The sequence below is a fragment of the Caretta caretta genome, chromosome 8 (genome assembly GCF_965140235.1).
Source record: "Caretta caretta isolate rCarCar2 chromosome 8, rCarCar1.hap1, whole genome shotgun sequence".
NCBI lineage: Eukaryota > Metazoa > Chordata > Testudines > Cheloniidae > Caretta > Caretta caretta.
This window is the reverse complement of record NC_134213.1, coordinates 106,687,458-107,096,322: the sequence shown is the minus strand read 5'-3', so window position 1 is coordinate 107,096,322 and position 408,865 is coordinate 106,687,458. Positions and strand designations below refer to the sequence as shown.

General features: G+C 49.6%; 1 protein-coding gene across 7 annotated transcripts; it reads left to right on the top strand.

Annotated features, from left to right (window-relative positions):
• Positions 1-41,785: 41,785 nt before the first annotated feature.
• On the top strand, positions 41,786-379,546 carry RNF220 (ring finger protein 220). 7 transcript variants are annotated; one of them, XM_048859937.2, is made up of 16 exons: positions 41,790-41,959; positions 48,392-49,131; positions 183,678-183,752; positions 253,860-253,989; positions 277,317-277,362; positions 293,522-293,617; positions 306,471-306,513; positions 316,551-316,594; positions 317,718-317,850; positions 337,648-337,744; positions 339,018-339,104; positions 341,084-341,139; positions 343,408-343,486; positions 361,617-361,725; positions 363,094-363,168; positions 375,981-376,193. In XM_048859937.2, the coding sequence occupies exons 2-16, from the start codon at positions 48,507-48,509 to the stop codon at positions 376,050-376,052; spliced, it is 1,767 nt and encodes a 588-aa protein (XP_048715894.2). In that variant the 5' UTR covers positions 41,790-41,959; positions 48,392-48,506; the 3' UTR covers positions 376,053-376,193. The 7 variants fall into 7 exon arrangements, with proteins under 7 accessions (XP_074987995.1, XP_048715891.2, XP_074987994.1 ...); XM_048859935.2 differs by having other exon boundaries at positions 316,551-316,672; XM_048859939.2 differs by lacking the exon at positions 183,678-183,752 and having other exon boundaries at positions 41,791-41,959.
• Positions 379,547-408,865: the final 29,319 nt, after the last annotated feature.

Sequence of the window (408,865 nt, the reverse complement as noted above, 5' to 3'; positions counted from 1 at the left end):
GGTCCTGTGGGCGGCGTGGGGCCGATGGCTGGGAACCGGGGCCCCAGCTTTGGGGGTCACTCGCACCACCTATGGGGGCATTAGTGGTGCCAACTCCAAGTGTTCGGACACCATGAGACTTTGAACATACTGTCGGGTTCGCTCTCTCTTGTGCCATTACATTTTTCAAACTTTTTTCTCTCTCACCAGGAGGGCTAGACACTTACCCAAAATCTCCCTCCCGCCCCAGTCCTCCAGCAGGTGGGGTTTGAGAAAAAGACCAAATATGGCGAGACTCGCCGTAAAATTGTGAGAGTTGGCAACACTACAGTGCAGCTGGAGGTTTGACTGACGTCCTTAGGGATTAAGGAACCGAGGACTATTCATCTTTATTAGAACATGGAACATAGTATTGTCCCTAAAGCTACTGTCTGTCCCTCTGCTTTACAGCAGGTCTGCTTTCTACCTAGAACCTCCCAAGCCCCTTCCGGACACAGTTTTAAAGAAACAGCACACAAACCGTCACATATTCCCCCCTCCTTTTTTTCTGTACACTCTTTAACCAAAGCTATAGCAAATGATGGATCTAAACACACGTCATCCAACATACCACACCCACAGATCTGGTCATCAGCAGGCTTTGGAGAGCCTTTTGTCCAGGTGATTCACTTGGATTAAGACATTCCAAAGGTGCAGGTGCCTGTTTGTGAGATTTCAGACTCTTCTCAGCAGGATTCTATCCTTTCACTACATCTGTAGTGCGAGCACCATTGCTGCTATGTTCATATTACAGTTCAGCTCTTTCTCAAACTAGCTGACGATGCTGTCTATTCTCGACTGAGTACCCTGATCAGACTCAGCTGTTGGAGTGCAGCTAGAACCAATGACAACAGCTATGATTCTTCAATATGTATCCTTTATTAATATATATATGTATAAAATCAGAGCTGCATTTGTTGACCTAAGCTTAGATGAACCTTAGGGTTCCCCCTTCCCTCAATCACTGGGGACATGATCACCCTTTGGTCTATTTTGGTCAATCCATTTTGGACAATCCATTATGGTCAATTTCATGGTCATAGGATTTTAAAAATCATAAATGTCATGATTTCAGATATTTAAATCTGAAATTTCATGGTGTTGTCATTGTAGGGGTCCTGATGCAAAAAGGAGTTGGGGGAGGTTGCAAGGTTATTATAGAGGGGGTTCCGGTACTGCTACCCTTACTTCTGCACTGTTGCTGGTGGCAACTCTGTCTTCAGAGCTGGGCTCCTGGCCAGCAGCCGCTGCTCTCCGGCTGCCCAGCTCTGAAGGCAGCACTGCCATGAGCAGCAGCGCAGAAGTAAGAATGGCACGGTATGGTATTGCCACCCTTCTGCACTGTGGCTGGCAGGGTGCTGCCTTCAGAGCTAGGTGCCTGGAGAGCGGTGGCTGTTGGCCAGCCGCCCAGCTCTGAAGGCAGCACAGAAGTAAGGGTGGCAATACTGTGACCCCCCTAAAATAACCTTGTGACTCCCCTGAAAATCCCTTTTGGGTCAGGACCCCCAATTTGAGAAATGCTGGTCACTCCCATGAAATCTGTATATTCTAGGGTAAAAGCACACAAAAGACCAGATTTCACGATCCGTGATGCGTTTTTCCATGGCCGTGAATTTGGTGCGGCCCTACCCATAATGTAGTATCATTTTTGATCTGGCCCCCTCTGTAGATCTAAATCATGCCAATTCTTTCTGTATTACATTTCTAAGATACTGCCTTTCCAACCCAACCACACTCCTAAAACTCCTCCAGCCTTTGCTATCCATCCACACTGCTAAAACTCTCATCCAGGCCTTCATCATCTCACAGCTTGACTACCACAACATCCTCTTCTCTGCCCTTGACAAATGCAATATTGCCCAGTTCATATCCATTCAAAATGCTGATGCAAAAACCATTTTCCTAGCTAATCACTTTGACCATTTCATTCCGCTCTTTGCCTTCCTCCGCAGGCTCCCCTTCATCACATAAAGTATAAGCTCCTTGTCTTCACATTCAGGGCCCTTCACCCTGCCCATCATCTCTCATACAATATTGCAATGTCAACTACTGCCTCTAATCAGCTAAAAATACCAGCCTTCACCACCTACTTGTTAAATTTTTCAAATATAACCCACACACCTCCTGGGTGTGGTGCTCTGTAGTCTGTCCCATCTAGTGGCACTGAGATCACTTAGAGAGAAATTAATGAGTCTGCTCTACAGCCTAAGCTAAGGGCTATGTGGCTTTTAGCTCATGCAGTTGAGGCTCATGCATTTACTTACAGAGGTCCCAGGTTCAATCCCAACAATCAGGGTTTGTCGGTTTTACAAATGGGGGACAAACACATTTGTGCTTTCTTGTGGGAGGTGCTCCCCACAAATATCTGCAAAGGCACCTCATTGTCCTCCAAACTCTGCTTTGCTGTAATGCCTACAAAAACATGACAAAGCTTGGGAATCTGGTGAGTTCTCACCCCGGCCTGTCACGCTGACCAATACTGTCTCATTGTGCTCCTCTGTCTGTCTCTCCACACCGGTTGCCTCTTGTCTTGTGCTTAGGTTGTAAGCTCTTTGGTGGAGGGACCATTTTTTTGCTCTGTACCGCACCTTGCACAATGGGGGCCTAATCCATGAATGTCGTTTCTAGGCATTATCACATTACAAAAAACAACCATTTTGATGGTGAAAGAAAAAGCTTAAGACCTCTTTGGCTATGTCTGCACTATGGCCCTTACAGCAGCCCTGGCACAGCCATTGTAAGGCCTCCCATGTAACCGCTCTAATAAACCACCTCCAATGCGCGGCAGTAGCTATGGCGAAAGGAGAGCATCTCCCACCTACGTAGCACTGTCCACACCGGCGCTCCTGTCAGAGAAACTGATGTTGGTCAGGGGGTGTTTTTCCCACACCCCTGATCAACAAAAGGGCTAGCGTACACATAGATACCAAACGTAAGGCTCTCAGCCTCGTATCTATTGAAGCAAAGAGATTTAAAATGAAGATTTACCTCTGAAGTTGGCAGCATTGTTTGTTCCAGTCTGACAGCCCAGAGGCCGTTGAGCTGGGCTTACTCCAGTGACTGACAAGTGAGTTGTCCAGTAGCTCAGCAGAGCTGAGAGGGAGTCTGTTTGTTGTACAATTCTCTCAGCAAGTTGTACTGTTCGCTGCCGGCAAAAGCAAATGAGACAAATGCCCACTTTTGTAAAAAAAAGCAGTGTGCGGTGTGGAGGAACGTGCAGGGGGATGAGCAGAGATGCAAGTGTGGCAAGGCTCATACGGGGGTGGGCGGGGTTCCAGCAACCCCAGCCTCATGGTGGGGGCGGGAGAGCAGAAAGGGGACTCAGGTGAGCAGCTCGGGCCAGTGCCATGCTGGGGTAGGGAGGAGAGCGAGCTCAGGCCAGCCCTGTGCAGTCTCCCATTTTCCCTTTGGGAAATATGGTCACCCTATTTATAAAGCTTAAAAATAACACGATTGCAAACTGTATCCATGATTTGCAGGTCCTCAAGGAATCCATTTTGAAGCACTTGGAAAGGAAGGTGATCAGGAACAGTCAACATGGATTCACCAACAGCAAGTCATGCCTGACCAACCTGATTGCCTTCTATGATGAGATAACTGGCTCTGTGGATAAGGGGAAAGCAGTGGACATAATATATCTTGACTTTAGAAAAGCTTTTGATACGGTCTCCCACAGTATTCTTGCCAGCAAGTTAAAAAAGTATGGACTGGATAAATGGACTATAAGGTGGATAGAAAGCTGGCTAGGTCATCAGGCTAAACAGGTAGTGATCAATGGCTCCATGTCTAGTTGGCAGCCAGTATCAAGCGGAGTGCCCCAGGGGGTCTGTCCTGGGGCCAGTTTTGTTCAACATCTTCATTAACGATCTAGATGATGGGATGGATTGCACCCTCGGCAAGTTCGCGGATGACACTAAGCTGGGGGAAGAGGTAGATACGCTGGAGGGTAGGGATGGGGTCCAGAGTGACCCAGACAAACTGGAAGATTGGGCTAAAAGAAATCTGATGAGGTTCAAGAAGGACAAGTGCAGAGTCCTGCACTTAGGACAGAAGAATCCCATGCAGTGCTACAGGCTCGGGACCAACTGGCTAAGCGGCAGTTCTGCAGAAATGGACCTGGGGATTACAGTGGATGAGAAAATGGATATGGGTCAGCAGCGTGCCTTTGTTGTCAAGAAGGCTAATGGCATATTGGGCTGCATTAGTAGGAGCACTGCCAGCAGATCAAGGGAAGTGATTATTCCCCTCTATTCAGCACTGGTGAGGCCACATCTGGAGTATTGCGTCCAGTTTTGGGCCCCCCATACTATAGAAAGGAAGTGGACAAATTGGAGAGAGTCCAGCAGAGGGCAATGAAAATGATTAGGAGACTGGAGCACATGACTTATGAGGAGAGGCTGAGGTAATTGGGCTTAGTAATTAGTCTGCAGAAGAGAAGAATGTTGGGGGGGGATTTGATAGCAGCCTTCAACTACCTGAAGGGGGGTTCCAAAGAGGATGGAGCTCGGCTGTTCTCGGGGTGGCAGATGACCGAACAAGGAGCATGGTCTCAAGTTGCAGTGGGGGCGGTCTAGGCTGGATATTAGGAAACACTATTTCACTAGGAGGGTGATGAAGCACTGGAATGGGTTACCTAGGGAGGTGGTGGAATCTCCATACTTAGAGGTTTTTAAGGCCCAGCTTGACAAAGCCCTCGCTGGAATGATTTAGTTGGGGTTGGTCCTGCTTTGAGCAGGGGGTTGGACTAGTCCAGTGGTTCTCAAAGCCAATCCGCCGCTTGTTCAGGGAAAGCCCCTGGCGCGCTGGACCGGTTTGTTTACCTGCCGTGTCCACAGGTTTGGCCGATCGCGGCTCCCACTGGCCGCGGTTCGCCGCTTCAGGCCAATGTGGGCTGCGGGAAGGGCAGCCAACATGTCCCTTGGCCCGCACTGCTTCCCGCAGCTTTGAGAACCACTGGACTAGATGACCTCCTGAGGTCTCTTCCAACCCTAATCTTCTAGGATTCTTTTGATTAGTATTAGGGTCAGTATTACTCAGTTCTAGTTTCTGATGTGAGTCTTACAGGCAATTCAAAATGGCACCCATGTTTATTTCCATATTATCCCCAGTCTCTGGAGAATCTGGGCAACGAGCAGGACTCTTCCAAACTACCCTTTGATTGAGGGAGGGCATCCCACACACTATCTTTGTAGCCCCTACCCTGTACTCCTCGAGATCCACTGCTATGGTGGTGCCCATGGTAAAGTGCCTTATGAAAATGGCTAGGAAGGTCACTGGTTAATGATTTATTCAGAGGTCTTATTAGTAAACAAAAAATAAATACAACTAAACTGCCAAATTGTGTAGTTAGCAAGTATATTCAGCAGAGTAGGGGCTCACCCAACACATCCTCATCCTCTTCAGTCAAGACGCCACTCAACAGGTACCTTCTTCAAGATACTCTGCCCCTCCTAGAGCCAGTTTATTAACCTAATGAGCAGTTTCTCAAAGGCAAGTTCCCTGCAGCCAGGTCACAGCCCCTGGTGGCAGGTACTCTACAGTCCTCCTTGAAAATTGCATCTAATAGCTCTTTAGTCTGGGCCCAGATGTCCCTGCCTGGGAGCTCTCCCTTTACAAAGTCTCCCTGAACTAACTTCCCCTCATACTTCATAAGTCAGTCAGAGGGCTGCCACCTGAGTGCTTACTGTCATCACCCGGGAAGCAGCTAGGGGAGACAGAGCCCAGCGCCCTTAAAGGGCCAGCCGTAGAACAGTTGCACTGGAAGGTATGTGCACCCTTGGATCAGTGTAGTGGTCCAGTCAACTTTGTGTCCCTCGTCTCTTGCATTGTAAACTCTTTGGGGCAGGAACTGTCTCAAATTCTGTTTGTCCAACACCCAGAATAATGGGGCCCTAACTCTGACTGGGCCTCTGGTAATACAAATTACTAGTAATCCACAAGGTGTCACCCACCAGTAAGGTCGTCCCTGGTCCATGTTCTACAATAGGCTTAAATAATCAGATGCATGAGCTGTCTGGCATCTGAGGAGGCCCTTGTGTGGGTCTTCACTATATTACCAGTGCCTTGTGATCTGCTACAAGCTTGAAATTACCAAGACCCTACAAATATCTTGTGAACCTCCTGCACTCTTATGTGCTCCCCAGCAGCTCTCTCTCAGCTACCCAGACTAGGCACACCCAGACAGTATGGTGTCTGGAGCGGCCTGCTACAAGGTTTCAATCACCTCTGTAAATGAAGTAGCACCCCACCCTAATCACAGCTGTTGGCATTTGCTGAAATGGTTGTAGCCTTTATATCACAAAAGGTAGTTCTTGGGGCGGGGTCAATATATGTGGAGCTTTTCTAGATCCCTGTTCACCTCTATCCATCCCATCCACTCTGCCCCATAGGCCAGTCCAGAGATGTGCAGGGGCTAAAAAGGCACCACAAGAGGCCAGTGCTGCTCCCTCAGCGTGCTTGATGCAGGAGGCAGGGCCACAGTGGCCAGCACATGTCAGGGGCAGGTGGGGCTTGTCCATCGCTCACAGGGCAGTGGAGATTTTGGGACATGACACAGCTTATAGGCAGCCCACAGCAAGCGGTTATCAATCAGAGTGACTTCTACACCTGCTATATTTATGATGCAGCCTGCAGTGTAAATTAGGAGTGGCAAAAGGTGACGTAAAGCTTCCCTTGCCCCCCTTTCTCCCTTGTCCACTCCTTGTGCTGCACCTGCAAGAGGCACATTAGTGAATTGGATATACAATCTGTTAGAAGGAGTTAACCTTAAGTTTAACATGTTATTAATACCGTGCATTTACCTAACATCCTCACATCTTATATTACAGGGATCGCTTTACTCAGCACAGTTTAGGACAGGAAATACAGAATAAAGTCTTCAGTTGCAAAAGCAGAGAGAATCTGGTTGTGATGGGATCCCCGGGGTGCAGCCTGGGACCGTGGGACCACTGTGCCCCCTGAGCTCTCTCCAGCCTGGGCTGTCTCTCACAATGCCTTGCTAGTGACCAACAGCAAGCCCTCCAGGTTATCACTCAGCACCACCACATGTGGAGACCCACACCCAGCTAGACTGCATGAATGCTCCCAGAGCCACTCATGAATCATAGAGAAAGGCACCAGCCCAATCCACCCCTCCAGCTCTCAGCACTGTACCCCAGGAATATATCATCTTGCACTGCTCCAGACAAGCAGTGCAGAATTATTAATTGGCTTACCACTTCATCAGTGGAAAGTGGACATACACTGGCCTTTGTCAAACCTGAGCAGATTTGCCACACACTTCAGGCAAACTCACTGGTAAAGATAAACAGTAAAACAAATTTATTGACTACAAAAGATATAGTCACTTACATCTAAGTAATAGGCAAAAAGTCAGAATTGGTTACCAACAGAAATAAAATACAGGCACGCAGTCTAAACTCTCAATCCTATTTGACTGGGAAACAACTAGACTAAGCAGTTTCTCACCCCACTGGATATTGCAGTTCATAGTACACAGATTTCACCCTTGAAATCTGGGCCAGTCCCTTCAGTTGGAGTCTTCAGAGTGTCCTTGTTGCTTGCAGCATAGGTGGGTGAAGGAGAAAGGGGGCCAGGCTGGGCCCCCTGTGTTCAGTTTTATACCCTCAGTCCCGTGTGCTTGGAGAACACAAGTCCAGGTATGTTTCCTGGGCATTGCTGAGTTTCCAGGCAAGGTTGAGCAATTCCCCTGGTGCAGGCTCATGCCGGTGAGTCACTGAATTGTAGCCGCCTTGCTGGACAATGGCTATGGATGGGTGGTTTGACACCCCGCCTGAGCGTTGGTGACTTTCCTTGCTGTTGCCTCTGGGGAGCTAATATCTGGCTGATTCCCCAACTTACAGCATGTTTTAGTGACAACCCTAAAGCACAGGTCTCATAACTTCATCTGTATCTATGACATACGTATTTAGGTAGAACCGTGGGTTTCAGCAGTTCATAACCTTTTCCCTGATACCCCACATGGCCTGCTGTATATGCAATATCACACTTATATACAGATAAGGAATATGGGGGCTATAAGACGCTCTCCTGAGGTATGTCACGCTGGTCAGAAGTCACCCCGTCTCATGAAGAGTGCCAGGGAATCTTTAATGACAAGAAGAGGCTGGGAGCTCGTCATCCAGAAGATGGAGCCTGCAGTAGTACAGAGTTGCACAGGGAAATTGGCTCAGTACTGACCAGGAAGGAAGGGAGCTGCCTACTGAGGACTGCTTCATGCTGTTCTTCCCTGGGTCTCTGTGCACTTTTCGGGGTTGACCAAGGTGTCCTGAGGTGAATCGCAGTCACCTGCTTACGGCATGAGGGAGTCTTGTCTGTGCCCCTTTGGGAAAACTCTTCTGAAGCTACCAGCTGCAGGCAACACACGCTCCACACAGGGCCTTGCTCTTTCCCACTGCAGGCTAGTAATTTACACTCGAGTGCCCCATCCCTTGTCTTCTGGGCACCGATCCGCTGCCTGCGTGGAAGCCGTGCACCTCCGTTTACTGTCTTCACCTCTGTTCAACACTCTCCTTCACACAAGGCACTTGGACATGTCTACCATAAAACCAAATGGACATTTATTTGACAAAGCTTGAGCTGAAGATTCAAATAAAAGCAAGTAAAAGGATTTGGAGACAATGTTGTAGGTAGAAGAAAAACCTAAAATGCAATCTAGAGCCTGTACTTGAGAAGTTCAATTCTGGCCTAATAAGGTATTTCTCACCCACTGATCAGTCCTTACAATGCAGGTCCAGTCCAGAAAGCTGGAATCCACTTTTCGCAAAACACTTCCCTTGGCAGGGCATTGCCTCTGTAAATGATAACATCTTGTGCCTTCTCCTTTTCTCTCAGGCAGTCCCAGGCTGTGTCTCTCTTTTCATCACCAGGGCATTTCATTAACTTCGGCTCAGCCATGAGTCTATTCAGAGCCTTTCCTTGGGCTTCTTTGCTGTGTAGATGCTCGCTCAGGTCTGCATCTGGTCCAGACTGTAAACACAAGGTTGGGCTGGGTCGAAAGATATGGATTGTTCTTACTCTTCGTTAAGTTAACTCTGAGGCCTGATGTACCTCACGTGACATGCTTCGTCTCCAGCAGCTTTGGAACAGAATATTCTACATGTCTCATAAAATATTTCCCATGCAAACGACTTCCCATAACCGTGACAATTTGCTAGTTCTTAGCTTTTGGCAGAGACCACACTTGACCCTCCACTACAGTGAGGTATCAAGAAACTGGTCAGACATAAGTGTAATATGCCTGCCTGGGCATATCTGTGTCACAGTTTCCCATCCAAGGATTGACTTACCCAACTCTAATTAAGCTTTCAGATATTGCAGGCTCATATTATGACCTCATTTTAAAAAGCAAGGTCTTTAAGTCTGTTTAGCTGCTTATGCTGAATACAACTTTCACATGTCTTCTAATACACATGTTCAGTAATCTTGTATCACTATTTTCGACTTAACACGTTAATAATGTGCCAACCCAAATCCTTCAGTTACTAACACCACCGGAGGGACTCATTAACCAACTTGAACACGTACTAGGGGAATACTAATATTCACAATATACATTTTTATATTCATGTTGTTGTTTCTTGTATCCATGACTCAGTTAATATATTGGTTTAAACATTTGCTGGCAGATGATTTTCTCTTCCTCTAAAGATTTATACTGTGCACATCACCAGGGTGATGCTAATGACAGCTTGTCATCATGCAAAGCTACTTCTGGCTGTCAGTGGAGGGGTGTTTTGAATGGAAAGCAATGCACTCAGCCCTCCTGAGTGCCTCATGTTGCTTAACAGTGACCCCCTCAGGAGCAGCACTAATGATTCACACCCAGTTCTCTTTGGCCAGAAGTTTGGGGGCTGCTTTCAGCACATAGCCATGGGGATAGTGGGTGAAAAAAGCACAGAGGTTTTGAGTAGTATAGAGTTTCTCTGGCCCAGTGAGTACAATCATCCCAGAAAAAATACAAGAAATCCCAAAAGCAATTGAACATAACGTAAGAACGGCCATACTGGGTCAGACCAAAAGGTCCACCTAGCCCAGTATTCTGTCTGCTGGTAGCGGCCCATGCCAAGTGCTTCAGAAGGAATGAACAGAACAGACAATCATTGAGTGATCCATCCCGTCGCCCATTCCCAATTGAACGATTTTTGTCACACCACCCAATAAACTTCACTTACATTAGCAGGCACAATCATTATCTTTTCCCCCTCCCCTTCATCAGGGTGGTCTGGTCTGAGAACTTTCTCACCCCCTTTGTTTTTCTAGGCTCTCCTTGCCCGGTAATAGAAAAGTGTAGCAGGGGTTTGTTTTAGCTTCCCATGTGCTGACTCAGTTCAAACACAATCATTTCAGTGGGTACTTGAGAGCCGGAGTCAGGACCATGTTTCCAGTTGAAGTGAGGAGGCAGCTTGTGGTACTATGAGAAAGACCATGTATGGGGAGACTTGAGTGGGGACAGCAATGACTGCTACCATTACTAGGTTTATATGGCACTAAGGTTTCTCTGGCAGGAAAAATACCATTTCACCCAACACTTGGGGTAGGTGTTGTCAGGAACTGAATAATGTTAGTGATATGAATTCTAAGTTGGAAGTGGAAGAGGCAGAGAAGATCAACATGAGAAGCTCAGCTTATCCCAATGAACTTCCTCCTAGGACTGAAGAAGTTGAGGATGCAGTGAAGATACTGAAGAGCAATAAACCTCCCACACACACACAGAGCTAATTAAAAGTGGTGGCTAGGCACTCATCTCGGCATACCGCAAACTTTGTCAATGTGATTTGGCAGTCTGGAAGATGGCCCAAGACTTGGACATAATCCCTGATGGTTCCTATTCATAGAATATAAAAGTAAGATATGCTCTAGGAATTATTTGGGGGAATTCTATGGCCTGTGTTATACGGGAGGTCAGATTAAATGATCACAATGGTCCCTTCTAGCCTTAGAATCTAAGAAAAAGTCTGTTTCTGGAAATTACCACTCAGTCTCGTTGACACATCCTAGCAAAATACTGTCACACATCACCCTCAACGAATTATGCCCAAGATAGAGAACTTTCTGACTGAAGAACTGGGTTTAGACCCACAAGAGGGACAGTGGAGGAATAATTCAGTTTGCAGGTGCTATGCACAAAAGTGCTGGAGAACAATGGGAGGTGCTCCATGTCGACGTGGATTTTGTGAAAGCATTTGACAGCATATGGCACAAACCTCATTAGGCAATCCTGCAGCTGGCTGTAGATGGTGAAAATGTAATAAGGCTGAACATCTCTATGGGAGCACGATAGCTTTGGGGTGGTGAGCACAGTTGGTTTGACTTGAGGGTAGGTCTTGGACAGGGCTGCTTGCTCTCACTGACCCTCTTCAACTGTTATCTTGAAGACATCCTAAGAAGAGATGCCGATGGAAGCCTACAGGAGGGTGTGTACCTGTCGATGGAAGAACAATTATTCATCTGTGCTTCACCAATGATATTGACCCAACTGGATCATTGCAAGAAGAGGTGCAAAAATGTCTAGAGAGAGTAGCGGTGGAAGCAAAGAAGTTAGGTCTAAAGGCATCACACAACAAAGCAGACCATGATCACACTTCAGACTGTTGAAAAGGCAAAGGTATTCCTACCCAGAGCTGAAAAGGCACTGGAGCCTGTGGAACACTTCAAATACCAGGGCAGTATGACGGCAAGGTAGGCTAAATAGCATGTAGCAATCAGACATGGAAACGGACTCGTGACAGCTGCTCTAGTGACACCCGGCCACATTTAGAGTAGCAAAGGTTTTACCAGCAAGCGTAAAATGAAATTGCTGTAGTCTCTTGTCTTCAGCATCTTGCCATATGCCTCAGAGACACAGATGTTAAAGAAACAGGACTTTAGGAAGCTTTTTGCCTTCGAATTGAAATGCTCCAGGCAATTGCGGCCTGTCTGCTGTATTTCTCACAAATGTACAACATAGCTGGAGTGATGCCTGTTAAGACAATCGGACAAAGACAACTTGAATGTGTGGGACACATGGGTTGGATGAGTGGAGGAAGATTGCCGAAGCAAGCTTGGCAGGGACTGGTGCCAGGGGTAGAGGGCATCCATGGTGAGTGTGGTTCAGCAATGTGGCTGCCTGGCTGGGATGCAGGATGGTGCACTTCTCAAGGCTGTGTGAGGACCACAAAATGTGCAGGAAGATTTCTGGCCAGTGACTCATGCTGAGCTTACTGTTCATTGTGACATAACCGTGGTGCTTTGCAATAGGAGAGAATGTATGTAGCTAAGTGACTTGGAGTGTTTAAATCAAGAATAGAAGTCTTGGTAAAATATCTGCTCCAGTTCATCTGCAAATTTTGGGGCTCAATGCAGGAATCACTGGTGAAATTCCTGTGCTATGCAGGAAGCCTGTGCCATACAGTGGGTCAGACTAGGTGATCGTAATCTCCCCGGCCTTAAAAGCTACTGAATGTACATTGTGTGCTACAAAATCTGTCAAACCAACAGGTCCTTGCTTCAAAAAGCCCCGTGTCTACAGTACTAGAGGGTAGAATGAAATGCAAAACAATACAGAACAAACCTGCGTGGTCGGCGGTTTTATGGACTATAGCACTTAAGAGGCGCATCACACACACTACCCTGGTAAACCCAGTGATGAAAATATACAGACGGCTAATGGCCTGGGCAATCCAATGTCTCTCTTCCATCTCCCAGGGACCAGTACCTAATATTTTCTAGTGTCCTCTCTAGTTTATTTCAGAGAGTCCCAAGTAACAGGGCTTCCCCCACTCCCGTTGGGAGGCCATTGCACAGCCTCGTACATTCTCTGTGAGGAAATGTTTTCTGATGGTCAACGTGATTTTTCTCTTCCTTAATTTTTACCCCATTACTCCTAGTTACACTCCCTGGATCCCACCACATAATTCCTGTCCCTTCTCAGGGGTTGCACCTTTCATATCTGTAGGTGGTTGCCTTGTTACCGCCGCCTGTCTTAGCAAAGCTGGGTGTATTTACCACTTCGCTTCTTTTTGTTTGTTGGTTCATTTTTTTAAGACCGATGTGATTTGGGGGCTGCACACTCAGAAGCATCACATCGTGGAGCAGGTCTGAGAGTCCCTTGTTGCATGGCAATGGAGAGACCACACCTGGTAGATTGCGTTCAAGGATGGGCCCCACATTAGCTGCAAGGTACTGACCAATGGAAAGTAGTTCAGAGAAGAGCAAGCCAAACGATGAGACGGCTGGTGAGTTGGAGCGATTAGGAAAGATTAAAGGAGCTACCTCTATCTACTTTGGGTAAGTGATGATTCTGCATGGACACAAAAGCTTCCCACTTATGTCTGGAGGGTGTAAGCACTGAAGAGGGAGAAGAAAGATTAGAGTGGCACCCTGGGGCATAGCTAAGAGGAATAGGATAAATCTGAGCAAAAGAAAATTTAGGACGAATATCAGGGGAACCCTCTTAACAGTGAGATGTCTTAGGTTGTGGGATTGTCTCCCCAGAGAAGTGGTCAGAGCCCTATTGCTTGATACTTTTAAATCTAGACTGAATAAAGCACAATAAAATGTCCTGTCAGGGCCAATCCCATATTGGTCCAAGCAAGCTAGATTAGCGGTTCTGATATGTCTTCTCCCAGTCTAACTCCTGTGAATCAGGCCCTAAAGGGAGACAATCCATGATGTCCACTTATTAAAAAAATAAAGCCCTTTTTAATCTGCAGTATATATAATAAAAAAAATTATTCATATTGTACATTCCAGGCTACGTTTTTATCTTGACATTCTACCACCATCCAGGAAAAAAAAATCAAGATTAACCCTTATGGTTTATATTTTCACCATGAATCCTGGTAAAAAAAATATTGTACCATTGGGTGTAGTTTATTCTTTATATTTTAATGGCTATAGCAAAAATTCTACTGCTTATTAAGTAAAAAAAAGTGGAATACATTTTACAGCTATGTCGTCATAGGAAAGCTGTATTTCAAAGTGAGGGTATCATTGGCTCTCAAATGGGACTTTTTAAAGTGTAAAAAAAACCCACCCCACCAAAATCCCTTTGCCAGTATTTTAACTAATAGGCTTTCAGCGTATAAAGGACTAGCTCTGATGCCTCGCTGGGCCACCCAATACTGAACGACTCCACACATGTCTTGAACTTCTAAGTTTAAATGGAAAAAACATGGACAATAAAGTGTTTCTGCTGGAGGAACAAACCTCTGATACAGCAAGTCTCCCCAAGCACAACCACACCTGTTGGAAGGTGGAAGGTCAGTTTTGTGTGTAGGATTTAACTTAAAATACCTTTGGTGTGAAATCATATGGAACAGAGCGGGCTGAAAAATGGAACTTCTGTCCTACAGGAAATGCTGAGATTTTTAAATGTGCTTTCGTCCTGAATCAGAATAAAAAGTCAGAATCTAAGAATGTTTTGCAAAATGAAATATTTAGTTTTCATAAAGTTGAAATGTTTTGTTTAAACATATTGTACTGTCTTATAAAGTCAAAATGAAGTCATGATGAAACATATTGATGTTATCAAAACTACACGTTCTGATTATTTTCTGCTGAAAGTTTTGACAAGCAATATGTTCAAGACATGCTTTATTTTGTTGAATCTGCATTTTCTGTTGGGAAAACTGTTCCACTGGAAAATTTTCAACCAGCTTTAATATGGACTCTTTAGGATTCATTGTTTGTTCGGGCTCAGACAGTATGCTGAGCGCTACACAGAACACACAGGATCTGAACTGCTTTCCACTTACACCATAAGAACAAAGGAATTGCAGGGCAAACAAAGGCCAACGTCCTATGTTGCAATGAATTGCCAGGCTGGGGTCAGGTCCATATCCCAGGTAGTCCAGTATCCTGTCTCTGACAGCGAACAACCCCACCTGGTTCAGCATAAAGTGCAAGAAATCCACAATAGTAGATGTGGGATAATCTACTCCCCATGAAGGTCTCATCTGCATCTCTAATATTTAGAAGCTGACTAAGTTGGTTTATATCCCTTCCAACGTTTTGGTTAGCTTTAGCTACTATAACTCTGGCTATACTTTTTATCCATATAAAGACCCAATCTCCTTTTGGATCTTTCCTAAACTATTGGTCTCAATGACATCCTGCGGCAATGAGTTCCTAGGTCTAATTACTCACTGTGTGAAAAAGTGTTTCCTTTTATCAGTTTTGAATTTGCCACCTCTCCATGTAATTGAATGTCCCCTTGGGATGAGAGAGGGAGAACAAGAGAGACTGACATCAGTGAAGTTACTCCTGCTTCATATTGGTGCAAAGGAGATGAGAATCAGTTCCTCACGCCTCCATCTCCTCCTTGCTCTGCTTCCCCCCCATCTTATCTATTCTTATTTGCTTTCCCAGTTTTCAACCTTGTTTTTATTCTCCCTTTTTCTGCCTCAGTCTCTCTCCCATTTCCTCTTCCATTCTCTCTCTCTGCTCTCTTTTCCCTTTTCTTTCTCTCTGCCGCAGGGTTCACCCACCACTGCAGCACCTCCTGCTGGCTGTCACAGGAATTCGCTCTGCTAGCCGGTACACCCTCTTCTGGTGGTGCCTCACCCGTCATCATCACCGTCTGCAGATGCACCTCAGTCCAACTACTGCAGTGTCCTCTTCCCACGGCCGTGTCACTGTGCGTGTTTTCCCCCTTCCAGGGCAGAGAGGATCTCAGTTCAAGAGTCTAGACACTTCCCCAGTGGTGCGTGGTGGTGGGGAGACCTGGGCCCACCCTCTACTTTGGGTCCTGGCCCAGCGATCCTGTAGCTATCAGCCTCCTGCTACCTCTCCTTAACTTCTCACCCGTGCTGCTTCCATTCCCTGGGCCATTTCCCCTGGCCCCAACACCTTCTTCGCCGTCTTCTCAAGGCCTCGAGACTGCAAGTCCCAGAAGCCAGCCAGGCGCTTGCTCTCCAGTCCTTGCTCCCACCTGCCCTATCTGAGGTGCTACCTTCCTGGAGCCCTCTAGGAACCCAGCCCTCTCCCTCAGGCTCCCTGCAGCAGCTGACCACCTCTGCCCCTGCAGCTCTTTTTATAGGGGCTTCCTGGGCCCTGATTAGGCTGCTTTTAACCCCTTCTCTGCCAGTGTGGGGCACATGCCCCATCACACTCCCCGTCTCCCCCTCAGCCCCCTCCCTGGATTTTGCTCTGTTTTTTTATCTTCTGCACTCCACCCCAGGGTCTTCCCTTTACTGCCCACCCCCCAGCACTTACCAGAAGGACCTGTGTTGGGAGGGGATGAGAAAGGCTGCTTGGTCCCTCTGTGTGGCTCATGTGCACTTGTGAAAGAACAGCTGCAGCACCTATTGGCAGGGAGGCTGCTGCTTCAAGGCAACAGGGAAAGAATCGGGGTGGGAGTCTTACAAGGAGCTCCCAGCTCCTCTCCAGCTTCAGCCCCCAAGAGGTAGTGATACAGTATCGGGCCATACGTGCGGCAACTTCACTGCTCCTTTCCTCCAACCTCTGCTGGCGTCTCTTGGTGCTCCGGCCACTCCTCTCCCTCGGGCACAAACCAGAGGTGGGGAAGGGACACTCTTTTCTGCCTGCCCAAAGCTCCCTTGGTTTTTTTTAACAAACCCACACACACTGCTCCCAACACCCGTTTTGCGGGTTTAGTGGTGCCCACAGCCAAGTGTAGCTGGGACCTCAGGGAGGCGGGTTCTCCCCACTGCCCCAGAGAGGCTGCCCCTAAGGCTGGAAAAGCCTGGCCTGAGCCAAACTGAGTGTCCCTCTAAAACCAAGAAGAGCATAAGTGGGCAAAGGTGAGAGAGACATCCTCTCCGGCCTGGGTGGTGCTCTGTGCAAAGCTGGCCCTTCTCCCTGTGAAGGACCCTGGCTTATGTTCTTGAAGAAGTCCTGTTTGAAATGCCAGATCTCCCCTAAACACTGTTGCTCTGTGGAGATGCTGGCTGCTATGCAGGAACATAGCTGAGTCCACAAAAATTCATCACACTTGTGACCCAAATCTGAACTAAGAGACAGGTCCCCCCAGCTGAAGAGGCCAGTGTAGTAATGTGCTACCTTATCTCGAGTGTCACTGGCTTTGGTCTATTTAATTTTCCCTTTGATTTTAATATAGATTTATTGAAAGTTTCAGTTATCAAAACAAACTGCAGTGGCAAATTGGTGTTCTTCTGCAGCCATACAAGCACCTATAAAGCTGCCAGTGTCTGAAACAAATGGTGCTATATGGGAGGTCAGTTATTGCAATAGAAATTCCCCCGGGATTTGCACTGTGCAGTTTAATATTTTTCTTATTACCCTCTTTCTTTACTGATATTTATGCCTTTCTCTTTAAATTTAAAACAACATACAGCCATCTGCCAAAACAAGACACTGTTATAAAGTCACCTCTGATAAATCTGCGAATAAGTGCTCTCGCCTGAAAGCCCTGGCAAATCTTAGCGGGTCTCCCTTTAAAAAAAACAGCAATACAACAGGGATAGGGAGACTGATAAAGGGATTTTTCTTCCTACAAAGTTTGCATGAGAGAGGCCAGCTCCTTGGTTGCTGCTTTCCAGATGACTTGTCATTTTAGGGGATCCCCGCAAAGACCTCCCCTTCTTAATTCTGCCCTATTGGGATGTTGTGTGTCCCCAACTGGCTGTCCTATAGCTCCTATAAGACATGCACGGGCACCTTCCAAAAATCTCCCCCACGTGTAGTCCCAGCAAGAGTCAGACGTTAAACATAGGGGTAAAAGATACATAATTGGGGTATTTGTTCATAGATTCCAAGACTAGTAAGGACCCTTGTGATCATCTAGTCTGACCTCCTGTATATAACACCAGCCTCAATCAAGATTACGGCTTGTGCTAGGGGCTGTACAAAAACATAATAACAGACTGTGTCCCCGCTCCAAAGGGCTTCCAATCCAGACAAGACAGACAGGGTGGGAGAAAGGGAGAACTGAGGCACAGAAAGATTAAGTGATTTACCCAAGGTCACAAAGGAAGTCTGGGACAAAGCTGGAAATTGAAGCCAGGTATCTCCCGTTGCAGTCTAGTGCCATATTACAGGACCATCCTTCCTTGGCGGGACATGCTTGGATCTTGCTGAAGAAACATGAGTCATCTGGCAGCGGGCTCTGAACAACAACAGGGCTTGCTAGGAATAAACAGATAACGCCAAAGTGAAGAGCCAGCTTCGCTGTTAATTGTAATCAAGTGCTATGCCCTGGTGCATTGAATCATCCCCAGCAATAAGGGACATCCTCAGCTGTCAGTCACATTTGGTCACTCTAGCTAGCGATGCCACGACAGAGCATTTCTGGATCCTGCCCCTGTTGGTCACTCTCATGCTGGCTGTGGTTGCCAAGTGCTCCAGCTCTTGAAAAGCATCAACCGCCTGAGCCAAGGAGATAAGTCACATGAAGATGCTAGGAGTGGCTTACGCTCTGTTTGTTCCTCAGACATTCTCCTTCTGTTTGGTGGTGCCTGGTAAGCCACCTGGGACGACATGCTATGGGCTTCCAGTCACCCCCGGAGAACTGGGGTCACACACCACTGCCATTGGCTGCTCCTCTAGGGCCTCTTCTTAAGAGACTGGTCATAAGAACATAAGAGCATCCAGACTGGGTCAGAGCAAAGATCCATCTAGCCCAGTGTCCTGTCTTCCGACAGTGGCCAGTGCCAGGCGCCCCAGAGGGAATGAACAGGGAATCCTCAAGTGATCCATCTCCTGTCACCTATTCCCAGCTTCTTGCAGACAGAGGCTAGGGACACCATCCCTGCCCATCCTGGCTAATAACCATTGATGGACCTGTCCTCCATGAATGAGATTGTTTCCAGGCACAAGGGAATCCCCAGGTGGTGACCAGCTGGCATTGGCTTCAGTATGCCTACCCCAGTGATATAAAACCGCTGTAACTGAGTGGAGAATCAGGCCCGTCATAGCTAGGTCTAGGTCTAGGTTGGGTGATTCTGTATGGATAGAAAAGGGTCTTCTTGTGTGTAATCACTGACCTCTGAGGTCACGAAACCTGGGTGGGTTGTAGCTGGTACCAGCATGCACAAGGTAATCTCCTATGGAGGTGTGGGGAGAATTTTTTGAAAGACAACTTGAGTGAAATAAATCAGTTTTATTTAGGACTTTTGATGGGCTATGGAGCCTTTGCTGCTGGTTTGCTTGGAGATAGACCTGAGCTGCGACTCTAGGACCCAAATCCAAATTTTCCCCGAGCTGGAAGGTGTTTGGGGGTAGGGGTTTGGTTCAGGCCCATCTTAAGCTCCAATAGCTGGAATCTGAAGCTGGACAAATTCAGGCTAGAAATGAGGCTCAACTTTTTAACGGGGAGGAACAACATTGGAACAACTCGCGTAGGCCCGTGATGGATGTGCCATCACACGGAGTCTGTAAATGGAGATCAGCTATCTTTCTAATATACATGTGCTAGCTCAACTGAAGATTGTGAGTTTGATGCAGGAATCACTGGGTGAAATTCTATAGCCTCTGTAAGGCAGGCGGTCAGATGAGACGACCATAAGCGTCCCTTCTGGCCAGGGCTGGCTCCAGGCACCAGCTTTCCAAGCAGGTGCCTGGGGTGGCGTTCAGAATGGGACGGCAGTCCGTGCCCCATGGCGGCAATTCGGCGGCAGCTCCATCTCTCTTCCCGCCACCGCAGCTTTTGGGCAGCAGCTCCGCCGCTCTTCCGGGCGTGGCGGCAATTCGGTGGCGACTGTTTGGGGCGGCAAAATTGGTAGAGCCACCCCTGCTTCTGGCCTTATAATTTATTAATCTGATTTGGGGTTTGCCCCTGTTCTGATCCAGGTTCCGTGTTATCTCAATCACCAGAGCAGAGTGTGAAAAATCAGATATTGAAGTTTTGTTCTGTCATCTAGATTTAAACTATTCAGAGACCCAGTAACCTCTTTATTAGGGACTTCAGATGTTTCTGAGTAGATCTGCTTTTAAAAAGGTGCGCACACACATACTTAACAAAAGAAAGAAATGAATTGAAAATCCCTTTGAATTTGAAGGAAAAGAAGCTACACAACATGGCAACATTTCTGGCAGATTTTCCAGGTCTGTAGTAATAATTCAGCGAAGAAGGGAAAACCAGTAGACAAGAAGCATCAGCGTTAACAAGTCAGAGTGACACGTGCTGCGAGATTGCCTGGCTTGGTGACAGGTGCAAGCATCCCCTTTACTGGGAAACTTGCAGGTGTGTTTCTGTGCATCTCTGCAGTTTATTGCTTCAGGTCACCAATGTTTCCTGTTAGGGCGTGCGGCTTTGCGGGTGCAGGGTGCCAAATGGCTTGCCAACCCCAGGGCTTGTTTCACTGAGGAGACGGTAACATACACGATCAGCCTGTGCCTCTCCAAAGCATCTAACGCACTTTGGGGTGATATGAAATCACAACTAAATTACAGATCTGTTCCAGGTAGCCAGATGCACGGATTGAGCAGGGGCTGGCCAGGCCTCTGCGTGATCCTTTGTGTAATTATAAGTCAATTAATCTGTGTGTTAGGTGAGTTTTCATCTCTCTCTGTTGCTCTGCTGCACTCTTTAACCTACCTGTCTTGCACGGTCTTTCTTATTTCCATTCCTGGCTTTCACTTGCATGTCCTCTCTTTCCCTCCCTCCTTACTGATTTCTCCTTTCCCCGTCTTGTCCTTGCCAGGGTCCCAATTTCCACCCCCTCCAAGAAGGTGACGAGCTCCCACTGATTCCAGTGGGATCTAGGTTATTCTGTCACTCCCCCCTTCAAAATTATATGTGTGCCCTGCTCCGGTGGACTGGAGCACAGGCAGGCTGCAAGGAGCCATTCCCAGCACAGCCAGGTAGGAGAGAGATAGGATTAGAGTCTCCCCTGTACTCTGGCTACTAGGGAGCTGACGCCTAGTGGGACAGCCATCCTCTTGGCCAACACACCAGGGGCTGAACCGTGGACCTCCAGAGTGAAAAGTATTCATTAACTACAGTTTGTGCTAACGAGCCAAGGCTTTGTAGCTGGGGGCTGTTACATCTGAAATCCTCCGTATATGGGGTACTGGGGGCGACCTGTGACACACACTCATCATGGCCCTCGGAACCACTCGGCCCCATGGAGGCTATGGAACCAGGTGTGGGGCTCCTGCAATGGTGGTGCTGGGGGAAACACCTGTTAAAGACCCCCCTCTCCAGGTGTTAATGCCTTCACCCAGCTCAGACAGCGGGAACCTCTCCCTCAGTCCCCAACAGCAGGCCATCAGGTTCCCATTTGCCGTCTCTGCGTGAAACTCACTTCTGGACAAAGGGCCTTGCCACTGAAGTCCCCCCTACACCACATGGCCAAACGCCACTGAAGTCCCGCTGGTGCCAGAATCAGGACTTAAGCGGTGCCTAGCTCTTGTGCTGATCCTCTTCATGGGGAGAAGATCACCTTCTCCCCAGCCTCCCTCCCTCCCCCGAGCGGGATGTCTGTGGTTTCTGCTGACACCTCCTCTTCTCCTCCTCGTTCTCCACTTAGAATCATAGAATATCAGGGTTGGAAGGGACCCCTGAAGGTCATCTAGTCCAACCCCCTGCTCGAATCACTTCTGACCATTCAGCTTCCGACACCGCTTGTATGAAAAGCCCTGCCCTTTAGCTCGCCTGACACTGCCAGGTGAGAAATGTGCCTGCAATGCCACATCCCCCCCTTCACACCTGCCCCAACTTTACCCGGACTCTCCTCGCAAGAGAGGCAGAGCTTTCAACCTCACTGGATAAGCATATGGAGGAGGGAAGAGCAGAGGTTTCGGAGAACATTGTTGTGAATCAAAGTCATTTCCTTCAATACCATGCTAAACGGGGGGTGGGAACTGAAAAAGGCATCGAACCTGTGTGAACAAGGTCAAATTAAATCACATTTCCAGGCTGGGGAAATTACTTTTGCCTGCAGCAAGAGAGAACGGCGCGTGGCATGAATGAAGGAGATGAGGCTGATGCCATCGGGCTTGCTGCACTCGCATCCAGTTAAGGCAAGATGGATGGAATTTGTAATTAGCCCATTGAAATATGTCCGTGTGGCACACCAGTGGAGTGGTTTGCACTGACAGGATGTGCAGGAGAAGGAGCAAATGAGACCTGGTTTCCAACCAATCACTCCAGACTGGGCACAGTTCATGCCTGTGTCAGTGGCCCCGCTTCTGTGGCTCATGGCTTTTCAACAGCGTCATCTCCCCAGTGGTAACAACACCAGGGAGTAACCAGGGAAGCTTTCGCCAGTTGCCACCAAGACAACACTAGCCTGACCTTGCTCCTTTTCATGTCAGTGGGAGCAGGATTAGACCCTGAATTAGCTCAAGTTTCCTAAAATAGCACCCTCATTTTCACAGATTAATTAACCCCTCGCCTCCACCCCAAACCTAAGCCTACGTCATGGTGACAGGGAGTGCAGAGAGAGGGCAATGTTATCTCTTCCATGGAGGTGCTCATAGACTCTGGTGAGTATGGTAAGTATCTGGATGGGGGGATGGAAGGAACACTCTTGAAGCCTGGAAACAGTTTGTCTCGCCGTATACACATGTAATAAATCACCTGGTGTTTTACAAATCATGATGGCTCTTGGACAATTGCTGATGAGTTCACAAGCCAAACACAAAACCTGGTTCCTGTAGGTACAGTGTATCTTAGCAAGACCATTTGATAATTCACCTCCACTGCCACTAGATGTCAGATGCTCTTCCAGTTCACTGGAGCTACGCCAGCAGAGAATTTGGCCCGAAGGGTTGAACTCTAAGCAAGGCCAGGGAAGCATCCCTGTAACTCTAAAGACATGTCACAGACACCTGGTGAGGTTTTTAAAAAATAATATTTAATTGATTTTAAAATGTTCATATCCATTTCAGTCATTCTGCCTTACCTGTTATCTTTGCTGTCTGTCCAGGCACTTGTACGTTGCCACTGCCAGTCATTTAGGATCTAATAACAATTATTGAATGGAAAATAACAGGTACATAAAACCGTGATGCATTTAACCCTTTAGGTCCCAGTTCCTCCAGCTGGATTCTTGGAGCCAGACTCTTGCACCCTGGGGGACCCCCATGACTTCAATGGAGCTTCAGCCATGCAGATCCCATGGCAGGAATGGGGCCTTGTTGCTTCTCTTTTATAATTCTCATGACTTGATCTCATAAAAAGGGAAAGAGCAGTAAATAAATAAATAACTGTCTCCATTTGTCTGTGGAAAATAGTTAGCAGACATTCATAACCTCATGCCAAGAGTTTACCTTATCTCGTAGAGAGGAGAAGGTATAGGCTGCACAGTGTCAAGTAGTGCATTAGGAAGTAGTCTCCATGAGAAACTAAAGAAGAAAAAAAATCTGTTAACAAACAACTGACTTAATCCAGCAGTTCACATACATTAGGACAGAAGGCTTCGCCACTACCCATCTTACCAAATACCCTTCAAGTAAAGCAGGTAAGCTCCAGTCATGTGACAAAGGGATTTGTTCCCCGTTTCTGTTTTTGGTGTCTCTCCACGGGAGACATGGTTCCCCTATGACTTGACCTGCAAAAAGCTTCAAGTCCCCCCTGGAGCCCTCCAAGCTAGCACTCCAACCTTTGGGTTAGAGTGGCAGGAGCAAACCTGCATACGCAAGACTGGACATTTTTAAAGTATTAAGATGTATTTGTGCGTAGCCTCATTAGTTGTGCATGGTGCTTCATAGGCATGTGTGAAGACAGGTACCTCCCTCGATAAGTTTACAAACTCCGTACAGACAAAGGAGAGGAGTAAGGCCGGTATATAAAGGTAACGGCTTTCAACTTTCAAGTGTTCACTCGTTTTGGGTGCCCAACCTGGGATAATGTAGGCCTAATGCTCAGGAATGCTGCATGCTTGCACCTCCCATTGATGTCTAATGGACCTGTAGGCAGGAACATAAGAATTTTTAGACTGGATCAGACCTGTGGTTCATCTAGACCAATAGCTTGTCACTGACAGTGACCAGCACCAGATGGTCCAAAGGAGATGCAAGAAATCTTGCAGGATTCAACTACACTACAGGGATAGCCTGCCCTCAGAGTAAGTTTCCTCCTCACGCCAAAGAGCCACTGATTTCCCTGGCAGAGAAGAGTTTATATCCCTTCCAAAAATCTCGGTGGATTTTCATTTTTTAGTATTTACTATTATAATGCTGGATATCTTGTTATCCATATACATGTTGAATCCCTTTCTGAATGCTGCTGAGTTCTTTGCCTCAGTATTATCTTGTGGCAATGAGTTCCACAGGCCAATTGTGCAGTGTGTGAAAAAGTATTTCCTCTGACACTCAAACTAGGCACCCAAAGATAGTGGACAATACAGAAATGTGGGTCATTGTGACTGGATTGTTAATGTCTGGCATGCAGCTTGTTAGTTCCACATTTGTCTGTGTTGCAAATAATTCATTGGGAGTGTAATGCAAGCTAGATTAAAGGACTGAGGTGAGGCAAGAGAGTGGAGTGCGTGCAGGGAGAGGAGAGGCTCTGAGCAGAAGACTAACAAAAATAAGCAGTGAGTTTCTAGGAGGCGTTAGCAGGAAAATAACAGGGCTGGCTGGTATGCTAGAGCAGCAGTTCCGAACCAGGGGTACGCGTACCCCTGGGGGGACGTAGAGGTCTTCACAGCGGTACATCAACTCATCTAGATAGTTTTACAACAGGCTACATCAAAAGCACTAGCAAAGTCAGTATGAACTGAAATTTCATACAGACAAGTAAGCAATGTTTCAGTAATGTTCTGTGATGCTTCTATATTTTTGTCTGATTTTATAAGCAAGTAGTTTTAAAGTGAGGTGAAACTTGGGGGCACACAAGACCAATCAGACTCCTGAAAGGGGTCCAGTAGGCTGGAAAGGTTGAGAGCCGCAGGGCTAGAGGAGAGTGACTACTCCAGATACCGAGCAGTCAGGAAAAGGCAGAGTCCCTGCACATAAAGCAATGAAGGGAATCTATTTCAATATGACAGTTCTGCCACATGCCCTTGGGATGATATTTGTATCTCTTAAGAAAACATGTGTTCGGATACTAAGGTGATGAAGGACATACAAGAACCTACATGGACTGATACATGCTAAATCTAATATAAACTCTGGCTTGAACCATCCATGCCTCATCTTGAGACTCATGCTATAGTCTTTAGCACTTACACAATGCTCTGTATTGCAGTGCTTTGAATGGGCTCCCATGTCTTTCCACTGATGTTAGCGGGAGCCGGATGAGGCCCTCACTGGCTGATGCTGATGCTGATGTGGATAAATTGGAGAGAGTCCAGCGAAGGGCAACAAAAATGATTAGGGGTCTGGAACACATGAGTTATGAGGAGAGGCTGAGGGAGCTGGGATTGTTTAGCCTGCAGAAGAGAAGAATGAGGGGGGATTTGATAGCTGTTTTCAACTACCTGAAAGGGGGTTCCAAAGAGGATGGCTCTAGACTGTTCTCAATGGTATCAGATGACAGAACGAGGAGTAATGGTCTCAAGCTGCAGTGGAGGAGGTTTAGATTGGATATTAGGAAAAACTTTTTCACTATGAGGGTGGTGAAACACTGGAATGCGTTACCTAGGGAGGTGGTAGAATCTCCTTCCTTAGAGGTTTTTAAGGTCAGGCTTGACAAAGCCCTGGCTGGGATGATTTAACTGGGAATTGGTCCTGCTTTGAGCAGGGGGTTGGACTAGATGACCTTCTGGGGTCCCTTCCAACCCTGATATTCTATGATTCTATGATTCTATGATGCCGCTGTTCAGAGCCTGCCTTCATCACAGAAGCACAGCACAGCACCATTCTAACTTTTGAAGAATAAATCATGCCAGCTGCTTCCAAAGCTGGAGCTCCAGGTTCCATGACCAGGAACAGCTGAGACGCTGAAGCCCGGCAGACTCTGCCCCGGAGAAAGGAGGTTCCCTGGTGGAGGAAGGGGTCCGGTGGCTCTGCTGCTGACCCCTTCCCTTCCCCCAGCCCCTATGAGGATAGCTCATGGTCCGGGGATCTGTGAGGGGTAGGGATGTACCAGGCATGGGAGGAGGCAGCCCTGTGCTGGGTGGGGGCAGAGCTCAGGAGATGCCTACTGTCCCCGTCACAGAGATTACCACCAGTGTAGAGACCCAGCCGTCTGCATGGAGGTCCTAGGCCTCAGGTGACTCTCAGATGATCCACAGAATTTGAGTGTGGGCCCCATGGGGAATAATTGGGCAGGAACTCCTCCCCTCAGCGCTTCCTCTGAGCTTTGCTGTAGAAAGGTTGGCTGAGCCGGGCGTTTGGAAAGAGGGCTTTGTGCGGAATCTCCCGAAAGGCCCAGGAGCTTCTGAGAGGGTGAAACACACATTTTATTTTGCTCACACTGGACCAGAGATCAGTTTGTTTTTTTCAGCCTGGGTTCTCCCTCGCTTCCCCCCTCCAGGTTTAACCTCCAACTCTTATTAAACAAACATCCGTCCAGAGAAAGAAAGTATTTATTTATTTAGTTGGTTATTTTTTTCCCAGGGATGAATACCATTTTGTTGGCATGACAACAGCACTGTGGGCTACCATGAAGGCTGGCTCATTAGCACCGCACCAGTGCATTGGACCATTATGCGAGCCCTGGTCAGCCAACGTGGCGAAGGTGCATGGGGGGTTTCTGGTGCTATCTCATTGGCATTGCAGCACTCTTACCCTAGCAGTTACAGCGGTGAGCGCTATCGGGAAGGCTGGACTTCCAGGACCATCACTCCAGTCAGGTGAAATTCAGCTCCTGGCAGAGGGCTTAAGTCACTTACACTTACACCATGGAAGTCACACTTACACCTGATTTCACTCTGGGTGAATTTGGCCGACATCCTAAGCCATGAACGCTCTGCAGTCAGAATCCCAAAACGGAATCCCTTTGTATTACGCTGCAGCATGAAAAACACCTGTAGCGAAAGGTTAGAATATTTCTGTCTAAACCACGGTCCATTTCCACATTCTCAGCTGTCATTTATTATTACTGTAATGATTGGGGGCACCTAGCACCTCCCTGAATTAGGTCCTTAGACTGTAAGCTCTTTGGAATAAGCATCCTGTCTTTTTCATTGTGGTAAAGCAACATCAAATCTAATAGATCCATACAAATATTATTAATAATGACATTGAGCCTGGTCCTGCAAAATCTTATTCAGGAGACTAGCCCAAACTCACACTAGTTGTCCCATCGGTTCTACCCTCACTGAGTGAGCTCATGTTATACCCTAGCTAACCACAAGGGAGAGCAACCATAAAAGCTTGCTAGGTCTACCTGGCTGTAGTTTGGTGTGCCGGGCTACAAAGAAATACAGTGCCACCAATCTTTAAAAGTTTCCAGCTCACAGCAGAATGGCCCTTCCCCTTTTCCTGGTGAGTCCGAGACCTGGAATGTGATCAGTGATGATTGGTTCCTAAGTTCCCCCTAAGCTGCGCGGCCACATTGCTGTCCAGCAGCCTAATAAGCACCGCACAAGCACTCAGGGCTATGACAGGGAGAGATGCCTCTCCCCCAGCCCCAGACCTGCTGCGGCCAGCGGAGAGATACCCAGCCCCCAGCCCCAACCCAGCCTGGCCCGGACCTGCCGTAGCCAGGGGAGAGGTACCCCTGCCCCAGTCCAGCCCAGCCCCGGATCTTTGAAAACTCATGGCGAACGGGGGAAGTCCCAGACGACTGGAAAAAGGCTAATATAGTGCCAATCTTTAAAAAAGGGAAGAAGGAGGATCCTGGGAACTACTAGCCAGTCAGCCTCACCTCAGTCCCTGGAAAAATCATGGAGCAGGTCCTCAAAGAATCAATCCTGAAGCACTTGCATGAGAGGAAAGTGATCAGGAACAGCCAGCATGGATTCACCAAGGGAAGGTCATGCCTGACTAATCTAATCGCCTTCTACGATGAGATTACTGGTTCTGTGGATGAAGGGAAAGCAGTAGATGTATTGTTTCTTGACTTTAGCAAAGCTTTTGACACGGTCTCCCACAGTATTCTTGTCAGCAAGTTAAAGAAGTATGGGCTGGATGAATGCACTATAAGGTGGGTAGAAAGTTGGCTAGATTGTCGGGCTCAACGGGTAGTGATCAATGGCTCCATGTCTAGTTGGCAGCCGGTGTCAAGTGGAGTACCCCAAGGGTCGGTCCTGGGGCCGGTTTTGTTCAATATCTTCATAAATGATCTGAAGGATGGTGTGGATTGCACTCTCAGCAAATTTGCGGATGATACTAAACTGGGAGGAGTGGTAGATATGCTGGAGGGGAGGGATAGGATACAGAGGGCCCTAGACAAATTGGAGGATTGGGCCAAAAGAAATCTGATGAGGTTCAATAAGGATAAGTGCAGGGTCCTGCACTTAGGACGGAAAAACCTAATGCACAGCTACAGACTAGGGACCGAATGGCTAGGCAGCAGTTCTGCAGAAAAGGACCTAGGGGTGACAGTGGACGAGAAGCTGGATATGAGTCAGCAGTGTGCCCTTGTTGCCAAGAAGGCCAATGGCATTTTGGGATGTATAAGTAGGGGCATAGCGAGCAGATCGAGGGACGTGATCGTTCCCCTCTATTCGACATTGGTGAGGCCTCATCTGGAGTACTGTGTCCAGTTTTGGGCCCCACACTACAAGAAGGATGTGGAAAAATTGGAGAGAGTCCAGCGAAGGGCAACAAAGATGATTAGGGGACTGGAACATATGACTTATGAGGAGAGGCTGAGGAAACTGGGATTGTTTAGTCTGCAGAAGAGAAGAATGAGGGGGGATTTGATAGCTGCTTTCAACTACCTGAGAGGCGGTTCCAAAGAGGATGGTTCTAGACTATTCTCAGTGGTAGAAGATGACAGGACAAGGAGTAATGGTCTCAAGTTGCAGTGGAGGAGGTTTAGGTTGGATATTAGGAAAAACTTTTTCACTAGGAGGGTGGTGAAACACTGGAATGCGTTACCTAGGGAGGTGGTAGAATCTCCTTCCTTAGAAGTTTTTAAGGTCAGGCTTGACAAAGCCCTGGCTGGGATGATTTAATTGGGGATTGGTCCTGCTTTGAGCAGGGGGTTGGACTAGTTCCAACCCTGATATTCTATGATTCTATGATCTGCTGCAGCTGGAGAAGAGGTGTCCCTCCCCACCAGCCCTGATTCTGCTGCGGCGAGAGAGGTCTGGGGGGGTGTCCTCTCTCCCCGCTGTAGCCCCATCGCATCCTGAATCCCAAACCCCTCATGCCTGGCCCCACCCCAGAGCCCACACCCCCAGACAGAGTCCTCACCCCCCCCGCCGCACCCCAACCTTCTGCCCCAGCCCTGAGCCCCCTCCCACACGCCAAAGCCCTCGGCCCCATCCCTGCCCCATGAATTTCGTTATGTGCACCAATATGGAGGTGATGGGCCACACAGGGTCATGTCACACATCACCTCCATATTGGTGCACAGAACAAAATTCATTCCACACATGGGTGGGAAAAATTAGAGGGACACTGATTGGTTCTGCCAGGCACTGCAAGGTAGCGCTGATGGCTGGCTGCAATAGCCGACGTTACCTGACTGAGACTGGAGTTCCGAGGGGCCGGGGGCCACCGCGGATCCAGTACGTCCAGCCTCCACGTGGGGCAGTGCGGTGTCAGAAGACCAGGCTGTCCAAGGTGGTGAAGTGACCTGCTGAGAGTAGGACAGTGAGTCCCAATTCTGGGGGCCCTGTGGAAAGTGTTATGTATTGTGGATAGCCCGCGATAGCCTCCTCCTTTCTGGGACTCTCTGCATCCCACTGCTCATCCCTCCAAAATACCACTGCTCACATCCGCTTCCTCTCCTGCTGCTCCAGCCCCATCACTTCCTCCTCAAGCCCCTGCACTCTCTTCCTCTCTCCTTCAAACAGCACATCAGTTCCCAGGGCTCTGCACTGGCCTGAGCCCTCCCAAATCTCCATTCCTTTATCCTGGGTTGTACCCTCTCCTCCACAGGACCTCTCTGGCTATCCTGCAAGATACCTAACACATGGCCTTCTCTCTCTGTGTCCCTCAGCATCCTCCCTCCACACGGCTCCTTTGGCTTCCTGCTCTTCTTGGTTCTTCCAATTCTTCTGTGCCACCCCTTATGCCTGGAAAAGCCCCCCAGTCCCTGTGTGGCTGGCTGCTGCTCTCCTCCTTCAAATCCAGGTAACCTCCTCAATGAGTTCTCAGCCCTTACTCCTCTCTCAATTGCTGTCCTGTGTATCAGATTTGTGTGTGTTAGAGCATAAGCTCATCAGAGCAGAGACGCTGGTCTCAATCCTGAGAGGAACTGAGCACTCTCCTTTCCCAGTGAAGTCAGTGGGGGATGAGGGAACTCAGGACTTCACAGGATCAAGCCCTCTGGTACGTGCTGTGCAATGCTATGTATGCTCTAGCTCTCCATAAATAAAATACCAATGATAACCATCTTAAAGTAACAATAATAACCAGGGGAAAAGCTCTTTGCCACCGTGTCAGGATTGGAGCTGGCTCAAGGACTGAAGGAAATAATTGCAAAAATGTTTGCAAATTGAAAAATATGTTTTCGTTCTGTTTTTTTTGTAATGGCCCCATTTTATTTTCCAATTTTCCCCCACAGCATAATTTTATTTAATTAAAATGTTTTAAAAATCAGAATTTTAAAAAAATGAATTTTGAAATTTTGAAAGAAATCAAAGCATCTGCCTAAATCAAAATCGGCAATAAAATATTCCTCTCTCTTGCTGCAAATTGGGGGCAGAGGGTGTAAATAGAGAAATAAGGGGTATTTTTAATTAAAAATATCCATTAATATTTAAAAAAAACCAGAAATATCTGAATGTGTCAGCAAAAAATTAGAAAAAAATATGAAATTTAATTATTCCACTTTATTGAACTACAGAGAGTAGTTATCCAGGCTTTGCCCAGTGGAGTCAGTCCTGGGCCTCGTGCTATTCAACATTTTTATGAATGACTTGTGTAATGAAGTGCAGTTTGTGGATTACATCAAGATAAGAGGGGTTGTAAGCACTTTGGTGGACAGGAGTAGAATTCAAAACGACCTTGACAAATTGGCAAATTGGTCTGAATTCAGCAAGATGACATTAAATAAAGTTAAATGCAAGAAAAAATAAAGGAAGTAAAGATAAAATCCACAGCTACAAAATGGGGAATGACTGTCCTGACAGCAGTACTGCTGAACAGGATCTGGGGACTATAGTGGATCACACACTGAAATGAACCAACAATGGGACAGAGTTGCAAAAAAGTCTGATATCACTGTGGGGTGTGTGAAAGTGTGAAAGGGAAAAGAGGATTTTTGTGCAGTTATTTTAGTTTGGTTAAGAGACAAAGCAAGAAACAGGCCAACTTATTTTAGTGTATTAACAGGATTGTTGTTAACTCAGGAGGTAACTGTCCTGCTCTAGGCGGTTCTGATTAGGCCTCAGCTGGAGTATTGTGTCCAGTTCTGGGCCCTGCACTTTAGGAAAGATGTGGACAAATTGGAGAGAGTCCGAAGGAGAGCAACAAAAATGATCAAAGATTTAGAAAACCTGACCTCAGAGGAAAGGTTAACAAAACCGGGCCTGCTTACTCTTGAGAACAAAAGATTAAGGAGGAACCTGATAGTCTTAAAAATGTTAAGGGCTGTGATAAAGAGGATGGTGATCAATTGTTCTCCATGTTCACTGAAGGTAGGACAAGAAGTAATGGGCAGCGAGAGAGATTTAGGTTAGATATTAGGAAAAACTTTGTAGCTGTCAGGGTTGTGAAGCTCTGGAACAGGCTTCCAAGGGAGGTTGTGGAAAACCCGTCACTCCAAGCTGGACAGACACCTGTCAGGGACCTACGTTTACTTGGTCCTGCCTCCGCACCGGGGACCTGGACTAGACGACCTCCCCGGGTGTGTCTACACTGCAATTAAACACCCGCGACTGGCCCGGGCCAGCTGACTCGGGCTTGTGGGGCTCAGGCTCGGGGGCTGTAGACGTTTGGGGTCAGGCGGGAGCCTGTGCTCTCAGACCCTGCGCGGTGGGCGGATGTCTTGCCGCAGTGCAGACATACTCTTCAGGTCCCTCCCAGCCCTACATTTCTAGGTGGCTGCCTCCTCTGTAGCTCGGGGGAGCTGGGGAGCTGCTGGCAGTGTCTCGCTGGGGGCAGAATGCCTTGTTGCTGTATTTACCCTCCCTCCTCCTCCCAGCCACCCCCGGGGCTCCTGTCTGTGGCTAACCTTCCCCCCCGGCCTCCAGTCAGGCGCTCGCCGCTGTTCAGCGCGCTGGGGGCCACAGATCCACTGCGGCGGGACCGCAGCCGCCGTCCGCCGGCGCCTTACTTCCTAGGTACCTCTAGGCGGAGCTGCACCAGGGCAGGACATGGGCACCCGCTAGAGTTCCCGCCAAATTGGCTGAGCCTCCCCGTGCTGGGCAGGAGAGCGGCTCAGTGAGCGCTCGCCGCCCGCCCTCAGCCCCAGCCTCGGCCTGGGCGCGGGGCCCCAGCGTTTGTCCCGCTGCGTCCCAGCTGTGGCCTGGGGCTGCTTTTCCCTCTGTCCCCGTGGCTCCGTGCCCCCGCTGAGGCGTTTGCAGCGTGAGGTCGGCCCCGCAAGGCCGAGGCCGGAGGGACAGTCTGTGCCGCCCGCTCTGCCCCCCGGCGACTGACGGGTGGGGAGCCTGGCCCTCGGCAGGCAGAAGCGGTTCCCCGCCCCGTAACCGGAGGGGAGGGGAACGGCGCCGGAGGGAAAGTCACAGCGACGCCGCTCGAGCCCGAACCAGCAGCCGCGTGCCTCGCTCCTGACCCTCCCCTCCCGCTGTGGATGGGGGCAGTGGACGCCGCCCGGACGTTGCCAGCACTGGGGAGTGTGGTAAGGAGCCTCCAGGCCTAGCTGCCACATCTCCAGCATGGCTCCCAAGGGCTCCCCACTGATATCCCAGGGTGGGGCTTCCTGCGGGGACACAGAGCCACGTGGACCCCATCCAGCCGAGAGGGGCAGAACCATGGGAAGTCCCATCCGGAGGAAGCTGGTGCCAGGGCATTCAGGCTTCTGAGAAGACCATTCTCCTACGCCAGCCCCATGCTTGTGAAACCCAGAAACAGGGACCCCAGGCGGCAGGAGCCCATAAGTCCGGCCTGCTTGAAGCACCATTTAAGGGTATCCTTTAAGTCAGTGGTCCTCAAACTTTTCAGGGCTGCACTCCCCTTACTCCTGTTCCCCCATCCTCTCCCCCGACCCCGGGCCCAGAGTGCTTTGCATTTATAGCTATTCCAGTTCTAGATCTCATCCCAGGCTACTTATCTGCCTCCCTCCCTTCCCGTGTGAAAGTACATACAAGAATGAATGGTATAAAGCAAAAGTAGCTCGGGCAGTTCTGTTCATCCTTTTTCTTACAAAAGAAAAGACCACCAATGAAACCAGAAACTGGCAAACTCAGAACTGGCAAAAGGAAACACTTCAGAACTGGCAAAACTCAGAACTGGCAAAAGGAAACAAAAGGAAACTGGCAAAAGGAAACCATTCGCCTGTGGAACCCATTGCTATAGGATATTTTGAGGTTAAGAGTATAGCAGAATTTTTAAAAAGGTTTGGACATTTACATGGCGAACAAGAATATCCAGAGTTAGACTACCAAATATTTTTAAATATAAACAAATGGTTTGGAAGGGATATAAACTCTTATGCCTCAGGGCTTGAGCCCACATCTAACTATTGGGAGTTAGGAGGGAACTTTCCCTAAGGACAGGTTATTCCAGGGGGCTGGCCTTGGTGACTTCTCCAGGTCCCTTCCAGCCTGACAATTCTATAGTTGCTACCACAGGGTTTCTTTCATCTGCCCCTAGCGTGCCTGGTTCTGCACACTCTCTGCAGGAAGTTTTTGGAAAGTGTAGGGGACAATTTCCCGGTGCAAGTGCTGGAGGAACCAACTAGGGGCAGAGCTCTTCTTGACCTGCTGCTCACAAACCGGGAAGAATTAGTAGGGGAAGCAAAAGTGGATGGGAACCTGGGAGGCAGTGACCATGAAATGGTCGAGTTCAGGATCCTAACGCAAGGAAGAAAGGAGAGCAGCAGAATATGGACCCTGGACTTCAGAAAAGCAGACTTTGACTCCCCCAGGGAACTGATGGGCAGGATCCCCTGGGAGAATAACATGAGGGGGAAAGGAGTCCAGGAGAGCTGGATGTATTTTAAAGAATCCTTATTGAGGTTACAGGGACAGACCATCCCGATGTGTAGAAAGAATAGTAAATATGGCAGGCGACCAGCTTGGCTTAACAGTGAAATCCTTGTTGATCTTAAACACAAAAAGGAAGCTTACAAGAAGTGGAAGATTGGACAAATGGCCAGGGAAGAGTATAAAAATATTGCTCGGGCATGCAGGAGTGAAATCAGGAAGGCCAAGTCACACCTGGAGTTGCAGCCAGCAAGAGATGTTAAGAGTAACAAGAAGGGTTTCTTCAGGTATGTTAGCAACAAGAAGAAAGTCAAGGAAAGTGTGGGCCCCTTACTGAATGAGGGAGGCAACCTAGTGACAGAGGATGTGGAAAAAGCTAATGTCCTCAATGCTTTTTTTGCCTCTGTCTTCACGAACAAGGTCAGCTCCCAGACTGCTGCACTGGGCACCACAGCATGGGGAGGAGGTGACCAGCCCTCTCTGTAGAAACAAGTGGTTCGGGACTATTTAGAAAAGCTGGACGAGCATAAGTCCATGCGGCCGGATGCGCTGTATCCGAGAATGCTAAAGGAGTTGGCAGATGTGATTGCAGAGCGATTAGCCATTATCTTTGAAAACTCCTGGCGATCAGGGGAAGTCCCGGACGACTGGAAAAAGGCTAATGTAGTGCCCATCTTTAAAAAAGGGAAGAAGGAGGATCCTGGGAACGACAGGCCAGTCAGCCTCACCTTAGTCCCTGGAAAAATCATGGAGCAGGTCCTCAAGGAATCAATTCTGAAGCACTTAGAGGAGAGGAAAGTGATCAGGAACAGTCAGCATGGATTCACCTAAGGCAAGTCATGCCTGACTAATCTAATTGCCTTCTATGACGAGATAACTGGCTCTGTGGATGAGGGGAAAGCAGTGGACGTGTTGTTCCTTGACTTTAGTGAAGCTTTTGACACGGTCTCCCACAGTATTCTTGCCAGCAAGTTAAAGAAGTATGGGCTGGATGAATGCACTATAAGGTGGGTAGAAAGTTGGCTAGATTGTTGGGCTCAACGGGTAGTGATCAATGGCTCCATGTCTAGTTGGCAGCCAGTATCAAGTGGAGTCCCCAGGCATCGGTCCTGGGGCCGGTTTTGTTCAATATCTTCATAAATGATCTGGAGGGTGGTGTGGATTGCACCCTCAGCAAGTTTGCAGATAACACTAAACTGGGAGGAGTGGTAGATACTCTGGAGGGTAGGGATAGGATACAGAGGGCCCTAGACAAATTGGAGGATTGGGCCAAAAGAAATCTGATGAGGTTCAACAAGGACAAGTGCAGAGTCCTGCACTTAGGACGGAAGAATCCAATGCACCGCTACAGACTAGGGACCAAATGGCTCGGCAGCAGTTCTGCAGAAAAGGACCTAGGGGTTACAGTGGATGAGAAGCTGGATATGAGTCAGCAGTGTGCCCTTGTTGCCAAGAAGGCCAATGGCATTTTGGGGTGTATAAGTAGGGGCGTTGTCAGCAGATCGAGGGACGTGATCGTTCCCCTCTATTCGACATTGGTGAGGCCTCATCTGAAGTACTGTGTCCAGTTTTGGGCCCCACACTTCAGGAAGGATGTGAAAAAACTGGAAAATGTCCAGCAGAGGGCAACAAAAATGATTAGGGGTCTGGAACACATGAGTTATGAGGAGAGGCTGAGGGAACTGGGATTGTTTAGTCTGCGGAAGAGAAGAATGAGGGGGGATTTGATAGCTGCTTTCAACTACCTGAAAGGGGGTTCCAAAGAGGATGGATCTAGACTATTCTCAGTGGTAGCGGATGACAGAACAAGGAGTAATGGTCTCAAGTTGCAGTGGGGGAGGTTTAGGTTGGATATTAGGAAAAACTTTTTCACTAGAAGGGTGGTGAAGCACTGGAATGCGTTACCTAGGGAGGTGGTGGAATTTCCTTCCTTAGAAGTTTTTAAGGTCAGGCTTGACAAAGCCCTGGCTGGGATGATTTAGTTGGGGATTGGTCCTGCTTTGAGCAGGGGGTTGGACTAGATGACCTCCTGAGGTCCCTTCCAACCCTGATATTCTATGATTCTATGCACCTGACCTCAGTAAATTAGAACTGATTAACACAGCCTTTATGGCTGATGTGCAATTGCAGGCTGGATCCAAGCTATGGTTGGTCCAGTTACCTGTCAGTGATCTTCCATCCGTTCTGTAACTCCTGTGCAAGGACAGGGTGACTCTCCAAAGCTGCTGATCCTATTCCCTATGGCACTCGTATCGTGCTGGGTATGAACTGCAATGTTGATGTGGAGACCCAGCCTGGGGCAGGACCTACCCAGAAGGTGGAATCACATGAGTTTTGCAGAATGACCAGAAAGACAGTCCTCAAAGGATCTCTCGTATGCACAGCACTGCCTGACAGGCCTTGGAAAAGAACAGCAGCAGAGCTGTGTGAAGAAAAGCAACGTGCTTCCCTTTGACTGTTGCTCTAGACTGGTAGAAATTTTGCTTCTCACTGGTCCCGCAAGTCATCAGGTCACCGAAAAGTAAATGGCTCATTCTGGAAGAAACAGGGAGTGACAGTTTGCCAGCTCTGAATTCCAAACGTTGGAATGCAATTGGGATTTTAAGCATGTAACTCACAGCCCCAATCACACCAGAGGGCATGGACTGGCAGAGAACAGTACGGATTCAGTACCGCTAGAAGGATTCTACAACAGAAACACCGCATATTACCTCTGCTGAGCTATTGGACAGCCCACATGTCAATCACTAGAGTAAGCCCCGCTCAGCTGCTTAGATCAGAATAATGTTCCCAACCTCAGAGGTAAATCTTCATCTTCGGTGTTCTTGCTGAACCGGTCTGAGGCTGCGACATGACAGATCAAAGTGGCTTCAAAAAGCTCTTGTCTTTAACTGTGGAATACAGCTGCAATCTCACCCAAACATAAACAAGGGACTCATCTGTGATCAAAATAGATGAGAAAAAAAAAGGGGGGGGGGAACGACACCTGATGAGTAAGCAGGTGCCATTTTTACATAGTCACTTTTCTGACAATAACTCCACTCTAAAGTAGGTGGGGAGCATTGCAGGGTTTGGGCAGGCAGGTAGTGGCCTCAATCTGTGTACAAATCTGGACACATCCAGATGCATGTCTGTTCAGATAGCCACACCCTGCATGCACTTATATTGAAGCAGAAAATAGGGCATCCCTTGTATGTTGTTTTCACTCACTGGTAACTTCTTTGTTGCTTTATAGAATGCTATCCAATAGTTTAGGAACACATTTTGTTTCTTTTTTAACATTTCGTAAACTAGATTGAGTATAAGTATTTTCATAACATTAGAATAACATGTATTTTTTCAATTAATTATTGCTACGGTTATTATTTGTAGTATGTAGTAGCACCTAGAGATCCCAGTCAGGGACCAGGTTCTATTGTTCTAGGCATTGGTACACAGACATAACAAAAGTACAGTCCCTCCCCCAAAGCGCTTATATCATCAAAGGCCCTGATCCTGCTGTCTTACACATGTGCTTAACGTTGCATACCCTGAGTAGTCCCATTGAAGTCAATGTGCATAAAGTTAAGCACATGCATAAAGCTTTATAGGATCAGGGCCTACATATGCTAATTTAATTTGGATTTAGCATTCTGTGCACAGTGTTTGCAATCCAAACATTGCAACACTATGCTAAGGCATGAGCATCTGGAGCATTGGACCTTTGTGCCAATGGGGCTGCACCTTGGTTCAGGGTCCTTGCTCATGGATCTGATTGCAGGATTAGGACCGCCATTGGTAACACAGATAAGGAATTAAAAAAAAAAACGGATTATATTAATTCAATCATTTTCTCAAGTTTACCTTCGCAGATACTTCTCACAGAAGACAACTAAATGCCAAATTTGTATTTTTGACTTTAAGTTTTTTAACTAATTATGTGCAACCTCAAAACAAACAAAACCCTGCACTTTTTTTAAAAGCAATTTTCTTAAAGCCTACAACAAAGGGCCCAGATCTTCAACTGGTATAAACTATATCTGAGGTGAGGAATTGGCCCCTTTTTTCCATACTCAGAAACTCAGAAAGGTTTTCTATAAACTTAAAAAATAAATTGTTTTAATTGCTTTTTGGCTGAGAACAAAGTGTAAGAAATTTAAATCCAAAGGGTCGTTTTTTCAGAACGTTATACCTACCTGAAAATATGACCTTATCATCAAAGTACTTTCTTAAACCAGAATTTGATAATTGCTATTGTAAGCTGTAATGTAAATATGATTAGTAACATTGTTCTCAAACAGAATATTTTTAAAGGTTTCTGGAAGAGATCTGTTCATTTTTAACTTGATTTCCTTTGTGTGTGTCAAAACTCTAATGTTTTTTTAAAATATGGCTAATATATATGAGTTTAGAGGAATATTTATCTAAGGAGCCAATTGTTCAATGATCTCAGCATGGGGCTTATTGCGAGATCAGTGCCTTATATATCGTACTATGGTATTTGTGTGTGTTTGCATATGCAGCCCTTTTGGCAGCTACTTGGGTTTGTAAAAAAAGATGTTAGAAGTGAGCAATATGAAAAGCGCTACTTTTATGTTAAAAAATCCTACATTGTTCTAAATCTATATTTCAGTCTGAGAAATTCAACTATAATCAGGGGTAATTGGTGCCTTTTAGAGATAGCTAGATCCAGTGTATAGAGAACTCACACGTGAGGTATGAGGACAAAATATCTTCAGCTGGAATGGTTAAAGACCAATTTTTACATAATAGTAGAACAATATCCCAGGGCTTTGGAGGTACCAGTCCTTCCTCTTCAGTAATTAGATAGTCCAGAATTACAATGTTTAATTACTTGCAAAGATCTTTTGTCTTTATTATACCAACCAGTGGCCTTGATCCTGCAAACATTTAATCAAGTATGTACTTTTACTCACATAGGACTACTCACGTGTGTAAAGTTGCCCATGTACCTAAACACATGAAAGACTGGGGTGAGAGTCTGAAAAATTCTCTCACTGCCCTCTGTGTTTGGAAAATGATTTCATATGTCTGTTTACACACTACTTTACATGATACTGTATGTATCATTTGATATGCTCAGCAAGTAGGAAACCAATATCCTTAAATTCAGTTATTTCCCTCAAAGTTTGAGACACCAAAACTTTGACACATTTCTTTGAGATCGAGTATTTGACTCTTTCACAAGCAAACAGAACGGTGACTGTCAGCTGTCAATATCCCAGGCTGCCCCCTTGCTAACGACTCAGTCCTTACACCTGGACTAATTTTCTTTTAAGTGGCCTCTGAATTTCGGGATCTAATTTTTTGGCTGTCCAACTTGAGAAACCTAGGTTCTGATTTTCTGAAAGGTCAATCGCCCATGCTCCCACTAAGTGAATGGGTGTTGCGTGCTCTCTGGACCCAGGTGTCTGAAGTTGGGCACCCTTAGGGGTGCGGCACCCAAAAATCAGTGGCCACTTCTGAAAATCTGGCTGATGTTGACTTCAGTGGGAGCTTTGCCACAGCATGCGGCATTAACTCACTCACTTAGGAAGCTGCCAGTCAGGTTCCACAAGGAATCCTGGCAAGAAAATATTGAATAAGAGAGGAGGGAATTCTGTGAACTGTGGTACAAATTAAAATTCTCTGTGACCCAAGCATCCGCTCTTAGATCTCAATGAGATAAGTGCCTTAGAAGTACCTGAAAAACAGAGGAGCAGAAAGTTACCCAGAATCACACAGGGAATGTGTAGCAGCGCCAGGAATAATCCCTGACTTCCAGCCTGGTGTCCTGTGGATGGACCACGATGCCATGGAAAAGGCATTTTGCTGTCTGTCCATGGAGCATTCTTACTCTGGTGTACACACCCTACATACTATAACAAACTGTGTAGTGAGCATCTCCAAACAGTGTCATACACATTTCCTTGAGTACCACCATCTGTATTGCTCCACCATGACATGGCCGACAGGGAGTGGAGCAAGCACTTGAAGCATCTTTAGACACAGGCGTTTGCTGATTTCAGAGGCTTGGAATGTCAAGGTTATTTTTATTTTGAGATATTAAGTGTAAAAAGGAGGAAGGCTTTGTTTGGCTACTTTTATCCTGTTAAGGTTTAGTCATGCATTGGGCATGCAACCATGCTGGCTACCTAAGAAAACATTGGTGTGCCTGAGGTGATATAAAAAGGGTGGATAGATTTCAATCCACAAGAGAAGCAAACCTTTATGTTCTGCAAAGTGTGAGGTAGGGTCTGAACCTGCATTTCTTAACCACCCAAAACTCCCATTGGCTTTGGGCTCGTATGTAATTTTGGGAGAGTCAGACAAAACTGGAGTTCTAGATAACTTTAGTAATGAGTCCCACCTTAAACAAAAGCTGTTGCTATTCTTCATGAAAGAGTGAGGAGGCCAGGAATACACACCCGCACAGGCTCACACGCTGCATACACGCACACACAGAGACAACAACCCAGGTTGTTACAGTAAGAAGCTGACCTCCTTCCCCTCTTTATAAAAAATGTATCCCCATTATACTTCACAGTGTCCATGCACAATCAGAGAAGAGGGAGCCAAAAAACCGGTCTCTATATTATTTATTTTTAAAAAGGAAAGAACTGACATTTTTTAATGTTAAAAAATGATTCCCTCCATCACTGAATGAATGTCTCTGACATCAGTTCCTGATTTAGGTGACAGGTTTCAGAGTAGCAGCCGTGTTAGTCTGTCTTCGCAAAAAGAAAAGGAGTACTTGTGGCACCTTAGAGACTAACCAATTTATTTGAGCATGAGCTTTAGGTGCTCATTTAGGTGAATTAAATAATTCCTTTGTGTACAGGGACGAGTGCGCTAGTGTGGGTAGACGAATCATGTTCCTCACTGCTACACTTAAAATACCAGTGTTGTGTGTGTGCATACGAAACAGTCTGAGAGTCACAAGACGTGCATTTTCTTTTTGGCTCCGCCACTGATTTCTCGTATGAGTCTCGGCAAGTCACTTATGGTCTCTCTGCCTGTCTTTCCCCACTTGAATCATGTTTTTAACACTCCCCTGCCTCCCACTGGTGGTGCAAGGTTAAATTAGTTAATGTTCTGACGTGGTCAGGTGGCACCGCGTTGAGTGCCATAGAAATGTGTGTAAACAAAAAAAAACAAAAAAAGAGCGTGTCTCTTCTTATACCCGAGAAGAGAATGTATGATAGCATGGCCTGTGGTGCGTGGGTTTTGTTATTATGAGTTTTGAATGGCTGCAAAGTTGTTCTGGGCACAGGTTGCTGGTGGGACTGGCCCATAATTTGTATGGTGCGCTGGGAAGCTTCAGGGTAAAAGGTGTTCTGTAAATATAGGGTATAATTTTATCATACAGGATAGGGTAGGATTAGCTATGCTGCATGTAAGGGCCAAGGGGCAGCTGCAGGGAGTGAGGGAAATTTGGGGGACATAGACCAGTCCTATTAATTCTTCTCTTTCACAAGAACTAAATAAACTCCCAAGGGAAATAATAAAACATTGAAAATTGTATGCAAAAAATCTGCCTGCCAGCCACAAACCCTTAGCCAGAAGCCAAACCTTTGCCACTGTCAGTGGGCAAGATGGGCCGGGCCTGGGCTGGCCAGCTCTGTGCCCCAGTGGTGGACTCCATTTCCCATACTCCCTTAGTGGCCTAATGTATTCCGTGCTCAGCCCGGCTCGGTGTGTGTGTGTTGCTCCAGTCCCTCTGAGAGTGGAAGTTCATTCACTGATTAGAGCCAGCGCTGAGAGGCAGCGTTGCTCCTTCTCTCACACCAATTGAGTCTCTTGATCTGTTCCATGCAATCCAAGACAGCCTGCAAACCCGCCCAGGACTTCCCATGCACCGCGCTCTGCTCCTGCTTTCCCGAGCCTGACAAAGTGGAGCCATCTCCAGAGGAATTTCCACTGTGAGTACTGGAGATCACAAAGGTGTGTGCGTGCGTTTGTGTGTGAGGGGGCCGGGCGGGGGGAGCTTGTGCGGGGCAGGAGCCGGGGCTAACTTTGGAGGAGAGGCTCCCCCACGGCTCTCTCCCTGGGCTGCGGGGACCCTGAGCCGAGTCACGGAGGCCGGTGCCCTTTGGTTTCCCTGCAAATCCGGACTCTCTGCGGAGTCAAACTTTGCGTGGCAAGTTTTATTTTCCCATGCAAGGATTGCCGCGAGCTCCTGAATCCCCCCACCACAGGCAGCTGGCTATGGGGGCCGGGATGGGATGGGGGGGGGGTCGAGTGGCGGGGGAGGCAAGGGGGGGGATCATAATGATAGTGGGTTCAAGTCCGATCAAAGGAGAGGATCCAGCCCCGCCGCCGCCGCCTCCTTCTGCAACCCGAGAGGGGCCGCGTCTCTGGGACCGTCCCCCTGATTATTTTGCGGGGGTGCTGGCGATGGGGGGCGGGGGGTGAGGACCAGTGGGCACAAGGGGGAATCAGGTGCCGGGGCAGAAGGTTTCCAAATGCAGCCGGAAATGGTGCGGATCAGATTTAATTCAAAGCCGGTTATTTTAAACCGTATTTTATTGACTTTTTATTTTTGCAACCAGGGGAGTTACTGCCTGGCTTTCCCTCGCCGTCCGCGGGCTCTCGGGCTGCCTTTGCTCCGGGCAGCCCCCGCTTCATTTCCCAGGGGCTGCAGAACCGAACCAAACCAAAAACTTTCTGAGAGGAAACAAACAAATCTTCTCTCCACGCCCCTCCCCGCAACCCGCATCGTTTTTGTCTTTTTTTTTAAAAACCTCAGACTTATTTCTGTGGGGTTATCACAGCGCCTGCAGCCCCGCCGGCTCGGCGAGCACGCCGGGCACGCGGAGTAGCTTGAAGCCAAAGCGTTTCCCTTTTGGCAATCGCGCAGTGCCCGTGTGAACTTCGATTTTAATCCGGAGCGGAAAATACACATCCCGCCCTGGAGGATTGAATTTGGTTTTTTTAAACGTGCTTTGCAAATTACCACTTGTCGTGATTTTGGGGTTCGGTGGAAGTTTGTACAACTCCCTCCCCCACCCCCAGCCACTCCTCCCCCGAAAGACTCGCCCCCAAACCGCTCTCAGCTGGGAATCAAATTGACGAATCTCGGCGGGGCCCCAACTACTTGTTCTCGCTTTATTCTTGAAAACAAAATAAAGGGCCGGAGTCCGTGTAAATAGTCAGCGGAACAGGCTCAAACCGCTCCGCGTGTGACATGCACGGTGGAAAATCATTTGGCCGGAGAAGGCGAAATGCAGTGAGCGTGTTTTCACTGATGTCCTAGAGAAAACTTCCTGCATCACCCGCCAGTGCTAGCAAAAGCTTACAGGAGCTGAATCCTTTCTAGAAAACTTCCTCTCTCCCCTCTCCCCGCAAAAAAAAAAAAAAAAAAAAAAGAAAGAAAGAAAGAAAGCGGGGAAGTCTGTAACTAGGTTGGAAGCGTGGAAACTAATTCTTCACCTTGAGCTCTAAATACATAAAAACCATCTGTTTTGCCACAATGAAATCATTAGGAACTGTCTGCTCAGAGAGTGGCGTTGAATGCTTCTCCGTCCACACAGGAAACGTGTATGGCCGGGGATTGTTGCAATACATTCAAACAACTCTAATCATCCTCCCATTTGATGAGCTTTGTTCCTGACCCTTTCATGGACTGTAGGAATTGGGATGGAAAGCCCCCCCCCCCATGAAAAGAGGAAATAATTCCGAAGACGACAAGAAAAACCAGTCTCCGTGTCTCTGCTCTTCCCCGAGCTCTCTTTTCCCGACTTCACAACATTATTTTGTGCACGATCTGATTTGTGGCATTTAATGCGAGTGTTGCAAAGGCAGGTCGAGGCAGAGAAAGGGGAGAAGAGAGCGAATTTCCCCACATTAATGTCCCTGTTCTCTTCTGGGGGGACGTTTCGTTTCTGACCAAACGAAATTAGCAGGATTCTCCCTGAAAACCCTCGCCCCAGACTTGGGAAGGCGGGGGAAGGAAAACACCTGTTTAATTTGCAGCTGGAGACAGTCCAGTGGCTTTTTCTTTGGTGTTGTTTCTAATTTAAACCTTGACGCACCCCCTTGGAGGGGGTTTTTTTTTGGGGGGGGGAGTTTGCGGGGGATGAAAATGTAAACTGTGAAGCAAATCGTCAAAGTCACAGCGATGAGGGAAGCCCACGCCGACTGTGCACATCTACAGACGCCGCAATGAGCGGCTCCTGCGGGAAAGAGCCCCCAGACCCGCACAAACCCGCCCTGGGCCCACCCCCCGCGCTGTGCTTCGGGGGGATCTGTCCGGCTGCGGTTTGGGAGCCGGGGGAGGACGGGTCCCTGACAATCGCAGGTCGGGAACCCCCCCCCCCCGGTGCATTTCTGTCGTGCTCAAGCCCCCGAGGGGAGTCTCCCCCGCACTGTCCCCCCGGCCAGCCCCAGCCCCCTTGCGATTCCTCCCTCGGCTTTTCAACTTAATTGGGAAAAATTGCTGCGGGGTGGGGAGCGGGGGGAAAGGCCTCTCTTCTTCCCCCAGATGCTGGTTTGGCTCGCTGGCCGCCCGCGGATCGTGTTGGCAGCGGGGCCAGATTTCTGCAAGAAGTTTTGTAGCAAAACCAAATCCGGGCCGGGCTCTTCCCCAGCGAGGAGAAGCGGGGCGGCCCCGTTCCTGCGGGGAGGCCGCCGCTCGGAGCCCGGGGGCGGTGTCTGGCACCGAGGCGTTTCCACGGCCCGCCGAGTCTGCCTGCCCGACCCGGGCCGGCCTGGCCCTTAGGTTTTGCTCCGAACCGGGTTTCGCGGCACTGCTCCTCGGGTGCCGGCCACTGGCATCTCGTGCGCCCCTTAAAAAAGGAGCTCTTTTCCCTCTGCATCTCAGCCCGCCGGTGAGCTCTCCTCTGGGTTGCTTGTCTAGCTTGCGTTTGTTTTATTCTTTGATGAGGAAATCCAGTTTAGTTCAAATACCCAATCCATTGGAGCACTTAATTCTTGTTATTTTGTTTTAGAATCTTTGGCTTTTCGACACAGGACATATTTATAAATTCCTACTTGACATTTATGGGGCGGGGGGGGGGGGAGAACTTTAATGTAAATGTATGGTATGATTTTTTTTTTTTAAAAATCTGTCCTGATTTCCTCTCTGTTTTTGCTAATGCTTCGAAGCTTCTTAAATAGTGTGCCAATTAATTGTTTTAAGACATTTGTTCCCGGAAGGAGAAAAATGTTAATTTGTCCCTTTATTTTAATTTCTGGTGTTTGGAAATGGTTGAGAGACCATAAAAATGCAACCTGTTGTAATAAACAAAGTAGTGTGTTTTATTTATTTTAATTGATAGCAGAGAAGTGATTCGTTGATTGAAACTCTTAATGCTTTAAGATATGCACGGTTTTTTGTTCTTTCCTTCCAGGCTGATTAGCAAAGAGGTTTTTATGCTGGTATCAGTGGTCAGCCCTATTTTCTCCACTCACACAATATTTGTGATGCCTGCTAAATCCAACCTGTCATAGATAGACTGATTTTTGTCTGTCTTTCTCTTTACCTAATTCAAACCAGTGTTACAATCTTTTATAAACAGAGGAATCAAACTTGAGCTAGAGATTACTGATAAGAAGTTGTTCCTTGGTGAGATATTTTTTAATGGATCGAACTTAAGGCTGTTGATTCAATTTGTCTTGGTTTTGGCATATTTAACCTTGCAATTAGTATGCTGGCAATTTGTATACACCTTAAATAAGATGTCTTTAAAAAATTCTCTGTATATCAGAGCAGTCATTTAAAAAAAATTAAAAATCACAATATTTTTTGGTCTGTCCGTCTTACTTCGATGCCTGGTAGACAGTTTATGTAGCTTCATAGATTGATCTCTACCCCCTACTCCCTCCACTCCTTGTTTAGTTAATTCAACAAAGACTTTTTGCAATCTGTTTGGAGTTTGTCTGATGCCGTGGAAAAGTAGCTGCTGATTTATTTGGTTGCTTTTCGATTTCTGTCTCCAGCCCGTCTTTTTTCCTCCTTTCAGTGGGGATGTCAGCTGTTATTACTTCCTATTGATCCCTTTGCAAAGTGAGAAGTGAACTAAAATTAATGTCAATTCCACTGCTCAGATCAATAGCTGGAGTTATTTTAATCTGGATTTGCACGGGGTGCTAAATTAAAGAAAATCAGCATAGAGGCAGAAAAGTAACAGTTACTTACTTTGCCTTGTGCCCACTACCTTACAGTCGCCCCGATGGTCCATCAAGCTGATTATCCAGCAATCCATATTTTTTTAATTAAGAAGGTCAGTTCGTTTTCTTATTTTGGGTTCTGTATTTAAACCCATGACATTTTGACATCGGGAGTGTATTAACTATAGATTTTCATAATGACTGGTCCGCCGCAGTCTCATCTGTACATGTTGCTCATGGGGGTGGGGGGGGGGAGAGACTGCGAGAGAGAGCGAAAAAGGAAGTGGGAGTTTAAAAAAAAATTAAATTTGGCTGGGTGAGATATTGTAATGTGTTGATTTATTCCCGGCATAATGAAGTTTGCAAACGAATAAGGCGGCCGGAGTGATTCACAATATCCTACAAGAGTGTCAAGTGTTGCGGCCAGAATACTAATTTATTAAATACGTTTAATGTCGTGAGGTGATGGAACAAGTAAAAATAGAAAAAGAGGCAAAGAGGCAGCAATGGTGCTGGGTTGTTTTTTTTTTTGAAAACCGTATTTCCCAATGATCTCTTAGCCCCACTGACATATTAATGATAGTTCATTTCTGTGTGAGGGCTTATTTATTTGTATGTGCGTGTTAATTTTTTTTTATAGCAACCTGAAAAACCCCCCAATAACCCAAAATTCACTTGTGGATGCAGTTTTGTGCCTGTGTTTTGTGTGTGTGTGTTGATCAGCTTTCCTGAAAGCAGCAAAACAAGCGTGTCCAGGCTTTCTGTGCTTTTACATGCTGCCCTTGGCATCTCTCTCTCCCTCGCCGTGGCTAGAACTTGACAGGAAAGTTATTTAAAATTTGGAAGAGAGCAAACCTGTTAATGTGAGATACATAATCTGGTAATTTAGCAATGATGTCTATAAGGAAGAGTGCCAAATGAGGAAGCCGAGAGATGATGTCCACTCATCTTTACAATTAATAACAGTCACTGAAGCGTTTGGGTACAGGATGGGAGAAAGGAAATGTTATAATTGGACTACATTAAAGCCATAGACTGGATTTCATACAGTTTGTTAACCTCGGCTCCTTCATTCATGGAATACAAAAGGCACTCCATTAGGAAGAGACTCTTTCAGTAAGTTTTATTTGAGATGTTTGACCCTCTGGATTTAAGAGAGACAATTTGTAACAGCTTTTTATTATTATATGATTTTCTTAGCCCTTTGAGCTCTGGCAGGCTAGTATGTTGTTTCAAAGTTACAGTTCTTGTATTTTAAGAAGGGTCTTGGGGCCTGAATGGTAGGCAGCGGAACCTTAAAAGAAAAGGCACTAGGTTGATCGGGAAAGAAAATACCAAACCAAACCATTAAAACAGAAAACTCAGAGAGACACAGAAGGAAGGATTTTTCTGCCTCTCGCTCTGAGGGGGTTTGTGGCTGGGCGAATGGATCTGGCCGAGCTAGGAGGCTCAGCAAAATGCAAGCCAGAAATTTTGTTAACATTTTCCTCTAAATGTTAATGGCACATACAGAGCAGTTTACAAATCTACTTAAGAGCTAGTGCATTAGGAACTAAAATTACTGATGCGTACTCCGCTGTCCCCGACCCGAAAGGCAGACATTTGCAGAGATCACATGGCAGAGGCACCCATTATGATTTTAAATATTGTCAGAGACGCCAGGCATTTTATTGATGAAGTCTCCGCTCCTTTTAAAAAAAAAAGAAAGAGTGTGCATGCTCTGTGTGTGTGTGTGTGTTATATGATTATGTAAAATGTATACCTGCATATGTGTATATACCTACACATACATAATGTGTGAGAAAAATAGACATGTTACACACATTCCTTATGCATCATAGGCAGTTTAAACAACTGTATAAATGTTTATTTCTGTTCATGTAATTATGTACAATAGCTATGGTATGTTTTACATATCTTAAATTGTGATGATCAGTTGTGGGGAATGTCTCTTAATTTTAGACCACGCCTAGATTATTGACATGTGGGGATATTTATATTACAAATAGATCCTTTATACTAATGTTTTTGGTAGGATTTTTCCCTCTGTCATGTGGAGTGGGCCAAAGTTGGTTCCACCCGTGTGTGAAGCTGTCTGTTGATTTTCGTGAATGAGAACATTGGTGCGTGGCTGGGCCGTTGGTTGTAATGCATGTGGCCTTCCCACTGCATGTAATGTACAGAAGAAGCCAGTGCAAAAGCCTCACCACTTGTGTTCTCTCTTCCCTTCTGTTTCTCTGCAGCTTCAGGACGGCGATGATGCCTCAGTGATCTCCCTGCTCCAAAACCAGGCCTCGCTTGACTTTCCTTCCAGGAAAGATTGTTCCCCTTGTGATCCTGTTGAGGAAAGAGACTCCGATGGACTTACACCGGGCAGCCTTCAAGATGGAAAACTCATCCTATCTTCCCAACCCGCTGGCATCTCCGGCCCTGATGGTTCTCGCCTCCACTGCTGAAGCCAGTCGGGACGCTTCCATCCCCTGTCAGCAGCCAAGACCTTTTGGAGTCCCGGTATCAGTGGATAAGGACGTGCACATCCCCTTTACCAATGGCTCGTATACTTTTGCCTCCATGTATCACCGGCAAGGTGGGGTGCCAGGGGCATTCGCGAACCGTGACTTCCCCCCATCCTTGCTACACCTCCACCCCCAGTTTGCACCCCCCAACTTGGACTGCACACCAATAAGTATGTTGAACCACAGCGGCGTTGGGGCTTTCCGCCCCTTTGCCTCCACTGAAGACAGGGAGAGCTACCAGTCGGCCTTTACGCCGGCCAAACGCCTGAAAAACTGCCATGACACAGACTCGCCCCACCTGCGCTTCTCGGATGCCGATGGCAAGGAGTATGAGTTTGGAACCCAGCTCCCTTCCGGCTCCCCTGGCTCACTCAAAGTCGATGACACAGGGAAAAAGATCTTTGCGGTCTCTGGCCTCATGTCTGACCGGGAGACCTCGTCCAGTCCTGAAGACCGAAATGACAGATGTAAGTACCTCCGTTACCCCTCTCGGCTTTACTTCGCGGTGCCTTGTTGAGATGCTCAACAGGTGTGTCGTTCTGTCGTGCTGCGGTTCCTGCTGAAGGAATGGGCGCAATGTCCTTTCCTTCGTGTTGAGTTACATGATAACATGGTGCCTTGTTTTTCTTAAATGGACATTGATGGATTTCACGGTAAGGTGTATTGGAAGGAAACCCATTTTCAAATGCACCTTGGGAGAGACGCCTTTTTCTCTGCTTGAAACTGGGGCAGCTAAGCACAGAAAGATGTCTATGCCTCAAAGCAGGGAGATATACTTTGTGTGTGTGTGTGTGAGAAAGCAGGGAGATATCCTCTGTGTGTGTGTGTGTGTGTGTGAAAGCAGGGAGATATCCTCTGTGTGTGTGTGTGTGTGTGTGAAAGCAGGGAGATATCCTCTGTGTGTGTGTGTGTGTGTGTGAAAGCAGGGAGATATCCTCTGTGTGTGTGTGTGTGTGTGTGTGTGAGAAAGCAGGGAGATATCCTCTGTGTGTGTGTGTGTGTGTGTGTGAAAGCAGGGAGATATCCTCTGTGTGTGTTTGTGTGTGTGTGTGTGAAAGCAGGGAGATATCCTCTGTGTGTGTTTGTGTGTGTGAAAGCAGGGAGATATCCCGTGTGTGTGTGTCTGTGTGTGTGTGAAAGCAGGGAGATATCCCGTGTGTGTGTGTGTGTGTGTTTGTGTGTGTGAAAGCAGGGAGATATCCTGTGTGTGTGTGTGTCTGTGTGTGTGTGAAAGCAGGGAGATATCCTGTGTGTGTGTGTGTGTGTGTGTGTGTATATACACAGAAGGGTGCATTTGTAAGTATACAACTAGAACTTTTTTCAGGGAGTTTATCAGTTAAAACTGCACCCACTGCTCCCTTTGATATTTTTCCTCTGACCTGTTCCTCACATGCTCAGTTCTTACACCTAGGATATCAGCCTTCGTGCTTTGCTCCTCAGAACAGGACAAAGTTCCCTTTTGCGGTATTTTGGGCACTCAAGCTCTTTTCTAGAGACATAAAGTTGATTACGCTCTTATGGCTCAATAAGTGACCCCCAAAATAGGCTGTGTACTTTCTCTGGAGCCCCCCTTTGCATGACCGCTGAAAGGCTATCTGTCCCTTCACGGATCAGCAATTGAACTGAAGCGAACCTGTCTAAAGTATGCTACCGTAACAACTCCCTGTTCCTCAGTCACCTTTTCCCTCGCAGTATCTCTGCTGGAGGAGGGCAGACCCCAGTCTCCTCCTTTCGTGAAAAGCTGAACCATGCACCGTGGGAACACCATTCTGGGGAGCTGTCTCGGGAGAAAAGGGCCTGCAATCCCCTACTTCAGAGCAATAAGATGTGGCAACATTTAGCTGGAGTGATCTCCTTTAAACACAGACGCTTAGTTCAGGTGCCAAAGTGGTTTTGTTTTCACGTGGGCCCCTTTGTACATTCTTATGGATTTTCTTTTTAAAAAATTATTATTATTTTGCAAAGAGAACTGCAGCCCGGCTCCCCCGCTCCCCTTCAGATACTATTTTTCTTCTCCCCTTTATGATGCCGAGGAGAGTAATAGAGACATTGTGGCTCTCTCTCCCTGTCGGCACTGCTTCCTCAGGCTGTCTCCTTGAATTAGGCGCTGTGTTAACTTACCAGCACTAAAAGGTATCTGCCTAAACCCAGCGTACTTTTTCAATAAAAGTCATCATTAAATCAACCTGCCTTGTAAATCCATCGCTCTTTGGTTTTGAAATATGCTGCCAGTGTGTCTTTTATGTCAGCGTTTGCAAGTGTGGGACGATATCCACTAAAGACAGAAGCCTTGTGCTTCTCACAGCACAAATGTTGTCTCTGTTTCCCCCCACCTCCCTCCTATATTACTTTCTGTGCAGTAGAACTGCTTTCCTTGTTCCGTGTCTCCTCGTCGGTGTTGTTAATATGTAGGCACAGCTGTTGTAGGTGGAAGCATGTAGGTGCGGGTAGAGCTTTCATTTTGGGCGAGGGAAGGAAGGTGGGATCACAATGTCTACAGATATCCTGTGTTGATGGTTTATGGATCTCTCCCCCTTATCAATATAACCTGGATGTTGAAATGAAGCTTGCTCAAATGAATACTTTGGGAGATAACAGCGGAAGAGCAGGTCTGCTAGCAAAATGAATTTAAAGCACATCAGTTGCTGAGTATCTTGCTAGCAAAATCCTGTCAGATAGCTGATTTAAAGGAGTAAATCTGTTAAATGAATTAGACCACTTGTAGCACAGCAGTGGACAGAATAGCAGACACAGGCACATGCTCCAGTGTGGAAGGAATAAATCTTGTCTTCACCAAGATTGTGTGCTCTATTTGGGTGCTGCACTCCTGAAAAATAAATAAGTACTTCACAGAGGAGTAAGGCTGCTAACGGAATGTACGCCAGTGTGTCGGCTTCCCCACGCCCACTGGGAATGATTAGACAGGGAGATTATAACGAGAGAGGCAGAATAACAACTTCGCAAGGTGCTTCAAAAACTTGTGAACATGTGAAAAGTCCCCCCCCCTTTCCTTAAAAGAGAAATAGAAATTGGTTAAAGTGCTTAGCCTTTGCACTAGAGCAAAATGAATGCAGGCATTGCAACCAGCCGGACAGAGTGCTGACTAAAATATTAGAGACAAACTGGTTTTATTTTTGTTTCTAATGCCTGGATTAATTTAACTCTTCTGGCTTTTAAAATTTGTTTTAATATCATCCCAGGTTTTAGACACCATTGCTAGCATAACCATCTATAACATTGCCTGCATACACTTTAGATGCATATTAGCACAACATCCGTTCGTGTTTCATTAATCTTAAAGTTATAAAATAAGTACCAGGACAATTTAAAGTAAATTTGACCTTCCCTCCTTCCCATCGTATTTAGCTGTTGCACCAAAGAGCATGTTTTCTATGTATATCAGAATCTTAAATATGTTAACACAGTGGGTTTATTTACTGGGGGGATGGGATTTTAAAAATGTGTCTTAATTATCTTTATATGGCAGTTTTTAGAAAGGAAAAACTTGAGGGCTGACACGGCTGACTGGTTGCATCATGGAACCTGTCATGTTCTGAGACATGCATACATATTTGCAGGTTTCTTTATGCTTGTATGTAAAAATATACTTAAGGGTCTTTAAATTTCTCATCATGGACCCTCAGGAAGTTTCTTGGGGACCTTGTGTGAACAATATACATAACCCTTTGGGAAAGAAGGATCGTAGTGTAGGGTCCATTGCAGGGAAATAGTTCTGTGGACAAGCTTCTAGGCAAAAGTGTACAGACGGGCGTAGTGAAACTCCATCAGATCAGCAAAGTCTTTATGTATTCAATAGAGGCTCTTCAGAATTGTGGGATTCAATTGTTTATTTGTATTTTTCAAAATCCTGAAAGGGATTAGACCATGCGATGGGTGAATGACTTCACTGCATTACACACGTCCCTTGTACCATCACAAACAAACATTTTCAAACGGGTTTTAAATATTTTTATACTGTTGTAACATTAGAGATGATTTTCTGAGAAATTTTCTTTTTTTATTTTTTCAAAAAAGGAACCCCAAAAATATATAACAGTATGTCAAGCCGTAAATGTATAGTAGCACAGATGGAACCCACTCTATGCAGAGCTAGATCCATATGCAGCTAGAGATACTCTGTGTGTGTGTGTGTGTGTGTGTGTGTGTATATATACACGCGTACTCTTGCGACTACATTCTCATTCTAATTACATCACTATGATCAGGATCTGACCCCTTGATGTATGTATGTGGGCTAGGAGAGATTACATATTTCTCAGAAAGAACCACCGTTTTATTTTTAAGTCAGGATGTTGCTTTCAAATTCTGTGTGTATGTTGGAGCCCCAAGTCAGACTGCTAATGAATTATGGAGGCATGGATGGAGCGTGTTTGTGTTAATGGTCATTTTGTAAATCTGTTAGAGTTTTTTTGTGTTTGGGCAAGTTGCCTGTGATGGTAGGATGCTGCTCTCGGGATGTCGAGAGAGGCCGTGCGTGCCATAGAAAGCGCGTATAAAAGACATACTCAATCCAGGGAGGAGATGTAACTGTTTGTTGAGACACATGCTTTGGACAGGGCCGTTCTGTTTAGATGCTCACTGGGAAGATAATTATATTTATAGAACAGTTTAGGCGCTTCTTGTACAGTGTGTGTTACAGACACTGACAAACACATTTCATGGGGCTCTTTAAATAAATGTATCTTCATTAACGTAGGTTTCCAGCAGCAGTGGAAATAAATGCACCGTTCCCCTGTGTGATAGACATCTATAACCCCCCTGTGGAAATGATCCCCAGTTTTATTCTGGGTTTTCTAATAAAAAGCCGTCATGATTGCTCCTCGCCATGACCACGGCATCACCCCCCTCCAGCAGAGCGAGCCGGCCGGCAGCATCCATGCTGGAGCCTGGCTGGCTTGGCAGAGATCTCTCCGCATGTTGCGGCGCAGAGCTTCCCGTTTAGTCTTCCCAGAAACGACGGTCTCCACCACACCTGGAGATGCTTCCAAACGCTCCACAGTCCGCATTTCAAGACTGCCACAGCGATCTTTTTTTGGTGATCGTCCACTTATTCTTTATCATGTGTCTTCGTCGGTACGCTGCGGAGAAGCCTGATCTAGTGTTTGAGCACATGAGTCAGGAGACCAGGGATCTTTTCTTCCCGCTCTGCCACTGATTTCTTTTTTGGCCTCAGTTTTGACATCTGTAACATGATAACACCTAACTGCCGAAGTTGTTCTAAGAAGTAATTAGTTAATTTGCCAGTACTTTGAGATCTTTGCTCCTCTCCTGCGACTTTCATCCAAAGTAGCGGTGGTATTTATTCATATTATTTTTACTGTTACATTAAAATAAATAAAAAAATAACTTTGATTATTGGGACACTGTCAATTTGATCAAGGTCCCGTTTCTCCTCCCTGCGATTATAGCTATGCCTCAGTATGGAAGGGAGTTTCTCATTCCAATTTAGGGTTATTTTTTTGAAATCTCTGAAATGTAGTTAGTTCTAGCTTTTAAAACGAATGATTTAATATTTATAAAGTGCTGTGAAAATGTAAATCTCTGTTTAGGTGCTAAGCATTACTTCTATTATCAGAGTTTTCATTTCTGAATAATTGTTCAAAATGGAACAAAGATGGCCTTTAGAATAGGTCTCAAGCATAAACCCAGGAGTGCACAATATGATCTACCCTCTTAGGGCATGTGCCTGTCTGTGTTTGGGTTTACATAGTAGGACCTACACTAATTGGTAAGTTTTGTGTAGGAGTGTGTGGGTGGAGGGGGTGTCTCCTCTTTGAATTATTCTGTGGCACAGCAGTGGATTTGAGGGGGAATATTCACTGCTGAATGAGCAGAGCTGTTTCTACTCTAATCACCACTTTCCAGGTAGGTTAGAATAGGGGCCTAAAACAAAGTGAGGCTATGTTGTTAATAATCATCCATGACCAAGTGAGATCTAGTGCTTAATACAACTCATGAAATAATACAATAAAACAAGTGGAACAATTACATTTCCTCTGTGTGTGTATGTGTGGGTCGATATAGAGAAGGCCACGTTTCTATCTCTGTTACACCAGTGAATTCAGTGGAGTTACTCTGGATTTTCCACTGGGTATGATGGAGGTCAGACCCTGGCCCTGTGTTAGCCGCGGGAGTATACAGCAATCGCCTTCTTTTTGTTTTTTTGGCAACAACCTTTCTGTGCCCTCGGCAAACTGTTGCCGAGACTCCTTTTCATGCTGTTTGGTTTAATTGTCTTGTTGGGATAAAGAAATGTTTGAACAGCTAAAGTGGGGAAGGGCTGGATGGGAGCAGCCCCTGCCGGCTGCAGGGCCATCTGGCCTGGCTTGGATCCGTCGGTCTCCAGTTTATATTCCTCTTTCTGTTATTCGGGGCTATCTCGCGCACTTGGAATGTCTAATCACCATGGTGAGAAAACGGACACTGCTGCCTCTTCCAAACCCTCCCCCCTTCCCTTGCCATCAATTGTCATGCAGAACCGATCCAAGTGACCGTTTTACTGGCAGCCATCGTTCGCCGTCTCCGCCTGGCTCTGGGCAGAAGGATGGCTTTTAATGGATCATTTGGGTGGGAGGCCTGGGGCTGTTTTCTCCTCCAAAATGTTTCCCCTCACCGCCTCTGCCACCCCGCCATATTTCCTGTGAGCTCAGAAAAGGCAGCAATTTCTTGTGCCCTGGTCTCCCTTTCGGACGTCTGATAGCTGGCTTATGTGGCACTCCAAAAGGCTTATGACAGCAGCTCTGTGGGCTCTGAGCAAAATGTAAACGACATATTTATCTGTCTACAACTGCAGAAATGGGCAGACATACAGTAAATATTGATCATCCTCTTTTGCTCTGTGTGTGTATATGCATATGTATTTATTATACAGTTACAGGACAAACTCTGAATCTCACTGGTTAATTGGCAAAGCAAATGTTTCTAAAAAACAACAACAAAAAAACAAACAAAACCTGATGGCTAAATCCTGCTTCTCAACAAAGATTATATCAGAGGCTGAGTTGGACTGAAGTCTCATTAATCAGATTTAACTGCTTTCACAAAATTATACAAAGGAAAGGAGAGGCTGACCTTGTGGTTAAGGCATTGAATTGGGTGTCGGAAGTCCCCAGTCTTGCAGTGATCTTGGGCAAGTCTCTGAACCTCAGTTTCCCCATCTATAAAATGGGGATAATACCTACCTACCTCTCAGCAGCTGGTACAGTGCTTTGAGATCCTCTGATAAAAAGCACTATGTGTTAATATTCTAACCATACTATATTAATAATAATATGTACTAACATTATCCATTACAGCTAAACTTCAGTTATTAAAGCAATGACCAAAGCGCACTTAATGAGCCAGTATCCCTGATAGTTAAAACATTGTTCTGTTATTTTATTTGCTAACTTGCAGAATTTAGGAATTAGCAGTGGAGTTTCCTACTTGTTCTTCATGGACGGTATAAGGAATTAGTAGGGTTCTGCTCTGTGTGTGTGTGTAAGTGTGAGAGACCAAAAAAAAAGAAAGAATAAGTATTTTTGCCTTCAGTATTTTTTCTCTCTCAGCTTTACTGATCTCAGAAACTTTCCTGGGCATTTCTTGGACATTAACTGTCTTGAGGGAAAAGGAGATTCTCAGACATGCAAACTAACAGACGTCCAAGGGCCCAATCCTGCTCCCTAAGACTGAAAGCCTACAAGGGATGGGGTATATTTAACATCTGGGAGTTTCTGGAACTCTTCCTGGGAGAAATTTTTTGAGGCCGTCTTTGAGCTGATCGGTGCCCCTTGGTTGGTTGATGTCTTTTGGACACATCACATCAGAACAGCAATATTAATTTTTTTCCTCCTTTATGCCCCTCTCAGGGAAGCTGAAAAATGGTAGAATTATGTTTTATACTAGATTTTAGGATTCACCTCCCTCCTTATTTGATTAATATCTGTAGGAATAAAATGTGTTCTGTGTATGCTTGTATAATAGTTGATTAAGGTAAATAACTGCCATCTAAAATCTGCCTAACCCTGATCTGCATAAAGAGCACTGCGTATGAGTATCTTTACAGAGAATACATTATACCCATCTGTATACTATTAGTCTATTTTTATTGAGGATTTCTGATGTAAATATACACTGAGGGCAAAGTTTGCTTTTAATACTTGTGCATGAACAAAAAACAGACACTGAAGGCGAACTGTAACAATTTTTATCCAGCAATTCATGTCACTAACGGTCTTCCTCCATGTCTATTTGTTTGATAGTCTATGAATTTTTCTGTTCAAGAGAGAACAGCAGATTTGGGGATTTTTGAGGACATTTTGCTGCTGTGCAGAGAAAGTGAAATTCTTTCTAAAAATATATTTCTAATTGGGACATCAAATCCTGTAATGTGAGAGCATATCCCCATCCAGTGCCCCCCTGAAAAGGGCATATATCTTTTTTTCTGGATTTACATGTCTGGTCTGTCTCCCCTCTCTGTGTGTATCTGTCACTGTATGTACATGTAGCTCTATTGACATGTGATAAGCATGGTATATCATGTTTGTGTATATAAACATGTGATCTGTAGACCTTCCAGTTAACTAACAGGAATAATTTACTGATATGAGTTGGATTACCCCCCACCCGCTTCCGAGTGGTAAAGTATTTTACTGCCGTATGGGTCAAATCTTGCAGTCCTTATTTAGGGCTCAATCCTGCAGTACTGTACCCACAGGAATTGACCTACTGGGTGGTGTTCTCCTTTTACTTACACTGGTGTAAATCAGGAATGATGCCGTTAAGGTCAATTTGATTTACAATGGTGCAAAACTGGTTTGAGAGGAGAATCTGGCTCATTGGCTTCTGTAGGATTTTCCAGGTCAGGGAGGACTAAATGTGTAAGGCTTTGCAGGGTCTCGTCCTTTGAAGTCCTATCTGCATCTGTCATCTTGTGTGTGTGGTGGTGGTTTTTTGTTTTCCCTCTTTAAAACATTGATTGTGGTTTTGTAAACCAGTCATTCTCCAAAGATCAGAGTAATGCTCTCAGATCCTTCAACTGGTTGCAGTCATTTTGTACTGCGGCAATGCACTGAGCTACAGGAAAGGGGAAAAGTGGGGTTGGGAAAGAGTGGGACAAAGAAAGATTTAATGTTCTAAGTGCTGGTAGCTCCGAGAACAAGGAGAGAGTTTCTTGCTGTCCATCTTTCTTGTCTCTTTCATTAGGGTGAAGCGATTCTTAGAGTTCAAGTTTGGGGACAGCATCATGGTATTTTTCATCGTTTTAGGACACTATTAAAATCACTTTTGTTTAAACACCCTCTGTCCTCTGTTTCTGGAAACTTGAAACAGAAATGTGCTTTCTTACCAGCATCTCTTCCCTCCACTGCACAAATATACTTTATTCTTGTGGGTTGCATGTGAGTGTTCGCTTTATGGTATATATTCATTTTCATGAGAGAAAATAAAGACCCTAAAACCTTTCTTTTGGAGGGAAAATATAAAAACTTATACAAGGGTTTTGTACAGATGCAAAAAACATTATCAGTTTGTCTGTTTGTCTGCTTGTAGTATCATAGATCCTTATGAATTTGTTCTTGTCAGAAGACCAAAACCAAAGCTCTATATTTGCAAAGACAAGCTGGTGTAATGCTGCTGGCTTGCTGACTTGTTGCTGATTTACACTGCTGGAAAGGAAAGTGGTCAGGACAGCAATACGCTTCAGCTACATACACTATCTTACTTTAATCTGTGGTTTCACAGGGGTGGCAGGGCTGCCACAGAATGAGTGTGCCCTTCAGAGTTCTCTCTTGAAAAATTAAGCAAAAAGTGATTGGACATCAATTAGTAGGAAAACAATGCATTTATGGGATAAAGGCTCATTGTAGCATTGACTCCCAGCTGCACCAGGTCTTGTAAATAGAATGAGAAGTCGATCAGGAAACTTGAAATGAGCAGTTACATTTCACTCTGTTGGACTTTTCAGTGTGAATCATTTTGATTCTAATCAATAAAATTTAACTCCTCTGTGTCTCTCTCTCCCCTAAACCAATCCTCCTTAAAAATGACTCTCCATTTTGATACCTTTTTTTTATTTTACCCATCTCTGAAACCCACAACTCAAATGCTGTTTGGCGTGTGAAATTGTCTGCCCTGCAAAATCCTCTGCTACAGGGAGCCACAAGATAGTCCTTCAGCAAAGAGCCTGTTTGGACAGTAACACTGGCGTAAGGAGAGTCTGGGAACTAGACTATTCCTTTGTCCTTACCTTTACATTTTAAAAGTGTTTTTAGAAGGCTCTATCGAAGTCCTAGGTTGGTGGCTGTGTGGCTCAGAGGGTGGGACACTGAGTCAAGAGAGTGGGGTTGTAATGCCGGGTGTGACACCTTTGGCAAGTCACGTCTCCTCTCTCTGCCTCTATTCTATTTACATTGCAAGGTCTTTGGGGCAGGGACTGTCTCACTGGGTGGGTGGGACTGTTATGCAAACAATATACAATACAAATATTCCACTAGATGAGTATTATAAAAGCCTTCCAAAGAACAAGCCCCCAGTCCACAGCATAATAAAATCCACTGGAAAACACAGAGGCTTTGCAAGATGTTCTGAAGCTCAGCAAACCCAGGCTCTAGAAAATGAAGGGGCGGGGGATGAGTTCCAGAGCTGAGACCTGCCCTCCCTTCACAAAGAGCTCCCTGTCTCCTGCTGCCTCGGGTTAAAACCACAGTCCTCTCTTTGTGTACACTGTCATCTTCCCCAGGGAAGCCCTGTCTCCCCGTCGGTGCTCCCCACTGGACTCTCCCCACGTGCTGGTAGGGTAAATGTTTTTTGCTGGGACCCTGGTTGGGATTCCAGAGGCCGGCAGCTGAGTCTGGGGCAGAGGTCTTGTGGCTTCCCTGGTCTACCTGGGAGGAGACAACACGTGGGCCCATGAGTTGCGGAGAGGGCTCCTCATTAAAGAGCCACCTGCCGCCCAGGCGTCCTGGAGACTACAGCTGGGGGGGCGAGGGAGTGACTGAGTGACAGACGTTTCGCAGCGGCCCTGCCGTACGGCAGCTTGAGCCACCACTGCGTGCGCAGGCCAGCCTTCGACAGCCTTGTCTGGTGTGTGCAGGGGCCCGATCCTGCACGGTGCTGAATGTTCTCCACGGCCGCGGATGGAGAGTGCAGGGGAGGGTGCTCCACAGCAGTGAATGCCGCTGAGGGGCCGCAGCTCCGAGGCTGGTGATGAGCTGGCCTGCGAACCAGTTTCGCTTCCAGCCACCAGGGCTGTGACGAGTTGTGAGGCTGGCTGGCAGGCTGTTGTGTTTAACCCTTCCACGGGGGTTGTGAGCGTCTGCTCATCGGGCTTCTTTAATGGGGAGATGGAGGAGCCATCGGGAGCTCTGGGTGAAGAGAGGGGAGCCGGCCAATCAGGTTAATGGTGCCAGCCTGGGTGAGTTCTTACACTGGGATGCCCCACGAAGGGGAGAGGAGCGTGGGGAAGACAGGGAGGGTCGGCACCCACACAGCTGCTCTGCCCCTCGCCCCTTTTTCCCATCACTGTCTCCACCCTAGGCCTGTACGCGCAGGACTCTAAGCGCTGCTGCTATTAGGAGGAAATTAACCAGAAGCCCAGGCAGCACCGGGCCGGGCTTTTCCTTTCTCGCTTGATATTTGACTTCAGACCCCGCAGTGCATTAAGTCTGGTAGTATCAGCCTGGTCCCAATTACAGAACCGTGGCATGTCTGGCAGTCTCTGTTCATTCAGGATTTGGGTTGGGAGTGGCAGACGGGCTAGCAGGTCAGACAGGGCATAGGGATGTTGACAGAGCTGTGTGTGTGTGTGGGTGCCTAGACTGGCATAGCTGGGGACAGCCCCTGCAGATCCCGGTATTGGCAGAACTGAGGGGTGGGGTAGGAAGGACATAGCAGTGGGGCTGCAGGTCAGGACTGAGAGGTGTTAGCAGAGTTCTGTCTGTATGGCTGGAAGTTGTGTGGGACGGCACTGGAATAACGGGACTGCAGGTCAGTTCGGAGTTAAGTTGGCAGAGCTATGTACGGGGCCCAGGATTGGAACAGCGAAGGGCTGGTGGGTCAGGACAGAGGTGTGTACTGCCGAACGGAAGTTTGCGCAGCTCATGCCTGCATTAATGAATAGTAACGTTCCCTCCGTGTGAGTTCTAAACGTGACTCTCATCCCACCCCCTCTTGAAGGTGGAAGCTACAGAGCAGTACAGAGAGAGCCTGATGGTGACCTCCCCTCTGTGTAAATCAGAGGGGATGTCAGTAGCGTTAAATCTGATGTAAGTGTAGTAAGGATCAGACCCAGAGTTTATACTGCACGCCTGTATAAACAGGGAAGACAGGAGCCATAAAATAAAGATATGTTCTCCTTATTTGTTCACCTCCTTTAGAAACACTCGAAGGCCCAAAACCTGCCCTGGAGCGTGTGGGTGTCTCTTACTGATGTTCCTGCCCCAGTTCAGGCAGTGACAGCTCGGTGCTGGGGCTGCGGCTGGGAAGTCTCAGAATTGCTGGATTGTAACGTTAATGAAGGAAGCAGCGTGAAGGGAGGGTCTGATTCCACTCACATGCCCCAATGGGGGGGCATTGGCACCACTAGGGGAGGGGTAAGGGAAATTCCAGGGTAGTCGAAGGGTGTGTTTGGGTTTTTTTTTTTCAGACAGGCTTCTAAGAGAAGATCATTGTATGTTTTTGCTATCCCCACCATGTGCTAGGCACGTCACTGATATCCAAGAAGGTACAGGCCCGGCCCCAAATTGCTCACAGTCTAAGGAAATTTATTATTATTAACTTTATTTTTATTGCACATTTCTAACCTGCCCATCGCAGTGATATTAACAGTGCAAGACAAATTCATTCTTGGCGTAAGTGAGCAAGCCTCCTGTTAACTTGGCTAGCAGCTGCACTCGCTCCTGGCAGGTAAGGCAGTGGCCATGCTCTTGGAAGACCTGGGTTCACTTCCTAACTGTGCCATTGCCCCTCTGTGACACCGGGGGCAAATCAGTTACTTTCTCAGTGCCTGCTTGGTAAGTAGGGATTGCAGTACTTTCCTGCCATACTGGGTTGCTGAGGAAAAGTTCCTCTGTGTTTGGGAGGTGTTCAGGTACTGTGGTAATGATTGCCACAGAAGTACCTCAATAGTTATGCAAGGACTGAAATTGGCCATGTGTGGGAGAGAGACAGAGGCTTGTTTAGCAAATATTGTCATTATTATTTACTTCAAAGAGTGGTTGACAATTTTTTTTTAACCTGGATGAACAGTTGAAAACGGTGGCTAAAGAACAGTAGGGAAAGAAACAGGAGAAAAATTTTGAGTAAGGTAAATAAAAGGGAGAGATAAAAGAAATAATGCAGGGAAGGATGAGTAATCGACATTCTTGGAGTCGAAGCGCAGGCTCCAGCTTCCTTCCTGAGCTGTAAAGTAAAATAATAATAATTAAAAAAAAAGTCTTTAGAACAACAAAACCCTGGACGCGCTGGTTTCCTTCCTGACAGGCCCAGCCTCGTGGCATTTCGGTGTGTCCTCATCGGCAAGGAGGTCTGATTTACAAGCCAAAGGACCCAGATGGGTGGATTTAACTCTTTGGTGGACAAGCAGAAGCTCTACTGCAAAACTGACCTCTCCTGCTTTATTTGCATTTTCTTCCATTTCTGGAGCCTGAGTGACCAACATCTCCCTATCTGTTATACCCTCATCACTGTATTACCTGGGCACCTGATAGTAAAGATCCATGTGGCTTAGTTTTCTGCTGCTCCTCTGGGTTCAGTTCTTCATTTTAACATTCTTCTCACAGAGCTTTTGAGGAAAGGCCCCCTTTGTGTGTGTGTTTTTGCTGCAGACTCCATTCCGTAGGCTATTGGGATTATTCTCCCCACATGGAACTTTGGAATTTGAGAACCTCTCCAATCCCTGGGCCACAGTTTGCGTGCTTCACTTGTGGCCTCCAGAATGGTATGTAGGAGCCTCTCCGTTTCATTAGAATTTATGCTTTCATTTAAAAAGACCCAAAATTCTATTTCGAGTTCTTTTGTTTGTGAAGAAGACCCCCTGAACATTGCCCAGTGCAGTGCAAACTAACAGCTGTAAGTGTTGGATGAAAAACACGTCGGTAGATTAACTCTGAATCCTAATAACGAGTGTTGAAATACAAACATTGCTATTCCGCAGCTGCTCATTTTAGCTGTGACATACAATTAATAATTGTTTTCCCAGCATCCTTGCTTGGCATAGGCTTTAGAGATGCGAAAGACCTGCTAGGTGTGTAATATATACCCTTCTCCCCCTAGATTCAGGATTATTCTGGAGGGGATGGTGAACTGGCAAGGACTGCTGGGAGGAGAAGAGTGCAGATCTCCTAAATGTGCTTGATGGGGTGAGTGGGTGGGGAAGTTTGTGGAAGGCTCTCTCTGAAGCTGGCTCTCTAAGGCTGGCCACTCTCTGCAGGGTTCCACTCTCAGCAAGTCTGAAGCCACTTCTTAATTCTCAACAGCTGACAAAATATTTATTTTCAGGTACTTAAAATATTATAATTTGAAGTGGAGTTGGGGGCCCTGGCTGGAGCTAAGCTTTTTCACTAACAGCTTCAGTGGAATGACTTTCTCCCTCCTCTGACCTGCCAACAAATACTCAAAAAATAATTGTAAGACAGTCATCCCTGGGCAGAATAGATCAAGAAACTTTAAGATTTGCCAGACTCTTTCAAAGGGACAAATCCAAAAGTTGAAGTTGTTGCTAGTCCTATTTGTCCTGTCCTTTAGTCTTGCCGTGCCCTGGTCCATGCTGATTCAATATTTCACAAATTTCTGCCTGTGTCTGCTGAGCGAGAGATACGCAGACAGCTGCTATTTATATTTGGAAATGAATCTGAACAAGTCAAAACACCACAATTCCCTGAGGGACTCAGACCTGCCCCCTTCAATGTGTGTGGTAACCATCAAGATCATCATCAAACGTGCAGTCTGCTGAGGACCTTTGCACCCGCCCAAGCGACCACGGTTGATAGTTTAACAACAGGTATCGTAGAGTGAAAATTGCAATATCTGGTGCAAATCTGTGAAAGTCTGGGGTGGCACCATTGGTGATGCCAGGTAGGGTCAGAACCGGTCAGTTTGAGAACACAATGTGCTGGGGTGTTATTGTCCATGCTGGCGTTGTGGCAGAAGAGAACGCAACCCCACTTTTGAAAGTAATGAGCGATGGGAGGAAGGCCAGGTCTCTGAGAGATCATGGCATTTCACACGTGGAGCCACTTTGGGCTCAGGATTCGGTGCTGAAAGCACATGTGGAATGCCTCTCCCCACTCCAAGTCTGCCCGTTGGAGGCTCTGGGTTTCAGACCTGTATAACAATACAAGCAGAACAGAGGGGTTTGATAGATCCTGAGCTCTGTCTCAACTCAGACGTGTCTTTGCATCCATAAGCGAGACATGGAGTTCACGCAGGAGGTGGATGTTGGAGGACGTCCGGTTTGCTGCAGCTGTTTGAACTCTGCTTGCGGCCTGTGTGGTAAGCTCACACGTAAAGTTTCACTTCAGGAAATTGGCACTGCTCCTCAGAATCCAGTCTACTCGTTTGTACTCCTGCTCTGCAGGTGCTGAAGCAGGTTATTTAATCATGTTTACTACGGCAGTGCCTACGGGACAACCAAGAGAGGGGCCCCATTGTGCTAGGCGCTCTTCTAATACAGAGTAGCAGGTGGTCTCTGTCTCCAAGAGCTTGCAGTCTAAATAGACAAGATAGACACATGGGAAAGGGAGGTGACCCAGAAGTAGCGTGAACTACGCAATGGCTGCGAACGTCACTTTAGCTCCATGGTTTATTGGGGCGGGTGGGAGGGTTTCCTGAGCTAACTGGCAAGAAGAGGGAAGGGACGAGGGGTGAGGTGAATGGGGCAGGGAGAAGAGGGTAACAGGCATTGTAGTGTGAAGCTGAGGCAGAGGCTGGGCGCAAACAGCCAGTCAGCACAGTGCAGAGAAAACCCAGTCAGAACTGTACAAACGTCTCTGAATGTCAGAAGGTCCCAACTTCTGCCCCTTCTTCCTGGAGTCTCTGGCTGGCTCCTCTTGGCGATGCCTAGGGCAGGCTGATAACACCGCTGACAAGACGCCGCTCCTAATGCCGGGGGGGCGCTGGGGAACTGCGAGGTCTCTGCCTGCTGCCGTTCTCCCCTGCTTGTTCCAGAGCCTACGTTGCAAGCCCCTTTCCGCGGTGCTCCTGTCCCTGCCCATGTCCTGGCTGCTGCTTTCCTCCCCTTTCTGCCCCAGCACGGCCACTGGGGTGCATTCAGGTTTCAGCAGAAGTGTTGTAATAATTAGGTGGCTCGTTGGAGGGTTTAGCAGTACTTAACCAGATGTGAAAAGGCTTGTCCCATGGTCCTGGCTCACTCGCTGGGCTCCAGCCAGCTGCCTTTTCACTGCTCCCTGAGAGGGCCTGCTGTGTCTCCCTGCTGCACCCCCTCTGCCCGCTCCCCACTTCTTATGTTAAACACTCACTTGTGAAGGAGGGAGGGTAGGTGAAAATCCCTCATGCGGGTTGGGAGAAGAGCAACAGAGAACTGATAGCGGACACCTGCGGAGCTCCCTCATCGCTCTTCAGAGAGCAGCTTCCATGAGGTTTGTCGTTCCTGGGATGCCTGTCCATGGATGAGCTACGTGGGAGGATGCAAGGTCTGGTGCTTAGAGCAGGGTCCCCAGAGCTAGACCTCCTGGTTTTGTTCGGCCACTGACTGGCTTTTATAATCTCGGGCAGGTCACTGCCCCTCCCTGTGCCTCAGTTTTCTCCATCTGTAAAATGGACAATGCTTGCCCACCTTTGCACAGTCCTTTGGGAACCTCCTGTTAAAGACACAGTGTAAACACAAACTATTATTATGATTGCTGACACAGTTCTGTTCCTAAGGAAGACTGTAGTAAACGATACTCCTTGCTGAATTCATGTCAAGTCCAAATACTGGCTGCTGTTGGAGACAGGATACTAGACTAGAGGGACTGTGGACCTGGTCCAGTCTGGCACTTCCTAGGATTCTATGGTGAAATTTCAACAAAACACTAAAGCAGCACATTATGGATAAGGAAATCTGTATACAATGTATAGGCTGTTAGTAACAGAGGGAAAAGACCTAGTGAATTAGTGAGACCATAAGGGCAGAGAAGAGAAAGTATCAGATATGAAAGCACTGCTGTACTATTCTTGGTCTCCGTTGAAAAGCACAATACATATTTTTGTGTAACTGGTAAACTCTTTTTCCTGTGGTTCTGGATTAATTCCCTTAGTCTGTGTCATGTGGGGGAATAGTAACAGTGGACGCAATTGTGAATCTGGTGCGTATTTTACTGTAAGCGTTATATTGCACAGCCGAATAAGGGTATTAAGCATCCCAGTCAGTTATATACCTCTATAAATTGGAGCTCCCTGCATACAGGGAGCTGGACATTTATCAGTAAACTCCAGTCTCGGTAAAACACGAATAAAATGGGAAGTAATGACGAAAGGCTGAGGTGTTATGGCATTTTGGGATGTATAAGTAGGGGCATAGCGAGCAGATCGAGGGACGTGATCGTTCCCCTCTATTCGACATTGGTGAGGCCTCATCTGGAGTACTGTGTCCAGTTTTGGGCCCCACACTTCAAGAAGGATGTGGATAAATTGGAGAGAGTCCAGCGAAGGGCAACAAAAATGATTAGGGGTCTGGAACACATGACTTATGAGGAGAGGCTGAGGGAGCTGGGATTGTTTAGCCTGCAGAAGAGAAGAATGAGGGGGGATTTGATAGCTGCTTTCAACTACCTGAAAGGGGGTTCCAAAGAGGATGGCTCTAGACTGTTCTCAATGGTAGCAGATGACAGAACGAGGAGTAATGGTCTCAAGTTGCAGTGGGGGAGGTTTAGATTGGATATTAGGAAAAACTTTTTCACTAAGAGGGTGGTGAAACACTGGAATGCGTTACCTAGGGAGGTGGTAGAATCTCCTTCCTTAGAGGTTTTTAAGGTCAGGCTTGACAAAGCCCTGGCTGGGATGATTTAACTGGGATTTGGTCCTGCTTTGAGCAGGGGGTTGGACTAGATGACCTTCTGGGGTCCCTTCCAACCCTTATATTCTATGATTCTATGTTGCAAATGGGTTTGGTCAAAGCTCCTGGGAAGATACTTGTGGGGAAGAGTCCTGCACTGGCTAGAGGGGTGGACTTTCCCTACTCCGGCTTCTGTGATTCTATTACCTTACAGGACTCTGCTGGTCTGTCTGTCACCCCTCAATGCAGTGATGCTTCTTGTAGGTTTGGAACGTAAGCGCTGCCAGACTGGCTCAGACCATAGTCTCTCTGGCCCAGCGGCCCATACCAGAGCTTCAGGGCGAGTGTACAGAGCAGGGCAGTTATGGAATGATCCACCCCTGTGTCCCACTCCCGGCTTCTGGGAGTCAGAGGCGTAGGGGTGCATGTAGCTGCACTCGTCAAAGCAGGGCAAAGGGCCGAGCTGATGACTGGGGACAAAGAGGGCCAAGCTTTCATCCCTGGCAGAACTCCTTTGGCCAGAGAATCAAAATAGCTCTTCCGGTAAAATGCTGCATATGCATGGCCTGTAGGGGAGAGAGACATACACGTAGATCATGGGCCGGATTATGATCTCTATTACGCTAGAGTAAATCTCATTGCATTCGTATCAGTGAGCTCTCAAACAGGGCCTGCGGGCCTGTGTGTGTAGCCGGAGGAGTGAGTTCTGTACGGCTCAGCGTGTATAGCAGACAGGGCACTTGTGAAGCAGAAAACAAACACTGTTTTCAAGGGTTTCTTCCCAGCTTTCTGAATGACATATCCCTGGGAGCTATAGAAGTAGGGGGCACAAAGTGGACTCTAGACTGAGCAACGGCTTCTGAAATACCCACGTGTTTAACCTAGAGGGAGCTCTCTTACATGAAGAATGAGCTCGTTGGCTCAGCCTGCCAACACAGCTTTTACTCCTTACATCCCCTCCTATTCTTTGTGTGCTTTCAGCAAACCGCTTCCTCGTGTGTCACTGCTCTCCTCGGGGCTCTGGAATGCCCACAGCCTGTCATGGGAGGGATCGCAGCTTGGCCTCATGAGGTTCTTGGGGAGGAAGGCGGAGTGGATCTTTTTATGACATTTTTTGCGGGTGCCCAATAGAGCCTTCACCCCTCCCAGATGAGTCACATCTGTTGAGGTGCCAGACACCTGTTCCCTGTTCCTCTGTTCCGGGGAAACCCTGACTGGAGAGCAGGTGCTGAATCTCAGTCTGTGTGGGACTGGCAGGGGGAAGGGTTTCTCCTCTCTGGAAGACATTCTTGTTGGTTATTGACCAAGCCGTTAACATGCTGATTCGTTAAGAAGATGTTAATGCACTGGTCCCCCTGTGACGCAGGGAATGTCTACGGTGGAGCTGGCAGATGTAATTTCCAGTTTGAGGAGCCATAATGGCGCTAGCTCTGATTGAGATAGCATGCTAAAAACGGAAGCGTAGCCATGGTGGTGCAGGTGGTGGGATGGGCGAGCCGTCGCAAGCATGCGCCCATCTGAGGCCCTAGGTGCGTGCACGGGTGGCTAGCCCAACCCTCCGTTTACACTGCTGAGACAACACTTCTGTTTTTAATGCTCTAGCCCGCCCAGAGTTAGCCCAGGGATGGTTAATGAGTCGGAAATTATACCTCCAGCTCCAGTGTAGATGTACCCCGGAGCAGTCCCCTTTGGGATTTCTTCTCTTGAATGCCCCTGGTATTTCCCCATACGCTGGTGGGTAGATCCAGCCTCATAAATTCAAAATAAAGATGTTTCAGGTGTAAATCGTACAAGTGTAGGCTGGAAGGGGCCTTGAGAAATCATCAAGTCCAGCCCCCTTGCTCTGAGGCAGGGCCATGTAAACCTGTCCTATCCCTGACAGGTGTTTGTCCCACCTGTTCTTACAAGAATTCTGCAACCTCCCTTGAAAGCCTATTCCGGTGCTTAACTACCCTGAGTTAGAAAGTTTTTCCTAGTATCTCATCTAAATCTCCCTCGCTGCAGATTAAGCCCATCACTTATTGTGCTACCTTCAGTGGACAGCAGAGAACAAAAGATCACCGTCCCCTTTAGAACAGCCCTTCAAATATTTGAAGACTATTGTCAGGTCCCCCCTCCATCGTCTTTTCTCAAGACTAAACGTGTCCAGATATTTTAACCTTTCCTCATAGGTCAGGTTTTCTAAACTTTTTATCATTTTCATTGCTCCCCTCTGGACTCTCTCCAGTTTGTCCACATCTTTCCTAAAGCGTGGCGCTCAGTACTCCGGCTGAGGCCTCACCAGTGCCGTGTAGAGCGGGACAGTTACCTCCCGTGTTTTACGTACAACACTCCTCTTAATACACCCCAGAATTATATCAGCCTCTTTTGCAATTGCGTCACATCGTGGATCACAAATTGAATATGCATCAACAATAGCCCCCAGTTCGTTTGCAGCAGTACTTCCTCCTAGCCAGTTATCCCTCATTTTGTAGTTATGCATTTGATTTTTTCCTTCTTAAGTGAGCTACTTTGCGCATGTCTTTATCGAGTTTCATGTTGCTGAATTCAGACCAATGCTCCCGGTTGCCGAGGTTGTTTTGAATTCTAATCCTGTCCTTCAAAGTGCTTGCAACACCTCCAACCTTGGTGTCATCTGCCAATTTTGTAAGCATACTTTCCACTCCATTATTCAAGTCATTATTGAAAATAATGGCTGATACTGGAGCCAGGACTGACCCCTGCAAGGCCCCACTAGATACATCCTCCCAGCGGACAGCGAACCATTGTTAACGACTCTTGGAGTACGGTCTTTCAACCAGTTTTGCGCCCACCTTATAGTTATTTCATCTAGGCCATATTTCCCTAGTTTGCTTATGAGAATGTCATGTCGGATTGTGTCAGTGGCCTTGGTAAAATCAAGATATATCACGTCTGTTGCTTTCCCCCATTCATTATGGCAGTCAGCTTGTCAAAGGAGGAAATTAGGTTGGTTTGGCACGATTTGTTCTTGAAAATCCCTGTTGGCTATTCCTTGTAACTGTATTATCCTCCAGGTGCGTACAAACTGATGGTTTAATAATTTATTCCAGTATTTTTCCAGGTATTGAATTAGGCTGACTGGTCTATAATTCCCAGGATCCTCTTTGTTCCTCTTTTTAAGGACGGGTGCTGTGTTTGCCCTTCTCCAGGCCTCTGGGACCTCACCCGTCCTCCAGGAGCTCTCAGAGATAATTGCTAATGGTTCCGTGATTGCTTCAGCTTGTTCCTTAGGTACCCTCAGATGAATTTCATCAGGCCCTGCCAACCTGAATACATCTAACTTACGTAAATATTCTTTAACCTGTTCTTTCCCTGTTTTGACTTGCCTTCCTTCCCCCGGTTCATATTGTGTTGAGTATCTGGTCGCCATTAACCTTTTTTGTGAAGACTGAAGTAAAGTAAGCACCTCAGCTTTCTCATGTCATCAGTTATTAGCTCTCTTTCCCCACGGAGTAGACGACCTACACTTTCCTTCATCTTTCTCTTGCTCATAATGTATTTGAATAACCTCTTTTTATTGTCTTTTATGTCCCTTTGCTAGGTGCGTTTTGTGCTTTAGCCTTTCTAATTTTATCTCTACATGCTTGTGCTATTCTTTTGTACTCTTCTCTAGCAATTGGTCCATGTTTACACTTTTTATAGGCTTCCTTTTTGATTTTCAGGTCATTAAAGAGCTCCTGATCGAGCCAAATTGGCCTCTGACTATTCTTCCTCTCTTTCCTTCTCATTGGGATAGTTAGCTGTTGTGTCTTTAACACTGTCTCTCCTTAAGGAACTACCAGCTCTCCTCACTCCTTTATCCATTAGGTTTTCTTCAAATGGGAACCTCACCTACCAGTTCTAAGTCTGTTAAAAAGAACTGATGCATCCTTTCCTGGGGGCTGGGTGGCATCCCAGGATGGGGTTAGGGCTGATGGGATCACTGAAGGCATGAGGAAGGCCTCAGAGGCAGAGATGGATCTGATCCAAACCCTCAACTGAGTTCTTCAAGAAAGTCTGGATCTGGATCTGAAAGTCACAGTTGGCCCCGGTCTCTCTAATGAGCCAACTCAGAACTTCAGACCTAACCCCCTTTGACCTCAGGGGAAGACAGAGTCTAAACTGCTTGAGATATTAGCGGGAGGTGTGTGGGAGATGAGAGGAGGCCACCTCTGCTGTGGGTGGATTCAAGTTCTGTCTCAACAGGCTGTGAATTCAGCACTGCACCTTCTCCCCAAGTTCAGACCGAGGAGGCTAAGGGGTGGGGGATTGAGGTGGCATTTAACAGAACATCCTTGCCCTTAAAGGGGCCTGAATTATTTCTGTAGGCCCATAAAGCGCCCTACGCTGAATAGTGTGTCAGCGGGGATGGCCCCAAGTGGGGTAGTGAGAGTTCAGGGCCTGGCTGTTACTCCTAGGAAATGGCAGAATGCCTGGAATTCTTGATACTGCTGGGCCGTGTGTGGGCGCGGACGTTGCCAGCCCATTTCTCCCTGTGCAGCACCCTGCGTCTGCTTCACCAGGGGCTTTGCAGCACAGCGTTGACCAACCATGATTTGATCATGATCTCAAATCGTGAAAGCCCTCTGATCAGAACAGGCCTTCCTCAGGCCTGCCTGAAGCCTCACACTCTCTCTAGTAACTGTAAATGTGTGGCCTCCTCTCAAGTGCCCCCGTGCGGCAGCTCTGAAAGTGGCCCCTTGCCTCAGTTTCCCTCTTAGGTCCACAGTGACTCCATGGAACCTTGTCCTCTTGTCCGACAGCAGAGGGGAGCCGTGTTAGTCTCTATCCACAAAAACAATGAGGAGTCCGGTGGCACCTTAAAGACTAAAAGGTTTATTTGGGCATAAGCTTTTGTGGGTAAAAAACCCACTTCTTCAGATGGATCCAACAGTTTATTAACAAACATTATGCAATTAGTCCATAACAGAAGTCCCAAAATAGAGTCCCTCTGAACCCAGTGCAAATAGTACTTGAAATTGCATACACCCCCACAGCCTCTTTGCTAGAAGTATCTTCCTTTTGCTGTTCCTCCCGGTCCAGCTCTCCAGCAAGGAGACATCAGCTGGTCTGCCCCTCTCCTGCTCCCCCTTCCTTCAGCCCTCTTCGACCTTTGGCTCTGACTCTCCAGCTGAGACCCTGCAGCCAACTCCCTCTGCTTCCGCTTCTGCTTTCGGCCCTCTCCAGCCCTGCCTCTAGCAAACCCCTCCGGCAGCTCTCCTGCCAGGAACCACCACCACCATCAACCCTCTGCCTTTCCCTTTCCCCAACCAACTGACTGACGCACTGAATGGGCCAGCTACCCTGTTACAGTGATTTTCACCACAATTTAAACCAAAGCTGCTGCTGCTGTCTAACCCTCCCTGTCTCGCCCTTCCTTAGGTCTTTTCTAAGCCGCTTGGTACAGTCTCACTTTCTTTAGAAGCTTTCTAACTTCTAAGAGGCTTAATAGTCAGGGAGATTGTGGGGGTTTCTCTCTCCCTCACACAGCCCCGGGCCATAAGGAGTTTATTTTATTAAGCTGATTCCAGTTGATTGGGAGGAGCATGGGGTAGAGTGGCGAAGGAGTCAGAGGAGGGGGAGTGGTCCCTTGCCCTGGCTTTTGCGATGTTGTTTGTTAAGACCACAAGCCTTGTGAGTGACCGAGTTCCCTGCAAGCACTTCTCAGGGAACAGGGAGAGGAATGACAAGGAGGCCATCAGAATTGCTGCCCCTTCGGCCCTGCTCTTTGGATACGGCTTGTTCCTCATTTCTCTCTCCTTGCGTGGACAATTGGATTTTGCTTAATTAAGTTTCAGTCCTGTCCCCTATATTACCCCCCTCCCCCCAACACACACAACATCATGGCCTAGAGTAAAAATAATCGACTGATGGTTTGACGGGAGAATGAGAAAAACAGAAAGACCAATGTTTCCATAACAGAAAGAAGTTGGAGGCTGAAAGTGCCCCCATGGAGAGTTTTTATAGTGGAATTACCGAATTCATTCATCCTGATATCCTGACCCCTCCTTAGGGCTTTCTGGGTGACCCTGTTAGCTCGGTTGCCTCCACCGGGCGAGGTGGGTGAGGCTGGGGAAAGGAAGTGAGGGGAGCAGGAGAGAGATGGAGAGTGGCAGAGGATATTTTCCTGTGGCAGCTTTTTCCTTCAGTTTGAAAACTGAAGAGCGGGATGTGGGAGAGAAGGAATGTGAGGGAGGATAAGACGGTAGGTGGGGCAGAGAGACGGAGGGAGGAAGCGTCGGGGTCAAAAACACAATTTTAAAAGAAACATACTGGAAGATTTTTTTTTCATCCCTCCAAGTTGTGTTTTGGGAGGGGGGAATGGGGTGAGAGGAGAGTGAATTGAGCACCCAGAGGTTTTGAAGTGCCAGTGTCCAGTTTGACATGAAAAAACAGCAGAAGGAAATGTCTGGGTGTTGGAATAGGAACAGTTTCTGAGAGCTCTGACCAGCAGAACCTTGCCCCAGGGCTGGTTCTTTTGGTCTCAAATCACCCATCTGGTGGTAGTGGCCCAGATAAAGCCAATTCCACCCCCTAGTCCATTTGGGCTGGAGCAGTCTTCTCCGTTCCATGCTGGCAAATCACTTCTTGATCCTCCCTGTCTATCCCCCGCTTTGTTGTGGAGTTTGGGAGGGAGATGGTCAGAGAAACTCCTTGCAAGGGCCTGCTACCTGTACTTCTAAAGGGGCTAGATCTACTGTTGAAGGGCCAGTAGACTGATCAGCTGTACCTGGATTTTGGGATGCAGTGGATTTCCCTGTTGATTAATAATGCACCCTCTCCTTTCTCTGCGTCCCACCCCACCCCCTCCAGTCCTTTTTCTCCTTAAGAAAAAGCCACGGGTTGAATACAAGTAGCATAAAATTCAGTGCTGTAAGAACCTGCCCAATTGGGGTTTACTAAACAACTCATAACTCAAGTGGTTGGTTTTACAAGCATCCAATAACTCCAGCAAACCATAATATATCACTGGCTGTTTGGAGCTGAGTCCTGTGCACTCTCATTGGATTTGAGTTGCAGACCTCCCATTTCCGAAGCCCAAAGTACTACCTGGGCCATACTTGTACTGGTGGCCGACTATACAAAATGCTAAAATTGTGGTGTCCGTGGCACCTTTTAATAAAGCTCTGATTGGTTGGGTTGATGAATGAGCCCGAGGTTGTGGCCTTGATTGGGCCTTGCTGATTATACTAAGGTGTGGTATTGTAGGGTCAGCTGTCCTCTACAACTGGCGAGGAAACGTGGGAAATGCTGCCTGCTTTCTCCCTGCATTTGTCTCTCAGTTCTGAGTTTGAGGTTCTCCAGACGTGTCTGTTTGAAAGTCTCCAGTTCTAAGGCAACCTTCCTTTCCATATACACCCGGGTGCCCTGAGTTGGCTGTGTTCCACGGGGTTTCCCCTCTTTGCCTGATACGGAACATCCCTCCTGGTGATTTTGGCCTGGTACAGAACCTTTCAGAAACATTGGGCTTGTCCAGAGAACTGGGCAGGGCTCCCTGCGGTGTGGAGCAAGCCCGAAGGTGCTGGGCAAAATTCCCTTGCGACAGGCCCTGCGGGTCTTTCTGGGATAGGAAGCAGGGATGTGCGCTGTATACTGTGTGGAGTGAAACAGATTGGTGTAATGAAAAAACTGACCATTCACTTTGGATCATAAAACATTTGGTCTTCCTTGCTCCTGCCCCTCCCTGATCAGCCAGTCAAAAGTACTTAAAACTCTGGGAAGTTTGTTTGATGCATCTTCACTGGCTGTTGAGGAGTTGATGGACATTTCTTGTAGCAGGGGTGTTATCTTTTTTATTTTAAGTGTATATAAAAGAGACAAAATCCTAGAAGAATACTGACTGATGATGGTGAGTCCATGGTGCTTCATGTGGGAACATATAACATGAAGGGGTTAGCCTAGATGACCCTTATAGTCACTTCTATCCCCATGATTCTAAGGTGAGCATGTCTCACATTTGTGGCAAGGGGGTGTAAAACACTGAGCAAACTCTTCTTATGCTGGACAAGACAAGTCTTTTCTACCTGAAGATGTTACCAGACTGGAGGGAGTTTAGAGAAGAAAAAGAGTGATCCGGGAGCTCGGGGAAGATTAAAAGAACTCAATGTGAACAGCTTGGCAAAGTAACTACTAATAATGCAGGGCACAATTGTTTACCTGAAAGGTGCAAGACCCTAAAAAGGAGCGAGATAGTGTAGGGATGTGGCAATGGAATATAATTAGGAGTAATGGGCTGGAATTAAGAGGAAGAAGATGTAGGCTTAATCTGAGGGAAAACTCCCTGGCTGCTGAGATGTCTAACACTGATGTGGCCTCCCATGTGGGGAAAGCGTCATCTCTGGAGACATTGTAAAACCAGACCAGACAAAGTACTGGAAAGTGTGTTGAGGAGAACAATTCTGGACTAGCTGGAACATGGATTTACAGGCAGGTCAGCTTTTGTCTCTAACCTTTATGATTATGTGATACCTTGACTAAGTTTACAAGAACCCTGCTTTTAAAAATGAGTCATTCCAGGTTAGAATTGGATCCCAGACAGAGAGAGATCTCTGCCTTGCGTTGGAATTCTGAACTCTGGGCTGGATTTTCACCCCTACAACATTTTGAAAGGATCATTCCTTCTCTTCTTCCTTCCTTGAGATACGTCCAGATATGTCATACTCAAAGCCAGGTATCTTAAAACATACATGTCTGGGTTTAAGGAAGGGTGGTAGATAATTTGGTCCAAGGCTGTCCTTTTGGGGGAGCCTATAATTAGCAATTAAAGCATAAAACATAGTTCCAACCAGTGACTCCTAAATAAATGCTTGTCACTGTTGGTCAGAGTTGGTTTGTTTCCATGCGGATTTTCCTCAGCCTCTTTTTTTATTTATTTTTTTTATAATTTACAGCTCTGTAAATGCTCGGCAGCTGTTAATATGATTCTGTCGATACGTTTCCCATGGTGATTTGGCTGTATTTGGCGAGCGTGTGAAGAAATCACTCACTGGTTGGAAGGAGGCAAGACAAGCTGTCGATATCTAGGGAGAAATGCTAATAACCCTGCTGACAGATCATTCCAGGGAATCTCAAAGGGTTAAAAAAAAAAAAAAAGACAAGTAAAAAGGCAGTGCTTCCCAGAGACCGGGCCCTGGCAGGCTGAAGGTGACTCATCAGGAGCTACAGACACCAGCTGGCATCTCCCACTCCTGTGCTTACCCACCTCACTTTAAAAAAGTACTTTGTTTCTTATGCAAATAGACCTAGATTTGTTTGTTCTGAATTATTTACCAGTGAGAAGAACCTCCTGTAAGTATCCATCTTCATTCAGAAGTAGGTGGACTCGTGGAGTTCTGCTGCGATACTTCCGCAAACATACACGTTCTCTCTGTGACCAACCAAATTCTGCTCTTTTACACCAGTGTAAACTCAGAATAACTCCAGAGAAGCCAGCGAAGTTACTTTGGATTTGCACCCATGGAAATGAGAGCAGAACTTGGCCAAGCGCATGCATGCACGTTAGTATCAGGTTCCAGCTTGTGACTCTCTGCCACGTACTGGATATGCCTGCTGCCATATATTGTGGGTGAAAAGAAAAGGAGTACTTGTGGCACCTTAGAGACTAACCAATTTATTTGAGCATGAGCTTTCGTGAGCTACAGCTCACTTCATCGGATGCATACCGTGGAAACTGCAGCAGACTTTATATACACACAGAGATCATGAAACAATACCTCCTCCCACCCCACTGTCCACTATTACCAGCAGGACAGTGGGGTGGGAGGAGGTATTGTTTCATGATCTCTGTGTGTATATAAAGTCTGCTGCAGTTTCCACGGTATGCATCCGATGAAGTGAGCTGTAGCTCACGAAAGCTCATGCTCAAATAAATTGGTTAGTCTCTAAGGTGCCACAAGTCCTCCTTTTCTTTTTGCGAATACAGACTAACACGGCTGTTACTCTGAAACCTGTCATTGTGGGTGAAAGCACCCCTATACTTCTGACTCCCTGCTACTCTTATTCCACATGGCGTGCATGCTCACTCCGTGCCACATACTGTGTGTGTGCACAAACTCACTCCTATCCCCGTAACCCTTTCTTAACATTATTAACCCCTTTTAGACTCCAGGCGATGTGTTTTTGTTAATTATTAAATTAAGGGCAAAATTCAGCCTGGCAGTTCTTCATTCTGTTCTTTGCACGTGTGTAACTTCCATTGACATCAAGAGCTCTGTGGTATTTTGCAGTCCCTAACAACCTGATCCTGCAGCCTTCGAAGCAAATGCTAAGGCTCTCATTGACTTCTGTGGGCATTAGATTAGGCCAGGGGTAGTCAATAGACAAACGGCCAAATCCAGATCGCCAGAGGCTTTTGAACGGACCCCAATATCTTTTTATTAACTTATTATTATCGTTATTGTTGTTACTTTTAAAAATGATTTTCTCTAGAGTCTGGACCCTGACTATACCTCAACCAAGAAATTTGGACCTTGACAGAAAATAATTGACTAGCCCCTAAATGCATAGTCGGTCCGCTGTGGGGTTGTGACAGACAAATATTACCCCAAGGTTATTGCTACCAGAGTAATCGATCTATCTGTCCTAGCTATTTCTAGGTTGCCCAGCATCACTGTAATGTGCACATGTCAGTTACCTACTGGGCAGATTGGGCGTGACCCAATAATTTCCCCCTTCTCTTCTCTTTATGGTCTGAGGTCAGAGAGCACAGTTTTCAACATACTTAAAATCATTTATATTTGTGCTTTAACAACTCCTCCTCCGCCTCCTCTTGGCTGCGCTGTGGGATAAGGGAGTTGCAGCAGGGGGTGGGACTAGATGACCTCCTGAGGTCCCTTCCAACCCTAATGGTCTAGGATTCTATGATATGATGATAATGCGCCTTGACTCCAATATCTGTATTACCAGCTAATTATATGTAATTTATAATTTGCCTGCTCTTTATTTGTTACCAGACAATCCCATGGATTCTAAATAAATGAGCTTGCCTTCCAAACAGCCTGGATGCAGAGAGGGATGAGGCTGACTGGTGCAAGTCACACATTTATACAAACTCCTGACAACAAAGAAAGATAATACCCTAAAAAAAGTCTTTAACAGGAAATGAACATAGTTCTGTAGGCAGGTTTTCTTGCCTAGATTCACTTCCAGATACACAGAACCACAAAGAGAGGATTCAAGATTGTTGGAGGCTGAAAGACCAGAGTACTGTGTTTAAACATTTAGGGGCCAATTCTCATTTAAACTAAGGCCCCTTTGCACCACTCTGGCAATGTAAATAGGCATTACAATGGGCTGAAACAGCCCAATTGAAAATGCCCTCTGTGCATAGGTCCCTCCCTGGCCAGTGTGGAGGTCCCAGCTGTAGCATTCCCTGTCCCTGACATGCCAGGGGCACTGCAGGAGTGTGGTGAGAGGGCACTGCACAGTGACTATTCTCTGCTTCCCATGGGGAACAGAGCACACATTTAGAGCAGCCTCAGGGCTGTTCATAGTTAAACTAGGGTCCTAGCAGGGACTGCCCCAGAGTATAAGGAACGCAAAGGTGTCTCAAAATCCCCTCACATGTTCTTTTCCTGCCCCAGCACATAGATTAACTTCAGCCTCCTTTTTTTGTGTGTCTCTTTGGGGGCCAGCTGTCTCCCTGTGTGGGTGTAGCTGTCGTTGACAGGTACAGGAGTTATGGGAGCGCAGGGAGAGTGAAAGTGAGTCCTTTATCGGAACCAATAATATCATCTGCCAAAATTCCTCCAATTCTTCCACTCAAAGTCTCAGCAGAAACTCTTCAAAAACATCCAACATCTAGCCGCCTGCAGGCTCTGTGAGGCCTTTCTGGCTGTCTCTAGGCCCCAGTCTGTTTAGAGCATAAGCACTTTGGGGCAGGGTCTTTGAGTGATGTTTTGCTCACTTACAGAGGAGTTTAGGTTGGCGTCTACACTTAAAATGCTGCAGTGGCCCAGCTGCACCGCTGTAATTCTTCGGTGTAGACACTTGCTACAGCGACAAGAGGGGTTCTCCTGTCGTGGTAGGTAATCCACCTGCCTGACGGGTGGTAGCTAGGTTGAAGGAAGAATTCTTCTGTCAACCTGCTACCGCCTCCCTGGGAGGTGGATTAGCTACAGCGATGGGAGAACCCCTCCCATCACCGGCGAGTGTCTACACTGAAGCACTACAGTGGTTTAGCCGCAGCTGTGTGGCTGTAGTGGTTTAAGTGTAGACGGTTCCTTAGGTTAATTTCTGAACCAGTCCTTTGTCTTCATAGAATCATAGAATATCAGGGTTGGAAGGGACCCCTGAAGGTCATCTAGTCCAACCCCCTGCTCGAAGCAGGACCAATTCCCAGTTAAATCATCCCAGCCAGGGCTTTGTCAAGCCTGACCTTAAAAACCTCTAAGGAAGGAGATTCTACCACCTCCCTAGGTAACGCATTCCAGTGTTTCACCACCCTCTTAGTGAAAAAGTTTTTCCTAATATCCAATCTAAACCTCCCCCACTGCAACTTGAGACCATTACTCCTCGTTCTGTCATCTGCTACCATTGAGAACAGTCTAGAGCCATCCTCTTTGGAACCCCCTTTCAGGTAGTTGAAAGCAGCTATCAAATCCCCCCTCATTCTTCTCTTCTGCAGGCTAAACAATCCCAGCTCCCTCAGCCTCTCCTCATAAGTCATGTGTTCTAGACCCCTAATCATTTTTGTTGCCCTTCACTGGACTCTTTCCAATTTATCCACATCCTTCTTGAAGTGTGGGGCCCAAAACTGGACACAGTACTCCAGATGAGGCCTCACCAATGTCGAATAGAGGGGAACGATCACGTCCCTCGATCTGCTCGCTATGCCCCTACTTATACATCCCAAAATGCCATTGGCCTTCTTGGCAACAAGGGCACACTGCTGACTCATATCCAGCTTCTCGTCCACTGTCACCCCTAGGTCCTTTTCTGCAGAACTGCTGCCTAGCCATTCGGTCCCTAGTCTGTAGCGGTGCATTGGATTCTTCCATCCTAAGTGCAGGACCCTGCACTTATCCTTATTGAACCTCATCAGATTTCTTTTGGCCCAATCCTCCAATTTGTCTAGGTCCTTCTGTATCCTATCCCTCCCTTCCAGCGTATCTACCACTCCTCCCAGTTTAGTATCATCCGCAAATTTGCTGAGAGTGCAATCCACACCATCCTCCAGATCATTTATGAAGATATTGAACAAAACCGGCCCCAGGACCGGCCCTTGGGGCACTCCACTTGATACCGGCTGCCAACTAGACATGGAGCCATTGATCACTACCCGTTGAGCCCGACAATCTAGCCAACTTTCTACCCACCTTATAGTGCATTCATCCAGCCCATACTTCCTTAACTTGCTGACAAGAATACTGTGGGAGACCGTGTCAAAAGCTTTGCTAAAGTCAAGAAACAATACATCCACTGCTTTCCCTTCATCCACAGAACCAGTAATCTCATCATAAAAGGCGATTAGATTAGTCAGGCATGACCTTCCCTTGGTGAATCCATTCTGGCTGTTCCTGATCACTTTCCTCTCATGCAAGTGCATCAGGATTGATTCTTTGAGGACCTGCTCCATGATTTTTCCAGGGACTGAGGTGAGGCTGACTGGCCTGTAGTTCCCAGGATCCTCCTTCTTCCCTTTTTTAAAGATTGGCACTACATTAGCCTTTTTCCAGTCATCCGGGACTTCCCCCGTTCGCCACGAGTTTTCAAAGATAATGGCCAATGGCTCTGCAATCACAGCTGCCAATTCCTTCAGCACTCTCGGATGCAACTCGTCCGGCCCCATGGACTTGTGCACGTCCAGCTTTTCTAAATAGTCCCTAACCACCTCTATCTCCACAGAGGGCTGGCCATCTCTTCCCCATTTTGTGATGCCCAGCGCAGCAATCTGGGAGCTGACCTTGTTAGTGAAAACAGAGGCAAAAAAAGCATTGAGTACATTAGCTTTTTCCACATCCTCTGTCACTAGGTTGCCTCCCTCATTCAGTAAGGGGCCCACACTTTCCTTGGCTTTCTTCTTGTTGCCAACATACCTGAAGAAACCCTTCTTGTTACTCTTGACATCTCTTGCTAGCTGCAGCTCCAGGTGCGATTTGGCCCTCCTGATATCATTCCTACATGCCCGAGCAATATTTTTATACTCTTCCCTGGTCATATGTCCAACCTTCCACTTCTTGTAAGCTTCTTTTTTATGTTTAAGATCCGCTAGGATTTCACCATTAAGCCAAGCTGGTCGCCTGCCATATTTACTATTCTTTCGACTCATCGGGATGGTTTGTCCCTGTAACCTCAACAGGGATTCCTTGAAATACAGCCAGCTCTCCTGGACTCCTTTCCCCTTCAAGTTAGTCCCCCAGGGGAACCTGGCCATCCGTTCCCTGAGGGAGTCGAAGTCTGCTTTCCTGAAGTCCAGGGTCCGTATCCTTAAAATAATGTTTGATTCAGATCAGGGTAACAATCTTCCATGTCTACCCTAAAGTAGACATATAAACCCTGTTACAATATTTTAAATAAAACTGCCATGTGATCATTCTTAATATAAAATGAGACCTTTTCATTTTCACCTGATTGGTTAGCACGATGTTAACCCTATAGAACACACTGAGAGTCATTGACAGAATAAATGCCTGCATGTTTCAGTAAATACCCAGAGAGGTGCTGTCTGAGCACAGAGCTGGGCATGATGGATTCCTGAGTTGTTAGCCCATCTCTGACACGGACTCTCTTTGTGGCCTTTGGAAGATCACTTAATTTCTCTGTGGCTCAGTTTCTTCATCTGTAAAAGATCCCTGTCACGTAATACCTGGATGCACATAAAGCAACATAATAAAATACACACCATTCACTAACATCCAAATAAAGCTTTCTTTTGTCATTGACTTCAGTGGAACCAGGTATTGAACGTCACAGAATAGTTCAAATCCTGGGTTAAGCTGTAAACATAACCCACACCCTTTAACTTGGGCAAAAGCCTGAGCGCAGAGATCAGCCTGTCGCCATGTCCTGAGTGCCCATGGACTTGGGCTGTGTCAATCCACTTGGCAGGACCCGAACATCAAACCTGGAGGCACCAGACATTCAGACGGAGGGCCCATTAGCGTGAGCACCCCAGCTGATCCCAACTCCTCCACGCTCATCAGCCTGGTGATGGATTTTCTCCCATTCTCAGCCGCATAGGAGGACGGGCCAGGCCTGTCAACCAGACAGGCTCCTCTCACCTCGGGGTCACTTTTCTTCAGAGCATAGTTTCAAAATAACGGTGTGTTTCCCCCTCGTGCTTTTGAATTCCCGAGTGGGCCATTTCTGTCTAAAACGCAAGGCCTCCAGCAAGGGGCCTGAGAGAGGAGAGGGTTCCTTGCTGTGCTGTCTGTGGGTGGACCTCCCTGCCCCACACTGGCCCCCATGGTGATGAAGCCTGCCATGAAGAACCAGGGCCGCAGGCCTGGGAGCAGCCATGTCCAGCCCTTCCGTCTTCCACTCACCCGAGGGAATTCTCAGACTGAACCCCGACCCTGGAGATACCTTCTCTTGAGGCCCCAGTGAGTCTCCCATCCTCCTTCGCCTTTCCTCTGTGGGTGGAGCCAACAGGGATCATCAATAGCTAGACTACTGCCCCAGGGCGTGTCAGATCTCTCCAGATGGGCTTCAGCAATCTGACCTATACCCATGACTTCTCCACCTCCATCTATGGCCCACAGCAAGATACCAGGAGCCCCTCTCAACTGTCTGGAGCCCCTCTACTGGATCCTTCTCAGGAAAAACACGGATGTTCAAACACCTGTCTACAAGAAATTCTCTGGAGGACCCTGATCTCTTAAATGGTAGCTCATGGAATTGGACACAGATCAGTATGGCCTCAGAGACCTAGAGAAACACCTCTCTTCCTGGGCCTAAAAAAGGTTCCATGTTAGATTCTGTGTTCGATTCTGTCTATCTGATTACACTGAACAAAAAATAATATCAAAGAATCAAATCCTGGCAGTCCAGGAACCAAAAGACAAGGGGAGACATTCACCCTGCTCTCCAGAGACATCCAATTCAACATACTTCAAAAAGAGAGCAGGAAAAGTGCTGCAAAAACCAGGAAATAAAGATCATGTTGAACTTCCTCTGAAGAAGTAAAGTTATTGGACTCCAGCCTAGAAGAACCGGAAGTAGAAACTCAGGAGCAGCTTTATCCTACAGTTAGATGTGACACCGTGAAAGGTAAGGTCTGGCAGATTATAGGTGTCCAGTTTGAACCAGATGAGGAGAGACAGGAGCGGAAGCGTAGCAAGATCCTCCAAAAGCGTATTAGGTCATCCTCCACAGAAGAGCTTGGTACCCCCATCATACTCCGGGGAAAGTGATAAAGTCACTGGAGAAGCCTGACTCAGTAATTAAAGGGCTCTCCAGACTTTTTCCCAGGCTCTGTGCATTCCTGGAATTGAAGACAGCCTGTCATCCTTTCTGGTAGCTTCCTCCTGATAATGGACACTTCAGCTACAGGCTACATCAGCCCAGAGGCCATATCTCTCTTGAGCTGGGTGGAAAAGAACTTGGCCTTCATTTGGGTACTTCATGTCAAGGGAGAGCTTGACTCGACTTCAGATTGGCTGAGCAGACAAGATCAGCATCTAGCGGAGGGAGTGGGACCATTGATCCTGGAATTCAGACCCTCCATAGTAGGCTTCTTTGTAACAAAGAGGAATGGTGGGGTCAACTGTTTTTTCTTCAGACACAAAAATCAGGAGCTCTGGCCCAGGGCTTCCTGTCTCAACCCTGACCTCCTCCTCCCCATCCCACCCAGAGCTCTATATGTTTTTTCTTCTTTTTTCTGTGCTCTCTCAGGCAGTCAGACAGGAGAAGATGCTCAGAATCCCACTAGCCCCATCCTGATCACAGAAGCCCCAATTCTTTGTTGGCCTCCCAACCTCCTCTCTGCCTAACCAAGTGAAAGACCCTACAAGGGTCCCTGAGCCACCTGGACTTAAGGAGACTGGCTCACTGCCTGGAAGTTAAGAAGAGGCTGCTACTGAAACGAGGCTATTCCTCTCCAGCAATAGGCTTGCTGCTGGCTTTCAGAAGAAATCCTCAACCTGTGAGTGCAATGGAGTTGAGATGATTCAGGTATCCACATAATGAGAAGAAAATAAAGACCAGGTCAGCCAAATTTGGTCATGTTTCCAAGTTTTTCCAAGGCAGATTAGCCTTTTGATTAAAAGACCACACACTTTGCATACACATCTCACTCCCAGCAGCAGATGTTGCTGGGCTGAACACCACCAGAAGACTTTGCGTTTTGCTCACATATGCAGAGACTGGTATGGACTGGGACACGCAGTATCTTCTGGAAACCCACATGGATGTCCGGGTCTAAGCCTAAATGAATAGGGCAAAGTCCTTGAGACTACAGTCAAAGGCAAAAGAGCACCAACATCTTCTCTAGTAAGATCTGTATAAAGCAAGAGCACAAGGCAGAAGGACAGGGTTCTCCTGCTTGCACAAAGGCTCATTGGACTGGGAATACAGGCACTTTGTGAGCAGGGAAGCCGTTCACTGCCTATAAGGAAATCTGCAAGGTGGTATCTTGGTCTTCAGTGGGTACAATCTCAGACATTACAGCGTGGACGTTCAGGTGGGAAAAGGTGCTTTGGCCACTGAACCTATTGGAGAGTTCAGGAGCAGTCAAGGATCCAAAAGCACTTGCATAAGTGTGAAACCCCTTTAATAAAGAATGGGAAAATCCCCTCCATAAGGGAGTAGACCTGAATCTGCCAGTCCCGCTACATGTGTTGCCCCATTGAGAAGCATCGCCTCTATATTTGTCAGGCCTGAGCCTCAGCTAGGTCCCTCTCATGAAGAACCCCCAATCTGGACCAGGCACTGGGAAAGGAGAAATACTGCACTATCTGGGTTCTTTGAAAAGGGTCAGAGCCGCAGGCCACCTGCCGAGTGATGGTATGGCTGCCAAACAGCCTCACTGTCTCTCATGAAGTCCCACCATGTCCATTGACCAGGAGGGAGGAGAGAATAGAAGCTTGAAAAGAGAGAGCCCTCTGGGATAATGAGTAACTGCTCCGTGCCACCCTCTGAGGTCTCTTTAGGGTGAAAAAGTTTTAATCTGTCAAGTGGTCTTGTCTACCTTTTCCAGGGTCTGCAGTCAAGTCAACAGTTCCTCATGGGCTGACAGATCTAAACGATCAGTATGATGCTTCATCCTTGTCCACTGCAAAGAGGAAATAATCAGCCAATGTGGACCCACTGCAGTCTCCATTCCTTACCCGACTGTTTAGGTTCTTGTGCTGTGCACTGTTACAGTGGTACCTGAGCACCCAAACCCTAAGTAAGACTGAGAGGTTTAGGTCAGGTTTAAACAAAGGCCTCCAGCTTTCAGAGTCTGGGTTTAGTTTTTCCCCCCTCCCTTACCTGTGTGGTCTCCTTTGGACCTCCCTTTCCATTTCTCTGGTTGTCGAGTTCTTGCTGTTTCACAGACACAGGATCTAGAGTGCCGGGCTAACTTTAAGAACTGTGAAATAACAAGTAGGAATCTGGGAGTGCCAAATGGCTCAGCAGCGCACTCAGATGATGTGCTGCTTTTCTAAACCGGGGTTTAGACATTTCAAGGCAGGACCAGAGTCAGTATCCCAGAAGTTTTTATTTGGTTTTAGGTCCGTACACAGGCATACGGTCAAATCAAAGATGACGGGAGGCAGCTCACAGGAAAGAGGAGAAAAAAAGAAGAGCACGAATGAAGAGTGCATAGAGTTGAAGTGGTGTGGGGTTAAAGCGAACAACTACAGGTCTGGAGTCGTACATGTCCATGAGTAATGACTTCAGCTCTGTCCCTGCCCTGCGAGCTGTGCAGGTGGGCCTGTCTGCCGCATGGAGGCTCATTGTGACTGCCTGTACAGATGCGCCTGCATAATCAAGGCCTGTGCATTTCCAGACTGAGTCTGAGTGTGCCACCCTTTCCAAAGTAGCTAAATCCCAGCATTCACCAGTCCGGTACTCTGTGCCCGGGGATGTTGCAGTCCTTCATCCCTGCCGCACTTGCCTTTTAGCCACTGGGGAGGCCAGGAGAAGCCAGCATTCTGGCTTCAGGTAGCCTAGGACAGCCAGAGACCTTAAAATTGCCACAGCAATGAACAGCTATGGTGTGAGTGGGCCATCACTTGGAGGGAGGAGAAGGCTGCCAGACTTTTAATGCATCACACACTTGGTCTTCCAAAAGGTACAATTTTACAGTGAAGCACTGGATTAGAGTTCCCTTTAAACACTTTTGGAAGGGTCCTTTTTGCTGAATAAAATCTAATACTGTGCACCTATGGATTGTGTGGCTACATGGTCTTTTGCATTTCTGCCAACAGCCCTCGTGTTATACAGGCCCAGATGGGCATACAAACACACTCCCTCATACTATGCCCTAGCAGGGTCAGCACCCCATCAATGGATAGCCTGGCTCTCAGTCCACTTCTCCCAGGATATTTTGTTGCCTACGTGAGTTTTTATTGCAAGGGTTACTCAAGTGAGTAATCATACTGATTTACAAATCAAATGGCCTTATGTGCTTTAATCATGCTGGGTCAAATCTTGCGTCCCAGGTGTGGGTACACTAGGCTTGAATGGCAGCATAGTCCGTGCAGTTCCACTGCGGGGTGGGGGGTGGTCAGGGGACCCCTGCATGATCGGTACTTCTGGGGTAGCACAAAACACAGCTCTGCAGGGGGGCTGCCTGTGGCCCAGTAGGGAGTACCATCAGGAGGGAATGAGGGTAAGCTAATGGACACATGAGTGTGTACATCCACTGGCCTTCACCCCACCTCGTGAGGAGGTGGAAGAGGCCAGCAGCTGTCAGGGCAATTAAACACCAAGACTGCAATAGCAGCAGCTCTGTGACTTTAGCTGGGGGATTCCTTGGCGCCCTGTGGCACGCACAGGGTTTTCTACCTTGAAGGCATCATCCTTCTCTCTTCCAGCCATCCCTGAGTGTGCGAATCCCTAAATCCTTCCCACCTGGGGTGCACTTGTGCAGTTACAGGAAGGGTGAGATGGCACTGGGAAGCTTGGCTGGGATCCCTGCCACAGCTGCCTCCGCTTACCCTTTTGCCATGTTTGTTGATACCCTCCTCGTTCTAGTAGCCTTTCAGTGTTTTTAGCAATCACAATGATAAAGAGAGCCATAACGGTGCCCTATGGGCACCACTATCCCTCTGCTTTTAGGTGCTGTTTAAGTGCCCATGCCTGAGAGCATCTCCAGATGTGTGCTGGAGCATCCCGCAGCGTGTGGCACCTCCCGAGGCTGTGGGCCAGGGGAACAGGTGGGCAGCGGGGCAGGAAGCTCTAGTTCTCTTTCTCTTTCTCTAAAGAGGGCTGGAAAGTATAAATTCTATTGAGATTAAGTTATAATTTAAGGCAGTGAACATGTGCTTTGCTGGCAGCTATAAAGATTCAAATCATAAAGTTTTACAGTGGAACGGTTTCTGTAAAAGCATCATTAGAAAGTGGGAACCGTGCCTTTAATCCTTACGACATATGGGGCTGCCTGGTTTGTTTTGGTTTCAGTGACATTTGGTGAGTGTGTGTCTTTGTAATTAAAGTCAGGCCTTCCTCCTCCTCCTCCTCCTCCTGGCCCTTGTTATTCATGTTCCTTGAGAAGGGCTGGGGATGCATCAGAGCTTTCTCTTTTCATCCCTTCCCAGTCAGAAATTTGGAGCCGATGTTGTCGGCTGTTACAATAACTTGATGTTGGCTTAATTTTTATTTTACATCTTCAATCCTGCCAGTTTCTTTGCTCCATGCTGTGGGCACCTTCCTGCGTTTTGGGGCCTTTTCTTCCAAAAGTTCAGATTTCACTCAGATCAATGGAGAAGGGAACTCTTCTGTGTGTGCATGCTGTTGTCGTCTTAAGGGCAGCATTTGTATGGTGCACTAGGCGTTGTATGCATGGGAGGGAGAGTCCCACCCTGCTCTGGCAATGGCTGTTTCTCTCTTGAAACCAGAGATTGGGGAACCGTTAGGCATTTGCAACTGTGACTCTTGTAAATACGAAGGGGGAGAGGGATTAGTGTGTACCATAGGGTATAGCAATGGGATGGAATCAGGAGAAATTTTGGCTCACGTATAACTACGAGGAGCACATAATAAATGCTTACATACAATATTTAGAGTTAGAATAGTCAGAAGGTGGACCACAGGCCAAATCAGGACTGCCAGACGCTTTTGAATAGACCCAGAAATCTTTTTATTTACTTATTATTATCATTGCTGTTGTTATTTTTATTATTTACTCTGGAGTCTGGACCTAGACTGTACCTTGACCAAGAACTTTGTACCTTGACAAAAAATAATTGACTACCCCTGGGAAATATGTTAACAATGTTGCCATTTCAAATGTCATCTTTAGGTTTCAGTGTCAACACTCCATTAGGGTAAACGGACTGGTTCAGACCTCCCTGAACTGCTTTTTCAGGCTGTCCATAGGCTCCAGAAGATGACATTGCTCTGGTTACACTTGGTTCAATTTTCAAAGTTCTCAGTGTAAAATGATGGGCTAGAAACTTATTTTTGATGAAAGCTAAGGGCCTATGGGATAATTCGGTGGCAAGGGGTGAACTCTGTGGCCAGTTCTGTCTGTGGAGTTCTCAGGGGCCTGACTGGAAGCAGGGGGTATGTTCTGCTGAGTTCACCTGTGCAACTTCATTGAAGTCTTTGGGTTTGCATGGGTGTCCTGCAACTGAGAGCAGGATTTAGTCTAGTTGAGAATTGGTGAATTTCACAGCACTGAGTGTGAGTCCTGAGATCCAGTGAGCATGTTAGCTGATAGCCTGTGGTCAATCCCAAATAAATAATAAATCCCATAGCACTGGGAGTAGGGAATTTCATAACCATAATCCCAAGAATTACTATGGTGGAACAGAATTTTGTTCCCTCTAGTGGGGTGGGGGTGTGTGTGTTTGGCAGTGATCAGTGGCATCTGCTGCTCCTAATGCTCTCAGCCAGTTGTGTGATGCAGTATCCTAAAATGGAAGTGACTTCCCTATCCTAGCTGATGGCTGGCAAACCTGCCCTGAAGTATGGATACTATTGGGTTATAGTGACTCTTGTGGCATTAGGGCCACTTCACGTTCCTGGTTTCACATCCTCCCATTGCAGAGACCGCAGATCAGCTTGGCTCAGCGTGGGCCATGACAGTAACCCAGCATTATTGAACCTGTCCTCCTGGCTCTCCTGGGCAGTCACACATGTGTCGGGCTGGATTTCCAGGACTCAGCCATGGACAGCCCGGGCCCCACTTACTCGAGGAACGGATCAATAGCAGAGGCGGGTGATAGATGAGGAGAGTTAGATGGATAATCTGCTGAATTTACATGACCCAGGGTGGTCCAGGGAAGGCTGCAGCTTTGCTGGGAGACTTTCAATAGGAGACAGAAGTCTCCTTAGTTTCCAGCTGCTGACTGCATTTTAAAACCGTTGCGGAGTCTGTTTGGGTGGATGGGGGGAACTCTGCCAGTTGTGAGACAGAAAACAAAAAGACATGTTTACTCCCTCCAAGCCTATACTCCCCTCAAACTCCCTCTTCAGCAGTAGAGAATAAACCAGTTACTGACAGCGGTTAGCATGAAACTTCCCCAGTGGGCAGGTTATTCTATAATTTCCCGTTATAGTGGATTGGTATGATTTTTTGTTTTGCTTCACTTTTGTTTAATCTTTCTTTGAAGCTTCTGGCACTGGCCAGTGTCACAAAGAAGATACTGGGCTAGATGGACTTCAGATCTGACCCAATCCAGCAATTCCTATATTCCAAAGTGGTGACTTTCTCAGCGTTGCCGGCTCTGAGTTAGGTGTTAGTAACTATTTCTATGAAGTTCCAAGACACAGCGAGGTCAGATTAATTTCCAAATTTTGGTTTTGTAAAAAAAAAAAAAAAAGTTTACAAAACCCGAGAAGAGAGAAAATTCTGTAATTTAAAATAAATGCATAAATAAGTCCAATAGAAATCCACCTTTCTTTTTCTTGTTTTTTCCTGTGTGTATTTTTTTTAAGAACCCTTCCCTGAATCCCTACAATGTAAGGAATTCAAACACTACAGCCTTAACCCACTGCAAAGTCAAATTGACTAGAAAGTGACTTGAAAGAAAGTGAAACCAACTAAATTATTTTCAGTGTCCAAACTGAGAAAAATGCAAAAACCAAAAACACGCACCCCTCTCAGCCCACCCTTCCCCCCCCCAACCCCAAACTCACCAGCATTAGTAATGTAAAGAAACATACATTTTCAAAAATCTTTCCGGTGCCGTAAACTCAGACATTACTGGGAACAGAGGTGAGGAGATTGATTTTATTTTTTAACCAGACTGTGTCCCTTTAAGCCTGCCCAATAATCTATTATTTTACCGACTGATGCTTTGAGTCTGAAATCAGATCTATACAGGTAGATCCTTGCATGAGAAGAATCCCAGTGGGGGTCTATGCAGGCACAAAGATGCCCCCATTCCCCCATTGAGAGGATACTGTGAACTGCCTTAGCAAAAGTCACGGATCTACACATTTTCTGGCAATTCTAGTGCTGGTGGAGGAGCCCAAGGACTGCTGCTGCGAGCAATCTCTGTGCAGGTGTGGAAGGGGGTTGACTCTTGCCAGTTTTTTGTAACGGATGCAATACATACCCGAATGATAGATGGTGGCCAGTGATTGTTATTGTCTCAACTCCAGGCCATGCTGACAAGAAGGGCCCTGGGACATCCATATGCATCACATCTGATATTTTAAAGCCAGGCACAAAATTCTGCATTCCACATTCATGTAAAATAACCCTTGACTTTAATGGAATTTTTGTTTTCTGCTTTAGGGCTGAGTTAAGCAATAAACAGCTGGGCTCGCCTTAGGCAATGGTGTTGGTTACAATAAAATCTCTGAGGCTGGGGTTTTGGGGTTTTTGCGACATTCTGAAGGCGTGAAAAGGGTATGGTTAAGATTAGGAAGCCCACTGTTGTTTCTGCTCTTTGTTTTCTATCTGTTTGCCGTGTTGTTGCAAATCTTTGTTATCGTATAAGGTCTTGTCTGCACACAAAACTCGTGCTGCTTTAACTACACCGGCATAGCAAAAGTCGGAAAGCCCCCTTTCCCTCCCCCTGAAGTATGGAGGCAGTTATACTGGTATAAAGATGCTTAACATATGTACGGGAAGAACAATAAGCCATACTGCTATCAGGCACCTTTCTGTTTTAGTAACCTATCACCCTCTTAGCCAAAGTAGTTATCCCAGTACATAAACTATTTGCAGACTAGGCCTAGGTTTGAATCTGCTTCAGTGCTCCTCTTTTTTCCTTTGGGGGGGTGAAGAGTCAGTGCCAGAACCCCTAAGAACCTATAACAAACTAATGTGGGAAGGGCAGCATTCAAATGAGCATGTGCACTCAGGCACTCAAGAGCAGCCCTGTGAATGCAACCCAGTGTGGGCAGCCCTGTGCTCAGAAGAAACCCTGCAGTAACAAACCAGCGAGTGCAGGGAAGCATAACGGGAAACCGTACCGTGAGCCTGTCTTTCATAGGAAGAGAGATTGAAAAAATTGGGGCTGTTACCTTACAAAGGAGACAAACAAGAGGGGGCATGATAGCGGTTTGTAAAATAATGAATCGCCAAGAGGCGATCACAAGAACAAGGAGAGGCTCAATGAAATTGTAAAGTGGCAAATTCAGAACAGATAAGAGGAAATATTTTTTTGCTCAGTGGCTGATTAGACTGTGGAACTCATTGCCATGGTGTGTTGCTGAAGGTAGAAACTTAGCAAGATTCAAAGAAGAATGTTTGATGTTTATATGGATAACAAGAATATCCAGAGTTGTTATAATTAACGCAAACAAAGGGCACTGGAAGGGATAAAAACTTCATGCTTCAGGGCTTAAACCAGTCTCTGTTCGGGATTACGATGAGACCTTCACTGTGGGCAGATTATCTCATAGCTGCTTTTTGGGGGTTTCTTATACCTTCCTCTGAAGCATCTGATGCTGGCCACTGTCAGAGGCAGGATACCGGACTAGATGGACCACGGGTCTGACTGTGTGCATGTGTAGTGGAGAAAAGGCACAAGAGTTCAGTTTCCAGCTTCTGAGGGGTTGTGTGTGTGTGTGTACATATATGTCTGTATACTCACTGTGTATATATAATTACACACAGTGTGTGTAATACACATACACGCGTGTGCACACACAAATATATATATGAGAAAATATAGATACCTGAATGGGGTCCTTTTTACAGTTATTGTTCATTAATAGGCACCATATGTGGCAAAGTTCCCTTCACTTTCTACTTCCTGTCATTTCAGGGAGAAAGATGCCCTCATATAGCCTCAGTAAACTATCTGAGTGAATAATTTAAAGGGAAAAAACCCTTGTATTGCTCCAGTTAAGGGTTCATCCTGCCTAGCCATAGCAGTAAAGCTCCTGTCCCTCTCTCTTGCTGTCAGAGCTGCAGCACCCTTCATGCTGTGTTTTAATTCTAGTCTCTAATCTCAGCGGCTCCTGTGATAAATTAATTGTAATGATAGAGGCCCCAGTTACGAGGTCTGCACCGTTTGCTTGTAATCTGAGCGACAGGTTTAGGGCCTGCTTTATTTAAGATGCGAGGGTAATTACATGGGAGTTAGCATATGCAGGCAGGGAGATATGATTCATTCTCCCAGCGACGGCCATGACACAGCTGTTTGTCGGATAAAATAGAGGAACCGTGTTGTTACAAAATGTTCCCCTTATTATACCTCATTAAAAACAAGACTGCGATAAGTCAGACCTGGCAATGAATGAAATGTATTGCCCCCTGTAAAAGCTGATAGGAGAAAAAGGGGGTCTCCAAAGCAGAGCGCGAGCGGCCAAAAAATAAATAAATGACCCACGGCTTTCTTGTCTTCTCTTCGTTCTCAGTGTTTCTGCATCTCTCCAGCCACACGGAGCAAGAAGAAAAATGTGTTGCCTTTTTTTTTTTTTTTTGAACCTGCTGTTGCCCTCCCGCTCTTGAAGTGATAAGAGATAACTGCAGAGTGTGGCCAGTAGCAATTAGCAAAGCCTTTCCCAGAAAACAAACGGAGAGATTTGTTCTCCTCCACCTAACAGAAGTTGTTTCTCTTCACCTTTCCTGAACGCAACAGACGGGGAAATATCTGAAGATCATCAAGGCAGCCAAAGGGCCCAGTTCCTTCAAAGTCAGGTTATTAAAAAAAAATAAAATCCAAAATAATATGAAAACGTTCCTTTCTGGAAAGAAAAATATATTTTTCTTTTTTTGTTGAAAATAACTGTAAAAGTTTAAGTTGGTTCCCCTTTCTACCCCAACCTCCCCTTTTTTCTCTTCTTCCTCTTCTGGAACTAAACAGTGCGAGTTTAAACAATAAAAGCAAAAAGCTGGGGAAAAAAGCAAGGAACTTCTGAGAATCAGATCAGGGCAAGATGTTGAGAAAGGGGCTCTGTGAACTGGCTTGCTGGAGCAGATGCATAAATCCGTCGTCTCTGAGAGTGTTCGGGCGCTGAAGTTCAAAGGATGGCTTTGACTCTTTCGCTAGTTGTTTTTTTTCCCTTGTACACACACTTTAAGCTGTCAGACTTTGTGGGCTATAAGTGCTTGGTTTATTTATTTATTTATTATTTTGGAGCCCTAAGGATACAGTGTTGACTTTTATTTCAACTTTTTTTTTTTTTTTTATTTGAGAGGAGATGGAATAGATTTGAAAGAATAACAGTATCATCTCTTGGATTTCCCTCCGGGGTACCAGTGAGGGTGGAAGTCAGCAGCCAAATTGAGCAAAACCAGGGGTTTGCAACTGTGGCTTTTCAAAAAGTTGTTCACACTGGAAGGTTTAGGTGAATCCAAATAGTTGGTTTTTTGAAAGGAAAAACAAGAATCTGATCAGCTCAGTCTCACCCACCCATCTCCTATCCTTACCTTTGGCATTTGGAGCTAGACTTCTAATTTTTTCACAACAGTGGAGAATACACCTAAGAATTAGTAGGATTGGCTATATATAGAGAAAGATATTTATAGATTGGCTAGTTATTTTTAAATTCAGCTGTTAAGATCTGATTTATAAAAGGACCAAAATCTTTCCTTTCTCCCCATGAATGTTTAAGCTGTAAACTACTTAATGCTGCAGCAATTTAGTTGGCTAACCAGGGATTTTTTTTTTTTAAAGTGTAAAATTAGGCCTGTCTGATATTTTGGAATAAACTTTTCAGAAAACCATCGCAGTCCTGCTGCCATTTCCCACTGAGTCTAAGGGAAACTGTTTAAACAAATGTTTAAGAATGAAACCATTTTTGGGCGGGGGCTGTATGTAAAGACTTCTGGGTTCTGTTGGGTGGGAGACCGACCACTGTGGAGGATCCTAGAGAGGCAGTATCCCAGCTCTCTGAAAGGGAGACCTCCTTTGTTAGTGGTATAGAAATGTCCAACCAAGGTGAAGCTGTACTGGAAAAATCTGTTAGTCTTTAAGTTGCCACCGGACTCCTCGTTGTTTTTGTGGATACAGACTAACACGGCTACCCCCGGATACTGTACTGGAAAAGTGAGAGGCTGATTCTGCTCCATGGTTGGAGAGGCAGAGATGGCAGCGGAGGACCCTACTGGGCTGGGGTGGTGAAAAGCTCGCCCAAATGGAAGAGACTAGCGCTCAAGGACTGGAGGGTCCAAGAGAGTCTCTAATGTATATGGGTACAGGAAGATCAGAAACTGGATCTCAGATCTTCAATACTGAGGATGTCAGGGAGTGAGCTCTGAGCCATTGTAACTGGAGATACTAACAAGAAGATAGGCTGCGTAAAACACGACCTTGACCCGGCAGGGTGTCTGTCTGAGTTTGACTCAAGAAGGGTGCTCCTGATGGCTCCGCGGGGCAGCCTTCCACTGGTTCACCAATGGGGAAAGTCTGATCTTGTTGGTCACCCCTAAGAGGCTTAACTTACAGGGCATACATATGATCCTGAATTACAATATGCTGAAGAATATGAGAGACTTTAGTCAGCATGTGGCCACATGTGACCCTAGGGGACACAACTTACAGTCCTCCTAGTACTTCACTGAGGAAGATGGAGGCATGGCCAGGGGTCTAGCAGACTTCCTTCAGGCCGATAAGTGGGAAATATGGGAAGCATGATAATGAGAGCAGGCAGAAGAATAGCCCAGTGTAAGTCCTCAGAAGCAATCAGGCATAGGAACAGCAGACCAAGACTGCATTATGGAAGTCCACGTTCGGTTAAAGCGCTGGGCCCTAATAGAAGGTGTCTGGCCCCTAGGGAGTAGACTGCTCGCCGACCTTTGATGTGACACCTGGGGGCCCCATAAGAAAGACAGCGATTGGTTGAATACAAACATACATGCTATCGTTAAATGCAAAGTGGACACATTTGCCGAGCAGCGACTGAGAACTATAAGGTTCAGTTATTGGTATGTCAGCTCCAGATGCTGGTGGGCCGTGGCAAAATACAGACTTGAAAGTAAATCAGTGGCGTGGCAGGGTAGAGAGTCCTGCTGCCATACCTACTGCAACATGGAAGTTGCCAATGGTGGCTTAGAACTTCCCAAGCTCTGTGTCAACATGTCGCTGTTGGCTAATCCTACTCTTTCCTGCAGAATCTGCACGGGGAAGAGAAAGGTTAAAAAAAGGGAGGGGGAGCTTGGGGGAGATATGTCAGGGGCAGCTGCTATTTATGGGGAGCTAGGGCCCAGCGTGCCCCTGAATGCCTTATGAAGGCCCCACTTGGGGGTAATTGGCTTCCCCAGGTGGCTGATTGGTAAATGAGCACTTGGACCTAGTAAAAGGTTACCCAAACTCAGTTAGAGGGGGACTCCAAAGGAGGACAGCGGGCTGAGGAGGAGCCTAGAATATGAGCTCTCTGGAGAACCCAGTAGGATGGGGAGCCTGTAAGATTTGCTCCTGGAGAGGGGAGCCTGCTAGATGGAGGGCTGCAGTCAGCAGGCATCCGAGAGAGCTTGGTCTCAGCCGCTGTCTCTGGAGAAGAGCTGATTCCAATGAAGGACGTTACTCTGGTAAAGAGGCCTAATCGCAGGGGCAGAGCCTGAAACGAAGAGGTACCCCGGAGAAGAGCCTGAGTAGAGACGAGCATTGGACTCAGGTGGGGGAGTTGGACTAAGATTGGCCTAGTCACCTCACTGGGACGTGGGGGTGAAAGTTTTGTTTATGTTCTGTGTTGGCTCGTCTGTTACTAACGGAAGCCCCCTGCAAGGAGGCGCACAGGGTCAGACTGGAATGACGACAGACACCCACACAAGCAGGCTGCTAACCTTCCTCTTCCCACTTGGCGGCTCTCCGTAGCTGGCCTGCTCTTCAGCGTGGAGCCATGTTGGCCTCAGAACCAGGGAGGTCTGACTCCTTGGCCTCTGCTTCAGCCACAAATCTCCTGCCCTGGGATCTGGCAGGAGTGGCCGTTACATAGCTTATGAACTCTGAGCCATGGATCCTCTCTTTGTTCTGTTTATACAGCGCCTTGCGCGATGTGGTCCGGGCCATGACTTGGGCTCTTAGGCACTGCTGCGATATGTGTGGTGGCAACCACCCTTCTTGAAAGACAATGGTATAGACCGGTGGTTCTCAAACTTTTTTTCCGCGGACCACTTGAAAATTGCTGAGGGTCTCGGCGGACCACTGAATGATCTTTCCAAATGTTGTTTGTACTGTTAGCGAACTATGGTAAAGCACTTTGGATAAAAGCGCTATATAAAAAAATCCTTAATAATAATTAACGTTTTTTTTTGTTCTACAAATAAAAGCACACAACTCATATTTTAATATCAGTAGTCTTAACCTTTCTAATGCGATGGATGTGCCCTCTCTCCGCTGCCACGGCAGTCCCCGAGCTAGCCCTGGGAAGGAGGGGGGTTTCTCCCCTGCCACAGACCTGAGGGTGGGAAGGAGGGCTGTCTCTCCCTGGCAGCCACAGCCCTGGAGCTGGGGAAAGTCCTCAGCCCTGTATGTTCCAAATCCCCTCCACCCCTTCTTCTCACCCCACTGCCCCCTCCCACCTACCCCCTATTCCCCCCAAGGCCACCACCTCACCGTACATGTACGTCTTCTCCAGGGTCCAGGCACCTCATTAGTGGAGCCCCGCCTGTGCAGCTCCACTAGTTAGGTGGGTGGCCCTTCGTTCTCTCGTGTGCGGCCACCCAGGTGCGCACCTTAGAGGGATGGAGCTCGTGGACCACTGGGGGCCCATGGACCACAGTTTGAGAACCTCTGGTGTTGACGCCAAAGCAGTTCAGTTACTGTGTGTCCTCCTGCAGCATTGTGAGTGGCTAAAAAGTCCAATTCTTGAGCCACTCTCCTCGCCACAAATAGCTCAGGCCTAGGGCACAGGGCTGGAGGGTGAAACTGGAGCATTGCTAGCACTTGAGTCCTGGTGCGCTTTCTTTTTCGCTCTATTTGCTTTCCTCTCTCTCAGTTACCTCTCTCCTGGCTCTTTGTCTCCATGGATGCAGCCCTCCAGCATGGCCTGTTGCGAGCTGCATCTTCCCACCATGCGATGTGGATGCTGAAAGTTTTCAACCCGTCTTGCAAATGTCCATGAACCTGAGTTTCGGTCGGCCCCATCGCCTTGCAGCATCTGCAAGTTCTCCATACAGGCGATGCTTTGTAATGCATCCATCCTCCATCTGCTGCAGATCCATCCAGCAACACAAAGGAGACATCTGTGTTTGAAAGTGGCGATTAGAATTGTCACTTTTGCTTTCTCAAGTAATTTGGTGTCAATAATTTTGGTTTCCTACTGGATTTTTAGAATACAATGAAGACGGCATGTATGGATGGTGTCTAGCCTTCTCTCCTGCCTTCTGTAGGAGGTCCAGGTCTTGCCACCATACAGCAGCGTGCTCAAAACACACGTCAGGTACACACCTATCTTGGTGTTCAGTGTTAGTTTCCTGTTATCCCAAATGCACTTGGTCAGGTGGCCGAATGCGGTAGCTCCCTTTCAGTGTACGAATTAATCTCGTCTTCTAGAGATAAGTTATCCAATACACTTGGTCTTAGATAGCAAAACCTGTGCACAGCTTCTAGAATGGTGTTAGCTACTGAAACCTCCGGTGCAGTTAACACACCTTGTGCCCTAATCATTGGTTCGTCGAAATTCATCACAAGCTAGTGCAAAGCTATTGCAAAGTTGCTGAAGCTCCTCTTAACTGTGTGTGACGAGCACTGTGTTGTCGGTGAAAAGAGTTCTCGTCAGCAGGTGTTTGACTTTGCTTTTTGCTCTTAGACGTTCAGTGCTGAGAAGTTTTTCATCTGATCTTGTGTGGAGACGTACACCTCAGTGCTAGATGAGAAAGCATGACAAAGTTGATAAAGTACAGGCAGGAAGTGAAGAGAAACAGTCAAATGAAAAAGAGTCCCATTCAGTTACATGACGTGAAGGCAGACAACTGAATATTGACAAATTGTAGAAGTGCTTGTATGCAGATGCTTGAATTCTAAACCCTACAATGGGTGAACGTGAGTGCCTGGCATTAAATGAGGATGATGATAAAATAGGTCTCTCAGAAGCTTGGTGGAACAATGCTAATCAGTGGGACACAGTAACACTAGGGTACAAAATATATATGGATGACAGAGTGGGTCGTGCTGAGGAGGGGAGTGGCACTATATGTGAAAGACAGCATAGGGTCAAACACAGTAAAAATTAAATGGATCAAACTGTACCGTAGAATCTCTGTGGATAGAAATTTCCTACTTGAATAATAAGAGTCTAGCAGTAGGAATATACTCCCGACCACCTGACCAGGATGGTGCCAGTGACTGTGAAATGCTCAGGGAGATTAGCGAGGCTACAAAAACAGAAAACCCAATAATAATGGGAGATTTCAACTCATATTGCCTGGGTACATGCCATCTCGGGATGTGATGCACAGATAAAATTTCTAGGCACCATTCATGACTGCTTCTTGGAGCAGCTAGTCCTGGAACCCACAAGGGGAGAGGCAATTCTTGAGTTAGTCCTACGTGGAGCACAGAATCTGGTCCAAGAGGTGAATACAGCTGAACCGCTTGGTAATAGTGACCATAATGTAATGAAATGTAACATGTTTGTGGGGGGGAAATACCAAAGAAACCCACTGGAATAGCATTTAACTTCAAAAAGGAGAACTACACAAAAATTAGGAAGCTAGTTAAATGGAAAGTAAAAAGGAACAGTCACAACAGTGCAATGCCTGCAGGCTGCATGGAAACTAACTAAAAACACCACAATAGAGGCTCAGACTCACTGTATACCCCAAATTAAAAATCAAAACAAAACAGTAAGAGGACCAAAAAAAAAAAAAGCCACCATAGCTAAACAACAGAGTAAAAGAAGTGATTAGAGGCAAAAAGGCATCCTTTAAAAATCAGAAGTCAGATCCTCAACTGAGGCAAACAGAAAGGAGCATAAACTCTGGCAAGTCAAGTGTAAAAGGATAATTAGGCAGGCCAAAAAAAAATTTGAAGATCAAATAGCAAAGGATAGAAACAGCAAAAATTTTTAAGTACATCAGAAGCAGGAAGCCTGCCAAACAGTCAGTGGAACCAATGGAGGAGTGAGGTGCTAAAGAAGCAGTCGAGGAAGACAAGGCCATTGCAGAGAAGCTAAATAAATTCTTTGCATTGGTCTTCACTGCAGAGGATGTGAGGGGGAGTCCCAAATCTGAGCCAGTCTTTCCAGGTGACAAATTTGAAGAACTGTCCTAGAATGAGATGTCAAGAAGGTTTTGGAACAAACTAATAAATTAAACAGCAATAAGACACCAGGACCAGATGTTATTCACTCCAGAGTTCTGAAGGAACTCTAATATGAAATTGCAGAACTACTGACTACAATATGTAACCTATCACTTAAATCAGCCTCTGTACAAGATGACTAAAAGGTAGGTAATGTAATGCTGAGTTTTAAAAAAGCCTCCAGAGGAGATCCTGGAAATTACAGGCCGGTAAGCCTAACTTCAGTACTACACAAACCGATTGAAAATATAGTAAAGAACAGAATTATCAGACACACATAGATGAACATGATTTGCTGGGGAAGAGTCAACACAGCTTTTGTAAAGGGAATCATGCCTCACCAATCTACTAGAAGTCTTTGAGGGTATCAAATAAACATGTGGACAAGGGGAATATTGCGTACTTAGATTTTCAGAAAGCCTTTAACAAGGTTCCTCAGGAAGGCTCTTAAGCAAAGTAAACAGTCATGGAATAAGAGAGAAAGTCCTATCATGGATTACTAATGGGTTAAAAGATAGGAAAGAAAGGGTAGGAATAAATGGTCAGTTCTCAGAATGTAGAGAGGTAAACAGTGATGTCCCCCAGGGGTCTGTACTGGGCCCAGTCCTATTCAACATATTCATAAAAGATCTAGAAAAAGGGGTAAACGGGGAGGTGGCAAATTTGGAGATGATACAGAATTACTCAAGATAGTTAAGAGTAAAGCTGACTGTGAAGAGTTACAAAGGGATCTCACTAAATTGGGTGACTAGGCAAGAAAATGGCAGATGAAATTCAGTGTTGGTAAGTACAAAGTAATGCACATTGGAAAACAGTCCCAACTATGCATACAAAATTAGCTGTTACCACTCAAGAAAGAGTTCTTGGAGTCATTGTGGATAGTTCTCTGAAAACATCCACTCAATGTGCAGCAAAAGTCAAAAAAGCGAACAGAACCTTAGGAACCATTAGAAAATGGATAGATAGATCATAAGACAGTAAATATCATAGTGCCACTATGTAAATCCATGGTATGCCCACACCTGGAATACTGCATGTAGTTCTGGTTGCCCCATCTCAGAAAAGATATATTGGAATTGGAAAGGATACAGAGAAGAGCAACAAAAACGATTAGGGGGATGGAACAGCTTCCACACAAGGTGAGATTAAACAGACTGGGACTGTTCATCTTAGAAAAGAAGCGACTAAGGGAAGATACGATAAAGGTCTATAAAATCATGAATGGTATGGAGAGAGTGAATAGGAAAGTGTTATTTACCCCTTCATATAACACAAGAACCAGGGGTCTCCCAATGAAATAATAGGCAGCTGGTTTAAAACAAACAAAAGGAAATACTTCTTCACACAACACACAGTCATGCTGTGGAACTCGGTGCCAGGGGATGTTGTGAAGGCCAAAAATATAACTGAGTTCAAAAGAGAATTAGATAAGTACATGGAGGATAGGTCCATCAATGGCTATTAGCCAAGACAGTCAGGGGCACAGCCCCATGCTCTGGGTGGCCCTAAACCTCTGACTGCCAGAAGCTGAAACTGGACAATGGGGGATGCACCATTTTATTATTACCCTGCCCTGTTCATTCCCTCAGAAGCATCTAGCACTGGCCACTGTTGGAAGGCAGGATACTGAGCTAGATGGACCTTTGGTCTGACCCAGAGTGGCCGTTCTTATGTTATGACGAAACAGCAGACACAAGAATATACCAAAGAGTGCTTGTTCCAAAACACATCCTGTTTCACACCACTGTGGATTTGAAAGCTGTCGGATTCCTTACCGTCATACTGGACTGCAGCCTTCATGCTATGCTATGGAAGGATCGAATTAGACTGAGGATGATTGGGTCGGGGGCAAACAGTTCTATCAAGCAACTGAAAAAAAGCCCTTTCTGCTGACCAGATCAAAAAGCCTTTGTAAGGTCTATGCAGGCCATGTAGAGAGGTTTTCCTTGTTCTTGACACTTTTCTTGCAGTTGCCTTAGTGCAAAGACCGTGTCGATGGTAAATGTACTGGCAAGGAAGCTGCACTGACTCTCTGGATGTTCAAGATCAGCAGTAACGTGCAGTCTTTTGAGGATGACCCATGCGAATGCCTTGCCAGCAGCACTAAGGAGGGAAATTCCTCTGTAGTTGTTGCAGTCACTCTGGTCACCTCTGTTTTTATACAACATTATGATGGCGGCGACCTTCCTGTCTCCCGCTCCCTCCAGCAGGGAAGGAAGATATCGTGCAGATCTTTAAACGCAAGCTGTCCTCCTTGTTTCGGTAGTTCGGCTGGAATCCCGTCTCTTCCTGAGGCCTTTCCCGGCACTAGGAAGGGGATTGCCATTTCAGATTTATTTACAGATGGTTTGACATCCAGCTTTTCGACGGTCTGGAACCTGCAGATCGCAGTTAGTGGAAACACTGATACACGCAGTGCATATAATAATAATCGCCGCTGAAGGTGCTCTCACTGACAGAGGAAATTAGTCCATCTTCAGGTTACATCCCCCTGGGAATGGGGCCTGTTTTTGAAGGGTGAAATCCTGTTTTTAGGGTTTAGCAGGGCTGCACTCCTTGCATTCAGGACGCCAGCTTTCTATCTGAGAGCTCACTGATCATCTGGAATGCTGGCTTCAGAGCCATACCAAGCCCCAGGCTGCTCTGTGGCTGATGACGTTGCTTCTGGAGTACTCAGCAGTGATCCCCTCTGGCAGAGAAAGAACAACGCTGGTACTCTTCAGAGGGGTTCATCCTGTTTACACCTCCCTGCCTTGAGAGTGGAGACTGCAAGCGAGAATCATAGAATCATAGAATCATAGAATATCAGGGTTGGAAGGGACCCCAGAAGGTCATCTAGTCCAACCCCCTGCTCGAAGCAGGACCAATTCCCAGTTAAATCATCCCAGCCAGGATGATTGTCAAAGCCTGACCTTAAAAACCTCTAAGGAAGGAGATTCTACCACCTCCCTAGGTAACACATTCCAGTGTTTCACCACCCTCTTAGTGAAAAAGTTTTTCCTAATATCCAATCTAAACCTCCCCCACTGCAACTTGAGACCATTACTCCTCGTTCTGTCATCTGCTACCATTGAGAACAGTCTAGAGCCATCCTCTTTGGAACCCCCTTTCAGGTAGTTGAAAGCAGCTATCAAATCCCCCCTCATTCTTCTCTTCTGCAGGCTAAACAATCCCAGCTCCCTCAGCCTCTCCTCATAACTCATGTGTTCCAGACCCCTAATCATTTTTGTTGCCCTTCGCTGGACTCTCTCCAATTTATCCACAGAAGGAGGACACTTCATGAAGGAGATCCTAGATCTATACGTGTACCACAAAGGCACAACCCACGGCAAAGGTTTGGAGAATTGAAGCTGCAAGCATCAATGCTGTTACCCTCGTCTAGTTTGAAGAGCACCCATGTAACATTCCCAGGGTGGAGGACTGGAGGAGGAGGTAGGGCACTGTCTTGGTTAGCACTGAGACTGCCCTCCCATCTTTATGTTCAGAGTTGATTGCTTAATCAGGCCTTTCTAGTGCTGGCCTAACCCCTCTTCTCTGTTGATCCCCGGCCCCCGTTCACCTTTGCTGAGTAGATCAGCTTACTGGGAGTCACTGTATAAGGAGGTGACCTGTTTTCAAATAAATATCCAAGAGGCAGGAGTGAACCTTTGCAGACCTCACCTCTCCTACACTTTTAATTGACTAAAATTAAAACTCAATTAAGTGTGATTTCTTGGAGGTTTTGCATAATTTAGTAGTTCACCTTGGGGAGCTGCAGTGTGTATGAACTCTGCTTCCAGAACCATGGCTTTGCACTTTATACAGTGCATCTTGCCATAGATCTCAAAGTGGTTTAAAGGGTGGGTCAGAATCATTATCCCCGTTTTAGAAATGGGGTACACAGAGAGGAAGGAACTGCCTCAAGTGAGTGTCAGAACTGGAACTAGAAGCTGGGAGTCCTGACTCTGCGTCTGTACTGCATCCACGAGGCTCCAGATGCTGATTAAGTATTATTCTAATTACCAGAGCAACTAGCTGAGATCAGGGCTCAAGTGCAGCAGACTTTACAGGGACGTAGTAAGAGAGAGTCCCCGTCCCAAAGAGTTTACAATCTCAGTTGAAAAGACCGACTAAAAGTGGGAGGAAAAAGAGAGGTGTGAAGTGACTTAGAATCATAGAATCATAGAATATCAGGGTTGGAAGGGACCCCAGAAGGTCATCTAGTCCAACCCCCTGCTCGAAGCAGGACCAATTCCCAGTTAAATCATCCCAGCCAGGGCTTTGTCAAGCCTGACCTTAAAAACCTCTAAGGAAGGAGACTCTACCACCTCCCTAGGTAACGCATTCCAGTGTTTCACCACCCTCTTAGTGAAAAAGTTTTTCCTAATATCCAATCTAAACCTCCCCCACTGCAACTTGAGACCATTACTCCTCGTTCTGTCATCTGCTACCATTGAGAACAGTCTAGAGCCATCCTCTTTGGAACCCCCTTTCAGGTAGTTGAAAGCAGCTATCAAATCCCCCCTCATTCTTCTCTTCTGCAGGCTAAACAATCCCAGCTCCCTCAGCCTCTCCTCATAAGTCATGTGTTCCAGACCCCTAATCATTTTTGTTGCCCTTCGCTGGACTCTCTCCAATTTATCCACATCCTTCTTGAAGTGTGGGGCCCAAAACTGGACACAGTACTCCAGATGAGGCCTCACCAATGTCTAATAGAGGGGAACGATCACGTCCCTCGATCTGCTCGCTATGCCCCTACTTATACATCCCAAAATGCCATTGGCCTTCTTGGCAACAAGGGCACACTGCTGACTCATATCCAGCTTCTCGTCCACTGTCACCCCTAGGTCCTTTTCCGCAGAACTGCTGCCTAGCCATTCGGTCCCTAGTCTGTAGCTGTGCATTGGGTTCTTCCGTCCTAAGTGCAGGACCCTGCACTTATCCTTATTGAACCTCATCAGATTTCTTTTGGCCCAATCCTCCAATTTGTCTAGGTCCTTCTGTATCCTATCCCTCCCCTCCAGCGTATCTACCACTCCTCCCAGTTTAGTATCATCCGCAAATTTGCTGAGAGTGCAATCCACACCATCCTCCAGATCATTTATGAAGATATTGAACAAAACCGGCCCCAGGACCGACCCCTGGGGCACTCCACTTGATACCGGCTGCCAACTAGACATGGAGCCATTGATCACTACCCGTTGAGCCCGACAATCTAGCCAGCTTTCTACCCACCTTATAGTGCATTCATCCAGCCCATACTTCCTTAACTTGCTGACAAGAATACTGTGGGAGACCGTGTCAAAAGCTTTGCTAAAGTCAAGAAACAATACATCCACTGCTTTCCCTTCATCCACAGAACCAGTAATCTCATCATAAAAGGCGATTAGATTAGTCAGGCATGACCTTCCCTTGGTGAATCCATGCTGGCTGTTCCTGATCACTTTCCTCTCATGCAAGTGCATCAGGATTGATTCTTTGAGGACCTGCTCCATGATTTTTCCAGGGACTGAGGTGAGGCTGACTGGCCTGTAGTTCCCTGGATCCTCCTTCTTCCCTTTTTTAAAGATTGGCACTACATTAGCCTTTTTCCAGTCATCCGGGACTTCCCCCGTTCGCCACGAGTTTTCAAAGATAATGGCCAATGGCTCTGCAATCACAGCCGCCAATTCCTTCAGCACTCTCGGATGCAACTCGTCCGGCTCCATGGACTTGTGCACGTCCAGCTTTTCTAAATAGTCCCTAACCACCTCTATCTCCACAGAGGGCTGGCCATCTCTTCCCCATTTTGCGATGCCCAGCGCAGCAGTCTGGGAGCTGACCTTGTTAGTGAAAACAGAGGCAAAAAAAGCATTGAGTACATTAGCTTTTTCCACATCCTCTGTCACTAGGTTGCCTCCCTCATTCAGTAAGGGGCCCACACTTTCCTTGGCTTTCTTCTTGTTGCCAACATACCTGAAGAAACCCTTCTTGTTACTCTTGACATCTCTTGCTAGCTGCAACTCCAGGTGCGATTTGGCCCTCCTGATATCATTCCTACATGCCCGAGCAATATTTTTATACTCTTCCCTGGTCATATGTCCAACCTTCCACTTCTTGTAAGCTTCTTTTTTATGTTTAAGATCCGCTAGGATTTCACCATTAAGCCAAGCTGGTCGCCTGCCATATTTACTATTCTTTCGACTCATCGGGATGGTTTGTCCCTGTAACCTCAACAGGGATTCCTTGAAATACAGCCAGCTCTCCTGGCTATTTCAGACTTGCTCCAAGTGGCATAGCAGGCTGGCAGCAGAGCTGCGACTAGCATCTAGGACTCTGGATTGTCAGTCCAGTCCCATGCGCCAGCACATACAGCCTTCCCTTCTTGGAGGACACCCCTTTTCAGTCTGTCAGACTGGAATGGAAACTCCCCAGGCAGAAGTCACCACAGCTTTTCCATACACTCTTTAGAAGAGGGCAGAGAAATCCTGGGGGCTGTTGCATATTCTGTTTATTTTCTTTCAAGCTGGGTGTTAGTAGGAATCATCCATTTCTTGCCAGGTTCTTGAGGACCCTCTTTTCCTTCGAGGCCTGGCCCCACTGTGTTTACCACAGTGTTCTTCAAGCCCATTCCCACCACATCCAGATGAGAGATGCTGGTAAAAATGAAGTTACCTCCAAGATTACCCCAAGAGCGGTGTGTCGGCAAAATTGCCCGAGTCTCCAGAACTGTGGAGGAGACAGACCGGAAGCTACAGCTTTCCTGTTTCACCACATTGTGTATGGTATTTAACTAGAGCCGGGGGAATCTCATGACCAGTGAGACATAGACATGGGTAGGATACTGTTGGTCCTGCACTACCTAGCTTTCCCTACTGTGATTTGTGGGTGATATCTGGCAGGCTGCCCAGAGACTGGCTGCATGGAGAAAGAAGATCGGAGAAGGCAGGCGCAAGGAGGCATGGGTTAGAAGTCAGCGTTTAGGACCAGGAGCCAGCAGCTTTTGCATTCTAATGCTGGATCTGACATGGACTCCCTCTGTGGCCTTGGACAAATCCACTAATCCCTAACCTAAGTTTTCCCAGCCATCATATGGGGACTTGCCTCTTGGGAAGGCTGGAGGAGGCTGTGAGGATTGATTTCATATTTGTAAAGGGCTTTGAAGAGGAGCAGGGCTGTAGAAGTGTGGAGTGCGGCGGTTGTCTTTGTTTGTGAAGGTGGTGACGTTCCAAAAAGATGCAGCACTCCTTAGGTTGAGCAGGAATGGGACGGAAAGGGTTACCTGAAGCAGCCACCCAGGGAACCAGAAGCTCAGGCATGAAGCTTAAGTAGGGACACCCCTTAATTGCACAGACATCGGAGAGCCTTTGCACAGAGAGAAGGATGACTGTTCTGCCTGAAAGAAAAGCTATGCGTAGAAGGGAATACAATTCAAGAGGAAGATCCTCAAACCTCTCTGATTGAAGGGAAGGGAGCTGTGCTCCATGGCACTGGGGGCTGGTACACAGGGGGGAAATGTCAGTTAGATAAACGTTAAAGGATCACCCTGAAGGTGCTGACTCCTAGAGAGCGGGATGGAGGCAGATCACAGCAAGAATAGCCCTGGGTGTAAAACCAAAGGCCGCTTGCCCGCCTTGGCCATAGAACTCCACGCTGGCTCTCGAGAGGCAAGTGAGTAAATCACACAGCCCGGCTCTATCATGGCAGGGCCTGTCTTTGTGCCCCTCACAAAGGCGCGAAGTGTTGTGTTTTCAGTGCGTGTGGGGTGTGTATTGGCTCCTTGAAGCCCCTGCGCCATCCAGGCCCGCAGAGGCCATGGGGGAAAGAACAATGGGGCGAGCCCAGGGCTGGGTTTTCCTTGTAGCTGGCCCTAAGCAGGCTGTGTGACACAATGCCAAGGGGTGGGCTGGCGGGGGAGGGCTCTTTGTCCTGCTGTTTTATACACTCTCTTTTCAAGGTGAGGAGGAGGGAGAGGGGCTGAGAAGTTTTTGAATTTCAATCAGATTTGGCTTTGAAAGAGTTTGGCTTTTGTTGTGTGTGTGTGTGTGTGTGTGTGTGGCGGGGGGGTTACATTTCAGCTGAGCCTGGCGGACGGGTGCTGGGGACGGGGTGGGGGAGGGTTTCTTTTGCAGTGGCTTTAATGACACTCAGTGTGGCTCTGTGGCTAGTCATCCAAACAAAAGTGTCATCTTTAGAGCCCTGGCTCCTTGCTACTGGGTATGCATGGGGGCTGGGCGGTGCCCCATTTGCTTCCTTCGTGACTTTAACTGGGGGAGTGTAGATGTAAAGCATCGTGTATGAAATACAGGCCTTTCTGAATGGCCAGTCCTGCTCAAAGCACCAGACTTCCTCTCCCACTCCCCCCCATGGCAGCTTTGACTTGCGTAAGCTGGTGAAGAATGAACCCACCCATGCCTAGAAATCCGCCTCCTCCCTTGCCTCCCACCCCTTCTCCTCTTTACTGGGCAATGAAATGGACCAGATCTTAGAGAGAGCAGCTGCCTGTTCCTTGGCGGCTGCCTGGCCTGGTGCTCTGTTTTATGACCCCTGGGTGAAAGGGGGGCATAGGGTGTCAGGCAGGTTCAGAGTTCAGGTCTGGTACGCTCTACCCCACCGACAGCTTGGAGAATTAACACATGCGATGCTGTAGGGTGACGTCAGACTTGCGGTGCACCTACCCGGAGCCGCCTGGTTCTCCAGCATGCGGGTCACACTGCTGCGTGTGTTCCTCCCCTTCCATTGGGCTGGATGGTAGTGAAGTGTGTAGCCCCCTGCCGTGAGGACACAGCTACCACCATGGAGCAGGCTTGAGAAGGGCTTGTTTGATCTGACACTCCAAAAATCGCTGGGCGGGCACCAGGGGATTTCCAGTCTCACAGCTCTGTGACAAGGGAGCTCAGATCCAAGAGGAGGACCTTCATGTGCCAGTTCACCCTGCCCCACCAGCTCCCATTCCAGGGCAGAGACAAAGTGGAAACACCCAGCGCCCTCTCTCCAGAGCCAGACTTTGTTGTAGGACGGTTTGAGGAGGAGCATGGGGTGCAGGAAGGAGGTGCAGCTTAACGTGTAACTTTTGTCAGTCACTCTCAGGCATACGCTTCTAATAACATTCACTCGACTGTACATCGCAAGGCAGTAAACATTCCATTTCCTGTTCGCCTGTCTATGAAGCCCGTACCAGCCAAGGCTGTATCAGATGCATAGTGCAGATGGCCCTCTCTCCCTTTGTATGTGTCTGTGTTTGACTCTTCCATTCAGCTGCAGGAGACATTATTTTCCTTTTGTTTTGTGTAGACTTGTTTAAAAAAAAAAACAAAAAGAAAAAACCAAAGACATCCTCGTAGGTCTCCAAATCCTGTGTGTTCAGACACACACCCCGTTCACTCAAACTCATGTGCTGAGCCACTCTCCTAATTCCACTCATTTACTCGCTACTCTACTGTATTGGGACAAGCACAGAGTTTAAAATGAAGAAGCGTTAATGGAGAAGATTAAGAGGAACAAAACAGTCTCCCAGGGTGCGTATTATTCAAACTGGATGAGAAACTGATAGAAATCCTCAATTCTGGGTCCTGCATTCTAGTTCTTAAACCATAGAACGAGCAGTACATTCCTGACTAAGACATCAGCTGTCTATATGGTCTATGTGTGCATAAAGCGTTCCTGTCTGTCTCTGCAGCACGTGTATTATAACCGTACGTACTGCTGAAACTGATGGAATCCCTTCTTTATTTCACCTGCCCCATTATAAACAGCAGCACCGCGGCATTACCTGCCTTTGCTGCTGGCCGCTTCTTCGCTCTGCCTGTTCGTGCTGATGCTTCCAACCATCTAAGGCCCGATCAGCTTCAACCACCTTCCGTTTTTAAAATAAACCAAGTACAAAGAAGTTACCGACGGGCTCCTCTATCCACCTTTTCTTAAACTGTGTTGAATCACAGCAGGAATTACTGGCCCAAGATCCAGGCAATGCTATATTCAGTCCTGTGCCAGTGGAGGTCCATTGAGATGGCAAACCCGCATGAACAAGTTCTGAAGATCGTTCCAAGCAATTACCCACAAAACCCCTGCACCACCCTGTTGTCTGTATATAACACACGTTTTACCAAGGAACTACTCTAGAAATGTTTTAGAGAGAATTAGAAATTAATACTATTTGCTGTACACCTCCTCCCATCGATTCTCTTAGCTGTCATGGGTCCAAGTGTTCAGACTTCAGAAAGAGAGAGAAACAAAAATAATCATTCGATTTTAGAAACGTCTAAAGTTCACTCATCGAACCACGGCAAAAAAAAAGTCTTAACTCATCCGATATGGAAATCTCTGCCTTGCTCACAATACAAAGATTCCATTTCTGCTCCTGAAGGGTCTCACGATATTACACCTGCAGTCCTGCACCAGGAACAGAATTGATGACACCCGTTCTGGACCTTGTGTCCGTGTGACCAGGGGGGAGATTCCACACTAGAGGGATAGGAGGAGGCAGTTCTTATTTTTGGGGTTGAATTTTCTTTTTTAAAAGGCTGAGGCTGTTCAGGGATTTGGGTGGTTTGGTGTAATCCGAGCAGAGATGAGTAGCGGAGTGCAAGTGAGACATCCGATGGAGCAGAGCGAAAAATACACTTATGCCATAACTGTAGCCACAGTACACGGTCTACATGGGAGAGGGATCGGGCTGTGTGCTTCTTGACTGCCTTTGTACATTGCTAAAAATAGAATAAAAATGTCTGCCATTCTACCTGACTATACAGGTAATGTTCTACATAGTATGCCATGTCTGTGGGTGACCACACTGGGGTTTGTCACAGGCCTGTTCCACCTGATGTGGGGGTTCTTAAACAGCATTGAGATCACACTGGTTCCCTTCCAAAGGAAGCTCAGAGGAACACACTTAATTGAGTTTCTTTTTCTCCTGTTCCCAGGTGTGGATGGGACCCCAACGTTTCCAGCCACTCGCAGCCACTCAGGTATCCATGTCCACCACTCAGCCGGTGTTTAGTGCTCAGTAATTAAAAGAAGGGATGAGGGGGCTGGGCGGGGAAGACCTGTTGTCCCTTTTCAGGCGTTTCTCTGTGACCCAGATACATGGTTAAAAGGAAAACAGTCGGCTCTCTGGTCAGGCGAACCTTTCTCGTGGTGCACGTGCTTCGCACACCTGCCCATTCTCTGTTTGGGGCAAAACCTTTGTGATGTGCTGCAGCACCAGGGTCTCTTACTGTGTGTAAAATCCAGGGCGATATGGGTGGGAAAAATCCAGTGTATATGGGTGGGTTTGTCCTGCCAGAAGCCACCAAGGACGGGTGTCCTATGCCTCTGGTTCAGTAGCAGAGCGCTTGGGAGTGTCACCAGGGCTGAGCTGGAAAGCCTGCCACTGAGATCTGGCGTCACCGAATACGCGGGCAGGGGCGGAAGGGTGTTGCCCTGCAGCTGGTCTGATGGCTTTGCTGCTGTATCAGTCGGTCCATCTGCAAAGGTAGTGTATGTCCATGGGACCAGGAACCACCTGCACATATCCCAGCTGCTGATGATTTTGGGTGGTGAAATCCACCCAGGGGAAAAAAGATTTTACGATAAGGGAAGTTTAAGAAAACAACAGGCGCTGAGGGGGGAGATCGCTGAGTGATAAAAACCTGGATACTAGGGTCCCAAACTTGCAATCAGACCCGCTTGCAGAAACACTTGATTCCAATGGGATGCTGTGTGGACGTGTGGGTCAGCCCACGCGGATCCCGTTGCAGGATTAGGGTGTACCAGGATGTTTCCTTGTGTGATCAAGTGAACAGGAACCTGGATAATTTACTGAGAGCCTCGGCTGGGATTTGTTGCTTTGTTTTGGGTTATGGGGTGTTTTCCCTCTTTAATCAAAACTTTTTCTCACTGGGACAGAGGCCAGACAGTGAGTCAAGAAGCGCTGTTTGTCAGCTGGATGGGTGTCAGTTTTATTTAGGAAAGGGAGGGAGGGACTCCTCTCGACACCTGTATTTATATTCACAGTTGACTTTTGATCTAGTTTCTCTCTGAATTTAACTGAGGTGTAAATGAATGGCCACCTGTCATGGGCTTAGTTCTGGTCCGTGTTATGCCAGGGTGTCAATCTGCAGAAATTCCATTGGCTTCAGTGCAGTTACTCTGGATTTACACCAGCACAACAGAGATCAGAATCCGGCCCCACAGCCTTTGATCTGCTTGGTGTGATTGCCAGTGGGTTTGAAGCTCAGGGCCTGTTTGATTTGTGTTTAGCTTTGGGGCTCTCCTGCAACTTTGTTTTGCTTTTGCCTTTTAAAAAGAATATTCTTTTTTACTCTGTGCCTCCTGGACTGACCCGATTCCCATGTCTTGGACCCCTCCAAAGAAAAAGCCCCCACATGTTTAGTAAAGTTGCTTTTGTTTGTTTTCTGCAGGGCAGATTCAGCCAGTGCCGGCTCTGGTCTCAGGAGATTCCCCTGCCACCCCCACTTGCCTCGCTCCATCGCCGGCAGCTTTTTCATTATTTATTTAATGTCTTGTACCGTAAATAATGGTGACTTTATGGTTATTAGGAACGGGTTAAGGTACATGCGGGCAGCACCAGGCTGCCTTCAAAAGGAACAGGCCCGGCATAAAATGTTGCGATAATTGCTTTACTGCTGAGTGCTTGGTCTTTATTTTGTGTCCGATTTGTCTCTTAAGCCAGCGTAACATTCTCCCCGCTGCAGGAGAATGCAGAGAGCAAATTGAAGGTCTGAGCGTGAACAATGCAACATGGTGCACTGCTGGGTTTTTCTTTTCTTTTCTCTTTCTTCGTTCCTCTCTCGACCTCCCTCCAGTCATCTCTGCTCCCCCTCCCCCCACTACCCTCTTCTGCCTCTTGGCCTCTCTGGTTATCACTGCTGCTGGCTTCTCTGCATCCTGCTCAGGGCAGGTGAGACTGGAGGCAGAAGCCGGCAGGCCCTGCTCTAAAGCAAAGAAAAAATAAAGGTGGAAAGTGCCATCTTAGAGCCAAATGTGTGTTTCAGGCTGAGATCCAAAGGCCTGTCCCAACCCAAGAATGATGATGCCTTTCCTGCATTTCTGGCAGCGTTTGCGTGCACAACAGCTAGGGATGCTCCCAAGTGTCTTCAGCGCCCAGCAGCAGCATGGCAGCTGCCTGGACTCTGAGCCCATGCCACCATGGACCGGCGACGAGTGGGTCGCAGTGACAGGTGTCTTTTGAAGCAACGATCATAAGGGGCTGACTCCTTGTGAGGGTTTGTGCCATCCTGACATGCACGATAATTGCCTTGTTAGGAGTAATTAAATGTGGATTTCTGATCCTTTTAATGCAAAGCTTCCCTTTTAGCCCTTTTAATCATAAAAGGCAGCTGCAATTAAACTACAAATAAGAGATGGTCCCTGCAGCAGGAGCAAACCCAATGGTACCTCAGTCATTCCAGGTTCCTGTTAGTTAACCTAGGTCTTCACCTAGCCCACGCCTCCCCATCAGGAACCTGCAACTCTGAGCAGACAACACTGCAGCAGTTTGGTGCTGCTTTCTTGTGAGATTTATTTTCAGCAAAGGGGATTCTGTGAAATTTAGGTCTGATAGAAAAGGGGTCTAAGTGCACAGGCCCCGGACTCCTGGGTTCCATTCACAGCTCTGCCGTCTACTCTCTGTATGACCTTGAGTAAGTCACTTTGCTTCTCACTTTGCCCACTTTGTAAATGGGAATAATATTTGGGAATATTACCACCTACCTGCCTGGCAGGTCTGGGGTTGTGAGGGTTCATTTAATGAACATCTGTAAATGGCTTTAATAGAGGAATGCAGGCCTGCAATGGAATCTTATAATAAATCAGAGCTAAGTTGTAGAAGATCAATGATTTATTTAAAATCAAACGGATGACCCAGTGGCTATAGAAAACAGAAAATACCATGTTTGGGCTAATCTCTGGTCACTGGTTACCTGTGGATTGCTCATCCCCCGCAGCTGTATGGATTTTTACAGAAGGTTCAGGTGTCCTCGAGATTAGGATAAAAATCTGTGTCGGTTGGCAAGTCACCAGCTTCCCGTACTTGCAGCATGTTTATCTGGGGCTTTATCTGCTTCAGAACAAGTGAATACCTCTTGGGTCCAATAAGTGCCAATGCTGCATGACTGTACAAAGTCCTGTTCCCACTCTGTTTGAATTCAGGATCTTTTCATGGCGTGATTTGCTGTTGAGCAGTGGCTGAGGCCGTGAGTGCTTTGCTACTGGAAAAGGAGAGTCAATGGTGGGTTCGATTTATAAAGGCATCTGCAAGCTTCTCCCAGCCTCCTTTGATCTCAGTCTCTTGAGTTTTCCAGGATTTTTCCTGGTTTTAGACCTGGCCTTTCTATTTGGACCCTTCTGTCTCTCTTCCCACCCAACACCAGGAAGTGCAGAGGAACAAAAATAACCCCCCAAACATATGTTAGTTTTCAAATAGCTTTGGTTTGAGTTTTGGCCAAAGGTTTGGATCCAGCCTTTATCAGAAGTGCACCATCCAACCCGAACAACAACCAGGCTGAGAAGTTGGATTTGCACAAAAATCCAGCTTTTCACCTCACCCTCAAGGCACAAAACTTACTGGAAATCCGAAGAAGGAGGGTTTCTGCCTTACCTGAGTCTCTCTGAGAAATGGCTTGATTAGTGGAGCAAAATTATTATACAACAGAGGGTGGTGGTGTTTTTTTGCAAGGGGTTATTTTAATCAGAAAGTGCTAATCATCAATTTCAGCTCACAAATCAATGGGTCGCAGTCCTGGCACAGAGCAAACTGATGTTGAAAATCAGAGCCCTGAACAGGTTTGGTCCCCTTTCGCCCACTCCGCTCCCCAACCCTCTCCCTAAACAACGACAGAATATTTAATAAAAAGCCATGAGTGGAAATAGGAATGAAATGGGCTGAGTGAAAGGGGGGGCGGAAGGATTTGCTCTGTGTTTCTGAACAGCTTTAATTAGATGTTTGCTGGTCTCTTGTGTGGTGGCTTGCTGGGACAATCCAGTTAAAGGGGTTGCCTTTCATATTGGTTAGATGCTCTCTTCCCAGCTGAGAAAGGTGGTGGGCTGTTCTTAGGGCATGGTATGGAGGGGGAGCGGGGGTTAGAACTCAGGCCCTAGGAGCCCCCAAATTAGAGTGTCCTTATAAAGGAGATGGGTCCTTATAAAAATAACTAAAACAATCTGACTCTCCTACAAACTGTTCACCGGCCACCAAAGTCAGCAGTAAAATGGCCAGCACTGCCTCTCCAGGCTTAATGTGTCCTGTTTTCTGACCCCGAAACGTTCTCTTTATGAAAGGATCAAGTTGGGAGCATTGTCCCAGCGCCTTGAGAAGAGCTGCACAGAATGCTCTTTTGTGTTGTCGCCTTTTTTTTTTTTTTTGAGCTACTGCCTGCTGTGTTTTTTCCCCTTCCCCCTCCCTTATACACAGGGGGGAGAAGCCTGGGATGGACAGTGAGACAGACAGAGACTGTCTTGATGAACCATCTGCGCTGGGGTGTGATCCAGTGGAGCTGAAAAATTAAACAGCATTTTCAATTAACTTTCTCTCTCGGGCTCTTTTTTGCTGTTGTGTGGAAGTTTTATTTTAACCCTTTTAAAGCCACTGGGTTAGGAGGAGGATGGATCGGGGTTGGGTTCCCTGGGGACTTTGCTCCTTTTGGGGGGCGGGGAGGTCATAGGAATGTATGAACTGACACACTGGATCAGATTAGCAGTCCATCAAGTCCAGTCTCCTGGCTGTGACAGTGGCCAGCACCAGATGCTTCGGAGGAGGGTTCAAGAAAATCCATGCCATAGGATTCTGGAATAAACTGGTTTTAGGAAGAATTTCTTCCTACACCCCATTGATAAGTGGTTGGCTTATACCCTGAAGCAGAAGGGTCTAAAAAACAAAAATAGTTTTTAGCCTAACTAATGTAACAGTGGATGATCTCATTCTCTATATACCTGTCTAGTCATTTTTAAAAATCCTCCTATGATCTTGGCCTCAATGATACCTTGTGGCAGTGAGTTCCACAGGCTAATTGTATCTCGTGTTTACAAGTATTGCCTTTTGATCGGTTTTAAATTTGTCACCTTTCAGTTCAATTGACTGTCCTCTTACTCTTCTTGCAGGGGATATGTGTGAAATAGGAGTGCCCAATTTACCTTCTCCCTCCCATTCGTTATTTTGATATATCCATCACGGGCACTTGTATTCCTCTTCCTCCTAAACTGTCTGTCTTTTCCATCTCCTTGTATACAGGGATCCCTCCCAGGCCTCTAACATTTTTTGTCTTCCTTCGCTGAACCCCCGGGTTTCTTTTTGAGATGGGGTGACCAGAACTGAACACAATATCCCAGCCAAGGGCATGCTATGGATTTACACAATTGTTTTACAATATTTTCCTTATTATTCTCCATCCCTCCTCTTATGCAGCTGAACATTTTGTTTACTTGTTTTGCCTGCTGCTGCGTGTTGAGCTGAGCTCTCTGTCGACTGCCAGAGTGACTCCCCGGTCTTTCCCCTGAGTGGCTTCCGTTCATTTAGAACCCGGACAGGGGTATTAGGAATGCAGATTATGCCTTCCAGTGTGCGTTACCTTGCATTTGTTAACATTTAATTTAATCTCTCATCGTGCTGCCCATCCCCCTCGCTTGGTTAGGTCCCTCTGAAATATTTGTGTGGCATTTAGGGGAACACCTCATCTTCAATCATGGCAGATCATTAACACGTCTTAACATTTATTCCTATTCCATTTCTGTCTCTTAACCAACTTTTAATCCATGGCAGAACTTCGCCTCTTACCCCATGGTGACTCAGGGCTTGTCTAAACTTGGAACGTTACAGCTGCACTGCTGTCGTCCTCAAGTGTAGACACTACCCACGCCAGCGGGCGGGGTTCTCTCACCACTGTAGTTAATCCACCTGCCTGAGGGGCGGTAGCTAGATTGACAGAAGAATTCTTCCGTCAACCTAGCGCTGTCTACGGGAGGATTTAGGTTGATTTAACCATGCTACTCAAGAGTGTGAATTTTTCACACCCCTGAGTGACGTAGTTAAATTAACCTAATTGTCTAGTGTAGACAAGGCCTCAGTTTTCTTCATAGCCTCTTGTGAGGAACTTTCTCAAAGGCTTTTTGAAAGTCAAATAAATTATGTAATCTTTGGTTCTCCTTTATCCGCTATTTTGCTGAATTGCTCAAAGAATTCCAACAGATACGTGAGATGCAATTTTCCTTTGCAGAAGCCATGCTGCTTGGTATCACAATCATCTGTCTAGTGTCTAGATGTTTAATTCTTTAATTGTTTCAACCCATTTACCTGCTCCTTGAGAGATGGCTCCTTGATTCGCACTTCCCAAGATCACCTGTGGGGCCTTACTAAAATGCAGTTCCAGTATTTGCTACCCTCCTGTCCTCTGGCGAGGTAGCTGATTTTAATGAGAGAGGGGATATTTTTGGCAGCAGCTCAGACTTTCCATTCTAACATCCCTCCAGAACTTCTGGGTACGGCCCATTTGGGCCTGGGGACTTGTGCTCTTTCATTCACCAGCTTGTCCCAGCACCTCCTTGTTTTTTACATCTCAACCCCTGGCAGTCCCTCATCTCCATTGCCTGCAAAGGGTAATGTCTTGTGTGGCAAAGGAATCATTTTGCCTCTCAGCAATGTCCTTATCTTTCTCCGTTGCTCCCCAGCAATTCAGCCGTCCTTTGGGTTGTTCTCCAATCCCTGTGGATTCACTCTTCCCATCCTTCACTCTCATTTAGCTCCCTTCTTCAGGCCTTCATGATGATCCTGCATGGGCCACAGGGAAATGGATTTCCCATCTCTGTCTCCTCCTGACCAGATTGGGCCTGGCCCCGCACTGGGAGTGGGCAGTGGGGAAGGGGAAGGGGGGTAGGACACAGGGGGCCCTTTACTTGTGGGGTCACTGTCCCTGACGGGCAGACTAGCATCTCCAGCAGCAGCGTGGGCTGCAGATGAGATTGTGACCCTTCCCTTCTGACTTGGCTGGCAGAGCCAGGCCAGCATAGGGGACATGCAGCTCCCGTTCCGCTCTGTGCTCCCCAGGGCACCCTGACAGTCCTGCTGCTGCAGGGCGCCTCTTGCACTCAGTCCCTCCATCCTGCCTTGTGATTCCCTGGCAGAACAGCTTCCTGCTGGCCAGAAACGAGCAGCGTAAAGCAGCCCTGGGCTCTGCCTCACTGTCCTGCAAAGGGCCTTGGCTTTCCCCAGACAGAGACCTCTCTACTCCACCAGCCGCAACTGGGGTAGGGGAGCAGTTTCCCACATGGGTAATCAGCTCCATCACAGGCCGTGCGCAGCTGCTTCTGATCCAACCCACAGAGGCTGGCTGTGGCCAGGTCGAGCCGGGTGCTGGCCCTCCCAGGGAAGGCAACGGCCCAGTCCTGCCCTGTGTTGCGTCCATCAGCACTGTCTCCCTCGCAGGAGCATCCGTGTGGCATGGGTAGAAAGCAACCACGTGCAGAGCGCTCCTGCCCACCCTGATCCTCTGCTCAAGGTAGTTCGTACATCAGGTGGAGGTTCAATTCTCGGCATCCCGGGATTAGCAAAGAACCGGGGACAGGAGCTTCCAGCAGTTCAGCTAAGGTGGGATCCGAGCAGCTTCCCCCCGCCCAGCTGAGCGGCTTTCCCCATGGTGTTCTTGGAGCAGTTCCTCCGCCGCCCTCCCCTTCTGGGATCCCTTGTTGTCCTTTGAGTGAGTGGGTTGATTTCCCGCCCCCCCCCCGACCGCTTCACATGGGCCGCCTCCAGTTACCAGGGGTTGCTGCTGGCATGACAGAGAGAAAGAATACTCAGCAAATTGCTTTGCTGCGCAACTTAAAGCAACCCTTGATTTGATTTAAACAAAAACAAAAGGGGGTTTGGTGGAAAGCTGGCGATTGGCAGGCCAGGCCCCGCTCTGTGTCTCACACACACAGGCTCACATAAGTGACAGCTCACTGGCCTGCTGTTAAGCACTTTCATTCCACTGGCTCAGCCCATCACTCGGGGAAGCCAAAGTGTCTGTCACTTTTTCTTTTCTTTTCTCTTCCTTTCTCTCCCTCTCTTCGCGGAGGAGTGGGCGAGACCTTTGCATTCAAAGCAGGGGTGGTTCTGGGAGGTCCAAGGGGGGAGGGAGGGAGATAATGTTTAGCTGAGATGACGTTTCTTTATTTAGGGGCCTCTTCGGCAAGCCCACAGCCTCAAATGCTTATCTGGAGGGCTTTGGGGGAGCCAGGCAGGGAGGGTGCATGCTCTGGTTGCACAGGGTGTGCTTGTGGGAGGGAGCAGGGGGACTGGAGAGGAGTGAGGGCAGGTCTGCTGCTAGGTCTCTGGTCCCAGTTGAGAAGCAGCACAGGAGCTCAAGGATTCGTTGTGGTGGCCTTTCCCCATTGCGGCCATGAGCTCCCCTGCACCCTCTGGCTGTGTTCTGGGCCCAGCATATGTGAGCCTTTATTTTCATTGGGATCGAGATGCATAGCCATGGAAGAGCTATTAACACTAGGTGGGAGGTTTATCCCGTATGATTGCTGGGTGCTAAATGGTGACTCCCCAGCACTCCAGCATCTGAGCATCCAGCCCCAGGCCAGGCTCTCTCAGGCCCTTTCTGCTACGCTGATTTTGAGAGCATTGGATACAGCAAGAGACATGCTTTTTTTCACAGGGTTTCTGCTTCTGGTCCCAGCCTGGACCATAGCTCTAGATCTGAGCTGCGCAGGCTCTGAGGGAATTGGGATCAGGGTTGAGCATTGCCCTTTACTTCTGCTGGAGCCAGCTCACCCATCTCTAGTGTTTGTGCTGCCCTGGGCCCGGGGGGAGCTGCCTCTGTTGTCTGGGCCTTGCACAGAATCCAAGCAGCAAAGACAGCAGTTAGGTGGCCAGATAGCACCTGGACCCCGTGGGGATGGGTCAACTGTAAGTAGCGCTATTGGCTGCTTGTATCTGGAATCAGCTCAGCTCTGAACAGACAGAGGCGGGGCTGGCTTCAGTGACCTGCTGGCATGGGGCACCCCAGTTCCCAAGGTCCTGCCATGGAAATAGGCCTTCAAACTGGTGACATTGGCATGGCTTTTGAGGAGGGTCCGAGAATCATAGAATCCTAGAATATCAAGGTTGGAAGGGACCTCAGGAGGTCATCTAGTCCCACCCCCTGCTCAAAGCAGGACCAATCCCCAATTTTTGCCCCCGCTCCCTAAATGGCCCCCTCAAGGATTGAACTCACAACCCTGGGTTTAGCAGGCCAATGCTCAAACCACTGAGCTGTCCCTCCCCCCAAAGCACCCGTTCTGCTGTTTGTACAGAGCCCCGTGTGATCGTGGGCCAGCCCTGCCCAGGTGTGCGGACGGGTGTGGTGCATCTCTTTCAAGCCACAGCGAGCCTGTAGTTGTCACTACCCAGGAGACCAGCCTGCTTGCTGCCCCCGTCCAGCGTCTTCTGCCACGTCAGGCCCTGGATCATTCCCACACTCACACGTGCTCCATCCTGAAGGCCTATGGTACAGGCACAGCTGTGTCGGCACTCCATGGCTGTTCACACTTCCTGAGCCTCGAGTCGCACGGACAGTGTCTTGGCAGCGAGATGTGGCAGATCGCAGTTCCTTCTACCTTCAAAACCTCCCGCAGCCTCCGTCCTGGCACCGGGTGTGGCTGTGGATCTGCCGCTGTGTGATACCGTTGGGTAGGGGGAACCCATGGCATCAGGTAGCAGGTACAGCAAGGTTCAGCAAGGTTCTCATGAGCCACGTAGCTTCCAGCGTGTGTCCTAGGAGAGCCTTCTTGGGTTCTCTCTCCGTAGCGCTGGGCTCAAGCTTAGTTTGGGAAGAAGGGAAGCAAATGTCTATGTAGTGAGTGAAAAAGAGCGAAACCCCATTGCTAGCCTGCCCTGCTCCGCTCTTAACATACCCTAGTCTCATCATCTGCTTTCTCTTGGCCCTTTTGGCAACCTCACAGTTAAAAACTTTACCAGTTTCTTTCTTTCTGTCTTTCCCCCCTCCCCCCCCCCCTTTTCAGAGTTGACAGGGGCAAAATAAAGGCTTTATTTTTTTTTAAACAATTTTGTTCCTTCTGGGAGTGATGGAGCGAGAGTGAGTGAAGATTATAGCTCTGTGTGCTGAAGACCTTCATAATGGGGGGAGAAGCAGTGACATAATGGGAACCTAATGGCAGTAATTGGCCCTGGTTTTGACAGGGCCTAAATCACGGCTTGGGAAAAAAAAGAGATTTTTAAAGTAAAAATTTACACAAAATTATACGGTTTAGGGGGTGAAAATGGCTGTTTGTTTTCTCTCTCTTTTTTTCCCCTTCTTTCTTCCAGGGACGGGCCCTGGCAACATATTTGTGTCTGTGTGTGTTTTCATGTCCATCACTTCATCAAAGCCAAAACTCAAGTTCTCCTAGCAAGAGAACCTGCAGCTCATTGCCCGGAGATTAAAGTGCCGGGTCAGGTGCTGAAAGCCAGTGCTGTTGAACTTCCCTTTGGGAGAGAAATGTGTGTGGGGAGTGTGCGAAGTTATTTCCAGGTGGACCAAGAGCAGTGGAGAGGGGCTCAGCTTTGAGCCAGGCTGCAGGAATGAAGCCCAGTACTAGGAGGTGAATTGTGTGCAAGATGCATCTGGGAGAGAGGGCGCCATGCACACCTCCAGGACGGTATTCATAGCTTCTCACCCTATCCCATCCCCACTTCCTTTAGTCCCCATGCGGGGGACAGCCCGGCTTCCCTCCACCCTGGGCCAATCTCCTTGAGTCGCCATGCAAGGGGAAGTCCCTGCACTCCAAAGGGGCCAGGGAAGGGAGTTGATCCTGCATCCTTGTAAAGGGTGGCACAGAGGCCCTAGTGATTCTGCACCGGGCCCCAGTGTCTTAAAAGCACAGTATAGCCCTTATTGTCTGTCGGACACGTGGATAAAGGTGCTGAATGTGTGCAGAGTATTCTTCTGTTGATGTTCATAGAATCCTAGAATATCAGGGTTGGAAGGGACCTCAGGAGGTCATCTAGTCCAACCCCCTGCCCAGAGCAGGACCAACCCCAACTAAATCATCCCAGCCAGGGCTTTGTCAAGCCTGACCTTAAAAACTTCTAAGGAAGGAGATTCCACCACCTCCTTAGGTAATGCATTCCAGTGTTTCACCACCCTCCTAGTGAAAAAGTTTTTCCTAATATCCAACCTAGACCTCCCCCACTGCAACTTGAGACCATTATTCCTTGTTCTGTCATCTGCCACCATTGAGAACAGTCTAGAGCCATCCTCTTTGGAACCCCCTTTCAGGTAGTTGAAAGCAGCTATCAAATCCCCCCTCATTCGTCTCTGTTATACATCCCTGGACCGGGTGGTCATTTAGATCCCCTGGACATAGTTAGCTCCTTGAGTCTTTCCTCATAACGCAGACCCTGGATCATTTTTCTTGCTCTTCCCTCATCCCCCTCCAGTTTGTTTGTCTGCCTCTCTCCGGTATTGAAGTGTCGAGTGCAGAACACCCTGGTCCACATACAGCTGCCCCAGCACCCCACAGAAAGAGTCTACCCACTCTGCGCTCCGCGCTGCGATGCTCCCGAGTGTGCACTCCAGAGTAACACTGACTCTTTGTGCTGCCGTATCCCGCTGCATGGTCATGTCTAACAGGCTGTTCCGATGTATGTTTCTTCCTCGTTACCTGCAGGTCAGATTACTCTCCCTCAGGAGTCATGGCGGGCCTGTTGCTGTCACTTTGACAGGAGTCTGTATATGTATCCACGGGTGTGTGTAGGTTAGATTGTGAGCTCCTTGAGACAGAGACTGCCTCTTAATATGTGTAAGCACTTAGCAGAATAGGTTCTGTTCCTGACTGGGCCTTCAGGAGCTATGTAATAAATAGTTGTGTGTGTGTGGTACGTGTGTGTGTGTGTTTGACACACATGATGGGGACTTCCAAGTGACAAATTACATTTATTACTTGCCTTTGGCCACCTGCCCTGTGCTCTGCCCACTAATCTGACACCCTCAGGACGACTTTCTGCTCCCCAAACTATCGGCTACGTGGAGTTATTTCTTTCAAAGAAAAAAGAAAAGTTGTTGACATCATAATAGATGGGAAAGTTGTTCCAGGGACTATTTAGGTATTTCTGAAGTGTGCCAAATGCTCCCTTCCTTCTCCCTTTGAGCCCCGTCCAGTTGGACTCGTAGCACTAAGGGATGCTGGCCGTAAAGGTGGAGAGAAGTGAATTAATAGTATCCTTTTAAAAGAAAATAAAAAGAAGCTGAGATTCTCCATCATTCTGCTGATGCAAAGGGGCTTTAAGCCTGGCTAATCAGCCAGCTCATGACTCCCCAGTCCCATCAGCTAATAGCAGAAGTAGGCTGTTATCTATCCTCTGTGGAGCTGCCCCTAGAGGGAGGTATGCAGTGATGAGCTGCCAAAATCTTAACAACCGGTTCCCTCCTCACCCCACGAGGGGGTTGTGGCCTGCCCCCGCCCCCTGGGACTCCTGCCCCATCCAACCCCCTGCGTTCCTTGATGCCCCCCCCCCCCGGGACCCCTGCCCCATACACCCCCCACCCCTGACTGCCCCCAGAACCGGGCAGGAGGGTCTCGTGGGCCACCGTAGCGGGTGCCCACCCCGCCCCTAAGAGCCAGAGGGACCTGCCGAGGGATGACGTGGGGAGTCCCAGCGGTGCTTACCTGGGGCGACTCCCAGGAAGCATCTGGCAGGTCTCTCTGGCTCCTAGGGGCGGGGGAGCAGGGGAGCGGCTGCTCCCCCCACTGATCACATCAAAAGTGGCTCCTTAGGCACTGACTCCGTGGGTGCTCTGGGGCTGGAGCCCGCGCGGGGAGAATTTGATGGGTGCAGAGCCCCCACTGGCAGCTCCCCGCCCCGCGCCCGGCCCCAGCTCACCTCTGCTCCGTCTCCGCCTCCTCCCCTGAACCCGCCACCCCCGCTCTGCTTCTCCGCCCTCCCAGGCTTCCCGCGCAAACAGCGGATCCGCGGGAAGCCGGCGGGGGGGGAGGCAGAGAAGCAGAGCGGGGCGGTGCATTCAGGGGAGGAGGTGGAGGAGGAGGCAGAGCAGAGGGGAGCTGGGGCAGGGTGGGGAGCTGACCAAATTTTCCCCGAGGGGGCTCCAGCCCCCACGGAGTCAGTGCCTAAGGTGCCACTTTTGGCCGGTTGTTAAATTTGAAAGCCCTTTTAGAACCGGTTGTCGCTCACGGGACAACCAGTTCTAAAAGGGCTTCTAAACTTAACAACTGGTTCCAGCGAACCGGTGTGAACCGGCTCCAGCTCACCGCTGGGAGGTATGGACACATACTGCGGAAGGATGTTTCATCTGGATCTCTCAGGAATGACCAAATGGAGCTCTCCTAAACTTTCTGTCTCTGACCCACAAAAATCCACCTTTGGGCCAAGAGCAGACAGAAGAAATTCATAATTAATACGATGTGGGTTGAAAGTGATGAGCCCCTGAAAACAGGGGGTTCTTAATGGAAGTGCTCTTGTTCTCTTACTGTGCCTCAACAGCCGTGGGAGCCAAATTGAGTGGGTGGTCAAAAAATGGGTCCAGCTGCATGGACTGATCAAAATCTGGCGTGACACGATACAGTAAGCAGTGAGCATGCAAAATATGTGTAACCCACCCCCATGCAGCTTGGTGGGGGGGACGCGTTTTCGCCTGCAGCACACAGAAGGTGCCTCGTGTCGCAGTCGATGCACGTTCTTCTTGTTTAGACCCAGTTAGAAGTTCAGCCCTCGCCGGGAGATCCCATGTAGCTGTTTCCTATTCTAAGGATAGGACAAAACAGACGGTAAGAATGGTGATACTGGGTCAGGCAGTGGCCAATGCCCAGGTGCTGCAGAGGGAATGTCCAGAACAGGGAATCACCAAGTGATCCAGCCCCTGTTGTCCCGTCCCAGTACCTCACATACCACCGATGTACAAACTGGGGGCGGGGGGTGGGGTTTGCAAGAGGTTCTGTGGGGCAGGGGCACGAAGAAACTGGGATCCCATGGGTCCCACAGGACCTGCTGCCATAATAGCAGGATAAAACTAGAGTCGGTATTGCAGGGTGGAACAGGAGCAGGATTTAAAAACCAGTTCTCTCACGCTGCAAACAACATTAACGCCCCAGCCAGCAGCTGCTGCTCTCCGGCCGCCCAGCTCTAAAGGCAGCACAGAAGTAAGGGATTACTTCAAATTACAAGTAAAGGGGACGGGGGGGGGGGGAAACGACAACAAATTCCATGAACGGTAAGGGTGGGGGGTGACTGGAAAAGCTTGTGCACCACTGGTCTAAGAGACCTCAAGGGCCCCCATTAGTGTTGTTTAATATATTACCAAACTGAGAGCCTCACACACGCCTGTGAGGCAAGGCAGTGCTGTTATCCCTAGTGTACACCTGGGAAACTGAGGCACAGAGCGGCTAAGTGAGTTGGCCAAGCTCACGCAGCGCAAGTCACTTGAGTAAGCAAGTGGCAGATGTCTCCCAAGTCCTAGGCTAGTATCCTAGCCGTGGGGCCACCCTAACAAGCCTGCGTGGTAAGGATTGGCAAAGACAGACTTCTCAGTGTTGACAGTTTATGCATCCGTGATACTCATGCTTATCTGCACTTGTTTTGTGGTGTGCAAGTCATGTTGCCATGCAGCCACATTGCAGAGCCAGTGTCTGTGTGTGTATTGGTGCGCAGTCTGTGTGTGTGCGTGCACACCTGCCTGACTGTAAACGTGTGTGAAAGTCGTTCGCCTTCTCGGCTCAAAGGCAGCAGGGATACTAGGGATTTGGGGGAAAGAAACATCTGTTCAAAACCAAACACTGCCTCCTGCTAAATGGGCTAGAAAGCTCCTGCCAGTGGGGTCCTGGGTGGAGGATCGAACGCTGGGAATGTTTTGTCTGGAGGAGCTGGGATCGGAGGTGGGTGTCTGTGGGGACTCCCACATCCTGAGAACCAGCCACATCTGGGGAAGTCGTTTGGCCTGCACTGATGGCTCCCCAAGCATTCTTGGCTTTAATGACTCGTGGTGCCGCAAGAAGTGGCCCTGTAATGGCCATTCCATGCTTGGCCAAGGGAGTAGAGCAGGCTCTGCCCTGGAGCAGGCATGTTTTCTCATTCCCACTGGGGAATCGGCACTTTCCGCTGTCGGATTGCCCTAGGCTAGGCAGCCTGGAGACTCCAGCTCCGTCTCTGAGGGGGCCCAGGGATTTACAGTTTACAGTGAGGTGCCCCTTGTATGGGGAGTGTGTATGTGTGTGTGGGGGTGTACTTAAGGGTGTACACCTGGTGTTTGTTTGGCTGTCTGCTATGCCCACCAACATTACCGTGCCAGAGTGAGCTCTCCCTAATACGCCGGTTCCTAGGTGCTGGCTAAGCAGTATAATGGAATACAGACTGGGGGTGCCAGTACGAAATGCTGACAAGTCAGAGTATGAACCTGTCCTCAGAAAGGGGGGAAGGGAAGAGTCATTAACCCTGGAGAGAGGGGCTATGAAATGGCTGGGCACCTGGTTAGTGCTCTTGCAGTTGGGTTGTTGGAAAACAACCCCTCACACTGTGAAATTCACATCTGGAGCTGGAGCTGTACTTTGCAAAGGATTTATTTCTCTATAAGGGTCTGATGCCTGGCAGATTGAGTGGGCCAGTGAACAGGATACCAGACTAGGAGTCAGGCTTTCTGGAGTCAGTCCTTGCTCTGCCGCCAACTATCGGTGTGCACTCAGGCTGGTCACGTCTCCTTGTCTGGGCTACGGTTTCCCACCTGTGCAATAAAATAAAACTGGTCCCCTTCTTGCACAAAGCTTTGACTTCTATGAATGATATTCTGCATAATGTCAAAGGAGTTTCGTTTAACAAGTCCTTTCCCATTGTAGAGAGAGGACCAGCTCCTCAGTCTCTCAAACCAGTGTTGTTTGCACTGTTCTTGGAGCTGTGCGGATCCCAGGATGATAGAGAGACAGGGTAGGGGGAGGTAATATCTTTTATTGGATCAACTTCTATTGGTGAAAGAGACCCGAAGAAGAGCTCCGTGTAGCTCAAAAGCTTGTCTCTTTCACCAACAGACCTTTGTCCAACAACAGATCTAACCTCACCCACCTTGTCTCTCTCAAACCAACAACATTCTTTAGAGTGAAGTTTCCAAACGTGAATAAATGGCTCTGAACTTTGGGGTGCCCGAATTCCAGCTCTGGATCCAAACCCCAGAGCCAAACGTGCAGTAGTGGAGGTTAGCACTGCTTATGTACCACACAGGGCCTAATGCTGGATTTCCCTGAGAAGGGGAAGGAATATTTCTTAGAGGCACTGGCAGGTTCTTGGCCTTGTATTAATGCAACGATGGGTTTCTCCCACACCTGCTTTGTTAGGATAACATAAGTAGTGCATAAGGCCTTGTGCTGAGCCTCTGAACTGGTGGCGCATGTCACCATTAGTGGTCACGATGGGGAAGGGGTTTACTATGGATGGGGAAGGCAATGGACCACTAGTGGATGTGGGTACAGGTTTTATAGTGCTAGCTACATCCTTGTAAGGACCTGACAACTTTATCCACCGGAGCGCAGCCTGCAGAGAGCTCAGTGTGTGCGTGTGCTGAGCTTACCTCCCTTGACTTCCCTGGGTCTGAGCTCACTTACACCAGGGCTGAACTTGGCCCTAGGTTCATAACTCACCTCCTTGTGCCTGCTGCTGCAAGGCCTTGCCCTAGCACAGTGCATCGGAGCTGGAGACCCGAGGCACATTCGGCTGAGCTAAGAGGTGTTTGGAGTGTTTTTCGACTGGGTCCCTTCCAGAATGCTGTGAATCTCCATTTCCAATTACCCCTGCATGGGTCCCCTGGACCCTTCATCTCCCCACACTTCTGCTCCCAGAGACCAGGGTCATAGAATCATAGAATCATAGAATATAAGGGTTGGAAGGGACCCCAGAAGGTCATCTAGTCCAACCCCCTGCTCGAAGCAGGACCAATTCCCAGTTAAATCCTCCCTGACTAACCAGTGGGTCACCTGGCCAGCCCTGCTTCACCCAGACAGGTGACGTTATTTTGACAGATTGGTCTGTAGGTGGGAATTCAGTTTGTTTTTAATGTAAAATCCCCTCATAAGAATTGTCATTCTGGATAAGACCCGTGGTCCATCTAGTCCATGTCTCTGACAGTGATCAGCACCGAATGCTTCAGAGAAAGGCGTAAGAACCCCCACTGTAGGTAGATGTATAGACCTCCTCCGGATCTAGAATAGTTAGAAATTGGCTTAAACCTTGAAGCTTCTCTTTGAAAGTCAGCATCTCGAGTAGCTGTGGAGTTATCTTATGTTATGTGGCTGTTTTATCAGCTGATGGTAAACGGATTGTGGAGGGTTTCACCTCCTAGGTTCAAATCAAGTCAGCGGTTTCTGAAAGTTACTCGGTGCTTAATTTGTACCAGGGCTCATAGGCGCTGACTTCCTCTGGGCCCAGGGCGTGCTCCGCCCCAGGTCCCGCCCCCACCCCTTTCCCCAAGCCCCCACCCCTGTTCTACCTCTTCCCGCCCCCACTCCACCCCAGGCCATGCCCTGCCTCTTCCCACCCAGTTACGCCCCCGTGCCCTATCCCCACTCCTCCCCCTCCCTCCCAGAGCCTCCTGCATGCTCCAAAACAGCTGATTGCAACGGGTGGGAGGTGCTGGGAGGGATGGGGAGGAGTGGATCGGCAGGGCCGCTGGCAGAGGGCAGGCACTGAGGGGGGAAGGACCCACGAAGAACACACTAATTTTTTTCCGGGAGTGCTCCAGGGCTGGAGCACCCACAGCATTGGCACCTATGCCTCCGGGCTGGGCAGGTCAGAGCCCCGGCACCGCTGGGCCTGGCAGGTCAGAGCCCCGGCACCGCTGGGCCTGGCAGGTCAGAGCCCCGGCACCGCTGGGCCTGGCAGGTCAGAGCCCTGGCACCGCTGGGCCTGGCAGGTCAGAGCCCCGGCACCGCTGGGCCTGGCAGGTCAGAGCCCCGGCACCGCTGGGCCTGGCAGGTCAGAGCCCTGGCCCCGCTGGGCTTGCTTCATCAGGTTATGAATGCCAAAAAGCTACATGAGCTTTCATTACAAATTGTGCCCTGCAGTTCCTGTCTTCTGATGGCAATTCAGCGGGGTATAATAACAACTGTGCTTCCCTTTATAGCTTTAAAGTGCCACAATTAACCCTGGGCAAAATGGGTTTGCTGGGTCTCAGCCCTGTTCCTAGTGGACGGGTGTTCAGGTAGCGAGCATGAGGACCAGGAGCCGTGAAGCTGTGGCAATACAGGCTTCGGGGTGGGCTGGACGGGCCCACCTGGGACCCTGGGCACCGACTCAGGCGGCTAGCTTGCGCTGACGTCTGTGCTGCTGGAGCTTCGTTGCTGTAGGTGCTCGTGCCGTGTGTCTCCCCACGCTGCAGTCACACCTCCTGCGGTCGGAGGGTGGACACCGCGCTGGTGTCTCCGAGGAGCGTGCCTCCGCTGGGTGCTGCAGGAGTCACGAGACCCCCCTGTGCAGGTTTCCAAGGTGGGTTTAGTGTCCCAGGTACAGCACAGGGAGGTCACGTTTTTTCTTCAGGCTCTCAGGGCTGGGCACGTGAGGGTGGGCGGCAGAGAGGTAGCAGGGTGAAATTAAAAGCCCTGTGGTAAGGAGGAGGTCACAGGATTGTGGGCGGATACCTGTCTCTTTGAGCCTTCTAGCCGCCCCTGCCCCGTAGCGCCCAACCTAGCGATCACTGTGCTGAGCGTGGCCAGCAGGGGGCAGTCTTGGAGAAGTTCGGTTTGGGATAACCCTGATGTTTCCAGAGGCCAAATTTGGCTCTGTTGATCAGAAATCCCCATGTTCTCCCTGGCACCGTAATGACTCCCCCTGTACCTTCTCCCCTCGACTCCGCCTTCTTCTAGGCTCATAGGTCACATGGAGATCCTGGTCCTGGAGAGAGCTGGATCTCCACCTTGAGCCAAAAGTGAGGAAATCACCCCAGATGAAGTGGGATTTGCATATGCAGATTGATGCTCGGGAGGCCACGGCTCCTGTGCAGCAATGGGTCACGCCATGCTTTCGTGTTTTATTGCTGGACACTGTCCGGCTTGTCATGGGGAAGCAGGGAGTTCCTCCCTCCCTCCTGCTCAGCAAGGGCTCATAAAGCCACAGGTGTGGGATGTTGTTATTTAGTCTACGGCCTGGTATGTGACAGTTTCTTTTCTACTCAGAGTGGTTTCAGATAATTAGTACATTATGATTCCCCCACCTTGTGCGGGGGAGAGGGGAGGGGGTAGCCCACCCTCAGACTCCTTGTAATTTCACATCCTGTGTTTTATGGACCCAAACTGTTTGGGGTGGGGAGTTGAGTGGAGGTGGGGGTCAAAGAGTAAATGGCCACCCCTCCCCATCAACCGAATCCTGGGGTTGTTATGGTGACCAAATGTTATTTTGCAGCTTTGCATTTGACTCATTTGCAAAAGTTTTTTTTTTTTTTTAAAGGCGTTGAATGCCAAACAGGGAAGAATGGAAAACAAGATGCTCTTTCTCTCTGTCCGCCCGTTCTCCCCTCTCTTCCTTTTTATTACACGCTTATCGCCTCTTTCCCTCCTGCTTTTGAAATTGATTTCCTTTCCTTTCTCCCCTATTCAGGGCCTAAATGCTGAATGTTCGATATTTCATTTGAGGCCGCTAATCGCATTACCGCCCTTGACGTTTTACAGATATCATATTATGGGCGCAAATTTGGCAAATTATTAGCGCTGTAATGTATAGCTTGTCAAAGGTATTTAAGACTCTAAGAGCCCTGGGCTTATCGGGGTTAGCAGAGAGCTCTCGTTGAGCTTTTGAAATGCAGAGAGCCGGTTATAAAACACACTGTGACTCTCTTTTCAGCTTGTAAAAAAAAAAAAAAGAAGAAGACAGAGAGAGAGAGAGCGAGAAAAAGGAGGGGGGGGAAATGTCATCCGTCTATCAGGGGTTTCCAGGGCTGATAACAAGCAAAATTCTTCTCTGTGGCTTTCACTGGAAATGTGAGAAGCTTTTAAAACATTTCACAAGCTGTCTGGGAAAGGGGAAAAAAATCTTTATTGAAAGGATGTAGCAGTCTTTTTATTGCCCTCTATTTATCTCCTGGGGAAGAAACTGTAACTCGCAGCTCCCCTACTGGCCAGCCAGCGGCCTGTATCAGGGGCTGCAGGCAGGAAAGTTTCGAAGTAAAGTAACCCAGTGCCCCTGCATCGCTCTCTGCAGTGACTCCTGCTGGGAAGTTCTGGGACTTCAGGGTCTCTAAGCGCTGCGGACCCAGCACTCCAGGTCCTGCTCGGACTTCCAGGGCTTGATGCTGATTTCAACATACTGCTTTTTGCCCCCGGCTCAGCCAAAGGGTGTTGAATCGTGGTTCACTCTGGGAATTTCCCCCAGCATGCCCAGTGAAGAACAGAGAGAGGGTGGTAAAAGGGTCCCCTCTTGAGCCAGCCCTACAAGACAGAGATTAGAAGGGAAGCTGGTGCCCCTTTCCCAAGGTCCATTCCCCCCTCAGAGCAGCTCCGACGTGCCGGGCACCGAGTCTGACACAGTAAGTGCTGACATTTGGTGTGTGGTGACAGCTTTCCAGCCATCTCCCAGAGGGAGGGTGAGCCGGGGGGGGGGGTCCCTCTTTAATCTGCCCCCTTAATGAGTTTATTAAAATGGTTTCAAGTCCTATAAAACCCCAGTGGGCCTCCCTCGTGTGTGTGTGTGTGTGTGTGTGTGTCCTTTCAGGCTGGGGGAGGAGAGGGAGGTGGTGGTGCTGGGGTCGCCCTTTGCTCCCGATATTGTGATGCTAACGAGCAGTGGAGTTAGTGAACGTGAAAGCTCTCCTCTCACAGTGCTGGGGAGGGGGTGATTGTGTCTCTGTGATTCGCTCCCTGCTGGCAGCAGAATGGATATCATGCCCCTTATTATAGAGTTAGGTAGACAGAGCCCCATCGCTGAGAGCTGTCAGTCCAGCTTCTCGCTGACAAAAAAACCCACCATAAATAAGCAAATGCTTCACAGCAAAGGTGTGTGTGTGTGTGTGTGTGTGTGTGTGTGTGTGAGAGAGAGAGAGAGAGAGAGAGAATCTGTGTGAGTGTGCGAATGTAACCTTATGTGTGTGTGTTACGTGTGCAAGACTGGGTATATGGATGGGACTGTGTCAGTGACGGGGTGTATATAAGTGTGTGTGTGGAACTGTGGGAGCGAGGGTATGCTGGTAAATGAGGGTAGGTATGTGTGGGATTCTGTGCATGTACATTTGAGAGGGTGATATAGCAAGGCGGTGGGTGCCTTAGAAATAACTGCAGGAGATATCTGTGGATCTGACCAGTGTGTGTGTGGGGACTGAGGAAGAAAAGCAGCAATACCAAGAAAGTGGCAGTGACTTTGGGTGTTGCATGGAGGTTTGCAGAGGAGAGCTGATCTCAAGAGGCAGGGGGTGCGTCTGTGAACGGTCAGCAAGTTTTCTGAGAGCCTGTGAAGGTCTCCAGCTTGTCCATCCTTCTGAAGCAGCCACTGGCAGGAATCTGGGCTCCCTGTTTCCCAGTGGGTTGTAATGGGTGGGGAGGGTTCTTGACCCTGTCATAGTCTTTCTGAGCCCTTGTCAGTAAGAGTGAAGGGCCCCAGCCCTGAGAGGGCAGTGCAGGGGAAGCTGTGGGATGGATCTGTCACCATTCACTTTCAGAGCGAAGCAGGGGTTGACACACAGCACCCTGTCTCTGCTGGCTGGCTGTCGTGCCACTGACCCTCTGGGGCCTGCTGGCTTCTCCTGCCCTCCCTTAGCTGGATATGTTTTGCACCCCACTAGGTACACATCAATCAGCTGACCTCTCTGTGTAGCACTCGTGGCTGGGGCAGGGGAGGTTCTTGGCTATTGACTAAGGCCTGCCGCAGGGTAGAGTGGGGTAGAAATGGATTTTGGTACAGAGCTCGTCAGCACCTGGGTATCCCAGAGCAAGTCACATAGCACTGGGTCATCTGGAAGGGCAGAATCAGCAGAGTGCATGCAGGCAGTAATGGCGTGACCCCGAGAGGTGCTGTTCACTGCAGTCTGGAGGAAGCATACATGCTCAGCACCTCTCAGGATCAAGCCCCAGCAGCTTGCAGATCAGAGCCTATGTTGCTGGGGGGCGGAATGAGGAACGGATATGGGGAACAATCCTGAAGCACCCTGTTGCTACCCTGAATTTAGCAGCTGATTATTCTCATGTGACAGGCCAGCCACCATCCTGGAGGCCATCCCCTGGTTGGTTCAGGTGTAGAGGGACTTGACCCAGCAGGGACATCCAGAAGGGTGGAGACTGTGTCATGTGAGAAGATAACACTGCAGGTGAGGGGGAACATTTCTCCAGGCCCTTGGCCCTTCATGATCCTTCATGCCGTGTGGCATGAGATTGCATGGGACTCCTTGCTCCCTCGCCAAATTGGAAAGTGTTTGTTTTCTCTGATTCCCCATACCAGTCCAGACGCTTGGTAGCAGCCATGTGCTGGCTGGGAAGAGCTGTCCCCCAGTGTCTGCATATCTCAGTGAACGAAAATGAAGTGGGCAGGCAAACCTTCCCCAGCCCTGTAGTGCAGGATGAATTCTAAGGCCGCGTGAGAAAGAGAAATGTTTCTCAACAGGAGCTCAGGTGACCCACAGGAGTCAGTGGCTGAGCAGAGGTGGGGCTCCTAATACAATGGAGCAGAATCATAGAATCATAGAATCATAGAATATAAGGGTTGGAAGGGACCCCAGAAGGTCATCTAGTCCAACCCCCTGCTCGAAGCAGGACCAATTCCCAGTTAAATCATCCCATCCAGGGCTTTGTCAAGCCTGACCTTAAAAACCTCTAAGGAAGGAGATTCTACCACCTCCCTAGGTAACGCATTCCAGTGTTTCACCACCCTCTTAGTGAAAAAGTTTTTCCTAATATCCAATCTAAACCTCCCCCACTGCAACTTGAGACCATTACTCCTCGTTCTGTCATCTGCTACCATTGAGAACAATCTAGAGCCATCCTCTTTGGAACCCCCTTTCAGGTAGTTGAAAGCAGCTATCAAATCCCCCCTCATTCTTCTCTTCTGCAGGCTAAACAATCCCAGCTCCCTCAGCCTCTCCTCATAAGTCATGTATTCCAGACCCCTAATCATTTTTGTTGCCCTTCGCTGGACTCTCTCCAATTTATCCACATCCTTCTTGAAGTGTGGGGCCCAAAACTGGACACAGTACTCCAGATGAGGCCTCACCAATGTCGAATAGAGGGGAACGATCACGTCCCTCGATCTGCTCGCTATGCCCCTACTTATACATCCCAAAATGCCATTGGCCTTCTTGGCAACAAGGGCACACTGCTGACTCATATCCAGCTTCTCGTCCACTGTCACCCCTAGGTCCTTTTCCGCAGAACTGCTGCCTAGCCATTCGGTCCCTAGTCTGTAGCTGTGCATTGGGTTCTTCCGTCCTAAGTGCAGGACCCTGCACTTATCCTTATTGAACCTCATCAGATTTCTTTTGGCCCAATCCTCCAATTTGTCTAGGTCCTTCTGTATCCTATCCCTCCCCTCCGGCGTATCTACCACTCCTCCCAGTTTAGTATCATCCGCAAATTTGCTGAGAGTGCAATCCACACCATCCTCCAGATCATTTATGAAGATATTGAACAAAACCGGCCCCAGGACCGACCCTTGGGGCACTCCACTTGATATCCTGTGTGGTGTGTTTGCAGATGCTTTGGGGCTGGCCTCTGCAGAAGGGAGAGTGGCCTCTGCTACAGATTTCACCGTATGAGCCTCTGAGGACGTGACTGCAGACAGCTTGGAAAGGGATAGGCTTGTGGATCGAGCACTGGATTCAAATCTCCTACCTCTGCCGCTGACTGGCAGTGTGAACTTGAGCAAGTAATTTCCTCTCTATCTGCCTCAGTTTCCCCCTCTGTGACATAGGGATAATAATGCGTACCCACCTTTATGAAGCAATTTGAACACAAAGGATGAAAAATTCTTATTAACAAATACGTCAGTTTTGCGTACAGATGGAGTCTGCGGGAGTCTACAAAGCAGCCAGTGGCTCTGATTTTAGCGCGGCTTTCTGTGAATCAGAAAATGGGAAAATCACTCCCCCGGTGTAAGGTGTGCTGGAGGAGGTGTAGCTGTATGTGTGGTGATTAAAGGAGCTGTGTTGTTCTCATGTTACAACCCGGTGTTTGGAGACTGAGAACAGAGAGACACCAAACCGAAGCTCCAGGGATCTAGGGAACCTTTGCGGTAACGTATCCAAATGCTGGCAGTTTGTGTGTCAGGCTGGGTGTGACAGTAAATATGGTGTAAAAAAATAATCAACAGTAATTTTCCTTAAAGAGAATGGTAGGGAACCCCCAGCTTCACCTCCTCACTCCCCCCACTGTGTGTCATCCTCTCCTGTTACAAGGATTAAAGCCAATCCACTGTGCCCTGAGCACTGGTGTCTGTCAACGCAGACTATGTTAGCACCCAGTCTGCCTTGCATTAAAGTTGATGGCATTTGTCCATTGACTTCAGTGAGGGATGGATCCACCCCTTAGACTGTAAGCCCCTTGGAACAGACACTATGCCCTTGGTATTTGACTGTAGCCATCAGTGCTCAGCGAGTAATATTATACACATCTGTCAGTGAGGAACTGCAACCATGCACGAGAGGTGCTGTCTGAGCACAGGAGTCTGGACTTCTGGGTTCAGTTCCTGATTCTGCCTGATTCTATGACCTTGAACAGATTGCTGCCCTCTCTGCACCTTTGTTCTCCGTCTGTAAGAATCCCTGCTACCTCACAAGGCCTTGTGTCTGTGTTAGGGTTTGGTCGAGCACCCATCACGGTTAGAGCTAAGTGGGTTAATTAAAACTGGTTAAGTATTATAGGTATTATTTTATGGAGCATATGATAACATGGATCCAAATTCTGCTCTGGATCCTGGACTGCAATCTGGAGTAACTCCACTGGAATTGACAGAAATACTTCAGATTTTTGCCTGCTAGAAATGGAAGCAGGATCTGGTCCCTGCTGGGGGATTTTGTATCCTGTTGCCCTATTGGACAGAAGTTTTTGGTTTTGAGTTCAGAGCACTGGGCTCCTTTCCCCTCTCAGTTTCCTAAGGATGCAATAGTCTCCCTTTCTCTCTCATATGAAATGGCGCATCGGTAAGTGCTACTTAAGAAAACACATGTTCTCCCCCTTGAAAGCAATCCCCCTACTCCCCCCGCAACACCTTTCTTTATTCGACCCAAACCTCACCAAGGGGAATTTGCAACAACTGCGGTGATAAATCCGCCCGCAGATAATTGGCAAGAAAACAACACTTGTGCAGTATATAACGTTTTATGGTTGTTTCATGTACTTTATTATAATACTAATGAGCAGTTATATATCAGGAGCTAACTGCACGCCGGATTAGCTTGTTAGCATGATATGAAATGGCAGAGCAAATAGTCCAGTCCCCCTCGCCCGCATGCCCTCCCCCCAACCCCTCGTTCCCATTTGCTCTGAGTAATTAGTATGCAAATTAGACCCCGGGACCACACAAGTTCTAGTATATTACAAGGGCTTTATTATGCTCTTGTGAGTAGATGATGGAAACGGCCCATGACAGTGTTTATCTCACTACCTCTCTCTTTCTCTCTCTCTCACATACGCTGGCAAAGAGTAAACACACACAGAGCTGGGTCCTGCAATGTTACGGCTCCCTGAAGATCCCCCCAGCTTGCCTTTATCCTGCGACTGGCGTTCAGAGCCTCCGCCTGGCAGCGCTGTAACAATGATGTTAATAATAATAATAACGCTGATGGTGATGATGCTGGGAGCAGCCTTGGCAGTGATTCGAGTAACAAGGCGAGAGATCAGAGCAAAGCCGCTACCGTTAGTCCCTTCATAGGCAGCATGTTGGCTGTTCCCAGGTTTGGCCCTGGTTTCCAGACCTAGCTGGGGCATCCTTCTCCTGGAGATGTCTAGCCCAAGAGGCAATGTGTTTCCTGTTCTTTCAGGGTCAGGAATCCAGATGGTTTTGGCTGAGCACAGAGCATTCTTGGGCCCTTTAGAAATTTCCAAGCTACTCGGCTCCAGTTTGCTTCCAACACCATCCATCTTTCCTCCCATTCGCTGTATTGCATACTTCATGTTGCAATCTCCTCTCTCCCCTTCTCAGACACCAGGGTACTGGGATGGCCTCTCTTTTCTAACGTGCGTTTGGTGTTGGCCTGAGCTCCCGGGAGACTGGAATCCTGGGCTTATCCGCAGGGCAGTCACGGCACTGGGAGCATCCCCCGTACTGCCCTGGCAAGGTGCTGTCCCAGAGGCAGCTCAGCTACGGGTGAGAGCGGAATTCAGCCTCCCTGGGGTGCTGACCTCCCTGCTCAGACTGCCTGCTGGGATGACCGTTGCTGCGATTTTTTGATGATGGGAGGTTACATATCCACAAGGACTGAACCATCAGCCCCTGGTATCTAGGACATGGAAGAGCTGACTTCTAGTCACCATGAGCCAGGCTGTAATAGATCTGGTGCCCAGCGGCTGAAAGGCGCCAGGTCTCTTTTCCCCTGGTCCACCCTGCCTTCCCTGTTCTCCATCTCTTTCCTTTGGAGGTGTCACACACTAGCGGAAATTGCCCGCTGGGACGTGTTAGGTTGTTCGAATGGTTTCGCTCAGGGTGTTGGAGTTGTGGCTGTTACACAGCAGAAGGGGAAGGAGGCAGATTTACAGGTGATGGCTGCAGTCAGTTTCAAAGGGAGATGCCATCTTAATGAAGATGGCAACTCAGAATCAACCCCTCCTTCCTTCTTCCCCAGTGCGCTTGTGTACAACTAACTCATCTCCTTCTCATCCACATATGCCAGCACAGAAGCTTTGGGATTTAACCTGAGAGGCCATATGGTTTAACACTAGGGTTCCCAACCTGTGGCCCTGGGACCACTGGGTGGCTGCAGCACTTGCTGCTGGTCCCCAGAAAGCTGTCTGGTCTCAGGGCCCCAGCTCCCCTTGGGAGGGGGGGATGAATTGGAGAGCAAAAGGGACAGAGTGTGATCAACTTTATCCTTAAAGGACAAAACACTCCTTGCACCAAACACATGAAATCCTCTCCTCGTGTTCCTTTGCTGTGCAGGCCATGGCTGCAGATAACATGTGGGTGTTCTGTGAGTGTCCGCGGGAGGGAACGTGACCACTGTACAGTCTCTCGCTTGTGAAGATACGGTCTGAGCTCTGAAGAAGTTTCAGAACACCCTGCTGTGGCAGATGGATCAGGTGGCTGAGAGCCAGGCTATGGCTATGCCACTGACTCACTGCGTGGCCGGGAGGGGCCACAAGACTGGAATAAGCAGGCGGGGTTGTGGGTTGGGATTGAGGGTCATCGGCAGAGCTGTATGTAGAAGTGGGGAGTCAAGGGCTGTAATAGCAGGAGGCTGCTGGTTGGGACTGAGGGCCATCAACACAGAAGTGTAGCTCGCCTAGGACTGCCCATTTCTATCAACATTGCAAACAGGGCGTCCCACAAATATAAATGTCTAGCTGGTCTTCCTAGTGTTTCTGGGGGAACCTGGGAACCTGTAGCCTGGTATTGGGAAGATTGTGAAGGTAACTGGTGTACAGAGTGGGAAGAGATCTACATGAACCGAAGCTGAATTCTGCACTGTGGAGGCTGCTGGGGCAGGGTGCATGTCACCGTGAGAAGGAATTGACTGGTCCTTGGATGGTCAGTGTAATTCCAGTCTCCCAGCACCTTCCTACCGAGGCACCTGCCTTTTCAGTTTTCTTCTGATCATTTCCTTTTGTGTCTGATGTCCTCACTTGCTTTTGGCGTTTTGAGCTGACCCATCTGGGGCACCTGTTGTTCCAAAGGGGAAAGGGAAGTCTGGAGTGATCAGAAAGGGATCAAAGTGGTGGAAATAAACAAGACTGGAAAGAGAGAGATCCTAACCTGTGTCTCTTAGAGGGGTTCTTTCATGCCTGGGTACTGAAGTGCTCAGTGCCCAAGTAGAAAGATCCATGAGCCCCTAAAAAAAAATTGGCTAAATTCATACTTAGCATAAGGAAGAGGGGGAAAAAAATCCGTGTAGCCGGCATTTTTGTAAAGCGTTGAAGTACACCACACATCAGCCCCTGACAAGCCCTGATGTTAGCTCCTGGAATGGATCACAGGAGACTCATTAGAAAAAACAAATATTATCGCATGCTGAGATGATTTATGGAGAAAAATGAAAAATTTTGTGTTGTTGCGTCTTTGCTCTCCCGCTCTCCTCTGCTTCGTTCAGGGAAGTTATTTATGGCTGCGGGCCCTTAACAAGAGAATGGTGAAGCTCTGAGCTGCTCACTCCCTGCAAACTGCCTGCATTTGATTTTTATTAGTGACTTAAAACTTCCTTCTATTCACCCCCCACCCCCTTTATTATCCTGACCTAACTGAAATACATTTTAACGTCTGCTACTTGTGCCTTTAAAGGTAATCTCCCCACTACCCCAGCGGCAAATAAACTGCCATTGACAGAGGGAGGGAGGCCCGAGAGCCAGCCAGGCAGACAGAAAGGAGTTACTGGCCCGTGTGCACTCCTCTCTCATCAGTGCAAATTGAACGTCTGTGTTCTGGACCCTTTGAAATTATACTCCTCCCCACTCCCTGCCTCAGTCTCCCTGTCTGTAAAATGGAGAGAGAGACCTTGGACGACCTTGGCGGAGCACTCTGAAATCTGACAGCTGCATGGGAGAGAGCATCTTGTTTAAGCCCAGTTGTCAGCAGCAGCGGAAGGATCCTGGAGACCGACTGGTGAGCCAAGGAAATGAGCTGGGGCTTGGCTGGGTTGCCCTTGTTCAGCTGGCTCCTCGTGAAGTGTCTCTGAACCTCCCGCAAGGGTTAACGGCCCATGTGGTGCACCCAGCGCAAGCTCTTCCCTTCCCTCCATCGACCCCTCCGAGGCCTCTGGGTTCATGCTCCAGTAGCTGCTCTGAGTAAATATTGGGGGGAAAATGACCGAGTCCCCATACAGGAAAGGTGGAACGGACGTGTGTTTAGGAGCTTTCTCCAAACATAACAAATATCCCCAGGCCTGGGGCCTCCATGCTCCCTGCCCTGGGCTCTGCCAGGTGCCATATGAAACACAGTCACTCTGTCTGTCTGTCTGGAGAGGGGAGGCCTGCCTGAGAGGTTAGTCTCCGTCGCCCCGTGTGTCTGAACAGGGGCTAGGCTGGGTCCGTCACACCCTAGGCCTGAGCGGAGTGTGTGCTTGAGCCGGCAGTAAAGGGCTGGGGAGGTGAAAGCGGGTTTGGTGGGGCTGTGGTGATTGAGACAGAACGAGGGGGAGAAAGGGGGCAGGAGGAAGTGGGGATGGAGGGTGATGGGGAGTGAGAATTGAAGGTGAGATGAGGGGAATGTTTATTCTGCAGTGGTATAAAGTCCTAGATTGGCTTTGTAAGGGTCCCATCCCCCCATTATGCTGCCCCCCCCCCCATTTTAGGGCACATCTACACTGCATTTAGACACCCGTGGCTGGCCCGGGTCAGCTGACTGGTGCTCTGGCCTTGTGCTAAGGCCCTAGAGCCCGGGCTTCAGCCCGAGCCTGAATGTCGGCACAGCCGTGAAACAGCCCCTTAGCCCCACGGGCCCAGGTCAGCTTGCATGGGACAGCGGCGGGTGTCTAACTGCCGTGTAGACGTACCCCAAGAGGCTAGCACATAGCATCACCGGCTTCACCTCTTCTCACGTGGGTTTGGTTGCCCTGACTGGCCTGCGAGGTGCTGGCCCACACCCTGGTTTTGCTAGTTGCTGACAGGCTCCCAGCTCTTGGACACCGTTGCTAAGTGTCCCCAGAGCTGCGGTGAGCACGCCGGGCGCTGGTCCTCCCCCAGGAAACTCTTTGGGTGGCTGGACAGTCCCATTCTTTTCCTGGTTGCTCCCTTGCTAAGCGTCCCCAAAGCAGAGCAATAAGCTTTCCGGAGCGATGGTTATCGGCTGGCCTTTTCCTCCGCTTCCTCTTTGTACTGAGCCTTCCACATGAGCCAAGCCCAGGAGACCTCCCAGCCCTGCCCCTCCCTCTCCGGCTGCTTCCTCAACAGGGCCTGATTGCCTTTCAATGGAGCTGGTAGCTAAGCACGGGTTAATACCCAGGGACACCTGCAGCTTGGCTGGTGCTGTTGACATGGTGGGGAGGGAGGGATGGGGCGGAGGACTGGGAGAAGAGATCGTTGGTGGCTTTATTATGTAGAGCTCAGCAGGCCTGGGGCCTTCCATTGTCCAAGTGGCAAATAAATAAATAGGAGAAAGCAAATCTTCCCTATGGCTCAGCAACGGGAGGTTAACAGCTGGACATGACATGACAAATTGGGCATTTTTCTGTGGGGGCTGATCCTAACAGCTCTGTGTGTGAGAGCGAGGGAGGGGGAAGGGAAGGGGAGCCAGCTGAAGGAGGGGAGAGAGGGAGAGATTTTTTGAAAATACCCGTTTAACTTTTGAAGTGACTTTGTTGTGCCCCGTGTCACGCACGGCTCGTTCTCCAGCCCAGTCCACCCCACGCCATGCACGGCTCGTTCTCCAGCCCAGTCCACCCCACGCCATGCACGGCTCGTTCTCCAGCCCAGTCCACCCCACGCCATGCACGGCTCGTTCTCCAGCCCAGTCCACCCCACGCCATGCACGGCTCGTTCTCCAGCCCAGTCCACCCCACGCCATGCACGGCTCGTTCTCCAGCCCAGTCCACCCCACGCCATGCACGGCTCGTTCTCCAGCCCAGTCCACCCCACGCCATGCACGGCTCGTTCTCCAGCCCAGTCCACCCCACGCCATGCACGGCTCGTTCTCCAGCCCAGTCCACCCCACGCCATGCACGGCTCGTTCTCCAGCCCAGTCCACCCCACGCCATGCACGGCTCGTTCTCCAGCCCAGTCCACCCCACGCCATGCACGGCTCGTTCTCCAGCCCAGTCCACCCCACGCCATGCTTCAGCTCACCCACCAGCTCATTTGCAGAAGTAACTGAACTTAAGCAACTTATTCTCCAGAAGGAATTCTGAAATGTAAGCATGAGCATTCACCCCACAAACCTGATTCTCATCGACTTGGAATGGGAATAAATGGTGTGTGACCGTGAAGGCCCCCAGAGGTAACCCACGCCGATCCGTATTTGACCATTGGGTCCAGGCAGTGAACACTTTGTGGCTGTTCTGTGGCCCAGGAGCTCTTCACCCAAATGAGGCAGCGAGGTGATTTTTGACAGCTAATGAAATTGGGAATTCACAAGCAGGAAAAGAAAGAGAATTAATGAAATAATGGATCTGAGGAGAATGATGGACTCACCTCCAATCTGCATGTTCAGTCCACCCACTTCCCCCTCCACAATCACTCCAGTTTGTCTAAAGGGGTGATGCTTTATGGCTCATCCTGGAATCTTCCCTCCTTGTCTTGGGCTTAATAGAAAACAGGTTAAACAAAGAGAAAATGCTCCAGTATGCTCCAGTGGGCCCAGCGTCCCGCATTTATTTGTTTTTCTGGGGATCAGGCTCGGTTTGATTTTGAAGCTATCAGAAACAGTTGTCTAGGACCAAGCTCCAGGGTTTCCTTTTTAAAATGAGAAGGAGAAATGAGTCTTGAGTGCCTTCCCTTTCTGTGTGTGGTGTGTTTGGTTAAATGTGATGTGGGTGGACATGAAGGGCTGTCAGTGCTGACTAGAGGCTGACACATCTTTGTGTGGGCTATTGTGTTTTGAAAGATTGTCCCCCTCTCGACACAGCTTTGCCAATGCCCCTCAGTCCTGACCTGCAGCTCCCCTCTTATTCCAGCGTGGGATCCCTGCCCCCTCAGTCTGTTCTCTGTAACCCCCCTACTCTGACCCCCGCTTATTCTATCCTGCACGCACTCCCAACACACAGCTCTTCTCATGCTCCTCCGTCCTGAGCTGAAAATCCCCCCCACTGTTGTATTTCTGCTCCTCCAAACAGCCAGCCCAATGCGCCTCAGTCCTGACCTCCATCCACTCCTGTTATTCTAACCATGGGCCTCTTGTGAGCATCAGTGGCCAATCATGCTGAAATGTGCTAAGTTGGGTGCTGGTGTGATAGAGAAAAACATCCAGCAGCCAAATTTATTTAATCATTTATTTGAACAGATTTGAGCCCAGGTTTCTAGAGAGACTTTTAGGTTACCACAATGACTTTGGTGAAGCTTTGGGTTGATTCATTCTCTTGAAAAGGCAGGTGGCGGTTTCTTGTAAAGACAGCTGGACTCCTGGCTTTTTAGGCTGGACACTGCTCTGTGGTACCCATCAAAATCCTGAGTAACTCCATCGAGCCTGGCCCTGATCTCACCCAGACCCGGTTTACACTGGAATAACTCCACTGAGCTCAATGGAAATTGTTTGGATGCCATCAGACCCAAGGACCGGAGTCCTGCAGCCATTTGAATCCTGGATGAGCCCCTAGTTATGTGATGGGCACCATCTTGGCTGACATACCTGTGGCTGAACTGGGGATCTCTAGAGCTAAAAGCAGGAGCTGAAGTAAAGAGCCCAGCTCTAGTCTAGGTCAGAGCTGCAGCAGACCCATAGCTTCTGTGTATTGGGCACAGAGACAGACACACACACACTGACCAGCCACTAGCATGGTTACAGCTGAGCCCAAGCCATGGTCGATGGTGTGGGGAGGGACGATCTACTCTCCTGGTTCCCACACAGGTGCGTGCAAGGGGAGAGGGAGATAGTAACCTGGCTGTCTACTTAGCATTGGTGATTTGGGAGGGGAGCGGAGGAAAGGGGAGACACCAGCCTTGATTTCCTTCCTAACAGGGGGCTGTTAACTGGAAGGATGTGCCCAAGACTCATAGATTCATAGATTCATAGATATTTAGGCCAGAAGGGACCATTATGATCATCTAGTCTGACCTCCTGCACAATGCAGGCCACAGAATTTCACCCACCACTCCTAAAAAAGACCTCACACCTATATCTGTGCTATTGAAGTCCTCAAATTGTAGTTTGAAGACCTCAAGGAGCAGAGAATCCTCCAGCAAGTGACCCGTGCCCCATGCTGCAGAGGAAGGCGAAAAACCTCCAGGGCTTTCCAATCTGCCCTGGAGGAAAATTCCTTCCCGACCCCAAATATGGCGATCAGCTAAACCCTGAGCATATGGGCAAGATTCATCAGCCAGATACTACAGAAAATTCTTTCCCGGGTAACTTGGATCTTACCCCATCTAAAAACCCATCACAGGCCATTGGGCCTATTTACCATGAATATTTAATTACCAAAACCATGTTATCCCATCATACCATCTCCTCCATAAACTTATCGAGTTTAATCTTAAAGCAAGATAGATCTTTTGCCCCCACTACTTCCCTCGGAAGGCTATTCCAAAACTTCACTCCTCTGATGGTTAGAAACCTTCGTCTAATTTCTAATCTAAATTTCCTAGTGGCCAGTTTATATCCATTTGTTCTTGTGTCCACATTGGTACTGAGTTTAAATAATTCCTCTCCCTCTCTGGTATTTATCCCTCTGATATATTTATAGAGAGCAATCATATCTCCCCTCAACCTTCTTTTAGTTAGGCTAAACAAGCCAAGCTCCCTGAGTCTCCTTTCATAAGACAAGTTTTCCATTCCTCGGATCATCCCAGTAGCCCTTCTCTGTACCTGTTCCAGTTTGAATTCATCCTTCTTAAACATGGGAGACCAGAACTGCACACAGTATTCCAGGTGAGGTCTCACCAGTGCCTTATATAATGGTACTAAAACCTCCTTATCCCTACTGGAAATACCTCTCCTGATGCATCCCAAGATGACATTAGCTTTTTTCACAGCCATATCACATTGGCAGCTCATAGTCATCCTATGATCAACCAATACTCCAAGGTCCTTTTCCTCCTCCGTTACTTCTAGTTGATGCGTCCCTAGCTTATAACTAAAATTCTTGTTATTAATCCCTAAATGCATGACCTTACACTTCTCACTATTAAATTTCATCCTATTCCTATTACTCCAGTTTACAAGGTCATCCAGATCCTCCTGTAGGGTATCCCTGTCCTTCTCTAAATTAGCAATACCTCCCAGCTTTGTATCATCTGCAAACTTTATTAGCACATTCCCACTTTTTGTGGGACTCAACCCCAACTTAAGCTTCCCTTCTCCAGTTCTGCTTCCTCGGGGGAGGGGGTAGGGTGTTTGGACAGCCCAAGTGTCAACTAATTAATAGGAGTTTATAGGAACACTTCCAGGAGAGCTGGCATGGGGGAGGGGCGAATGTGCCCCTTTGTGTCTTGAATCCCATCGGCAAACCAGCGCTCATCTCCATGGGCTACAGGGACAGCGGCTGCTTTGATCTAGGACTGAGGGGTGCGCCTGGCTCAAACAGGCTGATCACTTCTAGTTTTGCGTTACTCTCTCGGGAATGGGGCTCACTGCTCCTGCCCATGCTCCGACACCAAACACAGAGCAGCACCGATCATCCCACTCCAGAGACCTCCCTGCGTGGAGCAGGGGCGGCGATGAACTGGCATTTCCCTTATCTGTGTTGGTAAGGACCGCACGGGTTATTCAAATGGGAGGATGGGAGAACTCAGCAGTATCTCCCACCTGAGTTTCCCGACTGTGCTCTGCTCATCTGTGATGGTGGAACTAGACAGCAGGTGAGTTTCTCAGCACACAGCAGCATGGATGCCTCCAGTCCCATTCTCAGGCCTTCCTAGATAGCCCAAGGACTTGGTTACATGAAGAAGGCCTCTTAGAACAGGCTTCTGGAAGCAAATACACTCGCACCAGTGTGACGGGGCCGGCTGCTTTGTTACAACTCCCCAGTCTGTCTCTGGGCTGTTTATTTCTTCACCCTTTGGTACCAGGCTTTACATTCATTGGTGTCAAACCCCCACTTCGCAACCCTCTCCGACCCCCGTCTCTCCCAAGTGGTGGAGCAAAGTTTCCGGTGGTCCCTTTTGCTCTAAGGATCCCTGAGTTAGGGGCCTCCCTGACCGTGTTCTTTCACCAAGCCAGTAAATGAAGTGTAATAACCAAAACGGTGATTGTTGTCCCCGCAATAGCTGTGAAAATCTCTCCCCTGGGAGCTCAGAGCTCCCAGCCTCGGGTATTAGATCACAATCCCACTAACCTTCCTGTCCCCTGGGCAATATCTTACCGCTGCTGCCTCAGTGCTAGGCACTATTTATTACATAGGCTGGCTTGTGTGTGTGTCTGTGTGTGTTCGTAAAGCCTGATTGAGCTGCAGGGGAAAGTGCACTCGAGGGGAAGGAGGAGATGAATGCTGGGTTCTGCCTGCCCTGCACATGGGTGTAACCCTTGGGGTTTCAGGCTGCTCATGAAGATTCAGCCAAACTGGAACCAGAACCAGACAGATCCTCCCCACCACTCAACGTCCTCCTCCCGTGCTGGTTGAAGTGGGGCTTTCCCAGGTACCTTTCGCGATATCCCAGATTCTTCCTGCCTCGCCTGTTCTCTCTGGCTGGCCCAGAGGTCTCAAGCGGTGGAGCAAGGGGATGGGTTTACATTCAGTCAGAGCTACAAGAGTGCAGAAGTGCAGCTATGGCCTCCCTCTGAGCCTCTGGCCTGCCCCTCATGTGGCTCTCCCCTCGGTCACACTGGGTCGCCTAGACAAGTACAGAGACCCCTGGCAAGTGTGTGTGCGTGCGGGGGGAAGGGTTACAAAACTCGAGCAGCTTAGGGATCGCAGGTGGGCCAGCAGGTGGGCAGGTAAGGAGCAGGTGGGCCAGCAGGTGGGCAGGTAAGGAGCAGGTGGGCCAGCACCAACTGTGTTCAGGGAGAGGGAGTTCAGAGCCATTGCAATGGTGCAGCTGTAGGGGAATATGGTGAAGCCTCCGTAGTGGAGGCTCTGACAAGTCCACACCAAACCATGTTCAACTCTGCCCAGTGGCCGGACAGACAGGTCACTGCGGCGAGGACGAGTTACCAGATTTCTGCCAGCGCCGGCCTGTTGGACCGGTTACGAAAGGCTTCTTAGTGCCTTTTTAAGGTAGCAGTGATCAGCATCCACACTTGCCCTGTGCTCTCTCCCCTTTGCGCCTTCCCCATCCCCCCTCCAGACCCCTGCAGTGAGCCGCAGAGGTGTGAGCATTTGGGTTCCTCCTCTTTTCCAGGATGCTTGGTCTCCCTGGAACATCCACCACTCTGGAGTTTCCATGTGTTAGTCTTCTCTGTCCTGGGAGGAAACTCAGCTAGTCACGTCCAGTTCAGATCGAAAGAGAGCGATTTAGGTTGCCCCTGTCCTCTGCTGGGTGGACTCAGGACTGCTCAGCTGTGTATCATAGGCCTTATACTCCTCTCAGCTAACAGAGAGTCTCCTTTAGAATAGGCAGTAAGAGCCTGGGCTGCTGGAGCAGGAGGAGCTGCGTTCTGGCCCTACTAGGGCTACGAAGTTCCATAGGTCATAGGGTGCAACATAGTCTTAGTTGGTTGTTACGTTCTCCTGTTGTTAGCAGGTCCCCTTCCCTAGCTCAGCTGCTTTGCAGACCGCACAAACAGGGTACACAGCCAGTTTGGACAATCAACAAAACTGTCATTCTTGACACTGGCACCGTTGGAAGATTCCCTTCCCTGAGACCACTGGTGAGCAATGTCACAAAGAACAGAGCGGAAATACAATTCCACGCTCCCAAAAGAGGTTTGAGGAGAGACGCCTGGGTAGAACCCCAGCTCCAAGTACCTCCCAATTTTGGGAGCAGTTAGATCCAGATCTAAGCGTTGTGCTTCAGGCTTACGTCTAACATGGCCAACCTCCATGCAGTGCCAGAGATCCTGCACGATAGATGGAGTCCACGTGCTCCAATCCGGTGCTTACGGGCAGCAGCTGCCCCATGGCCTGTCCACCTGTCCATGGTTTTTCTGTAGTGCCTGTCACTGAGTGAGTGCTGAAAGCAGGTTCCACATGGCAGCCTGAATGCTGTGAGTCTGAGAACAGCGTTGTGTGCTGGAGGGGGAGACTGGCCACACCTGGCACTGCGATGTGGCACGGATGTGGCACAGAAAGGGTTATTATCGCATGAGGATTGGGGAGGTAGGGAAGAGGGCTGTGAGGTCTTTCATTTTCCAGGAATCCACCCCCTCCCCCGTACCCTTTGCTCTCCTATATAATATTCCATGCTGTAGCCCATAAATGCTGCTCTGAGCCCACAGCCTGATTGAATTTGGAAGCCTTTGTTTACAGACGTCTGGCTGTACAGGGGTATTTATTGAATTTTCCATGAAATGTTGCTCCCCTAATGCTGTAAAGCACAAGCTGCCCACATCAGAGGAGCTGCACGTTAACGGATCGGGTTACTCAAAGATGCATTGCTCTCCTGTACGATTGTTTCACACATACCCGGAAGGAGAGCGGATGTCGGAATTCGTGCAGTGGGAGAAGACGGCTCCCTGCCCACAGTAGCTTTCGCTGTTGGAACGAAGGGGAAAGGGATGTTCCATGGGGCTACACAGGTGTGATTGGGACCCTTCCTCTAAAAGGGGAAAATTCCAGCTAGGTGGCCTCTACCCCAGCATCAGGTGCTGCACTGAGCAGGGAGAAGAGCATCATCTTCGGAATCGCCAGTGCCACTTTCCACACATCCTGTGTTGTTCCTGGGGGCCTCTCATCCAAGTACTGGCCTGGCCCAGCCCTGCTTGGTTGGTTGAGATCTGAGGGTGCTCTAGCTGCAGCCTGTAATGATTAGGGCCTAGGAAGAGACCTTCATGGCAGGCAGATTATCTCATCTGTCAACAGATGGGTTTCTTGCACCTTCCTCTGAAGCATCCGGTGCTGCTGGCCACTGCTAGAGACAGGATACTGGAGTAGATGGACTGCACATCTGAGCCAGTCTGGCAATTCCTATCTTCCTTTGTTACCACACTCCACATTTCCAAACGAATGCCTTCAGCCTGATCCAGCCGGACCCTATCCTCAGGCCCCACAGCTGCAGAAGACAATCAGGAGCAAAAGAAAAAGAGGAGATGCTCAAAGCACAGCTCATAATTTGTAACCTGCCGATTGGGAGGGAAATGAGGCGCAGTCTGGTTATGGAGGATATGTCCGGGACCTGCCTTTGGTGCTGTGGTAGCTGAAGGAATGCCTCTTCCTTCCTTAAGAGAGAGAGAGAGCACAAAACCAGCTTGCAAAACCCTGGGTCAAGAGCCCCAGGGTCTTTGATGTAAAATAAATGGTTCTCAGGAGAGAGCATGTGTTCACCATGTTAGAAAAACAAGCCCCCTGCAAACAGCACATACTGAACTCTGCCCAGAGGAAGGGGCTTCACAAGTGGATGGAGGGGAACAGTCCTAGCATAGGAGCAGCACCCTGCCCCCCCACCCCACCCCCAGGCTTGTATCTTCACACTGGGCTTGGGCAGGGGGCGGGATGGTCGGGGGGTTGTTTTCTCAGATTTGATTGGTTTATTTATCCTTGGTCCAGGCTCCCATCTGGTCCAACTTCAAACTGGGGCTGCAGTGAAGTGTAGAAGCCGCCAAGAGAGATTCTGCAAACAACAGTTGGGAAAAGTATATAAATATTCCCAGACATAAAAGTGACTGTGTCTGAGGAATGGGCAAGTTGGCCTGCGAATGCTGAGTAACGTGGGGCCTTGTCCCCCATTCACCCTGTCTTGAGTTGGGATGACATGGGCTGCACACTGGCGAGCAGCTGGGATGTACTGATCAGTGGGGCCAGGGTCAGCCCTGAGAAATGCTCTGGCAGCTCCCCTCAATTGGAGCTTGCGCATGGGTGTGGGAGGCAGCATGGATGGCTACTGCCAGATGCCACAAGGCAAGGACAAGGCAAAACTGAAACCGGGACTGAAAATTCTTTCTTCTACTCTTATTTCCTGGCCAAATCTTCAGAAGTGGCCACTGATTTTGTTCTCATCCTGAGATGACACTGTGGACCTGATTTTCAGAGATGCCAGCTTCTGAGAGAGGAGCTCCCACTGACTTTAACTGGAGTTCTGAGCTCTTGACAAACCTGGCCCTGAGTGTCTTATTTTGGACACCCAAAATGAAGTGGCTGCTCTTGAAAAAAGTGGCCTAAATGCCAACGCTGTTCAGCATAAGAACATAAGAACAGTCATACTGGGTCAGACCAAAGGTCCATCTAGCCCAGTATCCTGTCTTCTGACAGTGGCCAATGCCAGGTGCCCCAGAGGGAATGAACAGAACAGGTCATCATCAAGTGATCCATCCCCTGTTGCCCATTCCCAGCTTCTGGCAAACAGAGGCTAGCTAGGGACACCACTGGCTAATAGCCATTGATGGATCTATCCTCCATGAATTTATCTAGTTCTTTTTTGAAACCTGTTATAGTCTTGGCCTTCACAACATCCTCTGGCAAGGAGTTCCACAGGTTGACTGTTCATTGTGTGATTGTGCACTGTAGAAGATGCAGGATAAAGGTCGTTGTGTTTCATGGTGTTTAAATGGTAATAAATACTGTGCCAAGGAGACAGACTTCACTCACAGCCCAGGGCTGTGAATGGTGCCCTGTGGATTCAGGAGGTGTCTGGATTCAGGGGAAGGCAGGGATCAGCATTAAGTCCAGTCTCATTCACCATCTTTGTTAGTGATCTGGAAGAAGGAGTGAAGGCCATGTGGCTGAAGTTTGCTGGCGCTACGGAATTGTGAAGAGCTGCGAGCACCAGTGAGGACAGAGAGATGATATAACAGAGGGAGGCATAGGCAGAAAATAGCAAAATGAGACTTAATCCCAAAGTCAGATTCTCTCTGGGAGGCAGAGTCCCGGGAAGCAGGAGTGATCGAGAGGAGCATGGGGGCAGAACATTAGACGGGGGGTTTGCAACAATATGGCAGCAAAGCAGACCAGGGCAGTGGGGCTGCAGACATAGAGGTGTGGTGTCCATCTGTCTTTCTCTCCCATCCCCACTCCAACCGTCCACTGCACGTTGGAATATGTGTTCTGGTCTGTGCTGTATCCGGTTTGGACCAGGCTAATAGTGAGGGGTCATCGTTACCATCAGCTGGCTGTGCATTGTCCTGTTCATATCGGGGCAGGTGTCCACATTACAACTCCCCCCAGCACCAATCCCGGGGTTTGTTGGCAGTCTCAGTTAGATCCCTCAGCTTCTAAGCCCTAATTCCCGAGTGCAGGGTTGAAGGCACATTAGCAGGGCAGGGCAGGCAGAAGGTTGCACTGATGCCATCCCAGTTCTGGGAAGAGACAGAGCGCTTTGGGCTACAGGGCTGTCAATAAAGGCACCTCTCAGTAGCATGAAGCTCGCTCGAAGGTCAGCCGTGTCATACGAGGCCACTGAAACCCCAGAGCAATTAGATCAGGTAGAGGCTCCTGGGTGTTGTGGGGGCATTTCCATTCTGCTTCCTTTGTGAAGCGTTTTGTTCTTCGCTTTCTGAACACCTGGCTCTGTTGTGTGCTAAGGACCTAGTGTAAAAGCCCACACCGGATCTGTGGGCATCACAGCATGTTGCTGAAGAGCCCAGGTGTCCAGGTTATGGTCTTCCCAGGCGCATGGTTTCACTACTGTCAATATTAGGGCAATGCCCCTTACTCTAGTGGTGAAAACGCGCCTCTGTGACCTGAAAGAGAAGCAGCACAAAGATGAACTGGACGTTTCCTTGGGCGATATTGTGCTGTTACTGCCCTCAAAGCTAATGTGGATTTGTTCGATCCCTTGAGGCTTGTGTAAAGCAGGCTGCCCACTCAAGAAATGCTCTGAGATGTAAGGCTGCAGTCGTGGTAGCGTGTGCAGCTGCTCTGATGGATCGTCTGCAAAGTTTCTGCCATTGTGCGGGGTGGACATCTCACCAAATTAGCTGTTCACAGATTACGTCTGAGCTGGAGAGAGGTCCCTTCTGAGTTCGGATCCAATGCAGACCCAGGCCATTGTGGGATAGGTGGTTAGGATCGAGGGGTTTGAATCAGAGCCTCTCATGGCCCCAGAATTCTGAGGGGTTCAGATTTGAAGCTTCAGTTCTGGTGCATCTCCAGTGTCTGTGCACACGGACGCTGCATGTACCAAAAGGAACAATGGGTGCACTGCCCTGCCCTCCACAAGATGGAACCGGAACTGCTCGACTGCATCATGTGCTGCTAGCCCTGAGAGACTCAGTTGTAGCTCGCGGACCAGGGTCCTTGTGCCGTTGGAGCGAGAGGATCCGAGTTCTTTCCCTTGTGCTGTCATTAGGTGCCAAATGGCTCTGGTGTGCAGCATAGCGACATCGGAGAAGTCCTAGGTGGCCGCAGGCTTGCCTCAATAGCTGTGCAGTGCAGATGGTGAATCCCGGACATGCAGCATATAACCCACCGGTCCTCTGCGTCCTCTAGCAGCTGGCGCCTCTCTCCTCGCTGGAATGGCGAGGGAGGTGTGTGACGTGGAGATGTCATAGTCCGGAGATGTCTCTGGTATGTGGTCTGTCCGTGAACATGGCAGGCCAGCGATGCTGGTCTGTTTGTGGCACGGCCCCTGATTTGGGAGGAACATGGCCGTCAGAGCCGGGTGGGGGCAAAAGGGGAATATACCGTAAATAGAGAGCGGGGAACATCCAGCTGAATCAGGAACAAGCCTGAGTCAGAAGGAGCCCCTAGGAGCAGAGGCTGGGTCAGGAGATGTCCCCCCACCCCACAGCATCCTCCATAAGCAGCCCCGGGGGGGAACCCCTCAAGTTGCAGAGGGCAGGCCTCTGTTCCTGAGGCTCCCCTGGAGTTTCCCGTGGCTAGATTTGTGGAGCTAGCTGGAGGAGCTCTGATCCCAGGGACGCTGTGAGCAATGCAAGGGAAGAGTGTGGGTGAGATGAAGAGACTGGACCCCAAGAGGATCTGTGGGCTGCCCTCTGCCGAGGAAGAGAATGCACCCGCAAAGTGTCCCTCTCCCCACAGCCCAGCCAGAGACATGGCTGGCTTTCCAGCAGCCGCAGCAGCCTCTCCCCAGCAGCTGCCCGGTAAACCTGATCCCTTACTCTAAGGGCCTGCCTGGCATTTAATGGTGATTTACAAACGATCTTCACGCCGATTCCTCCGCCACTGCTGAGACATCAAAGTCTATAATTCACGCCCTCCTGCGTGCTGTGCCCTGCAAAACCAGAGCCTTTGATGTGTGCCTCCCCCCTTGGTTACCTGTGCGCGGGGGCTGGCTGTGGCTGTTCCTGGCAGGGCCCCAGGCCCGCTCTGCAAGGCGTTTTATAAGGTGTGTGCTGTCACTCACTGCGTTCCTGGGGCTGTTAACCCCCTTGGCAGAGCCGTGTGGGACATCTGCAAAACAATGGAAACTGGCTGGTGGGGGCAGGTTGCAGGGGGTGTTCCAAAAAGCACCTGGCTTCCCCTCTGACACCTGCAAATTAACGGAAAGTTCTCCCAGTCGTGCTGCTTGCGTCTTTTAACTCTTCTGGCTGCACAGTCCTGCCATCCATTCCCAAGGTTGGGAGCACGCCCAGTCCCCTCTCAGCCCCGGCACTCGGGCCAGGCAGCCATGAAAGCTTCCATCTTCCTTTTCTCTTTTCCTAGTGACTTGACCTTGGTCTGCACAGCCTAACACTCATCCCTGATGCCATCCTCGGGATCGGCCCCTTCTGCCATCAGGGGAGACAGCTCAAATCTCTCTCCTCGCTGATAAAATTTGCTTCAGGATGGTTTCACCCGCTTCATCTCTCTCCCCTCCACCAACCCATCACTGGCCTCTCCACTCGCTTCACGTGACCTCGCCCCCCAGTGCGGGCATAACAGCTTTCCTCAGCATCATCCCATTCCCTCCCCGCCTCGTGGACCCTCCTTCCGTTCCCTTCCCAAACGAAGCTGAAATGGCTTTCCTGCCTCGCCTCCGTCTCTCTCCCCTTTCTGGATCTGGTTTGTATGAAAGACACTTTGTGAAATAAGGGCCTGATTCTGCAGTCTCGCTGCTCACTGAAGTCAGGCGGGCTTGCGCCGTGCAGGCTTCTTCCGGTTTAGCTCAGTGGCTGCCATCTTGTTCCCCAGGATCTCAGCTTGATCACCAGCTGCCGCTTGCTTGCTTTCTTATTACATCTCTACTAGCCCGTATGCTTGTGAAGAATGCCTTCCAGTAGGGATCCACCTGTAACCAATGCAGTGAAGTGTGGAGTCTGCAGACAGCCTACCGGGAGAGGGGGAAATGCCCCATTCACTTCACTGTGAAGCCTAATGACAATTTAAATGTTGACACTGTTTAACTCCTTTCACCAAAGCACCAAGAAAGGAGACGGGGGGGGGGGGGGCACAATCTCCTGTGAGTGGTGTCTTTTTTTTTTTTTTTGGCATCTAAGTGGGCAGGGCTTGAGTTGTGGGTGGAGTCTGGGCTAGTGCCACCAGTTCTCCCCCCAGTCTCTGCCCGTTCAGTCCCTGGTTCCCCACCGGAAGCTCCAAAGCCCCACAAGAAGTTCCATTTAACACCCGAATTAAACTCCATCCATAAAAATCCCCAGTGTGGTATAGGGCGAAACATTCCATGTCACAGGCCAGACACTGCACGCGCCCTGCAGCGCTGGAAGCATGGGCAGCATTGCAGTGTAGTTTGCAGCGGGGACGGTAGGGGATTTACTGTTTTTTCAGCGGATATCTGTGGAAATATATGGAGAGAGTCTTGTTTGTGCTACGGGCTGGGGAGTAGGGAAGAAGGGGCATGAATCATGTCACTTGGCTCTGTATTTAATCATATCAAACTAGCTTGGTTCTCCCACGAGTCAACATATATTATCTGTGTAAAAAAGGCATTTTACAGGGTTGGGAGTCTAAATATCATTTATAAATATTTAATTCTACAAGTGATCTTTGCAAAAGAAGGAGCGCGCTTCATTCTCCTACCTGTGTCTATTGAAATATCACCATTATCTATCGCCTGCAGTTGGCGCAGAGTCCCGCCTGGGACGAGAGGGGTTATTTTGTGCCAGAGGCCTCGGCTAGTCTAGTCCTGTCCTCGCAGCAGGAGGTGCTGTAGACAATGAGTCGCAGCTCATCCCGTATCAGCCTCTCCCAGCAGGAGGTGCTGTGGGGACCAGCAGCTCCCGCAAGCCCCTCTCCACAGGGGCACTTTCGAGAGGCAATATTACTGTGCTGGCTGTAGGCAAATTCCCAGCTACTCCTGAGCCCGGCTTCTCTGGCAGGAGGCGAATGACATGGGAGTGTTAGGTGTAGGGAGCCTGCAGCCACTTTGGTCCGAGCCTCTCCCAGTCAGAGCACGGGATGGGGCGGTTTCAGGGGCGCCCCATGGGGGAGATCACAGCTTCTCCCAGAAGGAGGCACCGTCAGGGATGGTTTCACAGCTCCGGCTGCACGGGAGCGCATGGCTCAGAGTCCCAGCCTGCTTGTTTGTGCTCTGGGCAGTTTCCCCCAGAGGAAAAGCGGGTGAAATGGACTGGGCAGTGGCCGGTTGTGCCTCTGCCTGTCCCCGTGTCTGTGGCTGCGGGCTGTTTAACCTCTCTGACATTCAGCCCAGCTCTGCCCTGCTCTGTTTTGACTCCTGACAAGCCTTTCAATTTGCTCTCCCCTCTGAAGAGCTGAGAAGCCATTGATAGTTCTCCCTCTGAATTATTGAACCTCAGCATTGGGTTTCGGCCCCAGCGGAGCGGCTCTGACGCTCACGGGGCTGTGAGGAGCACCATTGATTCACAGGGCTCAGGTTCATCTTGCTGCTGGCTTGATCCCAGCCCCAGCCGGCTATGGCTCCCCACGTGCATTGCGGTCCACAGGAATGCACAGATCCTGGCTCTTTGCGGGGAAAGGGTTGGGGGGTTGCCTCTGGTGCCTCCACAGGGTTGTTCACCTCTTTCCCCTGCCCCGTGGGTGCTCCCTGTGGGGCCGGGCTGGGGGTGGAGCCTCCCTGCATCCTCACCCCCCTACCTACTCTGTGGTAGCTCTGAATGAGCTAGTCACCATGGACTTACTTGCTGTTAGAAGAAAAGGAGGACTTGTGGCACCTTCGATGAAGTGAGCTGTAGCTCACGAAAGCTTACGCTCAGATAAATTGGTTAGCCTCTAAGGTGCCACAAGTACCCGTTTCTTTTTGTCAAGAATTTTAACATTCAAAAACCAGTCGGAGAGCATTTCAATCTCTCTGGTCACTCGATTACAGACCTAAAAGTCACAATTCTGAACAAAAAAACTTCAAAAACAGACTCCAACGAGAGACTGCTGAATTGGAATTAATTTGCAAACTGGACACCATTAACTTAGGCTTGAATAAAGACTGGGAGTGGATGTGTCACTACACAAAGTAAAACTATTTCCCCATGTTTATTCCCCCCACTCCCCATTCCTCACCCGTTCTTGTCAACTGCTGGAAATGGCCCACCTTGATTATCACTACAAAAGGTTTTTTTTCCCCCTCTCCTGTTGGTAATAGCTCACCTTCCCTGATCACTCTCGTTACAGTGTGTATGGTCACACCCATTGTTTCATGTTCTCTGTGTATATAAAATCGCCCCACTGTATTTTCCACTGAATGCATCCGATGAAGTGAGCTGTAGCTCACGAAAGCTCATGCTCAAATAAATTGGTTAGTCTCTAAGGTGCCACAAGTCCTCCTTTTCTTTTTGTGAATACAGACTAACACGGCTGCTACTCTGAAACCTGTCATAACTTGCTGTTGTTCCTTGATGTGCTGAATCCCCAGCTGAGGGGAGAGGGACTGGTAGGGGCAGTGACAGGGGAAGGAAAGGGGGACAGAGAGACCTGGAGGCAGGGTGGAAGTGTGGGTGGGGGGCTGGTCTCCACAGATACCCCCTTCCATTCCTGCCCCCCAAGATCTGTTGTGGTTTTTTAGCCAAACACAGGTTATACTACAGGCGAACCCAAGTCATCAGGCTCAGTACAGAGGTGAGGTTCTCTGCTTGGGGTCCAGGGGCTCAGTCCAGGGGTGAGGTTCTCTGGCCTGTGCTAAACCGGAGGCCAGATGAGATTATCCCATGGTCCCATCCGGCCTTGAAGTCCCTGCATGTGTGCAGACCTCAGACCGAATGCCATATGAAAGGGCTGGGGCCCATTATATTTTAGCAGGGGAGAACCCGCCCCTGCCACGAAAGCAAGTGATGGGCAAGCTGGTGGATTGTCCCAGCTCGGGGGGAGGGGAGGACAGGATGGCCCAGAAGTGGTAAATACAGAAAACACTACGGAAAAAACAGGGGAAGAGAAGGATTGTAGGAAAAAGAGCGCTTCCAAGGCTTCCCACCCTGCCCTAGCAGCTTGCAGGGCTCGCTGAGGCTACATATTTCATAGTCAGCGCTGCCTTTGGCAAGCCTGGAAACGTCAGAATAAGACATGGAAGGAGTTAATTCTCATCTGTCTATGTTCTTGTGTGGCCTGATTGCGCTGCTGTCTTAGCTCCTATCTCACGTGTTAATTAGATGGCTGTGGTTAGAGGAAGGCACTGGGAGTCAGGAGTGTGGGATTCCCTTTCTGGCTGTGCCGCTGACTCGCTGTGACGTTGGGCAAGTCCCTTTTCCCCTATCCGTGCCTCAGTTTCCCCTTCTGTGAAATGGGGTCATGAACCTGGCCTCCCAGGGAGTTGTGGGGCTGAGTGAATTAATATATGTAAAGCGCTGTAAGATTCGCTGCTGGGAGGTGGTAGAAATGGACGAAGAGGTATTCTGAATTCCTTCAGTGCGGAAACCCTGTGACTTGTGCTAGCCACTGGCGAAACAAAGCTTGTGTCTCCCCGGTAGAGGGGATGTTGTTCGATTAAGAGAAGGGGGCATCCATTGTGAGGCCCTGCTGGCTTCTTGTCTGTGGCCAGCTCAGGCTTTCCTATTGCCACTGATGAGAGAGCCGATTAAAAAATGAAAACATCTTTTCACAGAAAATACCGCCATTGTTTTCAAAAACGTTTGCGATTTCCCCCCAGAAATGTGACAGAAATGATTAGTGATGTGTTATGTTTACTGAAACCCCAATCACGTTTTCGATAAAAATGTTATTCATTAAAAAATCACAACCAGCTTTATGGCTATTTCACAGCAACAGTCGGGGTAGAACTCAGGTTGCATTCCCAACCTACTGCCCCACCCTTTGAGCTAAAGGAGCGCTTAGCAATAGAGGGTCTATGACACACAGCAGGGCAGTTCTGATTTTATCCAGGAGAGGCCAGTGTTGTCTCTCTTTCTGAGCTACCCACATGCACCACATATTGCGTTTTTAACACTTGTCTCCTGGCATTTCTGCCTTCCTACTTTGGAGGCCAGTGCAGTAGATGGTTGATTGGAGCTGGTCTGAGTCCCTGTGCAGGTGCCTTTAAGAGCCCAGGAGGAGGAGGAAGATGAAGGGTGAGCGTGGATTTTATTAAGTGATAACACATTTTCAAATCCGATTATGGCAAATTTTCGGGGGCACCGCAGCATTGATTGGCTGGGCCAGAATCGGAGAGGCTATGCAGAAGCACGTCAGAGCATGTGCAATTGGATCCCTTCCATTAGGCTGATCAATAGCCATCGTATGGGGGGAGGCCAAGGGGAGTGGATGGGAGTGTTGACAAAACTGAATAAATATAGACGTGAGAGCCAAGAAATCACATTACGGCCCAAGGATCGAGCACAACACGGATAACCCTTTCACCTTAACACCCAGAGCATGGGGAAGATTAACCCTTTCAGAGCAGGCCTCTGACTCCCGCCCTGCTGGAAAACCTGGACAATTATGGCCCACCCCAGCAATGCGGGTGGTGGCGGCCCAGCACCGGAACCATTTATCTCAGTGCCCTCGCTGGTCTGGGATAAGGTTTGCAAAGCCAGGAGCAACCTTGGTTTTAAGCCTCCCTGTCATATGGGAGGCAAGGCGTTTGCTCCCGGGTTACATGCTTGAGCAGGCTCCAGGGGGTGTCCGTGCAAGAAGCAGAGACAGATCACGGTTTTGCTATGCTAGCATCCCCTTCACAGAGAGCAGATGGAGCGTGGGTGCTGAAAGGATCCCCATCTGCCTCCTCCCATCCAGTTTAGCGGAGCGATTTGGAGTCACAAGACAACTGAGTTATCCTTCAGAGGAGGTCTCTGAGTCGGGACTCCCGAGTTCTATTCTCTGCCACTCCCATGCTGCATGACCTCGGGCGAATCACTTCATCTGAAGATCATGTCCATGAAGGATCAAGAGCTAAGGTCCTCCTTCCCTCCACAATCCCGGGGCCGTGGGAACTTGCAGTGATGCGCAGACGTCACTCAGTCCCAGAATTTTAACTTCTGCAAGGAAAGAAGGAAAGTGCTCTGGGGTGCTGAAGTCCCTGTAAGGACGGGAAATGGTTTGTGATTTTTTTTTTAACAGGGAAACATTCGTGTTCGGCTGAAGCTTTGCCTTACACCTGCTGTGATGTGGCTTCCCAAGTGACACTGGTACAGCTGCTCTCTCAGGTGTCTCTGGGGGTTTTTTGGCCACACTCCCCATCCCCTTGGAGAAATTAGGCTTCCAGCCAAAGGGCAGCTACACCCTGTGGCTCTTGGGGCTGGTGGGGAGGGGAAAAGGGTGAACAGAGCTGCGCAGGGTTGGGCAAAGTTCACCTTGCTGATGAACGTGCCTGGGGAAGGGAGTGGCTCTGGAGGGCTACAGGGGAGCTGTAGTGTCAGGAGAGTTACGGTTTGGTGATGGTTCAAGTTTTAGTTGTTTGTCCGGGAGGCGGAACCGGAAGTGTCCCCATGCCTGGGGATGTGGGACAGTTGAGCAGACACTTGACAGAAGCCTCCTTTGGGAGCTGGAAAGAGGGGGATCAAGGTCCTGGCAGGGACAAGCAGATCAGGGGGTGATGGAATGAGGGCTCAGGACACCAGGGAGGGGAGTTTGTTCATTTCATCCTGGTGTCCAGCCGGTGTTTGTCCTCCTCACAGACATGGCCAATTCATCTGGTGTGCTGGTCTCTGTGTAGAGGCCTGAGATCAGGGTGGAGGGTTAGAGTTGTGGGGGGGACCCTGGGCTGGGACAGCAGCAGGGGCTGTGGGTCGGGACTGAGGGGCGGAGGCAGAGCCATGTGTGCAGGGAGCCTGCCAGTACCTGTCCTCGCAGAACAGTGCTGTGGGCATCTTCTTCCTGTCTCCCGTTCAGGACTTTTTACAATCAATCAAAAGCTGCCAGATAAGCCCCAAATTCCATGGCAGTGTCCTTGCAACCCTCGTCTCCCACCTGCCCCCACGTCTCTTGACTGCTGGAGAACGAGGAGCTCGGTTCAGTTGTTCTGGCTGCATGCCGGCATCTCCTGTGCCAGCAGCCCCTGTTTCCCTGCGTGCACCTGGAGCTCAGTCCAGGAACCCCAGGAATTCCTGCTGGCCTCTGCCAGTGCCCAATTTCGCACGTTTACGCCTCCCTCCCCCCAGGCTGTCTTCCTTTGGCTGCCATATTTTGACACATCTAATGAGCAGACATTTAACACCTTGTTTTGCTTGGGCTCTGACTTCAGCCAGACAACACATCGGTAGCCTTTGGCCTTTCCCCTGACCTGGGGTCGCCTGGCAGCTCGGAGCTCTTGGGACACATCCTGTTGCGTTTCCTCCACCTGCCCTCTCCCCCAGCCGAGCGCGGGCGGAGGCGTTGCCTGGTGCGGCGCATGGGCCGGGAGGCAGCGTTTGCCTTGGTGAGCGCTTTCCTGAGCATGATTTAAAGCGCCGAAGCGATAAGTGAAAAGAAAACCTGTAATAAAAGCAGCATTCTGCTTATTAAGGGGGAAAGGCTGCACTTCCCTTACAGTAACATTAATTAGACAGATACCTCAGGAGCAGAGAGGCTTCTAGCAGATTTATATGGGGGCCTCAAAGATGGATGGACAGACAGACCGAGCAGCTGCCAGAGCTCTCTGCCATGGACGGTGCCAGCAAAGGAGTGGCTGGGTGCGGGACCTTTGTCCTAAGGGAGCAGCAAGTGCCCTCGGGTGAGGGGTGGGGCGGGGTGGCCCCCAGCATAGCCAGCCACTGGCAGTGGCTGTGAGAGACTCTGTCAGAAATCAGGCGGGGCGGGGCAAGCTTGGCCTAGTCTCCTCTCCAGCTTGGGTTGGGCCGAGGAGCGTGGCTCGAAGGTGAAGGCTGTCAGGTTCATGCCCCGTGGTGAGAGAAGGCGGAAGATGCATCTTAAAAAACCAGGATGGAGGGAAAGCTCCAGGGGAAATAATAGGATGAAAGGAGGCGCAGCTGGGAAGTGCTATAGACAGGCCAAGCATGTCCTCAGAGAGAGATCAGCTGTTCGTTTCCTTTCTCCCCTCTGCTGTCCAGAAGGGGTGACAGTGCCATATTATATCTGCCCCTTGTTCTGATGAGGGTGCTGGGGGGCTGTGGCCAGAGTGGGGCACTGGAAGGTCCCTCTGGGCTGCTGAGACTCACAGTCACCTGGATGTCATTATCAAGCGAGAAGAGACGGTTCCAATCTGTTTATTTTCACTACAGAGCTGTTCTCCCTCTGTTCCCTTCCTCGCTGTGTCGATCAAATATTTTCCTACCACTAACAGCTCAGGACAAACAGCAAAGCGGCCGAGCCGTCGCGGGCCTTCCTATTATCAAAGCGCAGAAGGGCCCCTTTGCTAATGTCTCATCAAAGCTCCCTGTTGTTTGGTTAATCTCCCTGCAGGTTCAGAGGGTCTGTTCTCTTCACCCCGGCCCCTGTCGTCTGCTGAATTCTGGGTGCCTAGAGATAATTCAGCTTGTTACGGGATGGGAATGGTAGCCTCACGCAGACCGAGTCACAAGTTAACTCTAAGGATGTGCCGAGGTGCTCGGGATGTGGTGGGGCTGGGAACTGAACACAACTCTCCTGAGGCCCAGCCTAGTGCCTTAACCTCACACCGGAATGCTCTTTGCTCCTGGATTATGAGTAAAGAGGAACCCCCAACTGGCCTTAAATAAGAACATAAGAACGGCCACACTGGGTCAAACCAAAGGTCCATCTAGCCCAGTATCCTGTCTTCCGACAGTGGCCAGTGCCAGGTGCCCCAGAGGGAATGAACAGAACAGGGAATTGCCCAGTGATCCATCCCCTCTCGCCCATTCCCAGCTCCTGGCAAACAGAGGCTAGGGACACCATCCCTGCCCATCCTGGCTAATCGCCATTGATGGGCCTTCTCTATCCCATTCATTATTTTGTATTTCTTGTGTTCGTCTCCTCTCTGAACTAACCAGTCCCTGTCTTTTCAGTCTCTCTGTGCTTCGAGTCATTCCTATCACCCATCCGAACCCCTATTTTCTGCTCTGTCCTGAGATGGGGAGACCAGAACTGAACAGGGTTCCAGAAAAGGTGGACTCCCTGGCTTGTGTAATGGTATGGGAACAGTCTCCACATTGTTCACCATCCCATCCCTTACTGCGGCCTAACAGTTTGCTCACTGTTCTTGACCAGTGTTGCACGTAGAGCAGTGGTCTTCACTGCGCTTTCCTCACTGGTGTGCAGGTCTTTCCCCCCAGATGCTGACAGTTCATTTAGAACCCAGCAATGCGCATTGCTTTGCATTCGCGGCTACTGGATTTCTCCTGCCATTGCCTTGCCTGTTTCTCTAGTTTGCATAGGTTCCTCTGGAGTTCCCCTTCCCTTTCACCACGGTCTTCTCCCACCTGCCAGGACTGCAGGATCTGGCTAGTAATTTCCATGGGAAAGGAACTTGTTTTTACGTTTTATTGTTATTCATAATCCAGTAGCACCTCGTGGTCCCAGCTGCGACGGGGCCCCATGGTGGTCGGTTCTGTGCGTACGCATAGAGAGAAGCAGTCCCTGCTCTGAGGAGCTGACGGTCTAAGTAGAGAAGAGGGAAGGGAAGGATTATGATCCCCATTTTACGCATGAGGAATTGAGGTCCAGAACCATGCAGGGAGTCTGTGGCAGAGATGGAAACTGACTCAGGAGACCTGGCTTCTCAGCCCAGTACCTTACCACAAGACCACACGGCAGCTTGTAGAGTCCAGGCTGTGACTGTCACCCAGAGGTGGATGGTTTTATTTGTCTCGATACCGACAGGCCCTGGGCTTTATGAATCAGCTGCTGCAGCTCTGGGCCAGCTACCCCCCTCCCCTTGGCATTCCAGGTATGATCTCCCCATCCTGCCCAAGCGGTGACCCCTCCCCCCACGCCCCGGTTAAATAGAGTGGCTGACTTTGGAGGTGATTAGTAATAAAATTTTAACAAGCATCCCTAGGAGCGTCTTTCTGTCACTTTTACGAGGCCATTTACGGCAGGGAGATATAGGAGCGCCTTCCATCTCCCCTTCGCAGGAGGGGCCGAGGCACGGGAGTGGAGTGTGGGGAGGCCAGGGGCTGCGGAGAGGTGGCTGAGGAAATACCCTTTGCAACAGGATGGGCTACTCCTCTTTGCCCTGATCTCGCTGGTTTGTTCAGTCACTTGTTTGGCTCCTTCCTGAGCCGCTGCCTGCCAAAGCACTTCCTGTGTGTTAGTGTGGCTCATCCGGTGAGATGGGGCACCTAAGCAATTGGCCCGTCTATGGCACGCTCTGAAGGAACCCAGCGAGGATAACGCGGTCTCCCCTCGGTTTCCAGCAATGCCCCAGATTGCTGCCATCTAATGCACTCGCCCTGTCTCTGCTGCCCGTCCGCTTTCTGTATCTCACTGCGGGTGGGCAGTGCCAAGGGAGCAGTCGCTGTCACGCAAGTGACGTGTGTTCGCACCGTACTGCCGGCTTTGGGTTGCAAAGGCTGCAAGATACATTTTTGACTTGGATTTCATTGCAGTGCAAAACAGGGATATTTCCATGGACCTTTGCTTTTTCCAACACCTAAATTTTGGGCCAAAATTTGCCCCAACACAATCTCACTCTAAAAAAAAAAATTCAGAAAACCAAAACCCCATAAAATCTTACATCCCCTCCTGGCTTTCTGCGCGTCTGGGTGTGCACCGAGGGCAGTGTTCTTGGTTACTGCAGAGTGAGTCTGGAGGAACTCCATTGACTCTGATCGTGTCAGTGGAGCGCAAGTGAGAACAGAATTTAGTCCCAGGTGAGCAATATACATGAAAGCTACAATACCTCTTTCAGGAGCTGGAATAAGTTATAAAGAATAAACCATCATGTTTCCTCTGTGATTACACATCCAAGCCCCATTCCTATTTGAATAACCTTCACTGTACCAGGGCTGTGCTCTGCTGTAATGCTGCATCTGTGAACATTTGCATTTGAAAACACTTCTGCCTTTGATTTTAACCCAGCTGGACTCTTTAGGAAAAGACCCAAATCCAGACAGTTTCTGTGTTGAACATCAGTGATAGTCCCCCAAAAGCACAACACTTCCAGTGCAATTCCAGAGCAGAGCCAGAGCCTCACCGCTGGAAATAGAGCTGGTTTGTGTGAACGCAAGCCCTTGGGAGAGATTTCTCTGGCTTCCTCGGTTCAAGCAGATCTGGTTGTTATTTGTTATGGTAGTGTGTGGTGGCCCCAACAAAGACCAGAGTCCCATTCTGTGAGGTACGGTACTAACGTAGCAACAGACAGCGCATGCCCCACTAGATAGACAAAGTGGGAGGAGAAGTAATTTGCTCAAGGTCTCACAGCAGATCAGCGGTGGAACCAGGTTTCCTGCCCGTGTGGTCCCATGGCCTAGCCACTGGACCACATTGCCCCTCAAATGCTCTACCAATCTCCTTTTGGGTGGTATTTCTGTTTCCTGTCCCAGCCCAGGGCATGTGGAATCAAACAGGAGAAGTTTACCAAGGCTTTTAGTAAAGTTTGGGTGTAGTTTTGGGTGGAAGTTGGTGCTGATTCCCCTTCTTTGGTTGAGTTTTATTTAAACTCCCCTTCCCTCCACCCCAAAAAAAGCCCTTAGAACAATAAAAGCAGAAAAAAACAAAGCAAAACTGGATTGATGAGTGTCTGCTTTGTAGCTTATTGGGAGCAGTTCACCACCCCAGTAACAGTAATCTTATTTAAGGTTCACATAGTGCGTTTCATCTTCAGCGCACGGTCCAAACACTAAGCCTGTGAGACAGGTATTAGTACCTCCATTTTACAGATGGGGAAACTAATGCACGGAAAGGCTGGGACTTTCTCAAGGTCACAGTGGGAGCTGAGAAGGGAGCCAGAATTACAACTCGCTACCATCCAAATCTGTGCTGAGACTATGGGTCTCTGCTTCTCTCTCTATGTAACGCACAGATCCCAGTCTGCAGTGACCGGACTGGATGCACAGGAGAGCCGAGGGACATTTCTTGACTGAAAAATGTGATTTCATCATAAATTGACAGTTTTGGCAGGAAAACATCAATTTCAACTAAATATTTTGATTTTCCAATTGGGAGAAGAGAAATGAATAATTTGGTTTTGTCGTGTTGAATTGTTTCCTTTCGAACAAAAATGTTGACATTTTCCATTTTGACATTTCTGATTAGAAATATTTCAGAAATTTTTGTTTTGCAGACATTGTCCCTATTGTGACCTTTTATACCAATTCAGAGGAGAAAGCACTTCTGAAATGTCGACATTTTGCATAGAAGGAAAACTGTTTTTTTCTAACACCTCGAATAAGCCTGTCTCAAGTCACTGATCCTCTGACCATTCCAAGCCGTGGGGTGAAGCAGCAAGCGGAACAAGCAGGAGATGCTGAAAGCTGCTTGGGATAGAGTGGGATGTCAGGTCACAGAGAGGTACCGGTGCTGGTCACAGCCCTGGGGCCAGGTGGATCGTCTGCCCCCCTGTCCCACCCAGTTCCCTGCTCTTCCTTTTGTTTCCTGTCGTAGTGTGGTGCCCCACTGCAGGGGCTGTGGGGTGGGTGTTCTCTTTCTGCCTGGACTGGATTAGACATCAGTCCTGTCCATGGGAACAGGAGCAGGACCATGTTTCTGTCTGTTATCTCAGCAGTCTGCTCTACTGGGACTAGTGGGCTATTTGACACACACGTCCCATGCTGGGCTGGGGCACGTATCTGGGCAGTGTAAATACATTCCCTTCCCTCCACCCTGCTGCCCTGTCCCGGGATCACCGTGCATTTCCGTGCACCATTCCTTGCAGTGGGAATGTCTGCCCATCTCACGTGGGGCAACCAGGCCACTAGAATCACCATAGTGCCAGAGTTTTGCTGGGAGGCCTTGGTGGCGGAAGCAGACAGGAAGCTTGGGGTGCTGAGCTTGGGAAGCTGGCAAGGGAGCCTGGGTGTGTGGGAAGCCCTGCTTGGAAGGCAAGCAGAGGGCAGAGGCCCCCCACGTGCTGGGGGATGCATAGAGTGGACCTGCTAGGTGGGGACAGAGCCTGATCCAGGAGGAGGTCAAAAAGGCAAAGTTTCCTGGGAGGTGAATTATCAGTGGGAGCAATATTGGCAGGTCAAGCACCTCAGCGCTGGGGTAATAGGGTTAAGGTGCCGAGCCTGGGAGAGGCCCGGGCGAGGAGTGCAGCATTAAACCGATGAGCACAGCTTAATCTGCCCCGAGCAAGGGCAGCGGGGTCTTTAATATTGTGTCAGGCTCGCAGGGCCGCAGTGGCGGGTTATCCTTCACGGCAGCTAATGCCACCGGGCTAACTGAATTAGCCCCTCCTTCAATGGGGTGAGCATGGGGTTGCCGGGAGGCCGATCGTGCCTCGCAGCTGCAGGGAGAGCAAGTGATAGCCTGGAAATTCAATCAGGTGAGGAGGCTGCCGCGGTCCCCAAAGACACAGATGTTCCCATCGGCAGGATGCTCCGTGTGCTGGCAGTGGGGCGGGGAGGGGGGAGCCGGGATGGGAACCAGAGGGGAGTGTTTCTCTTGCTCCCCCAATGGGGAGAGTGCCCACTGTTAGCCCACCGCTCTGTTATACCTCGCTCAGAGGGTGTTGGTCGGCCTTTAAAGCGCCATAAACAACCCTTCCCTGTCTCCTGCCAATAACATTCCCCCAACCTGCCGGCTGCCCCTCTCAGAGTGCTTGATACCAGTGGCCTGCCCTGCGTGGCTGCATATTTATATCGCATTAGTCACCGTGATATGCGATCACCCACACTGTACATCTACGGAAAGCGACTTGCCCAAGGCCACACACTGTATCTGTAGCAATGTTGGGGATGTAGCCCGGGTGTCCTGGCTCACAGTGCCCCCTGCTCTAATCACAGGACCCTCCTCTCCTCCCAGTTCAGAGCTCAGTAGTCCTGATGCCAAGGCCCACTTGCTCAAACCACTAGACATCACTGCCTTCCTAGAGCTGGGAATAGACTCCAGGAGTCCCTGACGCCCATCCAGTCTCCTTCCAGTTCCAGTGTTTCCACCTGAGCGAGCAGTGGGTAATAATGGTTATGAATAGCTTAGTACTGGTTATTAATGAGAGCTCCTACTTACAGGGATAGACACTTCTCCCCTGCCACCCCCACCCCTAGGAAATCTCTCCAACATACAGCTGGTGTCTCCAGAAGTTTTGTTATTATCATTAGTTTCTTTTTTATTACAGTAATTCTGTGTCCTCCTCGACACGCCTGAAACTAAACCCTTTCCAAACGATAGCCGTGGTGAACCTCCGTGGCAAGCAGACCCCCCAAAGCAGGGTACTTCAGAGGTGGGCCCAGGAATGCAGTCTAGTGAGCAGGGTGCTGGGTTCTATTCCTGGCTTCACCGGCTGGGTGACCTTCAGCAAATCGCTTCTCTTGCCTGTCCCTCATTATGGCCAGCTGCAGCTCTCCTTTGTAAGGTGCGATGTAGGATCTGGATATAGAATCATAGAATCATAGAATATCAGGGTTGGAAGGGACCCCAGAAGGTCATCTAGTCCAACCCCCTGCTCAAAGCAGGACCAATTCCCAGTTAAATCATCCCAGCCAGGGCTTTGTCAAGCCTGACCTTAAAAACCTCTAAGGAAGGAGATTCTACCACCTCCCTAGGTAACGCATTCCAGTGTTTCACCACCCTCTTAGTGAAAAAGTTTTTCCTAATATCCAATCTAAACGAGATATGATCGTTATCTCTGCATGGAGTAGCAAGGACGTGGCATGCATGGATGACACAACCGGTGCTACCTAGCCCATTTCCCAGTTGTCTAGGCCAGTGCAAAAATGACTTCCATTTTTCTCACCCATTATACAAGCAAACAAATCAATCCAGTCTAAAGACACAAGGAGTGATATGTCACCCTCCAGAGGTTACTTTGGTGTCTCATTTTGAATTGCATCATTTTTTAAACCAAGTTAGAACACAACTCCTAGTTAATACATAATAATGTAAAGACCGAGGCTACTGTCTGTGCGCTGCTGCTTCCCCACAGGATGGAACCCACAGCTACTCAGATGTGTGTCATGGGCCGTATACTGCTCACATCTAGCGGAGAGAGTTTCCTTTAGTTCAAGTGGAAAGGGGCCTTAGCTTTTGGACCACGAGGGTGGGCGTTCTTTCCCTGCTGTGAAGAAGTTTAAAATGTTCAGCACAGAGATGTTCAGGTGTACCGTAACAGACACCGTGTAAGAACCCTAAAATCCCAGCTGGCTGCAGGTTTGTCAGCAGAGTGATAATGGTCTGCACCGAGAGGGGAAGGGACTTGCCCAAGGTCACTCTGTGAGCCATTAGCAGCCTACAGTAGAATCCAGGAGGCCCGACTCAAGCCTGTGATGCCTATGCTGTGTCCCCCTCCTACGTGTCCTCTCTCCTCTCATGGTGAAGCAGCTCCGTATTTGGGGAGGAAATGGCAGGATTCTGCTCTGTTTTAGGGGGCTGGGACAAGTGTTTAAAATGCCACCACCACCATCGGCTTTCCAAGGCCAGTGACCCTGCTGGGCTCAGGAGAAAGGGATGGTCGGGGGGGCTGACGGGCACAGTTGCTCTTGTGAAGTGCTGCAGTGGGCCAGGCACCTTTCCCCCGACACTCCCACCCCTGGGGTCTCACAACCCTTTTTCAGATCAGGCCTGGCTAAGCACATGCAAAGGAATGAGCTGCACAAGGCCACATGCTTTGAGGGAGTCCCCTTCCAGCCCCAGCCTACAACCCCTCTAGCCCCCCGAGTGCCAAACACCCTGATCCCAAACCCTGCTCGCCCACCTTGCACATCCACCTGGGCCCCCAAGCATACAGATGCCAGCCACAGCCCCTCTCTCTCCTCCCCTGCCTTCTCTCCGGTCCCCCACCTCCTTCCACGGTGTGTGTCTCCCCCTCCCCCCAGGCTTCCATGCGGTTATAAATGGAGGCTCTGGCTGCCTTTAAATAGTCATATCTATCAGGCGAGCTCACGTCGGCCATAAATTTTACAGTAATGATGATTTTCTAAATGGGCCGACTGGAGCTATTTCCGCTTCAGCCTCCAGTTACTGCACACACGTGTCATTCCCCCCTCCCCTCCCTGCGTCTCCCTCTCCCCCTGGGGCCCAGAGGCCCATTTGTTGTCCCCCTAATTGTCATTTCTCCTGCATGCTCTTGGGCAGGGGCTGGAAGTGGAAGTGACCTTGTCTCCTGATCAGCTTCGTGCTGGGGCTCCCGCCCTCCCGGTGTTCCTGACGTACAAGATCAAGGCAAGGAGGTGGTTTCGGCATGAGTTGGGTGTGTGTACGGGGGACAGGGACAAACCAGATTGCTCCAAATAGGGCAGAGGGGACTGGCTACAGAGACACAGCCATCTGGATGTCATTACTGCCAGTTGTCCCCTCCCACCCCAGTCGTGTGAAACAGGCCTGGTGCGTGAAAGCTATAATTAAGGGTAATCCCTTCTCACTGTGCATGGTTTGAATTTGGCACAACAGGAATGTGAAAGGGAGAAGGGGAAATACTGACCAGACCCTCGGAGGGGCCAACATCTGCATTAGTCATGAGTGCACATCTGGCACCCGTGCTGGGATTGGAAGCCCAGCGCCATTGGCGCCCCAAGTGTAACCATCTCCCATAAGGTCCCCTAGAGGGGACGTTGGGCTGACACCACACTTGTTCTTCCTTTGGCCTGACCCTGCCCAGATGAGCTGAAAAACTCAGCCCTTGGTTTGCTTGGAGGCCAGGCCTCCTGTTTACATCACAGTGCGCCAGGATAGCATAGCAGCGTGACAACATCACATCATGGCACTTTCGGAGCCACAGGGTGATGGGGCAGTGCGGGCTAGAGCTTAGAGGTGCCAGAGGTTAGGAGTTGGGAGTCCTGGGTTCTGTTCCCAACTCTGCTGCCGACGCACCGTGTGACCTTGAGCCAGACATGTGGCTTCTTTGTGCCTCAGTGTCCCCATCTGTAAAATGGGGTGGATAATGCTCCTCCCCCCCCCCCCATCCCCCTGCGTGCAAAATGCTTTGAGATCCTCTGTGTAAGTGCAGGGTCTGAATTACCCTTTCAGCAAGAGGAGTGATGTGATCAGACTCCTGATATGAACCAGCGCCGGTGTCGTGCCGCACAGCTCTCTAATGAGGTGCTCCGCAGCATATGTCCGGAGCTAGAGGGCTGATCTTTGCCGGCAGGTGCAGGTGGGAGCAGGGCATACAGGGCGTGTCCTTCAGTCAGTTTCTGTGGCTGCTATGGGGCAATCCCAGGACCAGTGAGCTGTTCACAGCAGTCGCTTCTTTGAGGCTTTCCCGCAAAGTCTGAGTACAGTCAGGTCCCATTGGCCTCTGAGGGAAACTGGGGCTTTGGGCTCCTGGTAGGATCAGGCCCTTGAATAAAGAGAGACGAGATAAACCTGGAGGCAGGTGAATCCTGCATGGGCCCAGGCCAAAGCCCTCTTTGCATATAGCCTGGGGGGGGGGAGAGAATCCCAGTAAGGATGGAGAAGATCCATTCAGATGAGACCTGCTCCTGCTTGTTCTCTTTGGCCTCCTCTAATGGGGAAGCAGGTGGGTCTGGGTGGATGGGCTTTGAAAGGTGCTTACGTGCTGGAAGCAGAGAGAATGGGTTTGGGAGGCTGGCTGACTCAGGGGACTGGCAGCGGGCTTCAGACCTTTCAGTAGCGAGTGGAAGCTGTTAAATCTGGCGGCTGCTTAGAGACCCCACGTGTGAAATTAGTTTGATCACACTCAGTCTGGTTCATAGTGGGACAGGCGTCCACAGCACAGCGGGAATTAACAGGGTCCCCGTCTAGACTTATCCCACCCTCCTCACCAGAGTATCTGAGCATCTCTCCGTCATGCACGAAACGACGTGACTAATATCTGTCACCTGTGGTTCGTTCTTTCTCTCATTCTGCCCCCGAGGGGAGAATTGTGTGTGCAGTGGGGTGCTCTGTTTTGGTAGGGTTGTTTTAATTAGTGTGATTAATGGTGTTATTTATGTACTTGCTGCTGTGCTGGGTTTATATTGGCAAAGGTGAGGTCAAAGAAGGTTTGGATGCTGAGAGGCCATGAAGACTGAGCGCCCCTCTCTGCCTAAACGGGGATCATCCCAGGGCAGGGTAGGAGCTCACATATGGCACAGCATGGGGGAAACTGCACCTGTCTGAACATCAGTCTGTGGGTCAGTGACTAGTGCAGGTCTAGAGAAGGTTAAGCAGTGACCTGATCACAGTCTAGAAGTACCTATGTGGAGAAGAGATTTCTGATAGCAGAGGGTTCTTTAATCTAGCCGAAAAAGGGAGAGCGTGATCACATGGCTGGAAGCGGAAGCTAGACAAATTCGGACTAGAAACGGCACAATTTTTTACCAGTGAGAGTCATTAACCATGGGAACAAATTACCCAGGGGTGTGATGGATGCGCCATCACTGACAGGCTTTAAATCAAGACTGGCTGTCTCTTCCTAAAAGCTCTGCTCCAGCCCAGACGCCAGTTCTGGACTCAGGGCAGTAATCACTGGGGCAGTCCTCCAGCCTGTGTTACACAGGCACAGACTAGAGATCACAATGGTCCCTTCTGGCCTTGCCATCTGTGGATCCGCATCTCTGGCTTCTTTCACCAGCGCTGGGAAATCTAATGGGACTTTTTAAAAAAAGCAAAGTGCAGAGAAATCCCCTAAAAATGGGTAAAAGGATGAACCGGAAAATCTAAGAGGAGAGCTCTGTGCAGGGACAGCCCTGCTCCCAAGAGAGCCCAGAGGCCATCTGCGGCAGGGCCCCGACCCCGGCTTTGCCTCCTGGGTTTCTCCCAGGCTAAAGTCACAGAGTGTGTCCAGCCACCCCAGCTTGTCTGCAGTAACAAAGTGACACCCAGATGCCTTGCTCAGAGGAAGAGGGAGGGGCTTGGAGGGCTCCACTAGGAATGGGGGGCACATCACTGCATGGCGCGTGGTGGGGAACTGTGAGAGGGGTTTTAAGAGTCAGTCACCACCACCAGCGCCTGGGACCTCTTGTTCGTTGTCTTGTTCTAGGCGTTTGCTTCTGCTCTGTTCCCCTGCCTGCTCATTGTGTGTATGGCAACTGGATACTGGAGGGGGATGCAGGAGTCGGGGGGTAGATCCCGGTGCGGGGTGGATAGACGAGATGGCTAGAAATCATGCACAGATTCCAAAGGGGAGCTCTGTTTTCATCTCCTGCAAACTCTGCTTCCTCAGCCTCGGAGGTTGGTCTCCTCTTGGACTGGAACTGAGCCGGAGAAGCTCTGGCCAGTCAAAGCTCCGAGGTGATGGATCCTGCTCTGGCTCTGGGACAGGACATGATGGAAAAGACACATGTATGTCCTAGCTAAACATCCAGTGGACATTCTTTGAGTAGCAGTGTAAGCTCAGAGCGCTCACCGCCTTGTCCCTTTCAACACGCTCCCCGACTCCCTGGGTGTGTACTTTGCCCAGCTGAGGAACTGTGTGTTTAATTTGGGGGTGATTGTCGTGAATTTTAATGGTAGCTGCTGCTTCTGCTTCTCTTTCCTAGATTTTATAGTGGACCTCACTCTGCTGCTTCAACTCACTCTCCCTCTCTTCCAGTTGTGGGACCCCCCACCAACACTGCTGTTACCCCTCAATCCTGCCCCACATCCCTCCCAGCTGATCCAGCATTGAGCTACTCAGAAACACAGCTCTGCCAGCGCCCCTCAATCCCAACCTGCAGCCCCCCTGCTATTCCGGCCCTGGGATTCCTTACCGCTGTAGCAATAATGCCTTTATCCTGTCACAGGGCTGTTATCTTTTAAAGATCTTCCCCATACCCAGTTCAGAGGAAGAATTATGCCCTATTAATAGTACCCTGATTTTGTATGGCAACATCACTTTATAAACATTAAATAGACAGGACCACTTTCCTGAAGTGCAGCTACCTCTGGGGTGGAATATGGAAGCTGTTTAACAGCACACCGTAACGCTGGAAGTGACAAAGAATATTGTTGCTCTTTAAACCTGTGGGGGAAATGTAGGTGGGGAGACAGTGATATGCTGAGTTGGAATTTAGCCAGGATGCTGGTGTTGCAAAAGGATCTTTAGTGAGCACTGGCCATCAGGGATCTTTGTTTTGCATCTCAGTCAAAAGCCAGCACAGCACCCCTACCGAGGAGCGGGTCCAGTAACCACTGGGAAGCAAGAGTGCCCCTGTTCAATCATCCACACCCCTTCCTGCAACAGTGATCACCCAGCTATGCCATAAACAGGCCTCAGCCTGTGTAGCAAGAGACCAAATGCCGTCACTTCCCAAGGCCGCGAGCCTCATGGGTAAGCCCAGGGGTTTCTGAGCACCCTGAAGGTGTCACAGACATTGTCTCTCTTCCAATCAATTTCCCTGATGATTTATTTCTTGTTTTTTAATTGATATGGGGCAGGTCTGAGGCAGGCTGCCAGCGGCACCAGCCAAAGCCTCTCCAAGGTGTCTCTGGAGCCAGAGCCCTAATGCTCAGGGCACGGCGTGTAATGAACTCTCCAAGGACTCGGCTCGTGCTCTGTATTAGCTGAAGAAGCGTCTGGCCCAGCTGTTAACTGTCCCATTTAACATCATAAATTATTAACCTAATTTTGAGGAGGGTCGGTGACGGATCCTGCTGGTCTCGTCAGCCATCGTGCAGCCTCCGCCTCTGGGCACAGGCGGATTCCGCGGCAATGCCTCGGGTGGAGCAGCTCCAGGGGGTCCGTGCAGCTGCTCGGTGGTCAAGGGGTCGCCGTACCCCAGCCTCTGGCCTGTTTTATGGGTACCCCGAGCAGCACATGAGGTCAGGGGAAGCTGATTACATACCTGCCCTGTGCGTTTCCTCCCTTCTTTCCCCCCACTTCTTTCTTTGATCGTGAGCTCAAATTTGTTTTCAGTTTGAACCGCCGTCTCGCTAACCACGAGGGCAGGGGGCCAAGCAAAGCCAGGGTCTGGTGGCAGTGGCTCCCCAGTGGATACAGGGTCCCCATGGGCAACACTGGACCTGGGGCAATGCAGCAGGAGCATCACTTTCCAAATAAACCTCTGCTCCCGGGCTCGCGACCGCCACTCCCATACCGAGCTGGCAGTGGATACTCTTCCCACTTATCCCTCTGATATTGGCTGCTGCTCCCACCTGCCCCTCTGCGTTCATACGGGCCTGGGGTAGGTGCTCCCCAGTTACATGTTCATTGGGCTGCCCTGTTTTGCTGCTGTCTTCCAAATGGACAAGAGCATTTGACCCTTAAAAGTCTTGGCCATTAATGTGATATATTGTTATACACCGGCTAGTGGGTGTGGCAGTCCTGACCCTACAGGATGCAGTCAGAACCACTCAGCTGTGTGTCATAGACCCTCTGATGCTTAGACTTTATGAGGATTCTCCTTTAGCTCAAGTGGCAAGAGTTTGTGGGTTGGGAACAGGAGGGGCTGGGGCTGTTCCCGGTCTTTCTGAGTCAGGTGTTTTCTGTGAAATTTCAAGTAAAATGAAAACATTTAGTTTTGGTTAAAATTTTTCACTGATTTTTTTGATTTTTCAGCAAATTGAAATGAAATGAAAAAGAACCACTTTGTGTGTTGTGTCGTTTCCTCCCCTCCACACACACCCCCCACCATGCACATACTTTCGTCTTTCTTTCTGAAAGAAAAAAGGGAGGGACAACTGAAGAATCAAACCAAAATAAGCATTTTGAATGGAAATGGAATGAAAAATTTTGAAAAACTTTGTTTGGTCAAAAAATAGAAACATCTCAGCAGAAACTGATTGATTGATTTACCTGCAATGTTTGTTTCCCTCTAACAGGTATTTATCACTGAAAAAATATAGAGAGAAATCTGTTTTGACCAGCTGTGCTATCGAGTCCTGAATGGCCTTGGGGTGCTGCCTAGTGATAGCCCCATTGTGTCAGAGGGAGTGAATTCCTGTAGCCTCTGCCTCCCAGGGCACATCTGCACACAACAGCTGGGAGCGCACATCCCCACGCAGGTAGACAGACATGCTAGCTCTGCTTGAGGAAGCGTGCTAGAAATCTCAGCGTGGCCGCAGCATAGGCGGTGGCTTGGACTAGCCACCAAGTGCAAACCCGCCTGACCTCTGGGTGTCCACTAAGAGCTGCCACGCTGCCCCACTCTAGTGTGGGTCTGCCCGCCTGCTCTAGGAATCACGCTGCCAGCTGCTGTGTAGACACATCCCTCAGCTCATGCGCGGTCTGAGTGGAGCCCGGAAGAGTAAGGAAAGGCTCAAGGCCCTTTTCCCCTGCGTTTCACCTTCTTCCCCCCAGGTTACCATAGCAGAGGGAGATTGCCCAGTGTCTCCGTGCAGTATCCAGGCTAGGGTAGGATAGAGCCCTAGCCTTTACTGCTGAATTTCCCAGGCCCCCTGGCTTGAAGCTGCACCTGGAGAGTGCTCAATGGCCAAGGTCAGAGGGGGTGGCTGTATTTCTGGTGGCTTTAAAGAATCAGAAGAGCAAAGAAACAGCTTCCCCACCCTACCCAGCTGGGCTAGGGAAGACAGAGAGGTGTCATGCAGACCGTGCCCCAAAAGCAGGAATCTGTACCCCCAAACAGACCTGCCAACAGAACCCCATCTGCGCTAGCCCAAGAGGCCAAACTCCAGCCTGCCGCAAACAGTTGAATGACCCCCCTCTACTCCAAAGAGAAAGGGGTGATGGGAGCTCACTCTTACCAAGCCCCAGCCGATTCCAACCCCTGAGGGCTCGATTCTGCCCTCTCTTACTCACCACGAGTGCTACCGTACTCCCATTGATTTCAACGAGACTTACTCACAGTGGATGGTGAGCAGAATCAGGCCTTGTCTGAAGAACTAAACCCACAGGATACAAATATAGGACCCAATCCTTTACTCAGTAGGTACTCAGGCCCATGAAAGTCAGGGGGGGTTTTGCCTGAGTAAGGACCCTGGGGCGTGAGCCACAGGGAGCAAAGTGTGAATGTCAGGAAAAGCCCTCCATTTGCCGTGTGCCTAGAGACAGTGAGGAGTGCAATGAATAGAAGGGGCAGTGGATTTTGTTCTTCACACCCAGACAACGCACAAACCTGCTGCGTGCCCATAACACAGCACTCAGCCTACACAGGTGTAAAATCCTCTGCATGGCAATAAAACACTCACATCTAGTCTATATATTTTGTAATCCCTTTAAAGGTTTTTTTTCTTTAAACCCCTTGCCCCAGCTCCCTCCCACTCTCCCCCCAAAAATTATTATAAAGAATTATTGCCATGAGTATGTCTTTCCCAGTGAAAGGAGAAAATCGCCTCATTCATAATTTATCCCCTCAATTACTATTAATAAAGAAATATTTCAGCAGAAAATGGCCTGGGAAAATTACACGTAACATTGCATTAACATTCTATTTGAACATTTTCATCACATTTGTTATAGAGTTAATAAGAGGGATATGCTCCCCTGACTTCTTCATGAAATTATGGGCTGCCTATGAGAGTTTAATCTTTTAGACTTTATATAATATATTCACTTTACTAATTGAGCTATCCAAGGAGCAGTTAGGGATGTTCTTAAACGTGGAAGACAAAGTAATCAGGGCCATGACTTCCTGACTGGAGGATCCGCTTCCGGAGATGCGGAGCCACCCGTGTGAATTACACACACATGGGTGTTTACATGCTGAAACACCTCTCGCTTACCTCTTCTTCTTACAGCTCAAATTCATCAGCACCACCACAGCCATCACCATCATCACAGGCTGATCTGCTGCCCTCTCTTTTGGGAGATGCCAGGTGGGGAGCTGGACTGGGCGGGGTGCTCTCTGTTCTTCTGATCTCCCTGATCAGCTATTGTTTGCGACTTTGGGTGTCTTTGTCTGAGATTTAGGGCTGGCCATGCTCTGCAGTGTTGAAGAGCTTCCAGGCAACCCCGGATGCCAGAGTATCTGAAATGTGTGTTGGGTCAAAGAGAACAGGCAGGGGAGATATGAATGGAGAGTGATAGCACATTCACCAGCTCCTTGTGGGAGGGTGTTTCTGAATGTGATTTGCATGCACCTGGAACACCATGTTGACCCTCCTTTTGGACTATCTCCTTGTCTCAAAGGAGCCGAGCCCCAAGACAGCTTAGGTGGGGTAGAAGCGGAAGCCCTGGGAAGGCTAAAGAAAGCTACTTGGGAGTGGGATTGGTTCAGGAGAGGGGAACTTGGAAAGGCAGAATGAAAACATTTGTCATTACAACTCACTGGGCCTTGGATTCTGATTGCAAAAGCTACTGTAATTTGTACTTAGAAGTTGTAACAAGAACAGCGTCTCTCAAGAGCGTTAAACAAAGGAATGTGTGTGAATAGAATGCATAAGGCACAGAGTGTGTATATAAACTGCGTGTATACACATCTCTATGTAGCATATACACACTTCCCACTCCTACGGTGTAATAATTCTTTCCCCTGCCCCAGCCAGCAACCTCAAACAATGAACCTTGCCTCGCCCTGCATTGCAGCCCTTTTACAAATGGGGAAACTGAGGCACAGGGACTTAAGTAACCTGCCAGAGTAGAACACAGCCCTTTGTCTTCCAGCCCTCCCTTTCCACGAGACCCTCCTTCCTTTCCATAGCTACATGCACACCCTCCGTGTGGGATATCAGGCCAAGGGACTGATCCAAAGCTCATAGGAGTCGGTGGGAGGCTGTCCATGGACTATAACAGACTTCACTTCCTGGCCCACACCAAGTGGAGGATGCCAGGTCCTACTGCGTCATCTGAACAGGAGGAGGGTTGTTTGCAGCCCGTGCGTGGGTGCAGAGGGTCCACCATCGCCGAGCAATGGCCAGCTGCCCTGGCTGAGAGAGAGCACAGGACCCAGCTGCCTCAGTCGGAGCTGCTCCCTTCGGAGTGTCCTCGGCAGCACTAGGGGGTGAGCCGGGGGCAGAGACCGGGAAGTGGCACTCAGCTGTTGCCAGCGGCAGCCTGGCTCGGAGTACGCTGGGATGCTGATTGCAGGTGTGTGAGAGCAGAAGCTGCCAGGAGGTCCAGCCAAGGAGAATCCTGCTCTCCCATTCGCTAGCATTGCAGAAGCCACAAAAGGTGTTGTGGATCATGTGGCAAAGGCCACTGCAGAGGGAACCAAAGGGTCAATGAGAAGATTTTTTTTTTTTTTGCACGTCTGAATTCGTTAGCTGGAATTCATGAGCCAACCAGTCAGACCCTCTGGAAAGGCCCATCTGCGCAGGAGAGAGCCAGGCAACAGCAGAATGGGCTGCCCTGCCTGGCCTGCCCTGCAAGGTGGCCACATGAGCTGACAGCCAAGGGACCTTGCACCTCTCTTTGATCCCCTCCAGACAGCCCCGGGCTGGCTACATCCCAGCTTCAGATGGGAAATGGCCCGGCATGAGAGTGAGAAAGTGGGAATGGGCTAAAATCCCCTTGACCCACCCCTCCAAGCCTCCTGCCTCCCGCCGCTTTGATGTGTGCTCAGGAGGAACTAAAGCAAGCAGGTGTTGCTGAGCTTGGCAGCTTAATCTCCTCCCATGTAACTTCTGTGCGTCAGGACACGTGGGACCCAGTAAACATCCAGCAGCCTCTGGCAGAGCCCGTGCAGGGCTGGCTCCTTAGCTAGCTGCTTGTCTCCCCCCGCCCCTTTTCTGTGGAGGAGCCGGAGGCAGGCAGGCAGTATGGGCCTCCTGGGAGCCCCCTGGCCCCCTGGGGTTAGCATCTGGATGCTGGTCCATCGCAGGGGAGGTGGCTGCCACAGGAAGGGCCCAATGGAGCCATAAAACTGGGAGATCAAGGCTACATGCCGGGATTTCCCTTCCCCCAGAACATGTCAGGGTCATGGGGACAGGTACAGACCGTCTGGATCCTTAGCCCGTCACTGGCTCTGCCGTGTGTCCTAGGGGCTAGTGACTTCAGGGTGCCTCTTGCTGACCATAGACCTTATGGCAGGGGATTCCTGGCAAACCAACAGTTTGCACCCATTTTTCTGCCCCAGATGAGAGGAGCCTCAGGTGGCCGGGGACTTTCCCAGCAAAGGGCAGCAGGGCCCCTCTTTATCTTACACCTTCACACCTGTTAATTGACCGTCCTTGTGCACTCTCATCCTTCTGCCTGCCGGATAGGTAACTGGCGTCCGTTTACTGTGTACCTGAGAAGATCACAGGGTTGGCACAAGTTGGTCTCCCCGTAGCACCCACAATCTGCCAGATGCTTTCCAGAGAGAGAAGGCGGCCAAGTCTGTGCCCCTTACAATCTAGAAATGACAAAGCAGAGAGGTGGAGGGTAGGGGAAAGAGGAACAGCAGGAAGCAGACCGAGTGGGGATTAGCTACATCCTGGCAAGACTTCAAGTGTGCGCACAGGCGATCCCAGATCACCCTACAGCCACTCCTCTCCGCAGGGGATTGAATGGGCCGTGGCAGCACCCACCGTTGGGTGGCTCAGCCAGGCAATTGGGGAGACTCATTTGGCAGAGCACTGCGTTGTGCAGGCAGAGAGGCCTTCCAGGGCAGTCTGCTTGCAACGTGTCACACGCAGAGAGCAGAATTTGATACAGAACTAAAAAGGTAAAGACAGAAAAATTAAGGCTGGAATGCGCCAACCTCACTTAAGAACAGGACACCTGGGTCCCTTCCGCAGGTCAGTTTAGCTGCCATTGCTTGGACAGCATCTGCTATTCACATAGCCAGCCAACTTCCCTCTGTGTCTCGGACTCCCTTTGAAAGCCCATCAGCATTCCATTTCTGCCTGTCCCTCCACCCGTCCTGGGACATCAGAGCCAGAACGGGGGGCTGAACTGACGGCGTGTCCTGTAGAACGCCTGTGGTTGGTTCTGGGCAGGATGGACCACACTGTAAACAGGACAAGGCTTGTAAACAGCACTCCAGCTGGGATCAATTTAGCCTGTTGGGGTTGCAGACCCGGCGCGGCAGGACACGGTGTCAGGGCATTGTCGAGGGGAGAGGGGAGAAAGAAGCTGAATAAACAAACACAGCTTGTCCCTTTTTCTCTTCTTTTTTTCGTCCCAGTGTTGTTATTTCAGCCGGACAATTGCTTTGCAGATCGAGGGAACAAGCTGGCTCCCAGTGCCGCCCTTTCGTATTGTGTTTTCTCATGGGAATTTGTCCTTGCATATGTGTGCATGTATCTGTGTGTATGTGTATAGACAGAAAATAGTCTATATAAATATATTTATACTGGGGAGGAGTATATTTACTTTCTTAAAACCCAGGTGAGGCAAAATATGTTGGATTTTGCTACTGTGGAAGATTCTGCTTTTCCTGAGCGTGTGCAGCACACAATAATGCTCGTGAATGCACGTGCTTATGAATGCACGCATACAGTTTACACTCAGTGCATGTTTCTGCATGCGGGCCTACATTCTGCACTCTGCATGTGCATCTCTTAAGGACAGGGAAACATTATGGAGTTGGAACGCTTTGCAAGGCTTTCCAGCTCATTTGGGGCACACAGAGAGGGGAAAGCAAGTTTCCTAAAGTCTGAGGCAGAACTAGGAAAAGAACCCACGAATCCTGACTCCCAGCCCTGTGCTCTAACCACAAGATCATCCTTGGTCTCAAGAGTAAAATGCATCAAGAGTTTGTGTAAATTCTGCTTTGCTAGGACCCTGGTCTGCGCTGAAGGCTGTACGTTAGAGGCTTCCTAATTTTCATGTCTTAATTTTATTTTTCCCACATTTCTCCCTCTTCTCTCTCTCTCTCTCACTCACTCACTCACACACACACACACACACACACCTCTATTGGAAAAACGATTTTAATACCCATGGCACATTGTCCGGGTGTGATATAAAATCCAATGGCATGTGGCATTTGGAAAAGGTCACTTCTCCCATCAGGATTCATTATCCTGCTTCAGCCCAGGAAGCCACCGGGTTACCCCCTCCTCCCCAGACCCCTTGCCCCCTCCCATGAGGCATTTGGAGAGCTGAGAGAGGGGATGAAGAGGCTTCATGGGTAGGGCTGGAAGTTGAGCAGTGTCAGCGGGGTCCCTGCAGCTCCAGAAGCACAGGCTGCTGCTTCTCCAGGTAACAGGGATCTCCCTCTGTTGGCCATAGTAGCAGGTCCTGTAGCCTCTCTGTGGAGCAGCCACTAGGGGGTGATGTTACGCACCTTGCTTATCATTTCCGCTCAGGTAGTGCCAGGGCCTCAGGCAGGGATGGGGTGGTAATGGCTGGGCCGTGTTCCGATTGAAAGGTGACAAGTGCTGGACCCATCTCCCACTCCAGGGCAGCAGTTCCAGGGGAACACTGCCTCTTCGTGTTGAGTTCACAGGCAGATCCGACTGCCCTCCAGTGGGTGATGTCAAATCTGGTTCCCTTTGTTTGACCCTTTGACCGCACTCCTGTCCCTGTTGTTCATTAGTTGTCCCCTGTAATTATTTGGTTTTCCAGGTCCTGTGGACCCCCCTCCTAGGCTGGGGGGGATTCTTTCGCAGTGGGCGGGCTTCACCCGCCCACTTCCTGGATCCCAATACGAGTGGGTGATGTCAGCGCTATTTAGCTGTACCTACAAAGCGACAGATGGTCCTGGAGCCGGGTGGGAGTTCCGAGAGCTCTCATCCCAGCCCTGCCTCTGGAGTCCTCCTCACCTCCCTGGGCCTTAGCTTCCTTCTCTGTACGGACAGCTCATGTCGGGAGCGTGGCTGTGTAAATGTCTGAGCATTATCCCCGGGGTGGGGGCGGGTTAGGCTCTGATGGAGCTTTGATCCGAGCCCCCCCTGCCCGTGTGATTTGCAGTCTCTGTTCCTCGCCGCGCAGTGCCCTGCCTCGGCATGGACACAGAACGAAAATGCACCTCTTCCCTGTTTCACTTGTTTTATTTTTCACTGCGCTGGTTTTGAAGCGTCCCTTCAGCTCGCAGCTCATGACGTTGGGCTGATCCTCCGGTGAGCTCTGCTGCCTGGAGAGAGTGGAGAGGAGAAACCTGTGGAAGCCCAGCTCCTCCACGGCTACCTTCCCTCGCATGGCCTGCCCGGTGAACTCCTCTTAGCACTTGGGCTGTCGACTTGGGGGGCACTCAGAGTCCTCTAGGGCTCATCCCTATTCTGGGTGGGGGACCCAGAGTGCAGTGCAGAATACACCAGGCTTTCACTTCTGCAGAGCTGCGGTTGAACTGAGCTGTGGTTGCAGTGAGTTTGATTAGTCTCAACCGAGCTCCTCAGAGAGATTTGTCCACACAAGTGAGCATCCCGGGCAGATGAGCGAGCTTGAGGGTGGGGGAAAGGTGCAGGTCGGGATTGAGAGGCAGTGGCAAAGCGGTGTGTGTGGCACTCAGGGCTGGGATAGCAGGGGGCTCTGGGTAAGGACTGAGAGCCATCAGCAGAGCAGGGAAACCTAAAGCAAGAATAGTGGGGGGATGCTGCAGGTCAGGATCGAGATTCCTTAGCAGAGGGGTGGGGCAATACGTGCCTAGCACCTGCTTGTTTGCCTAGCTCTTGCCTTTCCTTCTGTTCTGTTCCGGTTCCCATACAATGCCCATCATTGTGCCTATCCCTCCAGCTAGTCCCTGCACTGCCCTTCCCAAACCGTTCCCAGGAAATCGCTGTGGATCACAGTCTAAAGCTGCCTTCAGGTCACACACATGGGGCAGCTAGGCAAATCAGCCTGCTTTGTGAGGCCTCTGGAGATGGTGACTTCAGGCACCTGTTTGAAGCCTGGGGGAGGGAGGAGTGGGGGTACATTTTCCTAGTGGATCATATCATCCAGGCTGAGGTGGGGAATTTCGCTTACATACTGCTGGGGATTCCTCGCATTACCGTGTGTCCTCCTGACAGGTCACCTTATGGGTGTGCCACAGAGGCTTGGCCTCAGGAGTCCTGGGTTCTCCTCCCAGCTCTGATACAAACTGCCTGGGTGAGTATGGGCCCTGCCCCTCTTTGGGCCTCAGTTTCCCCACCTGTAGATGGGTGAGTTGTGAGAAGGAATGTTTGTGCAGTGCATTGAAGATGCAAAGCCCCAGGGGTTTACTGGAAGGGCAAAGTCTGATAGAGGAGCGTGTCTTTCTCAGGGGGAAGGAGCAGAGGAGTGACTGTTCCTGGGGAGCAGAGAATCTGATGGTTTTTGCGGAGGGGAGAGGAATTTGATGCCTGCTGCAAGATGACTTAGTGTGCAAAGGGTGATGGTAAACGGAGCCCCTTTCTGCCATATAAACACCAGTGAGTTATGGGTACCCCAGCCTCTAATTATGCAGTCAGCCCCAAATAGCTCTGTCTAACGAGGCTGACAGACTAATATCTCAAGAGCCCTTAATGCGTTATCATCTCTCGCTGTATGACCTCATATTTATAACTGCTCTGGTGGGAGGTTGAGAAACGTCCTTTTCTCCCCCCCCACCCCCCTCCGAGCAGGGGCTCTTCAGCCTCTTCTGTTCAGATCAGGAGGAGAGAGGAGATATCTCCCCATCCATCACCAGTAGAGTTCGCGCAATTAGATGATTAAAGACATTTTTTATAATATTTGGAAGAGGCTTTGAAACATTTCTCAGGGAGCGTGATTAATGCCTGCTTAACCCTTCCCTGGCCTGGCTGGAGAGCCCGCCTCGGCGGAGACCCAGAGCAGCAATGGGCGCAGGCAGCTGCCACCGGCGGCTACACACAGCTCTGTTCCTCTTCGTTCCAGCTGGCAGTTGCAAAGCCCCAGGCCCAGATCCCTGACAAGGTGTGATTCATGGGCCCAGGGCACCTGCAGGAAGCACAGACCCCATGGCAGTTCCTAACCCAACTGGGACTTCGTGGTTTCTGAGGCTTCAACGGCTCAAGGGCTCAGGAAGTGAGCCCCCCGAGGCTGTTATGCAAGAGGCTTGACACACAGGGTCACACACATGCTGCACTCCTGCTGCCACGCATGGTCATGCTTCCAGTTCCATGCCACACACTAAGCAGGGCCCAGCACACACAGAAATGGATGGAGATGAGGGTTCTGAGGGTCTGACGCCATGGGGTCTGCGGTCCCTTAGCCCAACAGGGAGAGAAACACCGGCCTAACCCCACGCTTCTGCTCTCCTCCGAGTTTCATTAGATCTGTGTCTACCTGTCTCTCACCACCCATCTCTCCGCCGACCCAGCTCTCTGATGACATTACTAAAGTGCCTGTCGCTGGGACATCTCTTTAATCGTGGAAGGATTTGCACAGAGATTTTCACAGGCACAAATGCTGTGGGCCCCTGTGAAGGTCAATGGGATTTGTGCATTGGGGAAACTCCCCCTTCATGTGTAGTTTCCCAGAAGTCCCATATGTGCAGGTGTCACTGGCTCCCTGGTAAGCACAGTTAATAGCTAGGGAACCCTTTCACTCCTTTTCAAAATAGCTGATGTGGATTGTTAATTATTCCAACATGGAAGTGGCAATTTCTCCTTGAATTTGGGAACTAAACCCTCCTGCTCCAGTCACAGTTGCAATATTTCATAATCTCAATTTCTTGTCAATTGATTGCCAGATAGAAGCGACAACCAAAGAGGGCCACAAGCGTCTGCGACCACCACCCACCGTATGGTTTTAACTCTGCCCCTCTGTAAGTTTTCATTATTTTATTCTTCTTCTTGTTGTTGTTATTTAGACAAACTTGAAAAAAGTAAGAAAGAAAGAGACACTTCCTGGTCGTACTTCCGTTAATAAATAGCTTACAGGAGGTTAATAATGATTAATAGATGTTTTAATTAATGGTTAATCTATCGTTAGAGAGTCCAAGAGGTCACAGGTTTATTATAATCATAGCTTATCACTCACTATGGCACCTCCATATGCTTATAGCCATGTAGAACACATGCTACTCCCATCTGTAACATGCCTGTAATATCCTTTATTAACCCTTTGTAAACTACTTATAAAGGGAACCATAGTTAAAGCACGATCAAAATCCTAATATGTCTGGAGTCAAAGAACCCTACAAAATGGCTGGGCAGGAGTTTGTTATTAGTTTAAACATTGTCTTAGTTGACTGGTAGAGAAGGGAAATGGAAAGAGACCAAACTAAAAATGCATCTGAATAGTGTTCTCTGTTACCAAGTGCAAGGACACACAGATGGATTCATCACAGCACTTCTCTTCATTTGATAGTATCCAAATCCTCTTGAATCCTGGGAATTCTTGCAGCATCTAAGCACTCCTCCGCCATCAAGGAACAGAGCGTGGACACCCCCCCCCTCCGCCCCAGCCCCCACCTTGAGACCAGGCAGGAAGACAGCCCCATTTCATGGGTGGAGCACAGCGAGAGAGGTGACTTGGTTTGCCCCAGGTCATGCGTGGCATCTGTAGCAGCACCAGGAACAGAGCCCAGCTCTCCTGTGACCCGAGTTAGCACCAGAGCCATGACCCACCCTTTGTGCCCAGAATGCTGGCTTCCTCGTTTTATTTCCCTTCTCTGCACTTTCCCCTTGGAGCACTAAAGATGAGTCCCTTGGCCTACCCCTGCCCGCTCCCCATGGAACGCCACCTTTCTCGTCGCTTCTGTTCCCTCCAGTTAGCACGAAGGTTTCCTCCAGATCCCCCCCTTCCAGCTCCCTTAGAGTTCTCATTCCTGGGGCAGTCCACCCGCCCCCGCCTCCCCCGCCCTGAGGTATCAACCAGGAGCCTGCAGCAGGAGGGATCAGGCAGGAGAGATAAGGGTGGCTCTTGGCAGTCTGCGGGAGGGCAGACCCTGCTCCCAACCCAAGCAGCAAAACACCTGTCCTCTTCTTGGCTCCGTGACCTGATACTGGCCCAATTGAAACCCTAAGAACATGGCCAGTCCTCAGCACGACTCGACAATTTCCCAGTGCTCACGGGGTTGTCTGTGGCCATTTAAACTCACATGTCCTGAGTGGAGCTCTCACAGTGGGGAGCCTCAACTGGCCATCGGCTAGGCGGGGCAGTATCATTATCTCCATATTCCTGATGGGAGAAACTGAGGCACGAAAGGTGAAGTGAGGTGGCCAAGGCTGCACATCAGGACTAGAACCCAGGAGTCATGGCTCCTAGCCCCACCTGTTCTAATCACTAGACTGATACTCTTCCTTGAGTTGGGGATGGAGCTCAGAAGTCCTGACTCCCAGCCCTCTCCCCCGCTCCAACCCCTGGAGCCCACTCCCCTCCCAAGCTCCCAGTTCCCTGCTCTAATCCACTCCATCAGGCTTCCTCTCCTTTGGGTGCCGTGTCCAAATTGTGTTTCGATAAGCTCTGGAGATGCAGTGATGAATCCCAGAGACGCTGGAATCCCACCCACCAGCTCAAGGTCTCTGGGGTCTCCGAGGGAGGAGACGATGTTTAAACAGACTGACACAGAAACAGCTGACCCTTTGCAGGCAGGAGTGAGCAGATTCTCCTTGCTAGCAGCAGCCGTTGCCGGGACGTAGCTGCAGCCAGGGGTGCAGCAGTGGCGAGGGTCCCTATCATGCCCCATTTAGCCAGTCACACAGCCTCTGATGGGTCAGATACCGTTATCTCTATTTTACAGATGGGGAAACTGAGGCACAGAGCAGGGCTGTGACCTGCTCACATGAGTCCCGAGCTCTTTGCAGCCAATGCTGTGTGCTAATCACTAGACAAATTCTCTCCATCCTCAAGTAGCCACTGAGCAATGAACAGGAATGAAAGCTGTGCTGACCCTTCGACTAAGTAGGCTTTGGGTACACAGTGGGTTGGCTCTGGGTGGGTTGGCTCTGGATGCTGTCAGGGACAACTTGGCCAACAACTCGCACTAATAAAAGCTGGGGTAATGCAGTAGAGAGAACCCCATGCTGGGAGGCAGGGGTCTCTAGAGATGAGAGCAGGGGAGCCAGAGTCAGGTCTACTAGGGCTATTCCTGTCTCTGCCACTGACTCCCTGTATGACCTTGAGCAAATCCTGTCATCCCTCTGTGCCTCAGTTTCCCCCTCTGTGAAATGGGGATGATAATACTGTGATCATCCGATTCCCTAGAGCTCTTGGAGCTCTGCACAGGGAAGGCCCTAGAGTAGGGGAGAGCATCGTGCTGAGCTGTTAATGTCTCCTCCCCAGAGCCAGGCCTCACTCCTTCTCTGGGCCCTGCTCAGGAAACCATCCTCCGGAACCTGGCTCCCTTTCCACCCTGGGAGTCAGAGCGGTCATCTTTATTCTCCCTTTCCACTCGTGATGAGTGGGGTCAGCTGCCTACCATGGTGGCCTTGCTCGCCAGGTTCAGCTAGTTCCTTCTGAGGCAGGCCCGGGTGCAGCATTGCTGAGAGCCTGGCCCTGAAAGGCTGCTGAGAACTGGTGCTCTCCCATCAGGAAGCCAAGGTGTGAGGGCTTTCTTCCCTGCTCCCCAAGAGCTTTGACGCCTTAAGGGGGTCTTCTCCCAGCTGAGCTCCCTCTTCCCTGCGTGGTGTCTCAGCTCTGCTCCCTGCGAGCGGCTGGTGCTGCGGCCAGCTGTCATGTCACTGTGCTAGGAACACCCCTTCCTCCAGGAGCTTTGCCAGCACTTCCCGGAGCTGGGAACCCTGCCGGGGGTCACAGGACTGTCCAGTGTCAACCAGTTATTTGCAGGGTTGTTGGAGCTGTGTTGGGCCCAGGATATTAGAGAGACAAGCTGGGTGAGGTGATATCTTTTCCTGGACCAGCCTTGGTTGGTGACAAAAGAGACCGGAAGAAGAGCTCTGTGTAGCTTGCAAGCTTGTCTCTCTCCCCAACAGAAATTGGTCCAATAAAAGAGATTACCTTACCTCACCCCACCCCTGGTCTCTCCTGTGAACCTGGGCAGGCTTCAGTCATCTCAGCCTCGCACCCCAGGGGACCCGCAGGCAGAGAGGGGCTGAGCAGAGCATCCCACTGAGCCCACGCAGTCCCCCAGCTGGCCTGAGGAAAGGGGTCAGGCCGGGGGTGGGGTTTTTATCTTCCACTTTGCCTGGCCTTCCTTCCCGCCCAGCCCTCCCGTCCCACACCCATCCAGCTAGACAGGAGGGAGCTGAATTTAGACACACCTGCCCAGCATCACGTCTCAAGTGCTCGTCTGCTCCATCAAGCAGCCCGTGGGTGCGGATCCTGGCAGTGAGGAGTCCAAGCAGCGGGAAGGGGGTGAGGCTGCTCACGCAGGCGCTGTGCTCGGGCTGGGTGCAGCCAGGGGAGAGATGCTCCAGACCCCCTGGCTCCAGACCCCTCTTCATTGCTTATTTCTGGGGCATTACATTCGACAGGGAAAATTTGTTTCTGTCCAGAGCAGATGCCCGGACAGTCTCAGGCCTCTTGGGAATTCATCATCCCGAGCATTTGTTTGTGGCTCTCCAGGACCCTCTGCCCCACAGACCAGCCACAGGCCCTGTTCTCTCTCTTTCTCCCCCGCATACACAAAGAGGGCCCTTCCACTCCTCCCACACATGGGGGGCGGAGGAGGGGGGATGGACTAGCCCATACGCACACACACATGCACGGGGAAGGGGCTTGTGCTTCGGGCTCAAAGCTGAGCTGCTCCAAAGGGCTGCCTGGGTTTAGGTCTCCAGAAATGCAGATCCCTGTCTTGGCCCGGGGTTGGTGCAAGAAGCGGGTGTGACCCCTGATGGCCCCTCGAGCTGCCCTGCTCTGAGCAGCCGCTTTTACCAGGCTGTGCTGGGCGCGCCGAGCAGACCTACAGGCTGGGGCAGAGAGGATTGTAATGCAGGGCTTGCCCTGTGCAAGGTGGGGTATTTGGGCATCAGAAGGTCAGAGTTGTCCACAGCAGACCAATGGTCCATCTCCTCCACTCTCTTGCCCCTGGCTGCACAGGAAAGAGCAGTTGCCTGTCTCGTCTGGTACCCCTCCTCTGCTGTAGCAGAACAGTCCCAGGGGAGCTGAGGATGCTCAGCACCTCCAAAGATCGGATCAGAAGTGGGGTGTAAGCATCTCTCAGTCATCTCAATTTTGTTAACTCTGAACCCTAATGATGGTTGTGGAATAATGCTTGTCTTGTGGAATATTTATACAGGTAACGATAATGAAGACTACAGCAGCAGTGACATTTTTTATGACTCTGATCATTGTAGCAGAAATGTTCAACTGCTCTGAGACTGGGCTGAGTTTGGGATTGTGGGTGGAGTTTGTGTTTGTATTTCCCCCTTCAAATTGACCCCCCTTGCTGCGTTAAATGAGAAAAGGCAGTGAGACCAGCTCTCCTGGCAGTTTGCTTTCTCCCATCACATCCTGGGGGCACAGAGGTTTGTCCCGGGAGCAGCTGGGGTAGGGAGCATGTGTTGAATGAGATGATAAATGTGCCATTGCGCAGTGTGATAAATGGCAAAGGAGCAGGGAGCCAAGCCCAGGCGTGGTGATGGAAGTAGCAGTCTGTCTCCCCACTCCCTGCCCCCACTGCCATCTACCTCCCTCTGAGCAGCATGTGAAGAAGGGGGGTGCTAGAAAGCCCAGATACCAGGCCAACCTTTGGCACATTTATTGACACTCCCTGAGTTCATACCTCAACTCTACAATCTTTCCCTGAGATTATTAAAAATTAATTGATCTCTTTTATATCCCCCCCGATACCCAATGCCGCTTGGAGTTGGGGAGGAAGGTGGGGATGTGTGTAAAAAACACACTGATAAATGTTAATTACTCTTTTACGGCCCTTGTCAAATTCCAAAGCAAATCGTAAATTCATTAAACTCTAACGGATTAAGCACATGCAGCTTATTTAGTCACCATAAACAAGATCATTTGGATGTTGATTTTTCCTTTTTTATTGCTCCAGCAGAAAAGAAAAAAAAAAAAACAAAAAACAAGGAGCAGTTGGCCAGTTCCTAGGGAGCCTGAAAAGTTCCGGTTCTTGTAATACCTTGTTGCTGGAGCTCCGTGGCTGCTCTCTGTTACAGAGGCACCTGCAAGCCCCAAACCAAGATCTGGGACCTCACTGGCTACCTGTGATACGTGCACAGTAAGGGAGAGTCCCTGCCCCAAAGCACTTACAGTCTAAATAGACAAGGGAAAAGGGAATGCAGCGGTTGGTGGTAGAGCAGCGAATAGAACCCAAGTGTCCTGATGCCCAGTTACGTGCCCTAGCTACTAGATGCTGATGCTCGTCAGTAGTGGGGCAGGGTCTGGTGAGAGATGGGACAGGAAGTCCGTTTAATGGGATTCTGTCCCCCCCTCGCCTCCCCAATTCCTTTACAGTGGTGGCTTGAGCCTGGATCGGGCAACTGTATCGAGCTGCGTGTCGGGAACTGCCCAGTGGTGACTTCCATCCAGACTATGGGCTGTGCTCTGGAGTGCATAGGTCTGCGTTCAGCTAGCTTTGCATGGAATTTGGCTGAGCTAGCAGGGTGCCCAGAAAAGTACCTCTGCTCTCTGTGCTTTGCAGAGCCGTATTGGGCCCAACGGAGTACTCGCTCCACAGAGCGGCTAGGATATCTCCCTCCCCAAGCCCAGCCACGGGGATCAAGAAGTGGCCTGGGAGTTGAGGACTTACCATTTGACAAGGGCTCCCCACAATGGGGACAGGAGGTCCCCAAACCGACTGAGCTTCCACCCACATCCTCACTCTGCAATTCATTCGCCCTTTGATTAAGCCTCCAGTGAGGAAGGGAAGGCCAGTGGAGCAGTTCCTGGCCAGCCTCGGGGTCACCCCACCCATGGAGTGACTGCGACAGCTGAGCATGCAGGTTCACTGAATGCAGCTGTTTCCACTACACCCCGAGGGGCCATCGGCATTTTAACCACTGCGTCATCTAGCGTCTAGGCCTGTGCTCCTCTGTGTCAGCACCCCTCTGGGGGCGTTGCCCCGGCGCTGCTAACCGTGGGGATTTTTAAAGTCCAGTGTGACTTCGTCTCCTGGCCATTTCCGGCTGATCCAAAGAACAAGAGCCATGATTTAGGGCCCTTCTGCTTAAGAGACCTCATCAGCGCTTCACTTAATGGGAATCCATGGTAGTGCTGGAGAGAGAACCTGGCCTCCTTGCCTCCGGCTGCCCCTTCGTCCTTGTGTCTCCTGTCTGTGCCTCTCCCTGGCCTGGCCGGGGTGACACAGCGAGCTCACCAAAGGGTTGGCTGCTGGGGAATTGGTTTGAGGGTGTCTCTGTCTGATCAGGAGTGCGGACAGTGGTTTTCTGGGTTCTGCTGGTTAATGTCTGCAATGCGCTTCCATCTGAGTGTTGGGTAGGCACCGTTATTTGGTCAGGAGTAGTGGGGATTAAACCTGGACAGAGCCACCTGAAAAGCCACCTCTTCTCGGTGCGTGGGTCAGACCAGAGCTCGCTTACAATCTAGGCCTCCCCTCTCCCTGGCTTCCTCGGGGCTGCAGGAGAAAGGTGAGAGGTGCATCAGGATGTCAGCTTCTCCAGGGCTTCATTCCCTGGCAGTGCTTTCCTCCTTTCAGTCTTCAGCCTTTTCCCTTGGCAGGTACAAAGTGCACTGATAAGTTTCTGCACAGGACATCTGTCCCAGCCAAACCTGGGAGCAGGTTTGCAAGGCCAAGTGAGGGTCTTTTCACCATGTTTAGTCTCCCCCACCCCCGCTCCAGACTCAGAGACCTCCTCAGGGCCGGCAGATTGGTAAGCGCAGTGTGGGCAGTCAGGGGTTAACGGAAAGAACATGCCCCATGCTAAGCAGTAGCTAACAGCCACTAGCTAATAACTTTATGGCTTCAAAGCAAGGCATTTATCATGCTGAAGTTTGTTTATGCACTAGTTATATGGCACATTATACCAGATCTGTGCTGGGCTGATAAATTCTAGATGACAAGCAAGGCTACCGAGGGGACTTACTGAGTCCAAAAGACCAGTAGCTTTTTCCTGAACTCTGCTTTCCGAGATAAGGGCAGTTTTTCCCTCTTTTGTTTTGTAAGGAGGGGAAAACAAAACAAAACAAAAATCACCTCCAACAACCTGTAAACTTAACAAAAAAGTGAGGGATTATTTTTTTAGTTTTCTGGGCTTTTGGGTGGGGTGACTGGCTGTTACCTTTCAGACAGATCCCAGGTGATTGGTCACCTCTCTGCTAGAAAGTTCTGAGTTTGGTCCCCACTCGGAGTTGTGCAGATACTGGGTGTGGGCCCTGCCGGGGGCATGGTGAGGGCGCCACCCAGGTGAAAGTGGAAGTTAAAGTACTCCAGGCACTTTTTGAACCTGACCATCCTCACCAACGTTCCTTACCTCACTAACACAAGATCTAATATTAATCATTACAATTATTATTCCTAGCCTCCTGAGCCCCTAAAACGAGATGGGTCAGTTTTATTCTCCCCATTATATTGATGGGAAACTGAGGCATAAAGAAGGGCTGTAACCTGCCCAAGATCATGTAATGAGTCACGGGCAGAGCTGGGAATAGAGCCTAGGTCTCCTGGCTGCTCTAACCACTAGACAGCACATCTATTCTGTTTTGAAGATACCTTGAGTATGCCTAGGGCTCTGTAAAGCTGGCCTCACTCCTGTTTGGCGTCCCAGCTGCTGGAATGCCCAGGAGAAGTCCTAGGTGGACACACCAGGGGGAATCCTGTATCTCTCCCAAGGGGACAGAGGTTGTTCAGTTCTAGCGTAGCACAGACCTTGTGCTTAGTGTCGGAGATGGAGCAGCAAGGTTAGTTAGTGTTCTAGCCCTTCAGCTCTGGCTACCTGAGCTCTGCTCCTGGCAGGCACGCTAAGACGCCCTGCCCAGCTGTACCCAGCCTGGCGATGTGTCACCAGCCTTCGATTCTGCATATCTGAATGCAGAGGAGGTTTCAGTTCCCCCCCGCAGCGGGTAGAGTCCCTGCTGGGAATGCAGCCGGATGAACTCAGTGGCACCTGGCATGGTGGTGCTGAGGGCTGGACGAAAGAGACAAAACCTGCCCAGACTTGTGGGCATTGGGTGTACGGACTTTGGCCCCCCTGGTAATCAGGGCAGCGCCTGCACAATGGGCTTGCAGAGGGAGAAGTGAGAGGGCACTGGGTTTCAGAGAGCAGGGGGCCAGTTAGCTTGGGGACAGGAGAGACTCCGAGCAAGGGGGTCAGATCCCATGTTGATGGCTGTCGTGTCAAACCCTGGTTAGGGAGTTAAGAGCGGCTGTTCCCTTCCCCGCGTTGGCAGCCTCACTGCTTTGCCAGTGGCCAGAGCCCCTGCCCCTCTGTCCTGCCAGGTCCATCCCGTCGCAGCAGGCAGGGGGAGATCTCTGTGTTCCCCTCCCCTTCTCTCTCAGCTCCTGCAGCATGGCTCCCGTTGCTTTTCTGCTGGCACTGCCGTGTGTGCGCACATGTGTGTTTGTACGTTCACATCGGGGTGTTGGTGTGTACCCGGGTGTATGTGTGTGGACATGCATCTCTGAGTGTGCACGTGGGTCTTTGTATGTAGGTACGTGGCGGCGTGGTCCGTCTCTACAGCTGTGTGTGTGCCGGCCCCTGTAGGCTGTAAATACTGCCGGCGTGTCAGGGAGGTTGAGCAGTTTATAGCTCAAGGTCAGGCCCGTGAATCATAAAGAGGTGTCGGAAGGCGCATTAACTCCTAGCCTTCGCTCAGTCTCTGGGTGGTTTCAGGCGGGGCCCTGGAGGCAGTGATTAAAGGGTGCACCTTCCCCTTTAGTTTTACGGTAAAAGGAAAGCAGTAAATTAGAGGCCCCCGGGCTTGGGGCAGGCCCAGCCTCGTCTACCTGGGGTACCTGCCCTGCTGCCCCAAGAGAAAACAGGCCCAGGCCCCCGTACCGCCGATCATGCTGTCCAGCTGTGCGGTCAGTGGAGCTGTGGCAGCTCAGCCCTTCCCCGCTCCCGGACTAAGGGCTAGCACCAAGGAGGGGCACAGGGCTAGAAGCCTTTTCTGTGCTGCTGGGAGAGCCCCCGTTCCTCCTCGCCCACTGACTCCATGCTGCCCCCGCGGGCTCTCCCAGGGGACACAGGGCGTTGTTCAGAAGGGTTTTCCCTGCTGTCTCTCTGGGCCGTGTGTGCTTCCTTTGCACCCGGCATGTTGTGCTGGAAAAAACACCCCCCCCCCCCAAAGCTCGGCCTCCCCATACCAGAACAGTCCGTGTCCAAGCCAGTCGAGAAGGGTTTTGAGCAGCTCCCTTCCTAGTCTCCTCTGGCTGCGTCTCTCAGGCCTGGGAAGGCAGTGGCCCTTTTGCTCTGCACCTTTTTACGACTCTGGCTATAATTAACTTGAGTAATAAAATTTTTTGAATCCAAATAGATATAATTAACATTTAATGCCCATGGTTTTTTGCGAATCATCAGGACTATTAAGAGCTGGGTATTGATTGAAGAGGTGAGGCAGATGTCTCTGTTATTGGATTGGGATTGCAGGGGCCAGGGGAGAGGAAGAGGAAGAGACTCCAAGGAAAGGACCTCTTGCAGGAGGGACTCAGGGTCCCTGCCCCATGGTGTCTCCTTTGGGCTTCTCCAGCTTCCCCTTAGCCCACCACCCTCGCCCTTCCCTCCTGGGACGAGTCTGTGTGTGGGAAGCAGAGCTGTGGAGCGTCCGATAGCGAGTGGAAGTTGGCTCTGGTTGGGAGGCAGCAGGACACCTCTTGTCTGACGATGGGCTGTGATTGCCAACCTATCCCCACCAACTTAGCCTAGGCCTGCAGGGCAGCAGCCCATGCCGTTTGCAGAGACCTTGGGTAACCATCACACTGGCAGTGCAACCTGGACCTGGCAAGGGGGTAGTTCGGGGGAGACCGACCGTGGGAGCCCCAGGCTCCTCCTTACTCTCGGAGGGGTAAATCGGTATCTCCAGTGCTGTAATATCCTGTTTGCCATACACCCTTCTCTGGATTCCTGCCCAGGACACCCGACCCTTGGAATCCATGCACAAGCCTGGGTGTGACTTTGCCCCAGTTCACTCTCCAGCCAGGATGGATGATCCGCCAGAGCTCCTGGACCTTTCCATTGGTGCCAGGGCAGAGGGCATCAGTTCTGGGCATCCCTGTGCTCAGGGACCTGGCACTCACATAAATTCCCCAAAGGGCGCCACCTCCTGGTGGAGGCATTCTTAGAAAAGATGTTTAAAATCACGACTCCACCACCCTGCACGATCTTTCCCTTCCTTATCCTGCTTGCAAGGCCAGTGGTTAACACAGGAGCTGGGAGTGAGGATTACTGGGTCCTATTCCAAGTGCCACCACTGACTCACAGTGCAATGGTCCCTTTCTGGGCCTCACTTTCCCCATCTGTGTAATGGGCACAGTAATACGAGCCCACCTTTGTAAAGTGCATCCAGGCCAATGGGTGAATAGTGCAACATACCTGCCCAGTATTATTACTAGCTGGGCTTACTGTACTTCTTGTGAACATGCTGTGCTGTAAAAGAGATTATGTAATAATGCACCTGGCTGTAAGAACTGCAAGGTGTCTGCAGCCTGGGCATGGGGATCTGCAGCTGCTCACCTCTCCAGATCTCAGCTTGGTGCCTGACCCTTCTGGGCCAGTCCCAGAGCCCCCGTGCAGCGCCTGGGATCTCGGAGGCCAGGGCGACAAGCTGGAGTGTAGGAATGGTAAGAGAGTCAGCCGACGGGACACCGAGTTGATCAGACAGACTAAAAAATAACACAGGCCATCTCTCCATTAGCTGCAGAACCAGGACCTGTGTTATCCTCAGCAGTGGCCCCCTGCCTCAGGGAAAGCTCAGGTTTTGTGATTAACTTCTAGCTCTAGACTGGGCCAAATCAGAGCTCTGCACCCAAACCCCTCTAAATTGGGGAAGATTGGGAGCTGAGCTTACTACACAGTTTCACTCCCTCTCTACGTACAATTCAAATGGGGCTGTCCCTCCCTGCCAGAGGCCACGGAGATGGGCTCACGTTGAATCCCTGTGGTGGTGCCACGCTCCGGGGAGCTCTGCCCAGACGGCGTGGGATGTGCCTTCCCACTGGACCTGTTGTTCTAGGGCGGAGGTTTGCGGCAGAGAGCCACCAGCTGAGCTGGGGAGGCAGGGAGACTGGAGAGAGTAACCGCTTGCCAGAAGGGAAAGCACTTATCCCTCCCCACAAAAAGTCCTGACCCCCCTGGGAGTCAAGGCTCAGAGCCCTGGAATCGCTGGGGCTGGCAGTGCTGATGGATGGTGCAATAGCAGGCGTGAGGCGGGGCAGCAGAGCAGAAACCAACAAACACAAAGGCAGAGGCGGCATTTCCATGAATAAACGCAGGCAGTAACAGACTGTGCCAGGGGCTGGGCCCGGCACAGGCCGGTCTCTGTGACCCTGTCCCGACTGGCCCAGCTGGGGTACCTGCAGTGCCATCCCGAGGCACCCCTGAGCTCGCCCTGAGTGCTCCAGCCAGCACAAAGCTGCCTTTCTTTGCCAGCACACAAGTGCTGATTGTTCGGACGCTTTCCCTGCCGCCGCCTTGTGTTTCTTGTTTTAACCCGAAACAAAGAGAGAACTTTCGACTGCAGCGTGTCAAGAGCCCTTTGGATTTCATTGGCCTTGGGTGACAAGTTGAAAGGAGCCAGCAGTGCCCTAGTGGATTGCGCGCCATGACTCCCGGCAGAGACCACCTGTGCCTGCTGATTGCAGGGGGGGGCCAGAGTGAGGGCAGCCGGCTTCACGCCGTGTTACTGAGCATGCTCAGTACAAGCCAAGCAGCAAATCTGGGGGTGGGGACGTGACCCTGCATTGCCCCCCCCCACACACACACACATCGCCTCTGACTCCTGGGGTCTTTTACCAGCCCTGTCATGTGATCTTGGGCAACTCACAATTGCTCTGTGCCTCAACTTCCGCCTCTGTAAATGGGTCTAATGATCCTGCCCCCACCTTTGCCAAGTGCTTTGGGATCTATGGATGGAAATCTTACGCGAGTGTGTAGTATTCATGCTAAGCGGCTAGAGCAGGGGTGGCCAACCTGGGGCTCCTGGGGTCGCATGCGGCTCTTCAGAAGTTAACAGGCGGCTCCTTTTACAGGCACCGACTCTGGGGCTGGAGCTACGGACAACAACTTTCCACTGCTCAACCCCAGGCCCTGTCTCTACTCCACCCCTTACCCCACGGCCCCTGCCCCTTCCCGCCCCCTCCCCCGAGCCTGCTGCACCCTTGCTCCTCTCCCCTCCATCCCAGAGCCTCGGGTACACTGCGAAACAGCCGATTGTGGCAGGCAGGAGGCATGGGGAGGGAGGGGGAAGTGCTGATCAGCAGGGCTGCTGGCAGGCAGGAGGTGCTGGGGAGGGAGGGGGAAGTGCTGATGGGGGCTGCTGACGTGTCACTGGGGCTCTTTGGCAATGTACACTGGTAAACTCTGGCTCCTTTTCAGGCTCAGGTTGGCCACCCCTGGGCTAAAGACAAGAGTCTGGTGAGCTGGAATGACCTGGTGGCCAGGTCAGCTTTGAGTGGGCGATTTTCTCTGCCTTTTGATTGGCACAATGCACTCGCCTACCTCAGCTGACACCCCCCCCTCCCCACACACACACTTCTCCCATGCAGAACACCCCTCTGTCCATCATGGGGATGGGGAACAGGGAAGTGAAAGATGGAAGTCTTGCCTTGCATGGGTTTCTGAGGGCTGGTCCGAGCAGGGAATCAGACATGTTTTGAGGCTGGTGGCTGGGGGAACTGAGTTCTCCTTGTGAATCTCTGCAGTGGGTGGGGGGAGGAAGGGGAGTCTGAGACACTGGAAGGCTTTGTTAATTTCACTCCTAACCTCAGTGAACCTTTTGTACAGTATCTGCTTCCTTATAAGAGAAACCAAACAGCTCCCTGCAAGGAGCGATGACTTGGCTTCAAAGGGCGGGTGGTAATTTGGAGAGACGGCGGGGAGGGAATTCTGACATGCTCTCCCCCGATCTAATATGGCACAGTTGGGGACCACAGACATAAACTTCCTAGAGGAAGGCCACCCAGCACTGCTGTTTGGAAGTGTCTGCTGCAGCCCACCACGCTGGACCCGCAGCCAGGTTGAATCAATGTGCCCTACGCCCATGCTCAGGAGGGTCAAGCCAGGGATGTCCAGGAGGTAGAATCAGCTCAGAGGAATTGAAAACAGAGGCCCGCCACGTTGGAGTGCAGAGCACACAGAGCTCCCAAGTCCCTGCAGGTCCTGAGGTCCCAGCTCTCCACTCACTCAGGGAGGGACCTTGGAGATGTCTCCTGGCCTCTCTCTCTGTGCCGCTGGTCCCCCCGTGGCAAACACCAGGGAGGATGGTGCCTGCCTCACGTAGAGGCTAACGAGTTTGTAACATGCTCCGACGGTGACAATCCTTTGTCCCACCGTCTGCTGGACAAACATTAAGGAATTAACCGTCACCACCCCCATCCCCAGCAGGGAGGTCAGGATTCTCCCTTGTTTACACCCTGGGAAACTGAGGCACAGGGCCGGGATGTGCCTTACCCAAGGTCACCCAGCAAGTGAATAGCAGCGTTGGGAATAGAACCCAAGAGTCCTGACTCCTAGCCCTGTGATTCAGCTGGACCAAGAGGGGTGGAACTGAAGCTGCTTGTTAGGGAGGTTGCAGAAAATAGCGCTGAATGGATCAGAACCAGTGGCATGATCCAGGTCCCATTCAGGAGTCCTGAGCAATGGGAGAGCGAGGGTGGGGAGGGGCTCAGCTTCAAATCCATCTCCAGCAGGAGTGATAAGCATCTCTTATCGCCATTGTCATTGTAATGGCTGGGATTGAAGTGCTGGGCTGAGCAGAGGCTGGGGACTGAGCTCCGCCAAGGGGCACTGAGGCGAGGCAGGGGGGCGGCACCAGGGACAAACCCACACAGAGATTGCTCTGGGATTGGGACCAGTCTCCCAACACATCAGACGCTTCTCTTCTGTAATGACCATGTCTGGTTCTTCCATCACCTGCCCTTCTGGGGGCTGACCCTTGGGGTTACATTCTCCCCTTCACTGCATCCTTCCGGGGTAGAACAGCTTGCTGATGGGAAGGATGGCTGGAGAAAAAGAAAATGGGAGATGAAAGTCATCCGTCTTACAGGCCTTTGGGTGGTAACCATCTCATGGCCCTCGGTGGCGAGCGTGCCCTGAAGGGTCACCCCAAAGGCAGTATTTAGGGTAGGGATGGGGATAGAACCAGGAGTGGGTGGGATCAAATTCAGCAGAGGAAAAAGCTTCCTGATAGTGAGATATGTCAGGCTGTCAAGTCCTCTCCCTGGGGCAGAGCTGGAAGCCCCATCCCTTGGGGGCTTTTAAAGCTAGCCTGGGCAAGGCACTGGAAAACACAGGGAGCAATCCTGCACTGAAAACTGGAACTGCAGCTGCCCAGATACCATGGTGATGGGCACAGTGTGCAAACCCAGCTAGACAGACAGCTCTTTCACTTCTAGAATCACATATCGGGGGGTGTCACACCCACCACAGGCATCCAGAGGTGATTTCCAGGTCTGGCTGGCTCAGGACCCTAGCTCCCAGTTTCAAGGCTGCTGTGAAGGCCCGTGAAAGCTCCTGAGTGCAGCTCTTTGCCTGGCAAAAGAAGAAAACCTGTAACTGTCCTGAGAAACAATTCCCTCCACTGCAGCAGTGGCTGGCTGAGATCCCCTGGCCTTTGTTATGCAGGATGTCAGACAAGAGGGTCACATCAGGCCTTTTCAGACTACAGTTCTATTCCTGTATCACTGGACAGCGGTTGTTTAACCCTAATGGTCACTATCCGATAGTTTGTTAGCAGCTGTTGATTGGGATTCCAAGGTCATCTGACAATACAGGAACATGGATAATATCTAGCAGTGTTATTGTTCCACTCTATCTGGGTCCGTCTATCTCTGCCTGTCTACAGTGTCTCTCCCTCGGCAAAGTTTAGTTCAATCGGATGAGTCCAGGAAGGTTAACTATGATACTGTAGCAATCCCATCGTTCATCAGAGATAACAATGGGACACGGGCAGGGGCCCTGAATGCTCTGCACTCTTGCACTGTTCCCCAGGGGAAATCGTGGCTGTAAACGATCACCCCGCCACATGTGAAACGGATACAGCTGTCTGCGATGGGCGCGGGACTGGGGCTCCATGAGACCCTTTTTCTCTAAAAGCCAGGGCTAGCACAGACCACCCCCCGGTGCTCTGATCCTCCTGCTCAGAGCGGGGCTACGCGACATGGTGAGCAAAACGCAGTGTTCTTCTCTCTACGCTAGTGGGCCCGCTGTTGCTATCACTGGTGGAGGGAGACCAGTGATTCTAGTGTAGACAAAGCATGCATGTGGTACGGAGCGTGCTGGATATTACGTAGGCCATGTGTGCCCAGCTGGTCCCTGAGAGCATAGATGTAGGGGTGCTGTAGAGGGAGAACAGGCCTGTTTATTAATAGCGAGGTTGCCAAGCCTCTGCAGCCGTGCCGGGCTTAAATCTGTCATTCTGGAGCAAAGCTGTGCTCTGCGTTGCCAAGCTGGCTTCTGAATACTAACAAGGCAGCGTGTTGGCCCTTGAGTCTCACGGCTCTGTTCCTTTGAGATCTGCACCCATCCAAGCAGACCTGCTGGATGGACAGTCATCTGGGTGGGGATCCACATTTCCTCTTTTCTCCCCCCAACACACCAGCTCCCTGGAAGCTAAGGCAAGGACAAGCCCACAGGCAGGTGCCCTTGGATTCCTAGTTCTGGGCTCTGTGCAGAGCCTGCCAGCGAGGGACCAGTAACGCTGATCAGAGCCGTGCTGCTCTGAAGAGTGATTTAGTCAATAATTTGCACCTGGTGTCACTGCTGACTTGAGTGTCGAAAACAAGTATTGACACCACCTTGCTCCTGACAGGTTTCAGAGGAACAGCCGTGTTAGTCTGTATTCGCAAAAAGAAAAGGAGGACTTGTAGCACCTTAGAGACTAACCAATTTATTTATTTATTAACCTTGCTCCTGTTAGCCACGTGCAGCCAGCACGGCAATGGGATGGGGATTGATGCCCCAGCATCAGAATGATCATCCACATGCTAGTTGCAGACCCAAATCCTTCCTGAAGCGCCTTTATTGCTGGGGGTGAGACACCAGCCAGAAGGAACCCAGCTCACCCAAATCCAGCAGGGTGCTCCCCAGGGGCAGGACAAGGCCCCTGGCCCAAGGCACATACAGCATGGTGAGACGGGCACATTACAGTTGAGACACCGGCTCAGGACCAAATGGCACTGCACAGCAGATTGGTGTAGGCGGAGCAGAGGCAGGCTGCTCGGAACTTTGTGAAGCTTTGTAGCTTTCGTTATGTCGCTGGAGGGGGATGATTCTGAAGCTGGGGCTTAACTTTTCCTCCCTGCAGGCCAAGGGCAGAGCCCAGTCCCGGCAGAGGCTTGATGCTTGCTCTCAGCTTGGTGTTAGTGGAGGCGGTGGGATGGCATCTTGGTGCAGCATGTCTGAGTAGCCTCCCCCTCTGGAGAGGCGCCTCGGGAACTGTTCATCTAGTTCCAGGAGGAGCAGCGTGTCAGGTCAAATGAAATTGGCCGGCCAGTGGATTTATTAATTTTTCCTTCCCTCTGCTGCCCGACAGGTGTTGTGCTAAGAGCCCGCGCTGCACAGTCATCTCGCTAAAGCCGAGGGGGATTAAGGCTTAAATGGTTTTCTGGCCGCTCTGGAGTTTAGTGCTTGTCAACAGTCTGAGATCTCACGAAGCTCCGAGACAAACAGAGCAGCGGGGAGAGGAGAGTTGCCAGCATCAGACGGGGTTGTGGGCAGAAGGAGGTGTCAGAACTGATCCATATGGGGCATCACATACCCATGCAAGGGTAGACCAGATTCAGCTGCTGCCCTCTGGGTTTAAAGGGTGATTTAGCCCCAAATCTGAGATAGTTTGAACCTGTTCGAGTCTGAGGGCTCGTCTACACAGCCGTACTGATGCGGCTGCCCTGCTGTGAGATAGCTCATGGATCTGCTCTGTGCCGACGGGAGGGAGATCTCCCCTCGACATCATAAAACCACCTCCAGGCGGGGCAGGAGCAGTGTTGGTGGGAGAAGCTCTCCTGGCACGTCTGTCGGTGTAACCTGTTGTCGCTCTGGAGGGGTGTTTTTTCACACCCCCGAGCAACATTATACCGAGAAAAGTTGCCAGGTAGACAGGCCCTGAGAAATGTCTCTCGGAAGCACGGATCTTTGTTTTAAGGACCATAGCTCTCCTGTCTATTTGAAGCCATTGTTTTTGTAGACCCTACAGCACTACTTTTGTGCTCCCCCACCCCTCCAGTGAATGTTATATGCTGTGATAATTAGACAGCTGCTACGCTGCAAACGCTCGAGGGCCAGGGAGCACGCTGGCGGTGTGTAACAATAACCGTTAAGGCCGGAGCACCTGGGCCATGTTGCATAGTGTTTTGATGCCAGGAATTTCTAACCCACAATCGGGACCGTGCTGCACCCACAGGTGTGTGCTCGCACTACCTAGCTAACCTCTAAGGTAACGCATATTCCCACCTTGCACTGGGTCTGCACATGGGGCGAGCGCTGCTGGGGGGAAGGAGGCCAGAGTGTCTCCTGTGTCCCGATCCCATTTGAAAGAGTGCCCCTGTTTTGTGCTGAGGCTGGGGTGGGATTTCCTGGAGTAAGTTTGGGGGATGATCTGCCTGCTGATCTCAGAGCAAAGCCCACACCGCTAGACCAGCCAGGCCAGTCACTCAGTCCACTGAGGGTAGGGAGGAGGAACACATGCTCCTGGTTTGTGTCCTCATCGGGTGATGAATTTGTTGCGGAGGGTTTTGCATTGAGTGTCCGGCTGTTCACGCAGCCCTCTGGTACCCAGCTCGAGAATCATCTGTTGTGGTGATGCCGGTGCAGCTTCCGGATGCTGATGGGCAGGAAGGGCGGAGTTGGGAAGTGCTGGGTGTGTGAGCTGGGTGTGCTCCTGAGGGGCAGGGGAGCAGGCTGGCGGGGTGCAGGAGTGCCAGATGCTTAATGCCAGCGTGGGGGAGGGAAGGCGTGCCATGCTGCTCGACAGCAGCTGCTCTTCCGCCCGCCAGCGCCCGTGGGAACTCCCGAGGGCAGAGTGCTTTCTGCCAGCGCCCAAGAGATGTCATGTAATAAGCGGGCTCAGGGCGGACAGTGTCCTTGCCTTTGGGTCGGTGTTGCGCCTGGTGGAGGTGGGAAAGGGGAACCCAGTTCCTCTGGCACTGGCCTCTCCCAGCAGCCAGTGCCGTGCCCTGAGTGGCACGGAAGGTGGTAGCCACATGTGGGATGCACCCTTGAGACCATTTGCTCCTTCGCCTCTGTGGAATTCACTGCTGCAAGAGGGTCGCGGAGTCAAGTGCTCAAGCAGGAGTTGGAGGAGGGCTGGGTGGTTTTATGAACAGTGATAACATTTGAAGCTATCCAGGCTGAGTCAATTATGCAAGAGCCAGTGAACCCCCTGCTTCGGGGTGTGAACTGATCGCCTGCAGGGGTCGCAATTCCCACTGCCTCTCACCAGGATGCGCATCTGCCCAGCTGCATTATGGGCTTGTTCCTTTCTGTGAAGCATCAAATATTGACCAGTGCCCCATGGACCAGTGGTTCGATCCAGCCTGGCAGATCCAGCGTTCTCAGGGCTCAGATGTGTATGGGCGTCCCAGGCTCTCGCTGCACCGTGTACCAGTGGCACGTGCTGGCTTTGTTGATGTTTGGTCTAAGGTGCCATATTGGTCTAAGGTGTCCCTCACCCCATGGGAATCTCTGGGCCAGATCCTCAGCTGGTGGAAACCAGCATTGCTCCATTGACATCAGCGTCCTGCTGATTTACACCAGCCAGGGACTGAGATCTTTGTTCCCACTGGACAGCTCCCCTCCCCTGCCGCCCCCGGTCATTTTTTAACTCCACTGCTTTGTCTTGCCATTTCCAGGAGCCATCTTAGCCAGCACCTTCCATTCCAAGGCCACCTTCCCCCCTCTCTCCCCAATGGGAAGGGGGTGCAGGCTGCCCAGGGCTGGGGGGCTGCGATGCAGCCGGCCTTGTATTCCCATCACCTGCTACAGGACTCGGTATGTTTTCATTTAGTTGACATAGTGGAAAACTGTAAAACATATGTCTGCTTCCCAAGGAGAGGAAAAAAATGACTTTAACAGCTTGGTCCGGTTAACAACTTGGGCTCTTGACTCTGCTGTTCGCTTGGCAGGGAGCTTGTTTCGTGCTCTGCATTAGCTGCCCCACTTCGCTGGATCGGACCGGGGTTCAGGCCATGTGGGTATTGGGGATCAGGATCCCAACCTGGGAACGTGGCAGTAGTCAGCCCTATTAGCCAACAGGATGGGCACACTGGATTTCTCTCCACCCCACCCTCTGGGGTCTCCTCCCAGCCCGGCTCCCCATCCGTCCCATACATTTACCTAACGCTAATGAGACGTATTGATTGGAATGATGGGATTTGTAAAGGTCGCGGGGTTAAAGTACATAAAACCAGCCTTTCTGGAGCTGCAATATCAGGGCCGATGGGTCTGGTGGGAGAGATTAAAGGCCTCGCACTGCGAGACTGGAGCGAGCTGACAGCAATTACATTTCAGATGTGTGCACAATTATAACACACACCCCGGGAGACGGCCAGCCGCATCCCCACCACGGCAGAGGGGTTCCCCCTTCTTTCCAAAGCAATGCAAGTTTTATGGCTTCAACCAAGCAAATCAGAGGGGCGGGAGGAGTGAGAGAGGGAGCTCTCCGTTCCCCTTGGAAATGCAGTGGCTAGCTCAGTCCCACCAGCTGGGTTCTTGCCCTCCTTTAAGATCCCCAGCTGAGGTATTATGGTAGAACCATGCTAAGATCACACGTCAGAGCAATATTAACTTCTAAGACATTGCAGTCCCTTTTGTTAGCACAGGACTCTGATTACTGGTAATGAGCAGGCAGGTCATTAGAGCCATAGCTGCCCCTAGCCAGGACATCCGCCCACCAGCAGTGCATTCCCAGGCACCGGATTAGTACAGATTGCGAGAGACTTAGGCTGCCGAAGGCTGTGAGTTCAGCGTGGAGTTTTGGGCCTGACGGCACCATTCCTGGGACCCAAGCAGGGCAGCGCTATCCCATTGCAAGGCAGGGACAGGAAAGCAGAGCCCCCACATGCTCCATGCTGAGCTGACCCCACAACGTTCTCTCCTGTCGGCATCACAGAGCGGGCGAAGTGACCCCCACATGCTCCATGCTGAGCTGACCCCACAAAGTTCTCTCCTGTCGGCATCACAGAGCGGGCGAAGTGACCTCCTCGGGTAGAGCTTTTCATCCCAGCCTAGCCCTGGGCTGGCCAGTAGCGGGCTTGATCCTGGCAGAGCTGGCCAGGCAATTCCTAACTCCTCTCCCAAGCAGCCAGTCACCCTGCAGCACCTGTTCATGCTCTCTGAGGCAGTGTCCTGTCTTCTGCTGCCAGCATTCCTCCTCTCAGGCTTTCGCTGCATGCTGCATTGGTTTCTTTGGCCAAAACGGCAAAGAATGCAGGACCCCGGCCAAGGCCATTGAATCATCTCCAGGGCAAGTGCATCGTAGGCTCCTGTGTTGATGTTGGATCATCCTGTCTGGGGTGTGTTGACTGCAGGCTCCTTAATGGGTTTCCTGGGTTTCCAGACAGCATTAGAAGATCTAGATGTGGGTTAGACTCAGGTTCGATACTGGCTCCATGTGAAGGAAAGGATAGCATTGACTCCAAGCCCCAGGGGTGGTTAAAACAAAATGGGATTTCTGCTCTAGATGTGATGGAGGCCTGCTCTGGGCCTTCCAATCCCAGTTAGTCTTTGCTTGCAGTACCGACTGTACGTTCCTCCTCCCAGACAGCAGCTTTGATCGTGGAGGCCCTCAGGGTATGTGGTGTGTGACTGTGACTTGCATGGTCCCAGCGACTCTTTGTGCTGAGCGCAGACTGGGAATGCTAACGCCGGCATCATGTGCAGAGGGGGAGAATCATAGAATATCAGGGTTGGAAGGGACCTCAGGAGGTCACCTAGTCCAACCCCTTGCTCAAAGCAGAGCCAATCCCCAATTTTTGCCCCAAATGGCCCCCTCAAGGAGGGAACTCACAACCCTGGGTTTAGCAGGCCAATGCTCAAACCACTGAGCTATCCCTCCTCCCCAGGATGAGACCCCGGTTGGGGGGGGATGCAAAAGACATAGGGATGGATTCTGAGCCCATTACTCACATGAGTGACTGCTCCCCATTGTGGGCAAGCAGCACAATCTGGCCCTTCAATTGTAAACTCGGGGTGGGGGGGAGGACTGTCCTTCACTCAGCACTGAGGATAGTGGGGCCACAGTTCTGATCGAGCCCTCTGTTGCTGCTCTAATACAAATGACAGATAGTGTTGGTAAGGAACCCGAGTTCAGATCTCACTTGCAGATTTCTCTTCCTTTCCCTCCATCTGCACCTCCTGAATGTTGGGCTCTTCCCAGAAGGATGTTGCCAGCAGCAAATTCAGTGTGAAGCAACAATATCTCCTGCTGCTGTAGCTCATAACAAGTCTTAGGCACCAGCCCATCTCACTGTGTCTTTATTTATCCCTCCAAGCGTCCCTCGCACTCTCTCTCCCGCTCTCTCAGATGGTAATGAGTGGTTTGCAGTGGGAACTAAATGAAGTTGATTGCCCACTGGTGTCTGCCATTAGTGGTAATTAGTTAAAACATCAGAGTATAAACAGTAAATTGGCTCTAATAATTAATACTAGCACTCAAGCATATGAGAGACATGGAGACCGGGAGAGAAGCAGTGGCAAGCTTGTAAAATCAGCTGGGGATGTTTTAATTAAAAAAGAAAGAATGGAAGTAACAGTGTATTGGAAAAAAGACAAAAGCCATTGGGATCTCACTCATTAGGAGCGTGATTCTGTCTGCTCTGGAATGCTTCAAAGGAAAAGCTTTGCCCCCAAGCCTCAGCTACTCAGGCTCCCAGAAATCGCGAGGTACAGAGCCATACAAGGGTAGTAGCCAGCCAGTCGCATTCCAGAGGCCAGTGCAAATCACGCCTGTGATGAAGTTGCAGCCTCAGTTGCATCCTCGAGAGGAAGCTGGTTATAAGAGGGGAAGAATGTGATTGCAAGATGCATCTCCCAGCTGTTTGGGGAGTGCGGCGTATCTGCACTCACCTACCTCCAGAAGGGCTTGGATCAATCCCGCCAGGGCAGCGGGGGAATGGATGACCTAACAGGGCTTTTCTAAGCTCGGTGTTTCTTCCAGGGGAGTGTTCTTCTCTGGAGCTCCCTGGTGTAGCCGACTCCCTGTTTGATAAAGGCTCTTTCCTATGCTCTTTCATCTGCTGGCAAATCTGACCTGACGTTCCCTTTGGGAAGGAGGAGATTGCCAAGGGATTCCTGTGGACAGCTTTGTCCTGCTAGGGGAGGTTATGGTTACTCCTAGAACAATAATTCTTTGCCCTGGCTCAAGGCAGCGAGTGGGGGAAGGCTCCCATCAGAGCTCAGCCTGGGGAGAAAGCCTTCAGCCCCCTCCCAGCATCCAGTGTGTGAAACAGCTCATTTTATAAAAGTCTGCCGATTAAAAAGGTGTCAGAGCTGTTCCAACCCCTCCGGGCTGATCCTGGGAAGCGCTGCGCACCTGTAGTGCCCATTGAAGTCAGTGAGAGCTGCGGGAGCTGAGCACCGCACAGGATCAGGCCCTTAATTGTGCCTCCTGCTGTGGGTCTGGCAGATCAGGATCCGGGCAGGGGTGGCAGACGTGTGCGTGCGTTGGGGGGTGGGTGAGGCTGGGCTTCTGCATGTGTGTTGTGATTAATCATCCCCCGAGTGCGCTAACGATGCTAATGCTGTAAGTGACAATAGCCCATCTTAGGTCTTGATTTAGGGTCTCTGAACGGAAGCTGGGCTCCTGGGAGTAAATGCGTGAATTCTCCACTGATACTAAACCTTCTAATAAATCTAACACACACCACAAAGCCCTGGGCACTGAATCCCAGAATCCGGTAATTGAAACCCTTACAGCTCTCAGAAAAAAAGGTAACGTGTGTGTGTGTGTGTGTGTGTATATTTTTATATAACACACATGATATCTGGACCTGAGTATCTCTGGTGGAGCCAAAGGGATCCCAGTTCCTCAAATGAAAATACCACATTTCATACAATTAAAATAATATCTTTAAAATGACAGGTGAGCAGTCGTGTGACACGGGGAGCACCCTGCGACTGGGGTTTGCAGCGGCCCTTTGGGATGCAGTTGCTTTGGTGCTGAGTGCAGTCTGTGCCCGATAAATGTCGAGAAGAGAAATAACGCTCCTGCAGCCTTGTTACCTTTAGAGTTGGGCAAATACTTCAAGGAGTTTTTCTGCTAATATTCTCTTTGCTCCAGCCACTCTCCATCGCCCTCTGGTGTTCGCTTTTCACCTGGTCCTGTTGTACTGGCATGAATGTGAACAGATTTTTAACTCCGCTTGTGTGCTCAGCCAATCAGGGAACAGAAAGATGCTGTGTCACTTACCTGGCCAAGCTCAGTTGAACAGCAGCTCGGCTCGTGCATATCGGCACGCGCAGAGAACGATTCACGATCAATCCCTCGTTAACAAAAAACGTGGAAAGAAAGGTTCACTGTAGGATGTAGCGCCCCCAACTGAGATTGGGGACTGTTTGTGTTCGGAGCTGTACAAATATCTAGGAAGATATTGTCCAGGCCCCATAGAACTTACAGTCTAAACCCCTAATCCTGAAAACATTTACACGGGCTTAACTTTACAGACATGATCAGCCTCTCTCAAGACAACAGATTGCTTGAGTGAGTAAAATTAAGTATGAGTGTAAATGTCTTCAGGAGTCAAGCCTGATTTAAAGCAATACTGAATCACTTGAAATAACGAATATATTTGAAATTCATCAGAGAAACGGTAATTGTGAATTCGTCACTGACTCCTGCAGCCTGTTTGTTTCAATAGCAAAAGGTTAGACTGATTATATTGGGGGGGGGGTTAAATCACATTGTGATTTTTATTGTGATTTTAGCATTTGTTACAGATCCCTGGATAATGCCTTAGTAGAGGTCATGTTATAAACACAACTATTCAGATAATAACGTACTTCCTTCACAGGGGTGCGCAGCTGGGAAACAATGGGAGCAAATCGTGCCAAGTCTCCAAGAAGAGGTGCCAGTCAAGGGCACTGGCTTATTATTTCATATTCAAAAAGGATCTGATTTTTTCTTTTCGTAGCCCCTTCCTTGTGCAGCGGTTGAAGCACTTTATAAACCCTGGCCAGTGAAGATGGGTTAAACTTCCCAACTCCCCTTTGAAGTAGATCGTCTTCCTATGCCCTCGCTAGAGGTGAGGAAACTGAGGCAGCATGACTTGCGTGAGGTCACACATCAAGCTGGTGGCAGCCGTGGAAATAGAATCCAAGAGTTCTGACTCCTGGCCGCCTGTTCTAACCATTAAATCACATTGCCTCTGAGAGCTGGGACTAAACCCCAGGTCTCCTGGCTCCCTGTGTGGTGCTATAACCATCATCTTTCCCTTCCTTTTAATAGAGTTCCCTTATTAATGGCTCTGGACTACCATATTGACGCTAAAACACACCCAGGGTGTCCGGGACTTTTTCACACTGTCTGTTGCTCTGTGGGAATTCTCCGAAACAAGAGCTCATAATTTTTTTAACTCTGTTTTTTTACTGCAATCTGAATGACCCTTTCTATTATTATGAATCATCTCTGTAATTACTGTTGCCATGTGGTGGGTTTCCCAAACCTCATGAGCTCTGTGTCCCAGCTCCCTCCCGACTGCTGTAAAATCTGCATTCCAGGAAGTCATTAGAGCCGGGTTTGGAGGAGGCTGTGCTGTGTGGCTTGCAAGCCGAGATGGGTGTTCAGTGTAACAGGCTCTCGGCTCCCCCAAGCCCAGCGCTTTCTGTGGTGGCGTGAATTGGGTAGGGGCTGTACCAACCCAGCTCAGGAACATGAATGGGCTGGCGGGGGCGGGAACCATTGAAGTATATACGAATCCAACTCTATTTGAGGGGCTGTGCATTTTAAACCTCCTGTCCCAATCTCCCTCCCCCCAACCTAGAGTGAGCCAGAGCACCCTCATTTCTCAGGTCACTGCTTGGCTAATGGTCTATTAATTTGTTCAATTGTCCCCTGTGAGGCAAACTCAATTTCTGCGCACCATTCCTCCCTAACTGTCGACACTGTGATTGATTGGAAGAACAGCTGTCACCGCCCGCTCTGAATTCCACCCCACACACACACACACTCACTGAGATGCACCCTCACCCTCCTGTGTGTACGCACACACTCACAGACATAAAGAGCGGACCGTAAAGAGGGCCGGTCCTCAGCCACGTGCCCAAGTATCTGTCGCCGGCAATGAAAAATGACAGAAATATTTAAGGACAAATAAGGTTTACAAACCCAATTTAAAATTATTACAGGAGGCCCAGCCGCAGATGGGCCCAAGCTGATTCGCAGCAGCAATCAAATCGAATTTCCTTATCATTGTATTATTTTAGGGCGTTATCTGACGCCGTAATGCAGTTATAAATTCAATTTCTTCTGCGAGCATTCATTGTTTACTGTCGCCTGTTTGCCTGGAAAATGTAAACACTTTGCAGCCCTTGGCTGAGAAATTAATTTCTGGCTGAAAACAGGAACGGAGCAGAAAAGTGTAAGATGGAAAGGAGGTGAAAACAAAGAACGCAAAGTGACTCGTGTTTGGCAGGGACCTGGGCCCTGAAGTTTGGTTCAGTTACTACACTGTCACCTGGCCTGTAACTGTAACTAGGTTTGCTGCTGTCATAGGACCCAGGGTGGTGTAGTAAAGTTGATGGGCTCCGGTGTAATTCTGGCTTTGGCTAGAGGAAGCAGATGCTGTTATGCTGAAGGCTGTAGAAGCACCTAGGTAGGTGTTTGTAGACAATGGAATAATGACGCTGCTGGGGTGGGCCGGGACTGGAGTAGCTGGAAGCTGTCCCTGCAGCCAGGGCCCCTGCCTCTCTCCTTGCAGCTGGGAACCGGGGCTGGTGTAGCTGGGAGCTTCCCCAGAGCTTGCATGATGAAATCATTCACAGTAGTGTCTCCTGCTGAGACAGGCTGGGGCTGCCAGAACCGTGAGCTCCTCTCAGCCCTCTCCTGCTCTGCTCCTGCAGCACCCCCTGCTGGGGGAGAACGGGACTGCAGCGCCTCTGAGCTTCCCCCACAGTCCACGGTCTGAAACCGTTCCTTATAGCACCTCCTGCTGGGAGAGGCCAGGACAGGAGTAGCCATCAGCTCGCTTCACCGCCAGTGCTCCTGCCTCCTGCTGGGAGAGAAGGGATGAGATTTGGTGTCATGTTTCCCTCAGCCCAGTCTCCACCATCCCCGCCTGCCCCCTCTCCTGTGCTCGTGGCTGGGTTGTCAATATGGCGCCGGGGCTGCTTTCACTTTTCTTCGTTCCCACGCCAAAAGCTTTCCCCCCATGCAAGAATTAAAAAAAAGCCAATGACCGGCTGGTGCTGCCAAAGGAAAGTTGAAGGTCTCCCATTAATTCAAGACTAAAAATGACAAATTCATCTTCTACGACAATTAAATGAAGTCGGTAATTGATGCTAATTGATCTTCAGCCGAGAGGGTTCTTACTGCGTCGCCGCACACGACCCATCTTTTCAGCACTTTCCCCCCTGCTCTCTCCCCTCCTTCCTGTGCAGCCTGAGATTTCCCTGGCAGCCATGCTCACTTCACGTCCAACCCCTCATACGTGTTGGTAACCGGCCGCATGGCGGGCACACCGCACGAGGAGCATCTGACGTCCCCACAGGCTGTGATTTCCCCCTCAGAACAGGCCCTTCCATCCCCGACCAACCATGTGTGTCTCTCTAGCTCTGAGTTCTGGGTTGTTTTTTTGAAAGCCGGTACCAGGCCTGGCTGAGTTAGCGACAAAGGATTTATAGCCTACAGCTGTGTAGGTTTCCACTTAATTTTTATAAGCCCAGCGTAAGACCCAGCAGGGGGTAAAGCACACTTGGATTTTCTCTACTTAAAATATTACAATGTTAGCACTTTTGCTTGGGACTTGAAGAGGGGGCAGTGGGGGGGCTGGATGTGTGTGTGTGTGTGTTTGGATTTTTTTTTTTTTTTTTTTTACGAGAGCCCTTTAATCTCGAGCCAATATGTCAAAATCAAATTAAGCCTTGGAACGGGAATGGGCTGAGCGTGCCAAGCTCGCTCGCTTGGTTGTAAATGTACAATTGTTTCTGGGAGCCGTTATTAAGGCGACATGACTGTTGCCCATTAAGGGAAGATGACGTCACTTCCTCCAGCCCCACTCTCGAAATAGCATGGAGTGGAGAGGGATGCAGGTAGCGGGGCTGTCCGGTGTGGAGGTGCCCCAAGGTGTGGACAGGGGGCTGAACTGGGCACCCACTTTGGGCTCAGAAGTGACACAGGCCTTGAGGAGTAAGGGCCAGGTGAGTAAACCAGCAAAGCTCTGGCCCATCTGGTGTGGAACGCCTTCGATTGCACTAAGGTCCTCTTCCTCCGTGGTGAATCGGGGATAACGCCACTCGAGCCAGTGTTGTAAAACTGGATTAGGAGGGAGGGGAATCTGTTCCAAGCTGCAGTTATATTGTGGCAGGCAGTGTGTTTGGACAGCGCCTAGCACAATGGCCTATGGCTAGGGCCCCTGAGCGATCTGGTAATACAGATAATAAAGAATAGCCCTGTGCATTAACCTGCTCGAAGGCAGGGAGGGAGGCTGGTCTAGCGGCTATGGGGATGTCTGCACAGTGGTTTGGGAGGCGCTTCCCAGGGTGGGTACACAGATTCGTTAGCTCTGCTTGAGCTAACAAGCCAAAACAGCAGTGTGGCTATGACAGCACAGTGAGCAGCTCAGGCTTGCGGTGTGAGCACAAGCCAGTCTGACCCCCTGGGAAGGTACGTGGGTGGCCAGCACACACCACCTCCTGGACTGCCACCGCCATGCTGCTGGTTTTAGCATGTCAGCCCCCACACTGGGAAACACCTTCCCAGCTGCTGTGAACAGGACCTTCAGGCAGGGAGCTGGGAGACCTGGGATCTGTTCCCAGTTCTCCTCCAGCCTTGTTCCCTGGGCAGCTGAGGCAAGTCACTTCTCCCCACCTTGCCTCAGTTTCTCCCTCTGTGAAATGGGGATAATGATTCTCACCCATCTCCTAGGAAGATTCTGAGTAAGGCTGGTCAAACAAAAAGGGGGGTGTGGCGGGATTCCACCCACCCAGAAGATATAGGGTTTAAAAAAAAAATTCCTGGAACTTTCAGTTCTTTTGACAAAATGGTTCCGTTTTTGAACATCAGAAAGATCTAGTTCTTTCAGGGGGTTTTCCCCTTTCTCTCCCACTGGAAAAGGGGGTGGGATCTCTAGATGCTGCCATAAGACATATAATAAACGATAAGATGGCACTCGTGGCCAGTATCATGACGACTCCCCTGCTCTCCTTTTTCTGCAGGAGCTGTGGTCTCCTAAGTGACAGGGAAATAGAGATCCACATTGTATCGGTGACTTGACTGTTCGCCCATGTGGCTTCTCTTCAGAGATGACATACGTCACCAGTGTGATGAGTGTGTTGAACTCCAGTCTCCGCTTTCCTGATGCTCCCTCCAAGCAAATTAACAATCATGATGCTGATTTTTTAAAAGTCTTCAGGGCTGAGGTTTGCCACTTTCTAATTCAAGAAGCAGAAGGGGCGGGGCTTCTCACAGAAGGGGCGGGGATTGCCAGCCCTAAGGGAAGACATGGGAGGGTTTTCTTGATACAGTGGGATTAGCTCCCTAGCCTTTCCCTTTGAGACCTATGCTGAAATGATAAGGAAGATGAGCCGAGTGGCTTTAGCCTAATGGGTGTGTTCCCACATCCTGAAATCACTGCTCTTCATTTGTTGTGATTAGCAGCCTCTCTGCTCCCCCAAACAAGGGTTGGGACTGGCAGTGTATATTGGGGGAGGGGTCAGGGTGGAGGGCCATCCCCAGAGCTGAGTGTGGGGAGCTGGGAAGGTGGGGGAAGTGGGGGTACTCAATGCCTAGTGATAAGGGTCATATAAGAATCTAGGTAGAGATGCATCAGGTCAGGAGTGAGAGGCATCAGCAGGGCTGCATGAGAGGGAAGCTTGCATGACAACAGCTATTCAACTCTCCTGAGCACCAAAGCATACAGCTGCCTTCCTCTAGCCCCACATGGGGGCCTTTGCCCAAGTGACCGTGGGGCCTTGGTATTCTCAGGTATCCTGCAAAGAGCCCATGTGCAAGCGCCCTGCACTGGAGACACTGCCTGGGCCCGCGGGCGGGTATCAGAGTTCCTGCAGGATTCTTTGGCGACAGTGCAGCCGTAAGGGGCGTGCCGTGTCGTGGGCGGGGTGAGGGGTGGAACAGCAGTGCAGTCATAGAGGTTACAGCTAGAAGGGGCCCCCAGACCATCCCGTCGTCCTGTATAGCACCCGCCACCAGTATCACCCAGCACCCGCACACTAAACCTAGTCACCGAAAATAGACCAAAGTATCGCAGCCCATAGGAGACTAGACTGCTGCATGCCACAGGCAGAGAATGGGAGGGCCCCAGGGCCCAAGGAAATGATTACGTGACACCAAGATAATCCTGGCCACTGACCCACATCCACACCCTGCAGAGGAGGGCGGAAAACCCCCAAGGTCCCTGCCAATCTGACCTGGGGGAAATTCCTTCCCAACCCCACACATGGCAACTTATTAGACCCTCAGCCTGTGAGCATGAACCAGCCAGCCAAGCACCCGAGAGAGAAAGAGAGAGAGAACGCTCCGTGCCACCTCAGAGTCCTGGCCCTCCCTGGCCAGTGTCCCATCTCCAGCCATGGCTATCCCTGGAAGGAGATAAAAAAGCCTCCCAGAATACATTGGGATGGGGATTGGGGGGAATATCCTAGCAGGAGCCCTGCTGGTGGCTGGCTGAAGCGTGAGTTTTAGGTAACTGCAGGGAAATGACAGCACAATTAGTTCTATCCTGTGGTCTTCATGGTTCCCATTCCGTCCCCTGTACTATACTGTAGATAAGGGTTATAGCTGAAACCAGTGCTCTGCTGGGGCAAGGCAAAGTCCAGCTGCAAAAAAACACACTGTACACTAAATCTGGTCCCTACCGACGCTGGGAATCGAGAACCCAGTCAATGTCTCATGCAACTTCCACTCAGTAGCAATGTCTTACATACAAGAGTAACGAGAACCCTAACCCTTTCTCTGGCACCTCCTATCTATCTCATCACACCGGGCTGGATTAAACCGCACAGCCCCCGCGAGGCAGGGAAATTTGATTGTCTTTGTTTTACATACAGGGAAACTGAGGCACTGAGCATCAGTGATGTGCCCACGGTCACATAGGAAATCAGTGGTAGAGGCAGGAATAGACACTAGGGTGGAACAACCTGAAAGGTGAAATGGCTCTGCCCCTAGGTCACACACCCGCTGAACCTGCAGTAGTGCCCAGGAGTCCTGACTCACCGTTACAGACTGACTCACAAAGAGCAGGCAGTCTGGGAGCCTGTATAAGAGACACCTCGCTCATCATGTATTGTCTCTGCATGGGACTCTGACGTGTAAAGAACAAGTGACAGTGGAATAGTCCGAGTGGGCGAAGTACCACCTGTACTGTGGGACTGCATGAGACCTAGTTACCATTTAGTTTCACTTAAGAGCTTAAAATACAGCCCTCTGCATAGTGATAAATTTCACCTTGTGTCTTGAAATAGGGAAGAAATTACCAGCTCTTCCCTTGTATCCCCTCATACGCCTGCAGATCTTGTAACAGGTGCAGTCTAACCCCCCAGCACCCCATGCTTGCTGTCCTCTTGTGCCTAATGCCTTGTGTAGTGACTTTACATTGTCAGCCAATGGGATGTAAACATGGGGTGTCACAAGCATGCGAAAAATAGCAGCCTCTCTTGTAGCCTGAGCCTGTTCATGGAGAGTTACGGAGGGCCGGGGAGGCGCGTGTGAAACCCGCCTGGGTCATTCAGCGATTCCGAGATGTGTTGCACTTGCTGGTTTCCGGGAACTCAGAGGGCTGGGTAGAGATAAATAAGTGAAACAGACATCCCCATGCTAAACACACATGATGCAGCTCCCTCGTCCGCGTTCCCCTCCCCAATACACGCAGTTCTATTAATCCTGACAAATTACGATGTACAGACGTGTAATACAAACTGATTCATCATACATTCAAATCCGCTGCGCAGGAGCAGCAGGGGGGAGAGCCAGACAAGTGTATTACACGGATAATGTATTTGACGTATTAATAAAACCAGCCGCATTGCTCAATCGGGGGAATGGGGGAATGCCGATACATGATGACAGATCACATATTGATGGAATCCAGATGTTTGGAATCATAGTCTTGGGGCCTTTCTCATATTGACTAAAGGTAAAAAATGCAGCCTGTCAGCACATTAAATCTCTCCTCCACTCTCAGAGGCTGGGGGAGTGATTATTTATTTCTGTGGTGTGAGCAAACTGCCCCCTAATTCCTGTTAGCTCAGCCACCTGACTGCACGTGTGGTGGGGGGAGTTGGCAAAAGTGGTTTTAACCCTCTTGCTTACTTGGTCACTAAGCAACAATAAAAACTAGCAGGAATAAATTTTAAAGGGGTCCCATCAGATTAAAACTCAAGGACCAGATCCTCAGCTAGGGTGAATGGGCACAACTCCACGGAAGCTGCACACCAGCTGAGAATCTGGTCCCATATGTCTGACCCGCAGTGTTAATAAGGGCATCACAAACAATGATAGCTGAAAGCTTTGTAACAAGCTCCTGGACTTTTCTCCACTGATGCTGGCTCTTGGCTTTTTTGCACATCACTCTGAACAATGAAACCAGGTTGGTCAGTTGGACTTTTTTTGTTATGTTTCTTGTCAGTTTTGCTTTCTGATGCGTACCCCCACATTGATGGCTTTGGGTAAACACCACAGAACCGTAGCTTAAAAGGGACTTGTTTCCAGGGACATTTTTTAGAATAATTATTTTTTATTTTATTTTAACAAAATAAAAATACTCTCATAGAGTTTTTCCGTTAGCTTTCGTATTGGTTTATTTATTGTCAGAGGTCATGGTTTTAACACAGACTTAAATTCGGGCTCATTTTGAGCTGACAATGTCCTTTTAAATTTAATATCTTTATTTATGGGTGTTAAAAAAGGCTGCTCGTATTCTTACACCAACTGCCCTTTAATTTGTTCTCCATGTTACTCTGTGTTGTATGTACAGTAATAAATATCTGTTACATACACAGTGAGTGATAGCAAAATAGATGAATCAATCATCTCCACATGGGCCTCTTCTGTTTAAACAATCCAATTCGCTCTGTCAGCTCCTGATCTTGGTGGGTAAAATTCAGCCCTGTATGGATAGGTAGGGGGTTTAAGTGACACTTTAGTGATGCCTAAGCCTTGTGCTGGGGTGAATTCCATCCTGAGAGCCGGCAGCATTCTCAGCGCTGCACAGAGTTGGAGGATACCTGGAGCTTGTCTTACCAGTATAAAGAGACACGCTCGAGTCTAGACAGCTCAGACACAGGGCACTGGGTGCACAGAAGGAGAATGGAACCAGCACAAAGCGATGTAGCAGACTTTAAAAATAACAAAGCCCATGTCAGCAAGGCTCGAGGTGGCTGTGGGGGCCTTGCTCGCATGGAATGATGGGCCCACTCAGGGCCCAGTGCTGCTCAGCATGAGCTCACGGGGACCCTATGTTAATAAATGCAGGAGTCTGAGGAGGAAATAGATATATATATATATTTTACATTTCAGTAGAGAGAGTAGGAGCCAGAGGAGATGAAAAGCTAGAAAAACATAACAGTAATAATAAGAGACTGATACTATTCAGCCCCACCACCACAAAAAAGGACCTGGAAACCTGTGTCTGTATCCTTGTTTCCATTTTACAGAGGGGGAAACCGAGGCACGACAGGTAAGGATAACATGTGCAAAAGTGTCCACCAATTTTGGGCTCCTCCATGTTTGGGTGCCTAATTTAAGTACTAGGGCCTGATTGCCCAGAACTCCAGCTGAAATCAGTGGGATCGATAGGTGTTCAACGCTACCGAAAACTGGCCTCAACTGTCTTGAGTTGGGTATCCAAAAATGGAGGCAACCAAAATTAGAGGGGACCCTTCTTGCTGATTTGGATCTAAATGATGTAGAAGAGCAGGGACAAGAACTCAGATCCCTTGCTTAGGCAGGTGGCCTCACACATTCTCCTTTGGGCCTGACATCACTGTCCCAGAACCACCTCTGTATGCAGCTCCTCTAAAGTCATGTGGAGCATGCATGAAGAGCTGATTTGGGGGCTGGCCCTGCTCTCGCTAGTGAGTGATCGCACTGACTTTAATGTATCTCCTTGCCTGAGTGCGCAGAGCAGGATTTGGCCTTTGCTGTCTCGAAGAACCTGTCATCAGACATAAACTCCAGAGCTGATAGTTGTTTAGAGGCTGCCCGGTGTTATGGCACTGGAACGGGAGTTAGAGCGGGGTTTCTGTTTCTGGCTCACTGTCTGGCTTTGGGTGAGTCTGTCAAGTGCGATCTTCAGAGGAATTTCAGAACACCAGTCCTGGTGACTTTCAATGCACTTCTGCAAATCGCATCCAGTACCTCCCTGAGCCTCAGTCTCCCCACATGTGAAAGGGAGACAATAACCACTTGGGACGAAAGGACATTATCCTCTGTTCAAGATCAAGGTGATCGCTCCTTACCCAGAGCTCATTTCGGCAAGGAGGCCAAACTGCCTGAGGAACTGGGGGCAGGGTGGGGGAAGTGAACAGGCCTCGGAAAGCAGCCAGGTCGTTTTTTCAAGGTGGGGGAAGGCAGCTGAAAGGAAATATAAATTGCACGGCGTGAGCAGAGTGGGAAGTAGGGAGGGCTTCTCAGATGGGGCGCTGGGGAAAGTGGTGGAGAGAATGTAAAAATGGCAAAGCATGTCGTTCCAGTGGCGTGCAAGGCGATTTGCTTTAGCTCATTAAATACTGCAATAAAATATTAATAGTTATTGTCCCTCTATTTTTTGTAATTATCCTTGTGGAGAAGGATCGGCTGCAAGTCACTAATGTATTCCCAGCAGCGGGTTGCTTTTTAATACAGCGACGGCAGGAGGGGGGCAGGGGGATGGATATAAGTGGCTATGTGTGGCCAGAAACCAGTTGCATGATCAGGGTGATTAAGGAAACGCTGCTGTTTGTGGAGGGGGAGAAGCCCAAGGAGTGGAGAGGGAAGGTGCATGCAGGTGAGGGGGGATGTGGACAAGTCCAGGAGCCAACGTGAGCCTGACCCAACACTTGCCCAAGTGCTAGTGATGGGAAATTGACTTGAAACGTTGGAAAGCTGGCAAAGGCAGGAGATGGTGTGAGTCGAGCCAAGTAAAAAAGGGGATAATTAATGGGGGAGGGCTCGGGGAAAGAATAGGGTGTGGTACAGGGCTTGGATTCAGTCCCCCCTAAACCTGGGAGAAGTTTCTACTCCAATTTTCCAGCATCACAGTGTTCAGATCCGGAATTTGGTCTTAACCAACATTCCCTAGGAAGTCTGTTGATTTCCAGGTAGGTGTTTTATCCATGGATCTTGTTTCAATGTAGAATGGGAATCCTTCCTGATAAGCTGGCCCTGCACGAAGGCAGGCTGCCGTTAGGAATGGCTAGCAACGTACAGTCTATATAGAGGGGTGCTGAATTTCGATGCTCACAGCCACCAGATAGCACCCGCTAGAGCTAGGCACATGCTGCCGAAGCGTCGAGCAATCACAGCTCTGCAAAAGCTGCCCCCGGCCTGGTCTGTAATATGCCCCCCTGGTATTGTCCCTCCGTGCAGCTCTGCTGATGTCCCTCAGTCTGAACCCACTGCTGGGGTCTCTGTGGAGATAGTCACATGCATTTTGTTTACAATCAGGAACGAGTTTAAACCCAGGGCTCTGGATCCCTCTTCCCCAATAATTAATTCTCCTCAACATTCAGCTGGATTCTGAGGGCCCCTTGCCCATTCCTCTGGGCAGAGCAGCAGCGCCCTGAGCCTGCTTGGCTGGCATGCTAGCCATCTGCAGTTCTTTGACATTGCCTCTGGCCCGGGCTGTCAAGAGAAGGAGTAAGACAGCCATGTGCATCAGAGCCTGCCACCCAGCCCAGGAATCAATCCCTCCTGGCTCCTCTTCCTTCCTGGCCGCAAGAAGAGACACAAGAAGGGGCCTGGCTCCAGGCAGAGAGGAGGGTGGCTGGCCAAAGAGGCGTGAGGATGGGCTATATTAACAAGCATGGGCCTAATCCGAAGGGCCTTCCCCAGGCCAAACTCCCATTGACTTTGGCCTGATCACAGAGCCTTGCCCTGGGTGGAGAGCTGCAGAGCCTCTCCAGTTAGCTCAGGCCCTCTCCTGGGAACCCCACAGACACAGACAGGGAGCCCCAGAATGCATCGGAAAGCACACCGCCCCACTGGAAACGCAGGGCAGATGGGATGGGGGGTCTCGGCTTGGGGCTGTGTTTAGGCACCCTCAGTGGCTTTGACACCCCGCTCGGACTGTTTGCTAAAGGGGAGGCAGGTCAATTCGTCAGTGAGCTAAAGGCGACTGGCTTCAGAGGGAGAGTCTGTGCTGACCCCACTCCTCCCAGGAGCCCCCTTGCAGAGCCTGGAGCTCCACAGGTTGGCTACCAGGGCAGGGACACACAGGGGCTTTTGGGGGCACGGCGAAATCTGAAACTCATGGCTCCCCATCCTTCCAAAACTACAAAGGGTGCAAAAACACTGAGGGGAGGCCCCGGGAGGGAAGGGAGCCTGCCCCAAACTCACCCCACGGCGTCAGGTCCTGTCCCATGGGGCTAGGCCCAGCTCCCCACTCTGGAGCCATGCTGCCAAACTGCATGGCCTGTGAGCCCATGTGCCCACTTGCAACACCTCTCATTTTGCGGGGGGCCCTGGCAGTGCACAAAGGGGAGCTTGACACAGGGGTATCTTGCTGCTCCTCCCCCCAAACACAGCTTGTCAGTGTCTGCAATGGACCAGGGAGCCCCTGTGCAGCAGCCCCAGAGTGGCCACTACAGCCCTCTGAGCTGCCTGGCGGTCCCTCCTTCCAGCAGGCAGGGTCCCTGACGGAGCTGCGGTCACTGGAATCGTTAGCACCATGGGGAGATGAGGGTGACGTTATCAAGAGCTTCTCGAGCTGTCTGCAGGTTATTTCTGCCTTGCTGGGCCTTTTCTGCACTGCTAGTCTCTGCTCTGGCCCGTCTCCATTTACCCTCCCCACTTATTCCTTGTTTTCCTCTAAGACACCTGAGCTAATCCGGACTTTGCTCTTTGCTGAGCCCAGAGGCCCAGAGGAGGTTGAGGGGGTTTCCAGTTCCATTCCCTCCCCCCTGCATGCTGTGCTTTGCTTCCCAGACCAGAGGCTGGCAGACCGCTCGTCAGCTTCGCCAGTGTCCTACATTGACACCACATGGGGCAGGGCCAGCTGTATGTCGGGCTCCATGTGGTGACGTGCTGGGTGCAGACCCTGCGGAGAGGTGTGCGTCTCCGTGGCTGGCACAGGCTCCAGGGGGAAATTTAGCAAAGCGAGATAGAGAGTGGCAGGTCTGGAGTCTCCCATGGGCATGCAAAGGCCTCGATCAGGACTTGCAGGTCAGGACTTCCCAGGTGGTTTCAGCCAAAGTTTCTCATCTCTGATGTTCCAGCCTGTCGTAATCTGATCAAAATAAATGTTCAGATGGTCCTCTTCCGGGTCAGGTCTTCCTGTCGTAATCTGATCAAAATAAATGTTCAGATGGTCCTCTTCCGGGTCAGGTCTTCCTGAGGAACTCCTCCTGAGCAATGGGAACCAAACTTAGCGTGAGACGGTCCCGGCAGATCCCAGCCTGGGCCTGGGAGCAACCGAAGAAGATCCCAGCCGTCCCGCCTCAGATTTGTCCCCAGTGTGCACGGGGAGAGGACTCTGGCAGGGCACTGATGTCTGGGTGCCATGCCCATGCGGCGCAGAGCGGAGCAGTACCCCTCACACAGTCATTATGGGGGAATGCTGAGGTCCAAGGCTTTGATTTAAGGAGCTCTCTGTACCTGGAGACTCTGTAGTATCTTCCGGGGCTGGCCTTCTCTGAGCGAGCAGCGGGCTGGTACCACAGGTGTAACAACTGTGGCGTGCTTCCCTTCTGGAGATGATCTGTCTCGCCCCGTCGTCTGAACGCTGGGTGGAGGTGGAACTGGAGAACGTGCCCGGCGCTGCTGACCCCTCGGGGAGGGACTGAGGAGCCCTGGGCCAGACAGCGCAGAGCGGGGAGCAGGGGATGGATTTGCAGCACGGAAGCTTAGCTGCAACCACCCATGATTTGGGGTGGGAGCCAGAAACGCCTGCTCAGGACTTGTGGGCTGGGAGGGGGCTGCTTGAACCCCCCGCACAGGTTCCTTGAACCTCGGCAAGCAATTCTGACTAACCATCGGTCACCAGCCCTCCGCATTTTACCTGGACAGTCCGGTTTTTGGCTTCTGTGTCCAGGAGCCTTTTAGGGGTGCCAGGTGCCCGGGGACCTGGCACCCCTAAATGGCACCCGAACCAAAAGCCCGGTTACCGCGGGGTGGGGGGAGGTGCCGGGTCATTAACCCATGCAGCCTCTGCTCAGCCAGGGCTGCCTCCTACCTGCAGGCAAGCTCCTTGAGATGATCCAGCGAGCGATGGGGGGCCCTTGGGGGAAGAGGCGGGGCAGGGGGCAGGGCCTTGGGGAAAGAGGCAGGGCAGGGGCAGGGCCTTGGGGAAAGGGGTGGGGCGGGGGGACCTTGGGGGTAGGGGCAGGGCAGGGGGCAGGGCCTTGAGATGAAGAGGTGGGGCAGGCAGGGCAGAGATGGGGTCTTGGGGGAAGAGGCAGGGCACGGGGTGCAGGGGGCGGGGCCAGCAATTAGGAAGGTGGCAACCCTAGACTAACATGGGCCGCATGCCCGGTCTGCCAGGGTCAGGCAGCTTTCCCCAGTTTGGGGTGTCCTGAAGAACGGCCCCCCGGCTCTCAGAGCACCCATCAGACTGCGCAGCCTGAGCACAAGAGCCACTAAGCAGACCCCAGAAAAGGACTCTCGTGGTTACTGCCTCTCTGTGAAAGCTCCCAGTGTGACTGATCGTAACCCGGTCTCCCTGGGTAATTGGGAAGGCCTCCGACGGATGGGGCTGGCCCCGTAGCCAGCTCTGTGCAGAAGGAGAGAGCTCTGGCCCTAGCTATGCCTCCTGCTCCGCCCCCCGGAAGGCGAAAGAGCCTTGTTCGGACCTGGGGTGAACAGGTGTAACTCCACGAGAGACGGCAGCAGGAGTCAGCAGGTCCATGGCGGGAGAGGAGGCCACCTCCGAGCTGTTAGTGTGAAATCCATCCCGGGCAGGGGGCCAGCACAAGGCCTGGACCACTTACGTCCCACTTAAACCTTATAAGTGCAGGCTACATGCTGGCTCTCTTCACCTCTAGGGGTGAGATCCGCACAGCTGAGATCCTGCTCTGTGACTCCCGGTGGGAGAGACCCCCCCTCCCCGCCACCCAGCCCCGCTCACGGTTCTGCTTCTTGGTAAGGGGAGGCGGCGTGGGGGCTGGTGCCCAGCTCAGGTCCCATCAGCCGGCCAGCAGAAGAGAAACGGTGGTGACAAGTAGCTAAGCGAGGCGGAATTAGGGGGAATGATAATAAATGTAGATGGTCAGGCGGGGGAATGAAATGATCCATCTTTTGCATGTTAGGCAGGAGGCGTCCGAGGGCTCCCTCGTCCCCGCTCCCATTCAATCAGGGCCTGTCAGACCTCCGGCAGCCCAGCATTCTTGTGAGGAATCTCTCAGCTAAAAATTGTTGTCATTCCTATTTCCTTGTTATCAGTCGGCGGCACCTCGCCAGCGCCCGGAGATTAACGCCGAATCACCGGGCGAGCATCCATTCCCGAGGAACCTTATCCATTACGCCAAGCTCTCCGGGTCCCTCCCGCCTCACCTCCCCCATTCATCATCTTTAACGCTGACAGCCCAGCGCAGGTCTTCCAAATTTATCTCGCCGTGTCCCGGGCAGGCTCTATCCGTCAAACTGCGTGAGAGGGAGCAAACGGAGCAGGGCTCCTCTCCCCTGTCGGTCGGGGAGGGAGAGGGGGGGAATCCTGCCCGTGTGAGGGACTCGGTAAAAGATTGGTCCGAGATACACAATTAATCATGGCTCGCATCAATTTGGTTGATTTACTCCCCGGAGGGAGAAGGGGCGTAAACACGGTGTGTGCAGAAGCAGTGTGGAAACATAATGTGTCTGTCTATAGGAAAAACATTAACACATCATCCCCGTTGTGGCTGATTGATGGGGCAACGGGAGAGGGACAGCCCAGTGCTGGCAGGGTGACAGAGAGCCAGGAGCCTGCCAGAGAGACAGACCCAACAGAGATAGACCCCAGGGGCCACTGCTTAGGGCACATGGAGATTGGCAAACTCAGCCTGCCTTGCTTATCTCTCCTGGTACCATTTAGCTGCAGTGCACTCGCTCCGCCTGCTTGCCAAATGTCAACCCAAGAGCTCTCCGTTCTGCTCAGCCTGCTCCTTCGGCGGCCACAGTCTGGCCCAGGATAGCGGTGTCGGGGCCATGTCAGTCGGCCGTGACCCTGGGTTGGATGGGAGCACTCCAAGGAAAGTGCTGTTGTAGCAGGAAGTGATGGTTCAACGGGGGGGCACTTTTCACTCCTGCTGTCGGAGTGAGGCTCGGGGGCAGTGGGCTGCTAGCGGTTTCATCTTAAAAATGACACCAAAACCCAAGGGCATCCCCACTTCTTATTAAAAATCCCAAGGTGCTTTTGATGTTAATCTTGAACAAATTCCACTCCCGGTAATTCCATTCTGCTTCCTTGAATTCCCCTTGCAGTTTGTTTTGGATAAATATTTCCCGCAACCATCATACAGTGTTGCTGTTGGCTATTAAACAGCTGCTGCTCTTCATCCTAGAGGTGGTTGCATTTCAGTGGCAGGTGATGAGATCCAACTGCACAGGCTATGTTTGTAAAGGATGTTGGAAGACTTCAGCATGGGAGTTGCTATCGAATTGAAAGATAACTGGTATGATTAGGTGATAAGCGCTGGACTGTGGTATCCCTTGGCGGCTCTGGCAGAAAGAGGAGGTGGATGTTATGGAGCAAGTTGCTGCTATATTTACAGTCCAACAGCCTCGTAAGCAGCAGCAGGATAGGAAGGAAATGCAGAGAAGACTGTGTGGTGATTTGATCATAGCGGGTCCTTCTCTAGCATATTCTGTCTGAGGAGCTCCTCCCACTTCACAAACATTAACCAAGTCAGGCTGCCATCCCTCAGGTGATGGAGATCAATAATATCACCCCCATTTTACAGAAGGGGAAACTGAGGCACAGCACAGGTATGTGACTTACTCAAGATCACACAAGAAGTCAGGGTCTGAGGTGAGAATAGAATCCAGAAGTCCTGGGTCCCAGATCCTGTTTCCTCCCTTGATGAGGCTTTCAGTGTAATATACTTTTGACTTTAGTAGATCCTAGGCCTTGTGCAGGGTGACGTTCAATCTGTGGACCTTATAAAGAGGCCATGGTGTAATGAGGCGTTGGGCAAGTCACAGCCCCTCACCATGCCTCAGTTTCCCCATCCTTACCAATGGTGATGATAGCACAGGGGACTATGGGCGTTCATTGTAATTTATATCATTCATATGGTGCCATAGGGGTTGCAGTCAGAAATACACAAGACTGACATCTCTGTCTTAAACGAGGCTCTCAGATACTGCGGTGTGACAGGCTCAAGGTGAGAATCTGAATTGCTAGTGTAAAGTACTCACTTGGTGTGTGTTAAAGGGAGAGGAAACATCCTATAGGAGTGCCAAATTCTATCTGTCTACTGCTCTGTGGGTTCCTGCATCTATCTGTCTCTGTAGTATTTACGAAATGTAAGTTATATGCAGAAGAACTAGTACTCCTGGGAGTAATGATGGAATAAATCTGTCTGTGCTGGATGGATCCCTCCAACACCCATGCACACCCACTGAGAGCAGAACGGCTCTCCCCACGTAGTACACAAAGTGCCCATGGACATACGCTGTCTTGGACACAGCCAAGTCTGCTTCCAATTTGCCCTGCAGCAGCCACCGCCAGGATTTATGTCTCCACACCTTCCCGTGGGCTGCCCCTCCCCGTTACCCACCTGTCCCACTTAGGTTTTGTGAAAGGTGATTACAAGTAGCTTTCACTGCAGTGGTCACTTGAAATGACTGCAGGGTCGTAATCCACGCTGGCATCTCAGCTCTCCTGGCAATCTTTTCTTTTCTTTTCTTTTCTTTTCTTTTCTTTTCTTTTCTTTTCTTTTCTTTTCTTTTCTTTTCTTTTGAATAAAACTTTTTCTGGGGGGGAAAAAATCAATAAAGCAAATGTGCAGAGCCAGCCCCAAGCCAGAGAGATCAGAGGTACTCGCCTAGGAAACTGACAATGGCATTAACTCCTTGGCAGAGCTGATGCTGTTGCCTTGGTGGACGACTGTCTGTCACTACAGGTATCACTAAAGATCAAGAAGGATCTGCTTGCCACCGTCCACGCCGCTGTGGTTCTCCATGATGCTCCATGACATTCACTGCTCCCCATACGGATCACAGCCCTGGAGGACGCGTGATCAAGTAGCTAGATCCTGGATCCCAGGATTCCTGGGTTCTGTTGCTAGCACTGCTGGTGACTCTCTGTGTGGCATTGAGCGAGTCACTTCCCCTTGCTGTGCCTTCATTTCCCTGCTTGTAAAATGGGTATAATGATCTCAGCCTGACTTTGCATGGGGCTTTTGGGGTTCAGAGGATAAGGTGCTATAGTAAGGGAAATGGTTCTTACATGCAGTACGCGTGGCTTCCCTTCCAGCTCCATGGGCGGCGTCACCGGCTATTATTTGTGTATTGCATTTAGGCCTCGCCTCACTTCGCTGTTCGTCTCTAAAACAAAAACTGTCAAAGTAACGCTCGAGGACTGACAGGTCCTGGTGAAGTGGGTCAACGCAGATGTGAGTTCAAATGTTGCCTTGGTTCACAAATGGAAGGGGTTTGGCGGACGTACATTTGCCCACATCCCAGATCCATCACTGTGTTCACAAGGGTCTGACTCCTGAGGAAGGATTACATTTATGTTGATTATTTATTGAGCGCTGACAGAGCACTCGGAGCTGTACGCATCTCAGGGAAGAAACAGTCCCTGTCCGAAGGAGCTTAGTATGTACAATAACTGGGTGCAATGGTTGGTTAATGGATGGTTACGGGGACAGTATGTTGTACCTGTCTGTAAGTGTCTGAGAGGTGCAGACACCAAAGAGGCAGGGGAATTGTGTCGAGAGGGTATAATTGGGATTGGAATGGATTTGAGCAAAGCAGTCTTGGCTGAATATCAGGCAAGGCTTCCTACCCCGAGCTGTGTGGCTGTATGGGTTCATTGCCCAAGGGGACAGTGAAGCCCTATTGCGTGGGAAGCTTTGGGAAAAGGCTGGATGGAGCACCGGGAAACATACAGAGAACTGGGCAAATTGTTCAACACTTTTTTTAGAAAAAGAAAAAATAGCCTGTTTTCAAAACCATTTTTGCAATTTTTTAGTTGTTTTTTCTAAATTTTCCCATTTTTCAATTAATGGAAAATTGGGGGTCGGGGGGCTGATATTTTGTTGGTTTTGCCCCTCCCTTTCCCCCTTTTTCAGTGGCAAAAGGAGAAAAGATGGAGAAAGGGGGAAAACTGGAAACGGGGTAAAAAGGAATGAAAGAGGAAGGGGAAACAAACAAAGGGTTTTGAAAATTTTTAAAAACCCAAACATTTTCAGTAAACCCGCTTGGCAAAAAACCCCTCAAACACTGTTTACTTTTCAAACCCTGGAGAACTGAAATTGTTTGAAAACCTTCAAAATTGTCAGTGTTTTTCACCCTGGCTAACAAGGACCAACCAGGCCCTACAGCCTTAGAGGAGGGACTCGGTCTGACCTCCTAGATCATTCCCGTCTGGGATACACGGCATGCCAGGCAGCAAAACAAAAGGGAGGAGGATTTCTTTGTGACTTCCAGACTGCAGCTGGTTGGTCACACACACTCCTACAATGGCCCACCCACATGTATACTCACAACAGTCCCCTCCCTCTGACAACAGTCCTGCCTACACACCTACACACAGAGGGCAGGCCTCCTCTTTCCTCCCACACCTGCAACAGCCCTGCCCCTCACAAATAACAGTCCTCGCACACCCATGCACAAGGTAGGGGAACGTTTTGTACCTGTCCCGCCCCACACATGCTCTGCTTCTGCATACAGAGCCCTGACATACAGACCATGCTCATTGTCAGATACACACACACCTACTCTGCCTCACACACACTCTCCTAACAGAAAAGGAGGACTTGTGGCACCTTAGAGACTAACCAATTTATTTGAGCATAAGCTTTCGTGAGCTACAGCTCACTTCATCGGCTGTAGCTCACGAAAGCTTATGCTCAAATAAATTGGTTAGTCTCTAAGGTGCCACAAGTCCTCCTTTTCTTTTTGCAAATACAGACTAACACGGCTGTTAGTCTCCTAACAGTTTGTCACTCTCCCACGAGCCTAACACATAAATTCTTGACCTGTGGCCGTGCTCATCTGCGCTCCTAGGCCGTTGTTTCTGCTTTCTCGAAGATTCTGGGTTACAGATCTCTGCTTGTCTGCCACCTAATCCTCAGCTTCAGACCCTTCCAGCTTCCCATTCCGGCCGATTCATGGATCCATAGATCCCAAAGCCAGCAGGGACCATTGTGCTCCTCTAGTCTGACCCGCTGTATAACACAGGCCAGCGACCTGCCCCCAAAATAATTCCTAGCGCAGAGCTTTTGGAAAAACAGTGATGACGAATCCACTGGGACCCTTGGTAAATTGTTCCAATGGTTAATTACTCTCACCAATAAAACCTATCTAAGCCCATCCACAAGCAAAACCTTCCCCTCTGTGAAGGCCTGATTCCATTCCTATTGACATCAGTGGCAAAACTCTCCATGATTTCTGTGGGGCAGGATCGGGTCCTTAGACCTCCGGTCTCTACTTTTCTTTTCTCTTGAATAAATGTGTATATATCTGTCTATTCCCCTCAGCATTATTCCTGCCTGGAGAGGCTTTTTTGTTTTCTTTTATCTTGTGGAAAGGGTCCATAATTCTGTAGTGGCTGTTACCATATATGTACATAAGCCATTTTTTACAGCCCGTTTTTATCACCTTTTTATTACCTTGGGTCAAAAGCTTTACTGAGTTGCATTCAGGGAATTATGCAAACTAAGAGAAAATACCAGAGGAAAACTATAGATTTTCTCATTAAACTCTGCTTGGACATGTAGTTATTGTAGTAAAACTCTAGTAACTATTACAGGGCCGAATATAAAATTATGGCTTGACTCCTCCACACGATTGGCCTTGCCTTGGGTTTAAATTAACCCTTTCTCTCCCTTGCCTGCCTGAGGTAAAGGCCTCTGCTGGAGGTGCCGACCTGAGCTGTTGGACATCTCTCTGGAGGGAGCTCTGTCCAGCCAGCCACAGGGCTGACTGGAATCCTGCCTTCTCCATCGTGTGAGCCATTGCAAAGCAGCAGCGACCTGTCTGTGGGTGAGTGTGCAGTCGACTCCCCCCTGCTGCAATTGGCTGGTCAGAGCGGGGTATCTCGTGAGAGACAGCTACCAACGGGCTACTATAAACTGAAGCCCCAGGATGGGTGAACCAGTTGGCTGCTCTTCGATTTTGTTTATATGTGTATTTGCTAAGCTTATAGTACACCCGCCCTGCCTGGGGATTTGGGGAGGATGTAGTGCCAGTCATCATAACAATGTCCCCTCCACTATCCTCTTTTCAGCGGAGGTTCTCGAAGGCTGTTACAAGTACAGCAGATCTACCCTGTGCTGTAAAAGCTCAGTCTGATTAACCCCGTTTTACAGCTGGGGAAACTGAGGCACTGAGCGGCGCAATGACTTGCCTAAGGTCACTCAACGAATCAGTGGCAGAGCCAGGAATAAATCCCTGCTGGTCTAACTCCTGCTTCTTTTAACGTAGGGTTTTCCCATCTTTTCAGTATCTTAAAACTCCAGTCCTGCAAACACATAATTACGTGTTAACTTTCAGCATGTGAGTATCCCATTGAAATCCAGGTCGGGAAAGTTAAGCAAGTGTGTAAGAGTTTGCAGGATCAGGGCTTTAGCATTTAACCTTGAGTGACCTTCCTGTTTGTTGCATACACCTCTGGGTTCACACCGTGCAATGGTGGTTTAATTCTCTCTTTGCAGTTGTGCTGCTCTGTGCAGCGTCTGTCCTTCAGATTTCAGAGGAAGTGAGCTGTAGCTCACGAAAGCTCATGCTCAAATAAATTGGTTAGTCTCTAAGGTGCCACAAGTACTCCTTTTCTTTTTGTCCTTCAGAGTGTACATAAGAAGCAGGGGGGATAGTCAGTGATTTAATTACCTTGGGCCAGATTTTACTCTCAACAATACTGGTGTAAATCTGGACTCAGACCATCCAATCAATGGTGTCGCTCCACCCTTAATAAATCCACCCATATTCTACAGCAAATTTCCAATCCCCTGCAGTTACACTCTGATAATCTGCAGGGTTTTTCTACAGGCAGCTTTCTGTCACAGTAACTGTGAGCAGTGTTTTAAAAGAACTCGTCCAGTCCAGCAGGGATGTGGAAATATTTCCTTCTGATTGTCTGATTAACATTTTAAAGCCATGTTGATAATAACCTGGGGTAGCATGACAGTTCAGCAACTTCATTCGAGGGAAACACTTAATCATATTTATTATGTAAACACAGCTTGCCATGCCCCCATTAAATTATTAATAGTACCATTAACATATTTACATATAAATCTTATAGCAACTGATGGAAATGGCTAAAAGAACCTCCCGCTAGCTCTCTTTTTTATAATGGATTCTCTCTTGCAAATAACCATTTATTAAAGGGACAAAATATTAATTTTTTGTTAAATGTTGATGTCAAAATGTCACCTTTTAAGGTTTGCAAATTGCCATTTATGCAAAACCTACGGACGTGTTTTTTCTAGCTTTACAAAAAATGGCTCTTTTATAGTGGTTCAGTCGGAGCAATTAGTGGGAATGGTAATAATATGTGACTAGTCGGTTTCTACGTCGTTACTGCTCATGAAGATGCTAACCTGAAAAATAAAAATATTCAGGGTTTTGTCCCTTTGCCTTCCCCACGCAGGAGCTGCCTACTGTGGCCCCGGATCCTGCGAATAAGTGTGCTGATGCTTCACCTTAAACACACGCGTAGGAAGGGGCCTGGTCATGTGCTGAAAGGGAAGCATGTGCATAAACGGCTGCAGAATTGGAGCCTGCGGTGGAAATGCCAACGGGTTGAATGTTTTGCGATAATAACGACTTTGCGACTTTACTGCATACTGCAGCTGGGCCAGTCGGAACCGGGGACCTGTGGTGCTATGCGAACACATAAGAAGACACGGCCCCTGTCCTGAGAAAGGATGGAGCAACATACAAGCAGAGTGATCGGGGTGATGGGTGGCGAAGGTCCTGTAGCTACGTGGCGTAAAATGTATTCATTTATATAGTCCATGGGGGGCAGGGTGAGGTGAATGAGGGGCTGTTGCGGGGGGTAGCTTAATTGGAGCATGAGGTTGGAAGACAAAAAAATAACAGGAGTTAGGACGGCAAAGATTTCAGATGGAAACGATACAGGTGCTTGGAAAGCAGAGGTATTAATGTTGGGTTGCTCAGTTCTTATTCTGTCTGTCTTTTCCCATCCAGACCAGACCTGTCCCCTATATAATAACAATGATTAGGGCCCATTAAGTATCTCTGTAGCAACTTTCATTCCACAGGCTCTCCAGGCGATTTAATCAGTGTTGTCAACTTTCGCAATTTTATCACCAGTCTCACAGTATTTGGTATTTTTCTGAAAGCCCCAGACCCTGGAGTCCTGAGATTAGGTGAGAATCTCATCTTCCATCTAGCTTCGGGGGAGGAATGTTTGGAAACCTGCCCTGAATGCACCCTAATGGCTTGGAAACCAGAAGGCAAAGAAAAAGCTTCCAACACGTGTATATATAATTATCAAACCATCTCATGCCAATATTATGATTTTTAAATGCTTGGGGCTGGCTTTTCCATATATGTATTATAATATCTTATCTTATATTTATGGAATATAAACCTATACAGAGCTAATTCATACACCCCTTGTGGCAAATGCAGTCACCTCTGGGTGCCAGATGGCAGTCACTCCAAACCAGCGACACTACGCATGATCTTGGGCAAGTCTCTTCCCCCCTCTGAGCCGGAGTTTTGCTTTCTGTAGAGTTGGGATAATGGTTCTTACTGTCCTATGAAAAGCACTTTGAAATCTGTGCATGAATGGTCCTATCTACGAGCTAGGCATTATTATAATGAAAATGTTATCATGGGGGAAGATTGGGGGGAGTCAAAGAAGTGTGGATTTTTTTTTTACAATTAAACAAACACAATCGCATAACCCATTGTCCCCAACCCCTAACGTGCACTGCTACAATTGTCTCTTTAAAACTGTCTGAGTTTTCCAGCCATTTCTCATGAAACAGGCACTTTCAGAAAAATCATAAGAAAGCAATCGTTTCAAATTGGTCATTTGGGACTCAAATTACTAATCTAATACATTTTTTATTGAGGGTTGCTGAAAGGTTCTATAAAACACAGTCTATGAAGCTGCCCAAACTTGCCAGCCTTTGATTTTGACAAATCGAACCCAACAATCAGTTCAGGTTTAGGGCCCTGGAAGCCGCCACCGAGATAGAAACAGTTATATTTCTACATCAATAGTGCCTGTCTCATCAGATGTTTAACGTCGCTTGGGGGGGGGATTTTTTTGGGTCTGTGTTAGGGTTTTGTTTATTTTTCGAAGGGGAGGGAAGGTGGTTGAGAGAAGGAGGTGCAGGGGGTGTGAATGAGAAACCAGTATCTCCCCTCCCCATCTCCCGGCTGCTACAGTGCGTGGCTTGTTTGAGTTGGACTACCCAGCTGTGCCTTGCCTCTATCCCTGTCAGCGGTAAAGAGTGACTTGGGTAACTCTGAAGGGAGACAGTTTGATCAAGAGATCAGGGTACTGGAGTCAGGACTCCTGGGTTCTATTCCCAGCTGACTGTGTGGCCTGGAGAAAAGTCTCTTGCCCTTGTTATTTGCATGACAAGAACATACAGAAGCCCCAGTTGCGATCCAAGGCCCCGTTGTGCTAGGGCATTGTACACACACATAGTAAGAGCTAGCTCCTGCCTCAAAGAGCCTCCAGTCCAAATAGACAAGACAAAAAAAGAGTGGCAGAAAAGAAGGATTATGCTCCCCATTTTCCAGGTGGGGAACCAAAGCACAAAGAGCTTAACAGACATGCCCAAGATCACACAGGGGGTCTTTGGTGGAGCCAGTAATTTAACCCGGCTCTCCTGAGTCCCCAGGCCAGTGCCTTCAATATGAAGCCATCATGCCCCTCCCTGTGCCTCAGTTTCTCCATCAGTAAAATGGAGACAGTATTGACCTAGCTCCCAGGGATGCTGTCAGGTTTGATTCCTAATTGGAAAGCACATTGGGCTCCCCACACGTAAAGTGCTAATCAAGTGCAAAGTCATTATTATTTTGGCTCACTGCCGCCTTGAGGTAGAACAAAAAGAAGGAGTCTCTCTCTGATCGGTGTTAATAAAAAATAAAATAAAACTCAGGTTGAAGGGGGAGGGAGCAATAGTCAGCAAAGAAAATCTAACTGAGATAACAAAATGCCAGCTCAATCCTCCAGGAGCCAAACCTAAATTATTTTCCCTTCCACATCAGAGGAAGATTTCTCCTTTGCAAGATCTCCTCTTTGGTAACAACTTAGAAATGTTTCAGAGTAACAGCCGTGTTAGTCTGTATTCGCAAAAAGAAAAGGAGGACTTGTGGCACCTTAGAGACTAACCCATTTATTTGAACATGAGCTTTCGTGGTTTGAGGGGGAAATCTTTGGTAGTGCCTGCTGTTCTGGGCCAGCCAGCAAAAAAAGTAGAGGGGGAAAAGAAAGGAAGAAAGAAGTTCTTTGCCTGGGAGAAGAGAGCATACACGCTGGGAAGGGCACTCACAGCAATTGGGGGCTGCTGCGGTCCCACCTGACCCGCTTTTCCGTTTGTAGCGGTTGTCGTTGACAAATTGTATAGCTGCCTTGTGCGTCATTCTTCGTTCCCAAATCCATCTAGGGGGTACCTGTGGCTATTAATCATGGTCTTTCTTTCCATCTGCAGAGCGGGTGGCTAACACATGTCTCAGCTGGGGAGCGATGGTGCTCACAAACCCTTCTGCATTTTAGCTGTTGTGTTGGCAGTAGATTGTCTGGGTGTGTATGTGTGAGGATCAGGTCTGTCTGTCTGTCTGTCTATCCATCTGCCTCCGGATCTGATAAGAGCCGCTCAACTTCATGTCATAAACCCTACGGGCCACATGTTCAAGGGCTCAGCAACTGGGGCCAGAGTTCCCAAAATGCTCAGCTCCCATTGTTACATTCAGGGCATAAGCAGAATACAGTGGTGCCCAGGCCCACCACAGGGGGAATTTCACCCTGGGAGGGTAACAGAGTGAGTCAGTTTGACCTTGCAAAAGGCAAGGAAGTGTCCTTGTCCCAAACCACTGATTTCTACCAGCTCCTTTGCTCCACATTCAGCTCATTTTCCCCTGCCCCCCCTCAGTTCTGCAGGAAGGGAGGTTTCAGTTAATCTGTACATAAAAGAAATAAGCTGAGAAATGTGTCTTTTGACTGTGCAGCGTTGTGTATTTTCCTCAGTGTTAACACCACTCTGTGCTGACACATTCTCCTGTAATGCCTCCAGGGGGGCCTGTTACTATTTATGGAGTTCGTGTGTAGTTTTCTGCTGCAGTTACAGTTTTACTACGGGTATAATACACAACGTGTAGTCAAGAAGGAGAGGAGGAGTTGCTTTCCAAACTAAATGCAGCCATTTCAGAGACTGCCAAGGACTGGCATTTAAAATGTATCCCGCTGGTCTACACCAGTGGTTCTCAACCTTTTCCATACCTGGATCCCCCTCAGACCTAGCCAGGATGTAGCTGGGAGCCCCCACCAGGTTGTGAACGCATGGTCCACACGACCTGCAGCACATATCCAAGGGGAGTTTCACTCAAGGGCCATGATCCTGCAAACACATACAAAGGCAGCCTTGTGCATAGCTGTAGTCTCACTGAGGATCAGCACAGGGTTGCCTTACCGGCCATATATCTCAGTCTACTTCTGAAAAGCTCCCAGCAGCGGGGCTCCTGCTCCTCCCCCTCTCAAGTGGCCGAATAGGATTCACCATTGGGAAAAGTTTCTCAGTGTTCACACAACATTTTGCTTTTCTTTATTTTATCCCACCGCTCCAGGCTCTCTGCCCTAGAGCCACCCTGTACAACTCCTCTCCTTCCTTAGTCACTTGAGCAAGTTGTAGACGATAGTCTTGTCTCCTCCTCCTCTTCGTTATTCTTTGTGCTGTGCTACCAGGGAGAGGCCCCAGTCATGGCTCAGGGCCCCACTGTGCTAGACGCCCTACGAACACAGACCAAAGACATGGTCCCTCCCCCAAAGACCTGTTAAACCTCAGTCTTCAATAAGATCCATGCGGACAGACGTTACAGGTTTGGGACCGAAGTTGTCACGTAGCCAGCTAGGTTTAGCTCTTTTCACCCTCCATTCCCATGATCATTTTGTTTTGTGTTTCTTTGAGCTCCCTCCAGTCTGTCGCTCGCTTTCGGGGATGAATGCAGTGTAGGGGGTCTTTACTTTTATGATTAGCACTGAATAACTCCCCCCCACCATGTTTTTAGCCTCCTTTTATGAGTGCCATGGATCCTCGCCACCACGTAGATCTTCCCGGGACAGTGTCTGATTAGTTATTTATTTTAGCCAAAGAAACAAAGTCCCCCTGAGAGGGCACGATCCGTATGAGGCAGGGGCAGCCGTGACAGGATGTCTCCAAACAGGAACACTCAACAAGCTTGGATGCTGCGAAGCACGAAGGTGCCAAGTGCTGGACTTGCTCACACTGGGCGTCACTTCATTGCGGTCAGTGGAGTTTCTCCAGATTTACCCCGAGTTGGGAATTTGCCCTGAGGTTTCTGTGCATTGTAAACCTGCAGGAGCCTTAGGACGCAAAGCCAGGCTTTGGATTGGAGTCCTGGTGACACATGTTAGGAAAGAGAGCTGGCTTCACACTTGGGACAGCGAGAGACAGGAAAATAGCCCCAGTCCTGTCCTCTTCCTCCTGCACGCTAGGGCTATCCTCACTGGTGCCTGTGTGACCCAGCAGCAGACAGGGACAGGCAGATCAGGGATGTGCAATGTGGGCTGCTGCAGGGAATGAGAACCTAACCAAACTTCCACTCCCCTCTCCAAGCATCTCTACAGGTCCTTCCAGCAGGGAAGGTGCATTTCTCCATCCCCTCCATTGTGCACTGGGCCGAGCTCCCTTGAGCCCAGCACGCATCTGGTGAGAGCAGCCTTCTGTCCCCAAAAGCCCAGTCACATATGCACAGGACTGGGCTGCGTGTTAAATGACGGCATCCAAAGGGAACGAAACTCACCAGGCAACTGGCAGGCGCCGACACCAGGGCACGGCCTTCGTGTGTGCATCACAGCTCAGAGGACTGGCAGGATCGGGGCTCTAAAACTCTCCCCCGTGGAGTGAGCCAGCAAAAGGCTGGTGCACCACCTACATCCCGCTGAGACACTCAGCACGGGAGGGGGAATGGACCCTCTCTGCAGAGTAAGCCGTCAAGAAGAACCGATCTACAACCCACATGGTGTCACAAGTGAGCCGCTCCTCTGTTAGCAACTAAAACAATATTTCCCATCCTCAGAGTTAAATGAGCCAATAGCTCGATCATGGAATGAGGCGCAGAATTAGAGACAGGGCCACCGAGCGCCTTAGTTATTGGGAATCTATGCGGGAATCACAAGCAGGCATTGCCTGTTTTCTCTGCGTTTGGCCGCCTTGCAGTGTTATTCAACAACCTATTTGCAAATGACACCTATTTCCAAAGTCCTTTTTCCCCCCCGATTTCCCCTCGTTAGAGTTGCCGCGGTAAAAGGGCAATTACAGTGCAATAAGCTAAACGCAAGCTATTAGCGGGAGTGCAGCCATCTTAGAGCTAAAAACCCCAGTCAAAGCCGTGTAAGTTTTCTCATTATGCACGTTGAAGCTGTGCAGTGTGGTCTGGTCAACGACAGCGACACCCCTGTGCTTCCCCACCTGCCCTTCCCCCCTGCCCCGCCACCTGCATTTTGGCCTCCCTCTCTCTGTATTCAGTCGTGGTCACAGCTCTGCAGTTGGCCAATTACTTGGGAATAATAAGTACATTTTGCAGTAAATTAAATATTAATTAGCCCTTGCCAGGTTGCTTTTTTTCTCTCCCCCCTCCCCCCGCGCTAGAAAACAGTGGAAGGCTAGGATGCGAATGAGGCTGGGCTGTGCTGGCAGGTGGGTCACAAGAAAGACTTGCCCCTCAGAGGCAGTGGATTCTCTGCCCCGTGGCCTTCGTTTGTTGCTGGCCCTGTTCATTTCTGTCCTTATCAGGAGTGGGTTCAATGGGGGCCCAGGGACTGAGACTCACAAGACCTGGGTTCTATTTACATCTCTGCCACTGACCTACTGTGTCCCCACCCCACTCTGTGCCTCAGTTTCCCCACTCACACTTTGTCTGTTGAGACGGTAAGTTCTCGAGGGCAGGGACTCTCTCGCTATGTGTCTGTGCAGTGCCCAGCATGGTGGGGCCCTGACCTTGGCTGGGGTCTCCAGGCACTGCTACTGAAACATAAACACGGGCTGTGCTGGGTAGTCGCCTCTCACTGTCTGCTGTTTCTATTCCATGCCAGGCACCTCCCAAAGTCACCGATTTGGCCATTCAAGGCCCCGGTGGGCGGAGTGGTGCTGGAGGGAGACATGCCAGGGAGCAGACATGACCCCTCGAGGGCAGTGCATGAGTACAGGCCCCCGCAGCCTGGGCTGCGCTCGTCAGGAAGGTGTTTGTAGCCAGTGCCGTCCCTGCAGGAGTGGAGACAGTCCCTCACCCCATCCTGCTTGGCCACACCGCCTCGGTGCCGTGAGGCACTGCCAGCCACACACCGACGCTCTAGGAGCAGAGACACTCAATCCGGGTGGTGTCCAGTCAGGAAGCGGGATGGGGTGAGGGATGGGGAAGGGGCCTCAGTTGCCATGGGTCAGCCATAATTTGCCCCTGAACCCAAAGCAGATGAAAGTTGCCCAAACACCGGCCAGGTGCACCCATGTGGAACCAGCCCGGGCCAGTGCCTGATTCCGGGTGAAAACCAGGCCAGCTGGATGGAGTTTCACTTTGGACCCCAAACAGGTCATTGGTCCTGAGCCCTGCAAACAGGGTTTGGTGGACAAGGATCCCAAGCCTGGGATCCTACCAGCCCCTGTGGTCTTTGTGCCCTGACATGGGCATCGTCAGAGCTCGCCCCGTCTCCTACCAGGAAGCAGAGGCTGGGGTTGGGAAACAACAAAGTCAATGTACTGTTAAAATCTAAGGGCTGGAGTCCTCGTGGGTACGTGACAACCCCAGTGTGGTGGGCAGAAGTTACCGTGGCGAACCGAGCTGAAATGCCAGTGTGGATTCTCCGGTGAGAGCAGCACTGCAAGCCCTTCCGCTGGGTGTGACAGTGTAGATACAGAACCTAGAAACTATCAGTAGAGATAACGAAATAATCCAATATAATGGAAAGGGGTTGGACAATGAAGCAGAGAAGATCAGCATGTCTGACTCGGCTCCCATTTAAGAAAATGGAGATTTTGCCTTTCATTCTAAGCTACCTCCCCCGTCAGTGTTGTATCTGAGCACCTCACCACAGTCTTCATTACACACAATGCTCCTGTGATTAAGGGCAGTACTTGTAAACACACACACACACACCCCCATTCCGAGATAGGGCACATAGAGAGAGTCTGTGGTGCATGAGGGAATTGAACCTCTGTCTCCAAAGTTGCTAACCAGTACACCATCCTTCCTCTTTTCACATGTGAGCATCCCAGAGTGCCCTGTTTGATCTATGACTGATTTCTTTGTTCAAAGATTCTGGTGAGGATATAAGCCACAAAAGCAAAGTGTGAATAGTTTGTACGTGTCAGCAGAATCCCAAGGTAAAACTCCACCTGCCCAGCAATCCGCTTGATAGTCTGCTAGCTGACCACTGGGCTGAGGGGAAATGTACCCAGCACTGGTTTCCCCTTGTGTGCTGACTCCCCTTAATGCTTTTTACATGCAGTCTGATGGTAAAAGGGTGGGCTTATTTTATTTATAGTTTATACTTAGGGGCCGGTCACAGCAGAGCTGGCTACTGTGAGATTTCAATTTTGCATCTAACTCTTGGCATCTCGTGATCTTCTGCGCTGTCCATTCTTTATTTGTGTTCCATCTTGTGCGAACTTTCCATGCTGAGAATGAGTAACTGCAGGGGCTCTTTGAAGGCCTTTTGCTGTAGAACAGGAACTGGAATTCTCTTTAAACATGTGGGCCTGCTTTTTCAAGCCAGGGCCTCTCCTTGTAAACATGCTGTTGTGTTGTGTGTGAGTTTCCCATGCAAAGCTAACATTTGCACATGCACTTGGCATTTGTGCTCACAGGTCCTGTTCGCTCATGTAGAGTCTATCATTGGTGATTGCATATGAGTATGAGCAGCAATTCCACGTGCAAAACCTAGAGGCAGAGTTGAGGTCATTTTAAAAAGGTGGATTTTGCACTGGCAATAAGCTTGTAAGTGTCATCACTCATCCAAACAGGCATCAGAAACTTGTCATGTGATCTACGTATCCAATCAGAACACCTCAAATTTTGAATACCAAATACTTGGTCTGCCTTCTGCTAAGATTTCAGGTGCTCATTAAATTGTGTTTTAAAATTTTTTGTCACAGACACCCCCTGAAAATGATTATGTGACCCCCAGGATGTTAAAAAAATATACCCAACGCATTTCAGTGACAGTAATCAGGCATCTCAGGCCATTAGCGTCCTCCTGGAGACTGACTCTTGTGTGCGTTTGTCAGGTGCATTCAGCCTGGAGGTACAACTAATGCAAAAATGCTGCTTAGCTGCATTACCTGGGTTCTCAACCTGGGAGTCAGGACCTCCCGCTCTTCCCTTATTGCTAAATGGCAGTGGGACCAGAGGTGTTCTGAGGCTGCCCCAGTAGGGGATGGATTGAGAACCATGCCTTCAGTATGTTGGCTTTGATAGTAAACTCCATGGGGCAGGGAACTGGGTTTGCGGAGCATCTGCCAGAGCTTGGCTATGAACACAATGTAAATAATGAGTGGAGAAGCACCATGCCAGTGCTAAGCCATAGAAGTCCACACGATATTAGCTGTCACCTGTTTGCGTGTCATGCCCAGATCCACACAGGGAGCAGCTGCCCTTTTGTCTCTTGGAGCCTTTGGTCCTTTGTTTTTCAGGCCCAACAACTGGGGTATTTTTATAGTCTTAAATCTCAGTGGATATTTTTGTATCTAAGTAAAAATGTTTGGACAAGTTCTAGGAAGAATATAACATTGGGAAAAAATCTTTTTCTTTCTTTCTTTCTTTCTTTCTTTCTTTCTTTCTTTCTTTCTTTCTTTCTTTCTTTCTTTCTTTCCCCTTCCAGCTGATCTCAAGGCTCTCTCCATTCACAGGTTTCAGAGTAGCAGCCGTGTTAGTCTGTATTCGTGAAAAGAAAAGGAGGACTTGTGGCACCTTAGAGACTAACCAATTTATTTGAGCATAAGCTTTCGTGAGCTACAGCTGTAAGCTGTAAGCTAAGGTGCCACAAGTCCTCCTTTTCTTTTTTTTGAATTCACAGTAGTTCTTCCTCAAGGTGAAATGAAGGCGCTGGGTTGTATTTGGTGCCGCGCTGGGGGGGGCTAGGGAGGGGACAGCAGGGAGGGTGCCGCGCAACAATGCAGCCTGATCTAGTGATTAAACAAAGGGATTCAGCCAACATGTGTAAAATTAAGTGATCAAGAGTTGATTACAGAGTGCATTGATTGTGTACTGATGGATTAAACAGAGTCGTGCTTGGGATGCGATTTTCCGAGCCAGCGAGAGAGAGTGCAGGCAATTGACGTGCTGGCCAGAAGGACCTGCTTCTCCCAAGCCCCGGCTTTTATACATTCTCCGGATAAATCTGCAGAGAGGCCCATGGAATTATAATCGATTATCCATTTCTCAAAGTCACTTAAGGGCCCTGAGCTACAAGCTAAAGTGCCGGTGCGGCGAAGAGGCATTGGGTATGCGCCGGCATGTGCGGGGGCTGGTGCGGGGGGAGAATGTGGCAATGACCCTGCCTGCTGCAAGCTGATGAATCTATTTTCTTGTAGGAAACAGTTTTGACAGTTCAATATCTGTGTTTTCGATATGTGCCCCCCCCCCCCCCCCGCACGCGCCCGAGGGAGGAGGGCACGAAGCAGGAAAGGGGGTAGGAGGGGACAGGAGGCAGGAAAAGACTCTGCCCCGTCACCCTTCAAATTATAGGCATATCAGTTTATCACCAACCTAACAGGCTGCCCTCCAAGTCAAGGACACGGCGCTGCAAGCCTGCCTGCAAGGATGCGCTGTGGGAGAGGGATGGGGTTGTGGGAAAAGGGGCTGGAGCTTTGGCACAGCTTGCACGGCTCCAGGCTGCAGGCAGGCACAGGGAAGGAGACCGGGTGCTAATCACCCCTTCCCAAAGAGGGACAGGACTTTTCCTGGGTTCTCATTTGAAATCAATGGAAGAATGGAGAGTCCCCATTTGCAGGCTGCTTCTGTCTCTGCGGATGCACTCAATTCCTTTAGTGGGCAATCCAGAGACCAGGACTCGGCTACATGGCGCTCAGCGCCTTGACAGCTGGGCACCTCATGATTCCTTTTAAATCTGCCCCGTGGGCTCTAGAGAAGAGCCCAGATAGCACCTCAGTGAGAGCCCTGGAAATAACGAGATGGACAAGTTCCCGTCTAGACCCTCCCTGGAGCCGATGCAGGGTCATTCCCCTGCAGGACATTTTGCTAGTGGCTGCATCCAGGGTAGTTTTTAAAATGGGGTTTCCTCCTTATATCAAGCAATTGACATGGAGACCAGCACCCATCTAGGCGCTGGTTAATTTGCCTCAATTCCCTTAGCCTGTGGCTACCATCTGCTGGCTCCTGGACCAGTGTCACTGTCATTTGAAGGGGTACCTGTGCTGCTGTTTCCATGGCAAAGCGACACTTGGGCCCCTTAATGGTTTTGGCCTCACTGAGCCCCCTGCAAAGTCTCATTAGCTCCTTTGGACAGATGGGGAATCAGAAGGGACGGCCAACGTTTTCAAAAGTGGCCGCTCATTCTGGGTGTCTTGAGTCCCCTTGAGCCTGGTTTTCAGAGGCGCTAAGCCCTGACTTTGGCTGGAATTGTGGGTGCTCAGCACCTCCTGCAGCCCCAGCCATCTCCAGTGGGACTCCCCAAAATGGAAGCACTCAGAGCTAGTGGGAACTTTGGAAAATGAGGGCCTACGTGAATTGCTCAAGGCCACAGAGTCAGTATCAGAGCAGGAGCTCCTGGCTCCCAGATCTGGGCTTTTCCCAGGCCTCCCCGGATCAGCACACCCTGAATAGTAAGGGGTGTGAGCCCAGGAGAACCCAGCAACTGTCCAGGATTGGAAGGAGTGGCCACAAACACACTTTTGCGTCATTCAGCCAGCTCTGAGAACGACAGTCTCACAAGCTACCGCTGGAAAGGGGCGGGATATCCACACGGAGGTAACGTGGGCCAGCAGAGGACCCAAGCGGCAGATGGCATGTGCATGGGGACGTGCCAGCACCAGTCAGAAAACAGATTCCCAGAAAGATGCCAGCCCTGAACCAAGAGTCTGAGATGCCGTTTGCTCAGAGGCTCCCTACCTCTGTGACCTGAGAACTGCTCTCCTACTCTGCAGGGTGCCTTCTTGTCCTTCATTCCAGCCTCTAAGAGTGCTTCCTGGCCAGGCGCGGAGGCCTCTACATTAAACGTCCACCTCCTGCCTCTAGCTCCTACTGCCATTGCCTCTGTGGAACGGACGGAGGAATTTTGGCCCAGATCCATCTAACCTTGGCCCAAGAACAAGAGACCAAACCCAGAAAATTAAACTGGGTCCTCCCGCCTGGGCAGTGCAGCTGAGCAGACCCACCCAACCCCCAGCTGGGTCTGCAGGTGCCGTTGCTCAGTGGTGTGGCGGACGAGGTCATGAAAGTAACCCTGGTGATGAGTGGAGGTTCCTCCATGTCCTGTGGCTCTTCATGATCAAAAAACAAGCTGGCTGGGGACAGTTGCCCGGCCGACATCCCTGGAGACTAAAATTCCTCCCTCCACGCGCTAATGGCAGCTGCCTCTACTTGCCCCAGCCGGAGTGTGAAGGAGGACAGGTGGCATTCATCCTTGGCCTCACAGGAGGGACTGCCAGCAAGGGGACCCACGGCTTTTATATCACAGACACCTGCCCCCTGAGGTCTGAGCCCCACCTTGCTTCACGAGGGGCCACGAAAACGGCCTCTCATACCAACAACTTTTAGTCACCAATGAGCTGGAGCCAGGCTGGAAACGGCAGCCCGAGAGGTGAAAGGTCCACATCCCATTTCCCACCCCCAGAGACACCCAGCGAATGGTTGCTCCACACCCTTGCTATAGGCTTTAATTATTGTCCTGGAGTCTCCTGTAGTTTGCCCCGCTGAAGATCTCCCGCCTGAATTTGACAACCAACCCCTGACTCAGGAAGGGACTCCCCATGGGGGCACTGTCTTCTGCTGTCCTAGCCAGAGGCGCTGCGGTCAAGCGGAAAAGAATCAAATGCACCCTGTCAGCAGAGTACACCTGGAAAGCCAGGTGCGGGGGAGGAAGTCACTGAGAAACCCGTCCCCCCATTTCTCCTGGCAAGCCCACCTGGACATGAGATCCCAGCCCCACTGACGTTCATAGCAGAGCCCCCACTGACTTCAGTGGAGTCAAGGCTTTGCTCGGGGTGTGTAAATACTTTGGTGCTGAGGCAGCTAGTTAGAGAAGATGGGGGGGCTCCCTTTTCCCTAGCCTCTGAGCTCTGCTCAGCGCAGAGGAGGGGAGAAGTCAGCTACAGCTCCCCGATCCAGTGCCAGCCTGACTGAACCCCCAGTCTCAGCCAGAGAAGCCAGCACAGGATCAGTTTAGCTCTGCTCCACTCCTGAAATCGCCCCTATCTGGACAAGAGGCACCTCCTCCAGATTTACAGCAGTGGAGAGTTCACCGGCCCATGGGGAATTCGCTGCCGGCCATTGACAGAACACGGCACCCCTGTTGCCACCCACACAACGCAGTCTGGCCTTGGGGCGCTGAGAGATGTAGGCCAGGCAGGGGAAAAGCGGGACAAGCCAATAACCAGGGGAAACTAGGACAGGCTCCAAGTTTCTTCTTAACATTTCTCTTTCTTGCCTGTAAATCTAGGGGATGCATTGCTGATTCACTCTGGTGCGAAGCCGCTCCTTGTGCCAAGTACAAAAGTAGCAGTGGTCCGATGGGGCGGCAGTCTGTCCCAGCTCCGGTGGCCTTTCCCTCCCTTCTCCTTCCCAGCCCTGCCACACTCTCCCTTTCCTCCTCTCTTTTCTTTCCGCGGCTTGCGTTCCTCTCATCGAGAATTCATTGTCTTGTCAGCCTCTAGTTAGCTGGCGTGCGTGCGAATCATAAATTACACCGCCCGGGCCTTTCTGCTCTGCTTCAGCACAGACAAAAAGATTGCACTCCATCACCGTGTCGCCCGGCTTTTAGTGGTATTGATCAACGCGGGCCCCCCCGCTTTTCATTTTAACCGAGCCGGTTAAGTGCAGTATCTTATTTTGTGCTGGGACAAATGAAAAGAATATTAGCAAGGGCTGAAATATATCTCTTTTTTATCTCTCTGCTACTTTTTTATTGAATCTTTCTGAGTAGGTGGCTTTCCGCAGGATGACAGCCTCATGACAGGCTCCTCATTAGAGCTCAGACAGTAATTGTGATGCATTTCCCTGCGCGGCCTTTTCACTTCTTCCCCCCCACCCCTCCCCTCTCCCTTTTCCCTGATTTGTAAAGTGATTGGATGTACAGACTCACTCCGTTTCTTAAATTATTGCCCAGTGTAATCCATCTTCCTCTCTCCTGCGATGGGCAGCTGTGCTCTCTGCAGATTGAGCGCAGGGGCTTTGGGTTCTCTTCCCCACCCAGGGGTTTCTTGCGCCTTCTGATACTGGCCACCTAGCTGGACCTGGGGTCTGATCCGCTTGGGCAGTTCCTGTGTTGCTCAGATCACCCGATGTGGAAGCTCTATAGAAGTACCAAGCATTATTATAATCTGTAGCCATCACATATAGTCACTTTGGACCAGCTCCTCATCGGGTGCTAATTGGGTTTGTCCCAGCTGAGTATCGGGGCCTTCCAGTTAAATGGCCCCATCTATCCAGAGCAGCAGCTGCACTAGTGACCCACCTGTGCAGTGCAGGAAGCTGGAAACAAACAAGTGCAGTAATAAAATCAGTATTTTAGCAACCTTTTCCCCATTGGAGCCCTCCATAGCCCTCCTGTCCCAAGAGGAACCTAGATGTTGTCTCGGTAAATCAGAGCCTTAGCTAGATAAGCTACAAAGGGAGGATCGGGTTAGGGTTGCGGCACTGCACTGGGCCTCAGGAGACCTGGATTAAATTGTCAGCTCTGTGTGACCTTAGGCAAGTCATTTAATTTCTCTGGGCTTCAGTTCCCCCATCTGTAAAATGGGGAGAATGCCTCCTTTCACCCACCCTTTCTGTCTTCTGCCTTCCTATTCAAGACGGTTTCTGCTGGGGTCCTCTCACTGCTCCGGTAATGAAATGATTAATACTAACAAGTGACTCCTGTAAAGATTTTTTAAATCAAAACCAGCTCTCCCACCTCCCCAGAATTCATGTGCAGTTCAGGCTCAGTTATCCACGGCAGGGTCTGTTGGTCACATGGAGAACCCCCTGGGGGAGGATCCGAACGTACTTGCTGAGTGCCTGGCGTTTGGATAGTTGAGGTCAGAGTGTGCGTGCTCGCAGGGCTAGATTCTGAGCTGTTAGATGGGGCTGTGTTGATCTGGAGTCACCTTGCTGCCCTCTGCGAAGTGACTGCAGGTTTACACCAATCTAGCTGAGATCAGGTCTGGCCATTGGGAGCTGGTTCTCCTTTGACTTGCACCTGGTGCGTTCACTTCCCCCAGCGCAAAGCGGGTGACACTTTGCCTGTGTGTTGGTGATGGCACAAGGTGCAAGGCTGTGGAGCATCAGGCCCTTGGTCTTTCTGCTCCTGACCCAGCACCTGCTGATGTTGATGGTCATTGAAACAGCCCCTTTGGTGCTGCTGCCTTGCCAGGCCATGCCCGTCGGCTGGGATGAACCTCAGAGGGCTCTGAACCCGACAGAGCTCAGCACACAGACTGTCTGAGGACCAGGAGAGGAGTGAGCAGGGGCGGGGCCGGGGAAGAGGCGGAGCAGGGGGTGGAGCCAGGGAAGAGGAGGGGCAGGGGTGGGGTCGGGGAAAGAGGCGGGGCAGGGGGTGGGATCTGGGGGAAGAGGCGGGGCAGGGGGTGGGGCCGGGGAAGAGGCGGGGAAGGGGTGGAGTCTGGGGCATTGCCCCCTGACAGCACTGCCCTCTGGCCCCTGATTCATCAGGCCTTGCTCTGAAACTGACTCAGAGCTGAGCGTCCTGATCCTGCGATGTGCTGAAGCCGCGAACATTCACCACCACCCAGAATCGGGCCCAAAGGGAGGCACTGGAAACCCCACAGAGACAGTGCTCCGTCCCTAAAGCAGGACAGTAAATAGCCTGGTATGATCCAAATCCACAGACAGGGATATGCTGATTAGAGAATAAATACGGAAGGCAAAGATCAACATTATTCATGTTCTGTCACTTTATTACCAAACAGTTTCTGCTTCCCCACGTCTTTCTGCCTGGTCGCAGATACTCTGTGCTGACACATAAACCATCTCCTCTTCAATCGCCGTGTTCTTTCCGCCGCCCAGCAGCCCACCACAGCCCCGTCACCACCACTTACTGTCACTGCCGAGCTGTTTGCAATGGACGGCGTTGCCCAGTTCACGGGGAGGAGGGCGAGCATTTGCCTGCTTCAGAGCTAATATGGGGCTTGCTTTGAATGATTGTTTTGTGAGCTGGAAGGAAAGGAGGCCTGTCACGCAAGATACCTGCTATCAGGACACAGATAACACCAGGCCCATCACAGAGGAGAAACGAATTGCTGCGGAGCCATGTGTAGGCGTGCGTGGGGGGTGCAGGAGAGGCGCTTGCAGCCGTGACACCCCCAGGGAGGCTGGGGCACTGTGACCCTTCCCACCCACCTGTTTTCGGTGCAGCCCGAGAGGCGCAGCATAAACTGTTGCACCTCGGGTCCCAGCGTGGGGTTGTTTTTATTCAGAGGCGTTTCAGGTCAAATGATTTTGATTGATTTTAAGCGACAGAGGCGTCTTTAGAAAAAAGGAAGGCGGAAATAAGAAAAGGAAACGGAGGAGTGGTCTCCGTTGCACTCACGCGCCTGGAACATGGCTTGGGCTGACGACAATTAAATGCGGGGAAGGCGTTTTCTGATCATTAAGACGTGTCAGTGGGAGAAAAGCAACTGGGCACAACTGGTGATGCGATCTCTAGGGAGGGGGTCGGAGCCCTATTGCTGGGGCACTTCAAAGTAGAATGGGCAAAACACGAGCAAATAGCCTGGAGCGAACAGCCCTGCTTTCCCTCCTGGCTGCCCCTGCCCACCTGAACATACCATATGGGCCCCAATTTACACCCCTAGACAGGGAGACCCGGAGAGACGCATTGGCTGGGGCAGGGGCTAGATGAAGGGGTAGTAGTTCCAAACAAATAATCCAGTTGCAAACAATTTATTCAACTAATTTTGCATCTTATTGTGTTCCCGGAATGAACCGATGCGTGATTCTTCTCAAGTTTGTTTATTCAAAGTTGCGTGTGAATTTCTCTTACCCAGTGGCTGCCTCATTCCGTAAGTCACATGGAATTGTTTTTGTTTGCTGACTGGACGACGGTCATTCTGGTCTAACACCCACCGAAAACGAATTCCCGGTTTTGCTTTCTGCGTGCACTCTGGGAGGGGGGAGTTTGAAGTTGACTTTCCTTGGTGCCAGTGCTAATAACACGTGACCCTCCAACATTCGCAGACCCAAAAAGGGTCAGAGTCCGCCACAGCAAATGTATGTGAGGATCTAGCCAATGTTTCTAGGACATCGTTTGCAGTGTTCTCCCAACGCTTCCTAGCGGGGCTGTTCCCAGCTGTCCTTTTGCTGATCTTTCTATTCTCGGGTTTTGTGCTGCTGGCCATCACGGCGGGATCTGAGCCACTCCCACCTAAAGTACCATAGAAATAGCAGAGTTCCTGGGGCCTTTGTGGGGTCTGTGGCTCTTCTCTGTGCGTCTAAATTAGTCTAGGCTTTTCTGTAGTGCCCTAGTGGCCTCGTCTCTTCTCCCGTCCGTCTTTAGCTCAGGTAGATCTGATCTGCCTGCGGCTCCGGGAGCTGAGGGGCTTTAGTTGTCCATTTATATGACATGGATATTTGTCATATTTAGGATTCCTGGCCCTGGGGAGGGGGGAGGGATGGTTTAGCGGCTAGAGTGGTGTGGGGAAGGGCTGGGAGTCAGGACTCCTGGGTTCTATTTCCAGATCCAGGAGAGAGTGAGATCTGGTGCTTGGAGCAGGAGGCTGAGAGTCAGTTGTAGGCCAGTCATTGCCTCATTGTGAGATTCATTTCACCGCGGTATGCCTCTGTTTCTCCATCTGTGCAGTGGGGATAGTGACACCAACCCACCCTTGCAAAGTGCTCTATGACCCAGGGAGGTGCTACAGAACTTCCTGGAGGCTGCATGGCTCCCATCATGACGCGCTAGGGACGGTGACTGCATCGTGTGTTTAGCTGGCTGCTCGACCTGGGTGCTGATCCGGCCTAGCTCTGAGCTCCCCGGTCTGGTGCAATCCCAGTTGTTACTCCTGCTATTTGGGATCTGGTAAGAATGCTGCGTAGGAACCCAGCTCATCCTTCACCACGGGAAAGGGCAGGTGGGAATTCAGCCGTAGGTCTCAGCTGCCTTATATGAGCAATTGGTGAGTCATCTAACCCCCACCAGTAGCTTCCATTGCATTACCCTTTTCTTCAAAGCTAAGTGGAGGAACTTTTACTTGGTGTTCGGGGGCGATTTACAGCTCAGATGGAGCTGAAGGAGACTGAGAACTTCACTGTCCAAAGTCTCTGAGAGGAGGAGTCGCTTCCTTTGCATTTCTCTTGCTGTTTGCACTGAAGGAGTTTCCTTTGGTTGTTCTTTTTAGAGTCACTTCAGCAACATACTTACACAGCTCTGCCGGTGCCCCTCAATCCCGACCCGCAGCCCCCTGGTATCCCAGCCCTGAACCTCCCTCCACAACAGCTCTGACAATGCCCCTCAGTCCTGACCCACAATCCTCTCTGCTATTTCAGCTCAGTCCCTGACGATGCCCCTCAGTCCCGACCCGCAGCCCCCTGGTATCCCAGCCCTGAATCTCCCCCCACGACAGCTCTGACGATGCCCCTTAGTCCCGACCCGCAGCCCCCTGGTATCCCAGTCCTGAATCTCCCCCCACAACAGCTCAGCTGATGCCCCTCAGTCCTGACCCACAACCCTCTCTGCTATTTCAGATTTAATTGTTGGGCACGGGCTGCATTTGTGTCTGTTTTATAGCAACGGAGCTCGTCAGGGACTGAGCTGCGATTGTCAGACTCATTTCACAGATATCTAAGCTATGTTCAGAGCCCAGGGACCCGATCCTGCTTTCAGTCATGGTGGTGTCAATCTGGGGTCGCACCATGGAAATAAGCGGATTTGCTCTAGATTTACATCGATGTAACCAAGACAAGGATCTAGCTCCCAGTCTCCAGAAGGGAGAGGAGGGCGCGTTACTATTAATCCAGTAGCCACCTGGGTTGTGATCCATTTGCAAGCTCCCTCTGAAGGGGCCTGTGGAAAAATTCCACAGCGCAGGGGTTCATTTGTGTATCAAGAACTCTCTGCTTTCAGGGCAGGAAATATTCAGTTTCAACACTTACAGTTAAACATTTGCTCGGAGCCTGAGAGACCATGCAAACAGCAGGAGAGCCCAGGGTCTGCCTTTTCATCTCTCTGGCACTAGCCAGCGACGGGGAACGCAGCAGAGTGGAGGAAGGTAAACACTGGAGCAGAGCCCTACAGCTTGACAAGGGACCGAAGGGGGGAGAGAGAGGCAAGGAAAACAAAAACACAGCTGCCAAAAACAAACCCTGAAAAGAGCCGTTCATGGTCTCCCAGGAGCAGGCTTGGCACAGAGAGCGGAGCTGGGGGCACCGGGCAGGTCCGCATGGGCAGGCAGGTCTGACCCAGGATGGGAACTCTGGGCAGCGCCTGTCACAGGTAGATGCCCTCTCCCCTGCCCCTCCAGTGGAATAGATTTACCACCCCAGCTCAGTTCAGAGGTGGCTTCTGAGTTTCAGTGGTGTGGGCTGGGTCAGTTACCAGCTTGAGATCCCAGAGCCGGACTCACTCCTTCGTGGTGGTGAGTGCCCTGCCAGCCCCTACCTATGGATTGGACTGATGCCAAGCTAAGGATATCTCTGCCCTCCTTTGCCCCTCCAAAAATGAAAGCTGCTGCACTCAGGATTCGCTGCACCCTGCTCTCGCATTGCACGATGCCCAGGCGTCATCCCCAGACAAGAGACGAGATCAAAGGGTGGGAGTCCGGCTAGCCCTGAGGCCAGGGAATATGGTCCGGGGTGTGTTCTCAGTTGGCCTCGTGCACAGACAACACATCTTTGGCCTCAGGAGCGCTCCCTATTTACCGTGAGTCCTGCAGGCCTGGGAGCCGTGTGTAGGAGTCAGAATGGGTCCCCTCCCTGCTGCTCATAGTGAGTCTGGCAGCTCCTCTGAGCAGTGGCCGAGTCTTTCCCTCTCTGCCATGAAGCCCCAGCGCAGCAATCAATCACACTCCTGCGCAGCTGTGTGTCATAGGCCCCGCGCTGCTGAACCCTGATGGAGGACCCCCCCTCCCCCCCGACAGCACCAGGCGCCTGTGCTCACCGGAGCAGGAGGGTGGGAGCCCTCGCCCCGCTGTCCCCACCCTGGTCCGAGGTGGGACAGCGTGCAGCGCAGGGACAGCTGCCCCGTGCTTGGTTGGCACAGATTTGTTACAGTTCAGTTAGTGTAGCTGGCAGCTAAGGGGAGCACTGCTCATCCTCCTGCCGGCCTGGCCTGAGGGGGCTGCTGGACCCTGGACAGGGAGGCTGGGCTTGGGAACGCAGGGCCCGATCCAGCGCCCAGTACAGTCGGTGAGAGTCTTTCCATTAATGGCAGTGGCGCGTGGCCCAGGCCCTGGAAGAGGGGGGCGGTCTCCCGGCAGAGGGGAAGCCACGTGGCCCCTTGGAGGCCAGGCAGGTTCCGTTTCATAGCCCCCGGCCTTCGAGTCAGGATCCTGCAGCCTGCAGCTCTGGTCTGTGCTGGGGAAGAGGAGCCAGTTTAACCCGCAGCTGCCTTCAGGACGCGCAGCCCAAGGAAGCTAATTGCGGGGCAGCCGCCCGCGTGCAGCCAGCGTGCTGCCGACACAGAACGGGTGAAACAGGCTGGTCGGTTGAGGGTAGCAAAGCCGCCCCCTGGCACTTGATGGGCTCCTTTTGCTTTGGCTTCTTCAGGCTGCTGCCCCGTTGCCCACCGTAGCAGTGCCGCTGCCCCATGGCCCCGGGTGACTTTCCCTCCTTCGCCCTAAAGGCCCCCCGGGCTCGGCCCTGAGAGCACGGCTGGAGACGGTGGCTCAAGAGCGCCCCTAGCGGCGATGGCAGGAAAGGGTGCCCGCCCCATCCCAGCGCAGCTGCTACCGTTCTGCGTCCCAGACAGCCTAGGTCTCGGAGGGCGCACGCCCAGCGCAGGCGGATGGGGAGGGGATCCAGGAGGGCAGCATGTTTACCCAGCGGGGACCCAGCAGGATTTCCCGTCCGCTCGAAGACGGCCTGTTTATTTTGGGAGGGAGAGTCAGACAACGCCATTGTTTTGTTGCTGGGGCTAACATTATAAATAGCAGGCGGTGGGGGTCCCTCCCGGGCTATTTCAAGCCCCCGCCACACAAAAGTGGAAAGGCTCCAACAGGAAGCTGGAATTGCTCAAATGCCGGCCTTTCCCGCCGGGGTCAGCGGGCGCTGGTTGTTTGGCTCCGGTTTGGTTTTTGGGCATTATTTAAACATGACAGACTGAGGAGAGAGCTTCTGTCTGAGAGAGGGGGAGACATCCCAGGATAGCAAAGCTGCATGTCTGCAAATCTGCCGGGAGGGGAGTGGGGTACACTGGGTGGAGCAGGGAAGCGTGGGAGAGGGGTCAGAGCCCTTGGAGTCTGTTCTGGGCTGGAGGCAGAAATTGTGTCTCGTGGCTAGAGAGCAGCTGCGAGTCAGGACTCCTGAATTCCCTGCCTGGCTTTGGGATGGGAGTATGAGCTAGTGGTTAGAGCAGGAGGGGCTGTAAAGAGACAGTGGATTCATGGTGTTGTTCCGATCTCTGGCTCTGACCTTGGGCAAGTCCCTCTTGCTGTCTCCATTTCCTCATGGGAAAAGTGAGATACTATATACCTGCCCCACAGGGGGCTGGGATCTAATTAACGGCTTTTCCTAAAGTGCTTTGCGAGCCCCACGGAAGCACCATCACTGGCTATTTGTGCCCTTCGAAGGCAAGGAGGAGCCAAGGTTAGTCACAAACTTATTTCAGACCTTGCCTCTCGTTAAATCTGTGCACAGGCTGTTTATACGGTGAGCAGCAGGAACCCAGTAAAGCTGCCTGCGCCCACATTTCATTTTTTGAGACGGTCTCTTCCTTTAACGGGCATTCATTGAGCTGGGCTCCGCTGTTCTCAGGAGCCATAAAATGGCACCTTTTGGCTGGTGATTGGAAGGCCACGTTGCATGCAGCCCCTTGTATCCAGCGCAGACTGCTTTATTGTGCATTACTGCCTCTCGCCTGGATTTCACCAATTTGATCCGTGTCTAATACATAAATAAATAATCCAGCAGGAGGGTTCACATTAGATGACAACAGGCAGCCATAAAGCACGCTTCCCCTGGCAGGAGTGCTCAGACCTGGACTCGGCACGCCCCCTTATGAGCGCAGTCGCTAATACAGCTGGGAAACCGGGATTTGGAGGCCGTTGGGGTTTTCTCCTTTATTGTAGCTTCATTGTTTGCTTTAGAGTTTTATTTTATGTTAAATAGGCGCTGTATATTCCTAACAGAGGGGGCAATAAAGTTTCTGAGCTGGAGGAAATTGGCTTAGGAACAGGGACTTAAACAGAGAAATCTGGTTGTGCAGTGAAAATAGAAAGGCAGCATTCTCAGGCCTGGGGCGAGCCGCAAGAGTTTTTCTGAGCTCTCCCCAGTCTGATCCTGCAGGGTTCTGAGCGCCCCCAACTCCCAGGGAAGTCGGAGACACTCAGCACCTCCCGTTATCGGGCCCCCGATAACATCAACCTATGGGGAGACGAACCACGTGAGATCGAATAGATTCCTGGTGTGACTCAGTGAACTTCAGCACGGCGAAGCCAGGATCTGGCCCATGACCTTTCCAGTGGGCTGCCAGCCTTCCTCCTGGAGCGCTGGGGAGCAGCCTGAGCGGAGCTGCTGTCAGGAAGCCAGGCAAGGCGTGTGGCCATGGCTGCGGTGCAGCACTCCAGGGAGCGCAGGGTGGGATTCAGTAACGGGGAGCTGCTGCAGAGCAGAAGGGAGCCCCCGCCAGGCTCCCACATGGCACTGAGCTCTCCTTTTATAGGTTGTTACTGGACATGTGGGGTGGGCAGGAGGGAGAGGCGTGTGCTCTGAGTCCGGAGCTGGAACAAGCCAGGAGCTCCGGGGGTTCTTCTCCTCTCACCACAGGAAATGAGAAATTCCCATGGCCTTCAGTGGGACTTACTCATCTCTGAGGGGTTGGGGAGAAAGAGAACAGTGCCCTGGGTCGTAAGCCGCTCTGCCACTGCCTCACTGCATGGGCTGGGGGAATTCCCCTCTCTGTACATTGGGGTTAATGATCCTGGCCCACCTCACACAGGGGCTGTCGGGCTTAACAATAGTAATTAGCACTTTATCGTCCGTCCATCTCCAAGTGGCAGAGCAATGGCGTCATTCCACATTTTATAGATGGGGAGACCAAGGCAGAGAGCGGGGATAAGGTCCTGCCCTAAGCCACACAGGGACGCAATGGCAGAGCCAGGAATATTATTTATATTCCCAGCGTGCCTAGGAGCCCGTCGTGTGAGGTGCTGTGCAGAGAGAACAAAGCCGGGCCCTGCATAAGACGAGCTGGATACAGAGAGAGAGACAGATCGGGGAGCACAAGGAAATCGAACCTCGGCTCGGTTCACTGGACCCCACTGCCTCCCACTGGTGATGACATGTACAACGTGCCTGGCCGAAGATCCTTTAATCTGGAGGGGTGTTCGTACTCTCACTGTGCCTGCTGCCAGAGAGTGAAATTCAGTAGAAAATATGCTATGGAATAGTTTTTTCCATTAGCCTGTATTCTATTAGTCGTGTTCAGATCGTCACGCTGAAATTCAGCCAGCCTGAAGTGGGAGCGTGTCACTCACACTAGCAATTTCCCACCCAGCCCTGTCCCCAGACACCCTGTCTCAGTCGAACAAGGGAATAGGACCTGGAGGCTGTGTCTGACCCGGCTGCGAGGGTTCACGGGAAGAGCATGGAGCTGCCTCGATAGAAACCAAATGGCAAAGCCTCACCTTTCCTTTTCGCTCCCTTTGGGGTTGCTGTGCCGTGGAGCTGGGTAGGGCGCCCGCCACCTCCCTGTTAGCATCTTGTGTCACGGGGTCTCTCTCACGTCCACACGCTACCATTAGGCCAGCAGAGAAACGTGGCTGGGGTAATGTCAGCTTCAACCAAGACTGGGCTTACACAGGCATGAGGGTTAATGCTTTCTCCGCTCCTCTCCCCACAGGCAAAAAGAAAGCAACCTTGTTCGACAGCCAGGCCCCGATCTGCCCCATCTGCCAGGTCCTTCTGCGCCCCGGTGAACTGCAGGAACACATGGAGCAGGAGCTGGAGAAACTCACTCAGCTGAACATCAGGTAAGGGGCTGCCCTTTTTTCCATCCTCTCTCCACCAGAGCGGCCAGCTCGCCAAAGCTTAAAATCCAGGTGTGGGAGCAGGCGTCTCTCCGGGGCCAGCGGGCCATGGGCACTTTCCAAGCAGGCCCTGCCAGTGATAGCGAACGAGGTGTGTGTGGTGGGGGGGAGGGGTTGTGGGCATGAAGCGCCCAATGGATTGGGCTAAATCCAGCAAACTCGTTTTCACCTGGGAGCCCAGGCCTTGATCCAGCCCCCATCAAAGTCAGCAGGATGACAGAGATTTGGAAGCACTCCTTAGACATAAACTAATGAATAGGTCCATCAATGGCTATTAGCCAGGATGGGCAGGGATGGTGTCCCTAGCCTCTGTTTGCCAGGAGCTGGGAATGGGCGACGGGGGATGGATTACTCGATGATTCCCTGTTCTGTTCATTCCCTCTGGGGCACCTGGCATGGGCCACTGTCGGCAGACAGGACACTGGGCTAGATGGACCTTTAGTCTGACCCAGTGTAGCCGTTCTTATGTTCCTCCAGCCCCGCTAAAACCCAGGGACATGCGGCTTCCCATTGCGCTGCAAGCTTTCGGGCGAGCAAGTACTTACGGCTGTCAGCTTGAGGCATCCCTGGTACTTTGCTTCAGCAGGTATGAGGCTCAAGGGGGCAAAACCAAACCCCCCAAGGCAGCAGGCATTTAGCAGAGAGCCTGCTGCCCCAGGCTGCCTTTCAGCTCTCACTGCCTGCTGCTTTCCCCAGCACGGCAAAGTTCCCCTATTTAAAAAAAAATTAATTGCAGTTTAACTGCTAGCAGTTATTTAGGGAATGACTGCAGCCAAGGGTTGGCAGATCCCTGCCCCTGCCTTAATAAAACTCAGCAGCCTTGGAAAAGAGCGTGTTTATTTCAATTATTAATGAATTCCCCGGTCATTAAAAGGTGAGAAAAAGAATCAAACTGCCGACTGGAAGCTAAGTTACATCACCGGGGGATAGGGAAGGGAGTTGGAGGTGGGGGAGTGGCTCAGATTAATTGCCCCATAGCACCTGGTCAGACCACCACTGAGGTTTGGAGAGAGAAAGAGAGAAAGCCCACTTCAGACTCAGCTGAGTCTGGGATATTTTTCCAGCCAAGCAATGACTGCGATCAGCTGCAGATGAAGGGAGAATGGAGGGAACCTCAGCAGAGACCTCCTGAACTGGGGCTGGATTGAGACCTCCCAGATTCATCACCCAGGTGGCACTCAGCTGGAGTGCAGATCCATGGCTCTTTAAAAGAGAGACAGTGAGAGAGAGGAGGAAAAAAAAAGGGAATAGCCAATCCATTCATCCCACGCGACACCCAGTCCCCTTGTGTGCATAATTTATGGTGTAATTTGGGCTGCATCCAACTTAATAAAGGGCCACTGCAAATTAGTGAACAGGTTTAAATGAACAGAAGCAATTAGTGGTCAGAGCAGCCCATCAAGGAAGTTGGGCCAATATCAGAGTGAAACTGAAACTGCAGAGCAGCCTCTGGTTGGTGCAAGGCGGTGATGGGAAGGTGGCGTTTAATGGGAAAGGAAAGGAAACCCTAAATCATAAAGCATGACAAGGGCCATTGTGGGCCAGCTGACAAATGAAAAAGAATGGCATTATTCCTTTAAATAACAGCGGCAGTTAAAGAGCAGACAGCTCTCTCTGGCTCGCCCTCTCTTCCCCGGCCGGCTCTGGTCGGCCCCGTGTGCGGTGAAGAAGAATCAGAGGTCTTTATTAATTATTAAATAACAACTCCCACCGTGCCATGACAGATAACAGTCAATCTGTTCTATGGATTCAGGCAAGAGAGGCTAATCTCCAACAAAGCAGCTCGTCGCCCTGCCGCTCTCTCCCCGCCTCCTGGCCGCGGCCACCCTAGCCGGGGAGGAAGCCCCCGAAACTCCTGCCAGGGCGGTGAGCAGGAGCACCGGGGAACGGGACACAAATGTGGCTGCTTACCTGGAATGAACCCCTTGCTCTCCCAGCCAGGCAGGGCCGGTTGGCTGTAACAATCCGAGTGGCCCTTCTTCCGCTCCCTGCCCTGGAGGCCTGGCCACAGGAAGAGCCGGGAGCAAGAGAGCAACACATCACCGAGAGGAGAGAGAAACTCATGATGATCTCAAATAATCCAATCAACATACAAATAAAGGAAGGGCTATAAACGTGATGGGGATCGGGGCAGGAGCCCAGCCCACTCCCTGCCAATGCCGAGTCATTATGAAAATGACAGAGCAGCTGTTACTTATCAATCTGATGGGGAGAAACATGCCGAGGGATTGCTTTCCAGCGGGGCTCAGTTTTTAACAGAGGACACAGCCAGTCATGGTTTGTGAGGTGATGTTTTAATAAACCTGAATCATTTACAGCAACAAAAATAAATGGCCAGCCCTTACAGTGAGGCAAGGCGGATCCCCTCAGACCCACTCTGCAGGCATCATCACAGCCTTAGCAAAAAGCGTCCAGGCCAGCCTGCTTCCAGAGGTGGGATACTGGGCTGGAAGGAGCAGTGGTCTGCCGGTGGAACAGACCGTTGGGTCTGGGGCGACCTTGCCTAACATGCTGGGTTTGAGGTTAGGCAGCTCCTCAGCAGGAAGTTAGTGCCATACGGAGGGAGGGTGGGGGCAAAGGAAGGGGAGCAGTGGAAAGAGGAAGCATTCCCAGGGTATTCACAGGAGGGATGGGATGGAGGATGGGCTGAACTGCAGGAAAAGGCTCCTTGCAGGCGAGATCTATGGGGCTGTGGAACCATCTCCACAGGGAGGGGCAGGAACCCCACCCTTTGGGACCGTTGGAAAGCCACTCTCAGGCAAGGAGGGGCGCGACTGAGCCGGTGTGGTTAGATGCCCACATCCCAAGCTGTGAGCGCAGTCACCTGCGTTGAGGGGCTGTGCCTAGAGAAGAGACGAGGCCAGGGGTGGGAGAAGCAGCTTTGAGGCCAGTCATTGAAACAGGGCACGTAGTGAAGTGGAATTTACCAGAAGCCTCTTCAAACATTGCGTGGGTTTGAGCTGAGATGGGCCCAACCTGAAGGGTTCAGCCTTGGATCTGGGTCCAAACCCCTCCTTAAAGTGGCTGGGGCCTGAGAACCGCCCCACGAGTCCCAGCTCAGCGTTTCGAGGGAGGGAGGGAGGGAAGGGAGAGGGCTGCATGCAAATTTCATTTCTGAGCCACTGGCGGCGTTTCAAGAGCCAGCAGCCTCGGAGCCCTTCTCGGCGTTACATATGTAACAGCCTCATTGAACTTGACATGTCAAATTCAGGCCATTTGTGCAAAATCTCCCTTTAATAATACCGTTTCATTTCGCTCAAATGAGACTTGAATGCATGTAAAATGGAAAAGGATATTTAAGCGCTAACATTAGGCAGATGTCTTGCCAGAGGCCGATTGAATATATGAGATTTTGAAGTGCTTAACACGTTTTCAGTGCTCCCTCTTAGAATATGTCACCTGGCTTTCTTCCCCCCCCCCCTTTTTCTTTTTTTCCCCTCTTTAAGCAAAGGGTATAAATTGAAAGTAAACAAAACTACAAGCCTCAGCGTTATGGGATTAACTCCTTCAGTACCGGAAAATTCATGCTCTCCCTCTGCAGAGAAATGAAGTAGGAGCTTACCTTTGGGAAGCTCCCGTTCCAAGGAGCCAAAGGCCAGTTGTGAAGAATAGGGTTTGGGTGTAGAACCAGTCCCAGAAACTCTTTAGGGGAGGGGCCCTCTGTTCATTTTATCTGTGTACAGCACCCAGCCCCATGGGGACCCGATCCTTGATTAGGCCTCTCGGCATTCGCACAATAGAAATAATAAATAATAACAGTGCCACATCAGACCTATATGCATGGCACGTAATTGTGCCCCAGGTCCCACTGAGCCTGTACAGATACATGGATCGGACCCTGCACCTGTCTATCTTGCCCATAGTTATGTATTTATTGACACCAGCTCCAGGGTAGCCAGGAAGCAGCAATCAGGTCTATTGTGGAATTCGGCCGGCAGTAATATCCCGAAGCCAGTCTGAGTGTCTCTCGGTGCAGCGTGGGTTGCATCTCCATCTCCTGTCCAGGAGGTGGGGGTCGTTTGAGGAATCAAAAGCAACTCCGTAACTTCCAGATTCCCACAATCCCATCTCCTGCATGCAGCCTTGTGCTCCTGCTGATGTCAATGGGAGCTGCGAGCACACACCCAAGGGAAGCACCACGCTCCCCATCCCGCCACATGAAGAGAGCGCGCCTGGTGTGATTGACCGGGAACGTGTGGCCCCAGGAAGGTGGGGAAGAAAGTGGTGTAGGGAAAGGGGTGAACGGCAGCCCACTCTTTGACTGCCCTGTATGAATCTGGGGTCACTGGACAGTGCAGGGCACATTACGGCACACCCTCACCAGGTGCTATTTGCTAAATTTTCCAGCCTCCACCATGCTCCCGTCCACATGGCTCCTGATGGAGCTAACTGGGCACTGTGCCCTCAGAATGACGATCAGTTTGTTCTGTGTGCAGCCAGCCCACTGATGTGGTGGCCCCTTATACATAAACTTGCCCCAATATACATATATGAATGGATATGCCATAGAATGTGTGTCTGGGTGAATATTATTGGTGGAGCTGGTCATGACACGCCTATAATTAAGGTTGCCTAACACTTTCCATTATAAGACCCTTCTTTTTAGTTGCTTATAACTTGCCAAACTTAAATCACATGGGCTGAAATTTCCCATGCTGGGTGTCTGTCTCAAACTGAATTTTGGGGGGAAAGTTAAGCTAAAACGGGTCAGCTGTTTCAGAGAATGACATAAAGGAAAAATACATTGTTGTGTCCGAGATAAAATACAAATAAAAACTGAGATGCTCTGGTGCTTCCATGATTTGGAGCAAGCACTTGAAGTTGGTCGAGGGCGGGTGGTGCCAGAGGTGTGGCTTTTGCTGTCTGCATGAAAATATGCCCAAATCTGGCCAAGTTATGAGCCTCTATAAAATTCTCAGTTTGCACATGCTCAGTAAAGACTTGTTAGAGTTCGGCTTCTTCATTCTCCAGAGATTTTATCTGCACTGAGCATGCTCCAGCCCAGGGCTACAGGCACTGAGTAAGACGTTCACTGCAGTTGTTCTTCCCAAACAGCTGTGACACTGGGTCTGAAAACCAGGAGACTGCGGGATGGGCAAGAGCCAGGGTAGATAGAAGTGAATAGGGGAAACAATGTCAGGAGCTGGGAAGGAGAGTGTAAGAGGTAGACAGGAGAGTATAGGAGCAGAAGTGGATCGGGGAGAACCTGGAGTGATGGGACAGAAGGGTCTGTAGCCCCTAGAACCCTGGAGTGAAACCTAGGATTCCCAAGTCTCAACATTCCTCTGCTGTCACAGATAGCTGGGAAACCCACTGGCAAAGCAGTGTCTCATGGCCCGCTAGTGGCAGGTTCATATAGAAGATAAGAGCCTTCTACTGCTACCAAGTTAGCTCAAGTAGTAGAGGACTGCACTGTGCCCTTTTGCTGACCCACATGGGGGAGAGGGGTCAGTGTGGTTCCACATGATGGAATTTCTGGTTTTCCTGTTTGCTTTTTAAAAATTGTAGGAATGTACACTATCTCCACACACACACACCAGAAAAAAAAAACACCTATGTTAAAAGAACATTAAGATTGCAAAGTGAAGCACACAAAAGCGAGGAAATGCCAGAACTAAGGATGCCCATGTCATCTTAATTTGGCCCCCTTGTGCATCTGCATTATGATAGTCTTTAGTGACCTGGTGCTTGACTTTGCCACCTTAATGCTCTTGTTCAATCTTATACTTCAGCGCTGTGAGTTCATAGCTGTAAACGGATGTGAACTGTCATTACTAAAATTTGGTAGGCAGCATAGTCTGGGGAATGGGGCAATGCACATTGAGTCTATACCCCTGGGTTCTGTTCCTTGTTCTGCCACTGTTCACCTGGCTGACCTTGGGCAAGTCACTTCTCCCGTCCCATCCTTTGTTTTACCTGTATGTAGCTCTTGGGGGTAGAGACTCTCTCACTATGTATGCATAGTGCCCAGCTCAGCATTAGCTTTTGACGTCTCTGGTGCAGCACTGTAACCAGCCGTGTCCATCGGGTCTCTCTGTTATCTGGATCCAGGTAATTTCAAGCACTCAGACATTGCCCTGGTCTAAGGGCTATATTATGTCTCATGTAGTTTGGTTTGGTTTAATGTGGAGTCTCGCTAATTGTGCTTTAGTCACATTATTTCTGTGTGAGTGGCCTCAGTCAACAGGAGACTCGCTAGATTTCTTATTCAAAGAGCTAAACTGTAGGCTCAGAGGACATATGACTCTTTAGATTTATCATGAAACAGCTGATCATAAGCAGCTCTTAACACCTTGCAGGGGTGCTCAACAGGTGCCTTTAGTTACAGGGATGTGCGTGGAACGCTGGACAAAGAAGGAAACTTGGCTTTCCTAAAGCACCGTTTGCTGCATGAGGCACAGGGATATTTGCCTGGGATAAAAGATTATGAACAAGGATACAAAGCTACTTAAAGAAGCTACAGTGCTTCTTTCTTTCTTTCTTTCTTTCTTTCTTTCTTGCACTCATCAATGTAGTATTTGTGTGCACAGGAAACAATAACAACTATGGAACAAACACAGCTGATCTTTGTTCAAGCTATTTGAATAAATACGTATTTTAAAATCCCACCGGGCAGCCTCCATTAGCTGCTACCTTCCCTGGTTAACAGGCTCTTGTTATTTGGCTGCTTTGTGGCCCACATGAAGAGAGTGGGGGTGAGGTCTCGGTGTGCACAGCATTCTAGGGGTTAACGAGGGGCCCCATGGAGACAAAGCTGCCTTGCGGAGTTCCCAGTGTGCTGAGAGCCAGCCCAGCACACACGCTCTCCTACGTCCCAGCTGATTGCAAGGCATTTCCCAAAATACAGCTGAGGCTGGCTCCTTCAAGCTAGGTGCAAAGGGAAAATGCTCCCAACGGTTTTCCGGTTGGCAGGAAGCGGAGACCCAACGCTGCTGGGGAGAGGGAAGTGGAGCGGGATGCAGTGGGGCGGCAGGAAGGTCCCTTTCAAAGCAGGGTAGGTGCTCACAGGGGAAGAGCAGCTCATCCTATTGTGCCAGCTTTGATTCATGGTGAGGGAGGGAAAGCCAGACCCAAGGACTTCAGTGGCTTCCGCGCCTACGGAGGCTTTCAGTGAATCCTGCCAGGATTTAAATCTTCCCTCCTCATTCCTCTTAGGGTGGGTAGTCTTTTCCCTTTCCCGCTCTCTCTCTTTTTTATCTTCCCTCCTTTGGCAGGCAAGATGGGAGCAGAAACTGCTGCCTCAGCCCCTGGCAGCGGTTCCTCCGCCCTCGCTGATGCCGAGAGGGCTGTCTCCCAGGGCTGCTGTGAAAGAAGGAGATAGCTCCCCATCTCCACACTCTCCAGGAAGCTGGATGGGGCCCTGTCTCCACTGGGACCAGAACACTGGAGTCTGGGAACATGCTTCAAATATGGCTCAGTCCCATCCTCACTGCCAGCCTCAGTTGTCTTGGGGAGCTGCCGTGTTGTAACTGGGGCCTGCCGCTGGTATGAACATGTAGTGCAGATGGGGCCTACAGCGCGGTGTGACTGCACGGCTCTCACACCCCATCCACCCTGGTTAGGGGAATCCTGCTCCTACAACAGCATTTACACCGGGCTGCTGCGTGCACAGGTCTGACCCCCACGCGCACAGGCCTGGTTTAATTCCAGAGGGAGTTCCTGGACTTTATGTCACCAAAGAAGGCTCCTAGCATGGACCAGGGAGAGACCTGCGTGGTGCAAAAATTGACTGGCGGCCCTGCCCCTCCCTTCAGCCGCCCAAAAGAATCACACCAAGCCACTGGTCTCCAAGGGGCAAGTGCGGCACACTCCCAAGCCCCAACAGGATAAATAGAGTGTGTAAAACCCAAATTAGTTCTGTTGGCACATGTCATGTCAGGGTCATGGCGCTCACCTCCGGTCTCCCAGATTTATGCCCAGGGACATAAACACATCAGCCAGCTTGCAGGCGCTGCTTCTGCACTCCCCGAGCAGCCAGTGCCTCAGACTTACAAGGCTTTGAATGAGTGAGATTAGAGACATTTATGAGTGAGATTTTTTTTTTTACAAAGCTCCATTGAAATACATAGTAAATCTCTCCCCTTAAAAGCAGTGAGACATGTGAACATAGCTCCGGGGGTGGGGGGGGCACGAAACTGAATGAGTGTCACAGAGAGAGAACTAGACATCGAAACCTGTCCTTATCTCTCCCTTGTGTGCTAACTTTTCTTTCTTTCTTTCTTTCTTTCTTTCTTTCTTTCTTTCTTTCTTTCTTTCTTTCTTTCTTTCCAGGCTCTTTCCCTCTTTTTTCATCTTATTTTTCCCCCATTGGCTTGTTTCTTTCATCGCTTCTCCCCTTCTTCCCCCTGCCCCTCCCTTCCGCCATATCAAGGCGACATCTCCAAGCCAAGTATTTTTCATTTCGCCTGTGGCCCTTGCTGACACGGTGGATATGCACAGCAAGTTAAATTCCCGCCTGATCAATAAAACAGAAGCAGTGTGTCCGACCGGTCGATATTTTTTTATCTGTCTTCAGCCCAGTCCTGCTGATGACAGCCCCCGGCGCTTCAGCAAAGACACTCAAGGGCATCGGGCTTTGGCAACACAGCTCTTTTTTTTTTTATTTAAATTAAAAAAAAATCCAGATGCCGACAAAAAAAAAAAGTTCATGGAGTTTGGCCTTTGCTTAATAACGTTTTTATGATTTATCTTAATTTTTAATTGAAAAAAATTTGCGAATTAATTGATTTCTGGGACTTGCCAATTAACATTGTAATTGGGTGCATGATAAATTTCGAAGGAGCATCATTTTTCTCCCTCTCCCTCTTGTCAGCGAGAAGGGGATTCGCGAGGGCAGATGCTTCCTATCCAATCCCCCCTCCCAGGTATGGCAGCTCCCCCGCCCCACCCCCCCCGCTACTGTATCTTAAAGAAGGAACAAGAAAGCTAATAAAGTCATGTTATTAGAGTCTCAACAGCAGTGACCTCGCAAGGCATAAATCCATGCCTGGGAGATCCTGGGGACAGGTACTATTAAGTGCCTCACGGTACTTTCTGCCAGGCAGCCGAGGACGCCCTCCCCATCTCCTGATTGATCTTCGCAGAAGCTTGCCCCACAGCCTGTGTAAGGCAGCTCGGCTAAGACCATGGTCAGCTAGGTGCAGAGTTTGGAGCCAAGCAGCTGACGCCGCCAGCCGGGCCGGGGGAACTTGCTGAAACTTCCCCTAGCAAAAGGGCTTGAAATTTAGGGCCATATCCTGCCGGGTGCTCAGCTCTCAGTGGGGTCGGTGGGAGTGGAGGCTGCTGGCTCAGGATCTGGCCCTCACTCAGGGCTCTCGTGGACTGTGACTGGCACCTCCTTGGCTTCCACGTCAGAACCCTAGAGTTCAAAATGGAGGTGGGGTGGGGAGAGATCTCTTAGCGCCCCCCTGGGCCGTCGCTGCAGGCAAGGCAGGGCTGTTCCCCACAGGCAGTTCCCAAGGCCTACATCCAGTCTAGCTGTAAATGTCTCAGCCCTGGGCTGCTGCTGTTTCTGGGTCCCGGAGAGTCCCTACAAGTCCAGACTCACAACCAAGGGACGAGGGAGGGACGCCTTGAACGGCGCCCATCGGCAGTCTCGCCCCTTGGTTCCTGTAGACAGCACCTAGGAGCTCCCCGGTGCCAGTGGAGCCGAGTGTTTGCAGGGCAGCGGGCTTCACCGTCAGAGGCATCTGAGTTGATCTGCCTGTCCGTGCTTCCCTCCTGCCCGGTCGTCAGTGGAACAGACCTGAAAGGGACAGACGGGTTTCCAGCGTGAGCTCGGCATGTAGCTGCTGGGGTGTTGTGGAAGGGCTGGTGCCATCCCTGTGCCAAAGGAAAGACACCAACAGCCTCACTCCATCCCCGTCTCACACACACATTTTCTGGCGTGCTCACAACCCCACATACATCCATACACAGACACACTCCCTTGGACCCCCAGTTGGTCCTGTGGTCACATGCTCCCACATACGTGCTCGCATGGAGTCACGTGTACATGGAAACACACATGCCCACCCCCTGACACATGCACTCAAGCTGTCACCCACGGGCTCTCTCTCGCTCTCTCGCACACAGACACACACACACACACACACATCCACGCAAGCCTGGCCTACACGTTAAATGGAGGTCAACAAATCCACACCGATCTAGCTACGCTGACCTAACCCTGGGGGTAGATGCAGCCAAATCGACGAATGAAGGCTACCGTTGACATAGCTACCATCGCTCGGTGTTCCTACGGTAACGGAAAAGCCCCTTCATCGCTGTGGGCTGTGTCTGGACTGTGGGGCAACAGCAGCATCATTGCGGCGCTGTAGCGATGCTGTTGTGGCCCCCGAGCCTAGACATGGCCTCACAGTCACTCGTGCTCACCCTTACACCCACACGTGCACATCCCACATACCCGCCTGTGCGCTCCTGCATCCCCTTTCACGTGTTCACATGCTGTCCTACGCTGAGACGGGCTCACACATCCGCCCGTGCTCGCTGTCTCTCCTGCTCGCTCAGTCATGGGCACACGCATGAGTTCTCTGTCCCCGCCTCTGCTCAGCTCCCATAGAACAGGACAAGTCCCCAGTGAGGCTATTTGCTGTCCTCTTGCTGCATTGTGAAGGGAGGGCCACATCCATGCTGCTTGCTTTGCCCTGCGGCTTTACAGTGCTGACCTTAGTGAGCCAGAGGGCAGGATCTTTGCTGAGCCCCGGCTTTGTCTGGTGGCTAGTTCCCAAGCCCTGCAGTGGATTATCTGCCTGTTTGTTGGGATCTGCCCTGTGGGGAATCAGCCCAGGCATGGGAGCACACCGATACCCTCAAAGCCCAGTTATGTTTGCATGAAGCGATTCTGTGCTGTTTGCAAGGCAGTGAACGGAAACCTCTGCAAAAAGTTGTGAGGAACTGGTTGGCGTCTATGGGCACCACCACCCTCTAGTGTATGGAATCAGAATTGCTTGACTGTGTGTCATATACCCTACTCTACAAAACACTAGTGCAGATCCTCATCCCCTTTTAAATCAAATGGCAGGGGCCTGAGCTTTTGGAGCAATAGAATCTGAGTTCTTTCCCTGCTGCCTTAGAGAAACTCCAAGCGACCCTGGCATGCAGCCTAGTGATAACTGTGGTGTCCTCCCAGTAGGTGGTGATGTATTAATTTAGATGGAATAAATGGGCCAAAGGTGTTAACATAACCCAGTCACTGTCCAATATTAAACCATGTTGAATAAGGTATACAGAGACCTGAACCTGCCTAGCACCATGGCAAACACATTATTAAAAATCCTTTTAACCTTGTATTAAAACACAGAAAAGAAGGAAAATCAGTTAAAGCCTTTGAAAGGTAAAGCATTAAATAAGCATTTCATTTTAACACCATCCCTTGTTCCCTTTCCTTTTATCTGGTGTTTAGAAGGCAAACCCCCCTCTTGTTTGGCAGTTGCTTAGTTGGTATCAAAACTGGTAATAACCGTCGTCCCAGCTGGGGCTTGGGAGTCAGCTGAAGCCAGCAGGGGCGGTGACGTCATCTGGGTCTCTCTCTCTCCAGCCCGTTCTGGTGAGGACATCTTATGGACGAGGGTGACAAAGGCCCAGGTTCCCAGGAGATGGTGGGCTGGCTCTCTCCAGTGGCTTCTGGCTGTTCTTCCTGCCTGTTCCTGGTTTTGTTCTTTCTTTCGCCACAAGATCTCTTTCTCATAGCCAACATACTCATTTTGGCTCATTAACTTCTGGCTCCACATCCCCTGTTTTTAACAAGCGTAATTTCAACACAGTCCTTGGATCATCCCAGGAGGCCTTTTCCCTGTAGACCAACACAATGTTTCCATCTCCCTTCTGCACCGTTTCTCATCAGCGTTTGTGTCAGGGTTCCTTCCCCACTCTGAACTCTAGGGTACAGATGTGGGGACCCGCATGAAAGACCCCCTAAGCTTATTCTTACCAGTTTAGGTTAAAAACGTCCCCAAGGTACAAACTTTGCCTTGGCCTTGAACCGTATGCTGCCACCACCAAGCGTGTTAAACAAAGAACAGGGAAAGAGCCCACTTGGAGACGTCTTCCGCCAAAATATCCCCCCAAACCCTACACACCCCCTTTCCTGGGGAGGCTTGAGAATAATATCCGAACTAATTGGTTACAAAACCATCAAAGACCCAAACCCCTGGATCTTGGAACAATGGGAAAATCAGTCAGGTTCTTAAAAGAAAGATTTTATTAAAAAAAAAGAAAGGTAAAAATCACCTCTGTAAAATCAGGATGGAAAATGCTTTACAGGGTGTTCAGATTCAAAACACAGAGGATGCCCCTCTGGGCAAAACCTTAAAGTTTCAGAAAACAGGAATAAACCTCCCTCTTAACACAGGGAAAATTCACATAAAACAAGAGATAAACTAACCCGCCTTGCCTGGCTTACCTAGACTGGCTGCAATATTGGAGACTTGGATTGGGATGGGTTGGAGAAGATGGATTTCTGTCTGGCCTCTCTCAGTCCCAAGAGAGAACAACCCCGTAAACAAAGAGCACAAATAAAAGCCCCCCCCACCCCACCCCCCAAGATTTTAAAGTATCTTGTCCTCTCATTGGTCATTTAGGTCAGGTGCCAGCCAGGTTAGCTGAGCTTCTTAACTCTTTCCAGATAACAGGATGTTGCCTCTGGCCAGGAGGGATTTTATAGCACTGTGTACAGAAAGGTGGTGACCCTTCCTGTTGTATTTATGACAGTTTGTTATGAGAAGTCACTGTGACGTCCTGTGAACTTTTATGTCCTTTTTGCAGTTGTGCTCACAGGTTGGGTTTGTTTGTCTGGGCCCGTTGTCACAGCAGCAGCCACAAGCTGGCTCCAAGAGCCCCTCGCCAGCAGTATCCCCACGTCAGCTCTCGCTCTGATGGGGCTGAACTTCAGCGACTTGCTCCTACTGGAGCAGAATGAGGGGGATTGAGGTTGACTGATCTGGCCTTGCCAATCCCAGCTCTTGCTGTGATTCATCAGAGAGAAAGAAAGTCTCCAGCTGCAAAATCCAGATTCAGCTCTGGATTTCAGCCTCCAAAATTCAAAGGTGTCTGGATTTGGGACTTTGGCTCAGGCCCAGGTCTAGAGCTCCAGTTGCCTGGGGAACCTGCCATTTGCGTTAGCCAGCCTTTTCCTTAACAGCCTGGTTCAGACTGGATTTAATCTAGACCCACAGTGTGTGAACTAGGGGGCCAGCGAGGAAGTGAGAACTTCTCAGTGATGCCAAACGAGGGTGCAGGGAGATCTGGGGCCCATGTTTTTGGAGAGCAGGAAAAGCAAGGATGATGTGTGGGCTTTTGTGCTGGCCGGCTGCACCAAGGGCCCCAATCCTGCAAAGACTTATGCATGGGAGTGATCCCGTTGAGCCCCGCGGGGCGGCTTGTGTACTTACAGCTGAGCACGGGCGTGCATCTTCCCAGGGTCTGAGCCCTCAGAAGCAAAGAGCCAGCTGCCCAGACTGACATCACTGCCCTTGCCCCCCCGGGCCAGCGAGACAGATGCCCACATTGCGCCCCAGCCTTGTTTTCTGCCACCCCGGGGAAAGGCTCAGGGCAGGAGAGGAGGCTGTTTGTGGTGCTGCTGATGCTGTGGATTTATCCTCCTCCGTCCCCCTCTGATTTGTGCCCCTGCCCCTCGCCGCAGCCCATTAACCCTGGAACGAGAGAAAGAGAAGAGAGTCGTCCCCACGCTGTCAGAGGGTGGCAGCCGTAATGGGCCTGGACACTTGATCCACGTTTTCTCCGGGGCAGAGAGGAGGATGAGAAATGCAGCTGCCTGGCCCAGAGAAAGACGCCCCATTCCTCTCCGCCCCTGACAAACTCCAGGACCCCAGGGGAGGCAGGCTGGCTCCCAGCTTTATTCTTTCTAAGGATGAAGCTGCTCCCACTGACCTCCAAACACCTTGTTGGGGGTCAGTGGGGAATTTTTGCGGTAGTGGCTCTCTCCTGAAATCCATTTCCTCGTTAAATTAGCCACGGTGTTCAAAACTTTTGGTGCCTAAAGTAAGTCTCCCAAATTCGTGGGATGATCTTGTTGTTCAGGCCCGGGTCTGGACCTTCAGAGAACTGGGATTGATGCCTGGCTCTGCCACAGTTTCCCTGTGTGACCCTGGACAAGTCCCTTAATGTTTCAGTGCTGGTTCTGCACCTGCAAAATGGGGCTAGTACTTCCCTACCTCCCAAGATAAAGCCATTAATGGGGTGGGGGGCTCCGATACTCTGGTGACAGGGGACCATGTACGTGCTAGATAGACGATCCTATCACGCATTCAGATAGGCTGGTTCTGGGTGTGAGAGGGGGAAGTGGAAGGAACACCTAGAAAAAACAGAGCTGGGGAATAAATCTTGGATCCATTTGTCCCCCTAAGCAGTGTGCGGCCGATATTGGAGCCTTTTTCTGCATTAGTACCACCAACTAGTACTCCTTACCCCAGCAGTAACAAAGAGCCCCCAAGACCAGTCTCACATCCTACTCGTCCCTCCGACTTTTATCTTCCCTTTGCGGGGGTTTCTGTAGCCTCCTTTTTTGCCTAGGTTTTAAGCAGCCTGTGTGGCAAACACAAAGCTAGGACTGAGAGGAAAATAAAGCCCTGTAGTGGAGAGAACCCCTGGTCCAAAGCTACACTCCACCGTTCAGCCCTTATTAAAACCAGGGCGCGCTCAGGGAGGAGGTTCCATGCAGAGCTGCCCTGTTTCGCTGAGCTTGCAAGACACCCAGAGCTAGGGAGACAATGCAGGTTGCCTTTTGCACTGGGCTCACCAGCCGACGCACGCAGGCAGCCGTGAACGCTTGGCTTGCAAGTTCTTGGTGGGTGTCGCAGTCCCAGGGCCGTGGGTGCGAGGTTACGGAGAGACGGCGGGATTTGAGTGAGGTCAGGTGACTCGTGGGCAGGGTTTCATGCAGTCCGGATGATGCCACAATCCTGCCGGGGTGTCATTTATTTTGGGGAGCAGGGAGAAGGATTTCAGTCCCCACAGGCCAGGTTTTCAAGCGTGACGCAAGCCAGGGGCACATGCCGGGGCTGAGTGCGTGTGAACATCTAGCCATAAGGGGCACAGTGGTCGCTGCTGAGTGGTGAGGACTTCGGACTTTCCAGACCTGACTGTAGGCACTGAGCCTTTGGGAATCTGGCCCCGCATATCAGGTGTTAGGCAAGCTTTTCACTGGAGTTTGGAGCGGGTGATGTTGACAGTCATGGGCCAGTCACTCAGCTGATGTACTGTAGCTCCTTTAAAGTCTTTTGGAGCTATGACAACTGACCCCAGCTGAAGATCTGGCCCTATGAAGTTTTTAAAAAACCCTAATTTCTCTATTTAGGTTTTAAATGACACCTCCATGTATTTAAACTGACATTAAAAAAATTCAATTCACTTTGCATTTCTCCCAGCTTGGGCAATGCAAACTGAGTGGCCCATTTTGTTTTGGGTTCTGACAAATTTCATATTTGGGTGCTTCTGCCCCAGGGCTGAGGTGTTTGTGTTGCAAATCCTGCTGCCGGGGACTGTTCATTTGCTTTAAAAATCAATTGTTTCCATTGGCACTTCTTTTAAAGGAAATCGTTCACATTTATGTTTAAAGTTTATTTTTACAAAATCTAATTTGGGAGCCAAATGCGAGCTGGCAGGGTCTCTTTCCAGCCAAAGCCCTGATGAGAATTATTTTACGGAATGGTTTCATAGGAGAAGAATAACAGGTATGTGGCAATCAGCAGTTGTCAGCCGCATCCTCACTCATCTCCTTAAATACCTTCTCATTGAAGTTTTATATTAAGAGATAAACACAAACAATCTTAGCTGCCCAAGCACAAGGAACTTCTTCCATCAAAGTGATTATTTATAATTATTTGCACAGTGGCCCCAGGGCTCCAGACCCATTGTACTAAGCACTAATGATCTCAAACCTTGCCATGATTAGCGTTCTTCACGACCATCTGTGTTTAACCTGCTTTTTGGGTGTACTTCATGATCTCACTTGAATACACTTTCCTGAGAGTCAGTTGATGTTTGCAAAGCATTTAAAGATTTTTAGATGGCAGCATGGGCTAGTGGTTAGAGCAGAACACTTTGTATTACACTAGAAGCCAAGCAAGATCAGGGTTCCATTGTGCTAGGCACTGTATAATGAGAGACATCCCTGTCCCAAAGAACTGACACTCTAAATAGACAGAGAAAGGAACATTGTCCCCATTTTACAGATGGAGGACTGAGGGAGACAGAGATTAGATGATTTGTCCAAGCTCACACAGAAAGATGAGAATTGAACCCCCCACCCCAAGTCCTAGCCTAGTATCTTAGCCACAAGCCCCCAGCCTTCTTAAGCCCATTGATTCACTTTAATTATCAACCCATATCTGTCTTTAAGGCCCATAACCAAACTGCCAGTCCATCCTCCCGAGCTGAAGCCAAAGTGTTGAGCAAACAGTTCTCTCCATAAAGGTCCTTAAGTGGTGCTCTCTGAGTCAGCTACGGGTGGAGCCCTGCAGCTTGGCATTTCCACGCTGCTTCCCAAGGAAAGCTGCCCACAATGCTCAAACTTGGGTCTCTCAAAGGGACACTGTGAACTTGACCCTCTTCTCCCCACCCCCTTCTGTCTGGAAACATGGTACCTGCTAAAGTGACAAGTTGCACCAGAAAAAGGGACTTAGGCTGAAAAAAGTGAGCAAAAGCAGATCTCTCTCTATTTTGTCAGTTATTGGAAGGTTTGGAATTTTTATGGGTAAATATCAGGAAATGTTGGTTTCACCACACACACAAACTGACAAAAAATATTTCCATTGATAATAATCAAAATTTACAGCTAGGCAAAGTAAGACAAATGCTGCTTGAGAACTTACTACAGTTTGATTGAAAGTTGTTTACTTTGTATATTTTGCCATATGGTATTGACAATTTGTGCTTTAATGGCTATAAAGCTCTAACTTTTCAAATCTCAACATCTACTATCATTTAATAATTGTCTGACCTCCTCCCATATCGTTTCCTACAACTATGAAAATTTAAATAAATAAACATTAAAAAATGTTTTAAAATAAACATTGATAGTATCCGGCCACACTGGGTCAGACCAATGGTCCATCTCGCCCAGTATCCTGTTTTCCAAGAGTGGCCAGTGTCAGATGCTTCAGAGGGAAAGAACAGAACAGGGAATCACCCAGTGATCCATCCCTTGTCATCCAGTTCCAGCTTCTGGCAGTCAATGGCTAGGGAAACCCAGAGCATGGGGCTGCATCCCTGACCATCTTGAAGTCCATGGAAGCTTGAGGGGATCAGCACTTTTGAAAACGATGCCACATTTATCTAGGTGCCTAACTATAGGTATGTCTAATTTTAGGGACCCAGGTGTGAACAATTTTGTCCTGAGCCCACTGTCCCCATGCTCATCTTCCATGGGCTGGAATCATAGGAACATAGGTCATAGGACTCAAAGGGGCCCTCTGGGTCATGGAATCCAATCTCCAGCTCTTGCAGGCAGCCTGGCCATAGCTTTCCCCTGCACTTGGGTCACCACAGTGTGCCCCAGAGATGCTTTGTCAGAAACACATGCCACATCAGCATACACGTTTTCATCCTACCAGATTCCTAGAGCGGCATCTTCTTCATTTCCATTGCACTAGAATTGTCATCTCGGGGAATCAGGAGGTGTCGCATTGTCTGTTGGCAGCTGGAGGACAGCAACTCCCTGAGATGACATCCCCTGTTTTTTGTACGCAGAGTGTTCCTTGGAAGGAAAAATTGCAAAGGTTACTATACGTGACAGCGAATGTGGCGCTGGCTCTGGACCGACGCCCCTGGGACTCGCTGCAGGGAATGCAGTGTTGGATGTGGATAACCACCCCTTGGACTTCTGGGCAGTTTAGAATATGGTGCCGGGGCTGCACGTAGCCCCATGGTCTTCTGGGTAATAGAGCAGCAGCCCTGGGGACTTCAGGGCATTGTTTAATATTAACTGGGGATTTTTCTCAGGAAGTCAGAGCCTGGTTTGAAAAGGCTCCTGCCCATCCATGCCTTATCGCCTGTTTCTTTAACTTTTGCTGAAAGGGAATGCTCCTCTTAACAGCTGGTGTGAAGTAAAAAATGGAGGGGGTAGAAATCTCCAGAGAGCTGATATGGGTTCCTGGCAGCACGTGGGTATCCGGCCACCTGACTCCCATTAACACTAATATGGGTGATGCAGCCGAATGCCTTCACAGTGATCTCAGGGCATAGTCACCCTGATGGGGTCTTAGCTCCAGGGATAACAGCCATCTGAGTCAGTGACTTTCCATCCTGGAGTCTGAGACCATCGTAACCCAACACATACATACACACACACACACACTGTCTCTATACCACACTGTGTGTACAGGTGCTTATCCCCTAAAAATGGATTAACATAGAAGCATCCATTTATCTGATCAAAATGAAAAATTAGGGTCTCCCCTGAATCCCTGGGCAGCAGTGGGGTGTCCCCGCCCCCCATATGCCCTTTTTCTCCTCCTTCATAATTTTTGTGTGTAAAAGAGAAAGAAGTTGTTTTGTTGTAATGAACTAGATAAACAATTCCCCAAATAGATTAAAACTAACTGTAACCTACAAAAACGGGTAGTAATTATATTTTATTAGCTAGCAAAACACCATTTTTTTATTTCAAAGGATAATTCTGTGTAAATCACCTTAATTAGAAGTGTCAGAGGAGCCTGTGAATATCGTACTTAGTAACTAATTTCCTATGTACAGGTTATAATTTAAAACACATGGATCACTTGCCGAGTGGAAATATGCTAGCCATGAAATAATGTGGGGAGTGTCGGGGTTATTACTATGTAAATGTGTAATCATTTCAGACCACTGCAGACTTGCTTAGTGATTAAAGAGAATTCCGAGGTCTCCAAAGATTGTGCTCTCCACAAGAGCCTAGAGCGAGAAACTTTAAAAGGCACCGAAAAGTGTTTGAACTTTAAAGGTCTTGATTTCCCTTTTACCATTTTTAATTTGTCTGCGGTGTTTATGGAATGGAAGGTTTCTCTTTGCTGATGGCCTTTCGATTCTCAGTCCATTGCCAGCTTCTCTTAACAGTTCACTGCCTGGAAGCGCCCAGCCTCCCGCAAAGGAGGACGGCAGCCCAGAGTGCTGCAAAGCCTTTATGGTAGATTATTATTTAGAGGAGCAAAGGAACTGCCAAACTAAATCAAACCCAAGGTCCATCTACTCTGGTAGGCGGCCTCCAACAGAGGCCAGCACGGGGTGCTTCAGGAGAGAGTACAAGAAACCCCACAGCAAGCACATTTGCAACAATGTGTTCCAGAAAAAGTTTTTTCCTAAACCCCAAGAGTTGGAGATTGGCTTACGCCCTGAAGCATGAGAGTTTATGTCCATTCCAAATCTCTCTCTCGCTTCCTCCCTTTATTTTTTCTTTTTAATTTTTAGTATTAAAAGGAGTAATGCAACAGGACTAAATGTGGCCCAAAACGAAGGGTTTCACTTTGAAAAATTACAAAAACTAAGAATAATAGAAACCTTTCCAAGAAATTTAAAGCCAAATCCAGCAAAAATGTAACAAGCCCCCAGTTATCTTTAGGGTTTGAATGTTGGACTTGCAGCTTGCACGGGTTTGAGCCAAAGCCCGGTGAAGTCCCTGAAAGACTGTCCAGTGACTTCAGTGGCCTTTGGGTCAACTGCGTCGAGGGCTGAGTAATTATCAGCCATAGGCTGTTATCTTTTGTGGACTGTCTACGAGAGGGGCACATGCAACACACTGAGCCAGCAGTTACAGAAACAACTGTTTAAAACAAAGATTTATTCCTCCTTCCGCACCCCCATTCAGTAGTGTTTGCAACTCAAAGCTGCAGCCTTGGAGCATGGGAACCAGCAAACGAAACTGGCTAGAAAAAGTGTGAAACTAAGTAATCTTCTTTCCTTGTGAAAGGTGGAAGGCTTTGGAAGAGCCAAACAAGGGTATCATTGGTGAAAAATAAATGAGATTCTCAGTGTTGCTTTTAAGTTGAATCATTTCAAGCACCATTAACAACAGAGGGAATGAAACTTGTTTTTTTAAAATATAATATTTTGCCTAAAAGGGGAAGAAGTTGTTCACACCTGGCAGAATGATTTAAATAAAAAGGTAACACTGAAAAGCAGGAATCAAGCCGATCGCATAATATTGCAGGGCCAGATTCAGAGCTGTGGTGAATGGGTGTGACTCCACTAAAGTCAGTGCAATTGTACCTGCTTGCACTGGATTGGAGTTTGCCCTCAATCCTAGAAGATCAGGGCTGGAAGGGACCTCAGGAGGTCATCTAGTCCAACCCCCTGCTCAAAGCAGGGCCAATCTCCAATTTTTGCCCCAGATCCCCCAAAATGGCCCCCTCAGGGATTGAACTCGCAACCCTGGGTTTAGCAGGCCAAGGCTCAAACCACTGAGCTGTCCCTGCCCCTGGCATCAGATCCAAATTCCAAACCTTCTCTGATAGCCGTAGTTTATAACAGCTCTCTTTTCCTTTGCTGGTACCAGAAGGTCACATACATCCCCTGTGCACTGAATGGATCTGGCTACCAGTAGAGCGGAAGCAGGTGTTCCTAGGAGGACTAGTGCGCTTGGGGTACATAGGTGGACAGGTCTGTGCTGGAGAGGCTCACAGCTGGGGTACTGCCACTTTTCGTTTATCCTTCCCCTCCCCTCCCCACCCCTTTCCTTCTCTGACTCACACAGGTGGAATCACAGGACCGTCTCCTACACATTAGAGAATGCAAAGCAAAAGGAATCAATGAACAGAGAAAAAAAGGTGAAATCAACTTCACAACTCCTCTGTGAATCCTGCGTTGCTCCAAGGTGCCATATTCACAGCCCTGGAGATTGATGTCCCCTGCCTACCCCATAGGCAGGGCGGGTACAGCACAGACAGTACCCCACACTGTCCTGCCTCTGTCCCCCCCACACACCCCTTCCCTATTTCCCCCCGGGACACACAGCGTGTGCCTGCGGTGGGGAGTACACACACCATGTTTTTGCTGGAGACAAAGTATGCCTCGGTAAGCAATGTTCTGAGCTTCATCCCCAGTAACTGGCTTGTGCCAAGGGGAAATCTGCTGGGTCTGATTGGGAAGGGACCCCCCCCACACACACACACACACCAGATTGTGGAGTGACAGCAGTGCCTGCAGTAGCTACCGTGTGGTTGCAAATCTGTCAGCGCCAGCCTCCCCCTAACCCAACCCTCTGGCGACCCACGGAGCTGTGCTCCAGGACGTGCATGGGCTGCAGAACCCTTGCGTGGGCTCCCCCTACATTTCACCCTGTGCCGCAAAACTGCATCTGTTCTGCCCAGGGCGTGGGTAGAATATGTCCCAGCGCAGCTGGGTGGTCCGGACCCTCTGCTGCTGAAATCTCTGCAGGAGAGAACAGCGAGAAACAGCTTCCAACCCGTCCCCCTGTTCAGCTGCCTGGGGCCACTGCAGTCAGAGCTGGCATGGTCAGGGCTGTGCTGTGAAAGGGGTTCTGGAAGGCAAAGCACCCCCATTACCAGTGCTTGCCACAATCCAGAGCCCTGGAGAGGGATAGATGGGAGGGAGACAATGACTGAGACGCTCATCCATGTTCACGTCCATCAAAGAGCCCAAGTAACTGCAGCTGTTTGGCTAAGAATCATGTTTTAAAAGTGCCTCGTTAACTTCTGTGCATTGGGGATGGGAAATGGAGAGGCAGCAAAGCCTTGATCTCTTGCACTTTGGTGACCCGATCATGACAAATAATTCCTTATCTCACCCCTTCTGAGGCCCACAGAGGGGTACGGGCGGGTGTGGTGGGGTTGTGGAGGTTTGTAGCCTGAGGAGGAAACACCTTCCTCCATCCCTTCTCATTTCATAACACCCAGCCATCTGCCAAATCAAGGCAGATTAAAGCCGGCCAAATTCAATTTCTCCCCACTGCCACTGCAGCGCAGCATCTGGGGCTAAAGTGTCCCCGACAAAGCGAACATGACAGCCACATTGCTTTTTTGTCACATCTAGTACCATGTTGATCTTCTGAAAGTCTCATAAAAACGTATTGATGTCTCCCATATTGCTGTGATTGGGAAGAAAGGAGAGTGTGTGTGCGGGCCTGCCTATGCGCGCGCGTGTCTGTATGCGCGTGTATATTAATGTTTCTGAAGTAGATCTGATTTGATATGTCTTGTTCTATTGTCAGCAGCTGTTTAGCGAGGCTTTTTAATACTTTCTGGCTGCCGATCACTCATCCTTAGCCTGGAATGCAGGCTTGCATACAAATTTTGTTATTAAACACAATTCCATTCCCCCCACCCCCAACCTCCGCCTCCACCCGCTAACCTCCTCCCTCCACCCACCCATCCATCCATCCATCCATCATCTCCCCGGGGCTATGGAGAGGTGGGAGCCAGCCGCCCCGCCACAATGTACTTACAAGTGCAGGCATCGGGTTGGCAACATATTTCAAGATCCTTTTGCCTGCTGCAGGTGCTTTGCATTGACAAATCGAATCATGGGGAAATAATTTATTTCCTAATGCTGTTTGCAGCGTGTTAGCGGGAGAATTTACATGAGAGAGATTACTTTAATAACCAAAAAATTACAGTGCGGGCCTCCCCACCATGTCGGCTTTGATATGTAATTGTTTCAAGTTTAACCTGTCTGGAGGGGGGAAGTGTTATTAAATCTGCAGCATCTCACACCAGGGAGGAGCAGGCGGGGAGGAGGGCCCTGACAGCGATCTCATTCCCCGCTGAGAGGGAGCCGCTAAATGGGAAACAAGCGGAATTAACAAATGACTCCAGCCAGTGGCAGGACTGCCGCCTCCTCGGCACTGGTTGGAAGAGGGAGAGTTTTCTACGTCTCCTTGTTAGCGGTTAATCTCGCTCGCTTTCTCTTGGTCTGCTCTCCCTCGAGCCCACTCCCGCGTGGCGCTGAGCACCCTCAGTTCCTTTCAGAAGGCAATGGGCACCTCGCATGATCGGGCCCCTCGGCGCTGTGGCAGCGGTGACAGAGAGAGGTGGGCAGCAGCAGCAGGGGGGAGGAATGGCTTTCACTTTGCAAAATCTCATCAGCTGGATTTGGGTTTTGCGAAGCCAGGACTGGCTCCACTCTAGGCCCCATTTGATCCAAACCCTTCCAGTTTGGGAGCGTTTGGTTAAACTGCCCCATCTCGGATCAGAACCAGGATCCCTGTCCCCTGGTATTTAACCTCCTTTAGTTCCCCTGCACAACCCCACTCCCTACCCCTGTCCCTTGCTGTCATGCGGTGGCCAGGACGCTCACTCTCTTCTTTTCTCTCTTGGCAGTAAGAACTCCATACTGAAGGATTCCATGGCACCTGGCACCCCCAAGGTAAGTGAGGAAAAGCGTCATCTGTTGTCAAGCTCCCTGAAAGTGACCTGATTCACACTGGCTCCCCCTCACATACACATGTCACTCCCCATCCCACGTGGTGAGGTTCACACGCCAGTCCCCAGGATACTGGGTGTCTCTTGAGTGGGGTCGTCTGTTGTGACGCTCCCCCAGAGGTGAAATGCTGTTTAGTTTCTGGGCTCATTTTCAAGCATCAGTCTAACCGGGGGAGCAGGGGGGCAGCTGCTCCTACTTGGCCAGCTGCCAGGAGATTGCCTGCTGCTCCGGAGTGGCTGGTTCCCAGCACAAGCTGGGCCACTCCTCTTTGCGTCAGTGGGACCATGCAGCCGAAGAGCAGACAGGTCACCAGGACCCCACGTTCTGTCTCGTGACAGCATGATTGTGCTCCCTGAGCTCACAGCACAGAGCCATGCGCTGGAGTTAGTGGCTGTAAAGCTGGGAGTCAGAACATCCTGGGGAAATGAAAGAGACCAGGAAGAAGAGCCACCGCTCCATGTTGAAATGGTGCCAAGATACTGCAGACTCCTTCCTCCTTCCCTCCCTTGGCAGTGACCTGCCCCCCCGGCCCAGCACAGAGTTCTGAGAGCCACGTCTATCACCCACGAAACGCTGCAGCAGCATCTCTGTTACTGTTATTGCTCCAGGGAAGAGGGCCCAACAAGTCCCTAGACAGATGGCTACATCTCCAGGAAATCTGCAGGAGCCACTCTGCAGTGCTCTTCCCCTTTTAATAGATTAGGAAACGGAGGCAAAGGGAAGTCTAGTGACTTGCCCAAGGTCACAGAGATTAAGGGGCGGGGCAGGGGCAGATCCGACTGCCAGGCTGCCAAGCTCAATCCACTAGGCAGCGGAGGCTCCATTGTGCAGTTGGACAATTCAGCAAGATTGGAACCCAGAGCTGAAAAGGTCTTTGTTGGGTTTTAGCCGTGCCCGGTGCACTGTTCAACATTTAAATACACTTGTTTCTGTGTAATCGGGTAAGACAATCACATTGAACAGGGTGTCGGAGCCCCTGGGCCCGACTTTGTCATTAACCAGCACTGTGACATTAAGGAGTCATTTCTCTTCTCTGCCACTTCAGTTTACCCATCACACACCCACACGAGATGTTACCTTCCAGCTCCTCCAACAATTTCCCAAGACCTCCAGGAAAAGAGATCATAATACTACTTAGTAGCTTAATAGCACTTCGCATCTTCAAAACACATTCCTCCAGTAGAAGTTACTGAATCTCACAGGCCTGTGTCACAGCCCGCATTTTACACGTGGGACAATTGATGAACAGGGAGGGTAAGTGACTTGCCTGAGGTCAAAAGTAAGTCAGTGACACAGCCAGGACTAGAACTCAGGAGTTCCTAGCTTGCGTGTTGAGAGTGAGACATGGCTGTCGCAGCATCTCTCAGCTAAGTCAGGTCCTGATATTTCTGATGTGAAAAACAAGCATTGAAAAATCCCCAAGGTGTGTTTGAAAACCAAGAATCTTTGAGGCTGCCTTTTGACATCACAAAGGAGCAGGTGAAATAAAAGGACCTGTGCGTTGCAGGGTCCCCTCTCACAGGTCATCAAGTCTGAATGCTGATAACTCAGCCATCCCCACTGCAGAGTCCAAGATGGAGAGGGAGGGCTAGAGAGACAGATTAGCTGTTTGGAGGTAAATACACCTAGTCAGTGACAGACACCAGATAAAGAAGAAGGGTCCATCTCTCGGCAGGGCTGGGCTTTTGAAGTTTCTATTGACAAAGAATCCCATTTGCCTTGAGAGAGGGGATTAAACTGGGACTGGAGAGTCATTCTATGTAAAAGAGATCAGTCACCTCCTGTCACCACATGGATCTTTTCCCTTTGCCCCTCACGTCCAGGCCTAAGAACATTAACTTCAAGAAGCCTTGGGAGTGGGGGGAGAGAGGGTGAAATCCGGAAATCTTTCATTCCCCTCTCAGAAAGCCTGAAAGCTCCTTGGCCCTGGAGGATTCATTATTTCTAGGTGGCTTTTGCTGGGAGACAAGTCTTGTGTGGGGTGGAAAGGCACAGCGCTCTCGGCTTCATGTTAGCTTGGTATTAAAGGCCCCTTTGTAATGGTGCTGGAGTGGAGCAGGAGGCGGTTCGGGGATGAAGCGGCTCCGTCTCTTTGTGGCTGGCTAAGTTATTGTTTTCCTGGCCCGGTGCACCCTGTCAGACCACGACGTGCATGCCGCAGAAGCGCAGTCTGACACACCTGTGTTGCAGGGAATAAGGTCAGCGGGCCAGGTCCAAGCTGTGAGGAGCACTGTGCGACGTAACAGGATCACAGCCCGGGGGGGGCAGTGCCAGGCCTTTTCGAAGTGTCCGCACTCGGGCGTATGATGATCCAATAACACAGAGATGAGGGATGGATTCAATGTTAGTCTGACTCACTTAGCAACAATCTTCCCCCTTGGCCAGAAATCTTGGATGTATGTCCTGCCGTGGGCTCCTATGCCGTGCTGGGGCCTGGCTGGGGGCTGTTACAGCAATGGAGGGGCCAGGCTTGGAATGAGATGGTAAACCAGGGTCCCCTCTGCTGTGCACATTTGATAATGTGTAGGAAATATAACCCCGGTGTCCTGGCTGCCGGTCACTTTCTCCATAAAAGAGGGTCTCACCCAAGGCCATGTATGAGCTATTGGTGGACATGGATTGGATGTGCATTACTTACACAGTGATTGGCATCAGACCTGCAGCTTCGGAAAGTGCTGTGGGATCTCTGAGTAGACCGTCGAGAACCAGAGTTGATTCTCTCCTGTCCTGAGGCAGGTGGGGCAGGGACCGACCTGTCATGACTGGCGGGGGTGTGTTGTTTTAACTCCAGACCTTCTCCAAGAGTCTGTTGTTTATTCAGAACTCTTTTGTGTGCTTCCTTCTCACCCTGCACTCCCCCAGAATTGCCCCACTCCCCCGGCAAAGACTTAGCCTGGAAATAAAATCCCTGATGTAAACACGTGTTTTCATTCACTGGCTCCCTGCCCCTTAAGAGCTGTCACTCACCGCACTGGGTCAATTTTCATGGCAACATGTCAAAGAAAATCCAATCACTCAACATGGTATGTGATGAATCCAAGATTATTATATCGGATTCTTCTATTATTGGAGCTGGCAGAGACAGTGACGGCCGGGCTAGGGCTCCGAGAGCAGGGCTGCAGGCAGCAAATTCACTCTCCCTCCCCACCATTCAGCTGCAGCAAAGGGCAGTGTTGAGAACCAGATTGTTCTTCGCAGCTCACATTCCCTGTTTTCCTTCTATGAGAGACCAGGCTGGTCTATCAGCAAGTGCTGCCCTGTAGGTAACCGCCTGGACAAGCGACTGGGGGGCAGTTTTCTACCAAGCCTGTGGCTGCTGCTCAGACTAGACCAGCAGGTGAGGGGAGGGGGGCTTGACAGTAGCAGCTGCTGCTGCTTAGCCTCTGGCGGTGGCGGCTCCTTCAGCGGAGCCCCAAACAGCTGTTTCTGTTTCAGAGCGGATCTTCCCTGACACATGCCTACAGGCTCCAAGCCTATAGGAGCTCTTCACTGTCCTGGTCTCCTCCTTTCTGCTCCCAGGCGCTGTTCCTGGTCCTGAATCGATGCCGTTTCGGCCCCTGCTGGCCTTGGTTCTGCTGCTCTCCCTCAAGCCCACCCTGCCCGTGATGTCCCTTGATGTCTTGTTCCCAGAGCTCTCAGCGCTCTCAGATGGAGCCACCTGCTGAGTCTGTCTGGGCCAGGAAAAGGACTTGCTGATGCTGGGCTGCCTTGTAAGTCTCCTCTGCAGGCAGATATGAAGCCCCCTCCGCCCCTCATCTGCTCTGCATCTGAGGACAGATCTTCCTCAGGAGCAGGGGGCTTTGAGGTGTCCCCCAGCGCCCCACACCCTGACTCCCTGGTGACACAGCAGCACGAGGTCATAGGTTCTTACCAGGTTTCTCCTCCCGAGGGGCAGTTTTTCTGGGTGAGTTGTCCCAAGAAAAGGGAGGAGAGTTTGGCTGGAGGAAACGTCTTTGAAGAGGGGATATTGCAGCGGTGGGGGAACGGACCCATTGGACCCAGAGGAAGGGAGAGAGGTGGTTCTCACTGGCCCCGTGTTAGAGGCCAGAACGTTTCAGGGTGCTGCTCCGGCTCCACAGGCCTAGGAATTTGTGCTCTTAGCCCCATCCCTTTGCTGGAGGCGACTGGTGGCCCTTTCCTCCCACCAGTCCTGGGGCAACACTGCCGGCCTCAGAGGAAGCAGCTGACCCTCCTGACCATGAGGAGCACAGCGTCCTTTATGAGGGAGGAGGGAGCCGGGGGGGGGGAAGGTGACACAGAGAAGGAGCAGGAGGAGGAAGGCCCTTCATAGTCTCTATGGGGACTAGCTTCTGTGCAGCTTGGTTGCTTAGCACCCATCCCAATGGGGCGCCGATGGAGCTTCCTAGCACTACCCTAATAGAAATGGTAATTAGGCTAATAACAGGCAAAATGTACTCTGGGTCCGCCGGCATGTGTGCCCCATTAGCTTCTTCCTCACCTGTGCCCCCCGGATTCGGTGCTGCTCCCTTTTCCAAGTGCTGCCTTGAGCAACGAGAAAGGAGATACTGAGCCCCCGAAGTCCACATGCATGTGAGCTGTGGATGGGCTGGTTTTCAGCCAATAATCGACTAGTTGCTCCTTTTGATCACAAATTGCCTTCACATAGATTACGATTCTCTTGATTTGTGTTCCTGATTTTTGACCTTTTCCCCCATTTGTAATTCTCCAGTGAATCCTCTCTGTGACTAGTTCCTTCCTGGGGAAGGGATTGTCCGTGGGCAGTTCGCTCTGAGTATTTGATATCCAAAACTCAACTCTGTGTTTGTTAGTTTTTATTGGGAACATAAGTCACACGGTATTACTGCTGTTCCTTGTTTGGATGAGCGTAACTCTGTGGACCAGGTTGCTGATGTGAGTCCCGATGAAAGAACTGCTTTTTACACAATGCATATTTCACCTATGGAACTCACTGCCACAGGATATCATGTAGGTCAAGAGCTTTTAATAGGATTCATAAAGGGATTAGATATTTATATGGATAATGAGACCATCAGCAGGGACAGGTAAATAGAAATTATCTAACCTTTCTGGATTCAGGGTATTAACAAATGTCTAAATGATGGGGGCTAGAAAGAAACATTCCCTATAGGCTCATCATTCCATAGTTGCTCCCTAGGGTTTTCTTGCACCTTCCTCTGGAGCAGCTGGTCCTGACCACTGAAGGAGACTGGGCTGATCTGTTCTGTGAGTTCGCAATTTATTTCCTGGCAGCATTTTCTAATATTCACTTTAAAGTTACTCTTTACATGAATGTTCCACCTGTAAACCGGCTGTCATTACAACCTGACAGCAAAGAAGAAGGACTAGAAGCAACTTCCATTTCTTATTCCAAAGAATGTTTGTGGCTGATTTGTTTAGGTCTATGCCCAGCTTCAGTGAGGGTCCAGCACAGAGACCCCTGGCTGCGCTGGGAACTCATCTACAATGCCAGATTTCTTTGATTTCCCCCCCACCCCCCTGTTTTTTTACAGCCTTCTAGAGCAGATTGAAAAAGAGTTACTGCACCTATTGGGAAATCTGACCGCTAAAGCCCTCCAAGGAAAAAGAGCTTTGAAGGCAGGCAAGATGTGAAGCCTTAAACCTTGACAAAAATCTCTGTTTTAAACCCTTCCCAGCTGCCTCCCTCTAAATGGAATGGCAAGCACAGCCAAAGATCTCCTCTGGAGCACGGTCTAGTGGTAGGAACAAGTGACTGGGGTCAGGACTCCTGTGTTCTTAGTCTGAACTCTGCCATGTCACTGACTCACTGGGGGAAGTCATTTAACAGAGCTGGGCCACATCTTCCCCAGCTGCGGCACTGGTTTATGAAGAACGCTTCAAAGCGAAATCTGTATGTCATGACTACGCCCTGGCTCAGGGGTGATGGTTCCTATACCGTCACTGCATTGCACATTTCACTCCCAACGCCACCGCACAGCCAAGATGCCAGCCTTGCCCCTCTGCTGAAGCCAATAGGAGTTTTTCCCCTTGGCTTTCCTGGCAGCAGGATCAGGCCTGTAAGAAAGTTTCTAGATATTGTGACCATATTTCCTAAGGTAGAAATGGGGTGGCTGGGGCTCACCAGAGCCACACCCCTGTGGATGGGGCTGGGGCCGAGCACTCAAGCCCTGTGCTGCCCACGGCTGGGGCTGGGGCTGACCCCCCTCCCGCCCAACCTCCACACTTCCTGCAGCTGGGGCTGACCCCTTGGAGATCCACGCCAGCTGGGGCTGCGGCTGGGGCTGTCCCTGAGCCCCACTGCCCGGCACCTCGCATTGCTGCCCCTGCAACGTTCCTCCATGCCCGCACCCGACTCTTTTGGTAAATTGGGCATTTGTTTGTTTTCTCTTGCCAGCTAATCAGCTGGGAAGAGCAAATGGGACAAACGCCCCTTTTTGTAAAAAGAAGGCGGGACGGCCGGGACAGAGCTTAGAAACAGGACTGTCCCGGCCAGGATGGGTGTATGGTCACCCTACTTCTAGGACTATTAGCATCTTTGTGTCCAAGATCCTCCAGCACTAACATCCAAAGCAGCCTTCAGAGTGGGGGCGGGGGGAGGAAGTGGAGTTGAGGCCTGGTATCAGTCGTTGCTTTCGGGTTACAGTTCCCAAGTGATAACAGCTATTAGCAACACTTCCACTGCTTCCCTGCCACGGTGGGGAGGGCAGGAGACAGCAAACATGTCAAGCTATCACCTCCATGTTAAGTGATAAGTACCTATTTAGACGGCAGAGTTAAGGCTGAACGCATCAAGCAGGAAACACTTTGTGCCAAAATAAAAAAAAGGCCATCGAGATATAGAAAAAGAAGGGCTAGGGTATTTGTTCTGCTGACAGCAGCTCTGATAGATTGTTTAAGAAAAATAGACTCCCTGTGTTTTTCTGGGGCTATCAGAAAGCCAGAGTCCAGCACTTAATAGTCTCAAATGGCTGGCCTTGAAAGGAAACAGAATGTCAAAGGCATCTGCTAGCCTCTCCCTGTGCTGACACCTGACCCGTCTGCGGCACGGCGAGAAGGTAGTTAAGGGAGGGGGAGGCGACGGTTAGTGTGTGCTGGCAATTTCAATCCATTTCCTTGGTGCGAGGGCTGCATCCTGACAGGAACCAGCTCCCGCTCTCTCCCATACATACACCCCTCCCTCCCTCTCGCAGGGCCAAGAGTCACATGCATGCCAACCAAGGCACATATACACACGCAGCAGGGCCCCAGAGATCTGTTTGCACATGGGCGTGTGTCCACCTGCAGGCACCATGCACTGCTCACGTGCAGCTCTCACAGTTCTGCGTGGTTGCACACCCAGGTATGCCTGTACACAGGAACACATATTTGTGTAAACACACATGCACAGTCAGTCACACAGGTGCAGGTACACCCATCCTCCCACAGGTGGCATACACATGCACACCAGTCCTTTCACACGCAGATACACCCATGGTCACCCATGGAAGAAGTCACCCCTCCTGGAACTCTGGGAATTCAGCTTTCACTTACACAAACGAAGGGCCTGACCCTCTCATGTAACATGGCTGCTTTGCACAGCTCCCGCAATGTGGGCCTAACGCCAGCCCAGGGAGAGCTCTGCAAGAGTGATGTGCTCACGGCATAGTGCTGAAATTATGGCTGTTACACGACACTCTCTTTCCCCTGCTCCCCATTGCTGGTGTAGCAGGGGTATGGCCAGAACACACTGATGATTGGCTACATTTTGGGCCCTCAGGCAGTGTAAATTAGAGCTCCCCTCAGGCTGCTCTAATTTGGCATGGGGGAGCTGCTGTGCCCACCCTTGCCACAGGATCGGGAGAGCATTGAGTTTTAAACATGGGGGCTTCTGTGCTGATGGCAGTATCATTTTTAATTAATTGAGACCATGCATTTTTTAATTGAAACAAAGCTGCTGCAACCTTTCCAGTCACTGCCCTAGAGCTCTGCAGAATTGCACAATCCCTGGAGAGGCCAGGTCCACACACACAGAAGGTGAAATTCACCTGAGGGCAGAGGGCCAGCACATGGTCAAGACACCCTCTGGGACTTACGTGGTACCTAGGCCTTGGGCTCAGCCCTCTGCCCAGGGACTGAATTCCACCTGATGAACACGAACAGATACAGCTGCCATCTCCATGCACACACACACATTCATGTATGCCCACAATCGCACCCATGAAGTCCTGCCCGCGCCCGCTCCCCCAAACACACAGCAAACCTCTTACCACTCCGCCTGGGCGGCGCGTGACCAGACCGTTGGAGGAGGCTAGGCCCCAGCCCCTCCCCTTCTGCCCGAGGCCCCCCACCCATTCCACCCCCCTCTCCTGCCAGAGCCCAGAGCACCCCCATTGTGTCCTCCAGCCCCCCACGAGCTCTGGCTCCAGACGCCCCAAGTCCCAGCCGTAGGCCGGCCAGCCCCAGCCTGGGCCACAGGGGAAGAGTGGGACCTGGAAGCAGACGGGAGAGGGCTTGGGGGTGGAGCATGAGTGGGGCCACGCCAGGCTTTGTGGGCTCAGCCTCCCCTGGCCTGTCTTACCCACTCACTGCCCACTGCGGGGAAGGCAGAAGAAAGTAAAAGATGGCTCCTGGGAGCCACGCCGGAGACATGGCTGCCCAGACCGGCAGGAGGGGAGGGAGGAGAGGGTGAGCACACGGCTTGGACAAGATTGATGGCCTCGTTGCCATTAAGCAAAAAATTAGCCGATGGCGGCTATCATATTAAAGGGTGAAGAAGCCGTGAATTATTTTCTTAAAGATCTTATCGCTTACAATGATAATTTTACCTTCCAAAAGGCCACTTTTAATGAGGCAAGACAGGCAAAAAGTCATGATTTAATGCCAGATTTTTTTTTTCCCAAACACATTTTACTGCTTTTTTGTCCATGTTTAAAAAGCGCCGGTGACCTTTTTTTATTTAGCTTGCCCCAGGTGTAATGCTGCGGCTGATCCTCTTAGGGTTTATGACCTCTACGGTTGCCCAGCGGAGAGATGATTTAAAGGGGAGGGAGAAATGAGAGGTAATGCTGGTGCTTACACAAGGCCCTTTCTGTGTCTTTCAACGCCCCAGCGGTGGCTTGGCTTGCCGTGGGAAGGTGGGGGGAGCTTGCCCTGAGGCCTTGGCACAGGGAGATGAAGCCTGGTCACACACGATCCAACCAGGCTCTGGATCTGAATTACAGGCCAGTACCTGGGGCATGGGGGCAGGGCTGAGCTCTCCAGTACCCGTTTCCCCAGGAAGAAAGGGAACAATTCAGTGCATAGATGCATTGTCCAAGCAGCAAGGAATCCCGCTGGGAAGTGCATGGGCATATATACCTGCTCTCATCATACGGGAAGGGGAGCAGCTCCAGTTTCTACCGCTAGTACAGAGTGCCTCAGAGGCAAGGAATCATTGTAGCCGGGGTGATGGGCAGAGAGCGATGCGGGTGAAATGTGATGTGTTACTGTCCCCGCTGGGAACATCCAGCCTCTCTGGGCCATGTCTGCGTCTCCTTTGCCTGTTTCACATGTACAAACACACCATGGTCATGCCTGCCATAGAGCCGGAGAACTAAGTCAGGCATAGAGGAATCATAGAATCATAGAATATCAGGGTTGGAAGGGACCTCAGGAGGTCATCCTAGTCCAACCCCCTGCTCAAAGCAGGACCAATCCCCAATAAATCATCCCAGCCAGGCCTTTGTCAAGCCTGACCTTAAAAACTTCTAAGGAAGGAGATTCTACCACCACCCTAGGTAACGCATTCCAGTGTTTCACCACCCTCCTAGTGAAGAAGTTTTTCCTAATATCCAACCTAAACCTCCCCCACTGCAACTTGAGACCATTACTCCTTGTCCTGTCCTCTTCTACCACTGAGAATAGTCTAGAACCATCCTCTCTGGAACCACCTCTCAGGTAGTTGAAAGCAGCTATCAAATCCCCTCTCATTCTTCTCTTCTGCAGACTAAACAATCCCAGTTCCCTCAGCCTCTCCTCATAACTCATGTGTTCCAGACCCCTAATCATTTTTGTTGCCCTTCGCTGGACTCTCTCCAATTTTTCCACATCCTTCCTGTAGTGTGGGGCCCAAAACTGGACACAGTACTCCAGATGAGGCCTCACCAATGTTGAATAGAGGGGAACGATCACGCCCCTCGATCTGCTCGCTATGCCCCTACATATACATCCCAAAATGCCATTGGCCTTCTTGGCAACAAGGGCACACTGCTGACTCATAGCCAGCTTCTCATCCACTGTCACCCCTAGGTCCTTTTCCGCAGAACTGCTGCCTAGCCATTCGGTCCCTAGTCTGTAGCTGTGCATTGGGTTCTTCCGTCCTAAGTGCAGGACCCTGCACTTATCCTTATTGAACCTCATCAGATTTCTTTTGGCCCAATCCTCCAATTTGTCTAGGTCCCTCTGTATCCTATCCCTGCCCTCCAGCATATCAACCACTCCTCCCAGTTTAGTATCATCCGCAAATTTGCTGAGAGTGCAATCCACACCATCCTCCAGATCATTTATGAAGATATTGAACAAAACCGGCCCCAGGACCGGCCCCTGGGGCACTCCACTTGACACCGGCTGCCAACTAGACATGGAGCCATTGATCACTACCCGTTGAGCCCGACAATCTAGCCAACTTTCTACCCACCTTATAGTGCATTCATCCAGCCCGTACTTCTTTAACTTGCTGACAAGAATACTGTGGGAGACCATGTCAAAAGGAGTCATGCGTGAGGGATTAGTTCAGGGATGAGGGGATTGAGCTAGATTTATGCCCCCCCAAAAAGGCAGATTTCTCTCACAAATGATAGTTCTATCTACGCCATAGCGAGGGAATGCAGTTACAACACAGATCAGCCACTGACAGGATTAAAACACAGTTCATCCGTGTTACCAAAGCAGTGCGCCTGCCATGCAAAAGTCCATGGCTGTAGTACGATTCGGGGAGACAGATGAAATGTGACTTGACCCAGGTGGCACTGCAAGACAGAACTGTGTTTGAACTCAGTTGTAGCCAGGTCCTCCCCAGCACTGTAAAATGCAAGCATTGCTCGGGGAAGGCAGATAAAGTAATGAATGGTTCTAGCAATAACGGCAGGATTTCAGTAGTTACAGGAAAACATGGTTTGTGCAATTGGCTGCATACTGTGGGTGCTACTTATGCACAAACATAATGACTTGGTGACTGTGGCAAAACCTGGGTGTTTCTAAAGACAGTTCCGGGGCACAAGCTCCGATCTGGGTAGGTGGTGCTGAGACTTTTCTAATGATTGTTGGTGCTTTGTCAGGCCTCAGATGTGAAGTATCATTTTTACTAGATCCGTTTCCTATCATCTTGAATAGTGAAAAACTCACAAGGAATTTGTGTGAGATTTTAGCCACATCTAAACAAGGCAACAGGCCCCTTCCAGCTCTTGATCTGACCTAGAACCAAACCCGTAAGGATGGACCCAAGGATTTGATTCCTTAGCGTCCTGTTTCACCTCCCTCCTGCCCCGATCCCAGACATTCAAAGGGGTCTAGATTCAGCATTCTGGATTGGGCCTTTCTCTCTTTGTTACTGATCTCCTAACGAATTATGATCGCATCCCCTGCCCTCAGACTCATTGGAATGAATCCGACCCATTGTCTCTGGGCCCCTTGGTGGATCCAGTGATTCTGGTACCTCCAGCCTGGGTGCTGACAGGCTTTTAACATGAGGAGATTCAACTTCAGAGTGCTGGTTGTATTCTCCATGGAAAGCCCGAACCAGAATTTGCATCACAGTCCAGTGGTTTGGCCCAAGACATGGAGGACAAGCAATTGCTTCACCTTCCCTAAATGGCTGTCTTGGGTCGTCCTGAGGCTGGTCATTCTGGAATGAAATTCCCAGAGGCCAGATGATGGGGATGTCCGAGGGCTGGGGAGAGAGAGCACCAAGGAGCCTTTTCCCCCATGGAGCAGCCACAGTCCTGCGCCCTGAGCACAAAGTCTAGGGCAGCGTTAGCACCACTAACCACTGCAGGGGGGGGGCAGGTTACAATTCTGCCCCCTCCATACTAGCTGGGCTGGAGGGGCAGGCAAGAGCTCTGCCTGCAGAGGGCGGATGCCCCTGGGGACTGGTGGCATGACAGTGCCCCCCCCTCCGCCCACCCAATGCCAGGAGACAGCCCTGAAATGACGGATTAGGAAAGAGAGGCCAAAACTGGGATGGCAGCGAGGTCGGCCTAATGCAGAAATAAGGTTGGCCTCAGACTGCGCGGGTTTCTAATCCTTAGGCCCTGCGCCTGCTTTCCCCCATCTGCAGCGGTGACAGTCCTGCCTATGCGGCCAGGAAGGCAAAGCGTTCTCCACGTCTCAGGGAAATGAGAAAACCAAATGAAGTCAAGTTTGCTACCAGCAAAGGGGAAGTGTGACTTGGCATCACGAGCGCTGTGTTTAACATGCCAGCGAGGGGTTTAGAATTGAAGTGCTTGCACACAATTTAAAAATAGACAGTTTATTAATCTAAACGGCAAGTGTATGTAGAAGAGGCCTCGAGATTGACATCTTTGGGATTAGTTTAGCCCTGCGTTTTTCCAGAGGTCATCGCCATGGTGCTCAGGAAGGCTGTGGAATAAATGGGGCCAGCATGCTTCCCGGGACCGCACGCTAAAAACTAATACATAACGTTTAATTTACTGTCTCCAGAGCTAGCCCGACCATTTTTCACATAATCATATTGGATTAGAGCTACCAGCGGCTGTGGGCGGAGTGGGGGGTGGAAGGGATTGGTCTGCTGGGACGAGGGAGGCAGGGGGGAACGTGGTGTATTTTTCTCGCCTGGAGGATGACGTGTTTAACCCCCGCAGGACCGGGATGGTCAGCTTATTTCAGGAGGGACAGGGTGTTCCACTGCAACAGGAGGCTGTCTTGCTTCCGAATTGCTGAGCTGACCCAGACTCAGAGCTCTCAGAGACCGAGAGCCGAGACCCCAGCCCTTCATTTTAAAGCACCGTTTGCAGTCTCAGGACTTTTAAATTCCTCCTTGTCCCCTTTTTTTGGGGGGGGTGGGGTTCCTTTTTTTTCTAACAGGAACTCAGTGTTTTTCAACAGAATTCCTCCTGCAGCTTCTGAGAAATATTAAAGAGCTGCTGTAGAAATAATTAACCTCGGCACTAAGAAGGAGAAAAGGAGACCCAGCCTTATACAGCAATGTTGGCAGCCCAGGACAAGGCAATGTATTGTGGCAAACACAGCCAGAGGCAGGAGCCTAGAGACCCTCCATATGCCAAGCCTGCCCCACTTTCTCCAGTCACAAGATCACCTGAAGTGAACAAACATCCCTCATCCAGGGCAGCCATATCCACGCAGACTCCCAATCGAATTAAGGTTACAATCAGGGCTTTCCATTAAACTCTGCTTGGGTCAGGGTGATTCCCTGCTCCCTGATGAACAAGGGATTAACTCCAGCTCAGCTTCCCTCTCCCCTGGCAAGGTGCTCAGGGAAGGGCTATATGAGAATCCCGTAGGTTGACCACTTAGGGTGTGTCTACACTGCACAGTACACCCGGGCTCTGACTCAGGTTTGAGCCAAGCCCCCCTTCCATCCACACCCAAATCAGTCTGACTCGGGTCAGAAAGCACCCCGGACGCACGTCCTAAAAGACCCTTCTAAGGGAGTGGGTTAGAGCCCAGTCCAAGCCCTGTCATTTTGCAGTGTGGCCACAGCTCAAGTCAGAAGTTCTGCATCATGCAGTGTGGACACATTAGCATGGCTGTGAGAACTGGGTCCAGCAATTATAAACCCAATTGATAATGCAGTGTGGACGCTCAGATATGGGCTTGGAAACACTGAGTCCACAAGCCCAGGTCCCCCAGACCCAGGCTTACAATGCAGTGTAGACATGCCCCGATTGAGATCAGGGTCCAGTGGGGCCCTTGAGGATCACATCTTGCTAACTGGCCATCTTTTTTCTGCTGAGTCATTTTACATGCTGTTTCCAGCTGCTCATACCTTTCCGAAAAAAGTCACATTTTGGGTTCAATTGTTTCCATGTTTAATGTCAGCCCAAAGGCAAATGTTTTGGAAAGTTCTCCTCCCTCTACTGTCTTTTAACAGTACTGTCCCCACATTTGGCCTGGACATTTCAGATGATATTCTTCTATCCCGTTGCGGACTTACCTGCCTCTGAGCAATCATTTGTTATTGTTGCATCCTACCGGATGTTCCTCAGAAACAAACACTTGGCGAGCTGGATTTTCAGTGGATATTTTTTAAGATTGCTTGCTTTACTATGTCTCTTACGCAGAAGTTCGGGCTGGGTCTACACTAGAAATGCTACAGCGGAACAACTGCCGCTGCACTTCTGCAGGCCTGTAGTGGAGACACTCACTACAGTGACAGAAGGGATTCTCCCATAACTGCAGTAAATCCACCTCTGCGAGAGGCAGTAGCTATGTTGACAGAAGAATTCTTCCATCAATCTAGAACTGTCTACGCTGGGGCTTATGTCAACTTATCTATGTCTCTCAGAGGGATGAATTTTTCACACCCCTGAGCGACGTAGTTGGGTCAATGTAACTTTCTAGTGTAGACCAACTCTTAGCTAATTTGTATTTTTCATAGACTTTTTCCTCAAACTCTCCTACTACTAAAGTTAAATTATTACTGGATGTATGTCCTTTAAGTATTGTCACACTAGTCCTGTGATGTCCCATAAGCGTTGGGTGCACTGAATTTATACTTCCCCGCTGTTGATTTGAAGGCTATCAATATATTTCTTAAGTCACAATAAAAATAATTTTTTGATTTTTTCCATATCCTTGTGCAAAAATTTGTGTTTTTCCAAATGCTTTGTATTAAAATGTATTCAAGAGTAATAGTAAATTACAATATAATGTGTATTAATGAAGCATCTTTGTTAGTGAGATGTCATTACCGAGACATTTAGTGTAATTTAAGTGTATGCTGGTACACAATGCTTTTTATTGTTGTTGTACATTGTTATGCTTTCATCTGTAGTATCCTGTTTGAGGATGTTTTCTAGTGTGTGTTTTGGGTTTCATGCATTCTGTGTGTCTATTCAGTGCTACAAAATGCTACAAACATCTTTTTTACAACCTTAGATAAACGACCTGATAATCTATTCTGATCCTAAAAGTAAAGACTTTCTCCCAGTGCACTAGGGGGCAGAGTTAAGATTGCACTTGCTGACTTAACTCTCACATTTGACCGTGTCCATTCTGCAACCTTCACGTTACGTGAATGCATGTTGATGTGTTTTCTCTGTAAACAGGTCATCAGACAGGGAGGTTATGAGACAGGACCCCAAGCTAGGATGGTGCATCTCATTCTAGGCTATCCTTTCCCCTTTCCAGACTCCTGTCCTCTCCTCCCACACAGCACCATGCTGTGCCTCTTGCATCTTCGCAGCCTCACTAGGAGGGAGTGGGAAAGCAATGGGCACCTACCTGCCCATTGCTGCCCCTGCTGGAGAGCTCGAGCTTTACCTCTGCAGCACTGCCAGCCACATGCCCGTGCCACATGGAAGGCCCTGAACACAGTGGAATCAGCGCAGCTCCGTGAAAAGGAGGGTGTGGAGAGGCCGGGCAAGGGGTCAGAGGGCCCATGTCCACAGCAACCTCTGCAGCAGGCCCACAAAGAAGGGATCTGAGAGCAGGATGGGTGAAGGTTACAGCGTAGCAGTCTGCAATGACATTGCACCACCGTTCTCGCCCAATATGTAGGGTTTCCATACCGGTCGTGCAGGCCCTGAGGCTGCAGTGATGGTCGCAGAAGGGCTGCGAGGATGTTCTGCTCCTTGGCCCCAGGATGGGGAGGAGGATCCCAGCCCTCCTGAAGGGCAGAGCAGCTCCTATGTGAACGGGCTGTGTACAGGGCCTGGGATTGGGCTGTGGGAGCAGACCCCCTGTTGCTGCTCTCTCAGACCCAGCCCTCCCGTGATATGGCATGTGCTCTCCCACACCCAAGAGGCCAAACCAGCACGCTGTCAGCCGGTGCTAACATGCCCCCTCTGGGCCTGTTACAGTGTTTATTGGCCAGCGACAATACATTCCTGCTGGGAATGGGAAAGACCTTGACACTGCCTTTGATGTATCATTGCTCTGCCTTGCTCACAGTGTAAATTTCTCCTTTCCTCTCTTTCTCTTGCAGTCAATTTTGTTGTCAGCCTCAATCAAGCGGGAAGGAGACTCTCGGACAGCATCGCCTCACTCCTCAGATGATATCCATCACTCAGACAGATACCAGGTGAGACAGCAGCCAGTAACCAGCCAGGCAGTGCAATCCGTTGGTCTTAGCACAGGACTAGGAGCCAGAAACTCCTAAGAACTACTCCCAAGTCCCTCCATGACGTTGGCCTAGCTCCTCAACCTCCCTGCCCCTGTTTCTCTGTGTGGAAAATGGGGATATTAATACTTCCCTCTCTCACTGAGGAGCTGTGAGGCATAACACATTAAGGTACTGCCCTTTGAGATCCTAGAAAGGGCTGTAGACATGCAAATTATTACAAAAATTAGGTCATCCAAGTCATATTATTTAGTATTATTAGCAAAGAGCCAGTCTTCTGGGATGCCCCCAAAGCATGATTACGCACCATAGAACTGTCTGGGACTTCTGGCTGCATTGCATCATGGTGTGTGGGCATACAGGTCAGAATGCAACAGAACACAACCCCACAGGGTTAGTGCAATACAATGCAAGTTAAGAGACATATTGTACTCTCAGCTGTGTGTTTCATTGATGTGGATTGAGGGTAATTTGTGGCCTCTATGCCTAATATATAGCCAGGCCTGAATCATGCACATAGGACTCAAATGTATAGCCATATATGCATGGTACAGTCAAGGAAAATGTTTCCTGCTGCCTCCCCGATTTACAATTTCCCTGCAAAATGACACTGATCAAAGGCTCAAGAGAGGTAACATTCAGTCATGTATCAATGGTCTGTTTATGATCCAGTAACTCACACCCGGTCAGGGCTATCAAAATGGGAGCTCTACCTCATTAGGGAGCAGAGAATTCTAGCACCCTAATGAGATAAACAGCACCTGCTTCTCGCTGTGGAAGGTCCAGAGGAATCTGACTTTAACATTACCACGTTGCATGTGAAAATTCTAGCTTAGCTTATTTGTAGTGGTTTCTAAAATCGTATTTGTTATACCTTTCCTCTCCCTCTGAACTCTATGCAGTTGGGTTCATGGCTTGCAAGGATCCTATATGTGAAGAGATACAAAAATTAGTTCCAATAACATTTTTTTAAACTTTCTAAATCATTTTAAAGAGATTTCTCTGTGAGATCCGGAACTTGGCACACACAGAACACATGCCAGCATGGAGTGGTGCGAACGGCTCAGTGACACTGGTCTGCAGAACTCACCTCTGGCTTCTGAGTCGTAAGATAGTTATTTCTTGAGCATCCAGAAACATTTTCATGCACTTCACAGACATGCAAGGACATACTCCCTGCCCGCAGGAGTAGATGGCCTTGGTTTGATATTACGCAACAAGTAAAGGTCAAGGGTGATGGGGGCGGGCAGGGGAGAGGAAGGACAAGGGGTGGTGACAATATGATCACAAGGTTGCTCCTGCAAATGGATCCTCATGGGCAGGTCCCCACTGAATGAAACATCATGCAGGAATCTGTCTTAGGATCAGGGCCCAAGGCATGCATACATCATGACTGTGCAAATTATTATTATTATTTATTGTTTAATATTCACTGGTAACTATTCTGCCCTTCACTTCTTGAAGGCCCATCTCAAACCTGGGCCAACATACCGTGCATCCCGCCCAATGCAGTCATGTATTCCATATCTGTTATCAAACGTGAGCCTGACTCCCCATGTCCCTGAGTCACTTACACCAGTGCTAAGGGAGTGTCAGACAATTCCATTCTGATTTAGCAGAACTTTATCCCCCCTTTGCCGGGTGAAAGCAACAGCTCATGGAGCCGGGCAGCAGAGAAGCAGGCCCAGGTGTGAACGAGAAATGTTTGACCAAAATATGCTGCCCTCTCTCCTGTCACAATACTTCTTTCTATTAAAACAAAAAGTGAACTTTCAAAAACAGCTCGGATGAAGTTTTCTCAGTGGTCCTTTTTGTGATGTACAAACCTGGGCCTGGAGGATGTGGAGTGGCCTGTGCTCTCAGCTTCTCATGAGTTTTAGGCTCTGTGAAATTTGTCAGCATAATTTTGTGTTCTCCCGTCCCTCAGTACAAGGATTTGCATTGCACCCCTCCTCCATGTGCTGAGTCTAGCTTGCCTGACACATCTGAAGTTTGTGAGTGTGTTTTATGAGGGGTTGCAGCCCCTTAATGCAAATGCATAATGGGAATTATAACTCTGCGCTGCAGGGAGAAAAGACCTCGGGGTCTGATTTTCATTTGCACTGCGGCATGCCACTCTGGTAGCATAAAGGGACCTTCCAGTGGCTGCCAGAGTGGTGTAAATCCTTTGTGTAAATGAGAATTTGGCCCCTCTGAATTGCTCAGGAGTCAAAGAATGGTGAAGCCTGATCTACTGGCCCTCGTGCAGAAGAATCTCCCAGTGATTGAAGGGCTGCAGAACTGAGCTTTTCATGTGCAGAAGTGTGCTGTGATGATACCTGCTTCTTAGAGCTGCAGCACTAGTAATTTTGCATTGCAAGTTCCTTGGGTTATTTATGACGCAATAGAGACGATCCAAGGTATTAGTAAAATGTTGGAGCACAGACTTCTGCTCTCTGGATTTTCAGAGGTGAATTCCTAAGGTTTGGCCTTAATAGCCCTCTGGTCCTTTTTACAAGCCAATATTTAGCGGAGATGGAGATTTGGTAATAGGAAGGTTAAAGAAATATTGGGGGGAAGGTTGAGCTGATTACTTCCCTGGAGGATCCCGTTCTTCCAGATATACTCTGAAGTAAGCAAATGCAATTCCCATGAGAGTCTTTGGATCAAGTGCAGCTGGGATACAAATGATAAGGTGCAATCCACCGCAGGTGTAAGCAGATCAGAAAACAGGAGTAAATGGCAAGGTGGTGTAACTTGAACCAGTTTGGCATTCAGTGGGTGTGAAGGATGAGCATGACTTACACACTGAACGGGAGTGCAGCTGATAAAGCAATTAACGTGAGAGTGATAAAGCTGTTCAAACCGTCCCCCACCCCCTAGCTACACAGGGCCAAATTCAGCATTAGCGTAAACAGGCACATCTGTTGATTTGAATGTAAGTTGCACCCTCTTTTGCCAAGAGCTGAATTTGGTCACCACTGAATGCCCTGTCTGAGCAGGTTGCCTTGCTTTCCTTCGTACATCATAGAATCATAGAATATCAGGGTTGGAAGGGACCTCAGGAGGTCATCTAGTCCAACCCCTAGCTCAAAGCAGGACCAATCCCCAACTAAATCATCCCAGCCAGGCCTTTGTCAAGCCTGACCTTAAAAACCTCTAAGAAAGGAGATTCCACCACCTCCCTTGCTAACCCATTCCAGTGTTTCACCAACCTCCTAGTGAAAAAGCTTTTCCTAATATCCAACCCAAACCTCCCCCACTGCAACTTGAGACCATTACTCCTTGTCCTGTCCTCTTCTACCACTGAGAATAGTCCAGAACCATCCTCTCTGTAACCACCTCTCAGGTAGTTGAAAGCAGCTATCAAATCCCCCCTCATTCTTCTCTTCCGCAGACTAAACAATCCCAGTTCCCTCAGCCTATCCTCATAAGTCATGTGTTCCAGTCCCCTAATCATTTTTGTTGCCCTCCGCTGGACTCTTTCCAATTTTTCCATATCCTTCTTGTAGTGTGGGGCCCAAAACTGGACACAGTACTCCAGATGAGGCCTCACCAATGTTGAATAGAGGGGAACGATCACGTCCCTCGATCTGCTGGCAATGCCCCTACGTATACATCCCAAAATGCCATTGGCCTTCTTGGCAACAAGAGCACACTGTTGGCTCATATCCAGCTTCTCATCCACTGTAACCCCTAGGTCCTTTTCTGCAGAACTGCTGCCTAGCCATTCGGTCCCTAGTCTGTAGCTGTGCATTGGGTTCTTCCGTCCTAAGTGCAGGACTCTGCACTTGTCCTTGTTGAACCTCATCAGATTTCTTTTGGCCCAATCCCCTAATTTGTCTAGGGCCCTCTGTATCCTATCCCTGCCCTCCAGCGTATCTACCACTCCTCCCAGTTTAGTGTCACCTGCAAACTTGCTGAGGGTGCAATCCACACCACCCTCCAGATCATTTAAGAAGATATTGAACATCCATTTGCCAAGCAATTAATACCCAGTGTGTAACTTGCATCATCTTTGTGACACCACTGAATTGGGGCCCTGGTGTCTTTTGAGACCTTCCGTCGTGCTCCTTGATACAACCATCGCCTCAGCCTACAGCCACTGAGCTGCTGGCCTTTGGCAGGTAGAACATGTCAGGATCCTACCTGGCGTACAGATGAGAAGCCTACCTTAGGAGTAACCATAAGTATCCTTTCATTCTGATTGGAGAGAGACGTTCCTATAGAATAGAGATGGGCCACTGAGGCAGTGGTTGGATCCGGAGCTGGTTTAGGAAGGCTGGGTTCGAAGGTTCAGGTTCATGGTACTGAAAACTCATAGGGTTTTGGCTCCAAATGGTGGAAATCTCATGAGATCTTTTAGACTCTAAGCCGGGGTAGGCAAACTTTTTGGCCTGAGGGCCACGTCTGGGTATGGAAATTGTATGGCGGGCCATGAAGGCTAACGAAATTGGGGGTTGGGGTGCAGGAGGGCATGAGGGCTCCGGCTGGGGGTGCAGGCTCTGGGCTGGGGTTGGGGATGAGGAATTGGGGTTGCAGGAGGGTGCTCCAGGCTGGGACCGAGGGGTTCAGAGGGCGGGAGAGGGATCAGGGCTGGGGCACGGGGTTGGGGCATGGGAGGGCACCAGGGGGGCAGGCTCCGGGTGGCACTTACCTCAAGCAGCTCCCAGAAACAGCAGCATGTCCCCCTTCCGGCTCCTATGCGGAGGTGTGGCCAGGCAGCTCTGCACGCTGCCCTATGCACTTGCACTGCCCCTGCAGCTCCCATTGGCGTGGTTCCCAGCCAATGGGAGCTGCGGGGACAGCACTTGGGGTGGGGGCAGCATGTGGAGCCCCAGGGCTGCCCCTACACGTAGGAGCCGGAGTGGGGATATGCCGCTGCTTCCGGGAGCCATGCGGAGTGGGGCAAGACCTCGACCCTGCTCCCCGGCAGGAGCTCGAGGGCCTGATTAAAATGTCTGGAGGGCTGGATGTGGCCGTAATTTGCCCACCTCTTCTCTAAGCTCGTTGGGGCAGGAGCCATCTCCTCTTGTGTTTTATACAGTGCTGAGCACGTCAGCGCTCAGCAAACGATCCTAATCATCAGATGGTTGCGCACAATTTATGCCATGCAAATCTTGTGGGATCAGCTATTCTCTTGTGAGATTTCACCAGCGTCTGACCTGGAAAATGGGCCCAGAACCAAATCCGAACCTGAATCATCCTGGAAAGCTAAGGGGTTTGGATTTAAGATTAAGGTTTGGCCCATAACTATTAAAAATATCCCTCCTCTGAGCTGATGCCTTTAGACCTGGCCCCTGCCAAAACGAACCCCCCCCATCCCAGCCAAACCAAGACAGGAAAATAGACTAACTCTGAATGCAGTTCATTGGAACTTGAACTAAAAGGGAACAGGTTTGAGTCAAAGAAAGTTGTTGATTCCAGGATCACATATCTGGGACTTTACCTTGGGAAGATTATGCATGGAGAACCCAAGGCTAAACAGCCCTCAGGAAATTCACTCTCAGCTCCTCTCACACATGCACTCCCAGGCACGCCACCCTGCCTGCCACGCACCCTCCTCTGTTGAGTGGGGCCACTTTACACCACTGCAACTTTCTCGCTCGGGGTGTGAAAAAACACCCCCCTGAGCGCTGCACGTTTCAGCGCTGCACGGTGCCAGTGTGAACAGTGCCCCAGCGCTGGGAGCTACTCCCCTCGCGGGGGCGGGATTTTATAGCCGCGACTACACAGCCACATTAAAGCAGTGCTGCGGCCGCGCTTTAACCTTGCTAGTGAAGACGTGCCCGGGGAGAGCAGCCGCAAAGGCAGTCATGGCTACAGAGAGGCTCCAAGGTCTGTTGATCGGATTTGGCCCCAAACACTGCCCAGCACAGAACCCCCCTGTGACAAGCCCATTCATCAGAGCTTGGTGCAGGACCTTTGGCTTGACCATGATGTTGCAAACTGGTATAGCACAGTGACGTGAGGTCTTTCTCGATAGAATGCTTCTGTGAACAAGTGGCTCTCTGGGTGTTTTCTGGAGGAGGGGAGGGTGCTTGGCAAACACGAACCAGGAGGCTTTTCCAAGCACAGCAGGGTAGGGAGAAGGTGTGAAAGATGGTGCAAAGCTGGGAGTGAATGAAGGAGATAAAGGGAGTGGTCAGATGAGAAGCGTGGGCAGATGAAGGAAGAAGCTTCTTGCTGCCGCCCCTGAGAGGGAAGGTTCATGCATGACTTGAGATGATGATCGCGGCTCCAAATCTCTTCCCAGCTGTCTCATTTCTTCCGTTGTCACAGGCATTTCAGCCCTGTTCATTTGCTTTGGGCCCAATCCAGTTCTCTTTTTGCACTCAAATCCCCCTACCACTGAATTCAGTGGGAGTTTTGCCTGCATAGCGAGTAGGGATCAGGCCTTGTGAGTTTCCTTGCTAGTATCTATCTACCAGCATTGCCAAGGGAGAATAACAAAAAACTCTAGAGTGAAACACTCCTCCTGCCTTAAGGATAACATTTCAGGCCTTCTCTGCAGGGTGTTCTCTCCCCCTGCAGGTAAGCCTGCTGTGGAATATTTGTGGCTGAATAATACGTGAAGTAAGTAAAAATGAGTGGCGGAAATCCTTGTCCAGCAAAGCCTCACCTCTCTCTATTTCAAGGAATCCCTGTTGAGGTTACAGGGACAAACCATCCCGATGAGTCGAAAGAATAGTAAATATGGCAGGCGACCAGCTTGGCTTAACGGTGAAATCCTAGCGGATCTTAAACATAAAAAAGAAGCTCACAAGAAGTGGAAGGTTGGACGTATGACCAGGGAAGAGTATAAAAATATTGCTCAGGCATGTAGGAATGAAATCAGGAGGGCCAAATCACACCTGGAGCTGCAGCTAGCAAGAGATGTCAAGAGTAACAAGAAGGGTTTCTTCAGGTATGTTGGCAACAAGAAGAAAGCCAAGGAAAGCATGGGCCCCTTACTGAATGAGGGAGGCAACCTAGTGACAGAGGATGCGGAAAAAGCTAATGTGCTCAATGCTTTTTTTGCCTCTGTTTTCACTAACAAGGACAGCTCCCAGACTGCTGTGCTGGGCATCACAACATGGGGAGTAGATGGCCAGCCCTCTGTGGAGAAAGAGGTGGTTAGGGACTATTTAGAAAAGCTGGACATGCACAAGTCCATGGGGCCGGACGAGTTGCATCCGAGAGTGCTAAAGGAATTGGCGGCTGTGATTGCAGAGCCATTGGCCATTATCTTTGAAAACTCGTGGCGAACGGGGGAAGTCCCAGATGACTGGAAGAAGGCTAATGTAGTGCCAATCTTTAAAAAAGGGAAGAAGGAGGATCCTGGGAACTACAGGCCAGTCAGCCTCACCTCAGTCCCCGGAAAAATCATGGAGCAGGTCCTCAAAGAATCAATCCTGAAGCACTTACACGAGAGGAAAGTGATCAGGAACAGTCAGCATGGATTCACCAAGGGAAGGTCATGCCTGACTCATCTAATCGCCTTCTATGATGAGATTACTGGTTCTGTGGATGAAGGGAAAGCAGTGGATGTATTGTTTCTTGACTTTAGCAAAGCTTTTGACATGGTCTCCCACAGTATTCTTGTCAGCAAGTTAAAGAAGTACGGGCTGGATGAATGCACTATAAGGTGGGTAGAAAGTTGGCTAGATTGTCGGGCTCAACGGGTAGTGATCAATGGCTCCATGTCTAGTTGGCAGCCGGTATCAAGTGGATTGCCCCAGGGGTCGGTCCTGGGGCTGGTTTTGTTCAATATCTTCATAAATGATCTGGAGGATGGTGTGGATTGCACTCTCAGCAAATTTGCGGATGATACTAAACTGGGAGGAGTGGTAGATAGGCTGGAGGGCAGGGATAGGATACAGAGGGACCTAGACAAATTGGAGGATTAGGCCAAAAGAAATCTGATGAGGTTCAATAAGGATAAGTGCAGGGTCCTGCACTTAGGACGGAAGAACCCAATGCACAGCTACAGACTAGGGACCGAATGGCTAGGCAGCAGTTCTGCGGAAAAGGACCTAAGGGTGACAGTGGACGAGAAGCTGGATATGAGTCAGCAGTGTGCCCTTGTTGCCAAGAAGGCCAATGGCATTTTGGGATGTATAAGTAGGGGCATAGCGAGCAGATCGAGGGACGTGATCGTTCCCCTCTATTCGACATTGGTGAGGCCTCATCTGGAGTACTGTGTCCAGTTTTGGGCCCCACACTACAAGAAGGATGTGGATAAATTGGAGAGAGTCCAGCGAAGGGCAACAAAAATGATTAGGGGTCTGGAACTCATGACTTATGAGGAGAGGCTGAGGGAACTGGGATTGTTTAGTCTGCAGAAGAGAAGAATGAGGGGGGATTTGATAGCTGCTTTCAACTACCTGAGAGGTGGTTCCAGAGAGGATGGTTCTAGACTATTCTCAGTGGTAGAAGAGGACAGGACAAGGAGTAATGGTCTCAAGTTGCAGTGGGGGAGGTTTAGATTGGATATCAGGAAAAACTTTTTCACTAAGAGGGTGGTGAAACACTGGAATGCGTTACCTAGGGAGGTGGTAGAATCTCCTTCCTTAGAAGTTTTTAAGGTCAGGCTTGACAAAGCCCTGGCTGGGATGATTTAATTAAGGATTGGTTCTGCTTTGAACAGGGGGTTGGACTAGATGACCTCCTGAGGTCCCTTCCAACCCTGATATTCTATGATTCTATGATTCTCTGCTATTTGAACCGCAAGAGTGAGCCTCTACCCAGAAACAGGCTGTAGCTTAATTCAATAAAGATGTAGAAACAAGAATCAGCAACTCTGGTTTGCAAAAAGAAAAGGAGTACTTGTGGCACCTTAGAGACTAACCAATTTGTTTCTAAGGTGCCACAAGTACTCCTCTTCTTTTTGCGAATACAGACTAACACGGCTGTTACTCTGAACTCTGATTTGGTAACTGAGTGTGCTGTAAAAACATGACCACTGCATTTCAAATCCCAGAGAAAAACTGCAGCATGCTTTAGGGGTTAGCACCATGCAAGATTTAAGCTAAGGTGCTAACTCTCCCTAAGCATTTATGTGGCAAAAATATATAAAAAAATTACCTAGAAAAAGTGAAAGGCAGAAATGTAGCATAAAGTAGGCACAAAATGCGGGTTTGGTTGAAACAAACAAAAGGGCAGTTGTTTTTAGAAAAGCTAATATGACTGTTTTTGTGACGTTAAGGGGTTGGGGGTAGGAAGCAGATTTTGTTTAGGTTGAAGCCTTCCACAGCTTCATTGGTAACCCACATATTGCAGCCTTTGGCTAGTCTACCAGCGCCTCCAGGTGAAACTGACTAGAAAGAGGAAGGAAACTGAGGAGTCAATTTTGAGTGTCCAAGTTGAACACAATGCAAAAAAGAAAAGAAAAGAAAAGAAAAGAAAAGAAAGCAGAAAATGAAATCAGATGATTGCTGTTATTTGGGTTTTAGTAATCTGAGGTGTTGTTAGCAACTCAGGGAAAGAAAATATTGCTTTAAAATAGGATTTTTAATCTGTGCCCCTTATGTCTAACCCTGTGCATTTCAATAGGAGGTAGTTACATGTCTGTATTTCTGCCTTGACAGATGGATGGAAATGTGCCAGTTAGTGTTTTGGTTGGCATCTCTCTCACACACAGACCAGCTTGGAGCCTGATCCTGTTCATCACTGAGGCCCAACTCCTCCAAGATATTAGGCTCCTGACATCCATTGATTTCAATGGATGTTAGGAACCTAACTACTGTACCTTTTAGGGTCTGGGCCGCAGTGACCCCAGATCCCATTGAGATCAGTGATAGTTTGAGAATGCTTAACACCTCACATGTGATGCTCAGCACTTCACTGGTTCTGGTCCTAATATACTAAACCAGGGATTTGGACAGTAAAGCCCCAAACAGAGCAAAATGGGGCGTCATCTGAGTGGGGTGCATCTGCATAAAAAAACTCTAAAAAGCCAAACTCCCTCTGCCTTCATATGAGCTGCTTGGATAGTATAACAGCCCCTTGATGTTCCAACAGCCACAACCACTAATATTGCTTTGATGGCCTCTGACAAAGAGATCAAGGAATCCTGTATTGTTATTGCAGAGCCTTGTTTCTACTTTCCTCTCCCCAGTTCCTTCGGTCCAACCTGTCTAGTTTTTATAGGCCACGGTCTTCTCTCTTCCTACTCAAGGATAACACATAAACCCTCCTGGCAGATGTGTGTTTGAATGATAGAGTGTGAATGAATTCCCTTTGGTGCCCACTAAACTCCAAGTTGTGTTAGCGGTTTCTATACACAAAAGGACAAATATCAGCTAATTGTGATGCTCTGGGTTCTGGCGTTAGTCGCTAAGAGAGATTCCACTAACGACCTGTGTGCATCAGATAATATGGATAAAGCTTCTAACAAGACACCAATAAAACACACCCGCAGGAGGCTTACTGTACTAGAATGAATCTGGCAGCTGAGGCTTTGCTTGAAGCAAGAATTACCCTTTTTCAAAAACCCAATAATATGCATTTTACAGCTGTTTTACCTACCAAACCAGTGTCTTACAATCTATGAACCATAGAGAATTTCATTCACTCTGCAGCTTGTGGTGGGTGCAGCCATACTCAAGAGACATTCTTATGTCATTTGTTGGTTGTCTCATTAATCAGAACAAAGCAGGCAAGGCGGTCATTGCTTAGGATGGTTGGTGGCTTAGAGGGTAGAAATCTGAAAGGGGTTCGAAAAAACTCCTCCCATACAAATCTAGGCTGATCCCACTTCGATGTCTCTGTTACATCTCCCCGACCCAGTTGACTTCAGTGGAATAGCATGGGCATAAATGCAAATGGAATTGGAATTCAGGGTGTGTCCACCCCTCTTACCTGTCTGTACTGGGGTTACTGGCATAAAACTGCTCTACGTACAAACATGAAAATAAACTTCAGTTGAACCCCAAATGCTTCCTTTTATTTTTTCCTCTTCCTATTTGTGAGTAATCTCACCTCAAGCAAGGGAGGAAAGATAGACAAAGGGTCAATTATTTCAGGACTGTTTAGATATTCTGCAGTGTATTGACCTGCCATCTTACCCTGTATCCCAGCTCCATCTTACTTTATAGTGTATTTAAAAAATGCTACAAAACCTTGCTATTCTCCCACCGTTACAGTGGGTGCATTGGGAACACTGTGTGGGAGATTCCACGATATTCCAGCAATTCAAAAAAACTGGGTTTTAGGAGAACATTTGGAGGGTCTTAAAGATTTAAAAGGGGTTTTCTTGCATTGGTTAACCTGTTTTTTTCAGGTTTCAGAGGAACAGCCGTGTTAGTCTGTATTCGCAAAAAGAAAAGGAGTACTTGTGGCACCTTAGAGACTAACCAATTTATTTGAGCATAAGCTTTCGTGAGCCACAGCTCACTTCATCATTTCAGCATCCCTTCAGCAACGTAGGTCTTGATCCTGCAAACACTTTCACTTAACTTAACTTTAAGCACACAAGTCTTCCTACTGACTTGAACAGGAGTACTCCTGTGAGTAAAGCTAATTATGCATATAAGTGTTTTGAGGATCAGGGCCTTACACAGCAGAATAGAGAACACCTGTTTGCATTAGTCATTTTTGCAACCATTAGTTGTGACTTCAAAGCAAGGGCACAGAATAATAACCTCTTTATTAATTGCAAACGACTTAGTTGGTAAGATCCTTTGTCACACCCTCAAATTTTTCTGGCGGAGCAGAGCCTAAGTGCCAACCGACTGAAATGCGTGTTCTGTGTTCGTGTTGTGCTGGAATGGGGCTACAGCCGCGTTGCTAGAGGTGGGTTTCTGTCGCATACAAGTTCTGGGCAGTCTGGCGATATTTAATAATATGCAGGCGGCGCGTCTCTGTGGCGGGCCAGCCTGTGGAGATGTATCACCACTGTCAGGGCGTGCGGGGCACCTGCCATTTTATCGTCAGCTTCACCATAACTTGGCGGTTTTCCTTACGCCCCAGCTCCCCCTCAGGTCCTTCCATGGGAACTGGAGCTTTCACTTTTAACTAAGCAAGTTGCTGGCCCTGGTGGGACTGAGGAAGGCTTGAAGACATGCCCCCGGGGGGGGGAGGGGAGCAAACTGCGCTCCTTTGTGTCCAGCTCTCCTGATGGGTGCCCAGGCCCATGACCTGGGCAGGGAGGGGCACAGGACTTTGCATTGCCGGGGTGTGGGTCCGGGCCCCATGTGCTGGCTGGCTGGGGGGAGGGGAGGGGGTGCTGGGGTGCAGCTGAGCCTGGCCCGGGGTGGGGGGGGGTCCCCACCGGCCGGCCTGCCGCCGCCTGCCGGTTGCTATGGGGACCGCCCGCTCCTTCCCCGCTGCCTCGTGAACTTTCACCCCGCTCGGCGGCGGGTCACATGACCGGGCCCAACATGGCGGCGGCCGCTGGGAGCTGATCGGAGGCGCCGGCGGGGCCGCTCTCCATCCACCGGCATCCCCGGCCGCCCGGGGGGCTCCGCTCCGGGGCCCGGATCCCCGCCCCACCGCGTGCCGGCCGCGGCGCCTGCGGCTATGCAGAGCGGGAGGAGGGGGCCCTGCGGCGGGGGCCGGGAGGAGGTGGGTGCGGGGCCTGCGGGCGGGGAGGCGGGTTTGTTTACATCGGGGCTGCGGGGGCGGGGAGCGAGCGGGGTGTTTACATGGGGGGGGGGGAGTGACCCAAAGAGGGCGTCTCGTTCTCCCTGTGGGTCGGGGGGTGTTGGGGTCGGGGGGGGGCTGTCCTCGGCCTTCTCTCTCCTCCGCGGTCACTGAGGAGGGCCAAGGCTGCGAGTCGCCCCGGGGTGGGGGCACTGCCCAGCTTCCTCCCCAGCCGGGCGCTGACACTGCTCTGCTCTTGTTCCCTTTGCAGACCTTCCTGAGAGTGAGAGCGAACAGGCAGACCAGGCTGAATGGTGAGTGCGGCGGGGACGGTGCCCCTGTGTCTTTCGCTGGCGCAGGCAGGAAGTTTCAGCCTTTCCTTTTTTTTCCTCTCTCCCTGGGTGTTACTTTGAAGCATTACTTGGTTCCTTTCACCTTGCTGTTTAAAAGACCTGTTTTTATCATCTTCCCCAGTCAAATTGTGCCAGGTTTACGGGCCTGTTACTTTCCTCCCACTCCTCTCCCCAAAAAACAGAGCATACAGAATAATTTCTGATTCCTTTAACCCCATTATCAAACTTACAATGAAGAAATGCATGTACGAACAGTAATCTAACTTTTGCTGAGCACTGAGTTGTTTTTGTATATTTTTACGTATTTGCTTGGTAAATAATTGAAAGTAGCATTTAATACTGGGGTGTATCACTTAGGCTGCACTCCTACAAGTTCTTCTATAGTCTGCATGCATGGAACATCTTCCAGGTTTAGGATCTTAGCTATGACATGTCATTTAGGTCCCAGTCCTGCATTATGATTAATGCAGATGGGCTGCTGTAGCTGTATGGACCAAGTTTCAGGGTCAAGGCCTTAACAGTAAATGTTTATACTAACAATTTTCAGTGTACTTGCGTCTATGGTGTCTATCCAGATCCTCTGATTTCCTCCCCTCAGCCCCCTAGAGATGTTGATCCACCTGTTTACATTGTACTTCTGAGTGTGTTTTGGAAAATAATAAATATTTTTATTTTGTGAAAAACATTTAACATTTAAAAATCAAATATTGCCATCATTTATTTTCTTTAAATGACAGGTTTCAGAGTAGCAGCCGTGTTAGTCTGTATTCACAAAAAGAAAAGGAGGACTTGTGACACCTTAGAGACTAACCAATTTATTTGAGTATAAGCTTTCGTGAGCTACAGCTCACTTCATCGGATTTCCATCTCAGTGCATGAAAATAAGTCAGTAGAACATTCTTTGTTTTGTTTAATTCAACTAAAGCCAATTCAGTACAACTTCACGGTGAAACCTTGAATTCACTAAGGTCAGAAAATTCAAAAGTTACTATTCACATAGCAGTAGTAATATTTGAATGTGTAATTTTATATTGATGTTTACTATTAAACTTGCTTAAATATAGATGATGCAGCCAATTTACAGTTCCTGGGAGATTTTTAACTTGGAATTTCTTGACTTTTGATGGTTCAAAAATACACCCACAAAGCTGCATTGATGTAGTTTTTACATTGAATTACCTTGTGCTGCTTCTAAGCAAATAGAGGATTTCAACAAAATAACAGAAGATCCTAACTGAAACTCTATTTTGGTACTAGTATATACGTATAATCTGTAATATTGAACCTTAGCATTGTGCTAAAGAAACGAAAAGCGTGTTAAGCAAAATCTTTAAACTTTATTTCAAAACCCAGAGTCATTTTTTTGTTTTAAGAGTCCTGTGCACTTGCTCTTATTGTCAACTGAATCCAGGGGAAGCATGAACATTTTCAAATTTTTTCAACACAAAAAATAAATCCGATAAGTGTTCAGTGATGGAAAATGCCTCTTTCCCATGCATGGGAGTCTCAGATGGAATTCCATCAATCGTTCTTGCCACACAAATCACCTGTGGACTGAGAATAAGCATTGGAAGTTTTTGCTAAGAGATATATTTTAGCACCCCTAAATTTTGCATCTTATAAGTACTCAAAATTTTTGAGCCAAGCTGTGTGGTTATGATGATATTATCTCTAGTACAAGACTACTGACGAAACGAGAATTATGCTATTGTCTTCAGTAGAGCCAGGGTTTTGCCCCAAGGTAGGGCTGCAGTTTAGTCTAAGTATAGGATAAGGAGCCTGGAGCTCTTAAATTGTAGTGCGCTCTGCTACTGGCTTGTTTATATGAACTTGGCTGATCATTTAAAACGGGGTGGTTAGACTTGTAGATTATTTTTGTCACTTTTTCTCTGAATCTCCTTTATTACTGCTCTATCCTTTTTGGGGCATCGTGACAAGAATTGAATACAGTATTCCACGTGAAGGTGTCTCGTTGATTTATATAATGGTATTATAATTTTGGTCATTCTTTATACATCCTAATATTGTTTGCTTTAACCATTGCTGGGGATTGAGCAAAGGTTTACAGTGATGCCCAGGTCCTTTTCCCAAGTAGTTGGTTAGCTTAGAACCCAGCTGTGTACATGAGTAGTTCAGTTTATTCCTTCCACTGTGCATTACCTTGCATTTGTCAACACTGAATGTCACCTGCTATCATATTTCCCTCTAGAGTTGCTCAGTCTTCTCTTGTATTAACAAATTTTTTTGTGATATTTTACCACCTTACAATTCATTCCCTTTTCCAGATCATTGATGAATACATATCTAAACACTAGTCCTAATAGAGAACTTTTAAACATGTTGAATGTTTACCATTTATTAATCTGTTTTCCATCTCTTGGCCAATTTCTAATCCATAAGAGAACTTGACTTCTCACCATACGACAATTTAGCATCCAAACTCCAAGTTAGTTTCCTTATTAGCTTCTTATGTGGGATTTGGTCAGAAGCTTTTTGAAAATCCAAATATATTGTCATCTGGTTTTCCTTTCTTCATCATTTTCCTGACGCTTCAAAGAATTCTAATAGGTTAGAAAGTCCGATGTTTCCTGTGCAGAAACCGTACTAATGTGTCCCTATTGTACTGTATTCATCTAGATGTTTTTAAATTATTTTTAATTGTTATTGCAACCAGTTTGTACCTTGATGCTAAGGTAAGGCTCACTGATCTAATTCCAGGATCATCTATAGTGACTTTCTCTTACAGAGAGGGATAAAAGATTTGCTGTCCTCCAGCACAGTGGCTGATTTTAATGAGCGTTTGTTTTCTGTTAACGGCTCAGACATCTTATTCCTACATCCCTTCAGAACTCTTAGATACATATCCGGTTCTGGTGACTTATTGCTCTTTAATCAGTCTGTTATCAATATCAGCTATCAAAGAAGAGTAACAGGAGAGAAATATGGCTTCTAAGGGTAAATCTAGACTGCAGCTATAGACCTGGTAGCAACATAGTTGATCCCTGATGAAATTATGATAGAGTTTACAGTTGGAGTAGATTGGGGCCTAACCTAAAACTCCTGATAGTCCAGAAGTTTAGTTCTATAGGTCAAACCCTTTGAATTGCAAGCAGGATGGAAGCTGATGCAGGTTCTGGAACCCAAGTTTAATATGCTTCATGTGGGAGACACCAAGTGGAAATCTACATTCTGTACTAAAGTTTCCGATTGATTTTTGAGCACCAGTCCAGCATCTTCCACCTGTGCTAAACTCATGTTGTGTTGTTTGGGAGGGTCTCGTGCACACTTTTTGTAGATGGGATTATGTGTCCTTCAGAATGTATACAAGATCCCAAACAGTTTAAATTCTGACCATCTGGAGAACTCTCCATTCTCTTGCTCTCTCCTGTTCCTGAGCTGGCTTTACCGCTACCACTGCTGTCCATGTTCTCCTGGATCAAGCATTCTTCCCGATGGCTGCTCTGGGCCCCAGAGAGTTTTGTGTGAGTCTCACCAAAGTGTTTCCAGCCCCGTTGCCAGCTAATACACCAAAATATTTTAAATGTGTTTTTGTTTTTTTACTGCTATTGAACATGAAGGTAGGACAAGAAATAATGGGTTTAATCTGCAATAAAGAAGATTAAGATTCGATATCAGGGACACTTTCCTAATTATAAGGATAGATATAGGCTTCCAAAGGAGGTTATGGAATCCCTATCATTTGAGGTGTTTAAGGTTGGACAAACACCTGTCAGGACTGGTCTAGGTTTACTTGGTCTTGCCTCCGTTCAGGGTGCTGGGCTAGATGACCTCTTGGGGTCCTTTCCAGCCCTATTATTCTAGGATCTTTGTAAAAACCTCAGGAGAGCTGTAAAAGGTGGATAGGCTCATATCTGTGTCTCATTTACAGCTCCCTCTCCAGGTAAGTCTGGGAGTCTGGCTGAGTCCTATGCTGACACTGACCCAAAACCTGTTATTGACTCTGTGCTGATGGATGCCTGTTGAAGCCAGTTGGGCTTTGTGTGCATGGTCTTCTGCGCCTGCATGGAGGGCCACTGAACAGTGTTGCAGGACTGAAGCTGCCGTTAGCAGTTCTTGCTTCCATAGTCAGGGCAAAAAATGACAGCTCAGTGAAACTAAGGGAGAGAATATAGGATTTCTTTTAAAATGACAATATCTGTACTTAGTTTGTTTGGGCTGTAGTAGTGTGTCCTAAGTAGCTGCTGCTTATTAGGTCTGCACTCAGTGAACCGCCAGACCACCCAAAGTACCATTGATCTTTTTTGGCACTTTGTATTTTAGTGTTTTACGTAGTGCTCATCACTTTGGCTTCTCAGATAAGCTAGAACTTCCCCTGGTGGTTGATAAATTCTGTACTCAATTGCTTGACTGCACTTTGATTTGTTATGGAATATATACAAGAAACCAAATAACGAGTATCCTCCGGTTTATTGCTAAAAGTCAATAATCGTATAGTACAGGAAGAAAGGTTCAATACGATACCAGCTTCTGAGAAGCTATCTCATGCAGCATTGTTAAATTCACCTTATACAGGTATGCTCCCAAAGTTACACGTTTCAGCTGGTAATATTTATAGGATAATTCTACAAGTTACAAAACGCTTTACACATCGCTAAAATCCAACCCACCAGTTCATCTGTGTTACTTAGCTTGTTGTTCTGTACCTTCCTTATCTTTATTTTGGATACTAGCATTCCAGGTGCTGGTCTATGAAAGCCCCTCCCCAGCTTGTACTGGCGCAGAAGGTTAATGTATTTTGCCTTGGACAACTTTTCTAATGCCAAAGCTGACATCAGCTTTGTAAAGTGTTATGGTATACTTAGCAGAAGTGAACAGGATATAGAAAGACATAGGCCAGTTCAGGCCATGTACCTGGTAGAAATACATATACGATATAATGTTATATTGATATTGTGTGTAATAAGTATATATTGATGATGTAATATAATATACACACACACACACGGCCCTGGTTACAGGATGTTCTCTGATACTAAGGATCTTACAAAGGTAGCAGTGAAAATTAAAACCGGGTCATTCGCTTCACCCTCCAGCTGAGATGCTTTGTGGGAGATGTGATCAGAAGTGACTAGGAATGTTTAGGCCAGGAAAGGAGCAGCCACTGATCTGGGAGACCGTGTTACAGAAAGATGGAAATTCACCTGCCCAGCCTCCCTCACTATCATTGATCACCAAGGTGAAAGCAGGTTTGAAGGAGGTGCTGGGGGGCATGCTCCAGTAGCGTGAAGTGAGGTGGGGGTCTGATGTACGCGTGGGAGGGGCATGAACTGAGCAATGATAGCAACAGTAGTTTGGAATCCAGCACTCTGCCAGGGGCCTTTGTCTGTGCCCAGAGCTGATATTAGCAAGCAGTGGTCTTTGGTTCCCCTTTCCACCCTGGCAGCAGCATTTCCGCTGGTCCAGTCCAGAGTGACTGGTAGCAGAAGAGAAAAGCAACTTCACCTGCTTGTGTTGCCTCTGTGGGCTGATCCAAAGGCCTGACCTCGCCCCCTCTCTAGCAGGGGCTGAGGCTTCAGTTCCTTCGCTATTCCACTTGCTTGCCCATGTGCTGTGGCCTGCTAACCCCCAAACTGCTGAAGCTCCATCACTTCTGGGACCTACATGGCAGGAATTGTCTTCTTGGGACAGGCTCCCAGCCCAGCAGCTGGGCAATCCTAGTCCACCGGAGAACGAATGGCAGATGGGCCATTGTCTCTGCTCCTGGATGTGTCCGCTGGCTCCCTTGCGAGCGTGGCGGTACTGAGGTGCTGCTTACGCCAGCCGTGAAAGGGCAAGCCGAGTGGGTCTTCAGTGCCGGACAGGCGAGAGCACGTGCAGCAGCAGCGCGAGTGGTCTAGTCTGGGGTAACGCTGATCAAGCACATCCGTTAAAAGTGAGGCCACGATGGTGCTGACAAGCCCTCTGATGGCCTGATAATAATTATTAATACTAATAAAAATTTGTGAACTCCTCACTTCTTGGCAGAAGTCTTGAATAATAACCAGAGAGGCTTTGTTCAATGAGAGATTGAAATGAGGCCACTTCTTGTCTAGAACACACCTTCTCAATAGCACTCAGGCGCTCTCGAGTTAAATCCTCCATTCTGCTCTTGCTTACCGCAGGATTTTGGTGCTTTTATCTTACTGGCTTAGGGACAGGAAAAAACCCTGGCCCCCCTCTTTGCTCTTGCGACAGGAGCACAGGGGAGAGGGATTAGTGAGCTAATTAGAAATGATTGCATCTATCAGCACTAATTAACAATACTGTGGTCTCACTTGCGTGTTCTTTTGAGCCGTTCCCCTTCGGGACAGCTCCACAATCACCCCCTGCCTTTGGGGCCGCTCTGTCCCTTCTGCGCTGATTGGAAGTGATAGCTGAGCTCCGTGGCATGTATAGGAAATGCTGCCTGGTATGTGCTTTCGAGGATGCAGCATTCCCTTTTGCTCTCAGCCCTCACCAGGGGCACCGTTCGCTTCCAAAAGCACCACACTGCTGCTAATGACCACAGAACGGAAATGGCAGAGGAATTTGGTTTCAACACCTCTTTCCTCCAGTGGCTGTTTCACTCATGGCACTATAATGTAAAGGAAAACAGCGCTTGTCTCTGCTAGGGAGTGAGGCAGACTGGGGTGGGTGCAGTCTGTTGAGAGCTGGGAGAGACCGAGGTTCGGTTCCCAGTCTTGTTACTGACTCCACCTGCCCCAAGTCACTCTCTCATGTCTGCTTGACAAGGCTGGGTTAATTTAACAGCCCAGACACGCAAACTGCCTGCCTGCCAGGTGTATTGTTAGTGTCCCGGTTGGATAATGGTGGCAATGAAAAAGAGTGATATTTAATAACTTTTAACTTGCCCAGCAAACAGATTTGTTTCCCTCTGGTGATTGGGCCACAGGAAACTTGCAAGGCTGCTTTTAACTCTTCCCTGCCTCAGTTTCCCTACTGTTTTTTAAAAAGTGAAGGTGGATGGGACAGAGGAATGACACCAGTATGTACACAGTGCTTTGTGATTTGGGGATCTCATTTGGAGTGCATTTCTTTATATATGACTGCTGATTATCTTCCCTTAACTAATCTGCATGTGTAGTCACATCTTCTGACTATGCTAAGTTCATGCTATTTCTTTCTATCCCTATTAACTGTTTTGCCTCTGCAGAGCTATGGGAGAGGGAGCTGTATTCTAATCTGCGTGGAATATCGTCCCAAAAAACCTAACCAGGATTGCAAAAATCTCTCTTACGGGTGATGAAGTGTGAGCTAGAGCATGCCCCGCTTGACTCTCAGACCCCAGGTGGAGTTTGCAAAGCAGGCAGTTAGAAAAAACACTGATTTATTTAGGGATGGAGCAGAGTTGATCTGGACTTATTGAGATCATAAATAAGGCCCTGTGGTGCCTTATTAGAGTCACTTCTCTGGGCAAAGCTGACTTTAAAATACTAGTTTCTCTTGAGAGAAAGGAGGTGATAACCATTGAGTGAAACATCTGGTTTAGGGCAGACAAAACAGATGCTGAAACTCGAGGAGTGTTCCCCCCCCCCCGCCCACCCCAGAAACGTTGAAGCCTCTGAAGCTTATATTGGGAGGCAGGCATGTTGTTAGCCTGTCAATACCCCTTAGCCAACATGAGATACACCCCACTGTAGCAGATGGAAAGGATTCTGGAGCAGGCAGGGTGGATGGATTTTAGATGTTTGCTGAAACCAGTGTGTATTAGGTTAGGGAACATCCTTGTTGTAAACAGGATCAGGTCCCTGGAGGCCTTCCATTTTCGTTTCCAGGCTGCTATATGGTACTCTAGGAGCGGCAGCTGCCTTGGCACAATCTCCTCTAGCAATGCCAGGAGCAAGGAGAGTATCTTTGGGAAGTTTTTCCCAGGGAATAGGTTTGAGGGACTCTGATTCTGTCCTAACGTGTGGAGTGCAGTGAGTATTTCTGGGCCAGAGCTCTGTAAGTGCTGCACCCTGATATAGCAGTAAGTTTGTCCAGGCAAATGAAGAAACCGCTACTAGAAAGATCAGGAATCAGCCACACCGGGGAAGTAAATCTTAGTTTAGCTCATTCTGTGAGGTGGATGCGCTGGACGGGTGACCATTCTAGGTCTCTTGTCCATCACCTAGCTAGCTCTGCAGCACCTTCCCCTTCTCGCTTTGATTGTAGTAAACCATTGATACTGCTATCCATCCAGACACTGGCATGAACATTGCCGCTTTTGGAGCACATGGTAGTGCTTACAATGTCAATACCAATCTCTGAATAACGCAGCTTTTCAGTGGTGTCATCTCTCATTACCACATGGGCTTTCCTTAGGCTCTTACTTGTCTCGTGTTCAGAATTTTGACCTTCCTTGTTAATTAAACAGAGACTTTTCTCCAGCCCGTGATTGAGTTATCTAGTAATACCTGCCTAAAGCCATCATAATAAAGGACAGAAGTTCTTTTTAATGCAAATGATTTGGTTCCAGATGTTTTGATCACGTTTAACGATGGCTCAGATTAACCAGAGATTGGATTAAGTAACAGGCTCTCTCGGCTGCTTTTCCTAATCAGCATGACTCTGTGTCTTTCCCCGAGATTGCTCTCTTGTGCGGAGAGTGTAGCTTCCAATTTTTCACTACATGGCTTGGATGTACTTTCAATAAAAATAACACAAATGCAAATCAGATTAAGAACCAGGGAGACTAAAGGCCCTCTCCTGGACTGCAGAATTCCTTTCTTTGATCCAAAACCAGCCTGCCCGCCCTGCGCATGTTGTGCCTATCTGTATCTGACGTTCTAGGAAGGGAATATTCAGGCATGCATGGGAGCTTGAGATGTTGAAAGTGACGGTTGTGTAACTTAAGCAGGACATCTCCGGCAACTAAACCTCAAGTCTTGTAGGGTTCTGAGCAAGTACCTGCATGAAGAGGAAATATCTGATAGATCAAAGAACCCCCTGCTATCAGAAAAAAGGCCCAACAAGGTCCAACCACCAGATAGTCCAGGCTAGAAAACAAGGTGTGCATTTATAACTGTTGGGCAAAAAGCACAGTCCACACCTAGTTATTAAATTCATCAGTTTTAAAGCTTTATTAAAGGAATTTGGGGATACTATCACCACTTCAGTCAAGCATAAGTAAAACAGAGCAGGACGAGGCAGTGATCAGTTACCTCACCTTGGGACACTGGTAGAATGTTGCTGTCCTCCTCCGAGGCACGCTGGTCCAGTCTTGTGGAGGTCCTGTATTGCTCCATCTGTCCTCAACAGTCCACGTTCTTTTATACCCTTCCATGCTTACTTACCATCACACATACGCCATCCTCAGGTTACCTAACTTTTCACCCTTATCCATACCTGGTACATTCCATGCCGTATGTATGCTGCATTGTCACCCCACACTCCTTCTCCTGAATGGGTTACGTTTCCTTGGCACATCTTGATCACACATTTCTTCACTTATATTGTTATCTGTGTGGCTTACTACTTCGGCCTAGGTATTCCCCTGTTGGTTTTTTCTCAGTTTTATCTGTCTTTGCAGCATTGTCCATTTTACCCATCACCCTCACGCCCTTGTTTTTTCCATACTGTTATCTATACATAGCAGGCTACTCACACAACTTATGTATACCTGGTTTCTGATGTGACCCTCCAGTGCTTTAGTTCTCTAACATAAGTCAGGGTGATTGCCACTGGAAGAACTAGGGGCATGGTAGAATCTCCATCACATAGTCGTTACATCAAGTCTGGATGTCTTTCTAAAAAATATACTCCAACTGAGCTCCTGGATATGGGCATGATGCAGGAAGTGTGGGGGGAAATTCTCTGGTCTGTGCTATTCAGGAAGTCAGGCTGCGTGATCATAATTGTCCCTCCTGGTCGTCCTAAAGTCAGTGAATCAGTGTTCCTGTGTCCACACAGCCTCTGCTAAGGCGTTTATTGCTGGGGGAGAAGGCAGGTGAGAGAGGCTCGCTCTAGCGATTATAAAGGTGATGTGTTTTTCTTCTCTCCCCGGTTTCTCCATGCAGCTCGGATTGGGAAAATGAAACGGAGGAAGCAAGACGAAGGGCAGGTATGTCCCCTCTGCAGCCGGCCTCTGTCAGGATCCGAGGAGGAGATGAGTAGACATGTGGAACAATGCCTTGCAAAGGTAGAGGCGCAGCAGGACCTTCTGCTGCCATTCCCTTCTCCCTACTCTCTCTGCAGTTGCCCTTCCCACCCAGGGCAGAAACCAACCCTGCTGGGTTAAAGGCCAGGGCACAGGGTGCACTGTCTGGGAGCTGCAGTCACCTCATGCCTGGAAGACTGCTCCATATAGGTTCCTGTGTGCCTCGTGCTAGAAGCTTTGTTTTTTCATGTCCCCCAAGCCGTGTTAATGAACTCCAGCTTAATAGACCAAACTCTGCAGGTATTTGGCTACCTGAAGCCTTGTGTAATGTGTTAAGATTCCTCCCTAACACAGGAAGAGTTCTTCTTTTCTGTTCTCTGCCTTTACAGCCATTTTGATGTTGCCCTTTTAAAATAGATTTGTTAAAAATGCCAATTGAGCATTGCACACCAGGAGTTAGGGTCTCTAAAAACTCCTCTGCCACCTTCCCATGGGACGGTAAGCCCTGTCTCTTCATTAGCCTTCCCAAAGACTGAGGAGAGAGGAGTAAACTCCATAGATGTGCTGCAAGGGGGAGAGCAGGCGCTTTTGGCTTTCTGTAGTTTCCTGTTTCTGCCAGTCATGGGCGCTTTACAAACACCCCACAAGAACGTCCCAAGTGAAGCGTGTTTTAAAAGAACTGTTTTCTGACCAGCCTTCATGAGCCAGGTGTCCTGAGAAATCCTTCCGCTTTTGGCCCTGCTGAGGGATCCACCCTGTGCTCCTGGACCAAGGGAGGGTGCTATTTCAGTTCAGGGGCAGCAGCTTACGAGCTGTGATGTGCCAGACAGGTTGCATTTGGACACACGCCAGGATTGTCCTGGAAACTAGAGCTTAAGTGTCCCTATGTAAAATGGGAACCCTGCTGCTCGTTTTCCTGATCCTAAGAGGTCCTGAGCACTCTCAGCTCCCGTCACCTTTCAGGATCAGGCTTGTTGTGGGGAAGCAGATGCTGCTACCCACTGCTGATCTAGCTCCCCGTGGGAGAGGTCCTGACCCCCATGGGAATTTAGGGTGTCTTAGTCTCTGCACCCTCTGCCCGGCACAGAGAGAAGGCTCGTGCATGACTGAGGATGACTCTGTGGACATCGAGAATGAGAACGGCAATCGCTTCGAGGAATACGAGTGGTGCGGGCAGAAGAGGATACGTGCCACCACCCTCCTGGAGGGGGGATTCCGAGGTACTGGTGGCGTTTCGGGGCACCCTGACTTGAGGCACATCTGAGATGCATAGAGGACAGTTGTGCTGTGCTTTAAAATAGAGCATTGAATCAGTCACTTCTCTTTAGAGGGAGGGGTTCAAGCTGTGTAAACATCCACAGTGTTACCTTTCAAGATGGGTGGGAACTTCAAGTTTTGCCAGCACTACACAGGATTGATTTCAGATCTTACCACACCTGGGAAAGTAAGGGTAACATTTTATACTGACCTTAAGTACGGAAGAATTGCTTTACTTTGTATTCAGGAAATGTAGCTACATAGGAGGAGAGATTGGGAGCAGGTAGAGGGGGAGATCATTTGGGAAGGAATCAGTTCCTTGTTTGCACACATTAAAAAATACACGGATTTATTTGAAGGGTGGGGGAGAGAAAGAAATGAAATTGTAAAAATTCCCAGCCTGGAATGACGAAAGCTGGTTTATCAGCCGCTGGTGATGTATTGAAGGTGACAGCGAAGTCGCTTTAGCACCTGCATAAAATATTAAAGGGCCGGTTATGCATTTATCACTCCATCCCTTTTAAGGTTGATAAATGAGAATCCAGCAACCTGCTGTGTACCTCCAGCGCTGCAGGCCCTCAGGGCTCCCAGACAAACACATTTTATTTTCCCTCCTTCTTCTGTTCCTTCCCCAGTGACAGGGAAACCAGTTACAGAGGAGAGAGAGAATTATAGCAAAATTTGACCTCATGTGAGCTTTACTGGTGAATGTAATTGTAGCTGGGAACCTGGCCTCTTTCTTCCACTCAGCCCTCTGGCCTCCAACAGCAGGATTTACTAAACTCTTCTCTGGCGTGAACTGCTGGCGCTAAGGAGAGAGAGTCTCACGCACGCAGCCCTAACGAGAGCAAAACTGCTGGCTCTGTCCATCCGATGAAGAGGAGGGGATGCTAGCTCTTCATGCATCAGCTTGGATTTTAATTTAAAATGTCTCAAGGGGAGAGACTCCCAAGGGAACGAGTCAGATTTACATGCCCAAGCTGTTAAGTGATGCCCTGGCACTCCTGAGCTACTCTTGCCTTCCTCTGGAATTCAGCTGTAACTCGGGAATAGAGGAGCAGATGCTCCGGAACACAGAGGTTAAGTAGCAGCATGGGGCAGCTTCTCGGTGTTTCTAGCGAAGGCAATGCTCCACACTCCTGGAAATAATTATTGCAAACCCACAGCTTCATTTGCTTGCTCACAGGCCTACACATGGCGCACTAGAAATGCAGTGCAGACCATTAGATTTTGTTCATTAACATAACTATTGGCATCGGTAGTACAGGGCACGGGATGCTGGCCTGTTCCTGTGGTCTAATCAGTGCTACAGTATTGATTATCCTCTTACTTCAAATGAACAATGACCAGTCTGCCCTATTTCCTGCCCCTCTGTGCTTGCGTGACCTCTCCTCTTCAACCACTCTGGCTCCTATGGGCTTTTCTGGGGAGCAGGGTAGAATCCGTCGCTCGGCCCCTGACGCTATCGCTGGGTCACCTCACTCCGATAATATTCACAGTCCTTCTAGCTAATTAACTGGAGTGTCATATTAACCTTTCAGTCCCAGCCCAGTCGCGGGGACGGGTATTTCAAAAGATGCTGCAGGTTGCGAGAGAGCTCTACAGCCCATATGATTAAACTTCATGAATGTGCAGGGTCCTTGCTCATTGTTGTCTTTTTAAATGGGTCAGCTGCACAGGATTCTTGAGAATGCAATAGCTCCATTGTATGACTTGGTTAGAGGTTAGCCAACCCATAGCGGCAACGAGGGCCATGCCCTTACCCCTGTAGAGGGCTGCTCCTAGCGTGCATGGACGCTTCCAAACACAGATATAATCGTCACGTCCCATGTTGCAGTTCATCCTCCGAGTGAATGCAGGGTTTCCTTCTGCTGTCTGGAGAACCTTGCCACCTGTCTTGGGGGGAGAGTGGGGGAATGCTGGATGGTAAAAATGCACAGAAGGTGGCTGGGGGATTGTCACTAGATGATGTGGGGGGAATCAAGCTGGGAATACTTCATAGGATCACAGTAGTCACCAATGGACCCATCGATTGTGGACTCCATTTCCCTGATAGTCTAGCCAGCTATCCAGACTGACCTAGTTCTTGCCAAAAGGCCAGGCTGAGTACAGGAGACTTTCCAATCTGATGTTTCCTCTCTCTGCCCTTTGAGAAGGAGAAACCTCTGATCTTCCATAGCTGAAAGAATTCCCCAGTCAAAGAGGGGCGGGGATCCCTACAACGCAGCATACTCTCTCTCTCATCGGACTCAGCAGCGCCCACCTAGGGTCGGTCTGTCTTTGTGCATCTCTCATGAAGAGTACTCGGCTCTCTCTATGTGTACTAGACAGGGCAAGCCAAACACCAGTGGCTCATTCCCCTAGGGAAATGTGTTCTCCATTCAACAGGGGAATGTTTTACCACCCGTTCTCTGCGTAGAATCCCTAGAACTCTGCCTAGACTTCCCCAGAACATGCCTGCCAGCTGGTTATCCCTGTTCTGGGCAATGGGAACTCCTGGCTTGGACCAGTCCCTGAATGTGGACAGGGGCGGTGTTTTTCTTAGCCTGAAACAAGTTACAAGTGTTGTAAGCCTTTCCCTCCTGTCTGGGCTCCAAGCTCCCCTTGCATGCCTGTCCTCTGACTGCCAGTGTGCTGAGGCTTCCTTTGATAGACCTGCTCTGTCTGGTTTCAGGGGAACTAAATGTAACTCGCATTTTTCTCTCCCTATGTTAATGTCGACTCTTTCTTTCTGGGACAAAGGGCTCTTAATTTGTATCCCAGCAGCGTGGTGCAGCATTTCGGAGATGCCCTGCAATGATAAAAACTGCTTCATGCAGAATTGGTGGTACCATTATTAACCCTTCCCACTCCAGACCCCATATTTGGCCCAATTCCCTTGGCTGAGAAGGAGCAGTGATGTGGAAATCAAAGGCCTTTTTAGGCTACATGGATGTCGCTAGTGTCTAGAGAGATGACATGGAGAAATGCATAAAACTGGAGGGAGAATAGCTGTCCCTGTGTCTCATCAATTTCCCTTTTAATAGCGTGTGTTGCTCTGAGGAGATGTCACAGCCCGGGGGGGTAGGAGACTGTGGCCAGTGTTTATTGCGCAGTTCCAGCTCAGATCTAGCAGGCAGGGTGGCGATACCATCCCCAAACCGGGAACAATCCATAGTTATTGCACAGTTCCAGCTCAGATCTAGCAGGCGGGGTGGAGATACCGTCCCCAAACTGGGAACAATCGGTAGCCTTTTATTTTTTTGGTCAGAATGTACAAAAATCACATCAGTGATCACGCTCTTCAGATGTACAAGAGCATAAACTCTGGCAAGTCAAGTGTAAAAGTATAATAAGGCAGGCCAGGAAAGAATTTGAAGAGCAACTATCTAAGGACAAAAATATAACAGCAAAAAAATTGTTTGAGTACATCAGAAGCAGGAATCCTGCTAAACAGTCAGTGGGGCTACTGGCTGATCGAGGTGCTAACAGAGCACTTATGGAAGACCAGGCCATTGCAGAGAAGCTAAAGGAATTCTTTGCATCAGCCTTCACTGCAGAGGATAGGAGGGAGATCCCCACATCCGAGCCATTCTTTTTAGGTAACACATCTGAGGAACTGTCCCAGATTGAGGTGTCAGTAGAGGAGGGTTTGGAACAAACTGATAAATTAAAAAGTAATAAATCACCAGGACCAGATGGTATTCACCCAAGAGTTCTGAAGAAACTCAAATATGAAATTGCAGAACTACTATCACTTAAATCAGCCTGTGTACCAGATGACTGGAGGGTAGCTGATGTAACGTGTATTTTTAAAAAAGACTCCAGAGACAATCCTGGCAATTAGAACCCAGTAAGCCTAACTTCATTCCCAGGCAAATTGGTTGAAACTATAGCAAAGAACAAAATGATCAGACACACAGATGAACACAGTATGTTGTGGAAGAATCAACACTGCTTTGGTGAGGCATGATTTCCCTTTACAAATCTATTAGAATTCTTTGAGGGGGGTCAACAAGCACATGGACAATGGTGATCCAGTGGATACAGAGTACTTGGACTTTCAGCAAGCCTTTGACAAGGTCTTTCATCAAAGGCTCTTATGCAAAGTAGGAGCCATGGGATAAGAGGGAAGGTCCTTTTATAGAACAGTAACCGATTAAAAGATGAGAAACAAAGGGTAGGACAATGTTTTCACAATGGAGAGAGGTAAATAGTGGGGTCCCCCAGGGATCTGTACTGGGACCTGTGCTGTTCAACGTATTCATAAATTATCTGGAAAATGGGGCGAACGGTGAGGTGGCAAAATTTGCACATGGGATAAAATTACTCAAGATAGTTAAGTCCAAAACTGACTGCAAAAAGATACAAATGACTCTGACAAAATGGGGTGACTGGGCAACAAAATGGCAGATGAAATTCAATGTTGATAAATGTAAAGTAATGTGCAGTGGAAAACATAATCCCAACTAGACGTACAAATGATGGGGTCTCAATTAGCCATTGCCTCTCAAGAAAGATGTTGGAGTCACTATGGAGAACTCTCTGAAAAGATCAGCGCAATGGGCAGTGGCAGCCAAAAAAGCTAACTAGCGTTAGAAACCATGAGGAAAGGGAGAGACAAGACGGAATATATCGTAATCCATGGTAGACCCACACCTTGAATACTGCTCGCCCCATCTCCAAAGAGAGAGATTAGAATTAGGGAAGGTGCAGAGAAGGGCCTGGAACTCTCATATGAGGAGAGTTTTTAAAAAAACGGGGACTATTCCGCTTTGGACAGAGAGAGACGAAGAGAGGATAGGACAGAGGTCTTATAAAATCATGACTGGGGTGGAGACAGTGACTAGGGAATTGTTATTTACCCCTTCACGTAACCCAAGACGAGTCACCCAACGGCAGCAGGTTTTACACAAAAGGCAGTACTGCTTGACACAGTGCAGCCAGCCTGCCTATGGAGCTCGTTGCCAGGGGATGCTGTGAAGGGCAAAACTATAACGGGGTTCAAAAAAGGTATTTGATAAATTCATGGAGGACAGGTCCATCAATGGCTATTAGCCAAGAAGGTCAGGGATGCAAAACCATGCCCCGGGTGTCCCTAAACCTCTGCCTGCTAGAAGCTGGGACTGGATGACTGGGGCTGGATCACTTGATAACTGCCCTGTTCTGTTCATTCCTTCTGGGGCACCTGGCACTGGCCACTGTCAGTAAACAGGAGACTGGGCTGGATGAACCATTGGTCTGACCCAGAATGGCCGATCTTATGTTCCTAGTCCAGATTTTTCTGCTTTTTGCAGAAAGTACCAGAAAGCAAGTGTGACTGAAAACCCCTCTTCTCTCCCCTCCCCCCCCCCGTGTGACACTGGGCACACATGGAATAAAGACCGTCCCCACCCCCAAAGAGCTGAGCGTATGTCCAGAAACAGGTGGAAAAAACAAGCCGAAGCCCAGGAGAAGATAACAGTGACATGATTGTTACGTGTTACAATCAGCATGCTGGCTTCCTGGCCTCGGAGAGTGGGGTAGGCATTTCATATCAGGATTCGTTAGTATTTGTAGCTGCCTTCACCTTTTGTAAAACACTGGCAATTGTCATCACTAAATCTGTTCGCTAAAACCTGGTACTGTCATCTTGTGTGTTAACAATTAAATAGGATTCTAGTTCTTTTTCTTCTCCCAGGGGCCGGGTCAGATATCGCAGTAATGGGACATGGTATAGGTTGTGTGGTGCTTTCAGGGAGAGATCTTTGTTTAAACTAGGAATCTGCCTTGAACAGGGAGGGCTATCTTCTTTCTCCTTTTGTCCCCTCCCTCTGCAGCCTCAGAGTAGTGGGGGGAAATCCACAAATGTGCAACATCTGCCAGATGCTGCTTTTAATCAGGTCCTTATTGTAAGTGAGAGATTAAATAGAAGTCATCTTAGTGAAACTGTTGAAGAGGTATAACACCACCTCCCCCTAGCAGTAATGGTGTCGGAACACGTGTTCCTGAAGTGCAATGTGGGATACCGTGGCTAGAGATTTTGCCCAATATCAGGAGTGTCGTGGGACGAAAACTTGTTTTGAAATATCCTAGCATTGACTACCCATCCATTTACATAACTCTGATCAATGGGGAAAGGTTCTTGCATTAGTCATTTACATCTTCCATTTCTGTTGCTCTTTGTTACAAGGGATTATTTCACGCAATCTGTGTCTAATAAGCTTCGAGCCAGTCTGTATTTAGGCAGCAGCCGAAGCTCAGCGAGTGAAAGCATTGAGTGTTTCCCTCTCTGATTTTTAATGCTCAACATATTTGTACCAGTTCTTCTGTTCCTCTCCAGAATGGATGCACATTATCCCAAGTGTTTACACTGCAAAGTTATCCCTTTAAAGAATTCCTAAGGGAAGTTCAAAAGGGGTTTTTTCTTTGAAACATTCAGTGTCTCTTTTTGTGTGTATGTGTCTGTTACTTGAAAGGAGGAGGGGGGGAGAGGAAAAAAGTGCTTTATCTGAAAAGAATCGCATCAGCTTCGCACTGATAGAAGCCGCTGTCGTCTCTTAAACGGCTTAACGCAGTCAAAAGGCAAGCAGACTTAAAACAGTGTCTTACACAAGGATCGATGGGTGGAACACACAACTGGTAACTGGGGAAAAAAGAGAGAGAGTGAGAGATAACAGTAATGATTGCATGAAGGGAAGCTTGAGGGAGGCTGGTTCTTTGTAGCAGCTTCAAAGGTGCTTGGACTGATGCCTGAGCAAACGGTCCTCGGGAAGTCACCGTTCCTGTAACTCTGTGGGAGATGGATGTACCCCCGCCCTTTTCGTAGCAGATGGGGCAAGTAGATCAGGGAGCGATGGGTTAGCAGTTCCTGTCTGCATCACATTTATGGGGGGATTTTGGTCAGTTGGCATCTCTTGTCATTCCTTCAGCACAAGAAGAGGGGAAGGATCAGGGTGGAAGGTGGGGAGAGATCGGGGATGCAGGCCAGGGAGGGGGGACGGTATGTCAGTTTATCGATCGCACCTCAGCCAGGAGAGCTGCAGGCACAGTGCTCTGAGCAGGAGCGGCAGCGTGCTTAATGTGATTGAAAGGCAGTTAAAATGGCGGTGACCTTTTCAGGGGGAATTAGATTGCCTGCCAAGAGTGGTTAGAGGGAGTGATAACGCCAGCTTGAGGAAGCTGTCCAGTCAACTTCAAAGAGAGAGAGACAGAGACAGGAAAAGCAAGCTAGCAGCAAGTACCATTTAAACTACGAACCGCCCTGTCTGATAGAACAGAGATTGCTGTCCTCTTTAGATATGAAAGAATTGAAGAATTGTAGCTAAGTTCTCTCAACCTGCCCATTTCCCCCCACCCTTCCCGTGGGCACAGTAGTGAGCCGCTCACCCAGTGCTTTTATGGGTTTCTTTTCCTCTAGCAGATCAGTTGCCTAGAAAATAGCGTAGAGGGGAAGCCTTTGAATTCATTAAAACAGTAAGCAAGGCATTTTCAGGACAGGATACTTTCTAATGAAGATCAGCCAGACAGGAACCTGACTAAGACGGATTGCAAGACTCTGAGGGGAAACCCATAGGGCGTATTTAATTCTTGACTTTCTCTTTGTTTCCCCCCTTCTGAGATGGCACGGGATTTATAGCCAGCTCCAGTAATGTCCTTAAGAAGAGAAGAGCCCGCCCCCACAGGCGGTCCAGGTCTCCTCCCTGAGTACAGCATCAGTTAGTGTATGCAGGGGGCTTGATGAAGCCTGATATACTGTGACAAACCAAAGTCACTCCGGGGTGCTCATTTGCTTTGGCTCTTGTGTCGCATGCAATCAGTGCAGCTGCTTGAAAAGTGGAACTTATTAAAATACAAATGCCTGAAAGTTTCCAGCAGATTTCTGCAGTCCCACTGTCAGCTCTTGGTGAATCCTTGCAGTACCAAGACATGCTTCGGCAAATGTCGTTAGGACAGCCTTTCTGCAACAAAGGCCGATCTGCTTGTCTGGAAACGAGGGGAAGCGCGGTTACAGTAGCTGTGGACTTCTCCACGGCCTGTGCTTTATTTAAATGTGCGTTGTACTAGAAGAGTGCAAACAAACATGAAGATGAGATCTCCGCCCAAATCATCTTGCACCCCAAATGAACGCATGTGGGGACTGAGGTGAACCATACAGCAGATGATGGAACAACACTCAGCGCCTGTCTGGTAGCTCCATACTGATGGTTTTAAATTAGAATGGAATCTGAAGACAGGCTCCAAAATCGAGGAGAAAATATGGATCTCTTGCCCTTCCAAAGCATTTTTTACCCCAAGATCTCAAAACATTCAGTTTCGCAACATCTCACTGAAGTGCTTATCATTCCTGTTTTACAGATTAGTAAACTGAGGCACACAGCAGTGATTTCCCCTGTGTCATGCATACAGAGATCTGGCAGAGCCCCAGGGTTAGCACCTCCAATTCCTGACGAACACCCCATCTAGCAATCAACAGCTTCTTCTGTCTCAACCAAAACCAAACCCGGCATACAGGAGAGCCTGCAAAGATGATAAAACCCTGCCTCCCTCCATCTGTCCCAATGAGTTAAAGTTGCAGTTAAGGTCAAGCCAAAGAGAGAGGAAGCAGGGCAATACATTTAGAGAGACTTGGCAGTGACGTTGCTCGTGCGTGAGTGACGAGAGAGTGAAATTTCCCAGGAGACTGGCCAGGAAATGGAAGGTGTCTGTAGTGTCTTCAGAGCCCTCTGGATGAATGAATTAGTAACCAATATCGTTAGTCCTGTTTCTGCATTGACTAGACAGGGTACCCACTGAGAGAGTAGAGTGAACCTGAAGTCGGATGCAAGAGTCTCCAGCAAAAGAGTGCAGGGAGGGGTATGAAGTCTTTAATCTCCCCCTCCCTCCTGATCCCGGCTTGAAATGTCCTTCTCTGTGTCACTTTTTTCCATCGCCAGCCTCCCTTTTGGCTTTGCCCCTCAATTAAAATGTCTTAACACGGTATGTACATGTAATCAACTCTCACAATCTTGCACTGTTACAACCCTTGGCCTCCCAAACTACTTTTGTCATCTTTGCTTTTGTCTAAGACTTGAAGTTCTTCTGGGTAAGGATCTGTTGTCTAGTTCTGTGTGCTGCACTGGTGCTTTATATGTGCCCATCCCCAGTGAGCGCTCTTTCCAGGGACGCGGTTCTTAACACAGCTTCACACCGCATCTCCAGCTCTGCTGTGTAAAATGACATTTGTCTTTGCGCTGCTCAAGTGATGGAAAAGTCTGAGTCTTGCTTGCATGGACATTTGCTCTTGAGTGGGAGAGGCAGAACTTTGTCCATGAGGTGGTTCTTGATCTCAGAATGCAGAAAAGGACCAGTTTGTTGTGGACCCTTGTTATAGAAGTGAAATTAACAAGCAAGAGTAAAGCTTTCTCGGAAGGGTTTTCTTAGTGTGTAGGAATTGAGGGAGAGGTCTGTTCAGTGGCCATTTCTGCCATAAAGTAGCCAGGCAGTAGTATTAAAAGGGTTGGTTTTAATGAGGAGGACAGAGAGATAAGGGGAGGATGTGCTTAGAAATTGTCCAAAGCCCTAGCTTACACACAAAGAGTGTTGTATAACCCACAAAAAGAAAAGGAGGACTTGTGGCACCTTAGAGACTAACAATTTTATTTGAGCATAAGCTTTCGTGAGCTACAGCTCACTTCATCGGATGCATGCAGTGGAAAATAATTGATATATCATCATATCGATAGCATTTAGATCTTACATAGCACTTCACAAACATTAATAACACTCATTATGGAACACACTCTGCAAAAGGTGTGAGATCAGTGCTCTGACTGTACTTAGATGCATTTTTTAATGGGGCACTGCAAAGTTAAAAATCTTTTTTCCAATTCTTCTAACCAAAGTGAAGCATATCCTAATACATTAAAGTCCAGTGCACTCTTCAGCATTCGATGCAGTATGTTTACATCAATTTTTGTAATGAAACTAGACTAGTCAGCTTCATTTTGGAGTTCTCGGTCAATGACCCAATGCATAGGGAGGGTTTACATCTCAATAGACTGTTTATACTATGATGGTGTTTGTTTTTTGTTTTTTTATTACAAGTTTCAGTTTAAGAGTCTTTATGGAAATTTAAGAGAACTTAAATTTTGCGCTCAAACTGCTGTACAGTGTTTGTTTAAAGGGAGATGATCAATTAAACACTAATGTCTAATGATTTATTTGTCGTGTGTAACACCTAAGATCACCGTAGCTGGGAAGAGATTTGGAGGGGGAATATTCTCTCCTTCAACTTGCTCGGCTCATTTGACAGTGTTTTGAGTGCAGTCAGTTCTCCTGTTGTGTGTGAGTGGGTCTGTCACACAGCAACAAGGGAGGGAGAAAAATTCATTAAAAATAAAAAGGAAAAGTGGTTGTAAAACTACCAAAATTGGCAGGGAGAGTCAAGGCGCAGGCCTAGCACCTGAAACTACTCAGTAGTTGAAATTGACTAGATTTCAAGTTGACAGCATCCCTTTAAACTTTTATTTTCCTAGATGTTAGACATACAGTATAAGATCATCCGGTCCCATCTGCTGCACACACAGAGTTGCTCCCTCCAATCCATTTTTCTAGTGCTTTGTCCAGTCCTGCTTTGAAATTCCCAGGCTTTAAGATAGTCATTTGATAATTTTTCAAACCGTCTGAAGTTTTGCTAGAACTGCAGCCTACCTCTTGGACTCTCGGGTCAAACTTCAGCCTTAACCACCAAGTAGCTGATTGACATGATTTTAATAGCATTTTAGAATACAGTTGTTAAGTCTGGGGCAGTGAGATTTTTCTAAAGGAAAAGCGCGTGCGGGTCTCAGTGGCTCTAAATGGCTCCTGTCTCTGCATGTCGTCTCTTATGCTAGGCGGTGAAACGCATTATCGAGTAGTGCCCGGAAAGTGGCTAACTGCGTTTGACACACGCCAACTCCCTGCCTCCACACTGGATAATTGCATTGTCAACTGTTCAGCAAAGTGGCAGGTGACGCTGCAGCCCGATTGATTGTCCTAGCATCGAGGCTTCTAAGGCTGTCAGCTACCCAATCGATAGAGTTTACACAAGACACCATGACTGCATCTGTAACTAATTTCAGTTTGAAACTCACAAGACACCGCTATCCCTGTTCCCTGGCTTGTAGTCTGATTCACTTGCATCCTCTCCCTGGGCCGGGAAGTTGCTTTTTCCTTTGAAAGTGCATCTTGGTTTTTTTGTTGTTTGTTTGTTTTTTTCTTTTGGAGCAGCAAGTGAAGAAATCAATGGCGTGTTTTGTGGTTTCAGATTTGAGGGCATTACTGCACATGGCTAACTAGCATCTCCAGTTTCGCAATCAATAGGCTGATCAATTGATTAAATTAACACTGATTTTCTTTCTTCTTCCTGGCCTAGAAAAGAATTAGTTTGGAGTAGAGCATGTGGGTTTGGCTTATGAAATTTAGGCCTTGTTATTTCAGCCCGTGACTGTTTCCACCCACTCTCCTCCACCCACAAATAAAATCTCTCTGCCTATCATTACTTAAAGCAAATGACAATGGGGCCTGCGGCTGGCAATGGCCTTGGTAAGCTGGGGTGTCGCTTTCAGCTGTTCACCAGCCTCGCTGCTTCATGCTCGGCTGCTTTAGAAAAGGCATTCTCTTGGCTCCTCTGTGCTGCTTTATTATTGGCAAAGTTGCGACATTCCTGTGATCCCTGTCAGCGGTGCTTATTGATCCAGTGATGTGAATCTGCTTAGTGATTCAAGATTACTTTAATTCCCCTCGTCCCTTTTTTTGTTTCCACCCTCTCGCTACGGGAACTAAAGCTTTCAGAGCCACCCTTCTTCGATCATGGAAATCAAGCCAATGGCTGCTAAGACCATGGTTCTGATTCTTCTTTTGTATTGCAGCAGTGGAGTTTGAATTGCAGCTTTCCAAATAGATGCGAAGCTGCAGGCTCGTCCCTCAGTGTGTTACACAGGCACAAAGCTCCAGGAAGCTAGGTAGGAATTGCCATATTGGATCAGACCACTGGGCTGAGTGTCCACTTCACTGCCTCCAGCCGCAGCCTCCAGCTGATGCTTCACAGAGAGGCATAAAAGAAATCCCTGCCAATGCCATAATGTGGTGTGCGGGAGAAAACAATTCCTTCCCAACCCCTGCAGTGATCAGCTCGTGTCCTGACCCATGTGTTTTATTTCCCTTATATTGGCATGTATTGCTACCAAATGTTGTTAGTGGCCATAATGCTATGCAGCACTTTCATAAAATCCATCTGTTCTTCTGGTTGTTAGTAAAGATCACTACAGGTCTCTAGGACACTGATTTTCAGTCTGGTGTCCAAACTGCACACTCTTACCTACCAGCTCGGGGGTAAATCGGGAGGGACACATCTACTGGACTACTCAGATCTGGGTCTGTGCAGATGTGCTCTTCTGTGTCCATTTCCCTGATAAATTGAAATTTCATGTGAACTGGATTTGGGTTCCTGACATCACTTGGAAATACAGTTCTGTCCTGTAAACAGCTTTCCATGATCTTGATATGTACATTTCCCCTTGTGAAAGTTGCTAGCAGAATACCTGTATATTAAATCCTATGGTACAGGGGAGTAGAGGAACCGTTTGACTGTCTGATAATTGGATCCAGTGAAACATTATTGGTCTGGAGAAAGATGGCTGATTAGGATGGCCTCCTCTTCTGCTTCCCTCTGTAAAAAGAGAAAGAGAAAGCGTTCTCTTTCCTTCCAGTGCACTGTTTAAAAATAAAGCCACATCTGTCCCATCTTGTTCTCTTAGCACTAGTTTGGGCTATTTCAGCAGCTGAGGAAATAAACCCGGGGTAGAGCTGTTCTTAGGAAGCCTGTGAGCGCCTGGCGGTGTCTCTGCATAAAATGCTTTTATTGCCTTCTTGGTTTTTGCTCTCCAAGGAGCCGGTGAGTGACATTTCTTTAAGAAAATATAGTGCGTGTGCTAGAAGGGGAGGCTTTGCTGAGGCAAGTTATTGCAGTGGGTGTTGTTGTTTGGGGGTAATTAACAAAACCTACAGTCTTAGAAACTTAGGGGAGGCTTTTTCTTCCTGAATTTGTGGAAATTACCTGTGAGCAGCACAAAAGCTTCTCTTCCAGCCAACTCAGCCCCCATCAGGCCTGAGCGCTACAGAGTTGTTTGGATTCAGACCCGCTTATAAAATGTTTTTATTTTTGAAGGAGGAATTGAGAATTGTATAATGTTTCTGACAAGCGTTCAAGCCCTCCCTCCTTGGAGCCCAGCAGCTAGAACGCAGATATCCTTCACGAGGGTGTCCCAAGCACTCACCAGCTCAATCCCAGCCTACAACCCGGGTTTCATGCTTTGGGCTGTTGCCTTTCCCGTCCCTCTGGTCAGTTAAGAATTGGGTAGTGCAGTCCCTATCAGCTCAGCTTGCTGAGGGTCTGAGCAATGGAGATGAAAAGTGGGACCCTTCAGGAAGCGGGAATAATGCCAGGAGGGATTTGGTCCTTTAGAGTCCAGTCTCTGTTCTCTTTGCGTACAGTGCCTAACGGAGTGAGGTCGTGGTCCCTGAGTAGGGCAGCTAGGCGCTACAGGAATACAAATAACTGCAACATGGCAGGGAGCACAGAACTGAAGGGTTAGTGTCTCCTGTTGGGTTGGCATTTGTAGCGCACACCAAACAAATATACTTAAAACTGAATAAACGAGCTCACCTGCTGGGACTGAGTTGAGCGGTGGAGCCTGGGCCAAGGAGGGCTTTGCCTACCATGCTGGGTTGTGGTCATCTCCGTCTGCACAACTTTGCTTCATTCCGTTTCCAGCTTTGCCAGCCTCCAAGTAGATTCAGGGTTCCTCCCTGCAAGAGCTGCTGCTGATACTGCAAACAAGTGAAGCAGCATACGCTGTCACTTTGAGCATCTGTTGTCAGCTCCTATAGGAGAAACACACAAGCTTGAATTCAGGTCCCTTGTAAAATCTCTTTATTCTCTAAATCTGTAATCTAAATCAGATATTCAGTTAATGACTTGGGATCTTAGACAGCTTGAGTTGTATACCCTGAAAATGCTAGGGTGAGCTGTACTCTGAGGGCATGTAGAGGGAGATGGGATTTGAGGAAGACCATGTGACATACAACGTTGGAAAAGTCATTCCAGATACAAGGGGCAGCCCCCAGGCTCGGGAGAAGGCACGGGTGCTGTGGAAACTTGTGTGAGAAGAAATGAGCACTTTCTGCCAGGTATCCATCTCCATGTATAGGAGGCTCTGGGAAGCACTTCCATTTTCCTTCGAGCCTGCGGCCTGCATGGTATCCAAGACGTGTACGAAATAGGCCTCCTTGGTTTCATATTGCAAAGCTTCACATCCGTATTTCAGTGGCAGTGTTGCTTATTCTGAGCTCCTAGAATATTCAGAAATAACTGGATCTTGTGCTAAGGGCGATTACTCTGAGGCCAGCCAAAGTAACGCTATATACAGCATTCCGGAGGGCTGCAGACACTCTAGGTAAGTGATCTTGATAGGTACATTCTGATTGATGGGAGAGTTTGTCTCCCAAACTGTCACATGGTTTATAAAGGTGCCACTCAACAGCAGTGCTGGAATTGCTTGTCAGAGCACCTGGCTACAAGAGCAATGGGGATAGGAGACAGAGCTGTAACTTTGTTTTTTCTTGGCTTAATGGCCCCAGTGTCTGACCTACCTGCTCACTCTTGTTTGTCTGGCCCTTAAAGAGGCAGCTGGGATTAAGACTGTCAGAGAATTGCACTGCTTTAGCACCTGGAGGGTTAGTGTTATCACAGAGGGCAGCATATGAGTGTCTGCTGCAGACAGAACACACAACATAAGCAGAAGAATGCTTCAGCTAGAAAATGGAATGATGCGGCAGGGTTCATTTTTAATCCGAAAGCAGTGTAATTACAATGCACTTTGGGCCTTATCCTACTCTCCTTTCTTGTATAATCCATGGCTTCTCATGTAAGTAAAGGCTGCAGGATCTGGCCTCTTACGAATTCCCAGATCAAACTTACACCTTAACTTTCAGGTGACCGCCGTGACTTTATTAGCATGTTGGCATAAAGTTCAGTCCTCAGAACTGTCTTCTCTGTGAAGAGGAGAGAGGCATTGGTGTTAAACCTCGGTAGGTGGCTTTGCCGATAACCGTGAATTACTGTGTCGCCTACAGACAACTAAGCCAGCCCAGAATAACCCCTCTCATGTTCCATCGCATTGTAATGAGCCATAAATCAGCTGGGTGTAACGACGTGGTGTGGTGTCTCCTGGAGGTTCACATTTTGTTCTAGTACAACAGCCTCGATTTTAAAAGTGCCACCAAGTACACCCTATGCTCTGCAGCCATCCCCACACTCCGTTGAATATTTTCCCTGTTTCTGGATGGCAGCATGCCCATTGCAAAGGCTAAGCAGGAGGTGGGAGTTCTGAGCCCTTTTTACACTGAGTGAGTTAGAAGCAGGTGTGATCCTATCAGGCCTTCCTTGCATTTAGTGGTCCTCTTGATCCATTTATAACAGCACTTGTCCAGAAATCTGGTTTGAATGAAGCTGAGATGAATAATTAATGTCAAGCGGTTCAGACGTCAAATATTTGAACAGCTGCTTGGGTGTTTTCTCTGGCTTTGTGCAGGGAGGCAACACCAGAAAAGTTACATCAGGAGGGGGAAGTTAAAATTCTGGCTTCAAACCCTGACCTGTCAGAACTGGCCTTAAAACTAACCTTGCCTTGGGTGAAACATGTTTGAAAGTGTGTGTGATGGGCCATCGGTTTCACAAGTTGATCTCGGGTCAGGTTGTGCGTTGCCTCCTATTCTCTAGCATTCTCCTATGTGTAGTGGCAATTCCAGGATCAATGGTCTTGTTGTTCAATCTTGATACCTCTCAGAAACATGTTTTTCCCTCGGAGAACAGGAACCTGTGAATTTCTAAAACTGATCAATAGCATTGCTTATATTTTGACTTGCCCACTAGGTATGGGGTTTGCTTTTGTTCCACAGACCGTGAAATACAGTTCCTGACTCAATTTTGTTGACAATGCATAATCTATAACCACTCACATTCTTGTTACAAAAATCCTGTCTCTTGTTTGGTAAAATTAGGTGAAGTCAGGATTGTGTGTTTGAAAAATGCCTAGGGCAGGGTTACCTGGGATTAACCTCTGTGTGCGCTGCTCCAGGCCCAGCACTGGGAGCCCTCAGCTGATCAGTGTGGAAAACATGCCCTCCAGCCTCTTCGCTGAATGCCCCTGTGCTGCTACACATCTGAATGTTTACAGCGGGCTCCTGGTTTGAGGAGGCTGCCCTGCTTGGCGTGTCTTTCTAGCTACGTCCAATCTTAATAAAGTATCTTCTTTCATAACACCCCTTCATGGCTTCCCACACCCGTCCTCCTCCTCCCCTCCCCATGAGGTGCTGGCCGGCCCCTGCTACCCGTCACTGCATCTGGACAGCACTGCTCCCATTAGTACCATTAAACCAAGGTTTTCAAAAGTGAGGAGCAATTTTGGGTACCCAAGCTGATGTGGCTTAAAGGGCTGACTTGCAGGAAGCGCTGAGTACCTGCCCCTAAACTGAGGCATCCAAAATCACTAGTCTCTTGGGGTTAGTCTGAACTCAACTAGCACTAAAGAGACGACTAAGGGGGGGATATGATAGAGGTCTATACAATGATGACTGGTGTGGAGTAGGTAAATAAGGAAGTGGTTTTTACTCCTCATAACACAAGAACTAGGTGTCACCCAATGAAATTAATAGGCCGCAGATTTAAAACAAAAGGAAGTACTTCTTCACATAACACACAGTCAACCTGTGGAACTCGCTGCCAGAGGATGTTGTGAAAGCCAAGACTATAACAGGGTTCAAAAGAGAACTAGAGTAGTTCATGGAGGATAGGTCCATCAGTGGCTCTTAGCCAGGATGGACAGGGTTGGTGTCCCTAGACTCTGACTGCCAGAAGCTGGGAATGAGCTCTGGCTGTGTTTCAGGGCAGGCTTCATGGGAGGGGTAATACCTTTACTGTGAATGTGATAGAGAACATTTCTGAGCTAATGTTCTCCAAAGCTGGGCAGGGTCGGGAGCTAGCAAAGGAGTTGTTAGTGCCATCATTATTAGCCTTTAAAAGGATTTCCTCATGCATAAATGAGAGTTCATTGAGGATGGGTTTCAGGTTCTGAAATCAGATGCCTTAATGTTGGTAAGCTACACCACCGAAGCCAGGCTGTGTACTCTTAAACTCTGACCATGAGCCACTGGACTATTTGGCTTGGACGATTTAGAAACCAAATAGATGAGAACCTGCTTGTTTCCTGTGCGTGGTATCCTTGCAGAGGGACGGGCAGATAGAGGAAACAAAGGAGAAATCCCTTTTACACTCAATTGACCCCTGACACCACCACCGCCGCCCTCAGGTACTTGTTCCAAGTATTCATTATCTGGCTAACATTCAAATCACTTCTGGGACTGACCAGTCACTGCTCCAGCTTTGCATGATTTGTGTTTCCCACCTCTTCGAAAGAAAAATGAAGACCTGTACGTCCAAAGCTTATGGCCTTTGAGAAGTGATGGGCTACAGTAATGCCAGGTGCAGAAGATGGTGTTACTGGAGGTTTAATGTCATGCTTGTAAATTACCACTACATCTCTCACTGTGAGTTCTCAGGCAGCATTGAAAGAACATCCAGCTCATCTGACAGGTCTCTCGTATTACTTTAAATCTTCTCCGAAAGATTCTGATGAACTGAAAGAGTCGAGATTTAGTGGATGAGGCATTGCTATGAGAGAAGGAAGCTTAGGATGTACTTTGGCCGCCAGCATACAGCACGACTCAGCCTGTACTTGAAACACATCCGATGGGCTTGGCTGGCAAAGGTGCTGCCCCAGCCAGGCTGCAGGGCTGGCCCGTATGCTGCTGAAGGCTGTGCCACTTATCACAGAGCTGTGCCTTGCTTTCAGAAGCAGGTGTTTGGGTGCTGCACTTATCCAGGTGTCAATAATGGCAGTTTGGCAGCTCTTGTGAAAATTTAAAGCTGGTCGTTGCTTTGGGGGCAGGGCTGGTTGAGTTAGTCTGGAAAGGTGATCCTGAAAACTGATGGGGTGCTAAAAGTGCCACTTCTTAAAGGCCCTCGTTTTATACAGGGGAAGAGAAATATCAAGTCTTTATAAACAAATTTTATTAGCAGCTTAACTGATACCTTGTACATTCTCAGAGGCCGACAGTGACATACTGCATTCGAGTGGTGTCCTTGGAAAGAGATCTGTATCCTGTCTAGCTCCCACTGGGGATATAGCCAGCTAGAAATACTGCTCCACCACTGGGGGGGGGGGTCAGAGAGGGGGACACAGATCCGGTAATGACAGCATAAACTGGGTTGAGAGCACATTGGACTGGGAGAAGAGTCAGGCCCTTGTATTGTCAAGAGGGTGACTCGGGGGATGGAGGGACTGCTGTTTTTATGGGGTGCAATTAATAATCCTCCCCAAATTCAATATCCCTAACTGAAACTCACCACCTCTTTTCTTCCTGGGCGCATTCACACTGCACAAGAGGCGTTTGCTCTCAAAGCCCAATTAAAATTGGCTTAAGGAACACGCTGACGTGAGCCAGAGTTAGTGATCTGGTACCAAAATGTTTTGACTCTGGTACAGCCCTTCAACACGGAGGGAGGATGGCATTGTGGTTGGGACTCAGGGCATCTGGGTTCATTTCCCAGCTCTGCAACAGACTCCCTGTGTGACCCTGGGCAAGTCACGTAATTATTCCGTGCCTCAGTTTCCCCACTGGTCAACAGAGATGTTGAATGGTAACTGTTTGGTGTAAAACTCTTGCTGTGTTTGTACAACATTTAGCTCAAGAGAACCTGATCCTGCCTGGCATGCCCATAAAGAAATTAACAACAATGCTCGAAGATGCTTCTTGCCTGTGTTGGCTCTCTCCTAAAGATTAGCACTTCTTATGTGGCTTCCGAAGTACTTTCTACTAAGTATGTGAGGGGGCTCAATCTTGCGAGAGCCTGGGCATCCTCAGCTCCCCTGGGAGTTAGTCAGGGGCATTTAACACTTCACAGGATCTGGGCCTATGCAGCACTTCATACTTCAACAGGGATTTTGCCTGCATAAGAAGCGCTGGTTAGCGCCCTTAACATTCGTGTGTTCCTTATCTGCTTCCCAGAAGTAGTTTTATTCTCATTCATGAGCATTTAATATTGGACAAAATTAAGCCGAGGACAACACTCGTTACAGAAATGAGTGTTTTATTATCCTGGTGTCTGTTTGCCCCCACGGATAGTCCTCATGATGAAGATGCAATTCACTATTTTCCACTGGCCTTATCTCCTTGTGTTTGGCTGAAATACCACGTGATGAACAAACTTAGCTACACCCAGTAACTTATTTTGGTGCTTGAGCTTTCGGCCACGAGTGAGATACACCCCCTGATAACCCTCAAGCTCCTCTTTTCCCTTGCTACAAAAGTAAAGTTATGATGAGGGTTCTCTCAAATTCCCTTCATAATGGAAAATTAAACTGTCTCCTTCTTTCTGATGGACAGCATAAACCCAGAAAATGTCAAAGCATTTCCTGCCGATATGTTTATGTACTGTCCTGTTCCTAGAGAGGTCCCATGAGAGAGATCCAGAGGAGTCGGTGGCACTGGTTCCTGCGGCTAATCCGTTGAAAACACATGACTGAGCTCTGAAGGATAGCCCACACAGCCTAGCCTCTGTCCTAGGATTTCTTTCAAGGGATCTCCTGCTGTTGCTCTGCGAGATGTTTTGCTACGGCGCAGTGATTCATGATATAGTCCACCCATTTTATTCCCTCCAGGTTCTGGATTCATTATGTGCAGTGGCAAGGAGAATCCGGATAGCGACGCTGATCTCGACGTGGATGGAGATGACACGCTGGAATACGGGAAACCACAGTATCGTTTTTGAGAGGTTCTTACTCAGTGGAACCATAGCCATGTGTCTGATGTTTCTGAGACCGTGGTACAGCATTGCTCTGTGTAACGTTGAGCGAGCCAGGCTCAGCCCCTGTGAGAAATGCCAGCAGCTCCCCACACTGCAGCTCAGATGTTCCTTGGTCCAGGAGCAGTCCCCAGTACACATATCTGCTTCGCAGTTCCCTTTCACTCCCATTAAAGAGTCTCCCCTGGTCATCATTTCTCACCCCAGACCCAGCGGGTGAAGCACACAGGAAAAATATCACACACTTGATCCTTTGGGTTATTTTCCCTAATGTCTCTGACACAACACTTCCATCTCCTTTTTTCCCGCTCTCAGATTTTCCCAAGATGCATTCTGCTCCAGGAGTGTCAGAAGCTTCCTAAAAGCAGGGGGCCACCAGGACCTGAACCGTGGCCCTTCCCCCAAGCCTCGCCCCTGCACTGCCTTGTCCCTGCTCCCAGGCCACCTTCCCCTCCTCCCCCCCCACCTGCTCACTCCTCTCCGCCCCCACCCTCCCATTGCTCACCCTTAAGGCCACTAAAAGGTAATGGGGCCATGGTCTACCCACCCCCACCCCTCTTCCGGCACACTTGCTCTGCTCCAACTATTTGGTTAGGACTGGAGCTCCTCCATCCAGAAACTGGGGCCAGAGCAACTGGACTGTACCTTGCATCTCCAGGAGTTGTTCAATGCAGGCATCTAGCAGGAGCGGGAGCAGCCACGGGATCTGAATCCCCTGAAGGCAGTGTTTACACTCTGACATTGGGGGGTGGTGAGCCTTATTGTCTCTATTCTGGAATTTAATTAAACCTGCACCAGCTGCTGTGAGTCAGCATCTCGCTAATAGAGGCAATGGCACTGTGCTGACTGATGCCTGCAGAGGATCCAGCCCTAAAGTGTCTGTAAGCCAAGGTTGGTATTCTTCCAAAAAAAAAAAAAAAAAAGAGAGAGAGAGATTGAGAGTTTCTCTCTCTCATAACAGCTCTTCCCACATGTTACTATCAAAGGAATCTCTCCATATGGCCCAGGGCGTTACCTTCCTGTCTAAGTTTGTTACCATGTTGCCTTTGAAATCAAAGCTTCGGGAAGCTAGCTGTTGAGGTAGATTGTCCGAATGAACTCGCTCTGTATCCTTTGTAGCCAAAGTTAGCTGGCTGAGTGCCCCAGTGCCGAGAAACAGGCGTAATGCAGAGCACCCACTCCTCGCCCTTGACAAGGCTGTATTGCTCCTTAACCCTCTGTGCTCAGGTACACAGAGGCAGATATCATCCCTTGCACTGGGGAAGAGCCGGGCGAAGCCAAAGAGCGTGAGGCACTCCGTGGTGCCGTCTTAAAGTAAGCGCGTGGGCTTTGTAATGGTTTTCACCAAACTGGCTGGGTGTGAGTTGAAGGGGAAATCCCTGTTCAGCTAAGTGTGTATGTGACATGGCAAGGGAGAGGCAAAGCCAGCCAAGGAAACAGTCATGTGGCTTGGGCTGAATTCCCCACCCGTGCTGTAGGAAGGGGCAAATAAGGATATGGTTAGGGATTCGTAGAAGTCCCTGCAAAGCACATTCCCCAGCTACTCTGGCCACACCCACTCCCCTGCAGTAGCTGCCTACTCTGAGAGCAACATTGGCCAGCTGCTAACTTCTGGTGGGGAAGACACTGATGAAGTGAGCTGTAGCTCACGAAAGCTCATGCTCAAATAAATTGGTTAGTCTCTAAGGTGCCACAAGTACTCCTTTTCTTTTTACTGTGGTGCTGCAATCCCTTTCTGGGCAGACCTTTTACGGTCGGGGGCCCTGAGCTCTGTCACTCCCCGGAGCGGACTAGAGTTGAGTAGATCTGTGTGGATGCGGCTGCCGCTTGCATGCCATAGCACTCTGTGCAGTACGTGTCAGCTAGCACCGTGTATGTGATTGCCCGGGCTGGTGTAGAACAAGCCAGTGGACCCCTCTGCATGCAGCACGGAGTTGGGGCAGGTCTGCGCCGCTCCCTCGTGTGGCAGGCCTTTGTGCTTGGAGCCGAGAGCACTGCCTGGCTTGCTCCAGGCTGAGAAATGCAGGCAGCCAGAGCGCGATGTGAGCCAGGCGCTTGGGGAAGTGCTTCAGGCAAATAACAAAATGACTGTTAACAGGGACGTAGGGTTGTTTTTCTAGCCCTCTGCCCTGCATGGAGATAGGGCTTAAATTTCCCCTCTATCTCTTAGACTGAGTGATCCTCAGTGAGGTCAAGGTTGAAGTGATTGATGAAGCAGTGGAATGAGGCTTTCTTACTGTTTAGCCTGTCACAAACAGTGGCTTGAAATTAGGTTCCACTCTGTAGAAACACGGGGTTCGCCATGGTGGATCAGACCATTGGGCCTTCAGCAGTGGCCAATTGCTATGCTTCAGAGTGAAGTAGAACCATTCCCCCTCACCAGATGAGCGCATTGTGATGTGGGGGGAGGGGGAATCCCTTGCCAGTGCCCGCACACAGTAGTGGGTAGATGTGGTTTAGGGATTATAGCAGGAGCCTGGAACCTCCGAGGTCACATTCCCATATGTGGCTCTGGCAGTCAGACGCTGTATTGCCTTGTGGTCCTTGAATCCTTCTCCGACTCATTTGCCCCATCTATAAAATGGGGGTGATTATACTTAATATTTGCAAAGTGCTTTGAAATTCTGGCCAAAGGCTCCGGAGAAATGCAGGGTGTAATTATTAGCTCATGCCTTGAAGCGGGAGGCTAGATTACCCTTTTAATGTAACCCTCTTAGCTCACAGAGCTGAAAATGTCACATAGTGCTCATAATTACCAAGGCTCCTTTAAAGATTCTCTTGTGCTGTTGCCTCCTTTATTCTGTTGGCTCACAAGTGACTGGTCATGATTGCCAGTTCTGCATGCTTTAGTGCAATGGTTGTCCCAAATTTGAAGCGTTATAAGGCCATGCCTGTGAGAAGGTGCAGTTATTCTTAGAGGGAGAGTCTGTTGTAACATAGAGAGAAGCCTTTAGCCATTAAGCCTTTTGCTTCTGCAATCTGGGGTGCAAAACTCAGCTTTAGGTTACAAGGGAAGGAATTTGGATCCAAAGCCTTCAGTCAACATCACAACCACTGAGTGATTTAACACAGACTATGTGGGCAAGGGCTAGGACTAGACCAGCGGGAGTTGCCAGCACAAAGCCCAGTTCTAGAGAAGGCTAGTCCCTCGCTTTGATGCCCAGATTTAAGTGGGAGGGAATGTTTGTATTTAAGCTGTTGAAACCTACAAAAGCCAGTGAGGCTTGTGAGCTTGTAGGAGCCACGGACTCTCCGTGACCTGCTTTCAACATTGTTCTCTTCTCTGTTTCTAGTGGTGGCACGCCCAGTACCCGAATAACGCCAGAGTTTTCCAAATGGGCCAGCGATGGTGAGTGTTAGATCCATAAATTACTGTTCCATCCTGAACATTGAAGATCTTCTCTTGCAGGTTTGGATGGGGGAGGGGGGTTTTATCTTACACTTTTTTCGAGTTGCAGCCACTTACCTCTGTAGTGGTCATTGTAACTGCATGTCAATAGAAGCATACAGTGATCTTGTGTATACATAGTTCTTTGATCCCAAACAGTATCATTAACAATACTCGGTACTTGCAGAACACCTTTATTCTGAGGATCTCAGAGGTCCCCGCACATATTCCTCATCATGGGCCTTTGAGGGGCTGACCCCAAGGTGGAGACGTGCCCAAAGCCTTGGAGAGAGTCAGTCAGAGACAGGATTAGAACTCTGGCATTTTGGGCCCCCACTCCTGGGGCCCACTCTAACCATTAGGCCGCACTAACTTCCTGTTGAACTGAATGATGTCATAAAATAGCGTCTGAATTAAAGGAACAAAGCAGCTGGTGACTGCTTGGCCTGGTGACACAGGATGCCAGTTGGTAACTAGTGGGGTCTCTTGTGTTGGGAGCCATATCTTGTCTCTTGGCACTGAGGGTCAGACTGGAATCACATCTGTAGAGAACAGGGAGTTTTCTGGCCAGCAGTCCAATAGTGAGGGTGGTGTCCTGGGGGCACTGCCCTCTGTGGTAGGAGTGTCTGGTAGCATGGTATCTGAGAAGCCTGCCCAGCTGGTCAGGAAGTGTCTGTGCAATAATGGACATGGTAATGGAAGTTCTCCCTCCCCAGCAGAAACCACACTGCCTTGGGTCATCCTCCTCCATTCACTTAAGCAGCTGTCAGAGCTTCACTCCCCAGTGCCACTGTTCGGTTGCTGGTGGCTTGACCCAGACACATGTTAATGCTGCCCTTTTTTGTTGCCTTCCCATTTTTAAAAGGATAAAGGAGATTAATAATGTCACCTCTGGTGTCAGCGTAAGAGAATAGTGCCTCCTGTTGCTGTTACCGGGGAATTCTTCCGTTAGCCCAAGTGGCAGAGGCCTGTGCTTTTAGCATGGAAGGTCCTGGCTTCTGTCCCAGCTGAGGATACGTGGTGGAGGCTGCCCACAAGAATGATCTGCAACAAAGAAAATGGCTTGAGCTGTGATTTACGTTGATACTCATTTGGGTATCTTTGGGGTTTTTTTAAACCCCAGGCACATACCCAGCCCTACAATAACAAACTAGTGGGAAGTGTGAGCAGCCCGCCAGTAATAAAACTGGACACGTTCCTGCTGTAGAGCCCCAAGCACATCACAACATTGGGTAAGTGCTGTCATCCCTGCTTTCCGGAAGAGGGAATTGAGGGCGAGGGGTGTTAGGAGACTTGCCCTCGGTCGCCCAGGGAGCGCAGTAGCAGAACTGGGAATAGAATGCTGGGCACCTGACGCCCAGGCCTCTGTTCATAAGAGTCCTCAACCAGGGGCTTGGGCAACTGCACAGTACCGAACCAGTGTGGGGCTTGGACCTGGGAAGGGGAAGAGAAGGGTGAGGAAATACGGTCTCACCAAGGGCATGATAAATAAGTGTATTAAATATTCTCCGTTCTTAATCGCTTTCCTGTAAGTGACACAGCACCCACATAGCTTCCTGAGAGAAGAGAGAATAAACTGCCTTAGATAAGGGAAATTGGAGGACTTACCACAGACAGCGAATTAAATGTAGCCGTGTCGGAGGGCTGGTGAAGAAACAACAGCACTAGTGCTTGGTATTCGCTTGCATTTCTATAGTACTTGTCACCCAGACACATCACGAGCTGCTCTGCGTGGACTCTTGGGCCGAGATTTTCAGAAGTGGCTAGTGACTTTGAGTGCCCCGTTTAAGATACCTTGTAGGAGCCAGATTTGCAGAGGGCAGGTGCTCAGCAATTTCAGTCAGGACTCTTTAAGGCATCTCTGGCTGGGTGCCCAAAATCCCTCAGTCACTGGAAAATCTTGGCTTTTTTTTTTTTTTTCCCCTCTTGTGGGGGGAATTTCATCCAGTCCTGCCTTGCTGGAAACCCGGTCTGCATGGCTGCTGTAGCAAACCTTTTCTGAAATAAATCTTAGCTGGTACAACCAGCAAATGCCACGGGGCCGTCCATTGGAAGCGAGGCAAGGGTGGAATTTTCATTTTCCTTCTTGGATCTTAGGCCTTTCAGACAGCCAGGAACAGGCAGGCAGTGTTGGTTCTGGGAAAGTGACTCCTGGGTCCTTTGCTCCTGCACCTGTTACACATTTAGACTCTTTCCTTTTATTAAATGCCCTGTACCTTCCCTCTACAGACATGCCCTCGACGAGTAACGGGGAGAGCAGTAAACAGGAGGCTCTGCAAAAGACCTGTAAGAACAGCGACATCGAAAAGTGAGTATAAAGCGCACAGTCCTGCCCATTCTGTGGAAGTGAAGCAACTGCCCCCAGCTCTCTGAGCGTCAGGGTAACTCAAAGAGGCACGCACTGGCATATTTTGGACCCTTGACCACTGAAGCAGTTATCCCTGAAATAAGCTACTTCCGTCCCAAACATCAGCATTGCATTATCTCCGCTCTTAGCTCCCGCTGTCTGAAGTGGCTGATAACTGGGGGTTCCACCATCATGGGGTGAGGCCTTCTGTTTTTCATGCTCCGTAGCAATTCCTCGTCCACAAAGGAAACACCCCACCTCTGTGTCTTGGCGCTCAGTGCAGTGATCTCCAGCAGGCATGTGGTATGGAGCGGGGGTGGCTGTGTGCTTTATTGGTAAGCTCCCTGTGTTCTTCAGAATCCCTCTCCTAAAGGAAGCCCCTATGCTCTCTCTCCTTGCCCGCTCAGACCCTGCCTTGGTACCTATTTATTCCATCCTCCTTCTATCCATGGGTAGGACTCGCACCAGCCCAAAGGCTGCCATTTGAGGACAAAGGCTGAATACTCTTCGCCATGGAGCCAGTCAGCATTGGTCCTTGTGTGAGCCAGAGAGGGTCACTAGTAGGAGACACCCTGAACCTCCATTTCCCAGGATCTGAGCATGTTTCATCTGCAGCCTTCTGCCCCTGATTCAGGAGCCTGCGACCCAGCATTTAAGCTGTGTGATGATCATCTTCTTCTCTAGCTACTTCCAGCCACAGCATGCACGTACGCATGGCCTAGGATGGAGCCATGTCATGCCCTTGGTACTGTTTGTTTCAGATTTCTCTCTTTTGGGGATGCCTTCTCCCCCCCCACCTCAGAGTGGCTTGCCCCTTCCGACCCTCTTCTAAAGGCTTGTGGGGAAACCCTGGCTGTTGGGCACCTGGCCGTGTGAGGGCTTCTGGAAATCCCAGCTTAGTACTCTCAAGATCCGCCACTGCTGTCGTGGATCATTTTAATTCCCTTTTTAAAGAGAAAGTCAATTATTGCCTAAAATCAGCACTGATCAGGCAAGGAATAAAACGACTCTGAATGAGACCGAAGCAGTGGGGAAAATCTCTGTGCTTGCAGATTCCAAATAACTTTATCTCAGATTCATTTGAAATCCAGTTCCTTCTCCTCATCGACCTGCCCAGGCCTGACTTCAGGTTCTGTGTCCCCTACAGACTGGAGACGTCTAACAGCTAAAGCTTTAAGAAGCACTAGTGCATGGTTAGGTGTTAGCTGAGGTAATTCTCTGCTGCCCCGACCTCTGGTCTTGGGACCTTTTTTTTTCTGTTTTAAAACCTCTCTACCCATGTGTCCCAGACATGGGTGATCCACACTGCTCATACTCTATGTAGATCTGATGTTTTCATGCTTCTCAATCAGTGGGTTGAAACCAAAACCATAGAATTTTGGGATTTGACAACACTGCAACAGGAGACCTAGCTTCAAAGTAGCTACTCTTGTGTTTTGTGTCAGAGGTGTTGAATCCCTTAGCAATAATCCATTGGCCTCTGTCTCCCCCTCCTTTGGTTTGTTGCCCATCCTTCCGTAGGGCCTCCTAAGCTCTCCTTAAAGTCAGCGACTCTACCCTCCCAAATCCACTCCTGCTGAAAAGCTAAAAGGATTTGACCCTTTCCAGAACACTTGAGCTCAAGTGACAAATTGACCTTACCTCCTTGATCAGGTTATTAAAGCTTGGTCTAGAGTCTTTTGAAGGATCCCCAAGGACTTTCCAGACAACACGTAGAATAACTATATTGTGAAATATGTGCATTCGTCCTGTCCCATCATAACCCTGCCCCAGTTCAACTCCCAGTCCTGCTGGAGCTGCTGGAAGGCAGGCAAAACTCCTTAGAAATTACAGGTAAAGTTTTACTGGCTTATTAACTCTTCCCAAGAAATTCCTCGTTTAAAGGAACGAGGAGTGCTGAGGTGCTTTTATTTAAAGGCCTTTATTTCCGTCAGGATCAGACAGTAAGATGGTGTTGGAGGTGGATTCCCACCTTTCCCTTTTTTCCCCTGTGACGTGTGTGTGATATAGTTTCTGTCCTGCTGTTTAAGGAGCCTGGATGCTCTGCATGTTTGTGTGTGTTGGGGGGGTTTGAGTTAAATTAATTGATAACAGCGATCAGACCTAGAATCCTACAGAAAGCGGGGGAGGAGGTGTTTCATACTGTCTGGCTGCTTCCCACTCTGCTGAGGAGCCATGATATATGGTGACCCAGCCCAACAGGCTAAATTGATTCATCTCCAGTTCCTGTTTCTTAATCTGGAGCTAAATTGGTTTCATTTTTCTTGTTTGGGATGGCGCTTGCAGCAAGTTCTAGGCCGAAGCACTTTGCTCCGTTGTTCATAACTTTAATTTTTGCTTTTAAATCTGGGTGTTATTGATTGGTGTGTTAAGCTCCATGTAGCATCTGATTAGCATTTTAAAAAGTTTAGAAGCACATGGTTTATCACCTGTGTCAGCTGTGCTCTCCATTTCGAACAATGGGTAATAGAGTTAGTAGTGATTCCATGTATTGATCCTACTGTTATAAGAATGACATTCCTTCCCCCCATTCCAAAAATAAGTCTAGGCATGGAGAGTATTTTTTTAATTAGCTAATACGATACAGTACGCTGTCCTTGTTTTGGCGTGCCGCTGATGTACTTTGGTTGAAAGTTAATGGAATTTGCACTTCAGGCTTCCTTAGAAGACACTCTTGCAAGCAAATTGACAAGCCTAGAGATGCAAGGAAAGTCCACACTGATTTCCGACCTCCATGTACCATGACAGGTCTCCATTGTTTCCCTTAGCAGTGACCTAGCCCCTTGCATCATCTGTGTTTGAACGGCAGATGGTAGCCACTGGTTGACAAGATGGAACTAGGATTGGTCTGGGGACTAATACACTTGGAGCATCGGGATTTAGTGGGACTTTCCAATCTTGACTCCATTAATTTTCTGTTTAATTCTAAAGGATTAGTAAAGGGGGATAGGGTAGGGAGAAGGGTGGCTTAAGTCCTCAGCAAATGAAACGCACCTCTGGTTGGACTGGAGACAGGGCTTTGCATTGGGCTTGGAGAGAGTAATCGATTCCTGTAACCGTTCAGACATGTGCCCGGTCTCCTCCACTAGCGGAGATGCTCTGCTGGGACTTGTAGTTGTGTGTCAGGACTAGCTGTGAGCTGCAGAAGCTGTGACCTCTTTTCTCCCTTCCCCCTCCCTCCCAAGACGTTACCCAAGTAACCTGGCACCATTTTGAAATCAAGGTTCCCAGGGGTTAAAAGCCAACATCTTAATTCAGAGTGCCAATGTTCAATTTTGCTTTCTGCCACCAAACTAGATTGCAGGCCAGCGAAAGAGTCTGGGTTAGTGGCCCACTGGGTCACCTCCCATTTGTTTTCCTCAATTTTGTGTTGTCATAAATTCATTCCAGTCCGTTGTGGTTGATCAGTTTATCTCAGTCAGGGCAGGGAGCGCTGCTAGCATGATATATGACATGAAACATTGTAGCCAGCCTCTCCATGAATCACTCCAGCTGTTTGGTGTCAGCATGAAAGCAAACAGGCCCAGGCTGCCGAGTGTTGACTGCGATGAGCTCAGTATGGGAAGAGACATGACGTATGAATGTTTATTTAATAATTCTCTAATATTTCCAGCGGAGTGTGGCTCTGCCTTTTGCGGGGGGGAAGCGGAGGGGAGGTTGAAGGGGGAAACTCTAATCTGTTGGGGTGGGTCATAAATCAGGCAGACAACATCATTAATCAGGGATGGAACAGAACTGGAAGGAGGTGGGACTCGAGCTGCCATCCATGCTGGGAAGGGGCTGTGCTCTTTTTTTCATAAAACAAATCTTGTTTTGGCTTCCAGTTAGCGCCCTCAGTGCTGCTCGCATAACAGCAAACCAGAGCACCAGGCTGTTTAAGCAAGTGCGCTACCTTTGCTATAAACCTTGCGACTTAAGCCCACCAAGCATTAAATCCCTTTATAATTATCTTCTTTATATAACACTTCATGCTCATCATGCTCCGCTGGACGAGCTGCTTGTTGTGTTTAGGAGAGGGCTTTAGAGAAGAAAAGCCATGGCGTTTGTTTTCTTTTCATTGCTCTTCCCCGCCCCGCCCCCCGACCTTTCTGAAGCAGCTTTAAAAAAACACCGATTCCAGGGGGAGCTCGGCGGCCCTGGCAAAACTAGTGGAATTGACGCAAACGAAGGTGCTGGGTTGGCTTGGTGTGGCCTGAAGAGTCTAATCGCTGAGAGCAGCATGTGAAGTAGCAATGGCTCTCTTCAGGGGGCTTCTTTCCTCTCAGACATGGCGCTGGAGATGGGAGCAGGGAGGGTGTGAAGTCGGAAAATTATCGCTGGCCTAAAAAGACAGATCTGCGCTTAAATCAGCACGTTGCCGGGGACTGGAGAGAAGATGCCATGAATTCACACGTCAGGATAATCTCTCCCAGCCCCAGCTCCGTAGATGTCGAACCATTAATGGGTTTTGGATGCCAAGGCGAAAAAGCAGAGGTAACAGTAACACTGGGCTGGTGCTGTAGTGCACATGGGGCTCTACAGAATAGGTCCCTGCCTGGAAGAATGCACCTTCGGAGGGCCCGGTGCTGCGGTTGGTTCCCCAGGGATTTGCCTGCCCTCAGCCAAATGCAGGATTGAAACGCAAGTTAAGACAAAAACAAGAGCAGTGACCAGCGTGGGGATGGGCTGCGGCTGAATCCTGCAGTCACTGGGCAGAGTGCTGCACCTGTCTCGGGGGGTTACATGTAGATTTTTTTTAAAGGTTCTGGTTCTCCCTTGAAATGCCATCGCCAGTACGTAATAAGTGCACTGTGTAACGTTGCTCTTCAGAAGGGCTGGTGAATAGGTTTCAGGGTTCATGTAGGGTCGTTAATCTGTGTTAGCGTATCCCGTGGGGCTGAAGTTCAGAATGATTTTGCCAGGGAGGAGAGAGCCGGGCTGAGATTCTTAACTTAGCCCCTTGTCTTTGAGCTATGAAGAGAAATTGCCTGTACAGGTAATAGTTTAAAACAAAATCATCACCATGCCAACGTAGCTCTATCTAAATCCTGGTTAGTCTTAGTTAGCAATTGATCTGCAGCCTGGCGGGGTATAAAACTCAGCAAGGCAAACTAACCAAGGGAACTCAGAGCTGTCAGTGAGCCTGGTATCTCCCTTTACTTTAGGTGCACCCAGGAACATGGGGAATCTGCTTCCCTGGTTACACCTCCTCTGTATACACATGTTCTGCAGGTGCCCATGGTGGAGGAACTATATAATGCTTTAGATCCTAAAGGCCTCAGGCTGTAAGTCCGGGGCCAGAGATGCATTTTCCACTGAGTCCACTGCCTGGCTCTGGGACACTTGTATTCATAGAATCATAGAATATCAGGGTTGGAAGGGACCTCAGGAGGTCATCTAGTCCAACCCCCTGCTCAAAAGCAGGACCAATCCCCAATTAAATCATCCCAGCCAGGGCTTTGTCAAGCCTGACCTTAAAAACTTCTAAGGAAGGAGATTCCAACACCTCCCTAGGCAATGCATTCCAGTGTTTCACCACCCTCCTAGTGAAAAAGTTTTTCCTAATATCCAACCTAAACCTCCCCCACTGCAACTTGAGACCATTACTCCTTGTCCTGTCCTCTTCTACCACTGAGGATAGTCTAGAACCATCCTCTCTGGAACCACCTCTCAGGTAGTTGAAAGTAGCTATCAAATCCCCCCTCATTCTTCTCTTCTGCAGACTAAACAATCCCAGTTCCCTCAGCCTCTCCTCATAAGTCATGTGTTCCAGACCCCTAATCATTTTTGTTGCCCTTCTCTGGACTCTTTCCAATTTATCCACATCCTTCTTGTAGTGTGGGGCCCAAAACTGGACACAGTACTCCAGATGAGGCCTCACCAATGACGAATAGAGGGGGACGATCACGTCCCTCGATCTGCTCGCTATGCCCCTACTTATACATCCCAAAATGCCATTGGCCTTCTTGGCAACAAGGGCACACTGCTGACTCATATCCAGCTTCTCGTCCACTGTCACCCCTAGGTCCTTTTCCGCAGAACTGCTGCCTAGCCATTGGGTCCCTAGTCTGTAGCTGTGCATTGGGTTCTTCCGTCCTAAGTGCAGGACCCTGCACTTATCCTTCTTGAACCTCATCAGATTTCTTTTGGCCCAATCCTCCAATTTGTCTAGGTCCCTCTGTATCCTATCCCTGCCCTCCAGCGTATCTACCACTCCTCCCAGTTTAGTATCATCCGCAAATTTGCTGAGAGTGCAATCCACACCATCCTCCAGATCATTTATGAAGATATTGAACAAAATCGGCCCCAGGACCGACCCCTGGGGCACTCCACTTGACACCGGCTGCCAACTAGACATGGAGCCATTGATCACTACCCGTTGAGCCCGACAATCTAGCCAACTTTCTACCCACCTTATAGTGCATTCTTCCAGCCCATACTTCCTTAACTTGCTGACAAGAATACTGTGGGAGACCGTGTCAAAAGCTTTGCTGAAGTCAAGAAACAATACATCCACTGCTTTCCCTTCATCCACAGAACCAGTAATCTCATCATAGAAGGCGATTAGATGAGTCAGGCATGACCTTCCCTTGGTGAATCCATGCTGACTGTTCCTGATCACTTTCCTCTCATGTAAGTGCTTCAGGATTGATTCTTTGAGGACCTGCTCCATGATTTTTCCGGGGACTGAAGTGAGGCTGACTGGCCTGTAGTTCCCAGGATCATCCTCCTTCCCTTTTTTAAAGATTGGCACTACATTAGCCTTTTTCCAGTCATCTGGGACTTCCCCCATTCGCCACGAGTTTTCAAAGATAATGGCCAATGGCTCTGCAATCACAGCCGCCAATTCCTTTAGCACTCTCGGATGCAACTCGTCCGGCCCCATGGACTTGTGCACGTCCAGCTTTTCTAAATAGTCCCTAACCACCTCTTTCTCCACAGAGGGCTGGCCATCTATTCCCCAGGTTGTGATGCCCAGCCACAACACATTCCTCCTGCCACAACTAATCAAGGAAGGATGTTTTGTGTCAGAAGTGCAGTTCAGGCATCTTTGCCCTTCACGTCTCTCTCCTCTTTTTTTTAAAGTTTCAGAAATGCTGTTAACTTTAATTTGCGGAGTTGCTTCTCGAGAGTGAGAAATCGATGGGGGGCTATCACAGTGTGAAATTCGACTGTCACTGTTGAGCTATAGAGTTAGCAAGATGTCTGAGAAGGTAAAAAATAAATCGTGGCCCAGCAAGTGCTCAGCTGTGCTATTTCAAAAGGGATATGAGGCTGATGGGCCGTTAGAGGGTATTTCAGTTAGATGGATGATGATTCCCTGTGAAATATTGGGGTTATTCCATAGGTAAGAGAAACTTTAGCTTATAAAACACAAACAGCTGCCTTCTTGCAGTTTAATTCTGCTCTTGGATGTGTGAGCAGCTTGTCAGAGAGAGTTGGCCCTAAAATCAGCCTTTTGCACTTAATGATGCCTCTGATGAGGGCCTCTTGACCCCATTGCATTGTTTGCAGTATTTCAAGGATTTGATTGAATGTTTTCTCCTAGATTGTAAGCTTGACGGGGCAGGACTGCCTTCTTAGTCAGAGTTTGTGTGCTGCCTCACACACTGGGGCGCCTAGGCCCTACTGTAATACAAATAATGAATAAGAATTATTATTAATCATAGGCTGAATTCTGAGTTTGATCAGAATGTGCCCATATTCATTCAGCTCACTGGAGGATGGAGGCTTCAGCAGCGTGTGACCAAACACCCTGTCCTGGGCAGTACATTGACAGCTAGGCCCTGCTTCATTAGCAGACCTGGCTGTGCTTACCTGTTATGTACCAATTTTTTATGTGGCCGCTATATAAAATAGTGCTTTAGTTTTGTGTGTACTAACTCCAGAAAATAAAAGGCTTAGAATATGGATTTCTGGCCCTCTAAGCTGTTTAACGGCTACCATGGTAGCATTCAGAGGTCACGGTCATGCTCTCCATTATGCTGGGCACTGGACAGACTCATAAAGAGAGTCCCTGAGCCAGGAGTTTACCATCTAGTACATTTATGACTGGTACAATCTAGATTAATCCAAATGGGAAGTGAGTGGTTGGAGCAGAGGGGGAAATGGCCCTATGGGTGGACCGTTATTGCTCTTCAGCTTTGTCTCTTTCTGAGGGTTTCTGGTTTCTTTTTGCCTAACACTTGGTTAAAATTCAATATAAGGAAACCTAATGTAAATACAATTGGCCCCTTCAGTGGCATTATGCAGCCTTCTGTTCACAGCAAGGGAGCTAGCTGGCTAGCTGAAATGCCACCAATTCTGGTCCATTCATTCAGCACACAAGGAGACATTCAATAGCCTAAGTGTAAACGTTCCAGGGCAGGCTGTGTGATTCCAGGAAACTACCTTGGGGAGATGTTATCCTGATGCCCTGGTAACTCCCAATCAATTATCATTAATTGGCAGTTCTGCAAAATGTATCAACTAGAGGCTAAAGGCCTGAGAAAGCTGCAGAGCTCTTTGAATTCACGATGCTACTGTAGCAGCCTGGAAGATTGTAGATTACGGCCACCTTCGTTCTCTAATATAGAAGCGCGGCCTGTTTAGACTACAGATCTCTGCGTGACATGCCCCGTTGTAATCCAAATCGGTTCATCCTTAGGGTGTGTCTACACTGGAGGTGGTGGTGCAATTTCCAGCTCTGGCAGATATACCCACATGCTAGTGCACTAGAAATAGCCATGTCTGGACAGTGCGACGGGGCAGCTATGCCAAGCGCAGTCCTGTCAGAAACACTAGCTGCACGCTCAGGGCAGCTGGCTCATCCCACCGCTCACACCGTCGCAGCAACACTGCTATTTGTAAGGTATTTTAGCTCAATCCGAGCTAGCGCGCATCTGTCTACCCAGGCTGGAAGTTCCTGCTCCAGCTCCGGTGTTAGATATCCCCTTAGAACAAGATGGAATACTGTCTGCGGCAACCTGTCGTCTCCGTGTGCCACGGTGCCGCATTAAAGGGGAGAGCTGCATTTTCAAACGGCACAGGCTGTCCTTGGAAGCTTCCCCTGTGTTGCAACAGGGAACCCGTGCGTGAACCCTGCTAGAAATACTTCTAGCAGCACCGGTATGGGTAATGCATTGAAAGGCGACCTGACATATTAAAGTCTCAGATATAAAATTATCCATATTTGGGAATTTTGCCTAGAAAAATCGCTTCCTAAAATGGCCACTGCTGCTTCAATAGAGAATCTTGCTGCATCAAAATAGTCTTCTGGGGTAAGACCTTACTTTGATCGCCGCAGGTTTTTCGGTAAAGCAATGCGATTGCATTTATTTTCTCTTTGGAACAGGGAACATAGTCTGTAAATCTGAATAAGGATGACCTCTGGAGTCTATCTCCCAGATTTCATGTAGAACCGTAATCACTCAAATGGCGCACTTAGAATTTTGGCGTAGGCTCAGCATTTCTCTAACCTCCTGTTTAAATCAATCTCGGTGGCCAGTGGATACTATGTAGCCCTACAGACAGCTCTAAACATGCCGACTCAGAGGCTCCTTGCATTCTGAATGTTCAGTAGTGCCATCTGGTTCCGTTTCGACGGGCTGGGCACGTGTCCTGATGAAATGCAGGCCAAAGAAATCAGCCAGCGCCTGAATTTACTCCCTGCTTCTGTAAAGATGTTGTTGGGCTCTGTGTGCAGGGGGAGTGTGAAAGCATAATTAATTCTTCCGAAGTTTAATTGTTTGGGGAATCTATACACAGGTCCCAACTAAATGCAGCTTAGAATGCCTCCCCGCGATGGTAAGCCCCCCTCAGTGATATTGCGATGGTGCATGCAAGTGTAAGAGAAATAATTCCTCTACGGGGAGAAAAGAGACCATGTTTTTGGTTTGCATCAAGATGAAATTAGTCAGAAGCGAACTCCAAGCTTGGCAAGCAGCTGCTGGTATTAACAAGTTGTGCAAGCAAGTATAAAATAGAGGCACTCGTGACTCCTAGAGCCTTGGCCCAACATGTGTGTGCCCTTGCATGCACCCCACTCCGAATCCACAACTTAGAACATGGAAATTAGAAGATGGAACATTGTATTATTCATAACTTGGCAACCAGGAGCCAGGGCACTTCGCCAAAATAAACTTTCCTCTATAATTACAGGTGAAGCAGCATTCTTTAATATCTTACAATACAAAAACATACATTAATCAAGGCAAGAGGGCTTCTTTTTTTTTTTTTTTTTCCCCTAGAGGACAATAAATTAGCCTCCGTGCCAATACATGTGACAGTCCTTTACGGGATTATAAATCAGCCTTTTTAAGGGAGGCTAGTTTATAAACAAACCCAATAAATGAGATTTTTAGTTTGGTAATGGGGAAGCTAGCTTCTAAAATATTGACGTCTTGCCAGAAGAGTCACTTGCACACTGGCATTCTCAGTGACAGGCAGATTTATACCTGCGAAGGATCTGGCCCCTTCTGTCTCGGCTGCTCATCCAGTGAAATAGAAGCCCAGTTTATCTGCCCCACTGGTAGCCCACACCTTCTGGGTTGCCAGGTAGTCAGTGTGCCACAGATGTCTGACACTGGAATTCCTGCAAAGTCCTGAGGCTCTTAAACTGTGTGGTTGTATCACATTTGCCCCCTTTTAAAGCCCTCTGGATAAAAAAGTATTTATGACTGTAGAAGGTTCCTTTTTGCCTGGCTGTTGGTCACACGCTGTTTTACCTTTGGCTCCAATCCCGCAGTCCTGTCCACACGAGCGCCTGTGCAGAGCGCCAGAGACTTCAGCAGGACTCCGCATGGGTCTGCCCAAATGGATTGGATTGCAGGATCAGGGCCTTTACTGGTGAGAGCGCAGACAAAGGTGAATGCGGGTGACAGGCTAGCCTGTCAGCTAAAATGTTTTTTACTCTTTGGTCCCCAAGAATCGAACTTCACGGTTCAGAAGATGAAGTAGGCTGTGACCTTTAGATGGTGCAGGACTGTGGCTGGTATTGAGACTGACATAGGATGGGAGTGAGAGACAAAGCTACCTCATCACACTGTGCCATTCCTGGATTCTGAATAAGTCCCTCCCTTACTATTTACACAGCACCAGAGCGATGCAGGGGCTTTACGGACTAATAAAACACCATCCCTGCTCCACAGAACTTGCAGGCTAGTTCAGATGTAAACTGAGTGGTAGGAAAGAAGGGTTGCGGCAAGGAAGGAAGGTCACAACTATGTGCTTGTGGATTTGCATTGTTTTGTTGGTTGCATCATGATTCTATTCAATCAAATCCATTCCCTTCCCCAAAAATTATTCCATTGTAGGCTAGTGACGGGACCCCTGCCCTTAGCGAGAGACGATGAAGTGTGTTTTCTGTCCCATAAGCTTCTTGAGAAGAATGAATAGTCTATTTAAAAACAATTGCCCATGAGTTTGTTTGAAGTACGGTAAATTCTCCCACCTGCCCTCAATGAAAACACAAATAAATGTGTAAGGAAGAGAAGGAAGGTCAGAATATCAAGTGTCAAAAGTAGCTCATGAAATTTTATTGGTGGTGCATTTAATCAGCGCTAAATGTTTGTACAAGGTACATACAAACCGGAGCTGTAAAAATTTATGGAATGTTCTGTACAGTGTGACTATTTATGAAGAAGGGAAAATTTATACCCAGCTGAAATAAACAAACCAGAGGGATGTTTTATGGAGAGCGCTTGATGACAGAGTTCCTTCAGTGAAATCCAAGGGAGGTGGAGCCCTTTCAGAGCCTGCCATGCCGAAGGCTTCCCTGTCCCTCATGTTGTTGTGGTTTGCATCACAGCCTGGCTTCTGAATACACAGGGAATTGAATGCAATGGCATTCTTCTCTGCCTGTTATGTGTAACTGTCCTGTGCAGTGAATCCCTGCAGAATGGCTGCAGTAGGCATCCTGCAGGGATGAAGACTTTTCCCCCTACACACAGCTCTGATTCCCGAGCTCATCTTGTTCTGACATCTCTTGCCGCTTTTCCCAAAGGGCAGTCTGTCGTAACCTGTCGCGAAGGGATAACAGAAGTGAGTCACGCTGACATCAGCATTATTTTTTCTTTTGGTCAAGTATTTTGTCGAGAACTCAATCCTCGGTATATTGAGAGATTCCAGGGCTGCAGAATCAGAGATAATTTAATTAACGGAATTGCTTGTGATTGCCCACTGGGACGTCAGGTGGGAATTGCTTGGTTTAATTTGAAGAAACGAAGATCGCATGCATGCAAACGTTTTACAAATGACCACGGGATGTGGAGGGCGGGTTGGGGGTTCGGGGGGGGACGACTTGACTCTCCTAACTCATGATAGCTGAGTAATGGTGCTAATTGACTTACACATGGATCATTTTCTCTTGCGTAGTGCATCCTTGTCCTTCTGCTATCCAGTACCTGAACAGAGCAGGTGTTCAGTTGGGGTTTGCTAAATAGTAGTGGGGAGGAGTGTCTCTTTTTCAGTGTAGAAAGAAAACTTCTGTGAACAAGCTCCAGAAATATACTTCTGATGCTATTTTTAGGTACTCTCCCAAATTCTGTATCCCCAGTTTCGTAAAACTCCTTCCTGTCTTGCAACAGACACAGCCGTCTCGGCCGTGGGTGGCTGCATGGCTGTCTGGTTGACCACAAAATCTAGTGACTAGACCGTGAATGGCTTTGGTCAAAGCTTCATCTTCAACGAAGCTTTAGGTGCCTCTTTCCCCTGCTACAGGTCACATTGCTGTGGTTCTCCAGCCAAAGGGCAGATACTGTGCACCTGTAAACATTGTGAGCATAGGACCCTCTATCTTGAAACTGGGTAAGCCAGCTTTATGGTGCTCCTGGCCTTTATTGGCTACAGGATGCAAGAGACAAGTGTGTGCTGAATCCCTACCACTGGGAGAGGCAAAGGGAGACATGGCAGCAAAGCAGCGGGCAGTGATGACGAGGTGAAATGCTGGTGCCAGAGGCCGTACCTAGACACCATGCCCTCACAGCTTCAGTAGCAATAGTACATCCTAGATCTCTAAGTAGTTTACCAAAGCTGGGGAGCCTGGTTGTCCATGTGGGTGAAATTTTAGAACTGTCACGCCGAAGGGTCAGATGACTCTCCCAGTATCACACAGCAATAGAGCTGTGGCTGGAACCTAGGAGTCCTGACCTCCCGTGCCGTGCACTGTCTGCTAGTTATTCTGCTTTCTGTGGCCAGCAGGACAATTGTACATGACCTGCTTTCACCCAGCAGTGCCCCTTCAGTGCCTGACTCCCTATCCCTGGTATTACTTGCTTCTTAAGCACTGCACAAGCCACTCCCAGCCTGCTCCAGACAAACAAGTGTAAGGGGTGGGAGGTGTCTGATGGAGTTCCCAGCTTGCCTGTTGCAGGAAGAATTGCTGTTGAGTGATGCTTAGCTTTAGGATACATGCAGCTGGTTGATGGTAAAATACGTCAGTTGAACAGCCGGTGTTCTGAGGGGCGTGGCCGCTGCTGGAGCCAGGCACATGGGAAGTGACTCCTCTCTTTACCCCTCCTTGGAAGACGCTTCAGTTTCCTACGTACTAAGGTTCTCCCGTGGACCTCATTTCCTCCCTTTCTCTGGAAGCAGCAGTGTGAGTAGCTCTCATTTTGTTTGGACCCTGAGCCTCGAGTCCTTTGTTTCTGCTGCTCCAGAAGGCTTTCCCAAAATCGCAACCGCGAAATGGGCACTTATGGCCAAATACTCTCTCAAGTCACGAGATGGGGCAGGGTCTTATCCACTGACTAGATCCTTAGGGTTTGTTCTGAGGTAGAGCTTGACGGGGAGGAATCGGGAGGTTAAAGGCTCTAGTGGCTGAGCTTTGATCAGAGCTAGGAGAGGTTGCACTTGTTAAAACTCCCTCTCTACTGAATGCACCCCAGCCTTGTTAATAAATGTATATTTAACAATGTCTGGAGCATATGAAGTGATAATAACTAAATCGATAGCTCCCACATTGATTGTCCAGGATCCTTCCAGCGTGACGCACACAGCCGTGTGGTAATTTTCCACCTAACTAGCGCCCTGATCTGCAGCCCTCCTATTGATTGGCCATTGTATCAGGCGGGTTCTGAGTGCTGTTGCTTCTCTCTCTATTCAGCGTCCTTTTCTGCTTTTATTCATTTATTACTGGACAGGCGCAATTATCTCAGCGACTTTCCAAAATTGGCTGATGGGATCAGCCCTTTCAACTTCTTTAAACAAGCCATTTGCTATCCCCTCCAGTTGTTGCACTGGTAAATTTCCCTTTCAAACTCTGACTCTGGTTGGGCTGGGACTGAGAGAGAAACACTCTCTCTTTTAATGTGAACATGGAAGAGTTCAATTAGCACTGAAATTTTCCCTGTCACCCACCTCTGCTTGGTTACCTGGAGAGGATCTGGTTTCTGGCAGAGCTCAAATGCCATCAGAAATCTCCTCATGCCTTTCATGAGATAGAGGGGAGAATTTGCCTCCAACGTCGTCTCGCTGTATCTTTCAGCATTCAGGTGCAGCAGTGCCCAGGTCAGGTGGGCAAGTGAGAAGGCTCTTGGCAGCCTTAACATTGGTGGCCCATCCTGCATTGCAGGCTAGAATTGGAGCTGAGAGAGCTCTGCACGGATTGTGTCCAAAGAATGCTCTGTACTGATTGTTCCTAACCCCACATAGGCCTACAGTACCCCTTCCATCTACACCCTCTTGAGCTCTGGTTTTGCTCAGAAAAGTGACTCTGAAGCTCCTTTACTGCCAGATCCATTTCCACTGTAATTTCTAGCTGCTTGCTTTCCTGCCACACCCAGGGTTTTTCAACATGTTGGCTCTGCCCAGCCAACGTGGCAGTGGGAGAAACTAGCTAGATTCCATTCTGCTTATAAGGAGTCAACAGAAAGATGGCCATCTAAGTTATGTTTCCAGAGCCTTGACTAGAGATGGTAATTACTAATACACAAAGCAACAAGTACGTGGGTGTTCTGGGACTGCTGCTTACTATCCCAGTCATGATGGTTTCGATGGCCCCTGCCTCAAACCACTTGCTGTGTCCACCTGTTAGCTCACAATTTGCTAAATAAGTGCTTTGGGACAGGGACTGGCTTCTGATACCGGTGTTACTAGAGTACATAGAATAAATTCTACATTCTCAGATTGTGGGTTTTTCTTGCCGTTCTTCTGACGCGGAAGCTGCATAGATTTGACCTGAAATTAACTTAGAATGAATTATAAACTGCTCCACTGTTCCTCAGCAGTGAACTCCTTTTCTATCCACAGCCCCACTGCAATATCTTGTAAAAGGTTTTAAGAGGAAAGTCAAAAGGAGCTTAGTTATGTCTACACAGTGGAAAGGCCTGTGTTTCTCCTCTTCCTCTCCACCCTTCTCAGAAGCTCTCATCTTCCATCCCATTTTCTCAGTGTTGCTGTTGCTGTCTGCCTGTTTCTCAGTTGCCAACTAACTCTTTCTGTCTGCCTGGCAGAATCATGAACACATCTTTGCCTGTCCTCATGACAGAGCCTGTGTGACAATATATTGCTGCCTGTCAAAAATGACCCCAGGCAAATGGGCAAGCAGGGCTTGCAAAGCTGCTTTTAGATCTAGCTCCTTGATATGGTGTCTGCAGCTTTGGCTTTCCGCTCCGTCCCTTCTCCTTTTCAGTGACAGTAATCTGAAAAGTGAGACTTCATTGATCATAAACCTGTTGCGTCCTGTCTGTCCTGGTGCAACGTGTGGCATTCATGTCCCGAGCTACCAGGGCCAGTATCCCAGCAGCGGCAGTCCACCTGTTTTTAGATTCAGACATTCCAAGGCCAGAAGAGACCATTATGATCACCTAGCCCAGGGGTTCTCAAACTGTGGGTCGGAACCCCAGAGTGGGTCACAAATCCCGTTTTAATGGGGTCTCCAGGGCTGGCTTAAGACTTGCTCGGCCCAGGGCCAAAGTCAAAGCCTGAGCCCCTTCAGCCCTGATTGACAGGGCTCAGGTTACAGGCTCCCTGCTAGGGGCAGGGGGGCTCAGGCTTTGGCCCCGGCCCCGCCACCTGGGGTGGCAGGGCTCGGGAGGGCTCAGGCTCTACTCCCCCCCTCCTGGGGTCATGTAATAATTTTTGTTGTCAGAAGGGGGTTGCGGTGCAATGAAGTTTGAGAACCCCTGAGAATCTAATCTGACGTCCTGCATAAGACAGGCCATAGAACTTCCCCGAATAACTCCTAGAGCAGGTCTGTTAGAAAAACATCCAACCTTGATTTAAACATTGACAGTGATGGAGAATCTGCCCCGACAGTTGGGACATTGTTCTAGTGGTTACTTACTGTCATGGTTAAACATTTATTCCTTATTTCCAGGCTGAATTTGTCTTGCTTCAACTTGCTGCCGTAGCATCGGGTCATGCCTTTCTCTGCTAGGTAGAAGAGCCCATTATCAAATATGTTCCCCATATAGGTACTTAGAGACTGTAATCAAGTCACCCCTTAACCTTCTCCTTGTTAAGCTAAATAGACTGAGCTCCTTGGTTCTATCGTTAGAAGGCAGGTTTTTCTAATCCTTTAATCATCCTCTGGGCTCTTCTGTGAACCCTCTCCAATTTATCAACCTCCTTTTTCAATTGTGGTACCAGAACTGGACACACTATTCCACCAGTGCCAAATACAGAGGTAAAATAATCTCTCTACTCCTCCTCCTCGAGATTCCCCTGTTTATGCATCCCAGGATGGCATTAGCCCTTTCGGACACAACATCACACTGGGAGCTCATGTTCAGCTGATTATCCACCATGACCCCCAAATCTTTTTTCAGAGTCACTGCTTCCTGGGATAGAGTCCCCCATCTTGTAAGCATGGCCTACAGTCTTTGTTCCTAGAAGTATATATTTACATTTAGCCATATTAAAATTTACAGTTTGCTTGTGCCCAGTTTACCAAGGTATTCAGATTGCTCTGTATTAGTAAACTGTCCTCTTCATTATTTACCACTTCCCCCAATTGTTGTCATCGCAAACTTTATCAACAAAAATTTTATGTTTTCTTCCAGATCATTGATAAAAATGTTAAATAGTGTAGGGCCAAGAACTGATCCCTGCAGGACTTCACTGGAAACACACCTGCTGGATGATGATTCCCCATTTACAATTACATTTTGAGATCTATCAGTTAGCCAGCTTTTAATCCATTTAACATGTGCCCTGTTAAACATCTCTATAGTTTTTAATCAAAATTTCATGTAGCACCAGGTCAAATGCTGTACAGAAGTCTAAATATATTACATCAACACTATTACCTTTACCAACCAAACTTGTAATCTCATCAAAAAAAGGTATCCAGTTAATTTGGCAGGATCTCTTTTCCATAAATCCACATTGATTGAAATTAATTATAATCACCTCTAGTCAAGTCCTTTAATTTTTTATTAATCAAGTTCTTTATGACCCGCTCCATTATCTTGCTCAGGATCAATGTCAGACTGACAGGCCTATAATTACCCAGGTCAGTCTGTTTACCCTTTTTAAATATTGGCACATCATTAGCTTTCTTCCAGTCTTCTGGAACTTCTCCAGTATTCCAAGATATATTGAAAATCAGCATTAGCTGTCTTCTGAGCCAGGTCTTTTAAAACTCTTGGATGCAAGTTATCTGGGCTGCTTATTTCAAAATGTCTATGTTAATAGCTTCTATTTAACATCCTCCTTAGGTACTAGTGGAAAGGAAAGAGTGCTGTCACCACCATGTGATATGACTACTTTTTGCTCTTGAGAGAAACACACCTTCCCAGCTCCAGAGCAGCACTTTGAGCTTTGTTGGGATGACATTGACCTGGGGCCTCTTGCAGTGATAGGGAAAGAAGGGAGTAAAGGGCCGTGACTCCTGTTTCCACCATTTAATTTCTGCTTAAACACGTTCTGTATAATGTTACCTACCCAAAATCCTTCTCTTTTTCAGATCTCTGCAGAGGCTTTACATGCCAGTGTGTTTGCCAGAGCTTCTGGCATAAAGAATGCAAACCATGGGCTTCTTAATAACCCTCCATTTCAAATAATCCTTTGCATATGCTGAATTTGTTTCTTTGGACCTTGTCACTGCATCTTCTGCACCTACCAAAAGGACCATGAATTTAACTTTTGTAAAGCATTACCAAGTAGCCCTGACTTTCATCATCTCTTGCAGAATTACAGAAGACTCTGCAGTGACAACATTTGAAGCGTTAAAGGCTCGTGTCCGGGAGTTAGAAAGGCAGCTTTCCCGTGGAGACCGCTATAAATGTCTCATTTGCATGGTGAGTAGCACTCCAGTTGTGGCAATGAATCAGAAAGCGTCTCGGTACCTTTGACTTGTCTTTGCTGAGGTGGGGAAAGGGGTGAATCCTACTAGTTTGGTAAGGTGAATCCATCCCTGTCCTTACACAAGGAAAAAACTCTTCCTTTTTCTGGCTAAATGCGTTGCAAGTTTCTTTCCAGGTGTTTCTGTGTGTGTGTATCAGTTATATCATTTCATTGGTGTTTGTAGCAGTCTGTGTTAGGAGCAGAAATTTCTAACTTCATGGGACAGCATTCCCCTTTCAAATTGACCATGCAGACTCCCAAGTGCCTGCGTTTTCCTCTTCCTGCATGTGCAGAGTTGCACATCCCTAAGGAGAGGAGAATGCATGATTTGAGACCCTCCATGTGGCTTGAAGGCAAGAATTTTGCCTATGCATTTAAAAGTTGCCTGTGTCCTGTTAGTTTTATGTGTGTTGTCGCTTTGGCTTCCCTAAAGAAGGGCTGCAGCTCCCTCTAATGGCTCAGAGCCTGCAGATTTTTGCCTCTCTCGTCTGGTTTTATTTCCGAGCTCTGTTTGTCCCATGGGTCAATAGAAGAAGAAAATGTTGCTTGGATGGAGTTGCCAGTGAAACGGCTGGTGCAAGATGGATCAGGCAGACTCCCATCTCTGATTCTAGGGCTGACGTACTGTCTGTTGTTGATTCCTGCCCTCATTAATAAATCACTTGAAAAGACTAGCGCGCGAATAGGTGCTGCTGAAATGACTACAGTATTCTTGGTAGCTAGTTAAGCTATTCCAGCAGAGTGGGCAGCTGTGATGAGAGTTAATCTTATCCCTTATCTCTGCTCTTGCACAATCTGGTGATCTTTCCATTGGAATAATGGTACGTGGGCACAACTTCCCTACTATAAAAGACCCATGGAATAACCATGGCTGGCCCAGGTCTACTGACTCAGACTCATGGGGCTATAAAATTGCAGTGTAGACGTACCACTCTAGCTAACCAGGATGAGCCATGTCACCACCAGGTGGGTTATGGACTTCTGTCAGGCAAAGAAATGGCCTACAGGAGACTTTCCACCTCTGTTACTCTTGAGCTAAAGTTTAGATCCCTGCTTAGTTTTCACTCAGTCCTGAAGTCAGTGAGAGTTTGCCTGATTTCTGTGCTTTGTTTCTGTCTGATGCATCACATCTGGCTCACTGTATATGGAGCAACTCCTGAGCTGTGTTCTTATTAAGATGGGAGGAATGGGAAGCATTTACTCTGGGTAACTGCCCTCTTCTCCTGCCCCCTCCCCAAAGCGAATACCCTGGTGACATAGTTGTAGGCTGGGAATCAGCCAGCCTTTTATGTGATGAGAATGTCTTCGCTTTTTCTCTTCAGGACTCTTACACAATGCCCCTGACTTCCATTCAGTGCTGGCATGTGCACTGTGAAGAATGTTGGCTGCGGACTCTGGTGAGGCACTCGGCTGCTTTCTCATTGACTCGTAGACTTCTCCCTCTCCCCAGACATGTACTTACATTGCAGGAGAGGTTCTTGCTTAATAGGAAATGGGCTCAGTGGGGTTCTGCATATGTGGGGTGCCCAAACTTTTATTAAACACACCGGTCAGATTTAAGTCCTTCCGGTTTGATTTCATTGGGCGGAGCTGGGCTTGAGTTACCCTCCCTGAAGAGTGGTCCTGCTCACTCTTTACTCACTGATGGGAGGGCTCAGTGTTGGAACAGTGCCACGTGTGGAATTCCTGTTGACTTCCAAAGGAGTTTCATGCACTGTGCAGCTGCAGCTTGGACCCCAGTTTAGAGCCACTTAGCTGGGATCCACTGGCCTGTGCAGCACCCATCGGTGCTATTTCCTTCCCCTCTTCTGAATAATTGAAACAGCATCATGCAGTTTTTAACTAGTGTGGTTGATTGTCCGGAAAATTGGGCACTATTGGAAGTGTAGAAGAGGTGGCCCAGTGCCCCAGAATTTGCGTTTTTGTTAGTTTCAAAGGGACACGCTTGTGTTGAAATTAATATTTTGTTAAAGTGATGCCCTTTCCTTTCCTAACCCTGACTTTTATTATCCCCTGCTGATGTTGACCATAACTCTCATTTCACTCAGCCTGGGCAATGGAGATTTGAGCTAGTCACTTTCACTTTGTGGTGCTCCGGCATTAGCAGGATGCTACAGAGTTGGGTGGCAAATGATGTATGGGGACTAGCACTCTTCTAAAAGCTGCTGCTGTTAGGTCCTGTAACGTCTTATTTTTACAGAACACACTGTAAATTTGGAGCTTCAGCTAACCTGGCGATGGGCCTTTAGATACCGCCTGTTAAATATTTTGGCTGAGAAAAGTTACTGGGATGGTGAAATGCCTGCAGCACTGGGTATCAATAGTAACCTCAGTAACTCAACTGTCCTGGGGCTGTATTTTCTAGCTATTCAGCTACACCTCTGTCACTACTTAGATTACACAGGCTTTTTTAGGCATTTAGCAACACATTGCAAAAGACTCTTGCACAGCTACGTAGCAGTAAGGTGTTCAGATGAGGGTATGCACCGCTGATCCTAGGTATAATCCAATTCTTCAGTGCTGGCTGCAAACGGAGAATAGAGCATTTCTATTCCATGTTGGATTTTATTCCTCCGTTTCCTTCACCCCTCTGCTCCCCGCCATCCCAAGATGGTCTTTTAGGCCAGCAGCTCCTATTGTGAGCCCTTCAGAGGCTCAGGCACTCTTCAATTTCTGTCAAGCCCCTTTGTTCCACTGACAACTTCACAGCATCCTGCGGCCTGCAATAAGACTGAATCCCTAGAAGATTGTGCTCCTGGCATTAAGGGGTTAACGCTCACTTTTCCAAGGAGAGGAGTGATTAAATTTGGTCTCACCCCTCCCTCCCCACACTGCTGTGTGGTGGGGTAAATGGGGACTGGGTTTGCTGTGTATTGGCCACGCCCAGAGCCTGGCTCTCACCAGGCAGGAGGGAAGGGAATATTCCAGCAGGACGTAGGGTTAGGTGCTGGCACTTGTGTGGGGGAAGCAATTAATAAGTTGCTGCTCATCTGTTCCCCAGCCCTACCCTCTTCCTGTAGTCCGCAGTTGATTAAACCAGGACCTTTCACGAGGCATGCTCGGGCTCTCTCTCTTCTCCCAAATCTCCCAGCCTGCATTCTCATGTTTCTAATGTAACCATTAAAATGTAGCCCGAAGACAGCAATAAAAACCCTGGAACGCCTTGGTGCTTTTGTGTCTTGATCAAAGTCAATGTGTGTAATCTCGTTAAGACTGCCCACCCCCACCCCCTTTTTTTTTTATGAATTTAATGGCATACAGCAGCTGGGCTCAGTGTTTAATACTCACCAACCTGCACTGTTCTAATTAAGGTATCTCCTTTTATTTCGGGCACAAAAGGGACTCTTGTTTTCTTTAACAAGCGAGGAGCTGTGGGATAGTGTGTGTAATAATTGCGGCTGTTACCTTTCCCTGGGTATAAAGCCAGCTCCCCGTGGGGGTGGCAGGGAAAGCAGAAATAGCCTACGCGTGCAGCACACATGGAAAGATTTGATGGGGGGAGAGGGGCAACATTTTTCTTCTGTTGTGCAATAAACAATTTGTTGGAGTTAATAGGAGTTATGGGGGGGTGAGTTGTGTTGGGCTTCCGGCCGCTTCTGAACTGTCTGGAGATCTGCCATCCCCCTTAGTGAAAAGTCCAGATTTTCTATGCCTGTGTTTTTATATGCACAGCTGAGACCTAATGTTAGATTACATTTTCTTATGTTATATATATTAAGGCCTTAGAAACAAGGGATCAAAGTGGGAGACAAAGCTTCAAACGTCTCACAGGAGGGCACTTGCTGGCCACATCAGTCCCCATGGAGCAGGGAGGGTGAAATAATTTTAAAAACTTATAGGGTCTGAAGATTTTCTAGAGCCAGACTGTCCTAGGGCTGAGCACCCATTGACTTCCATTTGTGTCCAGGGCAGCCCTCAGGATTGGGCCCTTAATAGGTGCTGCTCTGAAAAAGAGGCACTTTGAAAATGGCATCATGGGGCTTCATGCTGTGTGTGTGCCTGACTCCGGATCAGATCTGCTGAGTTTGTAAGTGAAAACCTGCGTATGGCTTTCTACCAGCTGATCCCACAGACTTTCCCGGGGTTGGAGAGTCATCATGGACACAAATGTTCTGCATTTGGAACGTAGCTAACAGTTCTGTGAATGAGACCTGAGCCAGCGCAAACTCCCCCTCTCTGTCCCATTGCTGTGTTAGCTTGCATTATTGATTCAAGCCAGGAGATGTGGTTGCATACACACAGGATGCAGGCCTGGTTAGTAAGAAGGGCCCTTCCTACTTACTCACCAGAATAGAGCTGTACTTTACGGGTGCATCCTGAGTGTGAGAAACTGAAGGATTTGGTCAGTGCCTCTTAACACTAATGGGAGATGCCAGGCTAGATGCTGCTTTGCAGAGGCCTCTCTGAGTTGGGGAGAAACCATCTGTGCATACATGAACGGTCAGAGCATTTTAAACAAGTGTCCATCTTAACTGTTCACCCCACTGCCTGCACATAACTAACCAGCCGGGGCCCAAGAGTCAGCAATTGGCATGCGCCTGGGTCTGAGTTTTCTCAGCTGTCAGGCCACTGTATGGTTTTGAGTACATGGGAGAGGGACAGTGATGTGGGAAGCACATGTCCATATCCTAGGGCCAGTGTGGTCCTACTTGGGTTTCCGGTGTAATCAGACTAACCTTTACTGGCTTAATTTGTCTGCAGTTTTTGTTTTGTTTTTTCAGACCATATTTATGGGCTAGTTTTTACTTATAGGCTTTTCTCTGGGGCTCATCACTGCAACACTCACAAGTCAGGGAAGGAAGAGGTATCGTTGTCCCCAGTTTACAGACAGGAAGACCAAGGTACAAACATTAAGTGATTTTTCCCAAAGTCACACTGGAAGCCTGTCCAGGATCTTGCAAATCCTAGCCCGAGAATTTCTAAGTAAAGTATTCCTATATTCTAAAGCCAGACGAGACCTCCTGTGTAGCACAGGCCAGAGAACTTCACAAAAGAATTCCTCAAGCAGATCTTTTAGAAAGACATCCAAACTTGAGTTAAAAATTGTCAGTGATAGAGAATCCACCATGACCCTTGGTAAATTGTTCCAGTGGTTAATTACCCTCGCTGGTAAAAATTTTACACCTGATTTCCAGTCTGAATTTGTCTGGATTCAACTTCCAGCCATTGGATCATGTTAGACCTTCCTCTGCTAGATTGAAGAGCCCAGTATTAAATATTTGTTCCACATGTAGGTACTTATAAACGGTGATCATGTCATCCCTTAACCTTCTCTTTGTTAAGCTAAATAGACTGAGCTCCTGGAGTCTGTCACTAGAAGGCAGGTTGTCTAATCTATTAATCATTCTCAAGGCTCTTCTCTGAACCCTCTCCAATTTATCAACATCCTTCTTGAATTGTGGGCACCAGCACTAGACACAGCGTTCCGGCAGCAGTCACACCAGTGCCCAATAAAGAGGTAAAATGACCTCTCTGCTCCTACTCGAGATTCCCCTTTTTATGCATCCCACAATTGCATCAGACCTTTTGGCCACAGCGTCACACTGAGAGTTCATGTTCAGCTGATGATCCACCATGACCTTCAAATCTTTTTCAGAGTCACTGCTTCCTGGGATAGAATTCCCCATCTTATGTGTGTGGCCAGCATTATTTGTTCCTAGATGGATACATTTACATTTAGCTGTATTAAACCACACATGATTTGTTTGTACCCAGTTTACCAAGTGATCCAAATTGCTCTGAATCAGTGACCTGTCCTCTTCATTATTTACCACTCCCCCAATTTTTGTATCATCTGCAAACTTTATCATTGATGATTTTGTGTTTTTTGTCCAGTTCATTGATACAAATATTAAGTAGCGTAGGGCCAAGAACCAATCTCTGTAGGACCTCACTACAAACAGGCCCGCTTGAGGACGATTCCCCATTCAAAGTTTCATTTTTGAGAGCTATCAGTTTGCTTTTAATCCATGCAATGTGTGCAATGTTAATTTTATGTCATTCTAGTTTTTTAGTCAAAATGTCATGCAGCATCAAGTCAAACGCCTTACAGAAGTCTAAGTATATTACATCAATATTATTACCTTTATCAGCCAAACTTGTAATCTCGTCAAAAAAAGATATCAAGTTAATTCGACAGGATCTATTTTCCATAAACCCATGTTGATTTGCATTAATGACAGTACTCTCCTTTAGTTCTGTATTAATTGAGTTCCATATAAGCTGCTCCATTTTCTTGCCCAGGATTAATTACCTGGGTCAGCCCATTTACCCTTTTTAAAAATTGGAACAACATTAGCGTTCTGGAACTTCCTGAGTGCTCCAACACTTACTGAAAATCAGCATTAACAGTCTAGTTATCTCCTTAGCCAGCTCTTTTAAAACTCTTGGCTGTAAATTACTTGGAGCTGCTGATAATAAAATGTTTAACTTTAGTAGCTTCTGTTTAACACCTCCAGAGATACTAGTGGAATGGAAAGAATGTTATCATCACCATAAGATGAGACTATTTCATCTGTTTTTTCCCCAAATATAGATCTGAAATATTTATTAAATACTTCTGCCTTTTCTGCATTATTATTGATAATTCTAATATTTCCATCTAGTGATGGACCAATTCCATTGTCAGGATTCTTTTTGTTCTTAATGTTCCTTTTGTTCTTATTGTTCCTAATATATTTTTAAAACTTCTTATTGTCCTTAATTCTGCTGGCCATAGTTTTCTCTTAGTGTCCCTTTGCTTCCCTTATCAGTTTTCTACAATTTCTAACATCTGATTTATGTTCATTACTATCAACTTCCTTTTTCTTTCTTTAGTGCTGCCTTCGCTTCCCCCCTTTAACCATCCCCTCCTTCCTCGGTTGTGGCTTTTCAGCATCTAATTAGGTGTTCTTAAATGATTACCAGTTATCATTCACATGAGTTAGAGCTCCAAGACCACTCTCTGTCTCTCAGCACATGAGCTCTGTGTGAGGTGTAGCTGTGTTGTAATTCAGGATGGGAGAGCGTTTTTATCCTGGGTTCTGTGCATCTAGACCCAGCACCTCCTTTGCATATTCATTCACTCATCTGGTTAGCAATTCTCAGACTAAGGCATATTTGAATGTAAGTAAATGATGGCACTGCAAGACCAAAAATGAGCTTTTAAAAAATCTTCAGATTCCTGGAACTCGCCTTAACAGTACCTTCTGAACAGATCTGTCAGAAAAGCCATGTTCTCAGATTTAATACATATTTTTCTTGTAGATGGTACTAGTTAATACTGAGCCTTGTAACCTTCCTCAGGTAACTAGTGCATGTCCCAAAATACGTGTATTGCGGGTGGCTATTTGCAAAGCTGGCGTAACAGTCAGAAAACTATAACTCATTCCTGCCTTTCACTGGCTTGTGCCACGTCCTTTGTGGATTTTTCCTGAAGCCTCATGGGGTAGCAACTCTCCCCTCTTCCATCCTCTTCGGGGCATGGACCTAGCTTTATATTTGTCTGCAAAGCACCATGCATACCCTACTGCTGTGGAAATAAATGACAAAACACAAGCACAGATGAATGGTACGCTTTGAAATATGGCCTACAATGTGTGGGCACATTTTTTGTGTACACACACACACAGGGGCGGAAGTATGGTCTAGTTCAGAAGCAGGGGAGCCTGGGTTCTGTTCCCACCTCTGGCAGTGTGCTCTCTTCATAACTTTGGGTGTCTCCCTGCAGCTCTCTCTCTGAGCTTTGGTGAGGTGCTTTGAATGCTGTGGGTGGCTATGTAAGTCCTATTTGCCTTCATCTCCTTTGCGTCTGGGTAGTGCATTCTGTTTGGAAACTGATCACTGTTCACAGACTAACAGGATAGCAGGAACAGCTTAAGCCCTAACTTCAAGTTTACTGCCTTATCTGGTTGAAAACAAATGTAGTGTAATTCTTTTTTTAAGAGGTAGCTTTAAGACAAAAAGCTCCAGTCCTTCCTGGCACCAAGTGAGCCTTAACAACTTCTCAACATCGCAGCTCTTGTTAATTTATTTTTCAGACTACCCGAAGTGATTAGCCCATATTGTGGATCAATCACTTGCCAAATTTTAATTAAGACGGGAGGGGAAAAAATAAATCCCGTCTTGATCCCAGCCCCTTTTCTCTACCGTGTTTCAGCCCCGGAGCAAACTTCTTACAGCAGAGTTTTATAAACCACTGAAAACTGAGGTTTATAAGGGAAAAGCTGAGATGCTTTTCTGCAGCACACGCTGCTATAACACATCAAGGCTTTTCCATGGAGCAATGATGAAAGGAGCAGAAGGACGGGGTGGGGGGAACGGCCGACAGGTGTGACTTATTATTCCACACCATTTTTATTTCAAGGGAAAAGTTTAGTAACCCCAGCTGGCAGGTGAGAAGGGGGGAACAAATACTTTTTCATTGTCCCTGTGCCAGGACATGTGTGTGTGAGAATAGCTTAATTGCCTATAGTAATAAATACTATACACCACCAAAAATGTGGTCAAATGCAAGGAACAAGGTTGTAAGTGATTTTAGTGCTTAAAATACAACTCCACGCTTAGAATGTGGGGTTCTGAATGTAGCGCACATGCTGATGTGTGCAGGGACATCAGCTTAAAAAAAAATAAGCTCTTCCCAGGAGACTAAAGTCATTATTTTTCTCTGGACTGTTTAACACTAAACATAGATACTAGGGGGACCTAGAGACCCTGGGCCTTCCAGCTGTGTGTGTGCAGCCAGCCTGCTTAAAGTCTAAGCTGCAGAAGGTAGTTAAGATGGCATTGTTCACGCTCCGGCACGCCCCACCCTGTGAGCCAGAACAAGCTGTCCTATCCAAGCTCAGCGAAACAACATTCTCCCCCCTCATAAAATTATCCACACTAGGGTGTTTCTCTTGGTGGGACCCAGCTTGCTGGTTTGGACTCTGGAGCAACGTAGTCTGTACCTATGTGCCTTGACGCAGGAATGTTCCTGAAGAGAGAACAAGAGAAATACTAACCCTGCCTGGAAGGGCTGGATTCTCATGTCTGTGGTCTGAGCCTTCCTTGGGCCACTGGAACAGCTATTCCCATTTCTCTGGTTTGCGTCACTTTGAGGCTCTGTTCCGATCCAGAGTAAGTTTCAGATCAAGGGCTAATCAGGGCTAGATCTTTGAATAAGAAACTGTCAAAATGGCAGACACCACCTGTGGTTGGATTTCTGCCATCTTATGTAGCTGCAAGTTGTCTTCATGAAATTCTTGAAATTTCGTGCGTGGAGGGCAGTTCCCACAAGATCCCATCTGCATTGGAAGCAGAAGGCACAAACCCCCAAGGAAATAGAACCAAGGGGCCTGTGTGGAGCCAGTGATTTAAATCAACCCCCCTAAGTTTGCAGGGTATTGAGTTTGAGATACTTTTTCTAAGTAGAGAAAGGACAGATTCATAGATTCCAACCCCAGGAGGGGCCACTGTGATCCATTCTGGCCAGAGAACTGTCCCCAAATAATTCTTAGAGACTCCTAGCCCTTGCCCTGTCCTGTGTTCTGGTGGGCATCAAGTAGTGCAGTGGGACCGCCTGAAGGATGAGTTCTACTTCCAGGCACTTTGGGCCCTCTGCATACTGGGTCCAGTGTGTGGAGAGAGCTGAAATGCGCGCACACGATACACAGATTGCTTTCAGACGAGAATATTTTCCCTGTCACTCTCAAGCTCCCAGCATTCAGTTGTCTGATCTCTAGTTAGTGCAGTTATCCCGGAGAAGAGCGGGGAGCTGGGAGACTTCTCTGTGCTCAGGCTGGAACAGCAAAGTGATCTTGGGTTTTAATTGCTTTTTCCCTCCTTGTCTTTATTCTCAACGAGTTCTGGAGTTCAGTGAACCGGGTTGACCCCGTGAGGGCTGGGTATGGCTGCGTGGTGGGAATTTCTCCGTTATACAGGTGCACTTGATGGAAAGGGTTTCCCTTGCCTTTCTCAGGTGGGGCCCCCAGTTGTTCATCCCCTTTCCTAGGAGTTTTATGTGTACGTGTTGCTCAGACAATGCTCTGTCACTCCAGAGAAGCCTGCCAGTTTGAAATCCGCCTCTCGCTGGGGCCTGTCTCTGTATTCCAGGAGGATGTGCTGGTCCCCATCTCTCGGGACACATGCAGAGAGGCGATGGGGTCTCTCTCTAATAGGGCGAACTGAGCAGGAAAAGGTCCATTAAAGTTCTTCCCCTGGCTGCATTTGGCCAGAGCCGGGCAGCCCCATTGACTGCAGTGAGGCTGCAGGGCGTGTCTGTGGAGGCTCTTCAGCACTGCATGAGAGCACCTAGTGTCTGTGGAGCACTGTCCTCTCACCCTGCTTTCTCTCCCCCCCCCCCCCCCCATCAGAGTGACAGCACCAAGCCATTCCATGGGGTGGGAGCTGCAGAAAGAATCCGCTTCCCTTGTGTAATCAGCGGTGAGGTGCGATTGGACAAATATTTCATTGCCTCTTCCTTAATGAGCTGCTCCTGGGAAGGAAAGGGTCGAGACAGATGTGCAGGAGCTAGCCACATCTGGAATCCTTAGCATGCTCACTTTTGCTTGCTGGGGCACATTGCAGGCAGGAATTGAGAACTTGCCAACCACCACTCCGTGTAACGCTGATCGCTGTGCGCAAACCTCTCTGCTCCTCTGGCACCTGCAGAGACCATACACCCTGCCCTCCTGTGACAGTGGGGAGCCCGGCAGCCATGAGGCTGCAGGAAACCCCTGCACGAGCAGAGAATCTGCACAGCCATGCCAGTGGTTCTGTCGGATGTGAATTGAAATACATTGTATTGATGCACACAGTGTGGGCCCCCAGGTGTCTGAATCTCAGCAGCAGTGCGACAGGCCCCAGCCTGAAATGACAGAGAATAGCTTTAAAAATTGGTCACTCTTCCTCTTCATATCAACCTGCCATGACCCCCAAGAACAGGGACCTGCTTTGTAGGCGAGCATTCAGCCCAAGAGCAGGCTCTTCTTGGCAGCTCTAGGATCCAGAGCGCAGGTCCTGAGAGAGATGCAAAAGGCTGGATTGTAACCTGGGCATCTTGAAGTGCGTGTACTGATTTTTAAGCCTACCCGCCAGAGCGTGGTGTTGGTGGCAGAGCCTAGAGAGCAGCTTGGCTCTGTAAAGGTACTTGCCTTGTGGACCACCTTGTGCCAGGCACTCCACAGGCATAATGAGAGACAGGCCCTGCCCTGAAGCGCTTAAATTCTACAGAGACAAGACAAAGGGTGGGAAGCAGAGGCTGAGAGAGGGGAAATGACTTGCCTGAGATCGCTGCAGAGCTGGGACCAGAACCCAGGTCTCCTGACTCCTAGTCTACTGCCCTAGCCACAAGGGCACAGTGTATCCTGTGCTCTGGGTGATTTGAGGGTTTTTAGTGGCTTTATTTGCCTCCAAGGCAGGTTGGGGGGGCGGGGCTTTGGTGACGCTTTAGATCTGACTTCAATGGCACCAAGCATTTCCATCTCCCACGTGAGGCCTGATGAGAGTTCAGCCCCTCTGAAATGACCCCTTGACACCCGATCCTTCCGAAGGTCACAAATGGCAGAAAACGAGGAGGCAAGCGGGTGAGGTAATATCTTTTATTGGACCAACTTCTGCTGGGGAGAGAGATTGGTATTCCCTCCCCCGCCCGTGTCTCTCTAGTGTACTGGGGCCAGCGCGGCTACCTCTACGCTGCAGAAACCAAGGCGACTCAGTGGTCGGAGGCCTGTCAGCGGCAGCTTGCACCAGGAGGGCGAGGAGAGTTGACTTGGCCTTGTCTGCACTGAGTTCTTAGTGGCACAGGTACAAGCCCCTAGGGCAGACACACCTTACACCTGTTCAACGCTGGGGTAAGCTGCGAGGATCCAAATTCCTCTGCACTGATGTAATTTGTCCTCATTAAGCGGGTTGCACGAGTGGCTACAAACCCAGTGTAGACATAGCCTGAATTTGTCCTGGAAGTCAGGCGTTTCCTACTTGGGTTTGAGGTTTCCCTGCCCCGTGGGTGCTCGTTGTGCAGAGCAGAGCTGATGCTAATTGTAGCGTCAGAGAGAGCATCCAACTCTTCTCTCGTCATCAGAGCTGCCACTGGCAGCAATCAGTGCAGCATGGCCAGATCCGAACCTGCCCTTCCACAGAGCCCGGATCCTGCAAACCTGCTGAGCGCACTGCTCTAACACCCACTTTCTGCCCTGGCTGCAGAGGTCAAAACAAGCCCCTCTTGGGAGCACTGCTCTTCCTCCCGAGAGAATCTGCCTCCTCTGGGTCAGTCTGTGCGAGCCGTAGCAGCCGGCTGGCATTCCCCGCTTCGTACAGCCCTGGGTGCCTGTCGGATTCCACAGGGCCTGTTGTCGGGCATGCTGTCTGGGGAGTTGGGCTGGAAAGGAACGGCTGGGAAGCAGGTTGACAGCAGCAGGCAGAAGAGTTGGGATGCTCAGACGGAGCCTGTGCTTGCTGCTTTGACGCAGGAGTCAGGAGGTTGTGTTCTGAGGCCATCTGTTAGTGTCCAAAGCCAGCACGGCTGATTTCCAGGCCTACTGCAGCCCTGCTTGCGTGTAGCGGAGAATCAGTAGCCACAGAGCCATCTTTGTCCCTTTCTCGTCAGCTGTCTGTCACACCTGCCAATCTAATGATGAGCAGCTTAGGTTGCCCCCGATTCGGAGGCTTATTAACACCCTCTGCCTGTCAGGATCCATGACAGATGGCGCACCAGCCATTGTTTCATTTCATGCAGTGCTGGTGTCATCCTTCCGTTACCTCGCCGGGGTTTGGAGTTTGCTTGTTTCAGTTCACCGTGGCAGCAGATACAGACTCCTCTGTAGCGTGGGGCAGAGGGCTTGGAATTCCTGTTCCCATTGGCTGCCCGAGGCAGGCTGGGGCGTTTGAACAGGACCTCGATCTGTATAGTTCTGGGGCTCCGAGACTTGAATTGTGTTGTGCTCTGAACACGGGGTTTGAGAGGTCCTGGAATGCAGCTAGCTGAACCCCCACATTGCCTCGATCTTCCTTGCTGGGTGGCTCCTAGGAAGCAAGAGTGCAGCCTCCAAAGGCCCCCGAGCCACTGTGTCAGGGAGAGAACTTCCAGCCCCGCAGGGCACTGGGGGCTCCATGATGCTGAGCTGGCCCCCCACCGCCCAGGTGTAACAGCATCCACAGGAGCATTGCACAGCAGGTGGGGAGCGATGGTGGAGGAGGCATTAACTCTTCTTGGAGCAGCCCTGACCTAGGGACGCTATCTGCAGCCCAAGGGAGGTTGCAAGCTGCAGACAGCCACTCCATCCCCTCCTGATCCCATGAAGGGGCTTCTAAAGGGTCAGGGGAAAAGTAAGAACGCTCCCTGGGGCTGGCACTCCCCATGCTGCTCCTGCTGCTTAGAGGAGCAGCACTGAAGCCTTAGGACCAGTGTCTTTCCCCACACTCCCTGTCGTCCTGTTCAGTGAATGCCACAGTGGCCATGAGAGCGTCATTCTGTGTAACACAACGCCCCATGCTGGGTTGGCAGATGTGGGGGTCAGACCCAGGACCTCTGGTGCTAAAAGCATGCACCTCTACTGGTCCATTAGCACAAAGGCTCTAAGCAATTGATATTCCCCTCACTGGGCCAGCGGTCAGTGAAGACAGAGCTACACCCAGGGTGGGCTACATCTGACACCCAGGGGCCAGCACACAGCTCGGTCGGGTGGGAAGGATGGAGCGGGACAGTTGGAGCCAAAGTTGGTGCTGTAAAGAAGGGAATGGAGGAGAATCGGCTAACTGTTGCACTGAATTTCAGTTTTCTGCCGAGCGCTAATCCAGCTCCAAGCCTCCTGGCTGTTTCCTCGGAGCTGGTGCTGCCCAAGCAGCGTCTGTAGATGGGGACTCTCGAGAAGAGCTGGCATGTGGGCAGGGGGTTAAAAGGATGCAGAATGAATGCCCCTGATGAGTCAAAGCATGAATGAGATGCACTCAGGCTGGATTCTCCTCTTCCTTGAGCCTGTGGCCGGGGGCCTCCTAGGTGCATACCGTGTTAGCAGGGATTGTGTTGGGGAAGGGGGTGCCTGATTCCCCTCAGAGGGCTCATACCTGCTGCTCAGAGGGCATCCCCTCTCTGTCCTGTTTCCTTCATGGCAGGGGTCCTGGCTATTGGGAGGCCTTGGCCTTTCCTGCTTCCATATTGTCATCCCCAGCATCACAGCCGAGGGGAAACTCGCGCCGTTGTCCTGCGTCTGCCTAGCTGACATTTCTCTTTCTGTTCCTCCGCTGGCTGCAGGGTGCTAAGAAGCTCTGCCCCCAGTGTAACACCATCACGTCTCCCGGAGACCTCAGGCGCATCTACTTATGAAGGACACAGCTGGAGGGCGGGACACAGCTACCCGGATCAGCTAATCACACCGAGGGGGGAAAACGATGATAAAAAAAGACGTTTAAAACCAATAGACTCCAGACATGGACTCGAGGATAAAGGAGCCGCGGGGAAGCCTCGGCTTCCGTGTCTGTCGTTTTGGGACCTCCTTTGGCAACTCTACTGCAGGCAAAACCAAACCCTTTTTTAAAACCAGTGTTCCCCTCTCCCCAGAGCTGGCTTTGCATTGCGGATGGCTTGTGAGCCCTTCCTTTGGACTGTGCTGTTCACGCCTCCAACCCCAGACGACTGGGAAGGGACCCTTGACGGAAAGATGTTAAATAACCTGTAACTTGTGTTCTTTGTTCAGTTTGGTTGGTTGGGTTTTTTTTGTTTTTGTTTGTTTTTTGGGTTTGTTTTTTGTTTGTTTGGTTGGTTTTTTTTGGTGGTGTTCTAGTGATTAAAAAAGGTTTAAAGAAAAAACACACAGGCAGAAAATGAAGCACATGTAATATAGATTATATATGTTTACAATGTTGTGTATAAATGGGATAGACACAAACATTACATACTAATAAGTTGCCCTTTTTTTTGGTTGTATTTTTTTTAAAGAAGAAAAAAATGAGCAGAGAACATTAAATCCATATTTTTCTTGGTTCTGCGAAGCTTTGGCATTAAAGTCATTAGTTTAAAAAAAGTATATATCTACATATCTATAATGTAAATGGTTTAATGTTCTGTGGTGTATATTTCCTCGGTCAGATATGAAGTTAACAGCTTTTTAGTAATGGCTGTTGCAGCACCCATAACTTACAAGACTTATGGGGAGTAGGGGAGATGGGTTTTGTCATTAGTCGTAGCTGATGGGGCTGTTTCGCATAGAATCGTTATCCCACAGAAAGCCAGCAGCGTTTAGTTTCTCATCGGGGGGGCAGCTGGAAAGGTCTGGCTCAGGTGCTTTCACCTCTTTTCCATCTGGGCCACGGGCAGGAGTTGAGATTAGCTGGGAGACAGGAATGAACCTGGCCAAGTGCAGCTGTCTCCAGTGGCTGGGAATCTGCACCCCAAAGCTTCAGTTAACCCAACCATTGCCCACGAAAACCAAAGGCCATGCCCTGGTCCAAGCAAAAACGTGCCACTGGCTTGTTTTGTTCCCACTGGAAAGGAATTCACTGCCCAATGGCCCAGGGTGTTCTCTCTGCTCCAGAGCGCCTCCTATGCCCACAGGAGAGGTGGGGCTATGGCACAGGAGAGGTGGGGCCATGGCACAGGCTCGGGGCCAAGGCTTCAGTCTGTGCTCTCCCTTCTGGCTGAGACCGTTGCGGGCTGAGTAGTAGGGGGTGACTACAGTGCAGGGAAGGAAGACTCTTGCTAGAGGTGTTCTCTGGGGAGGCTACTGTACTGCCTTTTTTTACCATCTCCGTCCATCCTGCTGTCTTGTTCTACCGCTTTGCCAGTACGAGAGGCCTCAGAATTGCACTGACTTTCTCGTATGAGCTCTTTGCTACAGTGGAAGGTTGCTTTAGATCGCCGATCTCTTCCAGAGCCTGCCTGGGCCGGGGTTCCTAGGACATGGTGCACGTTCCTCCTCCTAAAACAATGCAAAGTAACTTCCGCATCTAAGTAAAGGGTGTTGCTAGGGCCCCTCTCTCAGGCCACTGAGTTGGCAAGGAGAACCCAGCCTCACCGAACTGACTAAGATGAGCAAAGATTCAGATACTTCCAGTCAGTGCCAGAGATCCCCAATGACCTTATCCCAGGAGATTTCTCCTAGCTTCTTCCACAGCAGCACCTACAGCAGCTCTCAGTTGTCCTTAGCTTCCAGGTCCACAGCCGCACACAGCTGTCACTAGCTGAGGGTTGCCATCTGCTCCCCTATTACCTTGGGAACAAAGAAACTAATACAATTTTACCTACCAAAAAGCAACGTACGCCTCTCGAGCCACTTGAGTTTTGCAAGGCTGCGTGAGCGTTGTTTAAAGGTTCTCACTGGTGGCTGTTGTTGCCAGGGTGGTGACCTTGCAGGACAGTAGCCCAGAGTTGAAATGTGGGAGGAGGGAAGTTGGTGAAGTTACCCTTGTGGTGGTGTTCACCAGGCAGCCCCCCCTCACTAGCTGTCTCACTTCATGAACCCAGGTGAGAGACCAGAATAAGCTAGACACAGGAATATTGTACCTCCAGGGGTCATTTGAAGGCCTTTTGGAAGCCTCCTACTTGCTGGATTTCTTGGTGTTGGCCACCTGGCCACTATAGGGTGTGCTGACATCAAGAGGGTCTCCGGACTCCTCCCCAGCACTGCAAAGATGGTTTGTGTTTTGCAGTAACAGAATATTTGACGAGGCAGCTTTTCTCAGTGATGATAGTTCTATCGCAACTTCCCTGCCTGAGTGTCTGATGTCTTCTCCTGGGAGCTGCCATTTTGGTCAGTGTCTTGCTGTTTGATTTCTAAAGGACCCTGTTGCACAAAATAAATCTGTCTCCTGATGGAATTATATCTCTTCCCCCTCCGCCAACAAAGATGATATCACTTAACTCTGAGCTTCCTGGGTCCTTATGCTCTCAAGGCAGCAACCTTTACCTATAGTACAGTTGTTGCCCCTGTGAGTCTATCCCGGGCGTCCGTGGCCATTCCCTGGTAGCTAACATGCTGCACATGTGTACCTTCTTGGGCGGTCTTTGGGAGATGAAGAATCTGTGACTGCGAGAGAAAACTCTTCTAACATTCCAAGTTTGGAAGTTTCTCCCCTGCAGAGACAGGCCTGTGAGAGCAGCGGGAGGGGCTGCACGTGCAGTTAAGCCTTGGAACGCCATTCGTTCTGCTGGGAAGTAGCCCTGCCTGTAGCACTTAAGCCCTGGGAAAGGCAGTCAGTAGGGTTGGTTTTTAAATTGGAATAATAAACTCTGCAAGGGGGGGCCGCCTTGCCCAGCACTAGCTGCGGGTGCCCTTGGTACTAGAGCTGGGATCTCTCTGTGAATGGAACTGGAGAATGCGCAGTGATTTTTTTTTTTTTAAAGGCAGTTGGGAATGGGGAAGTGGGGAGGGCAGGTTCCCCAGTGCCCGAGCTCTGCCTTGCAAGGAGGCACTGAGAGCCAGGCTCTCTCTCGTGTGTTGTGGAGCAGCAATGTGCTGTGTACGTATCTGTAAAACCATATGTAACCAGTAATGTTTTTTTTTTTAATGTAAAGCCGTCCCTGTTTTTAAGAAGGGTGGGGATCTGAGGGGAGAATGGAGAGAGAAGAGTCTCATTCTGGCCTTCTCAGGAGCCAGCCGCGTTTTGTAACCAACGATCGCTTTCTCCTCTTCCACAATGAGCTTAAACAAAAAAAAAAAAACAAAAAAAGAAATTAACTCTCTTTGCCCAAAGAATCCCAATTGCACAAGGTGATATTCCAGTTGTGTCAATGATTGTGTGTCAATGTATATTATATAAAAAGGTACTTGTCATTCCCGTTTGTAAACTACATTTGACATTAATTAAACGAGTATAAATCTTCCCGGTCTCGCCTTCCTTCCCTCTCTCCGTCTTGGCTCTCTGGAGCGGGTGGGGATGTGACTGTGATGCACCTTTGCTCCTGCACCCGGTATTGGCCTGTGGCCGAGGGCTTTGAGCACTGAGACAGCTGTTGCTCCTAGGCCCAGGCACGCGCAAGTTGTGGGGTCGGAGGATGTTAGCAATATACTGCAGAGTCTCGAGGTGGCCATTCCTCAATTGGAATGGGAGGTGACCTTGGTGGGAGACAATGGGTGTCAGCAGTACAATGGGAGATAGACACTTCTCCAGCCACGTCCTGTCTTTTTTCTGGACTAATCAGAACGGAGATGATCATAAGCAGACAGCTTCCCATTCAAACCTGTCAGACACTGATAGATTCCCAGGCCAGGAGGAACCGTTGTGATGAGCTCGTCTGACCTCTTGTAGAGCACAGACCAGCCTCAAAATAATTCCCAGAGCAGATCCAACCTTGATTTAAAAGTTGTCAGTGATGGAGAATCCACCCCGGCCCTGGTGAATTGCTCCAGTCGTTTTCTCCATCAAAACCGTATGCCTGATTTCCAGTCTGAATTTGTCTGGCTTCAGCTTCCTGCCATTGGATCATGTGAGACCTGTCTCTGCTAGATTGAAGAGCCTGTTGTTAAATATCTGTTCCCCACATTCATCCTTTCCTTGATGCAGAGGGCCTGGATGTATCTGCACATACTACTAAGTGGGCATTTTTCCTTCTGAGCTCATCCCAGCGCACAATGCACCGGTTCCCCTTAGATTTGCAAACAGTGCAAAATCCACATTATATATTCATATCCTGCGAGTGGAGTTGGCAGTTGCTCTTTGCTTGACTACTTCATTGATCTTTTTTTTTAAACTACTTCTTGAGTCCAGATTCCCTGATTTGCCGTGCATGTGTGCTCCCATGTGCAAGTTTCAGATTGGAAAAATTGCTTTTTAATGGTTAAGATTTCCCAGCTTGTCAAAGGGGACTATAATAAATTCTCACTCCAAACAACGCCCCCCATGCAGAAGAGATGCATATTTAGTCCAGCTGTGATCTTTTCCTTAACAATGTTCTGTGCTGCAGGTAACTTACCTAGCTTGTGCCAATGGAACTTTCCACAGCAAAATCTACTGTGTGCAGATGCCCAGATCCTCCAGACTCCAGTAATGAAGAACTGGAGCAGGCGTGGGGAGAGCTCTGGCGGTATGTAAGAAAATCAGTGTCATTGTGAAAGTTAAGGTCCAGGTTTTGCCCAGCCCAAGCACTGACCTTTTATTTCTAGTACGGGAGGAGTGACCAGGCGACCGGATCTGACCCCGTTCTGCTAAGTGCTGGGCGCCCGTGAGAAAATACAATCCCTGACCTACCTGAGATTAGACAGCATCTCCCGTGAGACCTGTCCCTTTCTCCTGAGCCATCTCAGACTTTTCTCAACGCTTTTATTATCACCACTGAAAAGTTTCAGATATGACCTTTGAGTGAGGTGCCAAAAAGCAAACACTGAAACGTGGACGAGTCGGCCTCATTTTCCGGCACTCATGCGCCAGCCTGAGGCCACGACATTTTGTGATAAACCTGGATCATGGCCCCGGAGGGGCTCGGAATTCTGTATGCATATGAATGACCTGATCCCCAGGTGGCCAGGCTGGCTTGAGACAGAATTGCACTTTAACCACAAACCAGCTGTCATTTTTTGGGTGGGTTGCAAATAGATCACACTTGTAACGTGCACTGTGTCCCCTTTCCAGTAGATACCTCATGCAGGGGTGATGGCCTACTAGTGCTAGCAGATAGCGTGCTCCTTTTAGCTCACGCTATAGAGGGCTACCTAAGGTATTTATGTAGCCTCATTACTGTAATATCTGAGTGCCTTGCGTGCTCTAACGCATTTATCCTCCGCACATTCCTGGAGTAAGAACACAGCTCTTCTCCCTGGGGTATAGCTGGGGAATGAGGCACAGGGAGGCTAAGGCCAGCTTCCCCGTTCCATTGAAATCAGCAGGTGTTTGTGAGCCTAAGCGACGTACCCAGCACCTGTGGCCCAATAGGGTGCCGCACCCAGGTCTCAGGAGTACCAGGCTAGCGCCCGGTTCTCTGGGTTTGGTGCCAACGGTGCTGGGGGTCCACGCCCACTCTGGGGCCGCAACACCAAAGCGCAGGGACTAAACGGTTGCCAATGGAATGTGGTTTAAAACGTCGCAGGATTGTTACCGCTCATCAGGAAGACAGAACCCTGCATTCTGGGCTGTCGCCCGCCTTCTAACCTGGGAGCGAAAGGCTGGCAGAGGCAGGGTGGGCATGTGGTCCCCCTAGCCCAGAACTGCAGGGGCGGTGCTGGGAGGCAGCTAATGTGAACATAGGATTTCTCAGCGGGGTGGTTTCTGGGAAGAGCTGCCATGGCACCAATCTGATCCTTTCATCCTGTTGTCAATTCCTGCCAATTAGCTCTCTTCCTCCCCGCCCCCTTCCCCTGGAATCTAATCCCTCCCTGTGCTCCCCACCCGTTCCCAGAAACTCCCCGAGAAGTCAGGATTCATGAAATGTCTAATGCGGTTACCAAGAAAACGAGGTTAACTCCTGTGCAGATAAATGGAAAATGGTAATCGGCCAAGATCAATCATGTCCTGTGGGGATGAAGAATGGCCCCATGTCATGGGGAGACTTATGTCACTATGCAAGGAACAAAAGGAGAGAGAAAATAAAGCTGCCTTGTTGGTTAGTTAGGAGCGATTGGGGACGGGGGGGGACACGAGCAGGAAGGACTCAGCCTGCCAAAGAGAGAACACGCAGGCCTGAACCCTGTCATTTCTCCACATGCTGAAAGGCTGTTAGCGAGGGAATTAAATCACATTAGTAAATTTCACACTGTTAATAATACCCCCCCTGAAGCTGGGATTTTGCCATGCCGAAGATCGCTCCCACCCTGCCCCTGGTTTGAGTGGCTGATCGCTCACCAACACAGAGCGGCACATGCTGGTTTGTTATTGTAGGGTTGCTTGAAGCCACTGGCCTGGGGCAACATGACAGAGTACAGAGAACATGACCAAAAAATGGCATATTAGAAAACCAAGTTGACTGTTAGGGTTATGGATGCAAATGCTTAGAAAGCTAATGGTGAGGAGTCTTGGCATAACATTCGCTCAGCCCCTTGCACGGCTTGTGTAGTAACAGCATGAAGTGTAACCTAGACTTCACCAGTCACCCTGCAGCACCTTATGGTCACCAGCAACATCACAGCAATAGTGGTGACAGCATGTCAGAGCCAGCAGCAGAGGCCCCGCCTCGCAGGCAGACTGAAGACACGGCACTGTGAACTGGTAGCAGTATGGGGCATAGGACACACAGAATCAATCAGTTCTGATTCCAGGCAGTAGAGGGCAGTGGTGACACAGCCAGGCTAGACTACTCATTATTGCTATTAAACTACATGTTGGAAAGAATAAGGGGGAGAGAAACACGTGTTTTCAACATGGCTGTGCTGACGGGAGGCTGACTGGGTTAACTTTGCAAACACTTGGGGAGCGCGTTAAATGCTGGGTGCCCTCAAGAGCCACCTCAGCACCTCACAGGATCAGGCCCGTAGCATGTGAGCAGGACGGAGGCCACGTCAGACATATATAGGGCCCACTCCACACGTTCTCGTGTCCATTCATGGACCTAGATTCAAAAGCCAGAACACTGGCCCCAGACATCAGCATCACAGGGAACAGAGACATTGCTGCCCATTTCAGAGCCAGCATCTCCGCGCCAAGCAAGAATGAGCCAAGACCAAGGTCAGGTAAGCGTGGTCCGGTTCCTAAATACGGCCACTGCTGTCTTGGGCTTTGGGGCTGGTGCCGGCCATGCTGCCTGGCCGCTGCATGGCAGGGGATTTCCAAGATACCTGAGAGGGAGAGAGAACCAGTTTGCGGCTGTGTATGTTTCACTGGATGCGAGCGAGCGTTGACGGTGTCGGCCCTCAAAGAGAAAGGGCCACGCCAGGGTCCCCTTTGGAGTGCGGGGCATGGGGTTTAGCAGCCAAGTGAGGGCCTTAAACCGCCCATCCCCAGGGCATTGAGGTGTTTGTCGAACAATAACAACAGTCGCTCATGCTCTGTCTGCTCTGCCTGTGGGAGACGCTTTGGGGGTTCATCCAGGCAGGAAAGGGGGTCTGTCGCCACCTGCCCTGTAACCCTGGGTGCATCTGTGCTGTGCGGGGTTGGCTCAGTGCCCTGGCCCCAGAAGCCTGCTCATGACGCCATGACCTCGCCCTGGCCCCAGCACCTCCCAGTCCTGAGTCTCCCCAAAATCAGCTCCTCAACGTACTCAGCCCGCCTCACGGTAGCACTCTCAACTCCTTATGGAGGTCACTGGTCCTTTAAAGAGCCAGCGCACGGCCCCAGCCTGTGAGTTTGGCTGGGGAGTTTACACATCAGTTTGACAGTGCTCTGAGATTGGTGTGCGATAGCACAAGATTCAGTGTATTCACAATAGCTGTTTAAGGGATCCCAGGCAGAAAGAGTGGGGAGCGAAATGCTTTCAAACAAAAGGAGAAATACGTGGCAAAGCCAAAAACTGGACTTCATAAACTCGAGCCGTTGGTTCAGTGTCGTTTTCTCCCCACAGTCGTTCTTCCAGCATGGCTGGTCAGGCCTTCGCCAGGCTCCAGCACAGAGCCCGACGCGCTGGGCTTCGTTGGCACCGCAGCTGAAGGCTGCCAAAGTTGCTTTCGCTGGCTGCTGGTAGCCTCCGTGTTTCTTTTTGTTTTCAGAGTCAGGCAGCCGGGGTGGGCTCAGCTTGCTGTGGCCATCAGGGACCTGCCACCATGTTAATTTTGGCAGGCTCCGCCCTGGTTTGTGGTGGTTAGGTAGCTGTCTCCCTCCACTTGCTCGTTCGGTGGCTTTGTTTCACGTTTTATGTACATGTACTTCCATTGTCTCTCCTTGCTCTGTTTACACTGGAGACACATTCAAGTAGGTGGAACCGCATTCCTTTGTCTAGGGGTTGCTTTAAGCCCTGCCTGCCAAACACATTGTTTAAGAACATATTTCTGGAACATTGTGACAGGGTGTATCAACCCCGCACTGGGTCAGCAAGGGTTACGCCCTGGCTGTGGGCTCAGGAGGCCATGCCCCCCACCCCTGCTAGCCATGCTCCAGCTGGAAGCAGGGTATAAAAGGATGCAGGTCAGGTGAGTCTGCGCTGACTGGGGAGAAGAGTGGACACACAGTACCAGCCCCTGCCAGGAAACTGCCAGAGCCCCCAACTGCAGAGCCTGAGCAGACCACGTCTACAGCGGGAGCCCATGGGGCCAGAGGGAGGCTGGCGGTCGCCACCCCAAGAGGAACTGCCGGAGCTGGAGTGCCCGGTCAGAAGCAGCCCAGGGAACGTGTTTAATGAGATCAGAACTGGAACCTGAAATCAGGTTTACAGGGCCCTGGGTCAGGACCTGATGGAGTAGGGAGGCCCAGGTCCCCCTACCCCTTCCCACACTTCCCACATCTATTACAGGCAGGCGACCAGCTTGGCTTAATGGTGAAATCCTAGCGGATCTTAAGCATAAAAAAGAAGCTTACAAGAAGTGGAAGGTTGGACATATGTCCAGGGAAGAGTATAAAAATATTGCTCGGGTATGTAGGAATGAAATCAGGAGGGCCAAATCGCACCTGGAGCTGCAGCTAGCGAGAGATGTCAAGAGTAACAAGAAGGGTTTCTTCAGGTATGTTGGCAACAAGAAGAAAGCCAAGAAAAGTGTGGGCCCCTTACTGAATGAGGGAGGCAACCTAGTGACAGAGGATGTGGAAAAAGCTAATGTACTCAATGCTTTTTTTGCCTCTGTTTTCACTAACAAGGTCAGCTCCCAGACTGCTGCGCTGGGCATCACAAAATGGGGAAGAGATGGCCAGCCCTCTGTGGAGATAGAGGTGGTTAGGGACTATTTAGAAAAGCTGGACGTGCACAAGTCCATGGGGCCGGACGAGTTGCATCCGAGAGTGCTGAAGGAATTGGCGGCTGTGATTGCAGAGCCATTGGCCATTATCTTTGAAAACTCATGGCGAACCGGGGAAGTCCCGGATGACTGGAAAAAGGCTAATGTAGTGCCAATCTTTAAAAAAGGGAAGAAGGAGGATCCTGGGAACTACAGGCCAGTCAGCCTCACTTCAGTCCCTGGAAAAATCATGGAGCAAGTCCTCAAAGAATCAATCCTGAAGCACTTGCATGAGAGGAAAGTGATCAGGAACAGCCAGCATGGATTCACCAAGGGAAGGTCATGCCTGACTAATCTAATCGCCTTTTATGATGAGATTACTGGTTCTGTGGATGAAGGGAAAGCAGTGGATGTATTGTTTCTTGACTTTAGCAAAGCTTTTGACACGGTCTCCCACAGTATTCTTGTCAGCAAGTTAAGGAAGTATGGGCTGGATGAATGCACTACAAGGTGGGTAGAAAGCTGGCTAGATTGTCGGGCTCAACGGGTAGTGATCAATGGCTCCATATCTAGTTGGCAGCCGGTATCAAGTGGAGTACCCCAAGGGTCGGTCCTGGGGCCGGTTTTGTTCAATATCTTCATAAATGATCTGGAGGATGGTGTGGATTGCACTCTCAGCAAATTTGCGGATGATACTAAACTGGGAGGAGTGGTAGATACGCTGGAGGGCAGGGATAGGATACAGAGGGACCTAGACAAATTGGAGGATTGGGCCAAAAGAAATCTGATGAGGTTCAAGAAGGATAAGTGCAGGGTCCTGCACTTAGGACGGAAGAACCCAATGCACAGCTACAGACTAGGGACCCAATGGCTAGGCAGCAGTTCTGCGGAAAAGGACCTAGGGGTGACAGTGGACGAGAAGCTGGATATGAGTCAGCAGTGTGCCCTTGTTGCCAAGAAGGCCAATGGCATTTTGGGATGTATAAGTAGGGGCATAGCGAGCAGATCGAGGGACGTGATCGTTCCCCTCTATTCGACATTGGTGAGGCCTCATCTGGAGTACTGTGTCCAGTTTTGGGCCCCACACTTCAAGAAGGATGTGGATAAATTGGAGAGAGTCCAGCGAAGGGCAACAAAAATGATTAGGGGTCTGGAACACATGAGTTATGAGGAGAGGCTGAGGGAGCTGGGATTGTTTAGCCTGCAGAAGAGAAGAATGAGGGGGGATTTGATAGCTGCTTTCAACTACCTGAAAGGGGGTTCCAAAGAGGATGGCTCTAGACTGTTCTCAATGGTAGCAGATGACAGAACGAGGAGTAATGGTCTCAAGTTGCAGTGGGGGAGGTTTAGATTGGATATTAGGAAAAACTTTTTCACTAAGAGGGTGGTGAAACACTGGAATGCGTTACCTAGGGAGGTGGTAGAATCTCCTTCCTTAGAGGTTTTTAAGGTCAGGCTTGACAAAGCCCTGGCTGGGATGATTTAACTGGGAATTGGTCCTGCTTCGAGCAGGGGGTTGGACTAGATGACCTTCTGGGGTCCCTTCCAACCCTGATATTCTATGATTCTATGATTCTATACAGTGTGGGGTGACCACCCACGAGATTAGGTTCAACTGTCCCATACTGGGAATATTGGGCAATGCTGCCCAAGGCTATAGATACTGGGCTCCACGGACCAGCTTTATGGACTGTAGCCACCGGGACCCACTGTTCAGAAGGTGAGGGCCCTCCCACCCCCCGGTTTCCCCTATGGGCTAGTACCCGACATACATCTTTATAATTTTATACGTCATCTGTACATATGCCATGTAATATTAATGCCCAGTGTTACCAGTTCACATATGATACCTTACATGGCACCTTTTACATACACCAGGGAGCTGGGTTACACTGAGCTGGTAAGGCCAGCTGCATTGCTAGGTACCAGGGAGCCCCTTGCCTTCTGGCACTGGGATGCTCGTAGGGTCACAGAGCTCTGACAGATTAGTATCCATGCTGTGTGTACATAGATCTTATTCAGGGGAAGCTAGGTCTCAGAGCTGAGTTTTCGGCTTGTTCTGCATGCAGTGAGGCCTGTGGTCACTTCTCTCTTGTGGCAGTGAGTTCCAAAGTCAACCCCCCAGCTTGACGCTCCTGTCGCCCCAATCCTGGTTGCCAATGTCACCATCCTGGTGGAACACTGCTCTGCTAGAATGCCGTGGCGGTGGAATAACCGGGACCATGAGCTGGAACTCTACGTTTGGTGAGGAGTCAGTGCAAGGACCAGAGCCCCAGGTGACACGGAGCAGCCACCTTTGCTGACGTGCAGACGAGCTGGTTATCTATTTGCATTTCCAGGGTGCCCATCACCATTGCCTCTGAGCACCTGTTACGACATACAAGACCAGGTGAAGTGGGAGCTGAACTGCTTCCCCTTTGGAGCCCATTCTCCAGGAGAGCGTACGCTGCGCCGTCCTGCAAGAGACGTGCTTGGCACAGTTGGCAGGTGCCCTGCCCTCCGGTGGCAGGGACATGCACCCTAGCAGGGCCTGTCAGCCACTGTGCCCAGGCTGGTGTCGGCAGGAGACCGTAGAGCCGTACCTGCGTCTGCCTGGGCCCTGCCCCGTGAAGGAACCCTGCAATGGCCTATCGCACAACCGCCAGCGTTCTCATTCCCGTCTCATGCAGGCAGGTATGGATTCTAGTGCCATGCTGCGTGGCCGGAGAACCTTTGCGAGCCTGATCAATTCAGAGAGCGAGCCGGGGGAGGGGGTGCTTGGCCTAACGCAGGTTAACGTGAGTCCTGTTAGTAGGGCCCAGCATTTCCCAGGCAGGGTAACAGGGTTTCCCTTTGATACCATGCCCTGTGCTGGGATGTCACCACACAAGGGGCGCTCGGTGCAGCGAGAAGCCACTCTGGCTTTCGGCTCGTCCAGAGACACCGCAGAACTGAGCTTCCAGCCGCATTACACTAGCCCGGTCCTAAGCAAAGGCAAGTCCCGGAGCTGGCTCAGCCGCCTCGTGGTGTGCTCTGTGCCTTTAGGAACATGGCAGTTGCCGCCCCAACTCAGATCAGGGCCCCAGGAGACAGTCCCTGCCCCAAAGAGCTTCCAGTCTAAACAGACACAAAGTGGGAAAGGGAGGGGATTTGCCCCAGGTCACGCTGCAGGAGAGCGTAGGACATAAAACCCAGCTGTCCTGACTCGCACTAGAATCTCAGGGCTGGAAGGGACCTCAAGAGGTATCTAGTCCCACCCCCTGCTCAAAGCAGGGCCAAACCCCAATTCTTGCCCCAGATCCCTAAACGGCCCTCTCAGGCATTGAACTCACAGTCCTGGGTTTAGCAGGCCAAGGCTCAACCCCCCGAGCTATCCCTCCCCGCTAAGCTGGGCCAGGTCGCCTCCATCGGAGGCTCCCATTGGACTCAAAGGGAGGCGAGGGCCGGGTCTCTCCCCTGGGAACAGCAGCCCCCTCCCTACAGTTCCCCCAAGGAGCTGGAGCCCCCCCGGCTCCTGACCCCACATCCAGGCAGCTGCGTCTCAGCCCTTCTCGGCTGCTGCGGTTTCCTCCTGGTCCTGAGCCCCCGCGGCACCTGGGCGCTGACGCTTGGCCTGGCCCGGCCCGGCTGCTCCCAAGCGAGGGGGCCGCTGAGCCGGCTCCGATTTCCTGCGCTAAGGAGCAGCCTGGAGGGCACCCAAAGGGCTGCCCCCTTCCCGCCGCGTCCCACGCAGGGCAGCCCGCGCTCGCCGTAACGACCGGGGCGCGGCAGGTGCCCTGTAACGACCGGGGCGCGGCAGGCCGGACCTGCAGAGTGGCTGAGGCCTGTGCCCGGCCCGAGGGAGCGCTGAGGCGGGGCCTGGGGCGGCAGCGGGCGGACAGACCGGGCCGCGGGCGGGGCTGGGCTGGACACACGCCCCGGGCCGCTGCTCAGGCCTCAGGACCAGCCGTTCGCATGCGGGGGCGATAGAGCCCGGCGGGGGGGGCGGCGATAGAGCCTGGCGGGGGGGGGGGGGCGATAGAGCCAGGGGAGTGGGCGATAGAGCCCGGCGAGGGGGGGCGATAGAGCCCGGCGGGGGGGAGTGGGCGATAGAGCCCGGCGGGGGGGCGATAGAGCCAGGGGAGTGGGCGATAGGGCCCGGCGGGGGAGGGGCGATAGAGCCAGGGGAGTGGGCGATAGAGCCCGGCGGGGGGGGGGGGGCGATAGAGCCAGGGGAGTGGGCGATAGAGCCCGGCGGGGGGGGGGGCGATAGAGCCAGGGGAGTGGGCGATAGAGCCCGGCGGGGGGGGCGATAGAGCCAGGGGAGTGGGCGATAGAGCCCGGCGGGGGGGGCGATAGAGCCAGGGGAGTGGGCGATAGAGCCCGGCGTGGGGGGGGCGATAGAGCCCGGCGGGGGGGGCGATAGAGCCAGGGGAGTGGGCGATAGAGCCCGGCGTGGGGGGGCGATAGAGCCAGGGGAGTGGGCGATAGAGCCCGGCGGGGGGGGCGATAGAGCCAGGGGAGTGGGCGATAGAGCCCGGCGGGGGGGGCGATAGAGCCAGGGGAGTGGGCGATAGAGCCCGGCGTGGGGGGGGCGATAGAGCCCGGCGTGGGGGGGGCGTCGCCCCGAGAAAGCGCGTGGAAAGTCCCCGCCAGGCCGCTGCTGCCCCCGGTGCGCGGGGAGCCTCTGGCGGAGCCGGGGAGGCCCGCGGCTGAGCAGCGCCCCCGGCTCCCACGCCCTGGCGTGGCCGGCGGCTCCAGCTCCGCGGGCGCGATGAGCCGGGCGCCGAGCCGAGCGGGAGCGGGCTGGAGAACCGACCGCAGGGCGAGCGGAGACGGCGTTCCCCTGGGCCGGCGCCCGCTTGGAGAATTCGCACTCGCTGGCCGTGGCGGGGTCCCGAAGCACCGTGTAAACCGGGAAGACTCGTCACCGCCCGCTGCCGAGAGATGTGTGGGGCTCATTGTCCCCATTTCACAGCTGGGGGCACGGAGCCACAAGTCCCTGGGTGGGTCTGGTGCGTGGCCAGCACAGCGCTGGCTGCCCGTAGCAGGGTAGGGGCTCGGAGCCCCCGGGGCCTCGGCGCTGTACAAACAGAACACGAAGCCGAGCCTTGCCCCCAAGGAGCTTACGCGCGAAGCGGGACAGGCAAGTGGCCGGCTGGGGAACGGAACCCAGGAGTCCGGACTCCTCCCTGAGCAGCGGGACCCCACTTTCGCCCATGTGCGCTCGAGGACCAGAGCATGCTGGGGCGGGAGGAGGCGCCTGGGTGCCCCTCGATGCGCACGGGGGCGGGCTGCACTGCGGGGGGAGGGAGGGCGCAGGGCGACTGCCGGGGGCAGGGGGTTCTGGGTGGGGGGTTGCTGACACCTGCTGGCGGGAGCGGGTGTTACTGACAATGGCACAGAAGCACGCGGGGGGGGAATGGGGGACCGGCTGTTGCGTTGTTATTTGTCTTAGGCATGTACGGCGCTTTCATGTCGCCTTTCAGTGGCTTGGGGAGAGGGACGTCCGCCCCAGAATTTGGCACATCTCGCTCAGTAACTGCTCGGAGCCCAGCAAGACTGAGCCAGTCCCGTCTCCGGTAGAAACTGCAGAGAATCCATCTGCCCTGTCTGTGTCCGTTACTGGCAGAGAAACTGAGGCACAGAGAGGGAGGGGGTCTGTGTCAGAGTCAGGATTAGAGCGCTGAGTCCCCGCACTGATTGCAGACAGCAGCCCTCCCCGCCCCCGTCCCGGCAAGCTTGGGAAAGAACCCAGGAGTCCTGCCTCCCAGTCCCCCGCAATGACCACGCTGAGTTACTTAAGGCCAGCGTGATGGTGGCTTTAGCTGCTGTCCCTGGAGCAGTTGCTGATATGACACAACACCCCAGGACGTGGGGGGGGGAGCGGAGGAGGGATGGCCAGGGTTGGGGGCAAGGGAAGTTGCCAGGGGGAGAAGGGCGGGACAGGGGAGTAGCAGTGCCAGCCCATAGGCCGCTTGGGACATACGGCACAGCTGCAGGAAGAGCAGCATAACCGAAAGCCTAGAAAATAAATCCCAATCCCTTCCCCTTCCCCTTCCCCTCTGTGCCAGTACCCAGGAGGTCCCAGGCACGCCTCTGCAGCCCCCCCCTGCCCCCCCATTACAGCAACCATCTCACTAGCTCAGGGTGGCTGGAGGTGGCTCTCAGGCCTGCTAATGTTCTCAGCCAGACTTGCCACTAGGCAATGAGCCCTGGCTCTAGGCGTCGCTGGCAGCCCTCCTCGGCGCTGCACGCGGCCCTGGGCGACAGACCCACCCATGCCACTGACACGCAGCGAAAGGAGCAAGACGTGTCTGCCCCAGGCGGGACTGGCCCCCGGAGGGCGACGGTGAGCAGCGGGCCGCTAGCTAGGAGGCAAGCCTGGCATTGCACTGAGCAGGGGAGGGTTGTGGTGAGGCAGAGCATTGTCACTGGAACGGATGCCTGGAGTCCGGATTTTCCAGTCGATGAACAGGAGCCACACCGGCGAGGCCTCCAACCAGACAAAGGGCCAGGAACTGCTAACTGGGGCTGGGCAGGAAAGGGCTTGGCGTGACCTCTGCCCTGTCATGGCTCCTGGGGTCCCAGCCCTGCGACGGATCCCTGCTCTGAGCGACGCGTCTGGCTGAAAACATTCTCACTCTGACTCCAGGGAAGACGCTCAAAGCTCTGAGACGCCCAAGGGGGGTGCCGTGCTCTCCCTCGGGCCCATTAGCTCCGAGACGCCCCGGGGGGGCACCCCCAATCCGTTGGGCACTGGAGCTAGTAAACCAGCTGCTGAGGGAACCTCTCTCACTTGTACTTGAACCTCTGACCTGTGGCATCGCGTGACCTGGCCAGATTCAGCCTGCACTGGGGGGGGGCACCCCCTGCTGGAGCCATGCCAGCCTGCACCACCGTGTGTGTGTGTGTGTGTTGGGGGGTCCCAGTGCGCCCACACGCACAGGGACCTGTTCCCAGGAGCGGGTGGGGCTGGATCTAGGGTGACACTTAGCAGCGAAGGCAGATCTAAGTGCTACGGAGCCAACCGGCTGAGTCTTCAGGAGCATCCAGGACAGGAGAGGTGGGCACCCCGAGGGAGGGATTGGAGGGAGGTGGGCACCCCAAGTCCCAGTTGGTGGGGCACCCCAAGTGCCAGTGGGGGGCACCCCACAGGTGGGATTGGAGAGAGGTGAGCACCCCATGTCCCAGTGGAGGGGGGCATCCCAGGGAGGGGGCGGGATCAGAGGGAGGTGAACCCAATAGTCCCAGCAGGGGGAGGTAGGCACCCCACAGGGTGGGATCAGAGGGAGGTGAGTAACCCAGGTCCCAGTGGGAGGGGTAGCTGGGCACCTGAAGATGGCAGCCACAACCCATGTGCTCAATCCCCGGCAGCACGGCAGCGTTCAGTTTGCAGGAGTCCCCGCGGCCCTAAGGAGTGCGGTCCCCAGGCAGCGTGAGCCCCAGCAGGGCAATCGGCTCCCCCTTGCTTCTCAGCCTGACACCTCGTTCCTTCCTCTGAGCCGGCTCGTCCCTCGCGCCATGGGCACGGGGCACTGTGAGGGGGTCAGCGAGGCTGGCAATGCGGGTGGAAGCAGCGGGGATCCCCCGGGGGACGATGGACGTGGGGTGGCACCTCCCAGCCTGGAGGAATCCAGCTGCTAATGCAGCATCGCCGCTGGCCCTTGCTCCAGCCAGTAGCCTTTGTCCCGTGGCGTGGGCGAGTCCCTGTCCTGACCACGGCCCAGCCGGCACCATCCACCCCCCAGGCGTGGGCGCCCGGCCTGGCCAGCCTCGCCGCGCCGTCACTGGCTGCACACCACAGCAAGCAGCGCTGCGTTGGCTCCCTCGTGAGCCCCGCTCCCAGCCGAGAGCCCAGAACCCAATTATCATTGACCAGCATGTGCGTGTCCCGGCTGCCCTTTGACCCCATCGATACGGTCCGGGGAGAGCAAAGGATGGGGCGTCAGGTTCGTTAAACGCCCTGGTAATGAAGTCAGAGCAGCTGCATTATTTTGTCATTTTTCCCCGCGCCCAGCGGGGGGAGGGGGGCGGCAGGGGGCAGCCCAAACAGATCTATACGCCTGCATTAGGAGCCCACAGGTCCTGGTGTAGAGTTACCCCCCGCCCCGGGGCTAAGTGCCAGGGCCGTGGGGAGCAGGCTGGGCCGCAGGGGCTGGAGGTCACCGGCTCTGCTGACTTGGGCGGATGCAGGTGGCGCCAGAATTGCTAGTTTACAAACATTGGGCAGACGGGTCGATCAAGCCCCCCCCCCAGCACTCGCCCTGTTCCCAGCTGCCGCTGACGCAGCCCCGGTCTGGGCCACGGCAGCTGGGGGAAAGCCAGAGGCCGAGCTCCGCCCTGGCCTAGGCTATGCCAGCCAGTAGGCACAGCGCTGCCCCCCACGCTGGGATCCGGCTTCACCTCCCCGTCCCTGGCTCCCTCGCCTAGTGGGGGAGTTGGCTGCTGGCTGGAGGCTCTGTTCACACCAGGAGTCAAGCCCTGAATGTGCATGTTCCTCACCTGACAGGTGGGGTCTCTCTGTGAGATCCAGTGGTTAGTGTAGCGTGGGATTGGGAAGCAGGACTCCTGGGTCCTGTTCCCAGCTCCAGGAGGGCAAGAGGGAGTGGAAGCTGGGACTCCTGGGTTCTATTCCCAGCCCTGACACTGACTTGCTGGGTGCCCTTGAGCAAGTCACTTTAACCACTCTGTGCCTCGACGTCTCCTGCTGCAAAACCCACCTCAGAGGGGAGCCGTGGCATTGCCTCGCTGTTTGCCAAGCACCTGCCCAGCCCTGTCTGGCAGGTGTAATGGAGGGGAGCCGTGACTGCGCAGGTGAGGGTGTGGTTGCCGGGCTGTGTCCTTGGGAAGAAGAGGCAGTGGCAGAACAAGCTGGCTGGGTAGGTCCAGACCTGGGAGCAGAGAACGTGGTGCTCCGTAACTGAGTGTGGGGAGTGTTCAGAGGAGCTGGACGGAGAGCCTGGAAATGCCCAGGGTAGCCCAGGGGGTAGGACACCAACCTGGGACTCAGGGGCTCTGGGGGTCAATTCCCTGCTCAGTCACAGACTCTCTGTGTGACCTTGGGGTGGTCACTTAGCCTCTCGGTGCCTCAGGTCCCCATCTGTCCGAAGGGGCTAGCAGCCCTGGCCTGCCTCTCAGAGGGGTGTGAGGGTAAATGTGCTCAGAGGCAATGGTACTGGGGGTCATGAAATACCTTAGCTAGATTGCTCTGTCATTCTCCACGGAGCAGGGACAGGAGCCGCAGCATGAGGAGGACACCTGGGAACTGGGCTGAGACCCTTCAACTCATGTCACACAAGGGGCCACTGACCAGCCATGTGAAGGGCGCGGCTTTCTGTCATTTGCAGTGTGAATGAGCAGTATTGTCACAAACCCATAGTCAACCGGGATGTCTCAGCTGTGGCTATGCTGAAGTCTGTGCCCACTCAGAACTTCCCAGACAGCAGGGACAAGAATGCTGATCGGCCTGTTCCAAAAACACAGGCCCTGGGGGCAAGGAGAATCTTCAGTTGCTCTTTGCAGTACAGGCCTTATGACACACAAATGATTGGTCTGACTCTATCCAGTAGAGGGCAGACACACACCCAGTGCAATATGAATAGACACATTTTCAGGATCTTTTTATTTAATTTAAAATAGACTGGTTTTGTTAATTTTATTGTTTGTTCCTGTTCAAACTTTCCTCTGTGGTGTTTGCAGCAGCATGCGGCTGGCACGCACAAACTAGACAGTGCAGCAGGCTAGAAACAGGAAGGGAAACCAGGCCTCTGGGCAAAAAGCAAACGGCCAGAGAGCTGAGGAGCAGACTAGGGCAGTTCGAATCCTTTCCATTTTGCTAACCAAGGGGGCTTGAAGGGATACTGGGGAAGGGACTCAACAGAGGAGAGCTAAGGCCATCATGGCTCTGAGTTGTTCTCCCTTAGCTCCTCTGCTGGTCTCTGTCAGTAGCATTTTGCTTCACGTGATTGTGAAAGGTTCCCCTGCCCTTCCAGCCAGCCTGCTGGAGTCCAGTCCATTCTTTACAGGTTGTTCTCCTGCAGAATTGCCACCCCCCCCCAAGCACACAGAAATCAGGAGCCAGGCCCCCTCAAATTGATGAGATTGGTTTGAGACACACATAAAATAATAAATGCTGGGTCGTTTTCTTTATTGCCTGATTTCTGGGCTGTTGGCAGAGGTGTCACAACTAGGAGGGTTAGAAACTCACTTTTCAAAAAAAAGCAAGCTGAGATTCTCACATCATCACAGGACTCCAGGAGCTGGGGCTTTAAGAAACACACTAAATAGCCCCATCACTGTGGTGTCTGCCCATCTTTCTTCCAGTGGTTCATCAAGTGACTTGTCTGCCTTGGCTGACCTGTCAGCTGCTCTGGGCATCAGCTGGGGTTCACTGGTAGCACTGGGCTTGTGGGTGCAACCTTCCTTCTTGCCTCTGGTCTGGGCTTATAAATGGCTCTGTGTTTTTATCTGGAGAGAGTAGGCCCCACTTCCCCGTGGGGTGCGGGATGTGGCAGGGGCCGGTGTGACCTGAGGAAATTACAGAGGGAGCAAGGGAAACCTCCAGGCCATCTGCTGGCATCTGGCACGGGTCGGCAGTCACTGGAAGGTGCTGCCACCTGAAACAAGTTGATGGGTTCTCAGTCCAGCTCCTGGTGGGAGGGAGGTCCCCCTTGGAGACCCCTCTGCAGAGAGCAAGAATCAAGGGGGGTCTCAAGCCTGAGCTCTCCTCTGCCCCATAGAGGTGGATCCTTCCAAGGCAGGCGTGAGGCCCAGGGGTGAGGCCCTGAGTCTTGTGGCCAGAGGAACCCAGTGAGGCACCGCTTTACCCGCTGGGAGTTACTCCAAAGCAGAAAGGGGAGATCAGAAAGAAAGGGAGCGTGGGGAGAGGTCTGAAAAGAGCAGGCCGGAGAAGGGCTGCAAAGGGAGGCAATCTGAGGGGCCAACTGCTTCCAGGGCAAGGGAGGGCCGTGGGGCCCGTCTGCGGGCAGGACTCTCCCCAATGGGCTGCTGATATTTTATTTAAAATATCTTTAAAAAGTGGAGGGCAGTGATGTATTGAATGTATTGAGAAAATGCTAATGTGTAGTAGTGTGTGTCAGGGGGCTCGTCCATCACCCCGCGCCGCCTTCTGGGGGATCCATATCTAATTAACAGTAATGAATGAGGGAGCTGGGCAGCCGACAGCCCGCCAGTTTGTTATGGAAATAAGGCAGTCCCATTAGGCAAAACACTTAATTAAACAAACCAGCCTCCAAGTGGAGTCACGGGCTGGATAGGGCCCAGCGCCCGTCTCGCACTGAGGTACCCGGCGAGGCCTTCGTCACCCCGGTGCTCAGGCAGCGACTGGCAGCTTGTGTGAGGTTGTCCCTTCCTACAGTGCCCGGCAGAGAGAGACCCACCCCCGTGGGGGCTTGTGGGCCCCACCATATTATAAACACTAACCAACCATCAGCGCTCAGCACTCATACACCCGCACAGCACACACATACACCCCCCAGCCAGCATGCACACACCCACACCCCACGTATAAACCCACCCCGTGCACCCCCCAGCACCCACCCATGCAGACACACGGCCCACGCACACACAACGCCGCCACCCGTGGACCGGAAGGAGGCTTCTGTGGGGGAACCTCTGAGGGCTTGTGCTGGAGCTGACGGGACAAAGGGACCAGCTCCCCGGCCCACCCTTGGTGCTCTGCAGGGTGAGCTCAGTCCAGTGTACTCCACAGCGACCCCTCTGGCTGATTCAGGGACAGCACAGCCTGGCTCCAAAGGGCGCCCCATGTCGCTCTTATTGGCTGATGGGCTGAGGTTTTGAATGTGGGGTTAAAATGGGGGAGATACTTCGCGCTTCATAAGGAACACTGCTGATCCCTGAGTGGGGAGGGGTGAAACCAGCTACAAAGTGTACATGACATACCCAAAAGTCTGACCCCCAGCCAGCGTCTGACACCCTGCAGAGTGAGGCAGCCCCGAGGACCATGCTCACTGCAGACCCCGAAGCTCAGCCCAGGCAAGAGATCCCCCATGCCCCAGGCACTGCCTTCAGCCTTCCTAAATCCCCCTGCACGTCTAGCTGAGAACAGGAGTCACCACTGCCTGCTCTGAAATGTCGGGCAGCGTCTCTATACAACTGTTAACCTGCTGCTGCGTCTCACCCTCAGAGGTGGCTGCACTTCAGTGGTGGGTGAAGCCAGGCCCTGTTGTATTTGCTTGTATCCATGTGGGATTTGCTGGGGCAGAAGCTACTTTATAATCACAGAACATGGCTACCCTCCGGCGGGTAAGGAGCCCTATGTCTCAAGCCAGCCCCTTGGGGGGATGGGGGGGGGTACCTGGGCAGGGTCTGTGGAGCTCCCTGACGGCTGGGGGGATGGGAGAGAAGGACTTCATTCCCATGCACATCACGCCAGACTGGAATTCGTCCCATCCCCTAACCCTTGGCCCCCCAGACCCTGGCTTCATGGGTTCACGCATCAACGTGCACAGAGGCACCGAGAGGCTAAACACAGATTTCCAATCCAATGCATGTACTTGGCTCCTGGTCTATTGACACTCAGGCAGCCAGGGCTCAAGGTTAATTCCTTATCAATACGCTATTGTCAGCTCGTTAATCAAAGGAGGAGGTCAGAGGCTGTGGAGGTGCTGAGGCATGATGGCATCTCCTCTCCCAGTCCCAGCACATGGCAGGACTTTGGGGACATGGGGAACCTCAGCCCTTCCGGTTTGCTATGGTCTGCTGAGGTGTATGGCCAATGTTTACTGTTTAGATGCGTCTCGTCCTAGCCTGCAGCCTCCCTGCTATTCCAGGCCTGGCCTTCCCAGGGCTCAATCCCCACCCGCAGGCCCACCCCCAGCCCTGCCTGGGCCCTCCCCCATACACACAGCTCTGTCCCCACAGGTCAGGGCTCCTCTGCTATTCCAGGCCTGGGCTAGAAACTTACTGTTTATTTAAATGAAACTGAAAATACCTCTGATCATTAGAGAATCTCAAAACATCACCAGGGAGGGGTCTGCAGCTATGTGTTTTCTGGGCCCCCACATGAGCTTGGAACTCCTGTGTGCCTTCCACACACACGCCCACAGAAGCCTGCACACATCCAGACCTGCACACCCACGCACACACACTCACGTGCATCGCTGCAAGCAGGCCGGCACACATACAGTGTCACGGACACACACACACGGACACAAGCACCCACGCAGTGACAAAATCCTTACTGACACGTACAGAGAAGGAGACCGCCTGTTCTGTGCCAGGGTGAAGGGCTCTACAGCCCAGCCCCTCCCCTGGGCTAGTGCAGGACTCCAGGGCTAGGCGATGAGGTTCCCACCCATTCCCTGAAGTGATACCGCCCAGCCCAGTACACCACACCATTAGTGCAGGAGACACACCTGCAAATAAGTTCTTCCTGATATGCAACTGACATGTTCCCTTTCATACAATCACCCCTGTGTACCAATCTAGACCCTCTGCCATCCTAAGTCATCCCCATCTCTCCTTGGGAGAGTCACAAAAGTATTTAGGCACCTAACTCCCAGGGATCTCAATGGGACTTGGGCACCTAAATACCTTCACATGTCCCACCTGTTGTGTCTTTGCAGAGACCCTCACTACTGTGGTGATTTGCTCTGGTCAGCAGCTCTGCACCTGTGAAATGATTCTCACCAGGGAGACTCAGGAAGGGAACCAAATTTACTGCAACTACTTCTGAACACAGCCCCCTCACTGAGGCACAGAACAGACCCCTCCCCCCGCCCCCCAAGCTCCAGAGCTTGTCAAACTAGGATTTGTAGCACCATCTGGTGACTCCAGCCTAATATTGCACTAGGAACCTCTGAGATGCTGCGTGTTTTGGGATTTGTTTGTTGGAGACAAATTCTCTCTGGGTGCAGAATCCTGGTGTCTCCACTATCCCCAGTTTCAGTCTAGCTGCTCAGAATACTGTGCGTTTATTCTGAAATAGTGCAGCACTGTGTGGACGCACTGATTCAAAAGGGAAATACCTTAAACCAGCATAAACAAAATAGGGTGGATGCCCAACTGTGGGAAATTATTCCTGATTAGTTAAAGCCAAAAACCACACCCTGAAATAACTTTCAAGTGCAGAGAAGCCTTAAAAATATCCCAGCTACTCCAAAGGGAGTCAGGATCTCCCTATTTCTCAGCACTTGTAATTCTTCTTGATACTTTTTCCCCGCTCCTGTCATTTCTGAAAAGACACTTTTTACAGGAATACACTTACGAACATAGGGATTGCCAGATTGACTCAGACTAGTGATCTGCCTGGTCCAGAATCCTGTCTCTGACATCATCAATAGCAGATGCCTCCGAAGAAAGCGCAAGAAACCGTGTGTCAGGCAGTTATAGAGTAATCTGCCTGTAGGGAAAGCTTCATCCTAACTCCCAATAGTTAGAGGTGGGTTTGAGCCGTGAACCAAGAGGGTTTAGAGCCCTGCCAAAACTGTTGGTTATTTTTAATCCATATCATCAAAACTCTTGTTATCCATCTAAACTCTCCAACTCTTTTTAAAAGCACCCCAAACTCTGGACCCCAGTGAGATATTGTGGCAGTGAGCTCCATAAACTAACTATGCATTGTGTGAAAAGGTATTTCCTTTTATTAGTTTAAATTTTCCACATTTCAATTCCAATGAAAGTATCCCCTTGTTCTGGTGCTATGAGGCTGGGTGAATGCAAGCTCCTGATCGACCATCTCCAGAGCATTCGTTATTATCCTGGCCCCTTGTATTCATGTCTTCTCTAAGTTAAACAATCCCAGTCTTCTCCCCTATTTTGGAACAACCCCACCTTTCTTATTCTCTGTGGTGGCTATGCAGGCCCAATCACCTGTGTGACATGAAAGCTTCCCAACTCTCACCCAGTTCAAAGCCACCCCCCCGAAACCTGCCCTACCACTTTTGCAACCTATGCACAGTTCCTGTTAGGCAGTGCACAGAGCACCCACTGCAGGTGGTTGTCCTCAGGACATGCGGGTAGCGTGTGGGCCTGGAAAAGAAGGCCCTCTTATGTTTTATTTGCCTCTCATAAACCTTTTCGGCTTCAGCCTGCAAACATGACATCTATAGTGCTCTGTTGCCACGGAGCTACTCAGATGCAAAGGGAAAGCACATGACCTCGCAAGAGTCACCGGAGGAATGTTATCAAACTTTCTTTTACGTCTGACTTGCAGAAAAATTGATTACACAGTAGTATCAACATCAGTCACACTGTCGCAGACAGGAGGAATAGGTGTAGTGCTGCCACCCATTGCTCATTTCTTGGAATGGCAGGCATCTTTTTCATAAAGTGCCACTATTTATAGTACACTTCTATCCTACCTGGGTTCTCCTGCCTCCTTCACCACTGTATCTGAGCACCTTCCAGCTGTGCGTTAAGCAACGTGATGAAGATCTGCCATGTTTGGCTCATTCTTTCTCTAATCCTCTCCACGGGAGACAAGGTGTGTGAGCGGGAGGGCCTTGTTTTGTTGGGAGGTGGGTTATGGAGGTTTTTTGGTCCTCCATGATTTATCTTTTTTAAATTATTTATATATCCCCAATGGCATGGATGGAGCTTTCCAGACACATGTGAAGACCGGGCCCCAGTCCACAGAGTTTACGGGCCAAATAAATAGACAAAAGACAGTTTGGAGGAGAGGAAGGGAACGCATCAGAAGACCTTTCAAAATTCCTTTCCTAGTTGTGTGCATAGTTTAACTCTTGCCTATTTGCCTTATTTTAAATCCTGCCTCTGTAACAATCTTTCCACCACTTCAAAACTTAATCCATTTTTTATGCTTACTACAGTCTCTACAGCGCATGCTCTGCTGGTTTCATGGAAATTGACAGAGATTTAGGTTCTGATCAAGTAAAGTACTCATGCACATGCTTAACTTGACTTCACATGCCTTCAGTTAAGCACATGTTTACATGTTTTGCTGGATCTTGATCTTATATCAAAACAATGATAACCATGAGAACAGTGATCTCAAAAAATGTTTGTGCATGCAATATATGGTTATAAATTCCAGGGTCTGTTAGTTATTGGATGATACCATTATTGTAAATGTAGAATATTAAGTTAGGTCCATGGAAATTCCCTTTGTCCAACTTCAGCTGAGCTTTAACATTTATACATCGCATCATCACATCAAATAAAGAAATGTGAACTGAATCGCCCATCCACCTCTCTCACACAAAAGCTTGGGTGAATGTGGTGGTCGTCAAATGTGAAAGGCCAGCAGCACACATTAGGAGAACCTTTTACATAGGTAATTCCCAGAGAACAGCTCTTGCCATTGCATTTCCATTCTGTTCTGCACGCCCCCTACTGTCCCTTGTGAAATTAATCAAAATTGGACCATCTGCATTACTGTCATTAACCTCTAGCGGGCTCCAGGCTTGCTACCACAGACCTGATTTGATGGGTTGGATCTGGAGGTGAATCAAAAAGAAAAGGAATACTTGCGGCACCTTAGAGACTAACCAATTTATTTGAGCAAAGACTTTCCACAGTATGCATCCAATGAAGTGAGCTGTAGCTCACGAAAACTTATGCTCAAATAAATTGATTAGTCTCTAACGTGCCACAAGTACTCCTTTTCTTTTTGCGAATACAGACTAAGGGTATGTCTACACTACGGAATAAGGTCGAATTTATAGAAGTCGTTTTTTTAGAAATCGGTTTTATATATTCGAGTGTGTGTGTCCCCACAGAAAATGCTCTAAGTGCATTAAGTGCATTAACTCGGCAGAGAGCTTCCACAGTACCGAGGCTAGAGTCGACTTCCGGAGCGTTGCACTGTGGGTAGCTATCCCACAGTTCCTGCAGTCTCCGCTGCCCATTGGAATTCTGGGTTGAGATCCCAATGCCTGATGGGGCTAAAACATTGTCGCGGGTGGTTCTGGGTACATATCGTCAGGCCCCCCTTCCCTCCCTCCCTCCGTGAAAGCAAGGGCAGACAATCGTTTCGCGCCTTTTTTCCTGAGTTACCTGTGCAGACGCCATACCACGGCAAGCATGAAGCCCGCTCAGGTAACCGTCACCGTATGTCTCCTGGGTGCTGGCAGACATGGTACGGCATTGCTACACAGTAGCAGCAACCCATTGCCTTCTGGCAGCAGGCGGTGCAATACGACTGGTAGCTGTCATTGTTGTGTCCAAGGTGCTCCTGGCCACGTCGGCTGGGAACGCCTGGGCAGACATGGGCGCAGGGACAAAATTTGGACTGACTTGACTAGGTCATTCTCTTTAGTCCTGCAGTCAGTCCTATTGAACCGTCTTATGGTGAGCAGGCAAGAGATGAGGATGGCTAGCAGTCGTATTGTACCATCTTCTGCCGGGCAGGCAAGAGATGAGGATGGCTAGCAGCCGTACTGTACCATCTTCTGCCAAGCAGCCATGAGATGTGGCTGGCATGCAGTCCTTCTGCACCGTCTGCTGCCAGCCAAAGATGTAAAAGATAGATGGAGTGGATCAAAACAAGAAATAGACCAGATTTGTTTTGTACTCATTTGCCTCCTCCCCTGTCTAGGGGACTCATTCCTCTAGGTCACACTGCAGTCACTCACAGGGAAGGCGCAGCGAGGTAAATCTAGCCATGTATCAATCAGAGGCCAGACTAACCTCCTTGTTCCAATAAGAACAATAACTTAGGTGCACCATTTCTTATTGGAACCCTCCGTGAAGTCCTGCCTGAAATACTCCTTGATGTAAAGACACCTCCTTTGTTGATTTTAGCTCCCTGAAGCCAATCCTGTAAGCCGTGTCGTCAGTCGCCCCTCCCTCCATCAGAGCAACGGCGGACGCCATATCAAGGCAAGCATGGAGGCCGCTCAGCTCACTTTGGCAATTAGGAGCACATTAAACACCACATGCATTATCCAGCAGTATATGCAGTACCAGAACCTGGCAGAGCGATACCGGGCAAGGAGACGACGTCAGCGCGGTCACGTGAGTGATCAGGACATGGACACAGATTTCTCTGAAAGCATGGGCCCTGCCAATGCATGCATCATGGTGCTAATGGGGCAGGTTCATGCTGTGGAACGCCGATTCTGGGCTCGGGAAACAAGCACAGACTGGTGGGACCGCATAGTGTTGCAGGTCTGGGATGATTCCCAGTGGCTGCGAAACTTTCACATGCATAAGGGCACTTTCATGGAACTTTGTGACTTGCTTTCCCCTACCCTGAAGAGCATGAATATCAAGATGAGAGCAGCCCTCACAGATGAGAAGCGAGTGGTGATAGCCCTGTGGAAGCTTGTAACGCCAGACAGCTACCGGTCAGTTGGGAATCAATTTGGAGTGGGCAAATCTACTGTGGGGGCTGCTGTGATGCAAGTAGCCCACGCAATCAAAGATCTGCTGATATCAAGGGTAGTGACCCTGGGAAATGTGCAGGTCATAGTGGATGGCTTTGCTGCAATGGGATTCCCTAACTGTGGTGGGGCCATAGACAGAACCCATATCCCTATCTTGGCACCGGAGCACCAAGCCACCGAGTACATAAACCGCAAGGGGTACTTTTCAATAGTGCTGCAAGCTCTGGTGGATCACAAGGGATGTTTCACCAACATCAACGTGGGATGGCCGGGAAAGGTACATGACGCTCGCATCTTCAGGAACTCTGGTCTGTTTCAAAAGCTGCAGGAAGGGTCTTTATTCCCAGACCAGAAAATAACTGTTGGGGATGTTGAAATGCCTATATGTATCCTTGGGGACCCAGCCTACCCCTTAATGCCATGGCTCATGAAGCCATACACAGGCAGCCTGGACAGTAGTCAGGAGCTGTTCAACTACAGGCTGAGCAAGTGCAGAATGGTGGTAGAATGTGCATTTGGACGTTTAAAGGCGCGCTGGCGCAGTTTACTGACTCGCTTAGACCTCAGCGAAACCAATATTCCCACTGTTATTACTGCTTGCTGTGCGCTCCACAATATCTGTGAGAGTAAGGGGGAGACGTTTATGGCGGGGTGGGAGGTTGAGGCAAATCGCCTGGCTGCTGGTTACGCGCAGCCAGACACCAGGGTGGTTAGAAGAGCACAGGAGGGTGCGGTACGCATCAGAGAAGCTTTGAAAACCAGTTTCATGACTGGCCAGGCTACGGTGTGAAAGTTCTGTTTGTTTCTCCTTGATGAAACCCCCCGCCCCTTGGTTCACTCTACTTCCCTGTAAGCTAACCACCCTCCCCTCTTCCCTTCGATCACCGCTTGCAGAGGCAATAAAGTCATTGTTGCTTAACATTCATGCATTCTTTATTCATTCATCACACAAGTAGGGGGATGACTACCAAGGTAGCCCAGGAGGGGTAGTGGAGGAGGGAAGGAAAATGCCACACAGCACTTTAAAAGTTTACAACTTTAAAATTTATTGAATGCCAGCCTTCTTTTTTTGGGGCAATCCTCTGTGGCGGAGTGGCTGGTTGGCCGGTGGCCCCTCCACCGCGTTCTTGGGCGTCTGGGTGTGGAGGCTATGGAACTTGGGGAGGAGGGCGGTTGGTTACACAGGGGCTGTAGTGGCAGTCTGTGCTCCAGCTGCCTTTGCTGCAGCTCAACCATACACTGGAGCATACTGGTTTGGTCCTCCAGCAGCCTCAGCATTGAATCCTGCCTCCTCTCATCACGCTGCCGCCACATTTGAGCTTCAGCCCTCTCTTCAGCCCGCCACTTACTCTCTTCAGCCCGCCACCTCTCCTCCCGGTCATTTTGTGCTTTCCTGCACTCTGACATTATTTGCCTCCATGCATTCGTCTGTGCTCTGTCAGTGCAGGAGGACAGCATGAGCTTGGAAAACATTTCAAGTGCGTTTTTTTTTTCTTTCTAATCTTCACTAGCCTCTGGGAAGGAGAAGATCCTGTGATCATTGAAACACATGCAGCTGGTGGAGAAAAAAAAAGGGACAGCGGTATTTAAAAAGACATTTTATAAAACAGTGGCTACACTCTTTCAGGGTAAACCTTGCTGTTAACATTACATACATAGCACATGTGCTTTCGTTACAAGGTCGCATTTTGCCTCCCCCCACCGCGTGGCTACCCCCTCAATCCTCCCCGTGGCTAACAGCGGGGAACATTTCTGTTTAGCCACAGGCAAACAGCCCAGCAGGAACGGGCTCCTCTGAGTGTCCCCTGAAGAAAAGCACTCTATTTCAACCAGGTGACCATGAATTATATCTCACTCTCCTGAGGATAACACAGAGAGATAAAGAACGGATGTTGTTTGAACGCCAGCAAACATACACTGCAATGCTTTGTTGTACAATGATTCCCGAGTACGTGTTACTGGCCTGGAGTGGTAAAGTGTCCTACCATGAAGGATGCAATAAGGTTGCCCTCCCCAGAAACCTTTTGCAAAGGCTTTGGGAGTACATCCAGGAGAGCCGGGAATGCCAGGGCAAAGTAATCCTTTCACATGCTTGCTTTTAAACCATGTATAGTATTTTAAAAGGTACACTCACCGGAGGTCCCCTCTCCGCCTGCTGGGTCCAGGAGGCAGCCTTGGGTGGGTTCGGGGGTACTGGCTCCAGGTCCAGGGTGAGAAACAGTTCCTGACTGTCAGGAAAACCGGTTTCTCCGCTTGCTTGCTGTGAGCTATCTACAACCTCATCATCAATCATCATCTTCTTCATCCCCAAAACCTGCTTTCGTGTTGCCTCCATCTCCATTGAAGGAGTCAAACAACATGTCTGGGGTAGTGGTGGCTGAATCCCCTAAAATGGCATGCAGCTCATCATAGAAGCGGCATGTTTGGGGCTCTGACCCGGAGCGGCCGTTCGCCTCTCTGGTTTTCTGGTAGGCTTGCCTCAGCTCCTTAAGTTTCACGTGGCACTGCTTCGGGTCCCTGTTATGGCCTCTGTCCTTCATGCCCTGGGAGATTTTGACAAAGGTTTTGGCATTTCGAAAACTGGAACGGAGTTCTGATAGCACAGATTCCTCTCCCCAAACAGCGATCAGATCCCGTACCTCCCGTTCGGTCCATGCTGGAGATCTTTCGCGATTCTGGGACTCCATCATGGTCACCTCTGCTGATGAGCTCTGCATGGTCACCTGCAGCTTGCCACGCTGGCCAAACAGGAAATGAGATTCAAAAGTTCGCGGTTCTTTTCCTGTCTACCTGGCCAGTGCATCTGAGTTGAGAGTGCTGTCCAGAGCGGTCACAATGGAGCACTCTGGGATAGCTCCCGGAGGCCAATACCATCGAATTGTGTCCACAGTACCCCAAATTCGAGCCGGCAAGGCCGATTTAAGCACTAATCCACTTGTCGGGGTGGAGTAAGGAAATCGATTTTAAGAGCCCTTTAAGTCGAAATAAAGGGCTTCATCGTGTGGACGGGTGCAGGTTTACATCGATTTAACGCTGCTAAATTCAACCTAAAGTCCTAGTGTAGACCAGGGCTAACACGGCTGTTACTCTGAAACCAGGTGGATCAAGTCTAGTGAAAATAATTGTTTTGTTTTTTAGTTTGTAGGTAAATTTGGAGCTCGTGACACTCACTACTCCTTATCTTGTAAAACCAGCTAGGGCCAGCTTCACAAGGGAGTTTTAAGTGGCATTCCCTGCTTTGGGAATCCCAATGGGACTTAAGCATGGGTCAGGAGCAGCCGCATACAAGACCCCAGTGGCTGCATGCATGCCCACTAGCAGAAATGTAGGGGCCTAGGGGACTTTACCTGTGGAAACTTAGGCACAGAGGAAATTTAGGTGCCTGCAGGGTTCGGCAGTAGCTAAGCAAGGGTTTTGTGAATGCCAGTGGCATCTAACAGTTGTTTTTAGGCCCCTAAAGAGATAGTTGGGCACCTAAGTCCCCCTTGTGAGCAGGGCCTCTACTATGAAGGCTTCACCCCTTAGCCCTGACCTGCAATACCCCCACACCAGTCTAGTGCCAGGATCTTCCAGCTCTGCAAACACGCCTGCATCTGGACCTCCCATTCCAATGTTGGGCTTCCCTCTAGCACAGATGGCCAGCTGCGCCACACTGTGCGGCAGCCTGGAAAGGTAGACAGATGCCCACTGGGGAATAAGACGGATTACACTAAAAAAACATTTTTCACCTGTGATCCGATTAGTATTTGAATGTACCTCTCCAGTCACAAATAGCCAGTGTATTAACCCACTGTTTCAAACACCAGGAACCAAGGGGGCAAAAAAGGGGCATGTGTTATATAGCAGAAAAGAGGGGAAGAGAAAAAAATATAGTATACCAAGTAATATACAACACTTGACCACAATTAAAACTACAGTCCCTCATTGGGTGTGGAAAAATGAGCCCACCACTGAAACTTTGTGGTTACAGGTTATTCTGTAATTCAACTGGCTTGATATGCATTTGCCTAATGTTCAAGGGGGCAGGTGGGTGTGTACATTAGTCCTTAATTTTAAATAGGGCTCATTAATCATGGAAATTCATGTAAATAGATTTCAGCAGTTTTCTCTAATAGACAATAGAGCAGCCAAATAGTTGGTTTAGTGCTGCCACCTGCTGGCCATGTTGTGGAATAGCCACACAAATAGATGCTCCACAATGTTCAGTTGTCAAATCCGCGTACTACATTTCCCACTCACTGTGATTGTATTAATTCATGAGGTGTGCTCAGTGGAATGCGCTTACATGTTTCTATAAAAGCTATGCCTCCAGAAGCCACTGCTGAGGCAAGTGATAGTTTAATAACCTTTCTTTAATATCTCTGCTCCTTAAGAGGGAGCTTTTACAATTCTGCAACTCTTTGGTTTGATGTTCAGAAACAAAAATACAGCCTTGGCTACGTGGATTCCCCTGATGAACAAGAATGCTAGAGAAAGCAGCTTGCTACCAAAAGAACACTGCATATGCAGATCGGCTTCTTGACTGTTTTTGGCATCTAAAGTTAAAAATACACCATAAACAAATGTTCCGGTCTATACACTCCACTGAAGACATTGTTCGGGATACAGGCAGGAGGGTTTAGTTATGTCCAAGTTTCACAAGCAGAATGGGAGGAAAAATCTGAGCTGAAGACTTCTGAAGGGGGAGAAGATAATCCAAATCACAGAAAAATATACCCCAATGCTGGGAGAAAACTACCTATTAAAAAAATTGTAACAAGCTCATTAAAATTAATCCAATTAAGTCAGCACTTGAGTGTCACCTTTCCAGTTAATTCACACACTGCTTATACACAAAATGTAAGGACAGGGTTGTGTTGCTACATAGTTTGTTGTTCTTTTCCTTCATAGTTCACATAAAAGCAACCTCATTTTCCCTCCTACCGTCTCAGGGATTGGTAACGACCCATGATATATTGATACTTTTTTAAAAGTGCAAGTTGTTCTCTCCAGATTGATTTTAGAGTGTTCCATTGCTACTGGACCCTGCATTCTTCCTTCCCATTGCACCTGTAGTTTGTTTGCAATGCTGGGGGGAGGGAGAGGGGGGAAGAGGGGAAAAATGTACTGACAGGCCCTGCTTT

Coding starts and splice junctions, on each gene's coding strand:
- RNF220 (XM_048859934.2), top strand. CDS start 48,507: ATGGACTTACACCGGGCAGCCTTCAAGATGGAAAACTCATCCTATCTT. Junction 277,363..293,521: donor TGGCACCTGGCACCCCCAAG/GTAAGTGAGGAA, acceptor TTTCTCTTGCAG/TCAATTTTGTTGTCAGCCTC. Junction 343,487..375,980: donor AAGAACAGCGACATCGAAAA/GTGAGTATAAAG, acceptor CGCTGGCTGCAG/GGTGCTAAGAAGCTCTGCCC.